General features: G+C 43.5%; 2 protein-coding genes across 17 annotated transcripts; one reads left to right on the top strand and one right to left on the bottom strand.

Moving 5' to 3' along the window:
- The first annotated feature begins 134,416 nt into the window (after window positions 1–134,416).
- ATXN1 (ataxin 1) lies at window positions 134,417–356,365 on the top strand. 16 transcript variants are annotated; one of them, XM_086740177.1, is made up of 7 exons: window positions 134,417–134,786; window positions 141,022–141,142; window positions 268,052–268,175; window positions 296,065–296,121; window positions 298,510–298,573; window positions 344,821–346,861; window positions 355,428–356,365. In XM_086740177.1, exons 6-7 carry the CDS (start codon window positions 344,981–344,983, stop codon window positions 355,956–355,958), a joined length of 2,412 nt encoding a protein of 803 aa, XP_086596303.1. In that variant the 5' UTR covers window positions 134,417–134,786; window positions 141,022–141,142; window positions 268,052–268,175; window positions 296,065–296,121; window positions 298,510–298,573; window positions 344,821–344,980; the 3' UTR covers window positions 355,959–356,365. The 16 variants fall into 16 exon arrangements, 11 of the variants coding, with proteins under 11 accessions (XP_086596303.1, XP_086596304.1, XP_086596301.1 ...); XM_086740183.1 differs by lacking the exons at window positions 134,417–134,786; window positions 141,022–141,142; window positions 296,065–296,121; window positions 298,510–298,573 and adding exons at window positions 209,834–210,019; window positions 210,795–210,935; window positions 215,453–215,537; window positions 217,755–217,911; XM_086740178.1 differs by lacking the exon at window positions 296,065–296,121.
- Window positions 356,366–368,656: 12,291 nt separating this feature from the next.
- GMPR (guanosine monophosphate reductase) lies at window positions 368,657–409,077 on the bottom strand. Its single transcript, XM_086740173.1, has 9 exons — window positions 408,903–409,077; window positions 405,001–405,120; window positions 403,088–403,171; window positions 401,726–401,899; window positions 390,549–390,630; window positions 388,252–388,358; window positions 382,625–382,667; window positions 376,241–376,400; window positions 368,657–369,057 (listed from the first exon to the last, which is right to left on the bottom strand). Exons 1-9 carry the CDS (start codon window positions 408,987–408,989, stop codon window positions 368,877–368,879), a joined length of 1,038 nt encoding a protein of 345 aa, XP_086596299.1. The 5' UTR covers window positions 408,990–409,077; the 3' UTR covers window positions 368,657–368,876.
- Between the last annotated feature and the right edge of the window lie 25,929 nt (window positions 409,078–435,006).

Raw genomic sequence — 435,006 nt, 5'->3', positions numbered from 1 at the left:
TTTTCTATTTTTTGTTCTTTAAAGAAAGCTGAAGTTCACAATGGCATTCCCAAATCCTTAAAAGCTATATATGTCAGAACTCTCCTCTCCCTCCAAATTACCATAAAAATAATGAGGCTGTTTTCTAACAATATGCTTTTTCCCCTCCAACAAGAGAACTCTTTCTACAGCTGGGGAAATGCCTGGAACCCAAAACAGATGCCTTAAGAAAACTTCTCCCCCCTCTGTACACATTTTGAGTTTTCTAAAGTCAGAGATGCTTTACACTGGAAATCTTCAAACACCAAGGAAGCCCAGAGTCTTTGTGGATTGCCAGCTGTGACAAAGCTGTGGTATTTCTGCAAAGCAGACAAGGTGCAATGCACCATCCAAAGTTAAATAGAAAGATCTTATTTTGGTTTATGTTGACTGAAGCCCTCAGCAGTCTAATAGTGGGATAGTGTGGAATTAGAGATTCTTAGTGAAAATCTTCAAAAAGAGTATATTTTGTTAGAGATGTACAAACATCTAAGAATATATCTAAGAACATGGCAACCAGTTATACATCAGCATTAATTGTACTGAATCCCAAATGTCATGTAATACAGCCTAATGTTTCAGCCCTACATGAGGCACACCTGCATCTTTACAAAGGACTGACCCGGAATCAGCTTGACAGCTCTGATTCCAAGTGGGCTATCTGTTAACTGCCTGGATTGAATATAAGCAGGGAAAGAGTCTAGAAGTTTGCCCACTGCTCCATCTAGTGCTTGTGTTCAGTATCCTATAGGATCGCGAAGCACCTTTTTCTTCTGAACGCTGATACCGTAGGAGAGGCATGGATATGCCAAGGAGCAGCTTAACTGCTGGAGAGCACTTGTAGTCCACTGACTTCCTAGCTCATGAGGGCTTTCCATAAGAAAGTCTTCTCTTTTACTGGCCTCTCTTTTTTTTTTTTTGCCTTTCAACCTACTGCAGTGAACAAGTGTTCCCAAAGAATGGCTGAATGGCTGAATGGCCTTTGCAAAGGGGTGATCTTCCAGGAACTCTTATAGGAAAAGAAATACATAAAGCATGAGACTTATTGATTGCTAGAGCCATTGTGATAACAACAAAGTGTTTGTGCCAAGCAGACTGGGTCCAGTTTAATGAATTTTGTATTTAATATGACTGTTTATTAACTAAAATACCTCATTTCTACCAAGTAAGTATCAAATCGTGGGATAGTTAAGTATTTTGGCAGTGTACTCAAAGGCACATAATATAGAGGATAGAAGCTGGAATATTACACTAGTCAGAAAGGTGAGGAAAACATCATTTCAGACAGCCTGTGTCCACTCTAGTAATTTAAACAGTGTCAAGGAAGGTTTCTGAATATACACGAAATTCTCATAAGTTCAGTTGTGAGAACATTCTCTGGCAGTTGTTACACTGGCCAGCTAGCATTTTCCTAGACAGCTGCCAGGCACAATTCAGAAGATACTCTGGATCAAGGACCATTTAATAGGATGGGTGTTGATGTTGCATACCACTTGACCCCAGGCATGTTTAATTTCCCAGTGTAGAGGAAGTCACAGTGTAACACAGTGTGTTGTGGAGAATTTTGATCCCTTGTAGTCCTAGCCTGAGAGCTTCGGCTCTGTAACTCCAACTGTGATAGCTTGTGTTTCTAGCTCTAGGCATCCAGGGAGTGTAACAGGAAAAGGCAATGGATCTCACAGCTAGGTGAGAGTACAACTTCAGAAGAAAATTTTTAGTGTCTAGCAGGACTTTCTACAGTTTTCAATTCTGCAGCTGGATCTTACTAATTTGATTTTTAAGTGTGATTCTAGTCTAAGCAGCTCTCAGAGATGCCATTGCCAATAATCATCAACTTCCATATCACTAGCTGGCTTTAGTGTCTTCCAGAATATAAATAGGCTCAAAATAATGGAAGCAGTTGTATCAGTCACTACATATTGCCACAGCACACTATATACTCTCATGTGGAGGAGAGAAAATTTTTCCGCTGCTGTCTTTGTAAATATTTTTCTGAATTTGTTTATGTTTACCTTATTTGTTTTCTTTCTCTCACTTTCCTTTCCTCCAAAGCAAAACACTTCTTATGCTAAAACTTCCGGAGAGGAAGAATGAATCTAGCACTTGCCAGGGATGTTAAAATATTAAAAATAAGAGATGGCCTGTTAAACACAAAACCCAAAAGGAACAAGCGAAAACAGAATATCAACTGAGTGGGAAAGTGCTGGTAGAGGGCAAGTTAATTCTGCTATTTATATTTCAGTCAGGTCTTTATTTCAGAACAAATAACTCCACAGAATAAAATCCCAGGCAGAAGGGTTAATGGGGTAGCTGTGAGTGAGGGCACGCAGGGGTCACACACTGGGCAGGACATTCTAACTCTGCTCTGTCCTCACCCTCCCTGAGATAGCGTTTGTCAGGTGAAAACACGTCTCCAGAGCTGGCTGCTTCATGGTAAGGAAAGGCTGTGACCAGAGCTTATGTACGATATCTTGGTATCTTGGCAGGAGAGCTCTGTTAACATCCCTGACAAGATCTCTTTATCCTGTGCTTTCCTAATCTGCAAGACGACAGGAAAAGAGAGGGAATTGACTGTGCTAAATTGAGTCCCTGCTGTGTGTGACTGGTACTGGTTTTACTTTGTAAAAGCTGCCTCTTTGTTTTATCAAATGCTTTGTGGTTTGTTTGTTTGTTTGTTTTCAAAAGGAGGAGGGAAGTATTTTTGTTATTTCCATTCTGGGAGGAGTTGCGCAGCAGGGACTTTTTTATCCTAAAGCACCCCGGTATCCAGCCCTCCCTCCTCATTAATCCTGCCCTCTCTCTGTGCCCTCTGCCCCCAAACTTTCGCTTGCACCTTAAGACCTGGGAGTCTTCTGCCAATTGGGATTTCTTCAGTAGTTGCTTATACAATCACTGAAGTATCTTTTCAGTGCTCGCTGAGCCTGTGAAGAGAAATGATGGTTTCTGTAGATATGCTGCCTGAAATAAGAACTTATTGGCTTCTCAAAGGAAACCAGCACTTCTGGCAGCAGTTGAAAAGCAGCCAGGTTGTTCTGAAATGTAAAATTAATGTAGAAAAACAAAGGGAGGTTGAAGGCCCCTGATTCCATTTTTTCATTTAAGATCCCTCTGTCCCCTTAGTACTACACCCAGTAATTAAAGGTAATGTTCTGTATATAGAGGAGGTCAGATGACATTATTTATTGGCCCTTCCTGGCATTAAGCTTCGTGAATTCATGCCAAAGCATCACATTGCTTAGCACAATTGCACCCCCACCATTTAGTAATTTGGCTCGGTCTGAGGTACATTGACAGAAGCAGGCAGCTAAAGCAAAGCTTAAATAAAACTCTAAGGACTGAATTTAGTTTCATTATTTTAGATTATATTAAAAGTGTGCACAGAGCAAGTTAGGAGACAACGCAGCTTCACAAGAGAGAGCTTCTGAGAGCTGCTGCAGCATGCTGGCTCAGCACTACAGGCTGCTCATAAAACAGACTTATGCAAGATATAACCATTTGGATCTCGAGTTCAAACACCTCGAAATCAGAGAGATCTCAGTTCCTGCCAGCTACTCCTGTCTATTGAATATTAGGGGCTTATTTGAGAATGCTCCTCTTGATCTAGGTGTGTATTTCATTTCTCTCCAGAGATGCAGGGCACAGTGGTCAACTGTGTCTTGATTTTTATGAGAAAGCTGTCCCAGATGTTCATACATTGCCTTGAAATGGAAGAATTTTGGTGGTCTAGCAGCAAGGACTGATTTTAAATGGAACATTTTTCTTTGGTGTATATAAAACTGCAGTGCAGCAAGGACAGGATAATGACTGGTGACTTCTGTGCCTGCTGGAGAGAAGGTGAACTGGGTCAGAAAGAACAATGTCAGAGGAACAGATCAACAAGATGGGGAAAGCAAGAGAAATATACTAAATCAAATCTGAAGGGAGAAGAAAGACAGGCTCATGAAGGGAGCAGCTCTGACCATGTCACACAGGGAGCTCCCGCAGCACTTCCACCTGCCCAAGAACGAGCTCAACAGACAAACACAGGTGTCAGCCTCAGGTAAAGGGACCTGACCCTGCACCCTCGCAGCAGCACCAGATCCAAGCTACTGCTTCTCCTTCAGATAGATGCAAACCCCCATCAGAGAGAAACCTGGCCCTGATCCATTGGTTATTTTGGATATTTCTTTCTCTTCCTTTGAACTCCTCATCTCACCATCACAGCATTGTCCTTCAATAGAGGTGTTTTGTATAGGAAGAAGCTGGCAGGGAGATGGCTGGTACTACTTCACGTGGTACAGTTATCTTTGCAGTAAGATAAAAAGCAAACTGAGAATATATGCATAATTTTACTTCCCTTGAACTGGTCTTTCTGTATTCTTGGAACTCTATTTTTTCCCCCTTGTTTTCTTCCTAGTGATAGCGTGAGTGAATAGTTATTCACTTAGTGAATAGTTATTCTTTTATCATAGAATCATAGAATGGTTTGGGTTGGAAGGGACCTTAAAGACCATCTTGTTCCAATCCCCCTGCCATGGGCAGGGACACTTTCCACCAGACCAGGTCACTCAAAGCCCCATCCAACCTGACCTTGAACACTTCCAGGGATGGGGCATCCACAGCTTCTCTGGGCAACCTGTTCCAGTGCCTCACCACCCTCACAGTAAAGAATTTCTTCCTTATATCTAATCTAAACCTACCCTCTTCCAGTTTAAAGCCGTTACCCCTTGTCCTATCACTACCTGCTCTTGTCAAAAGTCTCTCCCCAGCCTTCTTGGAGGCTACTTTAGGCTACTGGCAGGCCGCTATAAGCTCTCCCCGCAGCCTTCTCTTCTCCAGGCTGAACAAGGAGCGTGCGGACGGCTCCTCTGGGTCTCTTTTCCCCTTCTTTTCCCTCAGCTTTGTACTGCCGCCGCTCGGGAGAGGCGGGGAGCGGGGCGGGCAGGACGAGGAAGCCGAGGGAGAGGCGCGGTGCCGGCCGCGGGAGTTTGGCGGGGCAGGGTGACACCTGCTGGGGGCGGAGGCGGCGGGGCCGGGCCGGGGCCGCCATTTCCGAGGCCGCTGCCTCTGCCCCTGGGGGTGCCCGGCGGATCGGGCCGTCTGCTGGGAGTTACACCCGGCTGGCGAGAGCCCTAGCCAGCCTGCGAGGCCGGGAGGAGCGTGGGGCTGCCTGAGGGAAAATGGAGGAGCTGTGCCTGGGAAGAGATGGATTAATTACACTCGGGAGGGATGGGGAGATAGCAGGGGCCCTGCTGAGGCCGTAATGGCCCTGCCACTGGTGAGCTAGCTCTGTGCTTCCTCAGGCAGCGTGCAGGCCTGGCACGTTTTGTGCTGGAGCGCCAGCAGAACGCCAGAGAAAATCCCCGTGAGAGGGAGAGTAAGGAGCAGCAGGTGAGCTGCACAAAGCCATGCGCTCAGAGGAGTTGGACTTGATGTTACAGCATCGTACTCTGACGATTTCTTCATTGTGTGAGCAGGAGGCTCCAAAATGCCTCATACCTTCTCACAAAGGCATCTGAGGGTTTAGAGGAGAGACTGAGAAGCTGTCGCTGAATGGCATGGGTAGGAATCCTCTAGCCTGCACATCACCTGAGAACCCGTCATCCTGATGCATGCCATGCTCAAACATCTGCAGCTCTGGCTCTGTTCACCCAGTTCAAGTTCAGTTCCAGAAAGTGGCAGTCCTCTGAGGAAGCGAAAGGAAGCAAGTTTAGGACGAGAGGAAATGGCCTGAAGTTGCAGTAGGGGAGGTTTAAATTGAATGTTAGGAAAAATTTCTTTACTGAAAGAGTGGTCAGGCACTGGAATAGGTGGTGGAGTCATCATCCCTGGAGGTGTTAAAAAAATATGTAGACATGGCACTTCAGGACATGGTTTAGTGGACATGGTGGTGTTAGGTTGATAGTTGGACTTGTTGATCTTTGAGGTCTTTTCCAACTTTAAAGATTCCATGATTCTATGAAATTCAGGCAAACCACTACTATGGAAATAGGTCTGTGATGGTTGTAAGTGTCTGAGGAGAGCGAGCCCTAGCTGGTCTGGCCTACTGAGATGCTTCTGCCTCTGCTTCTGTCTCTGCCCCTAGCATGGGAGAAAAGGCGTGTGTGCTAGAGTCAGCTTTGCCCAGGCTTGTGTGTCTCTCTCCCTCCATTCATGACTAGCAGAGAGAGATCAGTGCTGACAGGGAGACCAATGCTCTCCTGCACAGTTGCTATGGTGCTGTGGGCTCCTACTGCCTACCTATTGCCTTTTCCAGATCTGTCAAGGGACAGACTTCAGTGCAAATGTGGCTGTGACCCAAGTCAGTGGTGCTTGGTCATAGGCACTGCTGAACTGTGCACCAAGGTCTTTGGTGAGAGACCTACCAGTCAAACAGGAGAACATTAAATACACAAAGGCGTTTTAAAAGCAGAGATCTGGGGCCTGCTTGCTGCCCTGCTTGTTTTGTGCAAGCAGTTAGCCATAGCTAGGAGCCCTGGAGTTGTCAGCTATATCTCAGTGTAATTTTATACTCAGAACATTCACAACATCCTGTTCCTTTGAACTCAGTCGAAACAGCAGGCTGTTCCTTTGCTCAGAAATGTAGCTTTGTTCTTCCCACTTAGCTGTTCTCTTATGCATCAAGAGACAAGTCCAACATTCACTGAAGGTAATGGAAAGACAGGGATGGTTTTCAATGGGAGTTAGACCAGTGCTCAGGTAAATACACAACTCAGTAAGGCAGGCTTTAACTGCTTCTCTTATTAGTAATGCAAATGTTAGCTTACTTGACAGAGTGATTTGATCTTTATTTTAAAATTATTTTCAAGTTCAGAAAATATTTAAACTGTGTGCCCAACAAAGAGTTTGTATCTTCTATTGCAGAAAAAGGCTCAGAAGCTTACTGTGCCAAAAAGTATAAATTTGTGGGTTTCAGCAGATCCCTCTAACACAGGCAATAATTAAAGTTGTTGTGAACATTGTATAAGGAGAAATCCATGTAATTTTTTTCTGAGATTGCCATCCACTGCTCATACACAGTGTTCAGCCTCTTCCAATAAGCGTCCTAGAAAGGCTCAGAATGTTACTCCCTGCCCTGGTTTCGGCTGGTCTAACAGGGTCAGCCAGACAACACAACAACCCCTTGACAAAGCACATCCTAGGCTACCTACTTTTCATACACACCCTGGCATGTGAGGTGGACATGGACAAGTTACCTGCTCTGGGCTTAAACTCTTGGATGTGCTCAGGCGGAATAATTGAGTGTTTCACTTTTGAAACAGTTCTGTGCCCTCCTCAAATAAAGCTGACAAGCGACAGCGTCACCAGTTGAACTACCCTGTGCCACAGCTTCGACTTGAATCTTTGATTCTAGGAAGTTTTTCTAAGTAGACTGCTATTAGGAATGACTTGCAAAGGCCCTCTTGTTTCTTGTTGCTTTTTCAGGGTATCTTTGCTGCACAGTTGATTTGAGAGACTAGCAATCACATCTCACACACAGATGACCCAGGCAGAAGCACGAGTGGTCCTCTTACAAAAAGGCACCTTTCTGGATGCTCTACTTCTCTCTCTGTAACACAAGGACTTACTGGGCTTTCTGCTGCAGAGAGCTAAGATCCTCACCCAGGAAACAGTGCAAGAAATGCTACTGGGTGCAGACAGACCATTGTTTGTCCTTCTGAAACTATGGGAAGGCATTGGGAAACTGTTAACACGTAACTTCACTGCAAGGGGAGGCAAATTACTCCAACTTGGTGGAATAGTCTGTATGGCTATATATAGACACACACTCCAGTTTTTATTGCAAGCCTGCCCAGGTAGCCTTAGCTTAAAGTACGTAAGAGACAGAATTCAGTTAACAGCCTAGGTTAACTGTGTGGTGAGAATGTACCCTCAAATCTCTTAATTCTCCTATTCATGAGGTTGTTTGATAATTTTGAACCAGCTGAGTAAAGTTTTCTGTTTCCTAAGGTTTTTTCCCTCTTTCTTCCTGTTTTTTCTACTGTTCTTTCCTGGCAACAGAGAGTGATTTTTAGGTTTTCTTCTCTATTGCTCATGACTTTTTTTTTTTTTTTTTTTTTTTTCACAAAACCTGCCAACTTGGCCAGGCCTGGAGCTGGGCTGGAAGAATAGGCTCTTTCTGATGGGCTGCCTTCCTCAGCTCCTCAGGTGGGATCCCAGCTGCTCAGGAAACGAGATGAGCTCTTGCTCCTCCCCTTAGTGATTCAGTACAAGTGTGGTAAGAGAAGAGAAAGCAAGAAAGCTTTTTTCTTCCTGAGAGTGACAGGGAGAATTACTGTGAGACTGTAAAAATAGGGACTGTCTTTTATTATCTGTTCTGCAGTGCCTGGCCTGTGATTTAAGAGAAGTGTGGTCCTGTGCTGCAGCTGAATTCCCTTGACTTGGAAAGTAAGACTGTGTCATCTGTAGCTGGAGGTAAGGAAGTAAAAAGCCAGGGTAGGAGCAGAGGCGAGCATGTTGTGGGACTGATGAGGGAGGGAGGTGGGTAGAGCCGGTGACCCAAACAGAAGTGAGGATGGATGTATTTAGAGATGGACCAGAAGGGAGTGGTAGGGCTGATAGCAGGGAGAGTCTTAGTGGCACAATTGCTTTACTTGTTGCTTTTGGAAGAGCTGGCTGTAATGAGTGTTGTGTGCACGCTGGATGTAGGGCATGGGGGATTCCAAAGTCAAAAGACTGACCAAACACATCACTGTAATAGGAACAGTCATCTCTTCTCATGTGGACAACTCACCTGTGCTTTGTGTATCTCAGCCCATTAGTTGTTTTCTTCATTGTCATTTCAGTACTTGTTCTGTTCTTCCTTCATATGCTCAGTGCTTGTCAAATAGGTGTTCTTGGGGCCTCTTGTGACCTTACTATCTGAAGCTCTCACCTCTTTGCCAGTTGCTCTGCACAATAAGTTAAAAATCTTCCTCTTAGGGTCCCACCATCTTCTACTACCCCAAATCCCTGCTGATCACAACTTTTTTCCTGCACACTCCTGCTTTTGTGTGTTCCTGTGTGTAAGCAATGTCTTTCCAACCTCCTGTTCCCTAAGGAAAGGGAATCTTTTCATGGAGCCATCCAAGAAGTGAGCGAAACTTAATAATATAATAATAAAGTAAATTTGATTGAATTATGGTAATGTGTATGTGCTTGAACTTAGTGATTGGTTAGTTACTAATTTGCCTCTTCCTAGCTTTTCTCATTTGTTTTGTTACTTTCAAGTAGTATGTAACAATTAAGATTAGGTACCATTTTCCCAGGTGAGACAGGTAGCAGCAAGACTCAGTTGTGCCCCATGATAAATCATTTACTTATGCCCCCCCAAAAAGGAGCTGCAGGGAGCAGATAATATTTGCAAGACAGCTTAGATCCAGATTGTTTCACTGATGCAGTTTTAAGTTATCAGACTTGATGACAGAGTCCTCAGTGTAATTGCTTGTGGCTTCTACTGCAGTTACTTCCTTCAGCAGTATCACTGGCTCACCATCTAAAGGTAAGGGCTGAAGGGTGTCTGTACCTCCTGACTTTCAAAACTTGGGCAGTCCTTTTCAGGCTTTCCCTGTAGTTTGGTGGGCATTTTCTGGAGAAAATGTGATGTGCTGTGGCATTTTGTTCAGTTCCTCTTCCCTAACCTAGAACAAACCAACAAAGTCAGTAGTGCTTTGTCAAGAGGGATGGAAGTAGATATGTGTCAAATGCATGCAGTAGTTATTTCTGTTTTTCTACTGAAATGTGATCAGAATGTTACTTCTGTCAGCACTGAATTTATTCTGGTGTCTGTGGAAGATGCACCTTTTGCTATGGGGGAGGGTCGGGGGGAAGATTGCTCTAGAAGTCTCCTCTCTTATGCATATTTTTAGAGTAATCTTCCAGGCTTTTGGCAAAAATAAATGTGGACTTCGAACATCTATGAGATGAATATAGGACCCGTTGTGCTGCCACTAATCAAGTTTTGGTAGTAGGTTGTACATAGACTTGTCCATATTAGTTCAATTTATAAAAAGTACAGGATTTTAGGTGATAAAGCAAACACTGGAAAAACACACAGCAGAATTAGATGACCTGTTTTTTCACTTCAGCAGAAGTCTTCATGTCCTTCACTGTCCTTCACCCATTTCCTTGTTTCCAAACTGAATCTTTTCCAGCCTAGATGGTGGTTTCTTCAGTGTCTTTTCCAGGGCATCTCTCTGGAAGGACATTAAAAGCTTTTAGCATGGTATATTTTGATGTTGGGGTGACACTTTGCTGCTTGCCTTCTGGGTTTTTTTTGTTTTTTTTTTTTTTTTTTTTTTTTTTTGTGTGTGTGTGTTTTTGTTTGTTTGTTTTTAATGTACGGAGGTAATGGACTCTGATACCAATGAAAGCCTAGAAATAACTATGTGCTTAATAACCTCAGTGCTCGCTCATGAGTGAGTGTTGTCTGCAGTGAGAATTCCCATTTTCTGCTGAGTGATGTGTCTGTGAAGCTTGCAATGTTACTGTACACCCAGCAGATGTAGGGATTTGGTAATGATGCCCTAAGTATTTAGGCAAGTTACTTTATTACTGCTGAAGAGATTTAAGAATGGCTTTGTTAGAACTTCATAATCATGATACTGCTAGCCTCTGCTGCATACAAATGAGCAGCCTGATCCTACAGCTATTCTGCTGAGGGTAGACTTTACTCCTGGAAAGATGTAGTGATTATTTGATCAGCCAGGAGGCTGAATTCTACAATTTTCTCTAAGATAAGCAGTTTTTGCAGTGTTAAACCCACATCAAGGACCTAGGGTTGAAATAATCACTATCCTGTTACAGGTTTCCTGAGTTATCCGCTCCTCAGACTTCTATTGCCATAAATAACCCTAGAAGTCGGGCTTCACTGCCAGAAGTGTTAAGTGCTGCAAATAGTATAGATGATGACTCATTTAGTGAGATTAAGGTGGAACATGAATCAGTAGGAAGAAAACTGATATACAAAAGAGACATTTTGAATGCAGATGACACAAAAAATCTGAACAAAGCAATGCTCAATCATCATAAAAATGAAAGGAGACTTTTTCAAAACAAAAAAAAAAAAAGAAACTCTTCTATCTAATGACAAAGGCCATTCTAGCAAAAGCCTGAAGTGGGAAGGTATTGCGTACTGAGCATGTCATTCCTTACTCAAGATAAACTGTGGACTGCATAGGAAGAGATGAATGGAAAATTCTTCCCAATATGTCCAAACTAAACAGAGTATTTGGCAAGCAGGTTGCTTTCCAGATTGTTCTGTATCTATATAAGCTGAGAAAAGAACTTATCTTTGAGCTAAGCAATTTTGGGAGATCAAGAGTCCTCATAGCTTCAACGAACCCATGCTGAAAGCTAACAGCAATGGAAATGCTAAAATAATCACCTGTGCGTATCCCTTGTATATGATAACTCATAATAAAAGAATAAATACCCATAGACCGTCCCATTTGAAACTACAACTTTTGGTCCTTTTGCTTACCCTCTAGCTTGCACACATAACAGTGCCTTTAAAGGTAGACTTGGAAACAAGGTACCTGATAGATGATGTCTTACAGCTGCTGGTGCACTAGTGAACTAAAATGTCCAATGTTGCCTGTAATTCAACTCCTGCCACTTCTTCAGAGTAGGGCTGTTTACTAAGAGCTTAATATAGCTCTTCAAGGGTGAGGATTAAACATTTTCATGTTTGATGTCAGCTATGATTCTTTGGACATTAGGAAAAGGCTCTTCACTGAGAGGGTGGTCGGTCACTGGAACAGGCTCCCTGGGGGAGTGGCCATGGCACCAAGCCTCTCAGAGTTCAAGGAGCATCTGAACAACGCTCTTAATCATATGATTTAGTTTGAGGTAATCCTGTGAGGATAGGGAGTTGGACTTGATTATCCTTATGGGTCCCTTCCAACCTGAAATATTCTGTGATTCTGTTTTTGAAGCACAGGAGGGAAAAAGCAGCTTTTTTTTTTTTTTTTCTGTGTGTCTCTTTTTTTCCTCTCCCCCCTCTCCCTAAATGCTGCAATCTAATATACAAAGAAGCCTAGGTACCTGTATCTTAGGTGGAAGCTCTGTCTTTGCTGGCATTTTTAGTAAGAGCCACTGTTAAAATTGTAGAGGCTGGTTTATCTTGAGGCAGGTATGGCTCTTCCTTGGCTTTGTTATGTTAGACCCATAAAATGTTGCTCTCTCAAGTACTGCTCCTGTAGAGCAGTAACAGTTAGAAACAGGTATGACAAAGCATCTTAACCCGTACTGCTTGGAGTTCTTTTGCCTCAGTGAGGGATGGTCAAAAGACTGAAGGCTTCTAGCGTAGCTGTTTCACAGCGTTGACAATGGCAGGAAATCCAGAGAAGACGGGTAATGTTGCTGAGGCTTAAGGGATGCAGATACTTATACAGAGCAGAACTATGCACAGGAAGGGAAGGCTTTTGCAAGGATATCTCTATCTCCAGTATTATTGCAAAAAGAATCTCAAACCTGGTTGCACTCGTCTTTCATAGTGCTGTGAGGTCTGTGAGCTCACTTCTTTTAAGCTTAGTGCTGGACTGAAATTCAGCATAAAGCTATTCATGCTTATTCCTGGTCAATTCCAAAATTTCAGATGTGAATTTACCCATGTGTTAATGCTCAAAATCCAGAGCTGCATGTTGTAATTTGGAATATGTCTGGGTAATAAAACTTTTTTACTGTGTCTGTGTTCATTGCATTTAGCTCCTCTATTCATAGCTAATCTGCTGGATTTGAGCTCTAATGGAATAAATCATTCTTACAGGAGGTAGCACAGGCCAAATTTTCTATTGCTACTAAGGGAGAGCTAATAGTTAACAGCTAGTGACAGATTTATGTTTACGCTTGTAGGTTACCCAGCAGTGGGCCCGGCTCAAATGTAAGATATCACTTGGAAAAGTTGGCTTTGTTAGAGAAAAGTATGAGGCTGCTTTTTAAACGCTGTACCGATTTTTAAGACAAAAAAACCCTAGTGCTTTCCTCTTGTTGCGAGGATAGAAATTCTCTAAGGAGAAATAGCACAGACTGAGTTTCTGTCAATAAAAGAGTATGTGTAATTTAATACTAGACAGCTTTTTAATGCAGGAGGGAGAAAAAGAACAGACACTTGCCTATCTTTTTGCAGTTTTCCCCTTCATAAACCTGCCTGCAGTATGTTACCTAAATTTAGCCACAGAGGGGATAATCCTCTCAAATACTCAAAAATTTATGTGAGGGGAAGTAAGTAAAGGCTATGGAGAAGCTGTACTTAGACATCCTGTAGACCCATGTTCCAAAGAACTGGCAATAGGAAATGTGTGAGGCAGCACCAGTGGCCAAGGCTGTAAGGTGGCACTTGCTTGTTTAGTCCTTCTTATAAATGTTTGTTTGATCTTCAATGATGTAAGTGGCTGAGGTTAGAGATGTGTGAACGGCTTGCCTCGGATGACAAAACTACTTAGAATAATCCTTGGCTTGACCTTGAATTATTCCTGTGCTCAAGCAATGATGGGATCATGCTTTGGACAACACATATCCACAAATGCATTAAACTTCTTGCAGACTCCCTGCAGCCCTTCTCCCTCCTGATGTCTGCACTCAAAACCCTATCTGGAAGCGGCATCTGATCCCTCACATGATGCTTGACAACAAAAGAATAAATTTGAGTTCAGAAGCCAAAAGAAACCTCAGAATGAAAAGAAAATGGACACTAGCTTCTTAGTCAAATACAAGTTCTATAATTTTTTGTTTTTTAAATCAATTGGTAATGGTTTCTTAGTCTGAGATCCAATGTGATCACACTGAGAAATGTGAACATTTAGGGTTTCTGAGGTCTTAATTTAATTATAAGCCCTAGCAACAGTATTTCTTCTAGTTTTGTAGACTTGAGAAACAAATTTTATGGCATGTAACTCTCATTGAGTTTTTTGAAGAGCAAGTTCTTAGTACTGTCGCTGTCTCCTTTGTCCCTATTTGAACCAAGCCCAGAAGCTGTAAACAACTGAAAACTGCTGCCAGCTTCTGTTTATTAACATTCCCATAATACAGTTCTCTGTTGGTTAACAACTTGCTTCTAAAGACTTAGAGGAGATATGCTTGGATGCTTTGTGTGTGCAGAAACTGAATCTCGGGGTGCTCTCAGCAGGGTCAGAGCTGTAGCGGGGGTCCTGTCTCATATGATGACACTTACCTTGTTTTTGTATGCTTCTCCAGTCCTGTCAGCAGTTCTTTGGCTCTTGATTATTCCCTGCATTCTCAGCTCCTCAAGAATGTCTGATGATTTTTGCCTCTGTTTTTCTTGTAAGGGCCATGATTTACTGATGGACGTGCTTGTGAGTAGTCCATCTTCAAAATGTGAAAACATTAGAACTTAATACTTATAGAGCACTTGGCATTCAAACAAAAATTCATGATCTGTTTCCAGTGCCAGAGTTTTTATTTGAGAGGTTGCCTACTGAGAACGTCCAGTGGAGAAGGCCTGCTTGAGGCTTTCTTCGCTGCTTAAACTTTTTTCAGTAAGTTCTTTAGTGGCTTGAAAAACAGTGCAGGCACCTAGATGAGTTTCTCACTGTAGTCACTTACACCCAGAGGGGTGAATTCAGCTAAGCATGTGCTGAAGGCCTGTGAAGCCAATTTTTGAGCATGTTCCCAAAGAGGGTCCATAGGGAGTCTTTACAATTCACGTTCACAAGGGTTCTATGATCTGGTCAGAGAAAGCCAGGCTGGGACAGGATACTACAAGCCTACTAATGGGCTGTCTTGTGAAGATCACTGTGGTGTTCAGTTAAATGAACCCAAACTTTCATATGCTTTTGTGGTCTATGACTTTTGTTGTAACAGCATTGCTACATTTGAGTCTGACTTAATTATATATTTATGAACAGCAATTAAGAATAAAAACCACATTATTTTGATAACCCTTCTAAGTGGCTGTTTAGTTTTCGCATATTAGACATGAATAAACAATGAACAACTTTATTGCCAAGACCCATCAGGTTTTTCAACCCTCAGCTGACAGTTCTACCATCTGCCCAACCTCTATTGGCAGAAGTTAGAGCTTTTGTATGAAGAATACTTGGACCAAGTCAAAATTGCAGTTATTTGACATCTGCCAGTCTTTATAAGCAGAGTGAGTATGACAATGTTGGCTTATTTCTTTTAGTTGTAAAACAAATACACTGACAACCTTGTGGAAGCTGATTTCATACATCTTCTAAAAAAAGTGAACCAGTCACCCAAAAAGCACCGAGGTTCAGCTGTCAGTCAGAACATGTAAATATCAGAAGCCAGTATACAAGAAAACATATCTTGGCAAAAAGTAAAAGCATAATGAGTGGGCAAGGCTGACAAGTGATGTGAATTTGTATTGGTTTTACTAATCCATTCAGGAGAAAAATGTCGGTGAAATATCTTAATATGATGTTGGTTTTTATCTTGAAACAGAAGATTGAAGCATGATTTTAAAAACTTTCTGTTTAGAAGTTTCCTCTGAAGTTGTCTTTTAGCAAGTGGGAGGAAAAGGAGCTTGAAATTAAATGAAACATCATTTCAGAGCAAGCAAATAATTTTGTTCAATCTGAGATGAAACCCTTTCATCACGTCCTTCTGTGGCATTGGGAGTTAAGTCCTCTTTAATGAATAGCAAACACCAGTAATTATTCCTTTTGTGTTTAATTTGAAATATTTTATTACAACCCTTGTTTATTACAAAGAGTAAACAACCACTGTAGATTTTCCATTTAGTGTGTTTGTGAAATGTAGCTGTTCATGGCACTTGAAAAATACAAGAGTTAAACTATAAAATTAGAGGGTTTAAATGTGCCAAAGGTGGTGCTGCTTTGCTATTAGCAACTCTTACTACAATGGTATCCTAAGATTATAGAAAAGTTTTAGATGCTCGCTTGTACTTTTTTTTTTTTTTTTTTAAAAAAAAAAAATCTTAGCAGACCTTTGCTTATTGTCATCATGACTTCTGGAATTTTTATAGTTTTCTCTGTATGATCACTGGCCCTGCAACTTTTGGTTGCAAACTTAAAGAATAACATGGTATTTATTTAACTGTCTCTACCTGATGCTAGTCAGGGGCATTGTGTTGACCATTCTGTTGTAAAAACTGACTCATTGTAACAGCAGACTGACAGCCCTTGCGTGGGCAACGTGTCTTCCCAGTGTGCTGTAATCCCAGTTAGAGAGGGCTACCCCTGGGGACAAGGCTGAATTTGTTCTCTGGGTCTGTTCCAGGCATCTGTCAAGGAAAGTATCTACCCTGCTGCCTCTTCTGGTAGTGAGGGTTGAGTCATGCTGCAGAACATAATCATCAGCTTAGGAAATACTTTCTGCTACTATTGCATGGTTTTAAACCAATGCTAAGAGCTCAGTCTTTGCAATGTCGCAGCGTGAATGTTTCTAGGTATAGAAGTCAGCTGTATCGATAGACTCTCAAGATTATTTCGTCCTAGGTCTCCATTTGTGGAGCTGGTATGAACTTAAGTTACTGTTTACCTGTGCTTTGTGCATTGCTGCTTTTCTGAGAAGATGGAAATCTTTCTGGCAGTTCCTCAGGGAACTCACTGGTCACATCTTCATGTTTGGCTCCATCCTTTGAAGTCCCTGTTGGCCCAGCTGCCCCATCCTGTGAGAGGGCAGCCTCTGTTTCAGCAATGCTGTCACTTTTAGTCTACAAGAAAATAAAGAAATAAATTAGAGAACCTCCTTGGGCTTCTGAACATTTAAGGCGGTATCTAGAATAGTCGCATAGAATTGGCAGATTCAGAGTGGAGTGGAAGACAAAGGTGGTGTGTGTACTTATCCATGTTCTATAACAGGTGGATGTTGATGATGAGGAAGGGTCTCCTGGAGCATTTTGGAAAGGAAGCAATGACCTTAAGCCCAAATGTGTCCATAATCCAGTTGACTATATTGAAGTATTGCTTCAGTACTTTAAGTGCCTTCTGTATGTGGAGCATTCATTAGAAATGTAAAACTGAGTTTTAAGTTAGCACTTGGTAAGGTGTTAACCTGTGTACCTTCTAAAAAATAGCTTTGAACCTCCAAAGAATGCAGGATTAGAGCCTAGATGTCATCTTGTATCTTCTTTCTCTGTTTGGGCTTCAGCCAACTCAAGTCTGTGAACTTCACAAAGTGATTGTACACGTGTCCTATAATATTTGCATATGTACAAGCCCCCTGCCTCATAATAACTTTTTGAGGCAAACCCCACCTTGCTGCAGTGTTGTAATTAATCATTGGTGTGGGAGATAAGTGCCTCTAATTGTATCTTTAATGAGGCAAGCATGACAGACTGTGAAAAGTGACTTCTCAGGTGCTGTAAAATCAGATAGTGAGTCTGCTTCCCCCGTGGCATAAAGGTTGTATTAAGAGAAGGGCTATCACTCACTCAGCTTAAAGAGCGCCCTGACGGAGTCAGGGCTACCATTAACATCAGCAAAACCATTTCTATGAATGCGTATGTCCCTGTACGCTCGCGTGCTAAGACATCTCCTACTATACCTTATACAGAGTCTGTTGGGAAGAAGTCACTACCTGGCTTTTGGCTTCCTGGTTGTTCTGTAGCTCCTCAGAAGGCAGCTGTGCGATAGCAACCCTGTTAGAAATACTGCAGCCCATGGTGAAGTTGTGACTATCTGCATCTCCTTGCTGCAAGTCCAGGAAGTAAAAATGCCTTAGTCTCTTCCTTGGGAACTCGGTTATTTATTGTCACCATGGAATCTAACAGTTGCCGAGGCCTGTTGCTACAATAAATAACCCACAGAAGGCTTTCTTCTTATGTCCTGGCATACAGACGTCGTTGTCTTTGTCCAAACACCCTCCTCTGAAGCTGAGAGGGAATGTATTTCTTCTGCACTGCTGGGATGTTAGTGTGAGAACGGCAAATCTGTATAGGTCTTTCAGGGCATTAGTGAACCTCCTGTAGGAACTCAAGTGAAGACTCTTGAGTATCTCCAGCCTTTTTTCCTTTCTTAATCTCTCTCTCTTTTTTCTTTTCTTTAAGATGAACAAGATGTTGTCATGTAAAATCCAAACAGACTGAAATGTTTGTGTGTTTCTTAAGTACCCTTCAGCACCATTAGCAAATATCAGTCCTGAATCTGGAATTGCAAGCACCAAGGCGAGCTTTTAAATGGGAGGAAATGTAGTAAGGAGACAGGGACGGGCTATGACTAGGGAAAATGCTTTAAGCGTCCTTTGAGATCATTATACAATTTCTTGATTACTGTTTGAGTCTGTTCACATCCTTAGAAGCAGATGTCTGTAGGGGATTAAAAAGAAAAAAAAAAAAAGAAGGCAGCCATGGTTCATACTTCCGAGGGGTTGTTATAAAAGATAGCAGAGAAATGTTAAGGCAGTGCTGTGAGTTGAAGATTGTGTCTTGGGTCACTTGTGCTGAGATCATGAGCTCTTATAGTTAGAAGAAATAAATAATTTTTTCAAAAATTTTCACATGAAACAGAGTCTCTTTGTATGAAATAAAAAGATTCAAAAACCCCAAGTAATTATTAATACCTATGAGGAATTTTTTTTTTAACTTCCTGAAACCCTGGTAACAAATGGATGTTGGCTTGTGACCTTACCCTGATTCATAGTGGAAGACTTTCTGTAAAACTTGTCAAATTTCTTTTCCATATATGTGAAATAGAGATGCTTACAGGACCAATGTGTCTTTCGAGTAGTAAGGCTGGTGGACTTCCAGAATGAAATGAATGCCAACACTGAGAAAGAGTGACTCCAGCCTAAGAGATCGCTCTGTATGGATGGCTGCAGGCAGCCCTATGTGTTCCTCTTGTCTCTAGTCCAAACCCTCAGCTGGTCTGGTTGGAAAGCTGAATAAATTCATTTGCATGGCAGTGAGCCTAAAGTGATCTTTCCCCACCTCACTGTGCCTTATTTGACTGCACAAAGCACTATGCTAAGGTTACTGTACAGCTTCCAGCTTGTGGAGTCTTGACCTAGCTCAGAGTGCATGCGTGAGGCTGTACCTACCTGTGCTGGCATCCTAGAGTTGCATGGAACTCTCAAATGTGCATCTACTCCCTCTTGTGAAACAAGTGTCTTGTAAGAAACTTTGTTCTTTTTTCATCCCTAATCAACAGAGACCTGATTCTTGTGTGCCCTTTGAATTCACACAGAATGCAAGTTGAATAACCTTTTGGTGTGTGGATTTTTTTTGTTGTTGCTGCTGTTCCAATTTTTGGTTCTCTTTAGCAGATGTTTGCAGGTTGTATGTGATAATGTTGAAATGGGATTGCTGCTTGATGTGTGGCAGAACATGATGTACAGGCTGACCTTGTTTGCATTTCTGATTAAATGCTTGCTGTGATGGTGCAGTTCTAAAACTTGTTCACAAGTAAATAATAGGTGAAATGTTAATCCTTGCAAAAAGGTGATTTTTATTTGTTCCCTCTAACATAAATAAGGCGATAAAATGGAAACTGAATGTCAGTTATCAAAGTAAGAAAATTGATTAAATGTAAAATAATAGGCTGCAGCGTAATCAAAAACCAGGTAAGCTTTATGATTTATGCTTTACGAATTGATTATTGGCACATAAAAAGAAAGACAAATGATATTTTGAAGAAATAAGAGTACATAGGATGTAACAAGTGGCATGAAATTGGCCTTCATCCATATTTATGAAAAGAACCTTCTCAGATCTCAACAGAATTTGTACACTTGCAGCCTGATCTTTTAATATGTCATGCGCATGATTAAATTGAGATGGTGAACAGTATGGTTTTGAACAATTGGAGCTACAGGCTTTTAAGAGCAGACTGCTCTCACACTGATGCTGACTGATAATAGAAAATCCTCCTTTCATTTTAGCAGCTTTTCATCAATCTGTAAAATTAAAAAGGAACAAGTTTTAGTACAGTCAAGGCACTAGGATGTGTGGTGGTGTTTGAAAAATCAAGGATAGTTCTTCATAAATACAAATACAGAATATTTCCCTTTAAGAAAACCCATGGAACAGAACTTAGGTGAAGCACAACATTGAAACCAGACAGAAAGAGGCACTGTGAGAAGGCTAGTAATGGTGAGAAGGGGGAAAAAAAGTGCAGGTCTCTCTATGCCTTATCTTGTGAGAATGAAGACAAAAGCCAGTCACAGGGATGTGCATGCTGGAGAAAAATCATTACCAAATCAGAAACAGCTGTTTCTATAATTGCTGGTGTGATGTGGAGAAAATTGAAATAAATGTATATTTTAAAATGAGGAGAGTTTTTTTCAAAACTCCCAAATCCAAAGCTGTTTGGTAGCTTGCAGGATGATTAGGAAAACTGAATGGGAGGCAGGACATCTCGGTGTCTACAACCTTATCAGCTGTCTCTGATTTATGCTCTTAAATTAGTGAGCTACTGCCGAGAGGTGAGAAAAGGACCATCCGTGGAATGGCATTCCTGATACAGAGCAACACGTTGCTGGTCTCAGTAAGTGAAAGATTCCTATGTAGTATCAGCAGCCTGACATGTACACAGATGAAAAGCACTCTCCTAAGACTTGGAGACTGGCTAAAGTTATTAACAAAACAAAGCTTGGCGGATTTCAAGGAGAGAGGCAAATTTCTGACATTTTTAGTCTGACAACGCTCCTACTGATTTCAAACAATAGAAAGTGACAGGGCGGAATTTTCAGGAACTCTGAGCAGCGATATTTCCCTTTGAAAATAGGACTGAATAGTTGGGTGGCTACAGATGAAGTGCCCTGACTATTAGTGAGCATAAATAGCCTTTTGGGGGAGAGTTTGAGGCCAAAAGGACTCTGAAAGACTGTGCCTGAAGACGGAGGGAAAAGGGTGCCCATTTCCCCTATGCTCTGGTGACTCTCCCCTGGCCTGCTGCCATAGTCCCAAGGAGGAAGCTGTCTGCTAGAGAAAGGGTGATGAAGTGGAGGGGCAAAATTCACCCCAGGAGATGGGGGTTGAGTCTGGAGGCTGGTGGAGGCAGAAGACAAAAAAACGAGCTGGGTTGTGGAGTGGGCAGAGGGAAGGGATAGAGAGAGAGCTGAGGAGGTGGGCTTGGCTACATAAGGTGACTGGAAACCAGAGATGCTGGACATGAACCAAAACTGAGAATTTTTGCAACTGAATTCAAAGCCTCTACAGATGATGTAAGAATTGCTGCACTTCAAAGACTGGCTGCTTAGCTAAATCCAAGTAGATTTTCACAGACAGGCACTATATGATGTTTCCTTCCTTGGCTTTTTAGTCTATTTTCAATTTGAAATCTTACCTGGGTGGTAGTGGATGAATTTGTCAGGGCTTCCATCTCTGTCTTTTCTGCATTAGGCTCTAGGTACCTCCCAGACAGGCTGAACAGCTTGCAGAGCTGGCCTTTAATGTGGAGCCTGAGTTTTGACATTTGACATATAGCTTAATATCTGTAAGACTGGGAAGGGGAAGATGGCTAGAAGGGGAGCCACCGACTGGGTGGCTGTAGTAAGTGAAGAACTGGCTGTTGGCTGTGCTTCGCTAAACCAGCTCTACGGCTGGCTCTGTTGTGTGTGTTTTGTATTTCAGTGTTGTGTTGCACGTGATCCAAATGCTGTATGTAATCTCTCCATGGTGACTGCACAGCATTTTATATTTAAGGAGAGAAAGAGGTTTGGGTTTTCTGCCAGAATTCCCACTCAGGTAATTACACTTCTGCCTGTAGAGTTTCCCTGTAGCTTCCATTGTGATAATCGTTCTTTGCTCTGTCTTCTAAAAAGTGCAAACACAGACTTGCTGCTGTGTTTCTGGAACATGGTAGTGGTTGCTCCCCTGAGGCAAGTGAAGTGCCCCTGCCATGCATCATTTATTTGCCCCTAGTAAAGATTGTTGCACCCAGTCATGCTACTCTGCAGCTCTCATCTTTCTGTGCCTGACTTTGGCATAGCAAGTTGGTCTTGCTAGTGATACTGCTAGATGATGGTGAGACAGCCAGCTGGAAGCCAATGAAAAGATGATTAAGAGCCAAGAGAAAACCATATGGAGAGAGAGAGAGAGAGAGAGGGTTTTCTCTTTACAGAGTTTTAAGTAAAAGTGTTTGTCTTTGGATCCCACTAGCTGTTTTTTCCTCTTCTTTGCATCAGTTTTATGGGTGGGAAGTGGTTGCAGTTGATTAGCAAATTCTACCAAATCTCTTTAGCTAGAACAAATGTTGTAAACAGTAGATATTTCAGGCAGCTCTGTCAATACGAAAAATCAACACGTGAACATCATAATGGCAATAACAAATATTTCATCATTATTATGCTAATGTTAACTACAATACTATATATGATACCAATGTTATAGAAATGGTATTGTTTTGCAAAATGAGATGTATTGAATGACGGACCTCTTGTCTCAAGTTTACATGATGTGGTGACTTTTTTCTAAACTTAGGACAGCAGAGCTAGTAAAGTGCAACTCAAGTCTGGAAGACACTTCTGTAGATGCTTAATTCTCTTTTGAAGTCAAAGTAAACACAGGCCTTGTTCACTCTGAGCCTTTTACAGAGATTTAAAACAAAGGATGTCCAACATTAATTAGTTAAGACTCATCAAACATAGTGTAGATAGTAAACACAACCAAGACAACTGAAACAAATTACTGATTCATGGAATTCAGTCTTTCTCTTCACAGAATGTTCACATGCAGATTGTGTTGCTATTGAATGCAGTTCTTATTCAGATTTACTAAATGAATGTTATGGTGAGTGTGTGGGTTTAAAGAAAAGATTCTGTTAACTAATTCTGTATAGTTCACATCCTCAAGACTCAAGCTGTTTCACATATGTTGTTGTTTCAGTTTCCCTGGCTGACTGAATGCTATTCAAGTGAATAGCACTGAATTCCTGCTTGAATCTGTATTAGGAATAGGGGTGTTTAAAGTCTCTCTTTGGGGTTGCAAGTTTCTCATGAACATGGAATAGTTTAAGGAAAGTCTGACAAGTAGGAAATAGGAATTTTTTAAAATGAAACTCAGTGTCTTCCTTCATTTCCAGTAAGAACAAGTTAATTCTACTAGTTACTATTACTAGAAGAGTCACATACTGTGCTGCTTAGTTGAGAGCAGAGTGTGCTAGTGTGTTTTTTCTCTCACTGCAGTGTTCAGAACGGCTTTTGCATAGTGCTCCCTTGAAAAAGGATTGAGGCTGGCCTTTCATGTTTTTTAGTTGCACTATGGTAAAATACTAAGGGTGTGTGTGTAGGTGGGGGGCTTTGGTATCTGACTGTAAGACTACCCTGACAATTTTGAAGGACGGGTCTTCTGGTAATCAGAACGTCTGTGTTGTGTCCCACCTCTGCATCTAATTCTGTGCAGAACACAGCTTGCCTAAGAGACACAAGAGGTTTTGCTTTCTCTGTCCAACTGGAAGAACTTCATAGAGCTGAAGGATGGTGCTTATCTGAAGTACATCTTTTGCCTGCATCCCTCTTTGTTCTTTTTCCCCTCCCAAGCAAAAACTTCCTGCTCCTCCCCAGTTGATCTCTATGAAAGCTACTCATGTCTCCATCTTAGAGGCTTTTGCTCTCAGCCCAAATACACCAGCCTTTTCTGTCCTTACTGAAACTGCCTATGAGTATTTTAAGTGTATCTGTTGGTCTCAATGGGATCTGTGTTGTCACCCCTGTTTGAACTGATGGATGTTCTGGTCTCTTGAGGAAGCTTCTGTTTCTGTCACTGAAGAGTCCTTGCAGACTGCGTGGTATGAAAGAGTCCTGTGCTCTGCGCAGTAACTCACAGTGGCATTTATTCTGCAAAAATATTCAGTGCAGATGAAGGCAGCTTCTGCATTGGGTGAGTTGGGAATAGTTCTGAAGTTCTGCAACTGTTTGGGCCGAGCTTGCCTTTTTTTCTGGGCCTTTTCAGACTTGTACCGTTTTACCTGGAGTATTTGATATGGGCTTTGGCATCAAATTTGAAGCCAATAACACTAATGACTAAATTCTCAAAGATACAGTGGAAGTTGCTAGGGGTTGTCCTTCTAAGCTTTTGGACTAGGCCAAAATACACTCTCTTAAGGGAATACGGCAACCTGAAAGTGCAAACCAAAGCCCTTTTAGAATACAGTAACTCATATGTGTGGTTGGAAGGGTACACATAAATGAGGATCTCCTGGCAATATTTCTCAGACCCTGGGAACAAGCTATGTGAGATGCTGTAGTAATGGAGAAGGAAGTGTGGACGTACAGACAGCTACACCTTGAGCTTCTGCTCATCACTGGGATAAGACTGCAGTTAGAGGCAAGTTACCCCCCAGGGAATGAAATAGGCCTGTGATCCCATGTACTTCTAGTTGCTGGAGCAGACCAGGAGTATTCCAGGCATCAGCCTTGCTCTGTTGTGAAGTGATGCTAGAGCTCCTTTTGTGGGAGAGGATGGCTCTGCTCCTGGAAGAGTGCTGTTCCAAGAGTGTGCTGCTTGGCTCCAAAGTGACCTAGGATGGTGGACAGCCCTGCAGCCTGTGTCAGCTGGCACCCTCACTTGTTTCTGACTGCAGTTTGGGCTTTGTGAAAGAGTTCAGGAGAAATGTCACTGTCTGGAATCTAGATGTCTAGCGGGAATACAGAGAGAGACTGCCTGACTCGACTGCAACATTCCCATGCTAGAGGTAAGGGAGATTTGTGAAGTTAATTAGACACCAAGTGTGAACTTTTCTTATGGATATTTGAAACTGGCATTCTCCTTTCAGGTTATCTGCATGTAGAGCTGCTACACATTGGATTGGGATGCTCCTGGAACAAGAAACGGAGCGTATAATATAGATACTTTCCAGGGACTGCCTTGTCAGAGTCTGTGATTCAGCTTTTTGCCTTATGGATTAAACTTGGAGTATTCATGTACTTTTAAATTTCTTTTAAAACAGTTTGAGATGAAGTCTGTGCTGTTAATTAGAGCTCTGCTGCTGTTCACAGAATGCTGGCTGTGCTAAGCAAAGCTCTTCAAACACCTTTTTTCCTGAATTTGAACATGCAAAGCACTGGTGTCTCACACTTTAGCAGGCAGTAGAGGTGAGGTGAGGAGTTATTTGCTCCTGGTGGCACTTCTGTGCTGCTGGGAGACTGACTGGCCATGCAATGATATGGAGCCAGCACTGCTCATCTCGTCGGTCTTGTAGGAGCATGAGGAATGGCTTACTGCGTTGCCAAACGCAGTGCATCATTACTGTGAGCAACACATCATAAACATACTTTTTGCATAATGACCAAATACCATTTTAGAAGCTCTGACAATTTTGCATTAAACATCTGCTAAGGAAGCTGCCTCTGCTCGATGGCAACTTTCTTCAGACTCCCAGCCTCTCTAATCTGTAACTGATTCATAGTCATATATTTGTATTTTCACCTTTTGTCATTACTCCTTCCATCCCTTGATTCAGTGGGTTTCTTCCCTTTGTCAGGGAGCATCCTGCTAGCTTCTGCCCCCTTCTTAGTGAGGGACCTTCATGCTTTGCCTGTCCTCGCCCAGAGCCAGTTCTGTTTTGTCTGTTGTTGTGGGACAGGGGCTGTACCTTACCTTCTTTGCATAAGCCTGCATAGAATTGAGGTTGTCCTGTTAAGAGTGTTGGATGTTTTTATGGTGTAAAGTAGTATGTGGGAACAAACTTCATATATATATATAATATATAGTGTGTGTGTGTGTGTGTATATATATACACACACACATATAGTCTAAGAATTAGCTAAATATTCCCTCTTATTTAGCTGTTGTTTACATTCAATTCCTGAAGTCCTCTGTTATACTTTTACACAGAGAGCATTTTCAGTCCTAATGCAAAAGCTGTTCAGGAAGAGATTGATTCCATTTTTTTTTGTTGTTTAAATGGGGAATGGTCCAGATTTGGATGTGAGAGCTGAGATCAAAAACTTGTTGTTTGCTTTTATTTAAACAAAATATGTTTTAAAAAAAAAATCCGAAGAGGTTCCAAAATTTCTCGTGAAACATTTTTCATTCCTTATATTTCAGAGAAGATTAGCAGAAACATGAAGCTGCTTCAGCAGTTGTGGAGATAGAATTAAAAAAACATGAGTTAAAATATAACTGTTCAAGCTGAGGCGGGGAGGCTGAAAAGTGTTTACTAGAAGCATACTAGCTGGGTGGCTGGGATAGCTTTTAGGCTGGAGAAATATTACAAATCCATTTGTTTTACATATGGACAAGCGGTGCTATATCAGAGTGCTGTGTATCGCATGTATACCCTGCGTATAGAAATACCTTGTTCTTGGGAAGCCTCTCTAGAGAGGAAGACAGCAGCTATTTTTAGTAGTGTGCTGCAACATTACACAGGAGAGCACAGGATGATGCTGTTTCCCTCGCTCACTTCGTGGATGATTTTTCTAATTTACTAAGGAAGGATGACAAGCGAATACAACCAGATGAGTGTGGACACAGCTTCACACCTTTTTTTTTAAAGAAGTCAGCAAGGCTGGACTGGAGAAGAGTCTCAAAAAACAACAGCAGCAAAAATTGCATTGGAGCAGAGCTCTTTAAGCTGTGCTCTGGAACTGTAAGTGCTTGAAATAGCAGCTTTAGAAATAAGCACTGCAGTGCAGAGCCTGGGCAGTTTCTGTTGGGTGCCCAGAACAGTGGGCACTGAGATGTAAGAAGCGCGTTGGTCTTGTGTCAGGACTGAAAATGCCCTTGTGTAAAGGGACAGCAGGAGACTTGTATCTGTCTTAATTCCTGTTCTGTCCTCAGCCCTGAAGATTTAACTGATTCTTAGACTAGGTACCACCCTCTACATATGCATGAGTTTTATTCTGCATTCCTAAAAAATAATAACAGCAATCCCATGTTTTTCTGACATGTGTGATCAATCCGAAGTCAACTCCTAGCACAAAATCCTACAATAAAAGTTTGCAGTACTGCGGTGGGCTTGCGGAGCCTTTGGTGAGCCTTGCCAGATTGCTGGAGTTTCTAAGTCAACATTTCACTTGGGCAATGATAATAGGACCATCACATTTACTCTTCTGTTGACAGCTGCTCTGCTGATTTCCCTCTGCAAATGACTGGGGTTTGCAAGTGTAACTGGTGAAGAGCCGTGTGAGCGTGACAGAACAGTCTGTTACCGCAGTCAACAGAAAAAGCAAAATGCAAACACGCAGTCACAATCTTGCCTCTTTTTTTTTTTTTTCTAATTGCTCACTTTTAAAACTGGTGTGGCTGATGTTTGGAGTTATTTTATGCTATCTCTTTCCTAGTGTGCATTTTTGTGTTTTCCCCACCTCAGACTAGCTTAATTTTCACATAAAAAGTTACATGCCCAAGAGCCTGTTGTTGAGGGTGATAATGCGTGGAATTCGGTGAGGTGGTTACTGAAGGATGTTATTTCAGCAGTCAGCAGAGAATAGATATGTAAAATGTAAAAATGTAGAACTGCGTAAATCAGCAAGTGCACCCAAGATCTGCATTTTCTCTATTAGCAGAAGTGCTAGAGTTACTGTGAAAGCAAAGCATAATTGCAGGTTACTCTGTTTAGATGGTTTTCTTCCAGAAAACTGAAATATACACACAAAAACATGTTTAAAAATGAGGAGTTTCAATGTGGTTTGAAGACTTGTGCAGATCCAGGCTTTGACTTTATATAGCCGTGCAGGAAAGTTTTAGTAGTTTGTCCTGGTGCCTTTATAACAGTGCATGGTGGCGATACTGAGAGGGGAAATGATGTTTTGTTGTGCATGTGAGCAGGGACCTTTGGTTGTAATCACAATATAAATATGAAAAACACATTGATAAATACATTCAGTCATGTTATAAGCTGTAGAACTTGCATTGCTGTAAAGGAAGACTGCAAATGGAATTCAGATCCGCTTGGGACTGTCATTTGGTTTTATACCTGTCACCACAGATCTTTACTGCTGTATATAGTTTAACATATGACCAACATAATGGTACTAGTAATGTTTCTCTTTAAAGAAAATTAGGCAAATGTTCTGCCTTTAAATATCCATGATAATTTCTCCTGTTGTTTGCAAGAGACTCCCATTGTGGCCATTAAAGAAGAACATATGGCTCATTGATATAATGTCAGCTTCTCAAAGTATTTCACGCTGTGCTAATTCTAGAGCTGATGGATATCTGACGTGCACTCTGGAGCACCGAGAAAGAAAAATATCCTTAGATATCAAAAACAGTTCCCAGGTCAGAGCCTCGCAGCAAGAAGGAGTAAAAAGTGCCCTCTGGCCTACAGCCATCAATTACCTCCTCTGTCCCTGTGCTCTTCTTATAAAATGTATCGGCTTATATTTAGCTTCCTGTTAAAGGAATGTCAAGCTTTTAATGCAGTTTGTTTTCTGCAAACATTTACAACACAATTTGCCCTTAGTTAGAGGGTGTCTATGCTGGGTAGTGAGAAAGTGAGCATTCTATCCTGCATAAAGCTTACGATGGCCTTTGAAGTAATAGTGCTAGAATACATTTCAAAGCATGGCCTTAGTAGTTTTCTCTAAGAGCCCTGACAGGTAAGATCCAGCAGGTTTTGCTGTCATCTTTTACAGCATTGCACTCACATGTACAGCCGACATCTTGCCATAAGCTGCCTGTGAAGACTACATACAAGAATGATATTTTACCGTTCCTGTTATAATAGGAGCAGTAATCTCTGGCTGAAGGCAAGGTGGGGAAGGAAGGATGACAATTTGGCTTTACCATGGCTAAATTCAGCAGTGCCTGTTTCAGAGTTTTAAGCTTGGATGTGGATGAATCTTTTGTTTTGTTTCTGTAATAGTTGCTGTTTCCAAATTCTCAGCATAATTCTACTTTTGCCTACCTAAAGCAGAGTCTTCCTTCTGAAGCCTGGGAAGTTGTTGCAGTCTGACTGGTCTGAGACTGGAATCCATATTGGCATATGTAACGGAAACTATCCCAGGGCTTTAATTACTGAGCTATAGTGATCTTCTTTCCTTCTTGTTACCAACCCTAATTTAAAAAAAAAAAAAGAAGTTGGGAAGGTTGTGCTATATCTTATCTATATGGGTATTCTGGTGTCAAAGCTGTTGTTTCATGTGATGAAGGACCTCTGTTGTATAGCTGGTTAAAACACTTAAAACTAAACTTGCCTGCTGAGGTGCAAGCATTCTGGCATAGGCGATACAAACTAGATGAAACAGCAGCTTCAACTCCAGCTTAACCGCAGAACTGAAATCAAGTCAGCAGATGTCAACCACCTGTTTGTCACAGGGCACAAGACATGGCATGGTTTTAGCAGAAGGGCTGTGTGTTGTGTCAGAGGGGCCCCGTCCCATAAGGTGCTTGGCAGCCCAGTGGTGTGGGGATAACCTTGCTCAGCCTTTTGAACCAAATGTTTAATGAAATCAGCTCTAAGTCAGGGTTCAGATGCTTCACTGAAGGAAAGCTTTGTTTTGGGGTTTTTTTGGTGATGGGGGTTTTTTTTGGTGTTTTGGGGTTTTTTTGGTGGGGTTTTTTTTTTTTGTGGTTTTTTTTTTGATTGGGAAATCAAGCCAGGTTGGTGTTGTCAATCTCTGTCCTGCCTTGCAAACAATCAGGTCAACACATAGGATTTAGAATGGTACAAAGGTACTGGTCTACTGGCAAGGACCTGTCAGTGGTCTGCACCAAGCCAAAACAGTGTTTTCCAGAAGTATTGGCTCTTCCATGACCCAATCAAACTTTCCTCGTTGTAGAGTACCTGCAGTACGGTTTTCTTGGGGCTGGTAATTTAAAACTGGCAGGCTGAGCTGAGCTTAGCGTACTGCAAACTTTTGTCTGCATCCCTGTTCCCTGACCCACATCTGCTCTGCAATTACCATATCTAGGGCTAGCAGAAGAGTTTGACTTGTCCTGTTTTCAATGCATTCATCCTTAGAATACTCCTCTAGGTATGGAACTGCCAAATCTCTATTACAGAGTCGGGCAACTAATCACACAGGAAAACTGTGACAGAGATTAGGATCAAACCCACTTTTTTCAAGGCCAAACACAAGTCTCTAGGCATGGAGGCAGCCCTCTTCTCTTTGCCAGTCCTTGCTGTTCTTGCAAAAACTGCCAGTGGCAGCTGTGAAGAAAAAAATGCTCACTTCTGGAAAGCCCCACTCACAGCCCCACTGAACATCAATTCAAAGTGTGTTTTCATGCTTAGCATGTTTCGCTCCTGCCTCTTCAGAGATCATGTTAATGTGATCACCTCTCATCAAACATTAATCTGTACATCATTTGCCAATTGAAGCACGAGTAGGTTGCACAGATTTATTCAGCAAGCAACAACTGCTGCCTAGACTCTGGTCTAGTTGTTAACAGCTGTCTGTTTTGGGTTGTGTTTTTAAGTGGAGAGCCTATTTATAGATGGCAGAACACATGCACATCCTTGTCTGTGCTACTGCAGATCCTGGTTAATCTCTTCTGGTACGAAAGCCTAGCCTACCAGCTAGCATACTATGTATTAAAATTAGCGTGGGAGAGTCTTAAGAGGTGTGGTTTTTTTTCCCCCTCTTTCCATCACTATCTTGAAGCTTTGGAGCAGACTGATAGCACAGAGACAGGCTGCTTGTCTGGAAACTGGAGGCAAATGTTTCCCTCGTAGCTGGTCTCTTCCAGGATACAAAGGAAGTGATCTGTGGTAGTGGTGTCTGGCACAAAATATCATTAAGACGCATTCTTGTGGCAAAGGATGTGATTTTAAACAAGGTATTTAATGTGTGTGCATCGCACCCTATTCTTTACCCAGAGGCGGGCAGAGTTAGATTTTGTTTGCTTCTTGAAAATTAGGTGGCAGGCAAAGTATCTATGATGACAAGAGGCTGGGAGGTGTCTCATTCCTGCTCAAGGGCTGGGGGAGAAGAGGGTGTTGGCTAACACCCAGTAGAGGAAAACCTATCTGTACCTGCACACTTGACACGGTCAGTGAGGTGGGGAGCATGGCCTAGTGCCTCTAGCACCCAAGGCGTTCGTCTGTGGCACTCGGCTACTTGGGGGCACTGTTTGCCTGAGTCACTCGTAACACTGCTGGTGCTTAAAATGAAAACACTGTGTTTCTAACACAGCACAAAATTAAGTGTCTGACTACAACATTGAAAACAAAGTTAGAGAAAAAATAAGTACAGCACAACTTCAGATTATGGCAAATAGCAGGGTGTTGTTTTTTTTTTTTTCTTAGTTGCTTTAGTGTCCCTTCTGTTTTTAGGGATTATGAGGGGTTATGGAAGAGGGTGGGAAACAAGATTTCTCCCCCTGCCACACCTTGCTTCTTGCAGAGTACACGTACCTCTGGGCTGATCTTCCCTTCTTTTGTTTAAGAAGGAATTCCCCTGATGTTGCACATCTTTCTTCACGGCACTGTTCCCAACTCACACTTCTCTCTCATTTCACATGTAGGAACAGATACCTCCCGTTGCTCCTGGCCTTGCTAGCTTCTCTGCTTTTATAGTCACACTGCATTCCTTATTCAGCACTTTCTGCGCTGCTTGTCACAATATTTTCAGGGACTAGCGCAGCATTTTAGGAATCCTAGGCTAAAGGAAGCATTTGGAGACCATAAATCTTACTGAATGCCATGTCTCTGGCTTCACTAAATCTGTTTCTAGACTGTAAGGACTGTCCTTTAGTGCATGGCCAGCAGATGGGACAAGCATGGCTTCTCTCCCACCTGTGCATAAGGGTTTTCTACCCATAGAAATGAAGCGTGGGTGTATGGGAGGGTTGGAATATGTCTGGATCTTAGCCTATCATGACTAGCGTACATGGACAGACCCAACAGCTGAGCATCACTTTCGGCTACACTACAGATGTAGCCATGGGCTCATAGCTGAAGAAATTGTGATACAGGCTGCATGTTTGCCCTTTAGAGGGCTTTTATTATGTCTTCTGCCAGTTTTACAGGTTGTTTCTATTACCTGATTACCACTTACTAAACAGGGAGCACTGTGTTTTCTTGCATTGCCCTATATTGGCAAATCATCAGAGACCAAGTTCTGAATGGAGAAAACAGGGAGACTGAAAGAGTTCCTGGGTTCAGCCTTGAAGCCTCTGCCCCTGCTGGGGCAGGTTCTGGGCGGTCTTTCTTTCGTCCAAGTGACAGGGTTTGTGATTTATGGTCCTGAAATAGCAGGTTATCTCCTGTGTATTAATCTCTAAATGCATGAGAGAGATTCCTGTAGGGGGAGAGAGCTGCTTTTGTTTGTGAACAAGGTACAAATTAGCTAGGTAATTAGTAAATGTGCAAGTGCACTTTGCTTGCCCAACTCAAAATGACTTAATCCTCAAACACTTAAGGTGACCGACTAAGAAAAAAAGGGCAGTGATTTACTGTGCTTTAGAAAATGTGACTCATTACTTCATGGGTTGTCGGGGGTATTTCTCAGGCCCTTTTTCGAATCTCCAAGCTGAGCTGTCTGTATGGGTTACACGTGAGTGTGAAGTCTCTGCTGCAGTATGTTGTCCAGGAGCTGCTTTCCCTTTGAGAAGAGTGGCTATCTTCTCCCACAAGATGACTCTGGCTCTGTCTGCAGCAGCAACAAGTTCAGTTCCTGAACAAAATTTGCACTGTGTTATTATTCTGCTGAACAGGTAGGAGCTGAGATACAACAGATGTGAACTTCTTAAGGAACTTCTCAAGGAAAAAGTATTTTCAAACTATTAGCCAAATCTTACATGAATTGGTGTTTGGCTGCAAGGCTGCTGTCTTCAGCCAAGGGATATTGCTGAGTAATGTGCCCTAATAGAGGGAAGGAGAAAGGTGTTCTGTCTGGCTGCCCTCTTTATGCGAAGAGTGCTGCAAGCTGCAAGAGTGCACACGGGTGCCTTGGGAATACCTGGAAAGGGAACAGCGCTCTGATAAGTGGGTAAGTGGACTGCAGAGACCGGTGTCCAGAGAAATCAGTTATCCAATGTTCAAGACACTGGCTATAGGAACAGGGCCTGAAGATGGAAACAAATCATTACAGCAGTAGAATCACTTTTTTTTTTTTCCTCTTTGAAGTGGTGTTACTTCTGAGACTTGCCCACACAGATATCTTGTAACTTAAGGAAAACAGTGACAGTTCACATTGTTTTATATTAATAGATATATTTTTGTTTTAATTCCATCACAGAAATTATTCTATGTGTCTGGGGAAAAAAAAAAAATCTGCTGTTCTGTATTTTGTAGAACATAGAACAACATGGTTTGTCTGTCCCTTCCTTCTCATCCAGTTCCTTGTCACATGAGTCCTTGCAATTAAGAGTTTGGAAATAGCTTCAATATGTGCCTGTGGAGCAGGAGACGAAGTAGTTCTGTGCAGCACTGGAGTGAGTACAAGTACAGACTGGACTCCAGTTAGAATATTGAAGGTATGCACTTCAGTCTGCATAACTGCTTCTTGCAGCATGGTCCTTAAGTGAATGCGAACAGTCCAAGAGATGTGTGTAGACTTTAAATTAATTATTTCAGTCACTTATCTGTTTATACCTCTCCTAAAGCAATAGGTACTTCAGTAAGTATTATATACGTCTGTCAGCATTTCATATTCGGACATACAGGCATAAATATTGAAATACTAGTTCCAACATAAATGAGTAGCATCCATGACATCACAAGGATTCATTTGTAGAATCATAGTACAACACCCTCTGAGCATCGCCTGTGAAGGTGACGGTAATGCACCTGGGGTATATTCTGCACTGACTGGCAAACTACTGCTAGCAAAGGATGCAAACCAACGTAGGCTGTGGTGCTTGCTGCAGGGCACTATGCCAGTATGATACAGATGATGGGGAAGAGCTGGGCAGGTACTTAACATCTCTGTGTAAACCCTCCCTGTTCTGTCACAAGAGCACCTTGTGTAAATAAATAAGTAAAAGAGAAGGAAGCAGTTAAATCATGCCAATCAGAAGAAAAAGTCTGAAGACTGAGTCCAGCTGTCTGCCTGGTTATGCTAGGTTTTCCAGGCTATGAAGCATATACTCGTGTCTGGGGAAGTCTAACTTGTGGTCTACGGACTTCTGAAGGCCTGGGATGATTTCTGAAGGATCTGCTAAATGTAAATAAGAGAAGCCAAGACTCTTACCATGGGACTTAAATCTACTCTGCAGGAGTCAGCACCTCTGTTAGAAAATGCTGAGGTTTGTGAATTGTAGAAAGTTGACAGCTATGTGGCTGGAGTTTTGTCATTTATTGAAAACCTGAAGATGAAGGAACTGTGGGGTCTCTGGCATTGAACACCAAGACAACTCTGCCTTCTTCATGTCCAACTGACATCAGTGGGACTTTGGTTGGTAAAAGGAGATCTATTGGCGATTCATGTGTTATAATTTGTTTTCCTCTCAGAGTCCTGATGGAGTTCCTCCTGCCTGGGAATTATCAAGCTGCCATGATTCAGCTTAAAAAAATACAATGGCACAATATATATTAACCTCCCACAGGCTGCAGGTTTAGTTTGTCCCCGGATGGACAGTTCTTTAGGCTTTTTAGGCTCCCAGTAGTATTGCTGATGTAGTGAGGATCTCCTAGTTGCTGAAGTGCAACTTCCATCAGAGCTACAAGGAGGTGACCGCTCTGTATTTGCAGTTCTCTGTAGACAAATAGTAGTGAAAGCAAGTAGTCCCACAGGCTCTGAGATTTTAAGAACCAATCTCTTGGAAGCATAAAAAATACATAAATCCAGGCTGTGTAATATAACATCTGGATGGTTTTCCTTGTTTTACCTTTTTTTGCCACTTTTGAGTCCTCTTTAGAGTTAGAGACTGTGAGTGAACTCCAAAATGAAGGGTGTATCTTCTTGCCCAAATCAGTTTGTTTATAAACAGCTTTTGGTTGGGTCTGCACTTAGGGAGGACCCCTTCATTATGGCAGGCATGCGAGTGGCGCTCGACAGAAAGCACACGAAGTAAAAATCAGAACTGGGAAGTGACAGGGTACAGGTATCTTAAATAGGTTAAATGAAATCATTATTTTTAAGTTGTACATAGGCAGATTCTCAAACCTATGTTCTTTGATAAGACCTTGAAGATAGGAGATGAGGTGGGTTTGTTGCAATGTGCTTGTGAGAAGTGAACTTTGCTAAATGGGGGATGCCACTGCAGTGCTGAAAGCATGAAATGCAGGCTGAAACCTCCTACCTCACAGCGGTTAGAAGGCTCCCCAGTTCTCATGTGACCCTTCTGGGAGGAAACAGAACGCCCTGTGCTCCTTTAGAACAGGTTACATAGGGGTTGTATAGGCAGCTTAGCTTGATATGGTCATGACCATGAAAAAGGACTGTTTTAACTGGAAAAATTAAACAGGTAACATGGGCTGTTTCGAAGAATCTGTCCTTTCCCTGAACTAAATAAATACTGTCAGATATTTTTCCTAAACTAAAGAAATACTTTCAGATATTCCAGGTATGTTTTCTTGAATCTTGGACCTATGGGAGCAAGGAACTAGGCTCTGTTGGACAAAGATGCTGCCAGAGCAGGAAGACGAAACTATTCGGTGCTTGCAGTTCCTTCTGCCAGTTGGAGTGGACTTGTGGGTTTTGTGTGTGTGTGTGTTCCTTTCTGTGTAGGACTGGTAAGAAGTCACTTTTTCCTCAGTTAAGTGACCTCCTATGGACTGGAATTTGAAAATCAATGGAGCTTTTTTATTGTGTGTGGTTTTTATCTTTTTTTTTTTCTCTCTGCTGTCCTTGAATCTCCTTTAGGAGGTTAGTATCACCGAACCATCTCCAGAGTAATCAGAGGGCAAACATACTATGAGGTTTGTGCTTGTTTTAACAGCTAAATTAAATTGTGGGGAAGCTATACTCTCTCACAAAATGGGAGGATGATCATGTTCAAATTTTACTGGTAGACTCATGCCTCCAGCCCCACGGGAGTCATTAACAGAGAACAACTAGCTGCAAGATCACAGACTGGCACGCGATGTGACCTGACCTGGGGGGAGGTCACACCAAACTGTCCAAACCTCCTCCGCACCAAAGCAGGCAGTTCAACACGGCGGGCTTCAATGAAGAAATCGAGCAGAGATGGTTCTTGCTGAAGAGAAAGCACAGGCAGATGTGGGAATGCTTCCAGAGCAGAAGCGAGCACCTGATGGCTTTCAAATGTGGATAAAAATTATTAAATGAAAATGTGAAACCAGCCTGAGCTGAATTTCAGTTATCAGAAGATAGGAATTAAAAATAGAGTTGAAACTTCACATTGAAGTGTTCGTTTTGACTACCTGGTTTTAAGTTACGTGTGTTTTCCTAATGTTCTGATACTGTCAAAACCCCTCTACAGCAACAGGTCCCAGCTGATTATAACAATATCTCGCAATATTTAGTCTGTTAAAGCAAAGCTTTATGGTAGTGGGTTAGGATTTAAAAACCATTCTTCCAGGAGCCTGGGAGCAGGGAGGAGGAACCGGCCTGTTGGTTCCCAGTGGGAAAGGGCAGGCGGGGCGGGGGCTGTGGCGTGCCTTAGCGCTGGGTTCTCTGCGAGTCTGTCACTTGGCCGCTCTGCCTCGCTCGCTGGGGACAAGGCTTTGGCTCTGGCCGGGGTGTGTGGGGGGGGTGGCTGACCTGGCCCCATGGCAGGCAGCACCGCGCGCTCCCGCCGCCGGGCGCGCTCCCGCCACCGGTGGCGAGTGGCGGCCGCCAGGGGGCGCGCTGCCGCCGCCGGCGCTGCCCCGCTGCCCTCCGCTCCCCGCGCGCCGCCGAGAATTTTGGGGCGCAGGGCTTGCACCTCGGGTGGGATCCCGGGGCTTTGCCTTGGGCTTCCGCCACAGAAATGACATGTCGCGGGGAGTAATTTCCTGCCATTAATTCCAGCTAAGGGTAACGTCTTTTAAATTTTTTTTAATGTGTTAAAAATATCATCTTTTAAAAAACTCTTTATTTTTTTAATGCACTTGACTTGGTAGCTTGGTGCAGCATGACCCACGCAGCACCCAGTGCAGCCGCTATGATCTGCTGTTCACCTTGGTGCTGCCCATCTCCCCGCGCCCTCCTGCAGGGGCCCCGTGCACCTGCTCATGCTCGTGGTGTCTGGGTCCATGGACAAGCCAACTGGTGGGGGGCACCAGCAGGCTCCTACCTAGAGGCCATGCTGTGTCACTTGGACTGCAGAGCATAGTGGAGGGAAAAAAAAAAAAAAAGAAAATTACTGCATTCAGTAACACAGCTTTTTGTGTGAAACGGGTTCGTTTCATACTGATGCTTGGACGTGGAGAGCGTTACCTGCTAGTGCAGCTGAAGCGCTCGAGAGGCCAGCCCTCTAAACAGGAGAAACAAGCACCTGGATAATAATTGCCAGCTTGACATCTCTCCAAGTTATGAAGCACCACAGAAATGCAAGACCGGAGTGCCCCTCAGGAAGTCATCTTCTACATCACCCAGCTTTTAGGCAGGATCTGTACTTAAAATCTCCTGACAGATTAATTTCTAACTTAAAACTCTCCAGCGAGAAGGATACCGTGACCCCCTGGGTAGCTGAGTCTACTGTTTAATTATACCTACAGTTAGAGAGGTTTTCTGCCTAACATTTAACAAAATCCTCTTTATTGAAATTTATGTTCAAGGTAGTATGTGAACAAAGGGTCACATAAAGTCTTCCCTTGTTTAAAAAAACCCAACCTTTTACATCTTGGAAACCTATTATAATCTGTCATCATGTCTCTTTCTCTGACTAAACAAACAATTATTTTAACCTTTCCTTTTCATTAATGTTTTCCAAGTCCTTTCAGTCTTACTGCCCCTTTCTGTATTTTCTCTAATTTATCTGTGTTTCATAGTTTGCTGCACCAAAGTAGATGCAAGTACCACTTAGTTGCCAGCGTGACATGTAGTGATTATATCTACTCTGAATGCCTGCAGCACACACTTACAAAATCATTGGGAACATTTCTACATTTATTGTACTGTTGTTTTTTTTTTTTTTCAGGCTGGCATCATTACAGCAACATTTTCTATTAGAGGAAAAAATAGCTGAGCTTTTATCCCTAGATAAAACCTCTTCCTCAATCACCTTATTTCAAGTAACTACCTAGTAAAATTGAAGTCAATCTATATCCCTCATGGGCCATAAAATGTTGCTTAGGGCTTGAAGAAGACTGTCTCTGTACAATTATTCTCTAGCATGTTAAAAAGGAAATCCTGAATATTTATTTTTTTCTCTTCTGATATAAGTTTCAACAAGATTTCTGGTAGCAAAGGTTACAACAACAGATACCTTTTATGTGCTGCTTTCTTTGGAATTTGCTTCTCTTGTGAGCAATGAGAGCCTCAGGTCTCAGCGGGTATGTTCCAAGTCATTCTAGTCCCCCACTGTCCAGGCTAAACATTCAAATGCTGCTTACAAATCCTTCAGTCGATACGATTGATTGTGGGTCTCGCGTGAAACAGAAGCGTCCGTATGCTGGGAGGGGAAGTAAGTTCCCTTCCCCAGCATCAGCAGATCTCAAGTTGGTGCATCTGCCTTGAAGGTCTGCCTTGCCTTGTGCAGGGGCAGTTGTGAGGACATTAATTAGGTTGTAATTGAATTTTAGGGTGTTCTGACAAGTCGCTCCTCTTTTTGGATAGAACAACCAGTGCTGGAAGGACATTGGCAATAGACATTTGCTGAAGTCAGAGATGGGAAGACAGCAAGCAGCCCAACCTGTAACTTCCAGGCTGAGTTAAGTGTTTCATGGGACAACAGAAAATGTGCTTTCTGGTCTGTCCCTTCAATGCATAAGTGGTACTCTTTCCCAGTTCTGGGGCTATGAGAGCATTACAGAAGATGCAGTACAAAGCAACACGCACAATTCACCCTGCATTGTTTCCACGTGTGAGATCACATAGGAACACCCACATACACCGTAACCATGCTTCAGCTATGGGTCCTCTGCTGACATTTTACGCTGCTTTGGCCGCCTCTGCCGTCACTGTTCTGGTCTGCAGAGCAGGACTGCAGAATGGCAGCCATGGGCCTGAACTTGGTCTTACCCAAGAGGGCACAGGCAGGCATCTCTGACTGCTCTTTACTCAGAGGACCAAAGGTCCTCTTCAGACTGCTGAATCAGTCAGTTCATATACAGAATTAAGACACTCTTCCTTTTAAAGTAGATTTCATATATTTATATACATCTTTCTGGGAATTTCATTTAGCTTGTCCCCTTGCCACATGCTAAGCCCTGTGTTGATGTTTGTAGCATCCCAGCCATTTGGATGATGATTTCTTTTTCCTGTTGGCATATTGTTGTGTAACCCATGAGGCACGGCACTTCATCTTTAGTTTTATCTGCAGCTTAAAAGTCTTCTGTCTATGTAGACGTTCAGAGTAGTGACACATCTGCCTGTTACAGTCTCACAGAGTAACCACTTTTACTTTGTGCTTTATGCTGGGTTTTAGTAATTTATTTTAGCCAATGCAGATCCTGCAATAGGGAAATGTCTTGTTATTACCCTTGAATTTTATTCAGACACTGCAACTGGAGTTTTTTGTGCATAATCTTGAGGAAAAAGGCTGGGTACTGCAGGGAAAGAGTTGGGGGAAAAGACTGTTGGATACCTGGAGTACCAGGGGCACTTAGTGAACAATCCAGACTGAATGGAATTGTTATGTTTGTGAGCAGCAGGCCTCAAGGACATCACTGAAGCCGCTTGTGAGAAAGTACTGAAGCTGCCTGTAAGAAAGTACTGAAGCCACCTGTGAGAAAATAATGAGGCCGCCTGTGAGAAAGTAATGAAGCTTCCTGTGAGAAAGTAAACGAAGCAACCCTGAGAAGAAGGAAAACAGCTGGCATACGTGACTGGGGGCTGAACGTGAAGCAGGGTGCAGGTGGAGAGAGCTGTGCATGTGAACATAGAGATTTAACGAATCATATTTTGGCTAGGAGCGCGTGCATGATATAGTTAACCAATTAGTAGAGAGCTTGCGCATGATGCGGAATTAGAAGGGCTATATTAACCGGGATGTATCAACAATAAATTGGCATTTGCTTGATCATATTGGTCGTCAGCAGTGTCCGTGACTTCCGCGTCAGCAAAAGACAGTAAGAAATGGGTGCTCAGTAGTTCCCAGATAGAATTATTTCTTCATAATGTCAACTCGCTTTTTACCTGATCATGTTCCTCAACCACAGGGTCTTAGTAAGTAATCAAGAGGGATAAGAAAGATGCAGATTTATATTTGTATGTGTTTGTGTGTGTATGTGTATAAATATGTTGCCAGAATACAAAGAAGTGGGTGTTTACTTTTTTTCTCCATTACCCTTTGAGGTTTCTCTCATCCTCTGCAGACTCATGTCAGGATGGACAAACACAGACACACCATTGTCCGGTGGGATGGGTACTCCTCTGTCCCTGATACTGAGCTTCGATAAGCCTGAAGGTTGCTAGCATGATGTGGGCAGCCCTGCTACCCACAGGCTTTGGACGTGAAACGGACTGAACAACTTACATAGGCGAGTTGTAGAGGAGTAGGGAGCATCCTCAAATATCATAGTAGTGTCCTAGCCTCTTGTTTTCCTTTATTTCAATCAGTAACAGTTTTATAAGTTCTTGTAATCCGTGTGAACGACCTGTGACCACTTTCATTCTGAAAAAGGGAGAGTTCACTTCTGAAAAGAATTAAAAGTGATGCTGGAGGGTAGGTGGGATGCTTGGTGGAGGTGTTTTTAATGCTGCTTAGTTTGGCTTTTGTTTTTATTTTCATCTCAACATATACTCCTCTGAAAGTTCTCTCAGTATTCATGGACCTCATGGCTTTCATATTAAATTTATTTTAAACAGCTTTATTTTTGCTGGGTCTCAGTACCCAATTCAGATACGACAGTAAATTTGACAGAACTCTGAAAAATGTCTTAATTCATAGCTTCAAATGCAGTTAGCATAAACTTGCAGTTTCTGGTTAAAAAGATTATTTCTTTGATCCTTTTCTGTTTGGCACTTCTGAAACAATAGCAGATTTACTAGTTGCTCATTGTATACTTAACCTTGTTAAACACTGACTTGCTATATAACCACCTACGCAGGGCAGATATAAATATGTCAAGCTGGATGCCTGTCAGCACTGTGGTTGTATGGTCCTTTGGTGTTCTGCCCCTAAAGGTAAGCACTAAGGGAATCTCCTCATCCGTCAAATTTGTGTTTCAGCTTTAGGCTTAGTAGGCTTAAATTCTGCAATCGATGCAGTTGAATATGCTCAATGTGAACGTTTTTAGTGATGTTATGATTTAGGAACACGTTGGCATTGAAATAATAATATAATAACTGTCCTTCCTGACACACTTTTCTTTTTCCCTTTTGCCAGAATTTTTGTAGAGAAACCTCACCAGTTTGTTACCAGTTTCGAAGTGTTTTCACAGAAGCTTTAAATACAACAGACAACTATTTGTCTTCCAGAACGGTTTTGCTATGTGTTTTTTATACTAGCCCTATACAAGGCTACAGACACCAGAGAGGGTAACAGCAGAGGCCTCCTACGTAGTTTTGAGTATTTGTGAAGGAAAAAAAATTATTTTTCTTCTGAGGCTCTAACTTTCCAGTTTTCCTGTTAGATCTCTAAAGTGTAAACTCTGAAACTCAGTTCATTGAAATTTGTGGCAATCTGTAATCCACACTGGACATGAGACTCTGTACAGCCATTATGCCAAGCAATTCTAGAAAATATGGAGTTAAAATTAGTATAGTGTGATTAGAGCAACACAATCTCTTTAAATTGTTTCAGAGATAATCCTCAACCTTAATTCACAGCTTCTTGGTGTACATAATTAACAGCTTATAAGACTTTCAAAATAATTGAATGAAATGTGTATCATGGTTTTTTCCCCAGTGTGCAAAGGTGCAAATTTCCCCTCTGATCTGTCAGAAAGATTCTGTGAATGACATCACAGAATAAAGATAGTGCCTTACACAATCTCCTCTTTTAAGGCAACGGTGAAAAACAGAAATATAATTTCTGCTTGTTTCACCAAAGTAAGCATTTGCCGTACAGAGAGAAGCTGAAGGATGTCTGTTGGAGACAAATTGTTTGACTGTGTGTATGTCTATGTTCGTTACCAATTTTGAGATAAAGCTGCTGGGGTTGCTATGAGGATGAATGATTGTGTGCTGTGGTTGTATGTACTTAGCTTATGATTTTTGCAGACAAATATGGACAGTGTGTGAAATGTATCTATTGTTATTTATTTTTTAAAAGGTAGTGTCTAATTAGAAGACTTAATTACTTTGCTTCTATTGAAAGCAACAGTAAGGCTTCCAATGTATTACCTCTCTTCTTTTTTTTTCAGTCCTCATTACAATGTTTCCTGGCATTCATCAACACTTCTAAATTACTAGGAAGAATGTGATTAATCATTCACTTCCTTGTGCTTCCTACCAGACATACACAGATCATTGCAGGCAAGTTGAAATAAGCCACTTCAAATTTTCAAAACATGCTGCAGCTAATGGAAATTTGGGGTAAGCATCAGTTTAAACAATCTATCAACAGATTACAGTAGAAAAGGTAACTCAGTATCTGACTGTAACTGGGGATCTGATGACTAACAGTTGATGAGTTATCTTTGAGGAAGGATTTCTCTCTCACTAAGTCAATAAAAATTCAGTGAAGGAGTTCATGGAATTCATTTTGAGTCCAGCCCAAATGAGTCTCAAAGTAGCTTGAGAAACCAAAGTTCAAATGTCAGAAGCCCCAGATTCTGAGACGAACCTCAAGAGCTGCCAGTCGCATGTTAGCATTGGGATTTGTTTGGGTTTGCTGGATCAAATCAGAATTCATATACATGAAAGTTCTGTTCAGGCCAAAAAGTAACAGTAAACCAAACAGACAAATTCAAACTACAAAGATCAGGGTTTTTGTCTTTATTCTGCAAATATGGAATGTTTGGAAAGCCTTGCATAAACTGAACTTCTGCCAAGTTTTCTGAAATAGTTACCATCTAATTTGTCAGCATTATACTTACTTGGTAAAAATATGTATTGCTCTGTTTTTGAAAGTGCGAGCTTACCCATGAACTGCAACCTGTAGGGACAGAAAATGTCTTCTCCAAGCGGTTTGTCAGCAAAAGTTTAAATCTGCTCCTGTCCACCCATGCTGCTTCACAAACTCACATCGTCACTGGAATTAAAGCACCCCCAGCAGTCAAAGAACAGCAGCCAAATGCGTTTAATATGCTGCCCCACAAGAAAAGGAGGGAACAATATAGCCAAGAACTGAGTGCAAGTACGTAGCCCGATTTCTTCTGAAAGAATGAAACATTCCTTTTATGTCCTCGTAGGAATGTAACAGCTTTCTATTCTCCCTCTGCAGCCACCTTTTCTAGAGACTGAAAGAGCATGGTGCAGCATCATGCTTTAGCCTCCAAGATTCACACTTGTAACTGCAGGAGATTGAAGTATTTTTGAGTTATTGCTTTGATGAACAATAATAATAAAAGCCCACTAGCTTAAAAAGAAAAAAAAGCACCTTTGAGCGTTGTCACTTAAACATAATAATACTGTTATTAATAGTTATCTCACCAGTTTTAACGTGGTAATGGACTACCATGTTTCACCCTCGATTCAGGGCTATAAGAAAACCGTGCTAAAATGAATATAAATTTGTCTCAGTAAAAGCTTCCAACTGAATGTAAGCCACAAAGGGTTTTTTGAAGTTGAATGTAAGCCTTTTCATTCTTTCTTCACCCCTCCCCCCCACCCCCCTTCTTCTGGAGGAGAGAAAAGTTCTGGAAGCCTAGTTGCTGGTCAGAAACGTCAATAATGTGAAGTCTCTTCAGCGTTTCTGCATTGAACGCTGTACTTTGAGCTGCTACTACTTAAATGAAAAGGTATAGTTGTTGAATACTTACTGAAGACCTGTTTTCTCACAGTTAAATATATGAGTTGACCTTAACATATACAGACCAACTATACCAGCAAGTATTTTTTTTCTTTTCTGTCTGACTGTACCTTCTTTTATTCATGGTTAATTATGCAGTATTGTTAGGTCTTGGAAGGGTAAAACCTCCTGTTGTAATGGAACTAAAAGCAACCAGACGAGGGAGAATGTCTGTCCTCGCCTTGCAGCTGACATAAGTGGGAAGTATTTGAGCCTGCTTCAGGCTGTGGGGCTTAGACTCAGCTTGTTGAAGGCATTTGGCCAAAGACAGTCTCACATCTGCACTGTGAAGGCCAGCCACAGGCTCACCAGGGGAATGACAGGACATGTAGATTCCTTGTTTAGTCCTGTTATAGCCCAAGTATTTTATTTTTCTTAGCCTGCACCCTTTAGAGTTAAATCCTTGTTCCTTTTATATACCTAGTAATAAAGGAAGCTAAGTGTTTTAAGTACTACAAGAGTCCTAGAAGTATATCCAAGTGAATCTCCATATGGGGGAATTCCGAGGAATTGGGTCCCGTGGGCTATTAAAAAAAAAAAAAAAAAGGAAGAAAAAAAAAAAAAAAAGGAAAAAGAGGGACTATAACCTCTGTGTTGGCCACAACTCCTATCCATGGAGGAGTGGCTGTCACAGGAGGGCTGCCTATCGGACAGAGAGAGCTTGTAATCTGTTTGTAGTGGCAAAGGCAAAATAAATCACGGTGAATTCCATGTTTGGCTCATTGCGATACCTCAGGCTGGATTAATTATAGAGTTTGAGGAAGAAAGACAGGAATGAAAGCCTCTCTCAGAAAATGTAATTCAAAGGAAAGCAGAGTGCAATTCAGTACCTTTTCTTCTGTCTGACACTTCAGCTGCTGAAAGCACCGCACCCTTATTCACACTGACAGTAGGGTCTGTGGAAGGTCCTGTCGTAAGAATCGTGTGAAGCAGCCTATTGCTGGGTGCAGCTCTGTGTCGGGTACGCTTCGGGGTTATAAACGCTACTGAGATATTCCAGCATTACTTATTTTCAGATCACTCTGATATTGATGCATTCCCTTGCATGTTCTCTGTTTGTGACCTATTTTTGATGAGTTTCACATCTGCTCTAGCAGCTCTTTGACAACCAGAAAACAGAGCTGTTTACTGAGTTCCAGCTGCTGCTAATATCGATGCAACTAGCCAGAAATGACTGTTTTCTTGGTTAGCTCACTCTGTTGAATGAACCTCTCCACAGGGTTTGTTACAAGTTTGTTTCAACTGGAATGCTATCAAAAGTTCCCACATCTGTGAAATTCACATACTTCAGCCTTCCTAGAAACCCAGAATCACATGCACCCTCACTATTTCCAGTAACTTTCTTATATTTCCCATGGCTTAACTACATCGGCTTTTCACAGATAGCGAAAAACATGACAGGCTGTTACAAATGGGACAGAATTCCTACTGTCATTAGTTAATACTAGTGCTACTGACAGCTTCACACTTGAACAGGATCTGTAAGGAAATGAGTCTCCTAGCCTAGTTTAAGGACATGTTACTTAATGTTTCATATTGTAGTGTTCTATTATTGTAATTGAACTTCTTTACTTCTCACGTAATTTTTGTATATGGATGAGGGCTGCACTGGTGGGAATGTAAATTAATTGTGCAGTGGCGTGTGTTTCCTTGTATCCCCTTCAGTGTTTTCTGGGACTGGTTTGCTCACGGCGCATCATTTTTCAGTAAGGCTTGAATTCCTACCTGTGCTGTCGTCTGAGTGTTTGCGGGCAGTTTGGTGCTCTTAGGCTTTATGCCTCTATGGATTAGTTACTCCTGGAACACTTGTTCCTTTCCTGATTAAAGAGATTATTTGACCTTTGTGGTATAGGTGGAAGAAGTGGCAGCTGTGTGAAGTCTGGACGCAGGGGTTTTTAGTCTTGCATTTAGGCATTGATTAACAGCACAGTACTGCAAGGAATCTGTGTGCGCTGCTGGAGGCAAACGGGTCCCAGGCTCTATGAGGCGATTAGCCTGGGGACACACTGCTTCAGTTCCAGCTGTATGGGCCCATGCCTGGAGACTGCCCTTCCTGATTTCGAAATACTATTCAGAAATGTTATTGATCATCTCCCAAGTGCTCACATTTTTGATAATTGTATTTCCTAAGCCATGTTTTGAATCCCAAAAAACCTTCAAACCTTTCTATCTCTTCTGGGGTAAATGTTACACGTTAACTGTGATCTCAATTACAGATGTGGAAACAAAGGGTATAAAAGAGTTGCTGGAGTCATTTCAGTGCATCAGAGACAAAATTAGGCAAAAAAAAAAAAAAAAATTGACTCCCACCTGTGTTCTACTCTTCCAGCAATTTGCATGTTTCGTTCAATTTGGGAACTTGAGCTGTCATGGTATCTCACAGGTAGCTTTCATTTCTTAATGATTTTGAAGATTCATTTCTGCCCCTCCCCCCCAACCTCAGTTTGTTTCTAATGAAGCATATCTTGAATTTTCTTTGGTGCACTGTGACGCTTGTGATGGTGACCTTAACGTACTTTCTGATCCCTACCTGGTTATTCTTGGAGAATGATAGAAAATGTGCCCACCAGCTCTCACTTTGTCAGCTACAGCCAACAGGAGGTACCAAAATGTTTGTTTGGGCTCTTCTTAGATTAACTAAAGTGTTTAATTCTAATATGCTTTTCAGTTTGCATTGTTTCAGTCCAGATGACCACCGCTGTGTGGCAGCTTAAAAACATTTATTGTGGTAGATTACAAACATGGCATTACAAGTTTTGTTCTGTGACAGCAAGAGGAAACACTAACAAGGTGAGTCTCCATCTGTCCTGGTTCTGGCCAGGATAGAGTTAATATTTACCTGAGCTGGGTGGAGAACTGAAGCTGGTAGCCCCTATGGCTGGGATAGTTAACTAATTAGCTAACAGCTGGGGTTAATTTACCCAAATTAGCCAAAGGGCTATTCCATCCCGTCTGACATCATGCTCAGTATATAAGTGAGGAGGGTGCTGAAGGGAGGCCCCCCGCTACTTGGAAGAGACTGGATGTGGAGATCTGTTGTGAGCTATTGTACTGTATTTGTGTTCCATCACTGTCTTGTTTTCTTCTGTCATTACTGTTAAATTTACTTTTTGTTCAATCTCAACCCGCGTGTTTGGTTTTTTTTCTGGTTTTCTTTTGTTTGTCAAATCTCCTCCTATTCTCTCGCAGAGTGGGGGGAGTGAGAGAGAGACTGCGTAGTCTGGTCCCCGTTGGGGCTGAACTACGACACCATCATAAGAAGTGCTGTTCTAACCACCCTGTAATCTTACCAGAGTGCTCGTTAGCCAATTTTTGGTACCTGAGAGTTGTTCTCCATCGATATTAAAGGAAATGTAGATGCCCTTTGGAATTGTATTTCACCTGTCTCAGATACCTATTCTGGGAAGCGAAGTCTTGTTCTTTTGAGATGTTTGCTGCTTTTAGTTTGTTTAAGGGGAGCCTGGTTGAGTAGCTGATATTAAGCTTCTAAATTTGAGATAGCTAAATCTGTCCAGCACAAATCCCACCTGAGTTTAAGGCAAAATGTAACAGTGGCAGAACAAATGGATTGTGAGTGGGCAGCGTGGAGTCAAAAGTGGGCAATGAAGTGCCTTATGTTATCATTACACAAGTCTCAGCGTTGCTTTGTCTTGGTGAGAAGCAGGAAGAACTAGAAATTAATCCAGTCAAGAGAGCTGTTTGTGGAGATCATAGTATGACATGAACACAGCTCCCTGTGTTCATGATTCCTTGCCAACACATTACTGCTCCTACATCTGCGAGTCTCCTCTAATCTTTCTGCACCAAAACACACCTTTTTCCTTTGGTTTTCTCTGTGAACTCTTTCAGGCTGTAGAGATGGCAGATAGTCATCAAGGTAGCTTTCTGCCTCCTACCCAGACAAATCTGATAAACTCTTAGTGCCCTTCCATATAGACAGGAAAACTTATTTTGTGGTTTCGTAGGGTTTTGCTGCTGTATCATTTTCCAGCTGCAGTAGGGCAAGTGAATCCACTGGTAAGCTGACACGTGTGGACTTGGCCAGTATGTGCTCGTTAGGTCCCTAGCTGGTTGCTGGAGGGGTCTGTGGAACAGCGCAGGAATTAAAAAATGCTACAATACAGGAAACATCTTCATCCATGGAGAAATTCCCCCAATGACAGAACAGCTGAGGTGAGAAGAGCCCACTGGAAATAGTCTGCCCCCACTGCTCAAAGCCCAGGACCTTGTCCAGCCATGTTCTGCATATTTGCAAGGATGGAGACTCCACACCCTCTCTGGGCAACCTGTATCTGTGTCTGATCACCATTACAGTAAAAATTTTCTCTTAAATGGACATTTAAATGGAGTTCCCTGTATTTCAGTTTGTGCCCACTGCAGTTGGAGGGGAAGAGGCAGCTGTGTTAGGTGGATTTCAGCGAAGTTGAGAGAAAGGAAACGACGTATTAGGTTGCAATAAAGCAGGGAATTCAGTCGCAAAAATGACAAATTTCCATGGCACAGTACAAATCAGCAGATTCTACAGACTGGAAGAGGGGAATCCTTCCAGCCCCAACTGAGATAGATGAGGTAGTTCACACCTTTCAGAACTGCAATTTAAGGCAGCCTGAAAAATCACGGAGAGCGAGCTATGTCAGCATATGCTCGGTGCGTGTTCTCAGCTTCATCTGTACATGTGAGAGCAAGAAAACGCTCTTATTTTTCAGAGGCGTGCTGGGATTCTCCGGCACAATTCTGTGGCAATGGGTGAGTTCCACAGGAAAGCTTTACAGCCACAGAACATACGAAGTCTGGAACATGGATAAACTGGTTAGGATAAAATAGAAACCAGCAAAACTCTCTGCCAAAATCTGAAGTGAAATGAATAGAGGTTCAAAAAAAGTTCATTCAGTACGCCTGGCTCCCTTGTTTCCGTCGTTTAGGAATAATTACATTTTTGTCACTAACATTGTTTTTAAATGTCAATAGAAACCAGACAAGTGGATTTGTAAACCCAGCCCTGTCATATTGAATGTATTAGATTTTCCAATAAGTCTCTTTTAAGTAAGGGTGAGGAAGCACTGAAAGCTCAGTAACTCTTGAGTGTGAGAAAGCTATTGAAACAGCTTGTTAGGCTTTAAGACAAGTAAGCTGAAATACAATAGGCCTGGAGCTTTGTGAAGGAGCCGGCAAGCCGTGGTTGAAGAGAGGACAGTACTCCAGAGTTTGAAGGCCAGATGATTTGCGCAAAGGGGATGTTGGAAGGTTCAAGGCAAAATAAACAAATGGAGCTACCCTGAGGGACAGTGTTAAGCGAGACCAAAATGCGTCCTTAGCTTGGTTTCTAAATATAAGTTAGTCTGCCTAACCAAAGAAGGCTTTTTCAGTTAGTGTTTCTTCCTTTCCATACTAGAACCAAGGAGCCATTTTCTGTTGCTTAATTCACTACATTTGTTCTGACCCAAACTTTCCTTAGCCTTTTGCCTAGTGAGACTCTGGTCTTCCTGCTAATCCAGAGCAGCGTGTGATTCTCTTCTTGCAGTCCTAGATGGGATTTGTTAACTCAGTCCCACTCTGCTGGCTCTGTTCTTATCCCTCAGCTTTGGTATTCTGCTTAAATGTGCCTCCTTCTTTGCACCCATCATTCATTCACTGTTAGAAATCAGAAGATTTTTGCTTCTGATGTCTTCTGCTAGACCAGCTTGGGTACCTGGGAAATGCAAGCTAGCTCCTGGCAACACAGATCGTACTAACAAAACAGACATTTTTTTCCATGTTCTTGGATCAACCACCATGGCTCAAGCAACAAGATGAATGAATGAATAAAAGGTTGTTCCTGGCATTTATAGCTCTGAATGCAAATTGGAAGATATGAGGTGAGTGATACCAGATGCAGTGATAACTTACATGACTTTTGCAGGCCGCCTTGAGCCATAGCTTAGAGGCGGGTACCTTGTCTCATTCGTATCAGCAGGGGATTGAGAGCTCCCCAGGAATTTTCCTTTAAAAAGAGCCCTTGATCTTCAATGGAGATGCATTGTAAAGAAAACGTAACTCTACAGGGACAGCTTGGGCTTTTATTAATCACTACATTCAGTTACAGGGGTTTAATTGTGTATAATTCATCGACCTGTCAAAATGCAACAGAGCTTAAGTTATCTACTACTTAAAAACTAGGTTCTAGAGGCCCTGAGCATAGGTATCATCATTAGAATATGTCAGCTCAAGAAAGAGTTCCTCACAAAGTAGATCAGGAAGCTGCTACAGCTAAGCAGTTGTTACAGCTGTTGACGGCTAGCTAGAGAATATTACATTACGCTAACTCAATTTTTCTCAAAGGACAGAAATTTTTTACGCTTCTTTCCTTTTTTTACAGATATGACAGATCTGGGATATGTAAAACAGAAGAGAATAGGGAAGCAGAACATTTAAAAAACCAGTGGTTTGGAATCTTAGCTTTCTAATACCTTCTTGAATTATATCTATATTCTCTTTCTTTTACGTAACATAGCTGGCTGCAAAAGAAACATCTTTCCTGTTAAGGTTGTAAATTACCAGTGTCTGTTACTGAACTTTCCAGATCATCCGCTATTGACATAAGATTACTTTTCCTAATCTCTGCTGTGCCTTAAACACATCACCAGGCATTCGCCAAAGAAAGGTTAGTCCCAGCTCCCTCTGCAAACACAACATCTCTGAATCACCGCAGACATTCTTCATGTAATCCCACAGTCCCTGAGCCGTTGAGAATAGGCCGACTCATTCCAGTCCTACCAACATATTCCTAGCTGAGTCAGGGAGGACACAGAGCCTTTGTGTAACCCCACTATCGTGCAGAAATGTCACTGTGAACAATACCAAATGGCAGTCAACAGATCTTCATGCAGGAAGCTTACAGTAAGATGGGAAAGAAGCTTTGTCTTCAGCCTGTATGGAAACTGGTCTGATCTGCCTGCTTTTTTACACCAGATAAAGCCCAGTTTGAAGAATAAAAGGAATTCCGTCATTAAAAACCGAACCAAAACTAACTGCTCTATCCAGAATACAGACAAACTGCCAGATAATCTGCTAAATAAACCTACATTCCTCCAAAGTCACATACTTTGGGGTGTAAGGAAGCATCTTGCACAACAATGCATGGCCTCACCACAAAAGAGGGACAAATTTCTTTACCCCATGTTTGTATACACCACATCTCTTTGGATGGTATCTGTTTACTGAGTGGATTAGCTAGAACCTTGTTGTACTGCTTTGTTGTATGCTAATGGCCCAGGTGAAAGTCCCAGTCTTAGAAACCAGCATTGCTGAACTTGAAAAGCATTGTTTTCTCCCATCTCATGGTTCAAGAATTCATATTCTGCTACTGACCTACTCACTGACTTTTCTGTAACTGCAGTTCTGTGTTGGTAAGTTGAAGAATTCTGTAAAAATCTAGATCTTTATCTTTTTTTTTGTCACGTGATACATTTCCTAGGGTTTCTTTGAGAATTGTACTGGGGGACTAATGAAGTAATCTCAGAAGAGCATCTTATTTGCTGATTGTTTTGTCATTCTAATATGCCTATCACAAAGTGTATGTTCCTCAACTAAATAATATTTTCCTGGAACAGAAATTGGAGTCAGGGAAAACTCCTGTGTGGCTGACCTTGGCAGTATCGAATGTGTCTAGCAGATGCCAAGTGGAATGTTCTGTAATAACTTATTGGTAGCTAAATCTTTGCTAATATAGCAAGTAAAATACATGAATGTGTTATTTTAGCAAATGCATACTGTTAGAACCTAATTTTGGTTTTCTAGCCTCTAAAAATGCAGGTGATGCATATTAGTGTTGAAGTGAACGGTTTGAGGAGGAAGGAATTTAAACTTAGAGTATCCTGAATTCAGGTTACTTCATGTAGATACTTGAAACACTGCTAACCATAAGAAAACTTTTTTAAAAAAAAAAAAACCAAACCAAAACCAAACAAAACAGAACATACAACTGCAGACTTATCTCTTCCTCTTTTTACTGCTGCTTGTTTGCGAGGAGCATGAGGCTTTGAGAAATTGAGAAAGCAACTTCTAGTTCTGTAGAACTTTCAGTACCTCTGTTCGGAGTGTAATTTGCAGCCTTAGACATAGATAAAAAGAGAACATTTCTAGGACATAATGTGGCTTAGATTAATCAATATTGCTGCACATGTTCAAATCAGTTACTCAGAGGAAACAAAAAAAATTTTTAACTGTATATAGTACCAAAATACAGTATAAATAAAGCACTGTTCTCCAAAACTTGGAAGAGTACTTATCTTAGCAGAGCTAAGTGAGTTCACTTATTTAACGGAAACAAAACTAGTATTCTGGCCCTTTTTGAATCTTTTTCAAGATGAAATTCTTTCTTTATAAAAAGAAAGAAAATGAATGGATGCAGTCGATACTAAAGATTACAGTATCTTTCTACATTTGCTGGGCAGCGATTTGTTTATTTTTCACACTGTTAAATTTTGAGGTAAAGTGATGTATCTGTGTCCAGTTTCTCTTTTTAGAGATATTTGACAGTAAAAAATGAATCAGAAAGGACTTAAAGAAAGGCTGGGGTGGTGGGAGGAGATGGGAGAGAAAATTAGGTGAACTTTAAGGTCAGCGTCATAAAGATACCAACCTAAACTGATTATTGCCAGCCCTCTAGAGAGGTGAAAATCTTACACAACTGCATTAAAGTTGAGAAAAATGAGAAGCTGTAAAGAAGAGGAAATTGTATTACTCTCCAAGGTAGGTTATGTTGTACAGTTAACAAAGGATGGTCACTAACAGTCCTTTAAAAAAAAGCGTTGAAGTCATGTAACTGAAGAAGAAAAAGGCATCTTGCACTCTATCCAAGAAAGTGAGGTAGAGTATTGCTTAATATACAACTGGTTTCTCTTTCATAGGAAACCAAAGGCTCTCCACTAAAGGATGCTTTATTTACAGGTTTGGAAAGGTTTGTTCCATATCCTGACAATTATTCAGTAATCTTTTTATGCTGATGGCACTGTAAAAACTAAATACTGCCCCACCAACTGTTTTCACTGACTCTGCAGCTTCACTTTCTTGAGCACCCAAGTTTATTTCTAGGCTGACGTGCAGTTCAGCAAATAAATTCTTAGGGAACTGAAGAGCACATCTCTCTCTACCATGCGATATATCCTGTATCATTCAGCTGAGACACAGGGCTGTGTTACCTGGAGGAGAACACCACTGGAGACAGGCATTGCTTTGACGCGAAGTCTGAGTCTGTCCTGCTGGCTCCTGGCCTGGTGCTTTAGCTCGTGTCTTCCCTGCTGGTGGTCACTACCTGGATATTTCCTCTTGGAGGATGGGTGTTAGTGGTGCTGAGCCAGGGCTGGAAAATGGAAGAGTGGAGGGAGTGTGCCTTCACCTGGTCGTTGCCATGGTGGCCAAGTACAAAGGGACCTTGCTCTTTGATATTTTCCTGTGGGCTTTTTTTCCCTTGAGTAGCCCAGCTTTATGTAGAGTCTCTCTCCTCTTGCTTTATTCAGAAAGCACAAGGTGTTTTTTGATTGATTCACGCTGAAGTGCTCACACTGAAAACACTTCCAGAGTTACACAGCATGGAGGAGTACAAAATTGAAGTAGAAGTATACATTAAATGAAGGCTGTTTCTGTAACTTTCGATAACCAGGTTGCCCTTCAACTACTTCAAATCTATTCTGGGAAACTTTTTCAGTAAAAGAACGCGGTTAAATCTCTGTGCTCTTTGCTGGGAAGAATGGCCAGCAACATTTTTACAAGTTACTATCTCATGGTTGAAATTTGCTTATCAGCAGCACTTAAATTACTTGTCTGTTGCAGAGTAAATGAACAATTGCTTATGCACTAAATACACTATTTTGTCTTTCACCTATGCTTGAACTTGAAATGAAGAACTGTATAAGATGCTAATTTTGTCACGTTTATTTGTGAAGCAAGCAGCATGTATGTTTCTGGTATTTACCTTAAATTTTATGCATAATGTTCAGCATACCTGTTTGCCTTAATTATTAGAGGGACAGGGCAAGAGGTGTACTGAACTCAGTAGTGTGGTTGCTAACTGCTTTGATTGGGTGCATTGATGGGATAATAATAGTGTTGGATTTCTTGAAAGACTTTTGGTGCAGAATGCTTGAAAATTGTTAAATGTTGCTGTACAAGACACCATCATCTTTTAGCCAAGCCTGATATGAAGAGAAATGAGTTATTTGCTGCTGCACTGCTTTGAAATGCAAGAACTTAAAATACAGGCATTGGTTTACTTTGCCTTTTGTTAGACTGAGAGCTTTAGAAATGCGCAGAGCAGAGAACACAGACTTTTTTTTTTTTATTTATTTTTTAAGAACTGAGGGTTTAGAGTGGCTGCCGACGCAGGAGGAAATACCATTAGATAGATACAAGAAAAGCCAGTATTCCACGTTATTCATGCAGACAACTAACATTTGGAACTTGCATGAACTGCTTCCACTTAAAAGCTGTCAGTCATATTGGTTATAAAAAGCCCAGAGCACTTAGGGGACTGTCAATCACTTCCTAGAAGAGAGACCTGACATCTTAACGTTTACTGTGCTAGTATTTACCAACGGCAGAAAACCAAAGGGTGAAAATGCAAATGGAAACACACATTCTCACTGATCATATAATACAAGGGAAACATTTGGATCGGTTACTGTAGTTGCTCACCTAGGAGCCTCCAATCCCGAGGAGATTTTTCTCTCTCGCTCTGTGAATAGATCTGTTGCGGGCTGGCTCTGCGATGTTGCAGGGGAGAGGCTTTTGCCGACAGTGTCTGCAGAGGGCTGTCACAGAGTCATCAGGTGAGGAAATTGGTTGACTCTGGCCAGTTATGGCTAGGGTTGCAGCAAGAAACATGCAGAGGACTTCAGAAAGGCACATAAAGGGTATCCACCTTGCTTTTTTTCTTATGGTAATAGGGATGTGGGTGTTGCAGTTATCAGACTGATGACATGTTCTTGTGTAAGACGGGGATTGGCAAGGAAAGGAATGGGAGGAACCAGTTAATTCAAATACACCTTCTGTTCTTTTTCTGTATTTCTAGATCTAGTTATCCCTGGGTCTCTCTGAGAACTGATGCTTTAGATGTTAGTCCTGGTGCCTCAGTGGAAGCACAGCTGTGGGTAGAGATCTGCTAAAACTTGTCAGGTTGGGATCACCGTTACTGTCACAAAGCGGGAGATCTAGCTGCAGCCAGTGAGCAAGGCACAGAGCCGGTGTGTTCACACATGGCAGGCCCACAGATACTGTTGCGCTGCTCTACTGCTGAGCCCCGTCTCACAGGACACCCTTTTGAGGTGTATCGTTGAGAAGGTAAAAGTGATGTTGTCCTTGAAGCTGCCTCTAGCAGTTCACTGGACCTGAGTACCAAGTGTCACATTCCCACAACCAGATGCACCTGAGCAGACTGTCAGTCTGTAAATCAGCATGGCCAAATGCAGCAACTAAGGAAATGTTCCAAAACTCTTTAAATAAAGTCACTCATGTGATTGCCTCTTCACCAGAGTCTTCTGGAAGGTCCAATCCAACAGTAAGCAGTTTCCAGCATTTATGCTTCTTGGAGTGGTGCAGCCAACATCTGTAGCATGTAATTTACCCAGAGCTTTTGCTCGCTGTGCACATCCAAATGTTAAGTCTCATAATCCTAATGCTGCATTTGGTTCCACAAGTGATCTTCTGTGCAGGGTTCCTCCACCGTTTGGAGTGGAATTTGGCCCTGGATAAAACGCCCTAAACGAGCTTTTTAGAGACCTAGTGTGAGTGTAGATCCTTATCTATAAATTCGTAGAACCAAAGTCATGTTCCCATTCAATTCCAGTTGTACTCAATGGAAGATGAATCAATGGAGTTTATGGAACCAAGTGATTTAGTTCACCTTGGAGTAGACACCTCTCAGCTATCAGCAGAATGGTTCCATAAGCTTCATTGACTATATTGTGTAGGTTTCCTTTGACTATAGCAGGAATTCAGACACTTATTATATATTAAGTGCCTTAATCTTGAACCAAATCCCACCCTTGCAGCCAGCTGCTTAGGTGACTGACGATTTGGAGGACTTCCCCACTGGGATTATAGCCTAGTCTTGAAACTCATGTTCCCATGTACACAGAGCTAGCATGTTTTCCTTCATAGTAGGCCTGTCTGACATGGTGTATACATACTTTAACCTTTCTGGCATCTTTAGCATGGATATAGGTAGTCGTACAGCTGTGGCAGCCCAGAGCTCACTAAATAAGTAGAGCAAGTATTTACCAATTATTTCTGATCTTTCTCTGTGTACTTGTGTGTCAGATTTCTTCATACCACTAGTTAATGTATAATACCAATTTAGGTTATGAGATATGGATAAACTAATTATATGACAGTCAAGAAGGTCTTGCTGCTGTGTGTAAGTGCACGTGTTTGTGCTTAAGGAAACTATTTTATGTGTCATAAGCTGATTACAGTAGAGCTCAGGTAGTACAATAAGATCAAAAGATAGGTTTGGGGACTTGACTGGAGGTATGAGCTTCCTCTGTTTTTCCCTTGGAATGCAGCCGTAGACTCCGCTGTTCGTGACCTTTACTTACCAGGGCTGTATTCTCTAGTACTTTATTTTTGTATTAGGAAGTTCTTTCTTCCCTTAGGGAGACTCTTTGTCCTCCTTTCAAGGGTAAGTAAAGAATGCTGTTCACCACAACAATAAGTCTAGGAAAAGAAACAGAAAACAAAATGTCACTGTATATATCCTGAATAGCTGAAAGTTGATTACATCAATGCTCTGCTAATCGTCCTCAGACTTTAATGCCAAAGATAAGAAAGCTGTGTTTAGTATGGACCAGAGGTTGGGGCTAAGAGAATGATTAATAGCTTAATGTAAGAAAATGTAGACTGAATGTATATTGAGTAATTTCCCAATAGGGATATCCCCTGCTATGCAGAATAGACTTCTGTGGTCCACAGAGGTTGTTAAATAAAATGGATATTTCTTTTTATTTCTCAAAATACTAGGGAAGTTATATGTGAAGAATACAGTGTGGAAGAGAGAAGCTTCTGTTATATCCTCTTCTCATCTCCTCTACTTCCTGTGGTCCATGTCTTGTGGCCCTTTGCTGTATGACAGTTAAGATACATAGCTCACAGGGCCAGGAAAACAGGTCGTGGACTCCTATATGCACTGATTAGCCCTTTGTTCTCCTCTTTCTAATGATACAGAAAATTAGAAGACTCTCAGTGATGTAACCTGAAGCTCTGTCAAACAAAGAAGTGATTGTAGCTGAGAGTCTAGGACTTGCCTGCCTGGGTAAGATATGACATTCCCTGGGGTGCTGGTTCCTTCTCTGCAGATCATGAGCTGGACAGCTGTCCGGGTGCCACGCAGGGTACTGCTGCTGGTTGAATGCCAGTGTGTAGTATGGGGGGATCCTCTTGTGAAGTTTCTTGCAAGAACTAAATGCGAATTCCATTAATTCGTTCTTACCAGACAATATGGGGGTTATGCGGGTTAACTAGGTGTGTGCCTTAGCTATTAAAAATCCAGTGTGAGGCCATTTAGAGAGATCTAACACTGAAATAAAATAAAGTCCTCATCACCTCAGATTTGGTGTTTTTAAGGTAAACTTCAGGTATTGAGTCATCAGTTCCTTTGGAAAAGTGAATTATTCTAAGTTGTTGGAACATCTCCCCTATTTTCATCTGATTATCATAACCAGAATACAAGAGGAATCCTATGAAAATTATCCAGGTAAAGGAGAGTAGGAACTGACCTAAAATGTTTACTTAATGCTGGGTAAATCATCAGCTTAACAATGGCAGCATGTACCTAAGACTCCTCCTTTCTCTGAACAACATCCAAATTTTTAGACATGACCTTAAAAAAGATATTGAAATTACTTCTGAAGTGGTCATTTTATTTGATGTTTTTTGAGAATTAACAGGTTTTTGTAATACATCTTTTGGAAATCCTTTTTACTTAAAGCAACTGCAACTGTCAGTCATAAGCAATGCTCATGAAGTTTTATGAAAAGTTATTACAATTCTTATGTGTGCAGATATTTAAGAGGCAAACTTTTCTCCAATCTACCTTAAAAAGCTAATTGGTCTTAAAATTACAAATAGAATGGAATTCTAATACACATGGGAATTTGAGAAAACCAAACACTGAACATATTATAAAAAAACCCTTTGATCGAGACACAAGGCAAATGTAGGTATTCCTTTTGCAAATTTCAAATGACTTCTTAGATTACTGCAATAAGACAGAGTTGAGTATTGCTAGTGTCAAGCTGTGCAATGTAATGAGCTTGGCTTTAAAAAAAATGTGGCAGTAATTTCTGATTTATTTTGCCTTTTGATTTCCTCACTCCTCTCTTTAAAAAAAAAAAAAAAAAAGAAAAAGAAAGAAAACAACAACAAAACCCAAAACTCTGGACTTCACACTTTCAAGTTTTCTTTTCCAGCACAGCAAAGCATATATATTTTATAATAATTATATATGTATGTATTTAGCAAAAGCCAAGATTACTGTGAAACTAGATGACTTCAGAAAAAGGGCCTTCAAGAGAAACATCAAATACTATGAGACTCCATAATGAAGTCTTAGGAGGTGGCAACATAAAACATATTTGCAAAGGCTCCCTAGACAGCAGTGAAGAGAGAGAGGACCAGCAGAATAGTTAAGTCAGGCCGCTGTTCTGCATCACCTTGTTCTCCGCTGGAGCTGCTTCTCCACTGGCTGTAGAAAGAAACGTCTCACCAGGCTGAAGTTAGCTTTTGTGAATAGCTCTTCGAGTGAACGTGAAGAGCGGCTTTTAACGTAAGGAGCTGCACTTCTAATCCCACGTGACTGCACTGATCTCAAAATACATGAGGGTTGTAATTCTGCCCTGAATTAGACACAGTGGTCCAGCCTGCCAGAGAGCTGACACTTATGTGCGCATGTATCCGTACTGAATAGTCGCTGCTGGGTACCTGCCTGAATTTGGGAAAGGGGTGATAAACATGTTTGTGACAGACCATTTGATATGTTATTATGCTAATAGCTCGAAAGAGTGCTCTGTAGGTAGAGAACCGCTGTGCAGAATTAGTCAGTCACCAATATGCTCACAGTGCCGTACTAGTAGCGGGCTGCGAATTTGAGCCAGACAGTTGGTGTGCTCTCCTGTAGGCATCCAGACAAGCCTGTTCTGAGATGACATTTGCTTCACTACAGATATGTCACGGATCATTTTTCACAGCCCTGTTGAAGTGGCTTATTTATTATCATCTGTTCTGGTGTTATATCCTGGACATGGGAGAACTGTTTACTGTACCGCAGTGCCAGGAATTCCTTGTTACTGTGCAATCTGACTCCAGGAGAAGGCTTAGCATAAGGCTCGACGCTTTCCTCGAGGCTGCCGCTGCTAAAGCAGGGCACTCCGGATTGAACCGATGAGGCAAATCCCAGGAGTTACAGCAGAAGTTAGTGATTTTATATTTAAGTAAGTGACCTCTAAGTGAAGAGTCACTGGATTTGTCACCATTCCACTTGCCTCAGCTTTAGAAATCAAATGCAAAATTGTAGCCAGCAGAACAACTTGACCTTCGATGCAGGCAGCTCTGTCATTAGTCCACTTGAGATTTGTTGAAGTCACATCATCAAGAGCAGTGGCTCTCAGCTGTGCTTCACGCATCACTAGCAGCCTGCAAAGCCATGCAGCCTTAAAAGGTTGGTGTCACAAGGCAGTGTGGTAGCTCACCGAGCATTCAGAGTCGACAGTGATCCATGAATGAAATGTTAGGGAATTGCTGCCATCGCTGCCCTAGGGCGTGAGGAGTTTTCAGTGTTACTGTTCACAGGGAAAGGAGCTAATAAATTTGGGGAATGGCAGCAGGGCCTGGCTGTTGTTTTCTAGACTTACTGTATCAGTCTTAGAATTTTGTTTCCTTACCGTGTATCAAAACAGCATTCACAACCCTTGGACATTGTAAAACCACATTTCTGAGAAAGTTGCTCACCTTTCTCTGGGTCTGCTTGTCCGATTTGATTTGTGTTGCTGTACTTAAATAATATTTCCCAAAATCTCTATCAGTATGATCAATTAAGTTAGTGGCTGAAATCTGTCATCCAAGATGAGCCTCTTGTTATTAGGAAGGAATCGGATTGATCGTCTTTGAAACCAGGCTAGTGCAAATGTCAGGTCACCATGGGTAAAAGCACACCGCTGTGTACGCGGCAGAAAATGAAGCTGAATCTACTGGAGAACACTTGCATTCAGTGCATAGATTTTTAAGTGTTTCAGCATAAGAATATCTTTGTTTCCAGTTGTTATTATTGTCTGTATGAGGGTAGGACTGGGAGACTCCAAACAATAGCATGGCCCCATTGTGCCACGTCTTGCACAAACACATGCTGACCGTTGTGACTGAAACAGCAGATAAAAGCAGTCATCTTTTCTCTAGTCTGCAGCTAGGAAGTAGGACAGATGGATTGCCTGAGATTACAGGAAGGGAAAATGATCCTTGTTTTCCTTAGGCCCAGAGTTTCAACTATTTCCCACTTCTGCCGTGCCCAGTACAGCCCAGTCTAGGACTGGAACAACACAGGCAGGGACCTGTTGGGGAGGAAGCCTGCTGTGACTCATCTGTTGGCTTCCAGCTGGTGAGGTGAAAGGCCAGCAATCCACCTGATTAAGGACAGAAGGTGAGCGGGCTGCATGGGGGATTTTTCTTTTTATAGTCCCCCTTAAGTCAGACAGGGAGAGGGTGCCATTTGCCCCAGCAGCTGAGCCCTGCCTTGCAGAGGGTACCTGCTAGGGTGGCAACAGCATGAGTTTCCCCAGTTCGAAACTGGGAGAGGCTGCATGTCTGGGGCTCGCTTCCCTGCTTTCCAAGGGAGATGTTAGTGCTGCCCTGACCAGGAAGGAGGCTTTTAGGGCAAGTAGAGGTGCAGTCTGATGGCTGGGGGGATGCCCATAAGGCTTCTTTTAAAATGTGAAGCCACATCTTGTTCTTCCATTGGTAATAGCAGAAGTTTTCCTGTCAGAGCAGTCAATGATGGGGTAAAAGCAAGAATTCAGCTAGCTAGCTAAAATAAATGATCTGAAGCTTGAAGCAATGAAGTGGTATAAAGTGTTTAAAAATGGGCTGAAGACAACTATCTGAAGAAGTGTCACTTACTAAGAAATTTGCTTTGCCAGCTAGTCTAAGTCCAAATATTAAAGTTATTTTTTTTTTTTTAAGCAACTGTAGCAGGAATGGAAAATTTATGGAAGATGTTGAGATTTTTTTTTTTTTAAATTGAGCTTTGCTACTGAGCCAGGTCATGAAAAGTGGCTAGAAAGCAAATGAAAAGAAATTAATCTATTCTAATCCAATGGACTACAAAGTAGACATAAAACAATGATAGAAAAAATGAACTCATATTTGTAATTCTTTTATTATAATGTAGCAGTAGTCAGTAACAAAGGAAGCTCATTTTGCTTTGTTTATTTTGTGATGTTGGATTAGTAACGTCCTATGAAAATACTGTACCTCAGGCAACAGAGTGCAGGTTTTTCCAGAATATTCAATATTCTTATTTCTTGTGTGCTACTAAAAAGGGAAAATTAAAATATGCCATACAGTACTCTGAATTCTAACCTGCTGTTTCAGATGTTTTAATTTGTCAAACACAAATGAGGAGTTGTTCAAAGATTTAACATGTGCTGCCCCCATCACTTCTCATCAACATGCGCTGTTACCTGCCAGGTGGAGAACTGCAGCAGTTAGGTGCTGTCAGTCCAGTTAGGTACTTTGAGTTATCCTCCACTGACGCTGAAGTTAGCTGATGAATCAGAGCAATTCTGGCCTTTTAGCTATATAACCAGGAGCAAAATCTGGCCCATAACTGATTGTTAATAGAGCAGGAACGTGTTTATCTCTTCTTATTAGGTGCAGCTCCTAATGAAAAAAGCCACTATGCATTAGGACAGCCTGTATTAATTATTAATCTCTCCTTCCACCTGATGCGACCAATCTTTTATGAACTCATGGTCAGTTTCAACCAAATTTGACAGTGGGCTGGGATGTATTAACTATCTATTAAGTTCTTGAAAGCAGATGGCTGAGGAGAAGCAAGAAGGCAGTGAGAAGGTTTCCAGGCTTGCAGGATCCAGAACGCAGTGCCTATCAGACATCAGAGTGTCTGTGGCGGAAGGAAACCCTGAGATGCAGGTGCTCACGGGGTCTGCTCCTCGCGGAGCTATTTCTCTGGAAGACAAACCCCACTTCTCGGTCCAGATGAATTCTGCTTCTGTTCATGGTTGCAAATAATTTTGCATTTAAAAATATGTACTACTTTCTGTTTGAGAGAGAAAACCTAGGACTTTGTACACAGCAGTGCTACAGTTTTCTAAATGTCAGAGCCGATCTTAACAGCACACTACCTGCAATGGGAAGTCCTTTCTTGTGGATTACCTCTGCTGCTTTCCATCACCCCCACCCTGTGCTTCCTTTCTGTTAGCTCCATCCATCATCACCTTTCCAGCCTCTTCTTTTTAGCGGGGCTTATTTTCTGCCAGGTTAGTGAGTTGGCTCAGCGCACAGATGGAAGGGGACAGCCTCCCACCCACTCCCCAATTTCATGGAGCCAGACCCCTGTCCCCAGCATGATAAGACACTTGGATGCTCACTCAGGCAGTTTTGCTGGCCTTGGAATGGGAAGCAGAAACAACCTATTTGGCATGCAGTAGGGCCTGATTCTGCAGCTGTGTCTCACGGTTAGTCTGAATAGAATCCCACAGAGCAAGAGCTGCTTCTCTACCTGCTTGTCATTTTAAAACAATTGCTAGAGCCTGCCACGCTGTAAGAAACAAGATAAAAATCTGAGTTGGTGGAAAACCCTCAGCTCCTCCACTGGCCTCAGAAATGTTATGGGTATTAGCTGAGGTACTAACAGCCGAAATGGTTCTGCTACCAGCAGAGGCAATAAGAGGCACAGAAAAAGTGTGTGCGTTTCTGTGTGCTCTGTGCCTCACGGCTTAAAAAGCATTTCAACGCTAGTTGTAAGATGCTGAAATAAGTAACAGTGCTATCTGCTGTGACCCTGCAGTGGTTCTCGTTTGATCAAAAAAAACCCAAACGTACGCATTTTGCTATTTGTGTGATGTTTGTGTGCATGGCGGCCGTCTTGGCAAACCAGAGAACACTTTGGTTAAATCTGTTACTTGTGAGTTCAATGGTTTTAGCTACTATCCTTTGTGCAGTAAATTGCAGTACCTTTCTCTTGTATTCAGGGAGCAATATACTGCTTGCGGCTAATTTTAACATCTCTATTCCTGCGCACAGAAAGCTAAAAGATTCTGCTTTCTTGGCAGAAAACAGCAGTGAGTTCAAATCCTATTAAATTTGAGTCAGTAGGGGGATTTCGATTGCAATGGGAGAGGCATTCAGAGGAAACAATCGTACCAAGCCCACACCTAAGTCAAAGAAAAAAAAATATCTACTAAAAGATCCTGACTGAGACACAATGGTCTCATTTTCAAAAGTGCCTTAACCTCCTTTAACCTCCTGGGTGTCCAGCAAACCTTGGACACCTACAAGTGAGTTTTTGTCACATGAAGCTCAATTGTTTCTTTGGGATGGGATGGAGTCTAAAGCTGCCATTCAGCCCTTCATCTCTCTACATAGGCATACCAAATCCATGCTCCAGATGTCAGATCTGCTGTCTGTACTCTTCTGCTGTCTTTCTTGAGGGTCCCGCAAGTCTATCAATGTCACCTGATGGGGAACTCTCTCGGTCCTAGTGATCCAGCCACAGCAAGTGGCTTGTCCTGCTGCAGCAGCCCTTACCAGCCAGTTTCCCACCCATCCTGCCATCTTTCCCAGAGGGTGCCTACCATGTAACTCACTGGCAAAAAAAACTGCAGTATCAACTGTGAGGACGTTTTACATGAACACCTGGCTTCTCTATGGCAGATTTTTTTAAGACATACACTGACAGTGCCAACACCAGCCACAATGGCTGAAGCTCATGTACTTAATCTTTTGTCTCTTTCTGACATGGGTTATAAGCAAGGTTGTTCTCACAGTCCTGCCTCAAAGCTTGTGTTTACTTCACAGGCCATGGAAGCGTGCCACAAATTAATATGGATGGAAATGAGGCAGAGGGAAGTACAAGTTCTCCTGTCATATCTGTTTGCTGTGGCACTATGCTAACTGGGTCTCACTTTTCCCTGTTTCTGTTCTGTAATGGTATGCCCTGCGCTCTTACTCTGTTTTTCTAGTTGGTCCACCTTTGCTGAACATCCTTATTAATTCAATCAACAAGTAAACCATGAGGAATCCTGCAGTTTAAGTATGAAACTCTGATTCATACGGGAAGTGGGTTTTTTTCCTTTGTTTTAATGAAAACAGACTCAGCAGCTCACAGACACACAAAAAACCCACACATGGAAAATGTGCGTAAGCTGTTTGTGCTTCAGCTTTGAGGAAAATGTTTATATTGTGCCATGGTTAATACAAATTAAATTATTGTTAAATCCCCAAATTATTTTCTTGTTGTTTGAAACTGGGATAGGCCCATGCCTTTCTTCATTTGTAGGAACAAGCAGAAAACAGAAAATGATCTTACTGAAATGATTTGTTGTTTTGGTTTACAACCATGAAAGGGAATGGCATTCTCAGGGCTGTATGTGTGCCTGGCTGTGGGCAGCTCACATTTCTATGGTTAGGATGTAAGCTTATTCCTAGAAAAAAGTACTGAGTTATCTTCTACTGCACTTTAAATACTCATTAGAAATGTAGTCCCAGCACTAACCACTCAGGCTTTGCTGTCATGTGTCTATGGAAGTAAGTGGCTAATGTGTGCATGCAATAAACTTAATTCTTCTAAAACGCAATCATCGTAAGCATACTTCAGCACATTTCTGCTCTCTTTTCCCTAAAGTTTCTAAAATTTATATTGAATTTCTGAATGAACAGAATATAAATAACACAGAATTTAGTCTAAGTACAGTCTACCTATATTGCTTCCAAAACTACTAATCTTACTTAAAAGAGCAGCACTTTCCAGATTTAAAACATTAACAGAGGTTAGAACCTTTTGCTTTGTGAATCACAAATTCAATTATGCTTTCTGGGAGGCTGACTAAAGTTACATTTTAAATTCAGAAGTTCAGATACAGTTTATTTGGGTTGACTGATTTCTGTTAGGGAGAGAGGGATACCATTTCTAAGTGCTATTTTTGTCATCATTTTTGTAGCTACTAGATTCACCTCTGGATTTGGAAATAAAGTTTTAACAGCAATATCAATATAAAAAACTGAGGAAATGCCATCATTGAGAACAGAGTAATCTAAGCTCCTTATTTCTTCCTGTCTTTACTATCCATCTGCAGTGGGCTTGAAGAAATTATTGGTGATATGGAAAATTGTACCAAGAGAAATTAAAGTGCCTTTTTCATTTATAGAGCACGTAGAGGTGAAACTGAGAGTCCAGACCCTTAAAGGCCTACAAATCAGGACAAATGGGTAAGCTTTGTGGCATGACCTGCAGGGTCTCTGGGACCAGTGTACTGGTTACTGTTACTGGTACTGTTACTTCTAAAACAATGAGAGAATATCTCTCTGCGGACACTTCTTTGTCCTTCATTTTGTAGCAGTTTGCCAATCAAAAGCTCAAAATTCATGGACCTTTCCTTTCTTTACTAAATTTCTCAGATTTTTTGGGGTGTGTGTGTGTTATAAGCTTGTTTTTTTGTTTACTACTTCTGGCTCTCTGTTTTTGTCTGCAGGCATAAACAATCAAAATTTCCTTTTCAGTAAGGTCACTGAAATTTTCCTTTGAGTGCAGTAACTTAAAATCTTAAGAAAATTTAGACTTATTCAAAATTTTAGTTTCCTGCGAAACAGACTCCTTAAACTTTATAATTTACTGTTGTCAGAAAAAAATATCTAAAATTCAGTTAATGTTTGGGAAATATGTCCTATAGTAATTGAGACTTTGTAAAAAAAGGTCATTATGAAAAAAAGCCATGGCTTTCTGAGCATGCAGGGTTTTATGATGTAACTTGCAAAATTAACTTAATCTTCATTGCAATGAGAAGTTGTTTGAAATCAGCAACTAAGGGATGAGCATACAGACTAAGCAATACCATGGAAAATATGAAAGGCTTACAATTTCAGTTCTATATTAGCTGTACATATGGAACTAGGAGACCACAGATCACAGGGGGTTATAAATCCAGTCCTTGCTTCTAAAGAGGACTTCTGGTTCTCAGAGATGTGCTTTTATCTGAGAGAAGTCTTGGCATCTGCATGATGTACTGGAATGTATTGCCTTACTTGCAAAGCTGGAATTGTGTGTTATGTTCAAGATGTTTTGTTTTTTTTTTTTTTCATTCTAGTTTTCTAGAGGTTTCAGATTTACCTTTACATGTTCACTTAGAGATGCCCTTGTATACCTTTTAATCCATGTACCGTCTCCTTTAGCATTTTAAGGAAAGTTTAGTGTTCTTGTTGGGTGTGATTATTTTGTGGTGGGTTTTTTTTCCCCTTCTTTTTCTCAACTCGGGTAGTCTTTTCTTAAATGAGACAGGTTTTTTTTAATTTCTTTTGTTTTCTTTTCTTTATTTCCCTCTGTCTATACCCTCCCATGGGATTCGACTAGCAGAATCAAGATTTTTTGTCTCTATAATCATACATTGTCAACAATTACAAGAGGTGTAATTAGCTTCATAACCAGATTATATCATGAATACAATCTCTCAAATGTTTTATTCCATTGGCTGTGAGTCCAGACAGCTACCGATAATTGCTAGGTACGTAAATGTTTGCAGGCCTGTTATTAGTTTCCATAAACTCAAGTAAGACTAAGCTGTTAAAAAGTGTTAGTCTCCTGTTTTGGTTTTAAATAGCCATCTTTCTATAGCAAAGATGTGGTCACTCTAAAATCATCACGTGTGCAAATATCAGCCTCAGATTTCAATAGGGAAGGATTTATATTTTTTTAAACTTGATTTGGGCTAAATTCTTACTCTGTGCAAAGTTAAAATTGCTGCCACTTAGAGGGAAGGGAGCATCAGAGAACAGAGCTTACTGGATTCATCTGAACAGGGCTGAGAGGATTGGATGAAGTCTAATGAATTAAACAGGCTTTTGAAAAATCACTGGTGTTTAAAATAGCAACTTTGGACTTGGTCGTTCACTCCAGAGATTTAAAATGGTGCGGTAGGCCCCTGTTGGAGGCTCTAGCTGTTAAGAATAAGGGTCAACTCTTGGTGCCGTGGAAATGAACAACAAGAGTCCCACAGACCTCAGAAAGGGGCTATGATTTAACCCAGCATCCAGCTTTTTTTTCCCAGCTTTTTCCCTTTGCTAAAGCAGGCACTAAAATACAAAGCAATTGCAGGAGAGAGCAAAGGAGAGGAGAGAATTTTCCATGCAAACAGGCATTAATCAAACAAGCCATTTTATAAAGAAAGACATAATAACGAGGGCTTACTCACAGTTAAGGGAATTTTTATGTCCCGGGTTTTTCCAGTTTTGCCAGATGCTAGGTCGAAAACAAGGCAGGAGGAGGAAGGAGAAGGCCATAGAAAGAAATATCTTGGCTACTCCTAGACTGTGCAGATAATCAAGCCTCTCAAGTTCTGGAGCTACTCTTTAAGTATTATATGTCCAAAGGGGAACATTAGAAAGAAGCACAGCATTGGAATCAAAGTGTAAGTGGACCCAGATCAACGGGAAGTTTGCTGTGATTCTAACAAGCTTTAATTTGCCAAAACCTTGCTTGTACTGCAGTAGTTTCCCTATATCCCCACAGTGCAGATGTCTTTAGGAGTAGGAGGGATGCTCCTCCCATTCCAGTTTCCTAGAAATGGATGAAAGCTTAAACATTTGTACATGCAGCACTATTCTCCCCCCACCCTCCCCCAGCAGATCTATTTCTCAGTTGAAAATTTTAATTCCTCTCTCTTCGCGAAAGCCTTTTACAGTTCCTTGCCACTGGGGGCAATCTAATACAGATATTGAGGTGGCCAGCCCTGCTTGTGCTTTGCAACCACAGGCCTGTGGAGTTCGTTATAGTTCAACCATCTGACTTAAAAGAAAGAAATGGTACGGTAAGACCAGATAAAAAACACGTCTGCTGTGTTTCAGTAGAAAATGAGAAGATATTTATCTCTGAGTAAGGAGGAAAGATGATAGCAACTTTAAGATTTAAATTGATCCAAGTATATGATGCTAAAGATCCTAAATGGTTTCAAATTGTAGAAGATTATCTCGTAATTTGTATATATTGCTTCTGTAGGCTGCTGAGGAAGCTAATTGCGATACATCCTGTGGTTAAGTTATCATCTTTCTCAATCACTGAAGATCATAATTTTATCTTTAGGAGAGTTTAATGCTACCAGTCTGTTACGTTCATTTGTATGCTGGAGCAGTGCTGACAAGCCTCCTGTTGTTCCCTGTACAATTTGTGTCAGCCAACCAGGCTAGTGGAAGATTCACCTGTATGAAATTACTATGTAGGAAACCAGCTCAGCCCCCAGAGAGCAGCTTTTCTTTCTCTCTCTCTCTTTTCTTTTTTTTTTTTTTTTTTCCAAGTGTGACCAGTGAGTAGCAGCTGAGACTGGAAACAGGCTCTTGGGCTGCATTCAGGTAGGTTCTGACCAACCTGACTGCATGTTTACAAATAACATAGTATTGTGATATCAAAGCAGGTGCTTATCAACTGCACAGCTGTAGTGGAGATGAGATATCCCTGTGGTGGTGGGGAAAACTGGTTGTTTTGTTAAATAGCATTTGCCTTGCTGCACAGTGACTCTGTGATAAGAGTAGCCTACACAGGACGACTGCCGAGAAAACAGGGTTGCTACTCACCTCCAGTTGCCCTCACCTCAGCAGTGGGAGTGCTGGCACCTGGGGGAGCAGTCATAGCATATAGAATCGTAGAATAGTTGGGGTTGGAAGGGACCTTTAAAGGTCATCTAGTCCAACCCCCCTGCAAGGAGCAGGGACATCTCCAACTGGATCAGGTTGCTCAGAGCATCCTCCAACCTGGCCTTGAATGTTTCCAGGGATGGGGCATCCACCACCTCTCTGGGCAACCTGTGCCAGTGTTCCACCACCATCATTATAAAAAATTTCTTTCCTATGTCTGATCTAAATCTATCCTCTTTTAGTTTAACCATTACCCCTTGTCCTATCACAACAGGCCCTGCTAAATAGTTTCTCCCCATTTTTCCTCTAGGCCTCCTTTAGGTACTTGAAGGCTGCTATAAGGTCTCCTTGGAGCCTTCTCTTCTTCAGGCTGAACAGCCCCAACTCTGTCAGCCTGTCCTCACAGAGGAGGTGCTCCAGCCCTCTGATCATCTTTGTGGCCCTCCTCTGGACTCGCTCCAACACTGACTTCATTCCAGTCTTGTATTTTATTCTTTAACTAGCATACTAAATACCGATCAGAGAGACTATCAGGGAAACTTTTCTTAAATAGAAAGGTAAACAAAACAATGAAGGATCAAATGGTGGTGTGGGTTTTTTTTGTTTGTTTGTTGACTGTTTTAAATACAGTCAGTATGAAAAAGGAGGGCTCTGTGAAGGACCATGCCAGTTCTGTGTATGTATTGGATGGCTGGGGACTGATGGCAGAGGGCATCTTCTGCTACCTTGTCCTCTTCTTTTGAAATGCTCTCATAGCTCTTTTCTAGCACAAATTTGTATCATCTTTTGCATCTGATAACATTTTCTTAGCTTGCTAAAGTGAAAAGTGTGTGGGGAATGACAAAAGGAAGGTGCACATAACTACAAAGAAAGGATGGGAGTGAATGAATTCAGACTATGTTAAAAAGGCATGTAGGTTTGCAAAAAACCCAAACCAACCAAACCACAACTAAATCCCAACACAAACAAAAGAATAATCTAGATGTGTATAGTTGGTTTTTTAAGTATTCTCTCTTCAGTGTTGTATTTCTAACTAGCTCAAATGAGACAACAAGGCAATTCTGGGAAGAGTGCTCTGAGATAAGGAGTGAAGTCTGAGGAAAAAATGCTGGGATAAAGAGAAGAAAATATCTTAGCAGTCTTGTGTGCAGAATCAGTTTACAGGGGAAGTGAAACCAAGCCCCCGCATCTGATTACAGTCTCCAGAAATGTTGATGAGTATTTAGTTTCGGTTTAGGCCTAACTTCAGACTGGATGAAGCTCCTGATTGTCTCCCAAAGTTTACCATTATTCATGCTAATTAAAGGGTAGATGTCAGGGCTTGTTGTCTGTATTCAGCAACAGAAGTTGAAGGAAACTCTTGATGCTCTCCTTAAAGTCAATGAGATATGAAGTCGACACACTCAAGCAAATGTTGTATTTAGAGACTACGGCAGGAATGTTGCTGGGCATCACGTTGTGGTGATTGTTGTGTGGATAAGAAGCAGTTTCCAATAGAGATGGCCAGATGTTTGGGCTGCTAGGTGGTGAGGTTGGTCTGGAGATGGACATGGGAGGAGGGGAGACAACCAAGAGGCATTAATTCTTGGCATGGATACTGGCTAGGCATGATGCTGCTGTTGGACGGTTTGGTGATGGGAGTCATTAGCTATTTTGGGAGAAAAGATGTCAGGTAAAAATCTCTCCACGTGTTTCTGAACCTCTGAATAGGTTTGGGGTTTTTGTGAATGTTGGTGGTGGTTTGGCTGTACAACAATTCTTGCTTTTTGAACACTGAAATTTAAGACTGTCACATTCTGCTAATACGCTCTATGTTAAGTAACCTTTAGACGTAACTAACCTTTACAAATAAATAAGTATGCTAACATCTGTATGAATGGCAGCTTCCCACAATGACCAGACCTTCAGGCAGGGGGAGGGAAGCATGGGAAACTGTCAATCCTCACAGATAGGATTTGATTAATGGGTGATCCTGACGTTAGTTTGGCTGAAACTTTGGAAGCTACTTTTGAAATCCAAGTGTGAAGGTTGATCTGGTAAAATGTGAGGTATTATCAGTAAAAATACAATGATACAAAATACAAAAATACAATAGCTGTCTCCTAGCAGTGTTCAAGTCCCGGGCTGGATGAAATGGCTGGAGACGAATTTCTCAACAGTTGAAATGGCTGGATGAGCTTGCGCGTGGCAGCACTGCTTGGCCTAGTAAGCTGTGCAACGTTTTCCTACACACGCAGCATGGTGGCCACCCAGGGAATTGACTATGGAAGCTCCTGCGTTGGTTAAAGCAAAAGGTCCAAGAACTTTCCCAAGGTGGGACATCCGGCAATAAAATGGCAGGTATATCTCCAAAGCTGTTTGTGACTAGTGCTTGCGAAGGCTTGAGTGAAGCCTTACCGGAGCAGGGTGGCAGGAACTTGCAGCCTTTCAGCTTTAGAATGAAAACACTTCTGATGTGGCCTTGCTGCTTGCTCACCGTAGCGAGGAGCGAGTTGTGAGCTGCCCTTTTGGGTTGCGACATGGCTGGGTGGTGGTTGGAGGGGAAGGAAGCAGAGCGCAGTGTCTCTGACTTTACACCACATGTTTCAGAGCGCGGTCGTTCACTCTCACATTTTACAAAATCAATTTCCATTCTGTCATGGTATTTCACACATTCGTGTTTTGAATAAGTTAGAGAATATTCTACAACTTACAAAAATAACTTGTGTTTTAATTTTTCTGTTACATGAAGAAACCTATCCGTACTTTATCTGTTACAGATGGAAAAACTACATATGGAGAAGTCAGATCTATTAATTAGTTTATAGGCACAAAGTCCCCTAAAGAGTGCCACAGATCCATGTGTTATTCTTAAGAGCTGTCTGAAGTACTTGCACTGAATAATTTATTTCAGTTTAGTCCTGTTTCTGCTGTTAATTATCCAAGATCAGATTTTGCTTTTGGGGATTTTTTGGTTTATTTGTTTTTTTTTTTTTTTTTTAAACCATTCTCCTATCTACCTAAATTCACTGAAATGCTCTCTGAATATATTTCAGCCTACTGAGGTACTCAGACCATCAACACTCATTGACTGTGCTCTGTTGTCTTTAAGATGTGATAGGATGATTTCTCACTTCTGTTGTTTTTAATCCTTCAGTCATTCTTTTAGCAGGTACTTTTAGCAGGTGAGACAGGAAGGGCCAGGGCAATAGGTTGGGAAAGAGCTGGGCAAACGGGGGTGAGGTAGACAAGCAGCAGTAGTCTGAGAGTTTTATTTTTGGTTGTTGATTATTTTATGTGTGAGGTTTTAGTTGGCCTCTTTATAAAATAAAACCAGCAAAATGTATGGTCTGTTCAAACCTTTGTAGAGCAATGCAGCAAGGTAATGTAATCTGCACCTTCATTGAATTACTGTAAATTTTGCTTGCTAAATTAGAATCGTTGACCTTCTGTATGCAAAAATGCTTTTTCAGCATCTTTGAAGCATCTGCTGTTGTGTGATGTAGCTGTAGTGGTACTTATGGAAAAGCTATCCAGAAAAACGAAATTAAACTCTACTGAAAGATGTGGCTCTTTACCACTGTGTGTTTTATTTTTCTACAGTTCCCCTGCGGAATATTGCCACCTCTGTATTAGACAATGTACACACTGATGGGCGCGCTCCATCTCAGAGCGTAGGGCCAGATCTGGTGAGGATCTGCAGGCAGCTGGGAATAGGAGATATTTGCTGTCATTCTCAAGGGCAAAGTGAAGTGACTGATGGCATTGTCGAGAGTACTGGTTGCAACTGTAGCTGTCAGAATAACTTTTAAAAATCTGTCCCTGGTCCTAGATAGACAAGAAAAGCAAAGAGGACTGGAGAAAAATGTCCATAACTGTGTCTTTCCCAGAGGACCTCAAAGGTGAAAGTTACTTTCCCAGAATTAGATAGAGAATCTGAAGCAGGGCTGGACTTTGAACCCAGATCTCCCAGTATGTTGCCATAAACACAGAACATAGAAATGCTTTTGGACAATGCATGGGAGAAGGGGTCAGAAATTCAAAGTAATTCACAGTTGTGTGTGAGAAAATATTTGCAGATGCTTCCTCTTACTCATCCATCTCTGTCAGTTAGTACTATGTGTTGCATTTGGGACTCTGTAATAGATGAAAGATTTATTTAGCTATATATGATTTATTTATGTATTTAGGTAACTCCCTCAGGTACTATTTATGTAGCTGTGCATTTTCATATTCCAGTAAGTCAGTGAAATGCAACATATTGATGCACAATTCGAATGTAAGCAAATAAGCATTGTGTTGGGCCCCACTTCTGTTGATTAGGTCGTGCTTTAATTAAGTTTTCTGTATGTCTTCATGTCTCGTGCTGGACATTGCGGCAGGCAGCAGGCTCTTAATACTGCTGCAATTTGGCACTGGAGCTTCTGGGTTACCGCCAGACCTTGTACACAAAGGCTGTGTTGATGGAGTTATGATAAGGACTTGGGGAGAGATAAGGGTTATGCTTTGGCCCAATGGCTTGACCTTGCTCTTGTTGAGCCAACAGCGAGGGTCCGGTTGGTTTCAAAGGGAGTGGGACGCGTTAATACGTTTTCATTCTTGAGTGCTGCGTGCAGGCAGATGGGAGGGACTGCTTGCGGTAATGTGGAGTGCAGTTTGTTGATGTACAGGTGCCTGTTCTTGCGAGAATGAGTCCTCCTTTTGGCACAGCAGCTTTATGTATCCATGTTTTGTGTGTGAACGCAATGTTTGTCAGGCACTTGTTTGGCAATCCTGGAGACAGAAGTTCTTCGTGCGCTGGGTGGCTGTCTCGGTGGTGCTATTTTACAGACTCTGTTGCAATGCTTGCCTGTGTATCAGAAGGCCAGTCTGAGACACTGGTGAGCGCTCACCAAGCCTGTTAATCCTGTCAGGCTGCAGCCACACAGTCGAGTTTGGTATTCTCATCACCTAAATTCCTAAATGTTCTTCTAAGGCACGCTCACTTCTAACGCAAGCTGCCCAAACATCTGTGGCGAGACTAAGGAAAACATGGAGAAAAAGACCCGAAGATGAATATTTCAGCAGAAACGTGGGAAGGAATGCGATGTAGCTCACGCAAAACCTTCTGTAGTGTATGCCATAAATTAACACAATATAAATTTATACATATTTACACCACATAGACTAAAATATATAAATCCTCAATACTCAGCCTTCTGTAGTAGGTGTAAGCAAGCAGTCCATATGTTTAGCTGATTTCTGAGGAGCTCTAGGGAACAAAATGTATCTTTGTGGAACTTTTGATATTAAGGAGACTATAAACTAGGGTAATCAGTGCAGTTCTCAAAATGGGTTGTCTTTTCTGCAAGCTGAAAACAAGCAGCAATCTCCTGATTTGCTATCTGAGGCTTTAATTCAGCCAGGTGCTAAAATACACATGTAACATTGAAGCACAAGAATGGTCTTACTGATGTTGAAGGCCTAAAGATCAATCCATTGCTCGTTGGATTTTCCTGGCTTCAGGCTGCATGAGTCCATTTTCCTCTTGAATTTGTTTACTTTCATTGCAAATACAAGCTTGGTATTAGGTACCAGATGTTTCCTTTTCCACTGTTTTACACTGACTATTCTAGACCAGTAACATGTTAGACCCCTTTTGTACAACCGTGCAGTAGAGAATTGGATCTCTAAGGTTTGTTCTGTCTCTACTTTTTAAAATAAGGAGATAATTTTTTTTTTTGTATGTTTAAGGTATGGGACCTGAAGTCCAAATGTCAGATTTCTCTTCCCAACTATACCATAGTTTCCAGGGATAAGGGGAATTGCATGACTCATGAGCAATCTTTTGTGATTTCTATGTCTGAGATGTTGGGAAAACTTCAATTTCAAAGAGGTGCGAAGAGAAGGAAAATGAAGGAGAATGAAGGAAATTAAGGAGAATAGGGAGAAGAAAATGGAGGAATTGTTTGTAAGTTTTATGACAAACTATCCTGCCACGTGTTCGTTGGCATGGGGATGGTGGGCTTATTTGCAGCCTCTGATTTTGGCCACCTCCTCATACAGGCACCTATGATAGCCTAGATAGTCTCTGGAAAGGGAAAGAAGCCCTTCCAAAGTGCTATAGAGTTTTCTGGTGCTGTTATATCAGCACACTCTCCACGTCACACTGAAGTCTTACTTCCCCAGCCATTAAAATATGCTTCCAGAAGTATCTCATGAGGCCCGACATCTCCAAGCCACACCACCAGGTGATGGTCTAGAAAGACATGCTTGGTGTGCAAAGTATCAGCACAGAGGGGTGCAGCCAAGGCTTAGTGGGGACCAAGGTCTTCATCTACTTGTGATTACTGGGTCCTGCTCTGTGACTCTACTCCTGGGAGAAACTCCTAGTAGAAATACGAGCAGATGCCAGCAAAGCTATAAGAGGCTGGGTTCACGCCAGCCATTGTATGGTGCTAGTTCAAATTTTTACAAATATCAAAAGCTGTGTACATTAAGGAAAGAGACAGAACCTGACCTGCTGGGCTGTCTTGAAAGGCATGCCAGTGTTTCCTGCAGATGCATGACTCCTTTGGCAGGGTGGCAAACAGCAAGCTTCTCATAACCTGTGCCTCTCAGCAGTGAAGGATGATGATCCCAGAGCCAGATGTTCCTCTCAGTTACTTCAGTGACAGAGGCAGACAAGGACCCAATGGAGGGGATCCTCTTCATAGGTCAGAGCATCCTGCTCTGCCTTTCTTTCCAGGCCACGGAGAAGCCACGAAATGAGTGACCAACAGAGACTGCCTTTCCAGGAGTGCAGCCCTCGTGGTGTCCTGAGGTATCATCTCATCCTAATAGAGGACAGGATAACTGGAGAGAAGCAAAGGCAAATGGACTTTGATGTGCATGATATTGTGAGTACTTGGCAGCCAGAAGTTAAGTATCAATTAAATTCTGGGACTGAGAGTAGTAGTTGTGGAAGCTCCCCATTTCCACCATTGCGTAAGGTGAACCATGGCCAGTATGCTGGAGAGTCATGAGCTTTTTATTTGCAAAGCACTAGGAGCCAGTGTCACTTCACGTTGTAGCAAATCCAATTGTCTGTCTTGCTGCTTGCCAGTCATAGCATATAGAATCATAGAATAGTTTGGGTTGGAAGGGACCTTTAAAGGCCATCTAGTCCAACCTTTCTGCAAGGAGCAGGGACATCTCCAACTGGATCAGGTTGCTCAGAGCTCGGTCCAACGTGGCCTTGGATGTTTCCATGTGATTGCAGCACTGAACACTGCCCCATCATCTCCCAAAATGTATTTTTTTTTCTTTCCTACTTGTCTGTCTGTAAGAACATACTTAGCCACATCCCTTGGCACATGTACATTGTTGGACCAATTATTATAGCTGCACTGTCCACACAAGCTGAGATGACAAAACATACTCTCCCAGCTTACAGGACTTGTACCTTGTTGGGATGAGGCTGGTGATGCAGCACAAGTTTAAAAACTCCTTTTGCACAGACGTCTCCCCTCGTCCTTGCTTATACCCATTAGCTTAATAAAGCACAAAACATTTCGACAGGACTGGGAGAAATAAGGCTTCTAGTTGCTCCCTCCTTTTGTCTGTGTTGAGAAAAGACACAAACCATTTGGTCTTTCATTAGATATATGGACACAGGACCTATAACTGATCATTTTAGTCTTCCTGACTCTTTCTGTGGATGTAAGTGCTTTGCTTTAGCTGGGAAGGAGTGAACTGAAGAGGTCAGAAGATGGTTCAGTCTGATCTTTTGTTTACTTTAGTTAATCATATCTGCAAATTTATATTGGGCCAGCCTCGTGCTAACCAAACAGTCCTAGTTTGGTGTCGTCAGCTTTTGACCTCCAGTGATACTGCTAGCAAAGATGGTCACAGACTTGAAGTTTTTTGTGAGGCAGAGATTTTATCCCTGCCAGTTGGACTAACAGACTTGCTTTAATCTCAGTGCTTGAATGAGGCATGTTTAGTAATCCATTTTGGTAAGAGACTGACCAATAGAGATCAATAAAGAATGCTTATTTACAAGACATCTTATGAATTCAGTGATAGGAGTGGATTGGTTTGATAGATTGTGTCTAACTGGATGTGTCTAACTTGAAGAAAAGCACACAGCACCCAACGAAAATATAAAAGAGAAAGCTAAAGTGGTATGTCTTTTAAGTGTATTACAGCAAACCAGTTATTTCTTATTAAAAAAAGAAAGTTATCTTTGGTGTCACTCCAGGGATACTAATGGAGTCCTAGAGGAATGAATTTCAACCCTGCAGTCTCAAGAGTTGGGCTTTCAGCTGGCTACACACAGAGGTACTAGTCTAAGCGTTCTCCTTACTGGAACAGTCTGCCCTTGGAGTGATTCCCCTCTGACCCGTAGTGAGAACCCGACATGCAACTGCATTCCCATAAATGGCCCGGTGTTAAGTGTCAAAGGATAAGACCCAGCAGAACTCAGAAACTCTCCCCCATGTGCACTTCCCTTCTGCTCCCCATCCCTTGTCCCAAAGCCAGTCACAAGTGCTTCAGCATGACTCTGTTACCTGTATTTTGTTACAATTTGCTGTTCTGTCCTGAGGGAAATACGTAACCAGCATGAGTTCACGTGGAAAAAATGAGAGTTTTATGTTTTTTTTCCTTCAGTTGTGTTCCTCTGCTTTATTTTGCTCTCTACAATTATTACTGTATCATTTAATTACATTGCCCTTTTTTATCCCTCACTGTGGACCAAGTATACTGAAAATGAAAGGCAGCATGTAACCGAGTGACTGATTCTGAAGTCACTAATTGTAGTACTGCAGGTGAGTTGAATAAAAGACTATTGTAAGTTTTGGGTTGAAGTTTGTTGCTGTTTAAATTGGACAACAGCAGGAGAGAGAACAAAAGCTGTTTCCTACCTGATGTTCTTGGAAACCTGTTCCCAGTTCTTCGTGGACGGCTGCTGCTGTTCTTGAATATATTAAAATAGGGACACATGAATGACATTGATACTCTGCAGTGGAAATAGCTGAGCCTTTTGTATTCTCTTTACCATTGCATGAGAGTTATGATAATCTGCTTCTTTCTTTAAATGGAAACCCTCCAGGGAAGTTTTGTGTACTCTAAATAGCGTCTCTGTATGATCAGAGACTTGGCTTCATGTGCGTGTAATGCATAATAGATAAAGATAAAGGAATATAAATGCAGATTAAAGGTTATTGAGTCAAGGCAAGCACGTTTAATGGGGGGGCACATTATAAAAAAGCCAAACAATACAGCGTTGCTGTTACCCTTTCTGGCAAATTTTCATATTTTGCCAAAATATTGTTTTAATTTTCAGCAGCAAACAGGTTCTGTCTCATAAGTACCTATGGTTAAACCATTTACTCTCTTTCTGTGTATACTTGGCAGATAATCACATTCACTTCTCTCTAGCTTTGTTGCATTGAATTTCATATAATTCTTTTGAAGTGATCTCAGTGCTTAGTTTGCCCACAGAGATGGATACAGACTTTCAGAATAATACTTACAACCTTAAAACAATGCATGAACATTAATTGATCAAACCCATTAGTAGTATTGGGATACAAATAAGTATGACAGAAGAACCAATCAGGTATGTTCATGGCCACACAGAAAGTACTATAATGAGTATGGAGGAATAAAGGTAATTTCCTCTACTTAGGTGAAAATTATGGTACAGTTATTCAAGAAACAGATGAGGGGGGGAGAGGCTTGCTTGTTACCATACTTAAATACTTCCCTCCTGAGCCAGTTGCTGTAACCACTCAAAAATATCAAGGAACCACTTCCTATTTCAGGATCAGAGGCTCTTATCTATAATAAAAAAAAATATTTTTTTTAATGACCAGTTGCAGAGAAACACATATCAATTCCTGCAGCAACAGCAGATGGAACTGTTTTATTTGTCCCTGAGTACATGATACAGATTCAGGCAAGTAGTAAGTAAACTTGAAAGTACTATCTGAGGATACCTCACACTGAGCTCCCACCACAAAATTCTAAGCCTGGAAAACTGCAAGTCCCAGCGTTAAGTGTAACCAAGGACCTGCCTGTATGTGCACAGTGGGCTGGCTGTGGAGAGGTATGTAAGTTGCTTTAAGTTTTCTCTGTTTAGAAAACTTGTGTAGTTTATAATAAAAAAAAAACCCTGCCTTTTTTTTCAGTTGAAATTTTTTTTTTATTTTGTTGGTGAGCTTGATGGAGAAGAAGTCTTAAGCATGTCCACCTCAAAGCTTTGTTCAAATCAGGATCTTGTCACAGAGACCGAATTTCAGATTTTCCTCTGTTCTGTGAGAGGCTTTGAATGCCTAGTTTTTACCAGTGCTGCCAAGCTATTAGACATTACTGGGTGGAGTGGTACATTCATTATCTTTTCCAAATTTGCATAAATGGCCTTTGATGGAGCAAGAACAGAAGCTTAAGCAGGTATCCCCTGACACCTGAGGCACTGGCTAAGCTGTCATTCTCAGTCCTCTAGTCCAATAAGCAGTTAAATGTTTACAAGTAGCTAAAACAAAAGGCTTCAAGAGAGCTCCAGATTCTGCCATTTAGAGCAGAGGCAGAGAACTGAACTGAGACTAAGAGAAACAGACCACCTGATAGTTAGTGCTGTTTTCTTCAAGGGGAAGCACCTAGGTTCCTCTGCTAGTCAATGGCTTATTTGGGCAAAGTAAAGAGGAGAGCATGAGGGTACCTCAGCACAGCAGGAACAGCTGGTAGGATAGTGGCGAAGGAATGCTCCCAAATGTGGGATTTGCTGTCCTTAGCCAGAGGAATTAATTATCCTAATTGCTTGGGTAGTTTATAAATAGGGTAACTATGAGTAACAGTTTTGTGAATAGTTTACTGAAATAGGATGCTCATTGCTAGATGAAGCTAGCTGGTGAGCTCAACAGACTTTGAAATAAAGCAAACTGCATTGATGAATTTGCTGCTTGCTGAATTCCCTGCCTAATTCAGGTCCTGTCTCACTTTATGGTAATTTTGCGCACAATAATATTTTTGCCTTTCTCTGTCAATGCAGTTTAAAAATTAAGGCAAAAATCCAGAATGGCCTTTTAAGCCCTTCATATCTGCAGAGCCTACTGCCAGTGCATCTGGGAGACCAAGTTCTGCCTTCAACCATAGTTCTTTCTGGCCTCTAGAAGTCTAGGACTTGCTCACTGGTAAATTCTTCTCCAAGATACCTCAGTCACGCCTGTTGAGGTTACAACAGAGGCAGGCACCGCAGATTATGTCTTGATAGAAAGACAGGAGCAGACAGATGAACACCAGCTGGATTTGCCACCCAGAGAGGCAGGACAAGAGCAGGGTAAGATCTAGTTAAGAGGCTCTTAGCACCAGTGCAGTCTTGAATGGTGAAGTCAATTACAGAGTGGGATTTATTCATGCAGGTATAATCAGTGTGTGCTTAAATCTATTCTGAAGGTGGAACTTTAGCTTCTAGGTTGTCTTGGAAATTTTCAAAAGAACCTGCCTCCCTGAGCTGCTGCCAGCTTTCCTGTTGTTGTGTATACAAAAATCTGATTTTGAATCTCGATAAGCTCTTGGCTTTAATAATGTCTCAAGACTGCAAGTTTCATACCTTATTTATCATGCACTGAATAAAAAAATTCCTTTTGTTGTTGGTAAATTCAGTGCCTTTCAGTTTCCTTGAGTATCAGCTTGCTTTCTATTGTCTGAGGAGATAAAGGGGAACACCCCACTTAACCTCTCAACATCATTCTCCACTCCCTTTTGAAGTAATTTTGGTATGCCTGTAATAGTGTATAACTTGTATAAATGCTACCTTTTAAGAGAAAATAATGCAATCTCTCCGTATCCGCATAATGAGCTCTCTCTGTTACATTCTGCTGCCTAATAGCGTTGTGTTTTTTTTTTCCATTGAGGGATGCCGGATTCGATCGTTCTGACAAACTGCTGTTTTCTTGTAGCAAAATTGTTCAACATAGTGTTTTTACTGTTTTGTCAATAAGCAAAGGAAATAAAAACCTTATGGGATTTGAAGAAGAACATTCACACTCCGTATGTGAGCAGCGTTTGAATTTGGAGTGTGGTGGGGAAGCAGAGTACAGTACGCAACCTGTTTACTGAAGTGCATGCCAGCAAAGTGAGATTTCATTCCCATTTGCTAGGATCTCACTTTGGGCCCATTTTCTCTCTCCTTTCCTTTGCACTGCTTCCTCGCAGTATCTGATACCAGCAGGTTTTTTGTTTTAATTGCTGGGTTTGGACTGAATTTTTTTTTTAAGTGCTCATCCTAACAGTGAACTCACAAGATGAAATTATGCGGTATCTGCTGTAGCAAAATGTTTCTAGCAGGACCTGCTGTTCTTTGGGGTGTTATCAGGCAACTGGGAGCCCAGTAGAAGGAAAGAAGGGGTTCTGTCTACAAGCAGAGTACTCGGGACCTCCCTGAATTTCAGCCATGTCTACAACTACATTTCGTCTTTTTGATGATGAATTAATGAGTGGTATAAACTGTGAATTGAATGGAGCTATTCATTTTTTGATTTAGGAAACTTGAAGTTGCTTCAGGCGATGTAGTCTTATACAATACATATTAAGCCTGTGGAAGGCCTTGCCACAAGCTATCTATAAATGCTTCTGGGGATAAAAAGATCACCCTAAACTGCTTTAAATAAGATTCAAACTGTTTCAGAGGACTGCAAGTTCAAAGTGGAATAAGCCTTTCATTGATTAGCTGCTATTCCTGTGCACCAATTTTTCATTAACTGACCACTTCAGGTAATAGTACGTACTTGTTTCTGGCCACTTGTTGGAAGCACAGAGAATTAAATACATTTTTTTCCAGTTCTCTGATATGATGCTGCAATTTCTGTGTTTGCTATCAATTGTGAGTTTAGACAGGTTCAAATTATGTTCATTAGTCTATTTTGATGTCAGTGTTCCCTATCTGTTGAGACTGACATAGCTCCACCCACCTATTCATGAATATGTTAATTAACTCTTATTAGGCACCTAAATATGGCTCCAGAGCCAGGAAAATAGTGACAGCTGATGGCCCTTCGGGGCATAAATGGTTTCTCACTAGGATCAATGTTCTCCACTGCTGAAAAAACTTATTACTTTTTTGGACTTCCGCTCACTTAACTCTCCCTCCAGCAGTTGTTTACAGTACTGACATGCGACTGAGAGTTCAAACAGGGTAGCCTTAAAAGCTGCCTTAATGACATCTATAGAAAAATCATCTAACTCAGCTTTCATCTTCAGACAGAAGGTCAGAGTTAACAGATTTTGTTATTAGGCTGCTTCCATTTCGACCTCCTTCCTTCTCTCACTCCATCTAGCCAGTGGGTTAAAAGGCTGCTTAAAATATCCAGTTTCTTTCTTGATCCATCAGAGGTCCTAGATACTCTAGAGATCAAGAAAAGTACAAAACCAGTGTTTCAGCACTCTCAGTTCCAGATGGATCTGTTTTCTAACGCTGTTTATTTCAACTTCACGGGCAGATCAAGCTCTGTTTGGAAGCGGTATTTATGCTTGGCTCAGAGAGGCAGGGTTTGGGGTCAGTGTGGTTCCATCGAGAGACTTCTGGATGGGCTTTGGATTAGCACAACACCGGCACGCTTAGAGCGAGTAGAAAGTGGGTTATGCTTTGGGTTGCCTTCTCTCCAGGTGCATGGTCCTGTGTCTTCTGGGCACAGCAGTACTCCCTCTGGAAGAAACATGCAAAAGGTTGTGAGGTTCAATGATAGTAGGCTGAAGCACACATCATTTTCCCTTGTCACCTAAGTCACAAAAGCAGACAAAGGCCAAGATAACCAGGACAAGGAGGGAATATTGCATCATTGCATCTAATTCTTCAGTGATCTCATGGAACATATTCACATGACTCGGACTCAGAATTTCTATTTTCAGAGAATTCTTAGGCATGCGGGAGCTTAAGGCCCACTGACAGAGAGATGTAGGCTAAATTTTTATCCCTGTTGTTATAACAGATTTGATTTTTCAAGAATACTGCACATGCAATAAGTAGCTCTGGTAACTTCAGCTCTAGGGATCCTTATGTAAAGTCACACATGTGCCACGTGTAGCAAAACAGCTGTAGCTCACGCACCTCTGGGTCCCAGCATCCTACCATCTGCTTTACACTGCCTTCATGCAGTCAGTTTGTAGTATCTCTTAAGACCCTAAATTTAGCTACCCTTTGTATAGCTGTGACAAAGTCTATGGAGCTTTCTCAGAATTGTTGCTGTAGCTGGGATATTCTGGCATAACTGTGATAGATACCTTCAGAATCGTATTTGTAAGAGGTACAAAACAGTTTTCCTGGACATTCCTGTAAAGCAAGGTTACAGGACTGGCAGCACTGAAGTTGTTTACCCCTTGCAAGCTGCACAACTTGACTGTGTTTATTGTTGGTCAGTATTAGCCTGAAGCAACCACTCTGTCATGGGAGAAGAGGTGTTAATTCCCTTTCTGTGCCACAGCGGCTTAGGCTTTGAACAAAGATTCTGTGTACACTCAACAGTGGAAACTTACAGGCTTATAAATAGATGTTATACTATGGACAGTGATTCTGAGGTGTTTTTTTTTTTTTCATTATCTAGTTCAGATCAGACAAACTAGTAAATGTGGAAGTTAATTGATGACTGAGAAAACAATCGAGATACCTGGGATTTAAAAGTGTTTCAGTGGACCTGATGGACACAGGAGTTTTGGTCACTTTGTGCAGAGCTGACCTTATGTCTGAACTGATGGCTAAAGGTAAAGGAGCTGCAGATCCATAATTACTCAGATCTGAAATAAGAAAGATGATTCATTCAGGACACTTGGAAGCCAAGGAGTGCCAGTGAAAGGAGCCAGTCTTTCTTGGCTGATACAGGCACATTAATCGAGGAAGAAATGTTTGCTTTACGGCATGACTAGTCAAACTTCATGATTTCTCATTTGCAGGAGGAAAGGGATAGCATTAAATGTTTTCACAGAGAACAATGAAAACCCTTGTACCTGTGTCAGACCACTATGGTATTGTTTAGAGCAGGGAAACATAAAGACCTCATTATATCTATGTACTCTTGATGTTAATCTCTGAGGTGTTCCCTGTGGGAGATACGTTTAGTGCCAAGGAGCAGGCAATGATTTCAAGATTTGAAATCTGATCTAGTTGAAGATGTCCCTGCTCCTTGCAGGGTGGGGGGTGGGGGGGGGTGGATTAGATGACCTTTAAAGATCCCTTCCAACCCTAAACATTCTATTATTCTATAAGATTTTGGCAATATAAACCTATCTGGGCAAAGAGACTGAAAAAGGACATGAGATGAGATGGTTGCAGTACTAGGAGGAAGAGGGAGCCTGGAAGTCCTGTGTGGATTAGGGCAGAAGTAGGGCTTTAATAATCTAGCAAATATGTGGGCTGAATATTTCCAGCAGCAGTTGTTTCCTCTTTGGTGTTTCCAGCAAAAATTGTAATACTTTGCAGTTAGAACAGCAAAGCAGATTGGAAGAAAACTGTACATTGCTCTTTGGAGAAACTGATGGAAGGTATAATTTCCTTATGTACTGATCAATGCTTGTTCAGGTTCAGTTTTTGCCTTAAGATGCCAGCACTTAAAGCAAAAGACATCGGTCAGGCTGCAGCGTTAAGTCAAGACAGATGCACCGGTCTGAATCCCTGAACAAGAACATGAATGTTTGACCTTTCCTTCAGGAGAGGAAGAGAGTACGTGAATATAGGTCAGGTGGCCAGCAGCAGCCAAGCATCATCAAAGCCAAATTAAACACAGCGAGGATCTACTTGATAGAGAAAGACTGTAGAGCACTATTTGTTCGTTGCAGAGAATTCACTTGGTTATTTTTTTATTGTGACTAAGAAATTCCAGACCAGCTGACAGCTTTGTTCACAGAGAAAGTTTTACAATACCTCTGACCACATGTAAATTTTTTTAAAAGAATGCACATAAAATCCTAGAGACTTGTCCAGACATTACATTATTCATGTGGGGTATGTTGTAAAGCCAGAAGAGGGTGAAATTAAGATGTTCCAAACTGAATAATGAGCCTGGAAATAAAATTATTCTGAAAAAAAAATCTGTATTAACTGAGAATACTAGAACTTTCATTTCCATCTATAAGGATGTGTGCATTAGTCTCAATATCCAGTTCTGTATGTCCTGTTGAATCAGCTGTGTAGGCAATTATATCTTGGAGAAGTTTCGTAATGTGTTTCTCTTTGCAGCCTATCTTGTATCCTTAATGAAATCATCTAAAAGGCGAAGAAGAATTTGTGTTGAAGTCTAAAAACTGCACAGACTGAAAGTATATAACAGCCCTTTCTGTATAAGAATAAATATAAAACATACTCTCCATGTGTGGCTCATCCTGTAAAATAGGACTGTTGTAAAAATCTGTGTTTGCATCAGATAATCTGATAATCCACCTATTGTGGAAAGAGTTACTGTGAGATTAGTAACAGAGATATTGGTGTATGAGTCTTGAAGAGAAAATTCAGGCAAAAGATCATTAAATGCTAAGCGTGTTCTTGTTGAAAACAAAACCTGTATTTTGTATCTCTCTCTAGATTTGACCAAAAGTTTGGGTGCATGCAAAACTGAAGTTTTTTGTAAGTTTATCATCTTGAGTCTTAGAGCTTCTGTTCAGTAAAAAGCCAGATTTATATGTGTGTAGAGGTAGGTCTGAATAATTTTTGTGACTTCTATGGAGTGTGTCAGAATCAGGGTGGTGACACTCTCCAAAGTCCTTAGAGAAGAAGTATTTATTAGTAAGGAAAGCAACATTTCCAAACAGAATGAGTTATGCTCTGTTTTTCTTTGTCTTCAGAAACCACTTCCTTTCCTGAAAGCATCAAAACAGCCAAAAGGCGCTAGTGACCAAACAACATAATTACAAGTAGAAATAATTACACAAATTAGCCTCCTGAGACCTATTGTAGACATGGGGAATACATTTGAAGTTAAGGTCTATATTCCCAAAGTTCGGATGGGTTTGAGTTTCTGGTTTTGGCATAGGCCTGTCCTATTTCCAACTAACTAGTTTGCTCGTGTTTTCTTTGGATATTTTTCCTGAGTGGGCTTTTTCAGTGTGACTCATGCAGGATAAAGCAACTAATTTGGAGTGTGCGAAAACACGCTTCCGGAAGCGTACAAGTCAAACTATATAAATCCTAGACATACTAAAGGCCTGTTGTATTTGAAAACTCATATAGCCATTCTCCAGATGGAGCAATGCCTACAACTTACAATTGATTCCTTTTTTTTTCTGTGGTCCTGTTAGAAAATATATTGTACGTTATAGAGAAGCATTGCTTGGAAAAGAACCGAAATGCAGTCAGTGGTTAAACAAGAAATTAATCAGGAAGGTAGGAAAACTGAATTTTTTTTTTTAAATTCCTATTGAAGCAATTTTGGGGTTGGGTTTTTTTTCGGCTAGCAGGGAAAATTTATTGTGACATGCAGAATGACCCTGTAAATGAACATTTTAATGCTGGACAAAATGGAGAATTAAGTCAACTTCTGATGCCCTGGCCTGATTTTGTGTTATTCTAAATGGTGAGTGTCACACTAAAATTTTTTTTCAGGCCTTTTCATTGTTACATAGTGATCAGATATGCCTCTCAGTTGTTTCACCAAGAAAATATTACTGATGTTTTAAATTTTCATTTACAACTTTAAGCAGCTGCTAGGCTCCAACCCAGCTATAAGCATCTCTTAAATTCACTAATGAGATGTTAAAACACAAAATCAAATTACATTTAGGTAATGGGTTTTGGGGGAGGAAAAATGTGTTTACTTTTATTGAAAATATACTGATGTATTGTTTGTAGCCAAGCAAAGACAGAGAAAACATTGGTGCTTTTATCCTACTCTACCTCCAGACTCACCAATGACTTAGCCATTAGGCTATGAAATTTCCCCTTTATTTTGAAAATACATCATCCTGCTCTCTTTGTGCATGGATGATCAGGAGTGGCATAGCTTCTGCATTTGTTAGTATTCTTGTCATTTTGGGAAGCCCCCTCCTAGTTACTTGAATGCGTTACTAGCAGTGCACGTCCACTGGAGGCGGAGAACACACCAGTTGGCAGCAATTCTTGGAGTCTTTGTGGTATTCTCCCTAAAGCTTGTACCACATGGGATTGTGCGACTAGGGGAGACAAGCAATGATTTAAGAAGGGTGGGGAGGGAGAAGCCAATTTCTAGGCCTTGTGACTCTGAAAAAGCCCTGAAACATAATGACCCTAAGGCTTCGAAATGTAGGGGGCAAAATTCAAGAACCCAAAAAAAAGCCCCAAACCTCTCCTGATTTAAATCAATCTCATTATTTGAGGCAGAGTGTAACTCATGCTTGTTGAATGCTTCAGATTAGTGTTTTTGAGCTTTTCTAGGCTGTATTTTTCAGTTGTATTTATGTGATGAATTACTTTATAGCTTGATAGGGCTTTTGGCGGTGGGAGGGTTGTGTTGTTTACATGCTGTGGATTGATTGCGAACAGTTTCCCAGAGAATATTCAATATCCAAAATTTCAGCTGTGTTGATTAGCTGTGAATGCTCGCATATGCTGCATGGCATTGTTCCAGTTCCTGGATTCAATGAGCATAACAACTTTGGCAGTCTGGATTTTGTAAAGGGCTGATGGTGTCTGGAAGGCACTAGGTTCCTTCAACTCCCATTGACAAAGACAGAGGCACAGGTCCCATTGAGGGACCTGGATGGAACAGGATAAAAGGAAACCAACGACGCTTCTCTTGTCTTTCTCGGGTAGCTGTACAAGCTCTCCCAAATACAGGTTCTTTTATGGCCTGGGGAATACTCTGAACAGCAAAAGGGGCTGGTGCTGCCACTTGCTCCTTTTTTCCAGGCCTTACTCAGCTGTCAGAGCTGAAGCTGCAAGAGTGAATTTAAACAGAAGCAACAGTGGGAAGGGGTGGACCGAGGGAGAAATGCTATAATGAACACAGTACACTTCTGCAGGTAAAGATCATACTTCAGACCCTTCAAGCACGTGTTATTCTTTGAACACAGAGGAATGCATTTATTTAGTTCTTCTTTGGGATGATTGGCAGCATATCTGTTGAGAAGAGTCAGAATAACAGCCAGGGAGAGGTTTGCGGGTCAGAAGAGTAGGCAAGCAAAGCTGTCCAGCATATGGATGTCTGCAGTGTTGCAGCTCACAGCCTGGGACAGGTGCTGCTCTCTTAACATCCCAGAAATTGAAAAATCAGTGTCATTCCTTCAGTCCAACCGAACAGACATTTGACCCAAATGGGACCTGACCATTGTAACCAGACTGTTGGTTTGTGGCTGTATTTGTGGCTGTATATATATATTTTTTTTGGAGGTTACAAGCATATGTGTTGAGACAAGGTTTAAATGACAACTAAATGTGCTCTAAGAGGGGAGAACCTAGAGCTGCTTATTAGAAGGAGCAATGTTCTCCTTATTTCAGTGCAGAGCTAGTTGCATTTTCTTTTGTTCTTTCAACAGGTTAGTAATTACTGTTGCAGTAATTAGGCTTGATGGAGAGTATATAAGACGATAAATGGTTATTCTGTGCAGTAGTGGGGGATATTTGGTGCCAAGCTTATTATTTTCAGTCAAAGCTAATTATCTCTATTATAATATATGACTCTCTTCTTGAATTATGAGTGGGAAACTGCTGAATAGATTTCTTTTTTTCAAAGTGCCCTGAACCATGGAGAGAAATGAAAATTAAAAACAATGAAAAGCTTGTTAGACAATGAGAAGACTCATCTGTAAAGCTATAGATTTTTTTTTCTCTCTCTCATCTCTGGTTGTATAAATATCATATGCTTATCACAAAATAAATTGTTGCATTACACATGATACAGGTATAAAAATTTAGTTCAGATGTCAGAGAAACTGCTTGGGATTCAGTGGATTGTGGGCCGTGAGCTGCGCGGCTGGTTGGGTGCAATGGCACTGACTGAAGGGAGCAGCGAGGTTGCCCACACCACACAGCTGCGCTGGCCAACCTCCAAATTGCTGAGGTGATCAAGGGATTTACAGATGTTCCTATCAAGTGCCTTTGAAAAACTGGCTGCCCAGAATAGGCATCTGTTTGCTTGTCTTTAGGGCCTGCCCTGGAAATCTGGACAGAGACGCAGTGAGCAATGTCGTAAGGGATTATACCCTCTGGCTGGCTTACCTCGGGCGACAAGGTCAGCAGAGAGAGCGTGACTTTGATTTGTAGGGTTTGCCTACTCTGCAGATGTTACCCCGTCGTTTATTAATAATGCAGTCATCCCCTCCTCCACTTACATCATGCTTTCAATTTGTAGCAGTGACAGGGCTGATCACCTTTCCAGTCTTAGCTGACTTACGACATACCCTGGGTTTGCTTTGCCCCACACATCTGAATCATGCTGTAACTTGACTCTCTGACTGGTGAAACGCGTAGTAGGGCTGCAGCTCGATGCCAGCCGCCACGGCCGCAGCTCAGCTGGGCTCCCGGCACCCCTTGCCCCGGCCCTCCCGACCTCACGCCTGAATTTCCTTCTAGCGGGAATCGGGAATCGAGGCTGGGTGGGAGGTGGTGGTCCACAACCATGCTTCATCTTAATGTGCCGACAGCTGCTGCTGGTGTGGACGGCTGGACCTGAGAGCTGGGAAGCGCTCCCGGGCTCCCTACTCATGAAGCAGTCATCAGGCTGTCTGTGTAGGGTGATTGATGGGGCAATGGAAAAGGCAGCTGTTTGGTGTTGAATGTAAATACTCCTGTGTTAAGAAGGCACAGCAGGGGGGGAAAAAGCTTCTGCTTTCCATATATACTTTTCCTAATTTTTAAAAATTGTGATTTTTAGTTGAATTTAATTCCCTACAGAAGAGAATCAGTAAAGCTTTCCTGCATATTTACAAGGCAGCTTTCCTTAGAAATTCTTTAGCATGCTTTTCCATGTGCTACACACCAGATGTTTGAAGCTGATTGGTGTCATGTGTTGTGTTTTGTGGTACTTTAATACGTGCTTTTCAGAGACAAGCAGTACAAAGAGGAGCTGAGTTACTAAGATGGATAAAATTTTCACAGCGCTAGTATCTGCCTGTCTTTGGTTACTGCCAGTAAAACCACATCAAACTATCATTGTGCTGCTCATCTGCAGCGTATGCTAAAAGCTGCTTGACTCCTGTCAGAAATTCCATCCTTTACCTTCACACTAATTTTTCCAGCAGTCCCTTGCACCACACAAAAGCTCTGTTTATTGACCTTACAGATTTTATACCTCTCATAAACTCAGAATCAGACTTTCTCAGTTTTCTGAGAAGTGGTATAAGCGGACTGCTGTTTTGAGGACATAGGTATTATTTATTTTGATTTATGGTGCAATACAAATCATCTTTCTCAAATTAAGCCTGATCTTGTGAACTCTGTATGGGGAACTTACCCTGGAGATTTCTGTCTTTGTTCATCATTGTACTGTCTCCAATCTTAGTTCAGGTTAGTGGTGGTGTTTCAAGAGCTGTCTTTTAAGGGTGACTAAGCAGAGCTGTGGCAAAGATATCTTATTGATTCAAATTCCTGGTCCCATTTGATGAAAATGAAAGGTGCTTTCCACCAAACTGCTTATAGGTCCTATTAGTCAGTAGCCATATATTCAGTAAGAGTGGCAGAGAATTTAAAAAATAATAATAAAAGCAGACGCTGTTAAAAAGTGGTGTTTCAGATTTTTTCATAATGTCATTAAGGTGGTCACTGAGTGAGGAAGAGTTCACATGTATTAGCATTTGATAATAGTTATTTGCATGAAAGAGAGTTGTAAGATAGAGCCCTGGACTGCCTATAGGCTAATAGCAGCTATGTAAGGGCTACCAAGGAGGCAATGGTATGTAAAGTTAAGACAACACAGTCAGTTATACTTCAAATTGCATCTAAATAAGGATATTAAAATATTTATCTGAGATGCAGGAGAAGCATAAGCCTTTTGACTTTCACAAGGCAAATATATGCATAGCACAAACAGATGAAAATAGAGACAGTTTTCACATAATCAAATCAAATGTGTAGCGCTCACTCCTTCATTCCTTGGTCTGAGAATCCAAAATTTATAGCTAACAAGTAAATATTGTAAAACATAGTATTAGTTGATTAGATTTGGCAAGAAGCAAAACTCCAGACTAGGAACTTGCAGTACCAGAGAGCAGGAAAATCCATTAAACATACACAACAGTAACTCATAACTATACTCTTGTATAGATGTGTCTGTAAACTATAACTCAAAAAGCCAAACTAACCCATTTACACCCGCAGACATCTCAACAGAATAGCTTTAGATGCTGTTAGCCTACTTTTGGTTTATGTCTCTTTTTTGTAGCTGCAACTTAACTGTTTTAAAGTGTTTCCCTGCGGGAATTGATGGGTTTTATTATGTACATTTCTGTACTATAAGAACGAGAATGATCGATTTTGTTTATGCTGGTGGTTGTTTGTTTGGCTGCATGACAAGGTTGCTATCAACAGGAGGGATGAAGCATGAGGTAATGACTACAACTTAAACGAGAACACTTGTCATACCTGCTTTTTGCTTGGACTGATCAGCAAGTATTAGGGCATAGTCAAATGCCGTGTGTGTTTTCTTTCATGTTTACAAACTGTTAAGCTTGATGGAAGGTAATCTTTGACATTTCTTAACAGTCTCCTTCACCCTGAAATCAAAGTTACAATTATTGTGCTAAACTACTTAGAATCTACTGAGAGTCTGAGAAAAAATGCTCTGTGAACTAAGCACAGAGACCATTTCTTACAGAGGGATTTTTATTTTTTTAACTTATTGATAAACTGAAAGAAATTAAAGTTCAGCCTTCTACATATTCCCCTTGGTGAAGCCATGCTGACTACTCCTGATGATTTTCCTGTCCTTAATGTGCTAGAATGGTTTTCAGAATTAGCTGCTCCATTGCCTTCTGAGGCTCAAGGTGAGCCTGTAGTTCCCTGGGTCGTCCTCCTCGACCTTCTTGAAGACAGGAGTGACATTTGCTTTCCCTCAGTCTTTGGGCACTTCTCCCAGTCACTGTGATTGATCAAGGATAATTTTCGAGAGTGGTCTTGCAATTACATCTGCCAGCTCCCTCAGCACTCATGTGCATCCTGTTGTGGCCCATGGACCGGTTTATACGTTCAGTTTGCTAAGTGTTCCCTGACCTGATCCTTTTCCACCAAGAGTACATCTTCCTTGTTCCAGCCTTTCCCCCTGGTCTCTGACACCTGGGATTCCTGAAGCCCAATCTTGCTCTGAGGCAAAGAAGGCATTCAGTGCGTCAGTCTTTTCCACATCCTGTGTCACCAGGTCCCCAGTCTTCTTGAACAATAGGCCCGCATTTTGCCTAACCTTTTGTCACCTATGTACTTATAGAAGCCTTTCTTGTTGTCTTTGACATCCCTCATGGGATTCAGTTACATTTGAGCTTTGGCTATCCTAACTTTGTCCCTGGATGGCTGGAAAATGTCTCCGTATTCCTCCTAACTTACCCATCCTTGTCTCCATCCTCTGTATGCTTCGTTTTTGTGTTTGAGTTTGGCTAGGAGGTATTTGTTCGTCCACGCAGACATCCTCACATTTTTAGAAATCATTGAGATGGACCACTCTTGAGCTTGGACGAGATTATCTTTGAATATTATCCAGCTTTCTTGGGCCTTCCTTCCCTCCAGGTCTTTATCCTGTGGGACTATTGTGAGCAGTTCTTTGAAGAGGCCAAAGTCTGCTCTCCTGAAGTTGTGTCATGAGCTTGCTTTTCACCATCCTCCCTGCCTTCAGGATCCTGAACTCCAGCAAATTCATGGTCTCTTCAGCCAAGGCTGACTTTAATCTTCACATACTCAGTGAGCCCCTCCTTGTTGCTGAGTATGAGGTCAAGCAGAGCATCTCTCCTCATTGTCTCTTCTTGTCACTTGAAAGGGAATCTGTAATTCATGCCCTCCAGGAACCTCCTGGATTGCTTATTGTCTTGCTGTGTTGTCCCTCCAGCAGATACTGAGGTGGTTGAAGTCCCCCATGAGGACTAGGGCCTGCAAATGTGATGATACTGTTTAAAGTTGCTTATACTGCTAGGGCAATCCTGAGGGAAAGGAAGGAACTATACTGATAATAGAGAATATTTATGTTAGTCCAGAACTGTGGAAAAATGTTACTACTAATAAAAGGTTACTACTAATATACCTTTCCTACCTGGAGATTTATTACCCACACTAGAGACTACTGTCCCTTCTGACCTGTGGCTCAGCATCATGGGGGCCACTCATAAACCTGCTGAATTCTCATAAACTTGTTCAAGTCGGGATAAGCTGAGCGAACGAAGACTAAATATTTAAGCATCCTAAGTCAGCTTCACTCGTTTTGCCTGAAGCATGCTCACTTACTAGCAGGTCAACTTGCTGTAACCTCTGGCAAGGGGAAGAGGCAGCTGGAAAGATCATCATCTTCAGCTGGCATAGCTAGATCTGAAAAAGGACCTCTATCTTTGGCTTTTTTCCACCCTAGACATACTCCGCATATGACTAATGTGGTTTTTAAAAGAAACCCACTGAAGGCTTACCCAAAGAATTCTACTGCCATAGCATTCCTGCTAAGAGGAAGAATGAGCTACAGTCTTGTCTTGATCTGACTGGTGAGAAATCTGATGGTACTTGCAATTATTGATCTAACCTGGAGAGGAGTGTCCAGTCAGGAGTTGTACAAAGCATGAGAAGAAATACTGCTTGGACATGAGGGCTGCAACATCCACTGAGCATTAACTTGTACACCTGAACCTGCCTGAATGTTGAGCAGTGGAATCATGAGGAAGAGACAGCATTTGAAGAAGGCAGAAAATAAAAAAGAGAGAAGAAATACTGAATAAACTGGAGGCTATTAAAATACAAACATCAGAGGACAAATGCTTTGTGAAAAGGTCTTAAGCTGTTGCTCTCTTCTTTAACTGACAAGAGATTTTAATAAGGTGCCATCATGACTTAAAAACTTTATTCCTAGACCCACATGGACCATAAGTGCTAGTTTCTTCTTCTTTCTTGACTAGCTGCAATTTGCTGTCAGTTGCCTAAAGTTCTTGTAAAGCTTATGTAAGTTTTAATTCAGGAAAGACTTGGATGCCTTTGGTGGGACCACATCACAAGCAAGGTTGGTAGAACTAGACTCAGCTGCAGGAGAACTCATCCTCATGTCAAGGCAACACCTGGCACTGCTGCAGTAATGGCTGGATGGACAGGGGCTACCTGAGGAGTGTCTGCAAAATCTAGTGCAAAGAGCCAAACTCCTCTAGCAGAAGTCCATGACAAATTGCCAGAGATGAGCATAAAACCAGTCTGGTATGTTTAAGCACCCTGCTCTGGGCAGCTGAGCACAGGACTTGCAACTCCAAAACATACTGTTGGAGTGAAAAAAATCCTTTGGCCCCCAATTTCTGTGCCAAACTGGGCACATTCTGACATCCCAGTAGCCATACTCACCCCCGTTGCTTTTCTGCTGCAGTTTTTCTGGATCGTGAATGCCATGGGTCTCAGAAGTTCACTTGCAGGTTTACCATTGCACTCCCACCACTGTCACCCTCACATCTCACAAGGCCAAGTGGTTTTTCAAGGTGTCCTGAAATTCTGTACTAAGTCAGATCATGGTACGCTTGTTTCATAATCAAGCAACTGGGTCTTAATTCCACAGAGTAAGTCAAACATGCAGAATGGTAACAGCAGGTGAAGATGTGCCTTAGCATACCTATTAGATGCAGAACTTAGATATTTTGGAGTTGGAAGTTGCTTTTTAATAGGTTCATGTGGTAGTACTCATGATGGATGTTATTGCAGTTATTAAAAACACACATTCTATAGTAATGGAAAATAAGCATAAAGGGATCTCCTGTGAACACAAGGGCCAATGCTTATATAAAAGTAAGAAATAAAGGGAGAAGCAATAAGTATTAAGAACTCCTAATAACTCAAGCAACTGAGTTGTGCATTTTTTGATGTGTTGGAGATTTTCCACATATATTTCCTATGGAAAGAATTTATGAATCAAAGCATAAGAGTTGTCCAGGGAAGATTGGTCCCACATGGATACTGTTGCTGTTTTAACTCATCCAAATCTTCAAAACTATTCACTATGAACAGATTGTATTCATAAGTACAGGAAGCGTTTGCATTTAGTAGAGCTAAATTAGCTGAAGCAGAAATTAACACACTCCATGTAATGTTTAACCAGAAAATAGAGTAGTTGTATGGTCAGAATGAGACATTTAGAGGGAAAAGATAGAGCAAGCCAAATTTTGTTCTTGGTTGGAGTTATCATAAGATTGCAGCAGCATAGTTCAGAGCAAAACATGACCTGATTAATTAAGAAGATTAAGGATGGGCAGGAATGCTACCAGAGTTTCATAACGCTTATGCAAATACTTTTCGTCCAGAAATATCCTGAATACTAGGATCCCTATTGCTTCAGTGATGCAAATCATATTTATGACCAAAACTTTGGAAAAGTAAGTATACCTCGGGTGAGAATTTTAGGAGTTAAACTATTTATTTGTTTCAGGTGGTGTTCTTGATGTTACAAAGTATACTGTTTGGAGTTGTCAGGTGATGCAGAGAAGAGGAAGAGCACTGGGATGGGTTGAAGTTGCCTTGCCCTTGCTGAAGTGGGAGAATTAAACTCTGCTGAACTTTGGTTCCTCATACGCCATGGAGCTGATCCTGAATGTCCATATGGTGATCTCAGTGAAGCGAATTTTTATCTTTTGCTTGAAGGGCTGCATCCTTTTATATCAATGCGATAGCCATGAACTTCTGTGAGAGCAGGAATGGTTACCAAAGCCTAAAGAACTCTTTCATGGACTTCAGTGGGAATACTGAGCAGAGGCTGGGTATGATGTCTCTAGTTTGAAGCTTTCCTGGGGTAGAAGCTAATGCCTTTCTCTGGTACTGCCTAGCTCTGGTGAGTGTGTCAGCTGAATTTTTAATACACTGTTTGTCCAACACTGGGGATTTTAACTTAGAACTGAACATGCCACAGACTTTTACTTTAGATCTAAACTGGGACACCTAGAACACACTGGAGCTATATGGATCCAAGCACATGCTCTCTTCACATTAAGGGGAGTCAAGGGGTATATCCCTCCCCTGGTTCCTCCCTTCCTGTGTCCCCTCTCACACTTTGATTTTCACACCCACCACTTCAGCTAGAAAAGATTGGTGGTGCCCAGTTACCCCTGACCTGGAAAACAAGGTGACTAGGACTGAAAGGACCACTGCAGCATGTGCTCCCACAGTCCCCTGCCTAACATTCAGTATGTTTTTTCAAAATGAGGTTCTAGCATGCTGGCACAGTGTTACGAAAAAGTGTTCACTGCGGTTGCAGTATGCTCTCTGAGACATAGGATATCGTTCAATTCCTCAGGTTTCCCACTCCAGCATCTCTTCAAGAGGAAAAAGTGAAAGCCTGATATGGCAGCATTTAATTATTCTTACTGCACAAGGTACAAGCAAAACATCTACCATTAATTATGGATGTTTTAAAACCATAAACTCATTGTCCATATTTGCTAACAGTTGGGGAGGAAAGTTGATCTTTCCTGAAAATACTGAAGCAGATGGGAGCACTGTGAATGCCAGAATATCACTACAAATTATCCTAACATGAAACAGTTTTGGACAGTTCAGGACATCTGGAGTGAATATGGGAGAGGGAAATGAAAAATTTCTTGAATGTACTTAAAGGCTGAAATAGAATCACAGTGGCGTAGACATGCAGAAACCCTGAATGAAATATACACATGGATATGGCAGAATGCTTAAAAGGAAGTCAGCCTGCTAGGAGCAGAACTATTTTTAGTCTTCTAATGAAGAAAGCAGCTGTATTTGAGAAAGCCAGTCACTCACTGCTTGGAAAATCAGCTGGAACTCTTTCGGGGTCCTGATGTTCTTGGTTGCAAGAGGAAAATCTTATGTGTAAGCTCTTTCAGCCCTGGAGAACCTTAAATGGCAGTCATCTTGGGTTTTGAAGCACAGTTGGGAGCTTCTTGGGAACAGATTCACAGACTTCTGTTGGAGCCCATGGTCACTCTGTGGTGTTCAACCACTCTTGGAATGAGTGCTTCTCTAGGAGACAGCGAGGATCTGGCAAAGTCCTCAGAGATGTGCATTGAACATAACATTGAATTCTGTCTTTTTTTTTGTTCTGTGCTGCACTGCTTGTTATACAATGTTTATTTCGGTTCTTCATTTACCCAGAGCTTGGCTGGGATGCAGCAGCCTGTCCAGTTCTTTGTAAAACCTCTGGTTTCTTATCTGTATAGTGCTTGTGTTAGATATGGGAATGGAGGAGAGCTACTCCATTTTACTGCTGTAACTTGAATTGTGAAAACTCACTGCTCTTCATGTACCATCTTTGTACAGAGTCCTTTTGAAAGGGTTTGAGGTTTTTTTTGCCTATAAAGTAGAGAGATGTCTTTTTCTGTCATATTGCTGAGTTAATCAAATTATCACAGTGAATTATGTGTATCCTGGCTATGACAAGAATGGAGAATAGTTATCACAAGGTCAAAACCATCGAATGTGCTTGCTGGAAGTAAAGAAGACAGCTTGATTTTTCTGCTGGCTTGAGAAACCATTTCTGAACTAGTTAAGGTAGAGGCATCGTAAAAGGCTGAATCAAAAGAAAAGGGATTTTAGCTTAAAGCTAGCATGGGGGAAGCCTGACCAAAGCCATCTGCCTGAGATGGCCTGGCATTTTTTGATGACAGGATGAAATTAGTCAGGAGGAGTTGCTTGGTTTTGAAAACCTACTTCTGCAGATGATCTATCAATTTCCATCAATGGCCACCTGCCCAAACCATCAGGAGTTGGATAAGATCTTAAAGGTGAGAGGAAGTCAGGGTGTGCAAGAAGAAATGCCATGGAGAGGAAGCTGGGACCTGGGCTCTGCAAATATCCTTGTCCCCGGGCAGCTTTGGAGGGCTCCTTCAGTCACTTCCAGCTCCCAGTCTTGCATTTGGTCCATTTAGAAATACGTTCTTTTCTTGCCTATCATGTACTTTAATACATGAAGTGTCTTATACAGTGGGGAACCATCTTGTACGTAGGTACTTAAATGCTCAAAAATTGCAAGGGAGGAAGGAGTTATAAGCTCCAAGAATATCCTGATCTCTCCTTTTTTAGTAAGGCTATGGCCTGGGGAAGAAGCTGATGCTCTCAGCCTCTTCCCATTTGCTTGTTAGCCGTCACATGCCTGCAAAGGGCTGTCGCTCTTCAGGTCTCCTGGCACAGTTTCTTCTATGATCGGTCCCAAAATCTGTTTCAGCTTGAGCAAGATAGTTTTAAAAAAGAACCTCTACTACAAGTACCGAAAAGAGGGCAGATCATTCTGACTGAATTGCCTAAGGGGCAGTTACGTGAGTATTTACTCTGTTGTAAGTCAGGCAGCCTGGGGACGGTGACCAGCAGGTAGAAGGGGGCTCAGGGATTGGGCCCCTCTTTGCACGACGCAGGGGCAGCCGGAGCAGCAGGCCTGACCACAGCCTTTGCTTTCCACCGCAAACACCTGAAGTTTTGAGCTGGTTTCAGTAGAGCCTGTTTTGCATAAACCATTTCTATTTTCCCATTACTCATATGTCCCTTTGTTAATAACATAATGTAAATAATTCTGTGCTGGATTTGGCATTCATTTAAACAGGTGTAACACTAAAGCAGCCGTAATTGGTTTCAGCGTTCCCAGCTTTCTCTCTGGCTGCACTTTCCAAAGGAGTTTACTTCGTTTTGCTTTTTGAAGGCTCGTTATTACCATAATGCACCCATCAGTCTGCTCCTTTTAATATTAATTCTGTTTTATCACTTGATAGGAGGCAAGATGAAATGTTTCGGGCTGCGTCCTAAGGTTACTCTTCAAGTGGCTCCTGTTTTAAATGGATGTGATGGTCATTGGCAAGAAGAGATTTATTATATTTATAGACTTCAGGAATCTGTGTAAAAGTGAAAAAATGCTTATCCTAATTCTGCATAAATACCACATCCAAAGCACACCTGTCTTCTGCCATGTGGGCCAGCTAATTGGTTTTTGATCTATTTTTACTGGTTTTAGCTGAAAGGCAATATTTTTGTTAAGTTTCATAGAAAGCTCTAGAGCTGTTTTAGGGGTTTGTAGCTGTGAAAAATAGCTGTGGTTCTGTTTTTTAAAAAGCATTCTCAAGGAATAATTACAATGATTGAGAATGCTTCTTAAAAAAAAAAAACAGAAGCGTGTACATTTTTCATAGCTACACAGCTCTAAAATGGCTTTGTGGATTTCTTCACATGTTCAGGAAACTTTTAAAAATAAAAAGGAGCAAATCTATCTCTGAGCTTGGCAACAGCTGAGGTTTATATTTCACAAGTATCTGAAAATGGGTTCCTCCCCATTTGCAGACGCAGATGCCAAAGTTTTAAACTGACAGTGCAGGGTCTATATGGCAAGCTTTGTAAAGGAGCAAAGCAGCGTTTTCTGCTCTATGCTCCTGCACTTAGGCATGGCTAGGATGAAGCCTTGTTGCACAGTTATTATTATTATTATTATTATTATTATTACTGTTTATGAATTCCTTGCCTTGTGGTTGTGCAGAGCAGCAAGTCGGCATTGTTGAATTGGGAACTGTAGACATGAAAATAGCAAAAAGGTTGCCCCTGCTGCTAAACTTTTGGCAGTATTTTGTGTTCCATTCTTGTCTGTAATAAAACACAGAATGTAGTGAATGGGCCAAACTCTGAAATCCTTATTTGGTTATTAGGAAAAGAGAGAGAAAAGGCTGTGATTCATTAGGAGGGGGATGAATAAGAGGCAGCAGAGATGGTCTATGCAAGGTAGCTCAGGAGCTTCTGTTCCCTTGTCTCATAACCCAGCAATGCAGGGGTCATCTGAGCACAGCAAATGGTGGCTCTGTGGAAGGTGATGCATTAAACAATCCTCGTGCTGGGGAAAACAGGAACAATGTAAGGAGATGTCAGCTGCTTATGTGGTATGTCTAAGCATGTATATGCAGGGTTAATGGGAAAGGGAGGCTATTGAGACCTCCGGGTAAATGCATGCCCCTGCAAAGGTGAGTCGGGTGGAAATCATTGCATGGGATGCTCCTAAAACCAACTATTTCGAAAGATTAATTGGGAGATTTTTTTGGTTTTGTTTTTAATGGGAGCACAAAATACCTGGGGTTACCTATTATCTCAAACAAAAGGGGTACAGGAAAGGGAACCAAACCTGTTGTTTCAGCATCAGAGCAGTCTCTAAGTGGCAGGTCACTAATCCCACTTCAGTGTTTTGCCTGGAGCAGCAGGAGTTACAGATGTTTGCTTGCATCATCGCAGTACAGTCTCTGATGATGGTGGTTTGTGCTGTTGTAATCCCACAGAAATGATGCTTTGGCTTCAATGCCTTGGCTTGTCTGGGCATGACTGATCATTATCTGCCCTTCAAGATTAGCTGAAAGGGCCTAGCTAACTGCTCCGAACTTTGTGGCAGAAGAGGATGAATTTAGGGGCTGGGTCTCTGAAAATGTTGCATTAAAAAAGGCTGTTGCGTTTACTCCCCTGTGCTCCTCAGCTTAAATGAAAGAGGAGACAGCAGAGCAGAGCTGGGCCTGCCTGCTTGGATATATTCGGTTACTTAACTCATGGCACAGGCCACTGCAACCCTAGTAGGTAGCATTTCAGCAAAGGCCAGCCAGTGTTGTAAATACCATCGGGAGGAGAGGTTTTTGTTTCATTCCCCCAATGCTTTACATTAGATGCTGAATGAGTCGTACACGTGTGTTTGTGAGGGAGGGTTGTTCAACTGACCTGCCTCGCGCTCCCCAGACCTCCCCGGTCTCGCATCCCGGAGAATCTGAAAGATAATGTTAGTAAAAAGGCTGTTCTGAGTGCTGTTTGGCTCATCTGTTGACAAAGTCACAAAGTCTCTTCTCATTATTTTTCAGGGATCAGAGGGGACAAAAGTTTAAATATTAGCTCAGCTATTTAAACCCTGTGGCAATACCAGTCTGCTTGGCACATAGTGTTGAATCTAGTGATAAGATATTCGGTTGACTGATGACTCTCGCAGCATTGTAAGAAATATACTGATAAATTCTCTGTGAGGATAGGAGGGACGAAGCGGCTCTTACATTTTATGACAATCGCTAATCAAAAAATCTGCCAAAAACCTGGGCTGAGAGATCTATGCTGTTGCCCTCCAGTAAACTCTGATTTCCCAGAGACTTCTAGAGTATTCCTAGATAAGCAGTATTGCAGATGAATAACGAAATTTAAAAAAAGAGTTCTCCAGTAATGGCTTCATGCCTCAAAATATTTTCTGATCTATAATTACAATTTTGTCCACTAGATGGCTTTTCTCCCTCCTACCTGCAACCTGACAGAGTAATCTGAGTCAAGCAAATGTAACCTATCTAAAATGATATTACCTACAGCTTAATTTAGATACTGGTAACACTTCAGTCAAAAATTTCTAATTACATACAGCATACAGGGCTTATATATCCTGTGGTGTACATTTTCCTACATGGAGCAAAGCTTCATATGTTGGCACAGAGAAAAATTCAAGTTAAGATGTTTTAGCAAATTGTTTGCCAGCAAACAATGTTTGCTTATGATATGAAATTGTCGAAGACCACAGAGCACATTCTATGGTTATTAAGTCTTCAGCACTGACTCTGAAAAATAATGTAAAATCTTCCAGACCTTGTTTTGGTTTGGCTGGGGGCTTTTAGGAATTGGAAACAGAGGAGTTTCTCCCCTTACCCACCCAGCTTGTAGTATAATATTAATTAATGATATTTGGAAGCAAATATAGGTTCTGCAATTATTATAATTAAGTGGGACAGATGGGACAGAACTCTGCATTATGTGGCTTAAGCTAAATCAAATGGAGTGCCAAAAAAAAAAAAAAAAAAGAAGAAAATTACATTATTTACATTGGGGAAAGTCTCAGTTTTAGTGGTTGTGTGAGTCCCACTGACCACTTGGATACTAACAGGGCTGTGTTCTTTCTGTTGACTTAACCAGGTGAATAAGATAGCGGACAACAGAAGAGTATCCTGAATTAGTAAAATGTGTGGTATTCAGGTTATGATAAAAAAATATAAAAATATAATAATGCATCTCAACAAACATTTTGTTATTATTTCATAATATTCACTGTCATAAAAAAAAATACCATGGTAGAATTAAAAATAATCACCAGGCTGATGTTCACTATTTCACTGGAGAAAAATATAAGGGGGTTGGTACAATTTTATATCAGTAAAATGTTCTCAAGAAATGTACTTATACCAACAGGCTGATGTAAGTACACACACTACAGGAAGATGAGAGGACCTCTATCACAAGCTGCTATCGGTGTCTTCCCAAGAAGTTCAGTCCCTTGCTCCTACCAGCACTTGGGATTTGGAGGATTTCTGCAAGGAAGTTACTGCAGGAGCCTGTGTGGAGATGCAGTTCCTCAGTTCATTTTATAGCTAGTAAGAGTTTGTTCAGTGTGAAACTCCCATTTCTAGCTGTTTAACCAAAGCAGGTCTTTCTTTTCTTGTCAACTTCCTGATAGCCACGGGGGAAAAAAAGAAGTGTGTTCTTATCTCAGCATCCCTCACCCACCTCCTTGCTTCTCTGGAAGAGGAAGCAAGCAAGCTAATTCTGTTACTCATCCTTCCCTTCAGCCTCCTTCCTTCAGGATCGATATGAATCATTCCAGTGCCCATTCCTGCCCCCAACTCTAGCTTTTGCAAGATTGTTGGGTTTCCCTGTGTGGCACGGGGCCTCACTGGAGAATAGGTTGAGATCTTGATAACCTCTGTCAGTGGGTGCTGGCTGGCAGTGTTAGGATGGAGGAGCAGCACAAGCACTGAAGCTTTTTCTCTGTAGATTCAGGAAGCTGATGTTGCATCAGTTTGTACTCAATTTGAGCTTGGAAAGGTGTTTTTTTGCTGCCATGAGGCTTAATTATTTTTATTTTTCTTAAAAAAAACCCTAACCCTTAGATTCTGTGGGAATTCATGAGTGAGACCAGCGTCTGCACTTGCCAGGGAAATCTTGCAAAGCATCTGAGTGGATTTCAAAGCCCCGTTTGACTAATACAAGAAGGATTAGCATGCTGTTTTGTTTGCTGCCAACAGAAGAAAGCCTCACGTGCTTTAAACTGAAGGGTTACCTGTACCTGGGTGGTGCTAAGGTAAGGTGATGAGAATCATGGTGTAAAAAGTTCAGGTACACTCATGGCCCTGGGGCACGGGGTACTTCAGGCTGAGCCAGCTATTGTGCTACCTGTCATGAATGAATAGGATGGAGGAGCAGGCTCTTTTGGCTCATGAATGAGCTGACTTGATTTGACATTCTGAGTGCAGGAGGTGTGAAACACTAAACTAAGACTGCTACTCCAGTGGTGGTCAGCTAAGCAGATGGTCAGAAACATCAGGGATAGTACACAAACACAGATCTTTGAGCCTCTTCGCTACCTTCTGCTTTCAGTTACATCGGTATAAATCCATTGGCTTCCCTAGAATTCCCACGTCAGGCTTATTCCAGTGCTTTTGAGAGCAGAGTTGAGGGGACAGAAGGGAGGAGAAGGAGGTAAATGGAACAAAAATGCAGTCTGGAATTTTACTGTGCACACAGTATATTCCCTATCATGGGTTTCAACCATTTGGCCTAGTAGAGGATGTTGTTTCTGGCCAAGAACTATGAAGGCACAATGAACATATGAGTAGCACCTACGACTTCTGCAGTAGCATAACTGCGATAGAGATGCTGTTATGGAAAACCTTCTCTAGTATGCAAGTATGTGCATGTTACTGAACATGCAGTAGTAACAATCCTGGTTTTTATCTCCACCCTACTCCTATCTAGCTATTTGCTAATCATAGGCAGAAGAAACCATTTCAGGTCCTCCAAGCCTAACTAGAGTATTCCAGAAACCATAACATAAAAAAATTAATTTTTAAACAGCAGAAAAGCCTTAGCTCAGTTTAAAAATTGTCTGGGAGGTGACGTGTGGGGTTCTTGTCCCTGACGCAGTGGGTATCTGACATGCTGCGAAGCCAGAGCTTTTACTAAGTGCAAAGGTAGTTGGGAAGAGCCAGGTCATGCTAGTCTTCAAACTCACTGCAGCAGCAGATCCAAAAGGCAATAAATAATAGCTTCATGCTCCGTCTTTACCTGTGCTGATCTTGGGGAACTCAGGATAAGGAAGCAAAGGTTGACCTAAGCCACTTTTAATCTGTCTCCAACCTCAGTCAGCAATGGCCAAAGATCTCCTTTAACCAGCACCAGTTTGTTAGAGTACTACAGCACTTGTTCCAAAAAATCCCACACTCACTCACAGCAAGTGCTCAGCTGGAGGTGGGCAGGTCGTGTACAAACCAGCTATGTTAGTTCACAGTTCTTCTGTGCCACCATGCACATCTCTAAAGGCCACGATGAAGTCCTTTGCTCTTCTTCACCGGGCCTTTGATCTCACCCTGCATTTACCTCTCCAGGTCAGAGAAAAATGTTTTTTTACCGCCAAGGAAATCTGCAAGAGAGCTGTTACTAACCTAAACTCGTCCACTCTATGAAGGAAATGTAGATTAAATTCCTTTTATGCACCTGAAGTGCTGCTACCAAACCTGTACAGGGAAAACAAATAGTAAGCTAACAAAAAATATTCAGTAACACTACAGCAAAAAGGCGTGCACGTCCTAGAAAATAAATTTGGCTCTGAACTGAACATAAAAGGATTTGCCAAAAATCTTTTGTCAGTCTTTTCAGTTGAGACACAGGTTTACAGTGTTGAAAGTAGCCATCTGCGTTTGATCTCAGGTTGGCCCAGACGAGGAGTGACTCTGCTGACCTGTCACTCAGGCACAGGAGCTCGGCCAGGCCTTGGGACTGACCTTTCTCTGATCAGAGACCCCCCAACCTTGACACCAGGATGTCAGCTGCACAAGACTTGCTGTGGCTGCCCTGCAATATCAGATCGGCTTCATCAATGCAATATCACCTTGCTGTTGTCTCTCCTCTTTTAACCCTGCAGAAAGATTTCAACGTTTCTTCTTTGGGTGTCATGGGATCCGGTTTTGCTTACACCCTAATGATCAACCATGAAAAAAAATGAGTGACATATACCTGTTATGAATTAGCATATGCTGTTAGTTAAGCCTTTGAATGTGTGTTTAATTTTCAGGTGGATGCATAATTACTCTGTGACCTGTTTAGCATTTCAGACTCATTCCTTTCAAAGACTGGAGAAGAAAAAGAGGTTACATCCAAGCTGAAATTAAAAACACAAAAGATTTTTTTCTGTATCATTTTAAGAAGATTTCTGAACAAATTTGTTTTCAAAGTAGTTTGCTCTCAATCCTAAAATGACAATGCCAGCAGCTGGCTGGGAAAAAGCAAAAGTTAGCCTGAAAAGTAATAAAACTCACATGAGCTGAAACTGTACAATACTGAGCCCATTTGTAACCACAGCTAGATTTCTTTGTCATTCTGGAAAAAAATAGTGAAGTGTCTGGGGGTTTTCTTTGTTGCATTTTTTCTTAAAGGGATTTTCTTTTGGGGAGGCAGCAGCAGAAGGGATTTTTTTTTTTTTTTTTTTTTTTTGTTACTTTTCTTTCAAAGCTTACTGATAATGGACAGGCAATATTATTTTGGCAGGAAAGTATCACATCCCATGGTAGAGAATAAGTTGTTCCCTTGATTATGTACTGAGTGATAACCTTTCTGGATTTATGGATTTTTCTATATATTTGCATAGAAAGTCATTACAGCACCTTTTTAGCTGATAACAGTAGCACATTGTTGCATGTTTTACAACTCCATGGACAAAGCTATTGATCAGGTTGGTCGCTCCCGAGGAAGCAGACAGTCATTCTGTGTGCTGTTTCTTGGATGGGAGATAAGCCTTGTTGCTGTTCTACAGCGTGCTCTCTCCCCCCTCTCTTTGCATAGGGCCTGATAACTTCAGAGATCACTTGCTCCTTTCTGTTTAAGATTTCAAGCCTGACACATCACAGGGAAAGAAGGAAAAAGCACAACTTTACAAATGGAGGGAAGTCAGTCCTTTTCCTTGCCAGATTAAAAAAAAAGCAATGGTTGCCCAGCTCTGCTGTTTCTGTGTTGATTTCAGCGCTAAAAATTATGCACACTCTTTATATTTGAGTGGATTTCTTCACAGAGCGTATTTTCATTCAGATTCATGTAACTATTGACCAGAAGCAAGGTTAAATTGAGCCTGTTTAAAAATTAACCCATTTAAAAAAAAAAAAAAAGTTGCATAACACAGTAGCACTCTTCAGGCAATCCTTCAGCTTTCTAGCATCAAGTCATCTCTGATGATGTGCAGGCTGTGTTTAAAGGCAACACATTCCTGACAGCTCCCATGCCTGTGAAGTTTCATGCTGTTGCTTTAAACTGCTAATTCTCTGACGGGCTTTATATTGTTATAGCGTGGAAACAAGCATGCCTACTCATTTCTGCATTTATTTTCCTGGACACTGTCTTTCAAAAATATACCTTTAAATGTGCCCATTTCTAATTCCCTGCCTCTAAAACAGCTCAAGCAAGGGATGCAGGAAAATGCAGGAAACTTTAAGTGCTTTAGGAATCCTATCAGAACCTCAACCCTGTGTTTTGCCTGTCAGAACAGGGGCAGGTGAGGGAAGTGCATTAGGAAGCAATAATCCGAAGCTGGTAGTAAATTTAAATCCCATAATTCAGAATTAGCTGCGATTCCTGCTGTCAGGAACACAGAGCTAAGTAAAGGTTAGATCCCATCTCCTACTGTATTTTCATTTGGATTAATATTTAAGCCGTGCCGGTGGTTGCGTCCGGGAGAACAGTCGGTCCTTTTACAGCTATAAATGGCAAAGAGGCCGGGTCTGTGAGAGCTCGCCTGTCAGCTGTCGGAGCGCAGCGAGCACCTTGCCGCAGCTGGCCCCAGAGCCGTGCATTTTCATCTCTCTCAGGCTTCTCCGCTTGCACCGGCTCGCTCATTGGTTGTAGCTATGGCTCTCCTTGCAGCAACTGCTGCTGACAAGCGTCTCTCTCCTCAGCTGAGATTACTGCGTATGACCTACTTTGAAAATGGTGTGAACCGAGGTTCACAAATTGTCTTGGAAGGGTGCCACGAGGTTGGTGTGCAAACATGCGCGGTCTGGGAGGCTGCTGGCAGAGCAGAGCTGGCTGCGTCTCCGTGTCCTTCCAGATGCAGCGCGCGTTCCTTCGCCAGCCCCAGCTTCACAATCCGTCTTTGTGCGCTCGAGTGCGGCGTATTGATTTCCCAGGCAGGCTGGCTAGGTTAGAGAGCCTCTGGCCAGTATGTCCTCCATGCCTTTTTGCTCTCAAAACAGCTGAAGTAGTAATAAAGATGAATAAAGGGCTTCAGGCTGAGCTGTCAGCTGAAGCTCAGTAGTAGTAGTAGTTGTAGTAAAAGCAGTAGTGGTGGTATCAGAATACAAGTCACAAAGGAAGGCTAAGTGGTGATACTTTATTTACACAGTTCATCTGTTTACTATAATCTTCTCATTTATGGTGTAATGTAAACTTGCAATTACCAAAGCTGCTTTTCCTGCCAGATGAATGGTTTAACCTGTATGTCGTTCCAAAATACCGATAGAGGAGAAAATTCAACAGAAAGGAACAGCCTGGAGAACTGCAGCCTAAAAGCCGTATGGGTTTGGGGATTTTTTTCTTCTTCTTTTTTTTTTTTTTATTCTTTCTCTTCCTTATATAAGCTCTGTGCTGCAGAGGAAAGTTTCCACAGACTCAGAAAGATCATATGCAGTTTCAAATCTACTTGAAAGATAAGGCTTTTTTTTTTTTTCTCCTTTCCCCTCCCCAAGGCTAATATATTACATACCTACTCAGCACAGAGCTGCTGTTATCTGATAAGATAATGAGCATCAGACAGTAGGAGAAGCACGCGTCCTTTTTAAAAGGAGCATTACTGAACGTTCACAGAGGGAGTTAAAGAGCATGCTTATCAGAGCTTTGCCATGCAGCAGACTTGCGCTAGTATTTGACTTTGGGTCTAGCAGTCTTTTATTAAATTAGCAATGCAAATGTGTTTTACTTTATACATGTGGAATTTAAGTGTGTCGGACAGCCTCCCTCTAGAGCACTTTGGGGCTTTTTACAGATTTAGCGTGGGCCAAGAGTTCCAACTCGGGCTCTGAGCATTTCTTTTTGTTTGTTTTATCCTCTGTAAAGACATCTGTTCTACATGGCTCTCCACCTTGGCCGCAGTTCAATTTCCACTGACTTCCATGAACCCCATTATGAAACCCAAGTGCAAGCCTCTCTTTGCACTAGGACCAGCCCATGACTCCTGAACACAGACCTGCAGCTTACGGATGCTCTCAGCCACCTCTCCTGAAGCACGTGGCTATGGGGAGCAGCCACCACCTTGAGGAAAGTACACCTCATCCTCCAGCTTCTCCCTCTCCTGCTGATTGACAGTCATGAGCCCTTGAAGCCGTGCTATAGTGGCTTAAAAAATAAATAAAGCTGAGACAAACACCTTTATCAGCTCTAAAAGCAAAACAACACTGATGGTTACCCTGCCTGATGTGGTCTTCGCTGGTTGCTAAACGGCTAAAATGATCCATAGTGGTCAAAGGGGAAGAGGACAGGACCTGAAACAAGAACTTGACATCTGACGTTTGCCAGTCCTGTTTGTGAAGCAGTTGGCCCGTAGGCAGGAGCGCCTGTCTGAGCATGCCTGCTCGATCCTCTGCAGCAAACCATTCTGGCCTGACAGTTGTAATAATAAATACTGTAACTGGGCTGACATTTTGGCCTGGCAAGGTCTTTCATAAGTCTCAGCTGGGAGTGATTGTTTTAATGAAAAATGTTAATAGATGAATTGTTTGCCCATGAGTTGTTACTTCTAGGGTAGAAGGCACCAAGCTGTTTTTAGTGGTGGTTCTTTTCTTTTAATAGCATATGTGGAGCTTTCTGGGGTTGTGGAAGTGCTCCTCACCTAAAAGGTGGGGGCAGGATTCTGAAAAATGTGTGGTGTCCTTGTCATTTGCATCATTCTATGTGAGGTGTGATGGCAACCAGGGGAACTGGAGCCAAGGCAAGGGAATTCAGTTCTGGTCCTTGTTACAGGGCTGCCAGCAAAAAAAAAAAGAGTTCTCAGCTGACCCCAAGGGGGACCAGGGTATACATACACAGACCCAGGTTACTGCAGATGGGAGCATCAACTGCACAGGAAATCCTTCTCCTCAAGATGTTTTTCCTATTGATTGCAAAGGAAGAAATGGTGACTGATGCAAGGAGGAGGTGAATCCTTCCCACCCCTGATAAGTCCCATTAGTCTGACTGAAAAACCTGATAGATCAGCTTGTGGGGCTTTGCTCTCTAGTCAATCAGCCAGTCTCTTGAATGAGCAGATTGCAAAAAGGGAACGTGGTTGGAGCAGTACAAAGCAGGTCAACCCAGTGTTTCTTTTTATCTTTTGTGTTGCCTGTGGTTTTAGAAAACATTTTGGAGTAACAGAACATATCAGGGAGACAGAGATGCAATTGCTGCCAGGCATGCTCAGCCTTCAGCTCCTGCTGTTCTGTCTGCCCCTAGTCCCTCCCAGAAATGAGGGAAGACTTGAGCAGAACAAAAAGACGGCCTGTGAGTAGTGGCAGAAATGTTGCCTGACACAGACGTGGATGCAAAGTACTGCAGCGTACCTTGCCACTGCCAGATGCCTACTCTGACATTACAGAGGGAGCCCAATGTTGCTTTGTAAACCTCAGTTGACACCACTCACCTTGTCACGTCTCTCGTATGAGGTATCTTATTTCATAGCCTCTGCCAAAATATCCCAGGCACTCAAGCTAAATCAGGAGCAGAAATGTAACATGGTCTTTCCAGGTTTGAGCAAATGGGTATTTAAACAGGGTATTTGGGACATAAGTAAATGGAGGTTATTATCTCCCCCCTTTGATTTGAATCTTCCATCACAGCTAATGTGTGCTCTGGTATGATTAATTCATGGATCTGTATTTCAGAGAGCAAGATCGTACAAACTAGCACCGAAACCTTAACTGTCCTCTGCTAATAAAGTTGACAAAAATTAATCTCTAACATCAGCTGTGAGGCAGCCAGTAACTTGATCCCTATCACTGAGGTTTCAGGGCAGCACAAGGTACTGAGACTGTCCTTGTCACTTTGGCCAATGAAAAATGGTAGTGCGCAATTATTTGTTGGATCACTCTTGGTATTTGATACTGTTGGTCATCAAATGCTCCTAACCTGTGTGGAGAAGCTATGTGTACCAGTGGAAGCTCCATGAAATCATTCTGTTCCTTCTCCTAAGGCAGAGCCAGAAGAGTCACAAGCAGCAGTTGTTTTCCTGTGGCCAAAATCCTCATCTCTGGAAGCTGACAAGGCTTCTTGCATACATGCGTGAAACGATTGGAGAGCTGGGGAGATCCCATGGTGAGCTAAAGTGACTGCTTTTCTGTATCTGCTATCTAGGTTTTCATATTCCTTATTGCAAGCATAATTACTGCCTTCCCCTAATTATCTTAGTGTCTACCTGAAGTTGGCATTGCACTGCAGAGCAAATGGCCAGAAGTGAACCAGACAAGTCTCAGATCTCAGTTGTATTAAACAGCTGCATCAATGTTAATTAAAATCACATGTAAGCCAAATTGACTGCGCTAGCTTAAGACTGACTTATTTGCAAATACAAAATCAGCTCCTAAATAGATTTAAGCTTAAACCAAAACAGATGTGGTTTAACACTGAAATATGAGAATGTCCACTCTGTCTTTTACACTGGTTTAACTGAAATGGATTTTAAATTACACCGTTAGAGAAACTAACATAACTTTTCCTAGCAGAGGAAGAGTAGAAGCAGAGGAGTATTTTGAAATTCTTCCTTCCATAATTATTCTACGTGCGAAGCGCCTTTGACATTTGTTGCACCTCTGTGAACTTTTGGGCTTTAGTACTTGCCCACAGAATATGCACAGAAATAGGAAGGCTCCATCTCCATTTCACAGGGACCAGACTGTTGTCTTCAGTCTCTTGGGTGAAGTGCGGCCACTATGGTCCACATAAAATGATAACTGCATTTGAAATCACATGCTCAGAAAACTAGAACAAATGAGAGCAGTCTGTCAGTTTAACGTGCATGTCTGTCAGTTTAACAGTGCCATAGGCCTGTTGTTCATAAATGTCTCCCCATTTTCTTCTCTCTGCTATGCATGGAAGTTCTGCTTCATTGTATGGACTCCTGGGTACGTTTTCAGATTTGATCCTGGAAGGCTTCCAAGGAAATGGCCTTCACTGTTTCTGAGATGGGGGCCTTCCTTCACAATCATGACTGCACACAAGTGCATTTCACAGAAGCAATGAAACTGTCAAGCCATAGAAGGAAGCTTCTGGACACAGGACTTTCCCAGAAGCTGTATCTAAACTGAGGAAATGTATTTCTGCAATCAAGAAGATATCTGTAGACATCATTAACCACATCCTGGGCTCCATCAAGAAGAGCGTGGCCAGCAGGTCGAGGGAGGTGATTCTGCCCCTTTACTCTGCTCTCATGAGATCCCATCCGGAGTATTAAGTCCAGCTCTGGAGCCCCCAGCATAAGAAGGACATGGACCTGCTGGAGCGAGTCCAGACGAGGGCCACAAAGCTGAGAAGAAGGCTGGACCACTTCTCCTATGTGGACAGGCTGAGAGAGTTGGGGCTGTTCAGCCTGGAGAAGAGGAGGCTCTGGGGAGACCTTAAAGCAGTCTTCCAGTACCTAAAGGAGACCTACAGGAAAGATCATAGAATCACAGAATCATAGAATGGTTAGGGTTGGAAGGGACCTTCAAAGGTCATCTAGTCCAACCCCCCTGCAAGGAGCAGGGACATCTCCAACTAGATCAGGTTGCTCAGAGCCTCATCCAGCCTGCCCTTGAATGTTTCCAGGGATGGGGCTTCCACCACCTTTCTGGGCAACGTGTTCCAGTGTTCTATAACTCGCACTGTAAAAAATTTTTTCCTAATTTCCAATCTAAATCTACCCCCCACTATTTTAAAACCATTACTCCTTGTCCTATTGCAACAGGCCCTACTAAACAGCCCCTCCCCATCTTTCTTGTAGGCCCCCTTGAGGTACTGGAAGACCACTATCAGGTCTCCCCGGAGCCTTCTCTGAGAAACTCTTCAGTAGGGCCTGTTGTGATAGGACGAGGGGTAATGGTTTTAAAATAGAAGGAAGTAGATTTAGACTGGACATAAGGAAGAAATTTTTTATACTGAGGGTGGTGGAACACTGGAACAGGTTGCCCAGAGAGGTGGTGGATGCCCCATCCCTGGAAACATTCAAGGCCAGGTTGGGCGGGGCTCTGAGCAATCTGATCTGGTTGAAGATGTCCCTGCTTCTTGCAGGGGGCTTGGACTAGATGACCTTTGAAGGTCCCTTCCTATCCTAACCATTCTATGATTCTATCACGGCTTTCAGAAAATGTCAAACTCCCTCTGTAAGTTATAGAAACAAGTGCATGTGCAGCCCCTACAAGATTAATTAGGCTCTTTTTCCTATGGGGTGCTAAGGAAGGAAAAGTGGGAGAGATTGTTGCTATTTTTATGTACTTGGGTGCTGCTAAGCAGTTATAATAATGGGAGTCATAAATTACTTCACCAATGCATTTGGAGATGAGACAGTGAACTGACACCTTGGAGAGATACAGGGACAGGTATTCTGAATGGCAGATGCTGCAGAGGAGAGGGCTCAGCCACTGGGAAAGGGAGGGCGTATGGATAAAACTGGATTTCTGCTCTGCTCCCCCACTTTAATTTTGTTGTGGTACAAGCAAAGCAGGCACCGCATTTGCAATCTGCAAGTTTGGTGAAAGCACTTGCACCTGCTACCTGGAGGATGGTTCAGCAAAAGAAATGCCGAAGTTTATTCAAATTCTTTTTTACTTTTGCTGTTCCCAAAAAAAGAAGCTCATTCATATGCACTTGACAGTGAGAGGTAAATTTTCAGTGCGGCGCAAGGTGACTTAACCACATGATTCCCAGGAACAGTAACAGGAATGCTGCAGCAAAATCCTAATGCCAAGACATCTGAAAACGACTGTGGATGAATCCGCTGCCCTGTGGCAATGGAAATCCTGGTCAATGAATTTTGCGCTGAGTGCTGAAACAAATAAAATCCATGCCACAAATCTCCTGTCTGCAGCACTGTGAGTCTCTCTCTTTGAGATTCTGTGCAGACTTCTTCCTGGTGCATTGCATTAAAATTAAATTAACAACACACTACTCACATGGAACTTACATTCTAAAAAAAGCTCACATTATGCTGTAAGCCTTTTATTACAAAATAATAGCAGTCGTGAGGTTAAAGTTTGTTCATACAGTTTTCTATAGAACATCTGTACATTTTTTATGGAGGATAAAAGCTACGTTCCATGTGTAGCTTAGTCATATGAATATAGATAATGAGTAGTTTATTGAATTTCCCTTTTGATTTTACCATTCGCTTATATTCATATGAAGCCTTTCCATGCAAAACATACCAGATTTGTGTAAGTGGTGCTTTCTTTTCAGAAACACTAATTTCTCTGTCAGTGTTCTGCAGAGGATGTGACCTGATCTGAAAAGGACCTATTCCTCTAGGATTTAGCTTGTAGCTAGAGGCATAAATCAGAGATTCTCTGAAGTGGATTGTAATCCACACTGGAGAGAATAAAGAGAAATCACTGGGTCCATATGGAGAAGGATCTTGAAAAGCTTTATGAGGACCACATTCACTGGAATAGTTACCCAGCATCCAAGCCATGGAAGCTCACAAACCAAAATATTTCAGGGCTTTTGTGGCCTTCCATGATGCGGAAGCGGGACAGAATTTTATTGAATCTAGCCCTAAATAAGCAAAAGAATTTTGTAATCAGTGCATGGTTTAACAGGAAGCCAGAAAAATTCTTTTAATATTGGAGTGATATGGTGGGAAAGCTTAGCCCTAGATACAGTCCTGGCTGCTGAGCTCAAAAGAAATTTGCCTGCAAGCAAAACTAGCTGGGAGTACAGAAAACTTCTAATTAACCTGAATGGGAAAAAAAATGTGTATCGGAATCTCAGTTAAGCCATACCTTACTTTTCAGATGCTGACCCTTCACCCCACAAAGATGTTTTCCATACCTTAAATAGATTCAGTCCTTGAATGCTGATCTCCCTCCACTTCTTCCCATCTTGTAGAAGCACTTTCAATTATTGGTAGAGAACTCCAGATACAGTGCCAAAGCTCCTTATTGCCTTTCCAGGTGTCAAACAGCAGGGACTATTAGAAAGCAATATGTAGCAGTCCTCAGCCCTGATGGTATTTCAGCATTAAGCCTAGATCCTGGAAAAATTGTTTGCTGTATTACCAAAAGGCTTAGAGATTATAGCTTTGGTAGTATTGGTGTGAAACAGCCAAATAAGTGACCATTACATGATGGTCTAGATTCAAAAGGGACTATGAACTGGAAATTATCCCAGTGCTCTCCAGCCAGCCTTGTGCCATGGCAGTCAGCAGAGTTACCAGGAGGGGCAGGTATTCTAACTGCAATTGTGTTTTCTCACCTTGAAATTTTATTTTCATATTTTAGATGCAGAGATTTAGGTAGTGTTAAAAAAAATGTCCAAAGGGGCATCAACCAACATCTGAGAGTGTTGTGGAGGTGAAAATAAGTGGACAGGGCTCACTTGGGTCTAGATGACTGGATCTGAGCTCATTCCTTTAGCTTCAGAGCATACCTGTAAATGATGATGATTTCACCAGGAGCAGCATGTAAGCATTTCAATAAACAGGGTGTGCATTGTGTAGCAAAATCAAAGCTATGCAGTAATAACTACCCTGCAGCTAAATGGATGCTTTTTCCGCAGCTGAATCCTTAGAGAGATGATGTAGTTTTTAGTCATTCATTGCCATGTGACTTACTAAAACAATTAACGGGCGAAAAAAAAGTGGTTATTTTGAGTGGTTTGGTGAAGGCTATAGAGAATGAAGTTCAAGCAGAGTGAGTTTCTACCTCTGTTGGTACCAAAGTGTGTGAAGCGGCCAGGGCTGCGGTTCTCTTCTTAGCTCCCTTTCTAACTCACCGCTTGACCTTGGAAAAGTCCCCTGGCCACTTTGGGTTTGCCATTCATTATGAACTTGAAACTCAGATCAGCTTCTCTAAAAGATTCACAGGCTTTCTGGGCAAACCTGGGTGCAGCTCTGGGGTTGAGCCTGATGAGTTTATAATTTGAGCCCTGTGTACACGAGGTTTGAGGTTTTGACATGTAACCAGATGAAACATAATGGTTTCAGCTGAGTTTTGCTTTGAATTTTTGGGTTCAGCTGCACTCCTCACTTAAAGGGAAGGCCTGAAGGTGGTGAAGCTAACTGAAGAAACTGCCCACTGAGGGCTTCTAGGGGAAAACCAGATAGTTTCACTCAGTTTGATTTAAAATTAAAGCCCTAGGTGTATGGTTTACTGTGGTTTTTATATTCCGTGCAATTGCCTGTACCCTGTTCCAGGAGGAGAATATAAGAGAGGCAGGTGTGTAACATTAAAAACCTGCAAGATGCCTTAGACGGAAGATCTCTGCACACAAACCTGCAAACATTATGAGTGACAACGCAGATTTTATCTTTTTGCATATCCTTGCCTTGCCTTTATTTCCTCCTTCCCAACCATCCAAATAGTACAGTGCAAACAAAACTTGTAGTGATTTTAACTGTGAGGTACCCCAAGACTTGCAAGACTGGTCCTCTAGATTTCCTGCCAGGTGGCAAATAGATACTTCATTAGTCTGGTCATGGCCTTGGTCAAAATGCACCTTGTGTCTGTTGTCCAGGTTGCTGTACTTGGGTTGTACTTTGCTAGACCTACGTGTCTCTGTCTAGCCTTATAGCTATGCTCGGGACTCGCAGATCTTTTTGAGGTCTGAAAAGCTGGTGGAGCCTGAAATCAGCCCTACTTTGTCAGCGATTTAAACTCATTTCCGTGCTGTAGTCCTGTGGACACTTCAGTTTATAGCCCACGCCTTGACACACAGTTAACGTAGCTCAATAACGCAGGCTTAGCGGAAGAGGTTTCCGCAAACAATTGTTATTTTCTTAGGCAACAGATTTCAAGGGCATGAAGGCTGGGTGAGCTCTGCACCATGGTTTGCTCAGGCTGTATCTGCACCACAAGCACGGAAGCAATTGCCAGCCAGATTGAGTGGGCTGCCATGGGCTGTGTCCCAGCTCGGGTGAGACCCAAGTACTGCCCGCCCCACTCCCATGCTGGAGGGACCCTCAGGGGCTGGCCTGGCTCAGGCGAGAGTCATGGCTCTGATTCGCACAGCGGTTGTGCAGGGGAGAGGAGTGGAGGGCCTTCAGAGCTGGAGGGCTCATGGGGATGTAGCCAGCTGCTCCCCAGCACTCTGGGGGAAACTTTGGAGGGCAGAGTCTGGCACCACACTGTATAACTTTATTTTAAAGAACTAACTGTGATTTTTATATGGAACTTTTGTGTGCCAAAAATACAGCTCTCTTTATTTAGTGAAATATCCTTTGGAAAACTATAACATCATGACAGGTTTTCATATTTATTTTACATTCAGTTCAGGATTATAGACGATCAGCTTTAGGGCCTCGTAGGAGCCAAGAGAATATAAAGGTTGTCAGAAAATTGGAGGCTTTATACCAGGCTGTTCTGATTTAACTGGCAGACCATTTAAAGTTACTGAGATCTGGAGAGAAGCAGAGCTTTTCAGAAATGTCAGTCTTTGAAGGAGAGTGCTGTAGTTTCTGACTGGCACCCACTCTCCAAAGTACTGACCTCAGCACTGGCAGGAGAACGGCAGCGGCATCCTTAAGCTATATTTTGTTATTATTGTTCAGAAGTTTCCCCCTTTCTGAGTAGATAAGTTTCCCCTAGAGATATAGTAGCATCTGGGCTTTCTTGCAGCTGAGTTTAAGCCGCCTGGTTCCCTGAAATGAAGTGACAGCTTTTAGTCTTCCACAGGAATGTGTGAATGTATTCAGGTTCAATTTTAACACACAGAGAAGAAAATTGATATTGGGGGGCAGAGGGGGGGAGGGGGGCGGAAAGGAGTAAAGAGAAAAAAAATCTTTGAGGGTTTCATCTGCCCAGGCTGGGAGGTAGTATAATGCATCCACGCACTTCAGTCCGCGTGAGCAGAGTAGTAACGAGGTACACATGCACACACACATGCACACACACGCACGCACACAAGCTGGGATCCTTCTCAACCAGTCAAATTATTCCTTTGGTCAAAGGTATTTTTCTTAGTTCTAATAATAAACGCTGAAATCTGGGGTTAGAGCAACATACAAAGATAGCCTTTAATATACACAACGCGCGTTATGTCCAACTGTATCCAGTATAGAATGACCACATTGTTTCTCTTCTTTTTTTTTTTTTTTTTTTCTGACAAAAGTATAAAAGAGCATGCTACAAACAGCACATTTTACTCTGAAGTGGATCTGGCAGAGGATTTCAATGGAAAGTTGATTTATTTCAAGGGATTATGGGAGTCCAGGGATAAAGCTGGCACTCGGCCACAGGGAGAGCCCTTGACCTAGAAGCAGGAACAGTTTTCAAAGCTGTACATGTACATAACTGAGCAGAACACTTTAATTTAGTGCAGAGCATAACCTGAATTCCTTCTCTGAGGGAAGATGAAAGAAAGAAATTTTACTTCTTAGCAGGACGTTGGAAGCTGAACCCAAAGCTGTTTGCCTATTTTACATCTTATTCTGCAGCATTGCAGGAAGCAATTGTTTGTGACAGAAGGCCACTTTCTTCCGTGCTTAACTGGGAAAGCAAATTGAGCTGCCACTCATAAGTATCCACTGACTGGATACAGAATTAATTTGCTTTTCCTGATAGATGAAGAAAGTTAACAGGCCACTGCAGGTTACTCTCTGAATCAACATATGAAACATAATTTCATTGTCTTTCCCCGCTCCTTCCTCTAGGCCTTGAGCGGTAATTATAAAGACTTCAAATCTCCCTAGTGACATCAGCTGGTTAAAAAAATTTGAATCACAGGAATAATCTAACCCAGAGTCTGCTTTCAGCAACATTGTTCACACTCCAGATAAGGTAATTCTATACCAAATACTCTTCTGTAACTATACTCTATTAATTTTAGTGGTGGTTTTCAGTAAGCTTCACGTCAGGATTCGCATCATCTGGCCTATTCCTTAGTCAGAAGGCACAAAGCATCACAGCAACAGAATGAGTCTTTAAAATGATATTTTGCAGCATTTCATGAAGATTGTGTATTATTTCAAGCATGCATTATAATTACATTTATTAAAACTTCCTAAGCAGTAATGTGCTTCTAGCTCAACTGGCCTTGAAATCAGTCATAAACTTCAGCCGCCTAATTAAGTGCTTTATTCGGCAGCTCTCAGTCTGGCCAAACGTCCGCAGGCATCTGTAGGTATCTGACCTGAATCAAGGATTCTGGGTTTGAGCCCTGTGTTTCCAGACAGTGCATCTGACTGATAACTGCAAAACCGCAAAATGCCAGATGGTTTCAACATATTACATAGCTCCCTGTATGGGCATCCACCGGCAGTGTGCGCCTTCCTGTAAAATTTCACATGCTGAAACAACTTCTTGCAGTGTGGAGACAACACTGTGCTTGAAAACAAAGATTTAACGGCGTTGGTGTTGCTCAGCCTCTTGTCAACTTCTGGTCTGGGAAAAATTGTCAGCTGTTCTAAAATTAGAAGATAACATAATGCTGGCTAGAATAGGGCATAGTCTGGGCAGGCTTCTTCATTATCAGCTTCCCTGTTGAACTTCAATCCTTATTTTATGACTCTTCCACTGTTTTGGGTTTAGCTTGCGTCATGGGCACAAACTGCCCATGGCGGCAGATTTGCACAGTGATTTTGCTGTATGCATTGAAATGAGGCTAACTGATTTGTTTCACTTGTCAGCTATAACGAGTGGGGACCGAGGGGCCTTCCCACCGCCTGTCCCGCGGCTGGGTTGGATCCCAGGTAGGATGCTCTTGTGGTCTGGGGACCAGGGCCAGAGAAAGTGGTCCTTTTGCTACATTGCCTAAAGCAATCTTGACTGAGACCACCAGGTCCCCTTGCACGCGAACCGGTCTGCTCGTTTTCTCCTAACTCGTACACAAATACCCTGGATCTCTCGGGAAATGGGAAAGAGCCAGGGAGCCAGCTCTGTGCAACAGAGGGAGCCTCCTTCCTCAGTATATGCATACACCCTTTTGTCAGGCTCTGGAGGGCAGGCCCTGACCCTTTGCATTTCCTGACCTAAGCCTTTCAATGCTGTGAAGTTCTTTGAGCACCCAAAGTGTGCCTCTGAGCATTGGCAAAACTGCTGGGGTTGGTGCCTGCTTCACTGCTTAATCTCAGAAGGAGAAAGAAGGTAAATTTGGCTCTCAGAGCAGAACCATTCGGTTAGTCCTGCTTCCTTAATGCATGCAGTCAAGAGCCAGATAAAGCAGCTTTACCCTGTGTGTACATTTATTTAGCTCTGGCATTTGGGATTTAGCACCAGGTACCCCAGGAGATGCAGGCAGCGCAAATGCATGGGATAAAACCTGATTGTGTTTGTCATGCAGAGGAGTTTGAGAGTCCTGCCAGGAGCCCCATGAAATGCAAGGATATTAAATCCTGCCTGCAGGCAGCTGCCGGAGTAGTCTTCTTGAGCCTACCTGTTTCTTCAAAAGCCGTTAGAATCAGGCCTTGCAAGCCTGATCCTGAACTGAGCGACACAGAAATGTCTCCCAGTGCATGCTGAAGAAAATGATGAACTGCTAACTCATTTTATCCCTCATGCAGCTGCATGGGCAGTTGCCTGTATTTGGTAAGGCCAGCTTTGTGCTCACCGTCCCTGCTGTGATGTTCAGGAATCCCTGAGGTCCCAAGAGGCTGCCACTATGGGGCAGGAACCACCGTGCCACGTAACACAGTGTACATCCCTTTGCCCATGCTCCCTCCAGGTCCTGCATGACCTTTCTGAAGAAGTCTTAGATTTGAGATGTCACAAGGACTCTAGGTGTTGCTGCAGAACTTGTAATCTAGGGTATTTGCCCACAGCACATCCTTCAGGAGAACTTTGCTTTGGGATTTCATGAAGAGATAGGGAAGACACGAAGAATGCATTTTCTTTAAAGGTTAAAGAAAATTCATCTTTGTGTGTCAAATGCTTTTTGCAGCCAAGTTACCAGGGACATTCTGTGCAGAAAGCTACGCCTGAACTCCTTTTCAGCTTATGTTATAACTCCCCTCCTTGGCATTAGTACTAGTAAGTTTGTAATCAAATACACAGCAGCTACACCAGTGGGCCAACAAGGTCATTTTTAATTCATGGCCCTGTCTGTGGTTTGGTGGGGAAAACATAATTATGAAATCCCTTGGGAAAGGGCTGTCTTGATGTGGCCAAGTATCTTACCAGTAGTAAGTATTTACATAGCATCTTTTCTACCAATAGAGATTAATAAAAAGGAAGAACAGAAACACTTTATGTTGCTTTTACATAGCAAAGAAACACATAAGTGATTTTACTGTGTGTTGCTTATAATTACTTTTTTGTATCTACTAATTATGACAAAGAACCTGAGAACTCTAATGACAGTAGTATTAACTGTATAAAATTTTAGTTACTTTAGCTTTAGTGAGTAATTTGTCTTCCTCAACTTGATTTACTAATATCTTAGTTGACAGGAGTCCCCATTCTGTGTGTTCATTTTGTAGTTAGAAAGGGATTGTTTATAATTTACAGTTTAAGTCTGAGTGCTATTTTTTTGCACTAAGAGCATCTGTTAGAGTAGATAGCTCTTCATGTGTTAGCGCCACAAAAAATACAGCACACCAGCCATGTTAGGAGCCAGTTTGTGAGCACCCTGCAATGTTCAGCTGTGTAAAGGTGAATTTATTTCAAAAGGGCAGAAAATGAAATTGCATAAGTGAACTCTGTGGGGTCATCTACAGTGGGATAAGCTCGTGTTACCTGTGTAGGCCTCGTTCACACCAGCCATGCGATCCAGATTCAACACTGTGGTTCTCTGGGTGGGGTAAAATCCAGGCTAAAATTTGTTTCTAGGCATTCGATTGTTACCTGATTATCACTACAGGCATCCCAGGGTTTTAACCACGAGCTTTCCAGAGGATACCCTATGTACTTTCTGCTTCTATAGGGCAACTGATAAGGACACTGTCGTTAGAAGATCTGAATTAGATACAGCCATGTGCAGGCAAACTCTAGCACAGCTTTCATGGCTGGCTTTGCCAGTACAGACAGGACCAAGCCATTTCAAAGCACATTGGAATAATGTTGTTTACCTTGTGACAAAACCCCAAACCCCTTCAATGAACCCGAGCTAGAGACCTGTTATATTTAGGACTGGCTGTGAAGCTTTACTTCTTTTATGCTTGATGGTAAGTCTTGATGGTAAGTCTTTCTGCTTGTTTGTTTGTTTGTTTGCCTGCAGAGCACAGTAAAAGCAGTAGTTTATGAGGCTCCTTTTTACGGTACCTTGGTGGAGGAGGCAAGCAAGGGCTCTCTACTGTGCAGCTGGCACCAGGTAGCTCTCGTCTCATTTGCCCAAATGGTACTGTACAAGGTTCTACTGTTACTGGCAAGATCATCACCCTTGTTCAGTCATGCTACAGCTTCGAACTCATAGATCATACCATCACTACATGTATTATGCCTCTTTCTACAGAAATATTAGTTGCATCCCTATAGATCAAATCAAATCAGGTACTGACTAGAGGTGCATAACTGTGTTTAGCATGGGCTTCCTGTGGAGCTAAAATTGTAGCCTAGCCAGCCTTAACGGAGCTTTTTTTTTTTTTTTTTTTTTTTCCAGAGTAAAGATGATCATCTAAAGCCCAGAATACTACTGGCTGACATTGATCTCAGCTGTGGTTGTATATCTTCATAATTTTAAGAAATCAGGCCGTATGTTACCTGTTAGAGACCACACAATTAGTGATGAGTGTTGTACTTTTTCCAGCTGCTCATAGACTCGCAAAAGTATGAGGCTTAAAAGAACATGAAAAAATGTCCTCAAATGTAATAAAGTTTAAATAACAAAGAATTGCACATTCCTAGTTACATCAAGCATTTATTGTTCCATTCTACCTCACATTTCCTTTGATCTATTTTTAAGTCATTGCAAACTTTGTTAAAATCCAAATTCCACAATCTCCCCCCTAAAAGTGTCCTTTTGCCTTGGACTCGCATTTTGAGAAGCCTATTTCTTTTGTGTTACTAAAATGCCAAGATTTTAATGGAATGCTTTATTAGGTTTCCAAATGCTTCTGGCCAATAACAAGCAAAGTTCAACTCAGTAGTTTTAATCTCAGAAACATCAAATCTGTTTTCCCTGCATGTGAGAGGAGCCATGCAGCTCTTAAGAAGATTAAAGCTATAAATTCTAACATTACAGGGGCCAATGCTTTCACAGTCCAGATCAAGCCGAGTTATTTTATGCAAGTTTTTCCTCGTGTGAATTTCCAATACTATTGATAGCCCTCAGTTTTGTCTGGGCTTTTTTTGCCCCTGCCCTGTACTCAGGTATGCTATTTGTAGCAGGTGAATATATTGCTTTTTCTTCTGTTCTGCCTCTCTGCTTTACTTTAGCATTAAGAGGCAAATTATATAATTTTCATTATCAGTGCATCTCACAAAACCATCTGTTACTCAAAGACATCAGGATCAGCAGTCAGCCACCCTCAAAATAAGCAGCTGTAAATCTAGAATGCCTATACTTTCTAAATGGAGAGAGGCTTTTAGGTTAATCTCCTGGACTTGGTGATTAGCTGGTACAGTGCCCAAACACAAGTAAGTAAACTCAATTAGTAAAAATAGACATGATGTGGCAGTTCAATATATGTCATTTAAGCACGCGTGCTACAAACCAGAAGTGCTCGGTTCAAGTCCCAGAGACTCTGTTTTGTACATATGATTCAGTTATTTTCCTGATTGCCAAACAGCTTGTAAAAAACAATAGTAGTATTTTATTTTCACAAAGATGTAGCACTGCTGTCATTTACACAGGTGTAAATCCAGAGAAGCTCAGCTGACTTGTTAGGACTCTGGATGTCCAGCAACTCTGAAAAATTACATTTTTCAACTGATGCTTGAAAGCTAGTATGCAAACCAGCTTTAATGTTCATGTGTTTTAAATACGCAGAATTACATGGAATGTACTACTACAGGCAGATAAGAAACATTTGCAAGAAAGAGATACTTTTTCGAGCTTTGTTCTGTGTAACAGGACAGGCCTGGGTACATTCATTTGCAGCTTAAGACTTAAGGGAAACTCTCCTTCTTTACTCCCTTTAGCAACGTAGCAGACTACACCTCTTTTTTTTTTTTTTATGGCAAGCTGATCAAAGTCAAATTATTCAAGCATAAGTTCTCTAAGATCCCTGTGCTCAGCTGCGTAAAAGAAGGGCTTAGGTCTGGGTGTGGTGTTCTTGACCTTCTAGTCTTTTGTCTTTTCAGCCTGTTTTACTTCCTCTGTCTGCCTGGTTTTAGCCAGGAGAGCGATCTAAAGAGACCCTGTTTGTTTTCCATGCACATTATGATAGGCTGCCATTGTGTAACGACATACAGTATGCAGGATAAAACACCCTGCTTATTATAGCGTAGTTAAAAGGCCTGTCACTGTTTCCATTTCAAATTCCTATTTTCAGGAGTTTACTACTGAGCCGTAACAAATTGCAGGCAGGAAACTTGGCAGTCACATTCCCAGCCTAAGAGCAAATTCTTTTACCAACTTTAAATAAATAAATTAATTAATATTAATGGCATGTGCTCCCAGCATGCAAAATAAAGGAGGTTTTGTTATTGTTTTGTTTTGGTTTGTTTTATCCTTGAAACAAAAGATGAAGATTAAGGAGAGTATTTACATACCAAGCGTCCCTATACAAGAGTTACACAACGGACCAGGAGCAGTGTTACCAAGTGATGGAGATGATTATCTGGTGGGCATTCCTAATTCTCCTAAAAGGAGTATAAATACAGAGGGGCTATTAATCAACACATGCAAGAAAAAGCTGGGAAGAGCAGAAGAGCGTTGTGTATCACAAATACTTACAATGCCGACAAACTACAGCTTGATAACCACAGTGGGTGAGAGTGAAATTCTTTGGGGTTAGCTTAAAAGGAACAATCATCAAAACAAAACGGCAAAATGGCAGAGTTGAAGAGTTTGAAGTGGAATAACTGATAGGTGAAACATTTTCATGGTAAATGCATTTTCAGTATATTTTAACATTCCAGATTTTAATTATACAGCCAGATACTCAGAATTTGAAGTTCTCAAATAAGTAAAAAACAATTTTTGGTCTGTTGTCTAGATGGCAGAGATCTCAAGCTGGTAAATGGCCCTAGCTTATCTTTCTCTTCACTGAAGATTTGAGCACTATAAGGAATCTAGGAATTGGTGACTGTAAACTACATGAATTCAACATGCTGTTATTAAGGGAAAGTGCTACTACAAGAGCAGCAGATTCAGAGGAAATAACATACCGGAACTTAAGAAACCCAATGAACATTTTGGCTAGTAAGGAAGCATTAAAAATGCTAACATGTAAGAAGATAGCTGAATCCTCGGAAAGTACAGTAAGTAGGGAATATCAGGTTACAGTTCTTCAGAAGAAGAATAAAAGGGGCTTGGTGATTGTGGAAATTTCTTCTTTCACTTTGTTTTCAGGAAATTATATTTTTGTATGTTAAAATAAGAAAACATTGTTCTTTCACCTTTGGAGAAATCTACCTTTTGCCCCACTGAGCATTTGCTATTTCTGAAAAACCAGCTGATCTCAGAAATGCAGCCTTTTCTCAGGAGACAGCTGTTTCAAGAGATATGTCAAATAATGGATTATTCGACTACATCATTTACTGTGGACAACATAACCTGTGTACCTATGTTGTAAACTGTATGGGGAGGAAACTTGTCCTCATGTAACTGATTTGAACACCTATTTCAAACAGGAACAGGGTGTTGATCCTCATTTAGGGATCTGAGGGATTATTAGAGTATTAACCATGATTTTAGGAAATCATCAAAGGAATTGGTGCTCAGATGGGGCTCTAAGCAACCTGATCTAGTTGAAGATGTCCCTGCTCCTTGCAGGGGGGTTGGATGAGATGACCTTTGAAGGTGCCTTCCAACTCAAACTATTCTATGGTTCTATGAATAACTTACATGAGAAGGCTTTCATTTCGAGCTAGATCACGCAGATTTTGTGTTCTCATTGAGAGACCTTAAACGTGTGCAAGGTTGAGATAAATGTGTCTTGGTTCAGATAACTGGTTTTGGTGGCCAGACCATGACTCCTGTACAAGATGAGCCTTTTAGAGGCTCTTACAGAGCCTGTGAGCTCCTCTTCTGCAGTTTTCAGGATGATCCCTTACAAAGGACTCGGAGGAGCCATTCAACTTGGCAGCGACTCACACTAAGCTAAAAGCTTCTGGGAGCATTCCTGGGAACCTCCGATACTCTGAAGAGACTGTAGCGAGAGACAACACTGGGGCTGGGATGCTTGCCCAGATTATAAACTATGCAGGAATTTCTGTACAGCTGATAAACTCTGCACAGAACCCTGTGAAGCATACACGTTTTGTAACAATACCTACAGGTTCTCAGAAGCTTCTTTGGGATAGCAACCACTGGGTGTACAGCACTTGCAAGCCCTGTCCCCTCTGCCCCATCCTCCCATACTGAGCACATGGTTCCACTATAGGAATTATTTGAGGAGGAATTGCTTACCGTTTCACACCCTTCCTACTCCCCCCCCCCGCTATACATTTTTAACCAGCAGAGGGAAACAGAGGGGCTCAAGAATTAGAGGGCTCCTGTGTGATAAACGATGAAGACTCTGCAGAGAATATATCCTACTATAGAAATATAAAAAAGGGCTGAAGCCGTAATGCAGCGAAGGAGACAAAGTCTCTTAAATATTACTTCAGTTTGCAAGATTATCGAGGTGTATTAAAATAACCATATGATTTGAGCTGTGCCAGGAGATGGATCACCTTGGAGGCGAGGGAGGTGGTAGTGCCTCTACGTGCATCTATCATGTTTACTTCTGGGCATAGCGTTAGTGGGGGACAGACTGGCAAAAGGAGCAGTATTCAGAGAACAGCAGCAAAAGGCAGAGGTGATCTTGGCTGGGACTCTCTCTGGGCTAACCTGCCTTGTACTTACCAGCAGGCAAAGGGTGTTCATCCGTGCAGTTATTGCAGAGTAGCTGGTGTCCTGTAAATCCACACCCTTGACTGCCTCACCGTAACTTGTTCACAAAGACATACCCTGAAGCACATAGCTAACTTTAAGTGTATGATTCAGAATCATTAAGACAACGGGACAACTTGTACACCTTAAATCAGACACCAAGTTTACACAAGTAGCTGAAGATGGGCCAAATAAGAGAGAGAAATGACTTAATATTTATATCCTAAGAAACGAGATACATCATGGAAAGGGGAGAGACATTAAATGGCAGGAAAACCATCTCGTAATCTCACTTTTGTAGCAGGTCATATTTTTCAGACCTGTTATGCATAGAAGTGTGTGAAAAAATCTCCTGAGGTTGGTGGGAGATGTCCTATCATTTCAGATTTTTAACGCCAGAGTGGTTTGGTTGATGGAGATAGTTTATGAAATGGGAAGGATTTTAGTCAGTCTGTGTCGCTAAACAAGTATGACAAAAATGTAGATGATAGAATTATGAGTTTATTTTTGTTTCTATTAACACTGTTTTCTCTTGTCCTTGATATGTGGCTTGTTGCTTTTCTGAGTCCTTGGCTAAGCCTTGAGAGCATATTCTGTATTGCTTTAATAGTACTTCACTATGCCACCTCTGTTCCATGAGATAAAAGGATAATTATTATTATTCCTATTCTACAGGCAGAAGAATGGAGGGAGTGAGGATGTCACAGGACTAAAACCAAGACAGAGGGACTCAAAACCAGGTTAGAATTGTGGCAGAAGCAGTGAAGTCTTTAACAGATCGGTTTGTGTAACAACCTTTCCAGCTTGGAAGAAGGATAATTTAGGGGGAATATGATAGATGTCTGCAAAGTTCTGGGTAGCATGGAGAGTACGGGTAGGGATTGGCCATTCTCTGTCTCGATGCAAGAGCTGGCAGCATTGAATGAAGAAAGCAGGATGAGGTGATTCTTCTTGTGTCACGGACTTGACCTGTGCGGTGTGACATAGGACAATGGATGCTTACAGTTTACACATGCTGAGGGGGATACTGTACAAGTCTTGAGAGATAAATCTTTTGAGGGTTCCTAAATAGGCAGAAACCACATCCTGCTCAGGAAGTCCCTTGAGCTGAAAATAGTAGGAGGCTGGAGAGTACATGGAGGAAGTAGTATATAATGCCCACATCTCCTTAAGTGTCTGCTTATGACCACTGTTGTCCTATGGATACTGTGTGGCCATTCTTATGACCTTTTGCTTGAAGAAAATGAGAACATAAACCATGAAAAATCTACAGTGAGAAGCCATTTCAGAACTAGCATCTCTTGAGTAGGAATGGCTTGCCATGAGATGGTCCCACCCCCAGGTGTCCACCCCACTCTCTTGCCAATACTTGACCCCATGGCAGAACAATCCACGCAAGAGCGAGTCTATCGCTGTGACAGAACATACACTTCACAAGGGTTTGAATTTTACTATTTTTGGAGAGGCTTTCTGGCAAAAGACACTCTGGGAGTATTTCTGGTGTGCCTGGATGCCCTAGATGTTCCTTTTGAGAAGACTGCTATCACACTGTTGTGTTATTCTTGTACTTGATATGTGCCATGGCTTCAAAAGTTTTGAATAGGCATCTTTCATTACCTTAAGTACAAATAAAGAAATAAATCATATCATAGGAGGACAATAAGAGAGCAGATCCAAGGTAGGAAGACAAATATAAATGGGAACTCTCCTGTGGAAAAAGTGGGTAGGGAAAAAGAGAAAAAGAGAGAGAGAGAGAGAGATGATAAGACATTTCAGCCAAGATGGGAACAACTGTTGCCTTTAGTAGAAAGGCCTTTGCTGAAGGGTAAAGAGAGAACATGAGGATTAGGAAAATCTCTAAGGGAAAGGTGCTGCCTCTGTGCAGTAAGAAGTCAAAGCGATGTGAGTCTAGTTACAAAATGGTCTGCAAAAGCAGAAATAACTCTGATTTAAAGTAATATCCTACCTTAGGCTTCCCGTCACTTTTCCCAGGACATTTTTTTAAAAAACTATGGAGTTTCAGGGCTCTTTGCACATATCCCTGTGACTCTGCAGAAGAAACAGGAAAAATACTCCCTCAGCTTGTAGTTGGATGGAAGGCATATGTTTACCATGCCCACCTAGGTTGTTGATCAAAGCCTTGCAGGCTGAGGATTTCCTACCCTCCAGGCAATTCACTGTCATGCCTGTAGTCCATCTCTGCCTGAGGATCTTCCAGTTGACCATGACTATGGATCAAATCTAAGGGGATATAGCAATTCCTTCGTACCAAAATTATCCCACTTAAATTTTTGTTTGATGTTTATGCATTGTTCAAAGCTGCCATTCCTGTGCTGCAGCTGACTGCAATTTTGTGGTATACGACACCTTTCTGAGAACAAAGATAGATAGCCCTTTTCTGTGTAAAAGATGCCTGCAATTCAGGACTATTACTGTAATTCTGGTTAATACTGTATTAGTTACTGGTTTTCTTTTTGACAGTAGAGTGAAAATCTAGATATAAAATAACTCTAGTCTTGGACATAAAGCAACTTGCACTTAGCTCTGTCTTGAAACCAAGACATGAGCCCCCATTTAACAATATTGGCTGAATTAGGTCAACTTGAGTTCTGAATTTGCATGAGAGCTCTGGGGCCAAGGCCCATGTGTATCGTATTTTATGAAGAGGCAGAGACAGTGAGAGTAGAGAATAGCTGTTATTCATATGCTGCACGTTTTTTCAACAAAAGATAAAGATTTTTAGCATGTGAACAAAAAATGCAGGCTTGCCAGCAGGATTGAGTACGTTGGCTCTGAAGGTCTGGTAGGTCAATGATCCATGAGGTAGGAAGGATTCGTTCAATAGACCAGAACAGCTCAGCTGGGGCCATTAAAGGACTTGGGAGTCAAAAATCCATGTTTTCAATTCCTAGGTCTGTTCAAACAGGTAAGCAGCCCATTCTAGCCCATTCCCCTCCTCCCCTAAAAACTCACTGCACTTATCAAAATATGTACAGCATTGATCAGAGAGGCTGTAGGAGGCTTTAGAAACCACACTGCCTTATATGTGGGTAAGACACTTTAAGAAAGGTCAAGAGTTATTTCCCAACCCTAAGTATTTACATGATAGATGCTAATCTAATCTGTCTAGACCATAACGCCCTTAACAGACAGAAAAAAACACTGGCAAGTGAACTCCCAGATAAGTCTCTGTACCAGGTATGATTTAAAGGGACAACATGTGTCTCTTACAAGGGCTTGTGGCCTCTGACTGCTCCTTTTTAGCAGCCGAGAGCCCTCTCCCAGAAGGTGGGTGGTGGATTCTCCTTAGGTCTGCACCATCATTTTGGTTGATTGTTAATCCTCATTAACAGTGCTGCCTTGACATCCCTGGAAACAAAGTGTTTTCCACAGAGCAGAGCTTCCCCTCTGTGCCCTGCTGGCGTACTTTGACCCGAAGATGAAGCGATCACTTCTAGGAATAAGACAGCAGTTTAGTTTCCCTTCGTGCGTGGCCCTTCTGCTCACGTAACTGCAGTGTCAGAGGAGATATGTGGAGACCAGGACGTGAATGGAGACCTCGGAGAACTTAAGATCACAGACCATAAAGCACCTAACAGGTCATAATAGTTACTACTTGAGAGGTGCCTCGGCCTAATAAGCACCTCTAGAGAAGGGCTTAGCACTTTTATTTTGCACTGGTCACTGCTGGAATAGCTGATGGGGCTAGCTGTGGCTGTGGTCCATCCCACTGTGGTCACTTGTAGGTTAGCTGGTCTTCCATCCAGATCAATGATCTGTAACTGACTGACAACTTGTTCAAAAGACTAAATCAGTCTTGATTTTAAGACTTCAGAGGATTCACCAGGTTTCTTAATCCCTTGATGAATTGCTTTCCCTGTTTAAAAAAAGCAACCACAAAAAAACCCTCCATCTTATTTCAGATCTGCATCTTTGTAAGGACTCATTGTTATTTTAAAGCTATTGAAGCTATTGTTATTTAAAGGGGAACTTGATTGCTTCTTTTAAAAAATCAAGACAATGATAAGGTATTTTTTTTTAACCTAAATATCCCATTACCTATATGATAAGGCATGACAAACAATGATGTGTTCAGCAACCCTACAACTCATACCTAGCCACAATGTGGTAAAATAAAGAAATTAACGGCAGCCTTTCCTTTGAATTCACTTGCAAAGGACCTCAGCATTTTAGACCATACGATTTTTCTCTTTGAGTCACAGTGTAGTACTACACACTTGCTTAGTCTTCATGAATGCTTTGCTCTCATTTCAGTAAATGTTAATTTGCATGAGATACTTGTGGCTTAAAGAGACAGCATTGGCGCTCTGTGTCTACCGATCTAATTTCCTTCCATCTGAAGACAATCACAGAGTTCTGGAGAACATAATCAGCATCCCTGTTTTGACAGGAGATACACTCTTTTCTAAGTGAATACACAAAAAATATAGACGTTAGTCATATTTTATTATGTTCACACAAGTGGCACTTCAAGTTAAAGAATACATTCCAAATTCATTATTGTTCAGATCGTGTATATTTTTAACTTCCCTGAGGAAAGTATACCTTAATTAGCCAGCTGTAATCCAAATTATAGTTTCTCAGCTGTTAAAGCTGTTAAAATACCTTAAATCAGCTGCATATGTCTGAAGTAATAATGAAAATAAGTGCATTAGCAAAAATTATCTGAATGCGAGAGGGCTATAAATAGATAGGAGGTGGATGGGGCAGTCGGCAGATTCTGAGTTGGAATAAAAACATCTTACTTAAGCCAAAAACATGGCAACCACTATTTTCTGTTATAAAAATATTTGAGATTAATTTAGTTTTTATGAAAGCTGTCTGAAACTGAAATGAATAGCAGTAGTTCTCTGTTTATTTGTCAATACCTGAAGCATATGGCAAGGCACCTTACGAGCAATGACAACAAACCTTTGATTGTATTAAAAATCCTTTTTGCCAGGGGTTAAGAATGACTGTATGTTTCTGTTCTCTCGGAGTAACCTCCACCTTGATAATGCCTGTCAGCTGAGGAAATTGTATGACAAGTCTGTGAAGCGGATTACTACTGTCCACTAGAGGCTGTAATGAGACCAACAATGTCATTTTATGACAAATTGAAGATGTAGACAGTGATGATCAATAATTGTGCAATTACTTTTAACACTCAATACAACGTCAGTCACCGGATTTCCCTGAATGTTCATGTTTTTTAAAAAAATCCAACTTCTTATCCCTCGTATTCTCCCATTTTTTGTAGATACTATTAATTGTATAAAACATGAAGTGTAGATGACACAGTACAACTGGCAGATTGAAAGACAGTTTCTTCTAGACAGTGTGCATCTTGCATGTCAAATTGATTAATATCTTTTGGTCAAGACAGTATTCAGCTGAGAGTCACATCAGTTTCAGCACATCACCAGCAGTAAATAAAAATGCCTGAGTCGATGTGGGTTCTTGCGTCCCCCTCACCCCTGCTCGTACTGCACTCAGCTACCTGACTAGCATCTGTCATGTACCTCTGCTATCTTTCTCTCCCCAGGGGCAGGAAGGTCTGCAATGGAAGAGTTTTGTTTTAAGAATTTGCTGCTACTTTTGTGTATGCACCCCTTACTGTATGCCCTCCCCAGAGGGGGCAAGGTGTTGTGGTTTAGGGTGGCTCTCAGCTGCTGTGAGAGTGCACTGCAGGTATCTGGGGTGGTCCTTGAGTGGGCCCTGACAGCTTCACTGCTGAGTTGCCTCTCACCATTGCTGTTGTCTGAACTATCCTGGTGGCAAGTAAAATCATGTCTACTTTCCACAGCAAATGACTTTCTTGGCTGGCTTAATTCTGCACTTCTCAGTCAATAGGCTGCACTGCCTTAATAGGTACGCGGGGACCTTCGTCCTGGCTATTCAGCAAAGGTCAGGTTCAAGTGCTGTTTCCCACCCACCCAGCCTTCACCAGCACTTCCATAATTTGTGGTATTCTTCACAGAGGGAATATATTGAGCCCCAGTGTAGGCCCTCAACAGGGGAGCTGCAGAGGCGCAAGGACATATCAGGACATGGTTGTATAAATCCTGTGTGTCAGGCAGTGTCTGTGGAGACATAGTCCCCTCATCTCTCATCTGTTAATGCAACCAACATATATCAAGTCAAAACGGAGGTGAGGAATGGCTTACGAATCTGATGTGGCTGGTGGCAGTTGTGGTGCTTCCCAAAGCCACGGGTCGAGGCTGCCTGCTGGCTCGGGGAAACAACATTGCTTTGACCTACAATGGACTTACATTTTAGGGGTCTCTTTTCAACTCTGAAGCAGAAACACAGACAAAGATTTAAAAGCCTAGAGCCTGGAGTGTGGCAAAAATTGTGGGTCCTGTGGCAAACACCATAGCCGCAGAGTGGAGGAGTACACAAACCTCTTACATGAGCCTGCTGCAGAAGGGAAAGTTGCCCAAAGCTTGCTTCAGCATGAATGTGGCTTCTCTTTCTTTGCGCCTGCCACACCTCTTGGCAAGGTGAACATTTGAGAAGGAAAGATTCCTTTCTCCTGAGGTAACACTCTTTACAACTGGAATAAAGAAGGTGGCAGACAGGAGAATGCTCCATACTCAGAATTGAACCCCAATGATGGGGTTGCAGCTTCTCCGGGGCTTTCACTTGATTTTCAGTGATCTCCAGTCTGTCAGTCTGTCTCTCTCCCTTGGTTTCTTTTATTAAATCAATGAACCTTGCATTAGCTGGGTGAAGATAATTTTGCTGTCTGCTTTGCTGCTGTAGATTCACTGTCTCGTAATGCTGAGTGGCACGTTACATTTGTCCAGACATCTTGACCTGTTGCTGCTTCTGTCCCCAGACCTCCTAAATGGAAAATGATGTTGGATTTCATAGTGAACCTGAACCAAAGATGCAGAAGGTGGTGTGGTAAAAGATCCTTATGTTTCATAAAGCTATTGAGTATCAACTCTAAATCAAGAGCACTGCAGCTTACAATGTTATTATTACGTTCTTTAGCAATTACGGTGAACTAGTACAGCCATTTATAGAAGGAACTACCTTGCTGATCTGCATAACGACAGGCTGAGTCCTAGAGTACTTTGCATCTAGACTCTAATGCTGGATTTAATGCTAAAATTTACTGCTAAGGTATAATGGATGCATAGGACATATACCTGCACTAGGAACTTGGTAACTTGGAGCGTATTGTTGTGGCGAATTGGTACAAGTTGCAATAAACAGCTTGGCCTGGACGGCCATGTTGCCGTTGCAAGGAGCGCATGTCTGAGGCCTTTCTGAGGCCTGTGACCTCACAGCGCCCAGCTCCATGGATCTGGTACATAACGGCCTTTGGTATTTATGCAGCATTTTTTTTTGCAATGTCCTTGGGGTGGGGAGAGGCTTTCTCAGTGCTCTATCTCCCTTCCTGATGCCAAAGCTGAGAGTGAATGACTCCTTACGGACCGCTGTCACGTTGCATGCAAGCATAGCAGCCCGCTGTCCTTTGGCTGTACTCCTCTCATTCATTTCTTCCATAATTTATTTCCCTGAGTTGCACCTGGCTTGGTAATTCGGTGTTTTGTCTTTTCTTCTAAGACTTGAGGATCAGACTGAGCCAGTCCAGAAAGAGGGCATTTTCTCTGGTTTCTGGTTTGCATCCGTGCTTGTTATTTGCCCATCACTGTGGTTTATGGCACTGCAGAGACCCGTGTTGAGAGGAAGTAAGAGTAACACACTGGAGTGCGGGGGAAATGTTAGCGCCTTAGTTGGGGAGGGGGGAGTTTGGGAGAGGCTGACCGTGGTCTGCCCACAGCTGGGAGAGATGCGAGGGGATCTTTGATGAAATGCCTGCAAAGGAATCCAGAGGGAGTTAGTACCCAAACATGCGTGGTTCAGCCCTGCCTGTCGTGTAGTTCAGTGACGGTATGAGTCAGAGCCTCTCTGGTCTGAATGAAGTGGAAGGTACTTTCTACAAAGCAACTCAAGCATATGCCAAGGATCCGGATAAATAAAACTAATTCAGAAAAAGGGAGTGGGACGCAGGCTCTTGCTCTAAATCACTTCGCAGTTCTGCACAGCGAAATGCAATATGGCATCTTAAATAAAATCACCCTCCTCTGACTCTCGCAGAGGCTGCTTCAGAGCATTCCCTGGCTTCCAGCACAGTTTTATTTCCTCCCTTAGAGAGACAGACCAGCCTTGACTGAGCAACCGATTTTCATGCATCCCTTAAACCAGCATTCCCTGCCATTTCTGAAGGACAGCACGCAGCGCTAGCTGCCTCTTCCTTCCCCCTTATAACGACATAGGTTTGGATATTCCACCACTATCCCCCCCCCCCCCCCCCCCATCCTTCTCCAGCTCATTTCTTTCCGCCTGCAAAGTGCTTTGAGATCCCCGCGTCGCAGCCGGGAGCGGGGACCTTGCGTGGAACAGCGGCGCGGGCAGGGACTAATCCCGCCGTTGAGAGGCCAGCCGGGCCTTGAAGGTGGTCCGAGGGGAAGGGGGAGGTAAGTGGCCAGGCGAGGCGAGCCCTAACCCCCCTCCCACATCCCCCCCCGCCCCGCACCGGGCCCGTCGCCGACGGCCGCGGGGCAGCGTGCGGCCGCCCCGCAAAGGGTTAAGGCCGCCCTGGCCCGGCGGTGCTGCGCGTATGCAATCATCTGTGCGGCTCTCTTGGCCGCCTGCCAGAGTGTTGCCTTGCCTCCTCCTCCTCCCTTCTCTCTTCCCCCCCCCCCCCCCCCGGTTCTTTTTTTTTTTTTTTTTTTTGCATGAAGTAGGATCCTTGAGCTGTTGCAGAGGCAGCCAACTGCTCCATATTTGGCTTCTGTTACCCATTTACATGCTGGAGAGAGGAGAGGGGAGCGAGCGCCGTACCGCAGACATCATTTCTACTACGGTGGCGGAGACATCCCGGACCTGTGTCACTGCAGGGGGGAAGGAAAAAAACCAAACCAAACAAACAAACAAAAAAGCAGACCCAAGCCCCGTGACCAGCTAGGAAGACATTTGTGTGCGAGTTTCTCTCTGACCCCCCCCCGCCAACCCCACCTCCACTGACACTTTACAGTAAGTGGCTTTTTCTTTCTCCTCTGCTTTCTGCCTCCCCCCCCGCCCCGGCTTCTTCCCTTGTTTAGACTGCAAACCGCCGGCGATTCCCAGCTGGAAAAACATGGGCCGGGGCGGGTTAGGGTAGGGGAGAAGGGGAGCACACTGCCCACCCCCACTACCGGGATGCAGCCCTCCCCCCCCGCCTCGCTGCGGCGGCCCCCGGCCCGGCCCGACCCGCAGGCGCTGCCGCCGCGGGCCTGGGCCCGGGGGAGGAAAGGAGGAAGGGGGGGCGACCGCGAAATGGCCGAGGGCGCCAGCGGAGAGAGATAGCGGGGGGGCGAGGGGGGGGGAAGGTGCGGGGACACGGCGTGGTGGGGCCGGAGGGGGCCGCTCGTACAGCCCTGCCCCCCCCCCTCGGCCCGGGCGGTGTGCGGGTGGCCGCGGGAACGGTGGACATTTTGCGAGCCACCACTGTCCCCGGTGCAGCGGCCTCGGGCTGCGTGTGAGACTGCGCCTGTGTGCGGCTCTGTGTGTGTGTGTGTGCGTGTGCGTGTGGCTGCGCGGCGCGGGGGGGGTCCGGGCGGGGGGGGGGGGGGGGGCGGCGTGCGGTGCGTGTGGGCCGGGCGGGCCCTGCGGGGCGCAACGCGGGGCCGGGTGCCGGCGGGGCCGGTCGCCGCCGCACGGCGTATGTAGTACGGGGCTGGGCGGCTGCCGGAGGGTGAATGAAGCGAGGAGGAGGCGGTGGCAGCGGCGACGGAGAAGGAGGAGGAGGAGGCGGCGCTGGGGCTGGGATGTGCCCGGCAGCGGCCCCGCTCCGCTTCACTCAGGGCCCAGGCCGGCTGCAGACGCCACCCGGTACTGACGGCCGGGGAAGCGGGGGCGGGAGGGGCAGCGCCGGCGGAGGGACGGGGCGGGAGGGACGGGGAGGGGGCGGGGGGGCACCGAGGTCCGACGGGCCGCGTCCCGAAGCGGCCGCGGGGAGCGGGGCCGGGGTTCCCCCGGGGCTCCGCTGGCCTCCAGCGGCGGCCGCTGCCCTGCCCTCCCTTCCCTTCCCTTCCCTTCCCCCGCCTCCGGGTGCGCTTGGGTCGGGCTGGGTGGTTGGGTTGCGGGGGTTTGAGTGTTCTGGGTTTGGGGTTTGTTTTTTTTTTTTAAATTATTATTATTATTTCGCCTAAGGCATCGTAATTTGCCGGCAGCCAACAGATAAATGACCCCTTGTATGTTTGTGGGTGCTGAATTCGTCAGTGCAATCCCTGAGAATATTAAAGTCTAAATTAAGGCACGCCGGAAAACGTTAGCTCCTACTGTAATAGTAATGGCGATAATAACAAAATGACAGAATTGGGAGCGATTTACATGTTATTGAAGAGGAGGAATTACTGAAGAGTAATAATAGAAAAGAAAACAAGTCGGAAGCCCGTTATATAATGCACTGTGTAGATAACGAGAGCGACAGGCTATTTTTATTTTGTTTACCGTATGCTGTGTAATAGGGACTCCTCCGAGCAGCATCTCTCTCCCCCGTGAGCCCGAACTCCACATAGAATTGGGGAAGAATTTTAAGCATTCCTGTTGTGCCCAGGCGAAGAAATCCGGGTTTGTAAAACCTCCCCCCTTACAAATGTTTCCTGTGTACGGATAGGCGAGGGTGCAGGTAGATGACCTTTGCCGGAGACCTTTTCCCTTTCATATGGTAAAGAAATTCATATTCTGTATCGGAGGTTACACTTTAACCTTTAATGCTCATGGTTATGTATTTTATGCAGTAATGGTTACTTTACGTGTCAGATGTGGCCAGGCATAGTGAGTTACTCTGCTTACACACCGAGAAGTCAAGGACTTTTAATTTCAGTTTCGAACGAAGCCTTCCCCTAAAGGAAAATCCTGGCTTTGCGTTAATCTGTTTCTGTTCGGGTGATGGAGACGGTTCAGTTTTATGATACGGAGCAGGGGTTATGAATGAGGGAGAAGGAAACTGAGAATGGCCAGGGAAAATATTACGCCGTAGTTATTTTTTGCGATGCTGCAAGATAATAGTAAGTTGTAATTGCATGTCATTGCACCTAATATGTTCGTAAAACCAGCCTGGTATTTTACGGGCAGCAGATTTTTTTTAAAGGGTGGCTGTAATCTCCTCGCTCTTTACGTAAGGCAGAGGTCGACAGATTTTCCGCCGCGCTCTCCTGTCTGTCTGTCTGTCTGTCTCTCTCATCTTGTAGCGACATGTCAGCGGTGTGGGCTTTCAGCGCGCTTACTCCAGCCCTGATCAGTCATGTAATTAGATCAGGCTGCCATGGTAACAGACGGTGTTCACCATCCAGTCAGGTGTGCGTGCGGCTGGCGGGCAACCCACCGGGCTACCGCCAGCCCTGCGTGTCCGTGTTGTGCCGTGTACAGCCAGCACGGCCGCCGCCTCGGGCTTGCCGAAAATTGAAGAATGCCGGTGGTGGTTTCCTTATGGCTGAACTTCTCGGGAAGGGTGTTTTTTGCCTGCCGTAGTGTCAGGCAGATGGGACGGTACGTGGCACGCTTGGCAGATTAGCCAAACCGTCAGTTCCACTCGCGTTTGTTATTAGCACGTTAACAAAGGTGTGGTGCTCTGTAAAAATGCTTTTGGTTTATAAAAGCTTGCATAAAAGTTTCTTTGGAGTCTTCCTTTTTTTTTTTTTTTTTTTTTTTCTTTTTTTTTTTTCCCCCTTACTGGCTGGCTGGTTTAACTGTTTGGTGGCTGTAACAGTGCTTATGAGTTGGTGACAGTTCCCATTCCAGCATTCACATTTTAGGCCACAGGCTTGTTTTTCTCCACTCATGTACTGTACTTTACACTTTCGGCCAGTAAAATGAAAATAAGTGATACCTGGTATCACTGTCGTCGCTTAGGTTTGTTAAGCCTCCTCATAGTTCTTAGCAAGGTCTAGGCCCTTTTGTGGTTTAGGTAAAAGCTTACTTCCTTTTCTCGTGATAAAAAGCTAAGTATCAAAACCAATTTTTTCATCAGCAAATAATCAGTTTCCAATATTTGGGGGTGGGGGTGTTGCCTTTTTTTTTTTTTTTTTTTTTTGCATTTGTGCTCATCAAAATATTATAGCCGTAGAGCAGGAGACTTTCTGACACAAAGTTTATAATACCTTGAAATAATATGCAGTCTAATTAGCTGCAACTGCATACTCTTAAAAGCATATTTAACTGAGGACTGTATATTTGTCTTTATTCTCAGTGTTTGGACGTCGCTCTTTTCAGCCACTCTTTCACAATCGTAGGTATAATTTTTTTAAAGGCACCAAATTTGGCACTCTGTTCTAATGTCATAAATCTGGAGTGACTCCAGGGGACAGGATTGTGAGCCACTTACATGGGTGTATATCAAGAATAACTCCATTTATTGGACTTAATCCAGGCGTGTAGTAGAGTAACAGAGCTCAGAAAGCGATCTGCTGCGTATCACCATTATTTTCTCTCTATCTTTTCAAGGCAAAGAAGCACTGTGGGCTTAAATAGGATTTTTGCCTGATTAAGGAGCTGCGTTAAGCGTCTGCAGAAGTGGTTAACACTCCTATTCCAGTCACTAATCTTGAGTGCACTTACACTAATATTGAACTTGGCCCGAAGGGTTTCATGTCTCGATGATGAGAAACCATCAGCACCCACAGCTCCTGAGCATTTGTAGTACCAGGCTGGAACATAATGCAATCCAGAAATATCTCAGTAAAATAGATATTTTAATTGCTCTGATGGTAAAGCACCGGAGCTGGAGGAGGTAATGAGAAATGCCTGCCGGTGGTTCAGCTCTCGCGGTGCCAGGCAGCTGGCGGTCTCTGGTTCAGTGTGACGAGTTTGCAGGTCTCAGCCTGCCTGCCGGGCAGAGGTGTTTCTCCTTGGAGGGATGAGGGGACAGGGAGTTTGTGGGCAGTTTCCTATACCCAAAGTGCAGCTTTTCGGTGCCTCTACTAACTCGCCCTTCTTGTTAGGAGAAAACATTCTCTGCTCGGTACGGTCGCCTCTGTTTCGAGCCTCCATACTGAGGAGGTGGCTTGAAATAGAAGAGCCTGTTAGGAGGACTGGCTGGAGGGAGTGGAATAATCGTGTGCGGGACGGCTACCGTAGAGTGAGCCGTTGCATGCCGCATGCTGTGTATACATATTTTATTGTAAGATAAATGACCTGTGTGACTAAGAGCATTAGAAAGTAATTATTTTCAACAAGGCTGTAGATACATAGCAAAAAGACTTTTTGAAAATAAACAGTGCAACTTTTCTCCTTTGCCCTTCTGGACTGATTGAATTTATTTAGAAAGGTTGAAAGAAACAGTCTTGTTTTAAAAGACATTTGCAAGAGACCTGGAATTTCACTTTACAAAAATTTCTATGTAATAGATTCAGTGGCCTAGTTTCCTGTTAATTAAGAAAATAGACACTTAAATGCAGTCACCTGAAAAGCAACTAAGGGCTTAAACAGAACTTAAAAAGAATTGTTTTAGTAGCGTAACTAGTAAAAGAAAATCAAGGCCTAATTTTCCCCTCGCTGAAGTTCAGCAGCACATCTTAGTAGACAGCAGTCAGGGTTATCATTGTAATTGTTCATACAGTGTGCTGCTGCTTTTGTTGTGGTGTAGTAATTGAAGGGGAAATGCAATAAAGAAGCATGGCAGTCTCTAAAGGAAATGAGTGTCAGAATTGCATGGATGGTCTGAAGCACTGGCTGGCTGCAAACCTACTCCAGCGTGCGAGGCAGCTCGCGCTGTCGCCACTTGAGAGAAGTTGAGCTGTGTGACGGCCTTAGCTGAGCATACAGGTTGTGAATGATTCGGCTGCTTGGGAGGACCGCACAGGTACAGTGTGTGCAATTCACAGAATGCGGGTGGCAGATTTAGTTGTAGGTCTCTTCCGAGACTGCTGTAACCAACTCCTGTTTCTCATGGTAATTATATTTTTTATTTCTTAAAGCGAAGTACGATGGGCTTGGCACAGGTAAATATTTCATTGCAAAGAAATGATGTGCTATATTGCAGTGACTTCAGTAGCCTAAGCTTTGCAACCTGAAAATCCTGACCTCATCCATTCATTTTACTTTTATGCAAGACTCTAAGTGTGAGAAATAAATAAATAGGTATTTGGACAAAGGCACTGTGTTTTGGAGTCTTGTTCAGTGGTTCACATTCTTTATATAAAGAAGTTGAAGATTTTTACTTGGTTTTGGCTGAGCTGATGCATGACTAATGTTTTAAAATGTAAGAAACTTTGCAGAGTCCTGACTTTTGCAAACAGACAAAAACCGGATTGATGACCGTAATTCCTTTTTGATCTCAGTGCATGTGTTGAGAATGTAACTCTTCACGTTTTTTGGGTTGTTTTTTTTTTTTGGGTTCCCCCCCCCCTCCCCCCCAAAGCTGTAGTCTGAGCTGGTTGTACAACACATGCAAATCCGTGTGTATACATTGGTCCCAGTCTGCAAAGTTACTTTAGTACATGTCCCAGTGAGAGTTTTGCTGAATGAGGATTGATTAAAGAACCTATCTAGAGTTAAGTATGTGTGTAAATCCTTCCATAAATAGGAATGAGTAAGTATGCTCATAAACTGAAACAACAAAAATGCTTCTTAGTGAGGGAGAAATGGTCCCACTAAATCCTTTTGTTGTCCCAAGAGTGATAAAAATATTTGGTGAGGTTCCAAGTGGAAAAACAAAATGTTTTTTGTTTAATATGTGATGTCAGCAGAAATTCAGTGCTGGCTCTTTGTAATTTTTCTGAGCAAAAATACAGAAATAGGAAAAAAAATAACACTGATAGTTTTCCTTTGTTTATATTATTTGGGAATTCGCAGTAATATGCGTAGACTCTAGTATGCCACCATTAGTGACAAAATAGCACACAAGGTAATGTCACATTCTGAAAGCTGATTATTTTTCACCTAATAGTAGTAGTTGCAGCAGTATGTTTTGAGATAATGCCCCTCCTCAAATAAGATATGTTCTGTTGGCAGTGAAGACAGTCGTCTCAACTCACTTATGATTCTTCACCTCATTAAGATGCCATTTAGGAAAAGAGCACTCAGTTCGAGTAAATGGGCCCTCCTCTCTACGGTATGTGCTCTGTCTGCAGGGTTAAATCTGTAGTTTATTTGTGCTTGAGTAATAGCAAAAGCAGTCTCTCTGCGTCTTCATTGGGATCGCTTAGCATGTTGTAAATTGTTTGACTCTTAACTGTGTTTTTTCTTTTTACTTTGGTTTCCATCTCCTCAACTTCTGGATCAACAGTCACATCGCAGACCAAGCCAGATGGGCAAGCAATACAAGCTGTGAATTTATTCTTGACCCCTGTAGGACAGTGACCGCCTTCATTTTTGTCTTCACCATACAGATATGCACTGCCAATAAGGTGAGAATATAATGCTTTTATTTCCTCTAACAAGTGTACACTGTCCGCTCTGGGCTTTACTCAGCCTGGACACCGTACCGGTATCTGTGTGATTACCTACGCATGGTACATTTGTACTTCCCTTGCCTGGCGGTAGAGGTCCTTGAGAAACTCTCCTCAGAAAAATTCCATTAACTCCGGTGACTCAGTTCGGTGACTTACGGGACAGTGGGTTCCAGATGAGTGGTTTTATGCTCACCTCAGGTCAGAGCATATTCAGTTACTAAAAGATGATAGTATGAATGGAAATATTTACGGGCTTTGATTTCTGTTGTATAATGCCATGGGTAAAATTGTATAAATCGTTCCTGCACTTTTATGAACATTTTCAGTGGTTCTTGTTGCTTGCAGTCTGCTTGACTTTTCCAGTGTTCTGAGTTCCTCCTGTGCACTAAACTTTGTCTGGCGTACGGATACCTTCCGGAATAACTAGTCGCTGCTGATGTGCCTGGGTCTCTTTTACTCTGGTTTGAGGAATGTTTTCAATTCTTCTGATTTTTTTTTCCCTGAAATGCTGTAGCCAGACAGGATGTAATACTGCAAATATATCAATCTGTTCTCCCTCTCCTCTCTCTCTACTTCCCATATGGTTGTGGAGAATACCTTGAAAAAAACAAGTCTCAAGGCTCAACAATTATACTGCCAATAAAAAGAGCATAAATTTTTTTTTGTTTTATTTCTTTAATCTGATTGTCATTAAGCCAGCCTGGTTTTTTGGACCTGTTATATGATTTTTTGAGTGCTTGAGATTGGCAATACTGCTAATGCTTAAAAAAAAAAAAAGATAAAGGGTCATAAGAAAATTGCCTGTGTCTTTAAATAAAAGAAAATGAAATATAGTGGTTACTTGGAGAAAATCAAAGGATTTTTTTTTCTATTTACAGCCAGAAAACTTAATTACTGTAGCATTCTATGTATGAGGTGCTGATCAGAAAGTCTCCATTGCAGAATAACTTTTTAACGTATACAGCATGTCATAGAAAAGCATGCAGCACATAATTTACATTTTATTGTGGCTGCAGGGAAGAGTGCTCTGTTTTAAAGGGAAGTTGTCTAAGCAAGTAGTTACATGCAAAGACATGCCTGTTACAGTTTACAAATGAGCTAGAATGGTGGGGGTGGATTGTAACCACTATATCTCTTTGGAGCAATAAGAATTCCTTGAGAGTGAAAAACCAGACGAAGTGCCCGTGCACTGGCACATTTAGTCTTTCAGTTTTGGAAGAAAACTGACTTGGTTGCAGCTAGTGACTTGGTGAGATCAAATAGAGGAAAGGTTTTTGCTGTAACATTAACATTTCCACAAAGCGTTTTTTTTTTTCCAGAATTAGCTTAGGTTGTATGAAATGGTATTTAGTTGCAGAAATTATTACTGCAGGAAAGGCTTCTCTCTTTTAATTAGAAGAAGCAATTGTTTGTAGTGTATTGGTCAGATCCTATGAATAATCAGACTGTGTTATCCACAATGTATTGCTAAGTCACTTTGAATATTTTAGCATCTGGTGTTTCCTGTGATTACATGAGAAAGAATACATTAGATGCTAAGCAAACATTTTGGATAAAAAAAGTAACCTAGTTAAATCTGGTGCAGAGGCATGACAGGAATATACTACTATGCTGCTTTTTTGTGTGCCAGTGCAGCCTGAAGTATAGCGTTTTTGTGGACCTGAGATCAGGTTTGTCTTGGCTTCTTTTCTTATCACTGGGCATTTAGTCACTGAGTTTGGGGTGCCTCTCTTGGCCTCCTTAGTTAGTTCTCATTTTCTGTAGGGAATTACCAAAATCAGGCTCACTGTATAACTAAGTAAGTGAAATAAAAGTTATTGGAGTAGAGATTGCCGTCTTGCAAATGTTCTCTCTCACTGAATGTAACAGGCAGGAGCTCACAGTAGTAACACGTGAAAGAAACGTGACCTGGCACCGTGCAGCGAGCAACCACAGATAAATTTCACAGCTCGAGATAGGTCATCGCATGCTAAGACCCATCGCATGCTACGACCCATCATCCTTCTGGCTTTCGCATTTGTTTCAGGGTGAAGGTGGCAACAGCCCTGCGCCATTTTAGGTTATTAGGCCTGGGTTACTACCACAAAGTCTGTAAGAGGGACCAAACATTGGGCAAATTTGACTGAATGCATCCAAAATCACATCTCAGAAACTTTACTTGAGGCCTAATGGCCCTACACGTGAGTGCATGGCTTTACTCACATGAGGAATCATGTGGCTTTGGGGAGTAACATCGCTGTCGTGTGTGAGCTCCAGGCGTGTCTACCCTTTCAGTTCAAGTAACCTTCTTGCAGAGCCTCCTAAGCATCTTGCCTGAATAAGGACACAAGGATTAGTAAAAATAAAATAAAAATAAATAAATACAGTTGTTGTTTGGTTTGTTTTGTTTTTTTTTTAAATAATGGCTTTAGTTAATTTTAGCTTGCTCTAAAAAACATAGAGTTATTGTTATTTGTTCAGAGCATGCACTGCCTCCTTCCACGTAGGCAAATGACTCAATGCTTTCTTTTAAACGTTTGTGTTGAGAGGATTTTGCATGAGACACTGGACATTTTAACAACTAAAGAGTTCTTTTTAATCTTTTCCACTGTCGAGTCACTTGATACCTATTAATCATATTATAGTATTGGGTTGAATTTACAGCCACAGCCCATTTGTAAGAATTTTTTTTTTGCTGAATTTTCCGTAAGTATGTCTGTACACTACTTAATATGGCTTATTTTTTACGTAAGACATAATTTCTGTTCTATGCAGACTTCTGTCTACTGCTCTCTGTAAATAGACAATAGTCTATCCTTTTAAAATACTTTGTAGTGAACATAAAAAGAGCTAATCCATCTCTATATTAGTGTGTCCAGTAGTGGCTTTTTGATTCCTATAGCAGTGTCCTTTTATCCTAGCTGGTTTTATTTCTTCCTCCTCATACTGTTTAGTAAGGCCTGCATTAGCTGTTGGCCTAAAAGAAGGTATGTGGTGGAGATCGTGAACATATTAAGAGGGTAAGTGAAATGGAGATGTGAACTAGGTATAATTGGATAGTGATCAGAATTTATTTTTTTTTTTAATTGTTTGTTAAAGTGTGAGAGAGATGAAGAACTTCTGTGTGCCGAGGGCTGAAAGTGGTGAGATGACTAGATACGACATGCCGCTGTGTATAAGCCTCAGCTTCTGTGTGTGTCCTCCTCCTGCCCTCTCCCTCAGCTGTGTGCATTGGGCAGGGACGTGTTGGTAGGTTTTGCCGTGCCTTGGTACCAAGGGTATGCTTTTGGTTGAACGTTAGCCAGCGTTTGGATTTGAGTGTCTCAGCTGAAGGATTTCTCGTGGTGAGATACTGCGATGGGGGCAACCCCCAAGTTTGGTAATTCCTTCTTTATTTTCTGATCAGTTACTTAGCAGTGATTTCGGGACTAGCTGAAAACCTGACTTGAGGATTTACTAAGTCGCTCTTTGCTTTATAAGAAATATACATGTTGAAGTGTTTCTCGCTTGTATTGGAGTGTGGTTGTAAGTGTTACCACATTTTTGTTTGTCTGGTACCCAAGTGTGAAGGCCCTTGTAGTTTTGTAAACTTAACATTTCTGTGAGACCAGCTACTTAAAGTTAGACTTTAATGGAGAAGGATAATTACAAAAAGCAGGCTTAATCCTCCTTTATCATACTCGGAATTCTTGTGCTAGTGAATGTTTTCTCATTGTTGCGGTGCCATGTGTAGCAGCTGAGTAGAGAGTCATTTTTTCAAATTAATATGATAGTGAAACCTTTTCTCCTCTTCCTTAGCTCCTGAGCACATCCCCTCTCTGGTGCTGTGCCATGTTCATAGCTTTCCCCAGATAGTCTGACAGCAAGTAGATCCAGAATGATTTGAAAACTCACTGTGTGCCAAGAGGAAGAAAAAAAATCCCGGTGGGCTGTTGCACTAGAAGAAGTTGTAAGTTTATTCTCCATGTACCACTAGCGGTTTAAAAACCCATAGCACTGGTCGTATGTAATGCATTTTTATTTACAGATTAGTAGGCTCTACTCTGACATATGACTAACAGGGAAGCCCCTCCCTTTAACAGTTGTATGTCATCTGCTTCAGAGAACTAATTACTTGGCAATTCCCATTTGATAATTCGCTCTTTATTTTCTGATGAGTTACTTAACAGTGATGAGCTTGTCGGGCAGAATACCGTGCTTAATCTGTGCTTCAGAAACTACAGGGCGGGCATGGGGATAGCATTGTTTTCTAAATGCTGTTTAGCCTTGCCATGGGAACATTGAAACCACACTGAGACATGTTAACAGTTGGCAGTTAAGGGTAAGCTTAACGTGACTGATGTGCAGCATTCGCCAAAAAATAAAACAGGGGTTTAGATTACTGTCGCACTGCAAACAGGATGTTAAATACATAATTTCTCCAAAAATCGAAATAGAACCTAGCATGATTTAGACATTAGAAAGTAGAAGCTTGTGTCAGTATCTTCTATGTATTGTTTCTCCCCCTCACTGAAATAATCAATTTTAAAGGAAATTTTATTCTTTTTTATTCTTAAAAAAAAATCACTATTTTCTTGTAATGATAATAATAAAATTTTCTTTGACAATTCAGCTGATACTGGTGATTGTTGTGTTGTTTTAGTATGAGATACCTAAATAAATGATCACTGTTTTCTCTACTGTCACCTGTCTGTCTTTATTCTTTCCCAATCCCTTTTCACGTTCTTTTACTCTAGTGGCCACAGCCACCCTTGTTTCTGGCAGGGGAATGCATTATATGTCTCACTGCTAATTACAGCATCGAAGTGTTCCTAGAGGGTACTTGAGTTCAGCAGTGCTTAGCTCTAGGCGAGGGGATTTATGGGGTGAAGTGACATCAGCCTGCTCATGGTAGTCCTGGTAAGGTCAGATGGATCCTATTCAGATCCTGTGTCTCTGAAATTCAACCATGTGAAACTATGCTATTGAATTTGATTAAAATTTTATTGTTGACTTCAGTAGAGGAAGGTTTGTGGATCAGCTGCAGTCACTTTGACTAGCTGGTGGCAATATCCCACAAATACCGATACCTGAAAAATTGCATTTTAGCTGATCCAGTGCTATAAGCTGAGAACTGGGCTATTTTTTCTTTTATTTGAATAAGAAGTGTAGTATTTTGTGTATTAGCTCACATGACGTTTCATCATCAGGCCTGCTGATTTATTAGGTATTCACAATGGTATCTCTTGGCCAGTACTGGAAGCTGTGCCACAGCCTTGTTTTATCAATGAGAAAAATGCATTGGTTCATAGTTACATGTGTTTTTTGTAAAATTAATCAGAGGAACAGTAATTTTATGAAACGTAGAATTCAGAACAGATTAATCTAATTGTCTTCATGATGTACACCAGCTATAAAATCTTTTGAAAGGGATATTAATCAGGTTGATCAAAGGTGGCTTGAAGTACAGAATTCAAACAGGAACACAGTTACTTCCTATCTGTCTATATGTTTGCTGTAGATTAGTGATTATTAAAAAAAATATTTAATACAAAATTAAGTTCCATTTTGCGTTTTGGATATTTTTTTCTATAGAATGTGTCACATTTTAAAAGCAAAGATGCAAGAGGGTAAGATAGATAAAATTTTGCATTTTATAAAATGCAAAAAGGAGCATAATACAATAAGTAAAACCCAATAGAAGGTTATTGAACCATTTTTTTCCTTTTTCTTATTTTTTTTACTACTTACATTTTTTAATGACTCAAGATACCTCGAGTAGTGCTGTATAGGCATTGCTGAAAACAGAAATCCTCCAAAAGAATCAGAAAAGAGAACGATGACCATGAGCAGAATGCACCACCTGTGATCTGAAAGGTTCACTTACACACCTGGGATTTGTGCCTTGACAGATCCTTCTGCAAACCATTATAGCTATTGTGGAGGGACCTGCATCCTGAGCCCTGATGTCAGATTCATTTTACAGAGGCAAACAAAGAGTTATTAGGTGGTGATTTGGGCTGGTCTTCAACTGCGTCCTCAGAGGCAAAAGGTTGCAGTGGCGATCATCTACCTGTGAATTGTCCAAACCACCCTCTGTTCCGCTTCCTCTTTGGGCTTAGCAGCTATTCCCTAAAGACTAAGACTCTGCTCAGGCAGCATTGCCTGTGATTTCAGAAGAGATTGTGCCTAAGGACTGTAGAAATTTGTCCAAGGTATTCTCTTCCCCCAGCAGGGGAGGCAGTGTTGCTAGTCATTAAAATTGAACTTTCAAGTAAAATGTTTGGCCCCACACACACCGATACTGGTATTTCTGTCAATATTCTGCAAGTAAAAGACTACACTGCAAATGTTGTGAACATGATCTTTCAGCTAATACAAGTTTTTAATTGCATATTAATAATGTCTTAAGATTTGACCGTCTGGTTTAAAACAAACCCAGCTCATTACCATCCAGTGAAGGTTCCTCTGCTGATAACTGCAGTTGTCTTGCTGACACCCAAATGAAATGGTACCTTCCCCCCTACTGTATTACCAATGAGAGAACTAATACATCCTAGATTTTGTATTTTTTTCCTCTGGATTCTCTCTCCCTTTTTTCCCACCAGCTATCTTGGCCTCTGTTAGCGTGACTCCTCTGTGAGCAACACTTGCTGATGGAATAGCCAAAGATGAACTGGTGAATCTGGGCAAATGCTTTGCCTTTGCATTTCCTAGTCTGCAGAACTGAGAAGCTGCTTCACCTCTCTGCTTAGGTCTTATCTGTTTCCTCTTTGAATCAGGGATGAGTTTCAAGTTTCCTGTTTATCAGTCTTGCTAAATTTTCTTGGATCTCTGCTGTGATCTGGCCTGATATTTTTGTTGTTGATGACACAGTCTTGGAAATCACTTGTGATTTCCTTTGTGAACTTGACAGTTGATTGATTACATTGTGGGGAGATAAGTGACGTGGCAGTGCTGTCTCTCTAACGTGTTTTGAGGTCTGTGTTCCATTTTACAGGGAAAGAGGATGGTAATGGATCTTATGGACCAATAATTGCCCTGTATGTTTGTTTGGATAGCACACAAGTATAGCATGTATTGACTTAAAATATATGTGATACCACAATACTGGAAGGAATGAAAAAGGGGTGAAAATCTGTATTTTGTTCTGTATTTGCACAAGGTGACAGAATAACTCAGTCCCAGTGCCTGTTCCTCAGCTATGAGAATGATACAAACCAACATGGGTACGTCCTACCATTTGTTGGTCACCGCCAGTTTATTTTGATTGCAGCTCAGCGGCAGATTCAGGGGCAACACAGTGTGTAGTGACTGAGTGAATTAAAGTAATTCCTGAGTGGAAGTTACATGACGCTATTATCCAGATGTTGTTATCTCTTACAGTACAGCCAGAAAAGGCCCTGAGGAAAATTGAGGTGGCTAGAAGGTTTATAGTAAGCATCTGAAATACATTAAACAGCAGCGGTCAAGTACGCCTCTGTTACCTAAGGAGTTGAACTTGTTGAGTGTCACGTTGGCTGCGTGGAATGGGAGAAATGCAAACTAAGACACACTTCTGCTACATGTGCAGCTCTGCTATGAAGCGCCTTCATCTGAGCTGTCAGCTGGCTGGCTGCGGTGTTTGGTGCTGTTTATACAGCTCAGACAGAGTGTCTCTATGAAACCAGTAGTGCTGCACAGCCTGTGCTGCAGCGACCGGGTTTTTGTGCTCCTCATCTTGTTTCATTTGAACTGTGCCTGTCATGCGCTGCACCGAGGCGCTCAGCCAAAGGCAGCAGTGGAATAAAGGGTCTGGTTCCCACCTCTGTTACTTACTTGGATGGTGTAAATGGAGCCATGTGAGTGTAAATGTGGTGTGACAGAGCAGTGGGATCTCGCCTGGGGTCTCCAGGGGCTCTCGGGGCCCTCTGGGCTTGGCGCTGTTGCTGGCAAGTCAGCATTGCTGATCAGAAACCTCTTGGTTGGTGCTGCAGAGGTCGAGCATTCGCTTGGCTTTTCCTCCCAAGTGAAAAGGGAATGAAAACTGTTCTCAAAGTGTCATTAGTCTTCTTCCCGTGCTTCAGGCGGATGTATTGGTGAATTGGACTAATATTTATATAATCTAAGCAATATTTTGCTCTTTCATCCTTCTGTCCAGTTTTAACCTTTCACAGTCTTTATTCTTTTATTGCTGGCCAATTAATTTTTCTCGTCACCCCCTTCTCTACTGAGATTCTCCTGTGCTCAGTAGTTCTTGCTGCTGCATATCTGACCTACTTGTGTGGCTCCTTTGCCAGGTTGGTTACCTGGACAGTACTTTGGTTGTGTGTTAGCCCTTCCCTTGGCTAGATTTTTGTGTGTGTTTCTGTGTGTCTAAAATCCATTTCTGTTCAATACCTCAGTAATTTTCTGCAGAACTGCAAATCTGAATGTTGTTTCATCTGCCCCCTTTCCTTCCTTGTTAGTCATAGCTGGATTCTGAGCTTTGCAACCCTGATGACCTGCCTGGACAAGCCTTTCACTCCATACAGCCTTCTCCTTCTCCTCATGGGAAAAAGAACTTTATTTCTTCTTTACAGCTTCACTATGGGTGCCCGTTTCCCTGGCCGAACATTGGATTTTCAGTCCTGTGTGCCCCTGGCAGTCTTCCCTGGCTTCCAGCTGCGGTGTCTCTTCAGCAGGCATCTTCCTTCTCAGGCTTGTCAGCTGGTCTTTAATGAATCAGTTGTGTATATTTGTTTGTATAATATTACATGCTGGCAAGGTGGGGAAAAAAAAAAATTCTTTTCTCTGTACCTGAGCATGAGCCAGGAGCCACCCCCTTTGGGTAATTTGTTCATAAGATAATGGGGTCACTGTTACTATCATATCATGTGGTCTCCTAATCAAAGGATTCTTTTACTGTGTTAATAGCAGCACTTCAAATTGTTGACATTAGTAAGCTTTAAAAATGTAATACCATTTTACATGTCATACTGATGAGGCAAAAGTAACAGGTTGGGCAGTTTTCCTGGGGTTTCCAGTTGTTTTTATACCATGACTCTGCTCCGGTGACAGAGTTCTGTAGAAGCAGGTTGCAAAACTTTAAAGATAAAATGTAAGCTAAACCGAAAAAGAATGTTTGAAGAGCACTTCATTCAGAAAAAGAAAAGAAACTGAACACAGTAAGCATTTTGAATGAGGCTCTTCAGTGAGGGAAAAATTCCTGGACTGCTATGGAGAAGTACAGGAATGAAGCACCGTACCACTAGAATGAGTGAAGTTCACAAAAGGTATGAAGTGAAAAAATGTGAGGTTTTTTTTTTTTTTTTCTTTGTGTATCACTGTGTTTTTGCTAAGACCTGGCTATTGTAATGATAATGTGGTTATAGTAGATTTTAAAAAACCCAATAAGTATTTTGGCTTATCATTTCGGAGATGATACATTTTCTCAAAAAAACTAGGCTTTTGATTGAAAGGAAAATTGCAAAAAATAATGCTTTTATCTGAAAATGGATACCCCTTCTCGTTACACGTAACAGCAACAAAGATGCAATCTAAAGGATATTAGAGAAAAATACACGTTTTCCAAATGGATTTACTCAGTGTATTTAAACAATAGCTTGCATATAGTTAGTTTCACTTTTCCCATACTTAGACAGTTTCCCAAGGTGAGAGAAACATCTGAAGAAAAACAATCACATGCTTGTAAGAGTATAAAAACTGATGCAGGAACTTGGAGATACGAGTTGCTACTTTTTAAATCCTCCATGAAAAACAAGGCTAGACTCCATATTGATGGAGTCCTTCTAAAGGCAGTGCCCTTTTAATCAGCAAACAGGTCCTCTGTGCATGAAATAATTAAAAATAGAGCAAAGTTTCTGAACAAGGCGTCTGGCAGAAGCGTCTGTACTTCCATCTGTGCATGATTAGCAGAATGTTTCATGGTATTTAAATAGCACAAGCTTTGCTCTCTTTTTTATTATTTGTTGTGCTGAAGACCTGTTTGCTTGTTAAGTGGTCGTTTTTGAATAGTTACTGGCAAGGAATCAGGAAAGTGTATGAAGACATCTTGTACACTCTGCAAATGCCAAATTGTCCCTTTTTTTTCCAGAGACACTGCCCTTACTGTTTTTTTGATAGGAGTTTTACCACATCCTTCACGTGGTTTTAAAAATTTCTGACGGGCCAGTTAATTTCAGAGGGGGTGTAGCGTGCATTGTGGTCGCTGCTCGTGGACTATGGTTTCACTGATACGGCTAGTATTTTTATAACAGGGGAGCTCCGAGGCGCGTTACGGTGCGAGTATGCACCAGGGTGTCTTTGCAGAGTACGTGTGGCGTGTCAGATCCGCAGCTTCTGCTGGTGGTGCGCGGGAGCCATGCGTCTAATCTGCTGTGCGCACCGCTCTGAAGCCTTACCCTTTCAGCAGGGATGTAATCAGCCAGGCAACAGTTTTTCAAGTGGTTTTGAGGCCTTAAGCTGGGACTCCTCCTTGCTGGCAGTCATTCAGCATCGGATTGCGTGCTCTTCGTCTCTGGCTAGCAACGCGGCGCTTTGCAGTTGTAGCCACTGATTTCCCTTCACACTAGCAAAGTTTTCATGTGTGTGTGTTTTACAGAGAGCTGAACAAGCAGGTATGCAAGGAAAAGAAGCCGCTGTCTGGGTGCTAAGTGTGTTGCTGTAGCTGGCTGGGGTCAGTTTTGTTACGTGCAAGTGCCTGGTTGTTCAGAGCTGGCAGAGAGCTGGGACGCTCAGGCAGGCTCAGAGGTTCTTTGTGGAGAGCTGGTATTCAGTCTTTGGACAATGTGTGTTCTTGGATGGGCATGGAAAAGAAGAGCTTTTGTGGTGTGTGTAAGTGGCGTTTACTCTGTAGCTGGGCTTTTTGTTGCTGAGTTGTTTTATTTTTCTTCTTGTGTGGAAAAAGGCTGTGGTGTGTGTTATGTGAATACTGAGCTGGGTCATCTCTTAACTTCAGTTCAGGACTTCAAAAGAAATTGTTGTTACTACTGAGAGCAAAGCTGTTCAGCTATGAACATAAGTGTGTAAACTCTGTGTCTTAATACCTCAGACAAAACACTGAGAAGCTTTGGCCTTGGAAGGAGCCAAAGGGTTCACGTCACCATGGCTAGTGCCATCATGCTGTTTCTGGCCCAGCTTCTGCAGAGCAGAGTGCTCTGGGGTCTCTGAGCAAGTTCTCCTCAGCAAGGCTTTATCTTACTTGGGCAAATGACCATTTTGCAAATGCCTGTCCTTCATGTGATTCAGCTTCCACATGCCCAGGGAGGCCTGAAGATGAATGAGTAGGTGCGAAGGAGTCCTGTAAGGGCAAGAGAAGGAACAATCATGTTTTACTGTAAAAACTCGGCAGTGTGTATGCCTGTTCCATCAGTTAGACCTCTCAGCTATGGCATGAAGCAGTTCCACTTGTGTTTTGCTCACATCACTCCTAAAAACTGTTAATATTGGCCCTCTTAACAATTGAAGGAGAAGCAGAAGGAGAATTGCTTCTAGAGCTGATTCTGGATCAGTGTGGTTTGGTGGGCCAAATACTGGCATTCCTCCAGGAGCAGGAAGGGGAAGGAAGACTCAGGCTCATTTTGGAATGATGTAGGAAGTTGTGTTGTTAGGTTGGTTAAAGTAAGCCAAGTTCTGTGTTTTGCTCTTAGTACTTTTTCTCAGAATATACCATAATGGGTTTTTTTTGGAACAGCTTCAGCTTATGTTGTGAATGTGAATTAATTAACATTAGTATGAATTGCATATTGTCAACTGGAATTTGTTTTTCCTGTGTCTTCTGTCGTACTAAAGGTACTTCAAACACTTTACAATAATGAGTTCGGCTATAATAGGACAGTGGCTCTAGACAAACATAGCCATCCTTCTGCATGCAACAGTAGATCAAATTCAAGGATGGTTTTGCTGATTGGAGTGGGAAGAATCCTAGTTGTGATGTTGGTACTACCACTGCTGTTTTTTAAAAAAAAGCAATTGTGACAGGCTTTTTATCTTGGCAGACTGGATTTTGCTATTTATTACTTCATTTATAGCTCTCAATGCAGTGTGAAAAGAATGAGGAAGAATTGCAGGGCACGTTATTCATGAGGTGTTGTTCAAAGCTCATTGTTGCATTTCTAGCCCCGATTCTTTCGCATCATGACATACTGCAAGAAAAAGCTAGTAGCCCTTGATTTCCTGAAACAAAACCAAAGCTTCCTTTTATGACCCTGCAAAAGCACATTGTAGCGAAACAGATAAACCATATTTCAGCCTAAGATGGTAGGATCCTCTTGATTTGTGTGAAAAACAAGGGTTCTGTTAGTTGTCTGCAGGTCTCTGGAGGAGAGGGAGTGCCTCATATCACTCAGAACCAATTCCTTTCAGTTGGCTGGAGTGAAGTGTGGATAGCATCCAAGACATCCCCAAGTGCAAGGATTATAATGGAAATGTTGATGACCAGTCAGTATAGAGATTTAGTATAGTATTTATGTAACTCGAGAGTTGTTGACTACTGTAGACATGTTGTTTTGGACCCTGTTCTCACTGGCATTCCTCCTGTTGACTTTCGGAGGCTTGGGATCAGACCCCTTTGGCTCAAATTTTGAGTTAAGTTAATTAAGACTGAAAGAAACGTGCACTTTCTGAACTCGGCTTCCAGTTTTGGAGGGGAGAACAGTGGAAATAACTGACCTGTACAATGATACTGAAGTATTTTATGATGTGTTCAACCCATACAATGAAAATAAAGGTTTCCTTGAGTTATTTGGGATATTACATTTTGATCTGTAGCTTGTCGTGTTGACTGTTAAGGGAAGGCTCAACATGGTTTTTGTTCATTCCTCATAAAACTGTTCTTTGAAAAGGAGAATTATTTAATTAACATGCACCTTTCTGTATGCAGCAATAGGCATTCATTATTTTCGGTTTGTACTATCATATGAAAGTTTCTTCAAAACTTTGTCAGCTTGGTAGGAAGGAGTGACAGTTCAGGGCATTCTCAGCTGTGCAGCTCTAACGTATGTTGCTTTTAAAGACATCTACATGTTATAATAAAAATACCCCGTCTAGCCAAAGATAGGTAACCACAGTCTACATGATTACAAAAGAAAGAGACTCCACTTAGTACTGAAACAGGGGAAAAAAGCAAAAAGGAAACTTTTTTTTTTAAGAGCAGTAGAAATGATAAAGGAAAGAATTACTATTCCATAAATATTAAAAAAAAAAAACCAAAACGCTCAATGGTTCACTGTATGTTAAAGTTGCTGTCAGTTAGGGAACATATGTGGAACAAAAGTCTGAAATACTAAATGCTATAAATTCGATTGATATTCAGGCTCAGTTGCACTTCAGAAAAGGAATAAATGTGTAGCTTTGCTAAAAACAACAAAAGCCAACTTGGGGAAACGTATGAGTACTGCCGGAAAAGCTGAACGATACATCTCTATGTAAAATTGCATGTGACTGGTGGACGTGCTGTTCTGTCACAGCTAGGGCTGCTGAAATTGTAAGCAGGTAGCAAAAATTTACTGTTTAATATTTCACGGATAATAATTGTTCTGCACGCTTTAAATAGCACAGGAAATGTAGTGTCACAAACTTGACATTTGAATATTAATATTGATACTGACACAGTCTCACCACAAAGAATGCCAGAACTGCAGGAGGAAGGACAGCATTTTCATCAGTTAAAGACAGAAAAGTTTTAAAGCCCTTCAGATAGTTTGAAGAAATGCCTTATGAAAACTGGGCCAAAATTACCTTTCAGGACAGGACATTCTGTATCCAGTTTTGGGAATATCCTTACACAGGTAAAGTTGGAAGCAAAGAGATTTTTTTCTGTCATTTCTGTCTTCCCTCCTCCTCCCCCATTTGCTATTTGACGAAAACACTCTCAAAAGGTTAGTAGCACAGGGCTACAAAGTGTTTGGGATTCACTTGTACAAATACATGAGTATATGTGTGTTCAAGAAAAGATGCGTGGAGTTGTGTAGTCTTTACTGGCCTTTCTCAAACTTGCTTGAGATGTATTGTAAGTTAACTTTTCTAATGTCAGGATTTGGTTACATTATTAGAGAGAGACCTTTCTTTCCTAAGCATAAAGCAGGACTGACTTTCACTTTTTAATAACCAACAAGCTTACTCTACCCACGTCTGTGTGCAGGTGAGCATGTGCACAGTCCCTTACTGTAAGTTCATTTTGGCTTGCCTGGTTCTTATAAAAAGGTGTGGTGAGATCAGGAGAATACAGCACTTCACGTACAAATACGCAGTCAGTTGCGCCTACCTGCATGATGGAGCCCAAGGAGCTCTTTACATTCACAGCATAACAGACTTCCCCCAAAGAGAGTGCGAAATAAGGATGGAGACTGGTGAAAATCACTAATGATACTTTGCAAACAGAAGAGGCCACGTGAAGAACAGGAGTATTTCTCTTCTGTTGCTCTGCGTAGTGCAGTGTTGTTGTGGATGGTACCTCACTGTGATAAATCTCTTGATAGCTTTTGACAGTTGTGTTGTTACGTAGGTGATTTGGAAAGTCACTTAGCTGGTGATAGTGCTGGTAGGTACATTGCTTTCCAAAATTCGTTATCACAGAGTATGTAGAGCACTTTTTTGGCTATGTACTACTGGTGTAGTTTGCACCAGTTTGATTCTAGCTGTTTAGCTATGTACAAGCTAGTTAAAGGAGTTTTCATTTTTGGGAGACAGGAAGGAAAAGTTTGGCAGCCTCCTTTCTGAAAGTGTTTTGGTAGTTGTGACTTCTTTTTTCCCTTCAAAAATATATCTTGCACTTTCAGACTCTTATTTTCAGGTGTGATTAATGGTAACTTCTCTCTTCAGAATGCAAATGCAATTTTAGTGTACTCTTGTACTGTATAATACGCCTCTCTGCACAAACTGCTTACTAGAAAAATTAAAAGGGTAGATATGTGTTTAAAAACCAACCAACCAAAACCGAAATGCAGTTTAACTTCTGAAATATTTGTATACTCATGGTTGTAGGTGCTGCAAATTGGGTCACTGGAACTGTTGCAATGCCTTTGTGTCTCAGTTGTGGTAACCTACACAGAGACAACCCCTCTGAGGTACCTTTTGCAGCGGGATGTTGGGGAACCCTGGCAGTCATCAGTGTTCCTCTCCAAAGGGTGAAACAACAGCACTTTTATTAAGAAACGCAAATCCCCTTCTGCCGCTGTGCGTATACAAATTGGGCAGACTCCTGACCCTCAGTTGATACCAATGGCATTTTAGCCTGCCCAAGGTGTTGAATTGTTAGGGACAGGTTCATTTTCACTAAGGAGATCCGGACAAGATAGTAACATGGGGAGATCTGACTCTCCAGGGCTTTGCTGTTTGTACGGTGATTCACAACATGTGTACAGAGTGGATGGAAAATGTTGTCCTGGAAGCGCTCCAGTTTGTTGTTATTTTGAAGTAATTTTGCCCAGGCACAAATGCTAGTGATAGTATGGGGAGCCTCTAGAGCTATGAAAAGTGGAAGGTGAATCTCCCACACCTTAAATTAGGTTGTAACTAGTAAATGATGTTTTATTTTATAGCCAGCTGTTCACCCAACTATCCAGACCTTTGTTCTAAATAAAAACCAAGAAAATAAAATACTCATGAGACTTTGGCATGTTACAAGATGGATTGCTGTTGTACATGATTATATAGATATCTATTTTACTGCCTATTCCTAATGCCAAGATTTAGAAAAGCATCTTGATTTTGAGCTGCCTAGAAACACAGCCCAAACTGGGAGTAATCATACTGAAACAAATAACTTCTTTTGCATCATATACTTTCTCTATTTCTTCAGCTGTTTCCCAAAGTATCAGCTACATCTACTGTCAGTGGTAGGATAATAGGTTAAATTAACTTAATATTTTTCTTTTTCTTTTCTTTTTTTTTTTTTAATGCTCTAGTATAGTGGCTCATAGGGACACAGAACTAAATTGTTGAGATAACATTAATCTTCTGATTTAGAGCCTGAACCTGCTCCCTTGATGTTAGTGCGAATTAATAGAATTAGGATCAGACCTTTAAAGAATAAGAATAAAAAAAACCCCTAAACCCCACCTGCAGTATATTAGAGCTGACCAAGTTAAAAATATGAATGAAAAACTGTGACATATGCCTAATCCTGAGCTAATTTTCATGGTGAATTGAATAATCTTCCATGGAACTGTGAATGGCCAATGTGTTATTGTACATCAGGGCCCTATTAATCCATAGATTATTGACAGAGCATATGGTAACTGATCCAAAGTATGCCATATACAACATGGTTTTATCTTTGTATTATTGTTTAAAACTGCATTCTAATGTGCCACTGGGGATATATGTAGTCTTGGAAAAACTGTTTGCACTATGGTATTTACTAGCAATATGGTATGTGGCCAGGATGTACACTAGATACTCAGATACTAGATACTTGCAGAATTTGTGAATTTGCATTTTAAAATAGTTGTCATTTCTAGAAATACCCCAAGGTGTAACTGTCCACAACTTCCCTCTACTAAGTAATTAGTAAATATTTACTTTCAAAGCTGAACCAGTAACCAGCTGAGGAGTGGGTTTCCTAGCTAGTGATTTTAAAACCTTATGATCAGGACTGTGACCTAGAAAGTTTTTTTTCATATTGTTGCTGTCCTGTTTATTAATACCTGTGAAGTACTGAAGCTTGTTAGCTGAATGTTGTGCCTCCCCGAGTGTGGTTTATTACCCTGACTTTTAGAAAAAGTGATAGCTAGGGAGAGGTGCATGCAAAATCACAAGCTAATTTAGTTTAATCTGGAGATATTTCACTTGACATCAGTTGCCCAAGGAGAAAAAAGTCGCTCATGCCTCTGGTCAGAGCTTCCTTGGGAGTAGAGCTTCAAACCCTGGGAGCGCAGATTGACATCTGTCCTTCCCAGGGGGGACATTTTGGAGACCGGGGGGGTGTGTTGTGGAAGTGCTAGGGGTCTTGCACCTGCAACTGTGCAAGCTGGGGCCTCCCCTGCCTGCGTACTGCTGAGGGATGGGGAAGTGCCTAGGAGCAGGCGACTAGATTTTCGTTTTTCCTGTCTGCCCCTGCCCGCCCTTTGCTGTTGCATTTCGATGGGACTGTTTTGTTTTCTGTATGGTACTTGTGAGATTTTTCTGTGATAAAGAACACCAAATAGAAAAGCATCCATTACACCTGTATCTTACTCCTGTGGGAATCCAGCTAGCTTTAGTGATAAATCTGTCCCCCACCTTAAGCAAGTCCACCCTATTTTGGACGTTTGACTTCCCGAGGGGTGTTTCCTGCCCCTGCTCCACCCTTGAGGGAGCTGTACTGTGTTTGCAGTGAGCACCCATTAGCCCTGAAATAATATCCGTGGCTTACCTGTGAACTCCATCTTTCCCAGTCTGAGGAGATGCTGGTGGCAGGGCCTACTGAGCCTCTCTGGAAGCTTTTGGGGTCAGGGAGAGCCTTGTGCTTTCCCCTGGCTGCAAGGCTCCTGGATGGACACCAGCACCCGCATCTCCCCATGGGCACTCGAAGCTGGCTGCTTCCCCTGCTCTGCCTGCCTTTCTGAACCCCAGCCCCACTGCGTTTCCTGCAGCCGTGACCGGTGGGCTTGCGGTGAGGTGCCACACCAGAACAGCAGCTGCTCCTCACAGGGGCTTTTCTGCTTCAGGGTCAGGTTTATCCCAGGTGCGTGCAGCTAGAGCACGGGGTAGAAAGAGGGGCGAGGCATGTGGGGGCTGCTTGCAGGCCTGTACACTTTCTGTAGAGTTTCAGGACACCCAGAAAATATTTAAGGCAACTAATTGGTAAGCCTGGAGTTTGTTTAAATACACCCCAAAAGTTGCATAATGTCTATAACCGAAATTTTTATGTACTTTTTAGGAATGTTGCCCCTTTGGGGCAGCCGGGTGCAACGTGGTATCATGACTACAAGGGTGCTGCACCGTGCAGGGGAAAGTACACACCACTGCAGTCTTTGCTGGAGGCTGCGTACTGCAAGTCATTATTGGTTACATTGGTTAATTGTTTTGCAATGTAATGGTGGTTTTTAGTTTGTACTCCGTGGTGGCAGTAGTGACCAGAGACTGTGGTCTGTGAAGCAGTTCACTGAGAGCCTGCCTCTGAAGGAAGACCAGTCACTCGGGAAAGCACGCTGGCTGTCGGCTGATGCCCCGTCGCTCTGTGGAGGGCTTCGCTTTTATTTGGAAAACCTTAGGGAGCTTAGAAATGGAAAAATATTGAAAGCTTGCTCAGCCTTTCCACAGGTGAAGTGAGATCATGAAGTTACCTTTTTGGTGTGCTGATTGTTTTGTAGCTTATGAATTATATTTTTTTTCATTTTCACATAATTTCTCCTGCTTCTTTCCTGTATGTTTTCAGTTGATTGATATCTCTGTCTTTCTCTTTGAATATATGTGCAATTTTTTGATATCCAAAGCTCTTTATTGATCTAATAAGGTAATTAAACTGGATTACTTTGAAAACACAGTAGGGTACCTCGGTGAATTTGTTTTAAAATTAATGTTTGACAGACAACATCATCTGTACCAAACATTCTGCGAGCAGTGTTGTATTTATGACTGTTTTCAGAGAACTTGAGAGTTTGCTGGAAAAATCATCCTTCGAAGTAAAATATTTTCTACTTGTTTTGCTTATGAAAGGGAATAAACTGTTACTGTCAGTGTTTGTGGGAATCCATCCATTCATCAAACCTTGTAGTAAATGGTAATACTCCCCTGGCCATTTTTCAGATACTGAAGTGTGGAAGTGAAAAAGCCTTCATTTCATTATTTAGGTATTATGCAAATAATCCTTTTTTACTTTTTTTTTTTACTCTTTTTTTGTGCTATCTCTGACAGCTTTTTAAAAATTTCACTGCAACTCTGGTAGATGGCTTGAAACAGGAGAAACCAGTCCTCAAAGTTCAGCCTGGTTCGTATCTGAGCGTGCCGCCTCTTGCTTCATTGCGAATTCACAGCAACCCACTGGCATGACAATGTGGAACAAGCTGCGGAGTCATCTGCATCTTTGCTTAATCTTGAACAGTCAGGCTGACAAGAGAGTGGAAAATGCTCTTCAGCAGGAGGTTTGATGCTTAGAAAAGTCTGAGATGAAGCACTGGGTTGTGCCACGTATGGGAGTAAATTCTCACTCATATGGGCATGGCCTTGCTCCTGTCCCATGACCATTGGTGCCGTGGTGCAGGGCGACAGAGAAGGAGCAGCAGGTTGTGCCCGCGGGGCAGGCAGGAAAGCTGCCTGCCCTTCCTAGTTGTGTTCTCCTAGTGCTTTGGTGGGCCTTGCCTGTGCATGGTGGCAGGGAGATGCCCGCCGGGGGCTTTGCTCAGGCAGCATTTGTCACGCGCTAGGACAGCTAGGACTCATGGAGCCTTGCTGGAGTTCAAGTGAACTGCATAATTAGTATCATTTTAGCTTCCAGTCAGCTGTAATAGTACCAGGAGCTGTTTCTGCTTTGCATAACTTACTAGAAAAGATATTTTTACTTTCCTACATGTATGCCTTATATAGAAGAACATGCGGTGTGGCTTTTTGTCAGGAGACAGCATGAACTCTATTTTCCAGTGTCATGACCAGCAACTGTGAAATCTGCATCAAAATTCTTTTCCCAAGCATCCTTTAGGCCAACTAGGGAGAAGTGCTGCTGGGTGTACAGGATGCTCTTACTGGAGCTTGGGGCAAGTGCTTGCTCTGGTCCCCACTGGCGTCAAGGGAGTTTTTCCATTGAGTTTATTAGCAGTTGAACTGGGGAAGCGATCTGCCTAATCTTCCAGCCTGAAGGATGTGAAGTAGGAATGAATGGGAGGAACCCTAAGTGGTATGAGGGAAGCAGTAAGCTAGGAGAAGGGAGGGTTCAATAAAATCAAGTATTAAAACACACCCATAAAACTGCAGGACCTTAAGTTTGAAAGAGCAGCTCCACACTTGGCACTCCAACTTTCGGTTTTAATTTGCCTCCTTGCTTCAGGCTTCTTCCTGCCAGAGAGGTGGTCTGCGTGCCTGCGCTCTGCAACTGGAGAGTCCCTGGTCTGGTCATGCCAGCGGTGGCAGAGGGCCACAGCAAAGGGAGATAACAGAATCTCCCCTGTAGCAGTCATTGCTCTTGGGTGGGTGTGCTTGGCTGGTTTTTCAGATCATAGACTTCAGGCAGTAGGGCATTAGAAATATGACAGGCTATTAAGTACATTGTTGGAGCATTTGGCTGTACTAACTGGTTCAAATTTGAGATTTTTGGGACTGAGAGGATTTGGACGTAAACTTTGTTAATTTGGTTTTGAAAAAGGAAGTTCTTTCATGCTTTGAAGGGAAAAAAAATACGAAGACAGAACTGCAAGTCTCTTCCTTAAATCAAAGTTTTCTGCCTGAAATGGGAACAACTCAGCAGAACAGTTTAAGTAAACATGGCCATAACTGCTTATCTGAGACACTGGCATCCTCCCTTCGTACTGTGTTACTTTTTTGTGGTATCCTGGCGTCTCTCAGTCACAGATGTGTTTGTTCTCACGGCACCTCCTTCACAGGCATATGCTTTTATGTCCATTTTATAGTTGCTACCAAGATTTCAGGCTCCATCTGAAGAACTCGCTCCAGGAGCGTAGGTTTTCTACACCCCTGTAGATGAGATTTTTGAATTACTGTCTGAAAGGTCTTTCCCCATCCAGCCCCAGCTTTCTCTCTACCTCTGTCGAGGCTTCTTCATTTATTAAGGGGGAAAAAACTAGAGGCAACTGTTTCTGAGTCATCTCAAGTTGGTGTTCAGCACAGAACAGGATAAAATCTAGGCCAGAGACTGCAAGTGACTGATAATGTCCAGTTGTAGCCTAAGTAGGGGGCCAGTGAGTGTGGTATAAACATGGGGAGAATTGCTGAAAATCACGTACGTATGTGGAGTTAGGTACTGTCCTCTAAAGCTAGTGCTTGAGCGTAGGATCATGTTTCTTCTGCTGGGCAGAAAATATGCACTGTATTGTGAGAATGGCTTATTGATACCTAACAGTACAGCTTGGGTGGTTTTGCCTTTGTGGGTTAAAATACTGTAGACTAAGACTGGGTCTCTTATCCAGGGAGCACTGCCATATGTAAGTAACTTCTGTGCACTTAAGTGCTTCTACTGTATCGTTGCTTGAAACTTCATTATGAAACATAATTTTTGTTTAAGTTAATATTTTGCTCTTACAACCAGCTTCTGAAGGAACAATTTGTTTTAATTAGAACACGAATGACAACAACAACAAAAGTTCTAGTAACAGAATGTAGGATAATAATTTATTTGATAGGTCTAGTAAAGTAAAAAATTCTATGATATTTGGTAAGTACTTCTGTATGTTCTGTAGCATATTCTTTAAAGTAATGGAAGAATAAGAAATGAGAAGTGAGAAAAGCTTTTTGTTTTTTTCATGGGAATGAATGTGTCTGTACATTTGTGAGACTCTAGTATATATTTTTCCTCTTTTTGGCTACGTTACGAGAAATAAATTAAATAAAAAGAGAAAAAAGATGACTGTGCCTCTCTCTGCCGGTTCTGTCATGCTTCAGACAATAGCGCATCAGGACATGGGAAGTGTTCTCAGCCGTATTTTTAGTAATGTTTTAAAAAAATTATACTTCTTGGTGAAATAGTCTCCAAAATTATAAAGCCTGTACACATGCAGATGCAAGCATATTGCACTGCCAGTGTCAATCCACTGCATAGCGAGCTTCACAACTGTTTGGATCTGCTCTTCTTTCATAATGGGCTGCAACTTGTTTACTAATGCTTGAAAGCATGTACACATCAAATAAATCTCTGGTATTTGGGCCGTAGTGTACCAGCATTATGCAAAGGGAGGATTAACCACACTCTATATTAAGCTACGATCCACTTTACTCTTGATTCCTAGCTATACTAAATCAACCAAACCACCAAATAACAGAATTAGTGGAAAGGTTCCTCAGACAATAGGTTTATTTCCATGTTTATTTGCATTATTGTTAAGAAAAGGGCAATCAGAAGAGCAAATCTCTTGGGGCTCAGGGCATCATAAATTAATCATAAGACATGAAGTGAGCTTTTGGGTGTGGGAAACTAGCAACAGATGCAGATGCTACATAGCTGCATGGTATGGTCGGTACCGTGTTGCTGCAACAGCAGGGAGACAGTGCGCTCGCTTTTGCTGCTGATGCTGTTATTAGCAAGCATTGTATTGGCAAATCTGACACCGAATGAATTTGCAACAGTGACTCGAAAGACTTTCCTAATGTGAAGCATCTTTATCGCATGTCATTTTAGCTCTTTCCTGTTTTTACTCTGCTCTCTTTCAGCGAAAAGGTCAAGAAAAGCAGTAGCTCAGTGGCTGAATTTTTCAGAAGTGCTTTACAGCAGGGAAAGTGGGGAAACCTCTTACAGTGGTGTCTTATTCAGTAAGTTAAGCTTTTTGTTCCCTATTTTTTTAATTTAATCTTATGTGTCAGATTAATTAAAGTGACTTTTAAGGTGTCTCCAGGCAGATGCAGGACTCTTCATCCCCACCTCAGCTTTCCCCCTCCCCTAGAGGTAGCCTTTGCCATATGAAACCTGTCAGCCCACCTTGCTAGACATGGTGGCGTTGAGTCAACTCGGTGTTTTCATAACATGACTGTCCCTCTGCACTGAATGTGGTTTGTTGCCTTGTTCAGGTTCGGAGAGTTACGATATAGAGTGTGTGCCTCTTTCTTCTTCACTTTGCCTGCACATGTGTGAGTGTGCATCCACACAGTTGAATAATGCTCTCCGTTTGTCATTGAACTCTGAAAGCCATGAGCTGCGTTAACAAGAGCTTTTCAAAGTCCAAAACAGGAGCTTTTGGGCTTTTCCTAAAACAGTAAAGTATATTTGATATTGCTATCACTATCAGTCTAAGGAATTTAAAAAAGAGAGAACTGTATCCTAACCTTTACATTATGGAAACAGATAGAAACAGAGGCACCCAGGAAGATTTTTGTGATGTAGCTAGAGCTTCAGCCAGTGCTGATGCCTTAGTGTTGATTCAGATTGAAGGCCAGAGCCTTAAAAAGTTAAGTGCTGAATATTTAAATTTAATTTATAGCATTAAATTAGGATGGCTTATAAGTTTAATTAGCCTTAAGGGTGCTAGGTATTTCCTGCTGAGGCCAAAATGACTTTCAGCTGGTCAGCAGTTCTTGTGATTGGGCCTGATACTACTTACTGTGATTTTCTTGCACACTTGATATTGCTGCTTTTTTTTTGCAGGTGTGAGTTTCTTTGCTCACATCTTTTCATGCCTCATTTGCTAACTCTTCTGTTCTGCAAAATTGGCAGGATGACAGCAGGCAACTCCCTCATCCTTTTGTGTTAGGACTAATCCTCAGGGTTCTTTCTGATGTGTCTCCAGAAAAATGTATTCAGCTTAGGCTGAATGCTGGTTTGATTTGTAGTACTAAAATGTGGACAGTGCAGATTGCTTTCTTAGTATTTTCCCTTAAAAAAGAAGTCATTGTAGAGGTGTATGTGAACAGTTCCAGAATTTTAAGCTCTCTGTCACATAAAAAATGTTTTAAAAATACAAACGTACTTTGGCATGTGCCTGAGTACTTTGAATCTCTGGGTTTGGCTTGGGAGCTTGGAGCTTTACAAATAATTAGATGATCAGTCATTTAACAGGTTGTGGTATTTTAGTGGTCTGAATTGTGTTTTTCTGCTTTGGCATGATAGACAGATTTTTATTTTGGTTTCAGATTATGTGGCTTGTTTTTACTTCAGTCTTTTTTTTTACTTAACGTATTATTTAATTGAAATTTTGTTCCAGTAATTGATAGCTGCTTTATTTGATACCTGTTTATAGACATTTTACTTTTTCAGTGTACTGGTGTTTGTCAGAAGAGAATGATATTATTTCTTTTGTCAATGAAAATAAGGCTATAAATTGCTGCAATTTCGGGATACATTTCTGACATGAGCAAACAGTATTCCCTTGGTGAGTTTTCCGCTGTGGAAAACTAGGTTATGCATAATATATTTTAGAAAAGACCTGTATTCCTCTAAAGAGGAATAGCATTGTGCAAATCCTGGAAACGATAAGAAGAATCTAAATGTATGTATATTTCTATTCAAAGGATGCCTCAGCATCTGCAGTGTTGTTCCTTCTGATTTGCGTAGGGGACTGGAAATGGGTGGTTGTGGGTTCTTTTCCTGATTTTTTTTTTTAGAGTTTTTTGTTTGTTTTTTTTTTTGTTTTTTTTTTCTTTGCTGCTCTAGTTCTGTAGGACATGAGATGAATGGTTCAGCTGTGCACCTCAGTGCAGTCACTTGCCAGGTTCTTCCCAGAGCTGCCCTGCAGCTGCTGCTGGTGCGGCTGCATTAGGTCCTGAGGTGATGCTACCCACAGTCAGCGAAGATAAAATGAAAGTCACACAGATGTGTGACTTTGTATTTCACTGGCAAGTACAAAACAATTTAGCAAAATTACGGCTCGAGAGTAAGCTATGGGAGGAGGGAGGAAGTGAGATGTTCTTCCCTGCTAAAATCATAGTGTTAACATTCTTCACAGTGTCACTGAGCTCTGCAGTAACTTCTGGTTTACATTTTAAAAATGCACCAAATAGCATTTACTGTTTGATTCCGAGTCGCGTTACGCAACAGAATGCGATTGCCTCAGTGAAGCACATCTGCATTGCGAGAGTAAACTCTCCTGGGAAGCAAGCGCATCTTCGTCAGAAGTCGGAGTAAGGCGTGGGCAGGGCATTGCTATTTTGGCAAGCAGAGGGAGCCAGCCTTGGAAAGCTGCGTCACCTTTCACTTTCCATGGAACTTACCCTTTCTCCCTCTTTCAGGCACCAGCAGCTGCCACTTGTTTCTCCTAGTGCTGGGGTGGGGCTGGGGATGCTTTCAGTGGTTGGTTGAAGTATTAATCTGGGTTTTGGGAGCCATAGTCTTTGCGGTCTGTCTGGCCTGGTTGCGATCCCTGAACAGGATAGGCTATTAGGGAGTAGTAAGGAGTGCAATTCAGAAACCATCTGGAAGACCTAAGAAAATGTGTGTGTTTTTTGTTTTTTTTTGTTTTTTTAAAAAAAAGCCCTAAACCAAAACCACACCTCTGTGATGGTAGCTTCTTTAACTGATAAGTTGGCAGCAGCTGATGGCAGGTACAAAATTCCTGTCATTTTTATACTGTGTTTCAGTTTGCTTCTTCTGAGCCCCTCTCTTGCTGGAAGCAAAGTCAGGCTCCCGGCTGTTTCAGTTCAGCTGAAGTTCTTCCTGTCATCCTAAAGCTTGGTTATCAACCCTCCTATTCTTCTTATCAGCACACATTACGTTTTTGTGGCGGTGTTTAGCAAAGACTTTCCAACAGTGCCTATGACAATGTAATTGGACCTCTCTGTCTGATAGAAATTACTCCCTTTTTTTTAATGGAGGGGCTCTGGATGCTTTCTAACACAGCTTTCTTTGAAGCAGGCTGGGTGTCTGGTCAGCCAGTCTGTAATGTGGGTGCACGGAATTTCACCAGGCGCTATTCAGAGTAGTTATTCATGGTTTGCTGTTAAACTGCAAGAGTGGAGTGAGTGAGATTCCCCAGGGGTCTGTCCTGGCTTTGGTAATACTCGTTGTTTTCATTATTGAAATGATGGATGGAGCAGAGAGCAGTTATTACATTTACATAGGATAAGAAGCATTGAGGGGGGCTGCAGGCTCCTTGGAGGGCAGGATTAAAGCTCAGAGCGGCCCTGGCTAACTGGAGGAGTGGTTTGGGGAAAAAAAAAACAAAAACCAAGCAGGATACAGAATTAGAAGCACTGTACAGGGTTAGAAATATCCAGTTGCATGACCCAGGATGGGGAATGGCTGACTCAACAGTGGTCCTACCAAAGAAGGTTTGAGTTGGGCTATGCTGGAGGCAGTTTCGCCTGGTTTAGTTGAATGGGGTGTTAGAAATTACAGCTGGTTCCCAGACCACCAGAAAAAACCAGCCAGCAGCGTGTCCTGCTCTCCTGTCCCCTGGGAGCTGGGCTGCCAGTGCTCTGCTAAGTGGGCAGCTTTTCCTTCACTCCCCTGCCTTCTTTGGCTCCAACCCTGGAGTTGGCATCCCTGCAGCTCCACGGCGAGCGCCTGTGGGGAAGGAGCCCCAGCTCAGCTGATCCATCTGGCACAGGACAGCGCATCTGAGAGGGAAGGGGATCGCAGACTTGAGACTGTGGTCTCAAGTATGACCATCATACAGTCATGCAAAGAACAAAGTTTCCCCATCCCTGCCCCTCAAAAAAGCACTGTTTGGGGGTGTGTGAAGAGAAGGTGCGAAATAACTCGTCCGCTCCACTCAGTGTTGTAGATGGCTCAGCATCTAGTTTGGGGCACAACATAGTCAGGAGCCAGCTGGATGGCATCTGGGGAGAAGGCAGTGAAGATGATCAACGATTTGGAAAACATGACCTGGGAAGGAAGATGAAAGAATTGGGATTGTTTAGTCTACAGGGGAGAAGGCCAGCAACAGATATGATAGCAGTGTTCAAGTATGTGGAAGGTTCCTACGGGGAGGAAGGGAGTGAATTGTACTGCACAATTGCTGGGGTTGGAACGAGAAGAAATGGCCTTAATTTGAAGGTGGCAAGACTTAGATGAACATTTAAGAAAGCTTTCAAGTGATAAGGGTATTTTGGTGCTTCAGTCATTTGCCTTTGAGAAAGCCGTGGAAGCGTTGTCACTGGAGGTTTTTTTTTAAAACAGACAAACCTCCTCCAGGAATATTTTGGGCATTGCTTTGGGGAAGGAGGTGGAATGCATGCTTCTGATGCTCGTTTCCCAGGAAATAATTTTTTTTTTTTTGGTGATCACATGCGCTTACGTAATCTCTAATAACACAACAAATAACTCAGAAGATAGTGGCAATTCATTATTGCAGCATATCAGTGGTAAAGCACAAAAAACCAATGATGATATTATTCTGCTCTCTGTCCTAGTTTGAAAAAAAATATCTGTGAGTAAGCTAATTTTACTGGAATGTTTCAAAAGGTTGTTCCTGTAAATATATTACTCTCTACAGAAATAGAGGAAGTGATGTTGGTTGGCTCTGCTTATTGTGCAAACACAATCAGTACCCGCTAATATGTAGTGTGGCCGTAGTAAAGCCAGCAATACTCCATGAGGCACGGGAGTTTTACACTCGAGTGTGGTCTTGTGCACAAACATTTAGGTTGAAAATACTTACGTACTTCTTTTATGTAGGCTGAGAAGAACTAGGCGTTAATTACCTCATTGCTGTCTATATATATGAGTTACTCTTCTTTGTTGTCTCGTTACATTAAGTGCATGAGGCACCAGTTGAAGAACAAAGCTCAAACTTGCCCTTTGCTTCTTAAGCCAAAAAAGCACTTTGGCAGTTCCTGCAGCCACCGTGATTGCATCTCCCCATGCGTTTGCCGTTCTGTGTGTGGGGGCAGCATGGGGAAAAAGGAGAGGTTCTTCCCTATAGTGTAACCTCCTGCCTTGAGAAATGGCTCGTAGTGTCCATGTGGATACTTTCCTTCTCCTTTCGTCCTCACTGGAGGATCACCTCCATGACTTTGCCGGTTTCTGCAGGTCCCCTGAAGTCTTTTAACTCGGCTTCTGCTGTAGAGCAGAAAAGGTGGTGGTGTTCTTTTTGAAACACAGCTTCTCCTGCCCTTGTTGCTGTGCATGGCAGGGAAGAAGCGGTCTGTGCTGCTATAGCCCGTGGGAACAACCTGGGCGGTGGAGATGCTACAGGACACGTGTAGGAGAGACTCCCGAGTAGGTAGGGCCAGGCAGTTTGGGTCCAGTGAGAGCAGCCAGGCTCCTTCACTCCTGCTCAGCGCAGCTCCTGGCTTCACAGCCCTGAGGGGTGTTTTGTCACTGTCATCCTGGGACTAGGAGCACTGGCGGAGGATGGTGCACGGTCACCATGTGCCCAGCGCAGATTTAGCAAGGCTTATAGTAATCCTGGCGGGATCCACGCTAACCCCGAGCGGTCAAACATCACCACGCATTCATGTCCCTGGCCACGCAATGCTGTGCTTATGCCAAGAAACCCGCTGCTGAGCCAGTCCCGCTGCTTCTGCGTCTGGAAGAACTGCCCTGAGCACTCAGGAGCTGCTAGCCATTACCTCTTTGCAAAAGCTTCTTCCTAGTTTGTTGCTGTGCAGGTCTGGGTCCTGATTCAGCATGATAACAAAATGAGGGCATGCATGCACATACATGCATATATTTTAGCTTATTGCCTTTTTAAAATTTGAAATACACTGGGACAGAGACAAATGCACACTAGCATCTGCTATGCATCAGCAAACTAGCATTCTTGTTCATGCTCTTGAGTGTCCCATCTCAGAAGAAATGAATCAGCACTGGTCGCCATGTGAAGGGTCTTCAGGGGGTTTTAAATTGCTTATTTCAATTGTAACTAAAATCAGCAAGCAGGAATAATCAGCTTCTAAATCTTGTTTTGCATTTACTCTTTTTACTTATTGTCCTTAAAGAAGGGAATGTTTTCAATACTTGAAATAATTTTATGTATTTTTTTTAAACTTAGACTACATTATATTTCTACAGATGTTCCACCAGTAATCTGATCCAACATAGATTTCTGTGGGCCTCTAATTTTTCTATTTTTTTATTTTAATCAGTGGTGTGTTTTCTGTTCACTGTTTACTAGATTATATTTTTGCATGTTACTTGCATCAGGCTGCATTCACTTGAAAACAAACATTCAGCAAAAATGCACAAAAAGGAGATTTTGAAACATTTCTATCACGTAACTAAATGCTTTCTTAAAATAGCTGGGAAATAGGAGGGAAAACAGAAAAAAAAATCCCAACTTGTTTTGCATGAAAATTAAGCCATTTTAAAAAGGAACAGTTAATGGTAGTTAAGTCAATTTTTATTTTTTTTGGTCACAGTATCTTAGAGAGTTTTGGGAATGATAGATCCTAAGCTCTTGCACATCACTTCTGTTAAGAAATTACTTGAAGTCCTTATTTTCTTACTTTTACAACTTGCTTTCTCCTGTTTGAGCTAAGTATTTAACTCAGCCTGGTGAGTGCACCAAAATGAAGAAGAAACCCTCTCTGGCCTGGCAGAAGAGGCTGCTACTGCAAGCAGATGTAGGATGTTAGTCAGGCCTGGTTTAAGATGTATAGTCAGTAACTGCTACCAGTTCTGGGATTTGATTTTCTTCGCGGTTTCAGCAGCAAAAACACATCCTTCTTCAAATGTTACTTAAAAAAAAATTAATTGAAACGATTTCAGTAGATACAGTATTTAAACGTAACACGGATCATCACAAGGTAGTTTAAAATATGTCTTAATTTACATACATAAATGCCTGAGAGAGAAGTCTCTTATTTATTAGTCTGTATGCGGAAGGTAGTGACCTAGCTCCACTGTGCCCGGAGGGAGGAGAGAGGGTTGTATAGCAGACCAAGGAGAGGAACAGGGTTTGGGGCTTTGCCGTTGTGTTCCCAGTCACGTTCTTGGATCTTGCAAAAGCGACTCTTTCTTTCAAATTCATCCAGTTGTAAATAAGGAAGTGAGACAGCACTGCTGAGACATTTTAGGAATAAAGTTAGTAATTTTATCTTCTGAGGAGTTATACCTACATAATCTCTCCCAGGAAAAGGCAAGTAAAATGCTGCTTTACCGTTTCATGCCACTGTCCCTTCCGGACTGGAGCAATGGCTGTTGGTCCCAGGGTGGGCAGCAAGCTCAAGGCACATGTGGATCAAGTGTGATAACACTGAGCACTTGTGGAGTCTGGCGGTTTTCTCCTCAGGGAGCTTTGCAAGTACGAGCTGGAAGTAAAGATACTAGACAAATTGACTTTCTTTCTCTAGTGTGTGTATGAAGGGCCAGTTCTTGGAAACTGGGGAAGGAATTAAGGATGTGGTGCTGAGATAAATCTTCAGCGATGTGCATGGGTGGAAGATCAGGTGATTCCCCTTTGTCCATCTCTCTTAGGCATGACTTCTGGCATTGTTCCTGCTCACAATTCACATAGAGAATTAATGCTCCTGGCATGTACTGTGCTGGTTAACTCTCAGCAGCAAGAACTTTGTGCTCTATCACATACACCTTTGCCTTCTGCTGTCCTAGCTCAACACCCGTCCTCGGCCACCTTTGATGCAGGGTGTCACCTTTGCCTAGCAGTGTCTTGCATATTGGGGTAGATGGGTGAGTGCATCTGATGGCTCATCTGAAAGTGGATGTGCAAAAGTGTGCATGTATATTGCCAGGGGGCTGTGGCTGAGAGACGTAGGAACCTTTTTGCGGAACTCTCAGTAATGCTTTGTCATCGATTTGTCACCGTTTAGTAGCCTCAGCACTGAGGCCGTGAGAGTCCTGTGTTGGGAATTACCTAGGTGCAGCGCTTTCTCCAGGCTGAAAAAAAGGGAGTCCTCACTGAGCCTGTGTCTGAATTCTGACCGTAATTTGTTGCTAATGGTCTTCAGGTTAGCCGGTGCTCTGTGTTCACATGCAAATTGTACAGTGCATTTCAGGAATCACCTGCAGAAGTAGAGAAGGACTCACACCGTGACTTCAAAGAAAATCAGAGCCCATGGAGTGTGAAAACCAACAGTAAAATGGGTGTAAGGGTGTTTCTGCCTGGCCAGACCCTTCAGTGGATAATGGAAAGATTAGACTGTGAAGAAAAAACTTGTGCATCAGCTTCCGTGAATCCTGTACATTTTTGAATTTTTTTTTTTTAAACAGATTGCCAGTGGAAGCTGTAATCAGGAGTATGTTTGTTTGTAGAGCTGCAAGGGGGAGGCCAACACAGTGATTTGTGGTTGCAGACTGATTCACTGCTGCTGCAGCCAGTGAATGGTGGGCAGGGTGGGGTGGATTTCAGGAGTGTGAGAGACACAAATGCAGGCAGCTGAGAGGGACCTTCTGCGAACGAGTAAAGAAAGCAGTTCCTCTGCAGGCAGGCCAGAAAATGGAAGTGGCAGCTAGCAAAGCCGCTAGACAAGATTAAAACCGACAGGAAATGAAAACTAACTTCACTGTTTTTCTTACAGACTGACCGCCCTCCCCCTTCGCTACTGCTCGCGATGTCCATAGGAAAGCAGTTCCTCTACCTACTTCTTGGAAGGCGCACGCTCGGGTTAGAAAAGTGCGTGACCAAAGTGCAGAGCCAAGCTCTGCTGTCAGTGGGGCTGCAGGAGCCTTGGCTCCTGGTCCAGCTTTATTTTAAACATGCGGTTGCTGTCATTATCGCCGCAAAGCTGCATTTGAAAGCAAGGATGTGTGTAAAGAAGGAAAGTACAGCTCTTTCCTGTCTCTCTCTATCTCTCTGCCTGTTAATGTATTACAACAGATCTGTTGCTGTGCAGAGTGTGTTAGGCTCAGCAACTGCTCTTCCTCGGTGGTACCTGCCAACTTTTGAGATCGATAAATAAGGATGTTTGGAGTGAGGGGAATAGACACGCCTTCTAAATCCATTTAAACACTTGGACACAACATGATGAATTTGGCAGGATAGATTGGGAAAAAATAGATTATATATATATTTTGCTAGCATATAGGGACTATCTCTCCCAAATAGAACAGCTGGCATGTATATGTGGCTAAAGCAGATTTGCGTAGATTTATGCTAGTCGTGCTATGAGCTGAACGAAAAGAAAACAAAACAAGTCATATTTCATCCCCCCCACCCTTTGCCAAAGTTTGTTTCTTAGAAATTAGATGAACCTGATGAAGCAGAATCTTGTGTCTAAAAATAGAGCATTTTACTTTCCATCTTGCCCCTTGAAGGCAGAGTATAATTTCAGTCAGCCAAGAAGTGAGATGAAAGGCGATTTGAGCTTTGCCTTATGTCTCTGTCCTCTTTTGAGCTTGTGACAGAGGGCCCGTGTCTTTCCTGACCAGGTTCAAAAGTGCAGGGAGTAGGGATCCTGACAGCGAAGAACCACCATTGCCGGTCGTTTGTGTGGTCAGGGCAGCAGCTGCGTTCTGCAGGTAACGCGGCCTTGCGTATGACTGTCTGGTTTCTGCTACCCAGGAATGTGGTGCTTGGTCTCTTGGGGCTAAACGTTCTGCTCTCGCAGCAAAATGGGGCTTGCAGTCCTGAACAAAAAGATGGAGCTTTAAACCTGAGTTTTGCAGAGCCACCTGAGGTGCGGGTATAGGAGTGGGGGGATGCTGCAGCGCTGCAGCCTCCTGCCCTGGGCGCCCACCCGGAAGGCTGAGCCTGGCTAGCAGGAACAGACGAGCTGGCCGTCGGCCCGGCTGAATGCCATGATCCCAGTGGCAGCTTCCTTCCCCCCTTCTCTTCCTCTCCACCCTGCTGCCTGAGTGGTTTGGAGGGTGGTGAGCCAGGGCACTCATCAGGGTGTGTGCGTGTTGGGAGCGGGTGCCATTGCTTTGCTTTTCTCTGCTTTTTTTTGCATGTGGATCTGTCTGCACGTGTTTGCCTGCTGCTTTTGTAACCTCCGTTCCTTGATTCACGGGATCGCAAGCGTATGAGCCAGCGCGCGGCAGCTTGGCACGACCACTTCATTAGAGCAAAGGAAGCCTGTGTCCTGCAGGGTTGTTTTAGTAAAGACATGTCCCATCTGCTGCTTCTTATCACCCTTTTTATCTGTGCTGCTGACTCATGCAGTGTGGTCTGCTCAGCTCTCCATTGCAGTCCCATCACACTTCGAGTTACCTTTACTATGACTCACGCTTGTTTTTTTCACTTGGCAAGTGTCAAGCCAAAAACAACCCAGTCTTGTCTCTGTCTGATGTGTTCTGTCTGTCCTACCCTTTACCTTCAACTCTTGTCCCTCTGTCGTAATCTTGTCCTTCCCCTCAAGTAAACCGCGGGTAACTAAGTTTTAAGTTGTATAACTTCATCTTTCATAGCGTCTCTGCACTGTCCACCTGAGGGTAGTGACATTGCCAAGCTTGGCCTAAAGTACGTTGGTTCCTCTTACTTGCTTTCACAGGTACGTTTGGTGGAGAATGTTGGTTTTTTTGGGGTTGGTTTTTTTTTTTTTCAATTGTTTGTTTAAAGAAAAAGCGTGTTATTAATGTTTTGGTGTGAAATTTTGCATTGGGACATGTGCATCTTTCATATTGTGGTATGTAGTATATGCACACAGATCAAAAGCCTCTTGACTTAAAATTTGCCTGTGTGTTGAGCTAATAAGACCACAGCTTCAGACAACTTTGTGCTGAGGTTTCCCTTGCTTGCTCTTGGCCTTTAGTTCTAGAATCAGCTCGTAGACCAAGGCATGCATCCTGCATGGGCAGTCGGTAACTCGGTACACCGAGTTTGAAATCCTCGCTTGAAATGCTAGTGTGATGTTTCCAGATGGCAGAGCATGATCAAGTTGTGCTGCTGAAGGCTTGGTGTTTCCTTGCTTCAAGTGAAGGGAATTTTGCTAGTGATTTCTTTGTGGACAGATTTCTGTCCCTTTGGCCCTTTTCAGTGCTGAGATCCCTAAATCTTTTTCATAGCTACAGCTGAACTGATACTGAGTTCTGTATCTTACTGTCCTGAGCCTTTGGTCACGTCAAACTTCTGCTAAAACTGGCAGTCTGGTTGAAATCTGTTTGCCTTGAATAAAACTTGTAGAATTGGGCTTGTATACTGCTGTTGTGATATCTACTTTGCTATCATAGAAATTGGCCTAGAAAAGAAGGACAGAAGTTCTAGGAAAAAGTTTTAAAACTGGAAGGGGGGAGGTAATGCTAGATTTTTTTATTAAAAAAAAAAAAAAAGTTTTCCTCAGATTCTTCTAGCAAAATACTAGGCAGGTTTAAGTCGCTCTGTCAATTTTCTAGGAACAAAATTGGACTACTTCTTTTTTTTGTCAGGGCATGCATAAATGGTGAGAACACACAACCGTCTCTTTTAGACTTATGTGTAGAAAATGCTTTTCAATGTTAAATGTGTAACATTTTTTTTAGACCAAGCTACTTAAAACTTTTCCAAAGGCTAAGTGTATTATAGATTTATCTGTGCCCTTGGATTGTAGCCTTTGAAGCAGTACTACCTGATTGAGCAGACTCTCCACTCCAATCTCAGCTCTCCGAGATGGAGAAAAGTTCTTCCTGTACCCGATCTGTTAGGGGGTCATGTTGGTTAGAGACCTGGTAGCTCCTTCCTGTGGAAGGCATCAGACTGTGTTTCAGCATTTCCCTCTTGGTGTGTGTGCTGAGCAATGCCTTGGATAGATTTGGCCCTTCACTGCTAGCGATTTGGCCTGAAAATATCAGAGGATATGTGGTGAGTGCAGAAGCTTTGCCCTTCCAAGCTTATGGGACTGGGTAGCCATTGCTTCAGTCTCTGGGCAGATGTGTCATGGTCTCTCCCATTCCCATCTCTTCTTCCTGTGTAGCCCGAAAACTTAATGTGAATTTGCTGTTGCTAGATGTCCCTGGTGGTGTGCTGCCAAGTTTTGTTGGTCCCTAGTGTAAATAAATGGGGTTAATCATGATCGTAAGCAAAATATTCCATTGTTTCTGAGAAGCATCTTGTTTTCTTCTAAGCTTAAAATAATACACTCCGTGACTCCAAACCACAAATGTATGGTCCTCCTACCCAATGTGTGGCATCCGAGTATGAAATGAGAGCTGCTCATCCAGGTCCTTGACCCTTGGAGGTTTTGCCTTTGTAAGAATACGACTGTGGATGGTGTATTTAAATAGTGCTGTCCCCAACTTGCTGCACATGGCACTGAGGTACGTCATGGGCACGCGACGTGGGGCAAAGAAGATCGGTGCTTATAGACAGAAGTCCGTGTGCCTTGCAGTCAGGCACCTTGGCTGCATCCTTGGGAAGACAGTGGCGTGTCGAGACTTCTCTTTTTTTTTCTGGTTTCACATGGGGCGTGAGGGAGGAAGTATGGGTGTGCGGACGGCCAGTGCCGTGCCCTCCTGCCAGTTACTGCTGGGCGGCTCTCGCCTCGGCAAGAGCAAGGTGGTGCACCTCCTGCCTGGGGACACTGGGCAAGATTGGTACAGGCTTAGGTTTACTCTGTGGCTCATTTTACCCATGTGCAAAACAGATGTGTAATGATACCCGCCTTTGTTGTGGAATTGAGGCTTAATTAATTAATTAATTGATGTTCGCTAAGTGCCTTGAGATCCAAGAATCACTGCATATGCCCCAGAGCAGAGGCAACACTTCGAGGTTGGAGAATCATCTCCTCTCCTGTGATGAGGTTTCCCAAAAGCAGAAGCCTCTCCCTCCCCGGCTTCTCTCCCATTTTTTTGGATGAAGCAGTGCCGCGCTGCGTGTTAATTGTACGGCTTGCTCCCTCTGACTTCTGCCTAAATAGATAAATAAATAAATAAACTGATGTGCTTAATGCAGTCAGCACATAGGGCACTTGCCAAAAGAATTTCACAAAGCAGCAGAGCTGGTTTGCCAAATGTCATGTCTTTTATATAAAGCATTCTTCAGGAAGCAGAGTTGCATAGGGGAAAAAAAAAAAGAAAATGTTATAAAAACTCTTGCTGCAGTAAGAAACATTTTCTTCCCCCATAGGGAGAATGTCTGGGCCATGTCATGGTGGGATCAAGGGAGTCTATTTTTATTTCATCTTAAAGGCCCCTCTCTCATTTCTTTTCTGCACTCCCCCTCCCAACGAGTAACTTTTTACTGGGCTGGCTTGGAGAACTCAGTTTAGATTAGCATTCAAAAGCAGGGTTGTGGGATGGTCATCTTATATGTGAAAATATTTGCCAGTGGATTTTGGGTGGAGAGAAGGCTGTTTAAACAGTGTCGGTGCCAGAATGTTTATTAGTTTAATAAGATCAATGTTTGAGGAAAGCCAATGGAGATAATTTTTTTCTTTTCTTTTTTTTTTTTTTTTTTTTTACGGGGAGCATTGGGGAGGCAACAAAACTTCAACATCAAAAAATAAGACTGTATGTTGTAAGTGATGCTAGTGTGTTTTTACTGAGAGAGCTTATTACGTACAGCTTATATGTTTAGGTGTGCGTTGTGTCACCTCAGCCAGAGCTGCAGTGGTTCGACCCTGGCTCTCCTCTGACAGGTGGAGTTTACCCTTGGATCTGCTGTGTTCAGAGAGGCTCGGTATCGAACCCCACTTGAATCACACTCCATAACTTGCCGTGGGCTTGCAGGAGCTGAGGCAGAGGTGCCCTGGGGGTGAGGGGACTGTGTTTCCCCAGGAGAGTGGTGCTGGCAGGTGGATAGGCGCGAGCAGGCGGCAGACTGGATTGGGTGTTTGGGGGTTCAGCGTTGTGGCCTGTGGGCTCTAGGCTGGGCATGAGTGTCCTGGGTAGCTGGGCTGAGCAGCAAGCAGGGTTGTGCCTGGTTTCATGGCCCTGGAGGGGTCCCCAACGGCAGCTGGCTGCTGCTGCTCAGCTCACCCGGCTGCTTTTCGGTAAAGCCGTGGGAGGATGAGTTTTGGAAATCACTCTGTGTAGACTCATAGCATTGCTTCTGTTTATCCATGTACTCCCAGTTCCTATCTCGGGGCAGTTCTTACAGCTCCAGAGGCCAGAATTTTTTCCTGTAAATTAAAGCTTTGTTTTGGCAGCAGGTTGTCTGTAAGTGTCTGCCCTCCCTATGGCGCTCTCAGCTATGTGCACTAACCAGTTGACTTTTTAATCCTGGCGTGTGCTTACAATGTAAACGTGGTTTATTGAACTGGTATCAGTAAGAGAATTGGAGCTATACTGAAGTTTACAAAGCAGTGCTGAAATTGATTTTTTTTGACCTTCACCCCTCTACGGTATTTTAGCTCATGGCGCTATTTAACCTAACAGAATAATAGGACAAGGGGTAATGGTTTTAAAATAGAGGGAGGTAGATCCCAGGTAGACTGGACATTAAGAAGAAATTTCTGATAATGAGGGTGGTGGAACCCTGGCCCAGGTTGCCCAGAGAGGTGGTGGATGCCTCATCCCTGGAAACGTTCAAGGCCAGGTTGGACGGGGCTCTAATCAACCTGACGTGGTTGGAGATGTCCCTGCTCCTTGCAGGGGAGTTGGAGTACATGACCTTTAAAGATCCCTTGCAACCCAACCCATTCTATCAATCTATAACGTGAGATGATTTTAGGCAGTAGCACAACCTCACAATGAAATCCTCACATGCTATAGCTGCAGGCTTGGCAGAATACAAATTTAAACTATATATAATACTGTTTCTATCTGTATCCATCACAATTCATTTGAACTTTCATCAGGGTTACTACACGGCACTGCAGAATAATTAGCGCAGTATACATTAGCAGTATTTGTCCTATTTTTTGTCAGGAAGAAATCACCACCAGTAATCTGAAGGGCAGCAAGAGTATCTGCTTTTAGATTTTTAATGCCTGTTTTGGAACAACCCAGTAACTCATTGGCGATGAGTACTTTTAAGTTAGTAGGCTTAAATAATTTAAAAATGTTCTGAAAAAAAGACTTACTTCCTCCTTCTTCATTTTTCCAGGAGGCAAATTTGAATTCTTTGTGGTGAAAAGCCCACATCTTTGGCTATGGTATCGCTGGGGAAGTCCTCGCCACACAGTTCGTTGTGACAAGTGCCAGCATTTCTTCCGAGTTGTGCTGTGTCAGAAATAAGGACTCTTTAATCACACTTTTTCTTCTTTCTTGTAATTATGTGGTTCTGAAGTCCTGCTCCCCTCCTTGGATTCCAAGCACTGAAATGTTCACTGCTGCTAGTGTGAGTCCTCACCCAAGTATCTTGTCTTGTGTGTTAAGCTAATAAGCAAGGAAGGAAAAACAATTAACAGGCTAGTGCTCAGACTTTGGTGTACATGATGTCTTTAAATTTAGAATGCAAGTGTTGTAACGTAATTCCCGGATCGGAAGAAAAGCGTTCTGAACAACAATTTCTAGTGTGTATTTGTATGACCGGTGCAATGAGATTGTGAGTCAATGTGGTGTGTATTATATAAGTATCATTTTAGATTAATTTCTGAATCAATAAGTCACATAGTCCTCGGAATATAGGAATGTGAATATGATGGTTACACAAAGAAAGAAAACGTGATGGGGAACACTGCCATTTATACTTAAGCACAGGTGGCGCAGTGATGAGCAGGGGAAGAGCCTGAATTGGTCAGAGTTGCACTGACATGGGTTCACGATGTGGCCTTTCTCTCTCGTGTTCCCTCTCACTTACTTCTAGAGGTTTTTTTTCCGTCTTTCTTTTTCATTGCAGATTTATTTCTCTTCTCAGCATTTTGCTTACATTGTCAATATAGCAGTGTTTGTTCAGCTCAGACCAGGAGAGGTATTCGATTTTGCAGCTGACATTTATTTACAGGGTCACCTTTTAGTCTCTGTGTTAGAATGCCATTTCTTATGAACAATATCTCAGGAGCAATATAGCCTACTTGCGAAAAGATCTCGGAGAAAACAGTCTTTCTCTGAGTCCCTAGTAAAAGGGAGATGAAGGCATACATTGGATGTTAGATTATCACTTTTTCTGGAGTCAGTTATTTGAAACATAAGAAACCTCCGAGGCTGCATCTGGTTGAAGGTTTTCTAGTAGTCGTCTACCATTACCGAAGTGTGTAGCTCGGCTTGTGTGGATGGTTTTCAATGGATGGCTTTGAGCAACTTGATCTAGTGAAAGATGTCCCTGCCCATGGCAGGGAAGGAGTTGGAATAGATGATCTTTAAACGTCCCTTCCAACCCAAACCATTCTGTGATTCTATGGATCTCTTAAGTTGTTTTTGCTGCCTTTTTTCTCCAGTGCAAGGATCTCTGTTGCATATTCTCAGTAGTTACTCCTGTACTACTAGGAGCAGAGGGTACTGTGTCTTTGAGTGTTTTGACATTCATTGCTTTAGTTCTTGAGTCATGACTTATGTAAGTCTCTTGAGTAGGTTTCAAGTTGCTATTTAGAGGTGATGATATGCTTCTTGTGGAGATACCATGGAGGCAAGAAGCTTTAGGCATTGATTGCCTTGCTTTCTTTGTTCTTTTTCTCATGATTTTGAGATTTTTTGTTTGTTTGAATAATCATGAAAGGCAAAAGGGGAGAAGACAGGTTGTTGGAAAATGTGTGTCCCTAAATGCAGATGTAGACACATAAATAGCTATATTCAGATTTTAAATTTTGCTGGTTATCAGAGTAATCAAAAGACGACAGAAGAATCACTAGGTATTTCCAGATGAGTGGCCTCTTGAATATGAGACTGTTGCTGTTAAGGTGCTCAAATAGGAATGTAGGAAACATAAGTCCAGGTGTTCAGATTTGAACACTTTGTGTGTAGTGTTATAAAAAGGGGAAGTGGAAAGAGGAAGAGTTAGGAGGTAAGGAACAAATAATACAGTGGCTTATGGGGAAGCATCAGATATTCAAAAACAGTTATTCTAGGCTTAAACATTTTCAGCTTTTAAAAATATCAACTTCCCGCACCGTTTTATTTGACTTTTTGTCATAATCTTCAGGCTTCCCTTTCTTTTCTTTACAGCTCTGTGAGCTAGAAACCTAAGGGAGGAGAGGAAGAGAGAGTGAGCATGACTTAGAGTCTCATGTTATCAAGAATGTGGTGGGAGGAAGGCAGGGGGGAGATAAGTTTGTGAATAATACCCTGCAAAAAAGTTCGGAACCTGGAACGACTCCAGGCCACAGATGATCCTATAAAGGTTAGTGTGTTGTTTGTGTGAGATGATCAGAGAGTTATTTTCTTCTTGTCTCTGAAAGAAAACTGGCTCCAAACCTACTTGAAATCTTGCAGGATTTGCTAAAATTCATGAGTGTTCATACAGAAGTCCAGGGTGAATATAGCAGTTAACTCCAGGTAGATGATTGTTTTGGCTCTCTGTCTTCATACTTCTAAACTTATTTCCATTAAAATGCTTGTTGTTAGACTTGTAAAATGTCTTTAGAGTCTTCATAATGTTTTTTGGAAGTCCAGGAAAAACAGTATGACCATGTTCTTAATGAAATTTTTTTTATATCATTTATAATGTCTAAACTCTATGTATCTATACGTACATGAGAAGGACAAAACACCTCTCATCATGAGTGTTTTGCTTTGTTCAGTAGCTTTCTTACCGAATAGGAATGCGGATTTGGGACATATTGTGACTTTGTCCTGGTATTTTATGCTTGTCGTGGTGCACCTGTAGGATACTTGTTTGACCTGTGAGTGAAATGCTGTGTGTGGTTGTAGGAGGAGTTATATTCAGTGTTTTAAGGACTCTATAATGTACAAACCTGTTCTTTAACATGTAGTTTCTTTCTGTTGACTATGACTGGGGCATTGCTGTGTGGTACTAGAACAACTTTCAGTTTTTTAATAGTAGTAGTGATCTTTGCTTGCCTTGCTACAAATATGCTGAGTGGGCTTTTCAGGGATGAGATTTACTGCTTACTTTAGCAAGTTCTGCAAACAATATCTGACTTAATAATTTTGTTTTCTGCTTGTAATTACATGTTATTTCTTCTTAGTGAAGACTTCAGAACTTCTCAGTTAATTGTGAACTCTCAGAATATAACTTTTGGAATAATGCGTACCCTGACTGATCATAACGAGACTGAAATTCCATCTTGGGCTTCTGGTGTCATCACAGAGCTGGGATGGAATTACAGCTTTAATTTATGTACTATGGGGGATACATTATTTATCACTGTGCATTAGAAAATGATTAATCTCTGCTTGTGTTGCAAGGCTATCCTACTGCTCTGAGTCCCCAGGAAGTGCTGAGACATTGTAGAACTTCTTGTGCGGATTACAGCTTTATGAAGCTGCCAAAAAGACCATTGCATTATTCAGAAACTACTAGAGGTGATGAAAATTTACAAAGCCACTATGGGATTTTTCCTAGCTAGTAGAATTCCTACAAGGCTTTAGTCTGCTAAACCTGAGCATTTCCTTACCTTTAGTCCCTTTCAAGTGTTTTGTTTCACCTAAAGCCATGATCAAATAAACGAAGTGAGGAGCACTGTTTTGAGGACCCTGATTCAACAAAGCACTTTAACTGGAGTCAAGCTCCACTGAAGATAATGGAAATTATTCATGTGCTTAATTGGTTTGCTGAATCAGTTCTTTAATTTCTACTTTCTCGGTTGTTCATAAAACCTGTTTCTTTGTTTGTCCTCCACTTCCCACAATTCTGTGTGCATTCATGCACACACATGTATCCACAAATACAGTGAAGCCGCAGTGGAGCAATGCGAGCTACTGGAAAACTGCTATAAAATCAGCTACTCCATCGAGTTTTCATACCAGTGACTTTTTTTTTTTTTAATGTGCTTTGCTCTGATAACATTCCATTTTTTATGAGCATTTTCAATATGAGGAAAGTCAGTGATCAAGTTATGGTATGTAATTACTAGTACTGTGTAACTAGTTGTAATGTCCACAACTACGGCTGTGATGAATTTGAGTCACAGCATTTCCTCACTGCTGGTTTTCAGTGGGGTTTAGCCCTTTCTACAGGAACTGAGAATTTGTCTGTTTTTGTTTTACAGCCTGTGGACGTGTGTTTGTACAGATACCTAGTACCAGCCACTACACCGTGGAGCTGTTAGCAAGTAACATAACTAATCCATGCCTCTTCATAAAAAGAACTTGGTATGTGGGGGCAAGGGGCTGCAATTTTGCATTTGCAATGCTGTGCCCTGGTTTGGGAAAAAGATAAAAGAAAAAACTCAAAAAACGCAAACCCTAAAGGTTTGTAGGAATTCTAATTAATAAGCACTAGCAAAATGTGTTCTGAGTACTCAGCACTATTTAGATCTGAAGAGAAGAACTAGGTATTTGTAAAAGATCAAACAGATACAAATACCTTAAGAAAAGAAGTCACTGATGTAAATTAAGTGAACGCTTTATACTAGTACAAAAGTATTACAAAAAATAAAATACTCCCACTTTCTAAGGTGGCATTTTTATCTAAGACTCTGATGACATGTATAAACCACTCAAGTTTCAGTTATATTGTCACCAGAAGCTCTGACTAATAATACAGTCAAGTCTTACAAATGACAGTTGGATATAGTATGACTCTAAATTACTTTTTTTGTTGTTGTTTTATTATTGTTATGTGTTTAAGAAAAAAAAAGAAGAGAGAAAGTCACAGTGTCTACTGACTAATTAGACCTAGTGGGGAAATGTTATCCTGGATTTAATTTGGGTGGACATATTAGAAATCACAGATGTGGAATCTAAAACCCAGTGACAAAGCTGATAATCCTTGAGGTGTAAGAATCTTGAAGCTGGTGTAGAGAAAGATGTACAAAACACACCGGCAGCTCTCCCCCACGCAAAATTAAAATGATTGTCATTTTTGCAGGGAACACCATGGGAATCAGAATTAGAGACATCCACCCCTCTTCAGTTTGAGAGCTGAAGAGATGGCTGCAGTTTCTATGCAGAGTTTCAGCCCGCTAGAGCTGTATAAATAGATCGCTGGTGCCGTGCAGATCTGTGCAGGACCAATCATCGTTCCCTTCTACATCACAGGGAGATGCAGAAGAGCAGTCCTCTGCAGCTGCCTGTCTCGTGCCACTCATACTGACCAGTTAGATCGGGGCTTCTGAGGGCAGAAAGGCTTGCTCAGATGATGCTCTCTGCTCTGAAGGAGACAGGCATGAGGCTTATGCAGATTTAGGCTAATGTTTTAAAGCCTCATTTGGATCTTAAATGGGACGTGGCATTTGTGCTAGCTTTCTGAATGAGTTGCAGCCTTGGGCGAATCCAGTATCATATGAATCAAGATAGTATATCACATCAACAGAGAGGAAACCAGCTGTTTAGCATTGGGAGAATTGTTTAATTGTGTTATGATAGATACATGAGACTGGAAATAAATACTGAGCAGTGTGAATTTTATGCATACACTGTAATTTCTTACTTTTCTGCTTGCTAGTTTGCTACAAGTATTATTGCCAGATTTGTGTAGGGAGAGACTTTATTCTAAGCGTGATAGAAGAGGTAGAAATGAGGATGAATGTAAAAGTTTAAGGGTAGATTTCTTAAGGCCCTTAAGCTGCCTATCTCTCCTGGTGGTTGTAGGGCAAATTATGTTGAGCTGTTGCAGTCTAAAAGAGTTGGGTCCTGGCAGCCAAGGGTGACACCCTGGATGTACATTTCTGCACACATGCTAAGGACCAAATCCTCAGTGCTCCTCTCTGTGAGGAGCATAAGCTCAAAAGTAAACTGGAGGAGAGGGAAGAGAAAGAATGACAGTCAATCCTATGTAACTTCTTGGCGTAGATGCCCAACTCTGGGAAATGAGTCTTAAGGTAGCGTTGTTGCACACCTAGGAAAGTGTGTCTGCCACTCCTTCATCTGCAAGTGCTTCCCTTTCACCTTGCTGCGGAGGTAAACTGGGGAGACATAGCTCTGCTCACCCTGGTGCAGGGTTAGAGCCTGTCCAAGCTTTGTTCTTCAGAGTGTGAGCTGTTTTATTGCCCAAGTTTTCTTTCTAGATCAGTAAAGACTGGGTAGTCTCGTGCTGTGCTGACACTTGGGGCTAGGTTGTGCCTGCCTTGGTGCACTGCATCAGCTTGTGGAGTTGTGTAATTGCAAGTTTACTGTCATACAACAAATGACTGATGGCATAATTTGTATTTTCAAAATACATAACCAGCTCAACCTAATCAGGTGGTGTGTTAAATATTTCCAGGAGATAAAAACACAGTATTAGGGCAGGGAACAGAGTTATAAACTTCCTTTAATGAGCTGCATATTGTTTGATCACGTTTTTTTGTATACATGAGCTTCTGCATGCCAACGTCTAGTAATAATTGGCAGCTACTTCACAATCCTGGAGAAATAATACTATAAATACTGGAAACAGTAAAAATGAGTGGATGTGTCAGTTTGCCTTTCAGACTACTGTGACTAATGGGTGATTACTACAAATAGTAGAAGGCCCATTTATCCTTTTTCTTGCTTCTGGAAATACGAAGAGAGGGAGAGGTGGAGGAGCAAAGGGTACACATTCAGCTCCTCCAGACAGCTAACAGCGGTACCACTGACTGGCTTAGATCAGTTCTGGCTGTGGGGGTGTTTAACTTGCAGACCTGAGCCGTCCTGCTAGCTTCCTGAAGCTGTTCAAGTTAAATGGTTTGGGGCCTGAAAGAGCCTCACTGGCACATTCTGGAGAGTTTGCAACAAAACTTTATGATGCAGGAAAACACTAAAATTACAAGTCTTTTCCTGCATCCAGTGGGTGGCTCAGTGTTGATGGGATATGAAGTGAAGCGAACCCACGTCTGTTCATGTATGCCAGTGTTGTAGTTTAGCCCCGCTTGGGACAAGACTACGCAATCTCTCTCTCACTCCCCTAACCCTCTGACTGAATAGGGGGAGATAATATAGATTTGAGATAAGGACAGGGAGAGATCCTTGAAGTTAACCATTACGGGCAAAACAGACTCAACTTGGGGGAAACTATTTGTTTATTATTAAAACTAAAACAGGATAATGAGAAAGAGAACAAGATAACTTCCCCCCACCTCTCCCCCTCTTCCCAGGCTTAACTTTATCCCTACCACCTTCCCCCTCCCAGCAGCACAGGGAGGAAGAGGGAATGGGGATTATGGTCAGTTCATCAGCATCGCTTCCTTCCTCGTTGGGGCAAGAACTCCTCACACTCCTCCCCTGCTCCAGGGTGGGGTCCCACGCACAGGCTGCAGTGCTGCAGTCCTTCATGAACTGCTCCGGCGTGGGTCATTTCTTCCACGGAGTGCAGTCCCTCCAGAACAGCTGCCCCAGAGCAGGCCCTCAACGGGACACAGCCTCCCTCAGGCATCCGCCTGCCCCGGCGTAGGGTCCTCCATGGGCTGCAGGGGGATCTCTGCTCCTCCGTGGACCTCCATGGGCTGCAGGGGGACAACCTGCTCCACCATGGTTGTCACCACAGGCTGCAGGGGAATCTTGGCTGGGAGGAGCATTACTCCTCCCCCTCCTTCTTCACTGACCTTGGCATTTGCAGCCGTTCCTCTCGCAAGAAATTCTTCACAATTGGCTCAGGCAGACGTCTCTCAGGTTCTCTTCCCATCTCATCTCCTCTTCACTTCTTGCAGACGGGCTGGGCCGAGTCAGGCCCGGGAGGCCAGAGGGTGAGGGCCTCAAAGCCCACATGGCTCGAGCCTCCCCCTCTCTGCCACTGCTTCAGCTTCTTCACATCTTCTTTTTTTTTTTTTTTTTTTTCCTGTTTTTCCCCTTCTTAAATATGTTCTCACAGAGGCATTAGAGGCATTATCACAGAACATTCTGCTACGAATTGGCTTGGCCTTGGCCAGCAGCAGGTCTGCCCTAGGCCCGGCCGAGTCCACTGAACAAAGAGGAACCTTCTAGCAGCTTCCTACAGCTGCCACTATAGCCCCCCCTCACTAAATAAAACTAACACAACCAGTAATCTTCAGGGCTCCAAAAAGATGCAACACATTCAAATATCTCATGCTTTTGTGTGCAGATGAACTGCTATTTTTTTTCAAAGACACAAATATTAAATAGCAAATGTGAATTTAACGAAGATTTAAGATACGTGGAAAGCAACTCTGAAAAAATACTGAAATGAAGGTGAAGGTTTTTCTTTTTAATTAAACATTTTTCTGTAGTACAAATGTGTCAATGCTTGGTGAAAATCACACTTACTGGAACTTGAGAGAGCAAGGGGAACACTCTCGCACAATTAAGAAGTTTGTTTTTAATGATAATGAGAAGATCCCAGTAATAACTGTGAAAAGGCCTAGAAAAGTAGTACATTCACGGGGTGGATGAAATCTTTCTATAGAGTTTGGATGTCTTTCTGAAAACGCTACGCTGCAAATTTTTTGAGCTCAATGCTACTTGCTTGTATGCAATGGAAGGATGATTCCTGCTACAGAGGAGATTCTAGGCTGAAATTGTGTGGCCTGTCATGGATTATCATAAGCCTAAAGGAGCATAATGGTCCTTGCTCACTTTCAAAATCTCTTCAATTTTTACTTAAAGCCTTAAATTGATTAGTTTATATTACATTTAAATATATACCTGCATGTTGAAGTATGTGGGTTTTAGCATAAAATATGAGTCTGGAGACTAGTACAAGAAGGTGTGTTTGTAGCTTTTTAGACGTTTTTCTGTTTCTTTTAAAACACTCATGTGATGACCATTGTCTTTTTTTTTTTTTTTTTTTTTTTTTTTTGTAATATACTGGTTACTGAAAGTGGGATGTTGTCTATTTTGCCCGTTAGAAAGAAAGTTGTGCAGTTGGTTTTCTTGCAAACCTCGGTCCTTCAGAAACTGGCCGAAGGGTTACTTTCATTTTCTACAGGACGATGATGATAGAAAAGTTATGTGGTGTTGCTGTCACTAGCTGTAGATGCCAAAGAGGAACCCTAGGTGTAAGGTCCAGGAATGTTGGAAAAGACAGTATAATGTTAAAAATTGACACTGGTTCGTACTGGAAAATGAAACTGTTGAGTGCTAGCTTTTTCATGACTAATATTTGCAAGTTGAAAGCAGTTTTGTCCTAGGTCTGAATGCTGGAGAGATAAGACTGCACTGCAGCCCACGTTAGTATGTATGTGTGTTTGTAAAGAGGTACAATATCCTAAATAAATTAGAGGTTTGGGGTTTTTTTTCTGTTTACAGACTCTGTTCACCAAAATTAATAAGACATATGTAGCCATATGAAACATTGTGAATGTTCCATAAACGTAGCTTTGTTCCTGACATTGTAATTATCTATCTGGTATTATGAATCACATTAAGGAAAAATACCTTGTTTCGATCCTCCAGGGGAAAAACCCTTTCGCTATCTCATCTCTCCCCAAAAACCCCAGACACCTACTTGTCCTGTGTCATCTGAAGCAGATTTGAATCTGTTATCTGTACCTAAATCTACAGATACACTTTTCCTGTCTTGCACAGGAACAAAATCTTGTCCCACTTTCTGTAGTTGCAATTTAGTAATATCACAAACAAGTTACAGTAGTAAACTGAATATGTTAAAGAAATGGAACGGAGGAAAGATTACAATTTAATTCCCCAGAAAATATATCTAATATTATTCGTAAGCAGAATGCAATTCACGGTAAGTAAAAGTAAAGCTGTGTTTCAAACCAGCATAAATAAAATAAAGATCCCTGGGCAAGACTGTGCTTGGATCTGGTACTAATGAATCTTGCAGAACTGGCACTGCAGTTCTGAGTTTTAACATCAGATCCATTTGTTTACCTTTCTTGCCAGTTCAACATAATTTTTCACGGGCCAAGATGAATATTTTAGTTTGTTTTCTTTCTGGAGCACGCTATCTCTCTCTCGGTCTCCCTGCAGTAACATTGGAATCCACTGGCCAGCTCCAGCTAAATTTAACAGACAAGTTGAGATCACAAAGTCCTTGAACTCCTAGCAGTTTTGTGAAACAGGCAGTTGGATACAGGACAACAACAGAAGTTGGTGACCTTTCTGAAGGAAAGGCTCGCCCATGTTATCACAGATGTGAGAGCACACTGGGGTGCGAGCTGTTGGGAGTGCTCCCAGAGCAGGGCTAGCTTTGCTCAGAGCATGCATCTTACTGTGCATGGTGTCACCTACCCGTGAGAGGCAAAGCCTCAAGAAACCAGCCTTCATGCAATCCACTGCTTATGGGACTACTGGGTCTTTTGAGAAGGAAGAATATCCTAACTCCCTTTACTTTCCTCACACTTTCCTAATAAATGTAGTACTTTCAGGTTTTCAGCTTTCCTCTGCTCTAGACCAACATCAGTTTGACTCCTTTTTTCCCATGTTCTACAGGAGTTGGAGCCCGAGACAGACAAACACAGTGATGTGACCAGGGCTATGTGGGAGACGTAACATGACGCTGGCCTGTGCAGCTGAGCTGGGAGGCTAGAGCCCAAGCACTCACCTTTTCTGTCCTGTGCGCAGGGTCACTAGTGAATGTGGTTTAAATACATGGATCAGTTATTAAACGTCCTGGGCCTTCTCAGGTGGCTCTTGAAAATGCAAAGTGACGAGTTAGGCACAAAGCTGCCTAACGGTCTTAAAAATTGACCCTGTTAGAAACCATGACTCTGGCTGGTTTAATACATAGAAACAACTGTCTTTGAAGGAAGAGAACACAGATCCACAATGCTTTGAAGAAAGAGGACAGACAGCTTGGTAGCAGTCGCGATAGGGCCCAGCTTCCCCTACTGACTTTGCCCTTTTCATTCATGAAAATGAACAGTGATGGTGAAGTGAGACTACACATACTTCCTCCACGCTTGGGCTTCCTGCTCACAGTGAGTTCAGAGTAGTCTCCTTCTTGGAAGGCCAGTGGAAGACATGTGAAGGAAGAGAGAAGCTTTCAAGAAGTATTAGAGTACTAGGAAAGCATTTTACTTGGCCTCGGACAGGCTCTCAGCACAGTGGTCAATTTCACTCTTGCTCATAAATTTGCTGCCAGGTCCAGAACTGTCAAGCAGATGGAGCAATGAGGTTTAGTTGGTTTCTTGCACTGGGAACACAAGGAGATTTCCATCACAAGTTATTTCTTAGCAACTTCCAGTGAAATTCTTGAGTGTTGTGCTCTTGTTACTGCTAGGAACAAACAGCTTATGAGGAAAAAGATCCTTTTCCCTGTGCTGATGTTTTCAACGAATGTGGTGGATCGTGTAGATAGATAGCTTCTAGACAGTAGTCTGCAGACCTCCATGTGGCCTGCAAACCTCCATAAGCTCAGCAGGTACTTTTTAATAGGTGGCAAAAGGTACCTGAGAAAGTTAGACATTGTGTTATAAGATTCTTAACCTTTCATGCAGTGAAAAAAAAGGTGTGATGACTGTCTTACTACTTGGATTAGTTATCAGAAATGTTAAGATTTTGGGGGTCTTTTTAACAACATTTAGAAAGAGAACATAAGATTTGCCATGAGAAAAAACACCAGAGGATATTTGACATAAGCTCAGATGACAACTTAGTCACCTTAAAAAAGCATTACTGCCTAAAATTCTCTGCTGGCTGTTTTTACAACTAATACCTAAATGTTCTTATTTTTCATGGGTTTTAGTGGGGGAAAGGTAGTACTTTTTTTCTGTCTTTTAATCCAGTTTGTTTTACTTTTTCCCTTTTATAACCATTCTTTACTATTTTGGTGCAAGACAAAAAGAAAATATTTTAACAAGGAGAAGAATTCATTGTAAAACTACAGAAATTAGGTTAGTAGTTGTAGCTGAAACTACTTTGATCTGATCTCTCTACATTATTCACTTCAGTATGCTCTTGCTGGTGTCTCTGTTACACTGCTGCAATGTTACAGTAGAATTTAACAACATCATCTTATTTTGTGGCATAAAGATGAATGACAGCAGAATACTTGGTTTTTTTTGTGATTATGCCTACATCAGCAAGAAGTGTGGACCAACTGGAGATTATCTGTATAGTGAAAGACAGTGCTGGGATCCTGAGGTTCACACTAGGCACATTTCAGGGCTTCTTCTACTTCTGAGCAGTCTGGTGCCACTGACTGCCTGCTCTGGAGAACGTGATGCTTCTAGTTTAGTTCTTCCCAAGAGGGATTTAGTTCACATGCTCCAGGACCACCTCACAATGCAACCAAAAGCCCAGGCAGGATGGATTATCTGGAGGCTTGCTTCAAAAGCTACATGCGTGATCTGAACAAAAGCAGTAAGGTAGCCATGCCCTATAGGGACCTTGTGGGATGACAGGATGTAGAGAAAGGCGTATTTCAGTGATCTGATCTTGTAGTTGTACCAGTTAGTAAAACACATTTCATAATTTTTCTTTCTTAATGTTCTTCCGTTTTCTCCGTAGTCATTACTGAAAGGGGAAGGTTGGTGTGAGTAGACCTCAGAGAAGGAAGGCTGTTTTGAGAAGTTAGAAGAAATCTTCTACTGAAAGAAGGATCGTATCTTTTTTAAGGAGCTTATACAATGCCAAGTGCATATTAGATGCTTAACCAATAATGATCCATGTCTAGTAGTTTGTGCTTAACTTCCTGACATTGGTGTGTCCCACTGGAGACAGTTCCCACGCCCTTAAATTAAAGAGAGTGGTCAGATACTGCACTGAACTGGAGCTGTTGGTCACCATAAGATGATGGCTGGGCATCCTTTATTTCAAGGTGTGTAGGCTCTTTTCGGTGTGTGTCCTAAGGCAGAGATGGAACATATGGTATGGTGAGATGCAATGTCATATTATTGCTAGCATGACTTGGAAAAATATCTGGTGTTACCTTAGAGAGTAGGTGTGAGAGCCGGTCTGGCAGATGTGACAGTCCTGCTTTCTGGATCTGACAGTTTGCAGCCCAGAGAGCCTACTACCAAACCTCATATTTGCTGAAATGCTTGTTTTATTATGTGTGCTGAAGAAAAGGAAGTAGAAGTAGAGATGACAGAAGCAGTAGTACTTTTCTTTTTTTTTTTTTTTTTTTTTTTAAAAAAAAAAAGTCTGGACAAGTAGACTCATACAAAAGCTTAGTCTTTCTCAATGTCCTGTCTCTCCTTGATTGAAAAAGTACATTTGGCTTTGTAGCCAACCAACTCCAACTCACTGAATCCAGGCAGAGGACATTTCTTCCTCTGCCTAGAAGATTTTAGTTGCTGGCCAAGCTGCTGGCACAGTCCTGCTGATCTCAAAAAGTAAGACCAAACAACAGTGTTGCTGAACTGGTAGTGGCTTAGTCAAATTTCTGTTCTAAATAAAGCTTATGGTCAGGCCTCCAAAGTTTCCTGCAACAAAGGTCACCGCAGGTTTCTGCTGAAGTGCCCTGTACTCTGTGGCACTGAAGGTATGTAAATGCATAAGGAATATGGATTGTTCAATCTTCCTATATAGCAGCGAACAACTACATCTCAAAATCCAGCCTCATACAGCTAGAAGGTAGGTAAGCAGAGTAAGCTGCAGAAGGTAATAGGAAAAAAAATACCTGACTCATCTGTCCCAAAGAAAATGAATCAACTTCTTTTTTTCTAGAGCTCTTCATTTGAAGAACTTAGAATGTATCTGGACATTGCAAATCATGCCATACTTCATTCTCTTAACATCTCTTCCTAATCTATACCTGCCCTTTAGCAGAGGGACACACTCAGCTGCTGCTTTTCATGGGCAACACGCTGAAGTTTTACAAAAGGATGTTACTGTCCAGACCAGCTTGGCCAGTGAGAGAATGGGTGGACAGTATTCAGCTTTTCATCTGTTGGCACTCTTGGTTTTCAGAAGCCAGGAGCCGAGGAGGGTTGCGCCTCGGTGAGCGCAGGCAGTCGTACGGCAAGGTCACCTGTTGCAGGACGAGGCCGCTGACTTGTTGCGCAGTCTGTCCCTCTCAGGCCTTCATCCTGTCCTCAGACGCTGGGATAAGGAGGCACTTAAGAGGATGCCAGGGAGAGTCTGAGGTCAGCGCCTGGTGAGGCTGGGGTGATTACGACTTGGAAAGACCTAACACCCCTCTGGGTAAGCAGGAGAGCTTGATAAATACGCTGCGTTAAGGCACAGGGGCAGCGAGCGAGGGCCGGCAGCTCTAGCTCCAGAAATCATGTGATAAAGTCACTCTTGGCTGTTGAGAAGCAAGAGGACTTCATGGTGTTTGTGCTTATGAGTAGAAGGCAAGAAAAAGAGTAAGTATCGAGTGGGAACATGTGCCTGAGCCTGCCGGTCCTAGGCAGAGGCAAGAGAGGGCAGCAGGCCCGTTTCTGCAAGACTGGGGAAAAGAATCTCTGTCTCCGTGAGAGCCCGGTGCTACCGTTTCTCCATCCTTCATAGCTAGTGCCAAAATGAGATTGTATTTTAGCAATCCACTTTGCTCTGATCTGGTCTTGGCTCCGTCCCATCACGTGTGATAGTAGCACGGTGGTTTTGTCCAGGCCCACCCCAGAACTGCTTGCCCTGGGGATGGTGGGGCAGGCTGGCAGTCCCGTCTGTTGCCCAGGCTTTGAGGTGGACAGGCCTGCCCAAATCTGAAAACAGGAGAAGATTCTTTCTCCGTAGTTTGTCCTGGGGTTTCATGTCTTTATTTACTTGATTCTTTGTTTCTGCTGACGTGGTTTTTCATTGGTTTTGATCAGAGTCAAGTCATGCTAACATAGTGAACATACAAATTGACTGGAATGGAAAATCAGCTCAGTCCGTTCAGCTCCATCGGCCTTTTGAGAGAGACACCACTGAGAAATGAAGGGAGGCTGAGGGAAAAGAGGAGTCCCACTGATGGCATTTTATGAGGTTGCTGCTCTTGGGATATTGGAGATTTTCTGAAAGTCCCAGGCTGCCAAAGCAAGGGATATTGTCTGTCTTGGCTTTCGTTGAAAAGCAAAGTATTTCTGCCTTTGGAGTGCAGATCAGCACAGCGCCTGTTGCGGTCCTGTGGCTCTGAAGCTGGAAGAAAGAGAAAAAGACCCTATGATGTTGGTTCAGTCTCGTAGCTTTTGAGGGAAGTACCATGTTTTGGGGAGATGTGTGCTTATCAGTCATAATTTAATTCTTGGGGGTTAGCAATACAGCTTATATGCTGTGTGATATGCTGCCGTTTTCACGGGACCCTGTCCGAATTCGGCTTCTTTGCAGCTGCCAGGGTTACCACTGTGTGTATGGGAGGAGGAGAGGGGGGATTTGTACTTAGAAGTGAGCCTTCATTTGGCTCTGCTGGGGGCTAGAGAAGCTGAGCACTGCCTCCTTTATTGCTCAGAAAGGATGAGAGAGCTGAAAAAAGACTCCTTTAATTTGTTTCATGCTGCATCCATTTCTCCAGAAGGGGGAGAGCAGAGTAGCAGAATGGTGGGAGGAATGTGCCGAATTCAGGACTGGCCTTCCTCCCTGACTCGACAGACACTATGGAGAAAAATCAGGACACTTAGAAAAGGGCTGTCAAATCTACTCGCATGTCTTTTTGCAAAGTCCAGTGTTATCTGACTGTCAAGTGAGGCTCTTTGTTAAGAGTTTATGGTTGGTTTTGATACCTCTCAGGCTACTGAGCAAGTATCGTACACGCACAGAGGTACAAGCCGTGAATGGATGACTGCAGGAAGAGCACATGTGCCTGTGGCAGGCCTGCTGCTCCTTTCTGACCATTAAATTTGGCTCAGGGTTATCATGATGTAGCAAAAAAAAAGAGGAAAAAAAAAAGGAGGGCAGGACCAGTTTAAAGTATTTTTGTTACACTGAATTTTTAGTGTTTTATCCTCTGCTGTAGAAATTGTTACCTTTTTTTTTTTTTTAAGAAAACCAGAAAATTTCCTTTGTCACAGTTAAATCTCTTTTCATTTGACAAACCCTGATTTGCTGCTCCTGTTTCTGTAAGGATCAGATGGGTAATGGAAGCTGTACAGCAAATTAATGTATGCTACTCGAGATAGTAAAATGCAAGGCTACAATAGGCCTTTTTACAGCAGCTGTAAAGCTGTTGTCTGACTACAGTGAATCGATTCAGTCTCCCCTACGCTTGCTGGGAGCACCCAGGAGAAGAGAGTCATGCTGGTGAAATGACTATCCAGCAAAACAGTTTCAGAGGGACAGGCTGCTGACTCACTCCTCATTTTGGTTTACCGGGTCTTTTTCTGTGGACCTGAAGTTTCAGCCTCATGTGAGTTAAGAGATCTATAACTTTGTCCACATTACCAGATTATCCACTAAATCAGCACGGGTGTTGTGTTCCTCACATCAGCCCTCTGAGATGGAGGAGTACTGTTATCTTTGCTGTAGAGGAAGGGGAAACTGAGGCACGGGAAAATTGGGGTTAAGTGGAAATGTGCATTAGGAGCCAAGCTCTCATACTTTAGTTGCAGTGTAGAAGCTCAAGTGTCATTCAGAGCTATTTCAGCCCTTCAGGAAGTATCACATAGCATTTGCACATAGGTCATGCAAAAAGCCTGGAGGATAGCTGGGAATCTGTCCCTCAAATAACATTATTTGTCTCTTTAAACAGAGCGTTAAAAATCTAAGTGTGTAAGTGAGAACAGGAGGATTTTATGCTGATTTCGATCTTAAAATAGAATCCCCGGCCACCTTGTATTTGAGCCAGGGAAAAAAATGAGAGGCAGAACCTAGTTGATTCAGCAGGGTGACACTCCATAAAGTAATCCCTTTAACACTTTTTTTTGTAAATTAAGAGTGGTTCCTAGGTGACATGAGTCATGGGCAGAGTGTCCTCATTTCACTTTGAACTTCCAGCCTTCTCTGGATTTGTGTCACAGCTTCAGAGGGCTTTGTCCTCTTCCTGCAAGTCGGCTTGGCTGTTGCAACCTTTACTCACATTGAGTGAGAGCAGCTCCTTGAAGCAAGCAGCAACACCACGTAAGCAAGAAAAGCATGGTGGAGTGGAGGAGCAGGGTAATTTAAATAGAGTATTTTGGATTTGTTCGTACCCTAAGCAGCTTCAAGGAGTGGTGATGTAGGCACAGCCTCTGTCGAGAGAAGCCCACTTTCCCCCTTATTTGTGTGTTAGTTTTCAGTCTGGGTTTTGGATTGTTTTCTCTGGGGGTGTGCGTGGGAATGACCTGCGATGCAGAAAGCTGTACTTCTTGAATTTCTGACCGCTTTTGGAAAAGTTGTGTTTTCTGAAGTACCTGCAGCTACAGAAGTCTGTGGATAATGTCTCCATTTCTTAATTAAAAGCAATGGAAAATATTATTCAGAGCTGTCTGTCTGTCTTAGCTGAGGAAGAAAACCAAAGCAGTCTGGCTTACATGCATGCAAGGTCAAATACTCGTCTTTGCCGTGTTGTGAAAGTTTGTTGGCTTCAATGGGGATAGGCACAGGTGTAGCCCCGGGAGTGGTTTGTCTTTCAGGCTTTTTACAGAGCAAGAACAAATATAGTCTTGGTCCTAAAAATTGTTTGTAGAGGAATAACTGAGATGCCTGTAATCCGGAGGGGCCATGCAAATGCAAGACCGCGCTCTCAGAGGAAAAGTGAACTCTGCACTGGCTGGCAGTGTTTGCTTCTCGTAGCCAGGGGATTTTCCTGCTGACAGAGCCTGGTTTGAAGGCTTACGTACCCAGCTGGCTGGTGGCCTGCCTTGCTTGCAGGTATGGGAGAGGGAGGAGAGTGAAACTGGGGGCGGTGAGAAAGTGTTCTGATGGCAGCAGTCGCTGAAAATTCAAAACCCTTCAGACCTTTTTTGGTGATGGTGGAGAATGTCAAAATTGATTGTGTTAGAGACCTGCCAGTTTCTCTTACTCATTTGCTTCGTCGCTCCTCCTCCCTTCCTTCCTCTCTCGTCAGCTGGGCTGGGTTTCGTAGTGCTAGTGCTGCATTGCTTCTCCAGCACGGCTACTACTTCCCCCACACCGCTACTACAGAAATACTACAGTAGCTCAGTTAGGGAGTTTTAGGGAGTTGGCTGTATATGTAATATTAATGGTAATAACAGTAATAGTAATAATAATAAACCTGATGATTGCTCTCCTGTGTAACAGTTTGATACTTTACATAATGATTTTTCTTCTGATTTGTTTCTCTGGGATTTCTTCCCTTTTCACCTTCATAAATTTGTGGAGTCTGGTATACACTGGATTGTGCTTTAAATGAGTATTTTCTAGTGTACTATCTAGCAGATTTTAAAAATAACGTAGTTTTGAGTGGTCTAAAATAGTGGGATTTTGGTGTTGGTGGTTTTTTTTTGTTGTTGTTGGTGGTGGTTTTTTTTAAAGTACAGCCCACAGAAGAGCATTCACTGCTTCTGCTGGGGGGAGTTATCACACTTGCTTTAGATAATGAAATATACATTGGAGAAAGGTCAGGGATTTCCCCTGAGCCACCCACCAATCACTTGAAATGACATTTTCATTCTGTGTGTTTCTTGTTTTGTTTTTGTTTAAGATCCTGGAGCACAGGGAAAGAGTGTTAATGAAAAACATCAGAAAAAAAAAAGGCTGCAACATCTCCTGTGAGAGAGGGGAAAAAAGGAGATTTACAGTTGCATCTTGAAACACTCATGATTTGAGGTAAGTGATTGGAGGGTCTTGTCATAGATTACAGTTACTTTGTAATTAAATACATCATTATTTACCTCAGACTGTCGTGATATTTCTATTAAAGGCAATAAAAACAGATGGGAGAGGGAGGGATAGAACTTTAATGGCAAACCCAGAAGCAGCAGAAAAGAATATGTAATACACTTAGGTTTTTGAAAATAGGCCCCATGAGATCCAATCCCATAAACAGGCAATCATTCTAACATTTATAAGAGTTAAACCCTGTTTAAATCAATGGGGCTATTCTCCCTGAAAGTCAGGCATGTGCCTAAATATTTCCAAGTTTGGAATCTATATTGTATGGGAACTCTGCAGAAGAAGGCTATTGAAGAACATAGAACGCACCACCAGAAAAATGCATATACAATTCTCTTACTGTTGATGATAATGTCATGAGTAATCTGATTTTACAGCATTCTCAAGTGATATTTTCGTATTAAATACACAGTTCTCATTTTTATGTTTAAACACCTCATTGAAATACCGAACTTTTTAACAGAGCCCGTAAATTCTACACCGGCTTTAATAATACATCTGCCTTAATTGCTTCATCAATGTGTCTTTGAACAAGTAGGGTTGAAAGTATAAAGAAAATAATGTCCTCATTCATAACTAGAGTTGCAAATTGTACTTAGATATTTGAATAGCAGCCGAACTAAGAGTTCCCTGACCGAGGCCGAATTGTGTTGTCCTGAATTGATAATTTTTTTATAATAAAGGCAATTGTGAGCTGCAGGGAAAAGCTCACCTTTTCCCTGTAGTCTTCATTTTTTTGTTTTCATTTCTTGTTAGAAAAGAATGACCTCTGAGTTTTTTTAATCTGGTAAAATGTTACAGTTGTAGAACTTGTAACCACTGAAAATGCTGTGTAAATGAAAACTAAAAAACCACCAGCCTCTTTCTTAAATAAAAATTTCAAGTTATTTACTCTGTTCTCCCCATGAGTGTGCTGAAGGAGACAAAATTACTGTAAGAAACCTGCAGAATCAAAAAGACTCACACAACATGGAAGAACCAGGGGATACAATCCCACAAATGTGCAGAATATCAAAACCCTTGGACTGGTGGCATTTGCAGACGTTTGTGGCTTACCGGGTTTCAGAAGAGAGGAGACCATAGGCAGCCCCTGGTGATTGCTCTGTATTTGCTTTGTAGGAATAGAGCTATTAAGTTTCTTTTGAAATCAACAGACTCGCTGCAGGGAGCTAAATATTTCCTTTCTGGTCAGTGGACAAGAGCCATTGCTTGGGAAATTGTAGCAGTCCTGTAGGCATTTGTACTGATCTATCCAAAAAAATTCGTAAGTTTTGCAAATCAGTAGCCAACTCCTTTTTACATGCAGGTCTTGCACTAGGGACTGTGAACCTAAACAGGAATGCAAGACTCTTTCAGTAGGAGTCTGAGGCGATTTTTGTAGTTGTGAAATGAGGTATTAATGCAAATCTCTTTGAAACCGCTGCTGTACAGCCTTTAGGGGCTCCGGTTCTTACCCTCTTCTCGTTCTCCCTGTCTCTGCAGCTCAGGTAGGGAAATGCTTTGCTCTCTGGAGCGAGCTTTGTTTCAGGTGTAGGCTGACAGTCCTGGACAAAGTGGTGAGAGAGGGAGAAGTGCACTGAGTGACCCTCGGGTGATCGCTCTCAGCCCACCTTTGTTTTCTCTCCATCCCGCTCTCCTGATGGCAAGCATCCCTCCTCAGCTCTGCAGAGCATAAATCAAAATACTTTCATTCCTGTCTTTTTTTTTCATTGACGTTAGACCAGGATAATGTGCATGATTCTTCTTTCACAGCTGCCTTCTTGTTGCTTTCTGAGGAGGTGCACGTTGAAGTTCAGGGGAAGGTATCTTTGTAGCATCTCTATGGCCTTTATAATAATTTCATCAGCTCTCTGTTGCAGACACAAAATTGTTGAATCTTGTTTAGTTTTCTTTGTATCGGAGAGTGCAGGAACTCATTGTTAGAGTAGTAAAGAAAGGGAAGTTCTTTGGTGGCGAAAGACCCATTTTAAGATATAATAAATTGGACCTCTACTCCTGCCCTTTCTAGATTATTTTTTTTAGCACATGAAGAAATAATGTCCCCTTTTATGTGCCCAGAGAAGGTCCTCTGGTGTGTGCCAGGGAGTTACATGGGTGCTGAGCTGAGCAGGCGGAGGGACCAACTTTCTTCTGTCTTGCATTTTTCACTGGGAGTGAATAAAGGGGACTGAGCCTGCCCAGATTAAACACATGCCTGTTTTGTTTTGCCTTTCTCTGCTCTTCTTTCAGCTGTCAGTGTGCCATGTTCAGATGGCAGTGATCAGTCACAAATTGTCCCCTGTCTATGCTCCTCAACTCTCCTAAACCATTAGTTTTGTGGAGCTCTTCAACAAAGATGGCACCGGTTCGAATTTTTTTTTTCCCCTCCTCCTAGCTAATGGAAAAAGAGGTTGTTTGTTTGTTTGTGTTTTCCCCTCAAGTCAGCTGCATTAGTTCCCAAAGCAACTTGTGTTAAGTGGAAATGAGGCTTTGATAATATGTGTGCTTGCTGGAGACTCGCTTAGATATCCCCACACCCCTCCACCCTCACCCCCCCCCGCCGTATATGGATCTTTTCAATGGGGCGCCTCTGTGTGAATCAGAAAGAAAGTGCACGGGCTGCCAGGCACAAAATGGAATTGTTCATTTGTTTCTGTAAGTGTGTGTGCGTCTTTGTAAAGAGGAGGTGATGGGGACAGAGAATGGAGACCTTTGCTGCAGGGAGCTGGGAGAGTGCAGTGGCACAGCCCAGGGCATCGTGGCGGTGGGACATGGCAGTGCCTGTGCCACTGCTGACGTGCCCATTCTGCTCTGCGCTGGTGGGCTTTACCTGGGACTTGCACCACTTAGCACGTCATTTGAACATGGATGAAGCTTATGCAGCCATCGACTATGCTGGCTGTAAACCACATAATGCAAAATACTCAAAAGCTGTAATATTTCCAACACTTTCCTTAATCCATATGCATTGGCTTTTAAAAGAGTGATGTAAATATGGACCATGTCAATATGTGCTTCCTCACTGTGAGGCTATTTATTACAAAGGACGTATGGTATAAGTCATTTTAGTATGGAGCAGATAAGAGCTTGAACCAAAGCCTTGGATCCAAGCCCACCAGCAGCTTTGCAAAAGGCAGGATTCCTATTTGAAGTCAGTGGTTCACATAGTTTCTAGTAGAGAGTAGTTTTAACTTACTCCATAAAATGAGAGTAGCCAGAAGTTTTAAACTGAGGCTTTTAAACAAGTTCTTGCCTTTTTCTTACCCACCATTCTCCTCTGACTTAGAAGGTTATTGTGAAAGTGCACCAGCTATATTCTCCAATCTACTGTGGCAAGGACACACCGACTCAGAGGGTGGAGAGGGGCGTCTGGAGATTACCGTTCAACAGCCATGTGCTCTTTTTCCAGAGGAGTTTTTCTTCTGAGGAGTTAGACCTCCCATCTGGATTAAGGTCTTTGGAGTCATGGTGGAGGCTTTGGAGGTAGGTAGGAACTTGAAATTTCACAGACACCAAGAAACACTTGATTAGCCTGGCATGCAGCAAATCAGGCCACAGTGGCTGGACTCCCCACCTCCTAAAAAGTCCCTTCTCATGATACCATAGCCAAATTATAGACATGAAAAATTATGACATTGTAGACAAAAAAAAATTCATAAAGCCTAAACTTTTCTTTCCTTCTTAGATGTGGGACTCTGTTCTTATTCTCCACCTTCTCCTTTGCCCTTGGACACAACTTCTTTAGGGCTTTTCAGTCTCTAGCTGTGCATTTACTAGAGAGGCATCTGGTTATGTGTTACTTTACACATCTGTTACATACATCAGAGAGTCAGATTCAGCACCCAGAGACTTTACGTGGATTCGCAGCACTCCCTGTGGGACTTTTGAATCCGTAAGCCAGTGAATGGCTTATGAGGATACAAAAATGTAGTTTTGCAATCTACTGCACGTACTACTGCGGTTTATTGCATATATGTTGTGTATATGTACTACAGTCTCCTTTGTGTTTGGCAGAGAAAAGCTGGTATAGGAAAGACAAGAAGTGCTGGTGAACTGCAAGGTATTTAGGTATGGCAGTTAATTTGCTCCCTCCTAAAAACATCGTGTTTCTGGTTGGCAGTATGAAAAACAGTTTACATGATGATTCGAACATCTCTGAAAGATACTGCTCAGTGTTTGTGTATTTCAAACCTAACTTCAGAGTTGTCGGACTGTGGGGAGATGCCAAATACCTAAGGCAGCATTGATAGCTGAGGCAAAGCTCAGGCTTTGCAGTTTTTGTTCAGAGAATCTGTACTATTCGCAGCCTATAATAGGAAGCATGAGTTAAAAATAAGTATCTTTCACTTGCACAGCATTTCCTTCTCCGCTGACCTCACTGTTCGGGGTTCTGCAAGTGAATAAAGTTTGGAGAAAACATGTGGCTCCTTATCTGGTCTTTTTTCATGATCCATCTAGAAACCAGATGTGATAGATGTTATTTCTACAAATGATGAGCTCGACTACTGATTTGTATGCTGTATGTGCCAGTGAACAGGCTGACTTAATTGTATCTTTTGGGGTTTTTCTGGTTGCCTTGATGGGACTGTGCTCTGTGCTGGTGGTACTTGGGTAGAGCAGTCGAGAAGAGTGTTGCTGATAAACTCATGTACGTTGATCTCCCGTGTTGTTGATAGGTAGCAAAGCAGCTGGTTGCCATCTAAGGAGGCAAATGGTAGCCATTGTAGTGGCAGCGTATGTCAACTGATGCTTGGGAGCCTCTTGCTAGCCACTGTTAAAAGCCACTGGCAGAGTGTTAGAGGGGGCTGGGTAGCACAGGAGTTCGTGCAGAGGAGCTGGAATGGGGAAGATTTTATTGAATCCGAGAGACTGAAAATGCAAATTTGGCAGAAGGCACACACTACAGCAAGAGCCTGAATGCAGAGCGAGCAGTGTGCTTCCCCTCTCCTAGAGGGCTCCGCAGCTGGAGCCCATGTGGGAGCCCTTTGCTTCCAAGCAGCGGTCCTTCGTGCCCTAATGGAGTGGAGCCGTGGGTACAAGAAGCAGCTGTCCCAAGGGCTCGCTGATGCTGCGGCCTGCTCACCCTCTGCAATGGAGAGTCCTTTGTCCCGGCCGCCGTCTCCTCCACTGGCTCTCTGCGACATGGTTGCTGTGGGCAGGGTGCTGCAGCTGCTTTGTTTGAAATGACAATATTTTACGCTGTTACTGTGGAATACTGCAGTATTTTTTATCATTATGGGCTGCATGCCAGTAATGTACAATAACATTTTGCTCTTCCTGTGCTGTTGCTACTGTAGGCATTCGTTCCAATTTGGGCTACATTTGCAGTGCGTCGTATTTTTTTTTTTTCTAGACTCTGCTCATTATCTGTTGTAGATATTTTTGGATTATTCATTTCTACTCACGTCTGTCTGTACAAATCTGTCTCAGAAAGCACTTCAGAGTGGCAGTCTCCGTTGAACAAGCAATTGTTGTGGCTTTCACAGAATTACATTGTTGTGAAAGTATGAGGCAAGAATGGGATGAAAATGAAGATGAAAACTGCTTTGTAAGTTTAAAAATGGCTATGATTTTAAAAATGTTTGAGGCAGATATGAGGCTAAGCCTTTCTTTGACTGATGGTGGGCATATTTAGTGTTGAAGTCCTGATCTGCACCAAGCTGTAGGTGGCTGAAACCTCTGGGATGGCAGAATCTAGGAGGCAGTTACCATTGTCAGAGCCTCCTCTGCCACCCCCCCCCCCCCCAGGAAAGTAATCATAACTTTGAAGACAGTCAGTAGCATTCATGCCAATGATTGTTTATTGACGTTGTCGTGGTCTGGAGATTTTTGTGAAAGGGAAGTTAAAAGACCTAGACATCAGAGTTCACAGCTAGTCAGCCTGCACGCAGTTTGTTTCTGGAAGGTAGAGGTTCAGTCCAAAAGGAAACAAAAGAGGTACAGCACAAAGGAGACAATTAATTTGTTTTCTGGTAAATCTGGAGTAAAATACAGTATGTTACACAAAAAGGATTGCACTTTTCTTGCGTGTAATTTTAGTGTCCTTTTACTGTGCTGACTCACCAAACTACTTCAGTTTCAGTCTCCATTTGGTTCAAATTACCTCAAAGGCCTGCATTTGTACACTGCTCTGTAAAGTACTTCTCATCTGCAATCCAGTTTTGTTTTTTTTTTTCCCTCAGCATTGCAACTGACTTTGTCTCTTTTCATTTTCCAGGTCTCTGTTTTAATAACATTTGAAACTAATCACTCTGTGTGCCTGCCTGGGCCCTGTGATAGGCAAAAGCCATGTTGCAGCAACAGATAGAACAAGGAGTGAATCACTGCTTTCTTCCTTCTCATTAGATTACCTAAACCACTGCACATAAATATTGCTTTATGTACGATACAGCAGCATGATTATCTCACTGCATTGACGGAACAGTGCTGGAAGTGAATATAATTCTTCTTCTATTACATCTTTAATGAGCTACAATTAAAAATAGTGTGTTGGCGTGCCAGAATAGATGTGTTATTCTCAGAACTTTATTGAAGCCATTTTGGCTGCTAGACTTTGATGATGATGTGGTATTCTGACACCCTTAAGAATTAAACAGCAGAAAAATCTGCTTTGCTAGGTGCAAGTTAACTAGACAGTAAAATCTGTTGACTTAAAAGATTCAGGTCTGTACTGAATGTGAAAGTCTGCTTTTTGTCTGTCTGTCTTTGAGGGTGAACTTTTTACTATATAGTAAAAAAAAAAAAAAGAAATCACGAAGCAGCAGATTTCTGCAGAGCTCCAAATAAGTCCCAGGTCTCTTGACACCTGTGGCAGCAAGTCTGAGTCACGGATAGCACAAAGCTGTGAAGCCTAATGCTCTCAGTATTCAAAAGCACACCTATGTAGGAGTTTAATTTCAAGTACCTCTTTTAGCTCTGGGGTTTTTTCCCCCCCTAAACTAACAAAATTTAAGTCATTCTTAGAATTTTGCAGAGAAAAAATTTCTCAGCATTTGTGGCTTTTTGAAGGATTGACATCACTTAGAGATCAGAAAATAGCACTGTCAGTTTTAGCTTGACGGCATTCCATTCTCTGCTCCAAAAACCTGATGAATAACAATGGATGAGTCAAAGATTTCTTGGAATTTTCTTTCCCCCCACTCCCCCTGCCTTGTGCAATTCCGTTGCCATTTTTAGCACAGAGGGCAGTTCTCCAAAGACTGTCTGTGTGCTTGCACTGTGTTTTCTTGAAAACTCAGAACAAAATCGAGTTGTGTCAAACAACCAAAATCGTCGTATGTTTCTGTGCATTTTGGTAACATTACATGAGCTTTATTGAAGAACTCGCAGTAAAAGACAGGAGGCGTTTGACGGAGAGGTATTGCATCTCCGCTTCAGCAGCACGGAGATCTCCCTATCATGCCGCTTCGTTATGTTGTGATGAGTTTTTGCTTAATTATTTTCTGTGTTTTATCAGCTGTGCTCAGGGAAGCTGCCTGACAAAACAAATTATCAGTGGGTTTGTGAGACTTGGACCAGCTTGAAGCACTTGTTGAACCACTGCATCCTTCTGTCTTTGCCTCAGTTTTCTGTGAAAAACAAAAATTAAGCCTTTTATGTATTTTAGCAGGATGTTGAGAGTAGAAAAACTAAGGCCAGAGAATTGTGCGGGTGTTACTGTTACCTAAGTGATGTGGTATGTTTAAGATAAGCAGTGTTGTCAGCTATTCTTGGGAAAATCACTGGGGTTACGATGAGTGAAATTTTTAACTCTCTGAGGTTTTTTTTTTTGTTTGTTTGTTTGTTTTTTTTTAAATTGCAGAAGTAGCCTGTATCAGGCATATCCTGACATGTCAGAATGAACGTGTGAACTATGAAGCCATATGAAGCTACTGAAAAGAAACGTGAGGGGGAAACAGGTTAAAGTGATAGTAAAGGGAGGATCTGTACGTTTTTGTTCTGCAATAGATAGCTTGTATTTTACTTAAAATTGGCAAAAAGAAAAAAAGATGAAAGGAAAAAGTGCGAGTGTCCCCTTAAGAGCTGCTATGTCAAATTTGAAGAATGATTTGAATTCAGTCATTAAAGTGTGAAATGGAGGGATTTTAGTTCTGCTTTAAATTATGCATCTCAAATTAACCTTAGCTGCAGAGCTCTGCTGACGCCCCCGTAATGACACATTATTGGTACTAATGGCTTCTTTGTGACTTGAGATACAAACAGACATCCTAGACAGAAACAGTTCGGCTTTGAACCAAATAAGACACACAGCGTGCATTTCCACCTTGGGTTTCTAGTGACAAAGCCCTGCTCTGCTGGTGGCTGGTGCTCATAAGCTCTTCTTTCCAGCTTCCGTGCGCTGCTCCTCACCCTGGCAGGCGAGGACAGCTGAGTGAAAACCTGCTTCACCAGCTTGGAAGAGCAGGAGAGTAATAAATTTGGAGTGAGCATGGAGCCCGGCCAGAAGCCGAGTGTTGTAGGGAACCAGGACAAAGACTGGGATGTGGGCAGTGGAGGGGAGGAGGAACTTCCAGCAGATGATAATCTCGGGAGGAAAAAGGACCCGAAATCGCGAGGGAAATGGAGAAAAGATGCCAGGACTTAAGGAGGAAATTGCTAAATAAGGGAGGGGTGAGATTAATAAATAATATACGCACTAGTGATTTGTTAACCCTTTATGTGCCCTGCTGACTTGAAAAGAAGCTGTATTTTTGGGGCTTTGTGCACTTAAGTCTTCCTTCTGAAGCTCACCATCACTGTTTGAAAAACTCAACCTCTGCCCAGAATTTCACTCACGGGTTTTGCAGCTTTCTCTGTGCTACTGGTGTGCCTCCAGGGACGAGAGCCATAGTTATACCTGCAGGTAGCGACTGGGTGTGCATCCTGAACGTGGCTGTGAATGAGTGAGAATGGCATAGCCTTGGGACCTGCGTACAGAAGATGCACGGAGTTTTATGTGTTAGTGAAAAAGGAGGAGTGGCTTGGCAAGGCAGGCCCAGAATTTAGACCCAGGCTTTTTTTTCCCCCAAAATAATCACTAGCTCATTGTTTTATCCTCATTTTCTCAGTGGGATGTCAAGATGTGGGATACTGGCTGCCTCCCTTTGAAGCTGCAGCTCTGGGAATTGGCTTGTTGGCTATGGCAGGCGTGATGGAGAGGTGCTCTTGCCCCGTAGTTGTGTAGTGTGGTCTGTTACAGGCTGTGCGACGCTGCGTGACTTTCTGTATAGGTCTGCTGTCTGCAGAGAGTGCTGGGGAGTAAGTAATCTTGTGATATTCTGGATCCAAAGCAGGATGGCATTTTAGTATGTAGAACTAAATACAAAAAAGTATTCAGGTCCCTCCTTTGTATTCCTCAAAAGAACCACGTTCCTAAACTGGGACCCAATACTTTTTTTTTTCCCCTCCCCAAAAAGTAGATATACTATACATAATATTTACTAATGCATTAGAGATATTTGTATGAGTAATTAAAACACCATTTAGGATTGCCACAGTAATAGAACAGAATGTGTTTTGTCATTTTTCTTTTCTGTTTCTTTTTGTTGATTGATGAATTTATTGATTTCTTCCATTAATTTAGAGTAAGTATCCTAAACGTTATTGCAAATTAGCAAGGCTCTGCTTTATGTTAATAACTTTTGAGAGTGCTAATGGAATGAAAATAAGTCCGAATTCAATGATAAAGGTCTGAAAAAATTGAGGTCTAGAACGCATGTCTAGTATTTTGCATTGAATAGTTTTGTAAAGTAGTAGAGCCTCTGTTTGTCCTAATTGTTAATTTAAAAAAAATTCATTTGATGTTCCCTATGAATACCCCAATAGCATGTCAGAAAAAAAAAACAAAACAGAAAATAAAGGCAACAAGCTACCTCAGATTGTATTTGTAGTTAACCTTAAAGTGATTGGGATCAGTGGGAATATGTTGTGTGAATTAGAGGGCAGAACTTCACTGTTAAAGAGACAGCAGTCCTTCTGAAGCCATGCGTGAAAAAAATAATAAACTTCTAAAACTGCGGCCTGAAAAATAGACAGGTGTGATCCAAGAGACCTGAAGGAGGAATTGTATTAAACTTCATGTGCATGTGCATACAAAATCTTTTCATATTTCTTAGCTCAAATTTCTTCTGATTTATGTCTTTGATTTTTTTTCTTATTATTCTTATTTTTCTTATTATTAACATCTAATTCATTAATCTGCTAGAATGTATGTTAAGTATGAACACTTAGCAATTGTTAGGTCCTTGTTGTTGTGATCCTTTTTGAGGGCCGTGTTTCTCTGTTTTCCAGCTACAAGGGACAATTTGTCATAACACTTGAATCGCATACTATCTTGCGTTCTATGTGGTACTATTGTTTTAGCCATGCTTGGAATATGTGTTTTCATATGTATTTTGGGGCCCAGTTTTGGATGCGATATGATAACTTATATTGAGTGATACTTAATCCGGTGGGTTGTGTCATTTTCTGAGTGTCTGTGACATATTGTGTCTGATGGTACACGTTGACCTTCTCCTCCTAGTGCATCTTGCTGTGTACTCTGAGTCTATTTGTCATTGTACACATTATTAACATTATAGGCATTGTAATCAATGATTAAAAAAACAAAATACAATGGGTGCTTGGGGAGCATTTATTTTTTTTTGTCTTTTATTGTTTGGTTTGGATATGGTGCGAGTTGGGTGTGTTTCATGTTTTTTTTTTTCAGCTGAGTGTTTTTGCTTTCCCATTGATGAGCAATGGGAGGGGAGCAGTGCTGTCAATCAAGGCCTCTGCTCATCCCCGTGAGCCTTGTGCTAATAGCAATACATGCTTCCTTCTTATGTAGGATTTTTCCAAGGCTTTGCAAATGGGAACTCATCCCTTGTAGTATCTAGCAGCTCTCCCGCACGTGTGCCATCCCAAACCAACGTTTTGTTTAAGGTAGCGGTTGGCCCCATGTGTTGCTCATGCTGTTGGCTGCCTCTTTTGGGAGGCAAGAGTTGTGCCGTCAGAGGCACGTGCTTCTGCCTACCAGTTATCCCTTTCCTGGGATAGATTTCTCTTTATTGGTGTGGCTCTTTCTCTCAGCAATAGGGGAGAGAAAATACATTTAAGAATCAGAAAATGTGGCTGTAAAGCCAGGAAAAGTTGTTGGCAACCTTAAGAAGATATCTAAGTACGTGGAACTGCTTTCGACTCATCCTCCAAAGCAGCTCAGTTCCAGAATAATAGTGCCCTTTTGGGCTACATTTCAAGATGGTATGATTGTACTCAGACAGGAATTACAAGGATCGATAGCAAGCCCAACACATCCTTTCTTTTCATGACAGATTGGCTAATTGCCACCAGAGCACGAAGAGGGCCCTGGTCAGCATAAACCCCAGAAGCAGTAATCATGGGGTTTTGTCTCCATCCTAGTGTGTGTTTAGGAGTACACTGTTTGTTGTGGTGGGTTCGCACCCATTGTCGATGGGGAGGGAGAGCTGTGTTCCACGTTCACCTTCCTCTCTCTTGCTTTTACGCTTCTACCTTGAGTTGGGGCTGTTTGGTGCCTTTCCAGGGAGAGCATGCCTAGCCAAAAAGATAAGAGAATGGGTCATTTTGAGATGAAGGTGTTTTACAAGGTGCATTTTTTTTAATGTGTATCCTGCTTAGGAACTAGTAAGGAGCAAAATTTTCCCTGTGGGTGTATCGGGAGCCCTGCTGCATCAGGGCTATGGTGGAACTGAGCGCGGGGTTTCTTTTCCTCCAGGGAAGGCCGTGTGTTTTTGCTGTCTTTTGTCAGCTTGACATGGCAGCAAGTCGGTAACCTCTCTGTGTGTTGTTTTTTTTTAATTCATTTGCCTTCCTTGGATAACTGAAGCTCGGTGACTTTTTAACCTGTTGTCTGTAGGCCCTTGTTTTACAAGCTCATTAAGGTGGCCAGGATGGCAATGGTAGTGGTCCTGCCCTCCCCTTGGGTGCTCATTAGATGGCTTCCTTGTGCTGACATGAGCATTGTGTAGTTGTGCTCTGAGCCAGGTCTGGGAAAGGGTCCAAGTCAAAAATAATCCCTCAGAAAAGAAAAAAAAAAAAAAAAAGAAAAAAGGTATGTTTTCAGCAGGATCTGTTCCCAAATCTAGCTCACCATTACTCTCACATCAGCCTGAGAAAGCATGAGGGCTTTTACTGGCGTGGAGGGGAGGTGGGGATGAGCAGCTGGGGCGGGGTGGTTGAGGGTGCTTATGGCAGCACCCTCAACCCTGGGACACTGCCTGTTTGCATGGCGTCAGGCTGAGGAAACTGAGGCTCTCCTGAGCACGCTGCCTGTCTTTCCTCGAGTCTGTCAGCCCAGCCACGTTTCTGATAACTTCCAAAGCCACGAGGCATTTCGCCGCTAAGTTTACCTAAAAGGCAGCGTTTCAAGTTGTGAAGACCCCTTGCACTCAGCAATACATGGTGGCTGGTAGATGGACCTAAATCAACTCTCCCTGGCGATAAAAATTGTTAGCAGGGGCTCAACTGCTGACCTCGTCAGGCCTCCTCTTGAGGCACCATTCTACTGTCCCAGTTTGGATTGAATCACACCCATTTTGAGGGGGTCAGCTGTTAAACAGCTGGCAGGAGAAGAGCATGAAGTGCTCTCTGGGGATGACTGTTAAATTCAAGGGACAGGAACAGCTCACCTCCTGGATAGTGACCACCCCAGGAGGCTGCACTTCCAGTTGTGGGATGGGGAAGTGTTTAATTTGTTTTCTGTGTTTGGTTGTTTTTGTTTTTTTTTTAATTCCCTCTAGGTACCAAAATTTATGGAAGGTGGGAAAGTTGGGAGGTGGAACTCCCTTCAGTTTTTTGTTTGGGTGGACAACTATTTAACCGTGAAGTCAACCCGGTCTTTCTAGCCCCACCTCTCTGTAGCTTCCCTTGAACACCTGGTGACATCTTTGTGCCTTGTTGGGTCCAGCTTCCATCCCCACGGGACTGCGTTCCTCTTCGACCAGCGTGCCTGGGTTTCACCTGCCCAGCCCGCCCCGCTGCACGGGCAGCCCTGCTCTGCGCCACCACCGAGGAGCTAATACGAAGACGCATACTGTGGTTTCCTGCTGTTTTGCTTTGTAACCAGTCCACTGGTAAATATAGCCTATGTGTGGTTATAAATTCATTCTCATTATGGGCGGTGGTTGTGCAATAATTATGTAGAAATTACAACCGAGGATTGTTGTGGATGGGTTTTTTTGTTTTGTTTATTTATTTATTTTTGCGCTTTACATGCTCTGCAGTGGGAAGAGCAGGCTTTGGTGTCTGGCCTAACTAAGACAGGGCCACAAGCAGATGTCGGGATCCCGTGTGGGCACAGGCACCATCTCACAGGTGCTGACTTTCATGTGGCTCCTGTTGCATGGCTGCGCGGCCACTGCAAGGCAAATTGGGACCTGCACTATTCAGACACCTTTTTATTCTTGCTTTATTCTGTGGGCAGACATGCTGTCCCTCCCTGCAGGTTTGGTGCTGTACATGTGTTTATTCTGCAATAAGCCCCTCCTGTCTCTTTTGAGGTGTTGGGGGGTTCACTTCCTGAAACTATCTCTGGTAGCTTCCAGTCCTGCTCTCTGGCCAAGGTCCTCCAGGTCCTGCTGCCTGGCCGAGGCCATACTCAGGCTGAGGCAGAAGTGCTCAGGTCCCACTCCGCAGAGATCTTCCCTTCAGATGAGATCCCTCCTGTGGTCCCTCCCTCTATTTGGATGTGGAATTAAAATAAGGGTGGGGTTCTTGTTGTTCCCCCCCCCGCCCCCTTTAAAATTCCAGTCAAGCAGATCCAGAACAACACTGCTTGTGCCTGCTGTGTTCTCATTTTCCTCTCATCCCTCCTTTAATTTTACATTATCCCCTGCGCTGTGTTTGCAGGCCATATGTGTCCTTTGAACTCTGAAGAAGCTGTGCCAAAAGGAAGCCTTCTTCTCCTCCCCCCGCTCCCGTTGTGGAGTTGCTCTTAGATAATTGCAATTAGTATACAATGTGGAGCAAACTCAGAACTGAAGTTCATGGGTGAGTGTCTGCAAATTTCCCGAGGGCTTCAGAAACGCTTGTGCTTGGTCTTTTGCTTTTGCACTCTAAACTTGCAGCAGTTCCTCAAGTCCGTAACAGCCACTCCAGCTCTGGGAGGTGTTCATAACCCGAATTTGCCTACCGCACCCCCAGCCAGGCGTGGGGATGGCTGGAAGCGGCTGGCAGGGTGCCGTGGCTCAGCCAGGGCCTCTGCGCGGAGGAAGGTGGAGCTGCCCATCATTGTGTTACCACGCTTGGCAGAAGCAAGACAAGGGTATAAGCAACTTCAGGAGCGCGCTGTAGTAGGACGAGCCCTTTGGCTGCGTTCCTGGGGAGAAGTGGGCAGGTTGCCTGCCGCAGGCTGACAGGAGCGGGAAAAGTGAATCTCATCCTGTTAAACGAAAAGCAGGAGAATTAGTTCTTGTCATTGAGGAGCTGGGGAGAAGAGGGGCACACTGCTTGGCAGGGTGCTGGCATCAGCTGCTGGCTCATCTGGAGGGATCGCTGTTGTGTTGGGCTTGCATTTTCAAGGGGGATGTTGTCCGTGGAGAAGGATGACAGGTGCCTTTGGAGTCCCTTCCCATTCAGCCTCTAAGAAGTGTCGTGAGTGCTAAACCGGGTTTCTGACCTCATTTCTCAAAGGAGGTTTAAATGGGGAGCAATAGGAGTATTAATTAGCACCTCATTAAGTACTTGTAGTACTTGACTTGTAGTCAAGTATGATAATTTTCTTGAAAGGATAATGTATTAGGTGAATAAAAATACTCTCCATTAAAAAAATGAATACAAAGTCATTTTAAACCACAAAGATTATTGTACATTCCTGAAAAATTAGTGTGATTAAAGAAAAATATATTTAATAAATTAAAAAAAAAGACCCTGTTAAGCTGTTTAACTTGTTGATCTCTAATTAATTATTCTCCAATATAGTGCTTCAGGACTTCAACCTTACCTGCAGGGACAGGAAATAATTTTTCCCCCACTTTGTTTTTTGTCTTGTAATTATTAGGTTTGAGTTGTGGGTGTGGTGGTTTTCCTTTTTGGCTTTGTTTGATTGTTTGGGTTTTTTTGTTTGTTTCATTTCTGATACCTTTCTCAGAGATTGGCCACAATGAAAGATGAGACCCTAGACAGGATAGAGTGGTGATCAGAAATGAGAACAGAGATTTCTTCGATTAGTTTGACTGAAGTGACCTACCCATGTGCTTATTTCTAGATTTGGAGCTGAGAATAAATATTTTCAAGGATATTTCCTCCTGTCCCTTTTGCTGTGACATGGTATAGGTCATGTCTGCTAGGATCACATAGGCTCCTTTCAGTTACTTCATATGACTTCACACAAGTTAATTTTTTTTTTTTTCCACACGTAGTTTGTCCCTTAGATTAGTTTTGGATTAGGCATTTCCTTAACTCTCTACTGAGCTGCTTCACATTCAGCTCCTTAATGAGAATTGCTCTGTATGTTGTGGAAGACAATAAAGTAAATGGTTGGAGCTGGAGACATAACCCAGATTTGCCATAGTCGCTGATGAAGTTCATGTATTTAAGGAGGACATAAACAACGATAAGAAAGCTCAGTCTAAAACGGAGCAGGTACTGGGTTACAGCAGTCTATTTAAAAAATTTTGATTTTTTTGTGGCATTAGAAATGAAGACACTTTCCCACCAGTCTCATCACAAACTTTGCAAGTGTTTTATCCCCTTTTTCTTGGCATATTCCCTTAGTAGGGATACATACAGGGCAAGCATCTGGTCCTTGAGTCCCCTGAAACATTTGCTCTTCATGACAGATCTGTGGTGCAGAATCAGAGAAAATGCTAGCAATCAGTTCTCAAGGTTTACTAGTTTATTATTTTTTATGGTTTAGGTACCTGAGATCCATATGACCTTTTGAAAATACTATTAAAAGTTGTCCAGCAGGCTAAAATGTACTATCTTGGTGTTTGGGTACTGTACCACTTTCTCTCAGATGTCTCCTGAACTCTTAAGCTGCTTGATGATGATGACTGCCGTTTTTCTTTGATCACGAGACACATCTTAAAATATTCTCTGTGTCTAAGCCTTTGCATCTGATTCTCTACTGTTGTATTTTCCTTTCAGCTTTGCTGCTCTTGTCCTCTTGCAGCTTTGCCAAGCTTAGGCAGTTGGGGTGATAGTTGCTGCCTTCTGGCAAGAGCAGCCTCAATTTCTGTTGTATCTAAAGGTGCTTTTCTCGGCAGAGCCATTAAAGACACTATGCCCCGAACAGCCATCTCGTTCAGGCAGTGTATGTGCGAGAAAGATATTTTCCTTGCCTTTGGGACACTTGCAGAGCCTGCAATGGCCAGATAATTGCCTACTGAAGGTTTTGGGGCATCTATCATTTTGTTTGAGAAGACGGTGGTGGCCAGGGCTTCTTGGTGGTGTATGAAAATAGCTACAGTAGAAAGCTCCAGAGTTCAAGGAACTTGTCGTCTGTGTGGAGCAGTGCACCCCGACATTTATGTGAGCTCTGTTGTTGTTAACACAAAGTGCCTCCCCAAGATGAATGATCTGTGCTGCCGTAATGTTCCAATGTATGATTAATAGTCTTTTCTGGTCTTAAATGAGACCAAATCTATCCATCGACTTACCTTGAAAATCCTCTTAGTGCAAATGATCTCATTTTCAAAACCACCTTCTAAGGTTACAGCTCTAATGTAAGCACCTGACCGGCGGCGGCCGTGCCTGCGCCACGGCTGCCGTAATGACACGCCCAGGTGTAGCCATGCAGATGTGCCTGTGCAAAATCCGTTTTGCACGGCTCCCAGGCCGCCAGTTACCTTCCCTGGTTGTTTGTGTGTGTTTTCCCCACCTCTTGCAGAGGACACAATCAGGCTTTTTTTTTTTTTTTTTAAAAATTTTGACATTGCAGCTATAAATCTGTAAAAATTGCAAGGGCATGACAAAGAGAAGATCTAGCTGCTGGTGCTGTTAACTTTTTCTTAATATTACCCTGGAATTCTAGCTGACATCGTCCCTTAATACAAATAGGTTATTTGCAAGGAGCTCTGTTTAAGCTAGCAAATTATTGTGGCGATGTGTGAGACTAACAGTACCTGAGAATAAAGAGCGGTGCAGCATTTATGATGATAAAATAATTTCAGGTCATGTCTTTTTTTTCCTTTGTGTAGTTTTTCTTTTATTACTAGTGCTAAAACAGCTCTCGCAGCGCAAGTGAGAAAACCAGACTGAACCTCCTGGTTTTTTTTGTTGGACTCCCAGCTGGAAACCCCTCCCTCGATTTTCCATTGATAAAAGCATCACAAAGGGAATCTGGAGCAGAGGAACAGGCGGAAATAGAACAATATGAAGTCTTGGACTTGAATCACAAAAAGAGTTCACTAATGTAGATACAGTACTGGACAAGCTGCTGCTCCTTTCATGACCAGGTTCATTTAGCTGTTGTCTAAGCGTTTGTGGCTGCCCTCAAAGCCATGCAACGAATCAGCTATTTATTGTCTTTTTACCATGGAGGCTCTTGAAAAAGATATTGCAGAGCGTTTTTTTATTTTCCTTTCTAGAGACCACTTTATTTGACCTTCAAGAATTCAGAGTCTCAACAGGGGCCAAAAAAATCTCACATACAAGAATGGTTTTATTGTTAATTTATAAAATATGTCTTTCACTAATAAAATAAAAGTGTGACATTTATAGAGCTCTGATAAGGAACACAGCAGTAGAAAAGGCACAGGTCTCCTACTGTTCAAATTAAGGGCAGCTGATTTCTAGGAGAGAAGAAGTAGACTTGTTACATGCACAGGCTAACACATGCACTCAGGTGTTCCCATGATGCTTGAAAAAGCTTCCAGGAATATTTTGTGAGTAGTGAGAAGTAACTTTGTAGAGGACTTGGTTCAGAGAAGTTACTGAGGGTACCTAGTGCTCCTTCAGAGTGTTTGGAGGGGGAAGATTACTTGGGCTTATTTCCATTAGGTGGCAAGTGTATACGTTTTCCATTACTTTCTTAACATTCTGTCGCTAAAACAAAGGCTTCTCTATTGCTGCTGTGTTTGACCTCTCTGTCAGGGTAGAAGACCTGACTGATCTTTGCCACAGTGTCTGTGTGGGCATCTCCCCATCGCGTGGCATAGGTGTCTGCACGTGGTGGTGCTGAGGCAGGGGCTTGGAAGAACCTGTGGATGACAACTGGTGCCTCTCTTGTCGTGCTGGGTACTGCAGGGTACGCAACAGCATGTGACCCAGAAAGCTCAATCCCGAGTAAGGCAGTGATCTGCTTTCTGTAGCTGCGAGGGAACAGCAGGTACTCAGCACCTCAGATCGGTGCACAGCACCCTGCTTGTTGCAGACCTTTTAGCTCTCTTGAACTTTACTGTGAAGCCCTGTGGTTGTCCTCTTGGCGTACTTTCCCACATAAAGAGCAAGTACCGCTCTTCTCTTTCCCTCCTGTTCTCCTCTCTTTCCCTTTTCCTCTCTTTCTTAAACTTGCCAGAATGCCACAGAGCTGCACACTGAAGTCTGTTTCCTCGTCCTGCCAGTTTTATGTGATGGATGGCAAGAACACACACAACTATTGGAAGTACAGGATGATGATATAGCAGGAATCTGTTATGTAAGGAGCAAGTAAGTGTGATATGGTTGGCCTGTCCATATGTTATTGCAAGGGTATAAAGGAAAATATGCAAAATAGTGAACAAGCAAGAAGAAAGACTAGAAGTAGTGTTTGGATTTAATGGACATTTCCAATCTCTTCATCTGACCCTATAAATCAGAGCTGTTGTATTTCGTGCTTTTTTTTCCTCATTAAATTTTTATTGGGCCATCCTTCCTTTAAGCAAAAAAAAAAAAAAAAATGGAACTGGAAGAGGCAAAAACACTGAAAAACAAGTAAGGCTAAATCATGGTGTGCTACCTTAATAATGCTATTAAAAAGTTGCTTTCCAGTGAAGCAGACTGAAACCTAGGAGGAGTAACTGGTTACATTAAATGATGTAATTTGTCTAGCATTTTGACTCTGCAGGAGTTTTTTCTTCTTGTCAGTATAGAGAATTAAGAGTTGGTAAGGTCGAGTTTCTTATTGCCACTGGTCTGGCCAGCATGGTATTTCCATGCAGAGGGATGGATGAACATGCTATTTCTGTGCAGCGGGAAACTCTTTGTGTCTGTGAGTTATTGGTCATAATGAAAATATGAGAGGCAAGATGTGCCCCTGCCTAAGATACGTACTCTGCGTATGAGTAAATATGACAACACAGGCCCTTTATTTTGTTTGCTATTTTGTATAATATGCAGTAACCACATGCAAATACCATATATGGCAGGGGAAAATGCTAAAAGGCAATTCTTACTAGATACTAAATGGGTTACTTGTTGGTAAATGATTAAAAATAAAAGCTACCCTGCATTGTCCTTAAGAGACTCAGATTTGGAAAAGGCGTGTTATCTCTAATAGTGGGCAGAGCATCCACTGAATCAGAGTGTTTTGGTTTAAGAAAGGGGTTGCCAGACATCGAAGGGAGGGGAAGCAGTATTGCTTTTTAGTGCTCTTGGCGCCAAAGAAGCAGAATAAGGAAAGGGGTAACATTCTGAAGGTGTTTTTTTTTTTTTTCTGTTATATAAAAAATCAGACATTTATCAGAAATTATGGCAGTTTAGTTGAGTGTTACGGCATGGGTAATTGTAATGGCATGGAAGCAGGATAAGCAGTAGCTACAATTATAGCTGCAGTTACTAAGAGAAATCCATGTTCTGTTATTTGAATGTAGCATTTACTGTCTGCTTGAAAGGCAGCAGTATCTTAAAGAGGTAGGGGAGGAAAGTTGTTCTTTTTTTTTTTTTTTTAATTTTATTGTCCACCTCCTTTTTTTGAAAACATTTGTGCTTGTGATTCACCCAAGAGGTGAGATCCAGTCTTTCCCTTGCACCCGAAGCAGTTTAAAGAGTTTTAAAAAGAGAGTAAGTATGCATTTTTTAAAAAGTACATGTAAAAAAAAAATCAGTATGAGAGCAAAATGGAACTGTTGAGTTTGTATTCCTTGTAGCCCACCAAGAATTAAGGGTCATGCACAAATTATTCAAAGGGTAGTTTCCCTTACATTTGTCATTAGGTTTCTTAGTATTGTGAGCCATTATTTGCTTCCTTTCAGTAATGTGTCAACAAACAGATTTCTTTTCTTTGTAGATGGGATTGAATTTTATTCATTAGAGAGATTAGAACACATGAACAGTTGTGTCTTTAAAGTACTGGCATTTTAGCTGTTTATAAGAAATGTGTTTATGCTTTGGATAGAGATCACTTGGTGCTTGTGTTAGTCAAATTAGGGCTGAAGTCATGGAAATCTTTTCCCTCGTTTCACGAATCCTGGCAGTTTAGCATGTATAGCAGGCACCTCACTCATTGCAGTTTCCAAATGTAGACAGATTGTGTGCTAAGGAACACTAGGACATAAAAAGATATTATTAATACTTGTTTTATCTTCTGTATCTTATAAATGAAAGGGGCATATGTATAGCTGGTATAAATTGGCATATGCCCATCAAGTAAAGTTATGCCAACAGAGACAGAATGGGAATTTGTCCTCCTGGCCACTATTTTTAAAGAAAATGCTGGAAACTGCTTGTCTAGTTGTCTCTCTGTGTTTGTTTCTTCTGTTCTTGTATACTGTCTCTATGGCAAAATATGTTCTCTAGTCATGCTTTTTGTTTGTTTTAACAAATTACCAAATACGGTTTTCCAGCAGGTCTCACCTTCTTCTCTTTCTCTAAAGTCCTGTTGTTTCAATTTTTCCCATTTTCCAATTTTGAATAAAAAAGTACCTTCTGCCATCCTTATGTTTCCAGTTACAGCAGCAGGATAGGATGTCTTTACTCCTCTCCTTTCCTGCCCTTCCGTACCCATCCCTCTGGATTCACACATCCTGAGGAACTGCTTGAACTCAAGCTCAAGTTATGTCTTCATCCACATGAGGCAAAAAGCTCAGCAAAGTAGTACGACTCTGTGAGTTGAAAAGTGTTGGTTACATTTCTGTATTGTGGAGTGGGGGAAAAGTTTGTCCAGGTTGTACAAGAGTTTGCTGTGTGACTAGGTAGATGCTTTGGAAATCCTGCTGTGCAGGCTCACAGCGTATTTCTCTCTGGACTTCCCAGTGCGTAACATTGCACCAAATTGGGTAAGCCATTCCCGTTCAAAATGTCAAATTTGTGTTGCTTAATTTCCAATGAGGATGTAATGTGATAGTAAAATTGTTCTGTACAGGGTCATACACTGTTTTACTGTCAGATTGTGAGGCTCAGACAGAAGGAAATGATCAAAACCACTCGATGCTCATTATTTATTAATTGAGTTCTGGCAGAGCCTTTCTACATTCTGGCTTTTTGTTTGTTTCTTTGTTTACAAACAAAAAAAAAAAGGAAAGCACAGTTCACAAAAAAAAAAAAAAACCCTAAAAGGGAAATTTGTTAACAAAGATTTCTGACAAGGAACAAATGGCGTTTGGGGGCATTTGAGTGAAGGTGCTTTTGGAGTACAGGGAGGGCAAATTGGCATTGCAGTGTCACCCTCTCTGAGCATTTCTCTTGAAAGAGAGGAATACTTTAGAGAACAGCAGACCATGAATATTTGATACAGACATGCTGGGTTACTAGAAAGTATTTACCCTGGTAAGTTCTATGTTGGGGATATTTTAAGTGCTTTTACTTTGCTCCTGGTATGGATTTACTTTCTTTAAAAAAAAAATCAAACTAACAAGAAGCACCAAGTATTTCTTTGCTTTTCTGTATCTCTTCCTTGTTTCTGTATATATTCAGGTAAAGAACAGTATATTGAAATAATTGTGTGTTTCTTTACTAACAGTGGTTTATTGACTTCAAAAGTCCCAAAGCTGCTTAGAGCTTTTGTTCTGCTGCGAACCCCATGAGGACAGACCTTTTCATACATGCCATGGCCTGTACGGAGCTGTGTTGAAGCCTGAGGTGTGAAGTTTACACTGATGAAAGTTCTGCAGACTTTAGCTGCTGATTTTTTTTTCCCCTCCTTGGGGATTTAAAATTAAACAAATATACGTGATTTTTCACAAGAATAGCTAAAAACACATCTCTGATTCAGCATAACTCTTTTGCCAAGTTTTCAGGCTTGCTCCAGAGCCTGAAGCCATTTTTGTATCTCAATAAATTAGTAACAACAGCAGCAGTGGCAGCAGAAGTAAATTTAACACATTTAAAGCTGTATATTTATTTGCCCACTCTCTTTCTCCAAAATGGCTGATTTTTTTTTTTTTTCTGAAACTTTCCCACAAAAGATCAGTCTGAGGCAGATGTTAGCATGGAAGATTTTAATTAAAATATTTGCCAGAGTTGCAGAGTTGTAAAAAGCTAAAACCAAGGCTTTGAGAATCACCTTATTTGGGCTGCTGGTCTAAAGGTGTTGTCTTCAGGTGGAAGCATTTGCAGTGCTTGTCCTCGACATACCCTGTCCTCGACAGACCCATTTCTCTGCCTTTCACTCTCCTCTACTTCCGTTCTGTGGAGTGGTAGAAAAAATTGGTCCAGGAGATCCTTCTTTTCAGGTCACTTAGATCCACATTGTTTCAGTTCTCCTTTCCTTGTCTGCTTCTTTGACTTCACAAATGTTTCTTTCTTCCCTTTGGATTCGAGGTGGAACTTAAAAAGGCAAGATGCGCAGCAAGGCATGTAGGACTTCATCATACTCTGGCTGTCCTCATCAGTTGGGCCTCGGGGGTTCTTCATCATTGTCCTTCCTCAGAAAACAAGAAGCCATTGGCAGCTGCTGAAGCTCCTACTGCTTTGCTCTGCTCTTACCCCATCAGTGCTTTCTGGACAATTGTGGAAGTAGCGATATCCAGCAGGGTTTTTTTTTTGCAGTTCCTCTTGCCTGGCTAAATGGCTGCAGAGGCTTTTCTTGGACCATGTCAAAACCAGTGAAGCTCCTGCTTTCCAGATTGTGAGTTAAGGTCCTGTCTCTGGTTGTCTCCAGGCCACCCCTTACTTCCAGGCAAAACCAACGTATGCAACTCTCATTGCTGGGTTTCCATGGGGAGGAAGCTCCAGCATGGGGATGGGGAAGGAACGGCACTGTGTCCTACCCAGGCCTTGTGGTTGGGACATCCAGGACCTGGGAGGTGTCATGGGGTGCACCATGTCTGTGTACCGCCTTGTTGATTTTGGCAGGGTAACCAGTCAGGAGATAGAAAATGTTTGCTTATCTGGATCTCCTGAAGAGAAAAAGCAGCGCTTCAGTATCAGGCCCTGGCTTACAGTGTGTGGAAGTCAGTCAGGGCCAGACCATCAAAAGCACTTGCAGACATGCAAGATCCCAGCTTTGCCTGGCTGTGAGCTGCCTCCCTGAAGCACTGCTGAAAATCCCCCTCGCTGTTCCTTTGTGCTCAGTCTTCTCCAGTTGAAGCTGGGAGTAATATTTGCATACCTCACTGGTTGTTCAGGCTAAATTAATATTTGTAGAGCACACTGTGTTCCCCATATTGAAAGGACTACACGAACACCACTGTTTCTAGGCAGTTACATTCTATTCTTGAATGCTGTAAATATACTTAGCCAGGACAGACAAGACTCATTGCATTTCTTTAGAAAAACCCGGTCAGTCCCTTGGTATATGTGTGAATGCATTTTTTTTTTTTTTTTTTTTTTACATAGATGGTGTGTTTATAGTAAAGTGGAAACTCTCTTCTGTTGAAAGAGTCCTGTTCTAAAGGTTTTGTGTTCGTTTGCCATTTGTTATTCTGCATTGCATACAGGGGGAGTATATGTAGTTTTTTCAGGGTGTTTCCCTGATTATAGAAACCTTCCGGTGCATGCATAAATCCTCTAGCAATGCTTTTTCTTAAGCTGAGAACATAAATAGAGTAGATGATTGTCTGGTAAAGCTGGTCGGTATTCCTTAAATCTTGATCTCATCTCTTGCTTATTCACACATCATCTGCACAGAAGATATTTCTGCTGTCTCCTGAACTCTATTTCACACAGTCCAGTGAGATGTTGAAAAATAATAATTTTATAAATCTTTGCAAAACCAAATTAGAGCATTAAATGAAATCCAGGGGAAAAAAATAAGTCTGAAAAAATAACTAATTCAAGCTATTAAACGTTCTTCTACTCATAGATTGTCAAAATTCTCCTGAAGCACATGAAAGAGGGTGATTTCTCCAAAGGTCCTGCTCACAGAGCATCTGCTGGAGAGGACAGCATCAGGAAGAGTAGAACCAGCCGTGGCATCAGTGCCGTTGCACAGTTAGCATCACAGCCCGCAAGAGCAGAGCAGCGCGGTCTCCTGCAGAAAAACCTGGGCTTGTAGCTCTTAGCGGCTGGGGTTCTGCTTGTCGTGTCACGCTGCTGTGAATCCTGAGCAGCTCCATTGAAACAGAGGGAATTACTCCAGATTTATGCCAGTTTCAATGAAAAGAGGCTTTCTGCTGAATGGATCCGGGCAGCCACTCGCCAGGTGGAAGGGAGAGAAGTGACTCAGCGTTCGGCAGTTGTTGCTGATCGCTGGCTTTTGCCAAGTGCGGAGTCACAAATTTCCTTGTATTTTTTTTTTCTCTTCTTTTTTCCCATGCCCCCCTCCTTTTTTCCCTGGGTGACTGGCTGCTTTCTGCACCCCACTGAAAAGAGGACTGAATTTCTGATGGAAGAAGGGATGCAAAGGGGGAATGGACCAGCCTGAGTCCTTGTGAGCAGGGAGCTCGTGGAGGGGCCGACCACCCTTGCTAGGAACAATCAGCCCTTCATTTCAGAGTGTGCAGTATTGACTGCTTCTTATGACCCCTAGGAGATGAATGTTTCTAAGAGGGAGTTAGCTGCGTAGCTGGCTGCGTATTTCTGTCTATGTGGTGATAACCCAGCTAAGGCTGATGATGGCAGCTCCTCCCGCGGGTGCACGCAAGGGAGCAAAACGTGCGGCAGCGCAGGGTGAGGTGCACCTGAGTGCCACCTGAGCAGCCTCTTGCTTTTCGCCCCATCCACTGCCGCCCTGCTCTACCTCCCCAGCAAGCTCACCTTCTCTGCGTCAGCAGCCGTGGCTGATAACTGCACCCAAAAAAAGGCAAAGGCAGGGGGAGAAAAAATCCCATAGCTAGGTTCTAGGGCAATGTGCCTGTTGAGTAAATATTGGGCTTTATTTTGGACAACCCAACAAGGGGACTCCAAGTTTAGAAATGGTGTTAAATTATTGCAATGGAAAACGGGATTTAAAAACTCTAAACGGGGAAGACAATGGCTTACTGTAGATCTTGGAAAAACATGTGCTGATGAACTGAAGCTCCCTGAATGTTTCAGCCCATCTGTCTTGTTAGTTTCTGCATCTTAATCATGGATTTCATGAAGTGTCTAATTTTCTTTTTTTAGCTTTCTGTCTTCCTCTTGTACAAAAGTTAAAGCAGGGAAATAATCTGAGCTGGATTTACTTTTGCATCTGAGAGAAAAGCAGTCTATAAAAAGAAGTGAGTGGTGTGTGTGCTGGGAAACCAAGTTGATCTGCTTTGGGTTTGGGGGGGGGGGCAAGATTTTCCCACCCGCACTTTGCTGCTGTAGTGGTTGTCGGAACAGCTGGGAAGTGCAAGTATAGGCATGTACCTGGTAGCTGAGAGTGTTTTTAATTGTCTGGCTCTGGTCCGTGGTTGTCCAAACAGCGTGGACTGGCTCTGCTACTGCTGCAGTCACCAGTGAGGTTCCCTTGCTGCCCCTCCCGCTGCTGCCACTGTTCCTGGCACTGCTGAGATGTTCTGGCAAGTCTCTGCTCCCTCTTGCACCTCAGGAAGTCTGCAACAGCTCTTCTGCACCAGAGAATTACTTCCTATTCGTATCTGTGGTGGGGAAAAAAAGCACAAACCAACTGACAGAAACGTCCCCTCAAAAGTTGGAGCGTTTTAATGACCCCTCAGGAGGGTCCTGCGTCTCCAGGTTCTTGCTGTGTGAATCCATCACGTGGAGCCCACTCAGTTTTTAACAACAGTGGAAATTTTTGCCCCCCACCCCCCAGCACAGATAAGGCCATGTATATTTGCAGTGTGTACTATGTGGAAGATGCTGATTGACATTAATTAGGAGTGGGTGGTGTGAAAGTGTAAAAATAAAATTCCTTTCTGTCAGGTTTACTATTAGAAGTGAAGTACACGGTGTGACACAGAGTGTGCATGAGCGTTGCACACGTGCGTGAGCGTGTGTGGAGTGGAGGGTGTCTGTTCAGCATTTAGAACACTAGTGGGAGTGAAGAGTTCCAGGTTTAAACGTCTGTAAAAGTCAGGGATTGCACCCTTTTGCTTGTGAGCTGCTCAGTGAGTTGTGCTTCAGAGTTGTTTCTTTCCAGTTCAGAGTTCAAAACGCCGTGAACATCCAGTGCCGCAGATTGCAGCTTGTGTCAGTTTAACTGCCTCTGCTTGCTTTGTGCTGTTACAGGAACTGTTTCGAGAAGTGCTCGGGAGGGACAATGTTTTTGGTAAATTCTAGCAGGAGGAGCTTTTTGAAATTAAATGGACCACTATTTAGCAAGCCGGTATTGCTCCGGTTGATGATATTTATTAATTCCTTCTCTGCGTGTATACCGAGAATAAGAAATAATAAGTGAATTCCCCTGCATTAATGGTTCGTGCAGTGTGTTGTCGGGTGCGGCTGGCCTTCTCTAATGAAATAAATGGACAACCATCTGTGCCACTTTAAAAACACGTTCTTTGATTCTTCACTGCATTATGGTATCTGAGCTCCAGGACTATTGCCTGTGAGATTTCTTCAGCATATGTGTTTTATGTGAGCAATACTGCCAGAGGGTTATCTGTGGAGCTTTTAATAGCTGTCTGTCTGTCTATTTGCTGTACCTGGCTGTTTATATTTAGGCTCATGGAAGAAAGTTCAGAAGACAGACACCTTTTCAGCCTAATTCACCGGTCACTGAACTGAGCGACACTGGCTGAAAACCTCTTCCCCAGTGGTTGAGGCCTTTCCATGCCAAGCTGCAAGTTTGTGTTTGGTATTTATTGATTATAGCTAAAGGACAAATCTCTTCTTTCTGTTACACCTCTGAATTTAGGTGTGTTGTCCTAATTTGTGCTTATTTAAGTGAGCCCTTTTTATGTGGACCTCTTTTTATTATTGCCCAGTGATTTGATGGAAAGGAGTTGTTAGTCTCTTCATTTCCTAGCAGAATCTCTTTCTGTTGACAAACTGAATATTTGCCGGGGGAGAGGGTGGGAGTGACACCTCGGCTTTCCTCTCCAAGCCTGCAAGGTGCTAGTAGTACATGCTACGAGCACCGCGAGCTGTGGCTGCTTGTGCTGTGCCTGTGATCGAAATAACAGAGCTGTTACTTAGGCCTTCTGGTTAAGTATCATTTTCTAGTACATTACTTAAAGTAGATTTAATGTATTGGATATTAAGTTAAGGGCGTCTTGTTCTGCTAGAAGAAAAACCCCAAAGCTGACATATTGGTTTGTACTGGACTCAGTAATGTTGGTGATGTTGCTTTAGCATTGTAATAGGTCAGAACTGGCTCAAAAAAAACCCCATCCAAACCTCCCTTGTTTTGCTGTTGCTGATCCTTCCCCTTACAAGCTGATATTTTGGGTGATGTGTCACGTGTTGCTGAGAAGGAGCACGTGGCTTCCACTACGAGCAGTTGCTGACCATGGAAATGTGGAGCGAAGGGTAGAGCTGGCAGCTGTATTCTAGCCGGCTTCGGTATCAAGTGTACAGAGTGCATGCGATAAAGCACTTCATGTACCGCGTCATGGAGACAGCAATTCAGAGGTTTCTCCAAATGTGTATCAAAAGGCCCTCTTAATTAACCTAACTGCACGTGGTTTGTGTAGGGGTGTTGTAGGCTTGTTGACAAGGTGCTCGCTATGCTGTCCGTAGGTGAGCCATTGGCACACCTGGTCTGCGACAGCTTGATTGATGTGGATGGGCAAAATGTTTGAATTAACTGCAGAAGGGTAAAAAGCAATTCACAGGTACGCAAACACTGAGGTTTCCCCTGCCTGGGGTAAGATGCTGTAGTTTAGTTAAGGAAACCACAAGGAGGTTGATTTGGGGGTTTTGGTTTTGTTTTATTTGTTAGTATGACAGTTTGCATGTGTTTGAAAGGGTTAAGCAGAGATAAGTTCATGGTTCAAGCTGCAGCGGTGTGCACAGAATGCTTGGCATATCTGGTGTCAGAGAAGTCACTTGAAATCACATGTGTAGATAAAAATATAGTGTTTTAAGCAGTATGTTATTTCCTGGCTATAGTTGTGATGTCACTACCAGTTAATCACAATTGAGTTTCATGACTGTTTTCTTGCTGTAAATCTCAGTTTAGTGAATTGAGCAAAGATATGTGAACAGAGAAGAAAAAAGAAAGAAAAAAAGTAAAAAGGAGGAGGGCAGGGCAGAAAGATCATGTTTGAAGTCATCTTCAGACTGTTTCTGTGTTTAAGGCCCAGTCAGGTAGTGTTCTTGGGAGAGTTATTCAGGGCTTAGAGGGTTCAGTGTGTATTCTAGGATGAGATCTCCAGTGACTGAAGAACCTTGTGGCCTTTGGGACTGTATCTGTATCTATAAATATAGATATAGATGTATTCTTTCTTGGGGACTGTAACCACTGAAGTCAAACCCACCAGTATAGCGCGGGGTTTTCCCAACAGTGATATAAAACATACAAATCCCAGGTCTGGATCTTCGTACATATAAAGGCCACTTTACACTCTTGAGACAAGTAAAAAGATCTTGAACCAGGTATAAATAGTAATTAATTTAGCTGCCTTGCCCTTTTCACACTGATTAATATATTAGGCTGTCTAAGCATAAAATACACGAGTAAAATGTGTGTGGGAAAACACTGTGTAGGTACATATCCTTCAATGATTGGGTAGCTGTTTGTAAGCTTGAATTAATTAGTTGGGCTGACATGTGCAATCCATTCAGTTTTGTGGGGGCTGGATAGTTTGAGGGAAAGCCTTTGAGGTATGTGTCACTGTACGACATTCTCATACCAAAATTTGTGGGGGGAAAAAGGAAAGTACTATTAGAAAATCTGCTCGTGATCCTCCACACCATGAACATCTTTTAAAACCAGAGTCTGTTTTTCGTATGGTTCTTCAGTTGTCATCATGTTTTTCAGTTCTCTGTTATAAAACAGAGCGTTAAATTATTTTTAACACAATGCATAGAGACAGGGCTTGAAATAGTTTGTAATCAGCTAGACCAAGTCATAGCTGCATTGGTAAGGGCTTTCCTGTTAGTGTTTATAGAAGAAAATAGTGCTTGCACAGTTCAAATGCTTTTCACATCAGTGCTGATCACATTTGTTTGCAGCCTAGGAAAACAGAACATCCCATTTCACCTCAAAACTGTTTTAACAAAACTTTTGAATAATCATTGATTGTATTTCATGAACATGTTGATACTGAAAATGTTACCATAGTTATAGCCATAAAGTTAGAACAGAGCTGCTGTTGTTTTTGGAGTGTGTCTAAACTGGCGATGTTTCAGTTGGAAGTGTTGGCAGAATTTTATTGTGTAGGTTAAATTCAAAGTTACTCGCTTCTGTGTTCCATCACCTCCAGTTCTAGTTACCTGTTTGGTGAAGAGCAGAATATAGCAGTGCAGATTTTGCTTTTCAGGGACCATCTAGAGCGTCATGGGCATGTGGCATGTCAACAAACACCCAAGCATCTCAGGCTTGTTTCTGTCGCTGTGGTGGTCCCATCAGATGGGGAAGCTGTGGTGCCTCCACTGCTCAGATGGGCAAATCAAGCCTGGAGTTAGGTATTGTGCCTGGTACCCTAGGGCTCTCAGCACTGCATCATCCTTCTCCCTTTCTGCTGTTTAAAGACCTGGGGTAGGTATAATGTTGAGCGGTGGTTGTAAATGTGCTCTTCACTGCCATTGAATTGCATGAGTGAAACTCATTCCATCGTAAGAGGAAGCTGTGGAGCTGCTGACACAACTTGTCTGGGAAGCTTTCTTTGCTGGAGAGTGTTAAAGCGGCGATGATGTTTCCCCTTTGCTGGGGTGTTTTTTTTTGCTGTGTGCATCAGTGACGCTTTGGTGGTTGTGTTGCTTTTTTCAGACTGGGATTCAGAGCTGTTGCTTTTCATTTTTCACTTGCACTTAAATAGTAAACCAATGTTTTGTAACACCAGAGTTTTCAAATCCTGTGATCACTGAAGTTGCCAAATGATTATTTATTGGGAGTAGAGGTTTTTCATTGTATAATCTTTGTGCTAAATTGGAAGGAATAGTGCTTCAGGATTTATTTTTTTTTTAATAGAAAAAAATGATAATGACTTGACATTCCACAGCGCACATAAGTTGTTGAAAGTCAAAAGACCATTTGCTTCGAGGCTGCGCATAATGATCTCATTTGTTATTGTGTGGTCTGCACAGGCTACTCTCAAGACGTGTAGGATTTCTTCCTCTCTAATGTTTCTGCATCAGTGTAATAGATCTGAATACTCCATAGATATTTGGCCATCTGGTTCTCTTAATTCCACTGAATTTACCAGAAGAAGAAGAAGTAACATATTATGCCTTTCTAAATACAGTTATTTTTCCATTATTAAAAATTGAATCTCTTATTTTGTGGAAGACTGATATTCTGTAGTTTTCCTTTGTTGCAATTTGAATATTCTTAGGAAGAGTAAATCCTGGATTTCTTGGTACAAGTATTGTGAGGTTTTTTTTAAAAAAAAATCCCTTCTTCTGTTGTCATTTTGAGATCCAGATGTTCTCTAGCTCTGTAAAACAAGCAAAGTTATTAGTGACCTCTTTTATTCTCCAGATTATAGTAAAAAATCAAGATCTTAAAATGCCTTAGAAGGAAAGGAAGGCTGTGTGAAAAGAAAGCTAGCCTGCTGGGAGGAATAATTTAAAACAGAAATTTGAAGCACTTCTGTAATAAATCCCAAACCCAATAAAACTCTTTGTGATTTGGGTTTGGTCTTGAAATCTGATTTCTAGTTTAGAGCTTTCTACTGGCATGATGTCTGGTAAGAGGGTTCAACATGTGTTTTGGGGTTAGTGTGAGCAGTTTCAGTTGCCAAATCAGGAGTTGCAGGAGGTACGCTTGAAGCTGTTCAGACCTTACTGTGAAGCTGCGCGGTGATTTCACCGAGTGAATATGAATGCAAGGACCTCCTCATTGCCACTAGGAAAAAGAGTGGTATTGGTAACAACAAGAAGAGGGACCAGCACTTGATGTGATGACTGTTTCTGTTTGCCAGCCAAGTAAATGTGTCACGAGGTCACTGAGGAGTATCTATGGCAACCGAGGGATGGAGGATGGCTCTACTTGGGCCAGTGTTGCTTGCTGGGCACAACCCCAGGCAGTGAACTGTGATATGACCTGATTAGGACTAAGCTACTAACTGAAATTGATAGTATTTATCAGCCACAGTCTTTAAAAATCAGTGGAAAGCAGGGGAGAAAAAAAAAAAAAGACCAAGGAGGTTTGTCTGATATCTTTCTAATTAAAAAAAAAAACAAAAACAACTGTACATGTTGGTGTGGTGAGCCTGATGTCTGGACAGAGGAAAGACATTTCTCTTTTCTGCTAGGAATGTTTTTACTCTGTGTTGTCTTAATTTTTCTTTAAACTTATTTGTTTTAAAGAAGTCAGCCTGGTCAGGAATCTTACAAACCAACCCCAGACTTGTCATTGGGCCAGCCATAAATTTTGTAAAGTGACATTTCTTGTGTAGTTATTAAAAAGGAAAAAAAATAATGAAAAAGCACCAAGTCTTTCAAGATGGAAAAGCCAGCGGCTTAAATATTGTTGAAATCCAATATGCGGGGTGGGTTAACTGAATTCCTAGTGTAACGCTGTTAAAGCAACAGAGATAATAAACGGTGATACTTGTGTGGCTTACTTGAGGGGTCATTATTTTTGGTTGGCCTGAAAGCTGATGACGTTGCTGGGCTGTGGTGAGAAAGGTAGGTGCCCGTCCGTACCGCGTGTGCGATCTAAGTGGCATAGCAGAAGAGTCAGGGCAAGTTTCCTTGGTGACCACTCTGGATGCAGGTTGGGGAGAGATGAATTGCCAACTATTCCTTTGGCCTGTAACCCAGAGTATTAAAATCTGCTAGAAAAGTACTGTATGTTCCTTTCCCTTCACCACTCTCCATTTTGTACTGCAACATGGTCCTGCTGTAAGGTACTTTAGGGTTCAAAGGGTTATGGCATTACACTGCGTTATTGAGGGGATTAATAATCTGCCGGACACATCGTAATTTGCTTTATATTAATGAACATGCACATAAATACCATGGTAAAAATCTGCAGTTTGCCTGGACATCCTTCTTTCTGGGGGCCTACTGCACTCTTTATAACCCAGAGTTTTAAATCTGAAGCACTTCCTACTGCTGAGATGGTCTTCTCTAGCATGACCCCATGCCCTGATCCTTGGTTTACTCAGAGGCAACCTCAGACCAGCTACCTTGTGAGCACTGCATGTTCCTCTCAAACCCTCATTTTGATTTTGTGTGTTCCTACATTTCGTCAGGTGCCAGCTGGCGCTGCAGCCCTATGGGTTGCAGGCAGAGAAGCCCGGGGTCGCCACGAGCTCAGCGGCGTGCTGGCTGTTGCTGGGGCAGTGCCTTCGGCCGCAGGGAAGCTGGGAGGGGTATACGGTGCTGCTCTTGAGATGCTTCCTCTGCAAACGCATGGAGCAACAGGAATAGACTTCTATGTTCTGTATCTCTGCCAAGAAGAAGGTTACTACAGCGCAGTGTCATTCAGCGAGAATAAAGGGAAATAAAAGGCAAAAATGTTTGCAGGATCACAAAACTGTTGACTCTTTCAAACCCCTACAAAAGTAAATGATTGAACAAATCTACAGCTGGTTCAGTAGGGATGTGCAGCTCAAGCTGTAAATTTCTGTTCCGAGATAAAATCTGATTATTGTTTAATGAAATAGAAAGTCAAAGCTTTAAATTGCAAACAGTTCAGATGTTTTTTTTCCATGAGATTGTGTGGCATTTCTTGTTTTGTTTTCTGTCTTCTCCTGTCAGTATCTGAAAGTTTACTGTGGTAAGTCCAAGTGACAGAAAACAGGGTTTGTTCCTGGCATTAGGAAAACAACCAGGCAGTGTTTCTCCAGGTTCAGAAAGCCTGGAGAGAGGAAAGAAGTAAGTCAAACTTGCTGCTGCACAGTGTTACTGGAAAATTACTTCATAAAGCCTTTCGCAAGTGCCCACAAACCTGAAAAGCTTTTCTGTGCTACTGAATTTACTACGCTAAGATTGTGTGTGCCTGGACTCTGCAATCTAGCAGAGCTGGAACAGAGTGCCTATCCATGACTGTAAAATAACCTTGTTCATGCAGTCCAGTCCAACTTGCTTTATAAACCTGTCATGACATTGTATTATGATATGATACTGTCTGTAGTGGAGGCAGAAGCTGCAGCAGAACCTTACTCAAAAAAAATCTCTCATCTGGGGCGGGAGATGATGAGTTTGAACTGATTTGTGACTGATGGTTGTAGTGACATTTTGTCGTAGTTCAGCCCTGATCAGGACCAGACTACGCAGTCTCTCTCCCGCTCCCCCCACCCTCCGAGAGAACAGGGGGAGATGATATAAGAAAAACGGCTCAAGGTTTGAGATAAGGACGGGGAGAAATCCTTAAAGTTACCGTCACGGGCAAAACAGACTCGACTTGGGGAAAACTATTCATTTATTTTCTAAAATTAGCAGGAGAATGAGACAGGGAACAAGATAACCTCCCCCCACCCCTCCCTCTTCCCGGGCTTAACATTATCTCTACTACCTTCCCCTCCCGAGCGGCACGGGGGGGGAAAAGGGAATGGGGGTCGCGGTCAGTTCATCACGCGTTGTTTTACGCCACTGTATCATCGTCAGGGGAAGAACTCCTCGCATTCCTCCTCTGCTCCAGCGTGGGGTCCCTCCCACGGGCCACAGTCCTCCGTGAAACTGCTCCGGCGTGGGTCATCTCTTCCACGGGGTGCAGTCCCTCTAGAACAGCTGCCCCAGCGGGCCCTCCACGGGCCACAGCCTCCTTCAGGCCTCCACCTGCTCTGGCGTGGGGTCCTCCACGAGCTGCAGGTGGATCTCTGCCCCTCCGTGGACCTCCATGGGCTGCAGGGGGACAACCCGCTCCACCATGGTCTTCACCACGAGTTGCAGAGGAATCTTGGCCAGGAGCCATATTACTCCTCCCCCTCCTTCTGAACTGACCTTGGCGTCTGCAGCCGTTCCTCACAACAGGCTGGCAGACGCCTCTCAGGATCCTTTTTACATCTTATTCACTTCTCATCTCCTCTCCACTTCTTGCAGCCGGGCCGGGCCGAGTTGGGCCCAGTTGGCTGCCCGGCGGGAGGCCAGTGGCTGAGGCCTGCAAGGCCCATGAGGCTCGCGCCTCCCCCTCTCTGCCCCCCGCTCAGCTGCTTCACATCTTCTCTTCTCTTTTTCCTGTTTTCCCCTACTTAAATACGTTATCGCAGAGGCGTTATCACGGGACATTCTGCTACCAATTGGCTCGGCCTTGGCCAGCAGCGGGTCCGCCCTAGGCCCGGCCGAGTCCACTGAACAAAGGGGAGCAACTTCTAGCAGTTTCCTACAGAAGCTACCACCTTAGCGCCCCCCCTCACTAACAAAACCAGAACACATTTGCATCCATATTTTCAGTGCCTATGAAATGTGTTACAATGGTGATTCTTAAAAACCTCAGCAAATTCTGTTCCTCATAGTACACCGAAACTGCCCTAGAATTTTCCTTGTTATCTGTTTTTGGATCCTGTTTTGTTGGCAGTATGGTACAAGCTATAGCTGGCACCCACATCATACAGTGCTAGGCTTTGTGTAAAAATACACGAGCGTGAATGTGGGCAGGGCCGCAGCCTCTGCAGTTGCTCTATTTGTAGCACAGCTCCTTCATTTTTTATATGTGATGTTTGGATAGATTTTGACAAACCTGGCTTAGGGTCTGAAGTGGCAACAAGCATCGTATCAAAGCACTTAGTATATTATGAAAGGAACATGCTTAGGCAGCACAAGTTATATACAGCTAGCTGTTTTGTTTGACTGACATAAGGAAAAGGTATTGGGGAAGTGTTTAAAAAATCTACGGATTTTTTATTGCATGTCAAAACGCAGCGTTTAGAAATCTCACTATGAAAGCATATATTGATAAAAGCAACTCCCCCCTCGGTTTTAGGGGATACCTGTGACCTGGAGGCCAGTATGATCAGCTGCTTTCACTCTGCGCTGATGTGGGAGTACAAAGGGCAGTCCATGGGTGTAGTCTGTTCACCCGGATTTGGTGCAGAGGGTCTGCCCTTAGTAACGGGATGAAGTGCTGTAGGGAAGACAGTTGAAGCGTTTCAGCAGACGAGATACGATGGGTGAAACCCATATGCACTGTCACCAACCTGCTAAATTGGACAAAAATGTTTTAAGAAATAACCTAGAATTTCTTATACCTAAGCACTGGACTTGAAATATTAGCAAAAATAAAAGTGGATTTTTTTCCTCCTAAATGCAAAGAGCCATTGGAAATGTTTTTAAACAAGCAAACTACAGATTCAAAAATATGTATTGCTAATTTATTACAAACAAGGCATGCTTATTTCCTCACTCCTTTGCCTCAGAGGCACTGTTAAGTAGTTTGTTTTCTGAGACCATAACGCATGCAGACATTAAACAGAGAACAGTAGAAAGCAGAGGACTAATAGCAGTGATGGCAGGAACACCACTTAGCTTCTTATTAAATAGAAACTGTTTTGCTTCCAAATTCTTAAGTTGCTGTAGTTAGTTAATCTAATTTGCCCAGCCTCTCTTTTTAAGACATTTGTTCCACTCAAAGATGCCTTTTTTTTTTTTTTTTCCAGAACACTTTGTTAGTTTAGAGAATAACCCTTTTCCATCATTTTTGTTCAGCACGTGAGATAAAACAGTTTTAGATTGAGGCTTGGCCCTCATTAATTGGAGTTTTAGGAAGCCGAAAAAGGGAGTGCTAACAGAATGCTTTCAAATAAATCATGATTAATTGCATGTAGAAATGCTCTGACTGCAACTGAGCGTGCTTAACAAGCCTGTACTGACTACCACCAGTTCCTGCTGTTCGAGAGTAAAACTGAGAGTAGGTAGCATCGATGCCTATTTGAATATACGGCTGCTCTTTCTTCCGCTGCTAGAAAGCACAAGCAGCAGTTGTGCTGCAGGCTGCTGCTGGCAGCGAGAAAGAGCTGTCAGTGAGAGCAGACTGGATCCTGAAGCTGGACATCTTGTGTGTGCAGCGCGGGTGCAGCTCTTCTTCCCCAGCAACAGTGAGCACTGAAGTATTTTTTTTGAAAGAGGATACTGCTTTGTTCGCCTTCATTTCCCTGCTGAGTGCCCTTTTCCCTCCTCTCTTTGAAAAAAGGCCTTTTCCAGTCCCCTTTGCGTTGCACCACACCTTTCACAGCGTTATTTGGCCGTATTTTGAGTTTTTCATTGCCTTTAGAGCAGCCTGCATGATAAGCCTTTCTATGCTGTTGAATGCATTTGTAGTATTTCTGTCAGGGCCCTATCACACTTGGGACCTTGGGGGCCTGGCAGTTTTGCAAGGCAAATTCTTCCTTGCTCGCGGCTGCCGGTGTGCAGTTCTGCTTCCTCCAGGGTCCTTCCCTCCAAAAGTTACCCTTGCTGTATCGGCAAGTGGAAGGTGCTCATTTTGAGGGTGAGAGCGAATAAAGGGTGAAAAGAGGAATTTTCATGCTCTAAGCTGATGTCACTGAAGTAATGCAACATACTTGCTGTATCAGCCATCGGTTAAGCTATTACACTACTTCACTGTTCATCATCTTCATCGGTGTGTTCAGCATTTGTTAATGAAGGTTAATTAGGGAGAGGAAATTGCAATTTGCTGAGATGCACTAGGGTGAAACCCTCATTTGACAGGGGCAGCCAGAGGAGCCCAGCTCTCCAACCTCAATAGAAAATACATCCCCAAAAGACAGGTCCTCTGGCTTTGGTGTGATACCTACCATCTTTCTTTAGCCAATGTCTGTGGTTAAGTCAGAAAGGACAACTACCTTCTACAGCATACTTCACACCTAAGGAAGGAGAAAAGCTTTCCTCTTAACAGCTTGATGTAGCCAAGATCCAAGAAGCCCAATTCTCTGTAGTTGCGTTGTTGCTGCCAACTTACAGTCTCATCTGGGGGCATTGCACTTAATCACTCTGTCTGTGGCTCTTTTCCTCACCCTGTGGGGTTTAAACCCCCTCCCCTTATACACGAGAAGGCTTCTTGCGGGAGCCAGCTTGGTAGCATTTTCCATGCTCTGTTCTGAGCAACGCAGCCTGAAGATCTCCTAGTTTTACGCTGATGAAGGTGCCTTCTTTCTGAGGTCATGCAATAGCGAGGTGCTATGAGCTCAACGCTTGGCTGAACAAGAAGGGGTGTCAAGCCATCTGTCCTGAAAACTGGTTCCATTTAGCTTTTATAAATTTGATCTGTGCCTTTGATGATATTTCTCATGTCCTGCCTTCTAAAGGAAGTAAAGGCAAAGGTGATGCTTTAATCTGTTATCAGCTCCATAGACTCCTGTTAGGGTTTTTTTTGAGTTTTTGGTGTTAGTAAAAAAACCAAAGCTTGTTATTAAAAACAGATTATCAGCAGGGAGAAGGAGCAGCAGGATGGTAACCAGTGTCTGGAAGACAAATGGAAAAGCCAAGTGACATGGGAAGGAGCTACAGGTTGATGTTTGTATTGGGAAGATACAGGAGATTGGGGCTAGAGCATACAGGATAGTGCATACAGGATAGCTGAAAATGTCAACTAGGAAAGAGTGAGGGAGGACAGAATGGAAAGCAAGTGTATTGGAAGATGCTGGCAGCAGATTTGAGGAGCAGGAGGCTCCTTAGTTGTATATAATACTTTAGCAGTGTAAAAGGCTGGAGTTTATTTTTGTTGATGGGCTAATAAGAGCTCAGCCTTTTCTATCTTACCTCTCTGGAAACAGTGGCTGCAGAATGAAGAGATCTGCCACAGCAGACATAAACCAGTTGTTGGAAAGGTCTCGTTTTCTGTCCTTCTTACACAGTCAAGGGAGTTGTAAAGCAATGGGAACATTCAGAGACGTACGCAATTCCTGTCCTAACCCTTGTCCCACCCCATCCTTTTGACTTTTATTAACCTTAGCTAGCTAATGCTCCAGCAGCAAAATACAAATACTATCATCCTTGCTGCTAGGAAAAGTGATGGTATTCTAAAGGAATCTAGTTGTGAGGTGCCTCAGGGTAAAGGCTTAATTTTTAGTTTGGTTGTTCAGATTTCCAGTTTATTCCTCCTCCTCCTCAGTTATGCTTGTGCAGATTGTCTTTCAGATAACACTAAGAAATAGTGGCCAGTTCTTTGGCGCTTTCCTTCTTTTTTTCTTAAATTAACAAACTGACTTACTAGAACCATATTTTGATATTAAAAGGTTATTTTTCTTGGAATTTTTGTGATATCTGACACTAGGGTATCTCACTAGCAATTAAGAAATAGCTTTATTTTTCATAACCATATTGTACTTTTTTTTTTGTGCCATACATACATCTCCTTCCAGCCTTTCTCATCTAGCAATTTTTCGTGAAATCCAGCGTAATTTAATATTAGTTGCAAATTTTTGCATTGTTACTCTAATCTTAGTTCTTTCCCTAGGAAAGGCAAATTACAGAAACAATTGTTTCTTGTGAGATGCAGACTCCTAGATGATGATATCCATTTGCTTTTCACAGTTAGGCACAATAAATTACTTTTCATTGCAGGTGAAATTTGCTGCACTGACATGTTTCCTCCTCCACAGAAGACAGTTGGGTTCAGAGACAGGGGTAATGAGCTGGCAGTTGTGAAACTGAAGCAGCATTTTCTTTTTTATTTAACTTCGTATTTATCTGCTTGATAAGCAGTATGGATGGGTTATTTTCCTGTTGCATTTAATTTCCTGTTACCTGTAAGTAATTTGCACTTTAACTTTGTGATGAGCTTCCCCAGGGAGCATAACATTATAGTCCAAAAAAAAAAAAAAAAAAGGAACCCAGAAACCTACTGACCTTGCTTTTTCAAAATTCCTCATGTGAAAAAATAGAAGAGGAGCTTTTCTGTGTAGGGAATGAAGAAAGAAATCTCATGAGTTTACTACATTTTTGACAAAGCAGATTTTGGTTTGTTTTTTTTTATGGCCTGATTTAGTAGTATATTATTGCAGTCTAATTCCATCTTAATTTCATCAATCAGTGGAGTCATTTCAGCATAAACCTGGCACAGGAGATGGCAGAGTTAGCCTCTCTGTTTGTAATTAGTCTGCAAGGGTAAAAAGCACCTTCTGGAGGCCAGCAGCTCTGCCGAATTACGTCTGCTGCAAATGTCGTCTGAGGCATTGAACACTCTGAACGTTTAAGTACTTTAAATGAAACTTAGAAAGTAATTTTTTGTTATTGCACATACACCGATGATTTATTGCAAGAAAAAAGGACTGATGCCCTTACCCTGTAACGAGCCCCAGAGAGGCAAACCTTGCCTCGGCATTTACTCCGGAGGCAGTGCGTTTGCCTGCCTCTTGGTGGAAGGTGTACGGGAGTGGGTCCTACCAGAAAAACAGAGTTACTATTCACTACCTTGCCCTAATCTGAAATAAAAAAAAAATCTCTTCTCTGAGGTGAGTTCATTGCAGTATCTTCTTGAAGCCATGCTTTTACTGACTTCTCGTGTTAAAAACGACCACTCTGTGTCTGTGTTTGTAGGGAGAAGACAGAGTGATAGGCAGTGAATATCCACTGTGTGTATGTGACAACAGAAGACAGAGAAGGTTGCCTATCCTTCAGGTTATACAGTTACACCCTGCAGAACCAAGTGTATTAAAATCCAGCATTTTAAATGGCCTAATCAGCTCTTGCCTTTAGAGGCATTTCAGGACATGCAGCTGCAGTGTACGTATTTGTAAGATTCAACATGTAATTTGTGCTTTAGAAACCTCATATAATTTCCATGCTGGTGCTAGAGCCTTGCCTGAGTTTCACAACTGTATCTGTTAAGGTCAGAGCTATCAAATATGGTTAGTCCTGGCCTGATTGCCAGAGCAGGCGAGTTGCCTGCAACCCTCCACTTCACTTTAATCAGCCTCTGGATGCACACAGCACTACTATGAAGGAGGCCAGCTATGTAGGTCCTGAAGTATGGATTGGTACCTAATTTAGTGTATCCAGGGGTGGAAGTGTCAGCTTAGTATTATCTCTCCCTGGGACTCCCGTTTCATGCATTGCTCTTTGTATTTGAGACAGGAGCTGTCATTCACTGTATGCCTGTACAGAAGCCAAGTAGGTCAGTGCCTCTAGCTACTACTGTATATTATATATCCCCCCCCCCCCCCATGAGTGAGTTGTCATCCTCTACTGAATGATACTGTAGGTGGTTTTGCTGAAACATTTTAGTGAGGCTCTGCTCAGGTTACCCTTGTCCTGAGGGCTGCTTGAGCCCGCGATGAGCAGAGGTGGGCAGAGCAAGCTCCACCTCTTTAACAGGTTCCCGTAAGGGGCAGCGAGGGAGTTGCCCCTTCCTGAAGACTTGAGCCAGAAAGAGGCATAATGGCAAAAGCAGCCAGGAGACAGACTTTGGCCCAAACTGCATATAAAACTTCTCTACTGTAAGCTGATTTGTTGTTTGGTCCAGCTTTCCCTTCTTCCCTAAGCCTGTTTGCTCAACTTCACTCTTAACTGGCTCACCTTTATCCTCTTTTGTTCGGACCTTCGCTCACCCTCCTTCCATTCAGCTGATCTCTTGCTCACTGAATGCAGAGCCTTGTGTTTCACTACCAAACCAGCTGCAGGGGAGCACAAGAGCCAAGAGCGGTCTGTTTGTGCATCTTCCTCTGAGACTCAGTAGCTTGCTGCTTGCTTGCTCCAGGTCTGTTTCAAGGCAGAGGAAGCTAAAATAGCTTAAAATACTTAATCACTGTTGAAGGTGAACATGTGACTGCCTCAAACTGCATCGCCAACAAAAGCTTACAGAAATAACATGTGGTCTGCTGCCATCTGCTTACACCTCTTTCCTCCGCCCTCCTTTACTGTTGTCACTTCAGGCTGCCGTAAGCTCTTCAAAGCAAAGACTGTCTTCTCTGTCTTTGCGAAGGGCGTGCCACTCTGGCACCTTCTCCACCCCATCCTTGCTTTAGGTCTCAGCTTGCACTGCAATACAAATAATAGTAATAGAGTTGATAGTTTTATAATGTAGTCTTAATGGGGATGTGGGTTGAAACAAACAGGAGTTTCATTTTGTGGTATCTGCCCAGTTGTAACTCATCCCTAACATGAATTTGTGGATAACATTCAGATCTCAGGTATTGATCAATGATGTAATCGTCATCCTATAGTAGGACAGATGATGTAATTCTTACCCAGTTACTAAAGACAGTGACCTTGAGACAGATCAGATGGTTGAGCAGCATAGATGGGTTACTGATTATAAGATGCCCTTGTTTTAAAACTGAACTGTCATCTGTTAATTATTGGGGAGGATAACTATAACAAAATGCCAGCATGTCGCAAAAGATACAGCATTTATTGACTTTTACCAGCAGTTACATACTCTTGTTTTGACAGGTGACTTTTGATGGTTTTGCTGCTTTATTGCTTTGGCCGTCATTTTGGTTTATGTAGAGATAGCATAAAAGCTGACTTTTGTAAGCCCAGGGAAGACATTTGTTTCTGATAACAAGTCAGACATTAAAAAAAAAAAAGGGTAAAGTAGAGGTGGATGTGTTATGAGAGATTCTGGTAGATGGGAGGAAAATGCAAGGCACAGTTTTGCTCATGGGAAAGCCTAGCTTTCACCTCCTCCCAACTAGAGATGGTTTGAATATACATTTGAATACTTAATTTAAAAAAGTCTCATAAGCATTGACCAGCTTTTGCTTTTTGATAAACAGTACGCAGAACTCAAGAAAGGTCACGGAGAAAAAAGAAATAAAACCACTTGCTCTGATTGCTGATAAAGTGGTTGAGAAAAAAACATAGTTTTATCTGAGTGGAAAGAGAGTCTGAGAGACCCCAGCGCAAGAGTAAGAAACATTCGGGTATGAGAAGCATGGATCCTGAAAAGAAAAAACAGAGAGTTTTGAAAAGACAAATAGTTGAAGAACTATTTTTTTGTTCTACTGTTGATATTTTCTTCTTAACTACTAATGCATTTCTGGCCTAAAGTTTGCTGGTTTGTGTCAGAATTTTTTGGATTTTTTTGTTCCTCTCTCCGTAGTAAACTGGCGCATCTGCAAGATAAGTATTAAACTGAGGAACTTGCCAAAGACTTCTCTTAAAGCATATCCTTACTGAAAATAGTGGAAGAAATTAGTCAATTGCATGAATTTGTGACGTAATAAAGAAGGCTACAAAAGAGTGGACTGACTAATTAATTACTGCAATTAATTGATCTTAGGAAATCAGAGACATAGCTCAGTCGGATTCTGTATTTTCCACTTTTCTTTGAGGCAGAAGTTTCTCCAGTAGCCTGTGTTTGAAACTAATGAATATTACAGGCAAGAATTTATTCTCCTGAGTTCTATGAGCATGTACTTTGTATTGTTGAAATATGTTTCCCTGTTTCATGGACTTTTCAGGTCTTCTGTTTTCCTACAGTATTTGCTTATGGCTAATGTTACCTAATGTCTAGGGGACTCCTAACGTGTAAGATCTTACAGTCTGTTAAAAGCAGTTAAGATGTTAAAGTCTGTCCAGTTTATGTGCAAAGGGCCTTGTGCTTGGAAATCGTTCATGCCGTGCCTTAGTGAGAATTTCAAGTTTCAGAAGGATGAAATAAGAACTTTGATTGATGTGGTCCCTTCAACAATATTTCTTTTCTAAGTGTGCAGTAAATCTAGATGTGGATAATTGAAATTGTGAGAAAATAATGAAAAGAAGGAAATTACTTTAATCCTGTAATGGCAGAGGAAACAGAAAATCTCTGACACACACTCTCTGCCCCAGGGATTAAGCATGTGTCTTCATTTTTAAGGAAGCTTCTGTAGTGGGGTGCAACCACTTCAAAAATTAATTTTCTTTGGCAGGCAGGACCTCTGCTTGCATGGGGAACTGTTTTTCCCTCATCTATGAGCCCAACTTCTGAGTGCTCTGCTCTCCTTTATGGTTTCACTCCCAGAGCTTTGTATGAGCTAGGCAACTGCTCTTACCCCTGCTTTGCAGATGAGGTACAGAAAGGCTGAAAGACAGGCTCGTGAGAACTCAGTGATGTTGAGTTTTGACTTTGTCAGTTTCCCAAATTCTGGGCAACTCTTCTATCCTGTAGGTCACCCTTCTGCTTGAATCCTTCCCCCGTGTTACTTAATTTGGTGCCAGTGTCACTCAGTTGCTCTCTCTGCTCCTGTTTTTCCAGCGTGGTCACAGCCGAGTTACCTCAGCTAACTCACATCCTTGGCAAGGAGCATTTATGCACTCAAAGACAGCGGCACGTTGCTGAACAGTTTCTGCCACTGAAGTACTGCTTCAGAGAGTGAAATTTGCTCCGAGGCTGTGGAGCAGACTTCACTCTGTGTAATCAGCTCCTGAAGTCCAATCGCCTGACTTGCAGTGCACTCCCTGCTTTTTGCTTCTGTGCTTGGTTGAATTGCTTTTTTGCTTCAAAACAAAATGGAGCATCAGTGCTTGTACATGTTTCTTTCATGCTGCACTTAGGAAACTGAGTCTCTCAAATCAAGACATGTATCCTGGGCTTCCTAACATTCTTCTTCATAAAGCTGTAAAGAGGCCTGGACACAGTCCAGGTAATTTTGCGTTAATTTCTTGCCCTGAATTTCTTCACTAGTTGGTGAATTTTTTTCTAAACCTGATCACTACTCTGCTAGCCATAGTGGAACATTATGGGGACTTGCTGCATAATCTAGAGACTGATGAATTGTCAGGATGAGAGATCTGTGTATCTGATTTTCCTGGAAAACTCAAAGGAAAATCAGGATGATTTTAAGGACATGGAGGGTGAGTTGTTGTTGCTTACCTGCCTCAACTATTGACTTAAGTGCCTGACACTGAAGGATGTAGATGTTATTATGTAGGGTATCCAAAACTAATGTGAATCAGAATTAACTCTGGTATGCCCTATGAAATAAAAGCCAGGCCATACACTTTTATGTCTTGTCCTGGGATCTGAACATTTACTCTTTTTCAGAAAATAAGCGTATCTTTGGACTTGGTTCACTTGCTCTTGCAGCAGTTCTGCTTGGAAGTGAGAAGATTTGGGTGAACCCATTGCTCAGCCTGGCACTCGCCCCAGGTTGCAGTTACATTCTCTTGTACTGCATTATTCTTTCTCTAGTCAAAATAGATTCACCAGGAATGGAGCTCTCCAGCCCGAGACCTTACCATGAGGCTGCTTGGTAGAACACTCGTGATTTGGCTCAGTTTCATTTCATCTCCAGTTGGAGGAAGGTTTCCATTTTCCTTCCTGCTTCTTTGGTCTTGCTAAACTCTTCAGGGCTACCCGGAAAGCCTGGTAGGCTTCTGCCAAACCTGTCCTCTCTACCTACCCAGTGGAGGAAAAGGTTGAGCTTGGTCCACATAGTAGGCCTATATAATGGGTGAACGCAGAAGATGAGACAGCAATGTTTGCAGAGCTTGTTCGGTTCAGATAGGTGAGAGCCAGGAAGTCCAACTTAATACAGTAGTCAGCAACTTAGAGCTGTGTCTAGATGGGATAAAAAATAAATACACAGGCTTTCTTTATACTACAGCTCTCATGGTTACACAGATATAGCAGTAATGCTTCATGCTCTCCCAGTGTAGATGTAGTCTATTATGGGCAGTAAAAGTCAAGTATTTCTATATTTACTGCTAGAAATAGGCGGGTTTTGTGATGTTTGAAGATACCTGAACAAGACAAAGTTTGTGTCATATAGTGCAATGGGGCTTAGATCCCTGACTTTTGTCTTAAGGGGCTTTCAGAAAGTCTCAGTAGTACTTTAAAACTCATCAAAGACTTGTTCCCAGCTCCCTGGTTTCCAGTGGAGGGCCTGAGAGATCAGCTTATCTGTAGCTCCGCTCCACCTGCATTTGGAAGGTGCCTGCCTGCTGCTCTTTAAGTGTCTTTCATTTTTTAAATCATTTCTGCTAACGCATGCTTTGCCTCTCGTTGTAGGGAAGAGAATAAGTAGTAAGCACCAAGGCCCGCAAGTGAAGTTTGTCCTGATAGGAGGGTCCCATCCAACAAAGGGAAAGATCCCATGTAAACAGGACCTATTTTTCATTTTTTTTTTCCTTCCTCTACTTGTACATCTTTCTTATAATCTGAGAGGTCTAGCATCAGTCTTGAAAGGATGCTCTGCGAAGCACAAATTTGGAATGTTCTGTGGGAGAATCTGCCTGCCCATCCCTCTTTCAATAAAATTAGGAAGTTAGACTTTTTGCCTCTATTTCAGAAGTGTTATATGAGGAGAAGGCAACTTCACAACTCCTCTCTCTGTCATGCCATAAAACTGGGTGGTAGTCACCTTGGGGGAAAAAATGTTTCATGCCCTGTTGCTCTTTTCTTCTGAAGCTCAGCAGCAGTGGTGGTCCCTTCTGCAGAGGGTTCAGGAGTGCAACTGGTACCCAAAATGAAAAACACTTGAGTCATTTGCATAGTGGATCAGAATCCAGCCCGCCCGGCTGCCGGAGCAAAGACCACAAACTTTCAGATTTGAGTCATCTGCTGAAAAGCTGCGTATTTTTATGAAGAAAGAACTAAATGTTTGTTTAAAAGTAATTTTATTTGCTTTCTTGCTGCTGAATCATCTGACACTTTGATGGTGAAGGTTATGTATCAACAGGATTTTCTTGCTATCTTTCTATGTCTGCTGAACTACGATGATCAGAGTTTGACCTCGCTTCCAGTCTTAAGAAGAATTGTTTGATTCTCGTGTGAATATCAATGTTTGTGTCTATAGAAACCAATCAACTCTTCCTCCGAATTTTTGTAAGTAGGCTGTAACTGTGACACTTGGATTTCCTGTCTCTTGCATATGTGAATCAAAAAATCTCTGCACACAATGATATCTTGTCATCCGTGTTTCACCATCTATTGCCTCGTTAATAGACATCGTCTTTATTACAGTCTGTGTTTCTCCTGTTGAGATATGTCCAGACATCACTGGAACCTATAATCTTCTCTCATTTTTATTCTACATCATGGTTTTGCTTAAGGGACTTTCTCAGTAATAACTGTAGGAAATAACAAGTAATGTAAGAAAAACTGATTGAACTGCCTGCAATCAGCATTGAACAACATTTAGTATTTTTCCAGGATAACCTTTTAATGTGACATTTTTCCAAACTCAGTGGCAATTTCACGTTGATTTTTCTTCCTTTTTACATTCAACATGAATGATTCAGGTTGTCTTGTGAACAAGATAAAAAGCCCTGCATTTTTGTACCTTTTTAAAAAATAGGCCAGCTGTTTCGTTGAGTAGCTGTGTAGCACCTTCACATTTGGGAGTGGATATTTGAAATTTGGCTGTAGAGTTGCCCTAGTATTAGGGATCTGCCTTCTCATTTGCAGGAAAATCTGTCTGTAATCAGTCAACTTATAAACTCTGAAATGCCTCATTTCATACCTACACAGCAGGAGCTCGTTAGGTAGTGCTGCACTGTGCATACCGTATTTTAAAGCTGAAGGACTTGCTTTGATATTGCTACATCTGTCTCCTGAGGAGTGCTGTGGTCCTAGGAATAGGAAGCAAGAGGAAGGAGACTGTTCTCCTTTGTTTTCAGCAGAGGTGTTGGTTGCCTAGACAGGGTGGAGCAGAAGGAGGGAATGCAGAGAGAACACAAGCTATGGGGAGATATGTTCAGGAGAAGTGTTGGGGAACATGGGACTGTCTGCACAAGGGGATATTGGAGGTTATGGCTGCAAGCACCAGTTGTGGGGACAGCATTTTGGAGCTGGTGTGACTGTCAGGGATGGATTGTTTGATAGGATTGGGATAAAGATGAGAACTCAGGAGGAAACTGGCGTAAAGAGTCTGAGGAGGGAAGCAGCAGGACTGAAACCACAGAAGAGAAGGTCAGAGGGAAGTCTCTGTTCTGTACATAGGGATGGAGTTTGTGATTCCTGAGGCTGCAGTTGGATGATGCCTGTCCTATCTGGTGAGAAGATAACAAGACCTTTCCACCTCTGGTTGTTACAGTCCAAGTGCTTGATACAGCCTTGAGCCCTTCTGAGACAGCAGACTGAATTATGCAAGAGCTGTTCCTCTGCATCAGTGCAAAAACCCTGGTGTGAAACCACACAGTTTAGCTTAAAATGCTGCTAAGTCTGTTCAAAGTGTCTAACTTTGCACTGAAGTGAATAAGGAGTATTGATGCAGTTTGTTCAAGTGACTCTGTGGTGGAGAAGCAATCTCAAAAAACAGAATGCAACAAGTATCTTGCTGGCAGTAGTACCTTGTGTGAATGCATGTATTTCCACCTCTTTGTACCCCTTAGTCTTGCTGACCCTGTGCTGTCAGTACATATCTGTGAATGCAAATTGAGTATCTTAACTCTACAGTTTTGGTTCAGATGTGGTCCAGTCCTCTACTCCTGTTTGCAGTTACGTCAGTATCTCCAGTGGAAGAGGCCTGTTGGTTTCAATTTAGAACTTTCAGTCCTGATAATGATTTTGGCCTGTAACTATGTGAAGATGTCCTCTTTTGTGTCTTATCTGCATTGGAACAAGCTTCCAGTGCTCACTGCATCTCCCGTTGGAAATCATAGAATCATCATAGAATAGTTTGGGTTGGAAGGGACCTTAAAGATCATATTGTTCCAATCCCCCTGCCATGGGCAGGGACACCTTCCACCAGACCAGGTCACTCAAAGCCCCATCCAACCTGGCCTTGACCACTTCCAGGTATGGGGCATCCACAACTTCTGTGGGCAACCTGTTCCAGCGCCTCACCACCCTCAAAGTAAAGAATTTCTTCCTTATAGAATCATAGAATGGTTAGGATCGGAAGGGACCTTTAAAAGTCATGTAGTCCAACCCCCCTGCAAGGAACAGGGACATCTCCAACCAGGTCAGGTTGCTCAGAGCCCAGTCCAACCTGGCCTTGAATGTTTCCAGGGATGGGGCATCTACCACGTCTCTGGGCAACCTGTGCCAGTGTTCCACCACCCTCATTATAAAAAATGTCTTCCTAATATCTAGTCTAGTCTGAATCTACCTCCCTCTATTTAAAAACCATTACCCCATGTCCTATCACAACAGACCCTGCTAAAGAGTTTCTCCCGAAGTTTATCTTTCCTATAAGCCCCATTTATGTACTGGAAGGCTGCTATAAGGTCTTCCTGGAGCCTTCTCTTCTCCAGGCTGAACAGCCCCAACTCTCTCAGCCTGTCCTCATAGGAAAGGTGCTCCAGCCCTCTGATCATCTTTGTGACCCTCCTCTGGACCCTCTCCAACTGGTCCATGTCCTTCTTATGTTGGGGGCTCCAGAACTGGACGCCGTACTCCAGGGTGGGGTCTCATGAGAGCAGAATAGAGGGGCAGAATCACCTCCCTCGACCTGCTGGCCACGCTTCTTTTGATGCAGTCTGGGATGCATGAAATGACCCTCTTCAGCTCTGGGAAGTGCTCCCCAGTTGCTCGGAGGCAAAACTGTGTTAATAGAAGATAGCATAAAGAGTAGTTTGTAGCTGCTCCAGTTTATTTCCACTGTAACGTATTACAAAATGCTTTTACACCAGACTGCTAGCACCTCTGAAGTGAGACGGTCATCACAGGAAGAGGGGCAGCTGGTGCTGAGCACGTGTGTGGGAGGAAAATCTCATCAAGCGGTGTAACTGGGTTTGGAAAGGACCTTTATCCACAGCCTCAGTCTCTCCGATTCTCAGTTCTGTCTGTGCGATGGGGAAAAAACCTTCTCACAGGGGTGTTGTGAACATGTGCTAATTTTAGTATGTCAGGCAGTTAGGTAATATGGTGACAGTCAGAAAATAACCTATAAGGCAATAGCTTGTTCTGTCTTTGAGTTTTAGGGTTTTAGGACCGTTTTTAATAGTGAGAACGTAGCAAACTCCTGAGTGTTGCTTATTCAGTAACACCAGCTCTACTATACCATGAATGACAGAATTTCCTGTGGGGAAAAACCCTGTGTAATCATAAAATAAAGAAAGAAGATGAAATGTTGCAGAATTGACCATATTTCTCATGTTTCCTTGTCTTTTAGTTCTTAACATTTTTGACATGTCTGTATATGTTTGTGTGTGTAATGAGCTGTTTGTGACCAAGTTCGCAGTTGTTCAGTACTTTCTGTCCAAAGATATTAAAGCACTTTAAAGAGGCCTTAAAGGACATTAAAGCATCTTACACTTCTGCAAGTAGGTTCTTTAAGCACGTTTCTGTCTCCTAAAGTGCTTATCTCTGATTGTTAAGAATGACTACAACTTTAACTGAAGGAGATAAGAAGGGAAATGTTTTTTTCTAACTTACCATCTTCTAAATCTAATAGAAAATTGTGTCTGGTCATTTTTTTTTTTTTTGCAGGTCTCTTTGGTAAATCAGTTTATTTCCCTGCATTTATAAGTCCTTGTATAGCAACAGGTGAGTGAGAGAGAGAAGAAAACATGTCTATGAAACCACAGATGTTGTCAGTGAGGAAACAGAGCCAGGTTAACTCTCATAACTAGGTTTGAATCATTTTGAAAGTTACAGTATTTGAAATTATCTGTCTCTTACTTGCACGGTATTCAAGGAGTTGAGTGTCTTACTGTATAACAGAAGAAACAGGTACGCTGATAAGTAAAAAATAAAAAGATCAGAACACTTGTTGGTAATTTCCCAGAGCACCAAGCATGCGTCGCTCCAGTTGATTTCGTTTGGAGTTACAAGGATTCAACAACTCTGAAAACAAAGCACGCAGAATCTAAGGCGCAGAAATAAGTTGGCATGTGAGAAAATGTTGGTTTTAGCAAGGGTGTTTGCCACAGGGTAAACGACGTGTGAACTCCCTGTGTAAGAGCAGCCCCTTGTAACTGCCCTTGCGTGTGCTCTGAGGCGAAGGTGCCTTGCAGTGAACAAGAGGCAGCTCACCACCCTGCCTGGAAGGAGTTGCCCTTCTGCATTTACTCAGAGCTAAGATCTGGTGTCTGGGCAGCTCCTGCAGAGCCCGTTGGCTTACCACCGGCATACGTCCTTCTGTGCACCCAGCTGCCTTGTTTGTCAGCCTGTCTCACCGCTCTTGCTCTGGCCTCACGAGATCGTTTCTGTCTGTAGTACAGCTACAGTGATGGAAAGTGGCTTTGACCTTTTATTTTCTTAAGGAGGTAAAGATGTTGTGCCTTGTGCAGGGAGTCTGATGTTTGAACAGCATTGGGGCTTTTATTGCTGAGGCTGGGGTATTTAGAAGTTTGACTTTGCTACTATTCTGTTTGTTTTACTCAGCCAGGGGCAGATCACAGATACATATTTTTTTGATCAGACAGCATTCCTGTACTGTAATAATTCAGAAGCAGCATTCAGACACTAGTTGTGTGAAATGCCTGTCGCTCACTTCTGTACATGTGCTTCTTGCCCTTGCCTTCTCTTCGGTACAGCTTACTCTGTGCAAGTCGTAAGCTCCATGGAGCAGGTGGTGCCTCCTAATGTGTGTTTGTACAGTGCGTAGCACAGCAGGACCCAGATTTCGTCGCGGTTTCTGGACATGCTGTAATGTAAGTAAGGGTGCCCTGTCTTGCTGAGGAACTAGAATGGTTCACGCTAGCTGAACCTGCAGAGTTCCCTGGATGCAGGCTAGTGAAGAAAGGGATTTTTCTTTCCAGGCTGAGAGAGGGCTTTGCAAATGCTCTCCAAGTCACAGCAACAGCTGGCTGTTTGGGCGCTGGACAAAGACATAATTTGGAAATAGCTTCAAAGTTTAGAGGTGGCCGTTCAGGTACTAACACTCCCAGATGAGTTACGTGGGGGAAGCTCACACCTCTCTCGGTGCCGTTGTTCCAGTCTGCCAGGCTGCAGACTCGGCGAGAGTGCAGCGTGCAGGTTTTCATAGTGAGAGCTTTTGTCGCTCCCAGAAGTGCGAGAAACTTAATTGCTTTCAAAGGCAAGCCCGGAATCTGGAGGACCCAGTACAACCTGACGAGAGAACATAAATCATGAGATACTATCAGGTTTCTGTGCTTGGGTTTGCGTGGAGTGAGTTTGCTTTGTGAGTGAATGCCTTTGGAATACACTGGTATGTTTTTTTGGTTGATTCTTAGACATAGCAGTAATTGTTATTGGCTTTGTTAATAGGCATCTATGTTCTGCTCTGTAGTTACTGTTCATGTTTTCTAAAAAGTGTGCAGACAAAAAGAAATATTTGTTCTGCCTTGAAATCTTGAAAGCATTTCTGCATTTAAATGGATTGACAGCCTTGAGCCAGGTGGTTCCCAGCCATTATCCCTTCAAATGGGCATGGAGAGAGAGCTGGCCAGTTGTCGTTTGACCGCTGCTGTTTGTCTTTGGTTAGAGACAGTGCTTTAAATGCCAGTATTTACTTCCTTTTTTACGCTAGTTTGCCAGCTACTTTTTCTCTAACCAAATGAACCGTGATGGCAACTGAGAAGAAACTGCCTTTTGTAGATAAGGAGTAGCATTTTCAAATATCTTCATAAAGCACGGTTCCCTAAGTTTTATTTTCCAAAGCAGCTCTTGTGAAAATCTGTGGAGCTGGTCCTTAAATTGGACTAGGGGGTTTCTGGCATTTTTATCCACAACCCAGTTTTAAATGTAGTTTTCCCCATCTCCTTAAATGCTTGGTTTATAGGCTCTCTATTGATAGGAATACTCTTTTGATATGTTTTGCATGGAAACTAAAGCAGAGAAGATTTTAAGGTAAGCCAGCCAAATAATCTAGGGTCTTTTGATCAGTTTCCATTAGTATTAAACCAGTAATCTGCCCTACTAGATGTATTTTGAAAGGAAGTTCAATGTTTAAAGAAGATAAACATACCAGTTGACATTCAATATGTCTTCTCAAGTCACCAGCAGAAACTTCGTTGACCTTGTTGGCAGAGATGCCTTCTGCAAAGGGTTCCTAAAACCACCTCCCCAGCTGTTGGATTCGTTTCTGAAATGCTCTGGCACTGCAGTGGGTCTGGTGCCAGTGCTGGACACTTGGTCCAGCTCCAGTTGGAGCTGAAGAAGGGCTGAGTTTTAAGACCTCTAGGATGCCTTTCTGTCCAGAAGAAACTGAGCACTGGAATAATGTGCCATCCAAACTGCGGTGTGTTCCTAGAAATTGATGAATATACTATTTTAATTTGGGGAGCTTATATAGCTGAAGTTACTGAGATATTAGCGCTTAGAAGCAAGAGCTCTGCAGCTCTAAGATTGTCTGGCGTGCAGACAAGTGAAGATCTAAATTGCTTTGAGGTGCTGACAGTTATCACAGCTTTGTGCAGACACACCTTTGCTCGGACTGACAAAACACAAATTCCAGTTTCGTATCACTGTGCTCTCCTTGGCTGATGTACAGCTTAAAACCTTACTATACCTTCACAACTTTGGCACAGAAAATAGCAACAAGGTCAATAGCAAAAGTAGCCTCTTATCGAACGGCTGATTTTAAATGCTTTGAGTAAAGACAGTATTTTAAAAATAAATCTGATCTATTATTTGAAAATTAGACATTTAATGCATTACATCTCTCTCACCCCAGGCCACACTGCTGAAGTTGCACTGGATATGAGAGCAGACGTTGGTCCATGATCAGGACAGTAGCAAATGAAGAAAAAATAATATTTTCTTTCTGCAAGAGTGAGTTCCTCCAAACGTCATAGATAACTGAAAAATCTGTTTTCAAAACAGCTCTGACCCTATATGCAAATAAAATTTTTATGATTTCAGCTTTTGCTAGAGATCATCTCTGTTTTGCATCTTTGTGACAAAGCACCTGGCGTATTAATACCAAGTGCTTATCAAAGAAACTCATTTGAAATCCAGGGTAGGTCATAAGTGAAAAGAGGTTGAGACAACTCCTCATCCACATCATCGAGCACAGCCTATTTTAGTACAACTGCCACTAACAGCCTACTTGCCTGTGGAAGTTTCACATTAAGGTAGAATCATAGAATGGTTTTGTGTCTTATCTGCGTATGCACAAGCTTCCAGTGCTCACTGCATCTCCCCTTGAAAATCATAGAATCATCATAGAATAGTTTGGGTTGGAAGGGACCTTAAAGATCATATTGTTCCAATCCCCCTGCCATGGGCAGGGACACCTTCCACCAGACCAGGTCACTCAAAGCCCCATCCAACCTGGCCTTGACCACTTCCAGGTATGGGGTATCCACAACTTCTCTGGACAATCTGTTCCAGCGCCTCACTACCCTGAGAGTAAAGAATTTCTTCCTTATAGAATCATAGAATGGATTGGAAGGGACCTTTAAAGGTCATGTAGTCCAACCCCCCTGCAAGGAACAGGGACATCTCCAACCAGGTCAGGTTGCTCAGAGCCCAGTCCAACCTGGCCTTGAATGTTTCCCGGGATGGGGCATCCACCACGTCTCTGGGCAACCTGTGCCAGTGTTCCACCACCCTCATTGTAAAAAACGTCTTCCTAATATCTAAATCTACCTCCTTCTGTTCTCTTGTCCTGTCACAACAGGCCCTGCTAAAAAGTTTCTCCCCATCTTTCCTGTGACCCCCTTTAGGTACTGGAAGGCCGCTATAAGGTCTTCCTGGAGCCTCCTCTTCTCCAGGCTGAACAGCCCCAACTCTCTCAGCCTGTCCTCATAGGAAAGGTGCTCCAGCCCTCTGATCATCTTTGTGACCCTCCTCTGGACCCTCTCCAACTGGTCCATGTCCTTCTTATGTTGGGGCTCCAGAACTGGACGCCATACTCCAGGGTGGGGTCTCACGAGAGCAGAATAGAGGGGGAGAATTGCCTCCCTCAACCTGCTGGCCACGCTTCTTCTGATGCAGCCCAGGATGCAGTTGGCTTTCTGGGCTGCAAGTGTAGATGGCTGGCTCATTGTTGAGCTGGCATAGATAAAGAGTTTATTGACCAATTTCAATGTATTTTGTCTCCTCAGACTACAGATCCACACCGCTGTTGTTGATGGCCACTTCTGTGAGCCTCTGCCTGCAACTATGGAGTTAGAAATGAACAGGCAAGCTCTGGCTGATACCCTTGGTGTTGCAGTGAGCGTATATTAACTTTACTAATTTGTTAGGAAAAAAAAAAGTCACAATTTAGCACTCCAATGGCAAAACTATTGGTGTTCCCAGCTGCTGTTAGCACTGGATTTAATCTCTGTACTTTTGCCATCTGGTATTAAGGCATTGCAGGCTACTAGAGGAGTGGGAGATTGCACTGGCTTTCGGTAGCTTTCGGAAGAGCTGAGCAGGTTCTTTGATTTGCCGTGATTGAACCCATTACTGGTGTGGCTGATGGCCACAGCTTAACTCGACTTCCCTTTTTGCCTCAGTGACTGAAGTCTGTCCTGAATTCTTCTAATGAAGTGGCGTGCAGCTTTCTTGAATTAAAAATTACAGCGGCTCTGCTCCCTGAGTGCTGCAGTGGTGGCACAGCAGCAACACTGGCCGAATTCTCTGCTGTGGGTCCACGTCTGCTCCCGTTATCTGTTCTGCTGGATGTTACCCCTGCGTCTGCTCTAAGGGCAGCAAGACAGGCCCCACAGCAGCATGCAGCACGACCAAGGCCTTTGTCAGCTGGAATATTTTCTCTTCCGACTCCTCGGTTATGTTCCTGTTGTAGCGTGCAAGACACTGTGATGATTTGGGTGACTTTTTTTTCTAGCCTGTGACCTATGTTTGTACCATTGTAGGTGCTGAACAGTTTTGTCAGTTCTGGATTGCTTTGTGGCTCACCTGGGATAGGAGGTTGTCTCCTCTGTCTTCACCAAGCACTAAGCTCACAGGCATTGCTCAGTAAATAACTTCAATGAAAGGTAAACTCACCTTGCCATTGTTACAATTCTGAGTCTTCCAAAAAGCCAGTAGATGGAGTGTGTGCAATTCCTGTGCAAAATCACTGTACTTCTCAACCCGAAGATCCAACTTTAATTTTTACGTTTTTCTTGCAAAGAGTCTTTATTTTTTGCTGTTGGAGATGGCCCTCCACGTGAATCACAACTGTAAGCACTCCTGAGCAGAAGCACCCCAAATTTTTGATTGATACTTATGCATTAAATACTCTGAGAATGATGTGTTGTGCACCTGCAGCACAGTTAGGTCTTTGAAACCTGGGTATGAATTTTTATCATAAGCTTTTTTCTTTTCTAAAAAATCAAACTAGTAATGAGCTAGGAAAGTACTGGATAACTGAAAATAGACTGGGTTACCACAGACTTCTGCTTAACTTGGGGTTGCAGTATTAGGTATAGATGCCATGGGACCAACTATGAAGTACACTTCCTCTTTTTGTGTGTGCAAGCCCAGCATGTAAGAGCATATGTCTGTTTGTATGTGTAACAGTGTTGATTATAGATCATAGAATAGTTAGAGTTGGAAGGGACCTTCAACGGTCAGCTAGTCCAACCCCCCTGCAAGAAGCAGGGACATCCCTGACTAGATCAGGTTGCTCAGAGCCTCATCCAGCCTGGCCTTGAACGATTCCAGGGATGGGGCATCCACCACCTCTCTGGGCAACCTGTTCCAGTGCTCTACAACTCTCATTGTAAAAAATTTTTTTCTCATATCTAATCTAAACCTACCTCCTTCTAATTTAAACCCATTACCCCTTGTTCTATCACAACAGGCCCTACTGAACAGCCTCTCCCCATCTTTCCTGTAGGCCCCCTTGAGGTATTGGAAGACCGCTATCAGGTCTCCCCGGAGCCTCCTCTTCTCCAGGCTGAGCAGCCCCAACTCTCTCAGCCTGTCCTCATAGGAGAGGTGCTCCAGCCCTCTGATCATCTTTGTGGCCCTCCTCGGGACCCTTTCCAACTGGTCCATGTCTTTCTTGTGTTGGGGACTCCAGAACTGGACGCAGTACTCCAGGTGGGGTCTCACCAGGGCAGAGTAGAGGGACAGAATCACCTCCCTCGACCTGCTGGCCACGCTTCTCTTGATGCAGCCCAGGATGCGGTTGGCCTTCTGGGCCGCAAGGGCTCATTGCCCACTCATGTTGAACCTAAAAAATTTTTTTAAGAAATTTTTTCCTCTCCACTTCTTGCAGCCGGGCCGGGCCGAGTTGGGCCCACTCGGCTGCCCGGCGGATGTGAAAATTGAATTGTCTAGCAGTGTAAATTAAAATATTTTGTTGTTGTTAATAATGGTCATGTTAATAATAATGATAATACAGACTGTAGAAAGGGTCGCTAGTCACATCCCAGGGTGGATTTCATGCCTATAGGTCGGTTATGGTAGACCTGAAATAGGAAGGGATCTAAAACAGGAGATGAGTGGGTTTAGGCCAAGTGGCCAAGTTGTCTTCCTCAGGGGAGTTCACAGCAGAGCAGATAATGAACCAACATGGAAATAAGCTGGGCCAAGGTCATTTATGCCATTCTAATTGAAACTTATCTAGAGATGGAGTCCTGTTAGGTAGGTCCTAGCGGCTGATACCTGATTTGTGATGGAGAAACCTTCAAATGATTTGGTAATAATTAACCAAGGGAACTCTGCTAAGACACAATCAATGTCTGACATGTATGCACGTACGGAGGGAGTATCTTGCCAAGAAATAAGTTAATTTTATCTTCTGAGAAGAAGCGTGAATGCTGATGGCCAAGATCTACAGCTGAAGTTTCCCGAGAAATTTTGGGAAGAAATGATGTGCGTACACACATACACTCTCCTCCAAGCTATTAATGCAACTGCGAGAATGTAAAAACCTTCAAATAGCAGAGTAGCCTCAATTAATTCAAAAGAAAAGTTTAATAGTGGAGTATGACAGAGTCCTGACTGCACCAGTTTTGCTCGTGCCTATGATGAAAGGGGGAAATAACACAACCCTGTTACCTAGTGCTGCCTTTCAGATGAGAACCGCAATAGACACGTTTTCATCTGGTGTGGTGAAGTGTGCCCAAAACACTCTGAGCATTTACCAATTGCACAAATGATTCACTTTCCTAGCAGCCTCGTTTTGTATTGTAGCATCATCTGTTCCCCCTCTGTCTTTAATGTACAGTTCTGCTGAGTGTGCAGTTCACATTGGCTGCCTCGGGCAGACTGCAGGTCAGCTTTTGAATGTTGGAGAATTCATGAAATTTAAGTATTTTGTGTACAGTTAACGGCAGTTGTGCAAGTACAAAGACTTTGCTTTATCAGCAGATGTGGTCTAGGTTTACATTTATGTCCGCATTCAATTCTTAGTTTATTGCAGTTGAGGGAAAAAAATCAGGAGCTTGGTGCAGTCTTTAACAATCTGTTTTGGTAGCTGGCCAGTCCACTTATCGTTGCGTGAAGCACATGCTAGCATGGTTCTTTCTTCCATTAACTCTTTGATGCTGGGAAACACGGATGGTTCACATGACATAGAAAGAGGGAGGGGGAAATAAAATAAATGCAAGATTAGCAAAAACTTTGTACTCACCTTCTGGCAAGCCACGAAGGGATTTGTGTACTGTGGGAACGATGCGGGTGGTAATGTTTGCTGGACTGCTGTGGCAGACGAGGGGTATTTGAGGTCGTGATCCGGCTCTGCTGGAGTCTGCACGGGGAACAGAGGGCAGCCTTGCCACTTGGAAACTAGAATTGGGCTGGGCACTTTCTGGTTAGTCAAAAGGGTTGCTGGCTGTTGTTTGCGATAGCTCAGCTGTTTCCCATGTGACATGGCTGCAATTCCTCACTCCTTGCCCAAGCTGGTGCTGGAGTTTGGAGTAGAAGGCACTTTGCCAGCATCGCTCCTGTTTGGTTAAGGCTTTTTTTTTTTTTGTTGGACGGGGAAAAGATGGGGAGGAATCATATGCATGTGTGGAGAAATGGTGATGAGAGGAGTGCAGGAGGCAGCATCTCCCTGCTTCCCGAGCGCAGAAATAACCAATGCCAACGTGAAAGCTTGTTTGTAGCACCTCAGCTTGGCCGAGCCAAGCATCCATCGTGCGGTGAGTGAAGAGTGGGATGGGACGTCCCTGCAAGGTGATTAATGCGATATCCAAATGCCTCATGGGGGAGTCATTCGCAAGCAATGGTAGAAGCTTTTTTTCCCAGAGTTCAGTACTGTGCTGTCCTCCTTTAAATCAGAGAGATGAGAGTCCGGGAGAAGGATATGAAAAACAGATTAGCTTAAATTGAAGCCTGGCATCTGGAACACCTTGAACTTTGGTGGACCTCAATATAATACTTCAAAGTTGTTCAGCCCCACAAGGTACAGTGTAATTTTCTGTTTGGTGAAAGTAGTACTGGGGAACTGGAGTCAGTCTTGGGGCTTCCTTGTGCTGGGCACTGTAACTCTAGCTAGAAGAAAAGCTCCCTCAGCGCCCTGCAGTTTGGCAGGTATCTGTCTCCTTACTTGATCAGGTCTGGCACTGGGGAGAAACTTAGTGCATTGGCTTGTATATGAATTTACCATTCTGGCATTGGTGGGGTGATTCCTCGAGTGTAGCGAGTGTAGACCATCTTTCCAAGGGCAGTGAGTGCCTGTGATACTCTCATCGTAGTATGTGGGCCCGCTTTTTCTGTGGTGGTGTACAAGGGAGAAAGCAAGTCAGCCTCGTTCAGTGTTTTTAGCCACCTGTGTCTGCAGCTCGTTCGGAAATACGATTAATACGTGCCTGCACGTAGGTAGGATTTTAGATTGTAAGATTACTAATTGGTTTAAATGTTGTTTGCTGCTTGAATGTTGTTTTTTTTTTTTAATGTAAGGTAAAAAGAACATCATTATTTTTAGCTTATAACAAAGAAAAACACATTTTCTCTTAAATGTCTTGATATCAAGTAATTTAAACTAAATTTCTGCACAAATCATTTCCGCAAGATTGGCTGTCAAGTATGATAAAAAAAATGTGCACTTTTGCAGGGACCCAATGAGACTTTGCAAATTTAGATTTATTCTCAACATTAAATGTGGTTGAAGATGACATTTTTTAAACAGCATTTTTAGATGTAGTTAGCTTAAAAGTATAGCAATTCAAAGCACAGAGGGAATGATTTTGAAGTGTAAAGTCTTGAAACGCAACGCAGAGGTTGACAGTTTCACTACGATTAGAAGCAAGGCAGGCACAACTCCCACTTCTGAAAACTTTCCTATCGCACTGCTTCCTCTCTTGGCCTAGAAATCCTCAAAAAATAAAAAACCTTTGAGTGGCTCTGCTTATTGACTTAACATAGTTATACTCAATAGCATTAGGATGCAGAGCAGAAAGGGCTGCCAAATCTGTCTGTAGAGAATAATCTTTACAGAAAGCTTCACAGAGGTATTTTTTTCACATGCTTTCAGTCTCCTGAGAACGCTGCTTTTTTGAGGAAAGCGAGTTTCAGGGTGTTTTTCTTTTTTCTTTTATTTTTTTTTAACAAGGCTTGTTTTGTTAGGAAACCACTCCCTTCTGCTTCTGCATTTAGACTCGCTGCTAATTGCCTTTTGGTCGATGACATTTTCCATGAATTGCCACATTCTCCCACACTGTTACAACTTCACACTGATTACGTTATGTTATGCGGCACTTCTGCTCGCTGCCTTTGGGAGGAGTGGCGTAGAGAAGGATGTGGTGTACCTGGGAAACTGCAATTCATTGCTTTCTGAGAGAAGTTCGCTGGAACCGAGTTTTGTAGCTGCTAAGACACGGTGAAGGCTGTTCCTCCCAGACTGAGATAGGTGGCATGGGTAGGTGGGATCAGGAGGGAATCCTGTTGGAGTGTCGGTTTAAGCGCTGCTTTGCTGTGTGCCGCTGCTGAGGATTTTGTGTAAGAAGTCATGACAAGGCGGTGTGTGGTGTGTCAGGCTGGTATTTTTCATCCTAGTTGCAAGCTGTGGTGCGAAACGAACCCCAAACCCTGGTGCCACAGAGGGTGCGGGAGGGGGCAATCTTAGCGGACGCTTCTGCCCACTGAGCCCGAGCTGCGAGCCCGTCTTTCTCCCAGGGCCTGAGGACAGCTCAGGTTTGTCCTTAGCCCAGCTCTGTCCTCTGCAGCAAAAGCTCCGGGAGCGGCTGGATATAAGATCACTGCCGATTGAAGCTCATGCTGCCGGCAGGAGAACTGGATGTAGAAGAGTTGTTCAGCACAGCTAATCCACTTAAGCTGTGTTGCTCATCTGCTGATCTGCAGGGTGATGGTGCTCTTAGGTGGGATAGCTAAGGAGGTTTTGGCTTTGAGCTAGTGCTTCAGGGCAATCAAAACCTGCAGCTAGGGCTGAGGATCTGGTTGCACTATGTTGGCCCTGACCCAACCAAAGGTGATTAAAAGTGAGAGGTTAGATGAGATAAACCCCTCTGCTTAAGCTTTGTCTTAGCTGGGGATGATCGACGTGTTCAAGTGCTTTTCCAGTCTAACTGCTTTGATCAAAGGTAGGGCTTACTTGGTCTGTGAACGGGGATGAGCTTTGCCATTTTAAACTGGGATGATTACAGGCACAGTGCTAGCAGGTAAGGTTTCTGCTTTAGTCATGCCACTGCACATAAGGGTGCAGATCTTTCACAGGTTGAAAAACTCTCATTTCTGACATAGTAAGTGCACTTGGGTCCCACCTACACTGTGGCTATTGGCAGCGGTGCAGGATGAACAGCTGATGTTGTAACAGGATCTCTGACTACATTACTCCATTGTCCAGCCTGTGACATGAGGGTTTTCACCTCAAAGTCGTGGTTAAAAAATTCAGGTCCATCTGACCTGCCAACAGCAGCACTGGCTGCAGGAAAGCCCAGCGTGGCCTTTTCTGCCACGTGACAGTTGGCAGGGGTGGCTGCAGCCTGCAAGAGCAGGCACTGGGCGCTGCTCCTGCTGTGCCACCGTTTATCCTGGATCAAAACTTCATTTGTTCAGTCTTACTCTTTTTTGCAGTTGAGGGGAAGGGAGGGGGAGTATAAGGAGCAGTGTGCGGTATACAGACACTGCTGAGTCCTCTACTGTCCTCCCTGTGGTACTAGAAGGTATCTGCAGAGACAAAAACTTGGTTTGCTTTTGTGAAAAGGGCTCATAATATTCCCGCGAGCCAAATTCTTCTCTGCAGCTAATCCCTGCTTGCCGCAGGGAGGTGGAAACAGGAGTGCCGCAGGTCCAGTCGATTCTGGTCCCACAGCAAACTGATGCAACCAGGGACCGCTCTCACGCCACTCACGTACCACCCGTACCCCTGGCTACAGAGACCTGCTCCCTCTTTTCCTTCAGCAGCAGGAAGAGGCAGAAGTGAAGGCAGGACTCTAACTCCCTCTGAATTTCAGGAAAGGCTGAAACTGGTCTGTTGGAATAAGGGAACCAGGAAACAGGAGCACCTGTGTTGCATAGCTTTGGGCAGGTCAATTATCCCTTCTCCAGCAAAATTTCCCTTTGCCTAAGGTATGAATAATAATACTCAACTGACCTTGCAGGAGTGTTATGGTGTGTGCAGTTAATTATTCTTTTACAGTGTTTGTAATATGTAAAACCCTAAATGAGTGCAAAGTATTATTGCGATTTAATTTTATTGAGGGTTAAACATTGGTGACGTGCCCAGCTGAGTATTTGCTGGCAGCGAGCTAGGCAAGTGACCAGCAGCAAGCATGTTTGGCAGCAAGCAATGGACAAAAAAGGAAAATGGGGCTAACTTATTCCAGTCCTACGTGTTGGTTGTTTTTTTTTTTGTATTACCACCATACGTTTCCCGTGAAGCAGATAGAGGCGATCAAAATATCAAATTGGGACTTTATATTTTAATACGCTTAAATTTTACTATATAAAAGGCAAATAAAGGTTAATGGCATGAAAATTTGTCTTGTAGGAGGGTGAGAGAGTGGAAGTGTCTCCAAGTGTGCCCTGAATGGTCCTTAAATGATAGCTTTTAGAAACAGTTCCTACGTGAGTGGTTAGGTGGCTGATTTGTCACTGTTGGGGGTAGCACGCCCAGTGTGCTGGTTCCTGCACATTTCGTGCTACTGCTGCTGTGAGTTTTGCGTTGCCGTCAAAGCCGACTGAAAACCCGGAGGGGAGTCGCTTGGACAGGGTTGGTATTCCGTGGCAGCAGCACCAGAAAGGGGCTGTGCAGCGTATGAGTGTGTGTGTGCACGCGGGCGCACGTGTCGGGGGGTGCTCCTGCGTTTGAAACATGAGTCAGTGCCAGACTCTGATGTGTTTCTGTGTTAGAGCTGCCGAGCGTAAGAGAGGGAGAAGACGGCGTGTGTGCTTTCTCCCAGCTTGCTCTTAATTTCACGTGCAATGGGGGCTTTCCAGTGGTGAGGTTACTCCAAGTGTGATCACACCAGGAGGTGCGTGTGCCTACCATGCGTTCTGTTACTGCCTGCTCATTCTCGTTAATTTTTATTAGGTGTGAAGTGCAAAGGCTTGTCCTAATTACTACTGGTAGATAATAGCACAACTGAATAACAGTCTTTATATAAGCAAGGCTAACTTCTGTCCTTGGATAATTACATAGCAGGCTCACTGGAGCCGGTGCATTCCTGATAGGGAGGAAGGATTTGGCCCTGTATGTATTAATTACAGTCTTTGCTCTGCGACAGTGTCCTGAGGAACAGGTCCTAAGGTCAGCGAAGCAGAGAAGGATCTTCCAGTATCTTTTTTTAAGCTTTGGGCCAAAGTCTGCACCCTACCCTTGTTCTCATTGCAGCTGAAAACATTGCTTGACCCTGGATGTTCTCAAGGTTTGCTTTCTTCCCCAGGTCTAAAAGCTATCATGGTCACTTACCCAAACAGGACAGCATCAGTTAAGTTCCCGTTTAGTAATCTTTCTGAAAATACAAATTGCTGCAAGAAAACAAATGGTAGAGATGCAGCATATGTTGCACATAATGATAATTTATTGCCTTTTTAAAAAAATTACAGTATAAAATGTGTGGGGCAAATTTCAAGTCCTGTGAAATTCATGGCGCAATGCCAGTTTATTTGAAAGAACCTTACATTTGTCCCTAAATCTTACAAGTCCTTAACTACAATTTCCTTTCTTGTCTGCCACTCACCTTTAAGATGATACTCCTTTTTTTGGCATTATTAATTATCATTTTTGTTGTTGCTGTTATTATTCCAGGAGATCTGTATGGGAGGAACGCCGAAATCTGGATTAAAAATAGCATTTTCATGTCCTCCCACTCACTGTACTTTGTGCACTGAATGCCTTTTATAAATGCAGACTTGCTGCTTGGCTAGATAAAAGAAGCTGTCACTTCATTTCCATAACGAAGTCGTTCCCAGGAGAAATTCATTGTTTTAGCAATAAAATTTTTCTAAAAGGCCTTTTATTTTGCCTGAGAAAGGTAACAGAAATGAACTTCTGGGTGGTTATTCCACAAAACAATTAGGAGAAAGCAAGACTCTCTTGATTTGATATAAAGAGATTTGTATGTGTATGAATTCCCTTTCGTGTAAGATGAGAATAAATTCCTAACATAAAATTAAGTTAGACACACCCCCCCTCAGCCTTACACAAGGGTTTTTTCCTTGCTCGCAGAGACATCGCACGTCTTTTTCAGCGCTCTCCTGGGTAAATGTGGTCATATCCTTAAGTTCAGCCCCAGTTCAAAAGGCACTTGCATGACTTCTGATTGAGACGCTTTCCTGAATTAAAGGCAGTCATGGATAATAATGACCAATTAGTACAGCACATTAATTTTGTTACTAGATATATTCTCAGAGAAGCATGATTGCTGTGTACTGTACTGAGGCTTGAGCGCTCTGCGAAGCGGGGACCGCACCTTTGCTGAGTGCACATGCCCTGTCAAGCACAGCGGCAGGCCTGCTCCCTCCCTACCTGTGTGCAGCATGGGGCCATGGTCTCTCTCGACGCTTCTCTGGCGTTTCTCACCCCTTTTCTCAGCGCGGCTGTGTCCTATGCCAGCATGACGTTCCTTTTCTCTGAATGCTGACCATGCTGAAGCACTTCAGAGCATCAAAGAAGTGCTGATATAGAAAGCATATAGAGTAAGATCCTATGGCTTGGGTTTACTTCTCTCCTTTTTTTACCGTTTTTGGGAATATCTTTCATTTGTCACCTATTTTGAGCCATGTTTGTGTTTTGCTAAGTATGAATCGACCAGCAATGACCAATTCAGTCACTGAAGACAGCCTACTATCTTAGGTAGGTACACGTAATCAGGAACAAAAGGGAAGAGGAGAAAAACACTTTCTTCGTGTCAGGAAAGCCTTTATAGATTCAGCATCACACTTAAAATTGCATTGTATTAAAGAAATGCTACAATTTCGGAAATTATTATTTATGGGAAGGTTTGTGAATTCAGGATGTGATCTTCTGACTCACCCAAGAGCAAACATGTTTGCACTCCGGCAAGTATGACTCACGCTAGCATTTGTCTTTAGTATGGCAATTGTTTCAGCCCTCTGCACGGCGCACGATGAATGAAACGGCTGAGGTCCCTTGCTGCAGATTTACTACGTGCAGCTACTCTGGTAAATCGCAGACTCAGCTGTAGAGTATTTCCTGTAACACACACACACACACACACATGCACGCACGTGCACATACACACACAGACGCGTGCGCACCCCCCCAAGTAATACTTTACTTTTAAATACTAGGTTCATAGAAAGGAAATGCATAATTACAGTGCTGGCTTTTGCACCACATAAAGCAGCCCACATCAAAAGATGTTTGCCATTAATGTTTCAACAGGTAATCTCTGGATTTATTGCCAAGCCGTGTTCCTGTTACTTAGCGTTCAGTGTCGAAATCATTGAAACCTCTGTTGTAAGCTAACACAGTCATCTTAATCCTGCAAAAAAGTTAGTCAATAGTGCCTTTGTTTTCCAGCACTGTGTTTCACGTTGCATCAGCAGCACAGAAGACGTGGCTGCGCTGGAAGCGGGGAGAAGGTTAAGGGTGGGTTCTGGGCTGGTTTCCTAAGGAAGCCAGGCTCACATGGTGGCATTGTTTGTGCCTGTGCCCACGTGTGTGTCCACGTCCCGGTGGCTCGTGTTACGTGGGTCCTCCTCAGCCCAACCTGCTGCACAAGTAGAGGCAACAGGGAAACTACTCCCTGAAAGCTTTGCATAAGTAGGCAGACGAAGAGCTGAGCCCAGTGAGCCAAAGGCCACGGCACCAGGGAATTGGTGTGCTGGGCATCCTCTGGGATTACTGCTGCCGCCAAAGGTCAAGCCTTTTTGCTGGTATTTGTTAATGCTACAGCCCACAGAGCTGTCTTCTTCAGGTGGTTTGTCTTTGGCTTGTTAAAATACTGCAAATGAAGAGAACCTCGGCCATTGGTTTTGGTGCTGCTGCGCTTTGGGACTCACAGCGTTTGGATTCCCCATTCAACACCATCTGTTTGCAGGAGAGCTGTGGCCAGTATCTGTAAGATGTCTGTATGATGAACGAAGGGCTAGCCCTTGAGCCCGTTCTCATCTGTAACAAGTTACAAGGGTGCTGCAGTTCTTCAAATACTTCGGAGGCTCATTGTCTCAACTCAGGGCTGAGCTGCATTTTTTGCATAATAGCTTCCACAAAGAAAAAGAAAAATATGTGTGTCATGTAAAAGAAGCAGCCAGAGTGGTTATTTTTATTGCTTATATCTGTTCAACATTACTGGCTCTGAGCCTGAATTATTATGGACAATTTGCATTCTTTTTCCAATCACTTCTGCTCAGAAGACCCGTAGGAATGACTGTGTTACAAACACGCAGGGAATAGTGTTGTTTTTACTTAAAATCTCTGTGTGAGAATGAAGAAAGAGAAATGTAAATCAGTGTTGCAATCCCCCCTCCCGCTATTCCTGCTTTGATAGCCACGAGAAAGTGGCAACTAGGAGGGGCTGACGTTAATGAGGTGATGGATTTTTATTAAAAACATGTCATCAATATCTGACAGGAGGTATTTGTGTGCTACTTTTCTTCTTCCACTTCTATACTATTTCTTAGACAAAACAACCTAGACATATGGCTGTTAGTTTTCCCTTCACCTGGTGGCATTGTGTGTTGTGGCCACTGCCCACTTTTTTTTTACTTCGTCTTTTTAATACCTTATGCTGCACTCTCTTTGTGGGGAAAATCTTGTAGAGCTTAGAAACTAACCACAGTAAATGAAGCATAGCGCAAAGCACAGTTTAACCTCAAGTTTTGTTGAGATTAAAATATGAGTTTTGTTGAAGTACAAATAATGAGTATGGTTGTGATTGCTGCTGTTTGTGTGATGGTTTCCAGGTAAGAGATTTTAAAAGACTGATGTCCAGTGAGTAGGGCTGAGAAAGCCCATTCCCAGTCCACTTGCATAGGTTGATGCTAAACCCAGGGGCGGTTTACCTGAGCCTTAAGTCGGGAAAAATACCTGCTGTGGATGAAATAATGATGGCTAATGTTTTTTTTAGATCAAATCTTGGAACACTGATTTCTAGGTGACTAACAGTTAACATTAGTTGTGCAGAATCAGTGGTCATCTTCAGTAGTGGCTCCTGCACTGGAGCATGTGAGCTGCAGCTTTACTGCTTCAGCTGCACGTGCTGGTCCTGTCTGTCTGCTGCTTGCAGACAGATGTTCCCATCCTGCAGCACTTCATTTTCCCAGTGAGTAAACACTCGCATTGGAAATGCCGTTCACACAGGAAAGATGTGCAGGGCTGGGGCAGCCCATGGATGTGTTCACAGATCTGGGGAAGGTAACATCTATCTTCTTCCCCCTGCTACAAACTGTGGGGCAGGATGGATTGCTTCCTTGTCAGAGCCCCATGATCTGCATGCTGTTTTTCTGGTTTAGGACCTGCAGGGGATGCAAAGTGGTGGTGACTGGATTTACTATTCTCTTACACCCAGATACAGTTACTCACCCTGCACAAAGTGGGTGTAACACCTTGTGAAGTTGGGCATTTCACTGTGGACCACATGAAAAGCCATATGAAGTGCTTGTTTATGTGACAAAACTGTGGAGAAATTGGATGAGGAATGGATGCTAAAGAGAAATGAGAGTGATGCCTGCCTGTTTTATGCAGATGAAACCTCTTTTGTGCTAAGGTGATATTCCTTCACTGTAGCCTTAAAGTAGGCACAATTGTGATTTAAGTCTTTTTTACACTAGCAGAACAATTAATGTAAAGATTACTCAGCCCCGTGAGGAGCAGCCTTTGTACAGTAGACAAAATGTCAGCAGATTTTCAGATAGGTAAAATTTGGCATTGCTGCTATAGAGAAGCTTTTATTAACTTGAAATCTAAAAGACAGTTAATGCTTGGACGCTTTGTGGGTTGTTTGGTTGTTTGGTTTATTTTTTCATTTCCATTAGAATTTTTTCTGTATGTGTAAAAACAGCTAAATCTGTTGAAAATTATTTAGAAGTTTTTTTTTACTGATGTGATAGATGATATGCACATTAGGTAATTGAAATCACACACGCTCCAGGAAGATACAACCTCACCTTTCCCATTTGCGGTGAGGCAGGATTGAACCTGTCCAAAACTATTTCATGCAGAGGGAGAATAAAGGAGGAAATGAATTACGGTTTTATTTGAGTTGAAGGATTAGTTGTGGGATAATAGCGAACAACGGAACAACTTGGGAACAACACAGCCATCTCTTAAATAGTTTTATTAGCTTATGCTGATTTGTGAATTAGGAAAACCAAATTACATGATGCAAGAGAGCAAGGAATGGCAATTAAAAACCTGCAGGAAAGGACTGGAAAAATGGTGATCTCTCACTGCCTGCTCTTCAAAGCAAGATGGAGAGCATGACCTTTTCTTGGAATAAGTACAGGGTATTGCACAGAGCCGACTTCTGGTTTTCAGTTTTGCCAATTTGCAGTTGCTCACTTGTACTGTGATTCTTAATTGTTGATTGCCTTGGGGTCCAATTTTAGTATCTAAATACTCCCAAGAAGTACTTCCATGTTTTTTGATTTGAGGTCTGTTCATCTCTCAATTACACTGCTAATCTGTCAACTCTATGTCCTTTTTAGCACTCAAAGGCACGGCTGTGCTGTGATATTTGAATAACCATAATGCTGTGGGACCATGAAAAACAGCTTCCTTGTGTAACACTTCCCATTTATAGCTGAGATGTGATGGGTAACCGTGTATGTGATAATGATTCATTGATCATGTTGAAACCTCAGTTGCAAAGCATGGTTAAAAACTAGTTATACTGCAAACCAGCCTCCTTTGATGGCCCCTCATGAAAGTTCATGACTCTTTTGCATGTTTCAAGAAAAGCATGTCATCGCAGCCCATCAGATCTGCATGGCAAAAAGATCATCCCAATTAAGGAATGAGTGCTTTGCTCTTCAGGCAAGGATTGTGCTTTCAAGAAGCAGGGTATCTCTCTGTGCATCCTGAAGTTTGTGCCATGCTCTCTTTAAATCTTCAGCATAAAAACGTCTGGGAACATTTGCAGGCAGACATGCCTTGCCCCTCGCAGAAAGAAGTGCCTACGGGTAAGGTCAATTGAGCAAGTTGTAGCAGATTAAACTAGTTTGTGAATTTACAGCGCATTATCTGCTCCATAGTAACTGGCTGGGTGCATGATGCGAAGGTACCCTGTGGTAAATACAAGGTCTCCTGCCCTTTTTTTCCTTGAGGGGTAGGCTACCTTGCTTCATGTCATTTTTCCCCTGAAATAAGAATGCATGGACAAGGATAGCTGCCACAGAGCACCACTGCACTGCATTGCACAGATGCTGCGTGTGACAGGGGTCTGCAAGACAAATTCTAGACTGATAGCACGATAACTGCATTGTTAGCACGCAACACTTGCTGCTCTTTCAGTGATGGGAGCCCCAGTATAGGCAGCCGGAGCCTTGTTCAACATGAACAGAATAAAAATCTTAATCCTGCCTGTTGAAGTTAGTGGAAGGAGTTTCACTGAGTGCAGTGAGTTACAGCCCAGTGTTAGACGCTGGCTTTCCAGGGAGGGAGTCCGTGCAAGCAGGACCTGCAAAGTTTGGTATGGGAGACAAGGTGCACACACAGTAAACTTGCCAGCTCTTATTAAAAATAATTGGAAGCCAGCTAATTTTGGCAGAAATGTTTAATATTTTCTCATAGTCTTTTGAAGTACATTTTCAGGTTCGCCTGAATGTTGACTGACAAGAGAGAAGTGTTGGGTGAATTTTTGGGGGAAGTAATGAAGATTAAAAATGGAAATTTTTAAGGAGATTTTTGGATTTCCGAATTATTGGGGAAAAAAAAAAGAGAAGTGATAATATTGAAAATGGCAAAATGTTTCATTTTAAAACCTAGAAACAAAATCTTTTTATTATTTTGAGTTTGTTTTTCAATCTTGAGTTTCACCTAGTTCAAAGAAATAAACATAATGAAAAATAAATTGGTTTGAGTCACACAAAATGTTGAGGGATGACTTAAATATGGTTTGGGGTAGTTCCCCTTTTGGTCTGCTTTCTAGAGCTAAAAAGCTGTGAGATGATGTCTGAGGGCGTGCTTCTCTGTCAGGTAAGCAGCAGGTCCCATTTTAGTACAGGAGAAAAGCTATTAACCAAAGTCCTGGAAGTTTAGACAGGGCCTGGTTATCTGAAGGATCATGAGTGCCTGTGTCACATAGGAGCTGTACTTCCAGCTCAGAGTTTCTTAAGCTAGGAGGTCTGTTGCAAGAGGTATCTTGCAGTGCTACAGTCCATCAGGGAGAGGACAAAGACACACATGACTGAGGCTGGTCATCATTGTCATTGCCAATGCTCCATGGAGAGTCCCAGCCAGCTGGAGGAGACGGCAGACATTCACAGACGCTGCTCTGTGAGGGCTTAGCCTCAGTTTGTAAATCCAGGAGCAGTCTTACACCAAAGCTGAATCGGCTGGGCAAATCCTGGTTTGGGTTTTGGAGGGGTTTGTAGTTGTTGCTTTGTATGTTCAACTAAAACAGACTGTTTCAAGACTGTAAGCTTCTTTGAGTAGTTTCTTCTGCGTGCCATCATTGTGTTGCCTTCCCTCTGCTCTTCACCCCTGAACCTCCCTTGTCCGTCTGTCTGACTTGTTTCCTGCCTTCATGTAGGGTGAGATTTATCTGCATTCGTCTGTAGCCATCTCGTCTGAGCTCAGTGTCTAGACTCACTTTACGGAGGGAGAGAAGCAGACCTTTCTAGAGCGTGATTCATTCTGTCCTAAAGCAGATGCTTAAGATAGGTCAAATTAATCATTTTCTAGATTGCCCGGTTTCCTCCTCTGACAGTAAGGAGGGCTTGCACTGTCTCAGGTGTAGACTTTTGTCCTGCACATGTTTTTGGTTCAGAAACGTGGATTCCACCGTAGTGCTGATAGCATGGGATCTGTGTGCACAAAATCCTGAAATAACATGTGAAATGTCTGAGGAGCTGTACATCAAGGAGGTGGGAAAGGTTTGTGGCACAAAGTGAAACTAAGAGTTTAGGAAGCACAAGCAGCCCATGGGAACATGGCTGAAGGAAGGAACGTTCAATTCAGGGCCCGTGGAAATACACACTCTGTTTTAAATATTCTGTGTGGTGTTCATATAAAAATGTAACACAGTGGTTTTCCAAGACCCCAGTAAAAAGGCTGAGAATAGTCTGATACCTTGTAGAGTAGGTAAAAAAAAATTAAAGATTGGTCCACGAAGAAATTATGTCAATAAATAAGTATGAAAGAACCCCACGATATTAAAAAGCTCAGATGAGAAAAATACTTCCTACTGAGGAATAGCAAGTGTGTGTGTATGTATTTTTGGTTTCATTACTCCTCTGTTGCAGTATTACAGATAACCACAGAACTAGATAGGTGTTCATGTCCTCTCAGAGGAGTTCATTGAGAACAAAAATCTTTCTGTGTGGATCTCTCTGCACACCATGGGCTTTGTTTGCAGACACTTTTCAAAACAACAACCCAGAGTAGCTTTTTCTTCCTCTTATTATGGCAACAGAAATATCCAAAGCCTACTTTGATAATGTATCTGCCTCAGCAACTCTGAACTGAGTTTTGATTGTTGGTAATAAGAAGTACAGAGCAAATGACTCTTCCTATCCTAGATCAGTGTTTGACGTATACTCACTCTCTACTGGAATCTTCATCCTGGGAGCTCATTAAAAATGCATTTCCTTCAAGGAGATGTAGGAATCAATTGTTCATTTGCTAAACAACTGTGTGGGTTTTCCTCTTTTTATTCCTTACTTTTCTTTCTTATTTTGTTTTGCTTTTCTTTTACAGGTCTATCTTACATTATTTGAAAGAGGAAAGCCAGTGAGGACCCGTGAGCAATCCGGCAGCTTCTGAAAAATCTTCATGCTAAAGGATAATCCAGAATTCCCTGAAGAAGAACGTAGTGAATGTTGTGAGTTCCTAGCAGCGATAACGTATACTTGCAATTCTGTCTTTTAGGGGGCAGTATCTGCACTGTAGTGTTTGCTCCCATCCCTGTGACATGCTAGGCATCTTTTCGCTCTGCAGAAACCAAAGGCAGATGTGTTTGGGTTGGGCCGCAAAGCTGGACTTGAATTTCTCTCCCTCTACTCTTTTTTCTTTCTTTTAATGTCTTCAAGGGCAGAATGGTGTTATCTAAGGAAAGATGCTGAGTTTCATTTCCTTGGATTGCTACAATTATTCAACATATTACTATTGCTTTTCAGTTAAATACATAAGCCTGCATTTGAAGGCCTTATGACTGTGTAGCCTAACAATGAAAAATATTATGGATAACAGTTCAGCAGCCTAGAGGTCAGATTCAAGAGTTTTATACATGCTCATACAATAGTTGGAATTATTTGGCCACTTTCAAATTAGAGGAATCTCAATGTGGTCGTTTGCACCTGGTATTCCAAATTCCTATTGCTTTGATCAGTTCATTGTATTAGTTTGAGTGTTTTCAATACAAATGCTCCTCTTGGAGGTTTACATTCCTGGGAATCGAAGTAGCACACCTTTCAGAGGGAAACATGATCACATAACTGTCATAGTTTAGCCCTGGTCAGGACCAGACTACGCAGTCTCTCTCTCACTCCCCCCACCCTCTGAGAGAATAGGGGGAGATAGTATAAGAAAAATGACTCGAGGTTTGAGATAAGGACAGGGAGAAATCCTTAAAGTTACCGTTACAGGCAAAACAGACTCGACTTGGGGAAAACTATTCATTTATTTCTAAAACTAGCAGGAGAATGAGACAGGGAACAAGATAACCTCCCCCTACCCCTCCCTCTTCCCAGGCTTAACATTATCTCTACTACCTCCCCCCCCCTCTGAGCGGCACAGGAGGGAAGAGGAAATGGGGGTTGCGGTCAGTTCATCACATGTTGTTTCACGCCACTGCTTCATGTTCGGGGGAAGAACTCCTCACATTCCTCCCCTGCTCCATCGTGGGGGCCACAGTCCTTCGTGGAACTGCTCTGGTGTGGGTCATTTCTTCCATGGGGTGCAGTCTCTCCAGAAGGGCTTCCCCAGCAGGCCCTCCATGGTCCACAGCCTCCTTCAGGCCTCCACCTGCCCCAGCGCAGGGTCCTCCACAGGCTGCAGGTGGATCTCTGCTCTTCTGTGGACCTCCATGGGCTGCAGGGGCACAACCTGCTCCACCATGGTCGTCACCACAGGCTGCAGGGGAATCAGCCAGGAGCAGCATTACTGCTCCCCTCCTTCTGAACTGACCTTGGCGTCTGCAGCCATTCTTCTCACAAGAAAAATTTGTCACAAAAGGCTGGCAGACGCCTCTCAGGATCTCTTTTACATCTCATTCACATCTCATCTCATCTCCTCTCCACTTCTTGCAGCCAGGCCAGGCCGAGTTGGGCCCAGTCGGCCGCCCAGCGGGAGGCCAGTGGCTGAGGCCTGCAAGGCCCACAAGGCTCGTGCCTCCCCCTCTCTGCCCCCGCTCAGCTTCTTCACGTCATCTCTACTTTTTTTTTTTTTCCTGTTTTCCTCGTCTTAAGTACGTTATCGCAGAGGCGTTATCAGGCGTTATCTGCTACCAGTTGCCTCGGCCTTGGCCAGCAGCGGGTCCGCCCTAGGCCCGGTCAAGTCCACTGGACAAAGGGGAGCGACTTCTAGCAGTTTCCTACAGAAGCTACCACCTTAGCCCCCCACCCCCCCCCTACCCCTTTGCTCTACTTTTCCCTTTGGTTTCAGGCTTTGGGAAGCCAATTGAGATGGAGTCTAAGCAGTGCTGCTTTCCCAAGAGTCACTTGCAAAATAGATGTTAGAGAAGATGCTGAAAAATCTTCATCATCTCTCTGCTTTTCCACGTGCTTTGATCTGCAGTGAAATAGTTAACAAAGCTGACGTTTTGAGTTGTTAGTTACTAGTACCACTAAGCTGCCAAGTTAGTAACTCATTGAGATGAATAAGGGACCTCTGAGACCTGGAGCTTCTCACTGTCGTTGTATCCAAGCAGATGTGGCCATATCAGCTTATTCCCACACTTAGAAAGACTTTTTTGAAACCACAGAGGCTTACTTTGCACACTGAAAGTACAGAGGAGGGCAGCCTTAAATAATAATAATAATAAAAAACTGTCCTAGCATGCAAAGCTGTTGGGATAACAGGAGATGTTTGTTCAGGATGTTGCAATTGCCTCCACTGATTGCAACAGCAGCACCACCTCATGCTGAGGAGAGCGTTCCTCGGGTCCTGCGCAGTATGTGGTGTGCCAGATCAGCTAGATAAACTGCATGAGAATCATGAGCCATTACAGGGAATGGAGTATCTGCCTAAGATGCTGTCGGTGTGATTATTACATTCTGCCCCATCCTAAACAGTTTAAAATGAGCCCACTTAAAGCACAGTGCGGTGGTCTGCTCTGGTGCCCAACCTCCAGATTACACTCGCGAGGCCCGAGTTTGTGCAGAAAAAGCAGCACTCTTCTTGCCAAGTACGGATGGAAAGAAAGTGCTCTTGAGAATGGCTCCCACCCTGGCATCCAGGACCGGTTTGGTTTGAGAAGTCATCTGTAGGTGATGGAGAGCTCTTTAGAAGTTACTTGAGAGCATATTTTGTCACCTGGCTTCTGCTTGGAGGACAGTGCTGCAAGAAGGAGGCGGTTGGCCAAGGCTCCTCCTCTCCCCTCCCCTTCCCTCCCTTCTTTGCCCTCTCAGGAAGACAGAGATGAGGAGGGATGGTGTTTCTGTTGAAAGGAAATGCCAGCATACAGTGATTTTACTGAAAAATGCTGTTCTCTCTTCTCTGAATGTTTGCAGTGTGTTGTCATGTTAAGATGTGTGGAAAGCAATCAGACCTTTCTCATTGCGAGCGGTAGCTATTTTCATCCCTTCCGCCTCCTCCTCCTGCCACATGGGCAAATTTCAGAGTAGTAGGGGTGTGAGGAGGGAGGGGGACAGTAAATTGGGACCAGTGTCTTGTATCCACCTAGAAACTGCCTGTTTACTAAGCGGTACAAATTTCTTGCTTCCTTTCTCCTGCTCTCCTCATTTGGTGAAGCACATTTCTGGAATAGCAGAGTACAAATCAAGTCCATATTCCTCTTTTGCAGAGAGAAGTAGGGATGTCAGGAGGATTTATTAAGGAGGAACGTTTATTTCACTTAGAGAGATGTGAAAATGAAGTGAGGCAAGGCTCCTTTGCTTACACAGGAGGGTACCTTGTGAGTTCCAGCATACGGTTTTGTAATTTTCTGGTAGGATTTAGGTATCCTGAGGTTTTTTTTTTTTCCATGCTGAAAACATATGCCGCGGCTTTTCTGGAGTGCTAGCCACACAAGCACAAACACATTCTGACAGGAGCAATGAATAAACTTCATGTTCCTCACTCACAGGCATTTCTTAACTTTTTTTTTTTGCGCTTGTGCAAAAACCTCTGGCACAGTTTGTGGGAAATGGAAAAGAAATCTCTAAATCCAGTATGTGTCAATAACTGAAGCGTCTTCAATTGATCTCGTATCTATAGCTGTTATTTTGGGCAAACTGCAGATGGCAGGATAGTAAACATCCCTGCTTCTCACTCTGACAGGCTTTCCATGCCCATCTTACGTGGGAAGCAGCCACTGTAAGAGCTGACTTTGGAGAGGGTCTCGGGGACTCTGGCTGCACAAAGCTTAGCCCCAGTCCCATCCAGTTTTTGAGCTGCCACTTCCTTTCTCCACTCCTTCACCCTCCTTGCTCCCTTCACCCTGGTCCTGTCTCATACATACTCCTCCTCTGGCTGCTGGCTGTTTTTCCTGGCACCTGGACCAGCGTCAAGGCTGGGGCGACAGCTCCTGGCGCTGATGTCAGTGCCGCTTCCTGAGCCGCCCAGCCAGGCTTGCAGCGGGCTGGGCACACCCTCTCCCCAGAGCATCACCTTCTCCGCCTGCTCACACTGCTGCTGCGGCAGCCCCTTGGAGACAAGGCACAAACAAGTGATGAAAATTGAATGTTAGCAAGCCTTTTACAGTGGTTTTCTGTGGGTGTCCATCTCCCACGCTGTGAGCCTCAACGCCGGGTTTGCGGTACAGTTGGAAGTGAGGCCAGGTGTCTGTTCAAATGGTCTTGAGCTGTGCATGCCTTGGAAGAGTGACAGGAAGTTTTGGCACATGCAGCTTTAATGTTTCTGGACATCTTTGCTTTTGAACTGCTTTGGTATCCCTGTGTTAAACCACTTGATGGTTTTCTATGAAAATTACCAGGCTACTGACAAAAGAGTGAGCTGCATGTGTCCATTCTTCCAAACAACTGCCCAGTACATGCCACTTGTTATTTATAGGGAGAGGGGGAAAAAGGGAAGAATCATTGTCATTTGAGAAATCTCTCAGAAGCAGCGGTAATTTATTCCCAGGCATTATTCTTCATTAAGAGCTACAGACAGCTGCAGCTTCTCTTTAAATAGAAATTGCACTTTGTAGGCATGCTATACATGGAAATTCAGGTTTCTGACATTCTCTGCCAAAAATCAGAAGTATTTCTTAACAAATAAATGTTTATTCAGAAAGTCTTATTTCCTGGCTTTTATTTCATGTCACATGCTTCCGCCGGCCAGACAAGAACGGCTCAAGGCTGACATTTGGTAGAGGAAGCTGAAACAGTTTGAGTCTTTTTCTGCGCTTCAAAAAAAAGTCTCCGAGTGTAACTCTGTGCCTTTGGTTTGGCAGTTTGTTTTAACTGATGAACATTGGATTAAAATGGACATTGCAGGAATACAGCAGAGCTACTGTGTCTGTGCAGAAGCGAAGCGGGCAGTGGTAAGTGTTTCTGCAAGTCAGCTCGGCTCACCCCCTCTCCTGGCCCTGAAGCCGCCATCCTCTGCACATGCGTGGGGCAAACCTGCCTTGGTGGCAGGAGCAACGGAGCTGTTTTGGCGGTGGGGCATTCCCCATGCGGTCAGCATATGGGCACGTAGGGACAGCTTATGAGAGCTGGGCTGTGTCTGCTGGCCCCTGCCACCCAGCGGAGGGGTGGCCAGAGTGGCTTTGAGTGCTGCAGGCGGAAATGCAGCAATAAGGCTAAAAGCCACCAACACCCAGGGACTGCTGCAGGGCCAAATGCCATTTCATTCTCCCCCAATTTACCTCTCTTCTCCACATCCCTGCAGGCTGGCTCCTCGACTCACCACTTCCTAACCTGTCTTTTCCCTGCTGTCTTTCCCAGCCTGGACTGCTGAGCTTCCTCCTCCTTTGTCTCTGTTGCTTATCTGCTGAATCCATATTTTCCATTCCGTGTGCCAGCCAAAGTAGATGGCTTTGCTGTTGTAGCAGCCCAGGTTGGTTGCTTTTGTAATCTGCGGCTATGCTGTTCCTGTCAAATACAAGATGTCTTCCTCCTCCGTGTCTTCCTCCAGTACTTCCCATACCCCAGGCACCCCTGAGTTTATGGCTTGCAGTATGCAATCCCTGTATTAAAGTAATTTTTAGTTAGGTCATTCATTACTCTCTTGCTTGCTTCTCAGCCGATGTAGCTTCCAGAGAACTGAGAAGCTGTAATTTCTCCAGGGCTAAAATCCAAGTCTTTGATAGGCAGGCATGATGCCTGGGGCCACTGCGTGTTGCTACCGGTTGTCAGCTTTGTAAAACTTACCCTGCAGAGCAAAGAAATCTGGGCACAAAGATTGTTCTCTTCTCTTACCGCGGCAAACTGTAGTTTCCCAGTCTGTTCTGCCTTCCCTTCATTGTCTTCCAAGCAAATGGCTGTAAGATTATGACTCCCATGTTTGGACTGAGAACAGCTTTTGCCTGAGCAAACAGATTTCTCTTTGGCAGTTAACTGCTGCCCCAGCTTTTCACTCTCAGCTTTGTTTCATGATTTGCTGTTAGAGAAGCCCAGGCAGTGCTAGTGCATTGGAGCGAGTAAACGAAGCAAGCAAGGCAGGTGAATGTGTTTGTTAATGATTACAATACCAGGGTGGTTGCAGTGTGGTCCACGAGGGAAAAGCATCTTCTGAAGTTTAGCAGTGTAGCTTATGGTTGCTCTTATTTTTAGCTTGGTGATGTCGGCTGGAGAAACTTCAGGTCCTTGCTTGCAGCACTTCTTGGTCCAAGCGACTTCCAGTGAAACCAGGAAGCAGCATTGGGAACCAAGCCCAGCCTTCAAGGATTGAGAGCATGGCGTGAAAGCTGCTCTAGTATTTGCACGTTGTGTCTGGGGTGAAGCTGACCAAAACACAGGTGTCCCATGCCTGTTTGTTAGGATATTTCTGCTGCTGCTCTTCTGCATCTCCTCTGTTTCAGTGCTGCTTTGCTGTGCTGCTGTGTTCATGAGCATCACTGGTGAGCTGGTTTGCTGCACCCACGGTGACTCTAACAGTATCTAGTAGCCTGTCGATGCTTCTCTCAAAGCTGATAATGTTGGGTGGCAGCAGCAGCAGGAAGAGAATATAAATAAAGCTGTCCTAGAGGGGTGGCTTTTTCCATTTTCTGTTTGGAGTGTGAACTCAAAAGGGTGCTGCTACTGATAGGTTAGTTAAAAGGGGTCGTGAGCCCATTGTAGCGGAATACTGTTCTGAACCACTAGTTCATTCGCATTTATTCCAGGTTTGTTTGCAGCCTGCTAGGCATGTTAACCTTGGATGCTTATGCTGGGGAGGAATATTAGATACTCTTAGACAAACTGGCAGTATAGATGTTATCAGTGTTCCTTCTTGGTGAGTTTTGTTTCTGGTTCTTAATCAGCATTGGTGTTTCCAGCTGCAGACACTGATGAATGTCTCAGAGGCACCTGATGGCACAAGCAGCAAGTTACCAGGATTGCTCTTAGCATCTTTCCTCGTTGAGGTATCAGAACTACCCTTGTTGAGGTATCAGAGCTACAGACTGGCTAAGGAAACCTGAGCTGCTGTAGACTCTGATTTATTTCTAATGGGTTCTCTTGGCAGCTCTTTAAATAGTAGGAAAACCCTTGCCACTATGGCAAATCAAGTTTATTGCACTGGTGCAAGTTATTACCAAGTTATTGCGCTAGTAATAGAAGAAATGTATTTGGAGAATAAGAGTTGCATTAGATGAAGAGAGGAAAGTTATTTGTGGGTTTCTGTGCCAGGCAACCTTCAGTCAGAATTGGGGTGGTGATTTACAAATTCCCTTTGTCTCACTTCCAACATTTGAACTGCAGAAAATCCTGCTAAAGCATTACAAAAGCTGTGCCAGTTGAAAGAAGCTGGACGAAATGTGGTTTGGCTTTCCTGATGGGTGGACATTTGTTACCAGAGCTGCTACAGAGATTTCTTGCAACAGAGAAATGTCTGCAATGGAGGCAGTGGGCAAATTGTGCTTTAAGCCTTTAGCTGCTAGAAGTTTGTCTCAGCAGCTTGATGTAGCATTTCTGATGCAAATAGTTCGCAAAAAGAAACCTCAGGGAACATGAACCTGTGATGGAGTAAAAATGAGTTTGACACTGAGGGTGGAGCAACAGGAAGAGCACTGGAGGAGCTAGCGCTTCTCATGTTCACCCTGAACATGTTTTGGGTCTATTTTACATTTTTTGAAAGGAGTGGTATTTGTTGGATTTATTGTAAAACCATGCACTGCAAGCAACTTTGTTAAAGAATCAGCTTATTAAGGGGGGAAAAAAGGCAGAATAATGTCTTGTTGTTGTTTGGTCTGTGTCACCTACTACAGCTGTTTGAGGTGGGAAGGTCCTCGTAACTCGTTTCTGAGTTAAGACATGTCCATTAGATCCACAGTGAGAATTACCAGGATTCTTTTTTACTTTTATTAGATCCATTAAAATGTTTGCATAACTATCTTTATTCAACATGAGGGATAGCCTGCAGAGTGATCAAGGTGATATAAGTACAAGCACTTTCTTCTTGTAACTGTTGACCAGTCAAACCAGTTCAACTGAAGGCGTTTGGCTTAGTGAGCAGTCCTGCTGCTCCTGATGACATTCGTAGAAAGGGTGAGTGAGCTGCAGAGCTTCATATGTCTTCATTATAGGGTGAAGTCTCTTCTTAAATTAAATGAAGCAGGCTGTCTTCATTAGCTCCGGGTTTTCTTGTTATTATTTTTCTAATGTAATTATCACTTTTATTCAGTCAGCCTTCTACTTTCCTACTTATAAATAAAGTCTTTCCATCTGGAGAGTATTTTGAGATGGGGAAGGTACAGTGAAATAGTGAAACTATTGTTAGCATCGTGCTTTTCCTCTCCTTCTCTTCAACTACCTAGAATGCTATACAAGGAAAGAGAGAAAACAAATATATGACAAACATAATAGGATCCTCCTCTCTCAAAAAAGATTATGCAAAGGAAGACTGTTGAGTTACCTACCTAAGTGCGTGCGGTGGGAGAAAGCATCATACATCGATCTGTAAGACCTCTGCAGTTCTTCGCTTAAAAAAACCACATTAAGAACTGAGGAATCACCCCGCTCTGCTCTCAGATGACAAGACGTGGCTTTAGCAGTAAGTAGTTCTGATGAAATACCTGGTGACTGCAGGGAGTAAGATGGGTACATCTATTTGTACATCCAAGCCTCTTTCAGAGATTCTCAAGCTGACAAGGTGCTTTGCTCAGGCTAATTAGCCTTGCTTCTCCCCTTACCTCTTCTTCTCTGATTATGCTAATTAGACTGAGCAGGGTGCTGCCTGACACTGGTGAGAGTCAAACAAGTGTGCCTGCGCAGCCTTGCCCCGCAGTGTACCCGATAAATGTCTGAGCCCACTCAGCACAAGCCCACGAGCCTGTGCCGTGTTGCTGTGCAGCCCAGGTATTTCCTGGAGTTTTCTCATATGTGCTGTCAAGAATCACTCAGCCTTGGGTGGCTTGCTGGGACCGCAGTAAAGGTACTAAGCGTTAGGGAAGATCTTGAGCTACTAGCTGTGCATATCCTCCTTGCTATCAGAATAACCCATGCTGCTAGGCGTCTTCTGTGCTGTTCATTTTGTTGCATGTGAATGACTTCCCTGGTTCTGTAGGTGGTGGTCTGGAGTTAGGGGTGTTGGGAGAGGCCTGAGGGGAAAGAAGTACCCAGGTAGACAATCAGAAATGGTGGGACTGAGGAATAAAAGTGTGAAGAACTTGACTGTTGGCTTTTCATCCTATTTATTTGTGCAGGACTGGCAGAAAAATGGGTTGGCAGGTTGAATTAGATTGTGAAACTTTGCTAATTGGCTGTGCATTCCCCACTCCACCTCTCCCTTCTTCTTCCTTCCCAAGGGGCTTCTTGCAGATTTAGATGAGTGCAGGGGTAGGTGATTTTCGTAAGTCGGTGTTTTAACATCCAATTCCAGCTGTAGCTATTGCAATGTAGGTAAGTTTGCTATCAAATATAGTTTCAAAGACATTGACTGAGCTTACAGAAGACAGACTTTAGAAGAAACAATAAAAAAAAACCCAACAACTTCAAAATGACAACAAATAAAACTATTTTTGCTCATTATAGTAGAAATGGCTTTTTACACTCTTGACTGTTCTCTGACTGGCACCTTCCTGAGAAATGCAGTTGGGAATCAATGCATATGTATACACGCATACACACATGCCTAGCTATATATACATTGATCTTAGCGAGCCTGGGAATGTAAAAGCAAGTGCAAAAATGTATGCTGTTTTTGGCAAGTTGTTTGTTTTAGTTGTGCGGTTTCCTGATTTTCTTCATTTAAAAGGTGCGTTAATGTTCCGTGTATGAAGCCTGAAGTGTGATAGTTAGATCTCTTGTCAAAAGATGAATGTCCGTGTTTCATTCCATATTGCAAAATGGTAGTCCTCAAAATATCACGTCAAGCCACTACCGTGAATAAATAGCTGCGCTGTATTATTTTGGGGAGTAGCAGTTTCCAAGACAGTCAGTATGATCGCAACCATTAAGTGAGTAGAAAGTGTTTTGAAAGAGTAGAAAGAGCTTTGTTGACTGAAATGGCAGGGTCAGAGCTGAAAAGGAAGGGTTTGCTGTTTTAAAACATAGCAGACATTTTAGACATTCTTATCAGGATTCTTCAGTAACACAGTTGTGTGGAAGACTGATAAGGGAACGCGCAGTAGCAGCCCTCATAATTTAAAGTGCCCGAACTTGGCACGTTCTGTGGTAATGTAAAATAGTAATAAATATAAATCTCATGTTCTGGAATTCTCGAGACTGCTTATTAGCAGATCAGTGTGTAAACACTGGCTCAGTGTGTCTAGTACTAGAAGGATGTGTTTTGTTCTTGCGAAGGGATGTGTGCTGGCTCTGCACCCTTGGAGCCTGTATAAGACAATATTCAGACTGAGCTGTACTCCTCATTTTCTACAGGAAGTCTATAAATCACACATGAAAACAATATATAGATACTGTTTTACTGTAATGCAGGTATTTCACCACTTTAAAATCATGACTGTTAGTTACTGGTTTCACTCGAGCTGCCTAATAAGATCTCGCCAGGAACACCTTAACAGGAGAACTCCATCAGAGTTGCAGATTTAATGTTGCTCCTTGATCAGACTGGGACTGGCAATTTCCAGTTCGCTCCCAGATCTGCACACATTAAGTGCATAAAAATGGTGTGAAAGAGTGGGAAGAGCTTTGTTCACTGAAACGGCTGCATCGGGATTGAAGCGGCAGATGCAAGAGCGCTGGGCCACTAGTGGCAGGGTACGAATCACAGCATTTGCACCCCCCGTGGCCCACATAGACCTGTACTAGCTGTTTTGTCTGTCACAAACTTGAGACCTGAGCCTGCTTGTTGGCCTGTGCATCCTCTTAAGGCTGTCTGGCGTGTCAGGGCAGACCTCAAGGCAGTAAGGAACGGTGTTTATCCGTGCTCGGAGAGGGAAACCACCATGCCAACACAAAGCCTGTTGGCTGGTGAGGCCAGTGCTAAAGGTAACATGTAAAGCAATGGTGGTTGCTTCTTCAGGAAAGCAAATGGAAGCAGGATAAATAGTCCTTAATTGAGTTACAGATGGCATTTTTAAGGCTTATGGCACAATTCATTTAAGCTCAATGGAGGCATTTCTTCTTAAATGTTCCTTCAAGAATTCAAAATGTTGCAAAGAGCAAAGCAGACTATCTGATTGTGGTTGTGCAAAGCTAGTATGGTATCTGTGTAGCTGAAGCTGAAATCGCACGTGAGTTCAGTCTCACTTGAGTATTGTGCTGCAAAACCGAAGTGATTTGGTACAGAGAAGATCTGTCATATTAAAGCATCTCTTTTTGGTTCTCTGGTTTTTTTTATCTTTCCATTTTTGTTTTGGTGAAGATGGTGTGGGAGATGAGGAGTTGCAGATTGATGATTGTTTGTCTGTAAACTGTCTTACTGGAACAGAGACTGTAGGAGGCTTTCTCATGGCTCTTAGTCAGACCAGTGCCCTATCTAAACAGTGTTTGACCCTTGAAGATGCTACAGGTGGCTCTCATCCAGCCTACCTGCCTGATCAGGTCATGCTTGCAGCAGAGTGAAAGGAGCACTCATTTGGGGAACCATTCCCGCTGCTTTTTAAAAAGTTTTTCCTTTCTGATGGCATTCTTTCACTTATTTGTTTTAATGTAGTTCAAAGGTGTACCAGGAAGGAGAATTTTGATAACTTGATGAAGGAAGTCACAAAATGAGGGCAATGCTGTGTCCTGGCATCACCACATGGTACTTTTTTTTGACAGTGCATTAATATGCAATAACTTGCAGAGGTAGCTATGCAGCAGCTCAAAACAAACACTGCAAAAACTTTGATGTCAGGCAGTGTTTGTCACTACAAATGTAATTATCTGTGCGGACCATCAGTCTTAAGACTACTAATAGCAGCAGTGTGGGAGAGCCTGTGGTGTCCAGTCTGAGGCGTTCCAACCCCGCTGATGTCAAACAGGCTGACAGCAGGCAAGAGACTGATGGCAGAGGTCAAGTCTTGCTGGGCTCATTACTTGCCTTCTGTTTTATGGTCGAGCAGGGGAGAAATTGTATCCTTGATCTTCACCTGAAAACATTAAGAAAGGCAGAGATACAGAGGAGGATATGCAATTAGAGAAATAAAATGGCAATTCACGCTGCTCTTTCATACAGTTTATTGCATTAAAAAGTAAATTCAATAAGTTCTATCTTCTAATTTTTTTTTTAGATTCAACTTAGAATGATAGGAACATTCTTCCCTTGGTAAGAAGTAATTCTGATATGCAAAATTTGAAACCTACGGAATAAGACAAGAGAAATTGCATTGCTTTAATAAATAAGGAATCATTTAAGTGATTCCTTACCAATCACCAATTTCTTTATCCTTTCACTTGCAAAGGGAACGAAGGAAAGTGTTAAAAATTTAGCCTTGGTGAGGTTTGGCTGAATAGTGCTAAGCATGGCACAGTGGAAGCATTCTGGATTTCTTAAAGTGTGTCCCCCAGCAATTTAAGAAGATGCCCAGTCAGAAAGCTGGAGTTCAGATCCCACCTTCTCCCTTGCTCAGACTTCTTTGGATTTCTGTTCTGGTTCTGGCTTGTGTCTTAGTTTAAGCAGTCGCCTCTGTGGTGTATGCTGGTTGCAGTCAGTCTTGTCCTGTGCTACCTTTTCATGAAATGCATCTACAGCACCGAGTGCACTGAACCTGGTAGAGGCAGGTGTTGCCTTTTGGAAAGAGAATTGCATTTCTTGGTTTCTGTTGTACGCTTAAAATCTTCCCTTTCCTTCCTGTCTGCAAAGAGACTAGCTGGTGTTTATAGACATTCGCATATGAACTCCTGCAGCTCTTTCCTCTCATGCAGCCTGTGGTTGGGGATGACTCTGCTAGTAGGGCACTGACTTGCAATCAGGAGACACAGTGGCAGAGCCAGAAGGAAAAGCTATCTGATGGGTGACTTGAGGCGTGTCATGACCAGTTGCTGCTGCAGCCATAAAATGGAGATAATGATACTGATACTGCTTCTTGGTAAAGCGTTATAAAATGTTTTCACGAATATTTCTGCTCCAGAGCCTGGGTGTTTTTAGCCTGGATTCCAAGGGAGTGAGGTATGTGTGGTGGTGGTGATGATGTCTGTCTGTCTGCTTGTCCATCCCCATTGCCCCCCTGCCATAACACTTAGTGTCTTGGCTAATTCCCACCAAATCCAGCAGGAAGTAGAAGTCTCAAAGCAATTAAATTCCTACCGATTTTTTTTTTTGTGTGGTCACTAAACTCAGCAGGCACAGGAGGTGAGAAGCATGAGTTAGTGCTGACACCAAGGGTGAAGAGACAGCCAAGCTCTACCCTTGCTGACTGGCCAGCCACAAGCCCCAGTGCTGCATCTAGTGTGCTGTGGCAGCCCTTGCCCAGGTGCCAGGCCAGCACGGCGGGGTGTGGAGCAAGACTGGGCTGTTGGAAGATGTCAGAGGGAAGATGGTGCAGAGACAAGTGAAGGCGGAGGGACGGAGCAAAGACGCGGAGCGTAAGTCCTGCTCTCTCGCTGGAGTGGGATGTGTTACTAGAAGGGCTCCAACAGAATTTGCCGTTCGAAATCCTGGTGGTGGTTTTGTTTCTGGCTGCTCTGAGCGTGCCTTCCTCATGTTTTGCTCCTCTTCTGCGCCGAGTTAGGTACCTCTGTCGCAAGGAGTTCTGAATCTTTCCTGGCACCTTCAGCAAAGCTCTCATGCTCCTTCTCCTCCATGCTGCTCACGTTTTACTTCTGCAGTAAATGCAAATTTAGAGCTGCCTTCTTTCCATCTAGCTGTGGGGCATCTCCCCATGTATCCCAAGTGGAAGAGCCTTCCCATTCTCATTAAGAAATTATCTCTTTGTCCTCATTATACACGTTTAATGTCTGCCAAGCCCTGTTTTTAGTGACTGCTGAATTTCCTCCTTGCACAGCTCCATTTGTGCCTCCGGAGCACTGGCCTTCTTCTGCACAGCGCCTCTCGCTTACTTGGCACAGCTCTCATTTTGTATTGCGCTGTACATTGAAGGCAGCTACATGGTAGTGGTGATAATCGCAGGGATGCAAATTTATTATCTTGTGTTCAGTAACTCAGTGGGGACACATGTTTATCTTGTACACTTGAGTGCTGTTTTTAAATAGTACTGTATATATAATAGATAAATTTAAAGTTGACTAACCAAGAAAACATCCTCAAGGCTGAAAGAATAAGCATGAAAGATATGCAAGAGTTGCAGCCTGGGTTTTAGCACTGCATTTGTCTTGTGTGTTGACACACGTGGCTGTAGCAGTCAGCTGTCTCATTTGTGCACCCAGATAAAGTCAAGATAGTTTAAAGCAATCAGTTTCATTTTGTGTCTTGGAAGAATGAGTTTATACTTTGCAAGAGAGAAGAGAATTGTAAATTGGATTTTTTTTTCTAAAAAAGGAGTATTTAAGTAAGCATCCTTTCACTGGGAAGAAGGGACAGCTAAACAAGTAGCCAGCTGACCACAGGCTCTGTGGCTTCTGCAGACATAATTGTATGAAGACCAAGAGTCTTGAACTACCTTCAGACCGGTTGTTTTCAACTATGTTAGTTTAGGTACGTTTAAAGTTCCGTTGCTCTGAAATGGAGAAGCCATGACTGGGAAGGAACGTGACTGGAAAGCATCAGTCATGGAAAAATACTGTAGCCTAAAGTCAACTTTAAGTCTCCAAGTCTTTCTGTTGACTTCATAGACTTTAGGTTAGATCTTTGGTACAGAAAGTCAAGATCAAACATGCCTCAGAAATTATTTTTCAAGAGGTATTTGTATGTGTGATGTGTACTTCTCTGCTGCTTTAATAAGAATCTCTCATATCAAACTTGTTATTATTACTATTATGGCTTTAGGTTTGCCTAATGGCCTCAGTCAAAGCCCATTTTGGCTAGGCGTTTGAATACATAAATGGTAATAAAAAGACTCTCCAAACCAAAGCAATCATAATGTACCTGTGTATGTGTGCATGGAGGAGAATGGAGGTTTCAGAGAGTGCGTACATTGGCTCCCAAATCAACCTACCTTTGCAGTCATTTTGGAGATGGTGACATGGGCTGTTGTGCAGTGAATGTACTAACTAGTCCAGGAAGACCATCTTGAACTACTGGCTGAGAATCTCATCTTTGAATCAAAGGGAATTTGACTGGAATAGTTTCAAATCTTTGTCTGTTTGCTCGTACTTTATTATTCTTTTTGGTTTATATTCGTGTACCTCCTATTTGCATTGAAGTAAGAAGTGCAAAAGATCTATTTGGGTAGATCACATCATGTCTGTTTTCCTGACAAGACAACACAGTTCCCTGCAATGCATTTTTAAGTGTTTTGCCCTATTAAGTTCCCAGTGTCCAGACCTCATAGCTTCCTCCACTTCCCTTAAGGAGTTGTTAGTAAGTCTTATCACATTCAGCCTAATTTTAACTTTTTAAAATTTCCCATTAGCCTTCAGCTGCCCAAGACACCACCTGACATAATTCTGTCTTACTCATTTATGATGTTGGACATATCAGCCAGGGTGGAAGAAGCAGTAATGGGATACTGGAAATTATCTGTGCCTTCAATACATGCTGGGAGATGCTCATGGGAAGCTGTCCATATGATGTGTCAAAGTCCATATCTCAGCCGAAGGAGGAGGAGTGTGCTCTGGACAGGCATTGAAACTTTGAGATGTTTAGGTTTACGTGAAGCAAAGTGACTTGAGCCTTTTTTGTACTGGCTGATGGAAGTGGTCTTGCTGCACTTCGAAATTTCTGAAGGGCTCATTTCATCACTCTGCCTTTAATTTCCCTTTGCTACTCTTGGTTCTTTCTTGTTTTCCTTTCAGTCCTATATGCTCTCTGAACACTAAGTTTTCATTTCTTCCTTTTAATTTCCACCGTAGATTGTGGAGCCACATCCCACATGGCTCTGCCATCTGGAACAACTTCCCTGACTCATATTCCTTCTGAGTTTCAGCTTTAACCTTGGCCTCTCTGTGTTAATCTTCCTTCTAATAAAACAATCACACCTTAATGCCCGGAGACTTGCAGTTCTTCTCTGCTAAGTCCTTCTCCTCAAGACATGTCACTTTTGCTACCCTTTGATACAAGGTGTATTGTGATCTGTGCTTATTATTGGACAAGGAAGACCTATTTTAGAGACACCTAATCTTACACTTAAGTGTAATTCCTGTTCAGGACAACACTCCAAGGCACACTTACCTTTTTAACATCCCCTATCACTTTGATTTCAATCGACTTCACTGATTTAAACTTAGGTGCACGTTTAAGTACTATGAACATGATAAAGTCTCAACTGTGAAACATGTTTTTTGTATTTTTTTTTAAATCAAACTAAAGCATATTGCACAGTCTGAAAATGATGAAAGATTCAACAGAGAAGATTTCAAATGTGATGCTACATCTCCTTAAGACTCATCTTGAAAACACTAAACATACTGTAAAATCAAACAAAAATCCAGCAGCCTTGCTTTTCAGTCTGTTGACTCAAAACATTTTCTGCTGTATGCTGAGATTTTCAGTAGTTGACATAGTATGCAGTTGTTCTTGCTAAATTAAGAAAGTCTCATGCTTTCTGGGATCCCGTAGTAGAACTGCTGAGTTGCAATACTTCCATTAAAAAATTGAAGTTAGTTTATTGAGTGGTTAGACACAACTTGCAGTGCTACTGCTTTTCTGCTCGTGGTTCCCTTAAAGCTTCCATGAGATGAGGGGAAAATACAGCTAATAGCAAGCTGTGCCCGGGCACCAAACAGTCCTGGCTTTGTGCAGAGCACAGCTTTGGCATCTGGAGTGGGATCTCAGTGCATATTAGCAGCAGTACATTCATTGACATAAATCGCTGTCAGAGCAATGGAGGAACGCAGCTGTGTGGTTTGTGAGCGCTGGATGCGGTCAGTCTCAGACTCACTGTGAGGTCATGGAAGATCTGCTCGAACTTGTGTCTCAGACTGTAAGTCTTGGGTGTGTGGCACTGCAGTCGGGTAACCACTCACTCACTTTTGAAATAAATGCAAGCTCAGTTGTAGGGCTCCTGCTCATTTTTCCTCATCCTTGCCCCTTTCTTACCATTTCCTTCTTCCTTCCAGGCAGAAGATCTGTCCAGCGAGGACACATAGGAACACACATCCTTTTTAATTCATAAAAAGTGCGGAGGAGGAAGCAATGCCTGGCATCAGAGCATTAGAATAGGCTCATTGAGAGTCCAGCCAGTATTGAAATCAGCTGTCCTCAGGGAGAGGGTGTCACCTTCGGTGTGTCTCCCACCAAAACCAAGAAGGGGAGATGCATTCCCCTTTATCCCCAGGAGTAAAGCTGTGCTGGTGTGTCTAAGGTGCACATTACGAAGTCACAGTACTGCTGAGGAGAAGGGACAGGGAAGGTACACTCAAAGGAAAGCGGCTCAGACTGCTCTTGTAGCCCACAAAAGCAAAGCTACCAACTAATTTATTAGAAAACCTGCATGTTGCTACTGTGGCCCAACTTTGGGCAAATCAGTACAAAGAAGAGAGTAATACCATAGGCTGCAGAGTGTTTTCATAGGTTTCTAAGGGTTTTTTTGTTTGGTTTGGTTTGGTTTAGGTTTTTTTTGCTTGGTTTGCTGTCCCTACCTAAGCATCCAGCTGAAGTTCTTGCACTCACAACCTTCCTCTCCTTGTCCCAGATCACTGGAGAGTGATGCAGTGACTTCTTGTTTGCTCCTGGAGTGATGACACAGGCAGCGTTGTAGCATGAGAATGTTTTTGAAGCCTGAGTGTGAGCATATGATTGTCAAAGCTGAGGGGGTTTTAGTATAGAATTTGAATGACAGTACTTTGTTAATGAAGGGGTTGCCCTGGTCCTTCTTAAAATGAGGAAAGTAACTGAAGACTGTCTAGTGCTTGGTTCCTTGTGAATCATGGGGATCGTACAGCTGAAAGTGTATTTGCTGAAGTTCTTTTAAAATGCGTTGCTTTTATGCCTCTCACATAGTTCCCTGCCCACATTTCCATACATCTCTACCTTTTTACCTTTCTTAAATGCTCAGCACACATGAGAAACCTTCCCGTGTGTGGAAGTCGAGGTGCTAATGTGAGTAAAAACGACTGATGTGTTCCTTTTCCCATTCATTACAGTTCTCAGAGATTTTTGTGGAAAATTCACTACCCGAGGACCAAACTAAGCCTCCTTCTTCACAACCTACTGTGATTAGATTGTGGGATTAAGCAAATCTGAAGCAGTATTTTTGGAGAATTCCTGAGAGATCCATTGTCCCTAGTGAAATCTCTTTTTACACTGCTTCCCATTCTGCAGAAAGCATATTCCCTACACCAGTACTGCCACGCTCATCAGTTCAGCAAATGTTTCCTTGGCATTGCACTTGCTGTTTTTGAACCACGAAATGCTTTTAGGTAAAGTTATCATAATATAAACTGAAAACTGACAGGCTGAATAGTTGCGGTTAGCATGTGCTATAGTGGTGATGACATGGGAAAATATGTTGTTTTTCTCCAGATGACTGTTTGAGGTTAGTTCTAGACCATTTTGTTCATGATGTGCCAGCTAAAATTATGAGAGTATGGCTTTGAAGTAACCAGGTTAGTTTGATTTTTTTTTTTAAATTTTTTTTTTTTAAAGCCTGATAAAGGCCTTGTGTCAGAGAATGGATGTTGTTATTATTTTGGGATTTAAAAAGAATGGAGCTAAACGTTAGAAACAATAAAAGGTTAAAAGGACTACATTCCCCTTTCCAAGAAGTTCATCTCACTGCATAATCTAATGAAAGGTGTCTCATTCATGGGACTAGCATGGGCAGAGCATGGCCCACAGAGAAAAAGCTGGCAGCTCAGCAGAGCCATGGGTGGCATCTTACACACTCCATCAGTTATGGGATGATCTGCACGCTCCAAAAGATGTTACGGTGCTGAGTCAAGCAGGCAGTTCTCTAAAGCACCACAGAAACATGCCCTGTTCAAAAGACAGAAGCAAGAAAAGGAGGCATTAGGCAGGAGGTGGTGTTTGATGTCTTCGTATCTAACGATAAAAACAAAAGTGACTCAAATGTCACTTTCTTCCCAAACAGAAGTCTTTTTGGTGTGGGCTGCCAGTCCATGTTAGGAGTGATATGCAAAATGTACAGAACTTGTGTGTGGCTAAATGATGGTTTCTTTTTCTTTCATCTGCCTCCGTTTCGCTTTGTGCTGCAAGGTTGCAGTTGCGTGTAAAAGGCTTGATATGTTTAATGGAACCTTGACACAGCTCCAGTGAACTGCAGCAGAGAGTGAAGCAGAGGAAGGTAGAAGGATAGCAGAAGACACGTTAACCAAACTTGCATTTTTAAATAAAGCCCCACAGGAAAAGTCCTGCTACACCAGTGTGTGATTTTGGGGTTTAAATCTTTGTGGTACTGGGCACAGAGAGGCAAGTTAGCTGTGGAGGAGCAGCCTTTAAGGTGAGTTTGCCTGTCTTCACAAGTAAATATTTTTCTGATGTTTCCATTTTTTTCTCTGCTTGTATGGGCTAATCTCATCTCTTTTGGTATGTGGGGAAGATCAAGGAGTGGAGCGTGCTGCTAACATCTCCCCTGCCCCTGAGCTGAGGAGCCTCTGAAGCTTCTTGGAAGTTAGACCATGCTGAGTTTTGTGTGATGCCCTTTAGCCCTAGAAACTACAAAGACTGTATGGTATGGATGACTCGTTTCTAAAACATCATCTAGAGCTAGAGGAAGAGATGGTCTTCTAATCCTAATATTCTCCTAATTCCGATGGTCTTCTAATGACTCCCGGAGGCACTGTTCCTTTTCTCAGCAATTCCCTCTTCACTCTTCTGTGTACCTCATGTCAGCCAGTACTCTGAAGAGTTTAATTTTAAGGCCCTAACTCAGAAAAGCTCCCATTTTTCCCACTTCTGATTAAATATAGTAGAATATTTGAATTGGTTTTAGTTAAAATAATGATAGCATATTGATATATGATATCAATATGATAATATTGATAATAATTGTCTGGTCAGTACAGTTGTTTAATGAGGTTAAGCATACTTGGATATAAATAAAAAGGCCAGCTTATTCAAGGATGATGAGTGGTTATGATTGTCCAAATGGTGACCTTGCAGGCGTGTCGTTTGTATGTCCAGGAATGAAAGCAGGTGGAACAGCTAGCTATTTTTCTCAGGCAAATATCCTTTAAAGTTCACTGCAAGGAAAAATTTTGTTGTTAAACCTTGTGCATCTAAAATAAAAGGTGAGATTTTGACAATTCCCCAAATGAGTTACTGACGTATCTTCTCTCTTTTCTGGGGCCTTTCACCCCACATGTGATCTTTTTTGTTTGCTGGATGATGGTCCCATTTATAAGACAGAAGCAAAAAAAAAGGCAGCAGTAGGTAGGAGGGGATGTTTGTGTTTAATGGCAAAAACAAAAGTGACTCAACTGTCACCTTCTTCCAAAATAGGAGCCTTTTTGGTGTGGGCTGCCACTGCATGGTAGGATGTGGTGGCTTAATGCACCTGCTTCACTTCAGCAAGACTAATGTGCTTTCAATCTCCACGGCCTCGCTCTCAGTCTTTGGGGCAAGCACTTGTGTAACAGTTTGCAGGGACAGGGCCTTTGCCTCCAAATTGTGCTGGGAGGACTTTCACGCACATGCAGTGGGATGCCGAGCACAGTATGATCCTGATCCTGACTGGGGCCTCTGGGCACAATGCTGTCATGAATTTTAAATAATAATAATACTGTAAAAAGTAAAATGTTATCCTCCCACCCTCCCCGCAAATTAGCGTACATTGAATTTTCTAATAATTAGCCCAAGCAGTTACCACTGAATAGATACACCTGGTTTCTGTGAATTGTGGTAATACATGGAGGACTGATCCTGCAAGGAGCAGAGAAGTTCCCAGATGGACCTGGCAGGATCAGGTCCAGTTGTACAGATACTATATGAACGCATTTGCCATTAATTGGCAAATAGTTATAGGTTATATGTTTATTGCCATACGGTTCAGGTTTTGGTCACTTACATTTACAGCCTTAGAAAATAATGCACTGAACTGTGTGCACCGGGTTAATTAAACTGCCGTAATAAACCATTTTACAATTCCAGGCAGCCCTTCCCAAACGTATTGTCAAGCCCATTAACAAACACCTGTCAAGTTCAATTGAAATGTCTAAGTGGCCTCATCTATAGCGTCTGCTGTTGTGCCAGAGAAAGCAGGGCTCGCGCAGCACGCCAGCCGCATCAAGTAACGCACTGAGAGATGAGGTATTTGAGAACAGAGGGGCTGTAAGGAGCTCTTGGCTTGCCTTTCAGCCTGGAGGATTTTCGTAGTAAGTAATGAGGAAAAAAGAAGGAAAATATATAAGTTTGTGTAAGGCAAACAGCCTTTACATTCCCTGTTACCGGCTGTGACATAAGTCTCAGAACATTTCAAGCTTTTCTTTCTCTTTTATTTTTTTTTTCAAGTTAAGATATGGAAGTGTAAACAGATCTTTTCCTCTGTTGCTGACTTAAATGAGGGCTGGCCCCTGGCACACGTGTGAAAATTGCTTGGCTAGGAAAGATCTAATGTTCGTTGTATCGTAGCTTTGGAGATAAAGTATGAACTCCCTCGCTGCTTGTCTTGACCGAGCACGCTACTTGTTCGTGTTCACTTCCAGAGTCCAAGCTTAGAAAAGAGGAGAGGGGGAAAATCAGCCCAGTAGCATCTCAGAAATGTTTGTAAAGGGTTCTTTGTTTCGTGTTTGGGGATTTTTTTTTCTTCTTTTTTTTTTTTTGAAATCATGAACTTCAAATCCAAGGAGGCTCAGCAATCAGCGAGTTTGAACGCCAGCCAAGACACTAAACTGGCAGCCGTCCATTCTGATATCAATGTGAGTGAAATGCATACTCAGTAACTGGATTCAGAGTTTGCAAGCAAATATTTCTGCTTTTGCAGATCAGATAGAAAGCAGAAAAAGCTGTGCAGCTCTCAAGCATGTGAGAGAGAGGTCTGCACCTCTGCAAAGGGACGTTAATATTTCTGTGTCCCACTCAAAGTCCTGTGCCTTACGTCATCACATTGAAGACTATGTTCTGTTTCCAAAAGGCATTTAATTCTGTCTTTTAATGTTTCAACTACTAAATCTTCCTTGCATAAAAGCTGTAAGTAGCTCACACTGGTAATAAGCTGTCACTCTTTGGTTCAGAAAGCATCAGGACGAGGAGGTGGTGTAGAGTTCTTGCACGCTGGGTGCTCAGAGCGTTAGAGCAATATACAGGGGAGGGCAATGTGTTACAAGCAGCTGACGGTGCAGTTTCACAGCCTTTGAGTTCACTGAACCAATGGCAGCTCCTAAGACCTGTTGTTTTGCCCAGTTGAGGAGGAAGATGGGAGCCTACCTGAGGTTTCTGGTGATAACAATGCTATTCTAGGGAGGATGACCTGCAAACGGACTCCCAGAGCACTTTGCAGTCTGTTTTATATTGGAGAGACATGTATGCTTTTTAAGTGTTGCTGGAAAGTACCTCTGAAATGACCTTACCTGCTTTTTTTCCTCGTATAAGTTTTGTTTCATTTCAGGAATTCATTCAGTATGTTAAACTGGGGGGAAAAAAAAAATCAAATCAATTGGATTTTTTGTTTTGCATTGTCCTTCACATGCTGCATGTTCTCTCCAGCCAGCTATTTGAACACAAATTTTATCTTTTCTGCTGTGAAAATAGACCAAATAAAAAGATTTCTATATGTGCCATCACAAGAGTGAATTTGCACCAGCATCCCTTCCCAGTTCATCAGCGCTGTGTGGCAGCTCCAGCGTGTGGGACACTGGGCACCCAAAAGAAGCACGGGATGTTTTAATTTCGCATGCCACGATCCCTTTAAGTGAATAAAGTGTTGGCTGCTCACCTGCAGTAGGCTTTGGGCTGGAGTCCTGCAAGGGCTGAGGGAAGCATCTCTCCTTGAGGCAGGGCTTAAGGAGGAGTTCAGTAGGTTTTGGACAAAGCACCTGATGCAAGGCTGTCCCAAATTTAAGCACAAGCTTAAGTACTTTCTTCCTGTGACCTCGGCACACCCAATGCGCTGTTAGTTTGCCTTACAGAAGCAGAAGGGAGTTTGGCTGCTTTCAAATGAAGTCTGCCAAAAAAAAAAAAACAACTAAGGAAACAGCCCAGCAAGCATCTTCCCCCCCCCCTCCCTTGACTTCTCTATAAATAGTCAAAACATTTTTCAGAACAAGTTTAGCTAATGTTTTCTGGTGGTGAGTGAATACTGCGATGCTCTGATCTGTTTTGTGCTCCTGAAACTTGTTGTAAGATGCTTGAGTGTAATTTAATTCGGGTTTTTAAATGAGAGGAAGAAACAGTGCTATGAAGTATCTTCTGAATTTTGTCATTGACTTCATGAAAGTCCTCTGAGTGCATTTGGGAACAGTTTGGCTTCTCATTTAGCTGTATCATTGGATACATGTTGAAAGTTTTAACTTCTTATCCTTAGCACACAGACAATCACGTCATTCTTGAAAAGAATGCTCCTTTTGCTGTCCATATGCAAGAAATTATGCGAACATCTGCGTGAACTGCAACATACAAGAAGGCAAATTCTTGGTGGCAGGCTGCAGAGCCCATCTTTCAAACCTCTGTCTGCAGAGGAGAGGGACTATGCGCAGCCGTCAGCTTTGTTCTCGCACCACGCGCTGACTGTCGGTTTCGTGTTCCACCGCTTCGCTACTAATAACAGCTAGTAAGGTTTTGTCTTTTTTTTTTTTTTTTTTTTTCAATCACCAAATGTATAGTTTCATTTTGGTAGCTGATTTTATCAAGAAAATGGTATCAGAATCGTGTGGGATTTTGTGACTCATTACCAGAAATACTGCAGTGGGTGGATTAGCCCCTTCAAAGCTGCTGCTCTGAGTGTTTTGGGGGATAGTAAGGTGCGGGGAAAATAGGGTCACACCTGTGATTTTTTTGCTTACACCCTTGGGAATACCCTCGGTGAGGACGATGTCCTTGTTCTGTCAGCAGCTCTCTGCTCTTTCCTGTTGGCAATCAGAGGGAAGACGAGTGATGCTCCTCAGCCTCCCTGCAAGCAGAGTGTTTCTCCTGGCTGTCCCCGCGTGACAGGATACTGCAGGACAAAACACGGGCGTTTCGGTTGCAGGGCTGTGCAGCACAAGCCTGTGGCATGAGAAGCCAGGGCAGTTGTGCTTGCAGAAGCACCCAGAAGAGTGCACTTACATCTCTGTGCTTTAGGTGTTGAGGCTTTCAAATCAGCCTTGCCAGCTTGTGGCTGGGTTTATAGAATGATAAAGTCATAGAACGGTTTGGGTTGGAAGGGACCTTCAAAGGTCATGTCATCCAGCCCCCCTGCAAGGAGCAGGGACATCTCCAACCAGATCAGGTTCCTCAGAGCACCCTCCAACCTGGCCTTGAATGTTTCCAGGGATGGGACACCAACCACTGTTTCTTTCAGTTGCAGGTATCAACGCTTCTTCCTAAAGGGTTGCCACCTCTCCGCCTATGGAGAGGTGACATCCCAAACCTCGTTGGAAGGCACCTTCTCTAAAGTAAATCAAACCCAAGTGCTGTCTCCTTGCTTTCAATGGCATGGCCCAGCCTGGTCTCATGGGAGGGACACATGCTCCCGGTAACAGCCTGTTAGCTTGTAGAAACATTTACTGGTTTCATCATGGGATGTGCAGACATTTCATTGAGGAAACCACTTAGGGATAATGCGTAAGAGTTTCGCAGACTCTTGCTGCCTCCCAGACAGAATTACCGGTCTTTGGAGGCCAGGACCAGGAACTGCTGCTCCGAGCCAGGTTTTCTCTCTGATGTGGGACTGAGGAGGTATGCATGTGTTTGGTCTCGCGTGCTTCATCCGAGCATTTAGCAGCAAAGTTTCTTACCAGAAGCACATTTGTTTTGGGTAGAGGTTTTCTTGTTAAGTCCTAAGTTATCCTACTGTCCTGTGCATTAAAAAAGAATATTTCCCCTTCCAAGAGATAACCAAAGCAATATGAGGAGAATGTTTTGGTTAAACTGCAGTGGGGGTGGAGAGGAGGAGCAGCAGAGACTCATCTCCTGCCAGTGTCCACTTAATGCTCCTAATGAAGTGTAGTGCAGCACTCTGACAAACAGCAGAAACCTGCTTCAATGAGCGATGGCTTGTTGTGCCTAATGTTCTCCCAAGCATAATTTATGACAAATAAATAGACAGTGGCCTTCTTTGCTTCTTCCTATTGCTCTACTGCATTTTTTTCCTCAGTTTGGGAATGTCAAAGAAAAACAAATAATGTTGTCATTTCCAACCAGCTCCCAGAGCCCAGGAGAGCCGTGGTGGGAGCAGGGTGCAGGTAGGTGGCTTCTCTCCAGCCTTCCTGCGTGAATTCAGAGCGCAGCTGTCTCCCCTAAAAGTCACCTAGGTGGGGACTGCCAGCCCCTTGGCTGTTCTCTCCAGACAGAGCTGTGCTGACGGCTGCAGAGCTGTGTGTAAGGAGGAAGCGACCTGGCTCTCGGTGGCGGAGATGAGCCAGGGCAGAGCAGCTGGCCAGCATCTCAGCTGCCTCTTCCTGAGCGAGGTGGGCAATCTGCAGCTCTTGCTGCTTTGCGTGACATGTGTGCATGTCCATAAAGTGGTTGGTTGATAAGATTGCAGAGTATCTGATTGTGCTGTACTTGTGAAGCCTAAGTAAAAGCCATAGCCGTAGGTCCAAACTGAAGTAAGGGAAGGAGGCATCCCGTGCAGTGAGACAGAGCCTTCCCTCCACGCTTGGGCAGACGTCTTCCCACGCACAACCCTCACACATGCACCGTGTCAAGCATTTGCTTGGTATATCAAGGACAGACCAGCCTGTCTTCCTCCTAAACCATCCCCGTAGCCCCTTTATGCTTCTGGCAGGTTGCTCGCACCGTGGGAAGGGCAGGGTGGGTGTGCAAGACAGATCCTGTTGCAGCGAGCAGAGGGAGCATGGTAGATAGGCTTTGTACCCAGCTCCCATTCCCACAAGCACCACGAGAGACACTGATATGTGGCACGAGGAGGAGCACTCCACTCAGAAGGAGTGTCTGCTTGATACACTGCTCAGCGGAGCTCAATGGCTTTGGCTGCTTCACCAGGTCGGGTTTCCCCGTGGCTGCGCCCAGCGGCAAGGGCTGGGCAGCAGCTCTGGCGTTTCTTCCGTGCCTTGATGGGAGAGGCAGCAAGATGTGGCTGCTACTGATGGGCGGAGGGAACAACTGCTTGTCTACAAAGATTAAAAACCCATTCTCAAAGTGCCACTGGAGCAGGTGCGGGGATTAGCCTGCCATGGCACGGCCGCAAAGTGAGCTCAGTTGCAGCCTGCGGGGGCTGCTGTGAGTGAGGAGGTGGTGGTGGTGGTCACCAGCATGCCTGCGAGTGGGCTCTGCGTGAATGTTGAGATGCGGCATTTGCAAACTGAAGATTGACAGGACCCGTCCTCCAGTGTCACCCCAGCCGTGGAGAGCTCACCTGCCGAGACCTGGGGCAGCACCGGCCCTGGGGATGCAGCGTGGCAGGGAAGTGGTGGCCCATGTGGTCACTGTACCAGCAGGGCCTGTGGTGGAAGTTTTGAAATGTCAGCAAAGATAACAGCTCACTTGATGAAGCAAACTGCAGCTTCCTCATGATGCTGCAGGCAGGGCAGGGCAGGGCCAAGCACCATCCTGGTCCCGGTCCTGGTGGAAGTAGGACCTTTATAGAGGACTGTCCTGTCCCTTGTTGTTACATGAGCTTTATGTAGAACTTCCATAAATGTATTTCTGGATTTCCCCAGGCTTCTATCTTTTCTTCTTTTTTTCTTTTTTTTTTTTTCATTTTTCTTTTCTCTTTCTTTCTTTTTCCTTCTTTTTTTTCCCTTCTCCTTTCCTTCTCCTTTCCTTCTTCTTTCTCACTCTTTTCTTTTTTTCTTGCCCACAGATTTGACCTGCTTGGAGTCTGAAGCTTTTTTTTTTAAGAAAATAAACCAATAAGAGTAACAGTTTTAATTTTTTTCTTTTTTTTTTTTTTTTTCTGTGGTTTTTGTGCCTCTGGTGGCTCACTTGGAGCCACAGTACAGTGTCTGAAGCTGTGTGGATTTAGGTGTGGCAGTATCAGCCTTTCCCCCACACAGCTGCAAACTAACTGTGTGCTGTGTGTGTACTGTAGACCTAGTTTGTGCAACTTTTTTTTTTAATCCAAAGCATGGGCGTGCTCCTGCACACTCACAATGTGTGCACATATGTGCGTGCACTTAACTGAGGTTAGAAACAGGGCAGCCCCAGACCGGTGAGTCTCTCTGTGGATTCTGGCAGGCAGCGCTCCTTTGCGGAGCCAGGAGCATCTCTCATCAGCCCTCGGGTGAGCATCTCTCACTTTCGCAGCATGGCATCCTTGGTCCCCCATTCAGGACAGAATTTTGTGTACACACAGACATGCGTTTTCATGTCGCCTTTTGAGTCACTGCCTTGTTGTAGGGTGGAGTATTGCTGCTGTGTTTTAATATTATTCTTTACGGGGTAGTCAGTTGCTTCGTGCTCAGAAGCACAAATGCAGTTGCAAAGGATTTGCAGAGGCAGGTGGTAGCCTGTATTTTTCTTCTGTTTGCAGTTTTTAAATTTAAAAAAATCTTATCAAGTTCTACGCTGTCAAGAATGTGGGTGTCTGGCTGAATGAAAGAAAAATAAAATAAACTTGCATAATAAATACACTAGTAAATTTGCAATTTCCATAAACTCTTAACATAAATACAACCACTTGTGGGGATTGGTTTGCTTGGTTGCTTGTCCAAGGAAGAGGAGCAGCTTTTGAAGAAAGTTTCGCTGGATGCCTTTCCTTATTGTAATTCTATTGATTATTAGCAATGTACGTACTCTAGTTACAGCATGAAATGCTGCTTTCCAGCAAAATCGATTCTGCTTTCTTTTGCATCACGTCATATGTCAAGTATGGAACAAGAATCCAAAAGCCTTGGGTATATCTGCATGTGTTCTTTATATATATTTTTATTTGTTTAATAACGCTATTTTTTCTTTTTCAGCATTTCAAAAGTTGACTGCCTAGAGGTAGGCACCTGGATTTATATTTAGGCACTGAAGTAAGTGGGATGGCTTTCAAAGGTCCTGCAGCTCTTGTTAATTAAAAGCAGATGTTCTTTTTGGCAAGTTTGACAGAAACAAGAAGGAGATGCTGGGTGCCCAGCACCTTTGAAACGCTAGCAGCTTATTCACATGCCTAAAGATGGAGTTAGGCGTTTAAATTTAGGCACCCAAGTTGGAAGAGTTTTGGCCCTGTAGTTGTAACAATCATTGTCCCTCTGTCCTGAAGTGCTGTAGCAGAGATTCATCCGAGAAGCCGGAGGTTTGTACGTGGGAGTGAGCAGGGACAGGGAATGTGTCTCGCTGCGGTGGAAGCGAGCTCAGCTGCCTGCCTTATAGCACATGCAAATGAGGGTCAGATGGCTTGACAGTTGGTTATGAAACTAAATAGAAATTATGCAAAATGGGATTGATTTTGCACATATTTTTAGTTTTTGTCTTTTAGGAGCTTGAATCTTTAATTAAAATACCAAAGAGGGAAAAAAAAAGTACAGGCGGCAACTGTTATATTTCACATGTATAGTGGATGTAAATAGCTGCTACACTCTTTTTAGGGATTATTTTTATCCCATTGCATCTGAGAATATAAAGCCATCTTACAACTTGCCAGAAGTGACACCTGCTTTCATACTTCCTAATAATTGCTTCAACTTTGACAGAAAGTACTTGGCAGAACGCATACAAATTATGACTCGCTTCAGGGTACAAATAATGTCGTAATGAGTTTAAGAGTTTTTCTTTATGCTAAGGATATTTGCATATACGTGTTTTGTTGGTATGAAACAAGCGAGAGAAGAAGAGTTTTGGGTGACTTTTTTAACTTCTGAATAAAGATGTGTGTTATATAGTGTAAGTATACAAATACACTAGAAAAGGAAAATAAATAGTAAGGTTTTCAGTGGCTTTTTGAGCATGCTTGATTTTTTTTGCAACTGTGTTGCTATGAAAATGCTCCAGACATTCGCAATGAATAAAGTGTCTTCTAAAGCTAGATACTCACAGTTATCTTGCTAGAGAAGAGAACTTGCCTATGGGTAAGTGGCACGAACCTGCAAGGATTTTTCTCCCTCGCCCTGCCTTGCACTGAATGAGTGTTCAGTTTAAAGTGCATTTGGATGTGGTATGTGCTCTTTCCCCCTGTTTTTTTCCTATTCTTGCTGCAGTTAAGTTGGGCCTCAAGTCACATGTATTTATCTCTCTACAAAATCAAGGTCTTTATTATATATCTGACACCAGACTATAGCTAGGAAGTTAATCTTCTGCTATGGTTGGTAGTTACTGAATAGCCTTTAAAGTACTCAGGGTTAAACGTGTTGAGGTATATTTTATGCCAGAAAGCCCATTTTTTGGAGAAGGTGGCAGCTGCATGGAGATCAGTGATACACTTGCCCAAGATCAGCCCAGAGTCTTTGGTGGAGCAAAGATGCACTTCAGTAGAAGTTTTGCCCTGGGGTCTGAAAGAGACTTTCCCATCTCTGCATTATTGTATTACCCAGCAGCAACCTGAAGTTCTAAAATGCTAAGGAAGGGGAATGTCAAATTTGGTTTCCATGTCCGTATCTGCGACCTGTCTTCCATCCCAGCTTTTATAGCAAAAGGGAGGTAAAGGAGAGGGCAACTGGCAGGTATAGGGTGCTGTTAATCAGTCACTGAACCATTTCTGAAGGCAAGTCGGTCAATTTCTGAAAACCAGAACATGACATGTCCATACATGCTTCCTTAAAGAAGTGGAAGAGGGAGGCACTGATAAATACATGGCTTTTGTAAGGCAGAATGAGCAATTGTGGAAAACAGTTGGGAATTGGGCAGTTTCTTACCTGAAAACAAGTACAGATGTTACTTTTCCACCTCTGTTAGGGGACTTAAAAAGGCAAACACCTGGATTTTATTCGGTGCAGAAAAAGCAGGCTGAAATCCAGAAGCACTCCCAGCTAGTAAGATCTGTTAGACTGTGGAATAATCCCCGTCGGGAAGAGGTGAAACCCACGTCGCTCGGGCCATTTGAACTACACCGAACAAAGGCAGAGCTCCCTGAATACGGCACCGGAGAGGTCCTGTATAGGGGAGGGGTCCGATCATCACCTCCAGTGTCCCCCCAGCTCCCTGTGTTAGCTCTGAGTGGTACCAACACTGACAGTGGCTGGAAATCACACAAGGATTTCTGAGAGCGCTGCATTTTAGCATGTATTTGAATAGAGATTTCCTTGCGGAAACACAAAAATCCCTCGCTGTTTCAGCTTTCTGCCCTGTAACTGTCTCTGCTTGTTGTACTTGTTAAAAAATAAAAAAAAACCAAACCTACAAACCCACGTAATGGAAGAGAGCAGAAGTTGCCTCACTGTAAAACTACCTAGTGACAAACTTTTTTTTTACTTCACTTGGAACAGGCTCGCCGGGCTGTTCTGGAAGGCTGAGGAAGAGCTGTTGGCAAGCTGCGTACAGCCATTACAAGTGAGAATGACTGAGCAGAACAGGCCTGTTTTACTCATTCACTTTTCTGCTGTATCTAAGCAAGTCATAAGTTCTTAAATTCCACTTTTCGTGTAGGGGCTTGGTCTCCACAGTTACATCTCTTTTTTGTTTTGTTTTGTTTGGACTTAAGGCTAACTTTCCAACGCGTGGCTAGAAAGCTACAACGTGTATGTTGAAAACTAGGGTGGTGGGGTTTTTTTTGTAATAAGCCTATAGGGTTTTTTTATGTTACTTATGTTCGCGGCACTGTGTGCACTGTAGTTTTTCCCTACTGCTAGATTCCCTTTCAAAGAATGGCATGGAAAGGAAATGTTTACCTTTCCCTCCTCACATGTGTGTGACAGCGGGGCTTTGGATTGCTGATGCTGCGCTCTCTTTGCTGCTCCATAGCTAAACTAAGAAGCTAAAGCTATCGCCTCCTTCTTTTAATTTCCTTCAGGTCAAGCCTGGGCTGTGAAATTTTAGAGAGAAAAGGCAGCTGCTGGGATAGCTGTTCACCTGAAGCTTGTAAGGTTTGCATTCTTGGATGCTTTTTTTGAGTAGGTAGGGGAGCGGGTGCACAATCCTGCGCAGTGCTCCCGATGCAGAGCTCTGCTGCGGTGCGCGGAGCAGGCTGGCAGCATCCTGCATCTGTAGCTGCCTGGTGTTTCGGTACTGTGTGTTCTCTCTCCCAGAGAGCCCCCTGAATGGGGGAAGAGGATTTGTGTGGCTTCATACAGGCTTAGATGTCACAGCTGGGTTTTGTACAGTTTTCAGAGTCTCTGTAAAGCAAGGTTAACGATTTCCTGCTGCCACCTAAGCACCAGAACACGAATAGGGTACTGGAGAGAAATATATGTCAAGGTGTTGTCGAAACATTTATTTCCTTAGCAGGAAGTATTGATCCTGCAAACTATATTCTATTACAATGGCTTTATTTCTCCTGTATTAAATGACTGATGCAGACTATATTTAATCAATTTGTGTGATGGATGTTGGCGAACCAACACAGCAGTTGGTCACCGTGCACATCTTAGTCTGCTACTGGCTGGTTGTCTGCTTTCAACAACCCCAAAATAGGGTTTAGCCTGAAAATCAAGGTTTTAAAGGTTCGTTTTGTTACTTAGTAATACACTGGGCTTTGGTTGCCTGATTTACTCATTTTTTTTTTTTTACCAGCGTTTATCAACACTGAGCAATGCCTTCAAATAATGAACCATGCTTCTGCTTGTTAATGTGCTTTTGTTGTTTTTGTTGTTTGTAAGCCTGTTTCAAAGGAGCAGTCGGGGTCATCTCTCAGACAGCATTGTATCTTTCTAAGTGTACGCTTGTAGAAAACAAAAATGGTTGGGAACCTTTTGAATTAAAGCCCATGTTCCAGACCTGAGAGGAAAGTAGTGATTTTTTTTTGTCCATGTTTGTGAGGTGTTCTTTGCTTTTTATTTGCTTTTAAAATTCATAGTACAGTCAAGAAGCAGCTGAATTGCAGCAGTGGTAAAGGATAGAAACAGGAGCTGTGTTTCTGCTAAGTCCTGTAGAATTCAACAGAAAATCTGATCCTCCTTATATTATCTTGAGCTTTTCTGTAAGTAGTCCTATAGACTCAGATTCTGCCATAGCTTGTAATTGGTCCCATTTGTCATTACAGTTAGATCTCAAAAGAATAATCTCCAAAATGCCTGTCTCCCCCATCCTTTGGGGAACTAATTTTAACCTAATGAATCAACTGCGGTGCTGCCTTCCTCGGCAGCCGTTACAGAGGGCATGGTACAACATTTCTGTGGCTCACACTTAGCTTTCTCTTCAGAAGCCAGGCTGTTTGTCTCTGAATGAGACAATGGCAATACTTTTGTTTGCTCAATGAAACTAGTTTCTCAGGCGGAGAAATCATTTAACTGGTAAGAGCGGTTTTGGAGGCTTTCTGGGTGGTAGCTTCCTGTTACTGCTGCCCTTCCCACTTCTTTAGTGCCACCTTCTCTCCCTAAGGAATCGGACGAGGTTTTTGGCATTTGTCACTGTTGACAGCAGAACTGGAAGGTCAAGATCCCTTTTTTTTTTCCCTTTTGAGGGAAAAACAGAGCGTCTTGGCCCCTGAAGGGGGAGTGAGAAGTGAGGTGCTCATGAGGACTCTTGCTTGGGCATCTTGACTGCGCGCGCACAGTTCATCCAGGGATCTTTTGCTGGTGTGGCTGCTTGGACTGACAGCTGGGAAGGCTCCACCTGGCCATGGCCAGCAGCACAGACATTTGTATTTCCAGGCTCCCTGTGGCTCTCTGCTGAAGTCTTCCTGCGCAGACATGTTGCCTTGGACTGCTTCTGTTCAGTGTCTGCAGAGGTATGGGACTGTGTAGAAGTGGAGATCAACTCCTTCACCAGTACAACGCATCCCTCTAGGTCAGGGATTTGAGTCCTGGTCCTTCAAAGGGATTTGCGTGGGCAGGTTTGGTCTTGCACCTACCCAGCACATCAGTTTGGTGAGCAGTGACTTTTCAGTGACTAAGGCAGAGTGAAAGAGGATGCACTTTCTTACAGTACAGCAAAGACGATAGAGGGCTTACCTTCAGCTTTTGATAGAGGAAGGCAGTTGTGCTTGGCTCCTCTCCCTGAAATACCCTGGTCTCCAGAGCTGTCAGTCTGACGTTGTTCTCGCTGAAAGTTGCTGAAAATAGAGAGGAGTAAAGGAGTGAGGAAGATGCTTGGAGAAAAATTGCCTGTTTCGCTAACAAACCATAATGTGCAAAGTGCTGTTTTGCAGATCAGGGTAAGCACACAAAAATTAAGAAGCACCAGAAAAATTGCAGTGGGTCAGCAGAATATTCTCTTAGAGATTCCCTTGTAGATTTAAGAGGCAGAGGAAGTGAGCAACAGACAACTGAGAGCTCGGCCTGACATTTGCGGACGGCGTATCAGTGAGTCTGGGTTGTAACTCTAAAGGTAAATGGGACACCGATACGGATGAGGTGGCACTAAGCGTAGAGCGAATCAGCCTCACATGGCAGAAGCTCCCTTTAGGACTCATCAGCTGTGCCAAGTGTGAGACAAGCATCTCGGGTGAGATATAAATGGTTCAGCAGTAACTTTATTTCAGGAGTAAAGAGCAGGCACCAAAAGGTTATAGGAGAAGCAGGCAGAAATGTTAGAAGCCGAGGGAAGATCGCAAGGGGTGAAATTATTCAGCAGAGGGAAAACCCCGCACACCGGTCCTGTGATACATGTTTCAGTGTATCATAAACAGTCTTTGCCTTTTACACACACATGCATTAACACATCTGTAGTTACCAGCAGACTCACCTCAAAGAAGATGGTGTTACTCTTACTTTCCCATCACATTCAAATATTCAGATCTGTGAGAAGAGCTGAGGAGTTCTGTGTTTTGGGGCACAGCTATATACTGAAGGCTGTTTTAACGATCTCTCTATCCTTCCACCTTCCAGTAGTGTGACTGGGATTTCTGTGCAGACTTGGGAACAGACTTCTTTCCCTGTATACATGACTTTACTAATAGAAAAAGTTTACACATGTGCTTATGTAGGGTATATGTGCGCAGGAAGAGTTGTCAAACCTGAAAATTACTTTATTTTCTATTCCTTTTTCAGCGAGTTTCAGAATTAATTTTTAAAGGTTCAGTGCACATTGGAAAAACATTAAAAAAAGTTTTAAAATTCTGTATTTCAAAAGTGTTTTTTTTTTCTTTTTGTTTTAATCCAAAGAAAAAAAAATGCTACATCTTACTTTTCTGTAGGAAAAATAGTAATTCACTCCTGTATTTACTTCCAGAAAAGAAACAAATACTTCTGAACATTGGATATGCAGTTCCTTTTTTTCATTGTGAGAGGGGGATTTTTAAAGCATTTAAAAAGCTAGAGGTGAAATGATTGATGTAGATACCATCTCATAGCTCTGGCATCAGCAGATCTCCCCTTTTAGTATCCCTGGGAGCCTGCTTGATGTAGTATGAAGAGGAGAGTGGCATTGTGCAAGTGATTTTCACATAAAAGGAGGTGATCTTTGTAATTCATCCCAACTCTGTCCTGCATGAGTTCATCAGCAGTGGAAATAAGCCGAGTTTGATATTTGTTTTCTTTCTGGGCTTGATCCTGAATCTGTTGCCAGATGGTTTATACTGATTTGAGTGTTACTGGAGTTGCTCCCCGATACGGAAGGGGGAGGTTGAGGAGCATGCCCACCTCACATGTGCTGCCAGCGAGGGGAGAAATGCCAGTCTCTTGGTATATCTTGATGGACTGAACCAGACCAGCATCTCTCTGCCTCCCCACCCATGACAGTGCAACAAGAAGAGGCCATAAAAACTCCATCTCAATCTGTTCTCGAACAGGAGCACAATCTGCAGCCTGATAGCAAAGGAAAAAAAATCAACTGGCTGAGCAGAGCCCGTGCCAGCATGATCTATCCACGTGGTTGGGAAAAGTGCCTCGGGATTGAGAGGAGGGAGCATGTTTTGCCCCTGACTGGGATTTAAAATCTTTTATCTTTGGCTCAAATATAAACAGAGTAATCCTCATGGTTTGGCCACCCATCCTGCAGCCTCTGTGTGTGCGTGTGTTTGGGCCAGGAGGGCGGAAATTTGCTCACTCTTTTTGCCTTTAACGGTGCATCTCGGGAGACGGCTGCTTGGTGCCAACCTTGCGGGGCAGGACCAGAGTTAGCGCCTGGTGCTGTGTGCGCAGCCCTGGCTGGTGTGCTGGGCTTGGCCCCGCTGCCCTGCCCACCCCTTCACTGTGCGACCCTTTGTGGTAGACCGGGGAAGGGAGCAAGGAGCGGAGGGGTGCAAATCGGCGGCTGTTTCAAAGCAAAACCTGGTATTTGTTTGCGTTTCCTGACAAGCTTTATCTTGGGCAGTTTCATGTATCTGCAGTTGCGTGCCGCGGCGATAGTGTACCCTTCAGGCGGGTTGGACTGAGTTGCACTCTTCCCCTTTGTGCAGTGTTGCCAGTTTGTTAGCTGCAGATTAGAGACAAAAGCTTTTACAATTAGTTTTTTAATGGGAGAGAAGAGGAGTGACATTGTGACCCGCTTACAAATGTGCCTGAGATCGTGTGGATTTCAGCCCACACTGGGGAGAGTGACGTCCTGTTTCCTGGGGATTAGTCCAGAAAACCTCCCGTTGTTACCGTGTCTCACCATTTCAAACCCAACTGAGCATATTCGGGTGTCTCCAGGTGTTCAAGAAGCGCACGCCTTCCAGCTGTCCAATGAAAGAAACTCCAGAGAGTGCGGGGATCATTTCAGAGTCGAATGAAGCTGAGATTTCCTAAGCGCCGTATTTATAAGCCCTCCTGCTAGAGAAGTGGAGGAAGGAGCTTCTTTCCAAGAAAAATGTAGGCTGGGTAATCTGACATCATTCAGAGTCACATCACCCTACACCCACCAGAATTCAAAGATAGAATGGAAATGGCATAATCTGTTCTCACGGTAGCACTAATAGTACTGCTCCCGCAGTTCATTGTGCGTCGTCCCCACCCCGCCATCGCCACAATTAACATTTCTTGCAGTGACTTTGAAAAGTGTTGCCATAACAAGGTTGCTGATCAGCAACTACAAAAATCTTAACGAGGTACCTAATGGAGCTTTTTGTTTCCATTATTTCTGCTTAATATATTCTGAAAAAGTCGGGAGGTTTTAACCTTGCCTTCAGCTGCAGTACCCTGGCGTGTTTAATAGAATGCCACTTCATTTGTACTGAAGGTAGCGTATGCTAAAAGGGCTTGGAGACCCCTCTAATGTAGTCAGTCAAATCAGTGCCTGAAGCCAAAGAAAACGTATATCTGAACACATGTTTTCGGTCTTGAGCAAAAAAAAAAAAAAGCACTTCATGTTGAATAGCCTTCTCCAAGTGCTGCAGTTAATAAGCCATGTTGTGTTTTTACTGGAAAAGTATGCTTCTAGCCAAGCATTCTTTGCATTTTTCCCAGGATTTAGTCATAAAATCACTTTAGACATATTGCAAGTATGAAATGTGTGCACATCAGATAAAGGGCAGCAATTTTTGTTTTGCTGTAAAGCTCCATGGAAACATTTTTATCACCGTCAGATGCATTATCCCAAGAAGTCTGGCCCCTTTCTTTACTGTTAACATCTCGCTGGGTAAGAAAACGCGGAACGGCAGAGACCGTGGCAACAAGCTGTAGGTGACGGTGGTTTGGCGGACGAATGCACAGCACCGTCTCTGTGAGTTTGGTGGCATCAGAATCCAACCGCATTTTGCGTACGGTCTCGGACACAGGTAGCTGGAGCTAGTATCTGCGCTGGTGTGCAGATGTACGACTTCCAGCCTGAGTGCCTGTGCGCGCATAAAAAAGCGAGAAACCTGGAGACTTGCTGAACTATTTTAAGCGTTATTATTTCAAGAGATGATTTACGCAAGCGAGAAAAGCCTCTAGCACAGTCGGCAGGCTCAGCCCTTGGAGGCGGCTGCATCTCGCAACGCACTCTCGCAGCCCCCTCTGGCTGATGCTCCCAGCATCGTCGCTCTGCTCCTGGACCAGCTGCAAAGTCCTGCTGTTGGCTGTGAGAAAACCTTCTCTGGGGGGGGCGAGAGGGGCAGAGAGGGGAGTGAGATTCCCGAAGGGAGCCACCGCTCAAGGAAGGTTTTACAAGAACAAGTGTATATGCGGTTTTATGTATGGGAATAGAGCGATCTAGCTATCAAACATATGTTCACACATACACAGTATACAGAGTAATGTGTATATACCACCTCGCCGAGCCAATCTGTGTTCTGAAGGAGAGAGATATTTAAAGCAGCTCTGCAAACTTTATAACACTGGGAGAGACTAGCTGGGCTTGTCTCTGCGGGGACTTGCAGTAAAACTGGTCCGATCTGCATTTGTTTGTGAATACAGTTTGAGTTATGTGTTTGCGGGTAGCTGTGTAAATGCTAAGAAACAGGCCCCCATATAGACGAAGGGGAGGAGTCCGAGGAACAGAGAGGTTACGCAGCCCAAAATCTAATTTGAACCCCATGAGGGTGTCATGGGGCGATGAAGTGTGGAAGGAGGTCATTTAAAAGCCATCCCAGTGGGCTAAGGGAGCACTGGGAGTATTGAGTCGTCACCACCTCGCTTCTTCGGGACTGGTGTCTTTCTCCTCACTTCCTGTGGCAGGCAGCTACCTGCTAGGTTTGAAGAGCAGGCAGGAGCCGGGAGAAAACCAGGACCAACTCTGCAATGCTTGGGCTTTGCGTGAGGAGACAGAGTGGAGGTAGCAGGGTGGCAGCTCCTTGTTTGTCAGCTCGGCCCAAAGGAGTCATGCAGCCCGGCTGTGCACCAGTCGTGGTGTAGGGTGCTCGCCACCTGCCCATGGTGAGTCATCCTTTTTGACAGATGAGTAAAATATCGGTGCTGTGATATTCTTTTCTTAATCATCTTGGAAAGATTAGCTGATAGGTTTGGGACCTTTTGTAACCAGCGCAATTGTTGGTGAAATTTTTGCTAGGGTGTAATGTGTTGGGGTAAATTTTATGGATGTGTTGAGTGCGGTGCACCTGGTCAAGTCAACAGTGTTTTTGAGTATGCAGCATTCCCATACACAGCGTACAACAGAAATGTTGGTCCTAACCTGTTCCTTCCACTGTGGGAGCACCCTGTGAAGGAGTAACCTCTGTGGTGTTTAACTGGCCAGCAGGACTGCTCCACTCCATCCCTGTCTTCCCAGGAAAAAGCCGATTTCTAAGTCTAGATCCCCTGAAACAGCCCCAAAGGGGAAGGGATGGAACATGGCATCATGAGAGAGGGGGCTGGTTCACTGCAGCCATTGCTCTGCTCCCTTGCATCCCAGCCAGGATGTGTCTGCTGAAGGAGGACGGCTCTCCTGGGAAGATCTCTTTCTTTTTGCTGGCCAGCCTCCAGCCACAGGAGCAAAGTACCAGCAGAAGTCAGAATAAGATCTCGAGGGTAAATGTCACAGCAGTAGTGAGAGTAGTCGGGTTTGCCGTCGCAGGGTCACGCGCTGGAGATACAGTTGCAGGTCCGTGCGTGGTTCACCAGAGGTATCACACTGCATTCCTTCTGGATCAGATGGGGCTGAGGTTTCTCCCATTGTAAAGAAATCTCTGAATCTGCTTACTAGTTTACTACCTGAAACATCTGAGCACTTTGCCTTTTTTGCACAACTTGGCATTTTTTGCTTGCATACACTGTAGCAGCTTTCTTAGAGGAGGGACTTTATTCCATTGCTGTACTCTACATGCCTTTTTTTTTTTGAATTGTACCTAATCAATCTTGCTGTCACTAAAAGCAACGTCCCCATTGGCCAGTCAAAAAATTGGAAGTCTTACATGGCCTGGTGTGTAGCCAGACACAAAGGTCTTTTTCATGGCTCTGGCTGGCTGCGTTACCAGCCGTGCCAAGATCACAATCCCGATAAAACGATGTTGAAAGCACTGAGAACTTCAGGCTTTGTTCTCTCTGCTGAAGGGATAATTTTAGAATGTTCTTCCCCGTGATAATAGTAATTTTACAGCAATGTAACTGTTGGATTTAAGAGTTAGATCAGTGTAAATGAAGGCAGAATCAGATCATTTCTTCTAAGGCGAAGAACAAAACTCTTCATATCAGCAGTTACCAATGTATAAAAAACCTGAATGTGCATAACACAGAAAAATCTACATCCTCTTAAGGCCGGACTGTAAATAATTAATATAATAACCTGCTTACAAATTCAATCTAGGTATATTAAATTAGTCAAGACATTTCAGATTAGCCCTTGTTTTCCTTCTATACCCCCATGAATGCAGGTAGCTTCCAGCTGTGTGAAAAGCAAGCAAGCATTTTTCTTTCTGGTTTGAGAGCTGCATTTTCTTATACCTCTCTTCCAGGTTTCCAAGCATGTTTTTCTGGGGCTTTTCTTTTTTGTTTTCTGTTGAGATTTTTCTGTGTTTCCAAAAAAATAAAATATGACACATTGTATGCACATTCCTAGGGGCAATTTTTGCAACTTTTTGCAAATAAAGCACTTAAAGACTTCTTGCAAGGTGGTTGTACTAAACAAATGTAGTAAATAATCCTGAAATTGCAATGCGCCTCATTTACATTTGAATGGAATTACTTAGATGTGGGATGCTGGTGGTACAAGTAGCTATTTTGGATTTAGTGTTCACTAATACAGGCAACTTTATCACTTGCATATATAAAAAGCCTGACACTTTGAAAAGGATAGGAGTCTCACTTGGCTTCGCTCTTCTACGGGTGACTGAAGTTAGGGACCTAAATAAAGCTGGTCCGATACTCAAAGGTGCTGAACAACTGTGTCTTCTCTTTAAGTAACAAGGAGATGCAGCTGCTCAGCCCATCTAAAAATCAAGCATTTTTTTAGGTTCCTAAATACGGATTTAGAAGCCTGACTTAAGAGTACGAGGTTCAAAATACTGGTTCACACAAAGTCCGTTTTCAGCGATGAATTGAGCAGGGACACAGGTGTACTCTGATGTTTGTGCAAAGTTATGCGTCGTCATTACGGTCAGCCTTTTGTGGAGCAGTGCAAGACAGAAAGGGCTTTCTTCAAAATATTGTATTCGCAGAGTTACAGAAGTTCATGAGGGTGTTCAAGGACCTGCACTACCCAAAATAATTTTATTTCTTGCGGATAGAGGTCATGAGGCAGAATTCTCAAGTTATGGTTTTTGAGGGCTAAAAAAAAGCACCTTTGCTTCTCCAGAACATAACAGTTGCGTCTTACCAGCACCCTTCTGCATCCTGGGTTTGCTGTGGTAGCTTGTGTCATCTTACCTGGGATGTGACCTAGAGGTATATCGTAGCTCCTTTCAGCCATAGTTTGGGTGAAGAAACCAAGCTGAATTTTGCCTCCTGGATGTAGGTCCTAAAAATTCTTTGTCAGAGTTTACTCTGTCTGCAAATACTTAGCAATTTTGCAGTAGTCAATTATTTTTTCTATTTTTTTTTTTTTTTGCAGTAGATGAGGGTAAGGTGATACAGTACCATAAAACTTTCCTTCTCTGGGAAATTCAATGAGTGTCTCAAAAGACACGACATGTATTTGCATACGAGTTGTGGAAGTAATACATCTACCAGGGACAAGGTGAGCCAGCTGTCATGCTGTCTTAGTGGTCTAGAGGTGGGTTAGATGAGCTGGTAGTGCAATGGCAAAACCTTCCACTGTGCTGGTGATGTGCACCTAGTTCCCTGCTGCTGCCAGAGGCTTGCCCTGGGCTGGGAGACTGTTCCATATGCATGAAAGCAAGAGCGCTGAGTCCTCCGAAAAGTAAGTTTGCTAGACACCATTTACATTTAAAGGGAGAAGAACTGGTGATGCCTGCTCACAGCTACTTGTCAGCCAGCCCTCTGAACTTGCGTTAGATTTATCTCGCTTACCTAAGCTGCGAGCAGACCCTACACACCAATAACAGCAGCGTTTCTATGCTATTTGCACAGCAGTGAAGTGAGAGACAACATGACACTTAAATTAGCGTTCTGCTCATTGATAGGTAAGGGCAAATGCTGTAGCATGTAGTAAACCCTTCCTGCATCTGCTGCTTTGTCGTATCCTATGTGCAGTGTTGTGATACAGCTAAGTGACCTGTAAACTCACACCGGATAAATGTGCTTAATAGCGGTGGCTTAGCCCACCATTCCTTGGGTGTGTGTCATGTTAGACAGTATTTCCAGAGGGAGGTCAGCAGGCTTCAATCCAGCGGGTGCAGAAGTGGACTTTGGGGACGACGGTATGCCACTGATTGATTTCAGGGAAAAGGTCCTCTGAGGATTAAACAGTCATCACATGCTTAAAAGATCACTGCTACGGCCTGTGCGTTTCTGAATAATGGAAGAGATGTGCTCTTGGTCACGCAGCAGGTTCTTTAGCACCTACTGCCAGTGTGTTGACATGGGTAAGTTATTCTGCTGGCCTGACGTTGACTTATGACCGTGTGTTATGGCTGGAGCCTTCTTGCCTCAGCGTTACCAGAGAGTGCGCATACTTCCCTTGCTTTTGCCCTTATTATGTCTTTTTTTTTTAAATTTGTGCCCACTCACATGGCTGGGTTTAGGTAGGGTGAAATGTCTGCAGATCGTAGTTGGATTGCGAGGAAGGAATAAACACAAAGTTGCATGCATAGCTTCGTTTTATTTTAGGAGAAGAGTTTGGAAGATCTGAGAGTGAAATTTAGCACAGAATGTTTAGATTAAAAAATATATATATATTCTTCACTTGACTTGCCTTTGAGCATTTTCTTAAAAGTACTAAAAAACCTCTTTTAATGAAGCGTAAAAATTGATTGTTTCTTGCCAGGAGGGATCGTCTTCAATCTTCAGATACTAAAGACTTCATGAGAACCACAAGAAGAATATCTTCTTGAATCATTTACATTTTTCCCCTTTTGCAGGCTTATGTAACCATGCAGAAAATCTAATAATAAGTGTGCTATTAGTATCCAGTGTGGCACCTTCTGCAAGCTGAAGTGTCATATTATTGCAAATAATGGTGCAGAAATGTTGTAGATGCGGAGTGCTTCTCTGTGTGGCTTATTTGAGTAACCTTTATCAAAAAAAGATCTTGGGCTAATTGAATCTGTCTTTGCTCCTGTTTTACTATTCTATTTTATTGTTTGAGGGAGGAAGAGCCTGTCTGCTTGCTCTTGTTTCTGTGAAGTCTGGCATGCTATTAATGGTGTTGGAAGGAATAGGCTAGTAGCAGTACTCAGAACCAGGTGTCTTGCGGTCTTTTATTTTTACATACACGCCCACCCCTTCTTTGTTCACCCACCCACAGGCTCTTGAGGATTAAACCTGACCTACAAGCATCCCTTTCGGTTCTGATCTCAAGTCCCTTGAGCAGGGATTGTCAGCCTTGTGATGAACACTCGTGCAGGAAAGGCTGCCAGGCTAATCTGCTCCTACAACCTTAGCCGCTGGTGAGTTCAAACTCAGCTCAGCTCCACAGTCCTCCCTGATGGGACTGTAGGCTTAGCTTGAAGTTGGGCAACCTACTGGGCAGCAGCAAGTGACCTGCAGGGTCTTTTCTTCCCTAACTTATAACTTACTGTTGCAAGTGACTCCGCCTTTTCTGTTGCAAGCAACTCCTCTTTTTCTTTTTTGGCTCTTCTGTCACCCTGGTACCGTGCCAGCAGCGATACCCACATCCAGAGCACCACCTCCCTTCGCAGGTGACCACAGTGACCTTGCTCTCTAGGCAGTTCTCTTCCTCCTGGCATCTCTTCGCCTGGTTTTGTGTAAGTTGTGCACTCATTTGTTTCTCCAGGTGAATATTTATAATTGTAAGTAAGTCCTCTTTTCTGGAGTTGTTACCATTTGCTTTGAAGACATCATAAAAAAAAACTATAATAATGGAAAGTGTGATGCTACTTTTGTGTAACTTACCTCTCTAAGCTGATCCCTGGAAGAATGGAGAGCATTAAAATGCTGTTGATGGCATTTCCCTGCTCCTGGAGTGCCAGTGTACTTTTTTTACCAAAAATTGTCCTCATCACTGAAATAAACTGAAACCTCTAGGTATGTCAAATGTCAGCTGCACTTTGGTCCCTCCTTTGTTTGCGCAGGGATGTGGTCCCTCATGAATGTCCATCCCAAATTTGCTTAGCGGCACTTCCTGGCGCAGTGCAGCGCCAACCACCCCTTCCTGGCTGCAGCCTCCTCCTGTGGAGTCACTGCCAGAGGCTGGGCCCTTTCCCCCTGGTTGAGTCTTGCCACCAAATCATAGACTCATAGAATAGTTCAGGTTGGAAGGGACCTTTAAAGGTCATGTAGTCCAACCCCCCTGCAAGGGGCAGGGACATCTTCAGCTAGATCAGGTTGCTCAGAGCCCCATCCAACCTGGCCTGGAACGTTTCCAGGAATGGGGCATCCACCACCTCTCTGGGCAACCTGTTCCAGTGTTCCACCACCCTCAGTGTAAAAAACTTTTTCCTAATATCTAGTCTGAATCTACCTCCCTCTATATTAAAACCATTACCCCTTGTCCTATCACAACAGGCCCTACTGAAGAGTTTCTCCCCGTCTTTCCTGTGGGCCCCCTTTAGGTACTGGAAGGCCGCTACAAGGTCTCCCCAGAGCCTCCTCCAGGCTGAACAGCCCCAACTCTCTCAATCTGTCCTCATAGGAGAGGTGCTCCAGCCCATGGAGAAGCAGTACCTTGGGAGCCGTGCCGTGGTTGCCCTGCAGCCTCTCACTTGATGCCAAGCCGTTAGTCTGAAGAAGCTGACAGTCCCAGATTTAAAAACATGTTTAAGTACGAGTGTGGCCTAAGGCACAAGGGATGTAACCGCAGCCTCACCAACCTCATCTGCTCCTTGCTTTTATAAGCGATGTCACTGAAAAAAAGGGTAACCCTCAATCCCAAAACACACAAGGAAGAGCCTGGTTGTTTGCTCTGAGCCCACATGAAACAGCTAAGGAAAACGGTTCATTTTTCAAAAGCATTCAGTACCCTGCCTCGGCGTAGCAATTCCAGTTTGGGGTGTCGGATATGTCCATTATTGTAACAGCTGATAGCATTCAGTTCTGTGTAAAAGACTGTGCACAGTGTAACTCTCCAGGGTGGTTTTACTATTGTTTCTGCCTGTGTGTTTTCCTAGACGATTTAGCGCTTTGTGGCAGGGACCTAATCCTGCAAGTTACTGAGCACCATGAAATCCCATTAAAGCCAGTGCATTCAGCTCCTTGACGGGTTGTAACTTTATTTGATGCAGGTTGTGGTGGTGCTTTGGCAATAGAAATAAAGCTATTTTTAAAGATCTTTGTGTTGTAAGCTTTTATAAAGCTGTACTCACACAATGGATCTCTCTTAAATCTGTACTTTTCCCTGCTAATCCCAGAGACTTATTTCTGTCCCCTTTGGTGTTCTTGCTTTGATTTTTTTTTTCTTTTTCCTTAATAATGTATTTTCTTTCATGGCTTCTCCTAGTTCCTTAGCTTTGCAGCCCTTCTCCTACTTGGGTGGGTCTTTTTTTTTGTCTTCGCTAGCTGGAGATCATTTCCCAGCAGTGGTAGCTATGTGACTCCTGAGGTCTCCGCTGCTTGAAACCCTCATTCAGAACCATACTGGATAATTTCCTGGCCCATTTCCCTTCTGTTTTACTTTTAAACATCTGATAAGTTTGTTTAAAGAAGCTAGGGCAGTTGATGCCAGCCTAAAGAGGAGCTGTATTCACAGGCCAGTGACACAGGGGGAGGGCTGAGCTCAGTGACCGCAATGCTCTCCTGCTCACAGTAACAGAGAGGGAAACCATTACAGACTTCAGATATAGAGGTCAGTCCAGTATTGTACCCTTCCTGGAAAAGCTTGGATTTTGCTGTTTAGGAGTCATATAGCATAAGGTATTTATACCATCATCATACGTGTCTTCAGTTTGGTTTTATTAGAAGGATAGTGGCTTACCTCAAAGTTATCCTTCAGGTGTCGTTTAGGTGCTTTACCAGGCTGCTTTTTTGAGAAGAAAACTGATTGTGAAACCTAGGCAGTAGAAATTGCTTTGCTGAACTGGCAAAAGCCATTCTCCAGTGCCCAGCCCTTGTAAAACCATCCTTTGTCAGGAACCCTCTAGACTATCTGGGGTCAGCAGTGCAGCTCTCTCCTATAGTTGTGAGGTACAAACCTTTATATTGCAGATGCATGGCCGTGTGTCACTTTGTGCCGTGGAGAGCTTGGTGGTGGGTGTGCACAGTGGCACTTCTGCAGGGGAAGAGCCGGCCCCGCATGCCAAAGGGAGATGATTGCACTCTGTCATATTTCTTCTGTGCTTGGGTTTTTATCCCTTTTGCTCCCTGGTTAGGCTTTATTGGCAAGAGGAGTGTGAGGTCAAGACTCTGCTGTTTATTTTTCTTCTCAGCTAACTGAAAAATACAGCCTTGCCTCAGTGCAGCCTGCCAGGAGCCAAACTTTATGGTCAGTGTTTTAATTTAAATGACGCCAGCCGTTGGGCGAACAATGTAAAGGGAACAGTCAGCCAGGAGTTTGCTGTACATCCAAGGCTATCAAACCCTTGCTCGCAGACAGCACGTGGTCGGTTAGCGGCTGGAGGGGAGCTGCTGTGCCAGGAGGCGTGGGACTTAGTGTACACCCATACCCACTGCAGAAGCCTCCCATCGTGGGACAGGAGCTGCTCTGCGATGGCACCCTGCAGTGTTCCCTGAACGTTCTTCTCCCCAAGGTGTTGTGTTTTCTGAGGACGTGAAGGCTTGTTCATGTGGCTGTGGGAAAGGCTGATGGCACTGGTTTAGGTTCAAGGCTGCCTTTCAGAAAGCACGGGCATAAGGGCTTTGGTCGTACATCCAGAAATAGAGGCGTGTGAAAGAACAGGATGTCGGAAAGCTTTTGTCTTTTAACTTGATTGTGTTTCTGCATTGTGAAGATGACTTGAGACTTATCATGAGATGGTGTGATGAGAGACACTCTGTTTGCCAGGAGCTTGCAATCACCCCTAGGAAGCTGTGGGGAGGAGCGACAGGCTCCTTCCCTTCACAGGTTTCGCAAACGGGAGCTTTTCTGGTACTTGGTGATAATCACATTCCCTCTCCCGTGACAGGGAAGGAGGCTGCTCCCCTTTCAGCCTCTCCCACTCGTAAGCTGTTTATTCACATTAAGTGGTGAGGAGGCTGGATGAGCCGTACTTCTCTGGTGTCCTTAGTTAACACAAGGATCTGGCAATTGTATCTTTGATTATTCTCTCACCATCCTTACCTTTTAAAATATTTCTCTTTAATTGCTGCTTTGTCAGCTGTGCAATAGTTGTACTGGGATCCAAAGGTGCTTGTTAAATAAGGGATTTGAGGCTGGAAAGGATTGAGCTGACCATTATGAGTCTGAGAACGGGACCTGTGAAGCATGTTATCTGAGGCCTCAGTGGACAGTTAAATTAAATGAATGCTTTTGTGATAAACGTTTTTTTCAAACTAATCAATTGTGTGAAAGCAGGGAGTAAGACTTAGCAAGCTGGATGGAGAGGGCTGGAGAGCCACAGCTGCTACCTGTTTCCACTGCAATGCCTTTAATGAGCAGTTAAAGACTGTGTTTCTGTCCAATGTTTCTAGATCCGTGTCTTTTTTTTTCATTGCCCTTGCTTAAAGGTGGCCCCCCCCCCAAAAAAAAAGTCAGTAGGCAGAAGAAGTCAGGAAAATGGAGCAGAGAAGCAGTGCTGTGCAGTCATCCCAAGATGATGTGGGGCTGCCATCAACCTTCCTGAGTTGCTTGCTCAGTGGAGGTGGTCCATGAGGAAGGGAGCTGCGGGAAAGGGGTGGAGAGTGACAAGGCTGCAGTACAAACCGGGGTTTCTGCCAAAAAAAGCGGTGTAACAGCTGTTGTGCCTGCAAAAGACAGTTTGCTTTGAGCTGTCTTTTCTTTCCTCTTTGTAGAGGATGGGTCGATCAATGGCATCAATATGATGCTCCAGCGTATTGCATGGGATCATCAGGTGTGTGCCTTCCCTGCCTGTTACACCATGGATCTTCGCGTGGGGAGCAGGCACAGCCCCTGGTTGCGAGTGAACATACTGCTAGATGCCACGCAGAGTCGAAAGGTAACTCTGGGGCCTGTAGACCACGCTGCTTCCGTGAGAAACCCCAGCAAGAAGGCCAGGGGGAGAGGCAGAGCAGGCTGCCTGCAGGTAGAGAGGCAGGGAGCCCTGCTGCAGCAACATCAAGTTCCTGCTTTGTTTGCTCTAATGGTTATTTTTCGAAAGACCTATAAAAGTCAAGTTCTTTTTACGTTTGCTTGATTGTTATCTGTGCTTTAGGAAAAAAAAAACAACGGCTTAGTGCTAGCTCAGGTGAGGAGCAGCTTGGGCTGCGCCATCCCGGGCTCCCCTTGGCCCGTACAGCCACGCTGAGAGGGACAGTGTTAGGCAGTTGCAGTTCTGTGCAGCAGGGTGGGCACATCCATAGATCTGCTTTTTCCTGGGCTTTGGGAGATAAGTTTGGAATGGGAAATAGGTGAGAGGGAAGCAAATCTGGAAGAGGTCCGGTGCAGCAGAAGGCAGCACAGGTTTTCCCTGGTCTTCTGCCTAGGCATCGGATGCAGTCTGCCTTACAGTCCTGACTGGCCAGTGAGACCAGTGTGAGCCCAAGAGAAAAGGACATAACTAGGGACACAAAAGGTGAGACAGGGTATATGGCACTGCCCTGAGAGTACGAAGGTGGTCTCATCAGCCAAGGGGCAATTGGCTGCACAGAGACCTAATCTCATTGACTCCTTGCATCAGGGCCAATAGCATTTGTATTTTGTCACCGGTGGGAGGTTCTGATCGAGGCTGATTCTTGCCTTTTATGCCCAAAGCGCTATGAACTATCCCTTTGCAAAGGGAGGGGGAGGAATGGGCAGGGGTGTGGGAACGCCCCCTTCACCAACGTACTTTGCAGAAAAAAATGTTGCCCCTCTGTGAGGTCCGGACTCCGCAGTGGCTGCAAAGGATGTCAGGGGTAGGAACACTTCCCACATGTTTTCTCTGTTGCTAATGGCCATGGTTTCACCATGCACAGGTGTGACCTCTTTGGGGCAGTAAAAGGCTGGTTTTCCTTCCCTTAAGCTGTCAGCAATGTGATTTTTTTTTCTTTTTGATTGCTTTATCATTGTTTTCGCCATTAATGTAAAGGATGCAGGCTTTCTCCACTCTGGTCCCTGCACACTCGGTGTGTGGGGGTTTATGTATTTCTTCTGGCTATCTCTCTCTCTTGCATCAGTAATTTAGAGAAGGTACAGATTTGTAGCGCAGCTATGGGAATTCAGGGGGAAAAAAATAGTGCTACCTGCCTCATGTTTTCGTTCTGCACTGCTCAGCTAAGGCTTTCATGTGGCAGGAGTGGTGGAGTCTCATTAATGAAAACATGAATTGGTAAGATCACAGGGCCTGAATCAACACCTTTCTCACCTTCTAGAGATACTCCAGCCATGAAAGGGAGGTTTCAGGGGCATTGTTTCCTCTATCTGTACACAAAACTGGGAAGTCCTGAGATAAATGAGCACAGAGCGCTTGACTTTCATCATCTCTCCCATTTTCTCAGACAGCATGTCTTGGAAACAGTGGCTGTGGTCAGGCTAAGAGCTGCAAGGGATTGAGGTTTTGTGCCTTATGCAGGTAACCTGATTTCTGTTCACAAGTTCATGACCTGTGCTCCTTTTTGCTTGCTACGAAAAGGAGACCTTATTTTTCTGCTGTGCCTGGCTCCAGAGCTGTCTGGAGGAAAAATACTGATGTTGGGACATGTCACCCCACTGCTGTTAACCCTGCGGGGTATGTCTTTGCTACGGTGAATACAGAGCTGGTGCTGAGTAGGGGAGCTGCTTGACTGTACTTTTCCTCTTTTCACTTCCCAGGAAATCAATTTGACTTGCCATTTTGAATTCTTGAATCAGAAACAATAAACAGCTCTTGCCTTGTAGTTAATAGTGCAGGGAGTGAGCAGCTTCTCCACAAGGCAGTGCGGGAGGCTGTCGGAGGAGGGATTGCTTCAGCCAGGCAGTCTGGAGGCAAGCGCGATTAATTTATTTTCTTCCCTGATCCGTGAACCCTCTCGGTCACCGGAGCATTGAGACCTTAGCTGAATGACGTGCTGGGTCTGCCCTCGCACACCTCCCGGTGACTGCCTGACCCTAGGGCTTCACTCCTCACTTAGCCTAAGTGCCTGTGGTCCTGTGCTTAGGCTGTCCCCCAGAAACAGCTCTCTAGCTGCAAGAGGTGATGACTGCAGACCTGGGAGCTCCATAATTTATGCTCGCCACGCAAACAAACATGCATATGCCATTCACACTCCCGGTGTATTAATAGTGACAGAGCAACATGTGTTTTCCGCAAGAGCAGTGCACCTGTTGAGGTTGTTCAGGGTCACCAAGCCCTGAAGCGATGCTTTACTGCCTTCTTCAGACTCCAGCACGTGTTGAGGAGGGAGGGAAAGGGTTTTGTTAGGCCAGGAGGGGCTGTGGGTGGGGAACCATCCAGACATTTCAAGTCCACTTGCTGCATTCATACACTCAGCCTAAGGGAGGGCAAGTGGAGGAGCTGAGGTTGTTACCTGTTCTGGTTGGTCTAAATCTGGCATTTGTGGTAAGGTAAATGGAAGTCTCCTAGCAACTGAGGTCAGCATTTGTCCTGTGTGTGTACGGCGCTCCCCTGCGAGGTGTGTTGATGTGTTTTGTTCCACAGTTTAATGTACCTGCAAGTCTGAAGCCACCATTGCAATCACTCTCACCCATTTTATAGGCCAGAAGTGGTCTTAATTAAAACTCCTCTCAGATTGTTTGAGAATTATCAGATCCTCAACCGCCAGGCACATAGCTCAAGGGCATGAAGGCTGCCCTTGTGTGCATCACGTGAAACCACATGAGCCAAACTTCGCCCAACACTGAGAGGCGCTGGAAGCAACCCCTAGTGACTCTAAGCGATGACTTATCCTCCTTCAGCAGCATTTGGGCATTATAGTGTCCCTTGGGTCTCAGAAGCTCTTCGAGATTTTGTATATATGATATTTCATGGATTCCCTTTTGCAGAGCCACTGTGCTTTATCCCCTAGAGAAATTGCTATGGGTTGACCTTGCAGAAAAGAAGAGAACCGATGTCTGAGCTGTTTAAGCCGGGCACCTTTGAGAAACAGTAGCTGTAAATTGGAAAGCCATTTCTATCTGAAACATGATAACTGGGGAGGAACATCATACATGCCTCCTGGATGCGATCCCCCCACTGAAAGAGCAGAGCTGTTTTAAGTGGCAAGGGAGAATGGGCTATGCAACCAACTCCTTCCCACAGGACAGGAGTATTTGGAGCTCTGTCAGTTTGGGATACTGGGTCAGGTAAGATGTGAAGAAAATGGGAGAAAGTTGTATGGTGCACCCCACCTGCTAATGCGTACAGAGTTTTGGAGAGTTCGTATGCAGAATTCAATAATGATCCTATTGGCATTGCCATCAGCAGCACCCTGGTCCTTGCACGTGTGCACAGATCCGGAGGGAAAGGCGTGGCTGGTGGAGGGCAAGCAACAGGATGGGAGGGGGCAGAATTGTCTCCAGGATCTACGAATGGCCTGAGAGGCCAAAGCTTTCATTGGTAGTTAGGGGCTGCTGCTGAAGGGCTGAAAGGTTTTTGTACCCTTTCAGGTCCCTGAATGGGCTCTCTTAGAAGTTCTCTCTTATTCTTTAGCCTTTCTGATTTGGTTTTCCTTAGTTTTATTTTACTGGGAATGGCAAAATTTGACCCACAAAATTTCCATTGTTTCAAGGTAATCATCCAGGTCCTGCAGAAGGTTTTGATGATAATGTTCAGCAGTTTATAAATGCAGACCGTCTTTTAGTTCTCCGTAGACCAGATTATACAAATTCAAACTTTACTGCTAAACAAAAGGGAAACAAACCAGATAAAAACAAGAGGAAGCATTAAGAAACCAAATTAAGAGAATTACATTCTTTGTCATTTCTATTCTTAACTCATATTAGAACGGGCACAGAATACCTCCTTTATATCCCCAAATGTTCAGCCTAGAATTACTTAGAAAGAACAGCTGTGTGCACGATATACACCCTGTGTTCCTCATTGTCGTTTCCATTGTGGCAATCCCTGACGGTGTTTTCTATTCCTGATTTTTATCAATCCCAGCAAGTCTGTTCCTGAGGCTCTGCTGAAAGGCGAAAGGGTGAAAGAACATTATGTCTACAGAAATGACAGAAGAAATGCTTTCCAACGTGCTGTGGATCATTAATTTGGCTTCAAAGAAGTGTTTCATACTCTGGGATTTTACTGAGCAGCGGCATGGAGGATTTTTTACTATTGGACAGGGCATATTCCCAGCAAGGTAACCTTGTAAAGCATTTTCTCTGCTAACGGGATTGCAGACAAATAGTTTCTTGCCTTTATCCCCCTGTTTTATCTCATCTCTCCCCAAGAATCCCTCTTAATTCCTTGGTTGTCTTTGGGGTGACATAAGGACAACGCACCCGAAGTGGAAGGTGAGGGAAACGCAGTGTTAAAACAAACTGAAGCTGGGATGATTTGCCAGGACTGGGGAGATAACCCATGTGATTGGGGTCATTTCACAAACATCAGGGGACAAGGTTCAGGAGTAAAACCTGTCATTAACAAATCTGAAAGATAGCATTGCCCTGAAAGTACTGAGTTCAGCAGAAACTGGCTAGAGTTTTCTACTGAGTGAGTTTTCAGTGACATCATCATCAATATTATTATGAGAAAACAGAATATCCACAATTATTTTTCAGTTTTAGGGGTTTGAAATACCTTGCTGCCCTGCTAAAGTCAGTTGAATAATGGTATTAAGTGATACGCAAAGGAACACTTTTTTAAAAAATAAATTCTGAATTTTGATGACAGATGAAACTTAACTCTTTCTGTTACTTTGCATGAAGGTGTGTTTTGTTTTTCTGTGGCTTGGTGGTTGTGGGTTTTTTTTGTCTGCATGGCTCATGCCAGTGCACTGAAAAGCTTGCAAGAGCATTAAATAGAGTAGTGATGATAGTATTTACTGAAATTCAGTGCTGGTAACTGAACTGGCAGCAGCTTCCAGCTGTCCACACTCCATCTCCCTCCTCTCCCCTGAGCCCATTTTGCTGGTGTTTCAAAGAGGATATGTGCCTTTTCCTCAATGCCACAGTTTTCAGCATGACCTTTCAATGCAACCTGCTGCCAATGCCAGTTTGCAGCATCCCCTGAAGAGCTCAACAAGTTTGTTCCCATCTGTGAAGTAGAAGTAATAAGAAGAATTCTCACTCTGCTGGAATATGGTGAGGTTATGCCATTAAAATTTGGAATAGATTCGTTGCGATATAAAGATACATAGACATATTGTCACCCCGTGAGCAAATGGAGAGTTGGAAGCAGGATCTGAGGGGCTGGAGTCTAACCACTGAGCCATTCCTTCCAAAGAGAAAGTATTTTAAGTGCAGGGATTAAGTTTTTGAAAAAACCACATGCGTGACCAGATAAATATAAATAGCAAACACTGGCAAATAAAGCAAAAACTATCCCCTAGAGCTGTCAAGGCTCTGTAAACATTTGTATTCATTTCTGCCCTTTCTCTGGAAAGATTGGGTTTCTCTGGAAACCCAATCTGCAGTGCTGCATCCCATGAAGTAGTGCTAAGGAAAAGACACATTTGTCGCGTATGTTAGTTCTCTTAAAAAAAAACCAACCAAAGTGCACTCTTTCCAGTTTACAACATGCGTCGGTCATAACTTCACTTGCTTCCCAGGAAACGGGTCTGTAACTTTGCTGTTGTACTAATGCACACAGCACATAACTTGGGCTCGGGCTTGTATAAAGTTGCTTGATTGCATGAAGGTCAGTTACGTGGGGCAGCGAACACCGCATTGCATTGAACCGAATCACTGTGGGAAGCAGTGGGTTCAGTCTCTATCTGCTTAAACAGGATTTTTGCCTCTGCCAGCCCTCAGACAGCCCTGCTGGGCACAGGGGCAAGCAGATCTGGAGTCCCAGTGGTCCGGTTCAGCAGAGAACTGAAGAGCCAGCCCTTCAAGCTAAGTCACTACATGTTCTCAGTGACAGGACTTTAAGCACGCTGGTTCCCCATGGTTTCAAGTTAATAGGCACTCGAGTGGTTTGCTAGGTCCGGACCTAGAGAAACACCAGCTTTGATCTCTGCTCAAATGAGTCAAAGGTATTTGGGCAGCTGTTTCGTGCACGCAGATATCCAGTGACTGAATCTGTGTTAGAAGCATTCCATTTAGGTACAGGCAAAAAGATAAGGAGAAGATCTGAAAATTAAAACTGAGAGTCACTCTGTTTATACCCTAAGGGCTGCTGTTTACTTTTATAAGTTTGTTTATACAAGTTTTGAGGACAACTGCATTTTTATCATATGAATCTACCCGACTCCCAGCAAAGTCCCCTAGAAAAATTCCTAAGAGTTTTCCTTAGGGCTGTTAAAAAAAGGAAGGGAAAAAAAAAAGAAAGGACAGGGTGCAGCAGTTTAAGAGGTGGTATGGCTGTACAAAATTGTGTTTACTTTTCCACCAAAGCTTAAGTAGTTCTGCATTATGCATATATGTGGAGCAAGCATAGCCAGTGCTAAGAAACAAGAATGTAACCATGTCGTGAATCATTTCAAAACTGCACAGAAATGGTTGTCCCTTGCATGTGCTATTAACATCCAGAATTTCCTCCTCATGCAGTTGTTTCCCATACAGAAATCTAAGATACTGTCTATAAGATACCATATTCCATGCAGTCTTCTGTTGGACGCAGGGTTTCCATCTGTTATTTATTCCTAGGACCAACATAAACGACATTCTGATCGTAAGATGCAGAGATGTAGTTTGTGTAAAACTGGTATGATCTTCTGAAGAACCATGTTAGTGGCCTGGTAGCCAAGCAGTGTCTTGATGCTGTGCCTAAGAAAGCTTTTTTTGAGGGGAAAACCTCCCAGGGTATCATTAGACACCTGCCATTTGCATAGCAATATAGACAGCAGTAGGCCAGATAGCATGTGACAAAATCCTGAACCTGACAAATTTCACAGAGGTTTTTACCTTTTGTTTCTCTGGGGCCAGGATTTCATCCGTGTTCTTAAGTCCTGTGCAGCCCTGGGGGGGAGAGGAGCTCACTTACGGGAGGTGGCTGCACCTTCTGGTCTCCCAGTGTGTGTCCACTCTTGACTGCAAACTGGGATAACTGGAAGAAGAGTCTGAACTCACGTCTCCATCCCACTGGTCACAAGTGTTACACATTCAGTGGAGCAAGGCAAGTGATTCCCCAAAAATGGCAAATGTAAAAAGAAGGTTGTAGGCAGGAATGAGTTCCCTTCCCTCAGCGAGAATTGTGCGTACATGAGGCAGCACACCTCCATTGCGTTCATGCCCAGATCTTCAGTAGCGCCCACACTGGAGCATCTGCCACTCGTGTCAGAGTTGCAATTCAGCAGTCAAGAGTAGAAACTGCAGAGATTGGGTGAAGCCTATTTTTCTGTTGCTTTACACTGTTTATGGCTGCCTAGTTGCATTATTATTATTGCTTTCATCATTTCTCCCTTTCTGTGAGGTACCAGGTGTTGCCCACCACCAGCAGCCTGGGAGGCCAGATGTGCTATCATTGTCTGAGAACTTATGAATTGACTGAGAATGCGTTCACTTTGTTTAGCTGAAGGTGTTGTGCAGAAGAAGTGTGAGATCATCTTTTCACCAAACGCTTACGGTCTAAATGGATAGAACAAGAAAAGGAAGCCAAAACTGATACAGCATGAAACTGCAGGGAAAATATGCTAGGTGCATAAACTTGTAGCCCAGTGTCTCATTCCATCTTCAAAGAAAGGTATTTATAGAAGCAATAAAAAAGCTGTTTGTCTCAGGAATTCTTCATTTAAAATGAGAAAACAGAAATGGATACATGGCAGGTACTGAAGATTTCTCTTTATTGCATTCTTTCATATACCTTTGTTCATTCATTTCTTATTGCATCTCTTCATGTTTTAAAATTTAGGCAACGATAAAGCAGTGCTAAGGGTAGTTCATTATACTAGCTCATGATTGCAACAAGTATTTTATCACGTCTCTGGCATTGCTGAAAAACTGAATTCATCATCTCTGCAAAGCAGTTCTGGAAAAAAAGTGGTGGTCAATGGTATGTTCTCAGGGATGTGTTTGAACAGTAACCTACCCTGAAATCATGTTCATCTGAGAAGATATATCTTCAGGAATCCAAATGCACCATCTAAATAAAATGTAGTTAGAATTAGCAGCAAAAGATGGAGCTGGCTTAATCTGATTGTATTTTTTCTGAGTTTATGCTCTCCTAACTCATGAGAGAGAGAGGGCAGCAAGACTTCTGCAGCTCCTGCACAGTCAGGCTTAGTGGAGGTCTATGGAGCTTTTAACACAACAAAATAAATTGACCTTTTATCCTGAGAGGCTGTTTTGAAACAGTCTTACAGTGGATATGTTCAGCCCATTAAAATGGCCAGGTGAGTGGGAGGATGGCTGCTTTTCCAGCAATAATGAGATGAGGAAGTTTGTGGTGGGATGTGTTACGTCTGTAAAAGGTAACTGTAATTTTTTACTGTACTGGTTTACCCGTCCACTTCCCAGTGGCACACATCCAGGGTCTGATGACTGGGAAGCGCAGCTGTATCCAAGGATTCCTCTTTGGCATATCAGAAAGGCAGGCTGTTTGCCTTGATCCCTGTTTCTCCAAACTAGATGGAGGGCTGGAGTGCTCATTTGTCCCTCTAGGGAGTTACATCAGTGATCGGTGTGCGTAAAGCAGTGAGCAGAGTAAGGAGAGGACTTGATGAAGGTGGTGCCTTAAGGGTGCTGAGGATCGACATCTCTTGGAGATAGAAGATTGTTCCCACGTAGGGTAAGGAGCTGGGTTAACATCCTGATGCTGTGTTTAGATCACTTAGGCTTCAAGCCCTGGGCAGGAAGGCCAGCTCCAGCCGGAGCCTGTCGTGCTTGGCTGCAGTTAAATCTTTGTGATGTTAAAAGCAGTCCTGGAAAGCATTGGGGTAACATCTGGTCAACAGGAGACAATGAAAATTGAGAAGACTCTGGTTGGACTGGCGTCCTCTAGCTTCCTGATGTAGGAACATGGTCTGAGCGTCTGCACTGCGAGGTTCCTGCGTGCTTATCAGCAACCACCACTCGTACGCGAAATAATGAAGCGAGAAGTGATTCAGTTTGCATCCAAGCCCTGCAAGCAGCATGTGCAACTGCATGGTCTCCTGGTTCCTGCATCACCCCTGCTCTGCCTGCCACGGTCATCCGCTGTGTTTTGTAAGTGGGTCTGGGGAAGCACTTCATTTCTTAATTTTGTTCTGCAAAATGTTTAGTCCAACGTGGGAAATGGAGCACATTTAAGGAAAACCAAATTGCACCCCCCACCAACACCTCCCAGCAGTCATTCCCTCCCTGCCTGCTAAGCAGGAGGGAGAGGCACTGATGGGGTGCGGGCAGAGCCCCGGCTGCTCACACCCCATGACAAAACCAGCCTCACCTCTGGAGGCCAGTGGGCAGCCTGGGATCGGGGGATGCAGGGAAGGGAAAGCTCCAGTTTCACAGCGTGTGGATGGCGGGACTGTGAGCACGGACTGTCGGCTCCGTCTCACCAGCTGGCTCGCTCAGCAGTTTTCACAGGAAGTGTGAAGAGAACACATTTTATGGGAGATACTTATCATTACACTCTACTGCTTAAATATAGCCTGTGTAGCAGGTTAGAGCTTGTTAGGCTTTTATCTTCTCAAGTTGGAGGATGATGTATTAATCCATGAGTGTTGCAGCCTCAAGTGAATTACAGAAAGTCATCCCCAGTGAGTAAAGATAAATGACATTTGGAAATTAACCCGTTACATAGTCTCTTCCAATAAAGTGCTTACTAAAATATGAAATTGTAAATGAAGATGCTTCAGGTCCCATTTGAAAGTCAGAAAGACACTTATTTGTAATTCCAGTACTGGTTTTCTTCTTTTTTTTTTTTCTCTCAGAGATTTAATTTCTCCTGAAAAGGTTTGGGACTGACAGCCCCAGAGGACGAAGTCTCTATTAATCCACCGAGCAGGCACAGCAGCTACAATGCACACTGCTCTGCCCTGTTAACGTGCTGCAGCCTTTACTGAGAAAGGGGCAGTCCCCAGGGATGTGGTGTTCGCCTAGACTTTGCAGTGTCCAACCTCAAAAAAAAAAAAAAGGTTGTTCAGCTCTTTATCGACCTGCACCTCTATTAATTCAACTGCGTTTAACCATTCACTTAGCTGGATTTAAGGTCACCTCCTGGGCAACACAGACCCACTATAAACTTTTCTGACAGAGGAGGTCTTCCAGATTTAGCCAGACCCAGGATGCACCTTGAAGTTGAGCATTGCTGAGGTGTTTTAAGAACAGCAATAGTAATACTGGCACGCTCGTGCAGCCATCAGTGTTCCTTAGGGCTCGGCAGTCCTGGTGGTCTCTAGGTCTGCCGCTCCAAACCAAAGCAGCAGGGTTACCTGTCCCTGTTATTCCAAGGCAAGTCATTCTAGCTTTAAACCGCGTAAGGTGCATGCAAGTTTCATACAGTCACCGCTGGTGAGATTTGCTTTGGAGTAAATATGCCTGTATAAAGGTCCTTGTTCCAGGCTAAGATCTGCATGCACAATAGCAAAACCAAGAGACAAAGTGTTTTCAAAAATTCCCTCCTCCAGCACACCTTACTGCTGTGGTGATGGTTTTTATTCTCTGAATGTGGAACTGAACCAAACCTGACAACATCAGCTCACTTCGGAGAGGCTGCCCAGCAGGAATGACTTTCACTTCCAACCTGAGCTGGCTCCAAACCAAGGACCCAGAAGGCAGAGCCTCTCCTTCCCATTATCTGTCCTGGAAGGCATCAAAGCCAATTTCCCATTTTCTTTTAGTGCTAGCAGCTTGATGATAACAGAGAATTATTAAAGCCTTATAATATTAAATATGATAGTAATTAGATAATCTCCTGTAACTGCCTAACTGTGATTTTTAAAGACTGTTATTCATCACTGACTTTTTCTTTTCTGATGGCAAAGGACAGACTTTGTCTTCTGTGTTCTGCAGGTGCTGCCACTGCATGAGTACAGCCTATGCTTATGGAGGGAATTTGTTTCTGCTCATTTAATTGCTCTCAGCCCACCCCAGTTCTGATTTTATTGCAAGGCTCTCAGTTACCCTCATGTGAAGAGTATTTGGAAGAGGACCTATGGCCCATAGAGGCATGGTGTCACACAGCATCACTTGGGGTGGTGGAGCTTCTAGGAAGAGAGAGGCTGCGCTACAGGGAGGGCACAGGTTTGATTTGGAGACTGGCTCAGGTTGTCCTTTTGAATAAGTGTGGAAACAACTGATACAACAACATACCCAAATAGTTTTGGACTTGAGGTTCTTGGATGTTTTAGAGGTGGTAGGGAGGCAATATTAGGCCTGCGGTTACTGAAATCTTTGGCGTATCGTTTTACAAGGGAAATCTCTGAAAGTCTGGTTTGCTCCCGCAGCTGTTTTCATAGGCACATCACTTATGTGCTACCACTGTGATTTGGCTTATTAATAGATTCCTGGTATAAGGAATGCCTGATCTTGTTCCCATTGCAATAAACAACTTCTCGTGGTAAAGGAGCAAGACTTTAGGTAGTAACTCTCAAAAAGTGTTTTATTAGTTTTATTATCTGATCAGAATCATCCCTGCTGTATTAGCTTCTCTGCATCCAATGTCTTCCAGGCCATGCTCTGCAGGTAGGAAATTAAGAAAAAGGAAAGGTTGCCTTGCATCAGCACTTCTCTTTGAAGATTATACTTAAAATACCATTAAATCCAAAACAAATGATAATTCATATGTGTCCTTAACATTGTTTAATCCCTGTCTGAGATCATCAATTTGAGGGGTTTTTTTTAATTTTTCATGAAGTGTGGATTCTCTGCAATGAACATGAACAGAATAAGCTCCCTTGCAAGGGTTCAAGAGAGCCCTCTGAGGAAGGCTCTTTCAACACTGGTTTATGTGGTTAAAATGGGAGTAACGCAAAACCAGTCAACCTTAAGAACATGTTGAAAATATGAATTAATGACCATAGGAGCCTGCCAGCATTCCCAGTGTGTTTTCCATAGGCTTAAAGTTGGGGAGTGAGAACAGACAGGACAGAGCAAACGTTTTTTTATAGAGAGCGATACAATAAACGCTTCGTAGCAATCTTATACATTTTTAATGAAAGATTTTACTAGTGCATTTCTAGTGTTCTGCACATCAGTGAGAGGGGGATGTTATCCACTATACTTCTTTTGGCTTTTAGTAATTTTTTCCTAGAGTCAGAAGTGAGTGAGTGCGCAGCCTCAATTCTGACTCAGTCTCATGCTATTACTGATAGTGGCATTTTGACTGACACGGAAGTAAGGACAGAAACTGATATTTAAGAGCAAGCAAGAATGACAGAAATAAGGAGGATAAATAAGAAAAATGCTCTAAGATTAGTTCAGGAAAGAACAGAGTTTGAAGGGAAATAATTTTAGACCAGAGCTGTAGAAACAGTACTTGACCACAGACTGAAAATTGGGAAAGCAGCTATTTCTTGTCACACGAGCTTGATTTTGAGTCTAAGCTGCTGGGCAGCAGTTCTCCTCTAGTCTGATCTTGTGTCTTTTAATTAATCAGGGTTGTCATCCACGTCTTTGAGATTTTGATGTGAGCAGGAGCTCGTCTTTGTTGATGTGCTCGACGCTCTGCATGCAGAAAGCAGCAGCTGCTGCTTGTGATCCCAGGGCTGATTGGTCTGCAGCTTCCACTGGAAATGTTTCTGTAAATGAAGTAAGCTGTGCAAGGAGGCACCTAGCCTAATTGGAGCATTAGGTCTGTGCAGTAGGTGGTATGCTGGTGTTTTTTGTTGGTTTTCTGTTAGCTCATATTTTATCTGTGACATGTATGGGGTTTTGATGGATGCAGGTAGTGCAACTGTGTGGAAGAAGCATTTTGGGCTGGTGCACAGTGTGGCCATGCTGCAGCTTGCAGTGTTTTCTGGGTGCTTTGCTCCCCTTGGAATCTCACACGTCGTACACTTCACGTAGCAGCTACCATGGACCTCAGCAGGTGTCCTGGGCAAGATTTTGACCTAGGTGATACAGCTGAGTCACTAGTTGTGTTACCCCTACCTTCATAGCTCCTCACTAGCGTGGCTTCAGCACGGTTGTGCTGAGTGGCATCACGGGGCATAGCTGTCAAAATGACCAGCTAAAATCTATCATTTTTGAGAGTCTTCCAATGTTTTCAGTGGAATGGTGCATATTCCCATCCTTGCCAGCAGCCTGCTAGTGAACTGAAATTGTACAAACTTTTGCTGATAAAGCTCTAGCAATCCAGTCCATGTGAGAAACGCAGTTTGGACCACCAGAATATCTCCTCATTAACCCACTTCTCAAAACACCAAAAAGCCAAGGTAGCCTCACCCTGACAGCCAAGAAATTTCGCAGTACCACTCTGTTAGTCCTGCTGGCAACTTCCAGCAACAGCTCAGGCAACATGGGAGATGTGTTTTCTCTCCCTCCTTCCCCACTGAATGGAGTGGACCAGCACTGCCTTCTGCTGAGATGCTGCAGCTCCTTCAACCCCAATTCACCAGACACATTCTGGTGATTTTTTCACTCTTTCTCCTTTCCTTCTCACTAAACCAGCACAGTAGCTGTCATCTCAACCTGGCTGTATATCAGAAAAGATACTGTGCTGTTTTGGCAGCACTCTGAGCCGAAAGGAAAGATTTTGAAGGCAGAATTGGACCCTTGGGGAGTGAGTTGAATGATGCCATCACAGAAGAAGAAAGAGTCTTTTTCCAGTGCAGCTCATGGTTTTTGCCAGCCGAGAGCAAGGATGTGAATTTTAATATACATGGATAATCAACCTGGCAGTGTTTCAAAATGCTTGGGTGGGTCTTGCCCCAGCTAGGAATGATTTAAATCTAATTAGAAATCAGACCTAGGAGGAAATTATATTTCTGCCCATGAGAATTTCCAAGATCTCAAAAAAAGGTCTCAGGCTGTAATGAGAGCAAAACTTGAAAAACTGAGATACAGTGAAAATCGGATGATAGGTAAAAATGTTTTATAAAACTGTACAATGAAACCTATACCTCCATATTCTAGCTAGAAGGTAGTTGCATTTCAAACCAAATCTCTCTTGCCATTACAGCATTTTTTAATTACACCTTCATTAAATGTTTAAAATAAACCTTCATTTTGTGCCCAGCAAATGGATTGGGGTTTTTTTTGGTATTACTGGGAAAATATTTGCAAATAAATTCCAACAGTTTTACCCAGCTGTAGACATATTCAAACATTTTTCCCTCCAACATATTCAGGTTTGAAAACAAGCATTTCCTAATCAAAATTTTCCTTTAAAAATGCCTACACCTTCTATTAGAAACCATTAGTTCTTACTTAATTTTGACCCAAGGGCAACAGTGACCATGTGGCTTGTTTCAGTTTTAGTTTCACTAGCCTTATAGCAGAGTCTTACCAAGGTTTTTCCTCCGCAGGAGTTGAATTTGTTACTGAAGATTATGTTGTTTTAGTCACCCTGCTTGTATGATCTCATTATTATTCCATATTTTTCTAACATTTGCGTTGTACCACAGAGATTATGTATCATCCATTGCAGTAGTTATTTCACATTTCTAAGAAAATATAAAATTCATTCATAAACACAAGGAGAGCAAAAGGCAGAAGAAACAGCAGTACATTCTATATCTGCCATAAGGAGTCTACAAGTCAAAAATCATGTATGACAAAGAACCAAACCAGATTAACAGTTGTAAAATCATTATGCATTCAGAAGAAAAAATCAGAGTAGGCAGTGTGAGAGAGTGGTAAACAGATCAGATGCTGGAGAATCACTCAGTCCAGAACTAAACAAGTGTAAATAAAACTGGGGGGGGGGGGGAAATCCCTTTTCCTTTCTGCTGTAGGAATGAAAGTGGTGGGTAATTAGCAACAAAAAGAGGGCTAAGGAGAATCTCCATCCTTTATTCAACGAGGGGGAAAACACAGTAGCAAAGGATGAGGAAAAGGCTGAAGTACTTATTGCCTTCGTCTCAGTCTTTAATAGTAAGACTATTGTTCTCCAGGTACCCAGCCCCTTGAGCTGGAAGACAGGAATGAGGTACAGAATGAACCCCTCAAGGGGAAATGGATAGTGACCTGCTACAATACTTAGACACACACAAGTCTATGGGGCTGGATGGGATCCACCGAAGAGTACTGAGGGAGCTGGTGGAACTGCACATTAAGCCATTTTCCATAATTTACCAGCAGTCCTGGCTAACCAGGGAGGTCCCGGTTGTCTGGAAGTTAGCAAATGTGACACCCATCTCCCAGAAGGGTCAGAAGGAGGATCCAGGGAACTACGGGCCTGTTAGTCTGATGTCGGTGCTGGGGAAGGTTATGGAGCAGATCATCTTGAGTGCCATCACTCGGCACATACAGGACAACCAGGTGATCAGGCCCAGTCAGCATAGGTTTATGAAAGGCAAGTCCTACTTGAGTAGCCTTATCTCCTTCTATGGCAAGGTGACCCACTTAGTGGATAACGGACAGGCTGTGAATGTTGTCTTCTTCGAATTTAGTAAAGCCTTTGACACTGTTTTCCACACAGTTTTTCCTGGAGAAACTGGCTACTCATGGCTTGGATGGGTGTATGCTTCTCTGGGTTAAAAACTGGCTGGATGGCTGGGCCCAAAGAGTTCGGGTGAGTGGAGTTAAATTCAGTTGGTGGCTGGTCACAAGCAGTGTTCCTCAGGGCTCAGTACTGGGGCCAGTTCTGATGAGGGGATCAGTGCACCCTCAGTGAGTTTGCAGATGACACCAAGCTGGGCAGGAATGTTGATCTGCTTGAGAATCAGACGGCTCTACAGAGGGATCTGGACAGGCTGGAACCATTGGCCAACGCCACTTGTCTGAGGTACAAGAAGACTAACTGTTAGGTCCTGCACTTGCGTCACAACAATCTCTGCACTTGGGTCACAACAACCCCGTGCAACGCTACAGGCTTGGGGAAGAGTGGCTGGAAAGTTGCCTGGCAGAAGAGGACCTGGGTGTGCTAGTCAACAGCCAACTGAATATGAGCCAACAGTGTGCCCAGGTGGCCAAGAAGGCCAGCAGCATCCTGGCTAGTATCAGAAACAGTGTGGTGAGCAGGAGTAGGGAAGTCATTGTCCCCCTGTACTCGGCACTGGTGAGACTGCACCTCGAATTCTGTGTTCGATTTTGGGCCCCTTGCTACAAGAAAGACATTGAGGTGCTGGAGCGTGTCCAGAGAAGAGCAACAAAGCTGGTGAAGGTCCTAGAGCGCAAGTCTTAAGAGGAGTGGCTGAGGGAACTGGGGTTGTTTATCCTGGAGAAAAGGAGGCTCAGGGGAGACCTTATCGCTCTCTACAACTACCTGAAAGGAGGCTGTAGCAAGGTGGGTGTTGGTCTCTTCTTCCAAGTAACAAGCGATAGGATGAGAGGAAATGGTCTCAAGTCTCAAGGGCAGGTTTAGATTGGTTATTAGGAAAATTTTCTTCACCAAAAAGATTGTCAAGCATTGGAACAGTCTGCCCAGGGAAGTGATTGAGTCACCATCCCTGGAGGTATTTAAAAGATGTGTAGATGTGTTGCTTACGGACGCGGTTTAGTGGTGGACTTGGCAGTGTTAGGTTTACGGTTGGACTTGATTATTTTAAAGGTCTTTTCCAACCTAAATGATTCTATGATTCTAATGTGTCTGCAGCTGCAGGGGAAGCTGCGGGACGGTTGGATACGTCAAGTCTATCATGTAGCTATCACTTCCGAAGTTCATGCGTTAAACACAGGGTGTCTCTGCAAGCAGACTTGACTGACTGTGAGTGTTCCCTCTTCGTCCTGGTTGGAGCAGATGTTTTGGTGAGATGAGGCAGTTTTTGCAAGGGACTCCCCCAAGAGCTTTTTTCTCCCAAGGAAGTCTCCCCGTTGAGTTCTGCTTTGTAATGGGAGAATCTGAGCCTATTTTAACTATTCCCTTGTCTGGCAGAGCAGCACTTAAACACTGGTTTGAAGAGGAACTCACAGAGGTTTTGAGCACTCAGTCTCCTGGCTAAATCTCTTTCCGTTACTTGAATTTAGAGTGCTTCTGAAAGGTCCTTAGCGGACATGGAAACTGAAATCCCATCATTAGCAAGGTATCGTTGGTTAGAGAACAAGCTTTCACACTAGGTCTTGCCTTAGCCCCAGTCTGGAGGGAGCACTTGAAAGCCCTGTGGGTAGTACCTACTCAAACGCGTTGGCAAACTGCAATCGGATGTGTCGTTGTTGGAGAAAGTCTAACACAGTTTCGCTGGGCGTTGTGCGAGAGGCTGCCCAGGCTGGTAGGAGAGCTTTGTCAGCAGAGGATGCGCAGTCATGAGCTGGATTCGCTGGTGTAGGTCTGAGGAGTGACAATAAAGTCTGGAACTGCACCATCATACCACGTGTATGAAAGGAGCTGCGCAGCAAGTTGTACCAGCTGTGTATAATGTGATACAATGAATTTAAAAGGTGAACGTTGCAGTCCACTAGAGAAAAATAAAGCTCCAGAAAGGTGGATTTCTGTGCTTAAAAAGTTAAGTCCTCCTTTGTAGCTGAATCACAAGATAACGAATTGTAAATGAACCACTGGCTTTTGATTGCCTCTGCCCCCCCTTTCTAGTTCAGACCAGCAGATACAGCTAAAGCCACCAGCTTTGATGAAGGGAATCAACATTTCTGTTTCAGGCTGTGCTTGTATAAACAGGCAGCTGCTTGAATATGCTGAAGTGTGAGGAATGTGAGCAGAGAAACAGCAAAAGCGAGTGGAAATCTCTAAGAAATACCGCTGAATACATTGGACCACAGTTCAGCATTTTGTTTTGGGCATCATTTGTATTTATACTGTCAACACTGGGTAGATGAATGGAGGTACAATAAACGATATGTACAATTTGAATTTTTCAGTGTGTGCTCGAGACGTGATTCTGTTTCTCCAGCAAAAAAAGATGATTTTTTTTTTCTGCTGTTTCAGGGATTAGCTAAATCCCATGAGTGATGACAACAGACAGAACTGGGGCTTGCAGAGATACAGAAGAAAAAATATACTTGACACTTGCGAGAAGTGAACTCTGAGCTGGCGGTGCGGTTAGACACGCAAGCCTCGTTTCACAGTGCTGAAATATTGCCTTCTCATTCTCCTACCTTGAATCATGAAACCCCACATTCTTCTAATGATTCTTACAGAGGGAGAAGTGAAGTGATTCATATAAAGAACCAGAATTGCTCAAACCACATCTCTTTTATTTATCTAGACCAAACTAGAACCTCTGCCCAAGTTCAGACTGTTTGGGATAAAATACTCGTAATATTTCTGGGCTGGTTTTCTTCTCCTGCTCCATTATGTTTCAGCCCTTCTTCTGATAGCCTCCTTTAAAACTCATGTAGCTGCTTCTTCTGTCAGGAATCACACCTCACTGAGTGATCAAGATTGAAGTTCTGTTGAAGGAGACTGACTTGAGTGTAGAGTACTTTGAGGCTGCTTGGCTAATGTCCTACACGCTTTGGAGTGCAGAAGGCCAAAGACTAAGAAATGTGTTGCCTTCAGACACCTTTTCATCTCCTTCTCTTTTTCAGTTCTTTTAATGCAGTAAAAGCATCTTGAGTAGTTTTGTTTTCTGGTCAGCAAATCCTACATGCTGTCATGTAGCATCCATACTTCACTGTTCACTTGTTGATGAGCTGCAATATCTAACGTTCCCTTAAAGCCCTTACAGACGTCAACAGCTGGTCCCCCAGAAGCTGTGTGTTTGCTTGTCTACTAGGTGCTTAGGTGCTCTTCAGTACAAACACCTACAGAGCAATTCAAGAAGGGATCCAGGAGTTAACTGTGTGCTTCTGCAGTGTGGTCAAAGGAAGAGTCAGGGTTGGAGTAATGGGTGTTGGCTTGGGGTCTTTTACGTGCTTTTGCTAAGTGCATCTGAACTGTAGACTTTTAGCGAAATGTTGACCTTAACATTAATGGCCCTTTTTGAAACTCTGTCTAATTTGTCATTTGTATTGTGGTTTGTGGCAGTGGCCTTCAAAAATCTGGGGTTTTTTTTGTCCGAAGAGAAATAGTGACCTGGAGGCTAGCTAGGGAAGAAGTGGTTGAAGTTTCTCCAGGGAACACGTGCTTTCTATGAAAACAGAAGATGGAGGATTTTGAGGACTGATTTGCATCACTGGAGAAAGGTGGGGAGTGCGGATACTGTTGGGATATGTTCTGTGGCCGAGGGTTTGCGCCGGGGTGTATCGTTTTCATCATTTCACCATAAAAACTATTCTGCAATAGTCGCAGTGCTTTGTATTTCCACGTGACTTTTATGGACTTGTTCAGAGTAACCTGCCACCCTGTATTTTTTCGCACAGCGCGGAGTGAGATAGATAAGGGGAAGAGATGCTGACTGCTTTCATGCTGTTGCTCAGTTTCTGCTGTGGGAAATGTAACACCTCTCCCCTGTCCTGAGTATCCAGCCTGGCTCACTGCGTGAAACTGTTCACAGGAAAGTCAGAACTGAATCTCAAGGCCTGCTTTTTGGAATAGTCATAAAGCAGCTTTCTCGTAGCTTGCTGAAAAAAAAAATGCAGTGAAAGTCATTCTGATGACAGCTAGAGGGAAGAAATAACATTCTTTGCAAACTTACATGTAAAGACTAAGAAAAACAAGTGTGAGAGCTGTGCAAGGGAGGGCACTCTGATGCTTGATTGCTACAGGCCTGTGGGAAGTCTTATGTTTATGGATATGGGGGTCAAACAGAGATTTCCATTACCAATTGCTCTTAATGTTGGTTGTGTGATGCTGCCCCTCTTGTTTCTTTTTAATTTTTTTTTTCTTTCTGTTCTGCTTTGTTCTCTTCTGTCTGGAGTAAGCTATGCAACATATGTGGTATGTGTGAAAGAGGGTAGCCACCTTGCAGCAGAATGTGTCAAGTTGATCCTGCCAGAATTCCTTTTTTTCCCCCTAAATAATCAAATTAATATATTAGCCTATTGCTCTGGGGAAGTATTCTGCTCTGCTGAGTGACTTCCAGGGCTGCTCTCAATTCCCTGGTCTCCAGAGCCAGCGTCTGCAGCTCCCGAGCCCTCTGTGCTTTTGGGGAGGCTGTGCTAAAGGTGCATGTGTGCCCGAGCTGCATGCAAGACTAATGGCCCTCTCAAAGCGTGAAGGATGTCAGGTTACCCTTTTTCTTCCAGCCCCGGTGCCTGATGTGAGCATGCTCCTTGCATGCGTGGCACTGGCACTGGCACTGGCTATTTGCCAGGTTTAGTGTGGGTTTTTTTTTTTTTTGAATGAGTGAGTGAATGAATGAATGAATACCTGATTAAGTTAATGAAGCTGAGCCAATGGTGGGAGGGAGCGACTTGGCTGCTGCCTGCTCGAAGAGATCTGGCAGCACATTAGACTTGCATAATGCTTAACAGCTCCACGCTGCGCTCCATATGAGCCACAGGAGAGGGCTGCAATAATTACTCGGCTTTTCGATTGAAACCAGCTGCAGGTAGCTAGTCATCCTTTTGTCCATTTCACTGGTGTCGGGGAGTCACTTGTCTCTGCGCCGTGGATTTCCAGTGGCAGATGGGTAAGATGCTTTCACAGAAGCGATCGCAGCATTGAGAAGGCATGTTCGTGGCTCAGTGAGTGGCTTTTACAAAAGGTCCATTTGGATTTCCAAGCTGTGATTCGCTGGATCCACATATCCAATGGAGGAATGTCGTTAGTTCCTGAGTTCAAAACTCCTGTATAAATAACCTTTGAGGGACCTGTGTGATTTTTATTTTCTTGTGCCTTCTTCAGTTGGCTGGGAGAAGGGAAGCAAAAGGTTTCCTTGTATCTGTTTTTTTGTAGGAAAATTCATTCTTAAACCTTTCCAGTTCTTTTTGATTGCTCTGTAAAGCGAGTTCTTTCTGGCAGTCCTGGATGGCACATACCTTTGTTTCTCACATACTTAAATTAAGAGAACTGGCACCGCCTGTTAGCACACCGCCTTTGTCAGCATTCCCTGCTAGAGAGCAATGCTGATGATTTGCATTCTTAGTTGGAACGGGTGCTTTTTTTAATTGCAACTGGAGCCTGTGACTGTGGAGCCTGCTATGTTGTTATAAACCTGCATTATTTCATTTTCTTTTAATTGTTTTCTGTGTTGCCTTGTCAGATAGAACAGTCAGGGCAATCTCACCCTCGCCATCCTGGCCTCAGTCAAGTGACACTGGTGATGGATTTGGCCTCTGTGCCCATTTTATCTGCCTGCAACGCTCCCCATGAAGCAGGAGAGAGGCTCCCTACAGTGCTGAGTCTGGAAGAGTAACTAGTCACTTGGTTTTGTGCTGCTGCAGGGCCAGGACAGGTGTTTTATAGGGAGAGAGAGTGCAAAGGAGTTGGTCTGGTGGTTTTTTTTCTTCCCCCATGTGCATTCATACATGCACTGACCCCTGTGATGCTGCCTGTATTGAGATTGCCAGTTTGAGGGTCTTGCAGGACGAGTGGGCACTGCTCTAGGACACACCCAAGTGTAGCTGACCCTGAGTGAAGAAATTAAAAAATTAATGAATTAGGGAAAGGCCAGAGAGGTGGCTGGGGCAGGGGGATGTTGAACTGGTTCTCAGCCTTCTGCAGCACTGAGGGAGCACGCTGTGTGCCTCGAGGTCGAGGTGCACTGCTGGCTTTTCGGTTTTGTCAGTGGTGACAGTCAGTGATGCTAGTCTGGGAGAGTGTGTGCTGGGGCTGTGAGCAAGGGCTCGTGCAAAATTGCTTCAAGTTAAAGCTTTGCTGAACGAAGCCTGAGAGAAGGCGAGGTGTTTGAATCCATTTCAAGGGGAATTTAACGTCAGTTCACGTTTCGTGCTTTACAGGTGGACTAATTACCGTCTAATTTGCTAGCACGTGGAATCTACCAGGGAAGCAGTCTGCTGGCAGGACTTCCAAGGAAAGGCATTGAGCGTGCAGCTGACCTTTCCAAATCTGCCCCTAAAGCTCTGCTCTCACACCGTCCCCTTATCAGCTGGGCTTAAAGGTACATTCCTCCCCGTGAGCGCCTGTGCTTATCTGCGAAATGGCTGCTCCGAGCTGCCTGCTGCTTGCTGGTGTTACTGGCTGGATCTTCAAAGGGGTGAGACACCCTCGGTTTCTGTAATTTTTTCGTGGGGGTCTTATTCATCTCTCCTGGCAGTGAAGCCAGGCATCTCTCTAATTTGTTTTGCTAAAGGAGAGAACGTTAGCGAGCATTTTCAGACACATGGAAGGAGACCTGTGCGACATATCTGCAGTGCAAATGTGTTCATACAGGCATGACAGTTTCTGTCACAAGTTAAAATGAGCGGCGAGTGGGTGTCGCTACGTTTATAGTCACTCATGTGAAATTTTCAATGGAAAATTGTGTAGGCAGCTCCCATTGTAGCTGGGCACATTTTAGATAAATGAAAAACATCAACAAAGTTATTTCGGTATTATACTTGTTTATAAATGGACTCTGTTCACTCAGTTGAGCTGCAGAAGCACTTCTGGGGGATGGGTGCAAGAGTAAAGGATGTCACTGTGCAGTATCGGACAGGCTGGTCCTCTAAACCCCGCCATCCTGTGCTGGCAGCAGTCGGTGTGGTGTAGGGTATAAAAGGTTAGGTGCTGCATCTGGCCCCTTCCAAAGCATCATAGGTGGTATCCACCGTGCCATTCTGCTGTGGGGTTGAAGGAGCACTTTAAAACCTGTGGCTCCACAGCCTCCCTGCTACCACCGAACGTGCTGAGTGTGTGCGATGGGGAACTCTGCCTTCCCAAGCATCTTGAGTTGGTGGTGCTGGTGCTGCTGGGACAGCCACCTCTGAGGCTTCAGGAGCAGGGCTTCGGAGGGATTTGTCAGACCTCTGTCAGTTGTAAAGGCTTCAGCACAGCGTGGTGGTGAAACCTCATGCTGCTGGAGCGTACTCCAGCATCACCCCTGGATCAGCTCTGCCTGCAGGACCGTGCAGTTTGCAGTCAGCCTGAGCTGAAACCCCTGGCCCAGCAGACCCAGGTCTTTCCTTCGTGGCTGCAGATAGAGGTGTTTCTCGAGGGTCAACTCAGGTGCGCTTTCTGCTGTGCAGCTGGAAGAGAAAGCCGTGTGTCAAGTTGTGTACACTTGCATGGCTTTGCCTCAGGGCTCAGGCCTGTATTTAGCAGTTAAATCCTTTTCCCCCTTCCCCTGTAGAGGCAGAAAGCTCTGGAGTCCAGCGCTTCACCCTTGAAGAAATTTTCCTGTAATCAGCGTTGTCAGCTCTTGCATTTTTATCACTAGTCTCTAGATATCTGACGCTATTTCACAAAACTTCAGTTCCTGGTGTCAGATGATGAGATTGGAAATTCCACTTTTAACTAAAATAGTACGTTGCTGGTCTTGTGGGTTGCAGGGGAATGCTAGAGACCTTGGCTCTGAAAGGCCTCACACAGCAGAAGGGCAAGTTAAAAGAAAAAAACAATAAAAAAGCAAATAACCTCTATTGTTATAATTTTAAGAAATCTTAAACTGTTTGTAAAGAAAACTTAAATCTGTTTGTAAACCAGTATCATGTGTTTCAGGGGCAAGAAGCGGGGCCTGACTTGTGGTATTTGGGCTCCTGAGTTTGGCACTGTGGAGCAGGGGATTTCTGTGCCAGGGAGCAAGGGTGCTGCCCGTGGGGCGAGCCAGGAGTGGGGAGAGCCGTCCGACATGCCCAGCCCTCCGATGGCAGCCCTGCCATGGGGTTGGCTTGCAGCTCTTGAAGCAAATGATTCCTTGCTTCCAGGCCACCTGCCTGCCCAGCATCTTGTGCTGTACTCTCTGGTACCACCTCTCTGCAAAGCATGCTGGAAAAGGAGGGATCACCCTTGCTAAGAACTTTTTTTTTGTAAAAAAAGATGGAATGAATGAGTAGGCAGCCGAGAATCTACTCAGATCACCCATGATACTCTCAGTCTTACAAGGCTTAGGTGTAGCTGCATCGCTGTATGAGTGCACAGAAAGGTATGCTGCACATCCGGAGCGTGGCATGACTTTTACAGATGCTGAAAATACAGGCATCTTTCGTGTTGCAGAACCAGGTGATGGCACCCAGATGAACTGATGGCAGAAACCTGCAAACTTCTGAAAGTTAACGCAAATGTCATTAATTCAGCAGTTAGCCTGAAACCTAAGCTAATACTAGTACAGTATTCTTGTGGAGCTCACCAGCACCCACCACACAAAATAACTGTGTGTACCTAACCACAGTGTCACTGTGGTGAAACAGGACTACAGGAGGCACGTGCCCTGCTTAGAACATGCCGATCTCCCCTTATCCTCAAAATTCAGGATCCAAGTAGCACAAGGGGATAGTTAACCAGTGGAGTAGCTTTGTAATAATCTTTTTGTATCACCTGCATTCATGAATGTCATTGAGTGAATGGCTGTCCTTGGAACTCCATCATCTGTCTGTCCTTTCGGGAGTGCATCTTACACTATTTTTCCCTCCTAAACCTTCCTCTCGCAATGCTGGTGCCTACATACTTGCATCATAGAATTTCATGGGAATGTCAAGCCGTTGAGCATCTCACATCCAGTGATGTGCTCGCTGAGGTTTGTTTGTGTCACTTGCTTTTTATATTGCCTGGAGGCTGTCTGATCTGACCGGGGGGAGGAGGGACGTGCAGAATAGCTGCTCTCTTCGCAGAAACCTGTAGCAATTTGCTGTGGCCAATTCCCAGAAGTATAATAAGAGCTAACACTGCAGTGGACAATCTGTGGTGTTGATCAGGAATCGGGGAGGAGAATTTCAAATTTTATTAGAGGTTTTCATGTTCCTTATTAATGGATCTCTGCAGTTGGTCCTCCTGGGAAATCTGCCAGAGAGCTGTGAAATTGGTCGGATTGGACAATAAACTCCTATAGCTATTGTTGGCACGCGCTGAGATGCACATGGCAAGGCTAATGAAATCCGTAGCTGTTACAACTATGAATGTGTAGCTGGCAGCGGGCAGGGTGTAGAGCGAGGGGGCAAGGCTGGCATGTAGATCCGAGAGCCAGAGTGCAGCTGCGGAGCCCTCTGCAACGTGTCTGTCTTTTAATCTCTCTGAATCTGATCCTGCAAGATGTCAGCCTCCTTGGAGGGGAGGGGAGAGATGGGATCACGTGCCCTGCCTTCCCACTGATGTCCAGCGCTGCTGAAATTACCCGCTCATCCTATTGTGATGGGATGGGCGGGCAGTTTGAGGCAGGAGCATCAAACTGCGCTGCTGCTTCTGCCCAGGACCACCCCAGATACAAAGAGCTGTGTGTCAGGCTTGATTCAAAGGATTACTTTTTGGTGACTCTTTGAATATTGCATTGATGTCTACTTACCAGGCAAGGTAACGGTGTCTCGCAGAGAGGAGACGCGGTTTTTTTATTGCACGGATAAGTGTGAGAAATTACTGGTCATACCTGGAGCTGGAAGGGAAAGTTTAAAAGTCCTAATAATCTCTGTCTTATTAGGGTTTGGGATCAAAGGAGGTTTTTGACAATAAGCGACTGGTTTGAATTGAATATGCCTGAAGTTGGAGGCTGACAGCTGCTCCCCTTGGATGATTGCTCCATGCAATAAGGCAAATGAGCTGGTGGTCCCAGCCCTTGTTCCTGGTGGCAATTGTCGGTGTGAGTTTGTTAGCAGCTGCAGAAAGGTCAGGGACTAGGGAGGAGGAGGGACCAGATTTTTGAAGGAGTTTTAGAGACCTAAAAGCAACATGAGCTACATCATGGGACTGCAAAAAGTGCCTCATTTCTAAAGGCAGTGAAAGTCCCACCATTTGCATAGCCAGCTGCTGTGGTGGTTTGTGAGTCTGGTCCCAACTTCTCTGCACCCCAAGACTCAGTCCCAGGTGGTGGGACGCAGCACAGGGTTACGGTATGGGCTGAGGCTGGCGTTGCTGGGGTTAGCTTTGCTGCAGTGAACTCCAGATAAATAAAGGAGGTCAACCCCTCAAGCTATAACCCAGTATCCTCTCATGAGTTTTAAAGTTATTAGATTAAATAAATAGAAAAATAGTGTTTTGGGAGACAGAGTGAAGTTTAAAGTGCCTTGCAGAGAGACGCTGGAGTTTTGCATGAAAAATGCACATCCTGAGCTGCAGTGAGCCGTCCCTCTGGGACCAGAGCAAGCCCAGATGGTGACTCCTCCAAGTGATTATTTTTCTGCCTTAAGCCTTTCCAGGAATTCGAGTGTGGGCAGACTGCCAGCGGACACTGGCTGTCCAGACACTTTAGCAATGTTCCATGTGTACTCGCTGCCAGAGATACCAAAGTCCAGCTGCTGCCCTGATCTTTGTCCCCTTTACCTTCCCAGCCATAATTACACACTCGTGCATGCACGCACGCACTCGTGTGACACACACACACGTACAAAGCAGGAGCGAAAAATCACCTGGTGTTTGCTGCTCGTTTGCATATCTTGCAAATCGTGATCGACAGCTCTGAAGTTAAAGAAAAAGGAAATCTTGAGAGTCAGAAAAATTACTTCTAGCAAAAAAAAACCCAAAAAAACCCGTGCAAATAACAAACCGTGCAGCACGCTGCAGAAGGCAGGCATTCACCTTTCTAGGACAGACAGCAAAGAGCAGTTTAACCAGGTCTTGTACCTCTTGCCTTTGAGATGCTCTGTTTGGGTTGTCTCCCATTTCATTGCTTCCCAGGCAAAATCAGTCCTGTCTTATCTTTACTGTTGCTGGAGCTTGAATTATGCTGCAAACGTACCATTTTACTTTTAAGTGTCAAAGTAGAAGTAGGCTGTTTTATGCTGCACATTTGCATTTCTGCAAATCCAGTCCTGTGTCTGTTAGAGTTCAAAGTCTCACCATGAAGTGCTTGAGCTTGGAAAAGTGGAGCAGTCTTCACTGCTTTACAGCTGTCTCATCCCTTGTCTCCGTTAAGCTTGTTCATTCCTTCTGTGCTCCCCAGGAGATTTTGGGCAGCCCTTTTGTTACCGATGATGATAAAGTCAGCTGTATGAAAGATTTACACACAAAAAAAAAAAAAAAACCACCCTGAAAGATTTAGTGTTTTCTGTTTTTGAAGGATGTTAGCATTGACTCTGGAGGCTACCCAAAACTCAGTGATTCAATGCTGTTTAGCAGAACAAAACCTTTGCTTCAGTTCCTGCAGAGTTCACCAGGTTTCATACAACTTCATAGAAGTACTTTTGATGTGGAGAAGCTGAACCTAGATGCCTCGGGCTTTTGGAACAACTAGTTTTCAGGAGCCTGATTTGTCCATCACAGCAGAAGAGGCTGTACTGATTCTGTCCCGCATACAAGCTCCCTGCTCTGTTGCAGGCAAAGGGGGCAGCCCTCTACGTCCAGCTTTTCCCCATGAGAATGGGTTTAAATTCTGGATTTGCAGCTCATATCCATCTCCATGAGAGAGCGAAGGATGGTCCCAGCCCAGCGCTAGCTCCCCATGGCAAGCACCCCAGGTTGAGGGTGTGTTCCCCACAGCATCCCCATTCCACCCGGGAGCTGCTGGCTTACTTGCCAAATCCAACTGCCCAGGGCAGAGAGCTACAGTGAGCTAAAGTTAACCAAGGATGACTGCGCAAATGTGAGCTCGGCGGTTTTATTTTTAGTCAAACTTAAAAATAAAATTCTGTAAGTCATGTGTAATATAATAATTTTAGCTGTTGCCAAGACATGCTGAGCAACTGTTAGGAGGAGAGGGAAGACCTGTGCTGATATAGCGGGGACCCTGTCTCCTGGCTGCCCTTGCCCAACCGCGGTTGCAGGGCCGAGGCAGCGGTGCCGGCAGGTCGGGGCAGGTCGCGATCGTGGTGCTGAGCCGCCGCTCGGTGGGTGCCGCTGCCCCTGAGCCTCCATGCTCAAGATGTTGCTGGCCCTTGCTCTTTTAAAGCTGTCCTGAGTCCTTTCATCCTCCCTCTCTCTTCAAAGCCAGGGAATCCGCCCTGAAACAGTGCTTTACCCCCACCCCAGCTCTGTGGCTACTGGTGTTTCATTACTGTTTATCAGTTTCTAAACAATGGAATGATTAAGTTAACACTGGCGGTATCAAACCATTAGGTTTGGGCTTTTCCTGCAGGCTTACAGCAGCTTGGAGGACTGTAAATTTAAAGAGTGCTCTTAAAGATAGGTTTAATCTTACTCTAGTATGTCTTCAAAGCACTGCATACGCATATAAACATGAGGCTTATTGTTCATTAGAAGCGAGGCGGCAGGGAAAGAAATCCCCCAAAGGAATATTACTTGCCATAAGTATCGTTACTGACACTCAGCATTCACTTTAAAGTGGGCTGTATCTTATTTCCATCTTCTTTCACATCCATGCTTAATTCTTTCTCTCTCAGTTTTTCTTTCATGTAATGCATGCTTTTCTTGTTAGGATGCCAGTTGTGCGAGGTGCACGGTTTCTCAGCACCCGTCCTTGTGTATCTTTCAAAACAACCAGAAACGTAGCTGACAAGCGATGGCTGGACTGGGGCTGGGAAGAGTTTCACTCTCCATAAAGTTTGTTATGGGACAACGCAAAGCAGATTTCTGGAAGGCAAGGGGAGAGTGTCAGCTGCTTTTGCATTTTTTTTCAAAGCATGATGTGATTTAGTTATGGTATTTTCCTTAGCAGATAATGAAAGAGTTAGGAAGACTTTGTTGGCTTTGTTGCCTTTGGGTGGCTGAAGTCACTGAAGTAAGTGATGTAAAGCAGAGAAAGCAACTGCTTTGCTCCAATAGCAAAATTAGCCAAATATAAAATTGTGAGCTTTTACAGTGGTGGGGGCTCCTGGTTTGGATCGGGAAACCCAAACATGCTTTCCCAAGCAGTCCTAGTGAGGCATCCCCAGGGCCAGATTTGCTGAGTGTTTGGACTTGTGGCCGTGGCCACGAGCGCGGTACCCGCAGCCTCCCTAAGCAGTCACTAAGAAATCCCGACGGATCCTGACTGAGATAGAGATAGTGCCAGTGCCTGGTTCTGGCCAATTTGTGTGCGGTGGGGGGCATCTCCTGGCACAGAGCCGTGTCGGGGCACCTGGGCATGAGGTGTCAGTAGCAGAAGGAGTTCAAAGTGCTGGAGAAAAAAAAACCCAGACGTGAAGAACCTGGCTTAGAGCCGTCTCTGTCTCTGAGCTACTGCTGTAAACAGATCTCGTCGCCAGACTGGTAGATGAAGGGCACGTGTGCCCGTAAGGAGCTGTGGCATGGAAAAAGGGGCAGGGGCAGCTGCTGCCTCCACAGCCCTGCCCAGTGTGATGTGAATTCACCCTGCGGGTGACTCTGGGGTTCAGAGGTTCAGGAGTGACCCACACCTTCCTTCCACACTGCTAATAGCTCCTTGTTGCTAATGTAAATATTTGGTGTGTGCATGTTCCTCGGGCCTCCCTGCCATGCTCCCATGCTTTTTAGGACACAGCAGGGTGAGGGCAATGTCATCGTTGCAGGGGAAGGAGGGGCTGGAAGAGCAAACCGGGCACCTTAGAGACATGGAGGGTTTTCCTAGAGGAAAAAGAGAGTGAGCCTTGGGAAATAAATGACCACTGCTAAATGTGGCAGGTGATGGCCAGAGAGTTTCCAATCTGCCTAAAGTTTTAATCGTTTTTGTGATGTGTCCAGACATGCCCAGGATTTTCGCTGCTGTTTACAGCGCAGCTGTCGGCTGCTCCTTGACATAAGAGTGGCAGCGCCTGACCGGTTTTGTTTTTTCCAGAGGTTTTTCTTTCACACACTTGCTGTTTCAAGGTGTCTGATCGTTTGTTCTCATTTCCCAGCGCTGACGGTGTGACTCCTCCCTCCCTTGCCCACCCTCTCGTTGCAGAATCCAGAGGAGCCGTCGGAGAATCGTGCTTACGGGGAGATGATTCCTCATGAAGTCACTGGATCCCTTGCAGAAATCAAATGTGACTTTCCGTTTATCAGACTGAAATCAGAGCCAGCCAGACAGTGAAGCAAGCACAGTGGAGGGGGGACGGCGAAAGATGAAATCCAACCAGGAGCGGAGCAATGAATGCCTGCCCCCTAAGAAGCGAGAAATCCCTGCTACCAGCCTGCCTTCGGAGGTGAAGCCGGTCCTGCCAAACGAAAACCACCGTGCGGATAACCTAGCATGGCTCCCCGGCACACCCAGCAGCCAGGGGGGCCTGGGAGGGCGGCACCGGCCCGGGGGGACCTCGTCAGTGGAGGCAGGCTTGCAGCAGGGTTTGCACAAGTCGCTGTCTGCAGGGTTGGACTATTCCCCACCAAGCGCACCCAGGTCCGTTCCAGCCTCCACCACTCTTCCCACGGTGTACTCGCCCGCCCTCTCCCAGTCAGGGACCCCCGTTTCCCCCGTGCAGTACACGCATCTGCAGCACACCTTCCAGTTCGTCGGGCCCCAGTACAGTGGATCGTACACCGGATTCATCCCCTCACAGCTGATTTCCCCAACGGCGAATTCTGCAACCAACGCCGTGGCGGCGGCCACGGCCGTTGCGACCACTCCATCCCAGCGCTCCCAGCTGGAGGCTTATTCCACTTTGCTGGCCAGCATGAGCGGCTTAAGCCAGCAGGGGCACAAAGTTGAGCCGCACCTGGTCAGGACGCCTGGACTGATTGCCGCCGGGTCTCCTCCACCTACCCAGCAGAACCAGTACGTCCACATTTCCAGCTCTTCCCAGAGCACTGTCAGAAACGTCTCTCCTCCAACCATCCCAGTCCCCCTGCACCCCCATCAGACAGTGATCCCTCACACCCTCACCCTCGGCCCTTCCTCCCAAGTCGTGGTGCAGTACACCGACTCGGGGGGCCACTTTGTCACCAGGGATGCCCCCAAGAAGCCCGAGAGCAGCCGGCTGCAGGCGATGCAGGCCAAGGAGGTACTGAACGGCGAGATAGAGAAGAGCCGGAGGTATGGCATTTCGCCCCATGCTGACATGGGTCTAGTCAAAGCAGGCAATAAACCAGCTCCCCATCATTACGAGACCAGGCACGTAGTGGTCCACTCGAGCCCCGCCGAGTACGGTGTGCGGGATTCCTCAGGTGTCCGAGCCTCCGTCATGGTGGTCCCCAACAGCAGCACGCCCACGGCAGACATGGAGGTGCAGCAGGCCACCAACCGTGAGACCTCTCCCTCAGCCCTCAATGACAAGGGAAGCTTGCATTTAGGAAAGCCAGCCCACCGGTCCTACGCCTTGTCTCCGCAGCAGGCTCTGGGCCACGAGAGTGTGAAGGCAGTGGCCACACTGTCCCCTCACACTGTCATTCAGACCACCCACAGCGCCTCCGAGCAACTCCCTGTCGGGCTGCCGGCGACAGCCTTCTACGCCGGGACCCAGCCGCCGGTGATAGGCTACCTGAGCGGTCAGCAGCAAGCCATCGGGTACCCCGGCAGCCTGCCGCAGCACCTGGTGATCCCTGGCACCCAGTCCCTGCTGATACCAGTCGGCGGCGCGGAGGTCGAACCGTCAGGAGTCACACCTGCGATCGTCACGTCGTCTCCCCAGTTTGCAGCAGTGCCTCACACGTTCGTCACCACCGCCGTCCCCAAAAGCGAGAACTTCAGCGCGGAGCCCCTCACCACCCAGCCCGCCTACCAGGCCACCATGGTGCAAGCGCAGATCCACCTGCCTGTGGTGCAGTCCATTGCTTCCCCCGCCACCGCCCCTCCCACGCTGCCCCCCTACTTCATGAAGGGGTCAATCATTCAGCTGGCCAACGGGGAGCTGAAGAAAGTAGAGGACTTGAAAACAGAAGACTTCATACAGAGCGCGGAAATTAGCAATGACCTGAAAATAGACTCCAGCACTGTGGAGAGAATTGAAGACAGCCATAGCCCAGGCATTGCCGTGATACAGTTTGCAGTTGGGGAGCATCGAGCACAGGTAATGGCAACGCATCGTGGGGTGCGGGGAGGGGTGAACTGGGGCACACGCTGTGGCCCCCTGGGTGCAGCTTTCCTCAGCACTTCTCAGTTGCTTCATCATTCACATCCATCCATGAGACCAACTCTGGGCCAAAAATCACCCCCCTCACTGTGCTAGGGGAGCCATCAGGGTCACACCGATGATAAATGTGGTCTCTTGGATATAAAACAAGTCTGTCTTATAGCTGGGGAACCCACAGGAAGAATTACATGATCTTCATGTTTTCTGATTAAATTATAAAACAGTGTATATATACACTGCATTTAAAATATAGAACAGTACAAGAGGATAGAGTTTGCATTTCAATAGGTGATTTTTACCTTCTGCACCAGGAAGCTCAGGTTAGATTCAGCTCAAATCCTACCCTTCAGAGACAGGTAGGGCACAAGGCAGTGAATTTCCATGGCTTGAAAACTTGGAGCTGCCTGGGAATGGCTCCATCACACATGTAAGCTGCTGAAACGCACTCCAGAGTTTTACCGAGACTTCGGCTGCAGGTGGTTTAAACACTGCACCGCTCACATAAACTGTGCGTTTAAAGGAAACGTGGAAAGGAAAACCATCTTGGTGGCTGGGCAAGCTGTTCTTCTGACCTTTGTCTCTCACTGGTTTGCAATGTAGGAAGAAACCCTGTAGCTTTCCAAAGGTATTTTTAGGTTGAGAAGGGGCACATATTGATCATAAAGCGTTATCCTGATACTGTCCATTTTCTGAACAGTGATTTAGATTCAGCCATGTTGAGGCTGGAGCAGTTCCGATGCACTGGATAACATTTTGCTTCCTAGAGGTTCATGTTTTAAATAATCTTGTTGCAAATCATCTTTGTATGGCTTGAGTGCCGCGAGCTGCAGCGTCTGCAGCCCTGATGCTGCACCCTCAGCGCTGGAGAAGCAGAATGAAAGAGAGGGAGAGAGGAGCTGGACGTGGGCACACGTGGTAAAGCATCTCAGGCTGATAATTTTGGGGAGAAAACCAAACAGTGATGGTATTGAGAAGCAGATGACAGGAAAAAGTTCTTGCAGTTGCAGCAGCCTGTGGCCTGTCCTTCCCCAGTTGCGGGTACATGGTAAATCACTACATAGGACACGTCCCCTTTCTCATGTCAAACGTGCTGATTCCCTGTGTGGTTTTGTTCATGTATGTGCATGCATCTGCACAGCTGATAGAAGTTGGGCCGCTGGTGCTTTCAGTATGAAGAAGTGATTTTTTTTCTTCGCTGCTCAGCTGTATTTTGGTGCATCTCAGGCTTTGTGATGAGAGGAAGCATCCTTGGATCAGGACCAGTTGCTACCATTTGCCCCAGTGCCTTGAATAACGAGATTTCAAAAGTAGCAATCTCCCACCTGCAGTTTTCATCTTGCTCTCCTTTCTCTCCGTGCAGCCAGGCCACCCACCGGTCTCTGTGCCAGTGGACGAGGTACAGACGAGCAGGTGGCGTTTGTGTCACCTCTCCTTCGCAGATCTGTGGAGGCAGGCAGCCGTGTTGTAGGCCTGGGCGCTGGGACGAGGGCCTTTGCAGGGGGTGGAGTGCCATCCTCTGGCAGAAAGCAAGCCGAGTCTGAGGCTGTACAGATCCAGGGCCAGGCAAATCTCAGCCAGCAAAGTGTCACCTTACCGAGAAGCTTCTCAGGAGCAGGCTGACATCATCGCAGCCAAAATACTCCCCAGCTGTGTTTCCCACCGGGGATGCTTCTAGAATGGAGTCACGTTAGAGATATGATTAGAAACAGGGGTTTAATTTAGCTTGCCTGCAGATTCCAGGAGTTGGGTCTCTTCCCGGATCAGCTGTGTCCCTGCGTAGCGGGGACGGCTCTACCGGTTTTCCCTTGTCAGGGTTGAAAAGGGGAGAGAGAGAGATCGCGTCCACATGCTTGAAGTCTCCGTTGACCTCACCCTCAGCCCAGCGTGGCTCTGTGGAAGCATTTGGCCTTATTAGCAGGCACTCGGCGGTCATTACTTATTAGAAAATTCCCTGCGTGAGGAGGGCTTAGTCTTCTCGTAGAAAGATCAGTATTCGGTTGCGCTGCTTTGAGCGGTGGAACTGGGGTGCTGCTGCTCTTAAATATGTCTTGGCTCCGGAGTACGGTGGGGATGTATCTGCGTGTGCAGTGTAGCTCTGCAAAGTATTTTATGACGTTTCAGTCGCATGCATGCTTCAGGAAGGAGGGAGCTTTTCGAGTGGCATTATCAAGGGAGTGTAAGTTGTAAAGAGTGAGTGCCATACAAAAATAGCATTGTTATCATTAGCTTTGGCTCACTTACACGCTCCTCCCAGGGATCTCTGGGAAGTCATTATAATATTGATGAATTCGTATTTTCAGGCTCTGTGCAAACGTTAGCTAATTTTCTCACCAATTGAGGGATGGAGGTGGGAGGTTATTTTTAGCTGAGGGTATACAACTGTAATGTAAATAGGGAGGCACCGTGCAGCTGCTGTTGTGTGGTATCGCTGCAAGCCCACAGCTGCCCCTCCCCAATGCTGCACTTAGGCAGAAAGAGGTCATCGTCCCTCCTCTCCCAGTCTTCCAATCACCTGGCAAATCCAGCCGTCTTCCAGGTATGGAAACCTAGAGGAAAATAAACCCACCTAAAGCTACATGCCTTTTTGGTGAAATAACTGAGTTTAGCCCTGGAGGGATGCTAGGTTTCCATCTCACAGCATCCCTGTTCTGGATTAGGAAGAAGTCCAGTAAGTATCAACTGGACCAGATCCCAAAGTCCAACTGTTACTCCTCTGCATTCAAGTTGCCTAAAATAAAAGGCCTACAGATCTGCATCTCTTTGCAAACATACTGTTCTTGTAATAACACTTTCATCATTATTACCTGTCCTTTCTTTTGCTGCCAGGAACAAGCGGAAGCCAGTAATTCACCTCCATTGATGTTAAGGTCAAAACAGACACGAGATGCAAAATAAGTTCTCTGAAACGCTTGCTTTCTTCCCTGTCTTTCAGTTCCTAACCTTTCCTAAAATACAGCTTGAAAAGAAAAGATGAACATAGAATTCCTAATTTTCCTTTTTTAAAAAAACAGAATCATAGACACTAGAAATGGAAAAGTCCCGCTAGAGCATCTAGTTAGTAGCCCTAACTAGTTTGGTTTAGTGTGTATTTTTTTAAACCATCATCTAGTTTAGTTTTCCCCTTACATCTCTGCACGCAGACAAACCAGTTACCTTTTCTTCTACTCTGCGCTCTCCTTTTCACTGTCTTTGGCACTGTAACAAACACAGAAAGAGAGATCTTGCCTCAGTTCACTGCTGCAGATGGAGATCTCTCCCTGCCTTCCCCTCATGTGATCTCCATGTCCCTTGGTCCTTGTTCCTCTGAGTGATGGGGCAGCTGTGGTCTGTCTTCGGATGCGTGTTACAGAATTCTTGGAGTGCAGCAGGTATGGGCTCATGTGATAAACTCGGCAGCCAGTGCTCTGGTAGACAGAGGTGGCTGCTCTTGAGAAACAGTAGGATCACATGGCTGTGGAGAGCAGTAGCCCCTAACATTCAAGCCCTGGGTGGTGTGTTCGTTATAATAACGGTGTACTGAAGCTAAATGCAGCCCTGAGGCCACGCCCACCCAGACCACATGTCATGCCGGGTAGTCCCTGTGGCATGAGGTGCTGCCTACAGCCCCGTAAATCTCTCAGAGGAAATCCGCTCTTGTGAAGGCAGACGGTGTTCGGGGTGATGGGCACATTAGGAGTCCCAAAGTCCCTGAGTAGGGGAGGTCATGTGGGAGCGCAGCACTGCCAAGACTTCTCACTGCAAGAGGTAGAGCCGCTCGGTTGTTTGCTGGACCCAAGGAGTCTCTTGGCACCCACAACAAGGCCTTCAGCAGAGAGCTCCACTGCTTAACTGCACGTGGTTTCCAGAACCACTTCCTTCTCTTTGTTTCCAGCCTGCCACTCCTACTTTCATCACATTTTAATAATATCAGGGAGAAAAACACTTCATGGGAAAATGTGTGTTTACATTTATTAAAATACAGTTCACACAAACCACTTTTATAGATACCCTTTGCCTTAGCACTTGTTACATTGGTTGCAGCAGCGAGCCCCAAGACTAAAGTTGCTGTGTTTCTGAATGGTTGTGTTGTAGTTTAGCCCCACTCAGGACCAAACTACACAGTTTCTCTCTCACTCCTCCCACCCTCTGAGAGAATAGGGAGAGATAATATAAGAAAAATGCTAGAGATTTGAGATAAGGACAGGGAGAAATCCTTAAAGTTACCATTATGGGCAAAACAGACTTGACTTGGGGAAAACTATTCATTTATTATTAAAACCAAAGCAGGATCATGAGACAGAGAACAAGGTAACTTCCCCCTCCAACCCTCCCTCTTCCAGGGCTTAACATTATATTAAATTATCTCTACCTCCTTCCCCCCCGAGCGTCACAGAGGGGAATGGGGGTTACAGTCAGTTCTTCGCTTGTCGCTTTATGCCTCTTCTTCCTCCTCTGGGGAAGAATTCATGTTCCTCCCCTGCTCCAGTGTGGGGTCCCTCCCGCGGGCTACAGTCCTTCGTGAAACTGCTCCAGCATAGGTTGTGCTGGGGGTGCAGTCCCTCTGGAACTGACTGCCCCAGCATGGGCCTTCATGGGCTGCAGCTTCCTTCAGGCATCTGCCTGCCCCGGCGTGGGGTCCTCCACGGGCTGCAGGTGGATCTCTGCTCCTCTGTGGGCCTCCATGGGCTGCACCATGGGTTACAGGGGAATTCTGGACAGGAGCCGCATTACTCCTCCCCCTCCTTCTTCACTGACCTTGGCATCTGCAGCCGTTCCTCTCACAAGTAAATTCTTCACAACAGGCTGGCAGATGCCTCTCAGGTTCTCTTCACATCTCATTCACATCTCATCTCCTCTCCACTTCTGGCAGCCGGGCCGGGCCAAGTCAGGCCCAGTCGGCTGCCCGGCGGGAGGTCAGAGGGTGAGGCCTGCAAGGCCCACAAGGCTTGCGCCTCCCCCTCTCTGCCTCCACTCAGTGTCTTTACATGTTCTCTCTTTTTTTTTTCTGTTTTTCCCCTTCTTAAATACATTATCACAGAGAAGTCATCAGGAAACATTGTGCTACCAATTGGCTCGGCCTTGGCCAGCAGCGGGTCCGCCCTAGGCCTGGCAGAGTCCACTGAACAAAGGGGAGCAACTTCTAGCAGTTTCCTACAGAAGCCGCCACCATAGCCCCGCCTCACTAAACAAAACCAACAGAGGTGGGAAGGGTATTTTCTGGGCATCATATCTTCCAGCACCTATCATCTGTGTTCCAGCTGAGGCCAAGGTTTCCTGAGCAGTCTGAATTGCCTGCCTTAACTACCGGGCTTGGCTGAGAAATAAAATTATAAAGAGTTATAGAAAGTGCAGATACTCAGCATCTGTGCTGAAGAGTTTGGGGTGTTTTCACTAGTCTGTCTTAAAACTAGAAATACAGATGTAGCTTGCAGTAGAGCCTCTGTGCTTGAAGAGATCCCAATGTTTTGGTTTCCTGCTTTATCATCTTAGTAGTTGGAAAACAAGTTCCAGATTTCTTTCTCTCTTACAATAATCATGGCAAAACACTGAGGAAGGGAGCTTTTAAAATTAATTTTTTGTGTTTTAACGCAGTGGTCAAAAAAGAATTCTGTGGGGGTATTTTTACTGCTCCTTCCCACTTAAAAGGCTTTTGACTACCATTGCTTGTAGATAATATTTACCTTAAATCCCATGTTAGCTGAATCCAAAAGCAGCCAGCTAAAACAGGGCTTGATAATCCATGAGGGAATTGGTAGTGGTACACGCACACTGTGACTGGATCATAGACATTCCGACATATCACTGTCTTTATTATTTGGTGTTATTTATGATCACCACCGCCAATTCTGGGATTTGTTTCAGTGACTGACAGTTCAGGCAAGTATTTTGGATGCCACATTAAAAAAAAAAAGTACGGCGCGCAGTGGAAGCATGTTCACATCAAGAAGAACTTTTATGTCGGTGAGGATGATGCACACAAGCATGTATGATTCCCACAGATACAAATAGCTTTTGACAAGGATGGGAAAATAGAAAAAGAAAGAAAAAAAAAAACACAGCAGGCAGGAAGGAAGAAAGAAAGAGGAGAGACTAAGCAATATAAAGGAGAAAACTGTGTCCAAAATATGATCTGTGCCTGGAGAAGAGCCTACAGCTCTGTGTAGACAGCAGTTTCCATTTAAGTCCATGGCAGATTCTGGATATTCACTACTTCTCCCAGTCAGATCCCTTACTGACGGAATAGTATCCCAAACTCTTGCAAATATTTCTGCAAGTCTTGGTGCTAGAGTGTTTCTATCCAATGACATGGAGGGATGGGACTTTCATGGTTACCTTGCCCCACTTTCTCCATAGTCCTGAGCATAAACCAGGCCTAGAGTCAGATCCTTTTCCACTGTTGCCATGTGTGTAGTTGACTGTTGGCAGATAGTTCTGGTCAGCAAAGGTTTAATATGACAGAAGTTGATGTAGCAGGGAGTATATTGTGCCTCTAAACTGCTCCTTTTGAAATTCCTTGTATAGTGGCTTGCTATGTTGGGCAAGTGGAGTAGCGGCATAATACATGCAGTGTTGTTCGTTGGCCTAGTTGCAGAAGTATGCACATATATTTATAGACTTCATAAGTTTTTTTTCCAACAGAATCACCTGTCTCATAAACTGCAGTTGACTGCTAGTGCACGGCATGAGCTTAACCAGTGGGAGGCACAGTCAACATCCAATGGGAATCTTTGGTTTCCTGGTTCTGGAGCCTCTGTCTCTGAGCTGTGGGACATCCCTGATCAAGTCTTTCTGCCCAAAAGGGATGTGGAGCCAGTGGGGTGTGAGGGGAGCCACCATGGGCCGTGCTTGCAGGGAGGGCACCTCTAAGGGTAAGCAGCGCTAGCAGGGAAGTGACAGGGCTGCTGGGTGCCGTACTGTCATTGAGTCCAACCTCTTCTGTGAGACAGACCATGCGACTTCATCCCAAAGTTCACACTTAAGATTATGAACAAAGGTGTTTGAACACTGGAGTGCAATGTGCATCTCAGACTGCCTCTATTCCTTAATGTTGAAATAGATTTTTAATGATACAAAGCCATGCTCAGTATGACAGCGTTACTCACTCCCAGGGGTGAGAGGTGGTTTCACAAGCCTACTGTGACGTTCCTTTCAAGTGCGTCTGTGTTCCTGGAGAGGGAAGACTCTCGAGGCAGTGGTATGCTCTGTGCCTGCTGAATGGCTCAGAAACAAGATGAGCACGTGTATTCAGGTGTTCTCCTGCATTTTAGCCCCCGTCAAAAAGGGGTTACACCATCAGAGCAGGATCCCGCTGCCCATGCATGAGAAGAGCTCCAGAGGACACAGAGACCTTGGGAGCAGAGCAGTGGATATCTGACTTCAGGATCAGTCATCCTCTTAGAGTCGCAGACCTTATTGGTGCTACACACAGCAAGTTAAAAACACGTGCCAAATCTTTAACAAGCGTTAGTCCAAATTTCGTGCCTTTGTTGTGGTGTGCTGGGGTGGGGGGTGTCTCAGCCCCTGGGTTGTGAATCACATGAGCCCACATCAAGTGTTTGAGCCTGCAGATGCAGCACCGCGCAGTGAGTGCTGGACTGCTGACATGTGCCAAGATAAGAGGGTATTTAAGTGGTTTATCATGTTGGGACCTCAAGGCCCAACATTTAGAAGGTCAAGGAGCAGTGGGCACCTGGTCTGTTGCTGGTCTGTTCTGGCTATGGCAGCTCCCTGTGAGATGGGGGGATAGGATTCATAACCAGATGTGTTTTGAAAGTGGGATGAAGTGGGGGGAAAAGGGGACCCAGTGCAGAAAAGGAGACCTGCTGCAGGAACTGCAGGAGGTGGAGGAGAGATGATCCTCTCCCTGAGGGAGTGCAGGAGGCAAACTCAACCACAGAGTGGGAGAAGGGAAGAAACCGGACTGGTAACAGGACTGCTAAGGGAAGGCAGGTTCACGCTCGCTGCTCTTACAGCTACAACTCTGTACGTACTCGTAGCCTTCCCCTGGAAGTCAGCGTGCCTTCGACCATTTCACACTGGTAAGTATATGCTTGTTTGGGCAGAGGTGAGGATGGCATTCCTGTGGTCATTTAGGAAATCACGTGTCAGAATTGAGAGCTTCTCTTGAGCCATCCTCTGATTGGAAAGCGTCTTTAGATGTGGATGACAGGCTCGAGGTACCACAAGGGGATGGCGGAGCGTGGAGTTTGCTGGGTGCCGAAGCTGTTTTGCCTCTTACACATCTCTGAGTGGTTGGATAAAAGTAAAGCTTGATTCCTGCTGAGGTCTTGTGCTAAGAAATGCTGAGCTCAGAGAAACCATTAACGCCTGTGTGACAAGGACAGGCATGAAGTCTGGTGGTCCATGTACTGATTTTTCGGAAACTGACCGGTTTTGCAGTTTCAGCTTTATCCCTCTCCCTCGCCTGCCTTCCGTGCGCGTGCGTGAGGGCACATGGGTGATCTCACACTCTCCCCTCTCTCTCCCTTTGTCTCTCTCTCTGTTGTCCCCTTTCTTTCTGCAGGTCAGCGTGGAAGTCTTGGTAGAATACCCTTTTTTTGTATTTGGACAAGGCTGGTCATCCTGCTGCCCCGAGAGAACCAGCCAGCTCTTTGATTTGCCATGCTCCAAACTCTCGGTTGGGGACGTCTGCATATCGCTCACGCTCAAGAACCTGAAGAACGGCTCTATTAAAAAGGGCCAGCCCATGGACTCAGCTAGTATCTTGCTGAAGCATTCAAAGAATGACAGTCTAGCTGGAAGTAGACACAGGTATGCGGAGCAGGAAAACGGGATTAATCAGGGAAGCGCACAGATGTTAGCTGAGAACGGTGAACTGAAGTTTCCAGACAAAATAGGATTGCCTGCAGCACCTTCGCTCACCAAAACAGAACCCAGCAAGCCCCCGGCAACGAGGAAGAGGAGGTGGTCAGCCCCTGAAACACGGAAACTAGAGAAATCAGAAGAGGAGCCACCTTTGACTCTTCCCAAGCCTTCTTTTATTCCTCAGGAGGTTAAGATTTGCATTGAAGGTCGATCCAACGTAGGAAAGTGAAAGTTGTTTGGGGAAAGGAAATTAGGCTATCCCTTGTCATTTTTATCCAGATTACTGTACTGTAGACTAAATAACCCAGTATTTTACATGTTATCATCTTATTTTAGGTTTATGTTATAACCTTGTTGTTATAGTTGCAGCTGGTATTATGCAGGAGACTGGTGCATATGTTTTTCCACAAGTGTTTGTCAGTGACTAGGTTTATCGAGAGCTACAGAAGGGGCAGTATCTGCTTCACGCACCCTTAGTGGAAATGAATGTGTTGTCATGGCTCCTGTTTTCTAACACCTCGTGTAGGACAGGGTCCAGCTGTGATTTTGTTTTCTTTTCGTCGTCCTTTTTTTTTTTTTTGTGGTTTTGTTTTTGTTTTGTTGTTTTGATTCCTGTTCTAGTTTTGTTGTGGGGAGGTGAGGAGAAGGGAACTGTAGCAGCGGTGTGTGTCACGCGTGGTGGGGGGGGGTGTGTGTGCGTGCGTGTGTGCGTGTGTGCCAGTCCTGAGGAGGGTCTGGGGGGGATTGGTGAAGAGGTTCCCTCACCCCAGGTGGATGCTGAGGACACAACCCACGGGTGTTACTGAAAAGGATCGGACAGTCTCTGACGTTTTCAACAAGCCAACTCTTACTCAAGGCTCTACAGTATATATATATATATATATATATATTTGTGTGTGTGTATATGTATATATATATTTTTGCCCCCCATGGGGTCTGACTGCACTGATTTTTATTCCTAAAGCAACTGCCACACCAACGTTTCCTTCCTGCTTGCTAGTGCAGTTCCATTGCCCGGAGTCAGCAGATGGGGAGGCTGTACGGACTCCTGCACCGGTCGCCCTGCAAGGTTTTCCTTCATGGCGGTGGGGTGGGTGGGTGGGTGCGTGGGTGCGTGTGGCGTGGGTGTGCGTGGGTGTGCATGAGGAGGCCTCCGGCGCCGCGGATGCGCCTGGCTCAGGCTCACTCCTGTTTCTGTGCAGTGTTAGACAAATCGACCGGGTTACGCCATTGACATTTGCTTCCACAAGGTAGACGCATACTGCCCCTTTGAGATCACAGGCATCCATTGTTTGCAGTTAGGTTGCAACTCTTTGTCTTTAACTCTAGTACTGTTTTTAGTTCATGATTATGGACAACTGGTGCCACTTTTTTCAAATTTCGGTGTGACACAGGAATCCGCTGTTGAAGATGAACCTAGAATGTCTTTAAGCACTTAAAATGCTGTTCACACTTTATTGCTGAGCATCCTGGTCTAACACTCAGTACGTACTGTATCTCACTTTAATCTGCTCAGAAAGCAGCAGCAACAACAAACAAACAAATCTCTTCGACACTGTAACTACATGCAACTATGTAAAGTTTTCTCACAGGCAAGATGCTGAAAGTTTTAATGTGGTTTCAAAGGGATGAATGTGAATTATTGAACTAGTATGTGACAGTCATTGTCCACAAAGGACTACTTAATAGGAGGCACTTTTTAAACTTTAATGCTTGAGAAAGAGTTAAAGGCATATGCAAGCTGACAGATAATAAAAAAAAAAATAAGAGAAAGGAAAAAGGAAAGAGGAAAAAAAAATCATTGTCCAGTGTTTTTGAAAAAGATGGACTTTAAAGAATCTTGCAATTTGCACATCTTGAGTTTATCATTTGTGTGGTATTCCTGCAGTTTTTACCTAATAATGTTGTGGGTTGGGGGGGTCTGAAAGAGCATAAACAAATGTAGCAATTACTCACTAACCTGCCTACGCTCTAGGCCATTTCATAGGGTTACGTTCCTTTCCAAGTTCATTTTTGGTCTTTCTACCATATCTGCCACACAGAACCAGGTCCTACCGGGACAGCTCTGAGAATTTTTCTTCAGACTTGCTGAGAGAATTTTCCACAAGAAACATTTCTATACATAAGCAAGGTGTTTGTTTGTTTTGAAAACAAACCCACTGTTATTTTATTATTATTATTAGTTGTTATTTTAATTGCATTGTTTTCCATTGGAAAGGCGAGATTTCAAGAGTTTGGTACAAACCAAGCGGGATGAGGGGGGCGGGATTCACGCCCTTCAGTCTTTTCTTTCCCCAGGTAGGGCCGGATCCTTTGAGGTGCTGTGCACCCAGCCTCCTGCGCGAGCCTCGGGGAGGTGCAAGTATGAAGTACTTCGGGGCTGAGCGCTGAAGCCTATTGCTGCCGCTAGAAAGGTCCCGTTGATCTCAGTGGGATTGCGCTCGGGCCCGACGCGATCCAGCGTTGGTGTCGTTGGTTTTGGTTGGCGAGTTCGCATCCTTCAGGTAGTTTTGAAGAAGCTGTACTGATAGGGAGAAAAGGAAATGAGAGTCCGTCATTAGAAACGCAGTAACCTAAAGTGAACAAATTTATTTAAAATCTTGTTCCCCCTCTCCCCTAAAATACAGTGCTTTTATTTAAGAGAAGAAATGTTAACCCTGAACCCCAGCTTTGACTCTGTTACTTGAAATTTAGCTCACACCAGAACTAATTGTTTTTATACCATATTCTGGGGTGCACCAAAAAGTTGAAATACATTTAAAATAGCTTGAAACTTTTCTTGAATTTCCTTGAATTTTATTAACCTCTCAGCGGGCTACCAAATAGCTGAGTGGGTTTCTTCTCACAGTCACACTGCTTAGTTAGTGCTTATTTGTTAATATTTCTGCTCAGAGAAGTTGCTTAATCTTCCATATACTCTGCTCAGGGCACTTGCAATTTATTGTTTCGTTTTGTTTCCTATTTTGTTTTTAAGCTTTGATGGTAAAGGAATAGAAAGGATTACAAATTTTAGTTCACGTTCGTACTGCAATTTCCGTACTTCATGCGTACTCGGGAAAAAAAGAATCTCAAACCATACGCATACTCATTTGTGGATAATAAGGAAGCAGGGGCTATTAAACTGACTGGATCTATTCAACTAACACTAAAAAAAATAAAAAAATAATAATAATAAAAAATACGTTTGGAGCAATAGGAATGTATTAGTTCTGTGCTTGTATTTCAGACTGAGGAATTCTGAAATAACTGGTTCTTTCCAAACAATTGTCCCTTTCCATGCTTTGGCTTTTGTAGGATGTGCAATACTTTACGTGCCAACTTAGATTCACCCGTGCGGTGTTAGCTAGATCTCATACCCACTTCTGATTTCCCCTGGTTTTGTTCTTTTCTGAATAGTTCCTTTCTTTCTACCTTTTTTTTTTTTTTCCTGTTAAGAACTCCCTCATTATCCTTCCCCCCTCCAAAAAAAGCATACTCCGGAAACACCAACCCTTTTTTTATTTGATGTTTAAAAGATCCAGGACGGGGAAAAAAAAAAAAAAAAAGTATTAAAGTCTGCGTGCCATCCAGGCGGAGGCACGCAGACGAGCCCTGGCTCCCACGAGGGAGAGAAAATCCCCCCTGAGGACCAAGTCCTTTGTCAGAGGGGGCTTTGCCCTCTCCCCCCGGCACCGAGCATCCCTTGCAGCGAGTGCTCACACCTGGGAAGTGTCATTGATCCCCGGGCGCAGGCACAGAGGTGCTGAGGCGAAGACGAAGGAGGAGGTTTAGCCGCTGCTTCTGCGCGGCGTCTGCTTTGCAATAGTAACTGACAGTAGTTTTCTTCTCCTTTTTTTCTTTTCTTTTTTTTTTTTCTTTCTTTCTTTTTCTAGCAAGCCTGTTTAGTTTACAACGAAACACATACAATCACCAAGAAATTAGTCAGGGCAAAGAAAAATAAAACAAGAACCTCTTTATAGGGATTTCTAAAAAAAAATCTATCTATCTATCTGTCTATCTATCTAATCTATCTATATATCTATATATATAAAATGACTGTTCCTTATAGTGTTTAACTTAGGCATTGTTTCAGTTTGTCTGGGCCACATCACGGGGAATTTGAGTTTGATGTCACTTACCTCGAGTCCTCTGGTCGAGACCCAAATCGGAGTCGCTGGTGACCTGTTTTATTATTTCATACGTTGCCCTTGGGCTCGCTTTCCCTCGAAGACGCAGACCTCGGGAGGAGGGGGGGACACACTGTTCCTTTTTTTATTCCTTTAATTCCTTCGTCCCGCTGTCGCTTCGTTCGACCTGTTGTTCCCGTCATTTTCTCGGCGTGGGGAAGTGACATCACTACTCTCGTTTCCCTTAAATCAAGGAACATTTAGAAACCTTTCACACCTTTTACTCAGGGATGGGGCTGGCATATGTGTGGTACACTGATGTGACCAGAAGCAGCACTTTTACTGCTCTGGAGTAGGGATGTACAATGTTACAGACAAGTTTGGATTTCCTGCATCTCATAGTTTCAACTTCTTAGATCTCACTTAGATTGCAATACAAAAGCAGCAGGCTCAGCGCAAACTGTAGCTGTTGGTTATCATGAAAATTTCACTCTCTGCAGAGATTTATTTTACTTTAAAGTGTGTTGGCAATAGTAAAAAGGAAACGGTGAAATTGTGTTAATACTTGCAACTGCTTAAAAAAAAAAAAAAGCCTGTATCAAGGAGAGCGAAATCCTCAATATTTTTGAACACTAATGGTGTTATTTCAAAGCAGGGGCTCTTGGCGCAGTGCTCTGCCTGTCCTGGGACCCAGCTCTGCAAACACTTATACACGTGCTCATGGGAGGTCCAGGCTGGCTGGCAGAGGCTGCCCAGGAGCTTGCAGTGAAGCACCTGTATAAATCTTTGTGAAATGGAAGCTTGGTTCAGTGAGGGCTAGATTCTGACCTGAATCAGGCAGCTGGAAAATCTTCGGGTTCATCCGGGTTCGCCAGGGCAGAAGTCCCAGGCGAGCCGGGGCGGGGGGGGGGGAGGTGTTTGGCCCGTTGAAACACTTCTGCTGTCCCAGGAACTCGACAAACGGCAAAATGGGACGTGCACTAGTACCAGTCATTTCCGTTTCTTCCCTCCCCATCGCCACAGGTAACAGCAGAGTCCGCTCTGGGCTCTGGCCTGTGCTGATGTGAAAAGCCAGGGGAATGAACGCACCACCAAGAGTGCAGGCAGTCATTTCCTTTCCTCCTGTTTACCCAACTGTCCCACCCTCCCCAAATCCTGAGATGATAAACAGCAAAATGATAATTTGTTGATGCATATACGCATACGTGCACACACACCCCCCCAGACAGAAGTGTCTGTTTGCACATGAATAAATACGTGTGAATTTTTTTTACGCGTATGCCCACGTGCCCACTTGATTCCCTGTCCTGAGGACAGCCTTGCTTTGTGTCGATAGGGAAATTCCAAACGCGTTGCACACCCCTACTCCAGAGTTCAATTTCTTTTACATAGACGACCTCGCTTCAGATGTGTTACCTTTACTGATAGGATCTTTTCTTGTAGCACTATACCTTGTGGGAATATTTTTTGATGTAAACCTAATTTGAGAAGCTTATTAAAAATAGAAACTTTTTTTGAAGCACTCACATTGAGGAGTACAGGTAATGTTTTAAAAAATTGCACAAAAGAAAAATGAATGTTGGAATGATTCATTCAGTGTTTGAAAAAGAGATGGCTCTGTTTGAACAGTGAGTTTCATACCTTGTTTGTAAAAAAAAAAAAGTTTTTAAATACAAAAGCAGAGAAAGGTTGAAAGTTACATGTTTTTTGTATATAGAAAATGTCATGTCTGGATGATCTGATTTGTATTGGCTTTGGCCAGGAAGAATTATTACTTAAAAGGCTCTTAAAGAACAACTGTGCTTAATTTTCTGTTCGTATTACATGGGTCCCATTTCTGGGGAATGGAGTCACGCTTCACACTGTTTATTCCTGTGCTGAAAATACACCTTGGAGCAGCAATTCTCGAGTGCAGCTACCGGGCACTTCAAAGGGTGGCTACTGTGCAAAACTGGAGTCTGTCTCTCCAGCTGGATTTTGGCTTTAAGTCTCTCCTGCTGCGCCGAGGGAGCCCCTGGCAGCCCGCTGGGTGAGGCCAGTTTTTGAGGGAGGCCTCGGCTGTGCCCTTCGCATGAAGCCTGTCGATCCCGTTTTGGTTTTTCCCCTCTCTCTGGGATGCTGTTCCATGTTTTTTCAGCACTTCCTGTTCCAGACGAAACCCAAAGAGTAAAACCCTGAGCAAGAAGTGCTTATAACAAGGGATCCTAGCCCAGCACTAGCAGCAGAGCGATACCCAAGGCGACCTGGCCTTCCAGCCCCTGTCACTGCCCCCTCTCCCCCACCTCTGCTTTCAGAGCCGCCGGGGAGCAGTTGGTCACACAGAGCACGTTTCCAGTGGTGGTCTTGACCGATGGCAAGACTGGTGTTTTTCAGAAGCCAAAAGGAGAGGATCCTGAAGCAGTTTCTGAGGAGAGGGTCCTTTTCCTGTCCAAAGATTGAGCTGGGCAGCTGGGCACCGGCAGCGGGGCGGAGCGGGTGAGGTTTCAGGCTGCTCCAGTCCCCCTCCACGGAGGTAACCCAAGCTTCGGCTCCCGCAGGCACACGGGGCAGAAATTCTTGCCCTGTCCGAGTGACCCCCAGGCGCTCAGAAAACTAGCCCCAGTTGTGTTACGATGAAGTGCATTCAGCCAACAGGTAGTATTTATACAATAACAGTCTCTACGGTTTCCGTAGTTTTTTTTTTCATGTCGTTAGCTGAAAGGACTCAAGTCTTCCACTGAGGATTTTATGGAGGCTTCATCCAAGGTAGTTTCTTTTTTGTTCGTTTCTGTTTTGAGCGGTCAAAGCTCCTGTGCCCTTTCCCTCGACCACGCAGTAGGTATGCATTGGAAGTGTTGTTTGCGGCGAGCGTTAGTCACTCACTGAAGCTGCTGTGGCTATACTATGGGATTGCTGACGAGCAGAAAATTCAGGGTCCAGGTGCTCGACCGGTGTGGAGCCGGTGTGCGACCACTGGCTCCCGGGGCAGCGCCATTCTGCCCCTCGACGCCAGCCAGCGAGGGGATCCCACCCTGGCATTTGCTTTAAAAATCCAGGACCCAGGCACTCTCCCTTTGAACACGCTCTGCAGAACTCCTGTCCCAGCCAGCTGGGTTTGGATCTGTGTAGCTGAGGGCAAAAATCGGCCCGGGGCGGCTGCGGGTGGCTCAGTCTGTGTCTTCTGCCTGGCCATCGGGCTGGCCTCCTAGCGAAGTTACTAATCTGGTAAGGCGTAGATACGACTCTTCACGACAGTCAGCTAATGTTGAAACTCACTAATGTATGTATTTGCTCCTTTTTTTTTTTTTTTAATAATATATTAACTTGTTGAACACTGTTCTTTTCGCAGTGTTACAAAAGGGGGGAGGGGGATTTCCCAACCTTTTTCAGTTCGAGTGAGCTACTGAAAATCATTTTGTACTAGCTATGTCACCGCTCCCGGCAGCCGGCGGCGACGCTTGGGGTGCGGGGCCGTGCCGGGGTAAGGTTCAGCCATTCTACAGCAGTAGTTTTTTTAAGGTCTTTTTTTCTTTTTCTTTTTTTTTTTTTTTTTTTAATTCGTCTGGTATTACTAATGAGGGTTGTTGCAAATCACACTTCCAGTGTAGTTCCTAGTGTAGGCCCAGTAAAAGGGATATCGCAGCTTTGTGTTGGGGAGAAATTGAGCTGACATGGCCAGTACAAAGGAGAAATAGGGAGGGAATAACGTTTTGCACCTTATTGAAAAGAGGAGATTTTAAGTGCATACAGACATAGTTAAGAGCTTTTATTGTGACAGGAGAACTTTTTTCCATATGCGTGCATACTCTCTGTAATTCCAGTGTAAAATATTGTACTTGCACTAGCTTTTTTAAAACAAATATTAAAAAAAAAATGGAAGAATTCATATTCTATTTTCTAATGGTGGTGTGTCTATTTGTAGGATACACTCGCGTCTGTTTATTGAATTTTATGGTCCCTTTCTTTGATGGTGCTTGCAGGTTTTCTAGGTAGAAATTATTTCATTATTATAATAAAACAATGTTTGATTCAAAATTTGAACAAAATTGTTTTAAAGAAATTGTCTGTATACCAGTACAAGTTTATTGTTTCAGTATACTCGTACTAATAAAATAACAGTGCCAATTGCAAACGCGTGTTTTGTCTTTATGAGTTATGACTGAATGGGAGAGAGCTTTCCTAGGCAAGCAATTTGCCCAATTTAATTCCCCCACACAAACCCCCAGCAACACATTTGAGAGTGGTTGCTTTTATTCATGATGCAGAAACACGCATGTACCCATCCACGGCCATAAAACCCTCTCCAGACCATCAGAGTGAAGCTGTTTATTGCGTAACCAAAATGTTCCATTTACAACTTTCGAACACTTCAAATCGTTGCGCCATGTGCGCTGGAGGCATTGCGCACACGCTGGTTGCTACGGATGAGGGGAGGCAGCGCTCGTCATCGCCATCTCAGCAGGGCCGAGTGGGGCAGGAAAACATCGAGCGCTCATCAGCTCTTTTTGGCCGATTACACGGAAGCGCTCCACAGTTACGGCAGGCAATAGCAAGGAGTTTTGGACTCTGAATTATTTCTGTATGAAGACTTCATCCAATAAACATTGTGTCAAGTAAATGCTGGAGAGGGCTTGCTTTAAACATCTGAATGACCACAAGCAAAGCAAAGACTGCAGCAGGAGGTGGTCCATGCAGCGCTTAGGGGCACAGAGCTGTGCCAGCATCAAACCAAGACATGAGACCTTCGGCCTCTCTGCCCCCAGGCAGCTCCCAGCACGCAAGGGAAGGGCCCTGCCCTCTGCTGCCTGCGGCTCTGGCTGCAGCAGAAGGCAAACTGCTGCTCTTGGGCTTTGGCTTTTTTTTTTTTTTTTTTTTTTTTTTTTTTTTTTTTTTTTTTCCCTCTCTCTCTCTTCTACAGAAGCAAGGCCAAGCCTGGCACTGGTTGGCAAAACCCTCCTGGCCCCAACAAAGAACTTTTGATATAAAACTGATATTAGCAACTAAAAAGCAACGTTCCCCCAGGTGGAAGGGTGGGAGGTGGTGATGGACAGACACTGTAGGTACACTGGCATAAAGCTGTAGCAGCATGTCTGTTCCAGACAGTGGAGCTCAATAGGTACAAACTAGGGAGTGCTTGGTTCAGAGGAGGCTTCAAACGCTCATCGTGTCCCTGACTGGAAAACAGCAGCCCCTGTCGAGCACAGTAGGGCTTGGCTAATTGCTGCTGTGTTTCTTTCTCCCCCTGCTACTGGCCACCCATACACACTTTGTATGGGAAAGCTCCTCCGAATGGAAGCAGAGGCTTCTCCTGCCCTTGCTTACAACTCTTTGTATTTACAGGGCGGCCTCATTCTATAAGCCCCTGCCATGCCCTAAGGTGAGAAGAAAGCTGCACAGCAGCACACAGCCAAAGCCCCTGCTCCATGGCCGATGGGGGCGAGCCAGCTGTGCCAATGAGCAGAGGCAAGGTGCATGTGCTTGTTTCTTTCAGAGAAAGGAGACCTGCATGGCTTGTTTTGCATCTGGCAGGATGCTGGCTCAAGGCTCGCGCCTCGAACAGGCTGCCTTCATGCCTACGAGGAGGTCTACATATGCACAACCTCGCAGCCACCACACAGTCACTCAGGCATAAGCAAGGCTGCTGCTCTGCCAAGACCTTCCTCCCCAGTGAGAGTTCAGGTGCACCAGGCTGCATGGGCAGGAGGGCCAGCCAGCCCGCCCCGCGAAACACGCTGCAGCAAGGTGGCTCCAGAATAGGACTGGGAGCGGAGGGGGTGTTTTAGGTGACCTTACGTTTCAAGAAGCCAGAGAAGGACACACTGAGCAGGGATTGCTTTAATGATGCAACATTGCCCTTTTCAGCATCCCTGCTTGTAGGTCTTTGGTCTGATAAACGAAATCACTGCGGAGCCAGTAGGCCAAACCTCCACATTGCTCTTGGATGCTCAACAATTACCTGGCTGGGGGAAGCAGGCATGGCCTTGGCCTACAGTTCAGGTTATCACACTAACAGCGTTCCTCTAGACAGGATGGGATTGGGGTGGTAGGGTTACAGAAGACCCAGTTACGCAGAATGAGTCAACACTAAGTGCTTACAAACTTCATTTGCCACAGAAAGATAACTAGTAACAGAGAACTCAGTTGAATGTGCAGGTGAGGTAGATCCACAAATGGCACGCAGCATTTGTCAGTGGTTGTGGTCTCTGCTTTGACCATCCTGCCAGGCGTAGTGTGCCCTCGGCTCCCTCTCTGCCCCAGCTCCTTGTGAGAGTGGCAGCAGCCTTGAGCAGGGCACAGGATCTGGGGCTTGGTGAGGTAAGGGCAACTACTACAGCACAGGACTAGGTGTTAAAGGAGGGCTCAAGCTCGTTTGGTTTGTTTTTTTTTTTTTCCATTTTCCAGCCTGTCTGAGAGCTGGAATCTGTCTGCTGCTTATCAAAATGATGGCAAGAGCTGCTATTTAGAAAGCCAAATACACTAAGTCAAAGCTTTATCAGTAACTATTCTTAGCGTCAATGTCATTCACAGCCTGGAGAATTTAGGGGACAACTCAAGATGAGCCTATCCCCATCCTTCCCTACTCATCATGGTCAGTCAGAGGTATGTGTGAAAGGGGAAGGAAAGTGGGTGTAAGTGTCGCCAGGCCAGGCTGGCTGTGTAAGCGTGCAGCCTGCCCGTGGAGGAGGCTCCACACTCACCACACGTGCAGAGAGGCAGCCCCCCTTGCCTCCAGCACCTGCCCTTTGGAAAAGAAACTGTTCTGAAGACATCTTGAAGCTGCTCTGTTCAGTGTGCGTATGATCTTTTAAAAAAAATGTTTAAAAATATATATATTTTTATATGTATATGTATTTCTTAAATTCCGTTTAGAAATGTAGCTAAAAAAAAGTAGAAAAGCGCTGGCGAGAGTAGGCGTGAGCCCAGCAGACTGCTGCACGTCCCAGGTATGAAGGCACGAGTGTGGAGACACACCTGTGGTCAGGCCTGTGCTGTGATGGTCTACCCCCACTCCTGATGGAGGTGTTCATTTGCCTTTGTACCCCTACCCCTCACATCATGTAAATAAAGTAACGGTGGCCTCCTACAGCCATACTGATGCAGAGTAGTAATACTGCCTGTGCTCTGGGCATAATGCAGGTAAGAGCAGTACGTGGCCCACAGTAGGGTTTGTGGTGGAGAACCCTGGCATCTTCTTAACGTGATGCTTTCGGGCTGGAGGGAACAGAGATAAGCTCCTTTCTTCGCAGGGCCTGCTTCTCGTCTGCATTCAGGTTCCTTTATGATGTGGGCAGGACAATGGTCCTTAAAGCCAGCAGAAGCATAACCTGTGCTCACATTAAGGCCCTTATTCACCTCCAGAGCAGAGGAAGGGGTCATATCACAATTATGTCCTACATGTTAAATGGAAGACATTGAAAATACTAGGCTATTTAGAAGACATTCCGTGCTTTTTTTAATGTGTGCAACACACTTCAGAATCGCCAGGGATCAGCTTGTGGCCTAGATTTGCTCCTCAGCATGGTCAATTGTACCAATCTTTGTGCATGGCTTTGTGAGCAGTCCAGCATATGAGTTTAATTCTAGAGTTTTTCTTTGCTGTTCCTCTTCCTACAGATCACTCTTTTCCTTTTCAGAGGAAGCCTGCCTCTTTCTACAGATATCTACAGGAGGGGAAGTACGACTCTGAAGTACTGAAGTTACATCAGCTGTATTAAGATCTCAGCAGCACTTTAAAGTAAGTGGCCAAGCATTATTAATTCATTGGTGCTCACTTTTACGTCGTTTATCATAACAAACTAGTGTGGTATTCATGTGGATGCAATGTGTATTTCCAAAGAAATTTCATTGTGATTTATCAATTAATTAGTGGGCCATTACACTTTATTAAAGTGTTACCCAGAGTCTTAAACATTCATTAGTGCCTTTAGAGCAAATGCTTTAGACTCCATTTCAGCCTACCAGTGTCTTGCAATCAGGCTGTTCTGCCAAAAGCTCGCTTCTGCTTTTCATGGTGTCAAGGACTGCAGAGGAGTGGTACCAAATAACCAAAAGTGAATTTGATCCCTCCAGCCTCATTCAGCTGGCCACAGACAATACACAGCACAGCATTTTTACATCTTTGCTAAATGGATATGAATAAGCGAGGGAACTGGGAGGGCTGCAGATAAAGCTTCGCTTGGTGGGGTAACTGTTGCTGAGTTTCAGTGTCTTAAAAATCTGTTCACAGAGAGCAGGTAAAAGCAGGAACCCAGGTAATTCAATAACTGCACGCACAAAAAAGCAGACAAGTTCTGAGAGGTTTTCTCCTGAATGATCTCCACAGATGGAGGCAGGGGGGACAGCATAGGTTTGCTACATTCAATGCCAGCTTCTCTGAAGAGGCAAGTCCATTGAATAGGGAGATTTAAGTAAGAGCGGCAGTACCAGCCCTGTGTACTGAGAGTAAAAGAGATCTGGCATCTTTATCACCAGAGCAAGAAGTCACCAGTAGCCAGGCCTCATCCACCTCTGACATTCTGCAGGCTGGCAGTCGTGCCACAAACATCCATTCTTCTGCCAGAAAAAAATATAAAAAGGATGTGATTTTTTATTTCTCCAGGCAATTCCTTGCATCTTTTTCTCTCCTAGCCTGCAATTTCTGGAGGGTGCACTGCCAAAAGCAGTGGTAGCTGACAGGTCAGTCTTAAAAAAGAGAATGTGTGTATGTATGTGTGCAGGCATAACAGCCCTGTCTGTACAAGCCAATCCCTTGTTAATTGAGATTTCAGCAGCTATTTATCAGAGGGGGGAAAAATAACAGGAGAAGAAATGCTGATTAAAAAATAAAATAGGCACAACAACAAAAGATGAGGCTATTGCATTTTGAACCAATGGCACTGTGTTAATAGCACGACTTTCCCCTTCCAAATCCCAGCCATAGCCCCTCCAATGGCTATGACACTGCCATTCGGAGAGAGAGGAGAGTTTGCCACTAACACAACATGGGGGAGAAAGCAAAACAAAACCACAGCCCTTCCTTCTCCTCTCCCCCACCCCCTCTCTCCGGCCCCCATAGTCCTGGGCTAAGAGAAGACCTGGCTGTGCTGCTGGGTGACCCGGATAAACGTTGTTCTCCTGCTCAACTCCTTGAGTTTGGCAGCTCCCACATAAGTGCAGGTGGAGCGCAGCCCTCCGAGGATGTCCAGGATGGTGAGTTCCACGTCCCCTCTGTACGGTACCTCCACAGTTCTGCCCTCCGAAGCCCTGGAGAAGAGATTGGTTACTGCATTTATGTCTAGATGAAAAGCATAAAAGTGTGTTTACTGGAGCAATGGTGCATGTTGCAGTTTACAAACATTCCCAACCCCCCAGCTTTATTGCTTGCTTGCCTGTTGCTGCTTGGTGCTCTCAAGCACTGAAATGCCTCAACTCCAGTCACCACCAATACCGGGAACTAGAAGCAGACAAATCTTGCAGATGCCTCAATAACCCCTGAATAAGCTTACAGATCTGCCCCTTCCTCCTCTCCACCATCTGCCTACAAGCAAGTGAAGCTTCCAGGTTTATTGCAAGGTAAACTTGACCTTGAGACTTGCAAGCTTTAAAGTGTGAGGAACGGCCAGGCTCAGGCAACTTACAGAAGTGTTGGAGCTGGTTCTCAGCAGGCACCACTCAGCACAGCTCTACAGAGGCTTCACAGCCCCTGGGCCCTGTCCCATGTCACTGACCAGACAGAGATGGAAATGCTCTGGCTATCTCCTACCAGCCTGATTCTCCAGAGCCCACAGAGATGGAGTGAGAGACCTGTTACAGAAACCCACTGCAGAGCTGTCCCCTGAAGCCAAAAGGTGAACTAGCACAGTTCAGAGCCAGGCAAAAAGGCCAGAAAAAAAAATAGCAGTGCTGTGAATACTGTCAAGTACGGGCACATGCCAAAAGCACATCTGAAGAGCTACATGATGGAAGAATCCGGGCAAATAACTTTCACTCCTTCCCCTTCAGCCTTTGCCAGCCTCACACTCAGGAACTCCTCCTGCAGTGGAGTTCCCCAGTCACCAGCTGAAAAGCTCTAGGCTTTAGAGCAAGCTTGTTCTGCACGGCACCCTAGCTCCTCTGGAGAGGTAGGACTTGGGAAGGGGAGTCTAAGAGAAATGCGGAGGGGAGAGGGGATTGCTCTCCTTCTCTCCTACAAAACAAAGGCAGAAATCACAGCAGGGATCCATCAGTGTTGTAAATGTGACTTTATTTACTCCTCCCTTAAACAAGTTGTCTAGGGGATACCACAAGAAAGAAAGGGCATGCCTGTCTGGAGGCTCCATTTGCAAATCATTAACAACAGGACCAGCAGTTATGTGGAGGTACTTCAGTGTGAGCCTGGCTATATTTCACTCTGTTAGTTTAAATGTGAGGTCAGAGCCCTAGGGAGACAATAAAGGAGAAGTGTTAATGCGCCATGTGAATAAGGAACCATGATTAATCTCCCTACATCTGATGAGTAATTGACTCTTTCTTGAAACTTTTAAATAAGCACTGTAATAAGCAGCCCATGGAAAATGTATGTACCACCGCCACCTAGCAGACTGCACAGGGCTCAGTGGTGTGTTGTAGGGGAAAGGGGTAGAGTTTGCAACACGTATCACGTTGCCCAGATCCTGCTGATGAATCCTGTCATCTGAGTCCCAGGGGAGAGCGGTGGAATCTTAGTAAGTGTATGCACACGTTGTTGCACTATTAACCGCTGTAGTCTGCTCCAGGGGTGGGGTCCGTGATGGGTGTATAAGCAGACTGCGATGTTTACCCCTGTAAGGCGGTGCTCAGGATGGAGGAAATGTACTGCTACAGCAGCAATCCCTACTGTCCGGTCCAAAGGGAGGACAAGTGGAGTTTATAACTGATGTACATTAAGATTGTGATGATGTTGAAAGAGTTCATAATGGATTAACATTCAAGGAGTTCTTCGCTATGTGCCTTGCAGCGGTGAGGAGTGCCATATAGGCTGTAAATTGCTGGGCTTGCTGCTTCCTGGTTTGAGTGCCAAACTGGTTCATGCATGAACACCGAATAAATTAATGCATGACTGCCCAGTTAATTTTTTCATAAGCATCCAATTAGATCATGCATGCATGCCCAAATAAATTATGCACCCTTTTAACATGCATGAGCATGCAGGTAATTGCTGTACACGAGTGCTGTGCTTGGCATATATGGTAGAGTTTGGGTAGCAAGGGCTGCCGGGGTGACCTGTGTGGGAGAAGGCCATGCTCTGCTTCGTGCCAGTCACAGAGATGGCTCCACCTGTCTCTGAAAATGGTATGAGCCACCAAAACTTCAGCCAGTCGGGGGAGCACGACACCTCCGCTCAAGTGTATTTAAGAAACAGCAGCAGCCACTGGGAGAGGAGACACACCTGGACACACCTGAGGAGACATGCAACTGGAGATGCACTCTCGAAAGCAGATGCTCCATGCCAAAGATGTGCACTCCCAAAGGGACTGTAGCCCTTGGGTGACCCACGCCAGAGCAGGGACAACCACAAAGGGACTGTGGCCTGCGGGCAACCCAGGATGGAACAGGCACAATAAGAAGGAGTGTCAGACAGAAACCATTACGCACATGACCACAACATCTTGTGCCACCCCTTTCTTCACTGAAGGAGTTGGGACAGACTGAGTGTGACCTGGGGTGAAAGTAAGGGCAGTTGAGACATGGCGGGGTGAAGAGAGGTGTCTGGCTTAAGTGGAGTCTGGAAAGGGGAGAGGAATGCTGATAATTTACTTGCTTGTTTAATTACCCAACAGTGATTAGAAGTTTGTGTTAGTTGGCAATAAATGAAACTAAGTGAAAAAAATCCCCAAGTTGAGACTGTTTTGCCAGCAACAAATGCCTGCGCACCAGCCATGCATAGATTACAAGGGATGTCACAAAAGCTGGCACACTGGGCAAAGAGCTGCATAAGCAAGTCAGCAGGAACTGCTGAGGGATTTGCAGCTCTAACATCTCTCCTGGAGTTACGACCTGAAACTAACCCTTTCTCAGGACAGAAAGGTGAAGAGGGAGCAATTCGGACTTCCAACAGCTGGGAAAGGGGTGCTCAGATGCTCTCAGCAGAGACTCTGTGTCTCTCACTGGCCACTGAATGGTGAATAGACAGGGAGAACCTGTCTATTTGCTTTTAAAAAAAAATCATTATTTGCTTTAGACTTTTTGCACAGGGTCCAATCTGCAGCATGCCCCATAACTCCCAGCCAGCTCAAGCCTGCTGCTGGCACGGGGGGATGTGCATGGTGGGTGGGAATCCTGGTAGAGTGCATGGGGTGAAGCACATGGGATGGTGCTCTGTCAGCCCGGTAAAACATGGGTCAAGATAAAGCAGTCAGGCTGCCCCAGCATGAGGCAACCTTACGCGTGGAGCATTTAAGAAATGGCAGCAATTGAGGGTAGGTCTTCCAGGTTATCATTTGGGCTACAGAAAAAGACAATAAGTAGCAGCCAGCTGCTGGTGCTATTCTGTCTCTGTGGCCCAAATTCCACCCTACAGTTAGTATAAAGTGCCAAAACCCAGCTTAGTAGCAGCTGTGAATTGCTGAGTAACCACAGTAGAACTGCAGTGTTCACACAAAACCTTGAAATCTCAAAAGGGTTAACAAAAGCAAATTGGCTCTAACTGAACAATACTGCATGCGGTCTCTGTTCCTGCTTGCCTTATTTCTTTTCCCCCATAAAAGAAACTTAATAATTGCCTTTCAGAAATTCCCAGCTCTGACCCATGTTCCTCATGGAAGGAAGTAACAATGTAAAAATAAACCAATATATAAATGACATAAAATAATGAAACTGAGTATATAGGTTATATACAAAATTAAATGGGACCAACTTGACATGTTCATTACGAAAACAATTACTCTCACAACTTTATTCCCTGCTACAGTCCTGCACCATACCTGTCAATTTTAATTTAATTCTTTGCTGGAGGCTCAGGTTCTCCAGCCAAAATGTGTAGCTTTGAGAAGATGAAGTTAAGTGACAAGGAGTCTGATTCTGCAGGGGGCTGAGCACACTGAGCTCCCCACTGCTTGAATAAAACATTGTGAGTGCTCACGCTCTTTTAAAGACAAAACAGCTTATTGGGGTCACTGATACAGCCTTACAGCTAGACTTTTTAAAAAAATATATAAAAATATATATTAAAATATATTTTTTACAAATAGATTTTAATTTTTATAAATAAAGAAGCCCCACTGACTTGACCTGTTGGGGGTATCCAGTATTTAAAATGCTGACTTAGAACCCTTTTAGTTCAAGCTTGCCCTAAGCTCAACTAGTAAGTGACTAAACTTCCTGTAACTTTTCCCATAAGAGTAATTCAAAGCAAAGCCTTACCCTGTTTCCAATTGTCCCTTCGACGCCCAGCCCATTTACAGTGCTGGATAACTAACACTTGCTATTTTAAACCACAATGACACTCATGCTGGGACAAGCCAAGAAAGACCAAGACCAAGGTTTGGGGAGCCAGCGCTGCAACGTGAACAAGATGAGAATTGGCTCCTTCACAGTTAACAGCCAAGGCTTACAGATGTAATGTCTGGAGCTGTTGTAGCTAGCAGTAGACTGGGAGACTCATTCCATGTTACCGATTAGTGGCACAAAAAGACAGTATCTCAACAGACACAGATTGTGCTTCTGCTCCCTTGTTGCCGAGAAGATTTCAGAACTTGATCTCCAGAGGACTCTAAAATCAGGATGCAAATGAAAATACTGCTATGGATCAAGCAAAATTTGTGTAGTATTGCCCATAAGGAATTGAAAGGGTCTATCTAGACTAAGCCAAATACAGTGTCTTTCTGTACATCCTTTACTATTACAAGACATAATACTTGTACTTTGTCTTATTTTTAAGGGGGACCAGTATCAATTAATTCTCCTGCTGGTGATAAATTTTGTTGCCCAGATCACATGCACACCTAACTAGGTGGAGCAGAATTTAACAGCTGCCTTACTCCTTTGGCCCACTGGTACAGCAAGCTCTCTCAAACTTTTCCCACAACTTTCACCAGCTCTGTGGTGGCCAGGCCCTAAATGACTATGCTGCACTGAGATCCATGCAGCATGCCTGGGCTGCTCTGTGATCTCTCAGGGAGCTGCCATTAACTACATTCCTGACCAACACCAGGCCCTTCCCACACTCCAGCTGACACAAGCACAGGGTAGCAAAGAACAGTAAGTTACCGAAGTTCAGATAAAAGGTTGCCAGCACCTCTGTGTAACTGGCAGGTGCCACTTTTAAATTATGAGATAATTACTAGTGCTGTCCACTCAGACCATTTGTTCAGAGGCTTTGATGACAAGCAGATTTAGTGGGGGACAAAAAAAAAGCCCCAAAACTGTACACTGCTTCTGGGAACTGGTATATGAACCCAAAGTGAATCAAAGCTCAGAGGTATGCCCCTCTGCTCCACTCTTGTGAGACCCCACTTGGAGTACTGTATCCAGCTCTGGAGCCCCCAACATAAGAACGACGTGGACCTGTTGAAGCAAGTCCAGAGGAGGGCCACGAAGATGATCAGAGAGCTGGAGCACCTCTCCTGTGAGGACAGACTGAGAGAGTTGGGGCTGTTCAGCCTGGAGAAGAGGAGGCTCCAAGGAGACCTTATCGTGGCCTTTCAATAATTTAAGATGGGTTATAAGAAAGATGGGGACAGACTACTTAGTAGAGTCTGTTGCAATAGGACAAGGGGTAATGGTTTTAAACTTAAAGAGGGTAGATTTAGACTAGATGTAAGGAAGAAATTTTTTACACTGAGGGTGGTGGAACACTGGAACAGGTTACCTGGAGGGGTGGTAGATTCCCCATCCCTGGAAACATTCAAGGTCAGGTTGGAGGGGGCTATGAGCAACCTGATCCAGTTGACAGTGTCCCTGCACCTTGCAGGAGGGTTGGATTAGATGACCTTTAAAGGTCCTTTCCCACCCAAACCATTCTGTGATCCTGTGATTTAGGCCAAAGGAGACAGATGGAAATGCTCTGAAGGAGACTGTGTCTTGCCACTTTGTACTAGGTGAACTAGTGCACATTTTAAGGGTCCATTTTAACTCTTCAGATGTGGTAGACAAAAACCATCACAAGAGCCAATGTCAGTGTGGAGGACAGGAGGTGAGATCAAAGATGATTTCCATCTAACGTGACGTTTGGGATTGCTGTGGTCCTATCAGCATGTCTCTGTGTCAAAGTGGGAATTCCATTTTGTTTTGTGGATCCCATTCTGCTTTACATTCTGCACTGTCACCTTCACAGTGCTGCAACTCTTACAGCTGGACACATTGGGAAAAACACACATGCTGGAGTAGTTATAGCAGACGAGGTCAACAAAACCCTTCAGTCCTGAATGTCTGGAACAGTAGGTAAGGTCACTGTCTCTGAGACTCTTACAAACAGCAATTTACCAGATGGGACCAGAGCCTGAATCTATCCCAGCAGGGGAGAAAAATCAAAAGGAATCCCTCAATAAACCAGTGCATGCTGTAAGACAGGAAACATTCTCTAACAACATATGCAAGAACCATGTTGTCTAAGGGCAGTGACTATACCTGCCACTCAGAAAAGAAAAGACACAGAGGTTCTGAGTCATCTGCTCTTTCAAAAAGTCAAAATTCTCAGCACTTTCCGAAGCAAAATAGCAATGGACAAGAGATTCCTTTGCAAAGCCTGTCTTCCTTTCCTCTCCCCTGAGGATTTTAGCTCAAAACCCAAGCTCCGGCATGCTGCATGATTTGGGGCTACTCTGGTGTTCTGCTACCCAGAAGTGGTAGGAAATCTGTACAACAGTATTCTGCTGCCTAAGAAAACTGTCAAACAAATACAGGACAGAGTCCTGGGGCTACTGCCTGTGACTGAGTGTGCTTCAGAGGTCCTGGGCCCTCATTAGGGTTACAATTCTTGTTACACTTGACTCTATACTGGGCAAACCTCAGCTGAGCTTCGCTGATTCACCAGGCACCCACTTTCTGCAAACAGAAGAGATCATGTGGGCCAGTCAGGAAGCCATACACCAACAGAACACCCAACTTCGACAGGCAGAGGGCCAGAAACTGCAGCCTGGTATGCCACGTTCCAGCATTCAATTCATAGACATCCCAAGAGACCAGTAAGTTAGAACAGTGCCAAATGACTGCCCAGACCACGCAGCCAGCGCTGCAGTGACAGAACACTGAACTGGTTGCAACTGAGTGAACCCAGCAGCTCTCAGCTAGCCACCCCCAGCTCCTTCTCCCTTGTCTCCCCCTTGATGTCATCCCTCCCCTCAGATCTGCTGCCGTAAGTGTTGGTAACAGCTTCCTAAGCAGGAATAGAGGCATGGACCTGTTGCCAACAGATGCCTTTTGCACAACTGCGCTCCCGAAGTTACTGGATGGTTGGCTCACTGCAATTGCTCCTGTGTGGAATTCATACCTGTATTCAGCAACCCCTCCTGCATGCTTCTTCATGGCTGTATCAGAGCTCATTCCATAGAAGAGTTTCACCTTCTTGCCATTCTTTTCCATTATCTCTCCCGCACACTGGTCATGGCCTGCAAACATTCCTCCAAGCATGACAAAATCAGCACCGGCTCCTGCGATCAGCAAAGTGACACATAAGAAAGGCAGAAGAGAGTGAAAGACAAATCAAGAACACAGTGGCCTCCAAAAACAATAATCAGCCCTAAATAGTTTGGTACAGAGAGTCCTCTCCTGTAATAGATCAAGCAAACTTGCAAGAAATGCTTTACTGAAGACCTGACACATGCTGAATTTCTCTGATATTTTAAATGGAAATAATTATTTTCTGTTGTGATGACAAACATATAGATTATTCTACTCCACCCCACACTTTTTATTTTCAAGTGCAATTTTAACCCTTTACTTCATAATAGTATCCAAGTACAGTTTCTTAATAACTACTATTGTGACTGCAGTACTCTGAAGCCCTAATCACAGGGCGGGGATCTGTTGAGCTCAGTGCTGTACAGAGAAGACACCTCCTACTTCAAGGCCTTTCTAGGCTACAAGCTCTAAGAGGGAATGTACCCTGAAGGAAGGCACACTCATGAATGTAACATACTCCTCCCAACACTGACATCAAACAAGCAGATTTTTAAATTAAATGGTGGATGTTTCAAGTCCATGAGCCATACGTGTTCAGTGTAGGTCTGCGTGATCCCTTGTCAAAGATATCTGGATGGGGCTGTTATTTCCTTCCTGTTGTTTAAAAACTCTGGGCCACCACCTCTGGGTTCTGTGGTACTGAGCATGCACCTCAGAGGAGGTCTAACCCATAGTTACAAGTCCTAAATATGTTCCAGATACTGAATAACAACACTAAATACTCAATCATGCCTTTCAGTAGGTCCATCTCCCCTGGCTTTGGAAATCATGAAATCAGTTCCACTGGGAGTAAGATCAGGAAGGTTTTTGGAATAATTCTTCATTTTCTATTATGATTTCCAATATTTCCAGCTGGGCTGGAACTATTCCACCAGCAGCTCCTCCTGTGATATTTTGGCATATCTAGTCTTGCTTGGAAAAGTTTGGCTTTTACTCTTTTATAAGCCTGTGGTGACCCATCCCTGAAACAAAGCATTTTCCTGTTCAGACTCTCTGCTTCTTGAATATGTATGTGTCAGAACAGGCCTACCCTCTGCCCAGCTTCTTCCTAGAACTGGCCAAAGAATGGGGCTATAAACCTCACTTCATAGAAGGCAGATGAGTCTGAACTAACCCCACCCCATTATGAACATGTGCAAAGTCTGGGCAGATCCCATGCTAGGTGTCTGGCATTAGGATTTGCTGTGATGTCTGTCACTATCCAAACAACAGCACTGGACCTTGAAATCTAAAGAGTAAATGAAATCATTATAAAATCTGTTCAGCTTCTGCCATCTGTTTAGAAGCCCTGTAGACAAACCTGAATTTGGGAGTATTTTGATCCTAGAACATGTGACAACTCTGGCATGTGCACTGATTTTAAAAGTCAGTTCCCTCCCTCCACCCCTTTGCCAAAGAGCAGACCTAGCAGCAACGTCTGGGAGCAGAGCACCCAGCTGCTCTGCTGACCTCACCTCCCTTTGCCTGGTTGTTGTTTGAAAGGAACAGTATGTCCATGGTAAAGAAATATTAAACATGAGGCTTGTACAAAACTGCTGAGCACATCACAAGCAATATTTATAGCCAGGCACCCATTCAGGTGTCCTATCATGCCAGCTACCTGGTACAGTTCTCCAGAGCTCTCTTGTTTCAGATGGCTGAGTTTTAAAGCCTCGGTTTGACTCACACCAAGTACTACTATTAACCTGTCAAAACCGAAGGGAAGGCTCATCCTTTAAGACATTCTCAGTTACTGGTGGGGAGCTCCTGTTGTTATCTGGCACAACCTTGCTCCATTTCAAAAAAAAAAAAGTACCCTGGGAAATCTAGTTGATGTGTTTGTTCTTCAGGGATAGAGGAAAACAACATGAGGAAGGAGGGATGGATTTGGGGTCAAGGTTTCAAAAAGGGCCTTTAAACAAGTCAAAGGCCTGCTAAAGGACTCTCTGGACTCTTTGCCTTGTCAATACTATCCCTTGATCCCCAATTCTAGTCCTGTCTCTGGCTGTGGGTCTCACAGCCTCCAAATTATTAATGCAAAACAGTTAGATGAAATCTACACTTCAGAATCACAGAATTTTGTTTCCTATGCACTTAAGTATCTATTTATTATTTTTCTTTTGACTGCGTATTTTGGGAGGAAAGCAAATGTGTTTGAATTACAGGATTGAAACTCATCCAACTTGAATAACTTTTGCAAACTACAGTATAATTCATCAAGCTCTTCCAGAAGAGAAAAGCTATGTTACAGCAGATGCAGCATGTCTAAACACTGGAATGACACATGCTTACTGTCCCGCAGCTCCAGAAATGACAAGCCTGTATTAAATATGCTTTTCCAGTGCTCTCCAGAACTTTCCACCCTGCTTCAGTGTTGCAATGATGTCTGAAAGTTTTACGTCTGTTCCACTACTCTTCTACCAGTTAAGACCCAACCAGGAGGCTGTAGTTTTTAGCATGGTCTTTCTTTACTTACCCATTTTTTTTTTGTACGACCAGAAGCATTGGTGACGTTTGCAACGCCGAGCTACAGTCTTTCATTTTCAAGTACAGATAGACAGTGTGCCATTATTTCAGGTTGTGGGGGACTGGGAACACCTGGCAACAGCTCCCTAGATAATACAGGATGTGATGGGTTACATTGCATACAAGCATCCCAGTAGCTCGCCTAGAGTTTGCTAGACTTGTTCTGTTTCTACACAATGCCACTGCAGTGCACTGACTTCACCCCTTAAGGCCTATGCTGTATCGGGGCTGATTTTGCTCATTCACATTTCCCAGTGCCTTCTCTTTCAAACTATTAGAGAGCATGTGTGCTGACGCCAGTCCGATCTTGCAGCTCTCACAGTTCTGCTGGATCTGGATGGAGTCCCTCAGATGTCTTTTGTCTGCCTGATAATACAAGTTACTGATAACCATGTTGGCTCTGCACAAATTCAGCTGGAGTCAGCCTGGATTTGTAGCCTGGGCAGCCCTCCAGGCAGATGCAGTGTAAGTCTGCCTGGAGCACAGCTGGGCCTGGAATCAACATTCACCTGTGCTCCAGCTGAGCCAGCAAGCTTTGCAACAGTATGTGTAAACACACAGCTATTGAACACAGGAAAAAAAAAAAAAGCCAGTATGATTTGTCAGGTATATTTTGAAACCCGTATATGTCCCCAATTGACGTTTCCACGTGATTTTTTCTTCCTTTCCTTCCCTGCTCCTGTATCTCTTCTCACCACTGCTGTAAGGAAGTGTTAAAGATGCTGGCGTAGGATTCAAAAGGCACATTTTGTTCCTGGCTGTGTCACAAAAAGATATGTGACCTCAGGCAATTGAACTTAGTATTTCTGTGCTTTGACTTCTCATCTTTAAAAAAGGAGAGAGTAGTGCCTCCCTGGGGCATTCTGAGAAATGTGTTTATGTTATCAGCCCTTCCAACTGTGCAGTTATGTGAACCATCTGAGAGCCCAACACCAAGTTCTTTCATGCTTTCTCTCATTCCTGCATTAAAACACTTGTCTTCCTGATCAACCCACATCTTTTTCATTATCATCTCCAATACCCAGATGGCAGTGACATCTCCAGTTTACCAAATCCATAACAGGTTCCCATCCAGCAGTTCCAGAATTCCAGTAGTGTCTCCCAAAGTATCTGTCACTCCCAGCATTTTTGTCCCCCAACTTCAGTGCTTCTCTGTTCTTTGCCTTTTTAAATAGGCTTCTACCTTGTTTCCCTTCTGTCAAAAATACCCAATCTGCCTCTGATTTCTGACACCAGTCAATGGTGTCACCTTCCACTTGTAAAGCTTCTCAGCATTTTCTTCATGGTTCTTCACAATTCTTCACTTGTGCTCAATCTGTTCTACTCGTCCTGTTCCCATGAATTTGCCTCCTCCAGTTACATTCTTAGCCATTTGTCAATGCTAGTCTTCACATCTGGGACTCCGTCACACTTTTTATGATTCAAACGGCTGCTTTGTCACTGCTTTATAATGAACACCTCAACATCCCTTTCATGAAAACTTTACAATGATCCACCAAAAAGAGGTAGTATAATCACTCTAAGCAAAAGTCCTCTTTGTGTCTCTTGTCTGTGCTTTGTCCAGGCCTCTATCCCCACATGAAATTGTACATCTGTGTGTTTTATCACCCAGTCTCTGCTATCCAATAGATTTATGTAACTCCTCCTGCCCAAGAGGCTCTCAGCAAGCACAGAGGTCTGTGGTAGGCAATCCAGTATCAGTATCAAGGCTGCGGCTTGTACATGCTGGGCATGGAGGCTGTCTTCTATGTGGCTCACATAGCCAATCACCTCAGTAGCAATCAATAAATGCTGACAGTAGTAACATTATCTAGAAGCTTATTTTGCTACCCACCTTTGACAAATGCACACCTGACTCCAGCTAGTCAGATGCCCACAGTGTGTCTGCCTCTATTACACATAACCAGATAGGGTAAGTTTGTTGCCTCAGGGTAATCTCTATCAGTTCCAGCCCTGTACCTGTGACACACAGGTCAGTCTGGCCTACTGTCACAGTAGAACTACTGCCTGTATAATCTCAGCTTTCTGATGCTCCTCTGTCCTAGGGACAACCCATGGTAGCCTTCAAACATGTACCACTGTGAATCTCAGCACCTCCTGACAATCAGCAAGGCCAGAATCTGCCCTTTCATACGTTTCAAGCAAGTTTCTGCTCAGTTAGCCCAAAAAGACTAGAAGGACCCTTCAGATTTGCTATAAACACCATGAAAGAAAACATTTTAAGCACTTTGAAATTGCTTCCTGTTGTTCTAACTTCTGGAAATGTCCTTGTCGAAAAGACATCTTCCATGGGCCAGGTTTCTGTGCAGGCAGTTGAGAATGCAGTGAGGTCGCAATTTCAGTTCATAAGCTTCCAAGGACAACAACGTCAGCAAGAACCGGGCAAGCTGTGGAGCCAGAGAAAGTCAGGCAGAACAAAGGCCTGACTGCAGGTGCCATGATGTCAAGAGTCGGCTGGGCTGGGGAGAGGGTGGGTGTTTTTTTAATCTTGTTGTCAAAGAGGGTGGATGCCGCTGTGCAGCTATGTCAGAATCACCCAACTGGAAGTATCCATTCCCTACGTCACATCACCCACTAGGTAACACAAGGGTGATGTGAAATCCTGTGACTGAGCAAATTCCTTGCTGGTAGCAATGACTCCACGGCTGTGCTTTAACTTCTCTAATTAAGTCTTCCTTGTCATCTGACCTGTCTAAAAACAGGAGCTGACTGCAAACTTAGAAGACAGATTTTTATTTCAACCTTTCCAGGAGGTCCAGAGTTTTTCTTGGCAGGTCTGTAATGTGAGTTTAGGCCTGCCCCTGCTTTCCATACTCGCAAAGCTTCCTGCCAAGCAGACATGCTGTATCATAATGCGCTCTCTCTTGCATTGTACCACCCTGAAATCTCAATGAGAGACTGTGCTGTCCCACTGTATTCCGGGTATTACTTCACTGTGACATCTCCAAAGGGTCTGGCATTTTGAGAGGTGAGGGAGGGTCTTTAAATGTCCTGTCAGCTCAAGATGCATTTAGGGCCTGGTTCACATATGCTGCTGCAACAAGGTTATGGCTAAGTGACAGTCCTGACCACACCAATATAACTTTCATGCCCAACAGAAAATACTCACAGATTAAATTCTCTGTTCTATCAGCAAGAGGTGGTGCAATTCACTGAAGCTAATGGCATGAGAGCAAAATCTGTTAATTATCAACTTAGATGTTTTAGACATCTGCTCAGCTCTAGGGGATACAGTATAAATAAAATTTTGTCTCTTCAAGTGGACAGCTGATCCCAAGAACATCTCCAGGGATCTGGCCTGCCTTTTTGTTTTGTTCTTCTGTCCAGCACACATTCCACCATCTCTTCGTCCACTCAAGGCCCAGGTCAGCCAGATCTGGCAATGTTACAGGCATTTTCGAACCCTGCTCAGAAGAAACCCTTATCATTTTTCTTTGTATTACCGTCCCAGTGACTGTACCCCATGCACAGCCAGCCGATGGTTTCTAAATAGGACTTCGACCACTGTACTTTTGGTACTGACTGGTCCAAAGAGCAAATGCATGTCTGGTGTATTAATTTCACTGGAGTCACCCACAGGGACGAATGTAACCTGCTGCTGATTACACATTCGGGGTCAAACTGACTCCGGCATCACTGCTGAGGGTGCTGGAGCTGGGCGGGGTATGGCACTACCCTCTGTCCTTACCAAACGCTTTGGCGACATCTCCTGGGCAGCTGCATCCGCCATCCTGCACAAAGAAAAGACGACAGTGAGTGGCAGCGAGCTCACTCAGGGACCCGGTGAGCACTGGCGCTCCGCCACCTGCAGCAGAATGGCCTCTGCTCAGGAACAGCGTGCCAACAGCTGACTGTGCACCAGTGGGATACATCAGTTTTTAGGGAATCCATCCTAGCCTTTCTATTGCTTTCCTTCTTTAGGCTCATTTACTCTAGCGTATAGTCGACTGATAATACCACCAGCAACAGCAGCAATGCAAACCCCCAAACTGCAGTTTCCTAAATCCCAGAAACTGGCAAACAAAACCTGCTCTGATGATCTGAATCATTCCCTGGCATTTTAGTGAAAGGCTGTGTGATGCAGAGGTACCACAAACTCCTACCTGAAACCACTAAAGACATTTAAAATAACTTTCTCAGCAGTTTACAATACATTAAAAGGTCACAGTGGGAGGAGTGAGGAAATACACCATCAGCTGGATTTTGATCTGATAATATCTAAGAAAATTGGGTTAGCTAATCTTTGATAAGTGAAAATTAACCTCTCATCATACTCCTCACTGTTTGCTATGGGTTTGGTAAAGAAACAACAGCACTTTGAGATCTTTAGCACTTTAGACCTATGTGTTTCAGTTTCAGAGCAAAGAAGTGGCTGATGAGGGGGTTTCGGTTGAGATGGGGGAAAGTTATGTTTGTGTGATAGAGCTGTAAAAAAGGAATGACACATAGCAGAGCTCATCATGTGCTATGGTTCTTTAGGTTTTGTGAAGGTCTGAGCATCGGATGAAAGATCCTTCTACCCTACATAGTCATTGTACCTAGAGGACTCCCCATTCCTTTCATGATCAGGGTCTGTTGCAGACTGACAACAGCTTTCCTGCTTTTGAAGCTACTCCCCAGACTGTATGGTTGTTTCACCTCCCCGTTGGCAGCAATGCATGCCTGTGTATGACCTGTAGCTGAGCGTGGCCAGACACCCCCACCATCAGCCATTTCACAAGTGGCTTTCGTGGGTAGTTGGCACTGGGGCTGAGTGTTAGAACCTCTCTGTGCGCAGGAAAGGATTCAGACACAAACTGAGCAGGTGGATCTGAAAGTGAGCGGCTTTTCAAAGGGCATCCCACTGCAAACAGCACCTCGTAGGACTTCAAAGGCTTTTATTCCGTTTGCTGATAACCTCTAGCACATTATGCTTTTTTTGAGCTAGACACCCTTGCTGTCAGCTCCAGAAAGGAGTGCTGGGCTGACAGTTGAATCTCTCTCTCCTCTTAAGGGCTCTGCTTGTGCAATTCTTTCCCTCTGACAAGTCTGTCAGAGCCTGAAGGAGGGTGTGAGTGTGTGTGCATGTGTCAGGGGAGAAAAAGCCAAGGTAGAAAGAGCGGTCTAATAATCTTCAAAGAGTACTGTCAGGAATTTGCCTGACTCCTACTGTCTGACTGAGACAGGCTGGCTATCAATGCCCTCTGGTAGATGGGTTTCGGTCTGTTCTTGTTGGGTGGCTCAGTGTCTGACTTTTATAATTAACCCAGCAGTGGAAGTGATGGAGTCTTTATGTTTTCAGGAGTACCATGGGCATAGTGTGTAATCATTAATCATGTGCTTCAAAAAAGAGCACTTTGAATGTCACCAAATTACAAAATGATGAACAGATTAACAGACTTTCTCAAAAGCTCATGAGTTACCATTTAAGATAAAAGGAACCGAGGATGATGATTCACAGCACTTCTTTATCTGTAGATGTTTCCACTTACTTCACATAAGCAGGTAAATTTAATAATTCACAGAAAGGGAAACAAAAAGGGGACATACTAAGCAGTTATGCCAGAAGACGCCATACAATAAAGCTATATGTGTTAAACCACTTCAATTCCATGTGAAAAATCAAGTGCTCTGTTTAGAAAATAAGACTGTGCTCCTGCTGCATTGCCTGGGAAGCTTCCCCTTACAGTTCAGGTTGTCCCAACAGGGGCTGGGCTCTGGACTTGTAGAACTGCTGAGCTTCACTCACGGAGCTTGTTGCAGGCTTAGCCTCTACCTCAGAGCACTGGGAAAACGTATCTGTACAAATCCCCTGTGTATTCAGGAGAACTGGCATTATTCTGAAGTAAGCCTACTGGAAAGGTTGGCCTTGGGGCCTGTAGAGGGCATGATTCTGAGACAACTGGGTGCTAAGCTGAAGGAGAGGGGAAAATAGCTTTCTAGTCAACAGAATTATTTTAATGGGACTAAAATAATGTTATTTTCCCCAGTCTTGTTCTCTGAAGAGATAAACCATTTTACAACAACAAAAATTAGCCTGAGGAAAAGAAATACAGTATGGAAAAAAAGTATGAACTGGTAGAATATTTAATATTATATGCAACTTCCAGTAAGTTTATAACTATGATTTATATGTTTCAAGCAACATTTATAATAAACTGCATAACCAGCCCTTCCTACAGTATCAGCAAACAGATAGCTATTTATTACGCAGAAGATATATAAAGTATGTGGCATATACAGCAGTAGAAACAATGCATATGTTGCTTTATGCTGAACTACACATGCTGGGCATATTTCTGGGTGGAGGAAGAGATGGTATGGCAGTAGCTGAGTGAAGAACCCCTTAGTCATCCTTTTCACTGAACACTGGTGGCCCATCATCCAGGCAGGGTGAAGGGGAAATAGGGATCTCTATCAAATTATAGCCAAATGAGAGGATACATGCAAGGCTGCTTTCCATTCCCCATGTTGCTGGCTTACTAGAATACATGACTGCCTCTCTACCCAGCAGAACAGTTCTCTGACCTACAAGAAACAGAAACTTTATCTCAAGTAGGGCATTTCTGAAGGAGGTCTCCTGCTAAATGGCCCCTTCACTGTAACTCACTGCTGCACTTTCTCAAGGCCAATGGATTAGCAAGAATGAAAATTGAGACTATTGGCTCCCAGACAAAAAGCACAGGACAGAAACAGGGCCTGTATCTTAGACAGGGTTTCCTCTCTTCTTTCAGTGAGTCATGAAAGATTCATTTCTGAGGTGAGCTTTGAGTCTTAAAGATGAGCATGAGGAAAGTAACTGGTGCAATTTCACCTCCCACTTCTTGGTATAAATGACTCTAGAAAGACACCAGGCATTCACTTGGACTACTATGTTTGTCTAAAAACGGTCACCTTCTTTGTCAACGTATCAGCTTCAAAAATCAAACATGATCACTTCAATAATACTAACACTTAAAATCTCAGTTTGTGCTGCCATTCTAGCAGAGCTACTGCAGAATGGGCTTCAAGCGTGCAGTGTTCCTTGCAGTGCCTGTACTGTGTTCAGCAATATCACTGTCTCACTCCATGAGTGGGACTTCTTTCCCTTCACACGTAAGCTGAGCCAACGTAACAAGAAAAGGGAGCAATTTGATGAAAGTACTGGACAAGACAAGAAAGCGCCCCAAGGGACTACACCCATATCACACCATCAGCTATGAATCTACATAAAGAAAGCTGGTAGGCTTTTAATCTTTTCACATCCTTCCTACTAATTCCATAGCGATATAACAAAAAAACTGCTGGACATATTTTCTCCACCTGAATTGACGTAGACAGCTGTGGTAATACTCTCTGTTGAGGTCTTCTTTGGCTCAGGCAAGGTGTGCACCTTTCTGAATCTACATAATGACAGCAGTGAGACATTTTGAGGATGTCATGTATACTTGTTGCCACTAGACCCTATTACATACTTAGGTTTACTCTCATATGGTGTTTTTTTCCCTCAGGAGGATACCTCTCTTTTGTGATACTCTTGCCAGAGCTCTGGCAATAACCATGCAGTCCAGCCTTTTCTTTCCCCAATAAACACATCAATATCTATCTGAATGCTGCAGAATTCAGGCATAATATCATCACCCCTGCTTTAGTCTCTTTAGCTTGGGTGAGAGAGTTGAGTTGCAGTGGTGTAAAGACCCCAGTTACAGTTGAAAGTAATTCTCTTGGCCCAGATGTTGTAGCAGACAGGTATTAAATTATCCTCCTATACTCTCCCTGTAATGGCTAAGGAGTTGATAGGTGTGGGCTCAATAAAGCCAGTGTGACCTAAGCAGGTCAGGAACTGATCCATCCCCAAAGCAGGAAAGGAGAGGAGGAATAGTACAGAATCATCTCATTTTTCAACAGTCTAAATATACACTCCCTGTTTTCTTGTAAAGTCAGGATAATAACATTCTTCTGAGGGCGGCTAGCAGAAAACGATCATTGCAAAAGTAGGATGGGTCTCTGAACACCACTGCTAGGCTGACACCTATAGTTATCCAGCCTTCATAGTAATGAGTCAAGTCTTTCATGCTCTATTGCACACATTCTTCTGTCTACTATAGATATAAAAATTTGTAATACTGCCCAGGTCATAAAATCACTGACTGTGATGATTCTTTTCTTCTGCAAAATTCATACAGGGGAGCCATGGAGAGGAGAGAATGCATATGCATTAACAATAAAGAGCAAGCGAGATCCAACTGTAACACATACTTATTTTTCTGCTCCGTTATACCCACAGATCCAGAAAACTTTGCCCATCCACAGTCAGTTTGTTTTCCTCTCCCCTCCTTCTTCAACAACACAACAGACCTCTTTCCTCACATGGATACTAGTTACAACTGGGTCAAATAAATCAGGGCCTTCCAGTGATCTCACTTGGCAGCAGATCGAAAATTCAGTGTATGGTCTCTTCTAGGGCCACAGAGGAAGACAGTTGGCTGTGAGGGTACCTGTGAGCACAGCACACTGGTTACCCCCTCTGACTTCCTGATTATCAGCTGCCTCACAGACAGCCTGCAGAGACTGTGCAAGCCTGACACAGTCAGGGGCACACTGACCAGCTGGGCATGCTTAAGCACACGGGACCTCTGGGTGCTGTAGGCTGCAGTCTAGCTCAGTCTGAGACCATGCTTACAGATTTACTTTTTCTATATGAGATTAATCTGGTCTTGCTGGTAGACTGGTAGTTGCCATTAGCAGGCAATACAGAGACATGCTCTTTTTCTCCACAGGCTCATTATTTCCCCAGAGCATTGTGAGAAAATAAGCGATTCATGTGCCACATGTGCTCAACAGAGTCACCTCTGAAACACTCCTGCCCCGGCACAGATGGCCTCTGTGAGGATGCTATCTGAATCAATCCAGCTAGTAGAGCACAGGTGGGCTCGTATCATTTTACCTTGGACTTCTCTCTACTGCCTGCCTCTCCCTTGTTCCCTCTGTCTGGGAAAGCTATGTTTACAATTCACTCACTTTTCGGAGATCTTTCATAGGAATTACTGTTTCCTTCAATGTGAAAACACTCCCAAGCTTCCTAGTCTGCTCATGTAACAGCTTACTCCACTCAGGGACCAAGAAGCAGCTTTCCAAAGGCAGAAACGGCAGTGAGGTGCCCAAGTCCTTTTAAATATTAGAGGGAGCTGGCTTCTTTACATGTAAATCTCCACTGACTATATAGGAGCTAGTATAGGGGTCAACTGGAGATGACCGAAGGATAACCTTTAATATGCAGGGTACTGGACTGTTTGATTCTCATATTCCACAACGATTTGCACAGTGGGAACCTGAGAGCAGATGATATTTACTTACAGAGATGATATGTCCTTTCAAGCCATGTGCTGAGTCTGCACACTCAATAACAGCACTTAGCTGCGGATAGCCCACTCCCGTCTTAATCCGAGTGGTACATACAGAACCTAGACAAGAGAACGAGAGAAAAAGGCATAGCTCATTAGGCTGACAGAAAAGATACAGCTTGGTTTCTTTTTCTTGTGGAAAAAAACATGTTTCTGCCTGTGTTATTTTTTCCCTCAAGAAGTCTCTATTGCCAATGTTGGCTTCTCATGGATAAAAGGAACATACAGAAACATGAGTTTTGAAATGCTGTCATACCACTCCATGGTAGCTGTAATTGAGGTAACTAATATCCCCCTTTTCTTCTCCAGGGCCACAGTTCCCAGTTTATGTCTCATCACTAATGCTTCCTGGTGAGTGAATTACTGCATCACGAGAAAGCAAATCTGACTGAGGTGCCTGAAGGGAAGGGGGACAGAAGGACTAGAGTCACAAACCGTGAGACTCAGCAGCAGTATTTAATATCTGAATATTTCTTCCAATAAATATTTCTGTATCTTTTCGATATATGTTTTTAAAAATAATTCTCAGGGAAAATTGGTGCTGCATAATACTTGAAGCAGAAATATTTGGTTGATCCCACTAGTTGGGAATATAAGCAAATTAGCACACAGCATTTAAAAAGTGAGATAAGTAATCATCAGAAAGCTGCACAGTGCAATATTACAAGAAATATAATTATATCTGATTATTAAATTAATAATATTTATACACATACATGGTGCATATATATATGTATTTATAAAGGCATATACATATATATAAAAAACTACTTCAATTATAGTTCAACACGGTAACATGGCTATAGCTCTTCTGGAACACATTCTCTGGTTTTGTCCTCAAATTAAAAGTCAAAATGAGGACTGCTTTTTGCCCGTCTAAGTCTTGTAAGTTAGGATACCGACCACAAAGGTCTGCAGGATAACAAGAATTTCAACAGAGATTCTAAACCAGATGCAGTGAAATCTAGATACCTTCACCCAGCTGATATCCAGGTCTACTCAAGCTAGCAGTAAAGTAAAAGTTTTGAAAGAACTTTCAAAGAACTGACAAGGTGAAAACACTAAGAAGTATTTCTGCAAAGTATGAAGAAAATTAGTTTAAAATAATATCCACAGGGTATGTACTTATATATGTAATGCTTTAAAATAAACCTCTGTAATTTTCCACAGGATTGACCACTATCTGGAAAAGAGCCTCAAGATATGATCTTTTGTGAGGAACTTTTGTTACTTGTGGTTTTGGGTAGTCAACTTGTATAGATCTGTTCAGCAGGATCTCCAGGGAGGGCTATACAGCATTTACTCCTAACTATTTCCACTTTGAGGCTACAAACTATAATAACTCTTGTTTTATATCCGAACTTGCCCATGACAATTGCACCATGACATCTCTGTTGTTTATTCTGAATGTATTCTGCAGTATTTATTGTTGTTTGCTGCCTCATGGACCATAACTCTTTGGCACTGCAGAGTAAACAATCCGTCTGCACTGCACTGGCTGATCACAGCTATACTGTCAGTGGCACTTCTCTTAGTTTAAAATCTAGCCCACCTGCAGTCTAAGAAGAAAATCCAAGAGGAAGGAGCATATGAAGAAACACACAGGGGAGGGAAAGAAAAAAGGAAAGACAATATGGTAGTATATGCCACACAACAATATTAGAGAAGGCAGGAAAAACACTGTAAGAAGTTTAGGGTCCTCCAAGAGCATTAATGTAAGTTTTAGGTCCCAGGCAACAGTAACAGGCAGAGGCAATGTTATCCATACTTCACAATTACTTAATGTCGTTTCATCTTTGAAGACATTGACAAGATGGGCAACCTCAGCTTAACAGAACACAAATCATGAAGTTATTTTGAAATCTATCTTTGCTTGATAGAAGTGGATACCTGAACACTGTATCCTTTCAGCTTTAGCTGGGATGACTCAGTTTCTTTTCAACAGGCTAGAAAAAGTGTTCCTAAACACAACATATACCATCAGTGATAACGTCAGCAACTCGGGCCACTCAGTGTTTCCAATAATAGGCACCTTCACTTCCAGAATATGTAATACTTTGCAGTATGAAACACTAGCAGCCTGCCCATGTGTTTTTTAAATATACTATGTGCAAGGCCACTGTTATTTTATTGACCTGAGTGGGTCTAGGCATTCTATTGGGCGAACAGCATTGCACCACTAGTTGTACCTGGACAACTCCTCCATCAGTGTTACCATAAATCACCCTTATTTGATTGGATTTAACTTACCTGGCCCGATACCCACTTTAATAATATCTGCTCCGGAAAGAATAAGTTCTTCTACCATCTCTCCTGTCACCACATTGCCTGCCTAGACAGAGGAACAATATCACATATATGGGAGATTTCAAGACTACTGCAGTAAAGACTAATGATGACAATGTAGAGTTTTATCTAGAGATTTTACGAGTTGAACTATATAGAGACAGGAAGAATATAGTTCACCATATTGTTCATTGTGCATGCCACAGAGATTAAACAAATCATACATTCTCAAGCCAAACAAATTTCATGACTGGTCCAGTAAACCCTGATCCTTAAGGTTCCATCAGGATATCTGCTTTGTCCTCCATCCCCCTAAATCCTCACTCAGAGGCCCTCAACCACGTCCTCCCTAACCATAAGGGCTATACAGTCAAACTTACCCCTTACACCCATTGCAACTCCTCCACTTCTGCCCTGCCTATCCCTATAGCCCTCCATTCCATTTGCCTACCTCGCTTTGTGGGAAGATGTTCAGATCTTATTTAAAACCCTGGCAAATATGTTTTTCCTTTAGGATTTAGTATTTTGAGTACTGAAAGATTAAGGAAGGTACTATTCTTATAATTATGTACATTGGTTCCATAATTGGTATGTACATTCAGACTATGTAAGTAAGGGCATTTATACCATACACATTCATTTAGTTGTGGTGATGCCAGAGGCGAAAGAAAGCGGTTTGGTTCCCTCTGCGTGAACTTCGCAGAGATGTAGAGAGCGTGCTGTTTACAGTGACATCTTCTTGGAAAGAAGTTCTGAATTGTTTTGTGCTCTTTACAATATTTTTCCTTGCACTTCAATAGCTTTTCTCCTCCTTTGGTCTACATCCTTGATATGTATTTCTTCAAAGCAGTGGCAGCCCTCTCAGCCTTTGTCTTGCTCCTTCTAGTCATCTTCTTATTCTACAGTCCCTCCATGCCCCTAATCAACTGCTTAGCCTTTGTTTGCTTTGATAACAGATGGAATTTATCTTTCTTGAACCTGGAGAACGAGAAATGTCCATAGTGGTACAGGTGAGTTCTCACCAGGGCTTTGTACAATGCTTGCCTTTCCTATGGAAATATCTTGCCCAACATACAAGAACGCATTTCCCTGTATCATATTCGTGGCGCATAGTAACTCTGTGATCTAGTCATACCTCCAGGAACATTTGCCTACTCTGTTGTTTCCAAACTGTAGCAAAAACTCATGGCACGCCACCTGATGCTGTGCCACCTATTTCTACTCTGCAGTTCTTCAGGCATGGTTTATTGATGTAGGGGCTATCTCTTCTGTCAGAGATTCAGCTGGTAGGGAGTACAGGGGGTGTAGATCTATAACAGGAGATATGGCCTTTTCTGGTTCATGGATGTCATGAAATCCAGAATATGATGTGCTGACAAAGAAACCTACATTTCTTGAACAATGGTTTTCTGCAACTTAAATTCAAAAGAAGCTGATGGAGTCAGTCCAGTCACTTTAGAAATAGATGTCTGCCTCCTAGGAAAGGAAATAACCACAGCTGGCATTAACTGAGCTTCTATTTTGGAAGTTTAGTTGGAGAAAGCACCAAATCAGCCCAGACACTGAAAAAGCTACAAGAGATGAAACACTGGTGGGTCAGTATGATGCAGCTTTTGCCTGTGGCAATAAGTTTTACTCTCCAGGTGTGCCCGTCTCTGAACCTCTGTCCTGGATGGGCCTGGGACCTGTACTGCAGAGAGCTGCTCTCCTGGATGGACCCTTCAGACCTAGGTCAGAGCTTGTCATGCATAACTCTAGGCATAACACAGCATAACTACTCTAGTCTAGTCTATCCTATCCCCTGTGCTCACCATGAGCTGAGTAATGATGAGACTGTTATTTGCCTGAAATGCCAGGGGGTTTTCAGATCCAAAAACACTTTCAGGGACACATATCACAAAGTTTACAAGTGGAAGTAGGGTTTTATTTTATTTTATCTTATTTTTCTGAATCTGTTTCTAAGTTGATGCTCACAAGCACTAAAAAAAAATGCTTATGTGTAGCCAGAAGCAGGCTGATGCATTCTTCAGTTCAGCTTGGAAAAACATCCCTTGCAGTCCAGCAAAGGCAAACCACAGAGCTACAGAAAGGAGCAGCAGAAATACAGGCCAAGCAGTGCCTGTTTCCTGAAGAGTGAGAACATGAAGAAGGAGGACTGGGACCGATCATGCACAAAAGAAGAGGTAGGTGTGTGGTACTGTTGTGGTATTTTCCGAAGTAGGACAGGTAGCAATGACAAGCATCCTTTTTGCCTAAAAAAAACTTGCTCCACTGCACTTCTTGGCCACTGATGCATGAAAAACACTCTTGTGCCTGCCTGGTGCTTGTATTGCATGCAGGGAAAGCTGAAAAGTGGCAGCTCCTGACGGTGCAGCAAGCCTGGAGCCCTTCCAAACACAGGCCGTTTTGCACAAGCAAGAACCCCTGGGTAAGTGGAGCCAAGGGAAGAGTAGAGCTTGCTCCCACTACCAACTTGCAATGGGCAAGAGCCCGAGAAAGCCAGGGCACGAGTGGCACTTTAGTGGTGCAAGAGCAGCAGGCAAGAATCAAGTCGAAAGGGCCCAGAGGAGCCCTGACGAGGGGCTGTGCTCAGTGTTATAGAGGAAAAGGAGCAACCCCTGGGGGCTGCTCTTAGGGCCCGCCCTGGGGGTCTAGAAAGCTTCCTTCCCTTGGATGCAGAGCATGAGGGCTACCTTTGTGGAGCAGGAGCAGTAAGCACCTGGCCAAAATGGCAGCCAAGGAGCCCTGGCAAGGAACGGTGTTCAATGCTGTAGAGGAAGAGGAAAAAACTCCCAGAGACACTTGCTAGCCCACCTTGGGGAAAAAAAAAAAAAGTCTTCCTCCCTGCAGTTGCAGGGCACAAATGGCCATCTCTGTGGTGCATTAGCAGCAGGCAGTAACCTAGGCAAAATGGATCAGAGGCGCCCTGAGAAATGGTCATGCTCAATGCTGCAGAGGAAGGCAAAAAAACCCCAGAGACCAATACCAACCTGCCCTAGGGGAAAATTCTTTCCTGACCCCTGAGCTGGCAATCGGATATTCCCTGAGCATGTGAGCGAGACTTGCCTCTTCATCCCACAGCCTGGTCATGCCTCCCAGGAGATGCCCAAACCCTACTCTCCCTCAGCCTAGAGCCATCTCAAGGCTTTTGAGAGTGGCCAGATGCCCCCAGCCTGACTGACCACGGGGGCAAAAATCCTTCCCATGCCTGGCAGGACACCAGTGGCTGCTCCAAAGCACTGGGACCCCAGCAACATCTCTGCATCCCATTTCTTGCAGCTGCTGCCACTGGCTCTGCAAGGGATAAGGACAGCAAGCTCTGCAGTGCTCCTCAAGAAGGCATTCCCTTGGTCTGTCCATTGCTCTCCAGCTGAAAAGGCCTGATAATAACCTCGGGCACCTCCAGATATTGCTGGTTTTTCCTCACCTCCAACAGCCTTGTCCAGCCTCCAGTCTTCCTCCCTCAGCCCCCTCTAAGTAATTCCACCGGCTTCTCAAGGACTTCCTCTCAGATGTCTGTGGGCTGCCCTCACACCAGCTCTGTCCCAATGATGAAGCCAGGCAGGCTGGCAGTGGGGCACTGGAGGATGTCCCCTTTATCCAGCCCCTGGGCATTGTGATTGCTGTGTTGCTGAAAGAGTACTGAACATGGTGCTGTGACATGGGGGTGATGGGGCCTCCCATGCGCAGCCTCATCTGACAGCACTAAGAATAGCTTAGCTGGAAGGGACCTACAACGATAATCTAGTCCAACTGCCTGATCACTTCAGGGCTGACCAAAAGATAAAGCATGGTATTAAGGTCACTGTCCAAATGCCTCCTTACTGACAGGCACGGAGCATCGACCACCTCTCCAGCAAACCTGTTCCACGGTATGAGCACTCTCTTGGTAAAGAAGGTTCCTAATGTCAAGTCTGAACCTCCCCTGACCGATGTAGCTTTGAGCCATTCCCACACGTCCTGGCACTGGGAGCAGAGAGGAGCACTTTGTTCTCCACATCCCCTCCTCAGGAAGCTGGAGAGAGCAATGAGGTCACCCCTCGGCCTCCTTCTCTCCAAACCAGACAAACCCAGTGTCCTCAGCCACTCCTCAGAGGACACGCCTTTCAGCCCCTTCACCAGCTTTGGTGCCCCCCTCTGGATGCATTCAAGGCCCTTCACATCCTTTTGAAATTGTGGGGTCAGAACCGCACAGAGTACTCAAGGTGAGGCCACACAAATGCTGAATACAGTGGGATAATCACCTCTCTTGATTGGCTGGCTATGCTGTGTTTGATGCACCTCAGGATGTGGTTTGCCCTCCTGGCTGCCAGGGCATACTGGTCACTCATATTGAACCTGCTGTCAACCAGCATACCTGATCCCTTTCTGCAGGGCTGCTCTCCAGCCACTCCTCTCCCAGTTTATACTTGTGCCTGGAATTACTCCATACCAGGTGCAGAATCTGGCATTTGTTCTTGTTCAGTGTCAGGCATTGATGATTACCCAATGTGCCTATCTATCTAGATCCCTGTGCAAAGCCTCTTGTCCCTCAAGAGAGTCAGCAGCACCTCCCAGTTTAGTATCATCAGATAACTTGCTATGGGTGCATTCAACTCCAGCCTCCAGATCACTGATAAAAAAATTGAACAGAACTAGAATTGAGCCCTGAGGAACACCACTGGTGACCAGTCACCAGTCAGATGTAGCTCCATTCACTACAGCCCTTTGAGTCCTGCCCTTCAGCCAGTTCTTCACCCAGCACACTGTCTACTGGCTTACCACACAGCTGGACAACTTGTCCAGAAGGATGCTGTGAGGGATAGTATCAAAAGCCTTACTAAAATCCAGAAAAACTACATCCACCGTCTTCCCTTCACCCACTAGGCAGGTGACCTTATCATAGAAGGATAATAAATTTAACAGGACTTTCCCTTTGTGAACCCATGTTGACTACGCCCAAATACTGCATTGTTATTTAAACGTCTTTCAATAGCACCCAGTATGATCTTCTCCATAATTCTTTCAGCTGCTGAGGTTAGACTAACAGGTCTACAGTTTCTTGGGTCTTTCATGGGTCTTTCCTCATGCCCTTCTCGTAAACTGGAATAATGTTGCCTAGATTTCTATCAGCAGGGACCTCCCCAGACTCCCAAGTTCTTTTGTAGGTGATTCAGAGGGGTCCTGCTGTAGCATCTACTAGCTCCTTCAGTACTCTAGGATGAATCTCATCAAGCCCATCATGCCATCAGATGTTTTAAAACCAAATGTGGTTTTGATTTCAGCTCTGTGCCTTGTCTCATGTCTACAGCATGTTCCTAACTAGAAAAACTGCACAAAATAAACCTGCATGAAATACAAGTCCAGTTGTTCATATAACCCGTTTTGCGCTTTTACTGAGATGGGTTATTAATTTGTGGAGATCTGAATTTAGGATCTAGAGATGTCCAGAAAGCCTTTTATATAATGATATTCCAGGACTTAGCAAGTGTTTGTAGAAGTATTGATATGGGCAGAACAGGAGAAAAATCCTAAAATCCTTACTTAATATTTTCTTAGTTTTTACTGAAACAAAACTCCTGCTGAAGACAGCAGGAGCTACCCAGAGAATGATGGGCAAGGTCTATTCTCCACTTACCAATTTTTGGCTCCTATTTCACATTTATTTCTTTTTAATAAATTTTACTTCCTTCTTTTATTAGCCTGAAACAGCTGACAAGCCACCACCTGAGGCTTTTATAAAAACAATGATACTGTTAGGCAGCAATTTGTGGTCTATGACACAGGTTCACTTAACTTTGCTCAAAACTGCATGATATTGATTAAAAATAAAATAAAATAGAACAGTCAGGAAATAAAAGAATATGTAATAGGTACAGTGTTACCAGCTAAGTGCTGCTCCTTTCTGCTCGGTGGCAATTTATTATACTAAGTGTTGTGCACTCCAAGGTGTGGTTATGGAGAGCATGCTGCTTACAACATTAAGGAAGCAGTTTACCATCTGGAAGGCAGATGACTACCTGTACCGTATGACAGGCAGCACATTACAATTTGCTGAAATAAGCACATTACAATTTAGTGAAATACTGGAGTACATGCAACAGACTCGTAAACAGGAACAAACAGGTATTAAAGTTGGTGGCTCCATGAGATTTGGGATCAAATATGTATTTAACTTAAACAGCAGTGTCTTCTTATTAGCAGAGCATAGCAGGTTGTCAAACTGTCTCTTCAGAAATACTAACCAGACGTTTAATGTTAAGTTACTGCTAGAGAATGTTGGAACTGCATATGTTGATTCAAAATGTTCATCCTAGCAAGGAAAAGCACTTATGTCCCCAGCATACATTTTTTCCTGGAATGCATGTACACACATCAGTGGTTTCTGTCTTTCTGAATCTGCAGATCTTTAACAAATTTTCAGGGAAGATATGGAGCTCTGCACCGCAGACTTCACCCTGCCAATGACAAGCTTGCTTCTTCGAGGTACCTTCTGCAGACCTCAAAGAGCACAAAAAAAAACCACTACAAGAGAGATACAGCTATGTGAAGAGACCCTAGTATCACAGCTGAAGAGCAGGGAAAGCTGTTTTCTCCTATCCAGCTGAGCTCTATTTCCACTGAAACCAATGCTTGCTTTACCATTGATGCCAGTATGACAGCTGAATAAAGGCAAAAGGGCTTTTTAAAGCCTCACCTGTAAGGTAAAGCCAGAATACTTTCAATTAAAAAAAAAAAAAAAAAAAAAAAAACAAAACCAAAAAAACCTGAAAAGGTGAAAATAGAAAGACTGAGACTACAGAGATTAATCTCCCTTAAAATTAATTAAGAATATAAAGCAAGTAAAGTAATTGGAACTTGTACAAAGAAGCCACTACAGACAATACATTTTGTAGTGCATTTGGGCAAGTAGTCAGGGAACACAGTAATTGGTGGAAGTACTGTATTAGTGAAAATCATGCTCATATTAATGATGAAACCATGTACCAATGCATTTCTAATCTGCTGCAGAATTGCCTCTCTAGAAAGAGATATACCCCCGTAACTACCTTGCTGCTAATCTAACTTTGCTACCCCTTGCAGTAAAATAACAGCACCAGCAACAACTGAAAGTCAGGTAAACTACCATGCTTTCAGTGCAGTCAGTTATCAGGGGCTACAACAAATGACCCTGGCTGTGGGCCTGGCCTTACATACTCAGAGCGACATTCAGCTGTACCATCAGCCAGTGTGAGGTTTCAAGTGAGCATCACCATGTCTCGTTCCAGCACCATCAAGCCTGGCCAAACTGTGGGTCAGTCCTGAGGGAAGTCCTGGCCTCAGAAAAGTCAAAGAGAGCTTCACTACTGACTTTAACGGGATCAAGATTTCACCTAACAGGATTATGAAGGCTACAGCTTCTCTGACAGAGACACAAAATCAGTGAACATAATAGGGCAGTGCCTCTCAATTTCAGTCAGGCATTTGATACTGTGCCTCATAAAAGCCTTCTATAAATATCAACTCACACTAAGACAGGAACACTGCTGCACTGATTGAAAGCTGCTGGCAAATGGCAATGGATCAAGCTGGGGAGAAGTGTCTGTGACAACAGTTCTCAAACTTTCTTCTTGTATTCTAGAGGAAAGCACAGTCTGTGCCTCCACACTATCAGAAACACTGCCAAAGGACACTTCCCACCCACCAAAGCAAGGGGTGCTTTACCATAAGATGGAGAGATGATGCCCTCTGTGAGGCTAAGCCATAGCAGGTGAGTTTTTGCACTCAGTACTGTGACTGACCCAAGACAGCCTCAGCTGCATCACTGCCTCCTACCCTGCTATCCCAACTGGCCACTGCTCTGAGACCCCAGCCCTGGCGGACGTGCCATTACTGGATTCACTCTGTTGCTTGTTGTAGAGACAAACTGGGAGCAGTCTGCAGGGCTTTCTCTGACTGAATTCTGCCTCCATTAAGGCTCTGAGAAGTTCTGCTACTGACTCCAAGGGGAGCAACAGTTTCTGACCCCTGCCATTCCCTCTGCTCCTGCTTTGCAATTCCACTTGCCTCCCTCTCTGGCCCACATCTTCTGGGTGCTACTGCACCTGAAAGTGTGCTCCTGCCCCAGCCTTTTCCTTCCTGCCACACTCCCTGCTCCCCTCTCTAGAGTTTCTTCTGTATAATGAACAAAGAACACTACAAATAGAAAAATTCATGATAAAATCTTGGCAAAGCTTGCTGGCAAAGCTATCTGAGCTTGCTAAACAGACTTTCAGTGAAATGGAAGAACCCTGATGTCTAAAATTACACTAATATGTAAGGACGACGATTACTGTAATATAAAGGCTCTGACCCTCCATCATGAATGTCAACTGAAGTTTTTTTTTCTTTAGAATTCAGCAAGTAGGCACATGATGCTGTGGTATGAAAACACTCCACTGGACCATTACTCTTGATTCTGGGAGGCAGTGCTGCATTTGTGAGACACTCAGGAGACCTGAGTACTGCTTCTTCCTCAATCTAATCAGTGATTTAAGGCAAGTCACGTTGTACCTTTCTGCCCCTATTTGTCTTCCCTATCCTTTGTGTTCCCTGGAGAAACGGATCTTCTTTGTAAATTAACGTGAAAGGCAGGAGTGAAAAGAACTTGTGTCAGAGCCAGCAGAAGAAAATAAGATAATGTGATTATAAAAGCAAGTATTTAAAAAGGCAAAAACATGCATTTGAAAAGTTGTTACACAAGAGACATCCTCTATCTGCACTGGAGTATCCGCCGCAGAGAATACTACCTTAACCACAGTTGCTTTGCACATCACCTTTCAGCCTCAGTGCTGAACCCATTACACGGCCCCTGGGAACACACATTCCCTGAGACCCGGGGTCGGGTTACTGTTACGTACTGCACTGCAGCTGACTGTGGAATGAATGGTCATGCTGAGGAAAGCAAACAAGACAGCCTGCAAGGTCCTGGAGATCACTTTCAGCTACGAGAAAGCTTCTTTATTTTTATACCTTCTATTTAAACGCTAACCCTTTTGTTTGAAAGCCACAGCATCAGAGAGCATACTGCAGGCACAGCACAGAGACATCAAAGCAAAGAGAACAGGTAGCAGCAGGACATGTCTTCCAGAGTATCATAAAAAGGAGCCTAGACAAACTCCTGTATTTCAGACAGGAATAGCTTCAAAAGGCCACCTTGGCACAGAGTGTAAAGTAAACTCATTTGTAAGTGAGGTAGAGGTATATGTCCCTAGTTGAATCAGAGACTTTCAGGGACTGCACAGACTCTGCAGGCTTTGGAAAACAGAAGATCCTTGAGCACCCCAAGTTTGTCAGCATGCTTTTAGGAATGGAAATTATCCCTGTGCAGATTAAAAACATAAACCATACTAAACAATATTCAGAGAAAGGAGCTACAATTAGAGATGGCAACTGAACAGGTCAGGGCTGTATATGTGCTCAAGCAGGTAGTGCTGTCAGGAAAATACCTAACAATAACCTTAGTCACAGAAGCAGAGAAACTACACAGGTAGTTTAGCAGATGTGGGAAGTGGATGAGACTGGCTTAAGGACCTTGGACTGAAATCTAGGCTTGATACTACACTTTGACATTGACCTCCTGTGCCTTCTGGGCCATTAATCTTGGTTGAGTTCCTGCCTCAGTCAGCAAAGTCTGCAGTTTGTGGGGAGGTGGAGGAGGGGATGACACACTATTTTCTTTCCACTCCTGATAAGGAAGATATTTTTTTAACTATGTGGTTTAAGCTCCCTCCCACAACTCTTCAAGCCAAAGACACTGGAGTAATCATGGTACTAGGGACAATACTTCAGATCCAAAGCAAGGAAACAGCTCCTTCCCTCACTGTAGTGAACATGGAGCAGGAAGCTCAAAAAGCCCACACCTATCATTTCATACTTCCAAAAGCTCTCCCCAAAGCCATAGGAAATATGGTCATACCAAAAAGGTTCCCACGTCTGCTGGTAGTTGTTGAAGGATGCCTGCTCATTAGCCTATGGTAATCCAGAACCCCACAGGCATTCCAGTCCACTTCCATTTTCCAATGCCACCATCTTTCAGAGGAAAGAACACTGTCTTCCTCCCAACATGGGAGGAAGGAAGATAGTCTCCCCTAAGCTGCTTGTACATGCAGTTCCCTACTAAACAAGGCAGACTGTGCATTTATGACCATTTTTACTTCATATTTCTTTTACAGGTGTGAAGCTTTGTGTCTGGCATGAAAAAGTGAGAAAGTGTTGCCTAAACACATTATTTTTTTTTCTGCACTGGATTGAAGAAAGACTTGTAGCCTCATTAAGAATCTGCTGCTTGTTCGAGAATTTCTGCTATTCTCATGGAAACAAATTCAGATCCATTTCTTCAAAGGCCCTGGGAAACAAGCAGGAGCAGTAGGACTCCTGCTGCAAGGAGTCCTGTGTTGGCACAACCATCCTACTCTTAGTGCAAAAACATGACATTAGCGCTCTGAGAAAGGATAGTAACATCATAGAAAGTGTACCAAAAGCCCTGGCATTGACTAAACATTTTGCTCCCTGATGACCAAGTTCACAATTGCACAACACCCCTATGATTCCCATCATAGGCAAGGATTAGTCTACATTCAAGTGTCTTCACAGTGACCTAATAGACAAAAACAGCATTGGCGTCAACTGGCCAGGAACATCAGTGCATTCCCACAGCAAACCTCAGCTCGGAATCACCAAAATAAACCTACACACTTTATGATTAGAGGTCACATCTGGTGTGGGAAGGAGGACGTGAGTAGGAAAAAAATTGATCCACCCAGTCTGCCATGCCAACATCAAACTGCTGTATCAGAGCACACACTCAACATTCCCACAGACATTATCAGTAATGGAAGACTGACAATGCCAACACGTTATTAAACTGTTGTCATTTGGCCTACAGTCAACATCTTGCTGAACTTAAAGGGTAGATGAATAGAGTTGCCCTCTATATTCTCAGAAGGATATCTGTATTTGTGTGGAAGATGAGAGGTTTGAGTCAGACTTTTTCTTTCTCTTCTTTCTACCTTTCCTTTTTTTAAATGAGGACTCGAAGTGATTCAGCTACCACAGAGCTTCTGATGCCTACCAACCAAACTCTGGGCCTTGTTCCTGGACAGAATTCCCACACTCCCCCTCCACCCTTTCTACACACTTACCATAATGGTGTGATGTGGGAACAGGGCACGGACAGACTTCACAAATTCCACAAAGTGCTCTGAATAGCCATTTGCTACATCCAGGCAGATGTATCTAATAGGTGGAATGGCCTCTAGAATACTCGTTAACTTGTCCAAATCAGCTTTTCCACTACCTGAGCTTGCTGCTACATGCTAGAAAGACAGGGAGAACAAAATGGGAGTAGTAGTTTGTAAAAAAATGGTATAAACACACACTTTGTATGTCTTTTTCTGTATAGTCTTGGAAGGACTTGTGCTGGAAACTACCAAACATCATATTATATAATATGAAATAAATACCTTCCTGGAAATATCAATGTGTTACTTCTGTTCTGTTTAAAGGCTCCAAAATAAAGCAAAATTAGCATTTTACCAGCTCTTCATTCACAAGTGGGTTCTTATAGGCAAATATAATCACCTGAGATGGATGAAGGCTCAGTCATACTCATATTAACACAAACACAGAAGAAGCCCTAATTTGGTATACCTCCAGGAAGGCAGAGTGACAAAATTTGGGGCACTGTCAGAGAGTAGAATCTGGGTCTTTAAGTTCACCAAACACTCATCTCTAGAATCACAGAATAGTTGAGTTTGAAAGATACCCCTTGAGATTGTATAGTCCAACCACCTTGCTCAAGCAAGGTCAGCTACCACTGAAAACAAGCACATAGCTTCCTCCTTTGTCTTCTTACAAGTTCTTTCCAATAGAAAAATAGTTTCCATAGCTGTTGGCCCACAGAACCTCTGCAGAGATCCAAGGTCACAGAGTAAGTCAGTAATCACTAGGAGATCCTACTCCAGTGATTATGAACCACAAATGAGCTAAGTGCCAAAGTGTTCAGAAATAAGATATTCCTGGGACCACTTTCTACTCTGTAGTGGCATATAAACAACCCTGATAAACTTAAGTGATAGGCTGGCTTTCAGGCAATCCTGTAATCAATAGTCTTTATAATGTAATTCTAAAATGTGCCATAGTTAAAGATACAATACAGCTGTGTGGTATAAGCACTACCACAGCTCCCAACAGCAACAGAAGCACACAGCAGTTAGACCTAATCCCAAGTATTTCCTTCTTCTTTGTTCAGGATACTTCTCTGTTTCCATTCCAGGCATATATAAACTTTGCTTTTTTGCATCTTAATATAAGCATTTTCATAATGGACTCACATAGCTATTCTTTTTAAACCAGGACAAGCCACTTCCCTTGATGCATTAAAGAACAGCAAATATCTTCATTCCCCAAAACCTCACTTGACAACAGTACTCCCAAGAGATTCCAATGGATGTGAGTTCAGAACAAAGCAATAAACCATAATAATTTACAGTATGAAAATGTACCTCAAGGCATTCTGGGTGACTGGCAGCAAACAGTTTCCATTCTTCCAGAGAATAATGCTTGTGAATTGCAGTGAACATTGCATGCTAGCAAAAATAAGAAAACTGATATTAATGTCCAAGTTAGTCATCTTTCCCTCAGCTGCAGAATAGCAAGATATTACAAATTCCCATTTTAAGTACGGGCCCATCCTGCTTGGAAGAAACAGCAACAGTGAATAACAGACCAGGCAACTCCAAATGGCTCTTCAAAGGTGACTTAGCACACTTAGAGGACCTTTCAGGATCAGGTTTCTGATGTGTTTCATGAAGCTACAGTCAATATTTTGAATGTGCTTAAGTACTGCAAGAAATTACTGTGAGCCTTGAGGCCAGAGGCTAATTAACTAGTGACTCCTGACTGCTGCGGCTTTATCCAGTAACCTACACTTCCAAAACCGTTCTCAGCTAATAATTTTTTTTTTCTGGATGGGAGCACAGTAGAGACCTCAAAAACTAAGCTCTAGAAGCTCCACTGAAGCTGAGCTACACCCAAGACGAATGTTGTGGTTTTGTTAGTGAGGGGGGGCCTAAGGTGGTAGCTTCTGTAGGAAACTGCTAGAAGTTGCTCTCCTTTGTTCAGTGGACTCGGCCGGGCCTAGGGCGGACCTGCTGCTGGCCAAGGCCGAGCCGATTGGTAGCAGAATGTTCCGTGATAACGCCTCTGCGATAACGTATTTAAGAAGGGGAAAACGGAAAAAAAAAGAGAAAAGAGAAGATGTGAAGAAGCTGAGCGGGGGCAGAGGCGCAGAGGGGGAGGCGCAGGCCTCATGAGCCTTGCAGGCCTCACCCTCTGGCCTCTCGCCAGGCGGCCGAGTGGGCCTGACTCGGTTCGGCCCGGCTGCAAGAAGTGGAGAGATGAGAAGTGAATAAGATGTGAAAAGGATCCTGAGAAGCATCTGCCAGCCTGTTGTGAGGAACTGCTGCAAACGCCAAGGTCAGTGCAGAAGGAGGGGAAGCAGTAATGCGGCTCCTGGCCAAGATTCCCCTGCAGCCTGTGGTGACGACCATGGTGGAGCAGGTTGTCCCCCTGCAGCCCGTGGAGGTCCATGGAAGAGCAGAGATCCACTTGGAGCCCGTGAAGGACCCCGTACCGGGGGAGGTGGATGCCTGAAGGAGGCTGTGGCCCGTGGAGGGCCCGCTGGGACAGCCGTTCTGGAGAGACTGTACTCCGTGGAAGAGATGACCCACGCCGGAGCAGTTCCACGAAGGACTGTGGCGTATGGGTGGGACCCCACAACGGAGCAGGGGAGGAATGTGAGGAGTTCTTCCCCCAACCATGAAGCAGCAGCATGAAACAACACGTGATGAACTGACCGCAACCCCCATTCCCTCTTCCCCACTGTGCTGCTCAGGAGGGGAAGGTGGTAGAGATAATGTTAAGCCTGGGAAAAGGGAGGGGTGGAGGGAGGTTATCTTGTTCTCTGTTTCATTCTCCTGCTGTTTGTAGTAATAAATGAATAGTTTTCCCCAAGTCGAGTCTGTTTTGCCCGTGACGGTAACTTTAAGGATTTCTCCCTGTCCTTATCTCAAACCTCGAGCCCTTTTTCCTTATATTACCTCTCCCTATTCTCTCAGAGGGTGGGGGGAGTTAGAGAGAGACTGCATAGTCTGGTCCCGATCGGGGCTGAACTACGACAAAGGAAGCCTCCCAGTAAGCGTCTCCACCACAACTATCTTATATCTGGAGCCCTGTCTCTGGTAACTGTACTGCTGTAACAGTACAGCTGCTTTGCAGTAAAACCACATCTTCTTGTTCTGGATTTTTTAACTCAAGCCCCCCTGTTCTCCAACAAACATAGCTAAAAATTAACTAAAGCTGCTCACTGTCACCCAGTGGCTTCCCAGTTGTTGCAGAAATGAGAATCAACACTTACTTTTGCCATAACCACGGCCATTTCAAATGTCCCCACAGTGTCCATGTTTGCCACTATAATGGGAATTCCTGTGTATGTCTGCTTGGAGTTGCGGAAGGTGAAGGTGCGCGTAAGGTCAACCTGCAATGAATAGGCACATAACTTTTAAGTAACTGATTGCAATCTAACAAGAGTTTTGCCACTGACTTCAGATACAGGAGGTTTGGACACTGCTTCTTAATTTTCCTCACACTTCCTATTCTTCTTCCTTTTCACTATTATCTCACTGTATTTTTTTTTTTGTTACAAGTTCTGCCTTCCAATAAGAAAGAAAATACAGAAGTAAAATAATGTTTTCTATGTTACAGAGAGTTCTTACTGAAGAAAAAAAGAATCAAAATTAAAAAATAAAAGAAACAAGTCAGAAGGGGTTGGAAAGAACCAAGCACAACAACGACTGTGGATTATTTTATACAGAAGTAACCTCAGCTGTTTGTTTGGCTGCCTGAGAAACCAAAGTTGATGTCCTAGCTCCACAGAAATCAGAACTGGAACCCACTCTGTCTCCAGGGCATAGAGGGCTTTGTCCCAATCTTTAATGTAAATGACAACACAACAAAGTAAGCTCTTACTTTTGGCTATGGTCACCAGCACTTGTGCCATACAATACGAACAATCACATCCTGGCTTATTAAACCATGAGGCTGCTAGTTTCTAAGCTAATTTCTTAGAACTGTGTCAACCTTCACCTTCAGTTATTTCGTCTTCAACATCCTCAAATGAGCATGATAACATCAGGTGGTGCCCTAGTTCTCCAAACAGATGTCTGGGAAGGCAATATAAGAATGAGGCAAGTTTTGAAAGATTCTTTCCCTAGCCTGCCTTCCCAGGTCCCAAGAAGCTGACGTTTAGAGATCTTCAAGGAAAAAAGGTTTGCTCCAATCCATTGCGCTAAATAGCCAGTCATGGACAAAGAACTTGCCTTGTAATTTTTGTAAGACTTCACATCTTTAGCCTCACCAATATCCCATAGCAATACATTCCAAAGATTAATTATACACTGCATTAAAACTATGACCTTTGCCTGATAATTACATTCAGTGCTTCCTACTTCTTGTTTTGTGAGACACAATCAACAGCCACTTCTCATTTTCACCTTTTCCATGCCACTCCTCGCTTCACAGACTTCTATAGCATATCCTCCACAGCTGCTGCTTCTCCATACTGAATAGTCCTAGTATGTTTAGTTTTTTCCTCATGTAGAAACCAGTCAATACCACTCATCATCCTGGCTGCCATTCGCTGTACTTATTTTAGCATATTATGCTGTTCTTGTGAAGGGATCACCAGAACCGCGTACTCAAGAGGAACACACCAAGGAGCATCACAAAGCTAACCGATTTTCCTTAATTCCTCTGGAAGCACTTCTGACCACCTCTTTGTCTCTCTCCTGAGTGGTAACAGCTAATTTATAGCTTATTGTTCTATGCACTATGAGGAAATAACTTCTGACTCTAGGATTGCTCACCATCACTCAACAACAGTAAAAGTTTCTTTAGAGAGTAAATTATTAAATGTATTTTACTACTTCCACCTAGGTCTTCGTCATAAGAAAGTACATTGGTTGTTCTGTTAAAGCTCCCTGGACTTACTTGAATGTACAGATTTAAATTAATGACTAGACTTCCTACGGGACACTTGTCTGGTGTACTTAAAATGGACAGCCTGCAGAGGCAAGTCCAGCAGGCTACATGAATACTAACAGACAGAAAATGCTGCTCCTGCTCCAACCATTGCTTTAACTAATTTTGACACTTGAATTCAAGCTTCAAATTTTCTGTAATCTTTTCAAAAAGAGAAAGCAATCATGAAAAATTAAGACAGTGCATGGAATCAAAACCAAGTACCAACAGAGCAGACCTACAAGAAGAGCTGCAAACACCCCAAACTGCCTCTCTAAAAAGCTGACTTAATCTCAGTTACTGCATAAAAAGCTGTCCTTGCGCAAAATGAGACATTCACACCAGAGAAGCAGATGCTTGCTGATACAAGCTTCAAAGCAGCAGCTTGCTGGGTAACAGGCACTGTAGTATGCTGCCTCTGTTCCTCTGCCAGAACTATTTATTTATATTCTTGTTTGGAAGCAGACTGGGGCTGTCCATTTCAGATCTGGCTCTCACAGACACTGTTTATTCCTGTTGCTACAGCCTCAGTGATGGTGTCCAATTTCTTAACCTTCATCAGTTTTCACTGACCCTCCTCATGACATGCACTTTTTCTCATGTGAAATGTTTTTAACAGGTCATCATAGCCACCCGTTACAACCCTGCCGTATCAGCTCGTGTTCCTCCTATCATTTTCCCTTCCCAGCAGCCCTTCTTTCCACAGCCGGCAGGCAGCTAAATATACCAAACACTGCACTTGAAGGAGCAATGTGTCACTCGGTGGAGCACAGCTCCACCTGTTTGCCAGGCCAGCACAACGAATTTTAAAGAGGGACTGTGGGTCCCCAAGCAAATGGCTGGAAGAGGCCTACAGGCCTTATAAGCAGTAATCGCACGCGATGAGGAGTTACTGAGCTGGGACACCGTTCCTTGTAAATTAAAAATCATTAGCCTGAGATTACCTTTCTACTGAGAGGGTCTCTCCAATCTTACCCCTTCGTAACAGCAATGAAGTTTTGCTTAGTTGTTGCCCTTAAAATCCCTGGCTGTAGGCCCGTAATAAACACAGCCATCCCGCTTCCCTTTCCAGTCTTGCCTTTCTACCTCACTTTATCTGTCTCGCTCTCTCTCTCTCTTACAACTCCACTTCCCCTGGAGAAAAGCTTAATCCTCTTTCCATCCCCCAACACGACGTAATTCCTCCATCAGTCAAACGAAATCCTTTGTTAACCTTGGGGTTACATGAGGTAAGAGAGAAGGCACCTTCAATCCCGAGGCAGCCATCTTTTCTGTAGAAGCAAATCCTCACAGGATTTCCCGGGGTCTTTCCTGATCCCTGCTGAGAAATACCTACCGCAGTATCTTGGCTAACAGTGGCCCTGGGCCAGCAGGGACCCCTGGGCCGCAGGGGTACGGGTGGGCTCGGCCCACACAGGTCCCGCAGCAGCAAGAAGCAGGTTGCGGGGCAGGGGGCAGGGGTTAACACAAGGGAGGGTGAAAGGCACCCCACCGCCCCAGGTTTCCACTTTGACGGGATCCCAGCCCGGGGCACCTTGTGCCGCGGGAAGCACTCCCCAGCATCTTCGCTGGTTTGTTTTTTTTTTTTTAAAAAAAAAAAAACAACTATTTTTAAAATGAGCGTGTCAGTGACTCGATAACAGCACAACTCACAACCCCCGAGGCTGAGAGCGATGATGTCTGCCGGCCCGCACCCCAGGCTTTTGCCGGCCCAAGCTGCGGGGCGCATAACCGGACCCCACCCCCCCACCTTGCCCCGGAGAGGGGCTGGCAGAGCTCTCGGTTCAGCGCTGCCCCAAAGACAGGCAGCCCCCCACACGGAAACTGGAGGTCACTCCCCGCTCCACGCCGCAGAAATCCGCAGAGGCACCTGTTAGGAGCGAACAACACTCCCCCCACATACACACACACCTACACACCCCCGCGACCCCCTCACCGCCTTTTTTCTTGTTTTTGCTGAGGTGCGGGGGAGGACAGTGCGGCGCCGGGGCTAGGGAGGGGACGGGGGGGGGACGGGACACGCCACGCCACGCCACGGGCTCCATAACCCCAGCCCCCTCCTCCTAGGAGCAGCGGCATCCTCCCACCCCCCCCCCCCCGCGCCACACAATGGGCGTTTCGATTGGGGAGGGCATTGCTACGTTAGACTGGGGAATAAAAATAAAGCAGGGAGGGAAGGAGGGTTAGGGAAGTTAGGTGCTGGGAAGGGAGGAAAAGCATGCCGGGTTTGAATGCCCCCACCTCTGATCTGCTTTTGAGGCTGCTTCTTTTGGGTCTGAGCAGGACATCTTTAAAGTCCAGTTTGAGGTCTGCGTCTACCCGGGGCATCTTGGCGGGCTGCGGGGGCGCGGGCTCTCCTGGCGGCAGTGGCGGCCCCGCACCGCTCGCTCCGCTCCGCTGCACCGCGCCGCCTGCAGAGCCGCGCCGGCCAAAGCCCGCGGGCCGCGCACAGAGCCTATTTATAGGGTGCGGGGAGCGCGGCGCTGCGGCCCGGGCCTCATTGCTTTATTAGGAGAGAGGTGTTTTTAGCTGAGCAGCTGGCCACCCCCTGCCCTTTCTCCCGCCGCAGTCACCCTTGCTTCTACACCGGGCTGGGCGCTCTGTGTGTGTGAGTGAAGCGGGGGGGGGGCAGATGGGGACGCCCGTGCGGGGCGAGGCGCGGGCACAGCCGGCGGCACGGCCGCCTTAAGGGCAAAGCAAGGGCAGAGGAAATGGCGCCTCCATGTGACCGCGCGGGTGGCCGCCGAGCCCGCCGCTGCCTGCTGTGACAGCCAGCCGTGCAGCAGAACGCTGCCCACCTGTCGCTACCCGGCGGCCGCGGAGGGGCTGAGCTGACATGTTACCCGCCCCACTTCCCCCCTCCCCCCACTTCCCACTTCCACCGCCCCGGGCGGCGATTGCGGACCAACGGCTGCGGACCAACCGCCGCCCGGCGCGGGGGCGGCCCTGAGGCGGCCGCACCGGCGGGGGCTGGTGGCGCTCCCCAACGTTTTTTTTCGGGAGACGGCCGCACGGCCCAAAACGTTGTGCTTCCAGGATTATAAAGGGCCAGTCTTTGGTGTCCCTGGGCTTTAGTGGAAACCCGACTTTCCGGGGCGCTCTGCTCAGAGGCCGAACCGGGCCCCCTCACTGCCCGGCAAAATTGAGCATTGCCCAGCTCTTGGGACCCTCCGAGCTGGTTCCCCATCTGACTGCAGAGCAAAGGGCTGGCGTGTGTTTTTGGCGTTAGAAACGTTGAGAAATGTGCAGCTGGTTGGTCATAGGAGAGCAGTCACAGCACCAGCCACCTGGAGCTGCCGCTGCACTACAATTTCCTATTTTAGTACATGTAGAGAAGCTATGGGGAGCTTTTTATTTTTGCCCTCCATAGCATAGAGGGGCTTGATTTGTAACGTTGTATGATCTTTTTTTCAATGGCTAGCAACTTTTCAACGTGCAGTTGCAAAACCCGCTTAGCAACAGAACTACCCATGCTGGGTAACCCTTGCAGGTTTATCAGATATCATATGAGATGACTTTCACAGGAACTTTAAGCCTTAAAGTCCATTCGATTATGAAGTCAGTGGGTTGTAAGATCCAGACTTCTTTGGAAGACGCGTGAGCTAAGCTTTGTCAGTGGGAACTGAAGCATGGGAGGATCATGGCTAGTTTCCCATGCTCAGACACGTTGCGGGATGAGGTAGCGCTGTCTTCTTTATCTGCAAGTTGCACTCGTCTAGTCAACACCCTGCCTCCAGCAAAGCTCTTCTACACCTCTTTGCCCGAGCGTCCCAGATAATTCAATGTGACTGAGTATGAGGCCCGGGCTTTACACAGCAAGTGGGGCATTGGAGTGCTTGCAGTTTTGAATGTCCAGGTTGAGAGGCCCTGAATGTGGTTTCCGGGAAGCCTTGAGGCTTCAGAACTCCAGATGATGTTCCAGGAGAGCCTTGCCACTGTGGGTATTTCCCACAGAAATATTCAGGTGAAACAGGACCCTTTATAATGAGTCTTGTCTGCATAACAGAGGCTATTTGCTTGGTGATTTTTCCACTGGATTCAACAACATAACAGAACTAATAAAATTTATCCTTCAGACGTAGCCACATCTCCCACCATTTACTATTCAGTAATAAATTAACATTTTGTTCAGGAGCAGAGAGTACTGATGAGAACAGGTCCTGTGAAAGTGGCATGCCTGTAGCAGAGGACTGAGAATGGAGAAAAAAACAAATGCCTGCTGTCTGTGCGTGGCACCATGTCTTCTCTTTGCCCTCATGGCAGGCATGTGATGCTGGGAAGAAAAAAAGAAGCTACTGCACTGTGCTGTGAATGTGAAAGGTCAGCAAGGTCTCCAATTCCCTGTCTTGGGGAATTGGAGATGGAGGCTAGCAGTGGTACTTGTAAGCCCCAGAAAATCCATGTCTGATGCTGTTTCTCATTTCCAGTATTTTAGTTTCCACTCACAGAACTTGCTGTGATATTTTTCTGTAGATTACAGTATCTGCTAATATCCAATATTCTCCCCATGTACACATACAAACAGACTAGTCGAGTCTCTCAGATCAGCTCTGGTCATCTTGAAAATCCTCCAGTTTCTTACTTCAAGATATATTTTCTGTAATCAAAATTACAATTTCTAGCTGAATGACCTTTTGTATTTTTCAGAGTCCTTTCTGATGTATGGACACCAGAAGGGACATGATCAGTAATCACATTAATATCATAGCCAGAAATGAAAATCACCTTGTTATGTGTCTTTGCTATTCCTCTTTACACCTGCAGTGATCCCATATTATCCCTTTGTGCTATGGAAGAAAGGTCTCTTCAGGCAGGCTGTATGCAGTTTCGGTATTTATCCTGTAAGTGCAAATGAGTTATCACTGATTTCAGAAATTAGCATATATAAATTATTCCAGTTACTTTCCTTCAGAGCTATTCTTTTCTCTACTTCATTGTTTTATATTTATACCTAAAAGCAGATGGAACAATGCACTCAGAAGAGAACTTCTCAGCCAGCATAGCTGAAAAGACCAATGCTTTGTAGGTCTTTGTAGGTCTTCTGACAGTTTTCTAAACTTGGTGTTTTTGAGAAGAAGGAGAAGTGATAATAATAATAATGCAAATAGTTATTACCGTATCTCAAGAAGAAATATCTATCTGACTTCAGCCTGTGATTATCTAGGAGTTATTGTTGTCCTTGTGGTTTTTATCCTATTATTGTAACTGTAAATGCTGTTGTATTTCATAACAGACATGAGTTCACAAATGGGATCTGGTGACAAAGGACATGGAAGAGACAAAGGTACTCATTGGCGTCTTCACCTTGGTCTTCCCTGGTAAGATTTGCCTTAGGAATCCCAGGCCTCTGAGACCCATGGGAAAGTCAGGAGCAGTGAAGACTTACCCTCAGTAGAGCAGCATCACGTGGTGGTAGGGAGGGTTCCTGAGGACTAGAAAAAGCAAATGACAGTCCTGTCTGAGAAGAGCAAGAAAGAAGGATCTGGGGAACTACAGGCCAGTCAGCCTCCCTTTGATGCCTGGAAAGGTGATGGAGCAAATAATCCTGGAAACCATTCCCAAACATATGAAGGACAAGAAGGTGACTGGAAGTAGTTGGCATGAACTTACAAAGACAAAATCATGCTCAGCTAACCTGATTACCTCCTATAATTAAATGACTAGTTTAGTGGATGAGGGAAGAGCAAGGGATGTTGTTTATTTTGACTTTGGCAAGGCTTTTGACAGACTCCTAATAACACCATAGACAAACTGATGAAGTGCGGACTAGCTAAAAGGACAATGAAGTGGATTGAAAACTGACTGAACTTCTGGGGTCAAAGGGTTGAGATCAGTGACCTGAAGTCCAGCTGGAGGTCAGCCATTTGTGGTGTATCAGCTTAATTGTATATGGCATTAAAACCACCCCCTTTTATCAATGCTCAATTTTCTTTTAATTACAATAAGAACATTTTCCTCAGTAACTCCTTGGTACTAAAAAAGGCATTCAGTGATAACCTTAAAGTATAAGCACTTCTGAGCACCAGAAACACCTCTCGGGTGAATGCTTAATGAGGTTGTCATTATTTATCAACAGAAAATCTGATCACAGCAGGTGCACAGCCGACACAACTGAAGGCACACACCAACTTCTTTGCTGTGGTTCCTAGGAAAATACTATAGCCCCATATAGCTCCATACAGACAGCCTGTAACATAATTAGCATGTGTGTTTAAGGAGTGTGGTGAGCAGTAGTGAAAGCATTGCTCAGCTGGCAAGTGCTCCTGCAAAACTGTGTCACAACTTCCCAGCAAAATCTCGTATCTGGAAAGAACAACATGCTGCAGGACGTGTAATGAAGATCTTTCAATGTTAAGGAGAAGCAGTACATTTGAGGAAAAAGCTTTATTTTTCTTAGGAGAAATGTAAATCACTTTTATTATTCTGTTTGAATTTGGGCCTTGAATATATACTGAATAGCATTTCCCAGTAGATGGTCCAAGAAACCTAACTCTGCAAATGCAAGCAGAAGATTTCTTTTGGTTGTGGAGATAAGGAGGTTTCTCTGAACTATCACAAGTGTTACAGCATCTACACTAGGGCTGTTGCTGGCCTTGATAGCCACCAGAAATGGGAGGAGTGGGGCTGACACCTCTGAGTAACACAGCTGTGCCAGGCAAATTTCAGCTACACGCATGAAGATTACTTGTTATGAAGTGAAGAGACTCGTATGCAATAAGTATTTTCATTAAATTCAAAGGTCTTAGGGTAGACCACTAACTCACAAGCTGAGTCGCAGGGCCACACTGAATTCAGTAGGACAACCTCTCATTCAGGGTACAATCTATTTAGGAGTGACAGTATCTGTTCCCATTTGATTTCAGTAGTTTTCAAATGCTAATTATAAGTAATCACAGCAATTAGTAATTAAGGAGACTGACCTTCCTTGGCTTACAAAATATGTTTAGAGTCTATCTGTGCTGATAAATAAAATGGACCAAGCCCAATCTCTGTCCCTGCAAGGCAAGGGACAGAGTGTTACTCACACGTAGCGTCCATTTAGATGCCATATGTGAGCTTCAAGGGGTTTCACTCATACTGCATATTGGAAACAGTCTGATGCTGTTCCCTGAACTGTACTCAAGCTACCTGGCGGAGTGCTAGCTGGCTGGGTTGTCCAAAGGAGTGTGATACTAATTAAAGAGTATGGACCATTGCATGGTAGAGCTTATGGCCATGCACTGGTCCCATTTAGTTTGCTATAGGTCTTTACTGTTGTGAAAAAGGTCTGTGGATTTTGTTTAAATGGGACAAAACCTGTTGTATACTGTCCATTGTGAATTGGTATTTCTGTAAATTACATCCAAGTCCCATATAGTGTAAAAGAAAGTGAGATTCTTTCCATGGAAATTTGAAGCCATCTCACAGGATGGAACAGGGATTCTGTTGCTGCTGTGGAGCTTTGTATATGGAGCCAGCCTCGCCTCAGTGGTGTCCACTGGCAGGATGAGAGGCAATAGGTGCAAACTGAAACACATGAAATTCCATCTGAACATAAGAAAAGAGTTTTGTTTTGTTTTGTTTTGTTTTCTCCTGTGAGGGTGGTGGAACACTGGCACAGACTGCCCAGAGAGGTTGTGGAGTCTCGGTCCCTGGAGATACTCAAAACCCGACTGGATACAGTCCTGAGGCAACTTGCCTTGACTACCCCTGCTTGAGCAGGGGTTGGACTACATGACTTCAGGAGGTCTCTAGCAACCACAGCCATTCTGTGATTCAGTGGTTCTGTACATTACTTTGTCATTAAAAGAGTATCTTCTCTTGCAAGATCTCAACAGGCTTTAAAAATTCTGGTAACTAAATACTTTATTTGATGGTCATAAGCATTGTTAAAGCTCATTTATGTAAGAGAAAGGCATGGAAAGACAAATTCAGGGGTGAAGCAAAATCCTGTCAGAGTTACACATCAGAACTCTTGATTATGATCTCACACTGGCTTTATAGCAGTAAAACTCTACTGACTTCAGTGGAGTTGTCACTACTTAATAGCCCTGCAGAGAGAAATGGGCTGAGGGGTAAACTCATCAGAGACAAGTGGCAAAGTGCCATAGCCTGCATTGATTTAGCATTTATAGCAAGTTGACTTCAGGCAGCAAATACAGTGGACTCATTCCCATTAGCATCGTTAGGATTTGTTACCACCAAAACATGGTGAAATTTGGCCTTGAGTTGTAAGCCCTCATGGCCGAAGTGACACAGAGAGTCATTTTTAGGGTTGATGCTGAAACCAGACACTCGTCTCAGGGTGTGTTCAGCCTGGCAGAACTGCATGTCGTGCTCTATGTTCAAGCTACTCCTCTGCTCTCATGAGGTTTTGTCTGTGTGTTGTATACACATTGCCTGCAGGCCCACAAAGTCACATCTTCATCAGCCTCTTCCTAGCTGCACCCCATGTGGCTGTCCACAACACCACAAAGCTCATCAGGGAAGCAGCTTTCTGACAATGGACCCTATCTATTCTTTTTCCTTACATCTCTGAAAAAGTTTGTTGGTGTGGGATTCATGGCTGCTTGGATTTCTTTTGGGAGGGGTGGGCATTTCTAGGGCCTCTCCTGTGTTTTCCTCCTTCTGAATCTTGCTTTGGAGCCTCATGTGTGTCCATCTTTTTGCATCTGTTGTCAACTAAAATAATTAAACAGCCTACCTACTTGGCTTCTCCCTTCTCAGATTGAGGGGATGGAGGTCTTTTTTGCTTGACTGGACATAAGCTGATTTACCAGGATTCTTCCAAAAGATACTGGACCAAACAGCAACACGAGGTAGTAAAACTGCCTCAGTAAATAAGGAATTACATTTCCAAATAAGTAATAAAAGCAATAGTGCACAATTGCAGAAGGCTTTGGACTAAGAAGAAATCCACAAAAATGAACTTCTGATGTTGCTGTGTACTAGCTGATGATTTTTTTTTTGTCAGCAGATCACCTGTTGTCTTGACAATGCATGAGAATTTCATCATGTTACAAGCCAGACTCTACTGGGTCTGGCCATACCCTCTCCTCCTCCCAATGTTTGCATTCAAACTTGGATGCAAGCTTGCACTTGAATTTCATCCATGATTTCTAGCCTAGAAACTCCCAAGAATCCATTGTCAATTCAACCTGCTCACGTAAAGAGAAGATAATATAGGATTCCCCAATCAATTTTGCACAAGTGTTTTTCTCGCCAGCCGTTGATTTTACAGTATTCAACAGAGAAGTCATAGCACTGCTGGGGCAGCGCAAATACTAATATTGCTGTTTGCCTCTTAATTTTTAAATTTTTATGTTTAATGTACCTGTATCAACATGCTGCTTCCTTCATGTTAACCTATTTCTTGTGGAATTAGTGAGTTGTAGGTTTATCCGGGAGTTTGTGTTACTCAGGATCAACATGGTTAATACAGAAAAAAAAAAAAAAATAGTTGTCTTTCATTTAACGCCATTAATTTGGTCAGTCCCTCCGGCATAAGACAGACTAAGGTCCTGAAAGTCCATTTCCTGCTTAGGGAGAAGGGTCAGGACATTGCCTCTTCTAACCCTTGTAATTGTTTTCTCTGGTTTAGTGCCCAAAGCCTGTTTGAGTAAACACACTACCATTGCTATATGAAAGAAATGAAAAGCACATCAATACTTAAAAAAAATATATATATAGCCAAATGGCATTTTCTTTATTTTCTGAGCTTTCCTTGACATTTTGTGTTGGGTGGCAATCTTGCTACAAATTTTAAACTGGAAAAATGTTTCTAAACTATGAACATCTGGTAATGACTAGCTTTCAAACCCCATTTAATCTTTATTTAAAGAAAAACTCAATAACTTTGCTGCCCAACTGCACCATCTACAGGCAAAAAACCTCCATGTTGTTGATATTACAGAATGTTAGAACTGTATTAAGCACTTTCTTTAATCATTGTAACTAATACATAAAAGTGGAATTTTCCAGTTTTAATCTCAGTAAGTATGAGATTTTTATGCCTTTTGTGTTTAAAATTACATTTCCCACAACTTTAAATACCTTGCACACTTTGGCCAGGAAGTTTTGCTTCTGCAGAACTTGTCTTAATTTGCACTTATCCTGGGGAAATAGAAAATAGGATTAGCTTGGACCTTTATTGCATTTTAAAAGTTTAATGGGATGTAGATAGAAGCTGCTGCATTTATCAGCTGTCACGCACTTTTTCATAAAGACACCTACATAGGGATTATGATCAACATCAATGCAGTTGTCACCACTATGCCTTTTTTACCCATAATTCCTCACTGCCTAAAGTTAAAGATATTCTTAAAATGACCTAAAAAATGCAGCCTCTCTTTTCCACAGCAAATAAAACCTTGCTAAATATTCTTGGATATCATGATGATAAAATGAGAAGGGAAAATTTAATGCCTGAGCTAGTTTTGCCAGGCTGTTTAAAAAGTGAAGATTATTAGCATGTGAGGCCACAGTAGCTGCACATCTGGAGCGATTGGCTTATATCTAACATGCAGCTTGAATGTCCATGATATTTCAGTAATTGAATAGGACAAATATGATGCGAAACTGATGGATCAAATTTCATGAATTGCCCTCCCGCTTTTTAGGAAGAAAGCAGATCTTCTTTAGCTGTTCTCTCCTTCCTGTGAACATACGTGTTTTAAAATATATATATATATATATATATCTCCAGAGGTAAACTACAGTGAAATACAGCCCTTAGAAGTGGTAGATAGATATATGCATTCTGTCAAGAAAATTCAAAGGAATTTAAATTATTTTGTTCTGGTAGGAGAACAAGGGGCTGAATTCAAGATCACTTCTTTACTTGGATTTTAGCCTCGTATGTAGTGCCTTTGCTGGGAAACTGTGGAGCAAGAATAGTATTTGTCGCAGTATGTATGCAGCCCTCAGAGTCAGTAAGGCGTGAATCCCGATTACAGTCTTTTTTGCATTGGTATGATGAAGACTTCTGAAAATACATCAGATTTTTGGTCTGTTATCTCACATCCTTGCCTAGCAAATTATTAGCTTGCATTTTGATTTGCACGTACCTGTCTCTCCTTTTTTCCCGAGCTGCTGTGCAGCAGTGCTGGATTCTGACATAAGAGTTGGCATGTTTTACCCCTGTCGTCCATATTTCAGCAAAGGCAGAAGTCCCTTCCATGCATGGTTTGCGGAGTGCTTTGGGATCCTTCAGGATGAAAGGTGTGATATAAATATAACATACCATTCATTCCTTTTTTTTCTGCAGCACATACAGTGCTAATAGGTTTTGCTTTCATCTTGAGCTCCCCTGACTAAATTGTCAAACATCTCAGTAATACCATGAACGTTTGCTTCAGGCACAGTCATAATCACTGTTCTGTTAGCTCCATCCTTACAAAAGGATGGCTATTCTCCAGGCGCACAATTGACTTTCCTGTTACCAAATGCCTCTTTATTCTTATCGTCCTCAATAGCTTCTCTTACAATTTCCCTTGAGTTTCCTTGCTTTGGTCTAATCCTCTGGATCTCATTCATGTTCCATTTCCCACTTGCCATGTCTGTGCTGATCCTGTATCCTGAGCAAAAAGGACCAGCATAGGGGTATTTCTTTGGACTTCTGAGTCCTGTGTCTGTCTTTCTTCCTTCCACTCTGTTTAGATGGCAAAGGCTCTTCTTCTTTAGGCAGAGCACTGCGAGGAAAGCAATAATCCCTTGAGGCTACCTAAGCAGCACCTCATTCTCGTCTTAGAAAGAAAGAGGCAAAACACAATTGCTTTTCCAAGCCCTTCTGCCCAGCTCTGTGGGAAAGGGAATAATTAACCTCATTAAGCTACAGGGCCAGCAGCCCCTTGCTTTCCCCACAATCCCCTTAATTGACCCCAGTGTATTAGAGCTGCAGCTAGTCCTGTAGTAAATACAGCTGAGCAGGCAAGCCTCTCCCAGCTGTGGCCACATCGCCATTCCCTGCTCTTTCTCTTTTGTTGCCGTGGCACCCTCCCAAAGCCGCACAATTGGCCCTTAGAGAGCTCAGATGGCAAATGCAGAACCCGGCGGGGCATTTCCTCACACTCCCCTTTTTTTCATTCCTCATTATTTTAGCTTAATTATTTTTGCTCCTGTGTTTCTGGACCATCTTGCCTTCAACTGCAGGCTACTTTTCACCCTGACACACTGCTCACCCGATCAAGAGCTTGCCAAGAAAATCAATGAGTTACAGTGTCCCGTTGGGGCCAGGCAAACAAGTCTTGTGGAATTTGTTAAATTAGATGTGTGGAGCTACACTGTCATGTGAGGGAAAAGATAGGAATAAATAAATGGCTATAAACATGTGATTTCCTGATCTTTGAAACTGATCCTCTTGAATCATCTGGTTCCCTATTTGGCAAAAAGACAACTTTCTTTACTCCAGATTACTTTCCTAAGCCTACATTTGGGCTGTTGTGTAGCATACTGGTATAGTCCATGGCACAGAATCTAGCTCCCCTCACTTACTTAAGTGTAAATTGGGACTACATCTGTAGGAGCCAATGATGGTGTCATTGTGTAAAGCTCATGTGTGTATGAACACACAACCCAGAACAGAGCTCAGAAATGCAGAACCATTTTGATATTTAAAAGCCATTTGATATTTAATCAGAACAGAAATGTGGCATGTGAAGAACATGAGCATATATCTGAGCTGAGCTTTGGGAGACATTAATAATGAAATATGCTGATAAAGAACAGCTGTATTCTTACAGCAGAAACCATGGGGACAAATAATTAATTTGCCTTCATTAATTTTCCAATTCTTTCCTGCCAAAAAGTCCAGAAATGCTTAGACGACAGATCTAATTGCCATAACAAGAGTGTATGCATCAAGCGATTGTATCAATTGTTGGGCCATTGGATGTTATGAAAGCTTATTTGTGCTTCTTCAATGTTAAGACCCCTCTCCCATTCCCCTGCCCTGTCTCTTTTTTTTAGTTGGCTTCTAACAGGAAGTCTAGAGAAAAGAATGTGATAAAATGATGATAACTCTGTTATTTAATGGAGAGGATTCTGAGTCTGTTCCTGAATCTCAGCTGAGCAGGGCTGCACACAGCTGTGAGGTGGAAGGGAGGAACGGGGTTCAATGATAATTCCCTCCTGAATGACAGGAATATGGAGGCCACAGCTTATTTTTCTCCCTGCTCACTCTAGATTATGGGAAAAAAAAAAGTAATCTCTAGGTTTAAATTTGTTGTCTCAGGTGTGGTTAAAAAAATAGAAAGTCAAACCAGTTGATCAGATGAACCTGTGAGTTAAGCTGAGTGGCAGAAGAGAACGGTAATGGAGGGATGATGGGTTGTGTACCAAATGTTTTTGAAGAGAGGATGTAGATACCACTTACCATGCTGGAGAGGAGCACTGTGCTCCTGCTACCTTGGAGACTGCAAGCCAGAGGGCAGGGAAAGTGCTGTGACACACTAAAAGCTCAGCTCCCCCTGGCTCCCAATGAACCATCTCATGCAAGACCCCCTTCCAAGAGGGGTCTTGCCACTGACTTGTCTGCCCAGCGGTGGCCCATGACAGATAGCATTGCAGGATGTGATGGGATATATCATGGTGGGCTTGGCTGGAGGGTAAATACATTCAAGGCTTTGTGTAGCTTGTCCATGCTATAGATGGAGTCTTCTCTTATGTGCTTCTGATGCTGGAGCATAATGTGGGTTTAAATTTGTGTTTCAGAGAACACAGGAACATAGACATACACAGAGTACGTACATACAAAACCTGTACATCACAAACACTCCTATTGCAGCAAGCCTGCAGACTGAGGAAATTATTAGGAACAGGTAGATATTCAAAGGACAGAGTGGGACTCCAGTTCCTGGGAAGTACAGGCTAAGCCTCAGCTGGTATAGCTTTTCTGAAGGATGTAAACTTTATAATTGATCAAGTGGCTTTCAAGGAGTCAAATTTTATTTCAGTGGCAGGCTCATCAGAAATCTTGGCATTGTTTTTTGTCATGAAGCAACCTTGACAAGTATATATGGCTGCTACTTCAAAATTCCTGCTGCATCGTTGAAATACTTCCAGGCATCGCTTAATCAGGTGAAGGAGATCTTACCTCACTCCTTGTTCTCGTTCAGGTTTGCCAATTATAGCTTGTCTAGAATTTTGTCTCCTCTTACTTGCAAACTTCTCTTCAGTGATCAGAATGAACGTTTCTGGCATGCACAGTACGTGCTCTCCCCTATTAAGCACTGCCAGCCCTCCAGCCTGGCTGGATATAGGTCTGGTATTTTGTTTAGCATGGGCTGGGAGGGCTTGAGAAGTAAGAGTGCACGGCTCCACATCACTCCTTCGTTACATAGCACAGGTTACAGACACATCACATACCAGGAGTGCCAGCTACGTAGCTTCCCTACAAAATCTGTGCCCATGGAATGATTTGGGGAAGCTATTTATGTACAGTTTATAAATCCAGTTTTATACTGAGGGCTCTTTATGCATAACACTGGTTGCACTGGACTCCATTTTGCATATCTGCTGCCATTTCTCTCTCATGTTGGACTGAACTCTCGAGTGCTGGAGACACCAGAATGCCCTGACAAGGGAGCCACTTGACGTGCTTTCTGTCCAGCAACAAGCTGGCTCCTACCCCAGCACAGATTTATCAGAGTGCTTGTTGAGCATGAAAATAATCCTGTAGAAGTCTTTATACTTAATAGAGCAGGCGCTATTCTATTTTGGCCACCCAGTTTTACAGCCTGAGACTGCAGAGAGCTGGTGTTACAGCTGACCCCACTGACTGTGATGAGAAAGACTGGTGGAGATCTGGGATGCTGATTGTTTTGTGACAATCGTCTTTTGTGCTCTCCCTCTTAAGGGGGATGCAGCAGTGCTGAAAATTCTGCATGAAGTCTCTTTATGGTTGAGAGAGATTGTGCCACATTTGTGACACACTACACTAGTGCATGTTCCTGAAGAGGAGAACTTCAGGAGAAATGGGAACTTGAGGGAGACATTGCTGCTTCTAGTGCCTAAGCAGCTGGATGGGAACATCAAAGAGAAGGTTCAGATACTTAAAAGCTATCTGGACTTGGTCCTGGGCAAGCTGTTCTGCTGCTTGAGTTAGGAGGGTTGGACCAGATGACCTCCAGAGGTCCCTTCCAACCTCAGTCATTCTGTTGTTCTGTGATGTACACACGCAAATAGACTACATACCTTGACATGCAAGAACTGGAAAAGATCTTCAAATATTTTCTATCTAGGAATGAACATCTGACCCTTTCGCAGTGATTTAGTAAGCACCCAGCAGGAAAAGCTCACAAAGAGCTGACATGAGAGTCTCTTACATAATGTAGAGAAATCAAATGGGCAATGATTGACAGCAGCCGTCTCCACTTCTGGGCCAGCACAGCTTGTAACAAGTCTGTGATGCCACAGCTGTGGCCTCAGGGGTTTTAACAGATGGGTGTTGCTGCTGGTGATGTTGAGCTTGTAAGCTTTTTTGGTAAAGAACAGGCCTACATGCACTGTGGCCACAAGTCCAGTCCTTACTTGTTCATGCCTTTGTGACAATCTGTGTTTCACAGGCTCAGGTTTCACATTTGGCTACAGGATGGAGCCAACTGGCTTAAGTAGCCCCCAGCCTTTTTCTCCTCCCCTTCTTCTTTCTCCACACTTCCCCACACCCCTTCCATTGCAAAAGTCCCTCTGCCTATGCCTCTGCACAATAACTGCATTAGAAATGCTACTCAACTTGAAAGATAATCCAGAAAAAGAAGTTTTATTTATCCCCTGACCTGCTTTCATGTGTGGTGACATGAGTGGCTAGGCCAGAGCTTGAGTGAGAAAGACATAGGCACTGGAGCAAGCGGAGGTGTAAGTGCCTTGGAGAAACACATCTCTGGGTGTGCTGGAGGGATTGAGGAGGGTTTAGAAGTGGTTGCAAATATTAGATGCGTTAGGTGGTATTAGACAGGTTGGGAGGTAGGGTGTCAGTGAGTGGGAAGGGATTAGTGACTGCCAGAGGACTGTACCCTGTGTTTCGCTCAGCCAGAGAACTGCAAATTGCTCTCAGTCCTTAGCAGCAGCTCTGTCTCCTCTGAAGTGAGGAAGATTTAGCATTATCTCTGCACCCAGGAGCAACTGAGTCACTGCCATTTGTGGGGATGCACAAGCCAGAAAGGGGGAAGAACCACTTTCAGACCGTTTGAGAAATGCCCTCAGTGTGTCAGAGGCACCATGTTCCTTTCTGCAGCGCCTCGTACTGTGACACGAAGGGAATGAGCACTTGCAGTGAAGCTGCCTGCGCCTCTGGCTCTCTCCCCACTGCTGCCAGCCCACAGACCACTACTCGTGGGCGCAGGGCTCGCCTGGCTCAGAGAGGTCCATGCCAGACACCCAGCTCATCCCACAGGCTGGGCAGGCCAACAGCTGGCCCCTACATTTGGCCTTGCCTCCATGTCAGCACTTGAATGTATGAAGGGATTCCCACTGGAAAATGGTGATGCCACATCTTCCAGAATTCTGTATTGGTAGTTTTTAATATTTTTTTTTCCGGTTAAGATAGATAGTCTGTTAGCAACACAGTAGGAAGCGATTTATTTCCCATATCTCTAAACCATTTCATTACACCCTTGAGATGCTGTGATGTGATTTATTGTGAGTGGCAGAGTAACCTGCAGAGGGCAGCTTTACTCTGGAATCCTAGGCCGCCGCCACTTTGTGTCATCAGAGCCGCGCTCATTTCTTTCTTTCCCGCAAGAGAAAATAACAATTTACGTCATGTAATTTTTCTCTGTTTCTTTTCCTCTAGCCTGCTTGTGACAGAGGAAGTCACCCGATCTACTATAATCTATTTGGCTAAATAGCATACAGTTCATTTGCATGGCATGTGATTACAAGGTTCTAGAGGACACTAATTAGGAAGAAAATCTGGGGAGACAATAGGGATTAGAAAGTATCCGTCAGTCAGATGCCTGTCAGCCAGCAGAATAATAATAATTAATCATAATTAACAATACGTTCTGTGTCAGTAGTGCATCTTATCTGAGGACTCTACAAGCGTTTTGTATTTAATCTGCACAGCTCCTTCTGAGGGGAGTAGACATGATGAAATATTTAGAACTAAATTTGCAAATGGCATTTCTGAAATGAGACCCCTAAGGCAGTTATATATGAGTGCCAAAATAAAATGCCTGATTTTCAGACGTGCTGAGCATGTACAAACGCCAGAGTTTGTGTGCTAGTATTAACTTGGTTGCCTTTTAGCACAGATTAAAAGACTTTTAGCACAGAGTACTGCCTGTTTCTTGGTGAAGGACAGCAGTATGTCAAGTGGTAGGCAGGCTGTGCTGGAAAATGCAAGTCTGACCCTGTGGTCATGACTGGATTTACCTTTCATCTATACTATTTGTGTGCAAGCATGCACTCTGCAAGGAAAGAGCCTAATCACACATGCAGAAGTAAGTTCTTATGCATGAGCCGTGCACAGGTTGGGGATGTGCAAAGCCAAGTGTGCCACAGGTCAGTTCACTTGCAACTACGCCAGTTCCAGCTCTTCTTAACCATGGCGTGAATTCTTTGAATACAGCTGGGACACTGCCAGCAATGATGGAAAATGTGCTGTATGCAGGACTCCGTGTACTTACTTGTGCTAAATCAGTTCTCAAATCATTGTACAGACTAATTGTACATTGTCCAAAGCACTAAGAAGTGTTCCGGTGAACAAAACACCAAGTTGCTTTACAAGTCAAACTTGTGAGTCGTAACCAAAACAACAGTGATGAGGAAAAAAAAATCCAGCAGTTTTGTGAAATATCTTTTCTTTCATATCTACACATTTTTTTCAGGGTCTTTTCCCTCAGATAGGATCTTAGGATGTGTAGTGCTATTTTTAGCAGCATTAGAAAAAATTTTAAAAAAATCCAGATTTTGAGCTTGCATGTACGATGCCTTGCTGCTATGTTTCCCACACAGAGGTTATTATTTTCATACTTAGCAACCCTGAAATCAGAAGTATTTCACCATTAAAGCTCAGCCCCCCTCCCCCCTCCAGGCTCACTGGAGAGATATATGCCATTTCAGGTGAATAGTGTTTGTTTTGTCCAACTAATAGTATGGTTAGTCACTTAATTGGCTGTTACTCCACCTCCTGCAGACCTGGCAATTTTTTTTTGCTAACACAAGTTAACAGAATAAAGGCAAATAAACCTGAGACACAAATGACTCTATGCAGCATCAGGATATATAGCCCTTTCTGACCTGTGTTCAGCCTTTTTTTTGTCCTTTTTTTTTTTCTATCACCATTGTAACAAAGAACTGGTATACTCTGTAGGGAGAAAGGCCTAAATTGTGCCATGTGATCTCCTAGGCCTGTCTGTAGCACAATGGTAGAAATCCTCCAAGTTCTGTAACAAATGCAGATTAGTTAGAAAATCGCTCTTTAGAATTGATTTAAGTATGGAAAGAAAAAATACATAATGTGCTGCAGCTTTAGTGCTACTTTTTTGAGATTAAAAATTATTTCTTCTCTTTTTTTTGCTAGTTCTTAAATTTTCTATTTCTGCCATGCTGCAGTGCTTTTGAATAACACAAACCCCTAGAAAATGATGGATATAGGACAAAAGGTTAGGAGTTCTGGCCGTGGACCAAGTGGCAGATTATAGTTCCTAACGTCCGTTTCAAGACACACTTTGTAAACAAGTAGGCAAGCTTCACAATCCTCCTAGCTCTTGTTTCAAGCTGCCTGGGAATACAGGCAGAACATTCTGCGCTGGTGACAATCTGATACTAAAGTCCGTAATAATCACTACCATGGGGGCCAATGCATTTCCTCTGTCTTTGAAGATAAAATTCTGCTATTCTGTTCAACACAACACATAAAGATTTTGTTTGTAGATTTGGTGATGTGGCTGCAGAGGTTTCTGGGGGTGTTGAGAGCCCACTGTGGCTTTTCTGCAGTGCTCAGCTGGAGAGACTGAGCTCCTGCTGAAATCTTTCTTTGAATTTTATGCAGAAGGGTCTTTTTATTTCCACAGATGTTACTGTCTTTTCTACCCTATAGGCAGTCTCAACTGTGCTGTGACTAAATCCACTTAAACTACAGTTACCCCTGTGCTTTCAGAGGGCATTAGCACTTGGGGCAGGAAGTGAAAGTTCAACCCTTAGGAAAAAGCTTGCCATGATTTTGCAAGGCACAGCAGTAACCTGGTAACCGACATATCCATTCCTGTTACATTTTCTAGGTCAGCATGAATCAGTCTTAAGGGAGCAAATTTAACGAGGCAAGTTGAGAGGATTGTAACTACCCTGCGCTCCCCCTTTCCCCAGCCAGTACTGCCCAAGGAGAGATTTGTGCTTTCATGGCACATGGTGTAGTCAGGGCAGTGCAGTCCCCATCCACTCCCCATCCTTTCGGGGTGCTGCACACCCCTGCTTTGCTATTGACAGGGAGGCTAACAACGATTCTGGTTGCAAGGATCCTGTCCCTGGGATCCCACTGAACAAACGCAGAATAAAATGAGAGAATAAAGCAATTTCAGTCTGAGTCAGGAGACAGAGGTGTACATATAAGGGCACAAGGAACCAGTGGGAAGACACTGCTCAGAATGAGAGGCAGATCCCAAAGCAGAGAGGCAGTGCTGGTATACACCCCAGTCTAGCACTATGCCAGGACATGAGAAGGAATCCATGAGCCTGGAAATACTAAGGGTTCCCCCATGACACACATTCAAGGATAGTGACATCCATATGAAAACAATAGTCTTCCCTTTCCATACGCTGTGAACAACAGCATCAGCAGTTGGCACATGACTCCCTTTTATCCAGTTGAATAATGCTTTCCTGCAAGACAACAGTGTATAGCATGTGAATTTGACCACACTGCAATATTTCTTTGGTGTTATCTCTGAAGATATTGTGGGCCAGAGTCTCAGCTGTTTTAAAACCTGAAGCTCTCATGCCGTAAAGCTAAAAAATGTGCTGTCAGGGATTACAGACTGCAGTGATTTGGGCTGAAGGCCGGCAGAGTATGACATACTGACTAACATTCAGTCTTGGTGCAGCAGTTTGTAGGCAACAAGCATCTCTCACCAGGAATAAACCATGAAAAACAGAGATCACATCTTCATCAATTACAAATATTTCTTAGCCCATGGTTATAATCAATTAGAAAAACTCGTCTCATGTGATAACCTTCTTTTTTGACCTTTCATAAGATACTCTACTTCCTTGTGCCTCAGTTTCCCCACAGGGGATACAAATATTCCTTTACGTTGCAGGGATGTTGTGCTGATTAATTAGTGCCCAGGCTGCACTTTTTAGGCTCTTGAGATTAAAAATGCAATGTATGAATTTACTTTTAAAACTGTATTTGACTATCTTGCTGAAAAAGACATCATTTGGACAACTGCCAGCATAGCGAGGGAAGAGTTCTCAGTGGTCACAGAACATCAGAACTAAGCATATCTTGTGCACGCCCTAAACCCAACTTGTCCAGGACTTGCTCAATGCTCATTGCAAGACCAGAATATCTGCAAAATACCTGCTGTCTCTGTCCAGGTTTAATTTTGGCTAAATATTATTCAGGGAACAAATTGTGACAGCTGCTGTTCAAACACAGTGGGCCTTCTGTTGACGTCAGTAGTTGTATGAGAGACAAATTTGGCTTGCTATCCCATTTTAACAAGTGCGTGAGTGTGTATATCTCCTATGTGTAACACTGAGACAGTGTTAAAGCAGGTCAGGATTTGGTTTAAATTCCTCAGCCTCTGGGGCTCTCTTATTTTCAGCTAAAGAAATCAGCTCTTCAGCAAAAAGTATGTCACCACAGCAGAATCAGGGATGCCATCTGCAGTTAGAAAGCTGGACTCCACAAAAATGATTCTTTTGCTTTCAGTGACTACATTGCACCTCCTCATAGAGCCTCTTGAATGTGGGCCTTCATGTTGAAAGAGAGGTCCTGGTTTGTGCTCACTGCTTCTCAGGCTGCTGCACAGGGTAAGGTGAGTACAGTTTTTCTTTTAATCTACCTGTGCAACAGCCCCAAAAAAGTGTGTGGTAGGGAGAAATAACTCCAGCATGCAGAGGACAGCAGGCTCCAAAGAGAATATTTAGGTACAAAAAATGTGTGGGTTGAATGAGTAGCTGAGCAACAGTTCAGAAGCTATGGAAATCAGAATTTTTCTAGATCGAAGAGATTTAAATTTTTTGATGGAGAATAACTGTGCCTCGTTGTAACAAAGCTGAACCTTTTTTTGGACTGTGTATAAACCCTTGGTTTTGGCAAATAACGGCTGACTGGGAAGCTGGAAGCCGTGTGCTGTGCATGCAGTCTGTAAGCCTTTTGTCATTCTGAATGTTGGTTCAAGTAATCTTTCTTTGACAGCTCATTTGCATCTAAGCTATCCCCAAAGAGTCTGAGAGTTTGGAAATAATAGAGATGACATTTGGGTAAGTGTTTAAAAATGCACAGCAGCAGCATGCTCGGAGGCTTGCATTAACAAGCAGAAAAGAATCCTGAAAGTGAGCTATAAAAAAAGAAGTAGAGAAGCTGTCTGAATGAAGTAAGCTTCGCTGGGCATCTGATGACTAAGTAGGAAATGTTCTGTGCCAAAACCGGGGAAGGTAAGCGTTACTCGCAAGATGACAGCGCCAGAAAATAAACCAACACCAACGAGGCTTATGGCTAGAATGCAGTATTGAGCACAGTGTACTCCCAACCTCTGTGAAGTGCTCCATTGAGAAAATTGCTTGCAAATCAGGCTGAATGGCAGTGGAAAAAAACAGGGCAACAGAACGGTTTCAATGAGCCAAAAAAATTATGCGATTTTAAATGTTCCTGTCCTCTAGCACAGGCATGGTGCCAGCAAATCTGTTCAAGCAAGCTTTGAGGATTAGGGAGATACAGTTTTGCTAGTTTGCAGGCAGTCGATGTCATGTGCAGCTCTGGAGAGGTTGCTGGGTAGCAGCAGGGTGTACCCTGCCGGGAAAAGAGCTGGTGGCTGGTGAGTTTGGAAGGGAACTGCTTGTGCTGGGATGGGGACATTAAAACTGTTTAGGTGTAGGTAACTCCATGAAACTGAAGCAACACAGTATTGTAAGTATCAGGAGCACTAAAGTTCTTAAATTGGATTTACTACCGGTATTTCCATGATGTGCAAATATTCTAATTTTTACTCTTGTAGTAGCTCGTAAGTGCAACCATTCAGCTGAGGGCCTGATTTTACAAACATACAGTAAGAGACAGCATTTGCCTGAAAGCTTTTTAGTCCAAATGGGATGAAACAAATAAAGAATTGAAGAAGAAGAAAAAAAAGCAAGATGAGGGGAGGAATTGCCTTGAAGTAAAAGGACAAGTTAGGGCAAGGCCAGAACATTCAAGTTCAGCATCATGCCCGTAACAACCGTGCAGAGCTGCTCAGTGGGTATAAACCACAACTGTATCAGAACCAGCATTTTATACTCATTTTGCAAAGCATAATTGCCTTTGTAAGGGAAAGCAATGTGATGTCAGACCTTCTGAAGAAAGAGGACAGAAACACTCAGGAATTTAGCTCTAAAATGGTTATTTTGGGCTCTGGAATGTTACAAAATATTTTAATTTGCTATGGAAGAATGGAGATCAGATTCAGACTGTCTACATATTCAGGACCTAGCTATGAGTACCAGGGTCTGATCCTGCTAGGGGAGGCACAGGCAAACAGGATTTACGTGGTGTTCACTAGAGCCTTGAGTCAGGGCTCACTCCTACCCAAACTCCTGCCTGCCACCATCTATACTTAACAAAACAGCAAGAACTGCTGAGCATTGGAAATAAGTTTTAAAGGTCACTGATTTCAGCCATCTATCCTTCCCTGTTTTCCACATGCTGGATTATGTGGTTTTACCTGGAGCTTTTTTTGAGCTTGCTTTCTCTTCTGTGGCATAAAAAGTCAGCCTGCAGTCTGAGCTCCTTTCCCCACCAGTGTCATGCTCAAGAGCACACAAAAGCCAGAAAAACTCATATAAATTACCTGCAAAGAAAGATCAAAGGCAATGAGCTAGTGTTGACTGTTCTCATTCGCTTCAGCAAGCAGCTGTAGTACGGCAGAGCTCCTGCTGCGTGCCAGTGTAGCCTGCCCTATTTCCTTCAGACCTCTCACCCCAAATAGTGCCTGTTCAGCTGTATTGCTGCCTTCTTTTAGGTTCAGAGGAAACATTTGAGTTATAAAGAGGTAATAGTGTCCTACAGTAATAAATGGGCAAAAATCTTTTATATCTGTGTTCCTGCCTGGAAAGCCAACTGGCTCACTCAAGTCTAGGTGTGGGCGATAAACTGGCAGGTGGGCAATAGGGAGTTAGGGCTTAGCAGGGCTGAGACCCCAGGCTAACACAACAGCACAGACAAAATCCCTCTGCAAAATCAGTTGCTTTTTTGTAGAGGTCAGTTAGCCATTAGGGGGCATTTTTACAGAGAATCTCTAATAAAGAACTCAGAAGGGAATAGGATTTTCTCTGTGATGAGAAAGATGGAGATTTTGAAAACTCATCTGCTTCCTCTTATTCTGGAACAAAATCTCAGAATCTTTTGTGCAATACCTGCTTGTCTCCTGTTTCTCAGCTAGGCTCTTTCCCATCTTTCTGAGTGAGCTGCATGGGGAAATGGCCAGGTAAGGAACCAGCCGCCTGGACACTTAACTGAGGAGCAGACTGAGGAAACATTTTGATTTTGATAACTGATGTTTCAAAAAACCCGAACCTTTTATGTCCAAGAATTTCTGAATTCCCATGGGGAATAAAACAAGTAATATCCCAACTCGGAAACAGAATCAAAATATGTTGCAACACTTAACTGCTATTCTGGGACGGGATAAAAGTAAAAATATGATGAAAGACTCAGATGAAATTGTCTTGAAATTGAAATTGTCAAAAGAAGGTTTCGTGGTAAACAAATAAACATTTTTAAAATATCAGCAAGGTCAGTTTAAGAAGGAAGCACCAGATTATTAAGAGATTTTTTTACACAGGTTGTAAAAACTCTGAAAGCCAAATGATTTGTCAAGTGGAAATTTGTGTTAATCTACTAAGGGTAAAATTATTTTCTACTTTTTTTTTTTTTTCTGTCTTATGTAGCTTTTTACCAAAGGTTTGAGAAATTTTGGGGAAAAAAACTGCATGGAAATCTTTTTTTTTAAAGGATTTCTGCAGAACCCCACCCATTTCATAGTATGGGCAGCAACAGTGAGAACATAGAAAAAAGTAAGCAGCAGAGGACTATAGAACTACTCCTCCCCATAGAAACCACTTCTCAGAAGTATGGACGGAAGTAGCTGGAGAATTCTGAGGCACTCCTGGGTTTTGTTTTGGAGTGACAAGCTGGCAAAATATTTATTTGCAAACATCCAGGGAATAAGGAGCCAGAGAAATGACTCACAGGATCCTAGCCCTGCTGAATAAGACCTGTTTGAAATGACAACCTGTTGAAAAGGTTTCTTGAATCAGTTTAGTGCCTCAGTATACAGCTTCTGTGATCACAAAAATACCGTAAACACTTTTTCATTTCATCAGTGCGTCAACTCCTACAGGTTCTGCATATTCCCAAAGAGAAGAAAGCAGGTGACTTGCTTGTTCTTCTGGACTAATGTGAGAAGCAGGCTACACTTTTATTTTAAGAAAGAGGAGGTGGATGTGCCTTTTTGGTCCACGTACTATCTAAGAAAGTCCCTGTGCTGTTTGGGAACAGACAGCGGTGACATCCCTTGGCAGGGGTTTTGCCAAAGAAGGCGATATCCCATTCACTTGCCTCTTTCTAACTCTAACCCTAACTCCCTCTAGAGCAAGGACTTCTCACAAACAAGCTGCAGCCGGTAAAACACAATAAAATTCACAAAATCCATTAATATTAATAAACTACAAGTGGCTCTGGAGAGATTCTTGCATGCTTTATTACTAAGGTAATTTCCATGCTTTTTCTAGATTGTACTCCTTCAGGCTTCCCCACAATATTTCCACATCACGCAGGCCCTAGATGTCATCTGGGGGAAATAAAGGTATCTCTAAAGACGTGGTCCTTAATCTGAGTCCTTTTTTGTTATTTGCTCATGTTTCAGATAGATAAGGTTGAACAATGTGATCACATACATGGTTAATGTGTATGGTTAGTAACATGAAGTGCTTATCTGTGGCTGCATCTACAGTTGCATTTTGATGTGCTACAGTAGTGTAGTATTGAAATTAACCCCCTGGTCATTCCCATTTCTGGTACACAGAATTGTGTGGCATATGGGAACTGGGCTTCCTTTGAAAGAAACTGCACCACAAGCTCTACTCCAGATACGTATCAAACGTGCCCCAGCTCCCAGTGAGGGCATAAAGCTCTGGACCTGTGACCATCAGAGAGCTTCAAACCAGATGCCTGGGGATGATCGGATGACACCCTTCATGAAACCAGATGAATTCAAGCTCTAGATGTTCGTTGTGCAAAAGGCAGAAGGGGAAAAAGTAGCCTAGACTGTCAAGTCAGACTAATTAAGTCAATAGCAATGGTACAGAATCACTGTCTTCCCTGGAGATATTTGCTGTGTGTCACTCTTGCTGGCTGACTGATTCCCTCTTTCTCTGTGACATTTGAAAACCAAAAATAAATTAGGAATTTAATATAAATAAATTGGCAGTTAGCACTGTTACTGCTATGCAAGGAGGACTGTAAAATCTGGGCTGGGAGCCCTAGAAATTACACTACTGAAGAGCAAGGCCTGGGTCAGCTATGCCCTTTGCCTTCACAAACCACTGATGTCAGCCTTCCTCAGGCTGAGCTCTGAGTGATGAAGAGTTTGGTGTGGTTTGAACTGTGCCTCGCTGGCAGAGGCAGTGCTGCACAACTGTGGCCTTGTCTTCTGGTATCCCTCAATAAACACTAACATGGCCACTTCTTCACCTGAATGTTTAGCAATGACAGCACCGCTATTGGGGAGTAGCTGAGTGTAAGTAGCTGCTATTCGCTGTTACTTTGCCTGTGTTAAGTGCTGGATTTCTCTTGGAAAAGCAGTGATATTTATTGTCCTGCCTCTTGCTTGTGATCCATTCCTCAAATGTTTTATGAGGCCAGAGCAGTCCTCATGAGCTGAGCACTGTGCTGGGTATGCTTCAGATGCTCAGTATTTCTCTAACTCTGTAATAGAAGACTGGGGGATTTATTTGTGATATGAATTGCATTTGGAAGCTCTATGATTGCTCTTGCTTCATGCATCAGACCTGCTTCATACTCTGTCTTCTTGTCATTATTATGAACACAGATGACACTGAGAAGGCACATCCTGCACACTGGTGATGCATCAGGCCAAGTGGTCCAAGCAAGCTAGTTTCTGCAGCTGAGAGCTAGAGGTATGATAGCACCATTTTGAGCTGCTTTTGATTCACTAACCAAAGAAACCAGTTATAACTAGTCCATATGGGACTAGCATGAGGTTTGAGCCAGACCTCTGGACCTGTAGCAAAAGTGTGGGTGACTCTGCACCAGCACACTCTGCCATGCGTATAGTCATTCTAGATTGCACAAACCCTTAAACTAGCAAATCTCTGCAAATTAGTATTATCTTTCTTCTTCCAGTTCTTGGTTTTTCAAGGAAATGTCTCATAAGGGCTGCCACTGATACCCATCACTTTTTAATACAGTCAAAGCATCCAGGTATTTTTCAGGGTAGTGTCATTTTCAACCTCTTCTGTTTGTTCGCACAAGAATATAAATATGACTTCAAACCTTCAGGTCTTGTTCTGTTCTCATGAGAAGACAGTCACCCATGAACGGTTGGGATGCTGGGGCTGTGATGGATTATCTGCTGCAGGCTGGTTCTGTAGGTAAGCTGGCAGATCAAAACCTGCCTGGCCTCTGTCCAAAAATCACTGAGCTGGAATCCTATCCATGAAAAACAGACTCGAAGAAAAGGGCAAAAACATAACTGTATTTTTTTTTCTGATGTGCTCTACCTACAAAGTTAAATATAGTGAAATTATTATACAGCATTAATAATTATTATAGTAATATTTGCCTTTCTGCTGTATGGAAGAATTAAGCTCCTTGAAAAAATTAAGAACAATGTAGTCACAGTCCATTGGAAACAATTAGGAGGGCAGAAGAACCTGAGATACATCAGCTTCCTTTTTTCCCTCTCTCCTTTTAGTTTTTCTTTACATCGCTTTGCTGACAGCATTTTGTCACATTTTTCCTAGATAACTTTTGTTGTGAATTTTGTAAGATGTTTTTATCCATTCTTCAAGGCTGATGATAAGACAAATTACGCAAGGCATCCTATTGTTCTGTGGTTCATATCGACCTCATTATTTAATCATTTGACATGGATACATTCTTTGTACATTGATACACTATTTTTTCTATATATAAATCAAATGGGAATCAAAATAACAAAACAAGAAAACATAAACTATGAGTGCATTGTGAGACAAGGCAAGCCACCAGACTGCCACTAATGAGGATTATTGATGTATTTATGAAAAGAATCCTCCATTTCCATCTGAATGTACAGCTGATTTGAATGTCATTAACATTGAACATTTGAATGTTCATTGCTTAGTGTTGAAAAAAAAAAACCCATTAATTATAAATAAACAATTGGTTCTTGATTTTTGCAATGCTTAGCATAAAATTAGAGCACAGATAAACCAGCTGAGCTTAGGTGAGACTGAGATGCTATTGATGGGCAGAGATCTGTAAGGATTGCATTCAGACCTGTTTCAGGTAGTCAGCTTAGATGGTGGAGTTCATTGCCTAAGAGAAGAAAATGGTGTTATTACTAATTGCTTTCTGACTGACAAACAAAATTAAGTTCTTGGGTTTGGCTTTTCCCAGGAACTACTTTACATACACATGGTTGTTCGTGTGAGCTCTGTCTGTTGCACACAGGTAGGAGGAAAAAAATACTGTAGTGTTTTTCTCCTGCAGGCTTTGAGGAAAGAAAAAGAGGATATTACAGCGTTGGCATATCCAGGTAAATTTATCACATATGAAACTAAAAGCCTTAATTTTGGTACTTAAGTACCTCTGAACTCTGTGGTCAGTCACCTAATAAGCATGGCCTGTGTTCAGCCAAAGGCCAGCAAAGATTCTCCTTCAGCCTATGTGGAAAGGACTTGCATCTTCGTATCGGAAGCCCGTGGGTTGTTTCCAAACATACATGGCTGGCGGTGCAGTTTTATCTGCAGAGATATTGTGGCCATGCGATAGTTCTGAATACGTTTCATAGTGGAGACGTAACATAAAGAGGCATCATGACAGGTTTCCATATGGTGCTGCCTCTTCACTGAGCATAAGACTGCACATGCAAGTTGGCTATGCATGGCTGTTGCCTTCATCCAAAAATACAGCTGATCATTAAAGTGACTCTGTTCTTTTTTG

Source organism: Chlamydotis macqueenii, chromosome 2 (assembly GCF_036417535.1).
Source record: "Chlamydotis macqueenii isolate bChlMac1 chromosome 2, bChlMac1.mat, whole genome shotgun sequence".
Lineage (NCBI taxonomy): Eukaryota > Metazoa > Chordata > Aves > Otidiformes > Otididae > Chlamydotis > Chlamydotis macqueenii.
This window is presented reverse-complemented; position numbering and strand designations above follow the sequence as displayed.

Bases quoted from the DNA above. Each gene is read 5' to 3' on its own strand.
- ATXN1 (XM_086740175.1), top strand. From the start codon at position 344,981: ATGAAATCCAACCAGGAGCGGAGCAATGAATGCCTGCCCCCTAAGAAG. The intron at 346,862-355,427 runs GTAATGGCAACG...TTCTTTCTGCAG, and splicing joins TTGGGGAGCATCGAGCACAG to GTCAGCGTGGAAGTCTTGGT.
- GMPR (XM_086740173.1), bottom strand. From the start codon at position 408,989: ATGCCCCGGGTAGACGCAGACCTCAAACTGGACTTTAAAGATGTCCTG. The intron at 401,900-403,087 runs GTACATTTTCAT...CTGTCTTTCTAG, and splicing joins GTCACCCAGAATGCCTTGAG to CATGTAGCAGCAAGCTCAGG. The intron at 376,401-382,624 runs GTAAGGACAGAG...TGCTGATCGCAG, and splicing joins AGATGTCGCCAAAGCGTTTG to GAGCCGGTGCTGATTTTGTC.